The sequence below is a fragment of the Lonchura striata genome, chromosome 7 (genome assembly GCF_050655825.1).
Source record: "Lonchura striata isolate lonStrDom1 chromosome 7, ASM5065582v1, whole genome shotgun sequence".
NCBI classification, from domain to species: domain Eukaryota; kingdom Metazoa; phylum Chordata; class Aves; order Passeriformes; family Estrildidae; genus Lonchura; species Lonchura striata.
Genome location: NC_140709.1, coordinates 15,371,090 through 15,920,826, shown reverse-complemented (window position 1 = coordinate 15,920,826; position 549,737 = coordinate 15,371,090). Strand labels below are relative to the sequence as shown.

The following is a 549,737-nucleotide window of genomic DNA, read 5'->3' as shown; positions in this document are numbered from 1 at the left end:
CACAGAGGCCCTGGGCACTGCTTTTGGGTATGCAGTATGAAAACCAGTATAAAAACCTGATGGACTATGGCTACTGAGTATGAAAACCTGATGGAGACACCACTTTGCTTGCGTCTCCTGCAAAGGAAATGGTCTAATGCTGGGGGCATTAGATTGCAGCATCCCAAGTCTGTGGGTGATGCTGGCTCCCCAGCCTGCATCCCTTGTGCCCACGTTGCTTGGTCCTGCTGAGAGCAGCAAAGCCCTGCAGCCAGAGCTGGATGTCTGGCTGGGCTATTCCAGCCTGGCCACGGGGTATCCCAGTGAGTGACCTGTGCCCCGTGCTCGCAGAACAGCTGGCAAGGGAACATCTCTGGGAGAGTTTGCGTGTGTGTGGGCATCCCAAGGCACTGCCTCACCTGGGAAGATCCTAGGGAACCAGAGGGTGTTCAAGTAGACCCGTGCCGGACCCCTCCCAGGCACACAGCTGGGGGAGAACCGGGGGGGGCCCTTCAAACCCTCGCTCCTGAAATCAGGGTGTTATATTTACTTTCCCCTTTTGGCAGCTAGAAGGGGAAGCCCATCCCAGCCCCTCATTGTTGTCTCAGCGAGTTAATCAGATGCCATAATCCTGTTGTGGAAATATCGGGCCTCCCTGGAAACAATGGGGAGCGAGAATATTGTGGTTAAATTTCAACCAGCTGCCTCCCTGCTCTGTTTGATCCCCGCCCGCAGGCCCGGGCCCCTGGCGAGCAGGCGGCGCGGCGGGGGCCGGAGCCCCGGGGGTGCCACCCCGCAGCCCACCCCGCCGCGAGGGAGCCCCCGCAGGACGCCCCGGGAAGGGGGGCGAAGGGTGTGCGGCGGACCGGGCGCACCTTGGGGCGGCGGCGGGGCTGCCCCGGGGGGCAGGTGGCGGCGGGCACCCCCGCTGGGGTGGGCTGCGGGGCTCGGCAGGGGGGAGGAGGCTGCGGGCGGCCCGGGGCAGGTTCCACGGGGAGGAGGCGAGAGAGGGAGGGCGCTGGGAGGCTGGGACACGGGCAGGGTGCGGTCCTGGCGGTTCCCGGTCCCGGATCTCTTCAATTTCCCCTCTCACTCCTGCCCAGGGAGCCGAGGCAGCGGCGGCTCCGGCTCCGGCTCCAGCCTTGCCGCGCTGACCGCCGAGGCGCAAACCGCGGAAGGCTCCGGCAGCGCCGAGCCCCGCGCCCCGCGCCCCGCAAGCGGCCGCTCGCCTGCCAAAACAAACGGCCCTTCGCTATTTATTGCCGCCGCCGGGCCACAGCAGCTCAGAGCGGGCCGACGCCAGCTCGCCGCACCGGGCAGCCGGAGCGCACCCGCGCCGGGCAGCCGCCGCGCCCCGCCGCCGCCGCCGGCACCGGCACCTGCCCGCCGGCTGCGCGCCGCATGGGGAGCCCCGGCCCGGGCGGCGGGAGCGGCGGCCGAGCCTAGTGGGGACCCCGGAGCCACCGGTGCCCCGGGCCGCCCCGGGGCCGCCGGGCGCGCCATGAAGCCGGCGCGGCTGCTGCTGCTGCTGAGCGGGTGCGCGCTGCTGCTGGCGCCGGCCGTGCGCGGCTGCGGGCCGGGCAGGGTGGTGGGCAGCCGCCGCCGCCCGCCCCGCAAGCTCATCCCGCTCGCCTACAAGCAGTTCAGCCCCAACGTCCCCGAGAAGACGCTGGGGGCTAGCGGCCGCTACGAGGGCAAGATCGCGCGTAACTCGGAGCGCTTCAAGGAGCTGACGCCCAACTACAACCCCGACATCATCTTCAAGGACGAGGAGAACACTGGCGCCGACCGGCTCATGACCCAGGTACGGCACCGCTGCCGCCCGGTTCTACCCCCGCGCCGGGCATCTGCGGGCACGGGGGCTGTCTCAGAACGCTCTGCTATCCTCTCTCTGGGGACCGTGTGGGCCCCGCGCTGCGGCTTCCCCGTCCTGCCCCGGGCATCCCGGTGCCGGGTCCGGGCTGCCGGCGTGCAGCGAGTGCATCTCCCTTCGTCGGGCGCTCTGTCCCTTCGGCTGCGCTGTGCGCGACAGACAGCACGCTGCGCCTTGGGACGGCAGCACCTTGTCCCCCGAGATGGCAGCACCCTGCCCCGCTGCTCCTCGGAGCCTGTGGCAGCCGTGTCTTAATGCACCCCAAGGAATGCCCTTGTGAATCCCGAGCTGGCAGCACTCTACGTTGCTGCCCCTCAACTCTAGTCCCGCTGGTCCCCAGGCTGGCATAACCCTACTCTCCAAGCTGGCAGCAGCCGGCCGTGGTGTCCCTGAGCTGTGCCACACTGCCCCCGATCCAGCAGCATCCTCCCACATCCCCTCGATCTGGCAGGGCTGTGCTGCGCTCTTCCCTGGTCAAGCAGCACCCTGGCCCTTGCAGCCATCCTGCCCTTGCCCCTCTCCTCTGCCCACCCACTGGCAGAGCAAGCAGCCTGCCTGTTGGATCCGAGGGACAGACCAGAGCCTGGTGTGCTGCTATGTCCAAGACTGTTCTTGTTGACCTTGGCCCCACTCTGACACTGAAACCCTCAGTGCCCCTTCTTCCTGCATGTCTCTGTGGGATGGTGCAGGGTGCTCAGTGGGAACTGCTTGCTGTGCTCAGGGCAGGGAACAACCTGTTACTGCAAATGCCTTGTTGCAGTCAGCTCACAAGTAGCCCGAGCCAGCAGGAAGGATGGAGGGGTGGACGACACAGACGACAGCAGAGGAGGGGGGGTGATGCTGGACGAAGGTTACTCTGTGTTTTAATATTGCCAGGAGAATGCCTGAGGGTTTCAGGAATGCAGATAAGGAGCCGCACGGCCTTGCTAAGAAACCTGGCTACCAGCCTCAGCAGGGTTGCAGCCTGAACGAGCTCCTGGGGGAAGCAGAGGGGAGCTGGGCTGCCCTTCTGCCCACTGCACCCCCTGGTCAGGGGCTGGCAGGTGGGTGAACATGAGTGGCTATGATGGTGGGCACTGAGCAAGGCCCTGGCCATAGTGCCTGACCAAGGTATTCATAAAACTGGGAGGAGAAACTTCTTGGGTGCTGGCTTGACAGCTCTGCAACCCCGTGTGCCCTGAGAGCAGGTCCCTTAGGGCAGGGACCATAGTCCAGGTTAGTTTTCAGGCTGGGGACTGTAGCAGAGGGACCGGGATCCCCTACAAAGTAGCAGGCTTGAGGAGTTGCACAAGTTGTGGTTGCTGGTGACTAGAGCCCTGGGGCTTGCCTGTAACCTGCCTCCCCTGGGGAAGAGCTTCAGAGATATTTGAGGAAGCAGTGAGTTCCTCCAGTCCATACATCGGGGAAGTGGATAACATAATTGGAGGCAGGAGAATGCTTCTTGCTGTGTTTTCTCCTGAGAGTGCTCCCTCCACCTTCTGTAACCCAGCCAGTGCCCCTCAGCACACCTGGGAGAGGGAGATCTCTGTGTCCCTTGTGCCAGCCTAACATTTCATGCTGTACCACTGCCTTGTTTTTGGCTGAGTACCTAGAAACATCCTGGTCTTCTTGGGTTGCACAAATGAGGGTTCTTACTCCAGCAGGGTCCCTGGCCACCACACATCCATGCACAGATGGGTACCACTGTGCCTTGGGCAGCTCTGCAAGAAATTGTTCCTCTTGCTATGGAGGGGACATGATTTCTTGCTGCCATCCCACAGCCCTCTGGCATTGTCTTGTGGCCCCTGGCTGGGGGAGATTCCCCCCAGATATGGGAGCTCTAGCTCTGGCACCATGTCCTGTGTTGCTATGGGTTGGGAAAGGCCATTGACCCAACTCCTTGTCCCTTCCCCCAGAGCACTGGCTTTTACTGCTGTTGACTCACTTCAAACCTGTTTTCTTTCCCCAAGTCCAAGGGTCTGGGTGTCCCAGGCAGCCGGAAGATGTCGCCTGCCTAGAGGAGTGGGTAGTGCTGCTCTCTGCCCGCCTTTCCTTTATCGTTTCATCTTCCTCAAGAATTCCAGTGTGTTTGCTCTCACTGGTCCCACTCGGAGGTGCTGAGATAAGGCTGGAGGCAGAACCCGCCTCACCTTTCCCCAGCAGCCTGGCCCAGGAATGCCATGGGTCCCCTGCCCCCATGGAATCCCAAACCCAGCCTCTCCCTACCCCAACCATCATCCCCTGCAGCCACTTGCTTGTCCAGCTGGCACAGAGACCATCCTTACAGTGGTGAGGAATCTCTCATGAAGACCTTGGGATAGGACTTTTGGCTTCCTTTGGGGGAAACATCCCTTCAGGAGGAGATGCTAGTAAGGCCCCTCTTCTCCTGGCCAGGCTCTGGACATGGGAGTAGCTGTGGCCAAGCACACTCCATTCATGAGACCTCTTCTGAGACTGTGATCACACCTGAGTGTCTTTCATACTTCCCCTGAGATGACCCTGGGGTCGCTGCTGACTGTGCCCTATCTTGGGGCTCTGTCCTGCTGCCTTCCCTAAAGTGATTTGGAGTGCCCCACAGGACATAGTTCTGTCTCTGGTATGGACGCAAAAAGGGAGATGCAAAGGTTGGGCAGAAGGTGGGTAGAACTTCTTTGCTTAGCCTAGCCTGACATCCCCATCATCTTCACCATGAGGTGCATGGGACAGCAGAGCCACCAGCTTTTTTTGGTCATATGGGGCCCCATTCTGCATGTGAGCTGGGGGTGCTTGGTCATCAGAACCACTGCAGGGACAAGCTATGCCCTCCCTGCAGTCACCATCAAACACAGACCCCGTGGACAGCCCATGTTTATGAATTTTCTGGTCCTTGCCTACCTGTTCATACAGGCAGCAGAGCCCCCGGGCAGGCACTGCCCATCCCTACCTACTTCCTACAGCTCGTGTGTGCTCCCTGAGCATTGCTGCCTGCTCCTTATCCATCACTGTCCATCGCTGTCCATCCCTGTCTTTCGTTGTCTTCTCTCTGCCTCCTGTGCCTGCTCCCTGCACATCCCCACCTGCTCAGCCTTGCCTATCACTGCTTGCTCCCTATTTATTTTTGTTCACCCCTGCCTGTTTCCTCCTCATAGTTGCTTCTTCCTTGCCGATCCATGGTCGTTCCTCGTCCGCTGTGCCCTGCTCACCGGTTCCCCACTCGTCAGTGCCTGCCTGTGCCCGCCCGGTTCTCGTCCATCGGTACCTGCTCCCCGCCGGTCCCCGCCGTCCCCTCCGCGCTCTGACACCTGCTGGCCACCGGCGGCAGAGCCGGGGACACGGTGCTCCAGGGCTCTGCCTGGCGCGGTCCCTGCCTGGGGAAAGGGCTCGCACAGTCCCGTTGTTACTGTGCGCGCAGGGTGCCCCTGGAGGACAGAAAGGCTGGCAGTGAGGCCGGAGGGGTGTCCAGAGCGCGGTGCTGCCATGGCAGTGGCAAGGCAATGCCTGGGGTGATGGCTGGGGGGCTTCGGGGGTTCCCTCCTCACTTCCAGTGCTGAACTCCCTCACTGCAGGGTCCCGGTGGGGCTGGGGACCTTGAGAACAGCTCGTCACATGTGCCAAGTGGCACCACGGTGGTGCTGGACGGGGACAAAAGTCACTCTCCTCCCTATTCCTCCTCCCCTCACCTAGCAAACTGTTTGTCCAGCACCTTCCTGGCTTATCTCCCCACACCCAGAGAGCTGTGGGATGACGGCAGACCTCATGTGGGGCAAAGGCCTGCCTAGCACTGCCCTTCCCAGGGCCTGGACCCTGCCAAGTGAGAGCAGGTTTCCTCAAGAGCAGCAGCGCCCAACTTCCTAGGATGGGAGCAGGTGCTTGGGGATAGGGTGAGGACCTACATTTTTGTCCCCTGTGGAAGCAGTGTTGGGACATTTCTGAGCCTGGGGATGTAGCCAGCATCAGGTTTTAAAGCCCTGGCTCATGCTTGCTGTAACTGTCTCAAGACCCATGACATGCTACAGTGGGGAGCTCCAGTACTGGAGCATCATGCAGAAACATCTCCAGCAGAGGCTGCTTTTTTAAGCTGCTGTCCAGTAATTTCATTTAATGCTTCCCAGGACTGGCTTTATGACCATGAATGCTCTGTCCCCTGCCTTGATTTTATGGGAGTCCTTGTTTCTTGGGGAATGGCAGTGAGAGGAGCACTGGGGTCTTTTACTTCTGTGGAGGCAGAGCTCTCCCACCCAGCAAGCACTGGGTGGTGACAATGGGACTCCTTGGAGCTGGCTGCCTCAGAACCAGTGGTACCTGTAGGTGTGAACCTCAACCTTTGGAGCCAGTTTAAAAACACCCGATTCTCAGCTTGGCTTTTTCAAATTGCCTTAAGTTTTATACAGTTTCACTTGGTGTGATTCTTAGGGTGTGCTGTGCAGGGCCGGGAGTTTGATCCTATGGGTCCCTTTCAACTCAATTCTATGATTCTTCAGGACCTCACAGAATTGCCTTTCTGGGCTGCATAGCCCTAGTCCATTCACCTGGTTTTCTGTAGAACATGCCATATTCCTTTTCCTATACCTTTTCTATCTCTCCCCCATCCCTTTAGCAGCAGGGCAAGGGACTAGAAGCTGGGGCTTTACTTCTGCAAGTCAAGCACACAGAGTTTTGATCTTTCCCTGACCTTCAGCTGTGGCTGGGGGACGTGGGGAAGGGCAGGATAAGGCTGGGAGGACTGTCAAACAGGCATTTGGAGCTGGCATCCCTCTGCTTGCTGGGGAGGACTGCCACAGGCACCTACTTACATGTGTGATTTCTGTGACCATGAGGTCTGGGGCTTTTAAGATCTGCTGCTGTTCCTCAGCCCAGGATTTTCAGCCCTTGTGGTTCGGAGAGGTGAAGGGGGATTCACTCTACATTCTTTCTGTTCCAGCTTTTGGAACAGAGCTCTTGGGCAGGTTTGGCACTTCCCATAGGAGCAGAGACTGGCTGATGCTATGGAGCTGCCCAGTGCTATGTCCCTGTTACACAGGACTTGAGGAGCCATACTTGGGGAGCTGTGTTAAGGACAGGGCGGGTTGTTTCATTTGTGCCTGGAGACAGCCCTAGGGTCCCTGGGACCTCCTCCCAGCCAGGAAGCAGCAGGGTTGAAGCTCCTGTATCCTCCTGCGGTCAGATGGAAACTGCTGGGGTACAGTTAGCACAGGGCAGGTGAGCAGAGAGGGTGTTTCAGCCCAGCTCAGGCTGCATTGCCCAACAGGCTCTCAAATGAGCCTGGGACGGGGGGAGAGAGGGAGGAGAAGGGTGCCCTGTTGGGTGCACTCTCCTCTGCCCAATGGTGGGGTGTCAGGCTCTGCAGGGAGTTTGGAGAGCCTGGGGTAGACAAGGCACCTCATGTTCTCAGATCTTCCTCTGCTGGACCAGCCCCCAAGGGCCTGAGGGCCCAGGGAGGCTTAATGGAAGCATGGTGGGATGAAGCCTGCCAACCAGGCAGCTAATTCCTCCCTCCAAAAAGCTTTTACTGACTCTGTCCCTCTTCCCTACAGCGCTGCAAGGACCGCCTGAACTCGCTGGCCATCTCTGTCATGAATCAGTGGCCAGGGGTGAAGCTGAGAGTGACGGAGGGCTGGGATGAGGATGGGCACCACTCGGAGGAGTCGCTACATTATGAGGGCCGAGCTGTGGACATCACAACCTCGGACAGGGACCGCAACAAGTACGGCATGCTGGCTCGCCTGGCCGTGGAGGCTGGCTTCGACTGGGTCTACTACGAGTCCAAGGCACACATCCACTGCTCCGTTAAGTCAGGTAAGTCTGAGCTGGGGGGCAGTGAGCGGAGCTGGGGCCCTGACCCCCTCTTGCAGCATAGCGGGGGAACCAGGGGAGCCTGGCTGGCTGGGTAGGGTGCTCCTGCAGGGGGTGCCAGCTTTTGCATCCTGATTTCTCTATCTAGGGCAGACAGTCAGGTGGGGAGTGAGTCACACACCTGTGGCCAGCCAGTACGATGGGGCAAATTCCCCATCTGGCTCCCATAGACCTACATCTTGACCCACCCTGTCTACTCTCTTCTTTTTCTCAGCCCACATCTCTTTCTCCCCCAGCCTGACCCCTCAGTATGTCCATCATCCCTGTCTCCCCTGCCTCTGACCTTGCAGTCCCTTACTGCCCATACGCAGCCTCATCCAGCCCTGCCCCGCTGCACTGCTGGCTGCTTTTGAGCTTCTGCTGTCACCGCAGCATCTGTCCATCCCTGCCTAGCCAGGGAGGGATAGGGTCAGAACATCCAGACAGGGACAGGCCAGAGTACCCTGCGATCAGCTCTCGGCTGTGCAGCACCATCTGCAGAGGGGAGCGGAGCTGGGTGGTGCTTTGAGGGGTGCTGCCGTCGCTGGCGGTGTTCGCTTCCTCCTGTGCGGTGCAGCGGGGGCGGCAGGGTGGAGGACGGGGCGAGAGCTGCTCTCCGGCCCTGCCCGCGGCCCGGAGGGGATTGCGTGGGCTGCAAGCCCCGCGCAGCCCGGCAGAAGCGGCCGAGCCGGGCCGCGGCTCCCGCCGGAGCGGCCGCGCAGGCTGCAGAGGGCAGCAGCGCTCCGCGCACGGCGCCGGCCGCGCCCGCGTCGCCGCAGCCCGGGGGGCTCCGCCTGTGCGAGGGCTCGCGTGGGCACGGAGACAGCCTCGGCGGCTGCTGGCACACGCCCCCCGGGCAGCAGGGCCGTGCCTGCACACGGAGCCCTCGCACACGCGGGCACAGACGGAGCCCTGGCACACGCAGCCCGCACGCCCGTGTGCCGCACGCCGTGCGCGGCGGTGCCGGGGCCGCCGCGCCTGTGCTGCCCCGCGCCTCTCGTCCCCGGGCTCGGTTCCCACCGCACTGTGCCTGTCCTACTGCCTAGCCCGCAGCCAGCGGCTCGACACCCCCAGACGCCAGGCTGGCCCCCCGCGCTGACCCGCTCCCCGTGCTGATGCCAGGACGGGCACACCGCCGGCCGGCGATGGAAGTGGGGCGACCGCGCCGCAGAGAGGGAGTGATGCGCCCCCGAAGAGGAGGGACAAAACGTGGCCGGAGGACCGGGACTCCCGTGCCCCGGGGAACCCTGTGGGGCTGGCAGCAGGAGTGGGGCCAGGCTCCGAAGCAAGGACCATGACCCCACAGATATGAGGCTGGCCAGAGGAGTGGGGCTGTGCCCCTGGAGAAAGACAGAGGCTTTTGAATCCTGGGATGCTCCCCTTGGACCAACTGAAGAGGGATGCCGTAGCCCAAGCAGCAGACTGGGGCCCTGAGGCCCTGGAGGGCTTCTAGAGGCTGGTCATATTCCCCTCACTCTGCAGCAGCTCCTCAGGGCTCTGGGTACCCCATATTTATCTCCAAGGCCATGGGCAACCCAAGAGTGTGTGGTGGAGGCTGTGGGGTACACATCCTGATCCCCTCAGAACTGTGTACAGAGGGCAGCAGGGCTGCTCCTGCCTCTTAGTAAATGGCTTTTATTTTTGTATGGATGGCCACCTGGCCTGTTGTATGTATTGTGTCTCCTCGGGTCCTTCCCTGCACCCACCTACCCCTCCACACCCAGCACCTATGCCATCCACTTCTGCCAGGCACCCCTCTCACCCTCCTGCTCTGCTGCCTGCCAGGAGATGCAGGGGGCAGGATGTGGGACCTGGCCTCTGGGGCAAGGACAGGGCAGACACTGCACATCTTCTGAGCAATAAAAGGATTCTGTCCCAGAGATGGATGCCTCTCTTCATGGGCTTGGGGACTGGGATTTGGCTCTGCCCAAACCTGGGGAGTGACGGGGGCAGTGCCATCTGGGTGACACATTCAGTGATTAGATGAGACAGCTGGGAGAGGGCTCTGAGAGGTGGCGTAGAGCTCAAGGATGGAACTGTGCAGAGCTAGGAGCAGAACCCTGTAGTGAGATGCCACTGGCAGGGGGTGGGAGGGTATCATATAGACACTGACTTGGGAGGTGCTGGGACTTGGGGGAACACTGCTGCTGGTGTAGCTAACCACCATTCCTTGGGAAGCCAGGGTTCTCTTCCCAAGTGCCAGAATGGGCCCCTGATGACATTTATCTGGGGAGGGCTAGGAGCTTTGTGCCACCATCCCAGGATACAATCCCAGAGAGTTTGGGTCCTTTACCCTGTGGGAATCACTATGGAAGCCCTACCCAGGAGGCTGGTAGCTTTTGCACTATGATGGCTACAGATTGTGACAACTCCCTAGACCCCAGAGAAGCAGGAGCTGGCTGGCATCAGTGGTGCAGGGATGAGCAGGTGGCAGAAGGGAGCAGGACTGCTGTATGGGGTGGAGGGGCGCTGCAGTGCTGGGAAAGGGTGCTGCATCCTGCGCTGCTCCTCGCAGCATCCTCCCAAGCAGTACCAAGCACCAGCACTGCAGGAACAGGGATGCTGTGGGGGTATGAAGGGTGAGGCACCGTCTCAGGGCTCTGCCTCTGCTTTTTCAAGCTTCAGGTGCCCTCTGGTAGTGTTTTGCACATTTCAGTGTGTGGTAGTGTCCCACTCCCCCTGCCTATTTTGGGGCTTGGGACCTGGCTCTGTACAGCAGGCTCAATGCCCTGGGTCCATGCTGGAGTCCCCAGGTGCCACCTCAAGTGACATGGTGGCTGGGAGATGAGGTGCCTAGGGGACATTGGTGGCTGGGGTTATTAGGGGACAAGCTCACACTGCTGATGCCAGGGCAGGGTTATGCCTGGGTGGGCAAAGCCGGGCAGACTGGGAAGGTGTCTATGCACGGTGGAAACGTGGTGCTGAGGGTCTGGCTAATAGGTAACCCTCCTGTCCTCTCTCTCCCTGCGCAGAGCACTCAGCCGCTGCGAAGACGGGGGGCTGCTTTCCCGGGCGGGCACTGGCAACGCTGGAGAACGGTGCCCAGACGCCACTGTGGGCACTGCGCCCAGGCCAGCGAGTGCTGGCAATGGACGGGGCAGGCAGGCCCACCTACAGTGACTTCTTGGCTTTCCTGGACAAGGAGCCTCGTGCCCTCACCACCTTCCACGTCATCGAGACACAGGAGCCGCCCCGGCGCCTGGTCCTGACGCCCACCCACCTGCTCTTTGTGGCAGAGAACGCGTCGGCGCCCGCCGCCCACTTCCGTCCCATCTTTGCCAGCCTCGTGCGCCCGGGACACTTCGTGCTGGTGGTGGCTGGGGGGGGCAGCCTGCAGCCTGCCGAAGTGGTGCGGGTGTGGGACCGGAGAGATGTGGGAGCCTACGCCCCGCTGACACGCCACGGGACGCTGGTGGTGGACGGCGTGGTGGCCTCGTGCTTTGCTCTGGTGCAGGAGCAACAGCTGGCACAGCTGGCCTTCTGGCCACTCCGGCTCTACCACAGCCTGGTGGGGTGGCCAGGGGTGCAGGGAGATGGTGTGCACTGGTACTCAGGGCTGCTCTACCGCCTGGGCAGGCTGCTCCTGCCCCCTGACAGCTTCCACCCACTGGGAATATCCCAGGCGGAGAGCTGAGGGTGCCCCACAACCCCAGCCAGCACAGCTGGTGGAGGTGGTGGCTGCAGGGTGACCCACTGGGGGCCAGCATCCCCTCCCAAAGCTGGGTGCCCATGGGAAGCTGCCTCCAGCCCTGCCTGCTTGGGGTACAGCCACCTCCTGGGTGGGGGGCACCGACGCTCCACGGTGTGCCTCCTCCATGTTCATCACCCCCTCCTCTCCTGCTGTTCCTGGGGACAGGAGGGAGGCATGAAGGGTTTTCCCCCGGGACAGGGGGTTGCTCCTGGCTGGATCCACATGCTGCTATGTGTGTGTGTGTGCAATGTGTGTGTGCGTGTGCAGAATTAGCTGATGGAGGTCTGAATGGGAGGGGGAAGAGGAGAGAGCCCTGGCTGCTCCACTGAGGTTCTCAGCCTGTCTGCACCCAGTGGGGAGGTTTTGGGAGAGGGGCCCAGGGCCCTTTGCTAGGCAGCCTGGGTGGGAAGGTAGGCAGTGTTATGTCCACCCCTGAGACATGGCAGCTGGAAGGAGGGTGACCCAGGTACTGGGACTGTGCCTTGTCCTTAGCCCAGGTGCAGGGGCGCCCAAAACAAGCAGGCGTGGGGGTCTGGCACAGCTCTGGCATGGGACCTCTGACTTTGTGACACAAGTTCCACTGGAGTGATAGACTGGGGAGTGAGGTGCTGAGCTCTGCCCAAGCCAGCACCAGAGCCACCCAGCTGGGCATCCTGTGGGGCTGCTGTGACAGCGTGGGGCGCTCTGGCTGGCAAGAGGGGCTGTGGAGGCAGACATGGGCAGACAGGTGCAAATGCCAGCCAGACATAGACACACTGGTAAGAGCAGGGGTGGGGAGAGTCAGAGTTGCAACCCCAGCATGCTGGAGCCTGAAGAAAGAGGCAGAGGAGAAAACCTTCCCAGCATCTGGCCTTGAACTGGCTCAGCCCAAAAGCCTTTCCCCACCCCAAAGCTAAAAAAGCTCCTCAAGCTTCAGACCCTGGCTGGCCTGACCTCCCTGAGCCTGCTGTACCCCAAACACTCAGGGTAATTTGTTGCTGCTCACCCACTCCTGGGACCTGGGGAGAGTCCCATCAGAGCTGCAGCCACAGTTCCCCCACTCCAAATCCTAGCTGGAGCCTCAGCCTCCCCTAGCTCCACCTAAGTGGAGGGGAGGGGGCTGAGGAAGGCTGTGACCCATGCCCCCCCTGTAGCATCACGCGTCTTTATTTATTTATCTGCTCTTTGTATGTACCATAGATGGGAGGCAGTGTGGGCGCGTGCAGGGTGGGATGGAAGTGCAGGGTGGGGGTGGGAAATAGTTTGTTTGGGGGGGTGATTTTTTTTTTTTTTAACAAAAAGCAGAAATTATTTAAAGATTATTTTAAAGCACGGATTTTATGGTGATTGTTGTCCAGGATGAAGCGAGGGAGCGTGAGCATGGCTGATGGCAGGTGTATTTTTGTCTCTTCACTGGATGTACCTCTCCTGGTTGGGGATGCAGCCCAATAAATCCATTGTCTCCCCAGCGGGAGCTCAGAGCTCTGGTGTAGGGAGGGCAGGCAGGGATCGGGCGTGCTTACTGCACCCGTTGTTAAAGGGCAGGCAGGCCTCGAGGGCATCTTGTGCTTCTCTAGGAGCAAGGTTTGGTCACCCCAGTGCCCTCCACCAGAAGGATGACATCTCTCTCCTCACTACTTCATTTGCAGGGGAGGTGGGCAGCTGGAGGCTTTGGGATTGACCCAGTCTACACAGGACCAAACTGTCATTAGAGCCACCTGGAAACTAAGGCAAGTGGGGCAGGATGTAGTAGGGACAGCCACTGTGGGACTGCCAGGGATACCTCTCCATCCCAGTCTGGACTCACCACCTCAGTGTCTGTCCATCCTTCTGTACCACCCCCAATCAGCCTGTATCCTATAGACAGGTTTCCAGTGTCACCAGTATTAGTGCTGTCCCTCACCCCTTGTCAGCCCTCTCCCCCCTCTACCCCATTCCCATGCCAGCAGAAGGAAAGTCCACCAGGCAGCACCCACGCAGCCTCCCCGTACCCGTCCCACCCCCACACTCTCTGTACACCCCCTGCCCCATCCCCAGGCTGCCCTGCCATGCTCTCCTGGGCCATGCTGGGATCAGGGTCTCCCTAGGGCTTTCCCTGGACCTCCCAGCACGGCAAGTGTGAAGCAATTCGGCAGCAGGCTGTCAGCGAGGGCCCTCATCACCGGGCTAATTTAAGGGCTCTGCAAGGCGGCAGAGCTAATTTAATTAGGTTCTTATTACAGAGAAGGACAAATTGGTCCCCGGGGGGAGCACGGGGTCAGGCTTTCGAGAAGTGCTTTATGGAGTGAAGTTTCAATCAGGCTGTCGTCGCAGGCAGGGGGAGCCAGAGGCAGAGGATGCATAAAGAAGGGATAAGCTCTTTGGGGTGCCCGCTGTGGGAGACCGTCTCCAGGTCCAGCTTTTTAGGGAATCGGTGAGTGTGGGGGAAGAATTCTTTGCTCCATTAGGATGCTGCAGGGTATATGGCAGCTGCTTTGGGATGGAGGCAGGGAAAGCAGGGAGGACCTGGCTCTGAGCTGTCTTCAGGGCAGTGAGAGGGAGGGAAAACATCCATAAGTAAGAAGCTAGGGTCTTTCTGAAGCTCCATTAACTCCCCCACAGCTCCATAACCCCACATGAAAAGAATGCTGAGGACAAAATTATGCCCAGCTGACGGACAGGACTTATGGAGTTTCTTCCTTGCTTGGATGTCATCCTCTGTCTTGTCACTCAGCCCCCGGAGCACCAGGACAGCCTGGGAGCTGCCCCACTGCCGGTGGGTACGGGAAGCAGTCCCATCTCCCAGCGTGCCAGTGCCAGGCGAGGGGTGCTCCCAGCTGGGCAGTGATGGATGGGGATGCTGGTGGGTGGCCGGCAGAAGGGCCGGGCTGGAGGGTCCCACAATGGATGTCTCTCCATCAATTTGTCCTCATTACCATATAAATGGTGGGTGGGAGGGAGAGGAAGGGCATGTGGCGACAGGAGACACCCCCCACATGTTCCCATCTGGGGTAGCATGTCCTCCCCAACATCCTTCCAACCCTGTCTGAGCGTGTTAAACCAGCTCCAACAACCCCCGGCCTCTAATTCAGCAGAAGAGAGGTGCCACCCCCTATTCAGAGCCTTGAAAAGGCTACAGGGTCCGGCGCTGTTAATAAGGGGGACATGGTCCCCGTCCCCGCCTCTCCCGTCTGTCCCTCACTCCACGCCTTCTGCCGCGGCAGCGCCGGCCAAGCTCCCGGCTGGCCCGCTGGATGCTGGGGCCCGGGCAACGGAGCGCCAGCGGAGCATCGGGGCTTGGGGGCTGAAAGAATCCCCTGTTCGGAGCAGTTTGGAGTGCCACGACAGCAGGGTGGGACACTGCCGAAGCTGCCCTGCAGAGGGGCCATGTCTGCGGGCATGGTGGTGGCATGTCCCCATCGTCCCTGAGCTCTGGGTCCAGTCACATCCCCATGGCCCAAGCTCTGACGTGATAGAGGGGGGGGTGCGGTCACCCCAAAATATCTGTGCCTGTGGACATCGGTACAGCAGCTTGCAGGATCCTCCTCCCAGCGAGGGATGACCGACCATAGCCGGCCTCCAAAAATGCCGGGAGCAGCTGCCAGCCCTGCCCGCTGCCCGCCGGCAGGGACAGGTACCTGTCCCCGCTCTCTCCTGCTTTAGCCTCACTAACCCTGATGGCTTTTCGGAGTGCTGCTGCCCCGGGAGCCGGGCAGGACCCCGCTCTCTGCAGCGCTGTTGTCGGGGGAGCCGGGCTGTCCCAAGACACCGTCCCCGAGCCTACGGAGCCCCGGGGGCAGCGTGATGTGTGCTGCGGAGCCTATTCCTGCACCCTGAACTCCTCCTCCGCCACCCCCTCTGTCCCCAGCCCCCCACCTCTTGCCCCTCTCTCAACCGCGGCACCTGTGTGACAGCAGCGTTGGGAACATGCCCCCACTACAGGTGCTGCAGAACCCCTCTGCCTGTGCGTGGCAGCTTCTCCCGGGCAGGGACGGAGGTGTTTTAGCAGGCAACAGCCTCTGGGTGTCAACCGGAGCCTGCTGCGCCTGTATGAACAGCGCGGACACAGACAGATGCAGGCATGCCGCCCCCTACGCATACCTTTATCCCCTGGACAGACACCTGCCCACCATCGCACTGGACACCTGCCAGACACCCATCAGCTCTCAGAATCACCATCCGATGCCATGAATTACTTCATTTTCAGTTTGTATCCTTTATATCCCCGTGTCCCTGATCTCTGTCCCCTCCAGGAATAAGCTGGAGGGTACATGTTACTATAGTGACAGCAAGGCACTGTGAGGACAACAAGACATGGGCACACCGTGGCAGTGCCCACCCCTGCAGCCATACCCACCCCTGCAGCCATGCCCACCCCACATCTGCCAGGTGCAGAGAATACTCTGGACCTTTGGAGGGGCCTGACAACCTCTCCCACCACACAGGGTGAACCCTGTCAAGCCTCCTGCTGGTGGGACACGCTTAGCTCCCACTCCCACAGTGTGGGGTACTCAGCTAACATATCAAAGCCATCTTTTCCCTTCCCCCCTCCCCAGTCACCAGGACACACTCAGTGCCCACAGTGGGTCCTTGCTGCAGAATTGGCAGAACTGGGGGTGATGCTGGTGGTCCCCACCCTCCAAAGAAGTGAGAAGCAGGCGGGGCAGCTCGGGACAGTGCAGGGGGCAGCTGGCATCAGTTGCTACCTCATGTCTCAGTACGAGCTGGGACTCCCGGTGCTCTGAGAGCAGTCAGCAGGATCCAGCCCGGGAGAAACCTCACCGCCATCCGGTACTGACCCCCACGGGCCGCTGTGTGGTGCCACAGGGGGTGTCGGGATGGGGGGTGTGTGAGTATGCAGCCACACGCTGGGGACGACTAAGAATCTAATCAGGGTCCTTTTCCGTAATAAATCATTTGTCTTAATCCAACGCCCTCCCTCCTGCTCTAATAACTCCCAGCACTGGGCCCCACAGCCACAACAATGCAGCTAATGGAACAATTTATTTTCATAATGGTGCTGGTGGGGAGAAGGGGTGGCCGGGGTGGGGGCAGCATGGTCTAGGGCAGGAGTTTCTAATTAGTGAATGAAATTTGATGTAAGGCTGGAAGAAGATGGATTTGCTTCCTGACAAGGGGCCTTTCAGCTCATCAAAGCACCCGAACAGGGAGGTAAATTAAATTATTTCTAATTCTTCACTAACCTCCAGGGAGTCACCCTTCCACCAGCAAAAGATAGGTCCATTCTTGAAATGAAGAGGCTTGAAGGACTGAGGTTAGGTAGAAGGGACTGATGTAAGAGATTATGTGATGGGATGGGGTGGGACAGAGAAGGAGAACAGGCTGCCATTGACTTTGCTGGAAAAATAGGGAGGGAAAAAGTGGTGATGGAGGGAAGAGTTGCAAATGGTCAATAAATAAACAACTCCACGGACTAATGACTAATTTCTGTGAGTTTTCCATCCATCCCTGTCACCTAACTAGACCTGGAACAGGGCTGAAACACAGCTGGTGTTGGGATGGAGCAGCAAAGCCCAGCAGAAAGGAAACAGCATCCCAGCCCTCAGGGAATTTGAGCAGGGACAGCAATAGACTGTGAAGAGGTGGCTGATGCTGAAGTAGGCAAAAGGCCTAGCGTAGGGGATTGCTTCAGCAAAGGCTCTTGTTCTCATGTCTTTGTATAATTTAAGGCCAACACCAAAGATGTTAATATGTTTTGTGGCATAAAGCTGTTCTTGGGATACACAGTATTTTTTTCAAAATGCCCAGCTCCTGCAGTCCTGTGATGGAGACTTTTTTTACAGAACAAGTGCACTCCCTCCCAGCTCTCCCTGCTTTACAGAGAACAATGCACTCTCCCTCCAATTTTCTCCCTCTTGCAGAGAGACCTTCCAGTGTCAATCTGCCACCAGCCCAATGTCCCCAGTACCAGAGTGGAAAGAAGAATTCTTGGTGCTGTGGGTGAAGTCAGTCCCTGGCTCTACATGGGAGCATTGCAAGCTGTCCCGAAAGCAGCCAGGGCTGTGTCACAGCTCCGCTCCCTGCGGGGCCAAGGAAACCCATTGAGGAACAGCAGGTGGGTTCCTGGGGGACTTTCCATATGAAATCATGGACTGCATTTCCTGCAAACCTGCTCTCCCAACCATCCCCAGCACTGCCAAGCAATGCCGACTGCAGCAGAGCCCAGGAGTGAAACAGGGGGATTAGAGGGGCTGTGCCTTCCTGCAGGGAGCTGGGGAGGCACGGCAGAGGCAGGGCCCTGCAGCAGTGCCCGGCTTTGCTGCGGGCTGGGCAGCACAGTCCCCTCCCCACGCCTGAGCTAGGTGGAGCTGGGACAGGCGCGGAGCCGGCTGTGCTGACCCAACACTCCAGGAATTTAATTTGTTTAATATATTCCCTGGGAAAGAAGAAAATAAATAAGTGGCACCTTGCTTGCCCCCATGCCTCACTCTCACAAGGGAGGTGTCAGCTTAACGAGCCGAAGCGCTCAGCCTGATTAAGCAGCGCTAACAGGAGCCGCCGAGCAGCGTGATTGATGCTGAGAGCATCGGCCCCCAGCCTGGTGCCAGACTGCTGCATGGCAGCACCGTGCCCTCCCCACACCCTTTGCTCCTGCACTCCCTACCCAGGCCGTGGTCAAGGGCATGTCAAAAAGCTCCCTCTTGCCCCAGGACAGATTATCCTGCCCCGTGGCTCTGTGGCATGGACAGTACCCAGGAACATGAAGCTGGGGCTGGTTTTGACGCTGGAGGCAGGGATGGACACACTAGTGGCTTCCCACCACCTGCGAGTCGGTGTGGCACCTTATCAAAATAGGAGCTGAGGACCAGAGTTGTGCAGGGCCTTTGTGCTGAGCTCTAGGTCTCATCCTCTTGTCCCCCATGGGCTGGGGTAGGGACACTTGGGGATACTGAGGCACAGGGATTTGCTAGAGGTGACAGCGCCAATCCAAGGGGGCCCACGACTCTTGGTAGTTCCTTCAAGGCTTTTACCAGTGAGCCCTTGCCAGACTGCTGGGGAAAGACACTCCCCTTTTCCTCACTCAGGCTCTTCTGCAGTCCTGTTTGCCAATGCCTTCATCTCCCCCCTCCCTGGTGTCCCTGGGTCTCACTGCAGAGACGTCACCGTCACCATTCCTGTCCCATGGCATCACCATCCCCTGCCCCCATCTTGGGAAAGGGTTAATCAGCAGCCAGGGAGACAGGGTAATAAATGGCCGTTATCTTGTTAATGAGCTGACATTAATTAGAGCCCAAGGTCCTGGGAGGAGCAGCTGATTTATTCTGTCATCCCGGGAGCAGGTTAGGTGCTGACTCCATGGAAAGGCCATTAACAGTGAAGAGGTCAGGTTTTGGGGGGAAGTGGTGTGTGTGAGGGTGCTCCTTCCTCTCACTCCTTCACCCCCAGACCCCAAAGTTAGCTCTGTCCTCCCACAGGCAGCAGCTCTGGCTTTGGGATAAAACACAGTGAAGCCGAAACAGAAGGCTGTGGAGGTGACAGGAAAAATCAAAGCTGGGGGATCCCCCAGGTGCCAGGGGGAGGTAAGCCTGGCTGTGCCAGAGCTGTGTGACACTGGACACAATGTGCTGGGGTGCTGTGCAGGGCAAGGGCTGTGGAGTGGGGGTGTGGGGAAGCAGCAGGAGGGACACGGTGCAGTCAGTCACTTCCCTGCTTTCCTGGATGATGCTGAGCTATGGAAGAGGCTGGCTTGTTTAGTCTTTCCCCACAAAAGAAAAGGCCTGGGGTGAGGACAAACACTGAGGATGAGCCAAGGTGCTGCTCTCTCCTTTGGGGGCAGTAGGATGAAGGACATCTCTCTGTGGATGCTGTGTGCTCATGGTGTTTCAGAATCAGATGCTGCAGACTGGTCAGGGGCTAACAGGACTGGAAATGGAGTGGTTATACTCTGGGTGCTTGTAAGAAATAGATCCAAGATGACTGTGTCCCTGTCACTCCAAACCATGTGTGGATGTGTCACTCCATCCCCATATGTTTACAAGGGGACAAGTCCTCTGTCTCCACACTGGAGTACTTTTGCAGTGCGTTGCTGAATGCTGGGAACCTAACAGCCCCAGGGCATCCTCTGCAGCCCTGTGGCTGTCCTGAGGGGTGCTGCTGCTGGCAGTGTGGTGAGATCAGGGGTGGCACTCCAGAGCTGCCCTGGCTGTTTCTGCTAGGACAGGCACCCTCCCTGCCCTGCCAGCCTTCCTGTGCTGGCTTGCTATCCCCCTGCTCCAGAGTGGGAGCTGGTAACACGTTTTTCTGCTCAGCCTTGCCATGTCCCATCAGAGATGAGGCTGCTTATTTGAGGAATTGCTTGGCTAAATAAACAGCTGCCCAGAAATCCCTGCAGGAGGCCTGTCTGGGAGGGACTGAGCCGTGTTTGCTTTGCCTGTTAACCCCTTCGCTGGGGGCTGGTTCTTGGGACTCCGTGTGGAGGGAGGGAGGGAGGGTGTTGGGTAGGGTGGGCAGGGGCATGGAAGCACGGGGAGTTCTGCATTCCAGGACAGATCCCCACCTGTTGGACTGAGCAGCTGATGTGGCAGGATGAAGAAACCCTCAGGAGCCTGTGGCTGGCTTGGAAGTCTCTGAGGTGGGTAGGATTAGGCCAGCTCATGTGAGAGAGGATCCAGGCAGGCACAGAGCATGGCAGTGACTGAGTACAGGACTTTGGAAGCAGGCATTGAGGTGGCTTCTCTGTCTTGTCCTCTGTCACCGTCAGAACAGGGAGAATCCCCTAAAGATGAGAAGTCCTATGAGAATGCCATGGGAGCATTTCTGCAGACAGCTGCTCTGCTCCCATGGCAGCAGTGTGGATGCCTCTACTAATGATTCTGCAGAGGGGACAGCCCCCAAGCAAGCTGGGACCTCGGAGCTGGCTGTGCCAGTCTGACACAAGGTAGACTCTGCTCCCACCACTGCAGGGCTGATTAAGACCTATTATCTGGTTGGTTAATGGCCCCAAGCCACTCACAGGTGACTTAGACTGTTCATTTAGCCACAAATCATCGCTGGGCTGGCAGTTTATTTACCTTCCCCACCAGCCTCCTGTGGCTTCCCAGACTCTGGAGATAGCGGGTGGCCAGGCTGTAAGGGGCAGGGCAAAGACACCATCCTGCTGTGGGCAGTAGCCAGGGCTCCCACAAAACCTGGGACACCCCTAAAAGGGACTCCTGCACCTAGCATTTACCAGGGGCTCTGCCTGCTTGGGGATGAGAGTGGGGTGCTCCTACAGCCTCTCTCATGGGGGAAGAGCTAGAAAAACACTTCTGAGCATGCTTCCATCCTGTCTCCAGTGTCAGTGGTGACTCCAGGCTGTATTTCTCCACTAGCTGGCTACAGACTTCGGAATGGCACAAGATGACCTGAGGCACCAGGTCCAGAGCAGCAAGATCTCTGCTTCCTCCGAGATGCTTTAAGCAAGGTTGACACACTGTGGGTTTCTTACTGTGAAGTAATTTCTAAAGGTGGAAAGCTCTTGGGGCTGTGACCTGGTGAGTAGTTAATGCTTAGCAAACAGGTACAGCCATCCTGGAGACAGACAGGGAGCTCTTTCAACACCTAAAAGCCTAAATGACTTGGTTAGAAATCGGTTTCTGTCATCTCTCTGGGATGGGCTAAGCACTGATTCCTGCACAGTCTCTGTGTCAAAGGTAACTTCTATTGACTCAAGGCAGGAGGTGACCCAAAGCTGACAGAAGGACCTGATGCTAAATTGTCCATCTAGGAAAATCCAAAATGAAAGGTTAGGTGAAAATCAAGACACTCCAGCATAGGTCATGTCACATATTGTGTCTGGGATGAAGGCTCGATCCTGGGAAAATGGAAGTCTCATCCCAGTTGGGAATTTTTTTATCAGGGTATGTATTTTCCTCGGCACTCTTGGCTTTGATCTTGGGGCAGTTGGATTTGTTGAGGGACATGACGTTGCTTCCCAAGGTGATACTGAGGAAGTAGTGGGGCTGTAAAACTGAACTGTGCTCCCAAATACTACCTGTGATTCCCATGGCTTGTTTCTGAGGACTCAGGTACTGCTGGCAACAAATTGGGGAAGTATATGAAGTGCTTTTGGTAGTGTTGTGGGACTCTAGAGCTGCTGAAAACTTGTGTACACCAGACCTGGGTGTCTTTGGTGGCCATGTGGGGTTTTGCTCTTCTAGTTTTATTCCTGGTGCTTGATCTTACATGGATGGGAATCACAATGGAGTCTATTCACCAGAGGCTATGGGCACAGTAAAGAGCTCCAGTTGTTTAGCTGTGTACCTTCCCATCAGCAGTAAAAGGCTTTGCAGGGCTGTGTACCTGCAGGGGTGCTGCTGTGAGTGCAGCTGTCAGGTCACTGAGGGAGGACTGAGCTCTGAATGTCCAGCTGAGGCACATCCAGAAAATTCTCCCCAAAATATCTAGGCAAATGAAAGAATCCCAGGAAGCTCTGGGCTGTGTGAACACTCCTGGTGATGCCCATTGCCCAGTGTGGGATGCTATGATGAGGGTCTGCCCCAGAGAGGTGAGGGAGCTGAGGAACTTTACTGCTGCCTGGGCAGCATGGACCTCTTGCTGGTTGGCACTTTCTGGACAGAAATAGTCTAAGTGGTTAAAAGCGAGGTACCTTTAGAGCACATTGAACCCGAGGTGCATGAGGCAGGGACAAATGGAGATGTTGATGGGGTAGGTTTTAGCACAGAGGAGCTGTGGGGGGACTGGGAGCAATATGATGCTGACTGGGAGCATATCTCCTTGAACTCTACCTCATCCTGAACTGGGGTGGTTTCCTGGGAGAGTTTCTGTTCACAGGGCCCTGAACCCTCAGAAGGGAGGAATGAACTCTGTCTCTGGCTGGTATCGTGGGGTCTGCCACCTGTGGCTGATGTTCAGGGCTGCCTTACAACCTCCTGTGCAGGAAGGAAGCTGTGCAGAGGTGAGGGGCCAGGCCACAGTCACATTCACTTATTACAATCCTCTGATTTAGTTAGCAACCAGGTGAGCTGTCACTGGAGGATTTGATGGATGGGAAAGAGAGTTCCCTCCTTCCTGAGGCGGGAAATGAAGCTAATCAGACCTCAGACACCTTAATCCAGCTCTGATCTGATTAATGACCCTGAAGACTGTGAACTCATCAGTACCCTGGCATCTATCACTGCTTTGCATCCTGCCCCTTCTGCTGTCCACCACCCAGCTCAGCTCATCTGCACACAACTGTGGACACCATCTCTCTGCCCAGCATAGCATGGGCTGTGTGCCAGCTGCTGTGCTCCTGGACAACCCTCTTAGAGGGCTTCAGGGTCTGGTCTAAATATCTCCACTCATCATCCCTCCATGATTTCTCTAGATTTCTTTATTCAGGTATTTCCAATAAAGTAATAAGCCAGGTTCTATGGCTATGTCAGCAAAGATTTCTTGCTTGTGCAATTTAAAGGCTGCAGCTTGGCTGGTTGTACTTGCATCACGCTGGTTTCAGTGAATTGGGTACTAGTATGAGCTGCTGATCCTTGGGAGAGTTGCTTGTCTTTGGAAAACCTCCTTGGGTAGTGTAGGGGACTTCCATGAGGACAGTAAGGCTGTGACTAAGAGCTATGACCCAGAGCCCTCATTCAAGCCCTGCTCCCACAGTCTGAGCTATACACTGGATACAGTCACAAATGGTCTCAGGGCTTGCCAGGGGTTGCCTGGGCTTTCCTGGGCTGTCTACCTGTCTGTCTGTTACCCCATGGGGGTGACTGAGGCGCTGATTTCTCTGTTCTGGCTCCCCCCTTCCCATGTAGGCTATTGATCTACAGTGGAAGAGTTGTCCTACCTTCACTGTGCTCTCTGTTCCCTGGATATTTATTGTAGTTTCCCCCTGGTCTTAGGAGTCAGTCTGCTCCATTCCTCCCCATGTCTTGTCCCATCTGTGCCTTCTGCTTGGCTGTGCTGGCACTTCCTATGGCGGGAGAGAGAAAGTATGTCTTTTTTGCCTGTGAAAAGGTGTCCTTTTGTCTTGGGGGACATTGGCTTGTGTTCTGGGAAAGCAGAGGGGGATGGAGTGGGGGGAGAAGAGGGGAGCCCTACAGCCTCTCTGATGACAGACAGGTTGGAGCAGCATGCACAGCTGAGCTGAGGGGAAAAGGAGCACTGTTCCTGTCACTGGGGTGACATCCACCCCAAATCCCCTTCTGAGCAAATCCAGCTCTGAGCTTTCTGGGGCTCATTCCTGCCCTTCTGTCTCCCAGGGAAGCATCTGGAAAAGGGATATTGTGTGTCTTCCCACAGAAGGGTCTTGGGCCACTCAGTGAAGCTGTTTGGTGCTGGGCTCAGGAAATTGAAGGAAGAAGTCGTTGCACACATTGGAACTTTGCAGCTCCCTTCAGCAGGGTGATGAGTATGCAGGGAGATTCGCAGGCAGCATACCAGACTCTGTTGGTGCTGGGAAGAGAAGTCCCTGGGGTTACAGGGCAGAGAAAGCATAAGAGGCTGAGGAAAGCCCCATATGCTCCTGCCTTTCTCTTCTCTGGGCATCTGCTTACCCCCTCTGTGACACACAGGATTCAGTGGGGTGCACCCATCTCTTGCTCAGGGAATAGAGCAGCGCTGGAAATGCTGAAGGGACAAGAAATACAGGGACAGGGATCTCCTTTAGCCATTATTACATTTAGACAGGGCAAGAGCAGCTGCCTTACTTTCCTTCCTAAGAGCAGGAGCCATCACAGGGCACAAAAAATCAGAGGCTTCTGTCACTGCTTCAAAAGGACACAAAAAAGTTGGAACCAGAGACACACATGTGAAGACCTTTAATGGCAGAGATTCCTAAAGCACTCACATGCACTTTGCCTGGCCCTGAAGGCCAATGCCAGGGGATCTGGACCAGCTCTGCTCCTGTTACCTATCTTTCCCAGACCAGCCAAAGCTTTCCTCTCTATCCTTCCCAGGTGTTATTCTCTAAGCTGTATCTTGCTTAGGAAAGGTAAGATCAGGCAAGGGAGTAACAATCTGCCTGTGTGCACCTGCTGGGTTGGCATCTTGGACAGGCGTGGGTGATGGCAGGTGGCGATCCTTTGTGTGTCCAGCTCAGGTCTGTTGATCTCCCTGGATTGCAGCAATGCAATGGGAAACAGCACAGCTGGGCACAGGTGATCCCAGCGCACAGGATACAGAGGAGCCTGCTGGTGAGTGAGCACCTCTCTGGCCTCCCAGTTAAGCACTCTGCCCTCCAAGTGCCTGGGGGCTCCACGGTGCCAGCGCAGCACAGGAGCCCAGCAGGGCTTTGCCTACATGTGCTGAAGCCTGTCTGGTCTCTCCAGACCTCCTCCTCCTATGGCTGCTGCAACCATCGATGTGCTTCCCTGCCATGGGGCTCTGGATCAGGAGAATGGGCTCAGAGCCCTGGGTGGGTCCTGCCGCCTGGGGGGACCTCTGGGTGTGGAGGGGCTGGGGAAGGGGCAGAGCAGCCCGGGTCAGTCCCTGGCGTGCGCCCAATGCCGTGTCCGGGGGCTGCAGGAGCCGGAGGAGGGCGGCGGGGCGGGGGGCCGGAGCGGAGCCAATGGGGAGCTGGGGTAGGTGGAGAGGGGGTTAAAACCCACCCCAGCGCCTTCGGGCGAGCGAGTGCCCGGGAGGCGGAGCGGAGAGGAGGGCTGCCCGGCCCCGCGGGTGAATGCCCGCCGGTGCCGGGGCTCGCCCGGGGCTGGCCGGCCGGGCTGCGCCCTGGCAGGGGAGCGGTGGGGCAGCGGGGGCTCGACGGCTCCGCACGGGGTAGGGCCATGCACAAGTCCATGGAGAAGTCCCAAAACTTCCGCATCGAAGCGCTCCTGGCTGAAGAGCCGGCGCGGAGCGCCTCCCCGCCGGGGCTGAGCCCCGGGAGCCCCGCGTCGAGCCCCGGCCCCGCCGGGCGCTCCGACACCCCCTCACCGCGGGCACCCCCGGCCGCTGCGCCCCTCGCCCCGGCCGGCTTCGTCCCCAAGCCCGGCTTGCTGCACCTCTCTGGCCCCGGGCTCGGCGCCCTGCCGGCCCTCTACCCTCCCGCCGTGTACCCTCTCCCCACCCTGGGGGGCCAGCACCCCGCGTTCGCCTACACCGGCATCCCGCACCTGCCGCCGCCCGGCGCAGAGCACCTGAAGGCGGCCGTGGCCGGCTCCTTCCCGCTGGAGCACTGGATCCGAGCCGGGATGCTGGTGCCGAGGCTCTCCGACTTCAATGGTGAGTGACCCGGGGACTGACCCTCCCGACAGGCGGAACGCGGCTCTGGGCCCTTCCAACTCCCGCGGGCGTCCGCCGCCATATCAGGGTACGGGTCCCTTCGGCAACCCGGGACTGAGGTTTCCCGACCCCACCCCTTCGAGGCCCTCCGGTGGTTCGGGTCGGGACCCCGCAGGGACATGGAGCCCTCCGGGCTGAGCCCGATGCGTGGCTCTCCCTGTACCCAGACCCGCTTCCTAGCCCGGCAGGGCTGGAGTGGGGAGGTGAGGTGTCCCACTGCTGGGGGGACATGACTCGCCCTCCGGAGACCTCCGAGGGCTGTGAGGCGCTGGGGAACATGTCCGAAGGGCAAAGTCTCGCCTTACGCCGGCCCGGCGTTCCGGCACAGCCCCGAAAAGCACTGCCCGCGCCGCCGCCGGCAGAGCCGAGCCGCGCCTACCCGGGCTGCCAGCCCCGCACGGCGCCGCGGGCTCCTTGGGCTCCTGCGGGGCGGGGAGGAAACGAAAAGAAAGCAACGGCGGCAAAAACCTGCGCTGGGAAACGAATAAATCCCTCTCGGTGCGGCTGGGAACGAACTCGCCCCAGTCCTGCAGGATGCGCGGCCGGATCGAGCCCCGTGCAGGGCCGGGCCGGCGCTCCGGGTCCTGCTCGCCTCCCGGGGCTGAGGGGCCGGTGAGTGCATTGCTGGCGGCAGCTGCGGGAGCCGACAGCGTGCTCGGCTCCAGCCTTGCCCCGCTCCCTCCTGCTGGGCACCTCCAGCGCTGCGGGCAGGCTCCGGCTCCCGCGCTGCTGCGGTGGGTCCTGCAGGGCACGCACGGAACAAGAGCTGACTTCAGGCACTTGTCCCGCTGCGGTCTGGCACCCCTGGCAGTGCGGCCCGGACCCTGCCCTGTGCTGGTCGGTGGAAAGATGGACATTAAACCGAGAGTAATTGGTTCATGAAGCCCCGTCAGAGTATCCAGATTTGTTAGCATAAAAAAAAAATCCTAAAAATCTGAAAGCCCATTTGCAAAATAACAATAATTTTAAAAGGCTGGATAAATAACAGTACAAAAATTTACAGATAATTACTTGAAAAAGCACATATATTATTCCTACCTCAAGCTATTCCTGGTCAGGTTAATGGGAAACAGGCTATTTTTTCCCCACGCTGTCTCCTGTTACCTGGCTTTCCCTAGACTTTAGGAAAGGTCCATGTGTAAATCTAGAGGTGTAGAATAAGCCTCCAGTGCTATGGGTTATGTGCAGTCTTTAAACATGTCACTAAGACAAATAAAAATAAATCTTTATTAGTTAGAAATCTTAATTATTTATTACATCTTCCTACTCCTCTGCAGAGGCTATGTTATCTTTGAAGCGTCTGGGTCTGTTGGTGTATCTCAGCATCCTGGTTGCTTCATACAGGGTTGTGTTTCACCAGAGTGGGAATGCTCCACTGCATCTGGTCCTGTAGCCCTGAGTGCAGCTTCTTGCTGGGATAACATAGAGATATTTGTACATCAGCCACCTTCTTCTCAAAGGCAGGATATGATCTTCAGTTGATTGTATCCAAAACCTCACCAAAAGGAAACAAATCCCAAACTATTAGCATGAGAACTGCTTGTGAAGGGAACTCTGCAGAATGTGCTGGCCAGAATGTCAAAGGGTCTTGTGGGAAACACTGAGCAGGGCTCCTGTGGAAGTTCAAAGGGAAGAAAAGCAGTTTCTGACCCAGTTATTACTTATCTGGTTTCTGGAGATCCCAAAGCAGAGTAGACACGTGGAGGTAAAATAAGGGCACAGCAAAAGCTGCCATAACTGTAAATTTTTAAATCAGGATGACCACTGCCTCAGTCCGTGTCCTTGCTAAGAGGTGTTTGTTCCCAATTCTGGGGAGCCCTTTGGGGATCCCAGTGGGGATTCTTTCTCTCCAGAGTGTCTTAAATACTTCAGCAATTCTTCTGCTGTGCAGAAGAGAACCTTACCCATCTTCACATCCTTATTTCTGTCCATTGGCAACCTTAGAGTTGTCTATTGTGTCTTCAGCCCTTGCTCTTGCGGGCTCACTGAAGCTCTGAAATCAGGGTCATTTGCAGCAAGTCTTCTCCTTGTGCTTAGCAGGACTGCTCCAGCTGCATGCTGTGGCTGTGTCCGGGCTCAGCTTGCACCGGTGTGCTGGCCATGCTGTAGGGACAGGGACAGGAAAGGGCACTATAGGATGTGCTGCCTCCACAGCCCTTCCTCATCTCTCTAAGGAGCATGGTGGGCTGGGCAGGAGACTTCCATTGCTGGCGCAGGGCTCCTGGGCTGCCTGTAGTTTGTGGGAGTCCCTGTCCCACCACCCAGCCTAGACAGACAGATGGACGGACCTCCCTGGCTGAAGTTTCCAGAGTGACCGAGCACCAGTGTTGAGGCTGCTGGTGCCAGCCATGTTTCACTCTCCCAGGAGCAGTGGACAGATGGCTGTAAGAGATGAATCTGAAAGCCTTCTAGGACATACCTTGGATCATTCCAGGGAGCAATCGCCCTTGGGATTTATTTAAAGGGAATTCCAGGACTAAATTCTGGAATAAATTCCTTCTTTGGGTGCATGTGTAGCAATGTTTTGCAGGTGTGGTCTAGTTTGATTTCCTGGGGACAGTCAGGGAGGGGGAAGCAGCAAGACAGCCCATGAACTGTAAGCTCTGTGGGTATTCATTGCACACATTCTCCCTGCTATCACCTGTGTGTGGGGAGGAAGGATGCCAGGCAGGCAGTCTGAGGCAGTTGTACCCTCAGGGACCTGGCCTGGGCTGGGCTGCTGGGCTCACTGAGAGCAGTGCCCTGCTGTGAGGCAGGGTGAGTGTCTCCCTCACCAGCTGCCTGTGCAGAGCTGCATGTGCTGCGTGGCTGCCTGTGCTGCAATGCGGACTGAGGGGGCTGTGGAAGGCCTGGGTGCAGGAGCAGGCATGCCCTTGCTGCAGCAAGCAGGGATGCTGCCTGCCCAGGTTCTGCTATCCCCATCCTGGATCCCTATCCTGGGGTTTTGAGCACCTCCTGAACTACCCAGGGGTAGCATTGGGCACTGGAGTGCCAGGCCTATTAGTTTTTCTGGGAGCTGTGATTTATTTGCCTTGTCAGTGTGGAAATGTGGTGCAGTGGTGGGAGCCAGTGCAGAGACCCACTGCAGCTGAGAGCTGTAGAGTGGGGAGCAGTGGCATACAGCTATAGACTCTCAGGAAGAGAAGAGGATCCCCTCTGACGGAGCCGGTGCTTATATGGCTTTCCTTGCACATCATTTCCTTGCATCACCCACTCACTAACTTGAAGGCCTGGAGCCCAGATCAGATCCTGCCCATGATGGCAGAGAGCTTGCTGATGGGCTGTGCTGGGGTAGGAGAACAGGCAGGATAAATCTTATCAAACTTGTTCAAAAAGCAATGCCTTCCAAGGCTCACCAGGTGTACAGTGGTCTGGCGTCAGCTGGAAATATGGGCTGGGAAACAGCTGGCAAGCAGCAATTGAAGTTTAATGGTGGAGCAAGTAAGGGGCTTGCAGAGCTAGCAAGTGCCCTTACACATGCTGCCCCACTGATAATGGCCAGGGCTGCTGGCAGATCAGAAAAACCTCTGATGATGACCCTGATGCTGAGGCTACTTCCTTCCCTTCCAGCCCTGGTACACAGAGAAACACTTAAAGCAGTCAGGGTGTTAATTTCCTCTCCTTTATCTGGCAGACCACAAAGTTAAGTGAACTATAGTTAAACAAACCAAATTAAAAACAAGTGAGTTAATATCAACCTAGGATTACCCTTGTTATCAAGTAGGCGGAACTGTATCAAATAAACCAACAATTCTTTATAAGCTTTATCTAATTATCCAGGAGGCAGCTGCCTTGCAGAGCTCCTGGCCTCAGACTCAGAGGGCATTCCTGGCCCCAGGCCAAGCCATTTATTTACTGATACTCTAGCCAGATGCCAGGCACCCATCAGGGGGTCCAAGCCCTGCCAGGCTGAAGGGATGTTGAGACAAGCTCTGATCCTGGATGGAGTGCTGGAGGAGATGGCTGAGCAGAAAATAAATCCTTTGGCAAGCAAAGGTGAGTCACTGATCTTCTGGTAGAAGCTGGATAAGATGGACAGTCTTCCCAAAGGGTAATACTTTCTGAGATGCTGATTGTGATTGGGATGGGTTCATGGCTCAGTTGACTGCAGAAGGTAAGCCCTGAGAGGCATGCTTGCTGTGCACCCCTTGGGAGAATTCTTTTTCCATGTGGCAGCCTGCCACAGGACAGGGAGGGATGGGACTCAGCAGAGCATGCTGGCAGTTTCAGCTTCTACCTTCTTCCTTTTTCCTTTTCCCAGTGAGAATCTGCAGATCCTCTTCTGCCATACTCTCTCCACACAAAAGACCCTTTAGGAAAGGTAACAGCAGAGCTGATGCCAGAGATGCTGATCATTCACGTCCATGAAAACCTGCTGCTGTGGGTGGCTGAAGGTCAGCTGTATTGGCTTGGGCTTACTCCACCTGGTGTGGAGGCCAAATCTTGAACGAGTCACAGTGGGGAGCAGTGGTGATGGATAATTATACCTGCTGAAGGGTGTGTTGTCAGAAGAGGTCACAGATTAGGTGGCCAGCCACATTCTATAGTCTGTATGGTGGTGGCTCAAACTGCATGACAGCACCACAGAGGGGATTGAGGCTTGTTTTTTGGTGGTTTTGGGGGTTTCTTTTTGTTGGTTGGGTTTGTTTTTTTGTTTTGTTTTGGTTGTGGATTTTTTTGTTGTTGTTTTTGTCAGCACTGGGGCAGGAGGCAGGGTGAGTTTCCAAGGAAGTCAGGCTCTGTACATATTGTAATGGGCTCTAATATTTGTAATGGGCACACTGCACTGAAGCTGAATTGGCCTCTGAGAAGGAGAAATCAGGGCTGGCAGCAGGACCACACTCCAGAAATCAATCCCCTGGATTGGTAGTTATTTGGGATATATCCTGTTTGGGTTTATTTGACTTTTGGACAAACTTTCTGTTCTTCTTTTCCCTGCTAGACCAAGCAGTCCTCAGCAGCTCACCTGGGGAAAAATGAGTCTCCTGAGGGTGTTGTCAAAGTAGGCTGCCTTCCAGGCTTCTCTGAAGCTGGACAGACCTAACTTGCATTGCTTTCAGGATTAAGATTCTTCTGTGAGGCACTTCCTTGCCTCTACTCTTCCTGCATCTGGTTTTAGTCGGTCACATATGACCTTGCTAGAGGAGGCACAGAGGAGCCTTTCAGGTTGATCTGAAGGAATTCTGTGCTCCCTGGAACCAGGACACAATGATCTAGGAGCTGAGCCCTGGGCTCTCTGCTTTGGAGTGGGGAATTCAGACTGGGAATATGATGTCTCTTCACTCCTGGACCTTCCAGCTCCAGAAAGCACAGAACTCCTGGATTATTGGATGCTGAGAGGGCACAACCTCTTCCCTTATCTTTCCCCAAAACATTCTCTCTCTACAGACCATGCTCAGAAAAAGGAACTGCTCAGAGGGGCCCTTCTCTGACCTGGTACAGCCAAACTGCACAGTGCAGCCTCATTGCAGGGAGGGATTCTGGTGGCTCCCTCCAGCCACCCCCCTGTCTCTGTCAGCAAAGGAGGCTCACTGGGACCCAGAGTTCTTGGGCTGCTGGACACTGCCCAGGGCTGCTTTGTGTTGTGCCCCCACCAACACAATGAATTTCCCCTCCAGTTCTCTCTGATGCATCTCTGGCGTTTCCCTCCCCAAGAAGCTGCAGAGGGTGTTAGCTTGGGCTGCCCCATCCCTGCAGATGCCAGTTCCCATAACACCTCCTTTTCTTAGCCAGAGGAAGCCTTTACAGAGCTGTTTGGTCCCAAGTCTCCATGGAGGATTTGTACAGCCCGAACATCCACAGCCAGTCAGAGCGGAGATGGCTGCCGAATTCTGCAGAGCTGAGACATCTTTCATCTGTATTTGTCCTGGAAATCTTTTGAACCCCTCATTCGGTTTTAGCCTTGAATATGTTTCATATGCAAAATAATGCATCATGTCAGAATCATTGGCACGGTGTGTCTCTGTTCAGTCAGTCCCTTGTTAACTGCCCAGTGGCTACAAGGTGGGTCCCAGAGACTGTCACTCCTGCCACTGAGGGGCTACAGGCAGAAGAAGGGGTTGTGTCTATCCTGCTCCCATGAGCTGTTTGCACAGCCTGCGTTCTGTCTGTTTGACCCAGCATCCAGGTACTTGGGATCAAACCTGTGATGTGATCAGTTAATAGTTCTTTCATAAATTCCTGCCTCATGCGTCATCGCTGTGTTTGTGAAGGGCTCGGTGGACACCTCAGGAGATGGGCAGGTTGGATCAAAGCTGGAATCTGGGGGAGATAACATGAATGGTACCCCATGCCCAGCAAAGTGGGTGAGTTGGAGTGGCCCTTGCCAAGCACGACACGCTTCTGGGGCCAGGATGCTCCAGGATCTTGTTGCCCAAGATGTGTCAGCAGGGATGTGCCAAGGCCCTTTTGCATTAGTGCCCACCACCACCACCTCCCCCATTCTCCCCCACACCTCTCCCTGCTCCTCCAGCACTTTATTCCCAGCTGCAAACCCCTGGGTTTGATTGCCGCTGGTGCTGGGAGAAGCAGTAAAAGCTGAACCCCAGGGGGACAATAAAGCCAGTGCAGAGGAGATAAGCAAGGATCAAACAGAGCGCAGCAGCCACCCCATGCTGGACTCTCAAAGGTCCCTTTGTTCTGCTGCCTCCTGATTCAGTGCCGCTCTGCCTTCAAGGGCTGCAGGCAAGATAGTGGAGCTCCCGGGCAGCCCCAGCACAGCCCCTGGCCGTTGAGCTGCCACCTGTGCGGCCCAGCAATAAAAAAAGAGAATTAATTTCAGTCACAGCACTGATCCCAGTTGTACACCGAGGCCCGATAACATATCTCACTGGTTCCTATCAGGCAATAAAGCCATTATTGGGGTGGGAGATGATGGAGACATTCACCTTCCTCCTCATCCTGAGTTTGCTGAAGGGTTGTCCCCCTACCAGTCTGCTGTCCCCTGACCCCCCCCCACCCCGTCTGCTCTACAGCTGCCCCACAGTCTGGTTTGATGGGGAAGTGCCGTCGGCCCCGCACAGCATTCACCAGCCAGCAGCTCCTGGAGCTGGAGAACCAGTTCAAGCTCAACAAGTATCTGTCCAGACCCAAGCGTTTTGAGGTGGCCACGTCGCTGATGCTCACTGAGACACAGGTACCTTGGCCCTGGGGGGATGGAGCATAGCACCATGGAGCTGCCATGGGGGCAAGTCAAATTCATGGGCAATGCTAACGCCATCAGCCCCACTCCCCACTGCTCCCATCAGTGCCCCTTCCAGGGCATCTCCTGCAGAGATCTGCCTGGTGGGCTCCAGGCTCTTCTCTTGTGAAGGGCACCCCAGAAATACTTCTCCTCTTTTCAGCTGGCAGCCCCAGCTTGGGTTTCAGAGCCTTCCCATCCTTCAGCATGCTGTGGGAGGGGTCTTTCTGTGGGACTAATATGAAAATGTCCCTGTGCATATCCTTGGCTGGAGGCTGGAGGGGAGAAAGGCAGCAGCCCCCATTATTCCTCTCGCCATGACAACCTCAGCCTCTTTGTACATACTTGTAGCACCACGTGATGCCCCACAATGAAGAGGTTTTGGGGGGACCCTCCATGCAGGAATGGTGAGGGGGTGAGTGGGGACAGGATGCAGCAGGATACATCCTCTCCCCTGGGGCTTTCCCTTGGCAGGTGAAGATCTGGTTCCAGAACCGCCGCATGAAGTGGAAACGGAGTCGCAAGGCCAAGGAGCAGGGAGCTCAGTTGGAAGCTGAGAAGCAACGAGGGCTCAGCAAAACCTGTGAGAAGCTGCTGCCCAGCGAGCCCCAGGGACAAGCTGCCGAAAGCCCCGAGTTCATGGGGCACAGCCCTGACTCGGGCTTCCTGCACTGCAGCACCGCCGAGCTGAGCTATGGCCCGGACTCGTCTTGCTCGGGGGGCGAGGAAGAGGAGGAGGACGAGATGGGTGCCACAGAGAGGAAGATCGGCTCTGTGTTGTGAAAGGCAAATGGAGCCAGCTGGGGAGAGTGGCCAGGCTGTGTTGGGGTGTTCTCTTTGCTGGCAGACACAGACTGTGCCTGGAAGGAGCAGGGGGCTGCAGGGCACCTGCTATGCTTTAACTTATGTATGTTTGGATCCTATTTAACTTGTAATTATTCCTCTGTGTGTATCTGGAGGATTCCCCAGATCCCTCCCCTATAAAGCTGTTATCTGGATGCCTGTGCTTTTCCTTAGGGGATGGGAAAATCCCCTGTCCTGTTACTGTGCTGTCTTACCAAGTCACTGGGGAAAAAGGTGGGGAGAGCAAACTTGGACAGCTGGCAGCCTGCTGGCACAGCTGGAAGAGGGAGACCCCAGACCCTTCTTTGTCTGCACTGCCACTTCCCTATGGATCTGACAGTGCCTGGAGAAGCACATCCCAGTGTGGTGCCAGCTTGTCCTTCCCCTTGGTGGCATGAAGAGCTGGGAAGGATGGCCAGGTTGCATGCCAGCCTGCCTTGCCTCCTCCTGCACCTGTACATCCCTGCTATGGTCTGTGCTTTGTAGGGCAAAACTGTCCTGAGAAGCAGCAGTTAGCCTGCTTTCATTGATGTGGCAATGTCTCAAATAAGCAGGGGGGAAGGGAGGCAGGAAAGTGCTCAGGCTGTGGTGAGCTCCCCTTTTCCCATGGTGATGCTTAACCTCTCCAAGTTCTTTTGTGGGCTTGTTTCATTATGCTCTTGGGAACTTGCACACTCTGACAGGGCTGAAATCGACCCTTGGTAGCAGGATGGTGACTGACACCCTCTACCACTTCCCAATCAACACTAGGGTTAAGCACTGACTCCCCTTAAGTAAGCAGGCTGCCCATGTCCTCACAGGATGCTGGAGGGTTCTGGAAGGCCCTATAGATCTCCCATGCTTCCTGTGCACTTACTGGGTCTCCCCTTGGGGTGCTGAGATGGCCGTGAAGGCAGAGGAGACAGCCCTGCTTCACTCCAGTGCGCGAGGGGCTACAGGGGTGGAGCAGGCTGGGCTGGGGTGGGTGACCCGTTCCCAGAAAGACCACGATGTCCCTCCTGTCCTCTCCTCTGCCTGTCTCTGCCTGAGAGCGGCAGGGAGGGCTGCCTGGCCCGGGACTTGTGGTGGGGGTGGGAATTGCTGAAACACAACAGCCCCTGTGGAATCCTGGTCATCCCTGGCAGTCAGTGCTGGAAGGGACAGGGAAGCGCTGGTGCGGGGCTGTCCCACATCCCAAGGCTGGGGAAAGCCTGTCAGTGTCTGGGGGGCAGCACCCTGGGCAGGGGCACAGAGGCGATGGTTTTGGGACAGAGAGGTGGGCAGGGCAAGCAGGTGACGGGAGAGAGGAGCACGGAGCCGCACTCACGGGTGGATGATGGTCTGTGTGGGGGCACAGTGACCCACAGTGGCTGCTGGCAGCTCAGCAGGTCCCCCCTGGGTACATGGCATCCTCACTGCCCAGGATCCCTCTCCCAGGCTGTCCATCTCAAGACATGCAGGTGTCTAGACCCCTGGAATTGCCCCGTGGGGACCTCTGGTTCTGGGGAGGCTGCAGCCCTTGCTGCCAGGGGGTAGGTATGAGCTAGGGTAGCAGCAGGTGCCAGGAGCCTGCTGTGGTTGGTGTAACGTGGGGCAAGAGAGAAATAAATGTGGTGTAGCAGGGGAAAATACAAGGAAAGGAGAAGGGATGGGGAAGCATGAAAGTTTGGTACCTAATTCCCTGCCATTCCCATGTGGGAACAACAGAGGAGGAGAGACCCGTTGCTCCAGGAGAGTTGTGTCAGCTCCCAGCAAAAACACAGGGCTGGGCACAGAAATGCTGGCACCTGCCAGCTCATGGCTGCAGCAGCAGCAGGGCCAAAGACATCTATCACCTGAAATGCAACATGGCTCAGCAGGAGACCACAGGGACTAGCACACACTAGAGCAGGGCTGAAGTGGGGGGACAGGAATGGTAGAGGCAGAGAGGAAAAGGCAAGAAGGAAAGCAACAAAAGTGCCAGGAAGGAGGAGGGGAGCTGAAGGCATGTCACAGGCTTAAAACATTCACCTTGATGGGCCGTGACAGGTTTAATTTGCAGAGTACAATCATTAAAGTGATGGATGGGAGGCGTTCATCTCGAGCCTGCTGCACTCAGGCCCACCGTGGCTGCAGGAGGGTTTGTTTTGTTGCTGTTATTTATGAGGTTGTTTCTGGAGGAGCCAGGCACTTGTCCAGAGTTAGGGGGACAGAGGAGGGGACGCAACTGATGCTGGAAGAATTAGAGTGCTGATTTACAGCTGGGCTGTTTAGCTGGATGACTCATTTGTGAACATTGACAAATGCCATTAAAGCTGCATCTCCTTCCTGCCTCTGCTTGGGCACTCTCCCTGTGTGGTTTGATACAGCCACTCTCCACCACGGAGCTGCCTGCACACCCTGGAGGCACTATCTGTCCCTCCCCACCAGAAAAATGAAGGTCCTGTCTCCTTGAGGGTCATCCAGGGCACTGGGAAGATGTAGGACTGTCCCATGGTGGTGGTGGTATAATGAGAATGATACCTGATGGGCTTATGCAGCCAGGGCTTCCCATCCTCTCTGCCCTTGCTGGTCTTGGCCCCATAACTACTTTTGGCAATGATAACTTGTTACTTGAGTCACCAACGCTCCAAGGAGCTTAGGGTGGCTTGGCTCATTAAGGTGTCACTCCATCCCTATGAGAGCACTCTCTAGCCTGCTGCAGCCTTGCCACCCTGCAATCCCCGCACTATCCTCGCTCATCCATCCGAGGCACCCACGGACTTCACGGCCCCGGTTTGCTGGCTCAGCTTTATGCTGCCGTCCCCTCCGCACTCATCCTCAACACCCCTCGCCCCACGCTCTCTCCTGCACCCCTGCAACCCTCCCTCTTCCTCCCGCCCTCCGCCATCTCCTTGCCCCTGAACGTCCCATCTGCCCTTGATCTCTGTCTCCTCCCTGCACCCCTGAGAACTCCTCACCGCCTCCTTCAGCCCTCTGCGCTCTCCCCGCCCCGCTCTCGCTCCATCTCCCCGTCCCTAACCCTGCCCCGCTCCATCTCCCCATCCCTGCCCCACTCCCGCTCCATCTCCCCATCCCTGCCCTGCCCCCGCTCCATCTCCCCCTCCCTGCCCTGATCCCGCTCCATCTCCCCATCCCGCTCCATCTCCCCATCCCTGTCCCGCTCCATCTCCCCATCCCTGCCCCGCTCCCACTCCATCTCCCCCTCTCTGTGCCGCTCCCGCTCCATCTCCCCATCCCGCTCCATCTCCCCATCCCTGCCCCGCTCCCGCTCCATCTCCCCATCCCTGCCCCGCTCCCGCTCCATCTCCCCGTCCCTATCCCTGCCCCGCTCCATCTCCCGCTCCCTGCCCCGCTCCCGCTCCCTGCGCGTCCCTCCGCCGCCCCCTGGCGGCCGCCGCTGCCCGCGGGGATTGACCCGAGCCGGCCGCCGTCGCCCCTGCGGGAGCCGCTGCAGGCGCGTCCGGTCTCCATGGCAACGCGCCCCGGCCCCGGCCCCGGCCCCGGCCCCGGTCCCGGTCCCGAGGTGTGCCGGACTCCCGCTGCTTTGGGGGGCCGGGCTGGGATCGAGGGAGTCGGCCAGGCCCGAGGGCGATGGTGACTCGGGGCCCGGGTTCTGCTGCGCTCCGGGTGCAAGCGGGGTCATGCTGGAGCGCGCCGTGCCCAGGGAGCTGGGCAGGAGCTCGCGTGGGGAACGGGTCCTGCCACACGCACCGTGCGGGGCTCGAGGGGGCCAGGCCGGGCTGCAGAGCACAGCCTGGCCGTACTGAGCCCCGCGGGCCGATAGTGGACAGGGCTGTGCCAAGGAGAGCGCTTCCACAGGGGCCGGGCTGAGTCGTGACCCGCAGGTCATGGGGACAGCCGTGCTCTGGAGAGGGCTGCAGCCGGCTGCGAGCTGGGACACAGCGGGGCTGCGAGCTGGGGACACAGCGGGGCTGCGAGCTGGGGACACAGCCAGGCTGCGAGCTGGGACACAGCGGGGCTGCGAGCTGGGGATACAGCCGAGCTACGAGCTGGGGACACAGCCAGGCTGCGAGCTGGGGACACCGCGGGGCTGCGTACTGGGGACACAGCCAGGCTGCGAGCTGGGGACACAGCCGAGCTACGAGCTGGGACACAGCCGAGCTGCTCCCTGCGGGGAGGGCTCCGCCGCCAGCAGCCTGAGCAGCGCCGTCGGGTCGCTGGAGTGCCCGGCCCTTGGCAGCAAAGGCTTTGTGGGTGAGGGGACAGCATGTGTGAGGACTTTCCCCTCTTGTTTCTCAGATGCTTGCTCAGGTGCCTGACGAGCCCGAAACCTCTGACTCTTCTCGGAAGAGTGTCTATGACAGTAAGGTGAGTGGAGGAGCAAAGAGTGCTGCTGACTTGGGTGGATTGTCTGGCAGGCAGGGTGAGGACAGAAACAAAAAACCGTCCTTCGTCACACGTTTTAGTATCTGCTGTTTGGGCTGTGGCCAGGAGGTGTCCTCTCTGGACCCTGGAGCAGGGCTTTTGGAGACTCCTGGAGTTTTGCCGCACGGTGGCTCCTCTCATCCGTGTCTAGAGTCAGAAACCCTTAGCATAGAGAAAGGGCTGTTTGTTTGAGTGATTTCTCCTCCCTTCGTCCAGAATTGCTACTTCCCTAAGGTGTCCGCAAGAAAGGCAAAGAAGAAGAAAGTCGTATTCTGGGGCATTGAGGTGCCTGAAACACTCAGTTGGCATGGCTGGGAACTTGGAAAAGAGATGATCAAACACCTGACCTTGAAAAATGTTCATGGGAAAGTCCAGAAGCTGCGTTACAGGTGCGTGGGAAGTTTGTTTGTCCTTGGTACTCCTCATGCTCTCTCTGCATCTTCACTCCTCCTGCTGTATCAGTCACATCAGCACGTTTTCTCAGATTCACCTTCCCTCTCTCCCCTTGAGTGCTGTGCTGGAGACAATGTGTGCACCCTTACGTTGCAGGACAGAAACCTGCTAATTCAGAAACAGAGGCCTTGTTCCTGGCAGAAGTCTGTTAAATTAAATGCCTTGTTTTAAATTCTGTTTTGCTGATACTTCTGTCTGTGAGGCATTTCCAGTCTAGTGAGATTTTAATTGTGGATGTATGCCAGCCAGTCACTAGTGTGACCTAAAACCTGCTCCCGGAGTCCCTCTGGGTGTTGAGCCATTCCAGCAGTCCCTGTGACCCTCCCTGCCCTGAAACTCAAATGTGTCTGCCCTATGTGTTTTGCTCATACTGCATGTCCTGAAAACATAAAATGTTGTTCAAGGAAGGAGTAGGTACTTCAAGCTGGGAATAGGTTTTCAGGACAGCTGGGTTCTGCCTCTCTCTACTATTTTGCTGCCAAAGTACCCTTGGGGTCCAGTGTGGGGTCCGGAAGTGTTGGTTATTTATTCTTTTCTGTTAACTTAAGCTGCCCACCCTCAGATAAAATCTCTTGTTTTGATTTTGTTGCCTAGGGCTCCTTCCACGCCATTCTTCTTCACTGTTTTCCCGCAGCCGATCACTCTGAACCCTGGCATGTCTGTAACTCTGCCCATCGTTTTCCGGCCCAGTAAAAAGGTAAAGCAGCAACATCACAACTGCTCTCAGTGCTCAGGGAGAGCAGTGGGCCTCTGCCTCTTGTGTCCTTTCTGATTTGTTTTCACTTGAATGCATGAGTCCTTGGGGAAATTCTAGCATAGAAGGAGTGGGCAGAATGGCCTTCCTGATCTCTCCACATCTTCGTTGCCTGAGAGAGCCCTCATCCCTGACTTCTCTGCAAAGTTTGCCAGTAGTTATGAGAGGAATCCTCACAAAAAGTGTTATTCCCAGTTTCTCACATACTACTTCTGCCTTTCAACTCAGTAAGATAAAATGCTTAAACTGTCCACATCTGGTTTGATCCCAAGGAAACACATCTGGGTGGCTTTAGTGCAGAACCTTGGGTTGAGGGGTTCACTTTTTGCCTTCCTACAGGAGAGTCCAAGCCTCTACATTCAAGGGCTACCAGTTTTCTAAGGGAATATGTCAGGAGCCTCCTTTCTTTTGGATGGAGGGTATTTCTGTAAGCTTTTCTTTTAAACAGCAATGATTCTTTTTATCCAGACCCTTTTCTTATTTTTCAAGTTGTTTGTAGTGTCTGTCTTGGCTCTGAGTGTTGATCTCTGGCTCCTGTCGATAGCTGTATGTCTTTGATGTGTACCTCTGTCCTAGCCATAGAGCATGGTCATTGGACAAATTCCCAGTACCCTGCTCTCTTAGTATCATGATTTTCTGATGACTGTTCAGTGTTCCCTTTATGAAATAAGCTGCTGGCTTTGTTCCATTTTCAGTGAATAGTTTGTCTGCAGCAGAGACAAACTGTTAAAGCAGGAGTCTGCCTTTCTTAGAGAGAGCAAGGACTGTGTGTGCTGCAGTGTCCAAGGTTTCTCCTTACCTGTATGAGTGTTACTCAGGAGAGCTGACAAATGGGAAGCATAGAAAACACATATCTTTCAATTCTTTCTATCTTGGCTTGTTAGCAGATGTCCTGAGGCTATTTGTACACAGTGCTGTCAACGCTGCATCTTTAATTTGTGTGTTATCTGCTTGGATCTCTAGCTGACAAAGCATTTAGTCAAAGATTGATACTTCTGTGCTCATGGAGCTCAAAGAAAAGTGGTACATGCTTCAGTTCAGCTGAACTGGGATCTTGAAAACACTGAAAGGAATCCATCTGCATTGAACCAAACCAGGTGAAACTAATGTGGCCTTCAGCTGCTCTCTCTGACGGTGTTTGTGAGTTCCCTGACAGAGGAGTATGCCCGAGTACCTTCCACACTGCCTGCCTTTTCTGAGTGATTCATATGCTCTCTGTCCTGCACAGAAGCCTCCACTGGTGCCTTTGTTGCCAACATTTTTTTCCCCAACACTTGCAGTGGTGAAGGTGACAGGTATTCATGGGTGGAGCTGCAGCCCCTGCAAGGTGGAATCCATCTAACAGCTGTCTCCCTTTGCTTTTCTGTGCAGATGGATTATGAAGACAACATCTTCTTTATGAAGGCTGAGGGTGAGTTCTCTGTTACCCTGCATGCTATGCTTCCACGCTTCTGTCTGTCCATCCCGGCCGCTGTCCAGGTGCCTGTCTGTGCTGTCCACAGTGCTACAGAGGCGGCGTTTCCTGTGCGCAACGTCGGGTGAGTGCAGCTAAGCAGGCACTCTTTCTGTTTTGTCTGGTATTTTGCCACTTTCCTGGACTGTGAATGCAGCTCATTCCAGTGGTTATTAGTTCTGTTGGCTGCCTTAACAACAGGCAAAACTCTGCCTTCCCTAAGGTCATGGCAGAAAAGGCAGGGGAATGGAAATACAGGTCACTGTGAGCACATCTTGGCATTTCACATCTGTTTGTTGCCAGCATATGTTGAGAACCATTCACGCACAGGAACTGGGTGGGGACCAGCACAGTGTCCCACTGAGGACACCCCACATTCACTGGAGAGGCCTGGGCTTCTGTTTAACCAAAGGCAACCTGCCCAACATGAACAAGGAGAGATGAGCTACCAGCTGGAAACATTTTAGTAATTTAGGAGCAAGGGGCTCCCAGTTACCAAGGTTTGTCTTATTTTAATGAGGAAGGACAGTACTGTAGAAAGGAATGCAGTGAAACTCCCAGGCAAGGAGGAGGGATTCCAACCATTTCAAGTGTTTCAGCCTCCACTTGGAGAAAAAATTTGCTACAAGTGATAGGCCCAGGATGTTGGAGGGTAAGGATGGTAAGCAGCACGTAGCTTAGATCAATAAAATAGAAAAAGCTGATGGCATATCATGTTCTTTGCAGAAATCAAACAAGCAAAAGGGGTTCTGGAAAATTGATTAAGGTATTAGGGAAATGGCTCAATCCTCTTTTCTCACTTGAGCATATAACAGAGGAACAAATAGTCATTTAAATTAAGTTGCTGCAAATTTAGATACAGGAAAAGCAAATATTTAATTGTGGAACTGATTGGCTTGCTATCACCTTATAGTCAATAATAAAGTTCTTAGCTTAATAACTAAAATTCATTAAAGTGTTAACAGAGCATTTGCAGAGACTAGAGACAGATTTCTTCATAGCATCACGTATTTGTCCAGCTACATTTGGGATTCTTCAATTCAGCACTGGTTGCTTCACATCCCAACTGAATATCCTAATAGGAAAGGCCCACCCTATGCACGATTGCACAAGCAGCAAATGATCCATTGATCTGCTTAAAATGTATCTCCATTTCCTAGTGATCTCGTTAGCATCTTTGCCTGGGAGACATCAAGTCCTTTCTCCATGGATCCTATGTTTGGCACACTGAACCCAGGTGCTGAGTGCATGGTCAAGGTGATCTTCAAGCCCAAGGTGGCTGGGGTGCATTATGCAGCAGCAACATGCTGGTTTGGAGGTGAAGTGAAACAAATGAGGACAATCAAGCTAAAAGCCCTGGGTGAGTCTGTCTTGCGTTTAACACTCAAAGAAATGTGTATTGCCCCTAACTGCAGAATAGCATTCCACAGGGATATATGGAGGGTCTGTACGCTGAGGCTCTGTCACACTTGGCTCAACCCAGTGACGAGCAATTGAAGCTCACAGTTTGAAAGTGCCTTGTGGAATTCTCTAATGTACTTTTGCCAATTTGGAAGTGTTATCTGAAGAGACAGAGGGTCCAATGTGCCCTGTGGCATGCTTTTGCCAAACCAGCATTTCCAAGGCCTGTTTAAGTTGACAGAGGGGAAGAAATGAGAGGAATTCACTGGAAAAAGCCTCCACAAACTTCTGGCTTTGTCTGCAATCAGTGTCTCCTGTCGTCTGTGCTAGACAGAGAAGCAGAGGGAAATTTTTAAAGCTTTCTGGATGCAAGCTAAAATAAGCAATGATTTCATTAACAAGTCCATGCCTGAAGTGACTTGTATGGCCACTGGCAATCAAAAAATGTGATTATGAAGGGCTAGAAGGGAGTTTATTTGGTTCAAATCAGGGCCAAATTTGAAGGCAGATCTAACTTCAGACTCATCTGAGGTTCTTCAGACTTTGTCCAGTTGAGTGTTGAATATTCAAGAGTAAAGGTTCCACCTGTCTTTCCTAATATAGTATACTATTCTCTTTAACAGCCAAATACCCCTGCCTGTGTGTGAGCGTGACAGGAAAGAAGTCTGAAGGTGTACAGCCTGGAAAGTTTCAGGATGCCCTGTGTTTTGGATCAGTACCAGTGGGGAAAACTGTGGAGAAGTGTGTGGAAATCATCAACATGTCTGTGGTATGGGGAGATTGACTTCTTGTGAGAAGCTAGCAAGCTGACACATTTCTTTGGGATATGTGGTCTTGTGTATCTCTCTTAATGCTGTGAAAGTAACCTAAGTGTGAATATGAATGAAGCAGAGGTGATGAGCCTTCCCCTACCAACCATGCCATTCACCCTTGCCTTCCAGCTACAATGCTAGCAACTTAGCCATGTGCTGTGTGGTATTGCAGTTTCCCCCGGCTTCCCTGCTGTGCTTGGTCCACATCACCATGTCCTTTGCATCCTGCAGCTCTCCTGCCCACCCTGGACCAGTCCATAAATCCTGTGTGGCAATTGTGTCACTCTCAAATTGGGGTGTGTGTGTGTGTGTGTGTGTGTGTGTCCCAGATAACTGATGGATCTTTCAGTGCCCTCTGTAGAATGCAGCTCAGTGAATTGCTCAAAAAGTCAAATGGATTTGAGCACTTGTTACCTGTGCCAGCTCAGCCCATCCCAGCCTCTTAAGTGATGGGTGTACTCAGAGACTCCTGACATGGATGACATCAGTGCTGACTCCTCCATAGGCCCTTGGGAGTGGAAAAGACACACTAATTTTAATTAAAAGACACTGCAGTGATGCTCAGCATTGCCAGGCAAGGATCCGGACAGTTTTTTAAAGGTCTTGAGTAAAGTATCAGAGCACCAGCTTTGGTTTTTTTTTGGGAAAAGAAGACCCATAAAAAAGGTGGAACTGTGGATAGAGGGAAATCATTTACCTGCCTGCATATTCTCCTGGTCACAGCAGTCATTTATGCTATTTTGGCCCCTAGGACACCTTGAGCCATCTTTCCACCTACCAGGAGAGCCACTCCAACCCCAGAGATCACAGAGAGTTTTGCTGCAGCCTGCTAATTTCTGAACATGTTGAGGGAGCTTGTTGCCATCCATTCTCCACCAGAACAAGATGGCAGAGGTTTGCTGCACAGTGATTTTGTGGTGGCCTTGGTGTTCTTGGTGGTGTTCAGCACTGCTGAAAACTATGGTTCTTATCTGATTTGTCCTTCATTCAGAGTCATCCTGGCTCGTGTTGGCTCCTTGGTTAACCTGTTTCTTTTCTACTTGCAGGTTGATGCACCATTTAGAATAGAACAAGCAGAAGACCCTCTGCTTCATGATTATGGTTTCTCCTGCGATGTGTCCCATGATGTTGTTCCTGCCAAAGGGAAGCTGGTCTTGCGCATACGGTTTCAGCCCCAAGTAGTAGGAGAGCACAGTACTGACTATTTCACTATCACATCTGCTGCATGCCACTTGAAGACTGTTCTGAAAGTGGCTGGTTCATGTAAAGGTATGAAAGCCTTTCCTGTTTCTCCCTGTCAGCTTCTTACCACTGGAGGGAAAAGGTTAGTGCTTGGGGAAGGACTAGGAGCTATCATAGCCTGCAGTTACAGACTAAACTCCTGCTGGAATCTGGCTGTCCCTGGTGTACCCTTTGGGATTTTTACTTGCTTCACTGTTTTAAGTGAATGTCCAGCCGTTTGCTAGGACTAGGAGGTTTGCTGAAAAGTTGAATCTGTTTGGGAATATCAGTTAAGTGCAGCAGTGTCTTGTGACATGTTGGAATAAACAGCTGTGACAGGTCCAGGATCTTGCATGTTGTGCTAGGTCCTTCTGTGTCCCTGCACCAGCATTCTGTGAACTTTGACTGGATCAATCTTGGAGAAAGTATGATGCGGACACTGAAGATCAGCAACACGTCAGATGTCCCGGCCTATTATCAATTTGATATTGATTGCAAAGGGAGTGTCTTCTCCTTGGATTGCCCCTGTGGTGTCTTGGAGGGTGCAACAACACTGACACTGAAGGTGATCTTTCGACCTTCTCACCCGATGAATTATCACCGCAGAGTCGTGTGCCTTGTCCACCACCAGGTATGGGAGGCAAAGGGTGGTTTCATTGCTGTGACACTTTAGAGGCATCTTCCAGTGTAATCCAACAGGACTGGCCTGTCTCACTTAGTCCCTGCAAAGCTCTTCCCACTGCATTTTCATTGATTGCTATCATTGAATCGTTAAGATTGGAAAAGACTTCTAAGATCATTGAGTCCAGCGATTAACCCAGCACTGCCAAGTCCACCACTAACCATGTCCCCAAGTGCCACATCTACATGTGTTTTAAATAATTCCAGGGATGATGATTCAACTACATCCCTGGGCAGCCTGGGGTGGCAACCATTTTGGTGAACACATTTTTCCCATTTTCCAATCTAACCACTACTCAAACACAGCTTGAGGTAATTTCCTCTTGTCCTATCACTTCTTACTTGGGAGAAGAGACCAGCCTCCACATAGCTACACTCTCAGGTAGTTGTAGAGAGCAATAAAATTCCCTGTGAGCCTTTTTTTTTTTTTTTTTTTTCCCCAGGCTAAACACCCCCAACTCCCTCTGCCATTCCTCATAAGACTTGTGCTCCAGACCCCTGATCAGCTTCATTGCCCTTCTCTGGACACACTCCAGCTCCTCAATGTTTTTCTTGTACTGAGGGGCACAAAATGAACATAATTGTCAAGACACAGTCTCACGATTGCTGAGTACAGGGGAACAATCACTGCCCTGGTCCTGCTTGCCACATAATTTTTGGTACAAGCCAGGATGCCCTTGACCTTCTTGGGCCACCCAGGCACAAGCTAGCTCATGTTCAGCTGCTGTCAGCTGTCACCCACAGGTGCTTTTCTGATGAGCAGCTTTCCAACCCCTCTGCCCCAAGCTTGTAATGGTGCCTGGGGTTATTGTGACCCAAGTGCAGGACCTGGACTCTTGTTAAGCAGAATCCCCATGGTGCAGGTTCCTATCAGCAATAGGATGTGGACAGTCAGTAATACCTGTGGATAGGGTGACATGCATCCTCTGTGGCTCTTGTCCATTTAGGTCTCTCTCCTAACTTTAGCTGCATAGCTGTGCACCAAGTGCCTTCAATTTTCACTCCAGTTTCAAGAAAGTTCTTGTTTCACATCGGACATAAAGTAAATGGCAGCCTAAAACTGCAGATGCTAAGCCTTTCCCAGCATGGTTTTGGAAGCGAGATACTGGTGTGGTGAAACTCTCAAAGCAATCACAGGACAGTTTATTTCTTATTATCCTGAATTGTGTTTTCCCAGGAACCCCTCTATGTGGACTTTTTTGGTACCTGCCATTCAGACACAGCTAAGCCAACCACTCTTCAGAAAAGGCACCTCTCCTGGTACCGAACCAACATGGTGAGGGGACTGACCTTCTACCCCCCTGATATCCTGAATGAAATGCTGAAAAATGGGAAGTTGCAGATGGATGAAAAGGGAGCCCTCATGCTGCCCCCTGAGGTATGAGCTGCCCTCCCTGTAATCTAAGACACTTTCAGCTCATCTCTATATATGCTGCGTATCTGTTGTACAGAAGACAGATCTAAAAGGGCTTGCAAATGCCAAACTGATTTCTTTAGTATTTATGCTGTTGATGTTCCCAGTACACACCAACACTATCTTTGTCAGATGGCTTTTCCCTATCTCAGCCCCAAAGCTTCTTTCTGGCTTTAACTCAATCACAGAGTCATTTTTTGCTTCTACTTTAGTTTCAGATTGAGGCTTACAAAGAGAAGCCTCCTTGAAGCCTAGACTTTGAGCTGTTCTAGGAACTCTTGCTGAAGTGCATCTTGCATGCCCTCTTGCTCATGAAGGCAGTCAGCATCTGGTGTCTCCCACAGGCACACTTTGCCTACTCACACTGAGATATTTCCATCCTGTAGATTTCTGAGGACCAGCCACCCAAGGAATACTTGGAACCCAATGCCATGGCTGAATATTTCTACGATGGTGTAAGCAGTGACCTGGCCTTGTTTCCTGCTCATGTTAGTGTCAGCCCCAGGGTGTATGATTTTGGATGCTGCATGCCACCACACAAGGCAGAATCTCTTTCTCTCTGTGTGACCAACCACACCAAAGGAAGTATCATTGTTGCCTGGACTCCAAGCCATGGCAGTGCCTTCCAAGTGCACCCCGAAATTTGTGACATCCCACCGTTGAAGTCTTCAACCTTCTATGTCTTTTGCAGGCCCACTCAGGTCAACAGTCTTTATGCAGCAGAGCTGGAAGGTTTTGCTGTTTATAAGGTGAGTAGGAATTACTAAGACCAGACATGACCTAGCAAGCAACTTTTTGCTGAATAAAGTATTTTAGGGGAGTTAAAATTCAGTTTAAATTCTTAATTTTGAATTTGAAAAAGTAGCACCTCTATTAACTCTTTTGGCCACTGTTTTGATACCCTGATGGGTTAAAGTCTCTTTCACCTGTGTCCTGGCACACAAATGACAGAACAAGTCACAGCTCATGCTTGTGCACAGGTACACTTGCTCTTACCCCTAGGAAACATGAAGCATGGTACACCTCACTGAAGGAGGAATTACTATGAATTATTCCATTATTAGTGTAGATGTGAGCTTGTACAAGAATGGTTATTGTGGGCTGGGTGATGGGCAAGAACTTGGTCTTTGTGTCTGGCCCTCCACAAGAAAAGCTGCTGAGGGCACTGTCTCTCCCAAGTGAAGTGGGATTCACTTTACACAAGACTGCAGTTATAGAAGATTTAGCACCCAGAAATGTCCTGGTAAGTGAAACTTAGCATTTCCAGTCTTTCTCTCTTTGTTTCTCATTTGGCACTGGTCAGTCTTTCTTCCCTGAAAATGTCAGTTCCTTAGCCCCAGGAATGTCATTGAACAAGCAGCTGCTTGAGGTAGTATGTGCTCTCGGTCTCTTCCAACTCAGATTCATCTGTGATTCTGTGAAGGCACCTTGCCACACTCCCTTCCTGCACACACTGTGTTGTCCCTTGTGTGTCTGCAGGTGATGAGACACTACACCAACATTGAGAATGATGCCACCATCTGTCCGTCATGGTGCCTGACTGTGAGGCTGAGAGCACACACATATGAAGCAAAACAGGAGCACATCATTCCACAGTACGTCCTGGATGTCCCCAAAGTGGGTAACTGATTGACCTTTGGATCTTTGCAGAACACTCTGTTTGTCTCTGAATTCTTTACTTTGTCTCCCATTGCACTGAGATGTGTCTTTGGTGGTCTCTGAGGTGTGGAGGCTCCTGCAGTGGTACAAAAGCAGTATCTGTTTCTCCTGTATTAGCTTCCCAGCTTCCACCATGTCAGCTATACTGACCATCTCATTAGCTCTGAGAGAAAAGCTGTTGGGATCACCTTCCTTTCTGTTTAGGTAGACATTGTAGGTAAAAAAGTTGTTCAGTCCCCTCCCAGGAGCCTCAAAAACTGCATGCACTTGGGCAAACAGAATCCCCAGTTATGAAAGAGATGTGGTTGTAAGATAGAGGGGAAGGTTCTCTCTCTCTTCCTGCTGTTTCTCTAGCACAGTAAATTATTTTTCCTGTGAGGTAAAGTGAAATCTGATCCTAAGACGTAAGAATAGTCTTGAGAACCTCTTATGAAATCTCCTGAGCTAATCTAGGCCATGCAGCCTTTATTTGATGTGCATGAAGTGGAGCAAATTCTAGCCTGCTTGAATTCTTCATCCAGGATGTCACTATCCATGCAGGCACCAGCAAGCAACTCACTTACTGGATGGACATAAAGCATGGCATGATGGAAAATAGGTTCACCAGTACCATGAGCCCACGAGGGCCACTGTGGGGAGGGAAAAGACTATCACTTGTGTACCCTTGGGTGGTTCCATTTCTTTTCTTGAAAAGAAGCAGTTAGAAAGTTCTCCATAGACTCAGGATAGTGCTTATTGGAACCTGGAATTGAATATAATGAAAACATTTTCTTTAAACTGATTTTTAAACCCAGTGAAAGCAACCCTTTTTGCTTGTCTCCACCAGATTTTTCCTTCTGTGGCTTGTGACACTGATACCTACTGCAGCATGCTGTTGTCCAACCCGAGCACCTCTTTGATAACCTTTAGTGTGAACCAAACTGCCTGTCCCTCTGTTTTGGTCAAGCCCAGCTTAGGACATGTCATTCCAGGAGGCCACCAGATCTTCTTTCTCTCCACTCACCCAGTTAACACAGTCCTGCAGCAGCATGTCCTGCCTTTGGAGCTGAACTCTTATCCTGCATACACCAAGGTAAGGAGAGGGAAGTGGAAGATGGTGAGCAAAGTTTTGTTCCCTTGTAGTCTTCCCTTTTCACAGTGACTTGCACTGTGATGCTTATTACATCTCCTAATGGTTAGTTTAGATTTTTCTCTTTGGAAATAGGAATGAAAGAATATTTTCAACATTTACTATGGAGTCATCATTGCAGAAAAAAGGCCTTTGTGGTGCCAAACATCCTTTACCCCTTGTTCCTTCCATTTCCATCTCTTGGAATACACTGTATTATGCTAAAGGCCCGACTTGAAAGCACAGCCTAAAGCCCTTCACCTCCTAATTAAGATCCAGTTTGTTCTTGCTTCCCTCTTGGAAGAAACAACATCTTTGCAAGGTTCCTCCAGAGGCAGCTGAGACATCTAGCTAATATCTGTTACTTTTTCTCTTAATTCCACAGGAGATTGTTCTCCAGAGTTGTGGGCAGTCTCTTCTTTTGCTCTTAGAAGGTGATGGAATTCTCTACTTCAAACCTCTCCATGTGGGGACCTCCTCTACACGAATGTACACCATTAAAAACTGCACAAGTCTACCCATGGTTTTCACATGGAAGATCCGTCGGTCAGACAGTAAGATCCTGTCTGTCAGCCCCACTGCAGGGATCCTCCAGCCCTATGAAACCATGGTAAGTTCAAGTTCTACCACAGTTGTAGTTTGCTCTCTACAACACAACCTCAGCCTGGCTTTGAATAGCTGGATGTCCATTCCCAGTGTGAATCTTTGACACGGATGGAGTTGGTGTTTCTGTAGAGAACTAGGTTAGCTATAATGGAGGAAGAGGCTGTGCATTAAATGCAATTGTTGAGGTGTATGGCTTTATCTCTGTACTGGAGGTTCTGTGAGTACTCTTCCCTCTTGTGATTGCAGGCTCAGACATGGACTTTTACTCCTGACAAGAAAACCAAGTATGTGCTGCACGCTATGGTGTTTGTGAGGTGGAAAAGCCCAGACCCTGTGTCTCCCAAAGATGTCCATTATGTCTTACGGATCATTGGAGAAGGGGCACTGGGCACCATCAGGGTAAGGAACGGGGGCCCACTGAGTATTAGTAGGGGGCACCAGGGTGGGATGGGGGTCTTGGACTTTCCCTTTTTGCATAATCTGTACTGGAGGCAGCCAATAAGGATTCACAGCAAAATTCCCAGACACTGTTTTCAGAGTAAATGATAGTACTCATTCTAGTGGCCTAATGGCAACGTGTTGTAGATGTCCTGCCAGTTCAAATACAACCTTAACAAATCCTCTGGGATTTCTTTGTTCCAGACTGAACCAAGCAAGTAATTTGGCTCCTTGGGAATCATGGTTCTCTCCTCTCATTCTGTCTGTTCTCCTTCTCCATTTGTTTTGCTATTAGTCTGATTTCTAAATGTAGTGGACATTTTAAAGTGGTATAGCCAGTACACCTCCACGTGGCTTTCCTCCTGTTATCTGCAGGTCTTGCAGCCACTTTCATTTTTAGTCATGTTTCTTAATGAACCAGAGGTAAATAAAATAAAACTTTGTAAGTCACTGCCCAATGTCAATCATGTTGATTGATGGGTGATAATGTCTTCAAGATATGTAGTCATTATAAATTGTATGTGAGTGCAAAACTAGCCAAAAGAGAGGGGCACTCTTTAAGTAGTTACAAAAGGGTCAGCAAATATCTCTCAGCCTGGACCCAAGTGCAGCTGACCAGCTAATGTTCTCACAGCCCTGAATATGCTACATCCTACCCAGCAAACAGCCTAAAAAACAGTAGGAGAAAGCATTTGGAGGAGGGATTGAGTCCTTGTAGATGTGTTCCACATTTTATAGTGCTCCAACTACCTGAAAGGAGTTTGTAGCAAAGTGGGTATTGGTCTCTTCTCCTGAGTAATAAGCAATAAGGCAAGAATAAATGACTTAAAAGTGCACCAGGGGAGGTTTAGATTGGATGCTCGGAAAAATTTCTTCAGGAAAGGGGTTGTCACTTATTGGAATGGGTTGCCAAATTAAGTGGTTGAGTCATTATTCCTGGAAGTATTTAAAAAACATGTAGATGTGGTACTCAGGGGCATGATTTAGTGGTGGCATTGGCAGTGTGAGGCCAATGGTTAGACTCAGTGATCTTAGAGATCTTTTCTAACCTTAAAAATTCTATCTCCCAGGGCATGCCAGGTCCTACACAAAGCAGGGAGTCCTTTGCACTGCACTGCACATGCCAAGGGATTAGCATGTGGTGAGATAAGTGGTGACTACACTCAAACACTGTGCTTGATATGTTAAAGTGACCTCAATGGTGGGTTTGTATTCCAGGCACAAAAGGAGCATCTGGACCTTGGAAATATTCTAGTTGGTGATCAGAAAAGCTGCAGTATTGTACTCCTAAACGATGGGATCTGTACTCTGAATTACATCCTCAGTGTGGAACGACTCTTCACAGGGCCCTGTGACCACGAGGAGGTCCTCAGTGATCTACCAGGTACTGTAAAGGAATTAACATGGGACAGGACCTTAGTTTTTCCCTCTTTTCTCCAAAACCAATCTAGAATTAACTTGGAGGTCGGACTGCTTGCTGGTTGGCTTACACTGATTCTCTCAAACCTTAAGTTGTCTGCCCCTTTGCATAGGATGTGACTTTTCTATCTTGCTGGAAAAAGCATAATCCAGGTCTGACAATTGAAGTTAGACCAATCTGGACCTTGAAATAAGATACAATTTCCCAGCAGAGGAGGAAGTTAAATAAAGGACCTTAGAAGAAATGTTGGAGCTCAGCTCTTAGCTGCTTTTCTAGAGGACCTCCAGTTGGGAAGTTCCCTGTTCTTTGCTGGCCAGAGACAATCTGGGTACTCCCAATGAGCTGCCTACAGCTGTAGTCTGGGAATCCCAAGTTCAACACCTGAAGCTAATCCTGTTAGACAAGGGGTGGCAGTGGCTAGAGTTCAGGTAGACTTACTGATCTCTGTGCCACAACATGTGTGGTGTGAGAGACAGTAATGCCAAGAGCTTATTCTGCTTCTTGTATCCTACAGCTCTAGAGCTGGAACACTCCAGAGGAACAGTCCCCGCAAGATCAAAAGTTTGTGTCCAAGTAAAAGTAAGGCCAGCCCGTCGGCTGTGTTACACCTGGTTAATCAAATATGCTCTTTGCACAGCCAGAGGTGAGATGGATGTTTTGGGATGTTGAGAGATGGGGGACAGTGTTTGTAAAAGAAGGGACTAGCAAGACAAGGAGTTTTCAGCTTGGAAGGTGAAAAATGTAATGTCATATGAATGAAATTGGAGAACAAGATATAAATAACTGTTTATGATTTTTCAGTGTGAAAACAAGAGGCACTTCATAGAATGTTTAAGCTGTAGGCTTAAATCAGAAAGGGTTTTTCTCACATAGTGCAAAACTAAATTTTGTAAATGCACTGTTAAAAAGGATCGCATTCATAGTCCTTTGTTGATGTCTAAATGCAGAAGTTAAAGTACAGCTAGAAGTCAGTGGTTTAGGGGTTTTGAGAAGCTGCCAAACAAGATTATGTACAATGCCCATTCTTTGTTCTTGGTAGGTCCTCTTTCCTCTTTGTTGCAGTCAAAATGACCTAGGCAGCAGTCCCTTAATGGTACATGACTACTTTCTGGTGTTTCTTTCTCTCCCAAGCTGCAGATCTTGCAAGTGCAAAAGAGAAGCAGCAGCAGTTCCTCTGCTGCATTGTTGCAACAGGCGTCTACCCAACTTTGTGCATCACAGATGCTTGTACAATAGGGACTGCCAGCAGTAACAGCAGGATGCACATCTGGAAGCTCTTCTCCTTGGACACACTGAATGAATTCTTGGCGCGAGACCCAGTTCCTGGCGAGCTCACCTACAAAGTTCCCACAAGGCACAGGTGAGATGAGGAAATAGCTCAGAGGATCTTTGAGTCCCTTGCATGAGCCAGACAGAGATGCTGTGGTTTATTGGCACGTGTTGTAGCTATTTGCTGTGTGGCACCCTGTTATTCCATCCTAACTGCTGCAGGCAGTTGCTCACCTCCATTTCCCTTCTTAAGCTCCCTTGAAAGGAGCCACAGAAACAGACAATAATTAATTGCAATAGGCCTCCAAAGCTCTCTGGTGTAGCCCCTTGCTCAAAGCAGGGACATACAGATCAGGTTACCCAGGACCTTATTCAATTCAGTGCTGAATATCTCTGAGAATGGAGAAGCCACAGCTTGTCTGAGCTCCTGTTTAACCATTTCCATGGTAAAAACCTTTTTCCTAGTATCTCATCAGAATATCTTGTATTGCAACTTGTGCAGTTGCCATCCCTGACCCCTTGCTTCATAACGCTGAACAAATCCAGGTCCCTTTGTCCATCTTTGTAATCATAAAATGGTTTGGATTGGAAGGGACCTTACAAATCATCTAGTTCCAACCCTTCTGCCATGGGCAGGGGTGCCTTCCACTAGACCAAGTTGCTCAGAGTCTCATCCAGCCTGGCCAATGTGCTCCAGCTCTCAGCCATTTTAGTGGCCTGCCATTGGGCCTGCTCCAGTGTGTCAGTGACTTCCTAATACTGGGGAGCTAAAGAGAGACTTCAGGCTAAGCAGAACTCTCTTATGTCACTCACTCTCATTAGACATACATAAAAGATTTTGAAAAGAAAATCAGGTCTGCCTTATGCCCAGTATCCTTTCACTCAAAAGGGCCAAGGACATAAGGGACATAAGGTCTGACAAGAATTATAAGGAAGATAACCAATGTGGAATGACATTTCCCCTGTCTTGCCCTGATGACCCTTCCTCCTGTTTCATTTTAATATCTTCTTTCTCTCCTGTGACCAGCACATGCTTGATCCCTCCAGTGTATACCCCTCTCCTGCTGGATTTTGACTTTGGGTCTGCCCCAGTGGACTCAGAACCTACCATTGTGATGCTTATGCTGGAAAACAAGGGTGTGGTACCTGTGGACTGGTAAGCAGTGCTCAGTGGAGCTCAGCCTTCTTTTTGGGGGTCTGGAAGTGCTTGAAGGGCTGTGAGAAATTTGCGGATTAATAGGGTGGGTTTTGTAGGTACAGCTGCAGCTGAGATCTGTTGATGAGTCTAGGTGGGGAAGCAATCAGGGAGATGCAGATCAGACCTGATGAAATGTCATGTGGCCAGCAGCTGGACTAAGCCCATTTGGGTTGAATATGCTGACCATGGCCCTGGGGAAGTTGCTTGTTGCTGACCAGCTGATGGGTTCCCTAGGGCCTTCTTGTTTCCTTCTGATCAGAAGATGGACGTGGAGCGCTGGGCAGAAGATGCTGACTTTACCCCCCAGGAGTTGCACCAGATGAGCATTCAGGATAACCAGCTCTTCAGTGTTTCCCCAAAGTCAGGAACACTTCTTCCAGGGCAGGAGAAATCTGTCCAGCTCTCACACAGGTGATGACAAGCACCTGTTCTTCAGAGCTTCATGCTGTGTGCCAGAACAACGCATGCCATCAGGCCCCTGAGTTTCCCTGCTAGATTTTCCTTCCTCATCACATGTTCCTCAGCAGAGGCTGGGCAAGTAAAAAGTTCCTGAACATGTCCAGTTTCTGGACCCCACAGAGCTTGTCTTCCTCAGGAGAATGTTTTAATGTCCTTTGACACTGCAGAGCAGAAGTCATTTAGTGTAACATGCTGGGGACAGTGGTCTGCCTTGACCTGACAGTTGAGGAGATTAATAAGATGCTGCACTTCCTGTGCTTTTGATTATGTAGTGATATTCTTTTTTTTGTCATCAGCTAGAGCTGCTAGCCCTTGCGTGCCTGTAGAAGGTATGAAGAAATCTGAACTCTTCCTTTTCAAAGCAGACCATATATGAGAAATACTGGCATTTTGTTGGCCTAGAAATTTGCATCCCTAAATATGTGTTTGACTAAAATCAAGATTGTATCGCTCACTCCCACCCAAACACAAGTGGGTTCCCCCCACCTCCCCGCAGCCCTTATGCAGCAGCAACTCTTTGGCTGGGAAGTGAATGGTCTCTAAAATTAATCACTCTGTTCTGTGTGACTGACTCTATCATTCTGGGCACCAGGTTGATTTCTACTGTTTTCCTCTCCTTTTTCACTGCTAGACATGATTTCATTGGCACTGATCGCCTCCCTGTCCTGCTGAAGATTTCCTATGGCCATGAGATTCTGGTAAGATAGCAGGTGTCCCTTCCTTCCATTTGCAGAACAACAAAATTGGTTGGAACTGAATTAAGAGGTATTTTCCCCAGAAGCTGCATAGTGTACAGGGGGCTGTGGCCTTCCCCTGGAATTTGCACTAGCCAGGCAGTAACAGAGGACCAAGCAGAGTCATAAAAACGATGTTCTGACAAACTTGTGGTTTCAGCACAGAGTGATGTGGGCAGTACACTGGCAGAATGGCCCTTGGATGTTGCATCTGTTGGGTTCTTCAGCAAGAGGACTACTATTTATTTATTATTAACCTTTGTATTCTATTAATGTTAGTGCAGAATTGCTTCTTCCTTCAAGACAACTCCAAGTCCAAAACAGCCTTCTCAGGTTTTATGGTCCCTGCATGTTTTCCACACTCTGGTGTAACTTATGATCAGGATTCCTATGCATGCTTCCCCTCATTTCATCTGCCTCACTGTGAGTTGTTCCATGCAGTTCCTGGAGTTCAGATCTGTGGCCCATCCTGCTTCTCTCCCATGCAGCTTTCCTGAATCTCTCCAACTCCTCAACCCTCTGTATGCTTCAACCCCCACTGGAATGTGCTTTTCTCCAAATATACCACCATCCCCTACTGTGATGGTAGTTTGGGATTGCACAGGGTGGCAGAACATCCTGCAGCTCTGGGTTTACAGGGTCAGCTCTTTCCCCAAGCCCAGAACATACTCCCTGGGTTCCTGGTTGGCTGCAGCCTTTGTCCACCCACATATTTCTCCTACCAATGATAGAGATGATTCTTACTCATTCTTCCTGCTTCGCTGTTTCTAAAGCATCCCAGAGCTGATCTGTGGTGTGTTTTCCTGGAGCATCTCCTCAGGCTTGGAACTAATTTCTCTCTCTCCCTCTCTCAAACTGTCAATTAGAGTCACAGTCACCTTGTGCTCTGCCAGGCACCACTCATGCCCAGCTGAGCCTTTCTGTCTGTCTCTGAAGTTTCCTATGAGACCACTGTGTTCACATATCTCTTTTATTTTTCTTTTCTTTCAGGACTGTTGTCAGCTGAAAATCCAACCCTTTGACCAAGCTGTTCAAACAGTGGCTTAACTGTGCCTTCCCTCAAAGCCCTTGGACAGGCTCCCTGTGCTCTGCCTGCCTGGCACAATCCTGAGAGTGACTGTGAGCCTTTCACCAGTTGGCCAGTGAGGGAAGAGGTTTTGGAGCACCAGAAGACTATAGGGCATACATCCTCTCTTGCCATATAGCCAGTGGCTTTGGTGACTACCAGAGGACCACACCTTCCATCATGCTGTCACTGCAGAAGGGGCTAGAAAAGTGTGGGATACCTTGGGGATGAAAAGATCCCTTGGTACCTTTTTGCTCTGGCAACAGGAGCTGCAGAAGCCAGTCCAGGGACCTAGAGCAGTGCAGGTGGTTGCAACCTGCAGAGATGCAGTGCCACTGCTGAACTGCTGATATTCAGCAAGTAGGAATAGGAGATACTTCTTCTGCAGAGAGGGCAGCTGAGGGGCTGAACACAGTGTGCCTGCTTTCCTTGCAGTCGTGACATGAAGTGCACAGATTTTCCAGCTCTTGGGGCAGAAACTGCCCTGTGTTCACATTCCAGGGCTGAGCAAATCCTCACCTGTGATTCTGGTGAAATATGCAGAGCATGTGCTAACCTTTAGCATATGTTAATCTTGAGCAAATGCTGTAGTGTCACTCCAAAAGTTAAGTTTTGGAAATTTCCGAAAGCAGCAATGAACAGAGGAGGAGCCCATTTGGCTTGGGTATTGCTTGGTTACTCTATCAAATTCCAAATTATTTGGCTTCAGAGCTGTGTGGTTAGCCACCTGCAAGCCAATGCCTGTTTTTCCTTTGGGTTTAAATTTACTTCTGTGATGACTTTACCTACATGGATAGATTTTGACATCCTGCTCCTCTGTTTCCCCAACTTAATTTTCAGGAGAAGCTTCTTCTCTGTTCTTTCCCCATTTAGCGGCCAATTTTTAGGCCTCTGATGATTTATAGGTACTCTGAAGAACCCAGACTGATTTCCTATTGGCAATTTCTTCTGGATGTAGGCAGAGATATCTGTAGGATTCTGTGTTATCCTTGTGTAGCAGGGAAACAAGGCCTCCCACTGGCTAATGCTTTCGCAGATTGTCCTTTGCCTCTTCACCTGTGAGACTGCTTGTTCTCAGAGCTCTGAGATCCTTTGGTCAGACAGAATTTGCAGCTCCCAGCAGTTTTAGTAGGAAAAGCCCAGCCAGATGCATGTGTTGCAGGCTGAGGTAGGTTGGCTCACAGAACTCCCTGGAGAGAATTCCTGAGTGCACAAGTTTTATGAACTGCAAGTGTTTGCACTTCACTTCATAGTTGCTAGTTTGGTATTGTGAGATGTCATCACCTGCAGCATGTGTTCTCCAGGCAGCTCTTCTCCCTGGGGAATCCGGCATCCCTCTTATACTCTTAAGTCTTCACTGTGGGATGAAGTCTGTGCACTCTATAAGGAGAACTGATTGCAGCAAGTCTTCACTTTTCTCCATTTGTCTCTCTTTAACTGATAATCCTCTAAATGCCATATCCTGTGTCAGGTGGAAACTGATGACAGTTTTTTCTGAGCAGTTCTGGTCTGTTGGAATGCAAGGTGGCTTTTTGATCAAAGTTATATAAATGGATGCTTCACTCCCAAAGCTCAGGGAGGTTCCTATCCCTTTATCACTTGAAGTTTGAAAGCAAAGCTTTTGTCTTTCTCCTACTTTCACTTCATCTGGCAAGCTGTGGTTCTCAGGAGGCTGAATACTCATGTAGTGCTTTAAAAAGATCCCATGGGTTTTTGTAAAGGAGTTGTCATTCTCTGCTCTTTTTAAAGTAGCTGATACAGTATCTCCTGCAAGTGTCTATCTTTTCTGTCTTTTACACATCTGTTTGAAAAATAGTCATGCTTCAGGCTTAATTTATTGTGAACTGCAGCAACTTGGCTCCTACTAGCCCATGCAGACATTACTAGGTGACTGCTTTGCAGCCTCCACCTCAAAGCAGACAGCTCAGGGGTACTTTGGGGTGATCCTGCAGGAAATAGTGCATCATCAGTGCATCTTCAGCCTGATTGTGGTTTTCTCAAAATGCAGGAGCCTGTGTGAATGCACAATCCTTTCTGTGAAATAACTCTGTAAATATCTCCACTTTGCTTGGAGTGCCTGGTAGCTGCTTTGCCAACAGGATACTGTTGATCATCACTTGATCACTTAAAGTTCGGCTGGAATCTTCTTGCTTTTAGACTTGCTTATAGCTTTTGGGCTGATAGACACATTCTGGGAGCACTCTAGAGGATATCCAGATGATCCTTCCCAAGAGGAGGCCAATACTTACCTAAATCCTGTCTTTCCAAAGTATTTGGCTGTGAAAGTTGCACACTCTCCTATATACAGTCCAGACGCTTTCATTCATCGGGAATTTCCACCATGCACTTGCACAGAGAAGCACTGATGCTGATGCTGGCAGAGCAGAGAGAAAAGTACAGTCTTTCTGATACAAGAAGGGAACATTTCAGAGAAAATCTGGAGCAGGTTCTCCATCTCCTTGATTTTTTTACCTTAGGACCCGCTATGCTGGTATTACCAATTAAAGTTTGTAACTGTGTGGCCTTCCATTTGCAAAGTACTTCAGGGTCCTTATGCAGTTGTTAGTGATGGGACCAAGGCCCTGTGAGAAAGTGATTGCATTTCTTTCCACTGTAGCTGACCTTCAGCGGTGTGACAGTGGAACACGACCAGCGGTACGTTCATTTTGCGTCCACTAAGCACGTCTTCGCACCCGTCGCTGTTGGGCGCTCCCAACCCCCCACACAGGTGAGCATTTTGGAGCCAAACCCAGCAGCAAGTGTAGGGAAGGAGCTAGTTACTGCTGTGTCCCAAGGACTGGCAGTGTCTGAGGCAATGCTCAGAAAATGGAATGGCTTCCATAGTGAAGCATCGCAGGATAACTTTGAGGATAGTTCTAGGCAGAGTTTGGAAATAGCTGCTGGGACAGAAACAGGGAAAGTACTTCTCACCATCTGCAGTTTGACAAGATTTGATGTTCACTCTATAATCACAATGCTTATGAGGCATGTTGGGCTGTTCACATATTATCTTGCATTGTATCTGAGTGAAAACTTGCCTAGCTGCTCCAAGTACTCTAGAAATAAACCCTAATTAGTTTTTTAGTAAATTAATTTAACTTCCTTAAACACTTACTCAGCAAAAACACTTATTGATTCTGTTCTGCCTAATTTACTTGGGAAGCGAAAAAGTCTGAATTTAATTAAGAGCACTTTAATACAAGTGTTTTTGCATTATATGTAATCCGCTTTACAGTGATCCCTTTAGCTAATCTGTATTAATTTTACCCTAGTCTGACTTGGCAGGACACCATTTGGAGAGGCACTTTGGTTATCAATGTACATGTTTGGTGATAAACCTTCAGCACAGCTACCTATCAGAGCCTTAGTGTTAAATCTTGACACTATGAGGTCTCCTCATTCTTAGGAGATAAGCTGATTAATTAAATATTAATGCTTATCAGCATCCTCTGGGGAAGTGTTAACTAGTTTAACTTGTATCTAGTATAAAAAGCACTGCTCTTTCCTACTCACTTCAGATTTATAAACTCTACAATGGTGGCTCCATGCCTGTGACATTTGAGGTTCAGCTGGACAACATTGTGAAGATAAAGGAGAAGAATTTTCAGCATCCTGTGTTTGTCTGCCTAACTCCTAGAGGAGAAATCCCCCCTGGTGAAGCGGGGCACATTGAGTGGATCTTCTCACCACTGGAAGCTAAAACATACACGGTAAGAGCCTCCTCATGACTGAAACATTCAACAACTGATTTCTCTTGTTGACCTAAAATTCTTTAGGTTCCTTACGGGTGGTTGGTCCATTTAATGCTACAGCTGAATTGAGCTCTATGCCTCCAAGAAGCAAAGAGTCTTGAGAGCTGGTCTGATCTGAAGTGGAGCAGATAAATTTGCCTCATAATTTTTTTCTTCCCAAGAAGAGATATCTTCCATACCCAGAGTTATCCCAGTATATGTTTTTCAAGTATCAAACAGTAACTGGAGATATCAATAGTATCTGTTCAGATTTGTGGGGTTCATTGTTGGCCTCCAGAAATTCCCATCAAAGTGACTGACGTCAGTATCTTCTATCATTACAGTGTATGCTGCTGCAAACCTCTGAAAACAGCCTTCCCAAAGACCTCTGTCCTGGGCTGCAGCAGGCAGGCAAGGCCAGAGCTGTAGCACTACTTGTTGCTTCAGTCTGTGGTGAATGCATGGATAAATGAATAAATTTAACTTTAAAACTCCAACCTTTGCTCCAAGAGGGAGTCTCTGTCCATCTCATACTGTAACTGGCTAATTGACTACTTAAGCAGCTTTCCTGGGCTAGCAGGAAAGGTCAAGGCCTGAAAGAGCAAAGAAGACTGGATTTGTCTTTATGCATGCATGGGGTGTATTTAGACCAGTCCATTAGCAAGTATGCTTACTTACTGCACATCTCTCCCAAATACAACTCTGGACTTAAAACTTCTGTCTTGTCCGAGGCAGGTTGATGTTCTCATCGACATCTTGGAGGGTGACTCAACCCAGATTACTTTCCAGGGAGTAGGCTACAATCCAAATATTGTAGGAGAGGCTGCTACATCCAGACATTTTTTTTCTTCTGCAGTCATTCCAGGTTCTGCCAAGCTAACTGTGCCTGGTCAGGTAAGTCCCAAGTGTGGGATATGAGTGATATAATCAGTCCAGAAATGTGTGTGAGAGACTGAAAATTACAAGTGGTACCATCTTGTAGTAGTCTGTGTTTCAGGAGAATTCATTTGCCATGAGACAGAACAAGATATTTCCCTTCCAGCAGGTGATCTAGAACTTAACTCATGGGAACTGAAAGGTGTCTTCCTTCCAGCTTGTCACTTCCATAGCCATTAGAACAAAAACGAGTTTGGGTTTGTTCATGTAATTTTTCCTTGGAAGTTACTTCCCATCACAGCTGCCTTTGTTCTGTGCAGCTATAACATCTTTTTCTTTCCTAAATCATTCTGAAAAAGACCATTATATTCCTGCCATACTCTGTCAGGGCTTGGCTGCCACCATTTCCCAGCCAAACTCAGGTGATTCATAACCTGAATGCTGACTGCAGGATGGATGGTCACCTATTCAGGCACAGGCAGAGGAATGCACTTGTTTGACCTGCTGCTGGCTCAGCAGGAGCTTGTCTGGCCTGGCTAGGGCTGGCCTGCCAGCCTGGACAATCTGTTGTTAAACTCACCCACAGATCCAAGCACAGTGAATGAGCATTACACAGCAGCAACAGAGGCTTTCTCCTGGCAGGTAAAAGATTGAACCTGTATGACATTAGCATGCCTTCCTTGGAGCCAGCCACAGCTTCACATGCTCTTTTGCTTCCAGCAGGGAAATTATATTCCTGAGAACAGCAAAGAGAAAGTGATTGGAAACTGCCTCAGTCTGACAATGAAGATGGCATTCTGCAAGGCTCTGTTGTCTGAAATCAAGTTTCTTTCTCTAATGATTGCTGTACTGTACTAATGATTACTGTACTTAATTAGAGATTGCATTGTGCCTGGAGAATGGGACAAACTAGTAGCATACTAGTGGCAAGGTGTAGTAGGGATCAATTTCCTAAAACTCACAGTCAGATTGATAGGGATATTGCACAAGCACACACCTCATGTTTCTCAATTGAAGTAGGAAAAGGCCTGGACTGCCAGTTCTGTGGAGAGAATCAGGACGTTACTGGTCCTCTGTGCTCCTGAGATCCTCTCCTGTCCACTACCAGTGTTATGTCTTATTCATTGCTCACTCAATCCTACTGCAACACAGCTGGCCTTTTGATGTAAAGTCACTGTAACGAGAGCAAAATTGTGAGAGTTGTTACATTCTCTCAAGTTATTATAGTAAAGATAGCTGGTTAATATTATCTGTGAATTGCTGGACTTAGAGTATGACTTAGAGATGACTGTATGACTCCCCTTCCCCAATGGCTAGGTCCCATCTTCCTTCCCTGCTGTTCCTTCTCAAGGTTTCTCCTTGTTTCCTGCAGGCAGCCACCTTGTCCCATCACAGGATTTGCCTTGGAAATATCCCAGACTGCACCAAAGCTGGTCGACTTGTCTTTCTCAACAATATCTCGAAGAGCAAGGCAGTGGTGTTTACCTGGCAGTTAAACTCCTGTAAAGAAATGGTGAGTCCTCTTCGATCTACAGCCTTCCTGGCTGTCTCTGTTGTGCCATGAAAGGACCTTACAGCTCCATTTTCAACACGACACTCAGTTCTAGGAAACTGACTTTCTCCTAGGTGATGAAAGGAAAAGTGAAGGCAAGGGTTAGGACAGGGGGAACAACAGGAATTCAGAAGGGCAATGCAAAGACTTTGGTGAGGTTATGTAAAGTTGGAACTACAAAATGCGATAACAAACCTCAGGACTCTGTCCACCATCAAAGGCTATGTTTGTTCTTGGAATATATCAACTGCATCTCTCTCATGCCACATACCTCTGAGAAGAGGTGTGTTCCCTGAGAAGAGAAAGCACACAGGAAGATCTCAGGACAGTGAAATAGTTCATATGTTTTTTTTTCTTTTTTAATTTAATTTTGTTCTCCTCCTCCCGCCTTTTGCCCAGGTGTTGGAGGTTGCTCCAGAGTCAGGGGTTGCACAGCCTGGAGAGAGTATCCCCTGCTTCGTCACACTGCAGCCTACAGGGAATCCCTACTTCTGCAGAATAAATCTGGTGTGTGAGGTGAGACCCAGTTACCATGACCTGGGCATGTTACTGTGGTTCCCAAATGGCTGACCCCAGCAGTCAGCTGTCTGCTGCTTCCAGCTGAAGGAATCCTTCTTTGATACACACTTCTCACTTCTGAAGACACCTAGCTTCATCCTTCCTGGTGCTTTAAGCATCTTTCTTCTGTGGTTCACTAGATGAAGTGTAATTGTGCAATGCATGGCTTTGTGGGGGGAGCCCAGCTGCTAGAAGTGATGGTTTGAATGGGAATGACTTTCAGTGGATGCCAAAAACTTGATAGCTGTAAAAAACAAGTCTCGCTGCTTTGATAATATTGGGGGAACAGACCAACAGTAGTGTCCCTCTCAACACTTTCCAAGTTTTCTTTGGCAAGAGAGTATATCTTCTCTGACTGAGATTTAAAATACCACTGTGCTTTCCTCTTCCTGCCACTGGAATACATGGAAAGCAAGTGGGTTTCTTCCTGAGACCTCCTGAAGGGGACAAACCGGCATAGACCTGAGCCAAGGACTGCTATTTTCAACTCTTTTCTAGCCCTGCTCCCTTCAGTTATGGTTTGTTTCATAGGTGTACATCCAGGAGTCCCTGGTTCAGTATGAGAGGGACGTGCATGAGTGGGAAAAGGAGAAGGAACGGCAGGCTGTGGAATTCACCATCACAGAGAAGGACCTTGGGATTAAGAAGAAGCTAAAGTCACCTTCAGTGGTAAGTGCTCTCACAACCTTGCACCAGCTTAGCTTTGCTCAAGAAACAGCAGCTAGTGTTGACAAGAAACATTCTTTAGGAAAACCTTGGCAGTTGTTAAGAGGACATGAGACTGATCTGTTAAAGACCTCAAAACTGATCTGTGGTTAGGAAGAAAATGAGATCTTGTTTTCTAGCCAAGAATCATCTTACAAGCTGAAATTTCTAGTGACCATCTGAAATTTGAAAGTGCATGAGAAGCCTTTGGAAAAACAAAGCCAGTGGCTCTGGAAACCAATGGTTGGGTTTTTAACCATGAATAAACACTGGGGAGAAATGTGTAGCTAGCAGTAAGAACGTGGTCTAAGTGAAGAATGGAGGATAAGATCATTAACTCTCAGCTGGCACAAAGTTTAAAAAAAATCCTAAGGTCTTGTTCTGCTCTGTATCGTCCCCATATGGTAATTCTTCTTCTCTTTTTTTTTTTAAATGTAATGTTCTATTTTATTTTTCAGAGGTTATCAGATTCTGCTGAAACAGCAAATCTTCCTGAATCATCAGCTGTGATCAGGAAATACAAGGTAAATCAGGCCTATCTCAATTGTGGTAGAATCAAACTGACTGCTTTAGAAAAGAGGCAAATGCTGGATATCACAGTGTGGGAGTCTGGACAGAGAGAACAGCAGGATTTGTAGCTTCAAGGCTTTGAGAGACAGACTGTTTGGAGGAGGCAGAAGAATCACACTGTCTGGCTGTGTTCTCTGGCCAGTAACTTTCCAGCTGAGGTGAATGGGAACTGAAATTGGCATCAAACGTGCACCCATGACTGGAGAAATGGGGAAAGGTTTCAAATAAGCAGAAAAAATGCACAGAGGCAGGGCAATTGGTACCTGTACTGGTTTCATTTTGGGGTCACAATGGAATGTCTGCCACAGCAGAAAGCACCAGGACCCTGGCAGAACGTGGTGCAGACCTTGTCCTCACCTCAAGAAGAGCTGTGCTCTGTTCCTCAGGAGAAGCTGCTGACAGGAACTGTCTTAGTTTAAATACACAGAAAGCTTTAAAGCTCAATTTGCCTGGTTCATCAGTTCTCACTCAAGTGCACAACTGCATGCACTGCTATAGGACAGTTTTTCCAGCAGTGGTGGGAAGGTGTGAAACAAGGTCCCAGTGAGTGCTCTGCAGACCTACCTGGGCCCCAAGGAAGAGCCAGCAGTGCCTATAGCCATCAGCAAGATGTGCTGTGGGAATGACAGGGCTCAAAGCTAACCCAAGATGTGGAAAGATTTTGGGGAGTTGAGGGGAGGCTTGGCCTGAGAGGACTGAGGCAACAAGGAGATGTAGCTTGTTACCTCAGGATTGCCACCACAGTGAGGCTATAACAGTGCTCCTGAGACCCCATGGGTGCTTTTGCATGCCTTGCACTGTTCTGCATGAAGGAATCAGTCCAGGGCAACTCTAGCTTGGTCTGTTTTCCCTGTGCTGTTTGGTGTGCTCAGTGATGCAGGTCAAAGCACTCACTGGATGAGCATAAGGATGGCTGCAGAAAGGTAAAAACAGTTTCATTTAATAGATCACTGAAGCCCTGTGATGCCCAAGGACTTCTCCAGGTCTCTGTGGTGTCCTTCTGGCCCAGGCATCCTGGCTACTACTCTAAGAAATTTCCCCCAAGCTGACTGCTGGTAATGCAACCCCAAGCTGGCCCGTGTAGTGTGGCTGGAGTCAGTTCCTGGTTTCCCTTCAGGTCTAGAGGAGGACAATTTCCCAATGCATTCCATCCATGTACGTCACTTCTCCTGCAGCACTCCCGGTGTGCTTGCAAGAGCTTCCACTGTGATGGACTGGAGAACAACAGCCCCAAGTACCCTAGGGAGACCCTGAAGCCCTGTTGACACTTGGGGCTGGCACACTGGTCAGTGAGAAAGAAAGAGACCTGATTTCCACTATGGCTGCTCATGCCTGTTAATACTGTGGTGTTAAGATCATTTTGACACCCACTCTAGTGGGTCTGGTTGCTGGGCTTTCAGTTCTCATGCCTGTGCTCAAACCTACACCAGCCTACTTGTGGCCAGAGGACCAACTATATGCCTGCCATTTCTTTCCCTCCAACAGACATTACCTCCTATTAAAAGCCACCCTACACCCAGTCAGCCATCTGGACACAATGACAAGGGGCTGTTGGACAAAGACACCAGCCAGGAGTGGGTCAAACCAGAGCCTCCCATGCCCTTGTCCTTACACCTAGATGTGTCAGCCAGGTCCTACGCTATTGAGGACTTCCTCAGCAACTTTGCCTTGGATTTTCACAGATACTTCTTATCCCGGTAAGAGATAGAGTTTTTTGGATTGGCAGCTTCATCTGAGCCAAGGCTGTCCATGCTCTGATATGCACTGAACTTGGTGCTCTACTCTACTCCTCTCCAGTGCCTCAGAATTAAGTAAAAGGTGTCTTGCTTTCCCCAGCATTAGCTGACATGACCTGTTACTCTCTCCACCTCAGCTGTCAGAGCTCAGTGTTCCACTTTTATGACAGTGTCCCTGCTCATGTCAGAAATATGACATCTCCCACCCCTTCCCTGCTTGCCTGACATGCTGCTGCAGTGCTAGGAGGGTGCTGGTCTTTGAAAGCTTGGTTCTGTAATGCTGCCACTGATTGAGTAACTCCTCCTTTCTCAGCCCTTTCAGCACCCAGCCCTCAGAGAGCAAATTGGTGGATGGAAGTAGGCACAGAAACAGGACGGACGTGGAGCTCAAACAGCCGTCCTTGGCTGCTGCTTCTAAACAAGAGCTGGAGGTGGTGACTGACATACTCACAGGTGTCATCAGGTGTGTGTCCTTTCACCCTCACCTGGTTTGGAGCCCCTGTCCTCCAGAGAATGAGTGCAGCATGGTCAGATCTCTGCTAATCCTAGAGGAATCTGTGCACTCTTGTTGCCAGAATGGGGGATCCACCTGCTAAAAGCTGTCTTGGGACTATGAGCTCTGATCCTGGAGTGACAGCCAAGGCAGGGGCTTCCTTCCCAGCCAGGGGCTGAGCCCATCTTTCCAGAGTTCCCAGGAACCAGGGAACTCTACCTACTCTTATCTTGGGAGCAGGCTGCGTTGGGGTGCACCTATTTGGTTTGTGAGCTGCACAATTGTAAAGAACCAGCACTGGGAAAACAGAGGTAGTTTCACTGCTTAAGGCCTCTTGCTGCTTCCCTTAGGCCCAGAAAGCAAGAAGCTACAGACTAAACACTGACATCAGTCAGTGATTTCCTCTGATTTGTAGTGTCTTGTAATAATCCTCTGGGTCATACAGATAGGCAAATTTGCTGGAATTATCCTTTATTTTCTTCTTCCTAGAAGCCTCTTGGAGGATGGCCACTTCCAGAAGTCAGTGAGAAAAATCCAAGATGAACCTATTCCATATTTCTCCCAGTTCCAGTCTGCAAAATCAGCAGAGCTCCAGGACAGTAGACAGGGCTCTACATTCCCCTCCAGGGTCTCTTCTTCAACAGATCTTGACCTTGAGAAGGATGGAGAGAGGAAAAAAATTAATCAGGAAACTTCTCCCAGTGATTTGCCAGAGTCTTGCAAGACTTTTCACCATAAGGAGTTGATGGAAAAGGAGATCATAAGTAGGTGAGGAAGATCTCACATATAAAAGCCAAGAGCTGCACAGTCAGGAGAGCCATGGCAGCACACTGTCTGGCCAGAAATCCTTTTCTCCTTCAGCCCTGCAGCATTTCTGCTGGTATGTTATGTGTTGCCTGGGTGGAAGTTGATGCCCACCTAGACACCCTCTCCCAAATGTGGTTTGTAGGGAGAGGTTTACTGTGTCTGGGGTTGAGCCGTGGGCAGTGCCAGGATGCTGGTAGTGATGATGTCTACTTTACTCTCAGGTAGTCTAGGCCATATTAGATATTAGGGTGCAGTATGTGCTTACCTTACCTCTTATTTTCACTGCAGTATTCCACCACCTTGCATTTGCTATGGCTGCTCCCTTGTAGACTTCTACAAGCTACAAGCATTATTTACTAATAGCAGCTACAGCACAGCTTGGAGGGAGAAACCAGTAAAACTATAGTCACCCAGCTTTGTCTAAGGTCAGAGCCTGACACCAGCTGGTGACAATTCTGGGACAAGGGTCAGCAACCCATTGCTCAAGTCTTTGGTTCATTGGTCTCAGTGTGTAGGAAATAGTGTATGCTCCACTGCTGTGCCTGATGATTCCTGGCAGGAGTCACAGCAAGCAGCCTGCCTTATCTGCTTTCTGATAGCTGTCCTCTGCTATAATTCTGTCCTTCTAGGCAGCCAGCTGTTGGGAACCTTGTGGAGCTCGTGCTGGAAAACATACTGCAGAATATCCTGATCGAAGCCAGCCATGGGGAGGTGGTGCTGACAGCCCAGCCCAGGGTCATTGCTTTACCCCCCAACGCCTCCCGAAGGTAGCAGAGTGTATCTGTGCTCTGGTGGGGGACAGAACCTGTCTTTAACATGTCAGGTTGAAGAACAGCCCATTTTCTAGACCATGTGGGTTAGCTGAATCCCTGCCTATCAATGCCAAGGCTGCCTGTGCAAAATGAAGAATCCACTTCCAAAGTCTCTGCCCCCTCTTGGCTTGTCCGGAGCCACAGAGCAGAGGTGGTAACAGTACAGCCTTTCTGTGGACTTGAGACCCTCATACAGCTCTGGGGTAGGGCCCTATGGGTGAATGGTAGGCCTGAGGCTCTGGAGAGCCTAGCAAAAGGATGGTCCTTTGGGAAAAGGGTCAAGGAGCAGGCAGCACAGCCTCTGATAGCAGAAAGGGAGCAAAGTTTTCATAGTCCAAGGTGGTGTGGGATCTAATTTAGTAGAGGGAATGGCCACTGGTGGGGAGAATAGATTTGTGTGAAATTCACTTTTGAGTGAAAAGCATAAGGGCTTGCCCTAGCTTGGGCAGAAGTGCAGCGAGATGGGATTGAGGGTTAATGGAAGGGGGTTGTTGGATGTAGATGTCATCTCCAGAGCTGCCATCTCTTCTTCAGAATCACCAACCCGGCAACCCCACCCTCCAGAGCATAACTGCTGGATACTGTGCTGCTTAAGCTCCTCAAGCACATCAGCTCTCTCCATTCTTCATCCCTGTGATGTCCAGAGCAACTCGGACCCTCCCACACCATGACCTTAGCTCAGAATGCTGGCTTTCTCTGAGGAGGTATGTCCTGATTATGTTCTCAGCACCAATTTGAATCCTCTGACAACTCCACAGCAAAGTTCATGAGATCCCTCCTTTCTGTGGCTGGCCACATCATCGGAAAAGAACTCTATGCTACAGGGAGCATATGGACAACCACTATGACAATTCCCACTATCCTCAGCCTGCACCGGCTGAGAGGAGTGGAATCTGCTTTGGAATGTAGCTGAGGAAGGACTGACATTTGGGCAATGAGGTGAAGGGATCAGCAGGATGCAGGTACTGAATCCTCCTCCCCTCCTTGCTCCAGTGGCGACTGCAGGTTCCCTTTACAGCGAGCAGCCCGAGGGGGCAGCTGCAGCACAATCAGTACACGCGGCAAGCCAATAAAAGCAACTTGACCTTCAGACACCGACACCGTGTGTAACATACGTAATTCATGCGTCTGCATTTGGGAGCCCTGGACAAGGTCTTCCCTTTCCAAACTGCAAGGCTGTCACCTAGGGAGGGGGATCCTCTGAGCCTTGGCTTGGCCTGCCGAGTCCGTCAGGCTGCAAGGGGTGTCACAGTGAAGGAGCATGTTTGTCACAGCCGGGAGGTGGCAGCGTGAGTTGTGAGAAATCCCAGTGGCCAGCACAGAACAGGCTGGTGCTGGGTTCCAGCTGCTGCTCCCGGGCAGGAGCTGCAGGGTGGCTGTGCCAAGCTGTGCACATCCCCTGTTCTGTCGTTGCACTATGGACTCTGCAATATGAGGCTCACGCAGCCACCCAGCTCTGGTGAGGGTGCAGTTTTGGTGTCTCCCTCCAAACCCTCATGCCTTGTTTCCCAGTACCAGGACCCAGCCAAGACCAGAGCTGCATCTTCCTTCGCATCTTAAGAGAAGACTGTGCAAAAGGCACTGTGGAAGGCTTTTGCCTCGCTCAGCAGAGGGCAGTTGCCTGCTGTGCCTGGGGTACTGCAGCTCACCCAACTTCACCCCAGCGCTCCTCTCTGTGCAGGAGCCCTGTGTGCGTAACTGTTACTAAGCCCCAGGGCTGAGCTGTTCCTGTTGTCAGAGATACAGCGAGGCACTGCCAGCTCCTGAACTCGGCCTGAGTGCCTTGGGCCTTCACATGGGTCCTGGATCCTTCTCATGAGAAGTGCAAACCCTCTCCTCCCTTCCCAATATTCTGCATGCCAGGTCTCCTAACATCACAGCAGTCTTTCTGTATTCCTTGGGGCTTTGCCTAGTGCTGAACAGGTAATGCAGAATCACTTCCTTCCTTCACACCTCAAGGCAGCAGCAGGGCCTGGCTGTTCAGTCCACTTGGACTGATTATTCTTTGTCCAGACTCCTTGCTAGGATTTGCTCTCTGCAGATGCTCTGCTGTCCTGCAAGAAAGTTCCCAAATGGATAGCAAAGGCAGGGGCAGAAACTTGCTGTTGCCCTAAAGCAGGTTGAATCCGGGTACCCAAGGGCAGCATGCAGCAGTGAAGACAGGGTCAGTCAGTTTGTCCATCCTCAGACCTGCTGTGTGATCTAATGCTCGTTAGGCTGCACCACTGCAGCTGCACCATTGCATCCACTACCTGGAGGAGCTGACATGGGAAATGCTGTGTGTTAGTCTGGTGTAACATCCAAAAAGAAATTGTGAGAACCTGAGTGCTATCAAATGTGCAGGGAATTTTTTATGCCATTAAAGCTCCTGTTCTCCTCACTTTCCTGTGCTGCCAGCCTGGACCTGGAGAAAACAGAAGTCACACTCTGCTTGCCTGTTGGAGCACTATTAGAGGGAAATTCACTTGTTTGATAAGCATCACTCTAGTAGGTGAGGTCTCAAAGAAGATGCCTTAAACAGGTGAGTCAGGGAAACAGATTTGAGAGCTATTTACACCTGTGAGAGAGAAATTTTTCTTCTCTCAGCTCTTTTTAGAGGCTGTGAGATGATGGGTGGTGTGTCACCTCTGTTGTAGGTCTTCTCTGGTGCCTGTCAACCAGAACCACTCTGAGTGCAGTATGCAAAGAGAGTAGCAGCTGTCACACACTTTTCTTCTTTTATCCTCATCCTAAAATATAAATTCACCAGGGACAGCCTCTTTTCCAGGTTTGGGAAATTCCTAATTCCTCTTCTCAGACTGGGAACTAGACCCTGACCCTAGTTTTGGAAAACACTCCAATGTCTGACCAGGCCACATCACTGTCCTGTTAGCAAAGAGAGACAGCAACTTTCCCAAATAGTGCTGGGGGTGAGCTCTGCATAGTGTGGAGCCTACAGTGTGGGTTTCTCACCCAGGGGCTTCTCTCTCTTGGATCTTTGGGGCAATGGGGAGGTGAGGGGGGGGCAGAGATGTGCAGAGCTGGCAGGGAGGCACTTTTTCTTAGCCAGAGGTTTTGTTGGTAGCCACTGCCAAGGGCAATGAACTTGTGGGAGTATAGACTCACAGCCCAGCTCAGCACCAAAAGAGGGGAGAAATCCCGTGTCTGCTAATGACATTTGGGTCTCAGGCAAAAGGAAGTTTGAGCTTCTTGTACTGTCTCCCAGGTCTGGATTTGGCCACTGCTCAACAGAGCTACGTTTCTATTGCACATCTCTCCAACAGAAATACTGTAGGTGCAGGTCCTGCTTCTTCCCCCTGGTGTTTGGGCAGTGAAATGGGTGATGTTCCCATGGGATTGGGGTCGGTAGCCAGGCCAGGCTCCCGGCAGCTATACAGGCAGCACGCCTATGGCTGAGCAGGAGCTTGGCAAGCTAATGGGACTCCCCCTCTCCTTGTGCGAATTATCGGGAGCACTCAGTGATCAGGCAGTTAATGCACCACACAACAGGCACTTTCTTCTGGGCTGTTACTCCTGGCTCCCAGGGAGGGGTGAAATGGCCTTGGGGCAGGTGGGCAACAGAAGCTATCCTGAATTCCATTAAAACATTTAACACCTGCTGAATCGTGCCATTGTGTGCGAGATAAAGGGAAGGGAAGGAAAGGGAACAAAGCTGCTCTTAGGCTTCCCTGACAGGGTGTCTGCTAGGCTTTGCTGTCCCTTTGCAGCTGGGGAACCTGAATCTCCTGCAAAGCCCCCCTTGGTGGGTCTCTGTGTCAGTGTGGGGAAGGCAGCAGTGTTAGAGAACAAAGAATCAACCATTCCCTGGTTGGAAGCAGCCCCTTCTCCCTCTGTACAGTGCATGAGGTAGGAACCTGGAGAAGTCCAGCCCTGACCAGCTTGCAGTGTCTGAAGAGCAGAAGTGTGAGGGTGATCCTTCCAAAACCCTTGTCCAACCAAAACTGGACAGATCCTTCACCCCTGCCCTCCCATCTCTGAGATACTGGGCTGTGCTGGCTGAGCTGTGTCACTTTTGGTGTTTGGGATTGGGAGCCATGCTCAGACCAGGCCAGGGCACCATGCTGGCTCCTGATAGACACAAGATGTGCTCTGATGTGACCCGGTCAGTCTTCACGGGACAGTGAGGCAGCACAAGTCCTTGGCTGTTGCAAGAGGAGGCTGAGACTGCCTTTCCAAGGCCAGCCATACTAAGAGCTCAGTCCCAGTGCTGCCCACCTGCCTGACAGGGAAGGGCACAAACTGGTAGGTGCTGCCCCAGAGATGCCACAACAGGTGCAAGATGTTCTCCAGGGTAGCAGTGCAGTGCAGGGCACTCTGCAAGCTAAAGGGACCTGCTTTTCTCCTGTTTTCTGTAAAGCAGCCTTGCAAGGACAGTATTTGCTGCTATTTAGCAAATCGTGGAGCTCTGCCCTTGCAGGAGAGAGGCTGGGGTGAAAGAGCATTTCTGGCACAGCATACAGGCTTGGAGAGGGCTGCTGGCATTGCAGCAGCACCTGTGGTATTTGGGGTTTTTGCTTCTCCAGAAAGAGGAGGCAGCAAATCAACCTATGCCAGGAGCTGTAGCTCTGCTATGCTGCTGCATGCTGGGGCAGGGAGGGGTGGGAGTCCTGTCCAGCACACTTCCCATATGAGGAAAGGAGAAAAGTCCAAACATTACAGCCTGTACAGTCTCAAAAGGAGGGGGAACATCACACTTCTTCACTGCACCACAACCCAGAGTATTGGTGGTATTGCATTTCCTTTGCTGCCAAAACTGCTGAAAAAGGACCAGGATGAGCAGGGGCAGTAGGTTGGCATCGCTCCAACTCGTCCCAGGGTCAGGCCTGGGGCTCCCCCAGCCTGCAGAGGCAGCAGGAGGTGGGAGGGATGGAGCCTGCCTTTCAAAATCCTGAGTGTGAGAGCGTCAAGTCTTCAAGGAAGAAGAATTGGGTGGCAGTGGCTCCTACAGATCTGCCACTATCCTCTTACATTTGGGAATACATTTACTGCAATCTGCAAGTACACTCCAGCTCTGGAGGGAGCAATGGTGATGGTTTCTAAAGCACACCTAGGACCAGGATTCCGACAGGTGTACACCGTGGGGGTTAAAGGAGCGTTACCCCCTTCCCCACCCACAAGCACACCCATCTACACAAACAAACAGGCCACTGCACTTGCACAAAGGAGCTTCTCCTGCCACTGCTGCTGCACTTCATGCTCTGTTATCCGAGGAGTTGTGGGTGCCAGACTAACTGGAGAGAGAGCCCAGCTCCTGCTGACACTGCCTGAGATCAGCAGAGGGCTGTCAGGGCTGGGCAGCGTGGCTGGGCACGGTAGGAGTGTGTCTGAACTTCTCCTGGCTTCCATGAGCTCTGCTCCCAGAGCCAGCACAGGGACATCTACACTGGTTAACCTGCTGGGCAGTGACACAGCTGGGACACAAGGGTGCTGTGACTCTGGGATGCAGTGACCCACGGGGAATCATGTGCACATGGAGTCAAACACATCGTGTTCTTGCTGCTGCATTAGGACAGCTGGCTCCCGGCCTGTGTGGCCATGCAGGGAACACTCCCAAAGAGAGTGCTCCCAAAGTTTTGTTGAGCTGTGCTTTGCTGCCTAGCTCAGAAGTCTGTGGATTGCTCTCAATGGTGTGTGAACATTGTGCTGGTGTGCCACTGAGATTTTCAGCATGAGTGGAGGGACTGCGATAAGAACAAAGAAGACTTTTCTATCACTATCACTCAGACTGCTTGGGGTAGGCACTAGATTTACTTTTCTGCCCTGAGACTTCACAACTCCCTGACTTTTCAGCAGCCCAAAACAGTTCAAGAAAGCCACTGCCATCCTAGAGCTGCCCAGGTAGGTTATCCTCACACCTGCTTCCCCTGGCCCCCTGCTCTCCTCTCATCTCTGCTGCAAAGTGAGCCAGGCAGGTGGGTGGAAAAGTGACAGCTGGTGTTGTTCCAGTGCAGGTTAATGAATGTCTCCTCCTCTCCCCCTCTCATCCTCCTCCCCACCACCCCAGCACCCAGGCTCCTGGATCCTATCAGCCCATCAGGCTCCCATTAACAAAGGCAGCCCTGGAGAGTTTGCATAGAGACCTGCTCTGCCTCTAATCTAGGTGGGCTAATCGCCTCCCTTGCCCAGCCTGCCTTCCCTGGGTCAATATTTGCTCTGAGCAAACACAGAGCTGTGACAGGTGTGCTGGGGAGAAGGCTCGCTGCCGCCAGCCCAGCCCTCCTGCCTGTCTCTGCTCAGTCACATCTCTCCGGCCCCCCGATCACCGGCCAGCCAGCGCTATTTTTATCGGGACTATAAAAGCCCCATCCAGCCAGCGTCACCCTCATTTTCTGCTTGTGAGCCAGCGGGGGAAGGCGAAGCCACTCACCTGACAGCTGCCAGCGTGTCACCGGAGCCAGGTGAGCTGCTATAGCCCAGCACACCTTGGCCAGGATCCTGCCTGCCTGGCTGGGAACAGGGTGCTGGGCATGGAGAACATCCTGGGGGCTTTTCCGAGGCAAGTGCTGGGAGTCCGGTCACACACCCGAACTCCCGGGAAGGAAGGGGACGGGCTCAGGGGACACCGTCCAGCCTGTCCCCTTTCCTTAACTCTTCTCTCTCACTTGTATTTTCCAATCCTTTCTGTTCTCCTCCCCTCCTGCATTTACTTTCTTTCTTCCTTCCTTCCTTCCTTCTTTTCTTCCCTGTTCTCCACCCTGCCGTGCCAGTTAACCTGCCCCTGCTCTGTTTGGCTTTCCCAGGCAGTAGGTGTCAAGCATCCACTTTCCAGACCTTACCCCCGGAGGAGCTGGTTTGGAGCAGCGTGTGCAGCAAAGGACACCGTGTCCCAGCCTGCAAGGACCCAGCTCGAGAGGAAGGGGCTGCTGACAGCCCAGGGCAGAGCACCCCTCCAGCCCGCACTATCCAAAGTCGGAGCATCTCTGCACTTGCCTGGCGTCGAGCCCCACGTGCAATACCTGACCTGAACGTTTTGTTCGTTCGGCTCGCGTTAGGCAGGTCCAGCCCATCTGCGAGGCAGGGCTGCCGCGCAGCCCGGCACCCCGCACTCCCGCAGCCTGCTTGCAGCTCCTGCGTGCTCCACATCCAGGCTGCGTGCGGAGCAAAGGGCACAAGGGACGTGCACAGCACGCAATCTCACCCCAACACAAGCAGCAGTGAGCAGCCAGCGCACACAGATGAAGCAATCCACACATAGCGTGCGTGAACGCCATGGGACTTCCACATGGCGCTGTGGGACCTGGGACCCAGGTGACACTGGTACACACGGCATTTCTGGCACTCGGTGACGTGCAGGACCCATGTCCATGTGCCCATGGCATGGCAGGCACATGTAACACACTAGGCACACTGATCCTGCCTACGTGGCTGATTGCTGCTTGTAGCAGCCTGCCGGGGAAGGGCAGCCTGGCCCTGGCAGCACTGCAGAGCCATGGCAGGCACAGAGAGCCCTGGCACGGTGCTGGCCCAGGGTGGAGTTTGTCAGGCTCTGCCAAGCACCCAGGTAGGTCTCAATGGTCTGCTGGCACCAAGGGAGCTTTGGCTGCTGACAGTGAAGCAGCAGGGAGGGAGGGCAGGAGCAGGGAGCAAGGAGCAGGGCAGAGGATGAGGGGTGTCACATCCTTTCTCACCTTCCTCTGCCTTCATTCTCTCCCAGGCTGCACTTCCCAGCCCTTCCATGGCTGTCTGACTATCCAGGGCAGGTGTTTCCTGCTGTGCACCCTAAGTCTGCAGGCCGGGTGCCAGATCCTGCCGGTGGCAATCCCTCTGCCTATGCTTGCTGTGGAAGGGTATGGAGGGGTGGTGCTGGGTCTCTTACAGGACAGCCCTGCTCACTGCCTGCCATGCTCCAAGCACAAGTGCTTGACCTGGACTCCTGTCCCATTCCACATCTGTCCCATCCTTCTCCCCCAGCAGCCAGAGGAGACATTCAGAGCCTGGGGCTGCTCCCTGCACCGTGGAGGCTGCAGGGAGTCATGGAGAGCTAGGAGATGGGACAGTAAACCAGCTTTCCTCCCACCTCAGGATATTTTTTGGGAATGGAAAGATCCCTCACCCCCCTGCTGTCTACTCTGGGCTCTGCCTTCGATTTCTCTGGCTGTTTTGATCTGTTTCTGCCCTGCCCTCAGGCACAGGCACCCAGTTCTGGTCCCGCCATGCTCAGGGATACTCTGAGTTTACAGGTGGATCCTGAGCCCATCTGCAGCCTCTTTGCAACCACCAAAAATGCTCAGCCCATCCACCCAGTGCGGATAGAGAAGAAGTTGGAGGTGAAGGAGCTCAGGAGTGTGCTAAGGGACAGGATGATTCCTGCTGCTTTCCCTCACCTCCATACAGCTATGCGCAGGACAAAGCTCAGCAGCCCTGGTCCCAGAGCAGGAGAATCCTGTTGCCTCCTTGGGGTGCCCCTGCAAGAGGCAGAGATGAGGCACTAAGGCTTCCTGTTTGGGCAGATGATTTGGGAAGTTTCCATCCAGTGGTGTAGGTAGGGGCCAAAATCAAAGAGCATCTCCACACTCCCTACATCCCTCCAGAGCTAAGGGTCTATCCTAGCCTGGGAACAGCTCCAAGATGATGCAGTGATTGGCCATCACTGGGGTCATGGGCCCTTGGGGCTGTGTCTCCAGTTTCTGTATGCCCTGCTACCAGTACTGGCAAAGTCAAAAAGCTGAGAAAGCACAACATATCCCCTGATATTCACAACCTCTGCAGCTGCCCTGCTCAGGCTGGGATCAAACAGAACATGATTAATAACCGTGAGCAAAGCCAGACCCTGCTGTCCATGTGCTCCAGTTGCTGCACGTGTGTCCCTGTGGGTGCAGAGCCTGGTGGAGATGGTATCTGGCAGAGCAAGGCTGTGGAAATGTGGCCATGCCGCCTCTGCTTTCACCTGGTTGCTCCAGCACCTCTGGGCTGCCTCATGCCCTATCTGTCACCTTCCCAGCCTGCTCTCACTGCCCCAGCTCTGCCAGCCCAGTGCCACTGGGGAGCTGTGAACCTGTTCAAAGGTGGGACGGCCCCTAGAAGCCACATTACCCCGAGGGCTGTGTTAGCTGAGGAATGACTCTCTGGCAGGATTAGCACCCAAGGGTGAGTTTCTGCTCATTATAGGCAGAGCCAGAGGCATTAAACACTCACTTTTACATGTCAGAGCCAGTGCTGCTATCAAGGGTACCAAGGCTGGCATTGGATGGGGCACAGTGGGGTATTGCTGTCTGTGCTGAGTAGTGCTGTTCCCCAAACCCCAGGCTCTGCATGGCCAGTGACAGCTTTGGGGACCTTGGGATTTCCATGGCACAGTTCCGCACCAGGAGGATTTGCATGGAGAGGGCAGGGTGCAGGAGGAGCACTGGGGAGATGCAAGTGCCCAGGTTTGGATTTGCACATAGGTGTAGTTTCACACAGGTGTGTATGTGCATGCATGCCTGTGTATTTGCATAGGTGTTTCCATGTGTGTGCCCTCCCTGGCAGCAGAGCAGAGCTGGTGCATCCCTGTCCTGGATGTGCACGTGTGTGTGTTCTGCTGGGCTGAACGGCTGGTGCTGGCCATGCCCCTGCTGTGCTTGCTGCTGTTTCCTGGTGTGTGCAGTGGAGGATGTGGGTGGGAGCAGAGGTGTGCACTGCTCTGGCAGCCTCTGGGCTGCTCATGTCCTGCCCAGCCCGGATGGGGTGTGCCATCCTGGGGCAGGCACTGCTTTACCTCAGGATGTGGGAGAGGCAGCTGGCTGTCCTCAGCACGGCAGTGCCCCGGCGGGGACCAGCCCACAGGGCTTTGTGGGCACCTCAGGGGCTGAGAACCAGGGTGGTGTGAGCATCCCTAGACCTCAACTGACCCCACTCATTCTGTTTGGTGCATCTCTGCTGTGCCTGAAGGGGGTGCCCAGGCAGAGCAGGAGCTCCCTGCCCCTCAAAGTCTGTCCCACTACCACTGTGGGTACCCAGACACAAGGAGACAGGCTGCTTGTGATGCTGGGGATGAGCTAATGTTGGAGGCCAGTCTGCTCCTGGCATGGCCAGACCTGGGCAAGGAGCACAGGGACTCTCTCGCTGTGTTGGGGTCCTGCACTCCCTTTGCCAGGCTTCAGATAGTCACCAGGCAATGAATCCATCCCACACACCACCCCCAGCTGAAGACAATAAGAAGAGGCAGTCTCCAGTCTGCCTGGGCTCTGGGACATGCTTATCCCCCTCTGTCAGACAGGGTGGAGGGGACAGGTGGGTCCCAGGCTGTGGTGAAACTACAGGAATTCTGCACACTCCAACCCATTCCTGGCCATGGGGAGTATCAGGGACAGCATAGGTACAGCCTGGCATCCTCCTCCCTGCACCCACAGACCACGGGGGTGAGGGGACATGTTTTACAAATGCCCCCAAAAAATATCATTGAACCCCCATGAGAGAAAGGGATGATCAGAGCCCTGATGAAGGATTCAAGATACCAGGGGAGGAAAAACCCAGAGCTTACACTAGTCCTGCATCCTGGAGCATATCAGCTCCATCCTCCCACGGGGCCTCTAGGGAAGGGGTGAGTGATGTGGCTCCTCTCTTCCCAGCCAGTGCCTCTGGGAAGTGCGTGGGCAGCCTGCCCAGGGGATGGACACTGAGCAGGCTGCCAGGGCTGCTGCTCTTGGCCCAGCTATTGCTGGCTTCAGGAGCTCTGAGGCAGGATGTTCTGTTCTTGTGGCAGTGCCTGGCTCAGCCCCCGCCTGTGCTGATCCTCAGAGCTGCTGGAGGAGGGACCCACCCCTGTCAACCTTTACATCTGCCTTCTGCATGAGCATCACCCAGGCTTGGGGTGCCTGCCACTACAGACGTGGCCAACAGGACAGTGGAGGAGCACTGGGGTGGAGTGGGACCTTGGCCATGTGCCAGCTGAGCTGGTATCCCCTGGCTCTGAGGCTGCCAGGGGCTGCCAGCCTTAATCTTGCACTCTGCACCTCCATGACAACACCCTAGCTGCTATAGGTAAAAGTGGCATCTGGTAAGCTGTGCTCACCCTGTGATCTCTCCAAAATGACACAATGTGCTGGAGGAGATGCATCAGCAGCTGCATTCAGGCCAGGCTGGGCGTGGGTTGGGACATGCTTCCCTGTCTCCATCACCACAGCCCTGGAACTGGTCTGCACTGGGGACTCTGTGAGGACCAGCAAGCTTCTCCAGGGCACTGAAGATATGGGGTGCCCTGGAGGTGCCAGGCTGAGGTCACCTGTGGTAACAAGCAGGAGGTCACAGTGGCTGGCACCAGCGGGCTCCCTTCCAAGTCAGGATCTGGACCAGAGGACCAGATACTGGCTCCTCTGCCCCAGTGCCTGGCATCCCCAGCTGGGTAGGGTGTGACAGAGGGGACACTTCAGGCTGAAAGGGACATGCCACTCTGGGTTCCCTTTTGGAGCAGTCTGGCTTGGTTTTGTGCTGCTGTCAGTTCCCTGCCAGGGCTGGGCTAAGCTGGGGAGGCAGCCTCTGCCACCTGCTCACACCCAGGCTGTAATCCACAGGCAGGAGGAAAGCAGCTGGCGGAGCCTCCCTGACCTTCAGGTAGGATTAGTCCCCATGGGAACAGTGGGGAGCAGGCAGGTGAGCCACAGCTCCCCGGGCAGTTTGTGGGGACTGAGCACACCCCCATGCTGGGGACAGCCAGAGCTGGGTGGGGAATGGTGGCACAGGGTGAACCTGTGTCCCTGGGAGCATCCTTGTCCTGGTGGGTTGTTGCAGGTGCACCTGCAGAGCTGTGGGTGCCGCAGGGCAGAGTGGACAGCCGCAGTCCCAAGGAGGGGCTGAGCAGCATGCCTGGGATGGCCCTGGTGTCAGTGGCACGGAGCAGCTGGCAGCCCACGGTGTGCGTGTGCACCTGCGTGGGAGCTAATCCCAGAACATCTGCCAGGCTCTCTGCCATGCCAGGAGCTTCTGGCTGCAGGGATGGATGGCTGTGCACAGGGGACACAGCTGCGTGTGGGGGGCAGCTGACCAGTGCCAGGGCTCCCTGTGCAAGGCAGTGCCAGCGTGAGGAGGCAGATGTGTGCCTGTACACGTACGGCTCATGTGGCCAGCAAAGCTTCTGGAGGGGACAAGTAGCACTGGGGATCCCAGCAACCCTCTTGGCTATGGGATCCAGGATTCAACAAGTGGAAGTAGGGGTTTTGGCTGGGATTAACCAGTCCTGGTGTGGCCATATTCAGAGCAGCCCCAAAGCACAGGTGACTGGAGAGAGAGGGAAGGTGTTTGCATCCTTGTCAAGGAGGATGATTTCCCACAGAAATTAGTCTGGGGGAGAAAGCAGAGGAAAAAGAGAGCAGTGGGGCTGTGTGGGGGCAGTGATACACCACCCCTGATCTAATCAGCCAGACCCTGCAAATAAAAGCCACCTGTTTTGGCCCTGACAGCAGGAAGCCATCCCTAGAACAAACAGAGCACCAGGCAACTGGAAGAAAGACAAACAGGGGCCGGCACCAGCTCCATCTGCTCCTGTTTGGCCCAGCCCCCAGACCTCCGGCCCCTGGGGTGCCGGTCCAGCCCCCAGCAGGCCTGGGGAGAAGGAGAGAGCAGCTAGGAGGTCCTTGCAGGGTGTGACCAAGGCTCAGCCTATGGTGTCAGCCAGATGGACCACACACAGCTGTGTTGCCTTGGTCAGCCAGCCCAGATATTCCTAACATCAATGGGTACAGTTGTGTATTGCCACGGACACGGCGTCACCTCAGGATTCCTCAGGTAGCACCCGCCTCCCCTCTCCTGTGGCTGCCCTTCAGCCTGCTCGGCTCCCCGGGCTCTGCACTGTCCTGGGCCCAGTGCCTGCACAAGGCATGGGGTCCAGCCCCATGGTTGGCATGGTCTGGGCTTGGCATGGAGCACTTGGGTGACCTTGTGCTCCCACCGTGCCCCCGGGCTGCCACGCTGTGCCCAGTGGCACTGAGAAACATGATCTGTTTTGCTAGTGCAGGGAACAGGCTGAGCTGGGAGCTACGAGGGGCCCTTATTAAATTAGCCTATGCAGGAGGCCCTGGGCGAGTGCTAACCAGCTCCCAGAGCCAGTGTTAGCAGCTGCCCTTGAGCAGAGTCACTGCCTGCCCCCGCACCAGCCTCCCTCTGCCCCATCCCCGGCTGGGCAGGTGTGGTGGGGGCTTGCAGGTGACCTAGCCAGGGAAATGCTGGCTGGTGACAGAGACCACCTGGAGATGGCCCATGGAGGACAGGCTGCATCAGCATTCTGGGATGCAATCAGGGAAGGCTCCTTGTGAGCGACCCCACTGATCCACTGTGCCCTGTGATGTGGCTGTTGCTCCCACATGGCTGCCCTGAATGTACCAAGCAGGAGGTGAAGCACAGCCCAGTGAGTACGTGCTGAGGAACAGGGGAGGGGCACAGCCTGCATCTGGGTTCCTCCTCTGCACCATTCACCTTCCAGTGCTTTTATCCAAAATGTTGCACGGGGATGCATGCTCCTCATGGCACACCCCCGTGCCCCATGGATGCTGTAGCACACCATACAGTGCCCCACACACTCCACTCCACATCCTAGAACAGCTTGCAGCATCCTGTGTATTCTGTGGTGCCTCACGTACTGGGGCTCTGTAGTACACCCCACAGTGCCCTGCACCTCAGTGTCCCCACCTGCCCTGATGCCTCAAGCACCCCAAACTAACCAGTGCCCTACACCTCCATTCACCCAGCACAGGCAAGGGGTGGCAGCAGCGTGGGGACACCCTGCAGTGCACTAGCTCTGCATCTTGCCTCATCTTGCCTCATTTGCCTCTTGCATCTTTGCCAAAGTGATGGATTCCCTAAATGCTGCCCAGACCTGTCTCCCAGCATTTTGAGAGATGTCCCCAGGCCACTAGGCTGCTCCAGGGTGCTCTTCCTTCTCAGGGAGCATCCCTGTCCTTCCCTCCACCTTCTGCTTCCCCAGACAGCTGCAAGAGGGTCTCCCCCTCCCTGCTAGGAGCACTTCAGGCAACGCAAGCTGAGGGTCGCCTCCCCAGCACCTGTCCCCTACCAAGGGCCACTAATGTCCCTGAGCTGGAGCCTGCTCCAAGCGCTGCCAGGCTGCACCCTCTGCTGGGGCCCGCAGGCATCGGCGCGGATTCGCACCGAGCCTCGGGGCCGTCGAGCAGCGGGAAAGTCACGAAGGGGACCCCCGAGTCCGACCCCCAACCCGTCCTTGCTGTCATCCCTCAGTCCCCGATTCTTGCTGATGCCAGGCGTACTGACCACCCCCAGCTGCTCACACTGCATTCTCCATTACCAGCAATGTCTGTGTGTCGTGTGATGTTGACTCCATGCCCAGGATCCCCAGAAGGGCTGGAATTTTCCTGGGAAGGTTTGAGGTGTTGTGATCCGGCCCTTGCCCAGTGGCCAGCATGCCACCTGCCCAGCTGAAGGTGGGGAGTGCCCGGCCTCACCACAGACTACACAAGGATGCTGCAAGAAATATAGCTGCCTAGACACCCAGGATTTCACAGCTCAACAGGGCACTCTTCCTCCTTTCCAGCCTGTGTTGACCTCGTCCACCCCAGGTACTGGTAGGAGACACTGGGGATAGCTGCATGGCATGGTGCATATCCAGGCAGGGCTGGTCCTCCTGTCCAGGTGGAGGACACAGCTCTGTTCCAAAGCTGGTCCCCTCCTGCTGTGCATAGTGTCCCTTGCCCAAGTGGGAGGTGAGTGGGAGCACAGGGAGCTCTTTTTCATGCTCAGGGTGTTACAAGCACGTAACTGGGGTCCATGAGCGCCCATGTCTGCAGCCAACACAGGAAGCCCTGCAGGGCCTGGCTGGAAAAGGAACCCACGGTGGCAGAGTCTCACATGGAGGGGCAGAAGCAGCCCCAGATAAGCCCTGTGTTGCAGCATGAGGACATTAGTGCCCCTCAGCTCCCAGATGGTAAATCCCCACTTCACCTTGGCACCTCCTTCCCACAAGCCTCAACCCTGGCAAAGGCTGCGGATGCCCTGGGAAAGGCTGGGTCCCTAATCCCTGGGCCAAGCGGGGACATTGTCCGGGGGCAGAAAGGAAAGCGGCGCGTCAGGCCCTTTGCCCATTGTGCCCTGAGCCCCTGCGCAAACACAGCCCAGCACTTTCATTGTCAGCCTCGCTGGGCGCGGGGGGGCCGCTCTCGCCACACTGCCTAAGTGGAATGGACAGCCGGAGTCTGAGGTGGGTGAGCCGCCCGTCCCCCCATCCCTGCCTGCTGACACAGCGCCCTGACCGCCTGCACCATCGGCACTCCAGCGCCCGCCTATAAAGGGCGAAGGGAAAAGCCGGCGCCGGCACCGCCACCTTCGCTTCTGTGCCCTGCCCTCCGACCAAGTAAGTACCAGCTGTGAGCCCCCAGGACCCCCGTGCACGGGCACTTCCCTTCACCAAGCCCCCACCCAGCGCCCACCCTAGGGAAGGGCGAGTGGTGGGGTGCTGTGTGGCACAGCGGGGGTGCCCTGTGAGGGCAGGAGGGACCCTGGCAGGAGGGATGGAGGAGCCGGGCTGCTCTGCCCCAGGGCTACACTTGCATCTGCATCTGAGCTGCGGTCACCGCCGCCTCCCAGCAGTGGGTACAGTGCCACCGCACCCAGACAACTCCTGGAGCCATCACAGGAAGCTCGGGAGAAGAAAAACTGAGGCAGTCCTGGGTACATCACATGGAGAGATGGGGCACTGCAAATTCCCCCTGCAACTTGGGGTTCACTGGACAGAAATCCCCCAGCACCGAAGGAAAGGGAATGGGAAGTGTCCCCCTGCCAGCCTGGGAGGGCAAGGGGCCAGTGGCGTGGGATGTGTGAGGGCAGCACCACGGGCATCCCAGGCTCAGCAGCAGGCGGTAGGGTGGCAGGGGGCTGATGGTGGGTGCCCTGGGGTGATACGTGGGGCTCTGCCAGCAGCCGAGCGACCCGTATGACCAGCAGTGAAGCCATGGACACCCTGGGGCAGTACAAGATCACGGTGTGGGAGGAGGAGAACTTCCAGGGCAAGCGCTGCGAGTTCCTCATGGAGTGCCCCAGCATCATGGAGCGCGGCTTCCGCAAGATCCGCTCCATCAAGGTGGAGTCTGGCCCGTAAGTGCCCCGCCAGCCCCGCGGCCCCTTGGCACACCCTGCTCCAGCAAACCCACTGCTCCCAGGGAGCTGTTGGGAGCTGCCAGGGAGCCGAACACCCAAGTTCTTCCTCGGCTATGACACAGCCTCATCATGCAACCTCCCTGCTTGTGCTCCTTGGGTTTTCCCATCTGCTAATCAGGGAGACCTTACCAAGGCAATGTGTAGGTTGAAGGCAATGATATGGCTCTGGGGAGAGGGGTCCCACTTTCAAAAGGGACATTTGCTGCTAGTGAGGACCCCAACATATGTGAGAGACCTATAACCTGCCAGGATGTCTCTGTCCCCTGCCCAGGAAGGAGAAGCTGACCCCTGACTGATCCTGGGGACTCTGTCACATATCCCTGAGGGTTTTCCTTCTCTTTCTTGCAGCTGGGTAGGCTTCGAGTACCCTGAGTACCAGGGACAGCAGTTTATCCTGGAGAAGGGTGACTATCCCCGGTGGGAGGCCTGGAGCGGGAACAGCGGCTACCGAACCGAGCACCTCCTCTCCTTCCGGCCTGTCAAATGCGCAGTGAGTTACTGGGACACCGCAGAGGGAGGGCTCAGGGCAGGCAGAGCCTCCTCCAGGTAGCCCAGCGTGGAGGTGATGAGGGACAGACTGGAAGATGACTTACATGGGGCATGGGATAGAGGGGTGAGGTGTTCACAGAGGTACGCGTGAAGTGGAGGAGTAGCTGTACCCACCAGATCCCACCTCCCTGCAAAGATCCTGGGATTTTTTTAGGTCTAAAATTTAGCCTGAACCACAATTCCAACTCCTCCTGCTTTGTGCTTTGGAGAGCCACCTCCCAGGCTGGGGTTCCAAGGCCTTGTCCACGAGCCCTGATTCCCGGAGATGGGATGAACAGAGAGGAGCTGGCAGGACTGCAGGGATGCTCGGAGTGCCGGGCCCGTCCCCCTCCCAGCCGGGGTACCTGAGGCGTGCCCAGGCAGACGCGGCTCTATCGCTCCATCTGCAGAGACACTGGTGCTCGCAGCAGCGGCACGTCTGCGCCTCCAAGCGGGGGGCCCCCCCCAACTTTTAATAATCACCAGGCAGATATGTTCAGGCTTTAATAAAGGGGATGCGATAAGATCACTCCTTGCTGGCAGGACTGCTCCTCGGTGCAGATAGATGCATGTGGGGGCTGGGCACGGGGGACGGTGCTGCATCACTCAGTGTCCCAGCCATTAACCCCACCGTGTCCAGCACCCAGAAAGGCCCCACAGAGCTGAAGGAACCTCTCTCAGCATCCTGCCCTGCCCTGAACCCTCCTGCATCTTTGGGGAGTGTGGTGATGCTGAGGGCATCAGTCCGTGTGGGTCCAGAGGTTGTAGCCACTAACTCTCACTGAGAGCTGTGCATTGGAACCACAGGGACATGAGAGCAGCACCCTTGGGGCAGTTCTGGGGTGTCCCAATGAAGGGGGTGCCAGGTTGAAGGACATCCCCATGCATTGCACCAAAGATGATCATGATCCCTGGCCTCTCAAAGTGCCTTGGTGTGCATCACACTGATGCCACATCCCCCATCCCTGGGCAAGCCAACCCATTCCTGCTGACCTCCAGCTCTCTCTCTCTGCAGAACCACAATGACAGCAAAGTCATCCTCTATGAGGCTGAGAACTTCCAGGGTCACAAGTTCGAGCTGAGTGACGACTATCCCTCGCTGCAGGCCATGGGCTGGGGCAACAAGGAGGTGGCATCCATCAAAGTGAACGCTGGAGCGTGAGTGCGGCGGTGGGGCAGGGACTGGGGCTGCCAGGAGCAGAGGCTCAGCAAGAACCTCCTAGCATAAAACACCTGCACAGACCCCAGGATGTGGAAGGGGAACCCTCTCAGCAAAGGGATGCCTTCCTGCTACCTTTTCCTTTAAAATACAAGCCATTGGGTATTTTCTGTCCCTCTCCTCCCAAGTCACGCAGAGGGATGGGATGGGATGTGATGGGATGGGATGGGATGGGATGGGATGGGATGGGATGGGATGGGATGGGATGATTTGGCTTGGGGCTCTGAGCCAAGGGTCTGCCTGCAGGTGGGTGGCATACCAGTACCCAGGATACAGGGGCTACCAGTACGTGCTGGAGCGGGACAGACAGAACGGCGAGTTCAAGAAGTACAATGAATACAGCAGCCAGGCCCACACCAACCAGATCCAATCCATCCGCCGTGTCCAGCACTGAACAGGGGCAGGGCTGTGTGCCCTGCAGCCTCCAGGCTGCTGTGCAATAGACCTCTATCCAGTAGCAAATAAAGGCATTTGTCAAAAAAAGAGTGCTCCTGCCTCTGCTCTGCTCCTCTGGGGGCTGCCATGCTGAGAGGACCATGGTGGCAACCTGGAAGGTTTCCCCTTCCCCAGGCAGTTTTGGGCTCATGGCCAGCTCCACCCTGGACTGAGCTCTCTGCACCCCACCTCTCCATGCACAGTTCCACTGCTGTGGCATCTGGCTGGGAAAATGGGAATTTACTGGGTAAAGAGAGTGCTGGGAGAGGGCACCAAGAGGGTTGTGCCCTGGGAAGAGGTATCCAGCAGGGCTGCACCCTGGATTCTCCTCCCAGGATCAATGCCAGGGAAATCGATTGCTACAAAGCCTGCGAACTCAAGATCCCCTTCCTCTGCACCCCTCTGGAAGAGAGAAGGGTGTCCCTGCCTGCTGCGGGTCTGGGAAGGAGGAAGAACATAGGGGTCATGTGGGGCAGGATGGGACTCTGGCAACGGATGGGGCAGCCGCAGTTGTGTCAGGTCTGGGGGCACAGTTGTGTCAGATTTGCTGCTGGCACAGAGGGGTTGGGAGGGAGGCAGATTGTGCAGGAGTCAGGGGAAGGAGGTCTGTGTGTAGTGTTCCACAGGTGGTAGGGGGCTTGGCTTGATGCTCTCAGGCGTGTGTGTCCTCCCCCAGCCTTGCCACGCCAGCATATCCGTGCCAGCATCCGGCTCCGGGACACTGGGAGCCCCACCCAGCCTCCTCCTCCTCCTCCAGCACCCTTTCCAGCCTTCTCCTTTTCCATCTGGCTCTGAACCCGCCTGGGGTGCAGGCTGCCCATCCCAAGGTGCTCCCTGCACCCAGCTTCCTCCTCCTGTCCCCTCCTCCTTGTCTTCTATCCTGCTCTGGCACCCCAAAGCCCTCCTGGGGCTCAGGCTTTTGGTCCTGAGGCACTCCCCACACCCAGGACATGGATGCATGGTGGAACAGCTCTGAGTGCCTCAGATGCCTGGGTTCCCTGCTGCCCACCCTGCTACGAGCATGCTTGGCCCTGAGAAAGGGAGTGTCCCAGAAGGCTGCTGGGAGACTGGGTTGGGGGTCAGTCTATGCACACCCCTCACCCAGAAATGTGGCCCTGGTGTATGTGTCAGCATGTGCGTGTGTGTGTGTGTGTGTGTGTGTGTGTGTGTGTGTGTGTGTGTGAGTGAGCTGCACACGACTCAGCACACAAGTGTTTCCCTGCATGCCCCCTCTCCCCTCCAGCCCTCAGTTGCTGTGCAGAAGACCCAGCGCCTGTGTATCCCCACCCCACATGGCATTCTGGCTGCGGAGTGCCCCCAGCCCTCCCCTGTCTCCTCCGTGTCCCCACTGGCCCCACCCAGCACGGCCTCTCCCCCAGCACAAACACATTCCGGCACACCTGGCCAGGTGCAGCCAGCCCAGGGCCACGTCAGCTCGGCTCCGCTCCACAACGCCGGCTCACAGGTGAAGCTTTCCCGGGCACTGCGCATAGGGCTGTGGTGGGGGGGGTAGGGGTGGGCTGTGGGGGTCATTGTAAAGTTTAGGGTCCTTATTGCTCCACCTAGGGTGGGAGGAGAGCACTGGAGTGGGGGGTGGGGGGCAGACTGCCTCCTGCAGCTGGAGGGACCTGCAGCTGCTTCCAGCTCGGTGTTCCACATGTCTGGGCTCCATCCCCAGTACCCCACAGACCTGAAGCCTCATCTCCTAGATTCCCCTCAGACCCGCAGCCCAGGCCCTTGTTCCCCCATGGACATGGGCCCCTGTTTCCTGGATTTCTCATATACCCTTCTTTCCTCATCCTCTGGGTCTGCCCCATGAACCTGGGGTCACATCACTCAGGTCCCCAAGGCTCCACACGGACACAGGAATTGCCAGCTCTTAGGATCTGACACTCCCTGTCCTTCTGCACACCTCTGACCCCAGATCACTCAAAGACCCCAGTCCCCTTACATCCCACTTTAAGCCCTCTGCCCACTGCATTTCCCAGGAACCCAGGCATCTCCATCCCCAGTGCCCCCCAAAACACTCCCTTCTCCAGCTCCTGTTTCCCTAAACCTATTTTTTAGCCTGATCCCTACCTCACCCCCACCCCTCCCCACTCTGGGCTGATGCAATGTCCCTCAGTCCAGACCCCCCCTCCATGCCCTCCACCATGCAGGTTTGCTGCAGGAGTATCACGGTCACCTGGGCCACCAGAAGAGGAGGGGTTGGTGGGTCTGGTACTCTCCCCACCTCACCCCGCTGTCTCCAGGGCTTGTTTTCTGTTGCCTGAGGTTTGTTTCAGTGACTCAGGCAGCGAAAGCAAGTCTGGGAGGCTGCGGAGCCACTGCTGGGAGAGTGCACTTTGAGGGGCGGGAGAGGAGAGGGATGCAGGGAGCAGCCAGGGCTGCTGGGCTCTACAGAGCTGGACACCCCACTGAGAGGTTCAGGGGAGCTCAGGAGACAAGTTGGGGGAAGAGAAGCTTTTTGGGGGCTGTTACCTCCAAACAGGATTGCTGGGGAATTTCTGGAGGAATACCATGGTCTCTGCTCATGTCTCCCCTTGCCAGCATCTGCTCTTTGTCCGTGATGGAGATGGGCAGCAGAGGTGGAGTACCTGGAGCAGAGGTGGAGCTCAGGAACCAAGGGACTCCCTGTTTCCTAACTTTGGACACCCCCTGCCAAGAGGAGACACCAGCTCTCTTGGGCTGTGCCACCCCAATTGAGCATAGATCTCCTTGGGCTGCAGCTTCTTATGCAGGGCAGGCATATTTTGGCTGCAGTATAAATAATAACTGTGAGTCTGTCATGGCTGTATCCTGATTTCCATCAGGTTCATATCTTGCAATGATCACTTTCCAGAAAGGCAGCTAAATCCAGCATAAGAGCTCATCCTTTTGCCAGACGTCAGTGAAGCACTACAGAAGTTGTGAGCTTGGCTGTACTGTGCTGGACTCATGGAGTAGAACTGGTGACAGCTGCTGGCACACTGCCTGACTGCCTCAAGCTCTGGGATCCTGTGGAGGGTCCACTCCTGACCTGGGGGACAGAGACTCTGACAGCACCCCACAAGTGCATATAACAGCTGGAGCCATGGGTGACAGGGAAAACCCTGGCCAGATGTGTCTTGTTGGAGCTGGTATCACCTTTCTTCATCATAAGTTTCTCCATGAAATGTCCTCCTGTCTTCAGAAGGTACCCAGCGCTGCCCAGGACAAGCAGATGAAGATGGGACCATCATGGTTTGTCTGGGTGTTGGGGTTTTCCCAGCTTCTATGGATCCAAATAAAGATGTGCAGCAGGTCAGGACAGGGCTGGGTGCTGTGGGATGGTCACAGGCTTAGCTGTCCCTGGGGCTGGGACTATTCAGAAGAGCACAGAGGAGCCAGGGAGGCGGCAGAGGTGTGGGATGACCTGGCGCCACCAACTGCTGGAGATGCACTTACCCCCCCAAAATCTCTGGGCACTGCGAAGGAACCCCATGACCATTGTCCTGGAGGTGGAGGGACCTGGCGGGGACTCACCTGGCCCGCCCCAGGGCTCCGTGAAGCACAAGGAGAGCCCAGAACTGCGCTGATGATGCTGGAGCTGGGAAGGGGCAGGCGCGGACGCCCCGGCCAGCAGCCGTGCGGCTCGCAGAGCCGGACGCCGGGGGACCGAGCCGGCGCTGCCGCCGGTGCCGCGCAGCGAGGGGCGGGGGGCCGAGGCGCTGCCGGCGATCGGCATCAGGGAGGAGATGCCGCACGGAGGCCGGGCCCGGGCGGTCTCCAGGCAGTGGCCGGGCCCGCTCCCAGCTGGGATGTCAGCGCCGTGTTTGCGAAGAGTTAAGGAGGCGGAAGAGGCAGGAAGCGGCCCGAACCGCTCTCCATAGAAACCCGCGGCCGTGATTAAAGTCTGATGCGGGCCCGATAGCGGGGGGAGGGAGGGGGGGGCAGCGCCCGCTTTAATTACAGCGGAGGAAATTGCTGGAGCCGGGGCCCCAGCCCCTGCGAGTTGCCTGGAAACTCCCCCTTCCCCCGCCTCCCCCGGCCCCTGCCCGTCCCCTGCCCGTCCCGCTGCCATTTATTCGCCATCAGCTGCTCCCTGATAAAGTGGAATAATAATAATAATAATAGGGGCAGGAATATTAAAACATGCAGCCCGCGGGCCGCCCCCACAGCTGCCATGAGACACGGCACCGGAGCGGTGCCACTGCTGCTCAACATGTACCTGCCAGGTACGGGCGGATCCCTCGGCCGCTGCCCCACCGCAGCGCCGTGCCCCGCACAGCGCCCAGCCCCTGCCCACCCTGTCCCGCTGAGGCCCTGGGGCTCTCCTCTGCCCCATCTCCTTCCAGCGCCCACCCTGTTATCCCCTCTCCCTCTGTCCATTCTTTCTTCCTGCCTTCCAGCACCACAACCATCCCTTCCTTCTTCCTTTCAGCTGCCCTCACAGCTTTCCACACCCGCACACTCATCTTCCCATCCTTCATCAACCCACCATCACCCTGTCCTTCCATCTCTTAATCTACTCTTCTTTTCTTCCAACTCATCTTTCCACCCACCCACCCACTTTTCCCCTGTGCTTCCATGCATCCTTCCATCCCACCCACTTGTCCCTGCATCCCTCTTTCCATCCCTGGTATTAGCCAACCCTTCCATCCACCTAATGTCCCTTCCATCAGCCTGTTTTCCTGTAATCTTATCCATTACCTGCCCTTCCATCCATCGATCTCTTGCACTTTCTTTCCTCCACCTACGCACTCGCCATCGTCTCTTCTGTCCTTCCATCCATTCACCCATTTCCTTCCTTCTATCCATCTATCCATTTCTCTCTCCTTTCCACAGCAGTCCACTCCCCAAATGCCGACAGTCATCCTTGCTTCCACCTGCCGCTCCTGTCACCCATCCTGCCACCCACCCGCCTCTTCTCCCTCTCCCCCTGCCCCACAGCTCTCTCCCTCGCTCCCTTTCTCCTCCCTACCCCAGCCCACGGGATCGTCTATTCCTATTTAAAAGCTTCCCCGGCTGGGTCGGAAATCGGATTTCCTTTTTCCTGGACGCGTTTCCTGGCTTCGCCGCAGCGGCGGGGCAGGCAAGGGGGAGCGGCCGGGGGCTGCGGGGACGCTGCCCGCGGGTGGGCGCTGGGCTGTCGCGGTCCCGCCTGGTTCCAGCCCTCCCTCCACACCGCCCGCGTCCCCTTTTCCCCCCAGATCCAGTCGGAGAAACTTTGTTCAAAGACGGGAAGAGCCAGGCGTGGGGGTCTCTCAGCCCCGGCGTGCAGAAAGGTAAGAGCACCGCTGCCCCTTCCCCTGGACAGGCCCCGCTCCCCTCGGCCGGCACGGAGCAGGGGCACTCGCATTATCTCTTGGAGACCCTTTCCCGTCCTTTGCCGGGCACTGCCCTTGCAGGACGCGGCCACCGCGGAGCCCCGTTCCCTCCGGCTGGGAGCATCCCGCCGCCTGTTCCCACGGGGACGGCGGCCAACCCCGACGGTCGGAGCTCCCGTCCGTGGCATCAGAGAGATGCGGGGAATTCATTCCCCCGAGCCCCGCAGCAGGGAGAGTGCAGGGTCCTAACTCCGGTCTCCCAGGAGCTCCGGGACATCCGACGGGAGGGAGCTGCCAGCCATCCCGGGAGTGGGGGGGCTAATCCGGGCTCGGAAGATCTGCTCCTGCGAGTGGAGAGGAGAGTTGAGACATTATTCGTGAGGGAACTGCCAGTGAAATCCTGGGGTTCGGACAGAGCTCGGAGGTGATGTGACCCCGGGAACTGGAGTCATCTGGAATAACCCGCACAGGGGCCACGGACATCGGCCAGTGCTGGCCAGGGAGCAGCCTGGAGCTCCCAGTGCGGGCCAGGGAGCAGGCTGGAGCTCCCAGTGCTGGCCAGGGAGCAGGCTGGAGCTCCCAGTGCTGGCCAGGGAGCAGCTTGGAGCTCCCAGTGCTGGCCAGGGAGCAGCCTGGAGCTCCCAGTGCTGGCCAGGGAGCAGGCTGGAGCTCCCAGTGCTGGCCAGGGAGCAGCTTGGAGCTCCCAGTGCTGGCCAGGGAGCAGGCTGGAGCTCCCAGTGCTGGCCAGGGAGCAGCTTGGAGCTCCCAGTGCTGGCCAGGGAGCAGCCTGGAGCTCCCGGTGCTGGCCAGGGCACAGCCTGGAGCTCCCAGTGCTGGCTAGGGAGCAGGCTGGAGCTCCCAGTGCTGGCCAGGGCACAGCCTGGAACCTGCATGGGAGTGCAGCAGCACTAGGCATCGTGGAGACAGCACTGTAGTGCTTGGGCCATGTAGCTTGCATCTTTGCTAGGAGGCAGAGACTCCTCTGAGCAGGAAAAATGGAGCCCTGGTTTAGTGGTGGGAGGGGGAGAAAGATGGAACTGGGGGAATCCTTTTGCCTCTGCACTGCAGGCTCTGCCCAGCCATACTCTAAACACTGTGCCGCAGTGAGAAGAATCTTTTTGGATGCCTGGATATTTCGTTAGGGAGCGCTCAGGTGCATTGTCATGGCAGGCAGAATTGAGCCTCACTACCCCACCCAGATGCACCCCTCAACACCTCCCTGACCTCCTTGCATGGGGTGGAACATCCACGAGTGGGAGATAGCTGGAGGCCAGGGTGGGGGCTGTGGTGATGGAGAAGAGGCAAGGGCTGCAGATGCGCCCTAGGGAGGAGAGATCACCTTCCTTGGTCCCAGAGTGGAAATTAGGAAATACAATACCTTAGAAAGACCTGGGTTCAACTGCCTGGATCAGGATCTGAGTGGGTTTTGGTGGAATGGGAATGGAGGGGGAATGGCTGTTCCCTGCTTCTTCTAGAGCAAGATACAGGGAGCACTTGATAAAATAGGTGGATCTAAAACAAGCAGAACAAGATGGTTTTTTGTGGGAAATGTAGCAGAGCTATAGGATTTGTTACTGAGGTCATGGGTGCTAAACCTCTGTATAGGATCCAAGCACCTTTAGACAACATAATGTTAGAAGAGCACAGGGATAACTGCAAAGGCACATCCTCTGCTCTGGAAAGAGACTGTGCTGCAAGGACTGGCACCAGGAGCAGGGATGTGCAGGGGATGCTGCTCAGAGGAGGCAGTGGGGTGTCCAGGTAAGTGCAGGGCTGCTCTGCAGGGTGGCCATGTCCCAGCAGTAGGAGTCCTCCTTGCCCAAGGTCCAGATTCCTTCTTCTCTTGTGACCTCTGGCCAGACTCCATGGAGCATGTCCTTGTGCCTCACCATGGGTGTGTCGAGGTGTGCCAGACTCCAGTGTGTGCACAGCCTGGCACAGGGGCACCATGGGCACCCACTGAGGATACTCCTTGGTGCAAGCTGCAGATGCAATGGCCATGGCTCAGGGAAGACATTTTTCCTCTGGAAATAAGGAACATCATTGATGCCTGATTCAAAGTCACAGTAGGTCATGCTGTGTCTTTGTCTCTCCCATCCCTACATCTGTCTGTGTCTCTCTGTGGTGTAGTTCAGATCAGTGTTGCACCCTGACTTGAGCTGACCACAGAGACATCTGTGCAGGGCACAGTGTCCCTAGAGCAGGGGCTGTGAGACCAGCCCAGTCTCAAGCAGTGGGGAATATTTCTGTTGGGATAGATCTGGGTTCTGCCAAGACATGTCCTTCTTGGGGCTGCCTATAAAAGAACAAGGCCAGGTCCTCCCACAAAAGCAAGCAAGCAGATATTCATCTTCAGTGGTGTGTGAATGTGGGTGGGAGGGATGGGGAGACTCCAGATCCAGACCCACTGCAACCTGTGTTGGCCTCTGAGCATTCCTACTCCATCTCCAGGTTCAGGGGCATCTTCTCCTCCTATCTGGGGGTGTAGGATGGGGTTGGGATGTTGTAAAGGAGGCATAATCCTGTTACCATCTTATGTGTCTAAAGCAGGGAAGATGCAACAAGGTGCAGCCAAAACCTGGGTGTGGGAGAGGGCAACATAACAGTGGGTCAAGGGGACTGGGGCACATCCTGTCCCTCACCTTGTGCCCTGGGAGGGAGCTTTAACTTCTCTGGGGCCCGGCCTTGCAGGCAGCGGGCAGATCCAGCTGTGGCAGTTCTTGCTGGAGCTGCTCTCGGACCGAGCCAACCTGAACTGCATCGCCTGGGAAGGCACAAACGGGGAGTTCAAGCTGATCGACCCTGACGAGGTGGCGCGGCGCTGGGGCGAGCGGAAGAGCAAACCCAACATGAATTACGACAAGCTGAGCCGGGCGCTGCGCTACTACTACGACAAGAACATCATGACCAAGGTCCATGGCAAGCGCTACGCCTACAAGTTCGACTTCCACGGGCTGGCACAGGTGTGCCAGCCAACCACCCCCGATCACACTCTCTACAAATTCCAGGGCAACCTGGCACCGCTGCCCTTCTCGGGCATCTCCAAACTCAACCTCATGACCTCGGGAGTGACACCAGCTGGCTTCTCCTACTGGCCTGGCTCCAGCCCATCCCTCTACCCTGGGCATGGGCTCCAGCCCTCAGCCTCGTTCAGTGCCATGGCAGCCTCCCACCTCAACAACATGAACAACCATTACCATTAGGGTCTCAGCTGTGCCAAGTGGATGCTCCATGTCCCTGGCAGCATGGGGCTGTGGATTTGGGAAGCTCAGAGGGGAGGGATGGGGGATGGGATTGTGCCCTGCTCTCACTTGCCCCCCTTTTATGTTTGATGGGGTGTGGGGGGTGCTTGCAGGATAGCTGGATTGATTCTCTGATGTAGGTGGCTGGAGGAGGAAAGCCATCTAAATTTAAGATGAAGAAGTATCCATGATCCTGGAAACGCATGTGGATACCTAAAGCAGGGTGTGAATGGAAGGAAAAACCATGGGCTCCTCTCCTGACAGGGACATTGCCCCGCCTTTCCCTTGCAGCATGCTGCCCATGCCATGAGTGCCCTTAGCTCTGCCTCCAGCCTGTGCCTGCCCTCCCCGTTTCCTGCAGAGTCAAGAGCTGGGGTCCCAGGGCAGCTGTGTCCATGAATGAGGGTCCCACTGAGCAGGGACAAGGAAAGGAGACCTTCCTTGACCACTTGGTCCCCTCACCTTTGTCTCCAAAGGCTTTGTTTCCTCCATCTCTCCTATACCTGCTGCCTGAAGGCAGCTTCTTTCAGACCTCAGGAGAAGCCTCGGTCTGGAGAGCAGATGCTTTCTATGGGTTCACTCAGACCCAGGGCAGGGCTCTGGGGTGGGAGGCACCAGGGACAAGTGTGGGGCTCACTGCCAGTCCACAGGGCAAGGCCAGAGCCTGGAGGCAGCATAGCCTGGTCTCTGCAGCTCTGCCCTCTCCCCAGTGCCCAAGGATCACACCACAGACAGTCCCTGACACCCTGCACATGAGCCCGTGTCCTGCTCATCACTTCCTAGATTAATGTTCCAGTTTTACTCCAGCTTTAGCTCCTCACATGCAGGGCTTGGTGGGACACTCTCCATAAATGAGAACATCCCAGGGACAAGGCAGCATGGGTGGTGGAGCAGAAGAAGGGATGACAGCAGGCCTGAGAACCCCAGGCATCAAGGGGCAGCCCTGGGTCTCTTCCCCTGGGTTCAAGGAGCTGCCCCCATCCTCTGGAGCAGGACTTTGGCCCAGTGGATGCACAAGAGCTGGACACGCTGAGCTCTGCACTGGCTGGGGGTGGGATTGGTGTTCAATAAACCAGAGAGGTGCTGTGACCTGTGTCTTCTCCTGTCTGAAGGGAGCTGGTAAGAGGGGGAATCACTCAGCAAATCCTCTCCCATCTGAGCCAGAACACCTTCAGGGCTGGGGTGGGAAGGATGTGGCCATTGTCTGCATCATCTGTTCTCCAGGCATCACCTCTGGTTCTTACAATCCCCAAGAGATGGGACAGGGCTGGAAACCTCTGCATTACTTGAGACTCCCCTTCAGGAAAGCCGCATATGCTGTTCTCAGGCTCCCAGGCTTGCAACAGGGATCACATTGGCTGTGCAGGGGCAACTCCCCAGCCCATGGAAGGAGTGGTCAGCCCCCACCTCCTCTCCCTTCATGCCCCAGACCACAGCAGTTCCCAAATCTGGGGGCTCCATACTGCCCCTTCTGCATCCCTCCAGGGTCTGGTCACTCTCACAGCTTTGGTGGCATCTGCTCCGATGCATCCCTACGGCCCTAATCAGCTTAAGGGAGTGGGATCTGGTATCCTCTGGTCCTCTGGGGAGGGCTCAGGCTGTGAAGTGGGAGGGCCTGATGCTGCTGGCAGAGAACTCATGAGAGCAAAAGGGACTGGGCAGTAGGCTGTCCCTACCTCCAGGGTTTCCAAGTGTTGCACAGACTGGTTCCCAGAGACGGCAGGAGATGAAGTGAGGGGGAAAAGGAGTAGTTACCCCCACGCAACCAGCACCAAGATAGGCTGGAGACATCCCCTGCCCTCAGGTTTCACTTTGCAAGGACAAAATGGGGGAAATGGCCACAACTGGCTCCCTCAGAGACGGGCAGAGGGCTGTGCCCTTGCCGGAGGAGCCTGCTTCGGGGCTTAGGTAACTGCGTGACGCAGGGCAGGACACGGATTAAGGGATGTGGGTCACTAGCAGCTCCTCCCTTCCCCCCCTTCCCGTCCCTCTGCCAGGGTCTGCACCAGGGAAGCCCAGGTGAGTCCGGCCCCCGCCTCACGCCCGACCTTGCAGCCCGGATCCCTGATGGATGGGAGGCGGGACACTGCAGGGAAAAGGAGGATTTCCCTTTTCGGGAGGGGAAGGGCCGCCGCACACACCCCGTGCAACAGGCGGCAGCTGCGCCTCGCTGCGCCCTGCTCGGAGCTCAGCTGGCACGGGCCCATCCTCTGTGCCCTGCACAGCGCCCAGAGCCGGCACCAGCGCTGCCCTGCCCGCCGACAGCCGGGAAGGAAGCGGGGCGACACCCGTGCGGGGCCGCACCAGCGATGCTCTCGCCTGCCTGAGGATGCAGCCGGCGTCACCATGGCAACTCGGGATGCTCCCGTGCCCAGGCCCCGCTGCGAGCCACCTCCCCTCACATGCTGAGCTTATCGGAGGGCTGAGCAGAGCACCACCTTCACCCAACCCAGCCTCCCCCCTCCCCAGAGCCCTGTCTGACCCAATCCACCAGCACTGCTGCTTTCTGCAGGTTTCTTCAGTCACCAAAATCACCGTCTCGGAGCAGACTGCAGCAAAATCCTGCCAATGGGCAAGCGGGGCCGGGCTCAGCACAGCTCCCCGTGGAACACCATCCCCGGCCCTGAGCAGGGTGCCCAGCCCGGGGGCAGATGGGGGAGCACCGTGTCTGGCTGTGGGGTGCACCAGCTGCTGGGAGCCTCTTTTGTGTGGCTGACAGCTGCACTCAGTGCACCTGTGGGTTCCAACTTACCTGTGGGGAGTCCTTGGGTGCCCTGTGTAGGGTGAAATGGGGAACACAGTCCCAAAGGGCTTCAGCCTGTGCTGGGAAGACTGAGGGAGCAGAGCACATGGCCGAGCAGCTTCCTCTGCTGCCCTGTGATTAAAGGAAGAAGGATATTTTTTCCTACTAAAAAAAAAAAAAAAACAAAAAAAAAACCAAAAACAAAAACAAAAACAAACAAATAAAAACCCAAACAAACAAACAAACAAAAAAACCAACAAATGTATCTTTGTATCTGGCTTTACTCAGCTGGCAAGAGGGCTGCCCTGACCTCTTGCCAGCATGATAGGGGGACCACTCCAACTCCTCCAAAATCTTCCAGCCCCTCTGTAGGGCATCAGATGGGGAATGGATTAGTTCCTCTCCTATTTCAGTGAAGTCATGTTGCCACTTTCTTCATTTCTCATGCTGGGAAGAGCCTTTGCAGTACAGCCAGGCCATGTCTGCCCTGGGGGACACAGTCTGCCTCCCTGCCCACTCCTGCACCCTCTCCAGCTCTCCTAATTCCCACCTACTTCCTTCTCTCCTCGTCCCAGCTGCACTGGCTCCTCAGCCCCCTACACCCAAGCTGCTGACTCACATCCTCTCTCCAGACACCACCTTCTTTTGGCCTGGCTCCCTGCAAAGTGCTTTGTGACTGAGTGTGGCTCAGCCAGAGCCTGCAGGTGCAGGCAGTCAGGCTCCAAAACCCCATGTGAAGTCCCTACAAGAAAGCAACGGTGATGTTTCCACAAGATGCTTTCTCCCTTGGCAATGTGCTGAGGGCTGGGGCTGTACTGCCACCAAAAACCCAAACCTTATCCCTGCTGCCACCACCTCTCTGATGTGCCCATCAGGGGTGGCCAGGGAGAGTGTCCTGGTGCTGCTGCTGCCCAGCTGTACACTGAGACCTTGGTGTGGACTTTGCTGAGGGCAGGAGCTGAGTAGCAGGAGGGCTGGATTAATGCACTAATTCCAGATTATGCTCTAATGCAGGCCTCCTGATGAGGGAGCAGTCCCTGTTCCAGCCCAGGGGACACTCACTCCCTGGGCCAGACTCCCCACATCTGCCCTGGTCACAGCTTGGTTCTGCCTGGCTGTGCCCTAAGGAGCTAAGTCCTCAGAAGTGATGAAGGACTGTGAGACAGGCAGGGGACACTGCACAGGGAAACCTCCACACTCAGCTCTCAGTGAGCTGGAGGTAATGGCCCAGACTATGCAGCCCTGGCCTCTGCCTTGCCAGCTCTGTGGCAGAAGGATTAACCAAGCAGGGCTCCAAGGTAGCCAGTTCCCCTTCCTCACCTGCCCCAGCTTCCTGGCACTGAGCTCTTCCCAGTCTGTGCTCCTCACTTCCAAACACATCAGCCAGGCAAGGCCACAGGCCACGTTTTGGCTACAGTGGATGTTTGCCATCCCACCTCTCTCAGTCCCATGCCTTCCACTGGGCCACCCTAGGCACATGCAGAGCTCTTGCAGCCTTCCACCCAACCTGGATGTGTCTTCCATCAGATGAGACCCTGTGGCAGCATCCTGCGCTTCCCTGAGTACAAATACCTCATCAGTGAGTTTAGTCTGGGACCCTCTGACCCTCTCTCTGCCATTTGCTGCCATCTCCCTGGGTCATTTTGCCCACGTGCTCCCCCACAGGCATCCCGTTAGCAGCTGTGACTGAAGTGCCACGGAACAGAAACCTGCACCCACAAGCCATCCCCATTTCAACACAGTAGCAGCAGCCCAAGGCTGCAGTGGAGCCAGCGTTTGAGTGGCTCCCACAGCGGCAGAAGAGACCTCCCACTCCCCTCTGCCTCAGGAACAGCATCCATCATCCTTGCAGGCAAACGAGGAAAGGCTTGTGCAGAAAGCTGGGCCAAGGCAGGTCCTTCAGCAGCCAAGCAGGTGTTGGGTCTGCATCATCCAGAATATTTTCCTCCCATGGAGCATCTCCAAGTTATTCTGGGGGATGGTGACAACTCTTAATAGTAAAACCACGGCTCCCCTGCTGTTTGTCTGACATGGAAGAGGCATGGCTTGCCAGGCTGGCTGCTCCAGCTGCCTATCAGCTCTCCCTGCCCCAGTGCTGTGGCCAGCTCATCCAGCCCATGGAGTTTGCTGCACAGACAGAGCAGTCAGGCAAGGAAAGTCCCATTGAGCTTTTTCCATGACTCCAGGTAGAAACTCCCTTATTCACATGTGACTATTCATCCCTGGGATCCACTGCCACTTAGGGTTCTTCTAAGAGCCCCATGCACCTTTAGGAAGGAAGATAAGGGTGCTTTGGCCTGAGAAGAGACTTCCCTGGGGCAGGAGGGGCTGAACCCACCGCGGGCTGCAGTGCCCACCTCTGCTGCTGCAGTGTGGAGCAGATGGGGCACCCACTGTGAGGCATAGAAAGGAGATGTGTTGCTGCTGGAGGAATTTCAGACTAGGAAAGTACCGGGATCTCTCACCTGGATCTCTGTGGCGATTGATCACTGATTTGGCCCTGTTGCTCTACCTCCAAGTCCCAAACCCGATGTGAATCTGCCCATCCCTACAACCCCAGACACCCTGTGGCTGGCAGCACAGCGGGCTGTCTCAGTTCCTCACCGCTCCTCAGGGAGCGCTGCAGGGATCACCACTTTGGACACAAGCTCTATCCATTCCCCTTGCTGCTGTCCAATAGCTGGCTCCTGAGGCCAGACCATCAGTCATGCAGCAGCACAGGAGTCTGGCATGTCAAAGCACGGTTTTAAAAAGGCGAAAACCAAGCTTCCTAGCCTGAGATTCTCCCCCTCAGTACCCAGCCCTACTTGTGTTCTCTCACATGTCTCCTTTGCCCTGGGGAGAGCAGAAGCTCCCAGACAAGGTAAGATTAGTGCTACCCCTGCCTTGCTCCCCCCAGCAGCGCTACAAGGTCCTCTGGGGTAGGGAAAACCAGACATGCCTCCCTCCCTGCCTCCCTCCAGTAAGACTCTGGCTGAGCCAACGATGTATATTTAAATGCATGGGAGCATCTAAGCTCTTCTCTCATTCCTTGACATTTCCAGAGACTCCAAGCTGTCTTCAATTACCAGTCTGCAATTAGCTCTTCCTAAATCCCCCAGTGAGGCCTAGGACTCTTAATCAATGAAATACAAGGGAGGAGGGGAAAGACAAGGCCTCAATGCAGCTGGAAGCAACTTAAAAGGCTGGGGCTTGAAGCTGGAATAACCCTGTGAGTGTCTCTAAGGAGATCTGTAGGGTGGGAAAATCCTCCAGTGCTGGGAGGTTGTTCAGCTCTGGGAGGAGACTTCATAAAGCCCTACAGCAGGGAATAGAAATCACTGGACAAACACCACAGCTCAGGGTGGAAATAGCTGGTACTAATGGCTCAGGTGTCACCCTGTGATGCAGACCACCTTGCTGTATTCATCTCACTGTGCCTCAGTTTCCCTTGCTCTAAAACACTGGTACAGGAGAGTCAGGGCTCTCCCATCAGCCCCATAGGAGGTATAAGGCTCCAATTCCACCAGTTTAAGCCAAAGTTACCCTTCCCATGACAAGATGGGGATATGACCAAATCTGGGGCGGGTTGGGAATGCCTTGTGGCCCAGACACTTGCCACAAGGTCACATGAATGTCAATCTAAAGGCACAGACAAGAGCATCCATTAGGAGAGGGAGGACAGGAGCAGCATCGGTCTTGTTGTGTTTACACAGCCACGGAAAAGCCTCGCCCAGCGCCCTGCCAGGTCAGCCCCCGTCACAGGGACATCTGTGCTGTCTTCCTGGCAGCTCAGCTTTGCCTGAATGAGCCAGATTGGGCCTAATTAACAGCTCTGCTGATGCACACAAAGGTAGAGAGAATCCAGCTTACCCTCCATGACCTGCAGAGCCAGCACAGCTCTTCCCAGCAGAGGGGAGCCCAAATGCCTGGCTCAGAGGGGCTGTGAAGCACTGGATGCAGACCCCAGCCAGCGAGCATGTGCGGCAGCTTCTGCTAAAGGAGTCCTGGAAAATTCAGCACCCTGAAGCGTAGCAACCAGTTTTAAAAAAGGCAAAGCTTTCTCATGCTCCACCCCTCTCCCTGGAGGTCTGCAGAAGCACAGGGCTGGTAACAGGGAAAGCAGCACAGCTCCCACAGCCTGCTGCTGCCAACAGAAAAAGGGAGCCCAGCCCTGCAGAGCAGAGGTGGGGAGGAGTGAAGTGAGGGAGGGCATAGCTTCAGGAAAAAGAAAACTAAAATAGAAAAAAAAAATGGAGGTGGCATAAACTGTGGCATCCTGTTTAAATTCAGTGTGGCAGACAGGCATCAGGAATTTCCATCTGGAATGGAGGAGGCCAGGAGAACTCACAAGGGTCCAGGAGACACTCAGGTGGACCAGGACTGGCCTTGGGCACAAAGAGGGCTGAAAATTTGACCCCAAACTCACACCAGGGAGTGAAACCCCCTTTGGGAAGCAGGGCCCCCTGTCCCTCTTGGGGAGGAGTGGGTCATGACCAGGAGCTTGGGGTGTTATCCCAATTGCCCTTGCACCCCACAGCCCAGCAAGTCCAGGAGCCACTGCCAGGCCCATCCAGGCCACCTCTTTATTCTCCAGTGAAGCAAAGCAAGAGGAGAGGAGACCCCCCCCCCCCCCCCCATAGCAGGCCCCCTGCGCTTGGACACCCTAGGCCACCTCTGGCACAGACCCCTCTTCCCGCAGCAAGCCAAGGAGAGGGAGGCATCACCCCCTGTTTCGGGGGGCACACGGGAGGGATTTACTCGAGGGGAGGGGCTGGGCGCCCCCCCAGCGGCTCGAACAAAGGGGTATGCGGGCGGCTCCCGCGGGGTGAGGGGCAGAGTCGCCCATGCTGGGGGAGGGGGCCCATATACCACACGTGGGCGGGGGGGAGGAAGGCGTCGCCCACAGAAGCCCCCCCAGCCGTGCCCGCAATCCCCGCCTTTGTCTGCTCCGGCGCGGCAGCTCCAGCACCACGGACAGCGCCGGGAGCGCTGCGGAGCCGCGGGGCCCGCACCGTTCACATGCACCCTCTGCCTGGGCCGCCCGCCACACCCCAAAATCCCCCCACAGCCCTCCTGCCCCCGGCCCCCACACCCCTTTTTTCACCCTTTTTTTCTAGGGAAAGCGCATCCAGGAGCCTCCGCTCCTCCGCAGCCTCCCCCTCCCCCGCTTCGCGAGGGTGGGAGCGGCACCACTCCCCCTCCCCGGTCTTCGCCGCCGCCTCGGTGTTCCGGAGCGCAGCCCCCAGCTGAGGTCGGAGGCGGGGGAGGAGGGCAGCCGGATCCGGAGCAGGGAGGGTCCAAGCAGCGTCTCCGTGGAACTGACGGCCGGGGAAGGGGGAAGGCGAGGAGGATGCGGGGGCAGGGGGGGGAATCCGACAGTCCTTCGCCTCCCCCGCCCCTCGGTGCGCGGCCCCTTCCGCCCCCGGCGCCGGGGGCCTGGTACCTCCCTAACGGTCCAGGCTGATCGTCCAGTGCTTGGACCCGTCTCCGCCCTCGCCCTCGCTCTTGAGGTCCTGGAAGAGTTGCGTGAAGTAGTGCGGGTCCGCGTTGATTCGCAGCATCTTGGCGCTGAGGCGCTGGATGATGCCCAGGCAGCGCTCCCAGAAGCGCCCCTTGTCTCCCTCCACCAGGAAGGGCTTGAGCGGGTAGGAGATCTCGTTGCCCATGTAGGAGTAGGCGAGATAGAGACAGGTGAGGAAGGAGGCCTGCAGCTCCGCCTGGCTCCCGATGTCTTCGCCCCGCAGCGCTTCCCGGCACAGCAGGTAGACGAACACCAGGTTGGCCGGGGTGATGAAGCCCTGGTCCTGCCAGCCCTGCAGCAGCAGCGAGCGGTCCACGCTGCGAAACCATGAGATGAGTTCGCCGGGGCTCAGCTCCTTCAGGCGGTAGCAGCGGCGGCACACGAAGTCCCCCAAGCAGCGCAGCAGCTCGCCGGTGGACGCCTGCACCACCACGCGGCGCGGAGATCCCGGGGGGCGGCTGCCGGCCGGCGGCGGTGGCGGCGGCGGCTTTCCCCCTCCGGAGCCCGGGTGCAGCTCCTGCGGCGCCGAGGGCACTGTGGGCACCGGCACGGCCAGCGGGCCCTGCTTGGCTCCGTCGGCCGGCCCCACCACCGACTTGCGCAAGTTCTCGCGGTTGCGCTGCACCACCAGCGGGTCGGGCTGGCCCGGGGCCACCCCCGGGGCCCCGCCGCCGGGCTTCGGCGTCACCTTCTTGGTGCTTTTCTTCTTCTTGGCCGAGGCGGCCACCAGCCTCTTCCAGGTTAGCGCCGAGATGAGCACGCCGGGGCGCTTCAGCCGGCTCTCGCCCTTGCCCGGCACCCTTCCCGGCGCCTTCTCGGCCAGCAGCCCCCCGCCGCCGCCGCCCTTGCCCGAGGAGGCGGCGGGGGAGAGGGAGAGCACCGTGCCCATGCTAACGCCGAGCGGGACGGGCGTGCGGGGGCCGGGGCGCCGGCACCGCCCATATGAGGCCGGGAGCTGCGGGGGAGGCGGCCCGCACCGGGGCCGCGGTGCCCGAAGATGCTCCGCCGCGCCCGCTCTGGGCTCCGCGCCCGCCGCTGCAGCCAGCCGGGCCCCGCCGCTCCCCGCCTCCCCGCCGACAGCCAATCGCCGCCGCACGGGCCCCCGGTGCGCCCGCCCCTCGCCGGTGGGCGGCGAGGGGGGAGAGCGCGGCGCGGCTGTGCCCGGCGGCCGCCGCCCCGGCGTGACCTTCACCCATGGGGGGCTCGTTCGGCGCGCCCGCCAGCGCGGACGGGCTGGGACCCGCGATGCTGTCACTGACCCCCAGCCCTTTGTCTGGGGGTGAGACCAGAGGACAGGGGACACGGGAAGGGTCTAGGGAGGGCTTCCGAACTCAGCTGTGTCTGCCAAGTCCTGCTCTGTTTTCTTACCTACAAGGGGAGGGATGAACCTTCCCAGACCAGCACAGCCCCCTGGCCCAGCGGTGCTCGGGGTACACGGTGGGGAAGAATCCTTTGAAAACGCTAGAGGAAAGGCTGAGGAGGCGTGAGGATCAATAACGGTTGCTCAGAGGGAAGCTGGAGAAGGCTTGGGGTGGGTGCAAGGCTGGCTGTGACTTGGCAGCCAATATGAAAGGTTTAGGCTTGGTGGCTGAGCCTCATCTCTCCTGAGAACCAGCCCAGCCCTGGGCATGGCCACACAGGGAGTCAGAAGGTGCCACGGGCGAGCACTCACATGGCCCACTGTGCAAGCATGGGGTCCTTCACCCACCCTGCCTCTTCCTGCTCAGCTGTGGAAGGAAGATTTACCACCAGGCTGACAGTCACCAGCATCAGGCAGCAGTCAGCGACCTCAGAGAAACGGGATGAGACCACCTCCATGTTCCCAAGGCAAGACCAGCCAGCTCTGCTGCCCAAAGCTCCCAAACCCATAGGGAAGGAGGGGAGGGAAGAGATGCTGCATTTCTACATCTTTGCAAATGGTGTGCGATAAACCAGCCACATGCATGAGCATGGCTGCTGCTTCTCCCCCTATGGATCAGAGCATGCCATCGATGTTGCTGCCTCTCTGCTCCGTGCAGGAAGATCCCCCTTGTATTTCTCATGAGCTGCATTCTATGATGGGTTCCAAGCATCCATTAAGAACAAAACATCCCAATTGCAGGGACTGCTCCCACAAGCGAAGCACTGGGAGAGGCAGCTGGAAAAGGTTTCAAGGGGAATATCTCAAGGATGCATTTTGATACAGCATTTTATGTGTGAAATGAACACATGTCATTGCCAGGATGTAGCTGCTGCAGGATGGATCCAGGCTAACAGACGGTAATGAATTATCAGCTGGGAGGAGCTAAACCAGCCCACCCTCTCCCTCCCCACTTCCTCCTGCACTGCTGATGCTGGAGGTGTTTGCAAAGAAAGCGCAGACTCAGAGCCATGTTTCAGGCTTCTAGACTGGCCTCCCGATGCTCCGGGCTGACTTGCCCCTCTGGGGGCAGTGGAGAGGCTATGCCCTCTGGCCATGGCAGGGAAGTAGAGCAAAGTTTCATTCCCACATATCCTGCACTGTGGCCAGCCGCCATCCCTGCAGTGGCATCTGCAAAGAACAGGCACATGTACACACAGACCCTCATAGGCAGAGGTTTGCTTTGGGAGTGGCCAGAACCAAAGTGGATCTGGGCCAGCATTACTTACTCAAGGCCAGCTTAGGCTGGGCTAAAGTAACCATGAGGATTTGGTAAAGGGTTATAAATACAGAGGAAAAAAATCAGGACAAGGTTCCTGATGACAATTAAGTCAGCACCTTTAGATATACATAGCTGGTTTCAACCTAGCCAAGAAGATGGGGAAGCCCTGGGGGGGGTATAAGAAGGAGCATGTTGTCTTTGCTCTCTTTGCATGCTTAAGGATTTTCTGGTGTGCACATGTGGTCTCATCAGAAACCCAGAGCTGAATTTTTCAGGTGAGGAAGCAGAGACCTTTCTGCATACTCTTGTTCCTGTTGAAGTAAAATTGCTCTCAGATCACTTCACACGAAACCTGCCCTACATTGTGTGAGCTCTCCCAAACTGGCTTCCCAGAACTCATTCATAAGCTTTTTCTTATTTGGCAGTGATGAGCTGGACTGCACAGCAGAGGCCAGAGAATTCCCCAGCCCTGGCCGGACTTGTGGCTGCACCACTCTGCTCGGTGTGCGTGCACCTCCCGCCACTCCCAGGAGGAGACACTTGGCTGAAGCCTCTTTAAAAATCCAGCTCAGGGCTGTTTAGTGATGCAGCTCGAGGCCTCAGCTATGAGCAGCAGAAAGCTCCAGGGCATTATTCCCTTCTTGCTTGCAGCTTGAGTCCTGCTGCGGCAGCAGCTCTGGGGTAGAGGAGGTCAGCAGGCCCCTAGTCCTTCTCCAAGACAGCATTGCTGACAGCGGCAAGAGCTTCCTGCAAGCACTATGGAATTTCCCAAGCCCCACAAGAACAGCAGGATGTTCCTTATGTGGGTAAAGAAGCAGCTTTGCAGCTTACATGGGAGGCAGCTGCACTTCCATGTGAAAGAGGAGGATCTTTTCCCCACCCTTTAGTTTTATTCTTCAGGCTCAAGCCCTGAGGCTGGCAGGCAATGCTGTAGCACAAGCTACATCCCTGAGACCATCTCTTCTTGGCCTCTTTTTGGTCAGCTGGTAGGGAAAGGCATAAAGCAGGAGGGAAAGGCAGCATTTCCCTTCCCCAAGGAATTTGGAGTCCCACTCCAGGCAGCAGGAATGACATGCCCTCAGATGAAAGGGAGGAATGAGGTAGATCTTCAGGCACAGTCTCAAAGCTCTCAGACTTCTGCCCTTGGCTAAATCTTCAGCTATTGGTGGGGTGGATTTGTGGGGACACTGTTGGCATACACAGATCCTGTGTGGCTAAGGGTCACTCTAGCAGGGCAACACATATTTCAGTGACCTGCTAGCACCAACAAAGGGATGCTTTCTTGTCCAAGACCCTAATCTAGGCTATGTAAAGGGGTACCCCTGTCCTGAATCAAGGGTGTTCCAGACGGGAAGATGAAGCACTCTGGTTCCCAACACAGCTGACTGGGCTCTAGAGATGGAGACAGATGGGAAGACAGCAGCACCAGGGGAGAGAAGCTGGTGTAAAACTAGTCCTGTAGGTAGTACTGTAAAAAGTATTTGAGTGAGCTAGCCCTGGGCTGCAGGATCCACACAGCTCCCTGCGGGTGCCTGGCAGTCCCTCACTGCTTCACCTGACCTGAGGCTCCCAGCACACAGAGCTGTGCAGCTCTGTCTGCCTGGCTCAGGTGGGAATGGGGGGGGCAGCTCAGGCCTTGGCTAGGCTCATGCCAACTGTCACATCTTCTCCAAACTGTCTCTGGCATGATGTTCCCATGCTGGAGCTCTGGCTCAGAAATACAAAAACTCTCAACCTGGGGCAGGACAGGTCTTCCAGCAGCCCCATGACATAAAAGGCATTTTGGAGGGTCCAGGGCCCCCTAGTCAGCTTCCAGGCTACTGAGCCATTGGAGAGTGGCTTGTGATGGGTCCTGGCTTAAAGCAGTTGGCACGTCCCCCTGCCTGCTCCAGAATAATGAATGAGCATGTGTTTGCTGGCTGGCTAGAGCTGTTCTTTAATAGCTCACTTGCTGTGCCATGGTCTGTCTGTACTGGCAAAGGCAGGCAGGGAAAGGACTGTCTCCCTGGCAGCAGCTGCCCAGCCAGCTCCTGCCCTGCCTTACCCATGGAGACGGAGCTCAGCCTCAGTACATCTCTCGGTGAGCAGGTCTGACAGCCCTGATGCTCCCCCTCCCCAGGCTGCACAGCAGACAGCTTCCAGCAGAAGTCCTGCCTGTGTTGGTGGCCCTGGGGCCGGGAAGCCTCAGAGGACCTGGCTGGCAGGATGTCTGCAGTGCCCAGGGAGGAAAGCTGGCTTGTGCTGCTGGGTGCCCCAGCCCAAGCAGCTCTCCCTTTTCCATTCCTGTTTACCTTCCAGCTGTCTCCTGTCCCAGCCCTCAAGGGCAGGGGGCTACAGCTGTGGGCCCACCAAAGCTTACCCTGCAATTCCTGCTTGGTGTGGCTCAGGGCAGGGAGCAGTGCCTACCTATGGTGGCTGGAGTAGCTTGTGCAGCCCCTGCTCCACAGTCGGCCCTGGATTCACACAGTACAGTGAAGCAGAGCACAGTCAGGTTGAGCAGCCCTGTTGCAGCCCCTGGAGAGAAGCTATTTTTGTCCTGCCATTTGCTGAACGGTGGTGATGGGAATGGCTCAGAGAGCTGGAGAAATGCAGCTTCTCTGCCTGGAAAACATGCAAGGCAGAGGCGGGCTTGAATCCACATGAAAACACGTCTCTGCTTCCTAGTCTATGGGCAGAGAGATGGGTCCTAGCACTGGGCTGCTGGTGGTAGAGCAAGGCGGTCCTTGCTGACACAGAGGTGAGGACTGATGCCACCAAGGGGATGCTTCCAACCCACATCCCTCACAGGACTGCCGCCACTAAAGCCCTTAGGGAAGAACCTCTAAGCGCTGAGTGGAACAGGAAGGAATAACTGGGAAGTACCAAGTATCGCCACGGGCTGCTTAAATGCCTGCCAGCACACCTGTAAGGTCTTGTGGCAGGAGAAAATCCACACAGCCGCAGGGTGATAGAGGTAGATGAAGGGCTGATTATCCTCCCTGCAGCCACTTCAGGCTCCGTCGGGCGGTTCCCTGCCAGCCCGGCACGGGGAGGCGGCGGTGGTCTCTGCGCTGGAGCCCCCGGAGGGGCGAGGCGGGGGCGGGCGAGCCGGGCGCGGGGGCGGCTCCGGGGGGCTCGGGGGCGGCCGGGCCGGGGCTGCGCTGCCCTCTCGCGGCAGCCGCCCCCGCAGCGCGCTCGGCTCCCCCGCAGCTCCGGGATGTGTCTCCAGCGGCCGTGTGCCCAGCCCGGCCCCGTAATTCCCTGCCTCTCCCCCCCCTCCGCTCTGGGGATACCGCATGGGTGTCAGGGCCACCGGCATAGCTGTGGGAACATCGCACGGCTCTGAGGGAAAGCCTCTGGTTGTCCACTTGGTGACTGTGATTCCTTCTTGCCTTCTGTCACCTGCACAGACCCAGCAGCTCCCAGTTGGCCAGAAGCTCGGAGCATCTCTGGAGCCTCCTGGCAGTGAAACGGCTGGAGTGAAGGGGCTCAGGACTGTGCTGGCATGGAAGGGATGCCGCAGGATGCTGTGTGGGTGGAGAATCCTGGACGAAGAGGCCAAAGGGGAGCACGAGGCAACAAAAGCATCAGTGCAAGTGTCCTCCTTGGCAGTCAGTAAAGATTTATCCAGGATGATGTAGATGCTGGGTGTTGAGCCCAGCACCCGTGGTTTCCAGGTGAGAGCTGTTCCCACATCTCCCTGGCTGGCAGGAGCTGAACAATCCAGTCCCTCGGGACTGCTTCATCTGGAGGGCAGGCAGCTGCCTTTCTTTAAGCTGTCCTGCAGGCACATGGGACGCTCAGTACGCCAAGGGCAGGTTGTAGGGGCACAGCTGGCTCTGCATCAGCTCTCCTGGTGCTCCCTGCCCCGGCTGTGTGCATGTGCATGTGCAGCTGCATACTTGCAGCAGCAAGTGCATCCACAGGTCAGTGCTGCCTCAGCATTCCGAAGTGCTGGGAAGGGGCTGCATCCCCTGGCTCTGTTTCCCAATGGTGGCTGGGAAGGCAGAGCCATAAGCTCCGGCTCTTGGCTTGCCTTGTCTGCGTTGGCGGCCAAAGGCCTGGCGACACTTGGGGGGCTGGCTGTCCACCAGGTGGAGCTGCACCCCACGGTTTGATGCTCCTGGGGTGGCCCTGGGCCAGACCTGGTCTCCTGCTTCTTTTCCCGGCAAGGAAAGACCCTGGCTTTCCCTAGCCCTCCAGGTAATGTACATGCGAAGGACAAGCATGATGTCATGTACATATGCTCTGGTGACAAGTGGTGACCCTCATTAGCCCCACGTGCCCAGCAGTAATTGACTGCTTGCAATGGATAGACAGTGGAGATTGACAGTCTTTTGGAAGCCTTCTCCCCAGCAGCACCACAAGGAGATTGTCCTCAGTGGTGTTCTGGCCTCACATTTTTCCAGGGCTTGGGGCTGACTGCATTCACTACAGAGAGGATGGAACGAGTCTCAGCTCCTGCCAAGCTCTTCATGTAAAGTGGTTCTTGCCCATTTTAGTTGTGTGTGGGTCCCCAAGGATCCCCTGACCCTCTGGAACTGCTGCTGGCCATGCCATCAACTCTGCTGTGACCAGTGATGGAGAATTCCAGGTTGTGTGCCCTGTGGCCCTGTGCTCGAGGTGTATCTGCTCAAGCACTGCAGCCCTGTGAGATCAAAAGGACCATGAGGACCTCTGAGAGAAGAGCCCGCATTTGCCAGTCCTCAGCAGACCTGCACCAAGGATTGGCAGCTGAGATCCAGCTGCCTTAGCTTTGAGGGGTTCAGGGGTAATTGTTTCTGTGATGATACCATGATAACTCCCAAAGATAGTCTGACACCCACCAGACTCCTGTGACAGCCCCAGACATGCCTCATGAAGCTGGGACCTGAAAGATCCCCTGGTCAAGCAATCCACCACTTTCCACATGCAATCCACCATACTTTCTTTGCTCCCCTAATGCCTGCCAGACCCATGAAAGGGTCCCATCACCGACTGCCCCTCATCTTTCCATGGCACCCCAGTGTAAGGCTGCGAAGGCAGAGTGCTGGAGAAGGTCTGTCTGCCCTCGGTCATGGCCAGACTGGGGGCCTGGAGGAGAGTCTGCTCCTTGCCTGGTGGGATGCTGTCAAGCCTGGTCTGCGGTGGAAGTGAGGGAGGCAGCTGTACAGGAAATAATCATGGCTTGTTCCAAGATTAAATCACTGGCGGGAGTGCGAGAGAGGATAAAAGGAGCCGTCTGTCGTTAGAGGGAATATTAACCCGGCAGCGGGTCGGGAGGGGGGAGAATTTTATTCCTTCCACTTGCTGGCTGCCAGGCCCGCTGTGCACACAGGGCTCAGCACTGACAGCATCTCTCAGCACGACGTGTGCCCTCCCTCCCCAGCTCAGCCCACACCATGGGCCCTTCCCCCTCCCCCCCTCCCCCCCCCCCCCCCCCGCTCCAGGAACGTAAGCTTCTTTGAGCAGGGGCAGAAGAAAGATTTTCAGAGAAGTTGGGAAACTGAGGCAGAATCGTGTGGTATGTCAGACACCACATGGAGGCACTGAACCACCCTGTCCCTCTGAACATTGCTGTTTGCCCTGCCCAGGCCAGGTCTTCTCCCAGTTCCTGTGGATGAGCTCAGCATGGCACAAAAGGTTCTTGTTTGGTCTGGCCCTTATCAGGAACCTGCCTCGAGGCCCTTCGGCATGGGAGCTGGGCTGGAGCTGGAGCAGGTGAGGCCAAGGAGCAAGGGACAGGACAGAGGGAAAACAAGAGACCAGCTGCAAAGGGGTGAGCTGGCAGGAGATAAGATAGAGGGAGAAATGCAAAATATGATGGGTGGCAGGTGGGAGGAAACGTGGGAAACTACCGGGCACCTTGGCCAGCTGGGAGACACACTTAACAGATCAGACCCTTTGGGGGTGCCAGCGAGCCGTGGTGGCAAGCTCCCAGCCCTGCTCATGTCTCCTCGCCCTTGGGCTGAGACCTGATTTCAGGTTTGTGAGTAGCTGAGATGGGACCCCAAGACACCTGGTGAGCCTGAGCAGCTCCAGGGCTGTGGGGGGACTGAGCATGGCCCTGGAGAGCTGTCACAGCCCTGCTGCTGGTGTTGCTGCAGGGAGGCAAGCCACATTCTCTGGGCCAGACCAGGGCTGCATCTTACAGGCTCTCCTGTGCCAGGATAAACAGCCCCATGGGTTTCAGGGTTTGCAGCAAGTGGTTGATGAAATCCTGTGGCCCTGTGCTTAGGACTTCCTTCCCTTTGAAGGAAGAGTCCTGGCAAGTTCCCAAGCAAGAAGGTCCCAGCTCCTTCCCCCTCATCTTTCTTTCTCCTCACAGTCCATTCCCTCTCCAGCTGAGGCCTGGGCTGAGATAAGAAGATGAGCTATCCTTGGCTGCCTGGTGCATCCTGGTGCTACCCCACTGAGTCAAGCCCTTGCTTCCATGCAGGTTGAAGCCCTCAGTGTTCAGCCTTCCCACATGTGGAAGCCTGGCTGTGTGCAAACTACTTGAGCCTGGTCTGATTTTGCCTCACCAGCTTCCTTTATTAGCCTGCTCCCGCTCTGGGGGGAGGCCAGTGCTGTCGGGAGCAGCCATGGCAGCCATTCCCCCCACCACCACAGCAGAAACAATCAGCATGCACAGCTGCCTCCTCAGCATCCACGGTCGGTGCTGGCAGTGCCAATGGGACTTGCTGCTGGCTGCTACCCATCTCTTGGGCTCCAGATTTAGCCATACCTGCAAGGGAAGGCTCCCATGGCACCAGGCACGGGCTGAGATCTGCAGGGGTGTGCACATATGTCCTCCAGCACCCCCCAGTAGCTCCCATCCCTTGTACCCTGGACAGAGAGCCTGCAGTGGGTGGAAACCCTGTGAGCCCATCCAGAGATCCCCGCGGGTTCGCACCCGGGACAGGTTTGGCCCTGCTGCACACAAACCCAGCGAGCAGCCGTTGCCAAGACGCTGCAATTTCCAGGCCGACATCAAAAAGCAGCTGGGGATTGGCTCCCACACGCTCCCACACAGCACATCCTCTCTGCTTTATGAGTGATGTTTTACAACATAAGTGCTGCTATATTAAGCCACGCATCTAACTGGAAAAACAGGAGACGGAGAAGCAAGAGCAGCTACCTCAGTGGCCACAGATGCTTTAACTGTGTGAGTCCTCCTCCTGCTCGGGTTCTTGCCTACCTCTATCCCCCTGCCCAGCCTTATGCAGGCAAGAGGCAGGCATGGGCACCTTCCGCCATACAGCTCACCTTTGGGCTTCATATGGGGTGTTTTCCTAACTGCTGAACACCCCATCCCCCAGCTCTGCTACAAGGTGGGCAGGAACAGCAAAACGGGGACAGTCCCCATCTTCTGGGGCAAAACTGCAGGCTGCCAGAGACTTCAGCTGGCACCTTCCAGTTCCTAAGCAAAGGCTGTGTGTTTGGGGAAGGCCAGCCCTTCTCACTGCCAGGCAGGTGGAAGGAGAAGGGGATCTCTTTCCTGGTGGCTCCAGGAGGGGCTGCTCTCTGCCCACAGCTGCATGAGCACCTCTGTAGCATCCCTGCACCCAGAGGGCCGGGGAACTGCCCAGTTCTCCCTGTGGCCCTGAGAAGCAGGGGGAAGCAAAGGAGTTGGGCCCATACTCCCTGGATAGGCCCTGCTTTTATTCCTTACATCTCCCCAGGTAAGGATTGGCCCAGAAAGCCTAGGTTTTCAACAGCTCACATCACTGGTCCCTGACCTGCACCCCATCCCTCGTCCATGGGAGTGGGCATAAATAGTACGGATGTGCTGTGCTGTGCTCTACCTGGGGACAGTGGAGGGAGCAGTCCTTGGCAAGCCAGGACCCTTGCAAGAGAGCAGTAGAGTTGATTTATGCTTCTGACATTTCTCTCCCGGTCAGGCAGAGCTTTTAATAAAGAATGAGTGATTTATGGCTTCTTTTAAGTGGGAAGGAATGTTACCTAAGGCAGTCTGCCCCCAACACCCCTGCCTCTCTGTCTCACTGAAACCCTAGCATCTGGGCTTGCAAGAGGGGAGCAGCCACTGTCTCTGCTCCTGTCCTCTCCTAAAGTCTTCCCCACAGCCATGGTAGCCCCAGCATCCCACCCAGTTCCTGTCAGCAGCACCCCTGGCCCTGCCTAGGGATGCCCTGGCACGCTGCAGGGAATGGTGCTGTATCCCCTCCGAACACCCCAGCCCTCGGCAGTGGGGCAATGTGCAGCCCACAGACCACCTCACACACAGCAGTGATTCAAGGAAAGCTGCTGTCCTGAGACCCCTCTGAAAGGAACCCTGTGGTGGCTGGCCTGGGGACAGGATGACGGCTCCACAGCAGTTGTCATGGTTACTGGATATTAATGGATGCGGGCATGACTGCTTCCCAGGGATGAGCAGCTCCAGAAGGAAAGGGCTGCCCTTAACCTGCCCAGCTGCAGCCCTTCCATGGGGGCTTGGCCGTGCAGCCCCACCATGCCAATCCCCAATTGCTCCAGACCCTGCACCAGTGCTGGCCTAAGCCAGCTCCAAACCCGGAGATGGCAGCAGCTTGCAACTGCAGGAGCTTCTTGGAGTCTGAAATTATTCTGGGGTTTTCCAGGACAGGAAGGAAAAGGATGTCTCCCCTTTCCTCCCAGACCTGCTACCTAGGGACAGCTGGAGAAAGCCATAGGGCTGGGTGGTCAGCAGGAGCAGCGATATGGCAGAGCTGCAGCCAGCCCCTTTGTCCTCTGGAAAGGGCTAATGAGTGAGGACAGGGGATAAGAGCTGGGGCGGAGGGAGCATCACCCAGCCTAAAGCTGCCCCAAGAGCCTCCCAGCTGCTAATGAAGATAAAGTGCCCAGTTCCTTTTCTTCTCCCAGTGAAATCTGATGGCTAAGGGGGAAAAAATGCTTTCAAGTGTATTCATCTATAACTCGGCCTGGGAGGCAGGGATTCCAGCAGGAGCGGCGGCCAGCTGAGACACTGATCTCACACTTCACACACGTGCACACACACATGCATGTGCAAACAGCCCTCACGCAGGGCGTGTGAAATGCCCGCAGAGCACACGCACGCAGACATCAAAAGCCTGTCTTCCTCTGCATCAAAACTGCAGCCGTAGGTGAAGGCAGGTGTTGAGAAAAACACCCCCTGCCCACGCCAAGCACCCGCATCAGGCTGCCAGATCCCACACGTGCCCCAAAATGCAGATGGTAAATGCAGCGCAAAAACAGGCACACGGCGTGCCAGGGGCATCTGCCCAGCACACACACGCACATGTGAGCACACACACACATGTGAGCACACACACACTCACATGTGCATATACACACACACATGTGAGCACAAACACGTGCACACACATACATGAGCACACACACAGACACACATGAGCACACACACACATGCATGTACACACACACACACACACACGTGTGTGTGTGTGCATCCTCACCCCCCTCAGGCTCAGCAAGTGTACAAATGCAGCTGGTATTGTGTGACCATGATGGCAGAGGGCAAGTGATGCCTGAAAAGACCCAGGGGTCTTTTGGAGTCCTTTGGAGTCACTCTAGTGTTTCACTGAATGTGTGAATAAATCTTGTTGCTATTGATGTATGTGGGAGACAGGTTTGGGGTGAAATGGGTTGAGGCTCTCCGGTGTCATGGATGGATGTTGTCCCACCAACAGATTCTGTCCCTAGCCTTCCCCTTCCTGTAGTCCCACAGTCCAGCCATGGAAACGCTCCCTAATGTTCATCCTAACCCCAACTGCACAATGCCTGCAGAAAAGAATCACACTTCTTGTCCCTGGCCTAGGAAATCCTGTGCCCGGAGACCCCTATAAATGCCTAGAGCAGACATGTCAGGGGCAATGTGGCTGCATTTCCAAAGTATCCTTTCCCAATCTCTCTGGGAAGGATTCTCTACAGCCCTATGCTAAGTTAAACAAACTCGGGAATTCTCTCTGCCCCTGGGGACTTCTGTCATGGACCAGCCCTCCTTCAGGCTGTGAAATGCATCCTGCAAATGGACAGCCTGTGTGCTAGATCCTGCTGGGATTGTCCCTGACCCAGGCTAACTCCTAAACCATGAGCAAAAATTGTCTGGATCACTGCAAGCTGGCCCAAGAAAAAATCATAAAAGGACAGTGCTAAAAATTCCCATAGGGACAATCGCAGTGCTGTGGCTGCGACTGTTTTGTTTTACCAGTGCTGACATAACCAGAGATTCCCACTCCTTTCCTCTGCAGACTTGGAATTAAGTGGCCTGTTTACAGAGAGACAGCAAGGGAATAGAAGGTATGTGGAGGGGGGAGCAGCTTCTCCTCAATATATCTGGCAGCTAACGTACCCCAGACCCAGCAGAGACCCTCCAGGCATCAAAGCATGTGATTGTAGCTCCTCAGAAAAGTAGAGGTGCTGCAGAGAGTCTGAATCTGGCCCTGCTGACACGCTTCTTAGCATCACGCAGGGCGCCATGGCTGGCCAGACCTCACTGGTTTGTTGCAATCAACTGCTGCATGAGCTGGGCATGAAGGCTGGGAAGAAGTGCCTCCCAAGTCTGGGGCAAGGCACAGGGGAGCATGGGTGCTGCTGGCAGCTGCATCACCACTCGCTAGGGCTGGCTTGGGCAGGTACACCACTATCCCACAGCTCCAGCTGCTGCCGGCAGCTCCTTTGTGCCTCCCAGCTCCTGGTTATTAGTTCAGATGGATCTACTTGGCTGGGGCTGGGGGAGGTAAAAGCTGGAAGGATAACTGCATATACACTTCAAGTGAATAATGGGAAAGGGGTAGAGAGGGACCAAGCTCAGCGAGAAAGTAAGAAAGGTATGGCAAGGAAGGCTGGGAGTGGCACGGGGGCAAGAGCTGAGAGTGAGGCATCGGGGGACTGGGGCCAGAAAACAACACCCGGTGAGAGATGAGAGGGGCAGAAAGAGCGAAATCAGCCCCTGCCGAAGCTACCGGCGCCCGTGGCCGGTGTCTGTCCGGTCGCGGCAGCCCCGCACGGCTGAGCCCCGCCGAGCTGCCCGCACAGCTCAGCAGAGGGCAGTGGATGCACACGCACCTGCCGGCACACCTGCGCTGCGCCCGCAGCGCCGCGCACCCCTGGCCCGGGACGCGGCAGCGCGGACCAGCTCCCGGTGCTCCCGGCGCTGCTGGCGGCTGGAGGAACGGCCTGGCACCCCTTGGGGGACAAACGGGTCTGCAAGGACTGGCAGGAGAGGTCTGCAGAGACTGGCAACATTTCTGTGGGGCAGCCAGTGAGAGTCTCTGCTTGCATGACCCAGCCCGTGCCGTTTTCACGGCAGCAAATCAAAGTCCTGGGCAGCAAGGATGTGGCCATAAAGGCAGTCCCGAGGGTGGGAGGGGCAGGGGAAGCTTCCACATGAAACTGCAGACTGTTAAACTGGAACCCCTCCTCTCTTGCTCTGCAGAAGGGTATGAAGAAATGTCTGCATGAGTGTGGGCAGCCTCCTGGGGCAGAGATTCCTGTCAGAGTATAAGGGGGTACCCCCTATAGCTGTATGAGCAAAGGTCCTTACAGTTATAGCAGGAGGAGCCCTATAACCATATAAGCAAGACCGCTCTAGTGGTCTGAGGCATATGACAGACAACCCCAAGATTCCTCCACCTGTGGGAGAGTCCCCTGTGCCAGCCCATCCCTGTGGGAGACAAAGCATTATCCCCTCCCACTGCATCCCAGCCTCTGCCAGTATTTCTGGTCTCACTGTCTTGGTGATGCCTGGCCCAATTGGGCTGGAAGAGAGAGAGGGCAGGTCTGGCAGCTGTAGAACATTCAGGCCAGATGTGGAAGGCACACTTTACAGCAGCAAGCCATGAGGAGGCTGCTGAGCTGAAGGCCTGTACTTAGCCAGCTGCGACATGGCAAGGGAAGAAAGGACATTCCTCCCTTAGGAACAGTTAGCGTCATCCCCTCATTATTAGGAGGGAAGCCACAGAGAGGGTGTTCCCAGACCCCAACCCCACCACTCCTCTTCAGGCCAGGGTGGCCCCATGAAGGGTGGTGGAGGGAGTAGGGGTCTTGTGGAATGCTGCCTTTGCCATCAGATCCCCAAGTCTGTGTCACTCTCAGCCTCTTGGTTTGCTGGAAGTGTAGGAGATATCCTGGCCTGGATTCAGCCAAATCAGCACTTTGGGTTGAGCCCAGCTGTCACTGAGCCCATGGCTGAGCATGCCAGAGCCTCACCAGATGCTGGAGTATGTATGCCTTTGCTGGCCATCCACTTGTGGCTTTCCTGGGTCATGGGGAAGCCAGCAGCAGCACTGGCTGAAAGAGATTCCCAGCCCATCCTGACAGAGGCTGTTGCCTGCCTTGCCAGGAGAGGCATGCTTTGAGGAGTTTGGCTCAGTGACTCTTACTTGGAAAACTCTCCCAGGGGAGATGCCTGCATTGGCCCAAGGTCCTGAAACCCTATTTGGATGGAAGAGTCCTCAGTTGGGCCAAGGCACTGAGCCGCTCCATGCTGGGGATGTGACATGCCCTCTGCTCCTGCCCACAGTCCAACAGAGCTCTGCTAAGACAGTGGGAGCTGAGCATGTCCCAGACCCCAGGGCTGTCCCACCAGCCCAGTTCACAATGGACAGAGTCAACACTGAGCTTCCAAGAATGATTTCCCTGCTAAGGAAAGACTAAGCTGCCACACTGGCCCTGCTTGAGATCCTGCTCCCTGCTCTAAGCTTACACAAAGCCCTGACATGAGATGGGGCATGGAAGGTCAAGAGATGGAACAGAACAGCTTGACTTCAGAGCCAGGAATTATAAATTCAGAAGGATTTTCAGGGACCAGGGAATCATGGAAATCAGACCAGACGGCTCATTCCTGGCTCTGCCAAGGAAGGTCATCAGTTATCAGAGTGGCAGCAGGAGGCAGACCTGGTGATTCAGAGCAGCAGCTTGGGTATAGGACCTTACTTGCCTAAAGCCAAAGGATGCTTCAGAGTGATGGGGCAGAGGGAAAGGCAGAGCAATGCTGCAGCCTTTGGAGCTGGTTTTGTCCTGTCGGGAAAAAAGCTGCCTTGGTAATCTTTCCACAACCCCTGCATGTTCTTTTGTCTCATGACCTGTGTACTGGGAAGGGTAAACCCTGAGCCGATACCCATGCATTGAATCTAAGGCCTTGGAGAGAAACAAACCCAACCCCTGTGCCAGTGTTTCCAGCAACCACAAGGCAGCAGCCATGCCCAGGTGTCGGGAAACATCAGAGCACGTGTCTGCTGTCCGCACAGCTGAGAGCAGTGTGTGGGCGTCAGGACACACCTGTCCAGAAGAATCCCAGCAAATTACTTCTCCTTGATGTCTGCTGGTTCGTCATGGCAGAAACACGGCGTGCAAAGGGCTTGGTTTAGAAGGAGTGCCGAGGGGTGCCAGAGCTGACTTGCTGCCAACTCACCTGTCACTCCTTGCACGTTGCCCTGGGGCTTGCAGGCTGGGGGGAGGCAGGTGCTGGGGAGCCAGCTTGGCCACTGAGCTGTGGCCGAGGGAGCGAGCAGGTAGGGAGCTGTGTCTCCCAGGATCCTTGCTCCTGCTCTGCCTGGTGGAATGTGGCTGTGGAAAGTGTGAGACAGATTCATATTTTCTGCCCCCTCCCCGTGACTTTCCCAGAGGCTTTTGCAGTGGTGTTGATGGGGAGGTTGCACCTAATCGGGAGTGCTCAGAATGGGGGAACACAAACTTGTGGGGCTGGGGAAGACTTGCTCACCCCTGTAGCCAGCCAGAAGACCAGGGGCTGGCTGTGTTGGGAAGGACCAGCAGGTAAGAGACCTGCAGAAAAGACCCTCCTCTTCAATAACCAAATCTGGCAGCCAGGCAGAGATGAGTATCAGACAGTGAAAGGACCAAGGGACCATGCCTGTAGAACTGAGGATGGCTGGGGTCCATGAGAGCTGCATGAGGATGTGTCTGGATGCCATGAGATGCTGCGCAGCCTCTATGTATAACCCATGAGACTGTAGCACACTGTAACCCTCATGCTTTTCCTCACTTCCTGTGAGCCAGCAGAGCCTTGGGGCAGGCAGGCTCAGATGGGCTTATATACACCCCTGCAGCCAAGCAAGGAGCCTCTCTCAGGCTGGCTTTGAGCACAGGACTCTGCTCAACAAAGAGGCATCACACAGAGGCAACTCTCCTGCACTAGACCTCCCCTTTGTGGGCACAGATGAGAAGCAGATGTGTTCTGGTGGGCACAGACCCCAGGTTAAAGAGATGGGCTGCTGTGAACATGGATCCCAGCCCATCTTGGTGAGGATAAGCATGTGAGCCACCTCAGTCCTTGCCTTTTTTTGTGAGGTTTTAGTGCAGAGACACACAATGTTGGTGTGGGGATGGGCCAGGGTGATGCTGGGGATGTACAGCTCGGGAGGGATGTCAAGCAAGACCGGGCAGTATGGGCAAGGACATGCTTGCAAGGACAGAGTCCTGGAGACACTTGTCAATTTGAGTGAGGTAGCAGCAAACAGAGAGGTGAGGTGGCATCACCACCAGCCAGATCTGCTGGTGATGCACAGGCTGGAGGCTGCTGCAGGGAGCAGCACAGAGCCTGGCTACTTGGCTGAGCCCAGCGTGTGCGAGGCAGTGCCAGGACGAGGACAAGGGCAGGTTCTACCTGCAGGACAGGAGGCTCCGCTCCCGTGACGTGTGACAGGAGCCTGGGAGCCAGCTCTGCACCATGGGCACCCCACAGGCTCAGCTGGGGCACACACAGGGGAGCTGAGACTGCCCATGGCGGGGAGCTGGGCATTAGTGCATAATCCATTTTTCTGCTAGATCCCAGTGTCCAGGAGATCTAGCACAAGAGAGACCTGATCTGTTTGTCCAAGGTACTGATGCATCTTCACTTAGTTGAGAGCACTGCAGGAACAAAATCTTCCCCTGGCAAGGAGGGGCCTATCCCAGCACCACTAGCCATCTGGACATCAACATTCGTGGGCATGGAGATCCATTTGGATGTTTGAAGGCTAAAGGAGCTTGTCCCAGCAGCCAGGCCCTGTCTCCTGCCACACTATGGGCACCTTTCACCTGCCCACAGGAGTCCATGGGGCCTGCAGGGGCCCATGAAGACTGGCCCAGCAGATGCTCTTAAATCCTGGAAACCTCTGCTTTGTGTCTCTGGCCAATGTGGACCAAAACATCTGTCCCAGATGATGTATTCAGGACCATGATCAAAATGGGGGAGGTTACAGCCTCCACCCCACTGCTTCTGCCCTCAACCTGGCTTCCAGATAAAGGCTGCCAAGACCTGGTCAGGCAGTGATCACCATCTCTTGGTTCAGATAAGGAGGCTTCACCATCTGCACACCGTGCTGCTCTCCCAAGGGTTTTTGAGGTCACTATTCCTCAGGGATTTAACACCAGCATTTGGGATAGAATTGAGGCAGTCCTGCCCTGGCCCCTTCCTGTCAGTGCTTTGTCCTGCTGAGGAATGGCTGATGGGAAGGTTGTGCAAGGCTCCACAAAGTAGCCACCTGGCTCCCTGTCATCCAAGCAGCACGGGATGGTACCTCCCAGCCACAAAACCCCAGGGAGATGCTGAACAAAGCTCAACTTGTATAAACCAAGCCAACCCTGGTGAGGTGTCTGCCACCTCCCTGGCCTCCTTCCCTCCCTGCTCAGCCTATCTCAGCCCACATTTAACAATTACCTTCTCTCCACACAGCTCCCCAAGTGTTCTGAGAAATGCAGGCCAATTCCCCGCTGGCAACTCCTGTCTGCCTCCCAGGAGTTACGTCAGTGGGGAGTTGGACCATGCACACCTTCTGTGCAGCACCTGGCTATGTGGGAGCCAGCACCAGCCCTGGGCCTGCCAGGGTGATCCTGGCCATTAGCTGAGCATTCCCAGGAGGCAACAGCATCCCTTCTGTGCCTCAGCAAGTGAAAGATGGTGCCCTGCCCTCAAATTGCAAGAAAGGGGATGCTGGCAGGTGCATTTACCTGAGCTGGAAGTGGTCCAGGGGAGTGGATTTAACACCCTGGCTCTGGCTGTAGGGGAGCATCAAGACAGCAGGGCATAAGGCAGCGTGTTGTGGCTGATACTTGGAGTATCAATCCCAACACAACTCAGCACTCTTTCAGAGTATGCTGAGATAGTCTGACCCATCCACAGTGTCCCTGCCCTTGGCTAACAGTGCAGAGGCACTGTGCAGAGAGTCAGCCTGAGGTGTCTGGAAGCCACCACCCACATGTCCAGCTCTGTCCCCTTGCTGCCAGCACATGGTATCTGTCCCCATGCACAGCTCAGCACATGATATCTGGGTGCTATGGCCAGCAGGAATCACTCCCACAAAACCAAGAGTCTCCCAAAGCGTTGGCACTGCCTGTCCTGGGACAGCCATGCCCAACTGGCACGCCACAGTACCGGACTCAGCAGCGCTCAGCCTGGCATTGCCATTGGGCGTGGCAGTATGGGCTGTCCCCGTCCCTCCCTCTCCCTGTATGGACGCTGTCCTGTCACCATGGGACACAGTGGCACTCCTCCCCATGCTGGCAGGACACAAGCCACCTCCTTTCCCCAGAGTGACCCAGCTCTGCCAGGCTCGGCATGGGAGGCTTCTGGCGACACCAGGCTGGGCGAGCAGCGAGGAGCACAGTGATGGTGAGCCAGCACCCAAAGCTCAGGAGCATCATGCTCAGGGCTGCTTACTGGGGAGTACTGGGGGGACTGGGAGGTAAGGCAGGGAGCAAAGGCCTTCTGCACCCATCTCTCCCAACTGGGACAATCCTCCTTCACTCCATCTTTTCTCCCAATCCTCTTCCACCCATGCAGCCTCCTCAGCCCCTGCCTTCTGCTTCCCACACACCTCCTTTTCTCTTCAGTGGTACCCAAGGGACCTCTGGGTAGGGCTGAGAGATTGGAGCAGGGGACAGGACTGGGGGGCACTGCAATGATGTAACATCCTTGTGTAGAGAGTGGGACATCCCTCGTGTGATAGTCTGGGCTCACTCTACAAGAGATGACATCACTGGGGATCTTCTGGTGATCTCTTATTTTGGGCAGTCTCACCTCCCTGACTGGTCTCAAAGGGTGCCCATCATTAAGGTATCTAACTACACATGCCTAGTCCCTTGGCTCTGGTGCAGACACAACCCTGAAGTGGTGGTGTGAGAGAGTGAGATGGGCGGTGATGTGGCCCCGGGTGGTGATGTGGCCCTGCCATCCCCTTGTGCCTCTCTCAGCCATCTCTAGGAGAGCACACAATGGCTCTCTTATCTCCTGGATGGCTGGTGCTAGCTCTGGCCTGGCTTTTTGAGGTTCGCTGTTCCCTTACCCTTCCTGGCAAAGCAGAGAGCCAACAGCTGGCCCAGGGGCTGGAAAAGGCAAGGAGACTCAAGTACCCATCGGGAGGTGGAAAATGGCCCAGAGCAGGAAGCACAGCAAGGTGGAGTGTTGACGTCTGCCATCTATTATTCCCGCTCTGCATCAAAAGGCTGAGATGAAAGTCTCTGGCCACAAACTTCACCACAAAAACGTGGACCCCTCTTCTGAAATTAACTGCTCCCCTTGAAGGAGGAGAGCAATTTGCCTGAGTTGTGGAGGAGAAAGCCATGTTTACATGTCAGGTTTCAAGTGCTGCTCACCAGCTGCTTCACTGTAATTACTTTGTTAGGAGGGGATGAGTTTCTGGGGCTTGGTTCTGGGGTGTTTGTTTATTTGAAGCCCCAGTGCAGGGCAGGTGGCAAGGGAGAGCCACTCTTCTGGCAGCTGGAGCACCAGGCTCCCACTGAGCCTGGCTGAGGGATGCTGTGGTCCCTGGTGAGCATGGGACCAGGCCAGCCCCAGGCTTCACAGAGGCATAGGGGAGAAAGGTGCCTAGTGGAAAAAGACATCTCCCCAGAAGAGCAGGGATGGAGCTGCATCCCCAAATCCTGAAGTGCTGTGACTGCAGCAATCTGTGACAGGAATAGGGAGTCAGGAGGCTCCAGGAAGCACACGGACCAATTGCATCTGCAGCTCTGCTCACAATCTGAGCACGCTCTGAATTGTGCATGGGCTGATCCCCAGGTCAAGAAACAAAAGTGCCTCACACCCCTGCCTAGGTAAGCCTTGATTTAGAGCTGTGCTTCACTGCAGGGCATACCTGCCGTGGGGCATTCACCCCACAAAATGCCTCCGGGGATATCTCTTCAAGGCATCTCCTACAGCAGCAGCACCAGGCTACAGACTACACAAGGACCAGGCTCCCTCTCAGTCTGGGTGACATGTGGCATGAAAGTGGCACCAGGAACAGGATTTCTGCATCCTATTCCAAACCTGGCTGTTTCTTGTTGCATTATCCATGGGAGCTCTTGTGTGTTGGCACCACAGCTGACAGCACAGCATCTTGCAGGCAGGTTGCAGGGCTAACCTACTGTCTGCTAAGGGTTTCCAGGGAAAAACTGCTTATCATCCAGCACATCCCATTGTTGTCAGGCTCCTCTTTCAGCCCAACCAACAGCACCTGAAGGGGAGCCCCTGCAGGTCTGGGATATCTGCCCTGCAGCCAGGGCTGCTGCCAAGGGACCTTGCAGGAGTGGTTTCATCAGCCAGCAACATCAAAGACAATCCAGTCAATGACAGGCTTCAGCATACATGAACAGTGAGTGTGACACACCACAACAGCACAGATCACTTCTCCTTGTAAGGCGAGGCAGGCAGTGTGTGCAGGTAGGGGGATGTGGGGGGCAATGGCAGTGCTGCTGACCTCCACTTCACAGCCACTTCAGGTTTACTGTGGGTTCTGCATCTAGAGGTACATTGGCAGAAGTCTTCTCCTGATTTTGCATCTCTCCTGTCACAGCCTCCACTTTCTGAGGGCAGGTGCCCTCAAAGGTTATCAGCTCATCTGGCTCAAACTCCTCCAGCGCTGCAGACTCCTTGGTCCTGGCTAAAAGCATTTCAGCATTCTGGTGCCTTCTTGCTAGCCCAAAAATAGAGAAATTGAACTCCCAGCGCTTGACTCTCAGGAAGTCTGGAGCACACCTTTAGCCAGCACAGAGCTATCGATACCAGCCCAGCTTTGCTCAGCAAAAGCCACTTCCTTTGGCAGGTATTTACTCCAGCTACTCATGGCGGAGGACTTGCACTGGCAATGTCATAGTGTGGTACATCCTTATTTTTAGACAGCTGTTGCAAACAGCTGGAGATTTTGGCATCAGCTTTTTCCCTATTCTTTACTTGGAGCCAGCTCTTCAGGATGCCTCCAGGGACACATGCATCAGTACTTGGGCCGAGAGGACAATCAAGCACAGAATCTGGGGACCTCTTGGTATGACACATGCTCCTGGGCTGATGCAGGGAGTGTGATCAGTGGAGTGGCAGGGGTGTGCAGCCTGTTCCAAGCAGTAGGATCCTGCAGCAGCAGGAGCAGCTGTGAGTGAGCAGTACGGGTGAGGCTCATATGGATGTATCTCCGTGCCTGTGACAGGTATGCAGTCCATGTCCATGCAAGCAGCAAATGACAGCAAATCACCAGGCACCACAACTGTGCTTGTCTTTATTCTTTCACTGTGTTGCACATCTCATTTCCGAGCCTTGCTCAGCAACTCCCTTGGCAATTAATTCAAACAGCGATGCTAAGGCTAGAGGGACCCAGTAAGACCACCCAGTCCACTCCACAGCACAGGCCAGAGCCCTTGCACCCCCTGTGCCAGGGAGAAAAGGGCATTATCCCTCCCTCCTTCCCTCCTCAAGGCCCGTGTGCTACGTGCAGAGTGTGATGGGGAAGCGGGCTGTGCCGAGAGGGAGCTTGCCATTCACCAGTGGGAGTGAGAGGGGAATTGCAAAGAGCCTCCTCTCCCAGTGGAGCACCACCGCCCAGGCTTGACGGGGTGTGAGCTCCTGCGCCACCCGTACCTGCCCCGTGTGCCTCTGAGTGTCTGGGACAGGTATTCACGGTCCTGCGGAGCGTGCCCTGTCATGCCTCCGTGCCACGGCGCCTGGCAAGCGCCTCCCCTCCCTGCAGCTGCGGCTCTGCTAGAGCATTCCTCTGGGGAGGGCTGGCTGCAACCTGGAGGGATGGGGACCTGCGGAGAGCCACCTCTTGCTCTCCAAACGTTCTGGGCTCTTCTGCACCGCAGCACCCTCATCACCTTTTCAGCTTGGTCCCTGAAGAGAGACCCCAGTGCAGCCGTGGAGTCACCGCTCCCAGCCAGCACGGAGATGTGCTCCTGGGAGCAATTTCAGGACTGCTGTGCAGTTGTGGGGAGCACCCTGGGATAGCTGTGCCCCTTATTTCCTGTGTGTGTGGCTGGAGTGGTGTGACCCTCCCCAGCTGGTGCACAGCAGGAGTCAGATGTGGCATGGGCAGGGACAACATATCAAGGCTGAGACCTCCCTGTCCCATGGAGGGCCCCTTGCCACTCAGCAAGGATGGGGTAGTCCAGAGGAAGTCAGAATGCTTCCAGATGTAGCCCAAAAACTGGAATTAGATGGGATCTTCCCAGAGGGGCAATACCTGTGAAGCTGACAACCCTGCTCTGTGAGAGCCTTTGGAACAGGAAGGTCCTACAGAGTGACACTCACTAGGATCTCAGAGGGACTCACTGGCCAAGATGCCTCTTTAATCTTGAAACTGGAGATGGGGAAAGGAAAATCCCTGAGACAAGAAGGCAAAGGCAGCTTCTGGTGCTACCCATGCTCAGACAGAGTGATTTCAAGCTGAGCTCATCAGATTCATGTAGGCACAGAGAGAAGGTTGGGGTGGGTAAAACTGAAACAAGGAGGAAGGGAGACATGGGACACCCTCCATGGGCACCAAGTCTGCTGCCCATCGGCCCCAAAGATGAAAAGAGGGCCTGCATCACTATTGAGTCCGGCATCCTTGCAGTCAGCAGTGGTGAACAGGAGACTGACAGGCAGCAAAGTTATCTGCTATGAGAAAGAACCCCTCTGTAGTGGCCTGAGCTGGGCATGGAGAGCAGAGATAGCCTAGGTAACAAGTGCCTTGAAAGTGCTACTTCAGTATCTGCAGTGGCCTGAGATTCCAGTTTGCCTTGGGCAGCAAACAAATGACCCAGTGACCCACCAGGATGGGTTCCAGCTCCATATGCCAAGTCCTGCTGCATCCCTGGTACCCAGAGCCAAGCCCAGCAGGCACTATGGCACTTAACAGAGAAATCTGGAGAGGAGGACGAAGCCCATATGGCACCTGCACCTCCCCCACCTTTGTGACCTCAGAGGGGTGTCCCTTGGAGGCCACCCCATGCTGATGCAGGTTCTGTTTGAGCTGTGTTCTCCCTGGCTCAACCAAGCTCTTGCCTGCACCTCATGGCTTTGCCCTTGACCGCCCAGGTTCACACCACTCTCACCCTGCCCCAGGCCACCTTTCCCCGGAGCAGAGGGGACCGTGTCTGCCACCTGGCCCCGGCCCCGGTGGGCTGTGGCATCTGGGGTGTGCCGCGTACCGGGGTGCCCCCGGACCCCGCGTGCGCAGGGGCCTGGCAGGCGCTGGTTCAGTCATGTGTTTTGTGTTGGGTTTCTCCCCCTCCTGGAAAGTCCCAGTGCGGAGCGGTGGGGCTGAGCCGACCGCACACAGCTGCGGGCCACCACATGAGAGGAGCCAGCTCCTCGGGGATTACAGAGCCCCGGGAGCCTGGGGAGGAGGCAGGAGCACCCGCGCCGTGGCCCTTTCATCTCTCCCCTGCCTCACTCCCCCTTTCATCTCTGCCTCTCTGGCCACGCTCTCTTTTCCTCCGCTGCCTTTGCTCTCTTTGCACTTGGCCTCTTTTCCCTGCCTTTCCCCCAGCCCTTCCCACTGCACCTGGCTGTGCTGGCTGCCTCTGCACTGCTCCTGTCACTCCCTCCTCCTGGACCCTGTGCTTTCATCCTCCGACCCCCAGCTGCCTGCTCCCACCCTCCTGCACCAGTGTCCTGCCCCCATGCCAGATGTGCCCCTCCATCATCTCCGTCCCGAACCCAAAACCTCCCTTTGCAATGGGGGAAGGGGAGGAGTAGCACAAGGTCTTCCCCAGGTGTTCTCCATCTGTGCCCAAAAAGCTTTCCCCCTTTCCCCACCTGTCCTGGTGTCCCCACCATGCGGGTTCCAGACTCATATCCTTCTCTGGCACGTCCTGTGCTGTCACAGCCAGACATCCTCTTGCCTCCTTCATCAGCCTCAAGGAAGCAATGAACTGGGAATGCTGGCAGACCCTATTCACACAGTGGCCAGGGTTGAGCACTCCCTGTGACAGGTCAAGGGATAAAGAAAAGTATTGGTACCCTATTCTTGCATGTCACAGACTTGTGCCAGGGGCCAGTGTTCCTCACACACTCTCCAACAGGCCTAGGGTGTCCCTGGTGTTTTCTTGGCCAGAGGACCACATTTAGGACTAAGAGAATAAAGAACATTTGGGTCCAACCGTAACTGCAGCCATTACAGCAGGGGCACAACACAAGCTGAGTGGTCTAATGGTTAGATCTCTCCCTCTATTCCAGAGCATCTCTAGGGAGACTTGCTGCCCATCTGCTTGGTGAGGACCTCAGCCACTGGGGTCTGGGCTGTGGAGGACGTCCACATCACCCCCTTCCCAAAAAATATCAGTCTCCTTTCTCATCATCTTGCCACCTGCTCTAACTCCAGTGTGCCCACTGTCACTGCTCAGATCTTTTTTCTAAGGGGCTCAGTGCACTCCAAACTCTCCTCAGCCCCTATCTTTCCCATCCTTTGCCCAGGCTCCCCCTAGAGGTTGTCCTACCCCAGCTTTTGGAGCTACCCTGGCTCCATCACAGACTTCAGCCCAAACCCTCCCTCTGCTCTCCATCTCCACATCCCACCCGTGTCCAGACTCTGCTGGGCATTCTGCAGGCGTGTGGTAGTCCCATGGCCAGGGCTGGTGCAGCTGTGGCTGAGCAGGGCGGCTGCAGTCTGCCCAGCCAGTGGTGACACTCCCAGAGTCTGGCTGCTGCCAGCAGGTCTGGTACCTCAGTGAGCTCAACACAGTGGTGGCTACAGCCTTCTCACTGGGTGGGTGACCCACACCTCACAATGGAGGGCAATGCCATTGGAATGCTGTGCCAGGGGGGTGGTGGGCAGGAGCAGGGGCTGGTGGGGGGAGCACAGGACTCCTGGGCTCCTATCCCAAGCCAGGTGCTGCCTCGCTGTAGGTACTTTGCCTTGCCAAGCAGGTCAGTCAGGGCCAACCTTTTTTCCTTCTTCGGGGGCTTGCACGGGTGCTGGTGCCAAGCATGACATGTTGGGGCTGAACGTCAGGAAAGGCTCGGAGCACCTCTCTGCATCTCAGCTCCAGAACAGTGCCAGCCAGGCTCTCAGGATGGGTCTCAAGCCATGGCTACTTGCTTCTCAAGCAGAGGAAGCATGGAAGCCAGTTGCCCAGAATAAAGCAGGAGAGGGGATGTCCTCTGCTCCCCTTGGATAAGCAGACACAATGAAGCTTTGCTCTCTTGTGACTTCCAGTAGCCCAGGTGCATCTGGCTGCTTTTGTGGGTCAGCAGCTGACCAGGCTCAGCCAGCCAGGACTGCCAGCCCTGCCCATGTCCATGCTCATGCCAGCCCAGTGGGTGGCATGGGACAGGGGGTACGACTGAGACAGACCTGTCCACTCATAGCTCTGCTTCATATTGAGAGCTCTGATGGGAGCAGGAATGGAATTTGGATGGGGCTGGGCGTTCCCGTGTAGTGATTCCCCCAGGCAGGATCTGGCTCTGATGACTGTTCTGTGAGGGGAAGAAATACCAGAGGAGTTACTCACGGCTCATTGGGGCATGATGTAGCAACTCCTCATCGGTTCCCCCCACCCTCCAGCCAAAGTTCCTCCTGTGATCTCCTGGGGAAAGTCCCAGCCCCCCCACTACTCCCCTGCCACCCCCGGAGACCTTCCCCACCCTTGCTGGAGCTTTCCAGAAGCAAGAGATGAGCTGGGGCTTTGGGTGAGAGGAGAAAGGACCCAGCAACCTGCTGTGCTGGAGGGAATCCACTGTCCCTTTGGCTCTTCCACTCTGTGTCTGTTGGTGGGCACAAGGTCAGGGTCTGAGAGAGCACCGGCCTGGGGTTTCCACATCTGGGCAGCCACACATCTGTCTCAGACCTGGCAGAAGGACAAATCAATCAGGCCAGCTCAGGTGTCTCTACTGCCTTCTCAGCAGTCACACTCAGGTCAGGTTTTCCCATCACTCTCCACAACCACAGGAGCAAGAATTGACATTTACTTCGGGTTTACTAGAAGGATCTGAAAAGCTTTCCTGCCCCTGGAACCAGGAAGTTCAAAGTTTGAGAAAACCACTGGACTTCACATGACTCTAGCAGAGCCACAGGGCTGGTGGTTCCCTTGGTAGCAGGGACCCTCAAGGTCAGAGGAATTTTTAGAGCTTGGGCCAAAATACTTAATGAAACTGGAATAAGTTTTACCTGGTTTTGGCAGCATGGACTTGTTGTCCTGTTTAGAGCCTTCAGTGCCCTTTTATGGCATACAAGTGAAAGGAATGGCCATTTCCTTTTTCAGTTTTGGAACTCCCTTAGTGATTTGCTTCTGTAGGAAGATGACTGGAAAACACTGGAAAAATTTGGTCCCCTCTACTGGAAACCATCTTCATCATCTGCCCGGGCTGTTCTACACTGATAGTCATTGTTGTCTCTTGGGTGAAGCACCTCGAACCTTCCCACTTCAGCCCAGAACTGTGTGCAGTGCTCTGCAGGGTGGAGATGTCCCTCATGGGGCAGTAGGGGGCCATGCACCAGCATGTGCAAGGCTGGAGCTCAGCAGGCTCAAACAGTGAGGAAACATGAGTCTTTGGTGGGACTGGGACATATCCCATTGGTGGATCAGGGAGGATGGCTCATGGAAGAGAAGTTTGGAATGCCCAGACCTCGGGGAGCCAAGCCCTCACTGGCAGCTGGCTCTGGAAGCTCAACAGTGGCTGTGGGGAAAGGAGGCGTCCTGCATGCAGCAATGTGGTTGTGAGGACAGCTGCCCAGTGGCTGCTTCCTAGTTAGCGAAGCATGGGGACACTGTTTTTTGTAACCACAGGCACACTGGCACCTTGCCTGTGGCTCCCAGACACTCAGCAGAAAAGCCACAGAGCAGATCTTGAAGGCTGGTATTGCATTGGGAGCCAGCTGGCCCCAAGAGGAAAATGAGGTGCTGCAAGCAGGATGCCTGTGCCCTGGAGCTGCCTGCACCCAGAGTGTGCTGCCTGCAGCCCCAAGCACCCCTCCAGCACAGCACTTGCACCCCAACCATGCCACCTGCAGACTAACGAAGATAAAGGGTCTTGTGTTTTCTTCTGAAAGTCCCAGAGTCACCATCTCACACAGGGTCTCTACAGAACCAAAGAGCACTGGGCATGGTGCTGGGAGTCTCAGCCTAGGTGTGCTGGCACTACTGGTATGCTCTTTCACAATGCTATTCCTGTCATTGTCTGGCAAGGCAAGAGCAAGCTGCAGTCTTTGCAGATCCAGGATGCCCAGAGCCTGGTGCCTCGCTGGATGATGTGATATGTCCTTGGGGGGAATGACCCTGCCCTGCATCACTTCTCTGCATCATCAAAAACACCTTGTCCCCACCCTGGTCCCCTTATGGGGGAGTCATATCCTAGGATCCTGCTGTTGCAGAGCAGGTGGTCCGGGGTTGGCAAGCAGAGGATGAAAGGGCCAGTGCAGTGTGGTGAGAGCTTCCATGGTGAGTCAGTCATCACCCCAGGCAGCCCTGAGATCACAGGCATCTGCAAAGCAGCCCCTCGGTGGTGGGAACCAACGTCACCTACCAAGTGCTGGAACATCATAGATGTGCAGAGCTCCACTGCTCTGAATAGCATAACCTTAGGGTCACAGAGTTTTGGCCAGCCTGGGAGGGAGGGGAACCTCGTAGGGTCTAATTAATTCTTAGGGTAATGGCCAAAGTCTTGGGGATTTGGAAAAAGGACCTTCATATTGGAGATGGATATTGGAGATGGAAAAGTAGGATCTCAGGAGGAAAAATGAACTGCTGGAGCATGCCCTGCCAGAGAAAACTTGCCCCATGGGAACAACATTGCTTTCATGCCTCACAGGGCAAGCCTGAGTGCCCCAAAGCCCAAGCTGAGATCTTGTTCCCTGCTAGAACACCAGCCCAATATCTCTGCTGCTGGCAGCCACTGTGTCTTGTCCCTTCTATGCTGGCAGACAGAGGCATACGGTGCTGCAAGGTCACTGAAGCTCCTATATGTCCTTCCAGCACCTACAACATTCTCCTCCTCTCCTCACCTGGTTCCAGAAGCAAGGACCCAACCCACATGGTCCTTCCTGGAGGGGAAAAGCCAGCCCTCCCATCTAGGGGTGGTGAAGGGCAGAGCATCTGTCCCAGCCGATCCGGCTCCAGCTGCATGAGTGAGCATTATGAAATGAGGACACGGGCCACTCCCTGCTGGACCCAGGGTGCTCGCTTCCTTCCAGCCCGGTATTTTCCTCCTTGATTTAGTTTTTTAAAAAATCACTTCTATTTTTTTTTTTTTTTTTTTTTTTGTGTAGCCCCAAGGGGTGCACAGCGGTGGGAGGAGCAGGGAAATTATCAGCCAGGAGACAGCAGCAGCATGATTCCCTGCCTGGCCCCTGCAGCCTACTGCAGCCAGATGGGTGCCCTCCCCACCACCCCAGCAAGCTGCCTTTTGTGGACCCCCATTTCCTGGCCCACCCATGCTGCCTTCCCCTCTCCCTACTCTCCAGCACCATCATCCCTCCCCAGGAGTGTGGGAGACAGTGGGGCAGCTCCCAGCCCCGGCATGGTCACAGGCATGGGGCAACAGCCAGGGTTCCCATGGGATGGATGGGGTCTAGCATGCATCCAAGTGGGCAGAAGCTTCCCAGCAGGCACCTTGCAAGTGTCTGGGATGCCTGCGATGGGTCCCCACCTCCTGCCAGTCTGCAAACAGCTCACAGGACAGTTATCATGGGATGGCAGGAGAGCACCCGAGAGAAGGTCTCACACAAGTAGGTCAGCAGCACTGAGGGTCCACCTCCATCCTTCTGTCACCCTAGAGGAATGGAGAGCCCTTGGCAGCAGTAAGAGCAGGGTGCTGCATTCTGAAATACCCTATGCTGTCTCCAATCCACTTTTATTCACAATCAGAAAATAACTTACCATATAATAACACAGACACACACAGCACAGCCCCGGGCACCCGCCCCTCCGGCCACGAAGCCCAAGCCAGCCCAGAGGTGAGAGGTGAGCCCCAGCCCGGGGAGCTGTGCCCCTTCTCCATCCCATGGGGTGCTCCAACCCCATCCTGCTCCGAGCACAACCTCGCATGTGGTTGGAGGAACTTGTGCACAGTGCTAGTGTGTGTCCCCCCACTTCCCTCCCACCCTGGGCTCCCCATGCCCTGCTGTGTCCACGACCCCATCCTGCTCCACACCGCTGGGTGCCAGCGGGCAGTCCCCCACCCCCACGCCCACCCTCCGTCCCCCCGAGTGGTGCTGGTGTCGGCGGTCTGTACAGCATGGCCGTGGGCTCCCCGGAGCCGGGAGCCTTGGTGCTCTCGTGAGGGGTTGGGGGGCAGCGGGCAGCCCTGCCCTTCCCGGGTGACGACAAAGTGCTGATTTCGGAGGGTGCTGAGCATGTCCTCTCCTGCTCCCTCGGAGCGGAGGGAAGCGGGTATCGCGGCTCCACCTCCCCCCCAGCGCCAATCCCCGTCTCCCTCCCCTGCCGCAGGCAGGCGTGCTTGTCCCTGGCACCCTGGGGTGGGCGCCCATCCCTGCCTGGCTACTTGCAGACGCTGACCCACTCGGTGACGCGACACTCCTCGCAGGCCACGAAGCAGCACCAGTGGAACTTGCAGTTGCAGCGCTCGCTGCGCGTCTGCCGCAGGATGTTGTGCCCGCGGCCGCAGCACAGGCTCTCGCAGTTGTCCATGCCCGGGCTGGTCTTGTTGCACAGGCGCCCTTGGGTGCCCAAGGAGTCCAGGGCCGGTTCTCGCTCGCAGAAGTCGGGTGACTTCTCGAAGTAAACCAGCTCGCTGATGCCGGCCCGGCGGCGGTGCCGAGCGTGGCCCGGCTCCAGCTGCCCGGCGTTGCGGTTGTGCGGCCGGATGAGGGTGGCCCCGTAGAAGCGGTCCTTGAGCAGAGACCCCACCAGGCGAAACTCAGGCGTCACCTGCCAGCATGTCTTCAGCTGGCAGCTCCCTGAGGTACCGTGGCATTTGCACTTTCTCCTCATGTTGTCCATCACCACCTGGGTGGGGAAGGAAGGACAGAAGAGTTAGCATGAAGGAGACGCATTTTGGGGACTGGAGAAGCCGCAGTGGAGCTCCGTGTGGGTTGGCACTACGGGAACATCAAGGGCTGGCATGAGTAGCCATCAAAGCTCTGGAACTGCAAAGCCAGCAAGGCTGCACCCTGTTGCTGTGCCCAGTGCAACTCATGTCCCACACCCTGTCCCGTCCCATCCTGGTAATACCAACTGGCTTTTATGTTTCATCAAGGGATTGGCAGCTAAAAGAGAGGGTGAGCTCTTTGAGTACAGGGAGGAGAAGGATCCTGGATCTCACCTCCCACTGCTGCTTGGCTCCAGCAGCATCAACCAGATCCTGGACCCCAGTCAAAAGCCAGCATGGCTGCATCTGTGCAGCCGTACTGGGACCTCCCCAGTGCTAGGGTCTCCCACGCACCTCACCAGACAGTAGCACTACAAGTGGGGCAGGTGGGAGGGATGCTTCCCCTTCTTTTCCCCTCCCCAAGGCCTTCATCCCATTAAGCCCCAGTTCTGGGAGTCCTAGGAGCAGCTCTGCTTTTCTCTCTTGTCTGGCCACAGTGCCAGGGGGCTGCGGTGCTGCCTGCCAACACCACCCAAATTCCAAGCAGGGATCACAGCCCTGACTTACAGTTTGTAGAGGCTGCAGTGTGGCCAGTGCTATACATCCATCCCCTTCAAGGGCCAGGGTGCCTGGGCTGGGCTCTGGCTGTGGTTTGGGCCAGCCTGAAAGCACAGCTCGTGGAGAGGACAGAGGCCAGTGTGGGGCTCCTTGGACTCCCTGGGCAAGGCTGCTGAGCCCCCAGGCTGCATGCTGAGATCCCCTACATCCCCCATCCCTGTAAAGGATACTGCTGTGGCCAAGCCAAGAGAAACAGCTCATGCCCATCAATCTCCAGGGGCACAACATGGCCACACATCCCCATGCAGCCTGGAAAGAGAGTTTATAATGTCCTCTGCTCTGTCCCAACAGGGATTCCCTGCTGAGTTTTGTGCCCCCATATCCATGTGCTCACACAGACTTCAAGGAGTACCCTTCCCATGCAGACACCCAAGCCTCACCAGGAGTTCAGATAGGGCTTGCAGACTGTCACAGTCTGATCCCCATACCCAGGGCCCTGCTCCAGGGCTTTTGGGGGGATTCCAGGGGACACCTGTCCCTGTGAAAGGTGCTGTCCTACAATGCCAGTCCTGCACATCTACCTGGCTTCATGCCTGCCACATGCTGCCTATTCCTGCCCCCTCCCTGGGAGGGACACACGTGACAGGAGTGCCTTGTTTAGGTACGGGTGGGTAGGTTTTATTCCTTGTTTTCTTGTTTTTGAGTAAATCTCCAAGTTGCTAAGCAGTTTATGGTAATGAAGGCAGGTCAGGGAAACATGCCTGGAGCTTGGGGCACATGGTGGAGAGGTCTGGGCTGGGCTGGAGTTTGGCTTTCATCCTGCTGAGAGTCCTGCTCCTGCTGGGAAGAGCCTCCACCTCACAGGTAATGAGCTACCTGGCCTCTCCACCATTTGCAGGGTGTGACACCAGCTGCTCACCACTGTACTTGTCATTATCCTTGGGAACATACTGGCACTGGGACCCCATCCTTTCCCACATTCCCTCCCTGCTGGCTTGGCTGGACCAGGAAAAATCTGCGTACAGGGCTGTGGCTGGCAGGCTCACCATTAGGATGGAGGGGACAGTGGTGTGACAGCTGGACAGGGGTTCATTTGGGCCTACAGCTGGTCACAGCAGGGGCTGAAGAAGGTGTCAAGTGTGACCATCTCCATCACCCAAGCCATCACTGCTGAACATCCCGAGCCCCAGCACCACAACACCCATCCACCCCTGACCAGTGATGGCCGATAGTCTGCTGCACAGGCAGCACAGAGGGGACAGGACAGAGCTGGGAGATGCAAGAAGGTCCCATCTGAGTCCTGGCCCCATGCTTGTGTTACTGAATTTTCTCTATGCACCCTTACCCATCCTTTCCCTGTCTCATAGACACCCAAGTTCAACACATGCCTGGACTCGCTGGTGCTTTTTTCACACATTCCCAGCTCCTCCCAGGCACGCTCATAAGAACTTTATCATAGGTCTTTGTTGTGAGGGTAATGCGTAGTTCCTGGCTTCCTTTCATCCTCTCTTGCTCTCTGATCTGGTGAGTTAGGAGGACCTGCACAGTCTCTTCCACACTGCTGCTGCTCCTTGCTGGGGAGCCTGCAGCCTGCCAGGGATGCACAACACCCACCTCAGCCTTGAGCTGGACCAAGCCATGATTATGACAGGGCTTTCTGTTCCTCGGGAGCAAGGTCACCACTGCCACTATCAGAGGATGCTGCACGTCTTGTGGCGGATAAAAAGGAAAATCAGTGTGTTTCTGCCTGGTTTCGAACCAGGGACCTTCCGCGTGTCAGGCGAACGTGATAACCACTACACTACAGAAACCACATCTGATGCCACCTGGATGCCACCATTCATGGAATTGTCACCTCCCTCCAGCACTGTAGGGTCTGAGCCAGGCTTACCCACATGCACAGCACCCTCGGGATACACAGGAACCACAGAGAGGATGCTCAGAATCAGAGAGATGCTGGAGAGCTCTGGGTGCTGCAGCTTCTTGGTGCGTGGAAAGGGACGGTGCATGGCAGGGCATGGCACAAGGCACGCACGTCCACATCACTGCTCTGCTAAAGAGGTTCAAGCCTCAGGACTTGGAGGGGAGGACCACAGAGCTGCTGCAACGAGCACAACTATTCCTTTCTTGGGAAATCCCAGGAGATTGTTCCTTATTATGCTAGGAAAATTACTCCTAATAGTAAGTGGTGCTTGGGTGGGTGTGGGAGACACAGCATTGCTGTAAGAGCAGATGGGGAGTTGGAGAACCCATCCCCAGTGGGAACACATCTCCAGGACCAGCCCTGGCAATAAGCACAGCACCAACAGACACAGACCAGGCACAGCATCATCTCCTTGTTCCAATGCCTGGCACCCATAGCCACCACACATGGGGTCTCACCCTCATCTCAACAAGGTCCTTGAGCTGGGCAGCCTGTCCAGGCATTGCTTCCCCACCTGCACAGGTACCATTCCCTCCTTTATTCCTTTAGTCTTCTTCTGCCTCTTCTACCTCCCAGGCTTCTTTCCTCAGTCCAGATCTTGTATCTGAAGCCACCAAGATCTGACACTACCAGTCTCGTGCCTGCCTGCCCACAGGGACAAGCAGACCCCAGGCATTTTCACTGTTACTAGATCCCACAGGAAATGTTTCATGACATCCTGCCAGAGCAAATATTCCTCTCTTATCTTCCCATCCTTCTGCAGGCTGTGAGGTTTCCCTTGGGAAATAGGGAACACAGACCACAGGTTTCTGAACATCGCCAAGAGTCCCAGAGATCCAGGGCATGGAGAGATGTAGGGGAATCAGGATGAGCCCTGGAGTCAAAACTGGAACAAGGGTCTTGCCCAGATTGGGCCAGAGAAATCTGCAAGGGATTTAGCTACCTAACACTGAATGAGCTTTCACCACACACAAGAAAACAAAGCCAAACAAATAAAAAGCTTTGGTATTCCCCAGGCATTTACAGTTTGGCCAGACTGGGGTGGCTTCTCCAGGATGTAAAGCTGAGCTCCAGCATCAGGGTAAGCTGCACATTAAGGTCCTGCTCTGCAGCATCCTCACCTCACAGCCAGCTTCAAACATGCTCAAAGAAAGAAGCACATCCAAATGTCTGAACCATCCCAAGGAAATATTCCTTATGGAATTCTGACCTTTAATTATTTATTCCTGCAGCCACTACACATCCCCTGGAAGCACATGGCTGGGGTCTTGGGGACATGTGTCCTATTGGACTCAATGGATGTGATCTCTGAGGCACCTGCTGTGAGCAAAAGCAGGCAGGGAAACGTACCCATTGTCCCAGCCCCTCCTGCCTGCATGCTTCTTGTCTCCAGTGTCAGGCTGCTTTTAAACCTCAGCTTCCAGACAGAATGAGCTACTAATTAGTACCTTTAACGAGACCTGACATCATAAGAATGGTGGGGAGGCTGTCCTGCATGCCTGAACAGGCACCAGCACACTGCTCAAGATGGGGGACAAGGCTGTGGACTGTCACCTCTGCTCCCAGGGCCATGCTGTGATTCCCAGCTGGTATGGGAGCCCACTGCCTAACTCAGTCTCATTCACATCTGCTTCCTTGGGGCACTGGCTCCCTTTCTGGAGGAAGAGACATGTCTGGGTGTTGCAGAATCTGTGCTGTGTCCCCATGATGCTGGTGACTTTCTCCTCCCTGTCTTTAGCTTACCGCCACTGCAGCTGCCCAACACCAGTTCACCCAGTTCCTGAGAGGCAGGAGCCAGAATCATCGCTGTGCCTCCCCAGCAGCACCACTGCAGCACAAGCAGGTGGCAGTGGCCTGGGACAGCGTCCCTTGGCAAGGCCACAGCAGCAATTGCTCCCAGCAGGTGTTTGACCGGTACATCCTTGCAGCCCTGTCCTGCTGAGGGCATCACTGCCTTTGTTCTGGGCAAGACTGGGGGCAATCCCCGACTCACAAATGGTTCCTCAGCAGCCAGCACGAGTCCCTCACAGCCTTCCCACACATGTCCTGGGGACCCTGTTCCCACCATCATCTCCCCGCAGCCGTCACCAGCGCCCCACTCACCTGCCGGCCCACGCGGTTGTTGTGCAGCCGCATGCGGGAGTGGATATCCCTGTAGGTTTCCCGGGAATCGAGAAAATCCTTGGAAAACTTCTCTCCATAGTCCACATCAGGGCTGCACCCTCCCCATTCCCAGGAGTCCTGGAGGCCAGGGGTCTCTGCCGGCATGTGCTCCATGTGCACCCCGTGCACCATGCCTTTGCCGCGGTTCATGGCTTCCAGCTGGAGGCGATGCAGCTTGCGCCGGAAAGCCTCCTCATCGCCACGGCGCTTCTGGTCGCAGCCACAGGCCTGCAGCTTCCCGAGAGCGCAGGCGTTGGACACGGCGTGCACCACGCCGGCCGCCGCTATGGCGTAGGCAAAGGCGCTCTCCCGAAAGCCTGCAAGGAAGGAGAGACCGGGGCTCAGGCTGGGGGCTGGATGAGTTCATCATCACACTGCGGGGTAGGGATTTGGAGGTTCAGCTTGTGTCTTGCTTTTTCCTGATGCGCCAGCTCCCACATAGGCCATGTCTGAATCACCACTCTCTACTCTCCAGTCCCATCCCCACCAGGACATACTGCTGCCCTGAGGGCCAGCCCTTCCCTAGCTGGGACCTCATCACCATCACTTCCACCATCACCCTGCTCTCGCATCACTCCAGGAGATGCCACCACAGCACTGCTCAGGCATCAGCATCATGGCTCTGACGGGAAAGGCAATCCCTCCTCCCCTCTCCACTCAGAGTTTCCCGCTATACTAAATATAACACTGGCCGAGAGATATTTCTGCTGAAGAATGGGCCACTTCTGCTTACTCACAGGGTGCAGATTAGGCAGTAAAAAGAGCAAGCTGCACTGCCTGTCCAGCCCCATTCATCTGCTCATACCCCTTCCCACCCTAAACCCTGGCAGGTCCAACAAGAAGCTCTAAATGTGACACCAGGCTGGAAAAAAATGAGCATCCCTAGTTAGAGCATGCCGTGACCACACCATGCACTGCCAGAGCCAGCAGCTGGTTGTCATTAAACACCAGGGAGCGAAGACATCCACAAGTGTCATTAGCTGGGGACAGGGCAGATGGGGACAGGGACAGGACTCACAGAAGGGACTTCATTGGGCTCCATGTGGCTGTGAGCAGAGGATACCTGAGAATCTCTTGGCTTCACTGAAGCCAGGTGAGGACCCTCTCCTCCCTGGGAGTTTCTATTCTATTTGAAATGCAAAATAATATTTTTGTTTGTGGTTTCCAGGTCAGGCGGGGAGCCTGCAGTGCCCTTTGCACACTGACTAGCCCCAGCATGAGGCAAGGATGGAGGGAGAGCCAGATTTTGTGCCGTGGCGTCACATGTGAATAAATAAATAGCTGGAGTTCCCAGCCTCTCTCCCTCTGTTGGACATGAGTAGTTTGGCTTTGACACAGCTGAACAGACAACAGGTTTTGGGGTGTTTTCTTTACCAAATCCATGCCATCAAACAGGGGTCTCGGGTGAGCGCCCCAAAGCTCTGTCAGCTCCCTGCCTGTGCCACAGAGTCAGGAGAAGTGAGAGTGCAGGCGCTGCTGTCGCGGGTCCTTGGCAGCGCTCCCCATCACGCACGTCTCCTCCGTGGTTCACTGCCGCCCGCTGAGCAAACGCTATGATCTTATTAAAGGAAAATGAAATGCAGCCCGGAAACCTGCATTTAAAGTCGTGCTGCTCTTTTGTGTGTTAATTTGACACTGGTGCATTTAAAAAATTAACGAGGCACTGCTTAAAAGCCAGCAGGAGCCTCTCCCAGCTTCCCCTTGGTGTGGGACAAGCTTGCTCTCAGCCTGCCTCTTTCCATGCACAAGTTAAACAACATTTTTCAGTGGGCAGGTAATGGGGCTGCTGGTGCGTACACTGCGCCGTGCAGCCTCCCCAGGGAGAGTGCTGGCAGGCAGTGCCTGCAACACACCCACTGCGCTGCTGGAGCATGAAGGCCCACATCTGGGGAACTTCAGTCCCCAGGTGAGCAGTGGAGGATGAAGAACCAGCACAGAAAGGTCTCCTGGATTCCCTCTCTTTGTCAGTTCTGTATTCCCCCCATCCCTATGTCAGATGCCACCATCTGGGCCAGCTTCATATGCCAAACCTGGGCACAGCCCAGTTTGTCACTGCCACTCTGCTGGGCATCCCCAGGTCCTTGCACAGCCAGCGCCTGGGGACAGGGGGAGCAAACCCTTCACCCAGGACAACACTCTCCTTTCAGCCCTGACTCTTTCTCACACATTTCTCCAGTCTAAAAAATAATTTCCGGTGTGGCATGTCCTTAAAATCTCTTCTGGAGCCCAGACACAAGCTCTACCCCACCCAGTCTGTCTAGCAAACCCGTGTCCTTAGATGGAAAGAGGTCAGCCCTCCATGGCTGAGAAACATATGGGTTAAGGCTGCAGTCCTCCTTCTTCCTCTAGTGCTCTCCAAGTACATGTGAGATGATGGATGCTGTATGGGTCCTTGTCTCTGGAGCTGCCACTCCCCAGGCTGTGGGGACAGACTGGTCCCCAAGACATGACATCACAGCATTCAGGAAGTTTTTTCCCATCTCATCATGGTCCTTTCCCTGCTCAGATCATTCTGCCTGGTCCCACCATCCTTCCCTACCTTCTCCCCTTCTTCCCTCACCTGCTCTCATGGGGAGCTGTGAGCAAAGGGGAGGAGTGGGTCAGGGCAGCACTGGGATCACAGCGGCCATGCCAGTACAGTTTTGCTGGGAGGTTCACTTTACATTCCTTGCTCTACCCCGGCTACACCAGAGACAGAGGATTGAAGCAAAGCAACAAGCCACATGGCTGCAACAACCACCTGCCTCGTGGGCTCAGCAAGGGTGGAAGCTTCCAGGAACCACAGCTGAGAGTGGCATGTGGTGGCCAGCCCTGAGCACTTTGGAGGGAGGCTCTCCAGCTACCCCAGCCACCTAAGACCTCAGCAGTGATTTTTGAGCCACCATATCCCTTTAGAGACCACAGAAGAGGTGTAGCTGTGGGAGGTACAAGAAGTAATGCATCCTGCAGGGAAGAGAGAAAGGAGGACACAGACCTGACCCCAAAACCAGCATCCAGCCTGCTGTGTACTTAAAGACCATGCTAGGCAAGGAGGACAGGTCTGAAATCTCTTCCCCAGGTCAAATCCCAAAGCAGCTTTCTTAGGAGGGAAAGTTTTCCCTGTTAAGCTGTGCCTAAGAGATGGCAGGTCATTTAGCAAGACCTCAAGTCCCAGCAGAACTGGCTCTGCCATGGATGCTGCAGTTCCTCCATCTTTCAAGCAGATGTACGATGAAGGCCACTGGGCTGGCTCAGGCACAACTCCGGGTTCTGCAGTCTGTAGACCAGGGTGAGCTGGAGGCATGGCCTTCCTCCCACAGCTCACCATCACATCCAGGCAGCAACTCTCTCCCAGCACTCATCACTGCAATGCCTGTGTGGCACTGAGGGAGCCAGCGGGACAGCCTCATATAGGCCCACCCTAGGCTACCCCAGGGATGCTCAGCTGCCCCCTTCATGGCAATACCCCCCAGGAGCGGGGTGTAGCTGCCAGGAGCTGTGGGCACATTGCCCCAGCCCTGATATAAGGCAGAGGAGAGCTTCTTCTGCCACCTCCTGCGAGGCCTGCTGAGACGGCCAGTCCCAACATGCTGCCTCTCCCCCAGCCCTGCTCCCTCCCCTCCCCTCTCCCTAATTAAACTGCAGGTGAACCTGCCAGGGTCTGGCCCAGCACCAGGCACTAAATGCCTCCCTGCAGATCCCAACTTGCCTCCCTGCACCTTCTTGAGCGTGCCAGGGACAGCCCGCAGCCTTCGCTCTCGTCCGCCCACGGCACTCTGAGAGAGCAGCCCTTGCTGCTTGCAGGCTGCAGGGAGCCGAGCTCAGCCCCACATCGCCAGGAATCCTGCCTGGCCCCAGGGTCTCACTTGCACCATCAGTGGGGAGGAGGTCCAGGGAATGAGGGAACCCACAGGGATGAAGCCAGGCATCCACAGTATCCGCATGCGCTTCAGGGCCAGGTGGGCAAAGCCCTTGGTTTGCCTGGGGGCACACAAAAGCCAGCCAGCAGCCCAGCTGCAGGTGCGCCAGGCCAGGCGCTGCGGTCTGTGGGCACCGGAGCTTGGCTGGGGCTCTGCAGAGCTGGGTGCCGGGGTCCTGAGCTTGGCAGCATCTCCCTGGATAGCTGTAACAGCACCTGCCTCCCTCAGCACACAGCAAAGCTTCCCCAAGCTCCTTTTCACAGCTGGCTGGGCACCAGCACCTGGTGTTTCCATCCTTGCAAGGAGTTCTCCACTCCCTGCTGGAAGAAATTGAGTTCTGGCCATGGCCATGCCAACCCCTTGTCACCAGTGAGCCCTTCTAAGGTGGGCACAGAGCATGGAAGCATCATCCATCTCTCCAAAGGCTGCAGGAACCAAGAATCATGTCCCCTCCAACCATGAGCCTTTGAAAGCCTTCAAGGACATCCAGCCTCTCCATGGGGGTTCCTAATTTTTTCGGAGCTCCATGTAGATGTGGCTGAGGTTGGGACGAGCAAAGGGTAATAGTCAGTCCCATAGCACACCTCAGACAGCCCCTGCCCAGCAGCCAGACAGTCCCTGCCCTGATGGCATTGTATCCACCCATGGGTGCACACATGCTGGACAAGGACCAGGACTCAGTGACCCACCACCATCTGCAGCTTGGTTTTTGTCAGGCAACCATGCACGGGTCAGCCCAGCCAAGCCACACAGTGCCTGGCAGCACACAGATGCTCTGCTGGGACAATAGACAACATACCAGCACAACAGGCCATCCTCTCCAGTGGGGTGGACACAATTGTGCTGCTCACCCTTGGAGCAGGAGCAGGGGACCTATTTCCACTGCTGGTGTAGATGCCTTGACCTCACTTCTCCATCATCCTACCTCTCCTGACGCCAGAAGAGAATGCCTCTGTCAGCCAGGCAAGCACATGGAGGGAGAGGGAGGTACAGCAGAGAAAGATGAGACCAGGGACAGCACTGGAGATTCCTTGCAGAAGTGACAGTGGCAGAGAATGGCTGGGAAGGTGGTGAGCACATAGGCAGCCAGCTGGGGAGACAGGGAAGACTGGCAAAGGATTTCCAGTAGCACTGTTGAGCCTGGTTTAATATGGAGGGGACATGGGCCAAGGAGGATGGGGTTGCAGATGGCACTGGAGACTCAACAGAGGTTACAAAGGATGTCTTATACCCCCAAGGATGCAGCATCAAAAGACCAGACTTGAAAAACCCACAGACCATGGTGGTGTCTCTATAAGAGCAGGGATGGTAAACTCCTGGGCATCCTCCCTGCCCTCCACTAACCTGCTGTTTTGCCTCACAGCCGCTGTTTCCCATGCCCCAGGGAGAGCGGCATCTCCCACGTCTGTGCTCCGCCCAGGATGCTGGCAGCATCCCTGTCTCCAGCTATGCTGCTCTGAAGCCACCCCAGACTCCTAGCCCTGTCCTGTTTGAAGCCTCTCCTCCCTGTCTTCCCAGAGCTTGTACTCAAACTTCTGGGATCAGCTCAGCAGGATGATGAGATGGGCACTCATCTGCCATTGTCCTCTTCTCTGTCCCCAGGGATGAGGTCCCTGGCACCACTGAATGCCTGGATACTGGGCAGTGTGGGACGGGCACCACAGGACAGCTTGGAGCAGTGCTGCATCCTGTCGGGCTGATGCCCACACTGGAGAAGATGTGCGAGATGCAGGAGGACAGGACAGAGTCAGGGAGCGAAGCCAAGCGGGGAGAGCGGGAGGGAGAAGCCAGCTACAAATAATTTAAAGTGAGATTCACGCACGGCTGAACTGATGGCAGAAGAAGTGGGAAAAGGAATGAAAGATTAAAGGGGTCTGTCACTTTGGGTTACAAACAATGATCCTACAAGCACGTTGCATTCCCAGGCACGGCAGGATGGGGCAGGGCGCAGAGCAGAGACCTGGTCCCTAGAGGTCAGACACATTAAAGCCTGCAGCATGGAGCCTGCACCCCTCGCTTCTACCACTCGCCTCTCCTCCAGCACTGGGCTCCTGACATGCGTCCCCTCTCTGATGGCTGTGCCTGTAACAGATGGAAGGCAAAGCTCACAGCTCCAGCACTGCTACTGAGGGACATGAGTGGGTTCAAAGTGGGACAGGGCTCCAGTATCAAGGCTTGCTCCATGCCAGAATGGCTCCAAGCAGCTACATGAGATAGTTTTGGGTGCTTGGGGCTCATGCTGCAACCTCTGCTGCCAAAACAGGAGTGCCTGCCTGCTCTTCTGCTCCAGCCCTACCTCCCTCCTGCCCTGCTGCTGCATGTTGTGTCTCCATTCCAGACAATGGGATCCCACCAATGCTGAGAACCTGGGCTGAGCCATATCCAATAGCTCAAGACGGGGGACAGGAGTCCAGGGTCTGTTGGAGTCCCCACATCCACTGGTGACAGCCCTGAGAGCAGGAAGGGCTGCAGGAGCATCTGAGACATGAGTGAGGTGCAAGGCAGTGGGGCCAACAGCAGACAAGGTGAGCTGAGGGGGGGATGCAGGTCAGCTCTCTCTGCTGCTGATGCTCCTTTCCCAGTCTGGTGGTACCTGGGCAAGGAAGCGTGTCTGGGTGTGTGAGCAACTTGAGCCAGCAAGTCAGTGCCTCCTGCCGCCTGAGGAGACTAGAAGTGAACCACATTCCTCAGAGGACCTGGAAATACCTCGATGCTTATCAGGGCTGACAGTCCCCACCCTTCCTGCCAGGCCCTAACCTGGGCACTGCTCACAGTGGGAAGAGATGCTGCCCTTCTCCAGAACTAAGGTCCTGAGAGAGACCAGAGCTACTCCATGGCAAGACCACAGCCCTGATGCCACACATGCTCTGAGCTAGCATTCCATTCAGTGAGACTGTCCAGGCTGCTCTGGACATCTTTGGACACCAAAGCACTTCTGTGATCCTCTCTCCAGCCTTCTCCCACTTGCTACAGCTGCCTGGGGGCTCCTGCCACCACATCCCCCCAGTGACATGTAAGCCTCAAGCTACCAACCTCTCCTCTTTGAGACTCTCCTCACAGTCCCAAGGAAAGAAGATGGAGGATGTGGAAGGATGTTTGAAGAAGAGTTCAATGGTTGGAAGATTGAACTCTCCACTGGGCATCAGGCTGAGAGGCTCACAAAGCATGTATGTGAGCAGTTTCTTAGGTAGTTTTCACCTTTCTTGGGAGCTGGAGGAATGGTATTTGTGCTGGCACCTGGCCTGCCCTCAGCACCCTGACTGCTGGCCACTGGCACCCCATTGTCCTTCCTGACCATGGTCTGTGGCAATGGGCACTTAGAAACATGCTGAGGCACAGGTTTCAAGAACAGATACATTCAAGTCCTCTAGAAGATCCCATCAGGTCACAACCTTAATCTGCACCATGCAGGCCAGCTGCTCTTATACAGGCAGAGCCAGCCATGAGTGTGAGGGAGATGAGATCCTGGCACCAGGATCCTTGTCAAGAATGTGGAGAGCTAGGAGAGTTCTCTCAGCAGTACATCTGGGGGCTCTGTGGGCAGGTGAGCTCCCAGGACAGCCTGTATCCCTGTCCCCTCTGCCATCACCCTGCTTTAGGGTCCCACAAAACAGTGACCCCTTAGCTCTCTGCACTAGAAAACCAACACAAGGGCAGAACACCAGGGTGACAGGCTCACAGAGCTACATCCCACTATTAGGGGTATTTCAGCTCATCACAACACACTAAAACACCATCCCCAGAGCAGGACTGAGTCAAGATGTTCAACTGTATCCACCAAACCAAATCCCAGAGCATGGCATCCACCTTCAGACCTACCAACTATGCTGCACACCCATGGCACTGCTCCAAACACCAGCCTACACCACACAGGGAGAAGATGCCAGAAAGCGGGAGGGCCTGGGAAGAGTCTCAGGAGCAGCTGGAGTTGGTCAGGGAGGAGCAGCTCAGGACAAGGGCCAGTGCAGGTACAAAGGTGCATGGAGCAGCTTTCCCATATGCACTGCTCCTTCATCTGACAGACTGTAACATTTGTCTGCCTTCATCCATGGGGATGCCAAAGAGCTTGCCTCATCATCCCCTGGGCCAGGGAAGAGCTGTGCAGGGGCCCAGGGGGAACCCATGGGGGCTCCAGAGAGCAGCTGATGGACAGTGGGACAGGAGGGGAATGTCCGACCCTTACCTCTGCTGAAGATGATGCTCTCATATGGAATCTTGTTCTTGGTCTCAAGGCTGGAGCAATTCCAGCGCTGGTCCCGGAACTGGTGCTGGCACTCATGGATGGCAATCTGGATCCCCTGGATGGCTGAGGCAGTGACGTCAGGGTGGCGCACACACACCTCCAGCTGCCGCCGCGTCAGCCCCGGCAGGGTCAGGCACACCGTGTTGGCATTCAACACTGGCTCTGATGGCAGCTTCAGGCCCAGGATCTCATTGGAGCAGGAGCTGGGAGGGAAAAGGACACCCTTGAGCTCAGAGCAAGCGATGTGTCAACCACTTGGTTTTCCATTCAGGGAAGGGCAAAAGTCTGTGGGGGACAGATATGGGGAAGGGGGATACTCCACAATCTACACAGTGCCTGTTGCCTATAGGGAAGGCTGGAAAAACCCTGTACTCATCCAGGCAGAGAAAAGTAGCAGCACCAGGGCTGCAATCACCTCCAACAACATAAGTACAGTACAGACACACTGGCAGTCTTTGCCCAGCAGCAGCCAAATCTGCCCATCCTGCCCCTGGAGCTCAGCATCTCCCAGGCTTGCACTCTCTCTGCATGCTCCACCAGGGATCTCCCACACTGGCCATGCACTGCAGACTCTTAGCACACAATGCCCCAGCTTGCCTTCCACAGAAAGCATGGGCTTCCCCGTGGGAGAATTGAGAGACCCTGGAGCAGGAGGACCATTCCAGGTCTGCCTCCATCCATGTTGCTGGCTGATCCCCTCCCTGCATCCCTACAACACTGCTGGTCCTTATAAGGGAGGTAAAGGGAGTGATCAGCTTTTTCTTTTCAGCTGAGATGTGAAATATGGAGCCAAGCAGTGTGCCAACTATCCTCAAGCTCCCAGCAACAATCCCAAGCCCTCTGTCACATCCTAGCCCCACTGAACCAGATACCTGTGGCCACAGAAGCACAGAGAGCAGCAAATGGATGGGTGCAAGGAGAGGCACATGGTCCATGGCAGGGATACAGGTACTTACACAAATAGAGATGTGACCTGGGGAAATGGGGAAGTAGATGGAGTGTGTGGAGATGGGATGTGGGATGTGGGGAGACAAAGCATGTCCAGGAAGACAGGCCCGGAGCTAATATGAAGGTACACATGACAGACAAATCTGGAGAAGGAGATGGTAGGAAGTGTTTGCCCAACTCCAGGGAATGCCTTGAAGGACTCTGGGATAAACAGTGTCCAAGTGGATAACCCACAAAGCAAGCAGCAGACAGTGGGATGCCCAGCAGCATCCAGCATCTTGCAGTATGGTCCACTAGGAGCTCAGCACCACCCCACTGCTTGTTCAGGAGAGCTTGGTCCCTACTGGGAGCTCTCCCCAGTAAAGTCTCTCCCTGTTTCCTGGGACAGGCAAGAGCTGGGTCCCTGGGAGAAGTAAGGAGCTCAAAGTCTTTTGAACTTTGATTACAGAAACAAAACTTGGAGGAGGATGCTGGAGGAAGGACTGCAGCTGCCAGGCCTTGGGGAGAAGGATTACTCCCCCTCTGTTCCCTCAAACCCTGCAAGCCTGGTGCAGGTACATGGATAGAAGCAGCTGTCAGGGGATGAGGTCCCCAGCTCAGCGCACACCCAGCTCTGGAGGGAGGGTTCAGCCCCAGCGTCTCTGCTGAATTACAGCTTGCTCAGGGCAGAGGGAGACCTGTCAGGATCAGGTTGCTGCTTTCTCCAGCTTCCCATGGGTAGTATATGAATATGCCCCAGTACAAATCCACGGTGACTCCAATAGGGAGAGTCGAGGTGGAGCAGAGAAAACAGAGACAAAGGGAGTGCATCCCTCCAAAACCCCTACAGAGGAGAGGACATCTTCTTCTCAGCTTCCTGCACTCATTCTCACTGTCAAGCAAGCCCTGGCTGACAAAAGATGCAGAGAAGAACATAGCTACCACCATCTCCAACTCCAGAAGCTCCTACCCCAAACACTGCAATGACTTCGTTCCCTTCATGTCCTGAGCCTGACAGAGCTCTGCCATCTTTTCCCAGGGCATCCTGACATGGTCTTTCCCAATCACACTGCAGGGAAACTGAGGCAGGGGCTCCGGAGAGTAGAGGGAAGGTCCTTCTGCCTCTCACTCCACCCAGGGCTCAGGAGGGCCAGGGACCGGCAAGAAGCTGTCACTGTCACACTTCTTAGGAAGATACAGCGCTCCCCCCAGCTCTCTTCCCCCTTTAAATCTGGATTTAAACTTGATTTCACGGTGACAGGCCCCCAGGTCACAGGCTGCAGCGGCTGCTGCTTTAATTAATACAAGTCCCAACGTTAACAAATTATATTTAAAGGGGCTGGAGGGAGGGGGAAGGGCGGGGGACCCCCCCCCCCCGACTCGTACCAGCACCAGGATTAACCCCCGGCTGCCTGCAGCACTCAAGTTTGGGAGCGGGCAGAGGGAAGGCAAAGATGGACAGGGATGGTGAATTTGAGGGTTCACTTTTTAGAAAGCAGGTGGCCCCCTCTTACCCCTCTAGCATTTAGGACAGGCGGAGCCAGTGAGAGGACGCAGGGGGATTCAGTAGGCACCGACCCCCACGACAGTGACATCCCAGCCGGCATTCCCCCGTCCTCCGCGGGCGAGCGGGGAAACTGAGGCAGTCCGGGTGGGCGCTGGAGCGTCTCTGGCCGGGGAGGAAGGGGGACAGCCTCCTGGAGCGGGAGAAGCTGTGCATCCCACCGGCGTTCCGTCGGGACGAGGGAAGGCGAAGGGGAGCAGCAGCCCTGACAACCCCTTGAACGGGGGGCCGCAACCGTGCGGGGCCGGGCCGGGGCGGCGGGACCCCCCCAGGAGCCCCCTGGGCAGACCGCCCCCGGTGCGGGGCTGGGCGCGGCGGCTTCCCGGCGCCCTCCCCGTGGGGCCGGGGCTCTCAGCGGCGGGGCTGGGGATGGAGGGGTGCAGCTCCTACCTGGGTACCCAGAGGCTGAGCAGCAGCGAGCAGAGTCCGTGGGCCAGGGCCGGGCGCATCTTCGCTGGGGCAGCGGCTGTGCGGGCTGCGGGCGGGCGGGCGCCTTTGGGGCAGGGGCGGCGGGGCTCGGCGCTGCTCTCTGCCCGCTTTGTTTGTTGTGGGTTGTTTGCTTGTTTGTGTTTTCCCCTCTCCTCCCTCTCACTGGCTCCCTGCGCGCCGGGGCTCGGCTCGCCGGGGCGGCTCTGCCATCCTCCCGGGATGCGCCCCCCGCCTCCCGCCGCCCCGGCGCCCTCCGAGCCCGGCGAGGGCTGCGCGCCCCCCGCCCTGCCCGCCGCCGCCCCGCCGTGCGCAGCCCCCCGGCTCAGCCCCCCATGGCGGGACGCGCCGGGGGGCCGGGGGGGCCCTCGGCCCGCGGGGTGCGCTCCCCCGCCGCTCCCCAGGGCGCCCCGGGGCTCCGGGGCCGCGGCGGGCGTGGGCAGGGCTCGCCGGGCGAGCGGCTCCGCGGCTCCCGCGGGGCCCGCAGGCACATGGGGAGCCGCGGCCCCCCCGCCGCCCCCCGCCGCCGGTGTCGCCGGGCCTCCGGCGGAGCGAGCGGGGTCGCGGCCGGAGCGCCCCGGGAGCGCTGGGCGCGGAGCGGCGGCCGCAGCGGCTCTGCCTGGGATCGCGCTGCGCCGAGCATTACTCAGCGCCCGGAGCCCGAGTCCCGACACGTCCAGACAGGAGCCCGCGGGGGAAGGACGGGGCAGAGGGTGGCAGCGGGGCGGGGAGCCGGCGTGTCGCACGCAGCCTACCGGAGAGGGAGCGGGCGGCGGGGGGGCGAGCGGGCACGGGCGGCAGGAGAGTGGGCGCGGGGCTGGGGGGCAAAGCAGCGTGGGGTGGGCACGGCGTGGGTGAGCGGGCACGGTGTGTGGGTAAGCGTGCACAGCGCGGAGAAGTGTGTGTGGTGGGAACGCTCAGCGCGGAGGAGCGTGCGGAGGGTGCAGGGTAAGTGTTCGTGGTGCGGGGTGAGCATGTGCGGCGTGGACCCGGAGCGCGGGGAGAACCGAGTGTACGTGGCCCGTGGGCTTGTGTGCACGGTGTGGGGGACCGTGCGCGGAGTGGGAGGTGAGAGTGCATGGAGTGGGACCATATTCGTGGGGACTTGGGGGACTGAACGCCGCTGGGAGGAGTGTGCTCAGGGCACCGGGGAAAGGCGCTGTGGGCGTGGGGTTTAGTGGTGTGCGCATGGAAGCAGAGTGCACAGAGTATGGTGAATGTGCATGGCGTGGGATAAGCATACACTAGGTGTGGAGTGAATGTGCTCAGCGTGAGAGTGAGCACCAGGTGTGGGTGAGGGCACAGGGTGCGGAGTGATTGTGCATGGCTTGGTTGAGTGTGTATGGGACAAGGGTGAGTGTGCACAGCAGGCATGAGTAGGGGGGACCTTGTACCTGAGCACGGTGTGAAAGCAGTGTACAGGTGAGTGTGCATGGCAGGGGTGAGTGTGCAGGGGGTGTGACGTGTGTAGGGTGTGGGGTAGGGCATGGAGGATGTGAGCGGGCACTAGGTATGGCATAAGGGTGCACGGCATGGGGTGAGTGTGCATGGCGTACAGAGAAAGTGTGAGTGGTGAGCGTGAGCTCGTGTGGAGTGTTGAGGGTATGAGTGTTCTCAATCCCAATGCCTGTGTGCACTGTGGGGTTAGGATCCTGTGCATGGGGCATAAAGCGAGTGTGTGCATTGTGGTCAAGTGTGGACAGCGTGGATTGAATGTGATTGAGGCGTAGGATGAATAGGCAGGGTATGAGGGCATGGGTAAGTGTCAATGGAAGATGGAGAGAGTGCAGGGTGTGGGGTGTGTGGGCAGTGAGTGTACCAGCAGACAGGAACTACATGGGGCATGGAGTGAGTGAACACGGGGAGAAAGCTGTGCATAGCATGGAGGAGGAGTGGGGGCAAGTGTCCCTGTGGCCTTGGGGTGTGCAGGGGATGCTGGAGGTTCACAGAGATATCAGAGTGTGCACAGGGGGACTGGGGGTGCTGGCACGAGCTATGGTTGTGCAGGAAGGCATTCCTGATGGTGCAAGGCGTGTGGGTGCCTGTCAGTGTGCACAGGAGTATGAGCGTGAATGGCACATGCTGGGGGTGTAACTCTGTGTGTGTGGGCATGGAGAATGGCCATGTACATCCCATGTGCCAGCTCCCTTTTGGGTTCCCCCAGCCCAATGCCAGGAGAGCAGTGCTGCAGGGCCAGTGCCTGTGGAAAAGTTATGGATGTGGTTCTGCTTTCCCTCAACAGGGCCACCAAGTACTCCCAGCCTCAGCCCAGGGGCTCTCCCAGGTTGGACACCCAATTTTCACCCACCAGCTTAGTTCTCAGGCATGCCTTACCTTCATGGGGTCCCAGTGGGCAGGGTATCTTTCATATGGGAGCTGTGCAGTAGCCTTGCAGGTTATCCCTGTGTCTCCCTGCTGCTTCCTTGGGGACAGGAGGGTGGCCCTAGAAAAGCCCAGGCTCACTCAGCTCGCAGCAAATATGACCTGCCCCAACACAACCTCTTCCCAGTCATGGGGATTAGTTTGGGTGCCCACCATGGGACTAGGGACTTCCACTTGGTGCTGGGGATGGGGGTGGCAGGCAGTACCCTTGCAGGCCCCCACTATCCCCAGCCCACACAGGCTGGTGTTTGGCCATAAACAGCTGCCCAGCAGGTGGCAAAACACTCTCCACCTGGTGGGCACTGTGTATCTCCCCATCAGCACAGCAGCACTGACAGGTGCTATCTTCTCTGCTCGTGTGATGGTTCTTGTTTGCACCAAAGAGGAAAATGTGCTTCCTTTGGGAAATGGGTTGCAATCTGGGGGAGAGCCCTGAGATTATGCTGGTTCCCCCTGGGTGCAGTGGTGTGGCATCACTATTGAGGTTTCTTTTGTAGTGCTGAGGCTGCTGGCTGTTCTCCTGTCCCCAGCTCTGCTTCTGAGTGGGCTTAACCTGTGTGCAGGTATGGACACTGGTATAGGGCCAGCATCTGCCCTTCAACTTCCTTGCCCACACAGTTTAGCAAGAGGCGAGGGTGCAGAAACTTCTATCACTCTGGAAAGGACCTGAGAATACAGAGAGGTTCCTGGCACAGCATCACCTGGCACTCATCACTTCCTCCATAGCTGCTGCCCTCCTGGATCCCCCAGCAAGTGATGTGCAGTGTCCCACAGGAGTTTGGGAATGGTGCCAGGACACCCTTTAGTCACCCGCCACCAAAGGAGGCAGAGGTACAGACTGGTGATGAGAGGTGTGGTGTCAAGGCTGGGCAGAACACACCACCAGACTTGTGGGCATGACACACAATGGTCCCTAACATAGAAGCCATTGCTCCCACCCTCTCCACTTCTCTCACACAAGACCTGGCTCCTGTCTTGAGTTTCCCCTTTACATCCTGGAACACACTGTCTGAACCCTCACTTAGCAGGCAGAGATAGGGCAGAGGAACAGCCTCCAGTTGCAGGCAGCTTCCTGGCTCAGGTGTCCTCAGCAGGTCCTCAGCACTCGTTCTTTCTTGGGCCACCCCAGGGATTACACCCAGGAATGTGCTCTCCTCAGCCTGGACCCACCAGAGATCCCCTGGTGAAAGCAGGACACCTTCCCACCAGAAGCTCCTTCCCTGTGGGGAAGGACCCTTCCTTCCAGGCTTCAGGAGCACAGATGTTTGTGTATTTGTTAGGATCCTGTCCACAAAATAAATGCCAAGGAAAATCAGAGGAGAAGCGCTTTCATCCTTTCATAATCACTTCCAAGAAGGGGTGTCTATCTATCACACTCCTGTTGGCTTGGGGAGGAGAGAGCTGCTGTGTCCCACAGTCTCAGTGCTCACAGCAGGGGCAGGCAGTGGGGGACCTATTTCCTCATGTCCCAGCAATGTCCTGGGGCTGAAGAGGAGCCAGGTGAGCCTTTTGCTTCACCCTTTCTCCTTCATCACACCGGCAAAGCCCTTAAGCACAACATTAGGCACCTGTTGTGGTCCGGGGAACTGGGGGGCTAAGGAGAGGGCCTGGCCCTTCTGAGCAGGGATGGGTGTAGGCAGGCATGCGAGGCTGGTGGAGGGTGCTTTGGTCCTGATGGGACCATCAAAGCTCAGGGCAAAAAGCTGAGCTTTCTGAGAGCACTACATCTGTTCTTGCCATTAGTAAAGGTCCCCAGTTGGGAATGCAGCACCAGTGGGTCATGGGACCTGTCACCTCCGAACTTCTGTCCCATCTCCAGCACTGTTCAGCTGCCCCACACACTGCAGAGACTAGGAAGGGATGTGGGATGCTGTCAGAGCTGGAATGAAGGTGGTTGCTCCCTAGAGCCAGTGCACAAAAGGTGATGGAGAAATACCTGGTACAGTGCACTTTGAGAATACCCCTTGAAGCTCCCCTGCCCAGGTGAAAGCACTCAGGCAGGTCCCTTCTTTCAGCAAATTACATCATGCCGCAGGATGTGCTTGGTTCAGGAGACTGGGGAAGCATCCATACCTCTTCCTCTCCATCATCCCTTCCCTCCATCCCTCTCTCTCTCTGTCACTCCATCCTTCTTGCCATCCCTCCATCTCTTACACTGCACATCCTCCTGCCCAGCCCTCAGGCTGCCTGCACTTTGTTTTGCTTCCTTTCCCTTGTGCAGGAGCAGGTCCTGCCAGCACCCCACGCCACATGCTCCACACCCCAGGAGAATGGGGCTGGCTCTCCTGTTGTCATCCCCATCAGAACTCCTTTCCAGCACCTCAGCACTCAGCCCATAACTTGCTGGCTCTGTTTCCCCCTTGCCTCCTGGCATATGGCCTCCTCCAGCCCCTTCTTCCTTGTGACAAGCAACTTCCAAGGCCTATGTCCTGGACAGTCATGCAGCTTCTCTGAGGTTCTGTCTCTGTCCAAGGATGACCCACTAGAAATCCATGGCAGGAAAAGGCAGGGGTTGAGACCTCTGTGCATATCATGCTGCTCCTTCTTGTTCTTCCAGACTGGCTGTGGGCCTACAGATGTGACCAGAAAGCAGCACAGGAAGAGAACAGCCTGCTCTGGACAAGCACAGTCCTGGCCATACTCAGCCTTGTAGGGGCTGATGGCCTCTGGGACCAGCAGGGCCAGCCGGTCTGTGTGTGCAGGTGTGGGAAGATGAGGCAGCTCTGATGACACACAGTGGGGCTGAAGGAGTGCAGGGCGGAGCTCTGGGGAATTTTAAAGTGAGAGGAAGCTTGGACGAGGAGATGGTGGAGGAAGGGAAGGTTTGCTGGGAGCCCATGCAGCCATCCACTTACTCAGCTTTTGACATCCCGAAGCACAGCTCTCCTCACTCCCCTGCCTAGCAGCACCCATGGGACTGGAGCGACAGCTACGTGAGTCAGGGCTGGGTGTGGGGTCAGGGTGACCCTGCCTTTTGTGGCAGCATTAGTCACCATGCCAAACATCCCCAGCCCAGCAGCGCTGGAGCCCCCAGCATCACTGCCTTCTTGCTGGCTCATACCCCACAACCTGCCCGAGTCTGCTTGATGTGACTCAGGCCCAGCCCCATGGCCACTGCTCTGGCCTGGCCAGTCCTCCCGGCTGCCCAGGGCTGGCAGAGCCCGGGGCAGTGGCCGAGTGCCAGCACCAGGCTCAGCCACGCCACCCTCACATCAGGGCAGCAAGGCAGGACCTGGCCGCCTCTGGCCATCCCTGGAGCATCCTCGCAGTGAGGCAGATCCTCCCTCTTCTTCCTCCCAGCACCTGGCAGAGGGTGCCTCGATCACAGCAGGTTGCAGGGAAGGGGTTGAAGTCCTGCTGTGGATACCACCCCATGGGGCTGGAGCAGGCCCCCATGCACGCTTCCTCCCACACACCACGGGGACAGGCCGTGCTGGGGTACACCCCATGGCAGAGCTGGTATGACCACGATGGGGGTTCCCAGCCCTTGCATTGCCTTTGGCAGGGAGAGCATGTCCCCAAAAGGGCCAGGCTGCTGGCTGAGGCAGCAGGGAGGTGGCTGGATAAGACTGCCCAAGCACATCTGTGCAGGGCTGCTCCAGGTGTCTCCTGTGGGGAGGGCTGCACAGCCACCAGCATAGCTGGGAGGTGTGGGTCCCCATGCAGAGTGATCAGGGCATGAAGCCACCTCAGCAATCACTTTTCCTGCAGATCTGCCTTCCAGGGGTATGCATAGGCAGATCCCCCTCCCTAAGGATGGAGGGTGGCTGCTGCCTTTGTTCAGAGTGAGTAATGAGGCCATGGAGTGGAAGATGCTTGGATAAGGTAAGAGGTTGGTAGTCAGAAACAGCACCCAGGAGTGAGGGAGCTTCTGCTCTGCCCTTCTTCTGAGGGGGGAAGCTAAGGGATGCCCTGGTGTCAGGCAGCCCCCTGACAGCCTCCAGAGCCCACTGAACTCACAAACACTGCTTAGTGTGTGCCAGGCCAGCGCAGCCAGTCCCACAATGTTGGATTTATGCGGACAGAGCAAGGCCCAGACACCAGTGATGGAGAAGATCCAACAGGAAAAGGAAGTACACAGAACCCTCATGTTCATAGGCAGTGTCTCCAAAGAGCATGTCTGGGGTCCTTGTGCAGCCCATCTCCTGTCCCTCGAGAGATCACACCACTCTGCACTCTGCTTTAGGTCCCAGCATATTCCCTTGTTTGAGTGCTCAGAGATGCTGCAGCAGAGCTGGCCTGGACACCCCCTGTACCCATGTGTCCCATTCCAGAGGCAGCCACTGCACACACTGGAGTCCCAGAAACAGGGCAGAGCCAGGAGGAGCTGGGTTGGGTCAGCAGAACCCCCATGATGGGCAGGGATGAGCCAGGCCCTCCTGAGCAAGATGGCATCGCTGTGTGACATCTTTCACTGAGAAATGGAGTGAGGACAGAGCAGGACAGTTACAGGCAGCTCCCTGGAGGGAGCAGCAGAGCCTGGAGAAGGAGAGTTAGAGGCCTCCCGGGAGAGCAAAGCTGGGCAGGCAGGAGCCCTGGCCAGGACCCAGCTCTGCCGCTGGCCGGGCAGCCCCTGCTCAGCCACAAGCAGTGAGCCGGCAGCACAACCACAGGAAAAGGGTTTGACACAGTTTTTGGGTGCCACTGTCCAAGCCTGACCACTCAGCTTGGCTGAGATGGGATCCAGGTTTCTTGGCCTCCCCCTCTTAGGACTTACTTGCATTACTGCAAACTTTCCTAAAGTGCTTCTTTTTTGGGGGCAAAAATATTCTATTTTGGTCTCAGTCCAGAGAGATTTTCTTTTTTAAATTTGATTGAATTAATCTGTCCAGCTGTTTTCAGCTTGGGAAATTGAAGGGAAAACAACATTCTTCCCATTTGGAAAGAAAATGTAAAAAAAAAAAAAAGTTATTAACATGACAGGGGTCTGGGATTCTCTCTTCTTCTTTTTTTTTTTTTTTTTTTAATCCAATTATTATAAACTTCCTCTTTTTCCCTTGGGAAGATCCTGCAAGTTTTGCAATGTAAACTGTCCAGTAGCAGGGATCTGGGCTACACACGCACATCTACAACTACAACCTCTGGGCTCTCCAGCTACTTAGTGCACCCACACAGCCACCCTTGTGCACTCCTGCCTTTCACCAGCCCCCTGCCCCAGAACAGAGTCCTGCTTGACCCCTGCCCACAAGAGCACAGGGATGGGAATCAGGGGGTTGTACACACTCACTCACACACTCCTGCACCCATTCTCCCAAGTACAGTCTCATGCACACCCACATACCCCCCATGCACACACATCCACCTTGCACAGCCCAATGAACCTCCGTGAGCCCCCATGCACAGCCACATTCACAGAGCCACAGAATCATCTAGGTTGGAAAAGACCTCTAGGATCATTAAGTCCAACTGTAAGCATCAAACTGCCATGTGCACCACTTAAAAAATGTGCCCACTCCCTTGTTCCCCATGCAGCTCTCCATCTCACCCCATTCCCACTCCCACGTTCCTCAGGGATCTGCCATCCCACCCCATTGTCACTCCCACGTTCTCCATGCATCCCATCCCATCCCATCCCATCCCATCCCATCCCATCCCATCCCATCCCATCCCATCCCATCCCATCCCATCCCATCCCATCCCTCTCTCACTCCCCCGTCCCCGTGCCGTGCCGCAGCGCCCCCTGGCGGTCTCCTGCCGCCCGCTCCGCCCCGCATCCCGGGTTGCCACGGTGACAGCGGGGATGCTGCTCCTCCAGGCCGGGAAGGCTCGAGGGGTTCCGCAGGCTGGGTCTTGAGGGCTTCAGCAGGCTTTGGGGGCCTGGAAGGCTGCAGGACTTCTAGGAATCTGGGGGACTCCTGGGGCACTTCTGGAGAGATGCGAAGTAACTGCCCTGAGGGACTGCTGGGGTGTGTTAGGAATTTGGGGTGAGGTCCTATTGGATGTGGAGCTCTTGGGGAGCTGTGGAGGTCTGGAGAACTGGCAGATTTCTAGGGGGCTCTGCTGGCTGTTCAGCCCTCTCCAGACCACTGGGCCAGTCTGGACCCTGACAGGCTACTGGCAGCATTTGTCTGTGTCAGGGCTTCTGGCTATCAAAGGAATGGATTTGGCTTTGCCAGATCAGGAGCAGTAAGGAGCTGTGGTAAGGAACTGTCAGCCCCCACAAGACCTGTCCCTTTTCCCCAGCTGCACAGAGAACAAGACACACAGCCCAATTGGTTTGCACACCCATGAGAGGCTCACAGACACAGTGCACAGGTAACCCGTGGATGTGCAGAGGAATTACCCCACAAGTACAGACCGTGTGCTTCCTCTTCACAATTTTGGCTTCTGTATAGTCCATCTTTCAGGACACAGATCAGACACCTTACTCAAAAGTACTAAATCTCTTCCCAGGGATCCATTGCCACATCTCCACAGCCATGTCCATGCAGCCCAGAGCATGAAAGCAGCCCGTTGTGGGGGAGATGAGACAGAATCCAAAGAAGTAACTTGCTGATGGCTGGAGCTCATGCTGAACATCTCACAGAGGGCTTCAGAATCCCTCTATAGATGGTCTCAGCTATCATTCCAGAGGACAGCAGGGGTTACCTAAAGTTTAACAGGACCTGCCTGAACTGACCTCTCCTAACAAGCAGTTCAGGCCATGGGGTGTGCTCAAGTGCATCCAATTCAGAGAGACCTGCAGAGCCTACAGAACAGCTCCACACATATTTCAGCACACAGCTCCTGCAACTCTCCAGCTCCCTTCCTGGAGGACCATTTTGCACCCACATACATCCTCCCTGTCTTAGACACAACTGAAGAGACATAATATCACACGTGAACATACTCTCACACAAGCACACATGGGGACAGTGTCACTGACACACACACACACTGGCAATTTGCTGTGTATTCATCGAGATGCAGGAAAATACACAGGCCAACTTATTTACACACCCACGAGGGGCTCACACACAGTGATGGGTTGTACAAGCTCACATGCACACATATGGTCATGAACAAGCATAAACATGCTACCTGTGCATGCACATACACAAAGCTGCTTGCATGCTCAGGTACCTTCACTGGCACCCACCCTACCCTGCTCACACCCACCCATGTGTTCCTGTGAGTGGGTGTGGGGACAGGAGCTCCTGGGAGCCCTGTGTGCCTCCCTTCTGCCAGCACCACTGTGGCCAAGTCAGAAGGGAATTTCCAGCTGCAAAGCTGCAGCTAACAGATTTAGAGACTTCCTCCCCAGTGATTGCTGGGCCAAGTTAATGGTTCACCAGCACCCTGCTTCTCCTGCCCTTCCCTGCTGGCTGCCTGGGGTGGGGCAGGCGAGGAAGGACACACTGGTGGGCATCTCCAGCACGCCGTGCTGCTTCCCTTGCCTTGCAGTCTGCCCAGCACTGGGAGCTCTGCTTTTTCCCTGCCTGGCAGTACCCAGCATGCAGGGCACTGCCGGCCTCAGCTACCTCAGCTTAGAGCTCTCTTGAAGAGGAGCGTACAGGAAAGCCCCCAGTGTCCACCACTGCTGCAATGTGGAGGGTGGGCACAGGAGTGTGAACCTCTCTGCCCAGGTTCTCACCCTGCTGACATCCCTCTGGGGGTCCTGAGCCCAGTGGGGCATCGCCAGCTGAGCAGGCACTGCACACACACATTCCACTCTGCAGTTACCTAAACCCCTATGCTGGGTAACCCTGGAGAAACCAGTTCTTGTGGGCTCCTTGCAGCATGGGAGGGACCCCCTCAGAGATTCCTGGAGCCCCTGGAACAGAGGCTTGGCAGCTTGCCTTGCTGGGCAGCCAGGCAGGCTGCTCCTCAGCCTGTGTTTGTCCATGAGGGGCACAGGCTGATCAGGTTATAAAGACATACATGCCTGGCACCCTGCCATCCAGGTGGGGTTGCACGTGGCCCATGGCATGCCAAGTGAATGCCTTGCATGCCACCAAGCCAACAGTGCCAGTGCTGTCCTGGGCTTCTGTGTGCCAGGCTCTGCAGCGGGGACTGCAGTGACCATGGCTGGAGTGAAAAGAATACGGGGTACCTTCCAGGAAGTCAGAGCACAAGAGCACAGTGCTAGGGCAGCTAGATGTACCTCTGGCATGAGGCATGAGTGGAGGCACCACGGACTGCACAAACTGGCACCCCCAGCATTGACAGCTGTGGCTGATGGAAGGAGAGCACTCACGCACTGGAAGCAGCAGAGCAGGGCAGGAGAGTACTCACCCTCATCCACACACATCTCCAGGCTTGACAACCACAGAGAAAAACAGAGAGCAGATAAAAAATGAGCTGGACTTCACCCACAGGTCCCAGCAGGGCTAGGGGCTGCCAGAAGTGTGACTGATGGGGACTCACAGCTGGGGCAAGGCAGCTCTGTGGCTAATCCCATTCCAGTACGGTGGTCAGCGCTTCTCAGCCCTCCCCAGGAAGTGCTGTGGCATACAGCTTTAAATAGCTTTATTAGTGGAAGCTCTGTGCCACGGGAACCTTGGGGATGCCAGGCAGCCCCACGCTACCCTCTGGGGAAGCCAGGACTCCCCAGAGCGCAGAGCTGAGCTCACCCACGCTGACCCTGCCACTGGCTCCACCTGTCTCTGTCCCAGGGGAGCCTTGTGAGCCTGGAGGTGGCCTCCCAAATTGTCCTCGCCTGACCCCGGGCTGTCAGATGCAGAGGCTGAGCTCCTGACGGACGGAGCACTTGCGGCACTGCACCACGCAGCACCAGTGGAAGCGGCAAAGGCAGTTCTCCTCCAGCACCACCGTCTCGTCCCGGTGCCCTCTCCCGCAGCACAGCAGGTCGCAGCCACTCGTGTCCATGGCTGTGCTGTTGCAGACACGGCCCCTGGTACCCAGCGAGCCTGTCTTACGATTAGCCGAGCAGAAATCAGGTGAGTCGGCCGAGTAGATGAGGTCCTGTTTATCGGGAGGCTTGATGTTGTCACCCACAGGGATGAGCGTTTTCCCGTCGTTGCCTCCCATCACCTTGAAAGCCCCATTGAAGCGCTCGAGCAGGCGGTCCCCCACCTCTCGGAAATGGGGCATCTTCCTCCAGCAGGTCCGCAGGGTGCAGGAGCCCGACAGCCCGTGGCATTTGCACTCTGTCCTCATGTAGCTGCGCACCGCCTGAGGAAGAGACAGCGACGCTCAGCCCTCGGGTCCCTCTCTCGCTGCCCAGCACCCCCAGGCAGAACCCTGCCCCTCTTGGTGCTGCCCTGGCCCGGGGGAGGGGCCGGGGGCGGACAGTGGCCCGGAGGTTTCCGGTTATCCTGCAAAGGATGCCCAAAAGATATTGGGTGATATTTCAGCCAAAGCTGGTGCAGGTACCTGGCTTGGGGACACTGAAGGTGGAGAGCTGGGCAGGGCACAAGGGGTGCAGGGGACAGGGAGCGCAGTGGCCTTACCAAGCGCCCGGCTTCGTTATTGTGCAGGTCGATAAGAGCTCGGATGTCATTTTTGCCTTTCTTGTTCTTGGCATCCATGAACTGCTGGGATTTCTCGTAGCCAAACTGCACATCATCCCCACAGCCCCCCCACTCCCAGGCGGTGCCCTCTGTGCCTGGCCCCGCTGTGGGCGAGGGGGGGGCCCGGCTCCGTGTCAGCTCGCAGCCACACTGCAGCAGCTCGCCCATGCTGCAGGCCTGCGTGATGGCGTGGCTCACTCCAGCCGCCGTGATGGCGTACACGAAGGCTGTTTCGCGGATATCTGCAGGAGAACGGATAGAGCCAGGGTGTGGGGTCAGCTCCAGCAAGCAAGGCACCACCCCCTGGCTGACATACCAGGGGCTCGGACTCCCCGTTCCCTATCCTCATATGTGTCGGGTGCTGTTCCCTGGCTGATGCACCCACCCTGGAATGGGCTGCCTGGAGCAGGAGTTGCCTCTTGCAAGCAGATTTGAAAACTCTGGGGGATGGTCAGGACCTCCTGCACTCAGCTGTGGAGAGGCAACCAATCTCCCATCTCTTCTTGCAAGTCTGGGTGCTGCCCCATAGGAAAGTGGGAAGCTCAGAGAGCAGAGGGTGGTCCCACACGACCAGGTGGTACCCACAGCTTCCTCACACTACCCTGCAATATCTCTCCACACAGTAAAAATCCCAACCCCAGCTCCAAACAAACAGTGAGAAGGATACCAAGGGTGCCACTCACCCTCTGCATGGCAGCAGTGATGAAGCTGTGCTGTCTGCTCTCCCCCCACTACCCTCTTTGCCATGGGGAGCTGCCCACCCCCCTCTCTCCACCGGCACAGCCTCCACCCTGCAGGATTATTTATTATTAGTATTTGCTCCTGTCTCTCTCTGCTCCGGGACACGAATTCCAAGCATCTTTCCCCTGCCCGGACCTGCCGCTCGCAGCCGCAGCCAGCGGGGGATTCTGGCAGCAGGGGTGCGGCGCCCTGCTCGGGGGGCTCCTGCGCTCCCCCCGCTCCATGCCAGCCCAGCTCCTGCCCGCCCAAATGCCAGGGCAGGGCTGGCTCAGGCTGGTGGCCTGCAGGGGATTCCTGGGGAGGGAGGGGAAGGTGGGGTTTGGGGGTGTCCCATCCCTCCATCTTCAGTATTCTGATTTGGGGAGGCTGCAGGAAGAGGGATACCAGGGCATCGGTTCCATGAGCAGCTCCTCCAAAAGCCCACGCAGCACCTGCCTCCCTCTGGTTTTCGCAGGAACTGGGCACACCAGTGCCTTTCTGGCAGTGCCACCAAGGGGGTAGCACCCCCTCCCCAGGCCCTCCTGTCCCTGCAAGCCACCCGACCACCCGCCTGCTCCTACCTGGGGCTGGCAGAACCCTCAGCAGGCAGCCCAAAGCTGGCAGAGGTCCCCATGCCACCCTGCCAGCTGGGCCCTGGGGGATGTTGCTCCTCTGACAGTTCCTCCAGACACGTGGCTGCCCCCAAGCCAGACTACCCTGGCATGCCACACCTGGCACAGGTGGCAGGGAGGGAAGAGGGGACAGCCATGACTGTGCCAGGAAGGCTAGGCCAGGAATGAGAGGTTTGCAGCATCTTTGGATAGAAAAGGATATTGGATGGAAGGTGTTCATCTAATGGAGCTAGGAACCCCAAAAATGCTGAGATATTTTGTGCAGCCCCTGCAGGCTTACAGGGAGGCTGCTGCCTGCTGACACCTCTGAGGACTTCTGACACCCACCTTGTTACCCTGGGGAACTCCTAGCTGGGGTGCCCCATGTCCTCAGAGTGCCAGGGACTCAAACTCACCACTGTCCCTACGATATTGTTTATCTCTACCACCCCAGCAGTGAGGCTGGACCAATGTGGTGGCTCCTTCAGCATCCCTATGCTTGATGTGTCTGTGCCTCCTCCAACGTAAGCTGTTCCTGGGTACCCAGCAGCTCATCTGCCAGCACCTTTCACTCACCACCTGGTATGGCCCTGCATTCTGGCACCACCCCACTACCAGAGCAGATCCCTGCCTGGCACAGATCCCACCTGCTTCACTGCCAGTTTATGTTGAAAATGGGTGACTCCAGAGGCAGGAAAGTCCCCCGTGTGCTCTGAATCACCGCCTCTTAACTGAATTCACCCCCCTGTGTTGGGGGAAACCCACATCTGCAAATCTGAGCCTATCCCCCTCCCATGGGCCAGTGTTTCCCTCAAGGCTTCAGCTCTGTCCCCCACTAATATCTGCAGTCTATTGGGTGCCCAGGGCACCCCTCCCTCTCCAATCCCCCCAGGGATGACACCTTGACGCCCCTAGCATGTCCCATGGACTTATCCTCTTTGCCTTGTGCTGGCCATGTACCAGCAGATGTGGTGGCTGAGGAGTCTGGGGCTTGCTCCAGCTTCTTCATCTGCCACAGCACAGGGACCAACATGGGGAGAGGGGCAGGACTGAACTCACCTCCCACTAAGTGATCCTACCAGCCCAAGGTGTTTCAAACAACCCCTCTTGCTTGGAGTACCATCCACTCTCAGCTGCTCTCCCTGAGGAATGCAGCAGGGCTTTTCCATCCCTTAAACACTCATGGGTGCCCCCTTGCTCTGCTCCTGCTCTGATTTTGATGCAGCTGGACCTGGCTTGGAACGCTGTATCCACTGTCTGAGACCTGCACATACCTTCCTGCCCCCCATCCCTGTTCCTCAGTGACATCAGGGTGTCCATCCAGGGACAGGGACAGGGACAGGGACAGGAGACAAACACTCCTCTCCTCCGCTCCCTGCAAAGCCAGAAGGAGGGATGTGAAGGGCACCCACGGGGTAAGGGGCAGCTCCCGACGGCTCCCAGCACTGCCTCCCAGCCGGGCCCCTTCCCACAGCACACCCTGGGGTCCCGGGGGAGCAGTAAATCACTGCCAGACGAGGGTGCATTCTTGGGCTTCATGAAGCCCCGCACTGTCTGGGAGCATTGGTAATTGCTTCATTACAACACAGGGAGACATGTCCCGGCAGTAAAACCTCAGCGTGACTGCACCGGGGAGCACTGAGCAACCCCCTACACGCACACACACACACACACATAGCTTTGCACGCCAAGACTCTGCTCCAGGAGTCCTGGGGAGGTGCTTCACCAGGCTGGGGTCTTTTTGGGAAATGGGAAGCTGAGGAAGCACTGGCCTTACCCTGCTGCAGGATCTTGCCGAAGTACTTGCTGTGGCTGGTGCAGTTCCAGCGGCGGAAGCGGAATTGGTACTGGCACTCCCGGACGCCCAGCTTGGTGCCCTTGGCCACCTCTTGCACAATCTCTGGCTCCAGCTGGCACAGCTCTGCCTGCTTCCCCGCCAGCCGCTTCGTCTTGCGGCAGATGCTGTTGGGGTCCATGACCAGGGGGCTCCCCACTGCCCTGCAGGAGGGGACAGCGAGCAGAGCAAAACCAGCACCCAAGCCCAGGAGAGACCAGAGTGTGGATAGGACACGACCAGACCCACCCCCAGGGATGGAGCAAGGCTACGGGGCAGTGCCAGCTCCGTGCTGAGCCCGGGTGACAAGGGGACAGAGAGACATATGCAGTGGGGGCAGGACAATAGGTATGGGTGGCTCACCCAGGCAATATCTTGCCCTGTCCATCCATTGGGGAATGGGGGAGATCTCCTGCCATGGGACAGGCTATAGGATGATGCTGGCATGATGATCCTTGGGGACATCTATGGGGATGATTGTGGTGTCCCCATGGGAGGTGGCAGAAATACTGTGCTAGGCAGCATCTGCTCTTTGGGGCTGGCACTGACCTAATCCAGCCTGGCATTGCCATGTGACCGAGGCCCGATGCAGCTGCGTCTCCCAGAGCTGTGGACACAACAAGGAGCCCAGCCAGCATTCTTGGTGTGTCTCCCCCTCTCCACGGGTTCTCGCTGCTTTACCCCGTGGGAGACTAGATGAGTGACCTTGTCTCTGATAAAGCCCCTCGGCTGCTGGCCAGGATCCTGTACTCACCTCCCCAAATCCAGGCACTGACTCCAGGGAACGGAGCTGCAGGCGGGTGCGGGAGTGCAAGGGAGGGATGCAGGTGGCATTGCCAGCTTTGCCAATGCCAGTGAGGGAGGGCAAGTCTTGGCTGGGCCCACGTCAGAGGCAGCTCCTCCTTGCCAGCACAGCTGGAGTGAGGTGCCTGACTCCCTGGCCCTGAGGGCAAAGTCTGAACACAACGCTGTGCTCCCCGGTGTGCCATGGGCTACAGAAACTCCTGTACTTTCCCCACAGATTTTGCCCGGAGTGCCCTCCACGGCCCAGCTCGCGCAGCGTGCCGGCACCCTGCCTCGTGCTGGCACGGGCAGTGCTCAGCTCTGCCACGGGCAGCTCCACAGCCATGGGCCACACGGGTTTAGCACACCCTAAACTCAGCCCACCCTTGCCTCCAGCGCTGCTCCTGTGCGCTCAGAGATCATCCTGCTCAACAGCATGATTTTCATGGCCATGGATGCCCACAGAACCTCAGGGCTGGACCCAGCATACCCCAGAATCAGGACATGCCTGATGATTGGGAGGTTACATTCCCTGGGATTCCCTGGGGAGCAGTGCTTGGGCGGCCCGTGCTGCCTTCAGCCCCACTCACTGGAGAGCATTAGCTGCACGGCTTCCAAACCCAGAGCTTTATAGTCTGGCCAAGCCCCAGGGGCTCGAAAATCACAAGCTGAATCTCAGTGTTTAACTGTGCTCTGGGTTTCCTTTTCACTCTTGTGCAGCTGGGGGGTTGTGTTTGGGACACCAGGCTGCAGTACTCTGCTTGCAATCCTGTCCCCAGTGCAAACCCCCTCCAAGCCCCTTGTTTGAAGCTCAAAGCCCTGCCAAGATCCCCCTGATTCATGTCAGCTCCCCAGCTGCCTGGATCTCCTGCCTACCAGTCCCCAGCTGGATTTGGAGAGGATGTGCCCACTCGCATAGCCCAGAAAAGGAGCCCTTGTGCTTTGGCTGGAGGTTTAAAGGTTAAACAGCTCAACAGAGAAACATAGCCTGGAAAGGGAACTTCCAGCCAGGAAACTGAGGCAAGCCCATACTCCTGCTGGAGAAAACACATCTCCCTTTGCTCCCAGCAGTTCAGCTTCCCTTTTCTGCATTATTCACATGGACCTCTACAAAGGGATGGGGCAGCTAGGGAAGCAGAGCTTGCCTGCCACAGGTCCTCCATAGATGGGGAAACTGAGGCCCAGGTGGAAAGTGACCAGAAAATCTGTCCAGACCCATCCCATGATGACCACACAGGGATCCACGCCTCCATGGTGGTCTCCAAGTTCTCTGTCCTTTGTGACCATGGGCTCCCCACATCTACAGCAGGATGGTGGAGGTTTGGCTGCCTCCACCAGGGGAGTGGGGAAGAGGGGGAGCCGAGATGGGACTTTCATTAAGAGATGACTCTTTGTACTCATATGAAAACGATGCGCCAGCCCCCCGGGGCCGTCAGATCAAATACTGAACTGCGGCTCACCCCAGCCCGCTGGATCAGGCCAGGAAGAAGAGCTCAGCCCTGCGGGTCTGGGGGTGATGGGCGGCTCACCGGCACCGCGGGGGTCCCCACCCATGGTCCAGGCGGCAGCAAGGCTGGCGGAGAGCGCGGGAGCTTTCTGTCCATGCCGACGAGGCGTGGGGTGGGCTGCCTAAGTCCAAAGCGATATTAATTTCCGCTGGGCTCCACTTTCTGGCACAGGGAGGCTGCCGGGAGCCCAAGAGCTGTTTTGCTTTGGAGGGTTTAGAGGGGGGGGAGAATGGGGGGGAGACAAGGGCAAGAAAAATGCTGCCAAACTGCTACCACTTTGGCAAGGGCTCCGGCGCAGGGCCCAGATCTGCCTGAGCTTGTCCCGCTCCAAGGCCTCCCGCATCTACAATTAAGGTGCCCCACCTCTGCTGCCGGGCACTCCTCCCCCTGCCCTGGTGAAGGAACAGGGTCGCCAGCCCGGCTCCCCGCAACTCGCCTGGGGCACCCCGGCCCCCTGCCGCCTCCTGCCTGGGAGCCCCCAGCCAGGCTCAGCAGCACAGCAGCATCCCTGCCACCTGCCCCTGGTGCCCTTTGCTGGCTGCTAGAACTGCTGCTGGAGGGCTCTGCCTTGCCCCAAAAGCCAATGGGATGATGAGCTGCATTATCCAACCTCTCAGCATCCCTGTGTAAGGGAAACAACCCCCATTGCTGAAAGAGGAGACTGAGACAGAAAAGGGGCTGCAAACCACTGCCCACCTGCTGCTGTCATCCCTTAGGCTGCCAGAGCCACAGGCTGAGCCCAGTCCCAGTGACGCACATCAAACAGGAGTCACCAGGGCTTCTGATGCAACCCCTGTGCTCTGGATGCTGTGCCTGCTGCAACAGAGACAGGGCTTCCTGAGAGCCATAATCACCATTTTTTCCCAGCTCAGCTCATGGTCATGGAGCTTCCAGTATGTCCCGGTCTCATTCTCGGCCAAAATGGACCAAGGAGCCTGGAGCAAGTCATAATCTTCTCCTTGGGCATGGGGATTATGTGGAGCAGAACATCTGGGCCCTGCCAGCAGACCATTGTGGACTGGGGTCCTGGTTTGCAGGAAGCCAAGGGAGTGAGGCTGAGTGAGTGAGAAGGAGGATAGTCAGCTTTCGAAAGTCACACCTGCAGGAGAGCAGTGGTTGGGGCATGCCAGATCCATGTGGGATCTGACAGGCCTGCACCCATTGAGTCCTGCTGCTTGGACACTCCTGTGGGGCAAGGGGACTCAGCTCTGGGGTAGTAAGGTTGTGTTTTGCCTTGCATACAGGTCTCTATCCCAGCCTCTGGAAGCCTCCAGCAGGGCGATGCACAGTACTAGGGTACCCAGGTCATTACTCTGAGCCCACAGGTAATTCTGCATCCACCTGAAGAGGTAAGAACTGCAGGATGACATCCCTGGAGAACAGACATCCATCCCTGGGGACATTGGCCACTTCACGCCCCACACAATGATGTCACACTGCATGACAGCCTACAAGTCAAACCCAAAGGGAGCCCGTCTCTTTCCAAGCTGTGCAAACAGTGCAAGGGGGACCCACAGAAGAATTTGCACCCATCCAGCTTTCCTACAGCCCATGCAGGCATGTGGCAGGCACTCAGCCCCTCACCCCGGGCCATGCGTGGGTGCTGCCACTAGCGGGGCAGCTGGGTGTGGAAACAGAGCAGGAGGCCCAGGAAGGTGTGGTGAGTAAGCAGCAAGTCACTGCCTGGGGGGCACGGCCAGGGCTTGGCTGCCGAGCAGTGCCCGGGGCACTGAGAGAACAGGAAATGCCACAGGTTGGGAAGAGAAGGGGGACCCCCATTTCCTGCCTTCCTTCTTACATCTCCTTGGCAAGGATGGCATGCAAACAGCTGGGAAGCTGCCTAAAGGATAGAGGCTTTGGCATGGCATTGCATCAACCCATGGACCTGCTAGCTGCAGGGTCATGCTGGGGCCAGGCTGTGGTGAACAGGAGCTGCCCAAACTTGTGCTGCAGGTACTGGGGGGATGGAGGGAGCATTCACCTGTAGAGGTGGTGGTCCTGAAGCTATCTCCAAACTCTGGAAGGGCTGAGATAAAAAGAAATAAGTCCACTCACTTGTGGTCACTGAGTCCTTCTTCTGGGTGCTGACAGAGCCTGGAGCTGGGGTAGCACAAGGGTTTGGCTAGTTCATGCCCAAATGTGAGTGCCAATTGTTGTGGGAGGACCCTGCAAACTGAGGAGATGTCAGGGTGTGCCCAGTACCCTCCTGCACGAGGGGGGTTTGAAGTGCTCAAGGTTCTGATGCAAATGCCAGACAAAACCTCCAGTTGGAAGCATGTGCACGGCATGGCCAGGGAGCCTGGGTGTCACCATGGGAAAGTGGATGTGACCAGGAGCAGGGACAAGGGATAGCACTGGGGAAAGTTCAGCTGTGGGAGAAAACAAGTAGCCCAATGCTGGAGCCAGTAGTCATCTCAAAGGGTGCAAGAGTTCTGCCCAAATGGTGCTCCTCCAGGGGAGAAGGCATGCTGGGGAAGGCTGGGCAGCCCGGTCTGTTGGGTGCTGTGGGCTAGCAGCTGTGGGTCAGCAAAGCCAGGGGCTGACTCACAGGGCTCACCCCAAGGCATGCAGGCAGGGCCCTCCAGCCCAGCAGCCTGCCCTCACAGGCTCTGGCCTTGCAGGGACGGTGCTGGTCAGGGCAGCAAAAGAGGAAACCACTGTTGGGGGCGGGGGGTCACACAGGGTGTGTGGCTTGAGGGACATGGGACTGGGACCCCGTCAAACAAGGGTACAGCCACAGGGGCTGGTGGGAGAGGTTCTTTCTGAGCACCTCTGAAGAAAAGCTGGAGGTGCACTGCCCTTGTGTATGGATGGGAAGGGCATAGAGGGCAGGTGTCCATCCCCCTGGGCCTCCTCAGACCACAGCTGGAGCAGAGCACATTTCAGCTGGGATGATTTTTTCCCTTGCTTTCTCTGCCATCTCCCAGCTGCTCTCAGCCATGCCCGTGGAGAGCCAAGAGGCACCAGGGAAGCTGGTTTTGCTTGCCCCCATCCCCAGAGTGCCTCTGCACTCCTGCAGGCACAGCCCGACTGCAAACCGGCTTGGCTGAAATCCTGCCCTGAACCCGCCTGGGGCTCCTCAGACACTGAGTGTGCCTGCTCTGTATCTCTGCAGCCTCTGGGCCAGCCCAGGAGCCCCAGGCAGTCCCTACCTGTCCTGCTCAGGGAGAAATCACTGTTGCACAAGGATCTGAGCAAGAAATCTGTAAAGAATAGGGGAGGAGGAAGAAAGAGGCTTTACAGAGCCGATGGGAGCAAGGGAAGCCTATTCCCTGCAGCTTGGCACTAACCAAAGAGCCAGCAGCACGTGAGTGACATATCTTCCATTGGTACTGACCACAGCCTGCTCCCTTTTGCCATGGAAAGGGCTGTGTCTTCAGTGACTCTCTGAGGACATCCTAACACAATGAGGATGCTCTTTCTCAGGGTGCAATGTCACCAGCAGGATGTCAGTGCTTGTACATCATACCTAAATCTTTTTCCATAGATGCAGCCGTGTGCCAGGATCCCAATGGGCACAGTTACCACCTGTGAGTGGCCAGGCCTGGCTGTTTGCCTGGGCTGGGACTGTGCCTCTTGAGATCCAGCCCAGCTACAGCCCACCACACCTCTCTCAGAAATTGGATCGTCAGTGCGAGAAAAAGCTGGCTTAAATGGGCACACAGATAATGCACTCAGGGGTGGGATGGGGGTGTTGTAAAGACATTTCTTTCTCAGCCAGAGGAAAATGCCCCTTTGGCTAAGCACCCACAGTGCCCAGTGATGCACATACAAAGGTGTGCCACCAAAGTCCTCTTCATCAGTGACAGTGACAGCAAGGAACAGTTCTATCAATGCCACCAGTCCTGGGGCTTCCAGGAACTCTGGCACAACACAGCTGCTCCCCTGAAGCCCTCCCCACCAACAGCAAAACCCACAGACACCAGTGCTACCCAGACCTGGGAGAGGGACCAGTACCAGGAGTAGGCACATGGGAAAATGCCTGTCATGAGTGGCCAGACTCCTCTGCCCCACACAGGAAGGGCTCCCTGAGATGATCTCAGCCAGGGGCCAAAACACCAAACTCTGAGAGAAGCAGTTCATTAATTACCCAGCTGCTCCTATGCCCTCTCCTGGGAAGCCTGGCACATCCGTTTGGTGGTGCTGGTGGCCTCATTTACCCACCAACTCTTCCCAGCTCTCTGGCTCCAGAGTGAAGAAGAGTGTGAGCTGGTGATTCACCTGAAGCCACTCCACTGCCCGGTGCATTCACCGTGCATCAGGCAGCTGAGTTATTATTCTTAAAATAAAGGTCCCTTTTCTTCTTCTTTTTTTTAAAGAAGAAAAAACAAGTTTGACCCCTTGCCCTCCCCTGCCAAATCCTGCTAATCTCCTGAAGTCACTGCTGCCTGTGCACACATGGCACCAGCAGGACCCAGACTCCACGGTGAGATGCAGTTCTGAGCACCTGGGGCAAGGGGCACCGGTACCCCAGCACCCTGCCCTGGCTGGTGCTGTCTGCCTGCCCCTGAAATGAAGGCAAAATGAGCTTCTGCTTCAAACTTTGCCTGCTCCTGTCATGGGCAGATGTCCTCAAAGCTGGAGCACAGGGCATGAGCTTGGAGATATTGATGAGGATGGGGCAGAGAAAGCATGGACAGCTGTGTGTGTGTTTGAGAATTAGCCAGGGGAAAACAGCAGGTCTCAGGCAGCAGGAGGGCATATGCCCTGCAATGGCACAGCTACCCTGAGGTGGGTGGTACGGAGCATGGAGACCCTCCATAAGCACCCTGCTTTGGCCAGGGCTTGCCCTACCTCAGTCTCCCTTTTTCTAGCAAAAAAACCCAAGGCAAGTTCCTCTCAGCCCCATGCTAAACCCTTGCCTGGCAATAAACAAAGCACTTGGGCTCCAGGGACAAACTCTCAGCTGATGTACAACTGACTGTAACAGCACAACTTATACTCACAAAGACCCCCAGTGCAGCCCTGGAGCCAGGGCTAGCAAAGGGAATGGAGATGTGGAATAAATCACTGGTGGGCAGGCAGGGGACTGTGAGGGGAAAGGCTTATGGAGAGCTTTATTTTAGGGGTCAAAAGAGTGTGACAATGTGGAGACGAATAGCCTCAGATAATGAATGATAGCCCGGACGGCACGCCGGGGAGCTGGAATCTAAGCACTTAAAACCGGATAAAGACAGGCTGGGTGAAATTCTTAATAGATTTAAATAGTTCATGTTTCGACAGATACCTGGGCTTTCCAAGGCTGGGTCCCAGTTCTGTGCCTGTAATGAATCCCCCACCCCCTCTGGTATCCTGCAAGGCACCGTCTCTGCCTTTGATGAGGGCACCATTACAAATAGGGGTTTTGTCCCTGCTGTGTCCAGGCCACCATACAGGGGGGACACTGTAGGGACCCTAAGGCTTTTAATTAAATTTGACTTATTGAAGGGGTCTGGAAGCCACTAAGCCCTCTTGCCCACCCCTCAGGCATACAAGTCTCCCAGGCAGTGGGCCGGGGGTGCAGGGAGGCAAAGTGCAACTCTCGCCACAGGACCTGTGCACCCTATACTCCTGGGGATCCCCCAGCTTACTGCCTCCAGCACAGTTGTGTCCCCAAACCCTATATATGGGTGCCCGGTCTGGATCAGAACAGCCAGTGAGCAACATTTCCAACCCAAGTGGTGCCTGGGTGTAGGGGAATCTTTTGTCCCCAAGCCGGGGTGGGGGGAACCACCCCCGGAGATCGAGATGCCCTGCGTGCCCTCCTGCTTTTCCACCCCCCCGCCGGGATGTCCTACTCACCACCAGAGCCCGATGATGTTAGCGGGGCAGAGGAGGATGAAGAAGAGCCCCAGCTGGGTCCGGGAGGAGGGCAGCATCCTGCCAGGACTGAGGAAAGAGTCGAACTCGCCCCACGCCGGGAGCCGGGCACCGCCGAGGTCCGGCCGGGGCCCCGGCGGTGGGTGCCCGCTGTCTGCCTCCGCCGGGCCGGGCCGGGCGGGCAGCGCGGCCGGCGGGGCCGTGCGGGCCGGGCTGGGCTGGGCTGGGCTGGGCAGGCACCTCCGGGCGGCTGGAGCGCGGCGCGGAGGCTGCTCCGGAGAAGGAGGAGGGACGGGGCTGCGAAAGCATCTGCTCCGACAGGGAAACCGGAGCCCGGGGGACGGACAGGGCGGGCCGGGCGGGGGGACTCCCGGGTGCCAGGCTCCGTTCCCAGCGCAGAGGCACGGACGCGATGTGGGCACAGGCACCCACCGGTAGAGGACCGTGGCCGCAGCCGGTCTGGCCCCGCGTCCCGCCGCCGCGTTTGAGTGTTCAGCCCTTTTTGCGGATCTGGCTGGCACAGCCCTGCCCCCGAAGCCCCGGGACCTGCTGCGGACCTGCTTGGCACGGACCTGCCTGCCAGAGCCCTGCTTGGCACAGCCCTGCCCGGCTGCACTCGGGGTCCTGCCGCAGCCCTGTCAAGCCCTACCTGGCCTCGAGGTGTCCCCGACACCTTCCTGTCACACTCTTGCCCGATCCTGACACCCAAACCTGGCGTTCCTGTGTTGCCCCCAGCACAGCCCTGCCTGGCCCCTGTCCCTGACCGGGCTCGCCTGGCACAACCCTGGCTCCATAACCCTTCCTGTCCTCTGTCCAGTCTGTCCCACCTGGGAAAGCTGGAGCAGTGACCCCTCACAAGCATCTCCCAACACTTAGCCCAAACACCCTGGAGAGACACGCCTGAGCCAGAGGGACACACAGGAGAATGACTGAGCCACCCTAGGAGCAAGGAGCACCAGGAGAAGAGTGTGGTGAGGGACATCTTGTTTACGGTGATTTCATTTCAGGTAGAGCCAGGCCCCAGAATGGACACAGTCCCCAGCACCAGATCATAACAGGAGGAGCAGCAGGAGCTGCCTGGGGCAGGAGGAAGCTGACATGCCCAGAATGTAGCAGGGGGCCACACAAGGGCTGTGCAGTTGGGGACAGGAGGAGCCCATAGCCTGCCACACAGATGCTCCCCACAGAGGAGACTCAGGAATGGTTTTCCAGTGCTCAGTCCACTGCTCTGCATCTCTGATTCCTCTTGTATCATTTATGAAACCCAGCAGAGTTTGGGGATACAGCTCCCAGCCCTGCAGCATCAGAGCCATGGATCCTGGGAGAGGATCTACCCTGGGGGAGTCTCACCTGATCTCTGTACCCAGCTCCACTGAGCAAACAGCCAGCCCACTGGGTTAGCCCAAGGGAAAAGGAGGTGTCTTCCACTCATGATGGGCAAAGCAGAGCACTCTTGCTGCTGGTGAGACCACCCCTCCCTCCAGCAGCTATCTGTTCTCTGTCCCCTTCATGGCCTCCCATACCCTGCCCATCTGAAGCCCCTGGCTTGCCCATAACTGTTCTCCTTGCCTTGATCACCAGCAGTTTCATCCCTTCACCTGGGCATGTCTGTTCCCTGCTAACAGCATTCGGTGGTGAACGACTCAGGCTTTATCTGCAGCTTGGCACAATTCTCTCCCTCCTGGGCACAAGAGGTAAGAGACTCCCACCACCTCTGGAGGATTCACACCTGCTCTTTCTCTGCCCTCCCACACAGGAAATGGGCTCCTGATCTGCACCCTTGGTATGGTGACATGGACTAAGCTGTCCTGGCCACGGCATGGGGACATGGGGACACAGGGACACCGGCTCAGTCCCTGATCTGGGCACTGCATCTGGGCTGCTGCACCATGCCCCGTCCCTGTTGCCTTTTGCCTTCACCCACCAGTCTCCATGCTAGCTGTCCTACAGGGACCCCGGCACCTCTAATCTAGGGGGATAGTCTGCAACGAGTAGTTCGGGGAGCGGGGACATCTCTGCTGAGGCTGGGCGAGGCTGACGCTGGACCCAGGGGCCCAGCCCCTGCCGGCAGAGCTCCCTGCGATGCGCGGCTCATCTGCCGCTGTGTTGAAAGTGCCTGTTGTCCCTCCGCCCCTAGCGCCTGGCCTCCTCGCAAAGGCAGCGCGGGGCAGGTGAGAAGCCTTTATCTGATTTCCTAAGGGCAGAAAAATCCCTTTGATTTTGCCCCGAAGAGGGGAGCGGGGGGTGGGGGTGCCGTCTCGGCGAGCAGGTGCGGCTGGTGCTCAGCAGCTCGCCTTATCATGTCAGCTCTGCGTGAGGCTGGAGGGGCCAGGGGGGTGCGGAGCCCTCAGCACACGCACGGCAACTGGCCCCACTGCCTGGCTCCCGTGGCAAAGCCCCCTTAGAGGGGCTGGTGGGGCAGAGTGCACAAAGGTGGGCTCCTTGCCTTGTGTCTGGATCAGAAGAGCTGGAATGGGGTGTATGCCAGGAGTTTGCCCCTATTTCGCAGCTTTTCTCACGACTGCATAAAAATTCTCCTTTAGCAAGGGGAAGCTGAGGCACAGAGATGCTGAGACCTGCTTAGGCAGGTGGGGAGTGGTTGCCTGTTCGCTCAGGTCCAGTAATTTTCTTGCTGCCTTCCCTTCTGCAATAAGACCCAAAGGCCCACGTACTTCAGGGGACAAGGTGACAGTGGTCATACTAATCCAGGGTGACAGGGATGCCACTGCCACTCTGAAGCAGCCTGCACCATCGCAGCTGATCCTTTGTCTCTGCCTTTCCTTGCCTCTCGCAGCTCACTTCCCCCCCCCCCGCCCCGGCTTTTGTGTTATTACAAATTATAAAACAATTTTTTCCTGCCGTCCCGCATTCTTCTGCCTCCTGCAAGAATTTTAATGTATTTATTTTTGCTATCAGGGGAAAGCGCCGTGTTCCTCGGCCACCCCCAGGCAGCCCCGGCCCCACTTGGCCACTGATGGAAATTAATGATGGAGGATGCAGGGGGAGAGCCGACACCCCTGCACCCCTGCAGCAGAGAGGTGGGGGGACGGGTGCCCCCCCAACCAGACATGTTTTTCCCAGGGGCAAGGTCTGCAGAGGAGAGAGAACTCAGCTGTGGTAGGGGTTATGGGACAGAGGGGTTGGTCCCCAGGAAAAGTTGTTGGATATGGGCTGGGGAGGGGATAGTTATTGGGTGGCTGCGCCAGGCCAAGAGGTGCTTTGAAGATCAGCTTTGAGGGTGTTGTGTTGGAGAATCATCCCCATATAGCAGCAGGACTTTGAAGTCCTCTTGAGGAAGAGGAGACCTCCCCAGGACTCCAGCTCACTCTGCCTCTTGTGACAGCATCCCCAGTGGTCCCCAGCCTGCTTGTGAGACAAAGCATCCCCTGAGTGGCCCATCCTGCACCCCCCACTGAACTCCCTCTGCCTCTAGGCTGGTGCCCTGATACTGTGCTGAGCTCTGTCTCTCATTCCCAGCCAGGCAGCCCCAAGGGCAGGGATGGGGGTGCCCTGCTCCAACAGCCCTCCTACCCGACAGCCACAAGGCTGGGGGGGTGGGTCTGGCTGCTGGGAGGGAGCGGACAGGGGAGGAAGTAATGGGCCTTTCCCGCTGTGGGGAGAGCGTGGCGATTTCCAACCCAAACACCCCGGCGCTCAGCGGCCGCATACTTTCCCAGCGTCCCTCCCCTCCTTTATTCCTGAGGACATTGGCAATCAAACCCACGTTGGCCTCATCCCCTGCTCCTGCAGTGAGGTCATCGAGCTGTGTTTGTGACATCCCGGCATTTCCATGGCAGCGCACTGTGATGTCATAAGCCTGGGTTGCGACCTCACGGCAGGAGGAGAATGATCTTATTAAAACAACACGGTCCCCATCCATGGCTGCTCACAGTCGGGAGACTCCAGTACAGGGTAGCAGCCAGCAGACAGGCCTGTGGCAGCCAGGGGGATGATGAGGATGGTGCCCTCCCTGGGGTTATGTCACCAGTGGGAAATGGTGATGACACAGGTCATGATCCAGTGCTCAAAGTGGAGGGTGGCCCCAGGGCTGAGCTCCCAGCTGATGCAAACACACAAGCCATGGTGCTGAAGTGACAGTGACTTTGGGGACAGCCATGCTAGAACTTACTCCTCAGGGTCCCCCAGGACTGGCCACAGTGCTGCCCACCTCTGGGACCAAGTGTCTGGGGCCTTATCGGGGTGCAGAGCCCTTTCATGTCAGGCTGGCGGACAGCAAGCAGAGCTGATGAGGACCTGTCCCAGATGAGAGCCGCCCGGTGCTGACAGCAGCTGTAGGGCCCATTCTTAAATTAGACAAGTCCCCCTCCCCCTGGCCAGCACTCCTGGCCCTGCCCCATGCCTGGACATAGCCTGGGATATCACAACCCACAGCACTTTGGGTGGTCAGCACAACCCATACACACATGTGCACACACCTGTCAGCACACACCATATCCTGGGAGGGCTAGTCATCCCTTGGGCACTGACAGGCGGGAGAGGCAGGGATGGATGGATGGATGGATGGATGGATGGATGGATGGATGGATGGATGGGTAGGTGTGGGGCTGGATGGGAAGAGTAACATCAACATTTGTTGATGGATGGATGGATGAGTGTACGACAGCTCAGTAGATGGATAGAGAGATGGCTGTGAGAAAGCTACTTACAAGTGTGGATGGATGGATGGATGGATGGATGGATGGATGGATGGATGGATAGGAGAAAGGATGGCCCTAGCAGCAGTCTTTAGTGAGCCCACGTAACTCTGGACTTTGTTGTTCTTTCCAAACAACCTAAGTTTCACACAGCATCTGTCCTGGGAGAGAAGGGAACATCCACGTCCCAAGGGGAAATAATTTACCCTTCTTGCTGCACAACAATTTGAGGGCCCGACCTTGTGCTGCTGCAGCAGTGCACCGTCACTGCTAGCACAGAATCCACTCTCCACTGGCCAAAGAGGAAACTGAGGCCAAGGAAACTGGCTTGCAGAGCAACAAAGCTGAAACCACCCCTCTTCAGGGAGGCATGGGTCTGTGGCCAGTCCCACTCATTCCAGCTCCCCACACATCCATCTGTCCATCCATGGGAAGGACACGCATATCTGGGCTGCAAGCGATGCCGCTGTCCTTGGGCCCCTGCGGGCTGTAAACATGATGTCATGTGGCAGCATACACAGCCCGCTCTGTGCACGGGTCCCCGAATGGGCTTCGCAACTTCTGCGTGGGAGGCATCGACCGTGGCCCACAGCCAAGGGAACTGGAGTCAGGAGATAAAATCAGGTTTGCTTTAGGCTGGAGCAAATAGCCTTTTGCAGGAGGAGTAAGGGACAGGGAGAGCAGATGGAAAAGAGGAGACACCTCCCCGTCTTGGAGAGTTTGGCAAGTAGCAGAGGTGATGTGGGAAACTCCAGGAAAGCCCGGCACTGGTCTCGGGTCAGCTCCCTTTGCTCCTACTTGACTTAGAATAACTCCGTAGGCACTTGAAGTCACTAATCAGCCAGGACCACTTGAGAGCAGCCTGGGGCTGCCTCCCGTCTCCTGTGATAACAGCATGCCAGCCCCGGGTTCTCTCCGGCATCCCACTCTCACATCCTCGGGGAAAGGTCCTGGCCCAGCAGGGTCCCATGGGGCACAAAGCAGGGGGAGCCTGGATCAGAGCCTTCTGCCAGGTGCTGAGCCCTCGATGGTGGTCATGGGGGACACAGCATCATGCTGGTTGATTTGCTTCTTGTTTCAAAAGCTATGTGCTGCCCCCAGGCCTCTCCCCAGGTCTGAGGGGTCAGACATAGGGAAAGGAAGGGAAGGGGACCTTTGGGAGAGGGCTAAGAGGGTCTCACTTGAACTTTTTGTGTTGGAAAAGAGCAGCTGTCTCCAGACTTGGTATCTGTCCACATTCTTCTTGATCTCCCCATGTCCCCCTTTGCAGCCCCACTGGCCCCAGCATGGCTCATGACTCAGGCAGTGACAGTGTGGTGACACACAGTTGATGTAACAGGCTATCTCCAGTTCAGTGCTCTGGGCTGTTTACAGTCCTCAGGACCCAAGATCAGCCTTTTCACAGCCTGGGCTTTCCTGGGGATGATTCAAGGGATGCCCTCCCCTGGGACACCCCACTTCCTCCCCCTCCCATCTGGGAGAGCAAATCGGGGCCAGTGGATGCAACTCTGGGAAAGATTTCCAGCTCCTGGGTGACACTGTACAAGTCACACAAAGGAGCTGTCCCTCCCTCTGAGGAGGACCAGCCGCCAGAACCCTCCATAAGCAGTGTGTGGTGGATGGCTGAGGGGCAGAGAGGCGGGGGGTCACACAGTGCCTGTATGTGCACCCACAGCTCCCACCAGTGAGTGAGATGAGGTCAGACCTGACAATGGGTCTGTGGGATGAGTAAAGTCACAGCACCCCTGGGGCAAAGTGACGCACAGGATGTGACCTGCCACCCCAGCTCCACATCCCCACGGCTGAAGACAGCATTTGCTCTCCCGCCTCTGCTGCGCTTGTCGCCAAGCTGGACTGGCTCCGCACTGGGGGACCTCCCGGGAGCTGGCGGTATCCCCGCTCCACGCGGCGTCCTCCGGCCGCCGATGGGTCACGGCCCAGCCTGTTCCCTTCGGAAGTCCCCGCCGGGAGACTCTGAGAGGGGCTGATTCACCCAACCCTCCCGGCCCCCTTCAGCACGGCGTCCCCCACAACCCCGGCAGCGGCCCCGGCGGAGCCCCCGGCCGGTCCCGTCGGCGCTGCCGCCGTGCGAGGACGGGGAGCACAGCCTAGCGGCAGGAGCGGGAAGCAGCCGGGACAACGGTGCCCGCTCCGTGTCCCGAGCGGGTCGCCGGGCACCGGGAACCGGCCTGGGGGGTCGCTGCTGTGGTACAATCCGCCCTTCCACAAGGCCGAGTGCGAGGGCCTGAACACGGATCAGAGAGACCCTAATACCAGTTTTGTCTGAGGGAGGGAGGGATGGATGGATGGATGGATGGATGGATGGATGGATGGATGGATGGATGGATGGATGGATGGATGGAGAGCTGCCCTGCAGAGAAGGAGTCAGGGGCACTGGTGGATCAAAACCAGTAAATGAGCCGACAATGTGCACTTGCAGATCACATCTGAGACTGGAAAATAAGAAGCCTGCCCAGCAGGGCAGGGAAGGTTGTCACTCCTGCTCCACTCCACACTTGTGAGAACTCACTTGGAGTAGAGCAGCTCTGGGGTCCTCAGTGTAAGAGTCATGAACCTGCTGGAGCATGTTCAGTCAAGCCAGACAAGGCTACAAAATGATAGAGGGGTTGGAGCACCCCTCCCGTGAAGACAGGCTTGAGAGATTTTTGTAGTTCAGTCTGCAGAAGGCTCAGGAACATCTTATTGCAACCTCTCAATATACAAATGGGTTTATAAGAAAGATGAAGAGAGACCTTTTCCAGGAACTGTCATTTTCACTCTTTTTGCAGGAGGCAATTGTTTCAAACTGAAAGAGGTGACAGGGTTTCACTGCCCGGCAAGGGGAAGCACAATTACAGCAGGCATGGAGAGGCGAAGACATCCTCTGCCAGGGGGAGTGAGAGCTACAGGGTCTCAGTTTCTCAGGCTGGGAAGCTCACAGAAGTCCTCGGGCGGGGGCTCTCCTGCTGCATCGGCTCTGAACCCGGCCGAGGCAGGGCAAGCAACAGAGATGGCTGTGAGCAGCCATGAGATGGCAGCAGGCGCTCATTCTTGGCTGTCCCAGCCTGGGGTGCCTCAGGGGTGTCTACAGGCACGGGGGTGCCCGTGTCCTGCACCCCGGCCCCGGCCCCGCTGGCAGGGAACACATATAGCATCAGCTGGAGCCCAGCACGGGACACTGCCACTGCCCTGGTGAGACAGGACTGAGGGCAAGAACAGCCACTCACGGGACTCTCAGATACCTGCCCAGCCTCACGCAGCCTCTCTGCCCAGGACCTTGTACCCAATGCCCGATAAGAGGGGTTAATGATCAGCACTGGTGTCCCAGAGACACAGTGCCGGACACCCCTGGAGTGACACCTGGACAGATCACTGCCTCTCCTACTATCCCAGGCTGGCCAGAGCAGACATGTCCCTCATGCATGGTCTCAGACACCCAATAGGTTCCTGCTCATGGGCTGGACAGCTTGGCCTGCACCAGCTTGAGGCAGGAGCTGGCACCATTCTCTCCCTGGCATGAAAACATACCAAACCTCCCTCCAGTTTGTTGCCAGCAGCTGCAGTGGGCTTACCAAGGTCTCCCCTTCCGTGGCTGGCAGTGCCTGGAGGAAGTGTTGAGAGAGAGCCTGGGACAGTCTGGACCCAGGTCCCCACGGCACCATCCTGCACTGCTGGGGGACAAGGCAGACACAGGGGGCTGACAGGCAGGGAACAGAAGCAGGGCAGGAAGGCTCCGTCCAGGAGGGCAAGCAGACCTAAAGAGCAGGCCCAGTGGTGAACCTGGAACTGCTGCAAGGTGTGCAGGGTCTGGGATGTAGTACCCAGTGCCACAGTGCAGTGCCAGTGCTGGCACATGTGCCCTGGCTGGTGCTGTGCCCAGTCCTCGTGCCCGTGCCTGGTGTGCAATGCCTAGCACCCACTGCCTATGTGCAATGCCCAGGATACAGCACTAGGTGCCACAGGCTCCATTGTGCCAGGCTGTTGTGCCTGCCGTGCCGTGCCCTGCTGGCTGCCAGCTGCCTTGTGCATAGTTCCACCATGCACAACACCTGGCACCCAGTACCTGCTACATGGCACTGGTACCGTTGTTGCCCGTTCCAGTACCCAGCACCCGGTGCCTGGTCTGTGATGCTGCCGAGCAGTCACCAATGTCCAGGATTTGGAGTATGGCTCACGGTGCCCAATGTGCCGTACCGAGTACGTAGCACGCTGCAGCCGGTCTCCACGGCCCGGTAGAAGGTGTGCCGCAGCCGGCACAAGGCGCACGGTCTGGGCTGCCCCGTGCCCGGTCCCCGCTGAGCAGCAGCCGGTACCCCGCATCCAGGGCGCAGCAGCCGGGGCCGGTAGCCGTTGCGCAGCGCACCGGGTGCGCGATTCTCTATTCCCGGTGCGCGGTACCCGGTGCGCGATGCTCAGTCCCCGGTGCCGGTGCCCGGTCGCCGCCCCCGCGCCGCCCCCCGCGCCGCCCCCGGTGCCGCCCCCCACCACCCTCGGTGCCTCCCCGCCCCGCCCCGTCCCGTGCGCTGCCGACGGAGCATGGCGGGCCCGAGCAGCGGGGCCCGGTGGCCGCTGCTGCCGCTGCTCCTGCGCCCCCGCCCGCCGCCGCCGCGCAGCAGCCCGGGACCGCCGCGCAGGACCGGGGGCTCGGCGGCAGCGGCGGCGGGGCCGGCGCGGCTGAAGGGACCGGAGGAGCTACCGGGGCCGGGGCTGTTCCGTACTTTCGTCTGGCTGTTCCTGCGGGGCTACCTGCTGCACACGCACCGGCTGCAGGTGCGCCGGGGCAGCCCGGCCCGGGGCTGCGGGCGTGCGGGGGTCGGGCTGCGTGGGGGCCTGGCGACCCTGCACGGGGGCGCAGGTGGGGGGGAGGGTAAGGAGGGCTGCGTGGGATGGAGGGGCTTCCGGGGGGGCTGCAGGGAGGGTGCTGTGCCGGAAGGGGCTTTGCACTGGAGGGAGTGGGTGCGGGCTGGGGACAAGGGGAGATGGGCTCCAGGGAGGGGGTTAGCTGCCGACGAGTGGCGGCCGGGAGCTGAGCGGGGGCGGCAGAGCATGGGAGCAGAGGGGCTTGGCGGTGTGGGGCACCCGGCACCGTAGAGCGATGCTGGGGCCAGTAGGCAGAGAGGGGCCAGCAAAACCGAGTGACCTCGAGAGGGTCCACCCAGCCCTGGGCTGCTCCAGCATCCCCGAGCCGGCCAGGCAGCTGAGGGCAAAGGTTCGGGGGCATCTCACAGGATCCTGGCATCCCTGGGCTCCCGGCTGTGACAGCTGGAGGGAGCAGCAGTTTTGGGTGCAAGTGACTGGGCAGGTTTTTGGGCAGATGATACCAAGGCAGGGGAGGGGTAGACAGAGGTATTTGTTTTCGTCTGTCAACACTTCCTCATACGTCGGATGAAACAAGCAATGGGCTTGGCTGGCTGTAAGCCAGGCAGCATCTTCCAGCGTCCTGGAGCTCTGGCCAGCCCGAGAAGCGTGTGGGATCAGGCCTCCCTGGCATCTCAGAGCACCAGGCACTGCTGGTTGGAGAAGGGGATGTCACAGGACAGTGGGATTTCAGGGTATAGACACTAGAGCTCCCTCCTGCCCTTGGGACTCCGAGCAGAGCCTGGCTTTGCAGAAAGATGCCCATATGCTCTGGAGGTGCCTTTCCCCACATCCAGGCATCTCTAGCTCCTCACAGCCCAGCTCTCCAAGGCCTGCCCTGTGTCAGGTCCTGGCTGCCAGCAGATGCTGGTGGGCAGGCTTCAAGCTGGGGCACAGCTGCCCCATGCCCATGAGCTGCCTGCAGTACCGGGGTGGCTGTCCCTCCCCCTCCTCCTGCCACCATGCACGAGGAACGTCTCCCCGTGGTGACGAATCCAGCTGAATCCAGGCGCAGGCTGCGATGCAGACAGTCACCAAGGGAGATTGTACCACGTGCATCCCCGCAGCCACGGGGAATGGGGACCAAGGCTTGCCTGCTAAGTTCCCTGCATCCCCCCCATGCTTGGCCATGCTCTGCAGGTGCTCTGGCAGTGCCTGGGTGGGATGGAAAGTGGATTTGGACGTGACCCTGTGCAGATCCCCTTGCAAAGGGCTGTCCAGCTGCACCCCAAGGAATGCACTTGGAGGTCATGGTGCTCCCGGCCAGGGAAGTAGGCATGGGACCTGTGGCTGCAGAAAGGAGAGAAGAGCTGCAACCAACAGGGGCCAGAGCAGGGCTGATGTTGGTGAACATCCTAGCTGACTTGTGAGCCTGTGGCTCCAGGGCCATGTCCTGGAGGTGACAGCCTGTTTTGGGAGCAGCCCAGTCATGCCCTAGCCTGGTGCTGCCCTCCCACTGCTGATCATTAACCACCCTTACTGGATGATGAGTTCAAGGACCCTCTCAGCGACTGTTGTCCCTAGATTAAGCAGAGCTGCGGCCATGCTGGAAGCAGCAGGACTTAGTCCTGCTGGTGGTTGCTGCAATGGTCCTGCATCTCAGCACACTCCTATGCTTGGCAATTGTCTCTGTCCCTGTTGTCCCTTCTTGGTCTTCCTTCCCCAAAAGACCCACCAGCCTCTCTCTGCATCTCTGGGATGTGCCAGTCTCTGCTGAGGGGTCAGTGCCTGGTGTACTTACTGCTGGGAGAGGAAATGAGCCCGGAGACACCAGCCCAGGCCATCTGCAGAGCACTTCAAGGATGCTGCCAGTTTGGGGGTGTCAGAAGCAGGTGCTTGAGCTGAGCTGATGCTGAGGGGTCCATGGGATGGGTGCAGATAGGCACATTCAGGGCAGCGTTGGGGCAGGGAGGATCTGACCCAGCTCGTCCCATTGACCTTGCCATGCTTTGTGCATCACAGGTGATATCCCGACGCCTTTATGGACCTATCTGGAAGTCAACCTTCGGACATTATAGGAACATCAACATTGGGAGCCCAGTGGTGCTGGAGCAGCTGCTCCGGCAGGAGGGCAAGTACCCCATGCGGAGCGACATGGCCCTGTGGAAGGAGCACCGGGACACCCGGCACCTGCCCTACGGACCCTTCACCGAGTGAGTCCTGCCCTGGCTGTGCTCTCTGGGGCAGCATGCCTCTCCTGCCGTTCCTTGGGTGTAGGGCCCAGGTGGCAGTTTGCATTGCTCCCACTCTTGCAAGCTGCCTGTCCCCACCAAGTAGAAGGGCATGGCCACGGTGGGCGGAATGACCCCTGGGACGGTTCCAGCCTGGGGTGGGGAGTGTGCACACAGGGACTGGGGAGCTCCTGCCAGCCACTGCCCCCTGCCCACCCATGCCCCCAGCAATGATCCTCATCCCACCCAGGGAAGGGGAGCGCTGGTACCGCCTGCGCCAGGTCCTCAACAAGCGGCTGCTGAAGCCCTCAGAGGCGCTGCTGTACGCGGATGCCATCGGGGAGGTGGTGTCAGACCTGATGGTGCGGCTGCGGGAGGAGCGGAGCCGCAGCCCCTCGGGGGTGCTGGTGGAGGACGTGGCCAACCTGCTCTACCGCTTTGCCCTGGAAGGTAGGGGTGTCCTCTCCCTCACCCCTGCCCTGTCTCACTCTTCCCATTCCCCTGGAGGTCTGGAAGCTGTTTGTCCCCCACAGGCATCTCTTATATCCTCTTCGAGACCCGCATCGGGTGCCTCAAGCAGCAGGTCCCTGCTGAGACCCAGCGCTTCATTGACTCCATCAACCTCATGTTCAAGAACTCCATCTTTGCCACCGTCCTGCCCCGATGGAGCCGCAAGGTGCTGCCCTTCTGGGACCGTTACCTGAACAGCTGGGACACCATCTTCGCCTTTGGTGAGCGGTGACGATGGGGGTCCAGTGTGGTGGCACTGGACTCCCTAAGGACCTCCAAAAGGGGCAGTCCCTGGCCAATTGTCTTTTTGGCAGCCCTCGCTCTGTCAGCTCTGGTTCCCACTCTCTGTCCCTGCAGGCAAGACACTGATTGACCGAAAGATGGAGGAGCTGGAGGGGCAAGTGGAGCGTGGTACTGAGGTGACCGGCTACCTGAGTTACCTGCTGGCCAGTGGCAGACTCAGCCTGGATGAGGTCTATGGCAGCGTGGCCGAGTTGCTGCTGGCCGGTGTGGACACGGTGAGAGCCAGGCAGCTGCTGCCAGGGGATCCCTGCTGAGCTCCATGGCCAGGGGAACCCATTGGGGCGTGCTCCACCCAGCCTTTGTGAGCTCTAGCCCGGTTGGGGCTGACACCCCACAGGGGCAAACTCTGAGGGATTGGTCAGTACAGACCCTGTCCTCTGCTCTGCTGCATATCCTGCTCCCTGCCTCCCTCTTCCCTGTGCTTGCTGCCCCTCACCCCTGACTTTTCTACACACCAGAGCAGGGGCTCTCTGGTGCTGTACTGATGCTGTGCTTAGCACAAAACTGCTCAGGTACTGGCCCCAATTCCTTCACTTCCCCTGGTGCTCTACTCCCCCAGACCTCCAACACACTGTCCTGGGCTTTGTACCACCTCTCCCGGGACCCAGACATCCAGGAGACCCTGTACCAGGAGCTGAAAGCTGTTGTGCCTGCCAGCCGGTTTCCTGCTGCTGAGGATATCCCCAAGTTGCCAATGCTTCGGGCCATTATCAAGGAGACTCTGAGGTACATCCCAGCCTTGTCCCTGCCCTGAGGTCCCGTCACCAGCCCCTTCTCCAGGGGGGATGCACCAACCAGGCAAGACGCAAGGCTGGATTTCAGTCCCTCTGGACTGCAAATATCCACCCCCCCCGGGGGATTGCTGAGCCTTGTCCTGCCACATCTCACTCTTTCCGGGATCTCCAGATGAGTTCTGCTCCCCCACTAATTCTCTCCATATCCCAGAGTCTACCCTGTGGTGCCCACCAACGCCAGGGTCTTCTATGAGAAGGACATTGTCATCGGAGACTACCTCTTCCCCAAGAATGTGAGTGGGGGCCGTGTTGTGGGGAGCCCCACTGCACTGAGTGGGGCCAGGAGGGGCCATTAAACCCCAGTTCCCGCCCTGCAGACCCTGTTTGTCCTGGCGCACTACGCAATGTCCCATGATGAGACCTACTTCCCCGAGCCTGAGCGGTTCCTGCCTCAGCGCTGGCTCCGGGGACACGGCTCCCCTCACCACCCCTTCAGCTCCATCCCCTTCGGCTACGGGGTTCGTGCGTGCGTCGGACGCCGCATCGCTGAGCTGGAGATGCACCTGGCCCTTGCCAGGGTAAGCAGGGATTCCTCCACTTTGGGTATCTTGCCATGAGCTGGGATGGGGGTCCCAGGGAGTCCCCAAGGCATTTCCAACCCCCCCTTCTCCCCACAGATGATCCAGGCATTCGAGGTGAGGCCGGACCCCCGTGGCGTGGAAGTGACATCTGTGTCCCGCATTGTCCTGGTGGCTGACAAGCCCATCAACCTGGAATTCATCGCTCGCCCAGGAGCCCCCTGACTGCACGTCCACCCTCCACCAAATGGAGATCCCCCTTACTGCCCCACAAGGAGGACAGGAAGGCAAACCCCTTCCCTGGCCAACTTGGGCCAGGGGGCTCACAGCTCCACAGAGGGAAAGGTGGGGGGGATGAGAGATTGCCCCCAGATCACCCTTGGGCCACTAGTAACCTCCTGCCCAAAATCAGCAGGAGGCTTGGGGAACTGCTGTGCCTTTGACACACTGCATGGGGGTTGTGTCCCCCCCAATCCCGTGCCCAGCTGGGCTGTGTCAGGAACCTGGGAGCTCTTTTGGGGCTGGGGGAAAGCAGGGAGGGGGCTTGCAGCCATTCGGTGTCTCCTTCGTCCTGTCCTTGTGTAGCTGCGCGTGGATCTGTGCCTGGAGCCAGGACATCTGGGTCCTCTCTGAACAGCTGACCTTGGCCTCAGAAACTTCTCTGTGCCTCACTTTTCCCCTTGCCCCCAGGGGAGGGTCGAGTGCTGGTGGTGTTTGGGGTTTGCGCCTTTCCCAAAGGACAGAGCCAGCCCTGGTCCTGGGAAATCACAGCAATAAGACAGCACATTCTTCATGATGGGAGGAGGCCTGTCATCACCCAGCATTGGTACTGTGTCCCCTGGCAGAGCCAGCCAGCACAGGAGGGGTGTTTAGTTCCTGGGACTTTCCACTGTCAGCCATTATTGCACTGAGATGCTGATGCGGGGTCACAGGAATGGCAGGGCTCGCTGCAGGCAAAGCAGGAGGATAAAGATCAGCTCAGCATCCTCTACCCCCAAGCCAGGACCATTGCAAGGCTCACAGCTGGTAGCAGCCACAGGCAGAGAATGCATTGCCATTTGCCCAGAGTCCTTGAGGGATGAAGCAAGGGATGTTTTCAACAGCAACCCTCATACTTTCCTTCTTCTTGGACTGAAGGAAGCAGCAGACAGAAACCTTGCGGTACCAAAGCTTCCGTCCCTCAGTGTGTCCCCAAAGGGACCTACACATCACCAAGATGATTAAAACTCCATGCCCTGTGTCCCCATCCCCTGGGTTCTACCCACATGTGCCAAGGTACTACTCTGCCAGTGCCAAACTTGCTGGCAAGCAGCCAGTACCCCTTCCCAGCCTGTACCCCAGGAAGGCAAGAGGCAGTTCTTGGATCAGGATGTTTTGTTACATCAAGGCTGAACAGACTAACAAATAAATAAATATCCCCTGCCCACCCCAAAATGTGCACAGGGTTTCCATGCAAGTGCCCATCCTGCTGCCAGCTCTGGCACAGACTGTGCCGCTGCCAGAGAGCTCCAGCCCTGTATGACCCTAAAATAAAAAAGCTGTGCGTGCAGCTGAGCCTATGCTACCAGGCACCGAGCACAGACAGTGGGACTGTGTTCACTAGGAGGGAGCCACAATAGAAACACTCAGATCCATCAGCAGGATGGCAGAGGGCTGGCCAGGTCCTCTGGGGCTGTATGGGTCTCTGCCCAGCTGCAGGCATGTTGCAGCCCCTCCAGCATAGTGCCCACTGAGCATCACTGTGTGCTCACTGGAAGGAGGCACCCCTGGGTCCCATTTTCAGTGTTTCTGCCTCTTCGAGACTGGCAGGATCTAGCCCTGGACTCAAGACAAGCACGAGGAGTGGGGTGAACAGGCATGTCCTCCCCACAGAGAGCCTTCGGGCCCAAGCCTCCTTCTCACAGGTCACGCAAGAGATCCCCGAGTCAGACAAGACAGTGGCATTTCCCTGGCGTCTTCAGAGTGAGGATCGATCGATGCCTGTGGGGCAAGAGAGCGTGTGAGACCATAACCCCAAATCAATGCTGGACCAGGCACCCTGTGACATGGCCCCTCCAACCATCCCAGTGGACACTGAGGTCTTTCCTCCATTCCTTGCTTTTATGCAAGCCCTGGGGTAGGAGGGCAGCTTGGCTTGAGTGGCCCCCTGCAGCTCCTGACACAGCCACCCCTGTGAGCATCAGGGATAAGGTGAGCAAAGGCACTGTGATGGGGGAAATGGGGGCAAGGGGGATATCCCATGTATGGGTAACACATACCATTCCCAGTCCCCTTCTGTGCAGAGCAGCTGGGCACTGCTGGTAGGCACAACAGTGGTCCCAACCCATTGCCCACCACCACCCCATACAGCAAAATTACCTTTGGGAAGCAGTTGGGAACTGGAACCAGCTCCCCACTCCTCATTTCACCCCTAAAGAGGTGCCACAGTGGGTGCCAGGACTGTGCCTATCCATAGCCAGTGAGGATTCACCAGGCAGTGGGTGAGCAGAGCCAGCTGCAGGTGGCCAGGCAGTGTGGTTCCAGTACCACCTGGGAGTGAGCCCTGTCTCTGGAACAGATGGTTTTGGGGCTGCTGCAAGTGGAGGGGATGGGGGGCTCTGCCAGCTGAGGCCCATGGGCTGGCCACATTTTGCTTATGGCTAGTGGTGGGCAGCATGTCTGGTGTGTGAGAGTGGGGGTCTGTCTACTCTGTATCCCTTGGGAATGGCACTGGAGGTGCTCAGGTCTCGGGGGGAATGAAGCAAAATCAAAAATAGGCTTTTGTCTTGGGGTGCATCACACCCCAAAACCCTGAACCAGCCCAAAGCCCAGGGACCTGCAAAACCTGCATTCCACACACTGCGTGAATGGGCTCTGGAGGCATGTCTCCATGGAGGGTGCCCCCATCCTTCCTCACAGTCACCAGGGGTCCCCTGTGATCCGTGTGTACCCCTGGGACAAGCAGCACCTGGGTCCTGCTGTCCCTGCCTGGGCACCCAGTGCTGCCAGACCCCAGCCCCAGCTTCCTCCGTCCCCCAGGATCACTTTGGATGGGACAGAGGCAGGTGACCCAACAGCAGGAAAGGGACAGGCACACAGCAATGAGGGGGTGGCGCCTACCTGAAGTGGAGAGAAACTGAGGGTGCAAGTGGAGAAAGATGGAGCACCGTGGGCTAAGAGTTAAGAGCATCAATACCTGCAGGGGTGAGCACAATGGCCTGCAGGATGTCAGAGAGGGAGACGATGCCCCGCGGGTATTGGTTCTCATCCACCAGAACCAGGCGATGGACCTGTGGGTGCAGGCAGAGCATCACAGGCAGGCTGGGCAGCCAGCAGCCGTGGCTGGCACAAGGCACCCCGGCCACTCACCTGCTCCTTGGCAATGCGGTCAATGATGTCCTCCATAGGTTCATGGGGGTAGCAGGTGAGGACCCCCTCCAGGCAGACCGTGCGTTGCCGCAGTGCCTCCCTCACACTGATGTCCAGGTTGTTGTAGGTCTTCTGGGCTGCCAGGTGCTGTGATAGATGTGTCCCCATTCAGTGCCCCAAGGTGTCCCTGCACCCCATTGTGCCAGCACAGAAGGGACACTGCCCAGGAGATGCACATAGCAGATGTGCACTGGCACATGCATGACAATGCATGTGGGATGGGTTTGCATGGGCACAGACTGGTATAAACACCCTACCAGTGCATGCAAGGGGCCAAACTTGAGCCTGGACATGCACACACGCAGGGTACTCACAATGACATCAAACCGTGAGTACAGGCCAACCACTTGCCCTGCAAAGAGAAGCAGTGCAGGGGCTGCAGAAGGAGCCCTAGGGACTGCCTGCCATGTTCCTCCCACAACCCAAGGGGCAGCCCAAGGGCCAGAAGAAGGGATTTGGGTAGGGATGGTGCTGTAGCTGCTAGCAGAGGGACATGAGGACGTCACTTTTTCCATCCCCAGGTACCAGCATCATTGATGACAGGCAAGGCGGAGACACGGCGATCCACAAAAATCTCCAAGGCAGTGTAGATTGGGGCAGTCTCAGCCACGACGGCCAGATCACGGAAGGTGCCAATGCACAATTCCTGCACTGTTTTCTTCAGGAAGCGTGGCTTGGGGATGCTAGAAGCCTTCAATGGGACAGGGCAGGGCTTGGTTGGCACCTGCAAGTACCTTGACACCCTTGCCTGTGACACCAGCCATGAGTGTGCACAAACAGCCCCAGCACTCACAAAGATGTGGAGAAACTTGAGGATGCGCTTGTGTGTCAGGATGTGCAGGACATTGCCCGAGACAGGCTCAATGACAGGGAGGCGGTGGATTTTGTGCTTGATCAGGGAGTAGACAGCATCAAAGAGGCTGTGGGTGATGTGGACATCGTGGTAGGATAGGGCTGCTTTCAGGTGCACACACACCCCCACTCCAAGGGGTGTGCTCTCCCCCAGTGGACAAGCTCTCACCTATTGCTCGGAGAGATGTAGACCAGTGGCTGGAGGGAGCCCTGCAGGTACACCTCTGCCAAGGGAAAGAGCTATGAGAGGAGGTCCTCCAGCCCTCCAGCCCTCTCTTGCAGCCCTACAGCTCGAGAGCCCACCTACATACCCTGTGTGACAACATCAGCCCAGCCACACACATGATTTTTACCTCTCCAAGTCTCAATCTTGTGCTCCTCCACCTCGTAGATCTGAACCTGGAGGCAGGGAAATGCCCGGGTCATGGTGGTTCCATGGGGAACTGAGGGCACTCTGAGACATTGTCCCCTTCCTTGGGCATCACACCCCATCATCCAAAAATGTTTTGGGGGCCAAGCAGGGGAGAAACAAATGGATGCTGGTCTGGCCCAGAATCATCCCCTGGTCATTGTCTAGCAATTAAGAAAGGACCAGCTCCATGCATGTCCTGATCCCCAAGTCTGCCTCACGGCACTCACCAAAGGTGAGCGGTAGTAGCGGTGGAGGATGTTGATGAAGTCGGTGATGGTGAGCATCCCTGTGGAGATACATGGGGCTGGCAGCACTGCCTGTACCCTCTCTGACAGGCAGGGGATGGGACCAGGCATTGCTTCTGGCACTCACCCACAAAGCTCTGTGTCTTGCTGTCCCAGAGAGGGGCAGCACGAACCCCGTTGGCCACCAGTGCCAAAAAGGCTTTCTTGATCTGCTGGCAGAGTGCAGAGGGGTTCAGAGGATCCCCAAGCCTGCTTCTTCACTGCCCATCCCCACTCATCCCCCAGGTTTTCACCTCCAGGGAGATGTCAAAGACAACAAGCTTGCAGCTGGTGGGGATGGCATCATAACAGCAGTGGCTCCTCAAGAAGTGCATGTAGACCTCAGCATCAGGAGTCTGAAACTCGGTCTCTGGGCCTAGCCCCAGTATCTCATTTCCCAGTGTGAAGGTGACAGGTCTCCTGTATTCTTCCTCCTCCTCTTCCTCCTCCCTGGGGCATACGGCCTTTGGAAATCCTGCAGGCAAAGTCACCCCAGCCCTAGCCAGTAAGCTGAGCTGCTGGGTCTCAGCACCCTCCTGCCTGGGGGGAGCAGGAGATGCTCCCGACAGAGCCTCCCTGTTCCCTATTCCACAGGAGCAGCACACATCAGTTCTCCAGCCTGGGGCAGACTCTAGTTGAGGAGAGAGGTATGGGCAGGATGGGCAGAGGACCATTGCATTTGTCACACAGTAAGGCACTCCCCCCTCCTACACACCTAGACTTTTCCTGCTACCCACCTTCCTCCTCAGGGCATGCAACAGCATCGAGCAGCGCCACCTGAGAGGGCACACAGTAAGGAGGAGTCAGCAGGAGTCAACCCAGTCTTTTCCCCATCCATGAGTTCTGCCTGCACCCACCCAGCTGCTCTGGCCCACCCAGGCCAGGCAGAGAGAACTGTCTTTTTCAGGGTGGGGATGTGGGCACCCCCCACCAGCTGGACTCCCAGAGCCTGCAGTCTCCATGGTGGCTCCAGTCCAGGACACCCAGCTTGTCCTCCTGCTCTGGGGAGACAGCAGGGGTCTCCAGAGCAGGACAAGGCATGGATGGCAGGGCCTCCTGCCTTCTCTCTCTGCTGTTGGAGCCGAGCATGTCCCACAGCGGCTCTGCGCCCATCCTCTCCCAGTCCCAAGGCGTAAATTCTGCTCTTGCTTCTTCCCATGCAGAGAGCCTCGCCAACCCCATTGGCCCCTCCCGGGAACCAGGTCCATCCCAGGAAACCTACATTAACAAAGGGGCAGCCGGAGGAAGAAGGGAGTCCCTAGGACGGATGGCTGACCCAGTTCCCCCATCCCCGGGAGACCCTACATAGCAGACCAGCACATGCAGAGGGAAGAGCTACCCCGGCCACAAACCTTCCTGACACAGCCGAACTTTACAGGCCACCCTAAAATAATGAAGGCACAGAGACAGGGGCCACTCCCTAAGGAGCCTAGAGCCAAATCCGAGGAGGAGGAGACCCTGCACCACCTGCCCCAGCCGTTCCCAAGAGGCTTGACACAGCTGGGACAAGGACGTCCTTGTGCCCAGGGCTGCATGTCGGTGGGAAGGGGCCCGTCAGCCGCCCACATTCTCCCACCCCGGGGTGGCAGACCACCAGTCGGGGGTCTGTCGGGCCGCGCCCCCCACCCAGCCTTACGGTACCTGGGACGCAGCAGAGCCGCGGAGCTGCTCCATGCTATCTGCGGGGCAGCGCTGCTATTCTGGGCCCGCGGCTGGCGTGGCCCTGGCAGATAGAGTGTCAGCGAGCAATGCCAGCCATGCCCCCACCGCCACCGCCGCGGGGGGGGACACGGCCGGCACCGCCGAGCAGCGCCGCAGCCGCCGCGCAGCCTCGGGCTGAACGAGGTGGTCGCGGCCCCGGGGGCAGCGCTGGCCCGAGGACCCGAGGGAGAGGCCGACGGAGGGATGGCTGGGGGCAGAGAGCGGAAGGACACCCCGCTCGGCGGACCCCGTCGCCCCGGAGCGGAGCTCCGCGCTGCCGGGACTCGGTCCAGCCGCCCGGTGCTGCCCCGCCCGTCGCGGTGTGGGCCGCAGCGTTCCCCTCTCCCCGGGGATGCTGGAGAACCGCTGGGTCCAGCATGGCCTGGGCGGATGCGGACCCTTTGTCCTCGACGCTGCCCAGCCCCGCCGATCCTGCCCCGATCCTGCTGCAGCTCACTGTCCGCGGCGATCCTGGTCCCACGGCGGGGCAGCCCAACCTGCGGGGTAACCTTCCTTGCCGCGGGGCCACCTCCTCCTGCTCGCCCTCTGCCCGCTCCCGGCTCCCTTTTCTATTTCTGGGAGGCTGTCGGGCTGGCTGCAGGGTTGGTGGCTACAGGGCCAAGGGGGCAGGTCTCTGGCTGCAGGGGACAGCTGGATACTGGCCCATGGCGGGCTACAAGGAGTTCCCTGGTGCTGCCTCACGGCAGGCAGGAAAGAGGAGGGACGAGGCCGGGCCTCGGTGCAGGCTCACAAGGTGGCCCAAATCCCACAGTGGTGCCGGGGCCCATGGGGCCAGACCCTTACAGCTGTGCTGTGCAGAGCAGCCTGGCTCCAGCCTGGCCATCACGGGTGCTGGCAGCAGGGAAGGGAGCAGGCATCTCCACTTTCGGAGGCTATTTTCAGGTGCTGGAGAGAAGCCGAGGAGAGATGAGATTGTCACCAAGGAGACCAGAGAAACAGGGCCCAGCACTGGGAAATGGTGGGCTGTGAGGAGAGGGGAAGGAAGGGTCCTCTAACAGGCCCAGGGCCCACACATCAGCACCTTCTCTGGGCCCCAAGAACCTGCCCATACATCCAGCATTCACCTGTCATACTGGGGAGACAGAACCCTGAACCAGCAAAGGCCAGCTCTGGGCACCCAACCCTTCCTACTCCTTTTGTAAGATTGGACTGCACTGTTCCCCTTGATTAATGATGCATGGGATAGTCCCTGCGACATGAGGAAGACTCCAGACCAAAGCAGTTATGCTGGAAGCTGCTTTTCCATGTGTGTGGGGGGCTATGTGTACTTGCCATAGGGCAGCAAGAATTACCCCAAGCTCTGGGAAGGGACAGGGAAGTGGGGTGGTAGCACAAACCCTCCCTGTATCAGAGCCTAGTGAAGCATGGGAAGGAGTGAGCTTCCCACCAGATACAAAAAGGTCATTGAATAGGAAGGCAACTGAGAACCAGGAGAGCAGTTAAGTGTTAAAATTTAATAGAAATCCTTGAGAAACAAAGGGAAAATAGAGAGCAAACCCAAGAAAAGAGCACTAGCCTGCAGTCCACGCACACATGCTGCAGGGCACACCAGAGAGCCAATGGCCTTGAGAAGGATGCTCCCTCCCCAGCAGCCCCACTGCCCCCACAACAAACTGGAGCCACACTGGTACTTGTGGTCTCTCTGGAGCTGCAATGTGCGAGCCTGAGGCATCCTGCAGGGCCTGTTGCTGTGGGAGGCCAGGGTGTTGGCACAGACATTCAGAAAGGAAAAAACAGGGCAGTTTTACTCCCTCTCAGGCATGAGGACTGGGGACTTATCTCCAGGGGACAGGCTACAGCAGGGCAAGAGCAGACTCAGCTGCCAGCAACTCAGGACACAGACACAGGCGAGCAAGGGCTCAGCCTGTGCTGACTGAGGACAGAAAGGGCAGGCTCAGCCAGCTCCCACACAGCAAAGAAACCACCATGTCAGGCTTTTAGTACAGTCTAGGGCAAAGGCCAGATAAACCCCCACTTCCTCAAGCTTTGCCACTTCCTTGAGAAAATGAAATCCTCTTTGCCCAGGAAAATATCCCTCTCTACAACCATCCCCAAAACAAGTGTGCAGTGCAAAGGGCTCCCACAGTCCTTGCTCTAAAGAGCCAGCTCCTGTCTCTTCATTTGAGGTAGGCTGATGTGTCCCCAGGGAGGGACGGTGGCTGCTTGGTCACATCACCAGGGCAGTGTCAGAGAGGCAGCCAGCAGGTCTCTGGTTGGCTCCATCAGTGCACTTGTTGAGAGGTATGCTCTGAGTAGGGCTGGGCTCCAGGCATCTTGTGAGATCCTCACCAGCTGAAGGGAGGCATGTGCTGCAACAAAAAGGAGATCCTGAATTTCTTAGGGACAGTGAGAAAGGACCAAAAGAACCATGGTGCAATAATCATCTGCTGCATTATGACACATGGACTCAGAGATAGGGCTGCCAGGCTCACCTGCTTCATCTCCCATTCTAGGCAGTACCACTGACCCCAACAGGTATCCCAGTATCAGTGGGACTGCAGGGTCACAGCTTAGTCTCCCTGTCTGTGTATAAACTCAACTCCATCCTCGCCTCAGCACAGAACAGTGATGACCTTTCTCTTAGAGCCAGAGATCAGTGGTGTGCCTCCCCTTCACTTTGTCTCACCCAGACAAACTCCAGTCCTCCACCTCTGCAGGAAGCTGTCAGCAGCCCAGCTTTGCTCGGGGAAGCTGGGAGAGTGCAACAGACCTGGAGACCTCACTGTTCCCGCAGCCAGTGCTGCAGCTGAGAGCCTCTGCTCACCATTAACCACATCAGTGTCTGCAGAAGTGATACAAGTTCCAGTGCGGGGAAATATCTTGTCAGCATGTTCTGACCATGACAGCTCCAAGCATCACCTAATCTGGCTGTTCTGAGCTTCACTCCCATCTAAGATGGGTGTACAGTGCCAAGGAGACATGCCCAGTTGCACAGACATCATGCCAGCTCCATCTGTTGGCTCCTCAGACAACGGAGGCTTCAGAGCCTGCAAACCAATCTGCTCCTCTCCTAATAAAGCTTCTTTCTGGGCTGCCAGTTTTCTACCAGGACACCAGTCCAAAAGCCACATGATGAACACCATGAACGTCACGGCCAGTGCAAACTCACCCCAGTCTGCCCAGTTCCAGTTTGCTGAAGCCATTTGATTGAATGCTACTCTTCTGGAGAAAGAATGACTTTGGCAATGACCACTGTGGAAGGAGAGGAAGACAACAGAATGGCTATTTAAGTAGTGGCAAAAATCCCTTAAGCCTGCTGTACTTTGCTATAGGCTGCCCTAGAGAGCTTCAGATAGAGCTGCCTCACTGCTGCACATTGTCACTGCCACCAGACTGTTCCCAGAATAGCAAACAGAGAAATCTTTGCTCTCTGCCTAATGATCCCTCTGCTGAAAGTGGGAGTAGAGCATCTTGAGGTCAAGAGTGGGTTTCTGTCAGAGAAACATTCTGCTGTAAGGCACAGGAGTGACAGAGACGACTCCCTCACAGAGAGGAAGAGTGGTCAGGACAGGTGCCAAATATGTAGGGCTGTGCCCAGTACACCCAAGGATATTCAGATGCAAAATACTTGCAGATCTAATATACTGCTCATGACTTCATGTTTGTAAGAAATAGGGCAGCATGGGTTTCTTGAGACTCCTGGAGGCCTTGGCAAAGAGGGAAGAAGGCAAACAGGTAAGACAGGAGCCAGAGGAAGCAGAACAAGCAGGAGCTCTACCCAACTCTGTGCAGGTAAACAACCATTCTCTGCCAACCTTACCCACAGTTATACACACCATTTGGGCCAAATCCGTCCCTGCCCCAGTGTGGTACCCTTTGACACACCAGTTCTTCAGTAGCTCCAGACCTGAGAAGTGACAGAAGACAGTAAGTGAGAATGAACAGCCAGGTTTACAGAGAGTTAAGCTTTCCCAGCTCAGGGCATGCAAATATGCTGTACTGACCACATAGAACATGCTATGCAATAACTACTTGAACACGTGCTTGAGCACCAGCCAGCAAACACGGGGTAAACCAAGGGCGTTCACCCTTTGTACGAGCAAACATCAGTGCGTGGGCTGCTGCAGTGCTTGCCTCCTCCCAGGGAGCCAAGACTTTCCTTGCAGCAGACTCAGTGAAACAGGAAAACTGGGGCAACACAGGATTTGCCAAATTAGACCAGATTGGCTGTCCCCCTGAGCCCAGGGTCTGCCAACAGCGTTACCTGATTTGGGCTGCACCAGTGAAAGTTCCCACTGTGCAAATGTAGAGCAGCTTTGCTGTCATTAACCCCTTTCCCAGAGGAGGGCAGCTCAGGCAACCTCCTACTTGCACAGCACTGATCAGCTGCAGCATCCCAGCATATCATCTCCACCCTACAGGGATCCATCCAGAGCTCAAGATGGGCTGAGACTTCACCCCTGTCAGAGGGTAAGACTGGCACAAGCTGAGATTGTCGCTGGTGTGACTGGAAGGGACCAATCCTCTCACCACACACAAGACATGGTGCTCCAGAGCACAGCAAGGTAATTTTGAAGCAACTGCACTGAACAGGCTTCACTTCCTCCAGGGTTTCCTGCTAGCTGTCCCCACTACAGCCAAGCACACTGCTCTTGGCCAAGCCAAAAATATTGAGAAATCCAGGACTACTTCCATTCTGTTTTCTTATTTAAGAGCCTTAGGATCATAGCAGAAGGCTAGGGTGACTTGAGAATTAAGAACCAGCAGAGCAACGGCTAGTCCATTGATGCTGTCCAGCTGGCATTACTGTGGTTTTCTGTAAGATACCAGGAAAAATCCTTTCTCTCCAAAGCCTGTTCCTTGGTGACCTTTCAGCAAGCCCCAGAGCCTCATTAAAAAACTCCCACATGTTGGGGGCCAAGAGGAGCAGGGCGGCTCAGATGTCTTGTCCTGGGTCTGTGCAGCAGCCTGGGCTTTGCATCTTGCAGGCTAGGGAAAGAGGAGTGCCACATGGAACACAGAGGAATAGGAAGAGGATGGGGGAAGGTGAGTTCTGATCAGAGGTAAAGAGCAGTGATGGGATAGAGGAAATCTGCTCACCTAGCATTCTGGGGGAAGCTGGAGCACTGAACCAGGACCCTTGCCTGAGAGACAAAGTTCAGGGCAGCACTTCAGTGAGGACGATGACAGAATCTTTCTTCCAGTTGATGGAAGATCATCCAGCAAAGATATTAGCGAGGCAAAGGATTACACATGCTGACAAGACAGCCAGAGAAGGCTATGATGTTACCATCTCTCTGTGAAAGACTGTTACTGACCCGTTTGATACTTGCTTTAACACCAGTGAAAAGCGACAGAAGCATTTTTCTTCTTTCTCTCCTTGATAGCCAGGTGAGGAGCACACATACAGTCACTGCAGTGCAGGGCCAGCTCCTCCAGAAGCCTCTCCATCTAGACCAGATTTTGGATGGAAAGCCCTGAGCTACAGTCTCTTTTTATTTTCTCTAACCCTTCATGCTAGACCTCACTGACTCTCTCCCCCAAACAGTTTATACTGCTGCCCTGATAGAGGCAACCCTGGGTGAAAAGGAATTGGTCCAGCCCAGCTATGCTTCATTAAAGGATAATGTTTTTTATTGAAATACAGAATTGTGTCCTGAAAGGATGGAAATGTTACCTAGATTTCTAGTGTTTAGGAAAAATTTCCATTTGTACGCTGACTGTTTTTCATCAATTAGAAAGCTGCAGGAGACCAGGGAATAGGCCCAATTTTTCCTTCACAGATCACTTGTCAGAAGCAAAGCCTGACAAATCCAGCTGTTTCTCCACCAAAAGAGAGCAGAGAAACACAGTAAGAGTCCAAAACTACAGGTTGAAGGCAAAATCTCAGTCTGCTTGATGCCTAGGGCATCTACAAGTGCTGGTGCTGTGTGTGCCAGAACAGTCCTCACCTCTCATCAAGTCAGAATAAGCTTTTTGTGATATTTGAAGCAGTCTGGGAAGGTAACACATTTCCTAGGGGTTAGTATGCAGGCAGGCAGCTCCCCCTCAACATGTGTAGCTCAGAAATCTCCCACGACTGCTGGCAGGCAGCCTGCCTGAGTCAGGTGGCTGTGCCAGGCTTTGGAGGGCAGTTACCTTTGTGTCTATTCAAGTAGTATTTGAGCTCCCACTGGGTCACCAGGATGTTAAAGTAACGAGGCTGCTCGAAGAAGCGCAGGTACCGCATGGAGATGTGGCTGGGGAACACCCGCTCGAACTGCCCGCGCCGGGAATACTCATCCTCCGTCTCCACCAGGATGCGAACATCATCTGGAGTCAGGATGTCCAAGACAGAAGAATAAAAATCCTGCAGACAAGAGCAACCCATGTTCAGGGAGAAGCATCTCTCAAGCACAGGTGTCCATGTGTCTGAGATCTTTGGGACAAAGGCCACATGGAAACTGTGGAAGGAATCTAGGCTCAATGGTGACACCAACACTGCACAGAACTGAAGAGAACACCAATTCTGCAGCCCAGCCTCTTTTACATACACTGGCAGGAGACACACATGGGCAGTGGCCCTACTAACCCAGCATGGGGCTCAGCTGGCAAAGGCAATAAGAGCTGCACAGACACATAAGGAGGATCAGGCACTGACCCCCACTGTCTGGGGACTAGTGGGTAATGTGTCACACCCAGCACACATCTATTTTAATGTACAGATGAGTCAGTGAGCCTGTGGCTTAAGCAAACCCAGTTTATTTCTGACCAGCTGTCTTGTAACCCACTGGAGCACAAGTGCATCCCATCATCTGGCTGACTCCAGAGAAGAGCACAATCTGAAGAGGGAAGAGGGATAGACACGTGGAACTGGCTGGGACGTGGGCTTGGCATGATGATGCAAATAACAAAGGAGTTGTTTTGTACCTGGTCAGGTATCTTCTGCATCAGGTAATAGGCCTTCTTCATCTTCTCTGCTCTCAAATGCTCAGATATTGGCTTGGACTTTTCCTTCAAAGCATTGCCCAGACTGAAGACACAAGAGAGATAATAGAGCATTTAAGCAGAGAAGACAAAGTCCTGTCATGGTAGAGCTGCTCCCAGCAACTTCTGAGAGAGTAACGACACCCACATGAAAATGACATGGAGGAGAGAACACTTTCTCCAAGGATTTCATTAGTTCTGAGACCAGTGCCTTGTGCACCAGCACAGATCCTGGGAAGGATGTGGTGAGGGAAACTGGGAGGACTCTGCCAGCCCCTCACTGAGGCATTTCAGTGTTCCTTCACCCAAAAGGGGAGCCATCACCTCACACTCACACAGGATGCAAGAGAGTCAAAGACACACCATGATGTGATTCACAGAACACGAAGCCTGGTGGGATCTCATATATACATCCTACTTGGAACACAGTTTCCTAACTGCAAGAACAGGGACGGGGGTACAAGTATCCAGTACTGGTACCATACAAAGAAGAAGAGAATTCTTAGATCAAAAACTTCCTCTGGCAATATCGAAGTACTCTCAGGACTCAGTTATAGCCACATGCCACGGGAAGTCCTGGCCTTTTGTACTACCTGACCAGCAACCATTTATTCTAAGTGCCAACTGAACTATTTGGAGATGCCAGAATCTGGGAGATATTTGTTGAAAACCTTTTAACCCATCTATTAATATAGCTTTTTTTTCTGCTGCTGCAAAACTTATCAGTTGTGTGCAGATCCAAACAGTGAGAGCAGAACCTTGAGTCTGTGCTGCATGGTGCTTGGGGAACATGCAGATCTACTGGAATTCTGTCCATATGCAAAAATACCCCTTCATATGCTTCCCAGGGCAGGAAATACAGTTAAACAAGCTTGCCTCTGGATGCAAGAAATCTGGTAATGCATCATCTGAACCATGTTAAGGATCCATTTAATCCCCTGCAGGTCGTTCTGAAGACACCTGCCCTTCAGCACTTCCACTGGAAGTGGCAAACCAGCATGTGATCAAAGCACCGCAGATGAGCTGGTGAGAGCTCCCCATCTGGAACAGACCCATGTTCCAAGCTTCTCCACTGAAGGCACTCAGAGGGCAAGAGTCCCATCTTTTGGCATGCCCACACATCACTGCATGCTGGTGCTTAACCCAGCAAGCTGATCCTTCAATGACATACGGCCAGCAGCCACTCTGCTGCAGGGAACAGACTGGTTTCCTTCCAGCCATCAGGTTTGAAACCAGGATAACCCTTAGCTGTGGTGAAGCACAGAAGTCTTAGGGGCCTGACTGGACACACACCCAGGAATTAGCATTCTGCAAAAAACAGCCACATTAGCTGCGAAGTAAGACTGTGCACACCTCTACCCATAGGTTGGCAATATGTGACACCTGCAGTCCTGCCTAAAGAACTGATCACTCCAGCATTTGAAAAATAACAGGTGCTTCTCTTGCTCCAGGCAGCAGCATGTCAGTTCTGGTAAGTCAGAGGGTAAGTGGATCCAGCCCCAACAGAGCCAGCCAGTACTCCAAGCAAACAGAGAGGCAGTGAAACTTAGCATCATATTAGTTCTGGCAGAGGGAAGGACAAGAGAGCACAACTTGACTAACTGCAGAGCAAGCACAAATTACATTGTCATTACAATTGCCTCACTTCCAGCTATGGACCTGCAGAGATGGCATAAATCTATCTGCCTTGATGAGACCATAGGAACCAGATACTCAGGCAAGCAGGCAAGTTCTTTGGACCCATGGCTGAAGCACCAGCAAGCACAGGCTCTCAACAGCTAAAAGCCAGCATTTGCTGGGCTCCAAGCAGCCCCACCAGATGAAATCCCTCAAGAAAAATGCCTGCTTCTCCAACAGAGAAGGGGGATAACCTGTAGGTAGAGCCACTTCTTGTCTGTGTCCTTGAAGCCACACTGTCCATGCTGGGCAGAACAAAACCAGCGAGGTTGAGGAGGTCCCGAATCATCTGGCCCTTGATGCTCACATCCAGTGGGGAGTTGGAGTGGAGGCTGCAGACAGGAAGCATCATAGCAGCCTGAGTGCTAGAATGGAGGTGTTGAACCCCATGGCCCCAAGATCAATCCCTGGGTTATCACTGACTGAGACACAAATACCAGCCTGTCCCTTGCCTCGTGAAAGCAGCAGTAAGACACCAAGAGAAAAATCCTGACAAAAGCTCTTTGAAGGGGGGGTGCTTCTTATCAGAAATAGTTAATTTTTCCATCTCTTCCCAAGTTTGCTAGAAACAGACAAATCCATCCCCAGATCCATGTGTACATGGATGGCTCTGTGTACAGCTCGTGCCCACCCACTCTCACAGACAGGAGGGGCTCTGTTACACTGCATCTCCTGCCCTGCCTGCACAGCTGACACAAGGCCGGATGCGGTCAGGAAGTAAAGAATGGTGCACGAGGCAATGGAACTGCTGACTGCTTCTGCCCACGCAAAGAAATCTCTGCCATCACCCGTTCTGTAAAAGACACATCCCTCCTTGCCTTCCTTTTTTAACACACTTTTCCCTGGCTCTAGCTGGAGCATGCCCAGAAATGATTTCTGAACTGCAGATTAATGTTGCTTTCACAGAGAGGGAGGGCTTTGATTCCTGCAATCTGGTGAGGGAGGCTTCAAAGCCCATGATCTTACAGCACAGGCTACAGGGGACATTGCAAGCCGAACTCACTTTGTAGTAAAAGGCCATTATCCACTCTGCTGTGGCTCAGAATATGCTTTACCTTGGGGAAATGTTGACTTCTAAGATCCAGGGCTTGAGGTTTTCATCCAGCATGATATCAAACCCAAACAGCTCATGGCAACAATACGGCCGGCGCACGTACATCTTCACCAGGCTGTTCACGTAGGGCTCAGAACTGCAAGCCAAGAAAAAAATGCTTGTTTCCAGCAGTCAGACAAACAGCAGAGCTCTGGCTGTTCACAGCACGTGTTGGCAGTTCTGGAAGTGTAATGCAGCCACGTGCTGCAGGAGCAGGTGGGCTGAGGGACCAACACAGGCCTGTGTGTTGCTGCTGCCTCACCACCTATGGATCCAGCACTGCATCTTGAGCATCCCTGCTGTGTCAGGTAGCATCCACCTCTGAATACAATATTTAACCTGCACCAGGGACCATTCTCTCAGGCTCCCAGGCAAAGCAGGGAAGCAGGTGGCAAGCTAGGCAATTTTGGGTACACTGCAACTTCCAGGCCTTCAGGCAGGTCAGGGAAATGTAAGATCTATTTACCCACTGCAGCTACTGTAGCAGGAGCATAAGTAACAGGATGAAAGGAGGGATCTGCAGAGAAATATCAAAGCCAACAGCACCGATACCATTTCAGTTAAGAGCAAAAGGACCAGGCTGAGAAGGGACTGGACAGTCAAAAGGGCCAAGGTGCACCTCACAGACACACAGAGCAAAGGGTGCCAAGACTCACGCAATGATGGTTTTGATAACAATGTCCTTAATCTTCTCCCAGATGGCCTCACTATTAACTCCCTTCTGGGTCAGGTAACTCCAGAGAGCTTTGAGTGCCCTGTGAGAGAGAAAGCAAAGGAGGTAGCTCCATAACTGTGGGGATTTTTGAAAGAATTTTGAATGAGTTAGAGATGGGATTTTTCAGTTGTTTTAGATGATGTGCTTTATTTTTTTTATCTTCTACATAGGTAGGAAGGGTGAGTTTGGTTCACATCTTTACTGCATGGTTTACAAGGTCACAAGACCCCAAGTTACAAGACCTTTTAAGGATTTATTGACTAATAAAACACTGCTAACAAGGATATTTATGTTTTTGACCTAATTTTTAAATATTTTGTCTTATGGACTCATTACAGTGTAAGCTTTCTTAGCCAATCATGCTAAGATACAAACTTACACTAAACTCTAAAACTCTGCATTTTCTTCCACTTAGTTTAATATGTCTCTGTTGCAAATTATAAATCTACATTCTCGCTTCTAGCACTTAAGTTTGGAAGCTTTTCCCAAGGTCTCAGATCAAATCCTGTGTTTAATTTTAGGCTTTGGCTTACAGGCCCAAAGTTCTCAGAATTTCTCCCATTTCAGATTCCAACATGTAGCCCCTTGCTGCTGGTGGTGAAATCAACAGAGAGGAACCCTGACAGCACTCTTCCCTGGCATGGCAATCCTCCTGACATCCTCAAACCTCTCCGTTCCTATTTACTGCTCTCCCCAGCCTGGCCCCTGGTTTTGAAGGCCCAAGCTAATAGGAACATGAATCTGTCATAGACTTCTCTCAGCACAGTCCCAAATTAGCACATGAGCAAGGTAAGTCAGGCCCAGATCTTCTCTTCCCTCCCCCTCCATGTCCTCAGCAAACCTCCCCTTCCTGCAGGCCTTCCCCCGCAGCACTGCAAAGCAGCTCAGCAGGAATCCAACAAGACCCCAAAAATGTTTTAGCTAAAGCCACTTCTCTGAGGCTTCACGGATGAAAAGAACTTCTGAAAAATGTGGTAACAACATGGTATGGAGGAGCATCTATGCTTTTTACAGGAGTTTCCCACACCACACTGAGTGCTGCAAACTACTCTGACACTGAGCCAAGGATGCTGAGATATTTCTCAAGTGAGACCATGTGGCTAATGGCCAGGAATCCAAAGGTCATGCTTCCTGCATAGAAGATGGAGTGGATTACAGCCACACTTATCTTTAACACAGGAGCAGCCAGCGTTGACTTGCATGCAAGTATGGGAAGCCCACACAATCCCACCTCCCCACAATTGTAACTGCTGAGAGGCAGCAGACCCTGCTAAAAGTCCCAGTGGAGGAAGAGACCACTGTGGAGCAGGTCCAGGTCTAAGTAATCTGGCCAAAGCAAAACACCTTCTGCAACTCCCTTTGAAGTGCGGTAGCTCTGCCCAGGCTGAGAATTGAGAACTCTATCCTGCACTATTTTTAAAAGGGTTCAAACACTACCATGGAATCAGAGACAAGTTTCTGGGGTTTGCATCCATTCACCCATGGGACAGCAAGGAATGGGAACTCCTGCAAAATTGCAGCCCTCCTCCCAAAGGCCTAGAAATGGCACCACTGCTCCTGTTCCCACTGAGTGGCATAAATTAACAGTTCCGAGCCAGGGTTGTCCCCTTCTCTGCCTCCACAGCGAAGTCAAGAATGAGATGGGCAGAAGCTCCCATCTAGCCAATTTAAGCATCACCCATTCAATATCTAACAAAAACCAATCAGATTCTGCTTTAACCACATCCCATCACCCCCAGAATAGGGGAACAGGATGAATGAGCAGAGATGAGTGCAGCATGGGAAGCAGGGAATGGCACAAACACAGGCAGGACGAACAGCTCTTACAGCTCAAGCAGCAATAGACAGGATGAGTCACAAGTCAGGGAGACCATCCAGATTCCATTGACACTAACTCATGCTAAAATCACTCCGTTCTTTCAGTTTCCCAAGTGAGAGCAGATGACACAGAAGGCAAGTTCAAGTTTTGGGTAAGAATACTGAAAAAAATCTGACTTAATGGGAAATAAAAAGAGCTGCCTCGTACCCTAAAAGCAGCACCTACCATTTATGTCCCTGACAAGCAGTCTCATCCGAGTTGGATTTGTACTCTGTGTTCTTCTTGTTCACACTGTAGTTGGTCAAGTGCATGAACTTGTTGCTGAGGCTCTCCATTGAGGAGGAGTACCTGGAGAAGGCAAGAGGAACACAAGCTGCCCAAGACCGAAGTGGCTGTCCCCAGGTCCATGAGGCAGGCACAGACTTTGTTCTCATCTCAGACCACTCTCAGCCATCCACCAGCCCTCTACCTGCAGCTCTCTGTCCCCACAGGCCCAGAGCTAATGGAACAAAACATGAGACAGAACAGGCTGTCTTGGGACAGTGGCATGCAATCCCACCCTCCCAGTATATCTTCAAGAAATAAAAGCCAGAGTATCAGTGAGCAGAAGCACTGATGGAACTCCAACAGCCTGAGGCAATACAATGAAAACTGGAAGAAATGTCTCAGTTTCTGGTGCGCCAGATTTTATGCAGAATGAAGCACAGACAATTTCAAGAACTGCAAATATTTCAAGAACTGCTTTACACTGAGCTGATCTTTCATTGGGAAGGTTGAATGTAGGCAGCATCCTCTCACACTCCCTTTCAACAGTCACCTGCAGCGACCTCATGTGTTTCCACACTGCCTCTTAAACAAGCAAGATGCTTTAAGCATCACCCTTATAGGGGTTGACTCCTTCCTGCCCCAGCCAAGATGGGTACTACAGCCACAGATACCTGGGCACCAAGGCAGCCCCCAGCACCACTCCTGCACAACCTACTTGCAGCTGGCAAAGCGAACCAATCCATCCTTGAAGAGGTAGACCCTGAGAGGATCATAGCAGGTGACGTAAACATAGATCCTAAGGTCAAACTTCTTCCCACCAATGAGGTAGGGCTTGTGCAGATATCTGCAGAGGGAAGTAAGCACATAAGGGTTAGGATTTTCACATGCAGGAACATCTCGAACCCCCAGTTCAGAAGCCCTGGCAAAACAAGGGATCAATGCAGAAGCCTTTTTGCACAGCATTTCCAAGTCAATCACATCACAGACAAAATGAGATAAACTCTTCCATTCACAAGGAGCTCCTGCAGCACAAAAGCAGTGTTTCCTTCAGCTCAGTTCCATTTTGAAGAGATTTTTTTCAGTTTTAAGGCACAGTAGCTCTTCCACACCCACAACGCTGATCACAATTTTCAGGAACATCTAAGACATGCAGTACACCACAGATGGTTTTGTACAGTAAGAAGAAACAGTTGGGTATTTTAATCCAAATCATTTGATTATTCATCTGTGAAGTTCATGATTTTCCACAGGGAGGTTTATCTCTTTGCATGGAAAATGGACAGGGAGAACTAGCAAGCAAGAACACCAGTTCCCTGTCTGCCAAACACTGCAGTTTTCCTGCCCTCACAAGAATCTTCCCAGAAAGCAACTTCAAATCAAGATAACTTATTCCACTTTTCTGCAGAAGGGGAGGAGACTGAAAACTCTGTTATTTCAAGAAAATCCTTTGACTAACATCTACGTGCACTGAAGCTCTTACTGAACCATTCTGACTTGGATAAGAACAAATCTTTAACAACTGCCACCTCTTCCCTGGGACTTCTCTTCCCACTGTGCTTGTGTGAACTGGATAAGGTTTGTTTGTCTCCAAACATGCCAAACCCCAGAGTATAGAGCAGTGGGAGCTGGATCACAGCAGAGCTGAAACTGTCCACCTGCCAGACAGAAGCTTCAGAAAGCTCATGAAACCAAGTTGTGTCTGAGACCTCAAATACCTACATAGAGACAGCAGCACTCCAGTAAGCCTAGCTGCAGAGCCAAACTTCCAGCAGCAGGACAACCAGGCAGTCTCCAGAGAAGTCTCCTGATGCAAATCAGGTACTTCTGTTTTGCCACACAGTGGCAGGTGCCCAGAATTGGCCAGAGATACAAGACACTAAGAGGTCTTGGGCTGTGGGTCAACCTGGATTTTATATTCACTCACCTCTGTACTAGCAGTGGTCTCCTTTTGGGGAGCTGGCTCCATTTGTGGATGACCTGGATACCAATGCCTCTTGCTGATGCTGGCTACAAAACACAAACAAGAAAGGATCAGATCTTCTCCCTACACTAACAAAATGGCAGAGGATTGAGTTCTGCTTTACACCTACTGGTTTCACAATCCATTTCTGTCGGCTAGCTCCTTCCTCCCATGCTTTCCTGAGTAATCTGATGTCCTGGGGCAGGATGAAGGATTGAGGGAAGAAATTAAACTCCTTTTTCCCACAGCGAGCCTGCATCTTTAACAGGTTGCGCCACAGACGGTCCTTCCTTCCAATTTGAAATGAACCAGGGAAGTGGTTTAGCTGGAAAGGAACACAGATGCTATGAGATCTCTCTACTTCCCCAACTCCTTGCCCACCCCTTCCTGCTACCTTGGCAGAGGATACATCCTTTCTGAATACAGTGCAGGGTAACAGTCTTTGCTCCCCTCCCAAGATTGCACCCAAACTTATTCCACCTATTCCTGAAGCTTTGCATGGACAAACTGCCTCATTTAGAGCATCACAGCTCTTCAGAACAGGCATGTACTTGTGACAGACACCAAACCTTTGGTCCCTCGCAGGTTCTCAAGCCATGAGCCACACCTGACTCCTCCTCTGTCATGAGAGTAAGGTACATGCCCTTCGCTGCACTGGCAGTGAGGGCACTGTACCTACCACTCATTTCTACAAGGACAGCTGCACTGCTTTAAGCAGCAATGACTGAATTTATAGAAGCTCACAAATAAACACAATTTGGCTACAGCTTCAGTATGTACAAGAGCCACCCTCACAGCAGAAATGCTCATCCAGCTATGCCTGTCTCTTGGACTCCTCTCCCAGTTCTGGAAAGGACACTGCAAGGACAGTTTGCACAGCAAACACTTGACCCTGAGGAGAGGGGCACCCAAACTGCTTCCAACACACTCTCTGTGCACATGAAGCAGGTCAGTAAAAAACAGCCCCTACCTTTTGGTGCTCCCTGATGGCTTTGAAGCCAGGGGATTTCATGTGGTGGCCCCAGCAACCCAGCCAGTCACTGCTTTCTGCAGGAAAAAACAGAAAAGCCCATGACTGAGTGCCCTGCCACCCATAACACCCTCTCAACCCTCAGCACCCCATCTCCTTGGGCTAGCAGGATGCTGCACAGCTGTAGCACAAAGCACTCATACTCACTATTGCAAAGCTGCCAAAGGGCTGAGTGGCATCCTGTTAACCAAGTGGGTCATATTGTTTCAGATATGACTGGTTGCAAGGACCTGAACAGATACAGGGTCAAAGGAATGCCTTTAATTCCCCAGCATCCTGACTTCTCTGCATTACAGCTGGCAAATGAAAGAGTTGGCTAATGAATGCTGTGCTGCTGAGGGACAGGTAGGTGTGCCATAACTTCTTAGGGCTTCCTCTGCCCTCCATGCCTCATTATAGTCCCAAAACAGAATGTGCAGATGTCTCCTGATACATGCAGGAGTCCAATAAATACTTTCAGGAGATCGCATTCCAGAGTATGGATCATAGCTGCAAATGCTCAGTGCTTCTCCTACACATCTCTTCAAGGACAAGATTCCCAACCCTGAGAACTCTGGCTATGGTCAGAGAAGATGCCTTCCTCTTCAGTACATGGGGACAAGGAGCAGCAGTGCTGGGCCTGGCACTACATGAGGGCCAACCTACTCACAATGGCAAGCCAGAGCAAGCCTGCCTCACATCCACCTCAGTTCCTGACAGCCCAGGAGCAAGCCTTTGTGCTCTATGCCAGGAACAGGCCAAGAGGGAGATCAGGCCCTGCTGGGACCCACAGACCTTGGATACTGCAGGTCAGACAGACAAAAACGTGAACCCAGCATCTTGCAGTGCCAAGCCTGGATTGCTTCTGCTCTGATCTTTGCAGGCATTCTGGCTTCTTGTGCCCACGCCCTGGAGGCAAGGAAGGACACAATGTTGCCTCCCAACTTACTTTTGCTAACTCTGAAGTGGGACCTGCCAATAGTTTGCTTCACTATGTTAGGTGTGAGTCTGCACATCTTCCATCGCAGCAGTTTCCTCTGCTCCCAAGGCAGCTTCTCCACTAGGAAGGCAAAAAGTTAAAGACTGAAGGAAAACAAACACAATACTTGGATTTACTACAGCTGCAAAATTGTTATGGTTTGCTGTACAGGCACCAGGCCTGTAGACAAGGGTGCACAGCCTTCATTGCAGAACTGTCATGGAGCAGAAGACTCCACAGCTGGGGGAGATCCAGGACACTGGAACATTTAGTGGCAGCCTGAGTCATGCTCCAGACAATGGAAGTAACACAGTTTACTGCAGTTATTTGGGTCTCACAGCAGTGTTGGGTCTCATTATGGGAAGGGTTAAGGGAAGCCATTGCCAGCCAGCTCCAGGCTGTGTGCTGGCACCACTTGCTCCCTAATAATGGGCTGGCCACTCTTACCTTGTGCAACAGCCCCTGGCTCACCTGTCTCATCCCGAGTACTGAAGTAGATAGTTGGAGGCACATTAGGGAATAAACTGCAGACAAGAGCTGGTTTGAGCACTTTGTCTTGAGCCTCAGCAGGCTGGGCCAGGCATTCAATGCAATTCCTAAGAAAGATGAAGCAGTAGGCAGCTGGCTAAAAGTGAAAAGTAACAAAGGAAGAGGGAAGCCAGAAGGAGCCTTAATCTAGTATCAGGAATTTGCACCATCATTGCAATGTGGTGCAAGCAAGGGGCACTAGGGTCAGTGACTCAGTCTGCAGCAATGAGGGGATGAGTCTGCAATGAATGTACATGCCAAATACCCACTGTGGGGTTTGTGATTTTCTGGAACAATGAATGGAGTCTTTTACATGACAAACCCTATAACCTAGTACAAGGGAACAAGGGGTGGAGATTCTAATACATATTATTTAACTGTTGCAACCAACCCTCATAGTTTTGCTGTGTTGCAGGGAAGAACAATAGGGTTTTACCCACTATATGTACTCCTTACCACAGCAAGCCCCAATACCTGGAAGGAGGGATAGAATTTGTAATGTTTCTATTAAGGTTCTGAAGAAGTGAAAGGTAGGGTTTGCAATGAACATATATTCAAATATATGCCACTGTAGCCAGTGGAAGAAGCCACACCAGAGCAATCCAATAAGGAACAAAGAGCAACAAAAGGAAAGGAACTACAACACACTATTGCCAATCTTTCGGGCCACCCCTTGCCTCACTGAAGAGACTGAGTGTAGCGTGTTGCAAAAGAATTGGAGACCAGGCTGAGGGAAGAAGAGGTGTTTTATCGAAGTCCTTGGTTGGTTGATTTTTTTTTTCTTTTCAGTACTGAAATCAATAATTAAAAGTTTATTAATTGGCAAAGGATTATATCGGTTAACATTCTTCGGCACAAAACTAATTTTGCCCATGCAAACTGAGGGCAGGAGAAAGCTGCAAAGGTTTCAAGGCCAGGCCAGTACACAGCCTGCACAACACTCCTCCCTCCTTGCTGCAAGAGGCATTTAGCTCAAGCACTGCTTCCCCCATCTGCCCCAGAGGCCAACCAGACACATCCTGCCAGAAACAGCTGCTGGGCCAGTTTACATCACTTTTGCAGGACTTTCACAACCACATGTGCATACCCAGAGCCCTGCCGCACCCTAAGGCTCAACACTTCCTCACAGAAAGCCTTGCTTGTTTCCCAGATTAGTGATGACATGATGGGAGGCAGCAAGTTATCAGGCAGACAGCAAAGCCTGAGGCAGCCCTGGTGCAAGACCAGCTCCCACTGCTGGATGGGCAAAAACAGGTCCAACAAAGGTATAACCCGGAGTCATGAAGGAAGGGTTCAAATGACCACGGGCTGACCAATGCTCTCCAAACAAAGATTCTCCCAAAAGTTAAAGAAAAACCCAGGCTCCAGGACTTGTTTCTAGGATGCTTTGCTGAGACATGAAACTCCAAGGAGCTTTTGCAGTCTCTGGCCCAGGACACCTCCACTCTGCTTCATCTGCTGGGCAATGACACTGCAAAAGCACAATTTAATCCAGTAAACCTAACTCGGCAACTGTCAGTGCCAGTGAAATTAAGACCCCTGTTTTGCTGCAGGGGATGCACCCTTAGCACTTTACAGGCTGCTGCCTGTAGCAAAATAAATAGTTCTAGCCTGCAGGGTAGCAAGGCTTTGGCTGGGACATTTGATCCTACCTTCACTCCTTTACCCCACATGCTACCATCTCCTCTGTACCCATGGAGGGCAAAGATGACAGAATCACAGAATCACAGAATATGCTGAGTTTGAAGGGACCCACATGGATCATCAAGTCCAACTCCCTGGCCTGCACAATACCATTCCCAACAGTGACATCATGTGCCTGAGAGCAATGTCCAAATGCTTCCTGAACTCTGTCAGGCTTGGTGCTGTTGCCACTTCCTAGGGAGCCTGTTCCAGTGCCCAGCCACGCTCTGGTGAAGAACCTTTCTCTAATATGCAACCAGAACCACCCCTGACACAACTTCAAGCCATTCCCTCAGGTCCTGGGACAAGTCTGGGAAAAAAACACCAAGTTCAGTGCACTGTTTATAGCTACTAACCTGGACACAGGAATCACAGAGCTGCTGGACAACACATCGGCATCAGAGGATGCATCTGAATCACCTGCAGGAGGAAACAAACAGGTTTTGTCTCTGTGAAGAGTGAATGAACACAGAGTTAGGGAGAGAAGAGAGGAAACAAATGCTGACAGCCAGCTACCCCAAATCCTTGGATTCTGGCTTTTGCCCACCAATTGGGGTTGGCAAAAAAGGGAAGGGAGTGGAGCTGACAGCCCTGCACAGAGAGGAGATGGGTAAGTTCTGGAGAAGGACAGTGGTGAGCCCTAGCTTGCTCCCAGAAAGAACCCATGCAGTTCCTCCTTGGGTTCAGTACATCCTGAAATGAAAGCATGAATGTAAGACAGGAGAGAAGCTGTGCTGACACCCAGCTCCCAGACAGCTCTTGCACTCCCCACATTGAGGCATGGAGCACAGCCCTCCCTGAGGTACCAGCACTCACTGTCCTCATACTCCTCTTGACTGCAGCTCTCATCCAGGCCATCAGGAAGTTCTTCCTCTGCTTCATCCTGGGGATGGCTCAGCTCCAGCAGTGACTTCTCAGCAGTAGCACTGGGACAAAGGACATCACATCAAAGGATTGGCACATGTTTTCTGGGGCCAAAAACCCAGAAGCCCATGAGGCAGCATGAGATAATGTGGGCAGGAGAATGAGGGCACTGCCCTCTCCAGTGCTGATGTACAAGCACTCATCCCAAGCTAGCAAGATGGAGAGGCCCCAGACTGTGCTGAGAAGGAACATGTTCCAGAGCAGCTAGAAAGAAGAGGAAAAAGGACACCCTCTCCCAGCAGGAGAGAAGAGCTTCATGTCCTCACACCCTCTCTATCCTGTATTAGCTCTGTGTTCTTTTATGAACCTATGTCTCTGACTAGGAAGGCCTGGTTCAACCGCAGGTTTCATTCAACATATGTGGAGAGCTTTCTACTGCAGGCAGGGCCCCCAGCTGAGGAGAACAAACTAGAAATGCCACACAGTAATTCTGTGCTGTGGTTGAAGGAGAAGGTGGGAACAGCTTGGAGCCATCCCGAGTGCCTATGTCAAGCTGGGACTTGCAGGAAGGTCCCACCCACTAGGATGCTGCAGTTGGGTTTTGCTCATGGACATAGCCCATGGTTATCCTTATGGCCACCTTGTACTACCCACAGTGCATCCTCTCCCAACACATGCAGACACAACAAGCCAGCCTTGCACATCCTGCCACAACCTCCCTCCTCCTCCTGCCTCTACTTACTTAAGCTTTCCTGAGACCACAGCCTGGGCCCGTTTCTCTTCTTCTTCCAGTTGGATGGTGGACACCTGTGCTGCCACTTCAGAGATGGCAGCAAAGTGCAGAGGCTCTGTTCTTGCCAGGTGGTCCCCAGCACACAGAGGGCTCAGCATACCCACGGGACAGCAGCCGGTGCTGTAGTCAGGAGTGCCAGCACTCGAGGCCAAGGGACAGACACTGATCCGCTCAGTGCGGGCAGCAGCATCACAGGTGCCCATAAGGCTCGAGTTGCTGTTAAGGCAATGGCTCCCCAGCTCCAAGTTCAGGGGAGCAATGGTTTCTTTCTGGGTGATCTGCACTCCAGCATGCTGCCTCCTCCTGCTGTTCTGGTTTGACAGGCTGCCCACATTCATAAGGCCAGAACTTTTGACTCGGCACCCAAAGTCTCTGTGTGTGGCAGCCTGACTAGGTAGCTGCTGCACAGCCATCAAGAGGCTCTTCTCCTGTTCCTTCTCTTTTGAGCTGTGAAGTCTCCCCTTAGCATCCTCCAATGAGCACTGATCCTTCCTGAGGATCGCACTGCTTGCCACAGGGGTACGGGAGGGGATCTTGTTTTCCTCTGACACAACACTGCTGTTCATCACTGCCCTGTTGATCAGGCTGCTAGGGAAGGTGTCTCTACTGTCCCTGGAGTGGGACCATGAAGCAGCAGGAAAACCCGGGGTGTTTTCTACCTTTTTCATCTTCAGTGGCTGCAGAAAAGGCACTTTAGCACTGCTTGGCTGTAGGAAGGAGTTATTATTGAGCACTGGCCTACAGAAGCTGGCAGCCTGCTGACCTGAGCTGAGGGCAGAGCCTTTGACCCCAGCTACAGAGCGCTCCTCTGCCACCAGGCAGGGCTTCATCAGCAGGGAAGACATCACCCTTCCCGTGGCAGAGCCAGTGTCTGGAGGGCTTTGGAGGCTGTCTTCAGTGGGCTGTGCATGGCATAGTGATGGTGAGCACAAGAAGCAGGACTGCTGCAGAGGGATCCCTGAGGGCAGCAGGATGCGATCCTGGAAAGCACGATCCTGGAAAGCACTCGCATATCTCTTCTCTAAATTCCAGACGGGTTTTGCCTGCTGCTGAGTGAGGTGCCAGGGCCAGCACGGCTGAGGTCTTTCTGCCCGAAGGCTGCCTGACTCCAGCCCAATGCTCTTCTGCTGTTTGGGGCCCAGATTAGCATGGTCTGGTCCTGCAGACGCCATGTAGAGCCATAGCCCTTGAGGCACAGTCAGTCATCTACAGCAGCATCTTTGCTGGCCTGAAACAAAAGTACAGCATGAAAGACACTGTTGTCCTGGCAGGGCACAGCACCCAGCCTAACACTTATGAGGAAAGCAGGGTGAGCTGCAGGATGAAAAAACACATCTCCCATTTACTGAGCTCACTAAGAGTTTCTTGAGACCAAGTCAAAGAATGGCTGGCATCTCACATGAAACCAGAGGATGCAAAGAACAATGTAAAGAGAGCCATCTGCAGGAAAGCTTGTACCCTGCAAACACACACAGGTGCCTGACTACCAGCCAGGGCCACGGGGTAGCAGCTCCAGCACAGTCACCCTGTCTGGAACAAGAGGCTGGCTGTCCAGGATCCACATGGCAGCTGGAGCCCACTCCTAGAGCTCTGTGTCTCCAACATCAGCCTCCTGACTCCACTACAAATGCAAAACATCTGCTTATTTTTTCTCCCTGCTTCTTAAAGCTTCAGCTCAGTACATTACACAACTACATGAGAACCTCAGTCCTTGCTTTTAAAAGGAACATGCTTCTCACTCTTGTAGAAAAGCTTAGTGAGAGTTAAAGGCTTCCTATAGAGCTCAGGACTGAGAAGGCAGCAAGAATCAAATGCAGGGCTGTTCTAACATCAACACCTCTGTTTCTAGCAGAGATTGGTAGTACTGTGCACATACATTTCTCCCTACTGCAGTCCTTCAGAAAAGTCTCCCACAAGGACCAAACTAGCATACCACAGAGCTGCAGATATAAGTGTCCTGAATCTTCCCAGAATGAATTATTACACCATACCTGCAATATCCTCTTGCCTGAGGAGAAGGGAAAAGAGAAAACAAACCACTAGCTAGTTATTGCTTTAACACATGCCTGGAGGGCCCCTGGATACAGCTGTGATAGGAATTTGTATTCCAAGCAGGCTGGCTGGTTCTTCCACCTTCCAGCTCTCACACGCTTGCATGTTAAAAAAAAAAAAAAAAAAGAGTATAAAAAGGATAAACAGTGAATCAAGCATCACACTCTTCTTGCCATACACATACACACTCTCACCTGAAAGACAAGCCTCAGATGCAGCAGTTAAAGTGTAGCTTGGAGACCCTGAGGTTGCTCTGTAGCACCATCACAGCAGCTCACACCATCACAGGGCTGGGTCAGACAGATCTACACCTGCCAGACCTTCTCAACCTGTGAATCAGCTCCAATCTCCAGGTCAGCAGCATCACAGCCAGAGAATGTAGGAGATGGAACATCCCATGCAGTATCCCATAGGGGCTACACATCCTCGAGGAGAGCTGCTACCCTGGCAAGCTCTGCAAGGAAATATGGAAAGTGCCAAGTCCATTCAACATCCATATAGCTGCATTGCTTGTTAATACTGGTACAGTCAAGCTGAGAACTCCTGATGAGGACAGGGCACCTGCATCCACATGGGAGCTGCAGCCCAGAGGGGCTCCAAGCCCCAGAGAAGAGAATTCCACAACTGAGATGTACAACACTATTCCATTGCTACCCAATCTGCCTCCAGCAGCAAACCAGGCTGTGTTGTGACATTCACAGCGATTAGCACAGAGCGAAGAAGCAGTGGCTCAGATGCCGCCACCTGCCCAGCTCAAATTTCCACCAGTAAACAAGGGAGTGAAGCTTGCTTTGGCTCATGCAGCTCCCCCAGCTCACAAGCACACTTGGAACACAGTGACCCTAGCACACCAGTGAACATAGGTGTTAAAGAGCAAATTAAAATCCAAGGAGAATGAGTGTTCCTGGTTAGAGAGTCTGTCATTGTGGCACCACCACCTTAGCTGCCAGTTTGGCCATTGCCTGCACTCTCACACGGCTGTGAATGACCTTGTAAAACCTGCCTGAAGTGAAAGCCATCTGTACCTCATCTCCACCCGGCTTTACAGCTATCAGTGGATCATCTTGCTGTAAAAATAAAAGTGATGTGGCCTAATGAAGCTGTAACAAGGGCCGTGAATCTTACAGTCAGCTTATACACAGGTGTAAAAATGCCAGCAGAAGCCCTGTGTGACCCTGATCTGGAGTAAGTGACAACGGTAGCACAGATGTGACTGACACAGATGTGGGGGTGCTGCTGACAGCTGTGGCTGCCAGGGTGGAGGTCTGGCCATAGCACAGCCTTAGCTAACAGTGCCTGGAACACAGCCCCATAGCAGCAAAGATGTGCTGATCTTGCCCCTCTCTGGAGCAGTTTTGTCATGGAGTTGCAGAAGCCTCTGGGCTGGCACAGGGGAGGGGTGTGCAGGAAGCAGTGGCTGCATAAGAAAGCTGCAGGGACTTTAGTACAGCTTTCAGGTAAGGCCTAGCATGGCCAACAGCTAGTCATCGTCACTGTTTCCCTGTGGAGACACAGGAGTTCAGAGATAGGGGCAGGAGGGGCACGAAGGATAAAAGGAAGATGCCCTCACAGGAGGCAGGTCAGGATGCATCCAGACTGATAGCACCAGTCCATGCTGCCTGTCCGTCCCCCCATTCACACCTCCTGCATGCCAGCACAGCCAACTCTAATGTCCACTTGAAAACTGTCTCCCGTCCTTACTGCAAGGACAGCTTGACAAAGCAGCTGCTGAGCATCCAGGAAACCTGATGGAGATGGAGGAAGGCACCTTCACATGCCAGGCTGTGGTCACAACAGGACAGCAGCTGCCACATCTCTGTAGCTCTGGGCAGGAACAACGTCACCTGCCACAGAGTAAATCCCTGCTGGTTACCAGCAGGTAAGTTTTCCCTTTATGTTTAATTCAGCTGGTGTTTTAGGATGGAAAAAGGTCACAGCTTGATGCAATCTCTAGTTCTGCCAACCCAACTTTATGAGAAAGGAGCCGGAGTCTATTCTTGATCTCACAATGGCAATAAAATTTTGAAATTTTATTGTAGAAACACAAGCTAGGAAAAGCCTTGGGTGAACTGGCTAGGCTGGAATTCAAACCCAACCAAGTAATTAATGGATTTTGGCTTGGACTTATTGACACACAACACAAAGGCCAAAGCTGTCACTGTTGGACACTGTTGGAATGACTGTACAGCTGCACTTGCTTGCAATTATTCTGCCAGCACCTTTTATTGCCACACAGCTTGCTCACAAGTGTTGGGACGTCAGCTGGAGCCCTGCCACAGCCTGTACAAATGTGCCATCACAAAAGCACAGGGCCAACATGTGCCCCAGCCTCTGTGCACCCCAGTATGCATCAGGCAAAATCCTTTCTTCCAGCCTGAGCCCCGCTGCAGCATGTGTTCCTCTAATGGCAGCATGGAACTCCTCACAGTCCTGTTCCAAACAGGAAAGGACAAGACCTCAAGAGCCCAGGTATGCACATCATCCCACTGTTAGAAGAGTTTGGCTGTGGACAAACATTTGGACAAAAAATTGGACACATTTTAAGTGTGTCACCCAGTTTGCAGCTTGGTGACACACTTAAAAAGAGCTTGTAAATGTATGCACTGCAAGCTGACCTGATAATGTGTTGTCAGTCACACACAGCTTAAAATCACAAGGAGGACAGATTAGACAACTGCAATTGCTATTGTTTTCTATGTCATCCCAGGGTGCATATTCAGTTCCGTTCTTTATTATTAGAAAGGATAACATCTTTTTCTAAACAAGACCCGAGTTTACACCAAGTTCCTCACTTGCAACTCTGGGATTTTTGATTAAAGCTTGAACAAGCAAGTTAACAACAATGCAAAACAAATGGGTTTTAAAACAAATATGCATTTAAAAATAAGGGTTTGTATCCCTTCAAAAAATTTAAAACTTTGAACAAGATCAACAACATTGATCTGAAACCAACTGAGTGCCTAAAAGTGCACCAACAGCTCATAGTTTATTGTGTTTCAACAGCATGGAAACAACCCTCCCTCCCCTACATCAGCTCCAAGAAACTAGTGGCCTCAAGGACAGTCACACACCAAGCCAAAGCACCTGAGGCCACCAGCTAGTTCAAGCTGACGGGCAGAGGGTGTTGCTGGCCACAATTTGTCCATGAGGATACAGCTCAGAGGCAGCTGGGCCACTGCAGAAATGCTGCTGGGTGCATCACCCTGGTGTGCTGCTTTGCCACACAATTAAGCATCACTGCTCCCTCTCAGCTTCATTATCATACTTTTAGAACCACATTTTGTGTGCAAATCCAGAGGATGACAACCAATTTCTGTCCCAATCAAGATGTCAAGTTTTTGCTTGGCCACTCAGGTTAAAAAAAAAAAAGAAAAAAAAGAAAAAAAAAAAACAACACCAAAACAAAAAAACAGAGGTTGAGAAATCAGCCTCTGTGAGGATGCATCAGCAAATTCCACCTGCATCCCACAATTACATTTGTGCCAGGGCTGGTTGTTTTCATTCATCAGCTGTGGTGCTGAACTCCACACTGAATAGAGGAAGTACGAGGAGTGTATGGCTGCCTGAAACAACCCTTTACTTAAGCAGAGCACTGCCCTGCAAGAAAAATAGAGTAGCTCAGGTGTGTGCTCCTCTTCCCAAGGTGGAGGCAGACCTCAGGGACAGCAGGATGCTGGAGCAAGCCATGGGAGAGCTGCAATCCAGCCACCATCTCACCCTGTGCTGTAGCAAATGCCTCTGTCCATGCACACAGAGTGGGCTGGGGACTGAAGGCTCACGTGTTTGACTTCACAAGGGACCTTCCCACCACTCTAAGGGCATTGAAGCACAGCTGCCAGATGAGGTGAGGAACTCTGGCACAGCAGGCAGAAAATCCAAGGCTATAGCTTGAGTGCACCAAGGACACTTAAAATAAAGGGCTGGCTCAGTGCTCACCCCAGAAGGGCTGACCTGGCTGTGAGCAGACAGTGCAGGGGCCACAGCAAAGGGCAGAGCATGGAGTATCAAAGGATATCAACTTTTCTCCCTGGCAGACTCCCCAGACCCTGAAGCAGATGCAGTGCACAGTAACAGCAGATCACGCAGCTCTGTTTCCCCAGCACTGAAGCTGCTAAGTGCCTGCCCTTGCTCCCACCCGATTTGTACTTTTTTATCACATGGGCAACAGAAGCAGTTGTACTGCAGCATAAACAAGAGTGGAGAAACAAGTCTGGGTTAAAAGCAGCAAGCTAAACCATGAGTTGTTTAACATCCTTTCATCAAGAAGGTCTACAGTCCATTCCTGAAGATCCAAACTGAAGGGACAGCATTTTCAACTGAGCTTCATGATGGGAGAAAAGAGAATTACATGGCAAGACCTGGGAAGAGTTTGCCCACCAGTGTAGGATCTGAGGGCAGTCAACAGAGCTCCATCTGATCTTAGACAGACTGGCATTTAGTAGAAAAATAAAAGTGGAGGATTTGGAGTGAGTGAAACAAACATAAAATATCAACACATAGCAAGGAGACAAGAACTACCAAATTAGTTCAAAACACATAATTCCTTAGTCTTCCTTCTGTTCTTGATACTTTATACTGAAACATAACTGCAATTGGAAGAAAAGGTTCCAGATTTGTCCTTCAGTATGTGCTGAGGACTCTTCCATGTCCTGACAGGTCTGGGAAAAGTCATTCTGAAGCCACTGCAAAACCCTCACTCCATACAGCAATTTCTCAGGGCTCAGGAGTGAAGAAGAAACAGACTCAAGGTGAGAAGCTGCCAAATACTCCCAGACTTGATGCATGGCAGGAACCTGGGAAATGTCAAGGAGTGGCACCCAGCCAGGCTGGTACAGCAGCCAATGCCCCCAGCCTGTCAGTGATCTGACATCTCCACGCAGGCGCTGTTCTGTGGGGATGGTGACATTTGTCCCCTCAGCTCTCCTTGAAATGCAATCCCTGCTGTCCTGAGAAGGACCCCTCCACTGAGGTGTGGGAGGGGGCAATTGTCATCAACGAACTTTACCTAACACAAAACAACTGCAGCAAGAAAGCAACAAAAGGAAAGACAAAGGCTACTATCTGCTGAGTACAAACAGTAAGATTTGTGGAACTATTATTCTATAAAACTATAATAAGGCAAACAATCCACTGTAAATTCCCCCAAACTATCCAGGAGTCACTAGATGTCATCTGCCCATTCCACGAGGAGAACACCACAATAAGAAAGACAAGCCTCGGGGGGGCCGGTAGGCAGGGTTTTGATGTGTAGCTGTGGGGCAGAACTCTGCCTCCCATGAGACAGCCGCAGCCCAGCTGCACAGGAGGCTGGCACAGTGCCACAGGGCTTCCCCACATCTTCACTCCTCACTCCCTGACCAAACCCTGGAGGCATTCAGGAAATACTTCGGGCTTGTCTCAACTAACCTCTTTCATCTTTCAGACTCAACGGCTCCTTTTTACAACACAAGAGCAGCCAAGCCAAGACCCCAATGAAAGGATGGACAGCCAAGATGTCCCGGCACCCCACCCGGGCCTGGCCGATCCCAGCTCCATTTAATACTCCGAGTAAGGTTGGAGAGACACCCTGGGGCCGTGGGTGGCTGGGGAGCCAGCCCTTCCTCCCTGCCGCTCGCTGCTGTGTCTCACTTCTCCAAGTGAAAGCCTTTGACGCCGAAGGTGCTACCGAGATGCTCTATCCCGGCGCCGGAGCGCCGCCCAGGCCGCCAACCCCAGCGCGTCCCGTACAGAGCGCTCCCGCACCGCGCCCGGCCCCACGGGGTCACCGGGCACGACCACGGCGGGCCCGGCGAGGGCGCCCGGGCCGGAGCGAGGCGCCTCCTCGGGCACGGCTACCGGGCGGAGGGGCCGGGGGCGACAAGGGCCCTACGCCCTGAGGGGGAACTGCGAGGGTGCAGCACAGGGAGGCAGACGGGAGCAATGCCCCGCTCCGGGAGCGGCAGGGCCGCCATACTCACCGCCCGCCCGGGCCCGCCGCCGCCGTTACCATGGGGAGCCGGCGGGCCCACGTGACTACAGCTCCCGGCAGCCCCCGCGGGGGCCGCACTGCCCCCTGGCGGCGCGGCGGGAAACGCGCGGTTACACAAGGAGCGGGCGTTTGCCGGGGCCGGCTTCCCGCGGGGGCACCCGGTAAACACGGCCGCGAACAGTCCCGCTCAGGCGGACAGCGCGGGCTGCAAGAAGGTCCGGCTGGAGCCGCAGGAGGGTGAAGGAGGCGTCGATGGCGTCCCAGGATGCCCGGGCATCACCGCTCAGCGCCGGTAGGCGACGACAGCGGGCCGGGCCCCGCGTGGTCGGGCAGAGCTGCGAGGCGGCGGAGGAGCAGCTCCCGGTGCCGGGCAGAAGGCGATCGGGAACTGACAGGGCCCAGCGCGGCCAGCCTCTCGGTGGCTTTGAGGGACAGCAGGACCTGCACGGCCACGAGAGGGACAGGAGTCACCCACCAGCTTGACCCTTGTCCCCACAACTCCGTCAGGTCCCCCAAAGGAGCCGAGGTCCCGTGCGGTACCTGCCGGATCCCGGCGTGCTGGCTGAGGGCTCGCAGTGCCTCCAGGGCTCCCTCCTGCACGGTCTTCCGCGGGTCCTGGCAGGCCAGCTGCAGCAGGAGGTCGGGGGCTCTGTTCTGGACCAGCAGATCCCGCAGCTCCTCCCCGCGCTGGCCCAGGTTGCTCAGGGCCAGGGCCGCGTTGCAGCACGTCTGGGCCCGCGAGTCGCTCAGCAGCCGGGCCAGCGCGGGCACGGCCCTGCCCAGGGCCCCTGCCGGGCAAGACGCGTGGCAGGCAGCATTGCCCACTGCAAAGGTGGCTGCCCTGCGCACGCAGCTCTCCGGGTCCGACAGGCACTCCAGCAGTCTCTCCAGCCAACCCGGCTGGCTCTGCAGCGCTGGGGAAAGGCTGTGGCGGAGCAGGTTGCCCAGCAAGTTGCAGGTTCTGGCCCGTATCAGGTGTTGCTTATGGCTGAGCAGATAGGTCAGTGGGTGGTCAGCCACATCTGAGTCCCTCAGGATCCTCTGGAGAAAAGGCAGGTGCTCTGAACAGGCCCGGGCCACGTGGGTCAAGAGAGACAGGAGGTCACTTGTGAGTATGACATTGTCTGAGAACAAGACAGACTTCAAGAAGGCAACAATGTGCTCTGAGGCAGTAGCTTCCCTCACCACTTGGTCTATGACCTGTGTATCAGACACCACAAGTTGGCACAAGAGGCCCATGGGGAGCTCGGTGAACGAGAAGGGCAGATGGTGAGCGCAGACCTAAGGCAAAAGGACAAACGGCACTGCTGAGTGCACCACACTCAGTGTGAGCTGAGCCAAGCCAAGCAGCAGCTGAAGGCAGCCAGCTTAGCAGTCAGTCAAGCTTTTCCAAGGGCTGCATAGCACCCAAATGACATCCTTGTCTGGGCTGCCAACATGATGTGAAGTGGTGCCATGCACTGGGGACTGCAATGTAGGGAGGGGTCACCACAGTATGGGGGAAAGGAGGAACACAGGGTCAAGAGAGTACCTGCAGCAGCTGGGCAGGGATCTGCATATCTCTCACAGCCTCCATTATCAGTGCTAAGGTGTCTTTATCCACATCCAGGGCAAAAGGCAAAGAGAGGAGCTGGCAGACCTGGATGACCACATGTGGGACAACGTCAGGATCCCCATCCTTTCCTGCTTGCCTGAATTTGTGAAAGAGAGAGGGCTTAATACAGAGATGATCAGAAAAACCTCTGGGCAAGGGGCAAAGGGCATTCCCCATGCCAGGCACTAAAGAGAGGCTCTTTAAGTGCCAGGTCAGGAACTTCTCAGCCCTTGGTGTGCTCATGCCCATGCCCCATTCAGCAGCTGAGCTCTGCCCACTTCAGCTCTTGCCACAACTCACATCTGTGCCATGCATGCCAAGAAGCCAGGGGACAGCAGTCTCTTCAGTGTCACCATGAGGACACCATGGGACTGGGTGAGCTGAGGCAGACACTGGTGGGACTCACGAGTGAAGATGCTGAGGGCCAGGCTGAGGAATAACAGGGTTCCTGCAGGGGAAACAGCAGGCAGTAGGGCAAAGCTAGAGAAAGCTGTCACTTCTGTCTGTGCTACCTCAAGGCTGCTCCAGGGTAGATTCTGTGATTCCATGCCCAAAATCAGAAAATCTCCACCCAGGTGGTCTACATCTGCCAGAATGGACATTCCCTGCAGCACAGACATCCTTTTTTCTTTCTCCACAGCCAGCTCAGCTGACCTGCTGCCAACTGGGCACAGTATGGGCCAGCCCAGCCCAGAAGTGTCTCCCCAGAAGACACTGCAGTCCTCAAGAAAAACCACCTGAGTTCTCTGGCCACAGGGAACAGATGTGGAGAGGGACAAACATGGGCAAGTCTGAGGGCAGGATGTCAAGCAGGGTCCAGGGCAGATGCTCTGCTGTCCCACAGCTCCTACCTTGAGGGGAGAGGAGGTTCCAGTCTGGTTCTGCTATGGGGTGACTAGCAGCTGGGGGTAGGTCTCCCCCCAGCGCTGCCCCGTTGGTGTCCACATGAAGCACCACAGCAACACAGTGCCAGACCAGGCTCCATAGCTCAGAGGAAGCAAAGCCCTGCTCCAAGACCACATCGTCCTAGAGGCAGAGAGGCAGATGTCAGAGGCCTTCATGATACTCCATGGCTCCCCAGGGTTCTGATACATGGCTCTGCAGTCCCATGGTTCTCTGAAGGTCAGGGCTAGACAGACATGGTCTACAGACATGTAAACAGTCCTGCACTTTTAGTAGTGTCAGACCCAGGGCATCTCTGCCCTCCTTCACTCCAGTGTGCCCATGTGGATAACCTCTCCCCACCCACCATTCTCCCATCAGCCCTGCAGGGACACAGGGGGACTTTCATGGAGTTGTGCTGCCAAAACTGCACAGATCCTGGTTTCCCTCAGCCTTGTTACCAATGTGCATTCAGGCCTTTTTGCCACCACACCTTTTGGCAGGAACCAGGCAAAGGAGATGGCTAGACTGGTACCTGTTCAAGGAGTTTCAGCAGGAGGAAAAAGAACCCATCATAGAGACCAGCACCCATTGGCAGGGGGAGCTGCAGCTGTAAGACAGTGGGAGACAGTCTGAAGCTGGGTGCTGGGCTTGAGGGCAGCAGCATCACAATTGCACCCTTCTGAGACCATCTTTGCACACCTCTACAGTGGGGTATGCATGGGTCCCCATCTTCTCTGTCCCCATCCCATACCTCAGCAGGTGCAGTCAGCGCATTTGTTACCACTGGTAGGATCTTTTCTCTCTTGAGCTCCAAAGCCACCCCATGCTGACTGAGCTGTGCCAGGAGAAATGCTGAAGCACCCTGTGGGACAAGGAAAATTCAGCACCTTTGGGACTTTCCCATCTGCTCAGTAACTATAGACCCTTCATCCCTTGGCTTCATCCCACTCTGAGTGAGGAACAGTAAGGCCCAAATGGGATGCAGGGGTCTGCAAGGCTCTCAGTAGTGGCTCTGGCAGAGGTTGGTGGCTTACCACAAGGGACACAACAGGAGACTGGGTGATGAGATCCACAGCCAGGGCAACCATCTCCTCACACCTGAAATGCAAGGACCAGGAGAGAAGCACTGTGTTCTCACAGCTTCACATCATGCAGAACAGCAGCATCCAAATACCCACATGGCTGGGAAGCAGCAGCGTTTCAGGAGGAGCCCTGGTTCACAGCACCTCCTTGTCTGCACTGGGTCATCCTCACCACATCCCCAGCACCCACCCACACTGCCCAGCATTCTGCTGGTATGTCTGGATCAGTGGGACCAGGTTCCCAGCTCTGGGCAGTGTGCAGGACAGAGTACTGTTCGGAGCAGGGCATGTTCCTTTCCCACCATGAGTGAAAGTGTCTGCTTACCTGGGAGGGGATGCCTGAAGCTGCACAGTGAGCAGGGCCAGCAGGTACAGAGAGGCTTCACAGGCTGCCTCCTGAGTCACCTCCACCACAGGGACCTACCAAAGGAACAAAAGTCACAGCAGGGGAGAAGGAGGTGTTTCAGGGCCCTGGAGGAGAACTGCACTCTTCAGATTGAGCTCCCCTAAACTCCTCCCCCCACTATAGATTGATCTTACCAGTGCTCAGAGGAATGCATCCTGCTTGCCCACACTCCTACCCCTACCAAGGGGCTGTGGTCAGTCGTACCTCACCCTTCAAGATCTGCATGAGGGAACCCCACAGTGGCTGGCTCCTTCCCAGTTGCCGGCACAGGTTTGGGTAGGCATGGCAGCCAGCATAGAGGATCTGCAAGGCAGAGGGAAGAGATACCACCAGCCACTATAGATAGGTTCCACCCCATGGCTACTATAAATTCATTTATTCAACAATTGACACCAGGCAGATGGGAGCCATTGAAGGCTAAGCTCACAGTTCCTTCTTTGCCATGCTCCTAATCTCAGAGCAAAAGCTTAGGCACCTCTGGGCAGAGCCAGATAAAAGGACAGGACCATTACCTTCAGGACATTCAAGGAGCAGCCTGGGTCCTCCAGTCTCCCCAGCAGTCTTGCAAGCTGCTGGCTCTCTCCTTCCATAAGCTTTTCAGCTAACGTGTGAGCAACCTGTAGGAATCAGCCTGTTTTGCACTCTGGGCACCTGAAGCACTCCCCAGACTAGAAGAGTTTAATGCTAGCAACAATTTAATGAAAGAAAGCATCTGCTTCCTCCATCTTGTCTATGTCTACTAAGGGATGCCCATCTGCCATGATCTAGCATGGCTTTGATGCACAGTCCCAGAGTTGAGATGAACAAGGTAAGATTTTCCTCCTCTGCTTCCCTCCTTATTGACTTCCCTCCTTGTTAAAGAATCAAATGTAAACCTGTAATTGTTTTCCCTCTTGCTACCCCTTCAATTTCCTATTTCTTACAGTTCATATCACTGCAATAAAAGAATTCATGTTCTCCCTACATTGCCTAGTTCTTTCCTAAGCCCATTTCACAGTTCAGATCCTAAGTTTGAGTTTCTTAATTGATTCAAGAATCTTTACATTCCTAAGGATTCCTAAGGTCAGCTGTTGTCTGGGGAGGTGCAGCCCACAAATATGAGCCCTGCAGCCAATAAAGACAGAGGATCCCAGCCCTCCACTTTACTGTTGAGAGAGATCCTCCTAGAAAGGCCTGCTGCCCCTATGAAGACCACACCTCGTCACCCTGTACAGAGAGCTGGTCTGACCTGCTGCTTGGCTTCCCGACAGCTGTTTCTCTCCAGGGGCATGCTGCATGCAGCAGCCAATGCAGCCAGGAAGAGGTCTGCCACACCTGGGCTCTGGTCATGGGCTGACTTGGCTTCCACTGCTGCACCTGCACAGGGACAGAGCTGGGCAGTCATTGTGCTAAAGGTGCTGAGGGGCAGCAGTACAGGGTTGAATGGCAAGAGAGAAAAATTCAGGCTTGTGACATAAGGAGGGTGCAATCTGGGATTGAGGGAAGAGAGCCTAAATTAGCAGGGGTCTGGACAGGTAAGTTTCAGCCTCTCCTGGCCAGCAGCACTACAATGGCCATTAGAGCTCTGATGGAGCCCAAGGGCAGGAAGGAGAAGAAACCCCAGGAAGAGGTGGCGAGCTGCTACCACTGCTACCTCGAAGAGCAGGCTGCTCTGAGATGGATCCTTGAAGGAGTCTGTTCAGCAGGGGCTGATGCTCGTCTTGCAGTTTGGTGTAGAAGTGTGCAGAGATAGAGGTGTCTGTCATGTCCAGGCTCTCACAGAGCTGGGTAAAGCACTGGGGAAGACACAGGGGTTGCCATCACTGCAGACTGAGTTTGAGAGGAAAGAAAAGGACAGCACAGGAGGAAGCTGTGGGAAGACAGCAGAGATGGGAGAAGAATTCATGCTGGAACTTCAGGGAACTCTGTCCACTCCAGACAGGTTTCTGTATGGGATCGACATCTGGCTGCATGAAGTGAGGGGTACACATGGAGGCACATGTCCCTCCTCATCTCTATCACAGCCTGGCAGAGCATGCCCAACAGCTACTTTTGCTCTTACTGACTCTGGCACTAAAACATGCAGCTTGAAAACAAAGGCTAGAAGATATCAAATGCCTGTATGCATCTCCTGACCAAGCCACATGTGAATCATACTCCAGTGCTGAGACCCCGCTGTGCCCACCCAGCACAATCCCAGCAGCAGAACTCTTGGCAGCAGAGCCAGGGATATGTCTGGTGAAATGACACTTTTTGTGCCAGAGTGTGTACAAGGGGCTGCATCTGCCATCAGCTCAGCCAGTAAAGCCACACTAGAATGTTAAGGCCAGCAAAGGTGCTCCCTCAGAGACCTTATTTTTGTATGCAATTCCCTGCTAAAACCCCAGTGGGTGAGACAGCTTGCCCTGACAAGAACGCATCAGACCCCATAGTTAGGAGCAGGGTGCTCAGGCTGTATTCCCCCAACATACACTGACAACCCCATAACTTCTGTCCCTGAGGGCAGAGGGTGTGGAGGAGGGAGATGGGGGCACTCTTACCAGGAGGCTTTGCTGGCAGAGTCTCATCTCACTGTCGACTGGCACAGCTAGCAGCTCCGGCAGCAGGGCCAGGAAGCAGTCAGCACTCTCCTGGATGGTCTGCAGTCTGTGGGGGGCAGCAAGGGCAGATGAGTGCAGAGAAACATGGCCCCTTGCTTTGAGGGAAGGCCCACATGGCCCTGGCTAATGGAGCAGGCAGCACACACACTGTGAGCTGCTGCCAGCAGGCAGCACAACTGGACTTGTCAACTGTGCCTTTCCTTGAATTAATCCCATTCAAGGAAAGTGCTCCTCTGTGAGCACAGCAATACAGCATGAAGTGCTTAGACCATAATGCTTCCCCACAGAGACAACTCCAGCTGCAGAGTATGAACACCACCCTTCCACCTACTGCCAGGTCCCCAAAGTGACCACACAAGACCTCAGGGAACAGGAGGTTTTCCCTACCTGTATTTTTGCCCACTCTCCTCTAGGCTACTGAAACAAACTTTGGTCACCACGAGGAGGTCTGTCAGCACAGCGATACACCAGGGCTGCTGCAGAATCCAGAAAGAAACCATAAATGGGGATTGTCTGCTGGCCATCCCCACAACTCTATGACAGGATCCTTCCCTACCAGAACCTCCCCCTTCTCAAGGATGCCTGGAAGAGGAACCAGGTCCAGCAGGACACCAGGGCCTCCTCAGCACCAGCACTCTGCAGGCGCCCACATTTCCCTGGGGTTCTACACTCACCTGCTTGGTTACACCACTTTCCAGGATCTGCTTGGCTAGACACAGCAGGGACAGAGGCACATTTAGCTCTTGGCAGAAGTGGTCCAGCAGCTCAGCATCACACCGGGTAGACAGGAGGTTGCCAATAACACGAAGCACAGAACGAAGATGGGAGGCTCCCTCCAGCATCCCTTCCAGCACCTGGACACAGAGAAGCCAGAAGAGCTTATAATGAGCAGCAATTTTGGTGTCTCCACCAGCCATGAAGCAGCCCTTCAACCCACTCAGGCAGGGGACAGCAGAGGAGCAGATGGCAAGCCAAGTGCACAAGACAGCTCCAACTCCCGGAGAAGCAGAGGATCTTTTTGCTGGCTGGGCTGAGGATTCTCCATATGTTTCCAACCTAATCTTGATAAACAAGGCAGCATCCAAGTCTCCAGTCTTAGTTGCCTGGGCCAGCAATCATTTACCTGCTGAGCAGAGGCTGCCAGGTGGTCCTGGACACGGTGCTGGAAAGCCAAGTCCCTCAGGAGGCTCAGAGGCACACTCAGCTGCATGGCTGAGGGCTCAGTGTCCTCAATCAGGTGCTGCCACTCCTCATCACTCTCCAACTCCTAGCCACAGAAGAGAGAGGACTGGTGCCACAAACCCTGCCAGTCCCAGGGTCTCTGTACCAGCCCCTGGAAACTGGGCCCTGCTGTCCTCACTCAAGACACCATCTTACCTCACTCTCCAGGTCCACAGCCTCAGTGCTGTGCCTGCTGCAGGGCTCTGCCCTGCCAGCACCAGGCTGTGAAGGGGAACCTGCTCCAAGAAACTCCCACTCACAGTCTTGAGAGAGGTTGTGCTGCCTGGCCAAGGAAACAGTACAGTCAGTGAAAGACCTTTCCTTCCCCTCTTCCTTCTCTCCCAGCCTGTGCCTCTCTCTCCCTGGGATAGGAGGAGACTCCTCAGACTCCCACTCTGCTCTGCTGTTCTTTCCTTGCAGGAGACATGGGTTCTTCTCATTGGAGACAGCCAATGGTTCCCTCTCCTCAGGGACTGCTTTCCGTGATGCTGCTCTGGGACTATGTGTGGGATGTCCATTGGCAGAAACCTTCATAGATGCATCACCTGCCTTCGGTTGCCCCTGGTGATGGCAGAGAAGTTTGGTCAGGGCAGGGTTACTCAGTCAGATGAGTCCTCTAGATTCCACTACCATAAGCACTCCACATCCTGCCTTGTGTGTTGCTGACACCCCAGCCTGACCCATGTACTCATGTGTTTTCCCCCAGGGCCCACTTCAGTGTCCTTCCTTTGCTCTGACTGTGAGACATAGCATGAGGAACCTCACACTTTACTCCACCTTTTTCTGTGTCTCTTCAACCATCTTCTTCTGGGCCTTTCTCAAGATCCTGGACTGGCTGCTCCTGGGGGCCATGGAATGTACTTGCTGCTCCTTCAGGGCCTGCAGCTCTGGAGATAGCTTGACGGTAAAGGGGTTTGAAATCCCATGCTTTTCTGTGTCATCAGTCACTGGGGAGGCAAGAGGAGAACTTCAGCAGCAGCTCTCTCTTGAGAGCGTGATCTTTCTTGAGATCCCAGGGGAATCCTAAGGAACCCAGAGCAAGACCAAGAGCAGGAGCTAGGAGTCAGTGCTTGGAAAAAGCTGAGAGGAGAGAGGCATAGACCAGGATAGTGAGAAATGGCAGGGCAGGGAGGTCCTCACAGTCTCCAGACAGTAGTAGAAGGAAACAGACCTGGACAGTTTTGGAAAAGGACTAAGTACTTACCAGTAACCCATCCAGCAATGAAGGGGTGAGAAAGTAGCTCTGGCCATGACAGACGCTCATGGGGGTTCTTCATTAGTAGTCCCTGAAGGAAGCTCTGCAGAGCAGCGGAGCAGCAGGATCACTGACACATGTTCAGCACCCACCAGTGAGCATAGTGTACCCAACCAGTCTCCCTCACTGAGGGCACCCAGGAGGCCTGCCTTTCCTGCCTAGCTCTGGGAAAGGAGTAGCTCTAGTGCTTAGGGCAGATGGCAAGACATTTCCCTTCGTAACCCACTAAATCACTCCTCTGCTGTTGGACCCAGTTTCCCAGCTCATAGACAGCAGACATTTGATAACAGTGATAAGGATTCCCATTCCAGGAGATCCAGCTCTCATTCACACAGCTTTTCTGTGTTCTGAAGTCACTGTTAGGGGACATAAAACCTAAGAGTGACCCACCAGGGAAGCAGGTGAGGCCAAAACTGCATTAACAGATCTCACCCTGCAGACAGGGCCTCGGCCCTTACCTTGAACACTGGGCTCATGTCCACAGGCCATTTGACAGGGTCCTTGATGATGAGGCTGACAAGCTGGAAGATGCTGTTGGTGTAGAAGGGAGGAGTGCCCACAAACAGCTCATACAAGATGCAGCCCACTGACCACAGGTCTGCGGTGTGGTCATACGGCCGTTCTTCCACCAGCTCAGGGGACATGTACAGCGGGGTGCCCTTGATGGATGTCAGCACCATGGTGTGGATGCTCATGGCACGGGCAAACCTGCTCAAAGTACAGATCTAAAGTTCAGGCTGAAACATCAGTTGCAGATCTTAGGGAGCTCCCTATGAGTTTATCCTCCTCTGGAGGACAAAATCTCCCCTCTCTGCCTAATTTCTAAATATGCACAGAACCCAGGCCCTCTTCCGCACTCCTTCACTCCTCCTCTGCAGCACTCAGGAAACCCCTTGGCTGCTCCAAGCACCAGCATTCCCCTCAAGCTGGCCTCCAGCACTCACCCAAAGTCACAGAGCTTGACAACACTATCTTTTCCCAGCAGGATGTTCTGGGGTTTCATATCCCGGTGCAGGATGCGGTGGGAGTGCAGGTAATAGAGAGCAGAGATGAGCTGGGCAGCTATGGTCTGGACCTGCCAGAGACACAGAAGCCTCACCCTGTGTCCCATGGTGCCACCCGCTGGCACAACCACAGGGGCTAGGTCCCTTACAGCCTGGCTCCCACACTACTTCTACTTTTGTCCTGTTTGGGGCAGGGATCATCCCCAGCTGTGGGCCAGTAGTTTCTTGGAGTGGGTCAATAGCCATGGCAGTCTAGTGCTGTGGCCCTTGTAAAGGGAACAGAGAAACTGAGGTCTCTGCAGGACCCCACTGTCCCACAATGCCAACCTGGCCCCTTCTCGATGCTTTTCAGAAGATCTGCCAGGTAAAGTCCCAGAGGCACCCTCACCCTCCTGACACTCCTGGCTCACAGCAGAGACCCTCTTCCTGCAGGCACACAAGTCCTGTTTTCTCTAGCCTGCAGCAAACACTGCATGGCCACTGCAGTGATAGACACCTGGCTCTCAGGCAAACTCCCATCATCCTCCAGGATCTGGAAAAGCTCTCCCTCTGCATAGTCAGTCACTACCACCACCTGGAGAGAAGAACAACATGGTGAGATCAGGCCCTGGGGACCAGAACAAAGCAGGGTAACAAATTTGCGGGAAGGTGTTGGGGTGCCATCATGCAAATTCCATCAGCTTGGGCTGGGACTTGGAATGGAAGAGAGCTCCCATAGCTGGCAGAGATCTTGTAGCTGTCCATATCTCAGCCAGCAAAAACAAGGGAAGAGGGAAGGACAAGACAAGCCCAGAATGGCACTGCCAAGCCCAGTGGGTAGAATCACTCCTTGAGCTTGTTTTGAATCTGCTGTCCAATTACTTTATTTCACGTTCCCATGTGCTATAGGACAGTCTTCAATCCTCTCTTATCATATTATATCCATGTGAGTTTAAATCAGTGAAAAGCCAGTCTCTGAAGAGAGTGATGAGTGAAGAGTGACCCTCATCCTGTGATCTCAAACCACTCCTCCTGCACCACACAGCACCTGGTCAGCTCCTTCACCTCTGCATATGACCTAGTGCAGCCCATACAGGTGTTGGCTCCCCACATGGCACATACTAAAGGGCTCTGAAAAACACTAACCAGAGCCTGGGATGAAGTCACCAGCATCTCCTGAGAAAGATGTCCCTACAACAGCAGGGAACAGTACTTGTTCCCCTGCCCCAGTCAATCAAAAGTCTTTGCCTGGAGTAATCCCCTTCACCTCCTTAGCAGTCTCAAAGCTGTCAAGCATCTGGATGATGTTAGGGTGATGGAGGTCTCTCACAATCTCAATTTCCCGCTGCAGGTTCTTCAGCTCCTTCTCGGACCGCCCCACCTTGGGGATGAACTTCAAGGCCACCACCTTTCAAAGCAGGAAAAGCTGGGATCAGACCAGACTCCTGGTCAGACCCACACTGGCAAAGGCTGCTTTTAACCCAAACAGGGTTCCAGCTGAACACAGACAACAGAACAATGAGACATTTGTTCACTGGGCCTTTGGACCTAGGGGTCTCCCTAGGCTCACTTATGCTCACTGATGCTCACACCTCTTTTCACACTGGCATTTCAAGCAAAGAAATGTAACCAGTGAACACAGATAAAATTCAGAAACATGGGACAGGACCTCAAGATGCTGGTGAACAGCAGGCCTAACATGAGCCAGCAGTGTGCCCTGGAAATGAGGAACAGTAGCAGCACCCTGGGCTGTATCAACAGGCAGGAACCGCAGCAAAGTGATTACTGACCTTTATTTCTAATCTTGTGCACCATGTTGGGAATATTGTGGCCAGGTTTTTGGCCCAGAACATCAATAGGAGGGAATGGGTATAGCAGAGAGGCCCATGATGGTGAGGGGACTGAAGCATTTGGGAGGACGACATGGGAATTACAAATTGAAACGGAGGGAGGTTCAATTTGGTAACAGAATCATCCTAGAAATAGTCAGGCATCAGCTATGGGGTGTTTGTCTTGGGGGTTTCAGAGGATCTAAATTTAGTGCTGGCTCTGCTTTGAGGTCTTGAAGTCGCTCCTGAGTCCCTTGAATCTGGATGACTTAGTGCCAGCTGGAGCTGGTCAGGAACGTCAGCAGAAAGCCGAATGAATGCCGAGTCCCAAAATCCTGGCAGAGCCTTCGAAGCCGAGAGGCACCAGAAATCAGCCCCGGCCACACACAGCAGAGCCCCAGCCCTGTCCCCTCACCTGGGCGCTGTGCTTCCGGCGCCCCTTGTACACGCGCCCGAAGGACCCTTCGCCGATCATCTCCAGGATGTGGTAGTTCTCCATCGCTCGGGACGGGGCCGCTGAGCTGCGAGGCAAAGAGGCCAGTGCGGGGCAGCGCGTCCCCTCCCGCGGGGCTGCACCCCGCGCCCGTTCCCCCGGGCGAGTGTCGTCCCCCCGCGCCCCAGGCTTTGCTCCTACCCACCGGCGCCAAGGCAGGACGAGCCCCGAGCAGCAGCGGCAGCGACCCCGCCGCGGGACGAGCCTCGCCCCGCTCCGCCGCCGGCCCGGGCCCGCCGCCGCGGCGTCTCCTGGCAACCGGCTCGCCGCTTCCGCTTCCGGGCGGGCGGCGAGATGGCGGCGGCCGCTGGGGAGGCGGAGGCGACGGACTGGTAACAGCCCCCGAACCTTCCCCGGTCTCTGCGCCCTCCCACGTGCCCGCACCTTCCCGGCCCCCGCACCCCCGCTGTCCCGCACCCCCAGCCCGCCGGAGCCGTCTGACCCCCGCCTGCTCGGTTCCCGCAGGGCGCTGCCGCCGGAGGTGGAGGTGCTGGAGTCCATCTACCTGGAGGAGCTGCAGGTGGCGCGGGGCCTGGGCAGGTACGTCCCGCGCTCCCCATCCGCGGCCCGGCCCCGCGCCGCCCTCCTCACCCCGATCTGCCCGTTCTGCAGGTGGGAGCCTTGGGAGATCAGCATCACCCTGTACCCTGCCACGGCCCAGGACCAGGACTCGCAGTACGTGCGCTTCACCCTGGTGCTCTCCGTGCCCCCGCAGGTAGGCTGCCCGCGCCCCCCGGGCCCCCGCACCTCCGAGCCTCGGGCCTCTCCACCTTCCTTGTTGTGCTTTGGCTGTTTCTCTTTTATCCTAGTATCCTGATAAAGCTCCGGAGATCTCCATCAGGAATCCGCGGGGGCTGTCAGATGAGCAAATTCAAAAGTGAGTGGCAATTCTTTCCTCCCGAGATTCAGGAGGCAGAACTGATGGACAAGCCTTCTCTAATTCACATGACTTCCTGTGTTTGGTTAACATATGGATACAGGTCCCTAAATCACTTTGTCCTAAATCTTTCAGGAGCCACTGGTGCCAAATTTGACACAGAGGGGTCCACCTTGTGGTTATTACCCTGTGGTTCCCCTCAAATCTTATTGGAATCCCTGGGGCCTTGAAAGTTGCTGGTCCTGCCCTGACAGATGTGGGATTGATCCGAGTCCTTGGGCAGCCCGTTGTTGTATTTGTGCTTTGGCCCTTGGCACAGTGGAATGTGTGCAGAGAGCTTGGTGCCTGCCGGCAGTACGAGAGGACATGGCTCCCAACAGACCTCCTCAGGGGCTGCTGTCAGATAAACAAAACCTGGGATTCACCAAAACCAAAGGTTGCTGGTTGAGCTCAAGCTGAGGCTATCAGCAAACCTGCTCCTGCAAGTTCTGTAATAACATAGGCTTCCTGTGCACTGGCTTGTGGTGAGCCAGGAACACACATGAATACATGTGTGCTCATCCTGTACTCCATGCAAAGCCTGAAGACCGTGCTCCCTATTTTCCTCCCGTCATCATGGCAAGTACGTGGGACAGTGAAAAGTGTGGCTAAATTTGTGTTAAGGATTTCTGCTGCTTTGCTGTAGGATTTCCCAGACCCTCAGAAGTGTTGCTGAAGCCAGGCTGGGGACAGAGGTGCTCTATGAACTGATTGAGGTGAGAGTGAGGAGATTGGGTGTGACCAGCCACAGACACTGATCCCTGACTTCCCAAGGGGTGGGACATCCCTGAGCCCATGGACAGGCCAGTGAGTAAAATGTTTGCTTTAATGTTTTCACAGAAGGGAAAGGAGATCCTCACTGACAACAATATTCCTCAAGGACAGTGTGTAATCTGCCTCTATGGATTCCAGGTAGGCATGTGTCTCCTGACCCCACAAACTGACTGGGAAGTGAGGCAAGAGAACAGGAAGTCTGACACTGGGATATCAGCCTGGGACCAAGATGTACACCAGCAGCCCACTGCCTCCCATTCTGCACAGGGCCCTTCCTAGTGCAATACATGCTGCTCTTCCCATAAATTTCTAGATAATCTTCTACAGAAAATGGACGTAGGGCAGCAAGAGATGCTGGAGCATCTCCAAGGAAGTGTAGGCTCTGGGGCTAGTTGGTGATGCATTTCAGCTTCCCTGTGTTGGCTACACCTCACCATGAGTTCAGCACACAGGTGGTCAGGAGGGACTAGAACATATCTATCCAGGTGCTAAGGTCTGTGGGGATAGGGGAGCAGGCCTTACCAGATTGCAAGGGAAGTCAACACCTGCCTAGGAAGGAGAACACATCAAGTGGGAAGATTGCTGGTTACACAGGAACACATACAGAAAAATCAGTCATAAAATCTTTGCATATTGACATTAGGAGTGTTTCTAACATTTGAAACAAGAAGCAGCATCCCAGTAATTGCTGAAGGAGTGGAGGTGCAGCCCAACAGATGATGCTGGGCGGCTCTGCTAGCACTAATTCCCCATGGATACCACTGACATGAAAGTGAAAACCCAGCTCAACTGTGTGGTTGCACAACTCTTTGCATAGAAATCCTTCAAAGATGCCCTTTTCTCTTGACAGGAGAAAGAAGCCTTCACAAAGACCCAGTGCTACCACTACTTCCACTCCCACTGTCTGGCCCGCTACGCCCAGCACATGGAGGAGGAGATCCTCATGCAGCAGGAGGAGAGAGGGCAGCACCTTGCACCATCCCCTAAACAGGTACTGGGCCTCCTTCCTTGGCCCCCTGCACAGACCCTTTTAACATCTGTATCACCCTCTTTGGCACATGGAGCCTGTGCTGAGAATCAACAGGGATTAGACTAAGTTATCTCCAAGGGCCCTTTCTGACCAAACAAGTTGGTTTATTGAATCTCTGGGACAGTGCCTGCTGTGTGAGGGGGTAAGGCAGTTGCATTTTTAGACTTCTGCAACCACAGAAGTTAGAAAAAAGGGCTCGCTCCTTCCCTAGTCCTAATCCTTGTCCTTGAACTGTGGGGGGTTGCAGCAGAGTAAACACAAATCACCTGTGTTTTGGGGTGATAATACCTGCCTAGCATGGGTTGGAACAGTTGTCAGCTGCAGAGCAAACAGCACAGCTGAGTATGGAACAATCAAAGACTCCTTCCCACAAACCCTTCCAAGGAGGTGCTGCCTTGATGACACACTACGCTTTGGAGCACAAAAAAATACATCCTAGGCTGCGGGCTGAAGCCATATGTGTTGACAGGGGTGCTTTGTAAAGCAGTCAGCTGCTGGAGTACAAATCCCAGCATGTCTTATATGGAGACACCTTCCATAGCAGTTGTTGAGACACCAGGCTGCTTTCATGCTGCTGGAACCCCTCTGGGCTTCCTTACCTTGGCAGAAGAGTGAAGAAGACAACCCTGTTTCACTTCCAGGGTGGGGTTATGGGGCAGTGCATGAGCTGGATCACAGACAGGGTTTGCTATCATCTCTTGCCTCTCCACAGGAAGTTGGTGTGCAGTGCCCTGTCTGCCGGGAGACCCTGGTTTACGATCTCTGTGCTCTGAAGGCAGCACCGCCCCCGCAGCACCCTCTGGTAAGAGATGGGGGCTCACCTGCCCAGCTGTGCCTCCTCACTGGGTAGCTTCAACTGGGATATTGTAATGCATGCACACTCTCTATCAGGTCCTCCTAGATTGCCTATTCAAAGGGCAGCTCACAGAGCAGGTTCAGTTTGATAGCCCTGAGTTGAGCAGATGTGCTGAGGGAGAGGTGGTTCTGCCATGGGGAACATCCCTGCACTCACTGGGAAACAATCAAGTCAGGAGAGTGGCCTGATAGCAGCTGCTCTGCATCCTGCCCCACAGCAGGATGGCCCAAGGCAGTCACTGCAGAAACAGTGGGTCTGCACCGGGATGCTTGGCTTCTGTTCAGGGATTTCCCATTCATCTGCAGACCTGGTCAGTGTGGCAGAAAGAAGCAGGCTGCCTGGCACTGTGCAAAGAAGGGTTTGGGGAGTAGCTCCCAGCCCTGCCACTGCCTATCCATGCTAGGTTTTGAGAGAGCCCTTACCTTGCCTTGCTTTCTTCTGCTCAGGAGCCATACAGGCCAGATGCCAAGGTGCTGCAGCACCAGGAAGAACTGCGCCTGATTTTCAAGAGACAGCAAGAGAAAGGGGGAATCATCGACCCTGAGGCAGAGAGGAACCGATATTTCATCAGCCTCCAGGCGGTACGGCACTGGGGGCAGAGAGCTTCTGAGGGGGCTCTGGGCTACAGGACCAAGCACTGTCGTCTTCTGTGGGACACCCCTCTCCTTTTCTTAACCAGTAGCTTTTTTCTTTCAGCCTCCAGCTGCTGTGGATACAGGCCAAGCAGCCACTGCCTCTGAGCTGTCGGTGAGTGCCCGTGCTGCGGACGTGCCCCAGCCGTCCAGCCAAGCCTCGGCTCCCGAGCCAGCAGGGGCGTCAGAGGCCAGGGTGGAACCCGGGCAGCCTGAGAGATGTGCTGTGCCCAGAGAGCAGCTGAGCAAGAGGGAGAGGCACAGAGGGGAGAGGCCAGGCTCCAGAGGCCGGGGCAGGCAGCTGTGCAGTAGCTTGCAGGAACCAGGAGAGGAAGCCTGTCATCCACTCCACAGCTCCAGGGGGCCCAGGGTCTTCAGCCAGAGAGCAGAGCATAGACCTGCTGGACGGCACAGCCAGTTTTCAAAGCCTCCCAGTAGAAGCAGGGCTGCTCCCTTGGCTGAAAGAAGGGAGCTGTGCCGTGAAGACCCCTCACCAGCAGCAGAAACTGTGGACTTGAAAGAGGAGCACCATGACATGGAAAAATGGAGCACAGAGGAGGGGACTGAGGCCCGGGGCAGGAAAAAGGAGAACCTGATGTTCAACCGCAGTGACCACAAAGCTGCCCCCAACTGGCAGGGCCACCATAGGCCCTGGGATTGTGGAAGATGGGAGAGGTCCAGAGTTCAGGAGCATGGTTCCTACCCCAGAGCACCAAGAGGGCGAGGGGCGTTCAGGCCCAGTGGACATCGAGAAGCCCATCTTGAGAAGGAGAGCGGCTCCTAGCAGGAATGATGAGGGGCTGGGGGAATAAAAGGGCTATTTCTGGAGAGAACGGATGAAGGATCTGATGAAGCAGTAGCAAGCAGATACTGTACCCCTGGAAGGGGGGAGTCAGATGGCACATGGGACAGGCAGTGTCACCAGGGTTTGTGCAGTGTAAAGCATCATGGCATGAGCAGCTGGTTGTTACCAGCATTGGAGACATGGAACCTTGACAGATCATATCAGCCTTGGTCTCAGAGGACCCAGGTGACAGAGGTAGCTTTGGGGACCTGCAGCTATTGTCCCTGTAGGTGAAATGCCAAGAAACATGCACACCTACAGAGCAAAGCGTCTGAGCCCAGCATGGTGCCGTGGCAGAGCCAAAGTGTGGCAAGACCTTCCTTGGAAGCCAGTGGAGCTGTGGTGGTGCCAAGTGCCAGAGCAGTATCTTGGAGCTCAGCTCCACTTGCTCTGTCCCCCATTCATTCTCAGAGCATCTCTTCAACTGCTGCAATTGGCCAGGCAAATCTTTATTACACAGAACATTGCCCAGTTCCAGCCAGGACATCTAAATTAAGCTTAAGTCAACACATTGGCAAGTCATAGCTGGCTGGTGGCCAAGGCTTCACCTTGGCTCCTGCATCTCCAGGAAGCCCATATTTAGCTGGAACTTCTGCCCTGTCTTTCAGCTGCTTTTGTGTGCAGGCTGAAGCTGATTTGGGGAACCTCAGAGAAGAGTACTCTGCTTTGTAACCTGTACGTGTCAGAATCCCCTTCCAAGGCCAGGCTGTCTCTTAGCACTTCTGACAACCCAGAAGTGAAGACATGCCCCAGTATTTTGGATACAGCTTACTCTCCTGTAATCTTTAAGATGATATTGCTTAAATGAGGATTTGCTGTTTAAACTAACCTGGTGCAGTTACATCTGCTGCTGCTCCACAGATGTCCCATTTAGAAGCCATGAAGAGTGATCCCAGGCCTCTGAAGTGGGGCAATGCTATTAAATTAATTTGTCGGGTCTTCTCCAGAGCCTGCTCCCTTTGTTCCCTCTGCCCTCTTGCTCCTCTTTGTCAGTTTTTGGAGCAAAGGTGTTGATCCCTGGTATTTCTCAATTCCTTCCCTGTTCCCTACGACCAGGACTGAGGCAGAGACCTTCCCCTGGCACTCCTGAGTGCAGGAGGGCTCCCTGCTTTGCCTGGCTTAGTGTAAGCTCTCTGCCTCACCTGGACAATACTGATTCCTTCACACTTGTTTGTGCCTTGTCCCCCAGCTCTTGTGCCCACACGTGGGTTGTTATTGTCTTCCTCCTTCTGCTAAGTGCAAAAATAGCAGTGCTACAATGGACTTGCCAGAACTTGATGTGAGATCCCCAGGAAACCAACAGCAGTGTATGCCAAGAGGGCATTTTCCTGTGTACACATCTGTGTGGCTGAGCTTTGGCACATGAAAGTTGCACTACCCCCTTTCTTGACTGAGAACTCTTCATCTGCTGCCCTGCTTACTCCATGCCTGGTCTTGACCTGAAGGGGTTGGTTAAACCTGCTGCCCAAGAACCTTCTGTGCTTAAATTTCCAACACCTGATCTATTTTCAAGCCTAATATTTGAAAATCATTATTTTTTTTCCTCCCTCCTTGGCCTGAGCCTACAGTACCTGTCCTGGGCTGGGTGATCTGAGAGGCAGATGTGCCTTCTTGCAGATGAGGGCTGAGCACTCATGCCCTGAAGAGAGCCCTAATTTTCCTTCAGTGCTCCCTCTGTCCTTGTTCAGCTGGTTTCTGGGAGAATATCCTGCCCACACTTGGGTGAAAAGGTGCAAACTTTACCTGAAATTGGTGCTTGTTCTGCTGCCTCCTGCCTTTACTGGTGAAACTGCTGTGCTCCAAGAAAGGCATTTGATTGTGTCCTGAAAGAAACATGGAAGATCTCTGCCCCTTGCAGCAGCTGAAGCACCTTGGCTTCCTCTGGTGAGACAGGATTACTTCCAGCAGAAATGTCGTGCCATGTTTGGAGCATGGGAATTCAGCCATGGAAATCAGAGTGACGACTTGGATAACTTTGATCAAATGCTAGATATGTTGATGGGAAGGGATTTTTCCCTGGGAAGAGTGTTTTAGTAAGGGCCCTCTCTGACTCAGTGCTGTCAGCCTGGAGCAGGACAGCACTGCAACAGTATGTGGAAATGAATTTGGGATAAACAAACAAAATCTGCAGGTCAGAAGGGAGGAAGAGAACCTGCACGTTGACCTGGGTCTCCTTGCTTGGTGTCCACCTGTGTCACTCACCTACCTCACAAGGCTGTTGTGAGACTTAACTGGCAAAAGCCCTCAGGCCAGGCAGAAAGGCACTGGCAGCATCTGTAGCATTAACACTATTAAAAGCAAACAGCAAGAGATGTTGCGTGTGGTGGCATCGGGTCCCTCTGTCTCCCCCCCAAACACTCCCAATCCTCCCAGACTGCTGTGGGACATTTGCCAGTCACTCACTGGCCAGTTTTGACCCCCAGCTTTGAGGGAAGAGGCTGGATCTGAGCAGCCAGCCTCTGCAGGATGGCCAAACACAGGGTTTGAGATGCCAACCAGCAGCATCCTGCTCCTTCACTTGCAAAAAAAAATTTGTGCAAGTCTGGGGTTGCATTAAAGCAGTGCCTATTTGCACCAAAATCTATCCAGGTTCCATTGACTGTGCCCCTGTGTATTGCCATGTCCTCTTGGCCCCATAGGGCAGAGGCAAGAGGAGAGCTAAGCAGTGACCTACAATTTGGGTTTGACTTGGAATCCACTTCCCCAGCCCAAGCAAGGTAATACAACCCCCAAAACTGACCACATTAACATAGAACTGACTCTGGGGAAACTGATTTTCAGGAAGAAAGAGGGACTGGAAGGGGGGAGCTCTTGGGAAGATCTGCTGTAACTGGCCAAGGCCTTTCATCTGCCCTCACACAGCTCCAGGGCCCCACATCTCCTTTGGTGGGAAGGACAGTCAGGCCATCTAGGAGCAACATCCAAGCAGATCTGTGGCTTGGCATAACTCAGCAGGACCAGCAGCACCAGCCTGGAGCCTGAGGGACAATGAGTTGTCTCTTAGGAGCTGCTTTTTTCAGAAACACTCTGGATTTGCAGTACTGGCCCTAGTCACGAGGGCTGTGGACCAGCAGCTAGAGGGGTAACTAACAGGAAGATGAACCAGAGAGACAAGAGCTGTGTTGTGCACTTCACAGAGGATATTCACAAACCAGTGAGACCACTGTCCTTTAAAAAGACCAGATGCTTTTAGCAGTGTAGAACCCCAGTGTCCTGCCCAAAGGAAATGCCCTTCTGGGGCACCTCCAGGCTGACCCATAAGGAAGGGGATTCACACCAGGAGCCTTGGTAGTTTACAGCCAACATGAGGCACACACTGGTGAGCAGGGCTGGTGCAGTAGCACCCAAGTCTGGGGAGCAGCAAGACCCAGATTCCCTCCCTTGCTGTGAGGCTGGCAGCTCTGAGTCTCCAAAACCAAGGCATATGTGAACAGAGACCTGGCCTGTGCAGGTGGGCAGCTTCATGGCATCCCCAGGATGGTCAAATCTTTGTCCCAGTCCTCTCAGTGTCACAAGGGAAAGCTGGCCCCTGTCACAGGAGGCTGGAGCTAATGTTTGAAGTGGCTCCTTCAGGGTCCGTCTTGTAAAGCATGAAGTGGCCTTGCACCTGGGCAGCGCTGATCTCTTTGGAGACTGCCAGCGCCTGCTCCGCGAAGCGCTGGGCTGCAGCCGGGGGCTGCTCGGGGTAGAAGCGCTGGAACATGCGGGTGAGCTGCCAGTGGGAGCAATGGCCCACGTACTGCTTCAGATCCACACGGCCAGGGCGCACCAGAGCTGGGTCCAGCCTGTCAGGAGACAAAGGGTGGGGCTGCAAAACCCGATCAAAGCATCTGTTCAGGGTGTCCTGCAGGAAGCCCCTGTCCTTTCTGCAAAGTGCCATGCACTGTGAGATGGTAAGAGGGCAAACAGGTTCATCCCTGGGGAGACTGAGGGGACAAATCAACCCAAAAAAAAAGGAGAGAGCTGGGGAAGGACTGACTCCAAAGGAGGACAAGAATGTCCTGGGAAACAGCTCTGCCCATCTCTGTCCCATAAGCAACTTCCAAAGAAACCCCTAGGCCAGCTCGGTCTGGAGTGAATCAAGCCTGCCACAGCACAGCAGCTGTCCAGGCACTGTGAGCCCAGGCTGCATGTGGGGCTAGCGCTTCACTCACAGCATGGACACAACCCCAAAACTTGCAGCTCCCCATGGGCAGGAAGGTGGTACCACTCCTGAAGGATACAACCATGTTCTGAACAGCAAGTAGGCATCTGAGGCTCCAGCAAAAGGGATCCTGATCAACAATCAAAGGATTTGCATCCCAAGGGAGGATGTAGGAAATCTGAATTCCCAGTCTTCATGCTGGAGGACTGAATAAATAAAGCCCAGCAAAAGGGAGCAAGATTTTCCTGTGTTACCCACCCCGCTCCCTCCGAGCAGCAGCTCTGACCTGTCCACGTAGTTGGTGGTCATGAAGACAATCCTGGCTTCTGTGGAGGCCACACCGTCCAGCGCATTGAGGAGACCACTGAAGGTCAGGCGCCCCATGCCTTGGTACACAGCCGGGTCTGGGAACAGAGGTGTCGGAGATTGCAGCTGTTGGCCACTAACCCTGCACAGGCTTGTGGGCCACCTACCTATCACCTGAGGCTTATGCCAAGCTCCCCACTCACTCCTTGCTTGGAGGCTGACCCTCTGCCTGGCTGGCAGCACATTCACCTCCCCTGCCCACACACACCCATGGGAACACAGAGAATGAGAAGAAAAGCCACCTTCTCCATCATCCTGAAAGTAGCTGGGCAGGAGAAGGACCTTTGCCTGAGGATAAAGGATCCAAATTCCCTATTACAGCCTAGCCAAAACTGGGTAAGTTCCAGTTTGGGCCCTGAGGCCTGAGAGATTCCCCCACTCCTGGTCTCTGCTGGTGCAGTTGAGCAGCCCAGAGTCCAAACATTTTCCAGGTATAACCACGGAACCTCCCTCCTGCTGCTGGCCCAGGAACAGGGGCAATGCTCACTCTCAGCAGCAAGGTCCCGGCTGACGAAGGCAGCATCCACATCCTCCAGCAGGATGATGCTCTGCTGCGGTGCTACACTCAGGAGGTGATTGAGCCGGTCATCAGAGAGGCTGTGGTCACTGAGGCTCAACAGGCAGATACTGTACTCCAGTTCCCCAGCCAGGGCTGTGCTGGAAAGGACAAAAAACACATGGATGAATCACAGTGGGAAAGCCCGCAATCAAGGAAAAATCAGATTTCTCCCCTTAGCAGTAAGGGAGAGGGCAGAGGGGTCCTTTCCCAGCAAGCATCAGGGGCAGGCAGAAGCCCCTGTTTAGCCCACCCATACATACCAGGCAGCACTGTGCAAAGCAAGGGCACAAAGGGCTTGTCACCCTGACCTGTCACAGTACCAGCAGTGCAAATGCTTACAATAGGCACCACACATAAGGCACAGCCCAGCCCACTCCTGTATTCCAAACCCAAACTCATCCACACCCTCTCATCCAAGACTGCTGTGGCCCAGACCAGGGAGCTGACAATACTCACATGAAGCTGCTTTTCCCACATCCAGGAGGACCATAAAGCAAGTAGCCTCTTCGGTAGGGGATCCCTAAAAAGACAGTGTTCTTTTAGGATAACCACCTGGATGGCTCTGTGCTTCCTCCCTCCTGTAGTGCTGTGCTGACCACCCAAAGAGGATACACCTGCGGAAGGTAAGCAGCAGGGAAAAATATCTCCACAGCCAATTCCAGAAAGGACCATGAGCATCCTGCCCACCCCACCCCATACAGAGCACACCACATCAGAGCCTTGCCTCTTTCACTGTACCACTTGGGGTTGCTGATGAATTCCTTCACATCCTGAACCAGCCTCTCTGACACGCCTTCCTCCAGCACCACGGAGCTGAGGGGCCGCCGCCGGCGGGGGAAGCCAAACTGACGCCACTCTGCTCCCACGGCCGTGTACATGATTGTCTTCCCCTCCTGCTGCTGCAGCGCCAGCTCCCGGGCTGCAGAGAGGCAGAGGGGACAGCTGCCAGGGAAGAGGACTTCCAGGGAGAAGGTTGTTCCCAGCAGGACCCCACACAGTTGCCCTACAGACCTTCCTGAAGGATATTGAAGAAGATCTCCCGGTCAGTGCCCAGTGCAGTGAAGGTGACAGACTCCCAGGGGGTCCCTGTGTTCAGGTCAAGCATCTGCGTCTCCCGGCTGCGCTCGATGCGAATCCACTTCCTGCGGTACCTGGGGCAGGAAGACAGGTGGGTGTACAGTGATCCAGCACCACTCAGCTGTGCCTCACTTGGTTCATGCCTCAAGAATACATCTCATGTAAGGAAATAATTTCACACTGCTGAATACAGGCTGCTCTTGCTACTCATCATCTTCCGCCCTATCCCAGACCCAGAGAGGAAGCAGGGCCCTCTCCAGTGTCTCTAGAGGCCCCCCCCAGTTTGCAAAAGGGAGGATCAATCCCCCAAACTGCTTTCCCCTACCCTCCCTTACCAGATGAAATGATTCCCGAGGCTGGGGATAAAGTCGAACTTGGTGCTGACACGCCCACTCTCGTGCTGCAGGTATGATGTCTCAACACTGAGGTGCTGCGTATGCTTGGCATGGTGGGAGACCCAGTTCAGCAGCCATTGGTAGCTCTTATCCTTGCTGGGCACCTCCAAGGTGATCATATAGTGGCGCCTGAAAGCCACCAGCCCAAACTGGGCCCCCTTACGGGCTGCTGCCAGGACTGTGCCCACCCCGACGAGGCCAAACCCAGCCCCGAAATATGGGTTGTCCTTCAGTGCTAAGACAAAGTCAGAAAAGGGCATTGTGGGAGGTTAGGCAGCTCCTTTCCACAGCATTGTTTCTGCACTCCGGCAACAAACCTGTGAGGAAAGACTGAATGGTAGCAAGGAACAAAACAGATCACACACAGTTCCCTGTCCTTTATCATGGCCAGGCCTCAAGGTGAAGGGCTGCCTGGCACGTTTGGATTTCGCACATCTGTGCTTATTACCAAGTGTTCCTGCTGACTGCAGGAATCTTCTCCCTCTCTGCAGACCACTGAGTGAGCCAAGCAGGAGGGGGTCAGGAGGCTCTTGAAGAAGCACAGGAGCATCTGTAGCTTCTTCAGTAAAAACAGCAAGGCCAGAGTTTTACAGGGTTTTATTATTTGAACAGCTAGAAATCATGAGCACGGCACTTATTTAAGGTTTATCGTTTGAAAAAGCTGAAACATCCCCAGGCTGAGTCAAGAGCCAGGTCTTTGCTGCCGAGAACGGGCACACGACGGTGGTAGAAGGCACACCTCCATGTCTAGATTATAGCCGCATGCTCCGGGGGCCTGAAGCTTCTCCACCTCCCTCCGCAGGTCTGTCATGTACTGGCATCGAGGGGGAGCCTTCCCCGCCAGACGCACAGCCACGCTCCGCTCTCTCAGGTACACAACCTCACCTCCACTAGAATAAGGCGTGACCTTCCTCCTTACCAGGGCACCCCGTGGGCAGGGTGCCGCAGCCTCCCCCTGCAGGAGCCCCACCCTCCCCCGCAAAAGACCCGTATCCACACCGGCCTTCCCCGCAGCAGACGCCCAGCCCCGGCCACTCCGGAGGATCCCGCGCCGCTCCCCGCCCCGTTCCAGCCGGCGCCGCCGCTCACCTGCCCGCGCCGCTTCCGCTGCCGCCCGCGCCGCTTCCGGCCGCCCCACCGAGCGGCGCCGGCCGGGCCGGGCACCGCGGCTGCGCGCACGCACAAAGGGCGGCGCTCCCGCCGCCCGGCGCCGCCGCCGAGATGTGCCGGGGCAGCGCGGCCCGGGCCGGCGGGGACAGCCCGGGCTGAGGCCGCTTCGGTGACAGCCCTGGGTAAGGGAGAGAGGCTGCGGGCACCCGGGGACGGCTCGGGGTGAGGAGTGGGGGGCTGGGGGTGCCGGGGACAGCCCGGGGTGAAAGGCGGGGGGCCGGGTGGAGCCCGGCCCGGCGGGACTCGTGGGGGCACCTGCTGGCTGGAGGCTGGGCATGGCTCTAAGCGTGGGCTCGGGGGCCGGCCCAGCTGGACACAGGGAACAAGCCCTGGGTGTTAGGCTCGGAGAGAACGTATAGCTGTCCTTGCACTCTTGTTTACCCCGTGACAGAGGGCTTGCCAGCAGCCTGCTTGAGGCATAGCAGAAAGGAGCCAACATTGAAATACCCTGCCTCTAGACTGGCTGCTCCCCAAAATCCTCTTGGGCTCTGGGATGTCCTTCATTTAAAGTGCTTTCTTCTTCTATTTCAGATTGAGAGGTCATCCAGCCCAGCGTCAAGGCAGTGCCCAGTGGCAATGAGCGCGGCAGTGACTGTATCAGAGGGTGCCAGCAGGGAGATGGAGACCCTGTGTTCGGAGCTGCTCCTGCCCACACCGGGAGAGGTGGGAGCCATGGGAAGCCCTGGTGTGGCCAGCACTGGTCTGGCTGGGACACCCCCGCTGGCTGCCAGCCAGGACTTGCTGCTGGCAGAGGCATCGATGCCTGGGGAAGGGGCACACGCTGAAGGAAGCAATGTGGAAATATTCATCGAGACAGTGGCTGGCAATGTGACACTGACCAGCACGGCCAGTGCCACAGGTATGGGGAGCGCGGACTGGACCCCACTGCAGTCGGCAGAGCTAGACAAGTCTGGCCAGGGTCCCTATCCCAGGTGCCCTCAGATCTCTGACCCTGCATTGTATGTCTGGTGCTATCATTGAGCACAGACCTGGCACCAGCTGGGTGTATGGATGGGGAGAGTGTGGGAGTTGCATGCTGCATGAGGGGGTTGCTCCAGGCTGTCAGCAGGGACCAGGCAGAGATCTCCGCCTAAACTACTACCCGCTAGCATGCTTCCCATGTGGGTCCAGTGTGGGCACTGGACATCCTAACGGGAACGGGGCCAGGCCAGTCTCTCATCTCTGCATGCTTCAAAGTGCAGAGGGACAGAACTGGTTATCATGGCCACCTGAATAGTGGTATTTCCCCTCTTATAGGGGATGTGGTTCCCAAAATGTAACTTGTGGCAAGAGGGATTTATTCTCCTTGTCCGGAGCTGGAACTGAACCACCAGTCCCAAGCTCTGGGTCTGGAAAATGCTCCTTCTTACGCTCATCCCTTGCTCTTTGCAGAGGTTCTGGTCAAAGTGGTGGAGCTGTACTTCTGTGAGAGGTGTGGCCACAGCTTCTCAGAGGCCTCCCTGCTGTCCCAGCACCAGTGCCTGCTGCTGCCCCCACAAGAGCACCTGGAACTCCCAGGGGCACTCTTGGCTTCTGCCAGCGAGGGCCAGAGTGATCCCAGGAGCTCGGAGCTGCCCGGAGCCAGCACACAGGAGGGCTCTGCTCCCGAGTGCCTGCTATGCCCTGTCTGCCAGGAGGCGTTTTTGCAGCCTGGCCAACTCAAGGAGCACTTCAAGACCCACCGTGCCCCGTCGGGAGCCCTGCCCTGTCCCGAGAGGGGCTGCCACTTCACCACAGAGGACCGCAAGCAACTGCGCAGTCACCTGCGCCACCTGCACGGGGCCTCCCCCGTGTCCTGCGCCTGCCGGGCCTGCCCGCTGCTCTTCCCCAGCCGCCAGGCCATGGAGCAGCACCACCGGACACACCTCCCCTTCCACTGCAGCCACTGCGACTTCATCACAGCCAACGCCAAGCTCTTCTGGCAGCACAGGAAGGGTCACACCACAGAGTCCCGTTCTGAGATGCCCACAACAGGCGACCCCCACAGCCTTGACCAGTGCTGCATCTTGCCATCAGGTATGGCTGGGTGAGGGATTGGGGCCTGTGGGTGCTGTAGAGGCTGGCTGTGTCTGTGCATCCTAGTTACAACTGGAGGAGGGGGGGTGAAGCTGGAGGGCAGGGAACCCTGCGTTTGTGCCTCCTTACAGCACAGTTTGTGCCCTCCATCTCGGCCAGGTGTTTTTTCTGTATGTGTGTTAGTGTATGAGGGTGGTTTTCTCTTGCATGGAGCATGATGATCTCTTGTCTTTCCCCACTGAAGCAGCATCAGAAGGGCAGGAGGAACCAGGTGATTGCCACCCTGACTGGAAAGCCAGTACAGCAGAAGCCAGGCCAGCAAAGCCTGCAGGTACTGTGGACAGCTCCTTGAAGGGACAGAAAGCATCAGCTGGAGAAGAGGACTCAGACGGCAGTGGGGAGGAGTCACCAGAGGAGGATGGTGAGAGCCTCTGTGAAGCCGAGGCCAAAGAGGATGGGAAGGCAGCTCCTAAAAAAGTTGGAGTGCAACAGGCACAGCACTTCAAAGGTAGGATGCAGGGCCTTACCAGGAGCAGCTCAGGCTTTGTGAACAAGCACTACATCTTTAGGGCTTGTGGAGGGGCGGGAGCGCGGCAAGGGCTGGCAGGGAAATGTGGCCCAGGTTGGTGGGTGACCTCACATTTCCTGCATGTACCAGTGCACTTGTTCCCCCAACCTCTGCCCAAGCAAATATGTCTCTTCCTGTTACGCATCCTGCCAGGTTTAGGCAAAGGTCTTACCTGGGTTTGGGGACCAGGGGCAGGCCTGATGTAGGCTGTGCTTTGCCAGTGCTGAGTTGGAAAGAACTCATCTGAAGTGTGTTGGTGGCTTGGGGTGGGGACAGTCTCTCTGAGTAGAGGATGGCTGTGTGACTACCCATGTGTATAAATCCTCATCCTTGCACAACTAGATCAGGGACAGAACATCTGCCTGTGCTCTCCATCTTTTCCCTATTAACTGCTCCCCCTCCTTTTTCCCCCAGGGGATGTTGCAGAAGGCTCTGAGTACGTCTACAAAACCCACATGTGCCCTGAATGCAAGCGGTGCTTCAAAAAGCGGACCCACCTGGTAGAGCACCTTCACCTGCACTTCCCTGACCCCAGTCTGCAGTGCCCCAACTGCCACAAGTACTTCACCAGCAAAAGCAAGCTGAAAATCCACATGATGCGGGAGACAGGCGAGAAGGCTCATCGCTGCCCACTCTGCCACTACAGCTCAGTGGAGAAGAATGCTCTCAACCGCCACATGGCCAGCATGCATGAGGACATCTCCAACTTCTACTCCGATGTTTACTCCTGCCCTGTCTGTGAGGAGAAGTTTCGGCTCAGCCAGGCCCTCAAGGAGCACTTGAAGACTCACAAAACTGAGCCCAAGAGGCTGAGCTGTTTCCACGGGGACTGCAACTACTGTGCAGAGGACCGTAAGGAGTTTGTCCGTCACCTCAAGGATGCTCATGGCATCAAGGCAGTGGAGTGCAAGTACCATGCCTGCTCACTGCTCTTCGGCACGGCTGAGGCCATGGAGGCTCACCGGAAAACCCACTACGCCTTCCACTGCCAGCAGTGTGACTTCATCTGCTCCAACAAGCATGTTTTCCGCAAGCACAAGAAGCAAGGCCACGCGGGCAGCGAGCAGCTTCAGTGCAGCTTCTGCCCCTATGCCACTTTCAACCCTGTGGAGTTTCATGACCATGTGGGCAAGATGCACGCCAACGAGAAGATCCACAAGTGCACCGAGTGTGCCTTCGCCACAGCGCACAAGCGGGTGCTCATCCGGCACATGTTGTTGCACACTGGTGGGTGTCCCCTGTAGCAGTCCTAAAAGCTGAGCTGGGATGGGGAAGGTGTCTTGTCCTGCCTCTGGGTGGGCAGGGAGGGCTGGGTCAGAGCTCCTAGGTCCCACCACCAGCTTTGCCAGCCCAGGATCACTTGGCTGAAGTTGTTGCATTCTCCCTGCTGAGCTGGTTTCCCTGCCATGTTGCTTTATCTGGCTGTGATGCTGAAGGCATTTGTGTCTTGCATGTAGGAGAGAAACCTCACAAGTGTGAGCTCTGTGACTTCACGTGCCGGGATGTGAGCTACCTGTCCAAGCACATGCTGACCCACTCCAATGACAAGAACTTCATGTGCACAGAGTGCGGGTACATCACCAAGTGGAAGCACTACCTGAACGTCCACATGCGTAAGCACACTGGAGATCTCCGGTAAGACCCCCTGCTCCACTGGCTTGACAGCATAGTTAGGGCTCCCCAAATCCTACTTCAGGGGTCTGCTTCTGGCTGCACTGTGTGCCATACTTTCTCACACCTGCTCTGCCCTTTCTGGTACATGAGAAATTTGGGCTTTAAACTTACAGCATGGTACTGTGGAGGCAAACCTATTTTTGGTGTTGCTGTGCTACCAAGGAGGTATATTACCTCCAAGGTGCAATTCTGAGCTTGGGTTCATTGTTCTGCTGATGTTTGTGGGTCCAGGCCATATTCAGGACTGCCAAATTATCACCTCCTTTGGGTCTAGCCTACCTCCAGGGATGCTGGAAGTGCTGTTGGCATGCACATGTGAGAGTGTGTGTGTCTGACACAGCATGCTCAGGGAATCTATCTCCAGTCCTTAGGCTGAGAGCGTAAAGCACCAGCAGTGCCAAGGGCTGCAGCAGGTAGGAATTGCCTTTGGTAAGAGCTGTCTGGATGGCAAAGATCAGATCTGGCAAACCAAACAGTACCCCTTCCCTGTTTGTCTGGGATGGGGAAGGAGAGCTCAGCGTGCCTGATGAAGCTCAGCCTGCCCCAATTCCTCGTGCTGCCTGACCAGTTCTGCTTGTCTCTGCAGGTACCAATGTAACCAGTGTTCATACCGGTGTCACCGTGCTGACCAGCTGAGCAGCCACAAGCTGCGGCACCAGGGTAAAAGTCTGATCTGCGAGGTGTGTGGCTTCGCCTGCAAGCGCAAGTACGAGCTGCAGAAGCACATGCAGGCAAAGCATTCACAGAACTACCAGGTACCTATCTTCCAGTGCCAGTATTGCACCTACCAGACCAAGTACAAGCAGGCACTGCTGAACCATGAGAACTGCAAGCACACCAAGCAGAAGGAGTTTCGCTGTGCCCTCTGTTCATACTGCACCTTCAGTAACACAAGCCTCTTCTTCCATAAGCGCAAGATTCATGGCTACGTTCCTGGTGACAAGGACTGGCTGGAAAATTATGCCAGCAAGGAGCTGGAGATCAGCTCATCTGAGGCACTCTTTGGCTATGAGGTCAGTGCAGCCCTGCATGTGGATGCCAGTTCCCCCCTCACTGGCAAGGAGCAGTGGATGAAGGAGAAGCCATCCCAGATGGAGTCCCAGGGAGAAGAAAGCTACCAGCAAGTGTTCATGGTGCCCCTCCTTGAGCAGGATGCCGCTCCACCAGAGAGCAGCAGCGAGGCAGAGAGAGGCGAGGGAGAGCAGAGCTGTCCTATTGTTGGTAATGCCCTGGAAGATGACTGTGTACAAGGAAATGCTGCCACAGGCTCTACTGAGCTCACTGTTTCTGAAGATGTGGCAGAGAGCTGCACCTTGCACTTGGAGGCACTGAATGTCTCATCTGACCCTCTCCTGGAGAACTTGACTGGACAAACCTGTGTGACCCAGCCAGAGAGTGTGGAAATGCTGTCCTGCAAGGAGCCTCCCGGAGCCTATGAGTTGCTGGGCTCCCAGGATGGCCTTGGCTTGGAGGACAGTGGCAATACACTTGAAGACATCCCAGACTTTGAGGAAGAGGTAGATGTACAGGAAGACAAGGTGGTGAAAGGCAGTATAGCAGCAGGAGACAACCAGGGAAAAGACAGCCTAAAGCAGGACATGGGCCACCTTGAAGGGTCATGCTCAGACCACCACAAGGTCATGGCAGACACTGAGGAGAGAGAGACCAGCCAAGCCAAGCTGCCAGAGGCCTGGCTCAGCATGCTGAAGACACCTGAACAGGGCCACCTGCCTGTCCCAGAGGATGTGCCCACCTCTGGTGACAATGCCAGGGGCGGCTCAGAGTCAGAGCTGAAGGCTCTGCGGAAGCAGGACAAAGAGCAGGCAGAGACACTGGTGCTGGAGGGCAGGGTGCAGATGCTGGTGGTGCAGTCGCAGAGCCAGGTCTTTAAGTGTGAGAAGTGTTCATACATCACGCGGAAGGAGAAATCCATGTCCCTGCACTCCAAAGCCAGCTGCCAGAGCCGCCGCACCCCGCTCGTGTGCCGTGAGTGTGGTGCCAGCTTTAAGCAGCAGAGGGGACTCAACACCCACCTCCTAAAGAAATGCCCTGTTCTTCTGAAGAACAAGATCCTCAAACCAACCACTCAGGAGGCACCTGGACTGTGCCAACCTGCTGACCAGCCTGGTGATAATGGTACAGAAACAGCAGAGAGCGAGAAGGGAGGCTCAGAGGAGTCTGGGCATGCTGAGAGCCCTTGGGAAGCTGAACTGCTACCTGATAAAACACAAGCAGCAGGCATTCCTTTGGCTGGGGCACAGACATCAGGCTGTCATGCCTCTGAGAAATCCCTACTGGGTGATTGCACAGAGGTGGCAGAAGAGCCTCCCCAACAAGGGAGTGGGACTGAGCCAGGTGGAGCTGCTGGTGCCTCCCAGCCTGGGAAACCCTCAGAGAAATACCGACTGGAGGGAGGGAAGCTGCACTGCAATGCCTGCTCCTTTGTGTGCTCCCGTGTCACCACCATCACCTCCCACGTGGAGGATGGCTGCCGGAACCTGGAGCAGTTCTGGTGCTCCCAGTGCCCTGAAACCTTCCGCTCCCGGCGGGCCCTCAAGAGTCATTGTGCTGAAAAGCACATCGTGCATCCTGAGGACGAACCCCAAAGGACCGAAATCCCTGAGGGAGACTCACTCAGTGTTGAGAAAGACCAGACCAGTGAGCTCCCACTGGATGCAGCCCCACCAAAAGCCACCCTGCCCAAGAGGAGGCGTTTCTCCTGCCCCACCTGCCCCTTCACCTGCCACCAGGAACGGGCCATGAAGACTCACAAGAAGAGGGGCTGTGTTACCCTGGGTGAGTTTCGCTGCACCTCCTGCCCCTTCACCTCCAAGGTGGCCAAAGCCCTGCGGCTGCACCGCAGGCTGCACCGCAAGCATTACAGCAAGCGGCCACAGCTGCAGTGCCGCCAGTGCGAGTTCACCTGCAAGCAGGCCCGGTGCCTGCGGCAGCACATCCGCATCAAGCACGAGGGGGTGAAGCCACACAAGTGCCGCTACTGCGAGTTCAGCACCACGCGACGCTACCGCCTGGAGGCCCACCAGTCCCTGCACACCGGTGTGGGGCGCATCGCCTGCAGCATCTGCAGCCAGACCTTCGGCACCAACTCCAAGCTGCGCATCCACCGCCTGCGCGTGCATGAGAAGACACCCACCCATTTCTGCCCGCTCTGCGACTACAGCAGCTACCTGCAGAATGACATCACCCGCCACGTCAACAGCTGCCACCACGGCGAGCTCAACTTCGGCTGCTCCCGCTGTGAGGCTCGCTTCAGTTCCGAGACGGCCCTCAAGCAGCACGTCCTGCGACGGCACGAGGAGAAGGTTTCCTACAGCTGCCCACGCTGTGACTTCGTGTGTCACAGCGAGGCCACGCTCAAGTGCCACGTGCAGAAGCAGCACCCACACCTGGAGTGCAGCACCTGCAAGGAGACTTTTGCCACCCGGGAGGCACTGGAGGAACACAAGACGCAGCATTTCAGCCACCGCTGTGAGCTGTGCAGCTTTGCAGCCAAGGAGCGGCAGCAGCTGGTGCGGCATTACATGGAGAGCCATGAGCCGGCTGCCCCCCAGGACAAACCCCTGCACTGCCCTTTCTGTGACTTTGCCTGCCAGCACCAGCTTGTGTTTGATCAGCATATGAAGGGCCATGGGGGCACCCGTGTGTACAAGTGCTCGGACTGTGAGTACACCACCAAGAACAGGCAAAAGATCACGTGGCACATCCGCATCCACACTGGTGAGAAGCCTTACAAGTGCCACCTCTGTAAATATGCCTGCGCTGACCCCTCACGTCTCAAGGTAAGAGCTCTGCTTGGGAATGTATCCTACTCCTTCTACATTGCTTGAGGGGCATCCAGCCACAGGGATTTGGGGAAGAAGTTCCGAAGGGGTGGTTTCATCCTCAGTGTTCAGTGGCTCATACTGAACAGAAATAGGAGTGAAGCAGATAAAAGTCATGTCAGTACAATACATTTCTTCTCTGCTGTTGCAGTTTAAGGGTAAGGGAGACTTTTAACAGAGCAAGAAGGTGGCAGCAGTCTTAAGTTCACTTCTTTTCTTGCTGACATCTCTGGCTTTCTCTGGGTGCAGCCTTGCACCATTCAAAGCAAGTTTGGCTGCTTGCTGGCTTCAGCATACTCTGTGGTGCCAGTTAGACACGGTGCAGGGAAACCTCTGGCTTTCTTGGAAGTAGAGTGTGACCCTGCCCTCATTGCTGTAGGTGATTAGCATCCTGATGCATGGTAAAGGGCTTTTCCTAGAACAGGAAATGTGTGGGTGATGAAGGCATAGGGTAATGGAGGGAGAAATAGTCTGGTTTTGCTAAAAGAAGTATTGACTTTTTTAATGGCCAGGCTGGAGCCTCCTGGGGCCCCCTGGGACAGGCTGTGCAATGTGCTTAGCTCTGTTGGGTTGGCTTTTTTATTTGACTCTGCCTTACATACCAAACTGGGGAGCAAAGCTTGTGCTATCCACAGGCTGGGAAAGAGCACCTCAGCAGTAAAGGAATCTCATCCCGACCCTGGTGCGGATCCCCCTTGCTCATAAACTGGCAAGCAAGCACACAGCCCTCCTTGTCCCATGCAGCTGGAGATGTCAGAACTGTCTTTGAGCATCTCACTGCCACCCCAAAGCCCTGCACATCCCAAGGGCTGGGGACATGGTCTCATCCTGACCTTCTCCTCCTGTTCAGTATCACATGCGGATCCACAAGGAGGAGAGGAAATACCTCTGCCCTGACTGTGGCTACAAATGCAAGTGGGTGAACCAGCTCAAGTACCACATGACAAAGCACACAGGTGAGTGCTGCCCACTAAGGACAAGCTGTCGAGTGCCAGGGAGGGTGTTGGGGCTGCTCCATGCTTCTTTTTCTGCCAGTGGCCCAGCTAGAGACAGAGGAGGACATTTAGGGCATTAGCACATTATCCTAATGTGCTAATGGGGTGGGTGCAGTGCTCTTAGGTGGGAGGGAAGTGTGGGTGCCACAGACCCCGGGTACTATTTTGTGCCTTGGAAATGGGGATTTTGGTGTGCCTGCTAACAAGTTGGGATTAGGGGGAGGTCCCTGGGGGCTTATGCTCTGTTATAGGGATGGAGAGATCCGTGGACTGGAGAGCACGGTGCCCCCATCCCGGTGCCATCCCCTTCCCTGTTGCCACAGGCCTGAAGCCGTACCGCTGCGATGAGTGCGAGTACTGCACCAACCGCGCGGACGCCCTGCGGGTGCACAAGGAGACACGGCACCAGGAGGCTCGTTCCTTCATCTGTGAGCAGTGTGGCAAGGCCTTCAAGACGCGCTTTCTCCTCAAGACTCACCTGAAGAAGCACAGCGAGGAGAAGCCCTACGTGTGCAACGCCTGCGGGCGGGCTTTCCGCTGGGCAGCTGGCCTGCGCCACCACTACCTGACCCACACCAACGAGCACCCCTTCTTCTGCCGCTACTGCCCCTACAAGGCCAAGCAGAAGTTCCAGGTCATCAAACACATCCAGCGGCATCACCCTGAGCACAGGGCTGTTGACCCTAGCCAGGGGGTGGGAAAGGACCCCAGCATACACACCGTCCACCTTCACAGTGTGCAGAGGGAGAGCCAGGCCAAGGAGGCCCCCAGGATGGAGGAGGAAGGAGAGTGCCCTGCAGAGAAGGATGGCACATCACAGTGAGACTGCATCCCAACTGCTTTAAGGCACTGGTGGCACTGACGTGCTGCAGAGATGTATGTGTGTATATACAGGCATATATGTATATTGATTGTAAAATACACAACTGTATAAAAGGAATTGCTCAGTTCCTTTTAATACCATTTCTTTGTGCTGCTTGGAACTCCTGTGTGAACATTGGGCCAGGTGCCCACAGGGAAGGAGCACAAACCCAAGCTCAGCTCTTGGTCTCTCCCCAGCACTACTGCACCCGGACCCAAAGCTGTTTGTCACTGAACAATTTATTAAGTTGCTTACAGAGAAAGGATGGGGTAAGGGTTAATTTGGGGCTGTAGGGGCCAAGGGATCTGATGAGGCTCTGCAGGGTTAGGGGGCAGTAAGGACCAGCTCTACTCCCAGCCATGCCCAGCCCTGGGGTTTGCTCAGCTCCAGCCTTGCTCCCCTGACTGGGAGGGGACCAGCCCCTGGAGCAGAGCTGGGCCACACACCATCTCTCCTCCTCCCCACAGTCAAGCCCTGACCGTGGGCCAGGGCAGGGTGCCTGTGGAGGATGCAGGGAGCTGCAGTGGCATAGACCCCACACTCATGCATGGGCAGCAGCATCCTGAACCTGGAAAAGGGAGGTCAGTGCTTTTTCCCAGCCCTCGGAAGCTACTGCAAAGGGAATCACAGCAGCAACAATGACAAAGGGATGACAGAAACAGCTCAACAAGAGGGCAAGGTGGTTGGCTCTGTGGGCCCAGCTACTTGGCGCTGGCTCTATGGCTTCCATCTGGGTGCTGCTCACCGCACGAGCTCAGTCCTGCTCAGGGCCAGGTGGCTCAGTGATGCAGATGTGGACAAAGAGCGAAGAGGGTGGGATGCTGGTGCCATCCTTTGAGAGGAGATGGATGTGCCGATATCCTGCAGGAAGGGACAGCAAGGTTCTGGCTAACTGAAATCCCACCCTCCTCTCTAGTACCCAGCTGAGTCCCAGACATGCTTGCAGGGCTATTCTGGGTGCCCAAAACTACTGGGTAGCAGCCACTCACCAGGTTTGATGTTGGCAAATGCTAGGGTGAACTGACCCACAAAGTCATTCCTGGAAGTCTTGTCATAATCCTCCACCACAAAGCGAACGAGGGCCAGCTCGGGTACGTGGAGCTGAAACTGCAGTGTCTCATCCCAGCAGGGGTTAAACCCTGGGAAGAGAGAGCAGGTGCTGAGCGAGTGCAGGACAGCAGGGACTGTGCCTGGGCACAGCAGGGGCCATGGTACCGCTGTGGGTCTCACCATTGTTCTCGATGTACTTGGTCTCCTGGTGCGCCTGGTCCGCAGGCACCCCATAGATCTCCACACGCACCAGTGGGTCAATGATGGCTCCCTCCTTGCTGTTGGCCACTTTGGGCAGCTGCTGCCCACTGATTACCTGCAGGGCCAAATCTGTCTTTTGTGAAGCTACTTGGCTCCAACAGTGTCCCCATCTGTCTGGGACCAGCAGAACCCCAGGACAGTGTTACAGCTTCCCCAGGGTCTCTCTACAGCCCTGTACCTGGATTGTCAGGGTGATGGGGCCAGGGCCTTCCCAGCTTCTGGGGTCACTGGGGTTGAAGAAAGTCTCTTTGTCCCTCATGAAGGGTGGTTTGAGCACATAGCCACAGCGGCCATTCTGGCTGAAGAGCCCATCACACAGGTCCATCTCCATTCCAGCTGTCTGGAAGTTCAAGGCCACTAGAGGGAGGTGGCAAGGAAAAGGGTTCAGAACCACTTGGAGATACCACACTCTGCTTTGAGCTGAAAACCAGCCTGTCCCCATAGCCAGAGAGATGTGGAGTTGCATAGGGGGAATAGGGTGATAATGCTTTAACACCTCCAGGGCACTGCAAGAGCCAGCAACCTGACCTGGCTCCAGATGGGGTTGTAGCTGGCACTAACACAGGTGTTGAGGGTGGCATTTAGCACAGGACTTGGGGCATCTCCCCAGCCCACATCCCTGCTGCACCCTGGCCATACCGATCTGGCACCCCACGTTCCACATCTCCTGGGGACTGTAGTTGGAGGAGTCAGTCCTCATCCCACTGGGGTAGATGCGTGTCAGCTGCCAGGCATTGTGGCGAACAAACTCATTTCCTAGGGAAAGAGCAGGAGGCCCACTTGTGGGGTCATTCTCTGGCCTATATGGTCACCCACATGTACTCTCCATCCATCCATCATCCATCCATCCATCCATCATCCATTTATCTATCTAAACACCAATTCTCATCCCTCTCCCTGCTCAGGCATCCAGATGTCCTGCCTTGTTTTCTAAGCCAATAACCTCATCACCTAGCAGAGCCAAACCCACAGTACAGCCCTACTGGACCCTGTTTCTCCCAGACAGGAAGGGAACACCAGTGTCTGGAGGCTTTGGCTCCCCACGAGGAAGCCATCAGCCCCCTCTACTCTGTCCCAGTCACCTGGTGCCACTGCTCCCCTCATCTCACCTTCATCCCGGATGAGCTTTCTGGCCTTGGCTTCAGAAAGGGAGGAGATCTCAGAGGGCCGGGAATGGCTGCGGGCCTCCTGGAAGCCCCGGAAGGGCACATTCTTGCAGTAGATGACAAAGTCAGACAATGCTTGTGCCAAGGTCTCCTTGTCCTTCTGCAAGGCAGAGCCATGTTGGGTCCCTCCTGATGGGAGCACCATCCACCAGCACTCACCCAGGCCAGGGGCTGTAGAGCCAAGGCAGGTAAGAGCAGCCAAGGGTGTGCTGGTGGGTGGCAGCATCCCTACTATGAGCAGTATTCCTGCCAGGAATAGAGCAAGCAGGGGACCTCCAATGTGTGCCACCACAACAAAGAGAGGGCTGGCATGGCCAGGGGCAGAAAAGGCTGTCCTCCCTGCCTGGTGATGTCTCTGCAGTCTCTGTCTCTCTTCTATGCAGTAAGATGTCACCACAGCTCATAGCTGTGTCCAGGAGCTCAGCTCTCCCAGCTGGTCCCCAGCCTGGTCCCACTTACCTTTGCCCTCCGCCTCTCCTCCTCTGCCTCTGCCCCATTGTCATCATCAGACACCTCAGGCGCCTCATCCCCTGGCCCATCCAGGGTGTCCTCCAGCCGCCCAATCTTCTTCCCCTTCAGCAAGATCTTGTGCTTCAGCTCCTGTGGGGTTGAGGACAGAGAAGCACCTTGAGCTACCCAGTGCCTTGTGCCCTGGGATCCTGCACTGCTGGAGGCCAGCACAACCAGCTCCCGTCAGTACTCAGAAGGGGATGGGGTAGGGGGGATTTTGTCTAAATCTGCAGGGCATGGGTGGGGACAGCCTTGGCACTTCTGTGAACATGAGGACACGGGACCCACCCCCAGTGTCCTCAAATGCTCCAGTGGAGCAGGAGAATGCTGGAACAGGTTGGCCCATTCTCTGAACAGCAGATCCACTCTCAGGCAGGACAGAGATGCCCTGCACAGCTGTGCTCTGCCCATACCTCTGGGGATGGGAGCTGGGTGGGGACATGCCCGTCAATTGTAGTGGTGAGGAGCTGTTCCCCCAGGATGTCCTTGAGTTGCTGGGCCAGGACCTCCTGCTGCTCCATGCTGCAGTGGTTCTCTAGGGACAGGATCACCGGGTAGTCCGAGGTCTGATGAACAACATGCACACCTGGAAATAAGCCTTGGTGGGGCTGGTGAGCTCTCACAAGGGCTTCATCCAGGTGTGATCAGTGCCAGGATGGAGCCCCTTGTGTCTTTCGCCTCTGAGACCTTCATACCCCTCCAATCTCCCAGTATCCCCCACATCCCATCTCATCTCTGCACCCCCAACAGTCCATGTCTGCATGAGCCCCCAACTCCTGGCACAGCACAGTGCAGGCTGTAGGTCAGACCCCCAGTGCTATCCCCCTGAAAGTGGCACAGCCACCCTCCTCCCTGCAGTGTGACCAGTCCTGCTGTCCTGCTACATCACCGGGAACCTCAGTACCACTCCCCCTCCAGGGACCCACCACTGCCATGTAGCCTCACCCACCAAGGACCACCCACGACCACCAGCACCTGGGGAAGGGTGCTTTACCTTGAAGGCGTACTTCCCCAGGGTGCTCACCACCTCCCGGAAGGGGATCTTGGAGGTGAAGGTGTGGCCATGGTACACCATGGGCTCCCCGTTTGGCCCGTCCCAGCAATCCACCTCCAGGCACCGGCAGCCTCGTTTCAGAGCCCTGGGGGTGGGTTGTCACCCCTGGAACCCTGCGCTCATCCAGGGCACCAGCTCCCTGCCCTCCCTTCTGCCCGTGAGTGTCACCCCTGAGGGACCAAGGGACACCCACCAAGGGTGGGGATGCTGCTGCATGCAGGGCATGGCCAGAGGAGTGCTGGACCGCAAAGGAGCTTCTGGGGTTTACCTTATGGAGCTGCTCAGGACATGGCACTGGGGTGGGAGGGTGTTGGCAGGCATGTGGAAGGGAGCAGTGCCTTTACCTGATGTAGCCCTCGATGCTGCTGTGGCCCCGGATCTGATCCTCTATCAGGTAGGTGTTGTGGGAGGAGGAGATGAAGTAATGGCAGAGTGGCTGGCTCATGTCCTGCCACAGCCCCTGGTGCTGGGGGTTGAAGATGGAGCCCTCCGGGGAGCAGAGGTACATGAGGAACCCATCAGCACTCAGCACATGGCGGGCCCGGGCTGCAGACACAGGGGGAGGTTCAGCAACAGCCAGGGACATGGAAGAGACAGAATGGGGGCAAACAGGGCTGCTTGGGGCTCCCAGAATCCCTAAACGGATGGCCACAGCTGCTGCCAGAGTCTGGGGAATAGAAAGATGCAGCAGGGCAGTAACTTTAGAAAGGTGGGCAGTGGATCCCAAAGTTGGTGCTTGCACACCATGGGTGGTCAACCTGGACCAAAATGGTCCAGGAATGGACCAAATAAAGGAGAACTGCACCCGGATCACACCTTGTGAGTCTTCCTCTTGTGCCCGTTTATACCAGGCTGGGGCTGGGAATGCTTCCGCCATGGGACTGTGAGTTTGTGACCCTTCCTTGCCCCCAAGCAGAGCACAGCTGATGTCTGAGCCCACTCTCACCTGTCTCTGATGGTTCATACTTGTCAATGAGCTCCATGGCCAGCTCCTCTGTACCCTCATCCTCCAGCTGCTCCTCCCGCAGGAAGTCCACGAGCTCCAGCAGTGTCAGCTTCTTTCCATCCTCAGAGTATTCCCGGAAGAGGCTCAGCACCTCCTCACGCTGCGTGAGAGCCTTGTAGAAGAGTACAAATTCCTCCCCTTCCAGTGTCCCCGACTCTGACTTGTCAGCATCCTGTTTGCAAGGGAGCTCCCTCAGCATCCAGATGGGGCAAAACAGGGTGTCTTGGCCACCAAAGTGGCTGTGGGAGGATTCTCCCACCTCAAAGAGAGGGCACACAGACTCCACACCAGTGACAATGGCAGGCATTGATCAATGAGGGAACAGATGAATGGGCGGATGGATGGATGGATGGATGGATGGATGGATGGATGGATGGATGGATGAAAGTGACCTCCTTTTGCAAGGAGATATTGTACAGCTTGTTCCAGCCCCTCCAGACCCTCTCCAATCCCACCAGGCTCTCAGGTGCAGTGCTTACCTGGAAGAGCCGCAGGGCATGGTCCTCATTCATGTCCACGTTCATCATCTTCAGGAGACGCTGCACCTCCTTGAAGTTCATGCGCCCATCCTTATCCTTGTCAGCTTTCTGGAACCAGTCACGAATCCATGTGCAGGAAACCAGGGCATATGTTAAGGGAAAGGACCTTGGCTATGAGAAAAGGGGCTGGGTAGTATCAGGGGGCATCTTTTCCTTTTCCTGTGCCCTGCACTGCTGCAGATGGTGAGACCCATAACAGCTACACACATGCTGGAGTAAGGCTGAAGATACAGGGCCTGGGGGATGATCAGCAATGGGAATAGGGGACAGAGTGATGCTCTCAGGAAGGATATTGGTCTATCTTCTCCCTTTGGTCCATGGTGGTGGCCACCTCAATGAGCTGACGTAGGCCCTGTACCCAGCACTGTGCCTCCTCTGCCGAGCCAGCAACAAGGTCCAGGTTGCCACGACGTCCGTAGAAGACAATGGTGAAGCAGCGCTCAGGAGGGAACTCCTCAGCCACACTCTGCAGCACCTCCGACTGGTGCCCTTCCCGCACCGTCTCCACATCGCTGATGGAGACTGGGGCAGAGGGAGGGGAGGCCTGTCTGTAGGAGACAAGGACCACAGGGCAAGGGGCACCGCCCACAGACATCTTCCAGTCATTCCTTCTTTCACTCCATCCATCCATCCATCCATCCATCCATCCATCCATCCATCCATCCATCCATCCACTGAGCTAGTTATCTATCCATTAACCACTGAACTATCAAGTCAGCCAGTCATCCATCTGCCCCTCTGTCTGCTTACTTCTGCACTGGAATTCCAGAGGTCCCATTTGTATCAGCTGCAATTCCTACTCAGCCCTTTTGACCCATGGGTCCTGCTGGGGGCAGGATGTTTCATGGAGAGGTGTGGGTGAGAAGAGATTACACATGCATGCAGAGCCTTTTTTCAATCCCCCAGCACCCTTAGCAAGCATGGCCAAAGCATCTCCATACTTTCACATCCCTGTTCACTCTTAAAACCTACTGATGGCCTCATGGCCAACACACAGCAGTTGGTACTCACAGGCAGACTCAGTTTTGCCTGTCCTCTTGGACTGGTACCAGATGGTCATGCAGTCTTCCTGCAGCTTGAAGTAACGCTGCTTCTTCCAGCTCTTGGACTTGACTTTACGCATCAGAGTCCCCTGCTGCATCTGCTCCAGCGTGTCTGTGAGCTGGATGCCTGGGGGCAGCATGGCCTGCATCACTGAGGGTGGGGGTATCCAGGTGCTGCACCCTGGTACTTTGCTTCCTCTCACCTCTGGGGTCACACATGGTCCCTCAATCCGTGAGGGAGGAGGGACAAACCAGAAACACCCTTCACCACAAGAGGTGCACAGGGTAATTCCCCATCAGCCCTTCCCATCCACCCTTGGTGCTTCCAAGCCCAGATCCCAATGGCCATGGTGGGGTAGGTATGCTTCTGAGTGCAGCAAGGTGAGCCCAACCCAGAAGCCAGATTTGCCTCGGCATAAATCCAGATGGCCCAATGCCCTGCCCTGCACCCATCCTCCGCTGGGGCACTCACGGGCGTTGCACAGCAGCGATGCCATAGCTCTGCCTTCTCCACGCTGGCAGCTGCTGGGGAGGGAAGAGAGAAGGTGGCTGGGGGAAGAAAGGTCAGACCCTCATGCTGTGCCAAGGTTCCGCCGAATGGGCTCCAGCCATACCCACGTGTGTGTGAGGTGTGTGTGCCCCTGCCTGCATCTGAGTGCACCTGTGTCTGTCTCCTGCTGGGTCATTGCATTCCTTAAGTGTCGAGTTCACACCGCCATACTCATGCAATATTAATCTGTGTTACCGGGAAGCCGGAGCTCAAAAGGTGTTGGTGGAAAACAGAAAAACTTGCCAGCGCTGACGCCCCACAGCCCAGCGGGTACTAGAGCCCTGCTGCTCCCAGGTAAGAAGCAGCCCCTGAAATGAAGAAAACTGCTCTGGCAGTGCCCAAGAACACCTCCAGCACCTAGGAAACAACCCCAACCAGCAAAGTTGAAAGTAAGGGAGAGGCACAGCTGTGACAGCAAGGAAGAGCAATGACCCTCAGCTCCTACAGCTTCTTCTCCCCAGGGAATACCAGCACCCCAAGCAGTGACTGCACCGGCAGCTGTACAGGGAACACATGGCAGTGAGTGGGACTATAAATACTACTGGACAATGAGGCTTTGATTAGGCTGTTGAGACTTTAATTACGCTGACAAATCACTGGATGTGCCTATCACCCAGGTGCTGGAGCTGGGCCCTGGAGGAGCGGATGCCACAGCTGGTGGGCCGGGTTTTGGGTGCAGGAGGGGACCCAGGGTCCCTGGGAGCAAAGGGCTCTGTGCCAGGGTGCAGGGGTGGCAGCTGTGCCTTAGGTCCCTGACTCAGCACAGGCACCGGTCGTGCAGGCTGGGAATAGCCGGTGCCGTCAGCGTGCAGGCAGCTGCCAAGCCCAACTGCCAGACCCTTGTGGGCTCTCAGGCCAGGCAGCAGCCATCTCCTGTTCCGTGTGGCTCAGCAGGGCAGAACAGCACTGGTCAGGGCTGTGGCCCTGCTCTTGCAAGACACCCCTGTCATGGAGCAAGCTGTGGCTATTTGGCTGTCTCCAGGGCACATAGGGATCATCTGTCCGCTCCTGTGGACCTCACATGTTGCTGGAGACAGGGAGTAGCTGAGGTGCCATCCCAAATGCCTTCCACTAGTGCCCAGTGCTGGGGCTGTACTTTCCCAACACTGGTCCTTCTTGCAAGGCTCAGACTGCAAGTACTCGCTGCAGTGCCTGTATCCCCCCACATCCAACCCACAGGGCACTGACCCACTTGGTTCAGGAGTGCCCGCACCCAAAAATGGGGGGAAGCCCTGTGCTTCTCTTGTGCCCTTCAGAGTTGGTGCCCTGTTGCTGGCTAGCACAGCTCCAGGAGTGCCCCACACCCACCCCCCACAGTGTGCTGTCATCCTTTGCATCCCATGGCCCTCAGGGAACCAGGGGGAACAACTCCAGTCACCCATCTGCCTGCACCCTCCTGCTTTCCAGCAACACCCAGCCTGGCACAGCCACTACATAGGGCCATAGCTCCAGGTGCTCAGCAGCTCTGCAGCCCCTGTGCTGCAGCAGATGAGGGAGATGGGCATGTCTTAGGGAAGCTGGGGTGGCACCAGAACTGGAGAAGCAGGGAGACATGCTGGACGGGGACAAAGATGGGCTCAGTGCCACCAACAGTTCTGTCCTCTTGGCACCCTGCCATGCATGTGTACAAGGTGGCAGCATGCAAAGGGGCAGCTCGTAGCCCTTGGGCCCATTAACCATACTGAGAGTTTGGAGCTCAATTTTTCCCCCAGTGCCAGCCCTCCCAGGCTCCCAAGTCCCAACCATGGAGCAGCACCTTCCCCACAAACGCAGCAAAGAAGGAATGACCCCTTCCAATCCAAGGAAGCACAAGGGAGCACAAGGAAGAGCATTTGGGTACAAGGACACATCTGTTCTACTCTCTCTTGTTGTGCAAGGGATGCCATGAGCCCCTCACAGTCTGGTCCCATGCAGACACCCTTGCCCCAGTCTGAATTACATTGTTGAGCCAAGCGGGAGGAGAGCCAGGGTTGGAGAAACCCAAGCCGAGAGTTTCCCGCAGGGCAGCTGCCTGCTGCCAGAACAGCCCCAGCTAGCCCAGCACACTCTGAGCCATCGCAGCGTCTCTCCTGGTGGTGACAGGCCCCAGCAGAGCTGGAGGGCCAGGGAGTGTGAGCGGTCCCCAGCCGCTCCAGCGCAGAGTCTCCCGGCAGAATAAAATGCCACCATACAGGTGAGCGTGCCAGAACAGGGACAGATGACCCCCTCACTCCCCTTCAGACACTCCCCACACCTCGCTGCCCCGGTGTGCTTACAAACCGCCCTGGTCTAGAGCTTTGCTCAGCCGGCCGCTGACGGGGGGCAGAAGGGCTTGGAAGCGAGGCGAGGAACAGACAAGGGGCTCGGGGATGGGGCGGCAAGGAATTTGGGGCTCAGGGGACAAATCACACCTTATGGCAAAGGAGACAAAATCGCCGGCACTTCCGTCCCGCGCCACCCCAGCCGTGCAGCCGCTCCGGGGCACCGCAGCCCGAGAGAGGGGGTCCCAGAACCCGGAGGTCGCAGCCCCGCACCCGCCGTCGCCCCCTCCCCTCCGCAGGACGCCCGGTCCGTACCCGCTCTCCGCTGCCGCTCCGCTGCGCTCTGCTCCGCCGGTGCTCTACCGCCAGCAGCCGCACGGAGCCGGGGCTGCCCGCCCCTCGGCAGCGAGCCCTCCCCCGGCCCCCCGCCCCCGCGGGGCGCCCCCGGCCCCGCACGCCCCGCAGCCGCTGCCTCCCAAGGTCGTTTCGGATTAAGGTCACGCCGCTCCCGAGGCGGAGCGGGGCAGATAAGGAAGGCGGCGGAGGGGCCGGCAGAGGTGGGAGCACCCTGCGGCGCCCCTCGTTTGGGGTCGAGCCCCCATTCTTATCCTCCCGTTGGGTCAGTCTGTCCCCAGACCCGCTTGCACCCGTAGGGATCCAAGCTGGGGCAGCCTTAGGGCAGGCTGAGCTGGGGGCAAAGCGTGAGGGGCAGGGACCAAACTGTCGGGTGGGCGATGCTCTGACAGACCTGGACGCCGGGGGAGTGCGGCAGCGCTTGCAAAGACGCTCCAGAGCCAAGTGCTCTCTCCCTGGCAGGCTCGCTGCCTTCCTGCAAAGCCAAACAGAGCGGCATCCCCTCCACGCTACCTGTCCCAGAAGACATGCGGCGCCACAGGGACGCAGCCAGTTTCCTCTGGGAAAAGGCCATTCTTTCACGCTCATATCCCCAAGACGGCACATCCCGCCCTTCCTCCCACCTGCAATAAACCCCCACCGCGCCGCTTGCCCCTACTCCCCGCGAAAGACCACACCAGTACCAATTTATGCTGGCTGGGGTTTTAATATTTATTAATCGGAATTTAAAAAAACCCAAAACAATAAACCAAACAAGCATTTTCATACCCTGGCAAGGTCAGGGTGGAAAGGAGGGAAAAGGCAATGGTTATAAAACAGGAACCCGAGGGCAAGGAAGAGGCTGTGCCCTTGTTATGCAAGGCTGTGAGAGGAGGAGGGAAGGGAAATGATGGGATTTAAGACACTGTTGGCACGACACTGCAGATGATCAGCAAAATGGGCTACTCGAAGAGGGGGGAGAAATTAAGTAGCTGCCCAAGCTTGCCTGTAGCTAAGAGCAGGCTTTTTGCTGCTGCAGAGCCTGGGAGCTCCTCCACTGCTTTGAGAGCCCGCTGCAGCCGCATTAGCCCCGCACAGGGGCGGCAGGTAAGTGGCTGTGGTCCAGTTTAATTGCAGTGGGGCCATGGCAGATGCCAAGGTAGGTTTCAAAGCTGAAATGGATGCACCTGGCTGGCAGAGAGGAGCAGGAGATAGGGGGGAAGGGAGGAGACAGGACTGAGAGGTGCCTGGCAGGCAGCAGCGGGTGCAGAAGGCAGCATACCTGGAGCCTGCAGGCAGCAGGAGATCAGTCGGTGGCCTGAGCACCACCTCAAGGCAGGAGCCCTCACACTGAGCTCCATGTGATAAGCCAGCCAGCAGCCTTCCCAGGTCTAGATGAGAAGCCGGCACACATCAGCCTCTGGCCACTGGTCAGCTGTGGAAGTGAACTATTTACAGCACAAGACGCACAATCCTGCTGTCCTCTCCTTCCCCAGAGCTCTGGGAAGCAACCTTATGGCATATGGGTTCATTGTGAGTAATCCACCCCTCTGCTTGGGGCAAGCACCACAGTGGCCTGGCTGCAGACACTTCCTCCATGCCAAAGGAAAAGAGAAGCTCACTGTGCCAGATGGATGCAGAGCCAGGAGCAAGGATGTGCTGGCAGGGAAAAAAGGCTCTCCCTGGACTACCTGCAACTGAGTAGCAGTATTAGGAGGGGATAAAACAACTGGATCAGCTTTTATTCAGTTCACTCATCTAAACAGACATGTAAACAAGAACTGACAAGGAACTGGAGGGACGTGGTGCACATACCCACTGTTGTACACCACTTGGGCAGAGGCTGAGTTTGCTGGAAAAGTGGACATCTGCACTACCCCCTGCCTGGAGGTAAGGGAAGAGATGCCACCCAAGCCTCCTGGAGACTGGGATCTACACAGATTTTTATTGATTTTTTTTTTGAAGCTGTAGTATCAGCATTTGCTGGTGTTGGGATCCCCAGAGGCTTGCTGCACTGCTACAGAGCAGCCCTTTGGCTGGGTGGGATGGTCCGACAGGCCAGCAGTCAGCTGGCATGCCCAGTTTGTTGCAGAAGAGGTCACCTGTTCCTGGTTCTCTGTAAACCTGAGCTGTTTCTTCCCCAGTGCCCCACCTCCCCCAGCAGTCATTGCGGAGGAAGAGGGATGCCCCGTGGGTCAGTGACTTGACCCTCCTGCAGGTTCTTGACGAGCTGAGCCAGCCAGCGTTTTGTGGTGGTGTCATCCTTCAGGACCTGGGCGAAGGTGGTGTCCTTCAGCTGGTCAGGAAGGCACTGCCTGAGAGCTTCACGTGCCCTACATCAAGAGACAAGAAACGGGGCCCAACAAATAAACTCACAGGGGCAAGAGGGGAGCAAGCCCCACTGGGGACACAGTGTTCCTTTGCCTGGAGGACTCCCTGCCAGAGCCAGCCAAGGAAAGCACTGAGCAGCAGCACCGTAGCAGGTGGCACTCAGCCAGCCAGCACAGCACCCACCCCTCACACTAAACCCTGCCAAGCAGCCCCTGCACCCCGACACCCAGCAGTAAAGTGATGTGATGCTAGGAGAGACTGGGGCAACAAATACACACCCAGCAGCTTTGGGCAGAGCTACTGGTCAGCAGGAGATCAATTTGTATTCTCTCAACTGAATTTTATCTACTGCTAACAGCCTGTCTTCATGCAGAAGAGGCAGGATATAGTGTACCTTCCACCTTAGGCCCTCCTTTATATCGTGTTCAAGCTACATGAGCTCAAGCAGTAGTAACCTGCATAGGTGGAATTTACACAGTCCTCCAACAGTCACTGTTTCTCCTATGCACCATAAAAGTTCCTGCGACTAGCAAGAAAAAAATCAAAAGGAAAAACCCCACCATCTTCCACACTGAGTTAAAGCTGACAGACCAGGAACCTTGATTCCCCCCGGGTGGGCATTCTGAAGAAGAACTGAAGAACTGTGCTTCCAAGGGCACAGGAGAAGCCCCTGCCCAAACTCCTAAAATGTTTACCTGGGGTTATCGGAAAGGCGAAGGTAGCAGCGGACGACATGTTTCAGCAGCCGTGCCGATGGCTCCTTGGAGAGCTGCAGGACCATTTTACCCTGTTTGACAGAGGCCAATGCCACCAGTTAAAGTCTTTAAAAGAACAGCTTCACAATCAACAGAGACTGGGAAAGTTAAACCACTTACTCTGGCTTCCCGCGCAGTACAGTCCATTACTGTTTATCCCCTGCAGGGAGCCTGGTGCTGCTTGCCAAGATGCCTTTGACAATAGCAGCTTGCCATGACATGGAAAGGGTTCTCCCAGCAGCTCAAGGAAAGCTCATCTCATTTCTGTTTAATTTTTACCTTCTAGGACTATTTAGCAACCCTTTGTGAGATTAAAGAGAACCTGGGGTTTCTCCCTCATGGAAGACAGACACATTCCAAACACTATGATAAGCTCAGGCTGAGTGACACCATGAGGTGTGGTCCCAAGCTCTGCAACACCCTCTGTTCTCATATGCATTCTCTTCATTTCAACATCCTTTTAGGACAATAGCAATACCCTGGAAAGCCAGGCCATAGGACTGGGCTCACCCACACTTGTAGTAAGGTCCTTATCTGGTCTTAGCACAGATCCAAACAGTGTATTTTTTCTTTCTGCTACATCCCTTGTGAAGCTGTTCCAGGGAAGCAAGGCATAAACAGATCTTCCTGGCCCAGTCTTTGTTTCTCACACTAAGTAGGACATTACACATGGCTGCACCTTTGAACATGCCCAGCTGAGCAAATTCACACACCTGCTCTGAGGAATTTAACAGATTGTAGGCTTGTATATGAGTGAATCACATCTGCCCAACAAGTTGTTTTCTTTTCCTGTAAACTACATTGGCTAGCACTAACCATTTTCCCCATTAGCAAAATTCACCTGTATTTGGATATCCTGGATGTTAGCAATTAGCAGGTCCCCCTTGTCTGGCCTTTTGCAAGCTTCCCATTCTTAGCAACTCCCCAGGATTACCAATTATTTCTTCAAAATAAATAACCACAAGGTCCTCAGAGAGATCCTGGATGGAAAATACTAACTTGCTCTTTTAAAAGCATATAATACTTGTGTGACATCTTACTCAGTTATCAGCAGACATGGAAGTAAATCATCATCCTCATTAGACAGGAGTACACTATCCTGATTTTTGAAATAGACAATGAAAAAAGTCTGTTAACATTTTCATCTTTCTCTCTAGCACTATGGAATATTGATCCTGCCAGTGCTTCACCCAGCTCTGGGACAACACAGGTTAACACAGCTTTACACACCCACATCCTCCTGTGTTCAAAGAAGAATTCATGTCTGGGAATGGCATGGTCTCCTTCCCTCCCCTATCTCAGAGTTTCTAATTGCATCCTTCACTTTGCCCCCAGGTCAGATGTACTTTCATCAAAGCTGATCTTCTTCTTGAATGCAAAAATCACATCACATTGGATGTTAGGGACATCAGCTCAAAATCATTCATATTTTGCTGATTGTGGATGAATAAGAGACAATTTGCAAAAACAGACAAGTAAATATTCCTAATGAAAATATTAACATTTAGTCACAGAACCAGCATTGCAAAGTACCTAACTTACTGCTGTGTTTTCTTCTCCTGAGATCATCCTTTAAAAAGCAAACAAACACACAAAAAAAGCTTGGCAATAGCTATTCCAGGGCAGATTTGTATTCCCCTTGGCAAACTCAAAGATAAAGTTCAAGCTGGGGCTATTATTCCTGGGATGAATACATTTTTAGTACCCAAACTCATTCTTTACAGGGATCACAGAATGGGCAGAACTTGTTTGCTCTCTTTGTACTACAACACAAAAATTTGAGCATATGAAGCAGACAGTAGAAACCAGATTCCGAAAGGAAAAAAATTAGGGTGGCATTCTAGGCAGCCAGCAGGAAACCCGTGAAACCCCTTGGTCAAAGACACTGTAGGTGCAAAATGTTTCCATGGGTTCAAGGGGTGGATGGGACAAACACTGGGGGTTACTACATAGAAACCCCACAAGTGGCCCCAGAAATTCAAAGATGAAAGTAGCTGGCAGCTGTGGGACTGTTATGAAGACAAGTATGATATATACTTGCCCTGCTATTTCAATGTGTTGTGAGAGACAGGGGTGGGACATAGATCCATGATCTGAAGTGTGTGACCATTCTTACATAAAATTAGATCAATTCACATCCCATCAACAAATGGAAACACCCACAACTCTGGAATATCTTTTTCTTCTCTGAAGAGGTTTACCTGTTTTACCTTGGGGACTTAGTATATCACAACTAATATGTGTTCTCTTGACATGCAAACCAGAAGTATACAAAGGGAAAATGGAAGCAGAGCTACAGTGCCACAAACAATTAGCCCAACTATCATTTGCCTCCCTCATCCTGTGCTCCAGCCAGCAAGCAGTAGTTGCTGAAGAGGTTGGCTGCTATAGCATAATTTTTTCTTTTTTAGATACAAATACTTTAAAAACAAATAATCTTACCAGTATCATGGCAACGTGGGAAAACCGCTCATAAGTCTGACAGATATATGCCAGCCCTGTGTCATCCAGGAGGATTTTCTGAAGAATAAACGTAGCAACCTAGAATGGGGAGAAAGCAGAAAACAAAGCATATAAACAACTTATCTACCCTGAAAAGGGACAGCCTTTGTGTGGTGCTCTTTTCAAGTCAGCCCCAGGGTTGAAAAGTCTTCCAGCAGGCAGCAAATGCTTTAATCGGTGAAAGTTAGAAGCCAAAATGAAATGCAGGACAGTACACAATGCCTGGCATCTCTGACTAAAGAAAAGAGATGGACACAAAGCAGAGTGTACAAGATGACTGGATTCAGGTTGCATAAGATGCCAACTACTGCCAGGCCACTCAGGCAGCCTCAGTTCTTGGTATGTTTGTTTTCTGAGGAGGTAAAAACTCCACCCAGACTTGTCCCAGCATTTTTAACAGCAGAGAAGCCAGCTCTGCAGGGCACTGGTTGCGTGGTCAGTCAGAGATGAACAATGATGTGTCTTTATTAAAACAAAGAAAAAGGTACCGTTTTGGAGAGCTCACTGCCAGACTCCATAATACGTAAGCACAGGGGGATAATTTCTGTTGTCAATAAGAAATTTATCACTTCTTGTTCATCAGTTTTCACCAAGGCCCCTTGAAGTAAAAACAAAATCCAAAATCAGTAAATGATGAACTGTTTAAAAAAAAATCACACCTTTCAAGGAGGTGCTTGGCCCCCCCCAGAAACCATTCAGTCTGGATGCCAGGTAGAGAACTGTCATCCTAAACATGTTGCAGCACATAACTGGAGAATAAATCATTTTGGCAGGGTAAAAATAATCAGTGTAAAAGTAATTTGTTTGGGGGTTGTTTATTTTTCAGAAAGGGGATGCACTCTTGGCTCTCCCTCAGTAGTAACACAAAAGGATCATGGCGCTCACAGAAACCTCTGGGACAAAGAAATCCATTTTAAGACATTTTAAGATTCTTTATGCATTGAGAGAAAAAATATTTGGGCAGAAAGAAGAAAACAACAAAAAAAAACCACAACAAAACAGGATAAGGGGAAGACAGGGAAAATACACCCAAGTCAATCAATGACAGAAACCCAGAAAAAGCCCCAGCCTGTACCCACCCATCCTAGTGCCTAGCAGGGAGGGCTGAGGGTGAAGGTACAACAAGTCTGCAGATACTTGCACTCCAAGAAACATATTTTTGGCAATGCATTTAGACTTCAGTGGGTTTTTATAACTGTAAAGGAAGAGGAGTCTGCTTCACAATGGAAAAACAGCAGTTCCTTCTCTTACTACTACGGGACTTGGAAAATCCCAGTAACAAGAGACCTCTGACTTCAGCCATGCAGGTCTCTATGCCCACAGCATGAACTGCTCTAACTCAGTAAGAGATCAGTGCTCCAGCCTGAGCCTGGCTGCTCACCAATGACTCCGAGGCTTGTGAGCCGCAGGTACTCAAACGGACGGGTCTTGCTGACCGTGTGCAGGAAGGGGTACAGGAAGAGAGGAATATGAGCTGCCAGAAAAGCTGATCTGTAGGAAGAGAGAACACACAATGTTAACAAGGGAAACAAAGTGAGCACACAATCTGAAATCTGGCATTACCGTACAGAGCCTCAGACTCTTCCTGGTGGGACCCCATTGCTACTGCTCCTCAAAAGAGCGTAACATTTAATTCTCTGATGGGAAGGCACGAAGCAAATCCTGCACTGGGCACAGCACAAAACCTAACACCTGATCTGTCAATTACTTGCATTCCTGCCTCAGCTGACCAGGAACTGAGCACACCCTGTTGTTTTTATTACCTCCTCCTGCCACCCAGTCCCTCCCTTTTTACCTTCACTGCCGCAATTCACCTTGCAGGCTCCCAATGGCAAGGATTGTCAGCTGCAATGCCTGTGAAAAGCACCTCTCAGAAACACAGATTGGTTGAGCTTTAGGCATCACCAGAGTTTAAATGTGCACTAACACCTTTCCCCAAGAGTCCTCACATTGCCTTTCTGGCAGTAGTGAAAAATCAAAATTGCAAGTAGAATGCTGGAGATTGCTCTGCTAACAGAAGGAAGCTCTCTTGAACAATCATACAAAATACTTCTTCAATTTTCAGTTTTTAAACTTTACATATAGTTTTGTAAAACTACCCTGTTTCTTTGGATATCATCTCATGGTGGGGTTGCTGTTTAACATTTCTTTGCAGCAGCTCAAAACCAACTTCAGTTATGCTGCTGCTCAGCAGTAACAGAAGCATGAGATTGTGGATCTCTGGGTAGTTTCCTTCTGAATTCTAGCTACTGATTTTGGCTGAACCAACATCATATTTTTCCCTACTGACACAGGCTGGGCACAGATTGAGAAAACATGAAGTCAGACACTGGCTGAGGACTCCAAAAATGGCTCTGCTATTGCTCCCTTGTCTTACACTTGCCTGGGAAAGACAGTCCTGTTCAATCCACCCTTTCAAAACCTGGTCAAAAAAACTGTAACCTGAAATTTAAGTTCTTTTTTGACTTCGCAGAATATTCTGAGTTGAAAGAGACCCATAAGGATCATAGAGTCCAGCTCTTAAGTGAACAGCCCATATGGGGACAGAAGCCACAACCTATGGGGACAGAACCCACAACCTTGGCATTATTGATTCTGTGCTCTAACCAAGCTCCTTGCCTAAATAATTGTAAGCTCAAGGATCTTTGCATACAGCACTCAATACAAAGGTACCCTTAGCTCTGGCTGACCTCCCAGAAGCTGCCACAACCCAGTGTTCTGAGAATTTGCAAGATCTCAGGATGACCCAGGGAATTCAATGCATTTAGGGCCATAAAGCTGTCATCCTGATAATCCATGCAAACAAGTAAAAGCAGCAGCAGACAGCTGCCTATCTGTCAGATCTGTTGTCTTACTTCTCTCAAACAAACAAACAAACAAAAAAAAGGAGCTAAAGTGCTTCTTAAGTATAACACATGGGCTGAGATGTCAATATCAACACCTCAAAAACTCACACAACTTGGAAACACTTGTTATGAACAACAAAATAAAGTTTAATCTTTTGGGGAATGTACTTTGCAATGTATATACAAGGTTAAATGCTGTTGGTACAAGTAACAAATTGTGATTAGAAGTGTAGTTAACAATGTATGTCTAAGGATGGATGTTGTTGACACAAGTAACAGATTGCGATTGGAAACGTAGTTAACAGTATATTGTAAAGGGTTAGGTGTTGTGGGCACAAGTAACAAATGGTGATTACTTATATTAAAACTTAGTACTGTTGTGCATGTATTAAAGGGGAGTGGAACTGGGGAGGAGATGCCAATCTTTGTGGAGGGGGCAGAGAAGCTTCCAGGAGGCGACAGAGAAGCTTCCAGAAGTATTGTATCATGGAACACAGCCACAGCTTGACTCAAGATTGGAAGAGAGACCAATAGGAGGCGAGGATCTCAAAATGATTGGCCAAGACTGCACCAACTTATAGGCTAAGCAGCAACAGAGAAATAGATCGATCATAGCACGGATCCTGAGCGCCCCAATCAGGAGAGGAGAGCGAGACTTTAAAAGGACTGGGCTGTCTGACACCCGGGTCTTTCCTCAGAGCCTGGAACCTTGGAAACACCCCTAGGTTACACTTATTAAGTTGTTGAAACAGTCTCCGGACTAGCCTGAGGCTTTTGCTTCCAGCCGTTCTGTTTGCAATAAACAGGATTACCTGTTTTTAATCGACTGGCCTCCTTTTTTGTTACTTTAAAGTTTTCTTTGTAAGCCTGTACGTAACACACTTACCTTGTTTCAGGGTGTGATGCAACACACTGCAGCAGAGCTAAAGCATTGCAGACTCTGTTGGACTGATGGGCTGTCAAAGTCGGAGGGTTGATTGATGGATAAATATTTACAATTTCCTAAAAATTAACAGAGAGTGGAAAGTTAAAGGAGAAAAATACCAGAAAGCTACACCAATGCATTTGCCTGGCAAGGAAGTGCAGTGACAGCAGATAACAGTCTGCTGGCAGTTAGATGGCAGCCACCATGCTGCCCAGGCAAGGGCAGAGCTGGGTTTGAGTCAATTTTACATGGAGTCACAGGAGTGCATTCAAACCTTAATCTGCTCCCCCCACCAAAACAAAGATCATACTCCCAAGCAATGGCAACAAGGGATCCCACCAGTTCCTCCTCAGATCCACTCATGGATGCACAAGCTCTGCAGCACGGAACAAAGACACAGACAAAGACTCAGACAGCCCAACCCACCTGAAGGAGTGCTGCGATCGTGCCGAACGAGTGCCACAGCATTGGGGCGAGGTCGGGCACGGACTCGCGCTTCTTGCTCAGCTCCAGCAGTGCATTCTCCCGGGTCTCGGGGCTGGACAGCTCGTTGATCCATTGGTAGATCTTCTCACGGTCAACCTGAGCCAGGGCTGTTGGCACAGGCTGGGAGGGAGACAGGAAAGCTTCAGTCCAAACTTTTTATCCAGTTCTCACCCAAACTGTTCCCACAATCTGACAGAAAAAGAAATTCCTGGGAGGGCAGGACCTAAAGCTCTATTAAGACGTCCTGGATATGGCTCCACCCCTTCCTTAGATTAGTCTTAGTATTTCACCTATTGAAATTCTAGGGCTTTATTTCCTGGCCTGAATGATTAAAACAATCTCTCTTAATCCCCTTGTCAAGCAGTACCACTGTAACTTCATTCAGCACTGAGAGCCAAGCTGCTGCCCAGCTGTGCTAGCAGAGCTCCTGGGAAGCAACATACATTTCAGCCAGCTATCATTTGTTCCACCTGCATTTAGCATGAATTTATTTCATGCTTCAAGTGCAAGATTCCACAGATTCAGAATAAGGCAGAGCTTACCTTTTCCTAGCCACAAACACCCATGATATTGGAAACTGCCAGTGAGATTCATCCAATACACATGAGAAAAATATTCATACAAACACTAGAAAAAATTTCACTACTTCACCATCAGTATGACACTGGCCACAGGCAGTAACAGCTGCTGTTACCAATGGCTTGTATTGATACCAGGTTCATTGTTCACATGCATGGAGCTAAAAGGGAATTTTTCAAGAATTAATTTGTGCAAGATCTCAGGATGATATGTTTCCTGTTCAAAATAAACCCAGAGAAGGGTAGATCAGTATTCCTGGCCAAGACACATTTTCTACTACTCAAGGGAAATTAAAATTTTGCTTCTGCCTCTCTTGAAACATCAGGGAAATAACAGTATCAAGATCAACAAGTTCTCAACACAAAAAAAATGATGGAGAAGAGGGACTGTAGCGTAATTTCTGTGGAGAAGGCAAGGCACAAGCCCTTCACTGAAACTTTGTCTCCTGCCTCTGCTGGCACAAGCAGCACTCGGTGCAAACAAATGCTCTGCAGATTTCCTAAGGAGATAATTTGGCGACTCAGATACAAAATTTTGAGGAAGACAAAAACCATCACTAAAACCTGTGTGAACATTTCCAGAACCAGGTCAGAACCTTTTCAAACACTGTTGCAGTGGTTGTTATTAAAGCTAAGCACAGTCCTGTTGGTACTTGCTGCTCCTGAGACAGCCCAGCCAGCATGCAACCAGCTCTCCATCCCACTGTGCACGGTGATCCCAGCTGGGAACAGGACTGTATTTCTTTATTTTGTAACCCCAACTGAAACTCTTCATGTGCTCCCCACAACAGATGCATGCAGAGCGCATACCACAGTGACAGCAACGCTGTCACCAAGCTGCTTAGCACTGAGACACACAGAATACAGGGGAGCTCAGGAACTGAAAGTGGCTGCAGCGAAACCTGAAGCCACATGGCAGAGGCAGTCCCAGAAGGTATGCAGGAGGGATGGAGAGAGTTCTCAACCTTTGCCAGACACCAACAGCTTTCTTCCTCTATGCCTGCAGAGGTTTCCCTCCTCTGTTTATCCCCGTTTTATTTCCACAGTCACATCCAAAGACATTCTTCCCCAGCTGTGAGATTTCTCTCTGCTCCATCCACCTCCATTGTATTATTTAACGTAAATGTTCATACGTAAACCAATGTGGTGTTATCAGTCCCTCTATTCTAGGGCTCAAATACTTTTTTAGCTGTTCATATTTCCTCCTGTCCTCTTTTCTCTCACTGTCATGGCTTAAGAATGGTATTCTCCAATTTAGTATTCCCACTGAAACCATTCCAAACCACTTGCCACTCACTCCCTCTCTCTTTCCAGTCCCAGTCCCCCTGCTCCAAGATGGAAAGGGGAATGGGGGCACAAAAGGTAAATATCACAGGTTGAGATAGCAACAATTTACTGGGAACAGCAATGACATAAGAAAACTAACTAATATTAGTGACAGAGGGTACAAGAAAAGAAAAGTTACTGCTCACCCCACAAAATTCCCCCTACAATACCAACTGCTTCCTGGGCCATGCAGCCCCAAGCTCAAATCAAGTCCTTTCTCCCTCTCTGAAAAATGATGTGAGGTGGTTCAGAATAAACTCTGGAGCCTAGCTATGCTTCTTCCCATCTAATGCAAAAAATAACTCTGTTCTGGGCATAACCAGAACCAGGACACTCACCTACTCAATTTCTAATTTTTTTTCCCCAAAATCTCAAACTAAATTAATGATCCTGCCAAGTTTCTTGTGCCCCTACAATTGTGACTGCAATTGCAATGCTAACTTCTACACTGAAGCTCAAAAAGAGAGGGAGAATGAACAGAGCTCATTTGTTTTTATGTGGGATGGTGGATTGACAAGCACTGTAGCAATAATGTTGTTATAATTGTGTTATCTAAAGCTTCCATCTATTTTTCTAGACTCACTGGAAGTTTCAGTTCCTGTAAGCTTAAATACATCGACCCCTTAAAAGCACAATCATGTGCTTGTGATCCCTAGAGAACACTAAGTAGATTTTCCACACAAGTTTATGATGTCCAATATATGCCTTAGCCAGAACAAATTGCTTTTCATAGGCCCTACAGTTGCTCTTTTTGTTTTAGTTTATATGGACTTTTTTTCTTCCCCCTAATTCCCTATTTCATTATTGTTTCTTCTTCTCCCTCTAAGACCCAAAATTCTGGGGAACCCTGAAAGCCACACAGATCTTCCAAGCTCCAGGACAGAACCCCACCAGGTAGAATTTCTTTTGCACACAGGGAAAACAAAACTTATAAACAGTATTAGATCAGAAAAAAATCTTGTAACATCTTTTCTCCTTCTTGGAGAAAAGACATCTCTAATGCTGACATAACAAATTGATTTACGCAAAAGGCTTTCTCCTCCTAATTGAGCAGCTGCTGCTAGGCACAGTGGTAAAAGTCCTGCTGAGCCAAAGTCTAAGCTCACTGACTGTGGTAGGAAACATTTCAATACAGAACTACCAGTTAGCATAAACTATGCATAAATTAAATATACATTCAAGTGAGTCCTAAAATAAAGTTGCTCTCTATTCTGAAATTTTTTTTTGTTAAAATTGTCTTTAAAAAGGAGAGGTAACTAGACACAGGATTAATGGGAGATATGCCTAATGGGAGTCCTTCATGCATTTTAACAAACACTAAAGAATTACAGTGCTATAAAAATGTAAACGCTGATTAAGAAAGTTTACCTGATCTGGCACACCCTTCCATGTTCTGGAGAACAGTACTTAAAATCAGAAGTATTTGACAGCACTCCAAGAACTAGTTAAAGTCATAAGCATTTAAACAGAGGAGAAATGTAAAAAGTTCTTTAACTCCTGTTCATCAAAACTTTACTTACTCATTAGCTTGGCAGTCCAACCAGACCCTCGATCTAAGTTCATGTGAAACAGCTCTATCTGCTGGCTTTGCATTACACCTCCCACACTCAGTACACACAAGACTCAATCAGCTCTAGGAAGTCTTTCACATGCCATGAACGAGCATTTGGAGGAGAAAAAACCAAAACACAAACCCAATCACGTGGGAGATACAAAGCAATAACCACATCCTTCAAACTCCGCTTCCATTTTTGAACCCACCCAGGCCAAGGTACTGTTCCAGTCCTGCCAGCCCGAGCATCAGGCACCGTATCCAGCCATGGCAGGTTCCTGAGGAGGAAGAGGGCAAGCACCAGCTGTGGCCGGTGCTGCACTGCCACGGGACAAAGGGAAGCAGGAGCAGGCAGCACCTGCTGCCATGAGGGGCTTTTCACCGTCTACTCTTTCCCTCTGCAGTCAAGGCCAGCAGTAAAACAGCTCCCCAGAAGGCAGAGGAGGTGGCTGGGCACGCAGGAGGTGTTGCAGATAAGTGTTTTAAGGCCACTTAAAGAAAATGTACTCTGAATATTTTGCTTCAGCGGGAGGGTCTTCCTTATCCCTTCTTGTCCTACCTTCTCCTGTCCTTACCATTTTCTTCCCTGCTCTTCCCCCTCCACACACTCAGCGGATAATAATTTTTTGGATTTATTTTGGCTGTAGATTAATCCGTTTTAGACTTTCGTCTGCTTTTCTTCGATGTGCTTCTTTAAAAGTAGAGCAAACCTTACCAACAAAATTTGTCACGCTTCTGCTTTTGTATCAAACGTGCTTTTGCCGACACCTTTGCTAGTGGTTCTCTAAGGAACCCCAAAGCCCTGACTCGCTGCAGGAGGCAGCGCGGCAGGCAGGGGGAAGGGGGAACGCCATACGTGAGGCACACGAGGCACAGCCGGCTCACCCAGCGGCAGCGAAACCTCCCTGCCCCGGACGAGCCCCGCACGGAGCAGCCGGAGCTCGGCAGCTGCCGAACGGACCGCGCCAGTGACGCCGCGGGCGCGGAGCTCACCGGGGCTCCGCCACCGCACGGCCTCAAGCTCCCCCCGCGCCGCAAGCAGCCGCGCTCCCGCTCCCCGCACGGTCCGCGCAACGCGGCCCCATCCCCGACACGGTCCCGTGGGCGGCCGGCTCACCGCGGCCGTGGCCAGGCTGTGCATGGTGGCCGGTGGGAGCGCAGCCGCCTCACGCTGCCGCCGCCATGGGCTCGGCGCCGCCGCCGCCCCTCCCCGGCCGCGCGGGGCACGCCGGGACGGGCCCGGGCGGGGCCGGCGCCTGCGCGCGGGGCGGGCGCGCGCGGGGCGCGCCGGGAAGGCGCTGCCGCGCTGACGTGAGCGGGCGCGCGTTGCGCGCGGTCTCGCGCTGTGCGGCCGGTTCCCGCCATCCGCCGCCCCTTCCCCCGCCCCCCCCGGGCCTCGCCCCGGAACGCGCCGGAACGCGCCGGGACGCGCCGGGACGCAGGTACCGGGCACCGCAGGTACCGGGCAGCGCCGCCACCGCGCAGCGCCGCCGCCGACTCCTACCCGCTCCCGCCGGCCGTCCGCCCCTCCCGCCGCGCGGTCACCGCCTGCCCTCCGAGCGGCCCGGCCCGGGGCGGGCGGCGCTGCCGCGCTCACCGTGTGCGTGAGCGGCGGAAGCGGAGCGCGGCCAGGCCCGGGAGGAGCCGGGACACCGCCGGGTCGGGCGGGGAGCGGCGGCGGCTGAGCGCGGGATGGCCGGGGGAGGCTCCCCGGCAGCGCCGCCCGGGCTGCGCGCAGGGGCCGCTCCATTCATTCCCGCCGGGATCTGTCGGGAACGCGCCTCGCCGTGCTCTCCGGAACGCAGCCGGGGCTCTGTCGCCCCGGGCTCGTGGCTTTCCGCGCGGGGAGCAGCGGGGGAAGCCGGAGACCTCCGTCCCGGCCCTGCCAGGCGGCCGCGGGTCCCGCGCCGTCAGGAACGAGCTCGTTTTCTTAATCTGGAGTCCTCCTCCAAAACTCTGTTTCCCATCTCTTGCTATCTTTCCTCGGGCGCTTTTTTTCCCTCCCTTACCTTAAATCCGGTGAAGTTAAGGGATTTTAAGGACTTTTGTGTCTGGAATTCTGTCTGCTCACCTTTCAGCAGTAAGGAGTCGGTGCACTGCTGTTCATACTGGGAGAGATTTTATTAATCTGAGTTTTCTACAGTGCCGTCCAGCTCTTCCTCACTGCGTTTAAAATCAGTGAAACGGTTCTACCAAACTTCTACGGAATGTTCAAGCCATGCTTCCATCTTCCTTTAGCCATTATTTGGCCCACAAAGTTATACATTTCTCCTTTTTAACAGGTTTTTAAGGTGGAGCACACTTACTGTTGTTAGCTCTTTTCTGTGAGAAAGCATGGCTCTGTTAAAGGTGCACGGACCTGTCCGGATGCGCAGCATGCAGACTGGGATTACGAAATGGAAAGAAGGGAGCTTTGAAATTGTGGAGAAGGACAACAAAGTGAATCTAGTAGTTCACTACAATGTTGGAGGAATTCCAACCACGTTTCAGGTATGCCAGACATTAAGGCTTTTGTTTTAACAGTGCATGGATTGTGCTCTCTTGTGAACAGCTGTCCTCTTCAAGGCTATTAAGTGTCCTGCAGACTTCCCTCTGTCACTGTTTCTTGTTCCTCGTTTCCTGAACACTAATCCCTTTGTATAACTCTCCAGTAAATTATTTACACATATTGTTAAAGGCTCTACCAAGGTTGGTATTGAGATACCACTGAATGGGAAGGACCAAAAAAGCAGAAAAAAGTTACAGAAGTATAGAGCATCGTGGTTCACATTTCAGATTTTTGGATCCTGTGACCTTTCTCTTACTGGCACATTTGCATTCTCTAGAGAAGATCCTGACCATTTTATATTAGCTGTTTCCCCAGCTGAGGTGTAATGATGTTAATACACCTAATGTTCAGACTTTGCTGAACATTACTTGTTATGGCTGTTGTAGGTTTTTAATGCAGATGTAGATCACTGTTAAAAATACTCTTGAAATATTCAGCTAAATTTTTTCTCATTCTATAGTTGTTTTCAGGTCAGTCTTCCTAGATTTTGTGCAAAATGCCCCAAATCAAAAGCAGAGTGATTTTTCTATAAGAAACACATACCTGTTTTAAAAATATGTAATTGACATAAGAGCAGTTGGAGGAAAAAAAGATCCCAGTTTGTTTAGCAACTTTGCAATGGCCTAAAGTGATCTATATGTTGGCTTCTGCTTTTTCACACCACTCTTGTTTTTTGTCAGTAATGTTCACCAGGCTGTTCTCTGAGCCATTTATTTCTGTGTGTGCAGATGCTATGAAAAAAAAAGTTAATTTCTTTTCTAAAAGTTAGGTTTTTGCTGCCTTAGTGTCCTTAAAAGTCTCAGCCAAGAGTCTGGCAGCTGGTGTTGCCTGGAAATCAAGGCTGTCAGGAAATCATTAGCTATGATTGCTCCCACCTGTGTTACTGCAGACTTTCAAAGAGTCTCTGCCTTCTCAGGTGTGCTGCTGTGGCTGCAGGTTTCGTTTAATCCACTGTTGGACCATGTTGCTCCTGAGGAGAGCAGTCTTGTCTTCCCCTTGTGCATTCCCTGGGTGCCTGTTCTCACACACTCCTTTCTGCCTGATGAGTGATGTGGTGTGACAGCAACTCACAGGGAGGTTCCACAGGGAGGATGAGCCTACAGAACAGCTAACCATGGCCTAAAGGGGCAGGTTTTCTTCCCAACCTCTCATGTCTGCTGTCTCTGGCACTTGTCAGATCTCTTTGTGAGCTCAGTGGAGGGTTTTCACAGAAATTTGGGGAAAGGACTGAATGCAGGATCTAGCAGACAGGGTGATAAGCAACCATGCACCTGAGACTGCAGCAAAGGAGGAGGAGGAGGCTTGTGCTGAAGGGTAGTTTGTGTGAGACATCCCCAGGCTGTTGGCATGCCACTTCAGGTGTGACAAATTCCTGATGATCTTGCTGTAGAAGTAGCATTCCCTGTTTTTTTGACGAGCTGCTCTGAGAGAACTGAGTGAGCTCCCTGCCTGTTTTTAGTTTTCTGTAATGGAAGGTTTGGATGGAGCCGATATTATGTTTCTTTCTACGGTGACTAGTGTGCCATCGAATTTATTCTGTTAAATGATGTCTTGGAGATGTTACTAAGTTGTCCTAGGTAGTATTAAGATAATTACTTTGTTTCCCCACACCTGCCGAAACTATGGATGGAGTCCTCTGACAGCATTTTGAGTTGAAATGGGTTGTTTTGCTCTGAGATGGTGAAATAATTGTAATCCCTTTGCACTGGACTCAAGTGTTTCAACAGCATGAAAAACTTGGAGCCTATTATTCAATTCTTAGGTCTTTGAAGGTATTTTTAGCTTATATTTTTAAAAAATCCCAACAAAAAAGCCAAACCCAAAATACAAGGATTGAGCACAATGTGTTTCAGAAGTGTAATGCTCCCATTAAAACAAACCCATAGTTACTGATCAAGGTGGTTTTTCAGCCCCTCTTACAAGCTGCTGTTGTGTCTAGATTGGTTTTCCAAGAAGCTAGAGATCTAAATTGAAAAAAAAAAAATCTTGTTCTTGGGCATGAAGTGTCTTTTACTATCTCAGTCTTTTTGAGCTGCCCTCAACTTGCATGAGTAGTAGAACTTTACCCAACAGCCAGTTTTTGTAGGTGGCTTAGCATGAAACACAAGTAAGGTTATTATATTACAAAATAGCAGTGGCATCATTAGGAAGCACAAAGTCTTATTAAAATTATTTTTGTGCTCAACCATAACCCTGAAGGTTTTGTCATCACTTAATTGTTAAGATGTTGCATACAGAGTAAGCATGTTTCTTACTGACTTACCTCCTCAGCAGATTTTTTTAAATCTGTCTTCTTTGGCAGCAAATTGTGAAGTGAAACATTTGTGTTTAATACTTGAAACTTTCCCCATCCTAAATTGTATTTTGCTCTTGATGTGGAGGTTTTTACCAATTGGGACTTCGTGAAGTTGTTTTTCCTTTACACTTACAGATGTTACACTGAGTAGAAAAGCAAGTTTCAGAAAGCTTATCTCTAGAGACTGTTAAGCAATAGTGACACTGTCCTTACAGTTCTGTCAGATGCCAAGGTCACAGATTGTATTAATTTTATGAGGTTTAATGTTTCCTTGAAGTGGAGCAAGGAAAAGTATTTTGGTGGGAGTCTCTTATCCTGTCTATTTGAAATCTTTTGTTTGAATTTGTAAGTATTTTGGGCTTTTAAGGGTGGATTTATGCTTATAGTCACTTTCTTGTTTTCAGTTAAGCCATAACATTAAAACAGTGACCTTACGACCAAATGGCAGAAAACTGTGCTGCCTGATGCTAACACTAAAGGATACCAGCTTTCTGACAATTGATAAGGTACCTTTTAAAGATGCAAATGAAATGCGGATGTATTTGGATGCAGTCCATCAAGACAAGGTTCATACTGGTAAGTGCAATTGTTGTAAGTCATGTTACAACATTATGGAGAGGTGTTGTGTTCTCTTTTTCCCATCTTATCGTGGTTTAACCATATCCAACAACAGCTAAGCCCCAAGCATCTGCTCACTCAGTCTTCCTGGTGGGGTAGGGAATAAAATGAGAAAGTGAAAATGAGGAAACTTGTGGGCAGGCACAAAGACAGTTTAGTAAGTGAAGCGAGAGCTGTGCACGCAAGCAAACAAATGAGGAATTCACTCACCACTCCCTGTGGGCAAGCAAGTGTTCAGCCATCTCCAAGAAAGCAGTACTCTACCTGTGTCATGGTGACTTGAGAAGACAAACACCATCACTGTGCCTCCCTCACTTCTTCCCCAGCTTTATGCACTGACCATGATGCCACACGGTGTGGGATATCCCTGTGGTCATTTGGGGTCAGCTGTCCTGTCTGTGTCCCCTCCTGCCTTTCTGTGCAGCCTCTGCTTCCTGAGGGGTGATGTGAGCAGCAGAAAAGGCCTTGACTCTTTGTGAGCAGAGCTCAGCAATAACTATAACATCTCTCTTATCAGCACTATTTCCAGGACAAATCCAAAACAGCCTTATCATTGCTACTGTGAAGAAAATTAACTCTGCTCCAGCCAAAGCCAGCACACATTTTTAGCACATTTTGTCCCTGTGTTCCTGGCTTTCTTTGCACTTCTGTAAATGCTTCTTTCTGGCCTCAAACCCCATATTTTGTTTTATACCTTTCTCAGCTGAACAATAATCAGAGATTAACATAGGGAATTTTTTACGTTGTGTGTTGGTATTTGAAAGGTTGTTAATTGCCCATACACAGTCTCTTTTTATTTTACTTTGCTTTTTTTTTAAGGATAGGAAGTTTGCTGCCAAGTGGCTAAATGACCAGTATGAGGGATATTCATAAACACGTGCTTATGTCTGTGCATTCGTAATATTGTAGTCTGTTGGCAAGAACTCTGGCATGCCCTTTCCAAAATCAACTCCAGCTAAACATTTTGCAAATAAAAATCCCAGTCAATTAAATGACAATCAGCTTGAATATTGTCTATTTTTTCTGTCAGCTGGGAAACCCTCACAAGGTTCTGGCAGTTTTGGAGGTGTGCTGGGCAGCAGGACCACACAGAAGGAAGCTAACAGGCAATTCTCTTACATAGAGAACCAGGTTTGTTAAACTGTTAAAATTTTTCTTCTCTAATTTTATTCTGTTCTCTCATTCTCTTTATGATGTAATGACACTATAGAAACTTTACATCCAAAGTGTTTGTAATGTAGAGAGCTTGAAATAGATGAGTATGGAGTGGTGGGCAATGCTGTATCTTGTTTGTGAGGAGACATCTGTATGAGTAAGGAAGGTCAGTGTCTGGCTATGGAAGTCAGACTGTGCTCTTCATATATGGGCTTTTAGGCATAGAAGTAGAAATGGAAAGTACGTGACTGAGACTTGCTTCTCATATAGTTCTGAATTTCCCTTTGTTTTATGCCAAACACCTTACATGTGTGTGACCATGCGTTAGTCAGCATAGGTCTTAATGGGTTTAGCAGACTTCAGCCAAATGTGTACATTGTAAAGCAGATGTTCCAGGTTTATGTCAGAATAAAGTTACTGAATTTGTGGAATTCTGCTCATATTTTTGTGTAATTTTCACAGACTTTCCCCCAGAAGTTGTTTTCCTTCAAAATATTTTTGTTCTTTTTCTCCCCAGATTTCATGGTGTATCTACTAGCTTTAATTTAGTTTGTTATCTCTGTGAATATACTTATATTATTGCCCTGAGGGAGACTATTTCTGACATCCCAAAACAAATTCTGCATGTTACCTTAAAGGCAATCTCACTCTAAAAACTCGAGGCTGTATATACAGTGGTGAGATTAGACATGTTCAGTTTTCAAATCTAAAATTGACAACATTCCTTAGTCGACCAATTATTACCTCTTTCCGTTGCATCACATATAGGGCTTGTTTGGCCCAAGGCAGTCAGGGCACTGTTTTAATTATGTGGGTTTTAATATTTTTCATTTTAATACCACCCAGGATTGATCTGGGGATAGTTAGGAATCATGCCTTGGGTTTTTTTAATGTCAGAGCTTGTAAAGGAGATTTAAAACCTTAAGTTCAACTAACTTGGCATTGGAAAATTAGAAGGGAAAGTAGTTACTGCAGTAGAGTTTAACGTTTATGACTTGTATGACTCAGTCAAAATTTTACCTATGTCTAATTAGTGTTTAAAATCTCTGAATGTCTTACAAATAGTGTCTCTCCACTTCTGGATGCTACACTGTAGCAAATAAAAAGTGGTGGAAATCATAGATTAGACTAAAGATGATTCTGTTTTTTAACTCTTGGGTTTTCTCCCTGGGCCGCTCCGCTTGGGCTTTGCAGACTCCTCCCAAAAGAGTGACTGTGGAGAGTAAGGAGGAAAACACATTCCGCAAGGTGCTGGGTACCCCAGCGAGAGGCTCTAGTAAGAATTCTCCTGGAGCTGGAACACCAAACAACAGGGTGAACATTGCAGCATCTCCTGCATCATCAGTCCCTCACAGGACAGGCTTGTTGGAGAATCGGTAGGAGGGTTTTCTTCTTACTGTGATACTGTAAAAATTCAGGTCTTTGTAGAGCTACAGGTGGAACTCAGTACACTGAGACATTAGAAGGGGGTATAAATCTTCCTCTAGTTTTGCTTTACTTTTAACAGGATGTTAATACATGCTTTTATAGCCTCTGTCTGGTACTGGCACTACAGCTTTTAGTACAACATAAGAGTTGGGCAGACCAAATGTTTCTCTGTATGCTATAAAAGTGGAGATTGTAGAAGATAATTCCTCAATGCCTTCCATGCATTTTGGACCTATGTTCAGTTGGAAGAGGGTCATTTACTAACTTTTCAGAAAGAATGACCACAAGTTTTTCTGTCATCAGTGAAAAGAGGAAAAGAACACAACCCCCTGGTTCAGAAATGAGTGAAGATTATCCCAAAGAGAATGATTCTTCAACGTAAGTAACAGTTGTTTCTGATTTTAAATTCTTTGTTCATTTGTAAAGGTATGTTTTTCTGAAAAGAATGCTCTCAGCCACATGGACCAGGCCAGTCAGCTTTTCAATACATTGGGTGCTTGAAATGAGGTATGTGTTCAGGGTTAGTAAGGGAAATACAAACTACTCCAGCAGCTGATTTGCATGAACTGGCACATGAAAATTTTGTGTCATCAATCTTTTGTTGATTATGTCAGTCAGAGCTGCATATGGACTATATGTGCTTTGACCCTTTTCAAAACAAAACTGATAAAAGGGAATTGCATTTGAAGAAGCAGCTCCATGTGGTTGAAGTCAGATTTAATTGTAAGAGGGCTTGTTTAAATGAATTGGTTAAACTTGCATGTGAGTGAGCTTCTACTGTTCATGGTCAAGTATTAAAGGTGATAGGAGAGAAGCACTTTAAAACAAGTTGTAAATATTGAAAAGGAATATCCCATATCTTCCATAACTGCACTGCCTTCCACTCTTCTCTCTGTAGGAATAATAAAGCCTTGAGTGATCCAGCATGGAAATACTTGAATAGTAGCAGAGAGAAACAGTTGAACCTGAAGCAGGCTGAGGAGAACAGGACATCAGGTAAAAAATGAATGTAAAGCCAAATGATACCTAGCCTTGACCAGTTTGATGATGCCCCTTTGGTACAACTTCAGCAAGTTGCTGCAGAGGTGTTTTTTTCTGAATCTGCTATGCCGTTAACTTTGTTGCTTCCTCCATAGTCATACATGAGATGCAAATAACCTGCCTTCATTTTTAAAGCCTGTCCTGCTCTAGTGTGGCCTTGACCTTTTTTCTTCGGTGCTGATGCCAGCCCATGAGCCAGCTTGCTTGAAAATTCCAACAAGCAGCTTCAAACTGTTCCAAGCTGCCCTTTCACTTGGGAGGGGATTTCTGTAAACTCCTTTTCTCTTGCTTTCTTACATATTTTTAAAACTTCCCCTTGCTCTTAATGCCTCTGTGAACTGTAGGCTGGTTTTTGTGATTAAGATGTCTATTGTTTGCTTTTACATCCTTATCTGTTCCCCAGAACTTACAGGGGGAGCTCATGGGGCCAGGACTTTCGTCCTGTTTCTACCAAAGTTCTGTTGTATACTTCTGTGGGACAAGGCTTTACAGAACACAGAAATATTGACAATATGTAGATAAGCTAGTAAGCAGCACTGTTCTTCAGTTTTATGAATAGATACTTAGCCTCTTTCCTCTTAAAGAGGAATGCATTCAAGATCTTGTTTTTATGAGGGAATGTTGGTGATGCATTATTTTTTTAGTGCACCTCTGATGGCACAAGTGTGTTGCTGGAACAGCTGGTAATGTGAATGTTTACCTGTGAATGGAAATCTGGTTTTGTCTTCAGAGTCAAAATTAGTCTCTGTATCCTTGCAAATTCTTGCAAACTTCTTTCATATATCTGCTTTTCTGAAAATCGCATGGCTCAAACAACTTCAAGCTGTAAAAGAATCGAACACTTATTCATTATTAAAACTAAATTACACTGAGTTTCACTGTAATAAGTGGGGTTTTGACTCTTGAGAACATTTTTTTAGTGTGGCACCATCTGAGGCATTAGAGTCTCAGGATCCATCACAGTGGTATCATAGCAATGATACAATCCTATTTTGCCCCAAGTATATAGTAATTTACTGTGGGAATTGGGAGTGGGAAGAGAAGATATTTTCACTTCTGCATATTTACCTTGAATTTTGAGAACAGTGCATTGGAAATCAGGAGTTTTACATGTGTCTTGTCTCCCTTAGCAAGAAGTAGATATTTATTAACTTTCATGTAGTGAAGATAATGACTTTTTAATATTTCATATTGCACTTTGAGTTTGAACAAGTTGTTTATTGTAAAAATAGCTGTGTAACCTAGAACAAAATGTCCTATCTTTTCTTTTAAAGGTGTTTTACCTCTGCAATCATCATCTTTTTATGGTAGTCGATCCTCTTCAAAAGACTACTCCACTGGCAGTTCCTCCCTTGACAGGTAGGGCTGATTCACTAGAATGAACTGTAAATACCAGTTGTTTCACAGGAATTAAACTCTTCAGTTTCCTGTGTGTTGATTACATGGTGCTTAGATGCATAACATGGTGGGTTTTGTTGGGTTTTTTTCCCTTCAGGAGCACAGTCCAGTTTTTCAATGTGTCTTCAACTGGCCTGCTTACATCTACAAACTCTAGTTACTGCTTGCAATAGAAAGACTTTGTAAAATCATTCAAGTCTGTTATAGTTGTTGTGAATAACTCTAGATGGTTCAAATTCTATATAAACTCTGGAAGTTAAGTCTGAACCCTTGCTTCATTTTTCCCAAGTAGATGAATGGCTTGCAATTCTATATTGCAATAACAGTATTTTAGCAAATACTAAATCCTGCTCAGCTTGGGATTCTTCTTTGTGAGGTGCTGTGCAGTCAGACTCACAGTCTCTGCCCTACATAGATGAGATACAAGATGAAGGGAGAAAAGAAGCATTGTCCATGTTTAAATGTTAGGAATTGAGGTCCATAGTTGGTGATTAGGTTACAAGAACAAGAGACTGAAAATGAAGACTCTGGCCCAGATGTGAATTTTAAGCATATCTTGGGAACAGTGATTTCATGCTATGTAATTATTCTTCCTTTCATCATACAGTGTGGAGAATTATTAAATGTTTGTAAGACCAAAGACTTGGTTGTACTGCATGTACACCAGTGGATAGAAGAAAATTTAACCAAGCTAAGAATTTAACACTTCTGGAAAGAAGTGTTCTCTGTCACACCTCTTTTTCACTGTGATGTATTCAGTTATCGTGTATGGCTTTACCAGTCCTTGTCTTCCATAGTGCTGCAATTCCAGTGTCATGGACTATAGCTCTTTAAGGCAGAGCATTACAAATCTTACCCTTATTCTTTTATGTTTCTAGGTCTAGTGTGTCCAGCCAGACCTCTTCAGCAAAAAGAAGCCTGGGATTCCTTTCTCAGCCTGCCCCTCTTTCTGTTAAAAAAATGAGATCTAATCAAGATTACACAGGATGGAACAAACCTCGAGTGCCCCTTTCCACCCATCCTCAACAACAGTTGCAAGGGTAAATTTAACTTTCGTTATCTAGCATGCATACTTTGATCATTAGAACATGCATATTCTTGTTGTAATTATTTAATAAAAAAATAATCCTGAAATTAATGAACACTGAGCAAGGAAACACTTTTCTTATTTGGAGGATATGTATTCTTGAATTCACATCCTGGGAGTTTCAGAGACATAATAATTTTATGTAATTCATGTTCCTTTAATGATGATTCATTTTTCTGTCTTTATGTGTGTGTGTGTGTGTATATTTTGGTTTTTTTAAAGTTTGATTGTAGAAACTCATGGGTGCTTTCCTGATAAATGCTGCCTCCCATGAGTTTTCAGTTTAGGCTGAAGGGCTGGGGAACAGCTCCAGTAAGATGCTCTTTGGGGAGTGGCTGGGGTAAATATCCACTCTGTTAGTAGTGCTGTGTTTAACTCTGGCAGCAGGTTTGCACATTGACCATTAGATAAAAAGTCTTCAAATTTTTTTTTTCAGGTTTTCAAACTTGGGAAACACCTGCTATATGAATGCCATTCTACAGTCCTTGTTTTCAATTCAATCTTTTGCTAATGATTTGCTCAAACAGGGTATCCCATGGAAAAAAATTCCACTCAATGCACTTATCAGGTAAATTTCACATTCTGTGAAAGCTCTTTTTCTCCTTCTTTACTGAGAAATTGGTTTGGTAATACTGAAGCATCCTTGTAGAGAGTCATTTGCCTGTATAGATAATAAAAGAATTCCTAGAGCTCTCTGTATTTTGGAGCTTAACTTTTGAAATAGGAAATCAGCTCTTAAAACTTATAATATTGAGTTACAGGCATTCTTTTACTGTATTTCTAGTGGTGAAGTGAAATGCTTCAGAAGAAAATGTAAGAAATTGCAAAATAAGTTAGATGCAGAAAAGTTTCCTTTAAAAACTTTGCCGGGTAAAGTTTAAGCTGATCACTAACTTCACCTGATATGTGGGGGCTTGTGCCTTTTGTTTGGTAGCTGTGGAAAGTGTTCAAGTTTTGCATACTTAATCTTTCTCTAAATTCACCCATTTGGGATTTTTTATTATACTTTCTCTTGTGCACCTCATTTCTGTCACTAAATAAGATGCAGGATTATCAGAACCATTTGTGTTTCTGTTCCATCATTTTTTTATATATTTTGAGGTAATTTTCTACTTTTGGTGTGTCATCTTGAACTCTTTCTGTGCTACTTGGGATCAGAGGTTGTTCCATGTGCCTCTTGAAATGTCCTTTCTCTAATTTTTATAGAAAGACCTCTGAAGGTTGTGCTCCATATACCTAATGGGCAGTGTGTGATCCTGTACAAGTCAGAGTTGATACTCAAAGCATCTACTTTGTCTTCTCTTGGTTTGGCTATATCATCTAACCTGGTGACTGTTTTCTGGTTGATCAGTGATTGCTTATCAACTGTGCTGTGGTTTCCTAACATGCTTCACTGAGCAGCTGTAGAGGGCTAGGACAGCACACGCTGTTCTTGGAGTTCGGCAGAGTAGCAGAAACTTGTCAAGCTGCAGTAAACTGATCAGATTCTTGGGGTTAACTGAGTATTAGTTGTTGGGTTTGGGATGCAAGGGGATTACACAGGTTTTCCCAGTCTTTGGGTTGGGGGTTTTTTGTGTCATGGAAAGTGACATCTTTCTATCACCTTCCTATGTATGCAGCATGACCAAAACTTGTACTTGGAATATATTTCATGTGTATGTCCTGTGAAATTGTAAAGCAGTTGTAAAAGATAACTAAATTACAGTAGCTGAGAGGCAGAGGTTAATTTCAGAAGTTTTGTAGCAAAGCTAACAGAAGCACTAGCTTGAACCGTGGCTCCTTTTGCTACTGCTCCTTTCTCTATTACAATGTTTTACTGCTGAAAGATGTAAGGCTTGAAAAGAGTGGAAGTTAAAAAAGATAACAGAAACCATTCTGACCATTCAAGTTGAATTTAGTGATTTTGTGTTGCTTATTTTGGTACTGTGTGGTATCATATCTCCTATCAGTACAAATGTTTTCAAAAAACATGAGGTTTTTTTCCTCATTGTAAAAGAGGAGAAATAAGTTTTTTAGAGCTTTATGAGGCTTTTCTCTTTGCCTTAAAAGTTTGTGGATTGGGTTTTTTTTGTTAATTTGAGTGATGTTTGATGATGGCTTCAAATGAGATCTCAAAATACTTGAAATGGAAAAGGTTAATTATATGTGGGATATTTTCATACAGAACCCCTGAACCACTTACCACAGGAGAGAAGCTTTTAAGAACTCTTAAAATAATGTATCATGAGTTCTATTATGTTTCTCTAAAGTCCTGGAAGACCAAACAGTGTTTCATTGCCTTGACTTCTGCAGGCGTTTTGCCCATCTGCTTGCTAAAAAAGATGTCTGCAGCCCTGAGGTTAAGAAAGAGCTGCTCAAGAAGGTGAAAAGTGCCATTTCAGCTACTGCAGAGAGATTTTCTGGGTACATGCAGAATGTAAGTATCATTGTCTGGAAACAGTTATGTGCAATTTGTCCAGTGTTTGGACTGTGTTGAAGACCTGTCAAGCTTCAGCTGTGTTTGACAGTGACTTTTGGTTGAATGGCAGTGGTTGTTAGAGCAGAACTGCCTCAGTATTACTGAGTGCAGTGAACTGAATGCAATACCCCAGTCTGTGTGTGTTTGAGAAAAATACCAAATGAAGTTGTACAAAGCCATTTCATTGTATTTGCCCTGTTTCTAGGATGCACATGAGTTCTTGAGCCAGTGTCTGGATCAGCTGAAGGAAGACATGGAAAAGTTAAACAAAACTTGGAAGAGTGAACCAGGCCCTAATGAGGATAACTCAGCAGGACGTGCTTCTGATGACCTCTCAGCCACCAAAGTTTATACATGTCCTGTTATCAGTAACTTAGAGTTTGAGGTTCAGCATTCTATAATTTGCAAAATGTAAGTGTGCTTGACAGCTTTTTTCACACTTATATTAAAAGTCTAGGAAGCGTTCCCATCTCACGTGACTTCATCTGCAGGTTGTTACCAGAACAAAGAACTATGTTTTATCCAAGGCTAGATATTTAGAAAAATAGTCTCTTGTCTAGAAATGCTGTAAGCCTCACAGCACACTGTCTGCTGCTGCAGGCCACCTTTAGTTTCATACCACCTTTCATGGCATGTCCCTTGAAAAGCCTTTGTGCTTTGCTCTTTGTGTACCAATTGTATGGGAATAGAGAGAAAAGGGAGCTTCAGCCAAGTAATATTTCCTCTTAAAGGAAAAAGGGCATGCCACGTTTTTAATTTGATCTTTCTAAGGGCTTCCAGGAAATGGCATTTTCTTCTGTCTTTCTACATTCTTGCAGAAAAAGATGTCAACCAATATGTTTGGGCATTCACTGTGTGTGACCTGTGCAACAGATGTGTTCAGCTATAGCAGTCACTTTGATTTCCTCTATACCTGATCATTTGCCTCTCCAAAGTAATCTGTGCATTTTTGGTCTTACCCTTACGCAAATGTCTCAGTTTTTAAAGTATCAAAAGGAAATTGCAAGTTCCAACTTTGTCCTCAGCATCAAACAGTTCCATTTTGCTGAGTAAAAACAGGATGATCAAGAAGTATATGTAACTTTACCCTAAACCATGCAAGTGTTTATTAATTTCAAGTTTATTTTTCATCAGACTTGCACAAGCATGTTTCTTTTTTAGGTGTGGTGAAACAGTCACTAAACGAGAGCAGTTTAATGACCTCTCCATTGACCTTCCTCGAAGGAAGAAATTCCTTCCTTCCCGATCAATCCAGGATTCTCTTGACCTCTTTTTTCGGGTATGTACTTTGAGGGAGGCATTTATGCATTGTGGAATGTGTCTAGGTTATGCACCATATGGAAATTCTGATTGTACAGCTGATTATAGTTTCTATGGCAATGGTTTGCAGGCATGTGAGATAACATTGCACTTTTTTGAGGTTTGTCCATTAACAGCATATGGAAGTTTATACTGTAAAATGCTATGCAGAAATTAAATTACATAAAATAGGTAAATGTCCCAATTTTGTGATGCAAGAGTTGAGGTGTAAACAAATACAGAGGAGAGGAGGGAGGCTGTCAGATTGGGATAATCACTCAGGAAGTGCTACCTCTCCTGGGCTAGGATGCTTCAACAGCTTGTGTACAAGCCTTAATTAGCATGGAGGTAAAAGGTCATGCAGGTACAATAATTAAAAAAAAAAATAGCTGTAATATGTGGATGCTTATTTTGTAAGCAGAGCTTCAAGGTGAAGCTTCTAAAAGCTAAAAATGAGCTGTATGTCTGCAAACTGGTGTTGTATTTTGTCATATCCTGAGAGGAACCTTTTTTTCTCTCTGTATAGATAGCTATTCTCTCTGATGAAAGTACTATCTGACATTCTTTTTCTTCTAAAAGCTGATGGAGGTCTTACAATTTAAAAGAACATCCTAAAATTGTAATGTTTTAATTTGACTTCACTTAAGGCAAAGGGCTGTAGGATGGGCAAGTTATTTGGTTTCAGGAAAGGAATGCTTCCCCTTTTGATGTCCAGTCACAACTCTACTCTCATGTAGCATACCCTTGGTAAGTTTAGATGAGGATACCTTTTGAGGAACAAAGTAGAGGTTTTGAACAAGAGGGAGAAAATTTCATGGCACCACATCCACTGGAGATTATTAGGAAAAAAAAAAAATAAACAAGTCCTGTGTATGGAAGAGAAAACTATTAAACTCACAAGATTTTCCCCTCCCTTTGGAAGCTATTTTGTGTCATAATGGTGGCTAATTCACTGGTCTCCAGTAGACTTGCAAGTATTAGTATTAGTGGATATGATGTGAAATTTTAAGGTCTGCTGCCTATCCTCTTATTAAATACCTCTTAGTAGGTCAACTTGAAGGTGATTATGATTTTAAGTGGTTCCTGCTGTTTTGAAGAGTTTGTGTGACAGATGTGATGTATTTTTGGTTGAGATCTATTTGATTTCTCTTTTGTTCCTCAAGTAATTTCTCTGCTCCTTTAAACAGGCAGAGGAGATTGAGTATTCCTGTGAGAAGTGCAATGGGAAGTCTGCTGTTGTCACACACAAGTTCAACAGGCTTCCCAGGTAAATGTTGACACCTGTTCCTCTCCTTCCTGGAAGCACATGTTACAAAAGTGCAGGCAAAAAGTCCCTCAAAGAGTAAAGCTGGGAAAATGAGCAGGACAGCATGTACAGTGGTCAGGGTGTGAAAGAGGTGCACCTGCAGTAGGTCTTTATGCTGTTCTTCAGTTTCACTCTAAAGAAGCCCTTGGAACCCCCCAGCAGTACTTATTTCTTCCTCCCTATCCCTACACAAGGAGGACTAACTTTTCCCCTTCCCCTTGAGGTTTCTGGGATGTGAACAAAGCAGATACAGAAAATATATTCTGGAATTTTAATATTGTACAAGTTGAGTGATGAACAGGGGCATAATTACCTGTGTCTTTCAGATAAGAGATGGTCAGCATTTGCCTACCACCCCAAAGTAATAATCTGGTTTGGTCAGGTGAATGCCTTTGGAAAAAAAGGCTTACTTGTTTTTTTAATAGGTTTCACTGACTTCTGTCTTGTGATGAACATTTGTCCTTCTCTCATCTCTCTCAGGGTCCTGATTCTTCATCTGAAACGATACAGCTTCAATGTAGCATTGTCTCTCAATCACAAAGTCGGGCAGCAGGTGGTTATTCCAAGATACTTAACCCTGCTTTCCCACTGCACGGAAAGCACCAGGCTGCCGCTGACGCTGGGCTGGAGTGTCCATTCTGCCATGTGAGTGTGCAGCTTTGGTCCCTGCTCCATTAATCACGTGTGCCACAAGGTGGGCACTTGTCACATCTCCCCCAGAGGATGTCTGGGGAAGGAAACCTTTCAATTATGCAGCCTCAGATGTGTGCTGCTGGTTTGTAATGCTGCTGTCATAAGAACATGTTTGGAAAGGAAGCAGATAGAAATAGTAGGAAGAGATAGTTGGGCATTATCTAGGGAGTATTTGGCAAGATAATATTATTCACTGTCCTTGAAAATAACTTTAAATTCTTTTTAAGAAGACTTCTGCTAGTAATTTTTAAAATGTAGGCCTCTCAGTACAAAGAAATCTAGATTACCTTTCCCTTCAGAGCACTCTAACTCCGGTTAGAAGACAAAACATCCTACCTTTTTCTACTAATTTCCACTTGCACCTCCTGTGCTGTCATTCATTTTTCATTGTCTTTCCTGTGCCACTGTAGTATCTGAGCACTTTGCATGCTGAAAATACTCTTTCCTTTTCCCTGTGACTGTTATTTCTGTACAGCTGCCTGATGTGAGACAGATGAAATGTGCCAGTTGTCACATAGGAAGCCTGTGGCAGAATGAGGAGCAAGAAACCCTTAGGTCTCTTGTAGCCTCTGCTGAGTGACATAGCCAGGGTACCTACAGTGAGCTAGGACACATCTGGTGCATGTGTTCAGCAGTGTGGCAGGTGTTTTGCCAAATGTTTTGTGGTGTTTTGAGACGTAAGTGTATGTTTCCCATTAGTTTGTTTTAACAGTAGAAATCTCAAACACAACAAACCTTATGCTAACCAGACCAGCAATACTTGAAAATAAGTTGGAAATAGTTTTCCAGTATTTGGGGGTTTTTTTCAGTCATGGAAACCATTGTGATTGACCAGGGAGTGGAAGGGGAACTAGACTGGGGAGAAGGAGCTCTGGTTTAGGAGGAAGATTAGAAAAGATTTCTGCAGTGGCTACTATCTGTTTGATATATGTGTAGTGATAGTGATGGACTTTGAGGAGCCCCTGAAAGGATTAAATGGAGCAGGAAGTTGGTTCAGAGGAATCTAAGTAAGGCAGGAGAAATTAAGATGTGGGATATGCCAGAAAACCGGCTGATCCAGACAACAGCAGGAGACTGTGGTTTGGGTGCAGGAACTCAAGTGTTGGTGGGAATAAAATGTAAAGGAATGAGTTGTCTTGACATGGGAGCTGAGAGCCTTTAATTTGTGAGCTGGTCCCTAAGGGTGCATTGCCAAGAAGTGAATCAAGTTTAAAGGATTATACATGGTTTTGAACAACTGTTGTTTATTTATAGTGTGATGAAGTTATTACTGTAAATCTAAGCAATTAGCAAGTACATAATGGTGTTCTGCTTGTTCTTTTGGTCATGGATTTGCATGCATAGCAGACAAGTAAACACTTATTTTTTTAAAGACTGTAACTACTGCAATAAATTATTTTACTCTTTTAATAGTTCCCGTCCATTGAAAGCCTCCCAAATGGTGAATTCCTGTACTGTAAGCACTTCCACACCTTGTAGGTGAGTTATAGCTCTGAAATGTCCATGTCCTATGGCCTGGGGTTTTGTAGTTTCTAAGGCATTTTTAGATTTTCTATTTCTTTTCTGTTTTTTATGTTGTAAATTACTTCAGCTACTGTCTTTTTTCATATCTGAGTTTTATTGGTATTGCATGGTAGCTGAAATTAACATCAATGGTGCAATTTGCCTAGTTTAAGAAGCAAAATGATTTCTACTTCTGCAATCTAGCTCTTTGTTCTGACTCTAAAGAGCCAAAGTGGCTGTTTTGGGAACAGGTGGTTGATTCCTTAAGTTTATTTGCAAAGATGAGGCAGCCAGTTTTTGTTACTGTGAAAAATGTGATATCACACTGGATGTTTTTGCATTGAGGGATGCTTAAAGACCAGGCTTACTAATAAAACAGAAATTGTGACTTCCCCAGACTCCTTTGTCTTCTGTTACAAAGAAGCAAAAATTTATCTTAATGGAAGAGCAAAGAGGAAAAATGAAAAATTGGTGCATTTTTGTACTTTATCTGGGAGATGTTGTGAGAAGTCCTATCTTCAGCTTAAACTCAAGTCAAATGATTTATGCCAAATTCTATGTGTTAATGTGGCCTTGTCTCAAATGAGTTCAGTCTGGGATTGCAAGGCAATAAAGTGCAGAATTCTTCACCTCAAAAGCAAGAGCCAGACACTTTTTAATGTTGTAAGCTATTATTGCAGGCTTCAAGTAGACATGTCAGTTAACCCAATAGAATAAAGCTTTTCTGAAAACCTTGTCTGCCATATGAATAAATTGTCATTGTCAGTTGTTGCAGTTTGCTCCCCAATGTGAAAACACGGCTTCAACAGTTACTTTGAGTTGTTTGTATGATGCTACAGTGCATCAATGCTACAATGTGAAGTTTTATAGCCATGTTTTTAATTTACAGAAAATACACTTTCAAGTCAAAGAGCTCTGCAGCATTCTATGTAGATTCTGACAGTGATGATGAGCCATTGAAACGCTCTGTTGCCCATAGCCAAAGGTTGTGTAACATACAGAGCAGAGATCAGCAGCAACTGCAAGAAGAGCCAGAAAAGGTAAGGGAAAAACCCACAACCTTTCATGTACTAGATCCTGTATGTGCTCATGTCTGCTGTGTGCTTTTTTTAGCATAAAGTGAGTGACATTGATGTCAGATGAGGTTTTTTGCCTCCTAATTAGCACTGCAATGCTGGAAGGGAGTGCTTTGCTAATTGACCTCTCTCTACAGTTGTCTTGGGTTCCCACTGGGAACAGAAGTAATTGCATCGCAGCTGAACTTGAGTTTTCAGGTCATGGATACCAGCTGCTTAGCAGTTTGGGCAGTCCTTTGGGTAACTTCCACTGATTATGTTCCTGGGCTGAAGTATAATGTGCTGTCAATAATAAAATATGCAGTAAAGCCCTTGATTAAATTAGGTCCAGTACAAGTTGGGCTAAGCAAAATATTCATTTGAGAGAATTTCATGCACATCTAATCTGTGTCCTCGTTCAAGTGTGGCTTTTAAATGCTTCTAGAACCTGAAGCTAACAGTCTTTGTAGGCAGACACATAGAAGTGTGAAGAGACCAACTTCATTGGTGTAATGGCACAGTTAACTTCAATTTGCCTTTGAGCTTTTCCTTGTGACTAATGTTCATGCTGCCAAGATGGTTTTTTTTGCCTCTGTCAGGCCAGTGTATTAGCAGGTAGGTGAGTTGTGTGGGAAGAAATGATGACCCAGAAGGGAATAGAAGCAGCTTAGGGGAGGATTATCTTGCAGTACCACTTTCTTCTGTTAAGAGTGCTGCCAGGCCTAGTGCATAGGAACTTTCCTGCATCTCTACTTCTTTAAAGCTTTTGCTTCGCTAAAGTTTTTGACAATGCTCGTAGGGTTATTTTAATCAAGCAGAGACTTGTGGCCTTGGTTATGATATTAAGGGAGAGGTGTAAATGTGGATGAATAGCAGTAGTAACAAGAGGAAGATAGCTACAGTTTCTGATCTGATAGGAGAATCAAACCAAGGGAGGATCCTGACCCAGTATTTTATAAATGAACAGATACTGAGTATAAAATTTTTAGAAGATACAGAGCTAGGAAGAGCTGCCAGGTTGATGAAGCTCAGAACTACAGATAAGAATGATCTTGACAAATCTGAGAAACTGCATAAAAATAGGAGAGGTTGTTCATTAGGAACAGGCTAAAGGTACTAATCTTATCAGGATTAATTGACTATAAATGTGGGATAGGAAAGCTGGGAAAGCAGTGGGCCTTCTGAAAGGTCATGAAAGGTGCCAATCACAAGGTCAGGCAGGTTGAAAGTAGAAGTATCTAGACAGAACTGTAGCCTACATACACATTGTGTGAAGTAACCCTCCTTTTTTCCTCACAATTGAGGTTTAATTGGAGTTCTGTTTCCATCTTTGGGCTCTGGACTGAAAAGAGTTATAGATTAACTGGAGAGAGGCCAGAGGAGAGGAACATGAATGGTCAGAGGTCTAGAAAGGAAGATTGTGAGAGAAAGAGCCAGGCAAGTGGTCTTCAGTTTGGTCTTAAGTTTAAAGAAACATGTAAGCAATGCTTGTGTCTTCAAGGAAGGGGAAGAAGTTAATAGAAACACTTGAGCTGTCTCCTGTGCCTGTGGTGGATAGAAGAAGAAGTAATAGACTAAATTGCAGACATTAATTTTTAGATTAAATATTAGGGAACACTTCCTGATGGTCAGGGTATGTAGGGACAGAATGGATTACTGTGGGAAAACACAGAAAATCCTTTGCTGAAGGTCTTGTAACTGCTATCCTGAATGGCACATCTAGCCTGGCTGCAGCTGGGGGAAGGAAACAAGCTTGTCTTTGAAGTTCCTCTTATGTACAGAAAAGGTATTTCAGACTGTCCTAACTGATCCTTCCTAGAGTTCTGTTGGTGAGGAAGAGTAGGTAGTTTCTACTGCTCAAGCCCTGTAAGTGCAGAAATTGTGGGAATAAAGCATGCAGATTTGAATAACAAATTAATTACAGTCTTTACAGCCTATTGTGGGAAAGAGACACTGGTGGTGATGATTCACATAAATTATTTTATTCTGTGGCCATGCATATTGACCACTTCTCAACAACAGGCCTGACCAACTGTGTGTTACCATTAACCAGTGTTCTTCTCAGTGTTGTTCTGGTCCTGGTTTTTGGAAGTGGCAGTACTGTTGCTGCACCATTTCTCTTGGTATGATTCTCAAAAGAGCCGTGGATGGGGTTTCATTAAGGGCTTGGTGGTCACTTTGTCTGGCAAGTGCATCCCTTGCCAGGCACTCCTTGCAAAAGGTCCCTGCTGTGTGGGAGAACAACTGGAATAGCATCTGTATATGGCACTGGGTGGTAGGGACAAATTGCAGTTATCCAGCTAAACAGGGCACAGCTGCAATTCCTGTGAGCTCTGCTTCTGCAGATGAAGTAGTATTTGAAGGACTTCTTAAAAATGCTTACTTAAAGCAGCCTGTCTTAGAGCCTAAGCTATTTAAAATCTATGCAAATAATGTCTAGTAGAAAAGTTGTATTCAAATATTGCACAGATGCTGCCAAGTCTTTAATGTCCATCCACTGAATTAGTGGTAGTTGTTGGCAGAGAGCCTGGAACTAGGGTTTGCTGAAGAGCTAAACCAGTTTTGATGCTGGTAGCCTACAGGTGCAGAGAGAGAAATCAGAAAGCTTAAAAAGGTATTCTGCTTTATTTATTCAGTGCATAAATACCAGTGAGGAGAGAGGTTTAAATTTGGCACTTCTAATTCTTGGAGGGCAACATGTCTAGAACAAGTAGTTTAGTTAGTTAATTCATTTACTAATCTTGTTTGATAAGGCAGTTTTAATGCCTTATCAAAACAAAATGCTTGCGGTATTTGAGTAAAAAGCAGCAGTAAAAATGTAATTTTTGTTCATTTTAACAAAGTTCTGGGATTCATCCTACTGCAGTTTGCAGTAAGATCTGGATAAATACATTTTAATAGAAACTATCTTACCCCATTTTAACATAATATAGGAAAAGAAATTCTAAGCATATGATAAACAGTGTAATTGTGTAAACATGCATGCATGGATGTTAACCTCCTGATTAACAGTTAATATCAAAATTTTTGAATTTACTATATTATTTGCAAATTATGATGGTGTAGGAGTTGATGAGCATCAGCTTTAGGAAAATGAACTATAAAAAGGAAAATTGAGATTAAGACAAGGTCTTTTTTCTTCCAAATGAAAATCATTCTGTTTTCCTTGGGAAAGAATAATTCTCCCTTTCCCTGTTTAACTGTTTTTTTACTTGGTTTGCAGCTCCTGCCCTCCTCCCTCTACTCACATCAAGGTTTCATACGGCAAATCTGCAGCACAAAACCTAATTTTAATTGCTCTGCATACCAGCTCAATTTTAGTTTATGTTCATCCATCCCTATACTTGAGTTCAGTTACTCTCATGTTGCTGCTTCATCCTTTGTTAACAAACTTGCAGTTTCCCTGCTTATATCTCAGCATTGACTTGCCAGGGGCTTGAGAATTCATCAAAACCTAAAGGGGAAACATGTTTTGAAGGGAAGAGAAGGAGAAGGGAAGAATTATCTTGTGTATGTCAATCCACAAGTCCTGTAAAAACTGGTTGTAGTGTATATTTAATTTTTGTGTGTGTGTGGAGTAAGTGTAGCTATAAAGGCTGTCTCTCCATTGAGTCTCATGTAATGAGACAGTAATGAGAATGTTGACAGTGCCAAGCTCCCACTCCCTGGGGTTAATAAAAATAAATCTTCACGGAAATGTAAAACTGATGTTATATACCTGTTTATTCAACCACTTAATCATGCCTCCATTCACCTCTAGGGTTCAAAAAGAAGTAAAATGGAGGGTGATAAACCTGAGCTGGGTAATGCTGGTTTTGATGGGATGAGCGAAGATGAGCTCCTAGCAGCTGTCTTAGAGATTAGCAAAAGGGAAGCTTCTCTGTCTCTGAGCCAGGATGAAGATAAGCCCACAAGCAGCCCAGACACTGGTTTGGGAGATGATGAAATTCAGGAATTGCCAGAAAACCTGGAATCTATGGAGGTGGAGAAACCCAAAACAGTATTAGACTCAGGTAAGGCAAAGCAACCATCTTAACTGGACTCTAGTGGGCTAAAGGACGTTGGTAATGGCTGGTGGTAGGAACTGGATCCAATTGCACTGCTGAAACTCTGACTTGCTCAGAGTTTCAGGAACTTAAACTTTATGATTTCCCTATGTATGAAACATTTAATTCATCAAACTGTGAAAATGTATTTTCTTGTAAGTCTGTCACCTCCATGATTCAAAGTTAATCTCCATTTTTTCCTCTCTTGATTAACACATGCTTCCACAGGTTCCTGTGCCAGACAATTCAATTTCCTAATATTTGGCCATGTCTAGAACTGACTCTTCCATGAGCAGAAAGTATTTTAATTTCTGTAGCTGTTGTAACCTAGGCTGCACAGTAGCAGTGTTCTCACAACAAAAGACTAAATGCAGCTGTTTTGTCACTAGTTACTAATGAATTTAGCTATATATCTGTATTTTTTTTCTAAAACTTTTTATGTGAGAGTAGATTTGTGAGCTTAAGAGAGTCAAGTGAATTGTGGCCTCTGGCAGAGACATGGTTGAGTACAAGGAGGAGCCTGTGTGATCTGAGTGTGGGGAAGATGAGTCTTCCTTTAGCCAGCTAAAGGAAATATAAGTGGTTTGTCATTTATTGTGTGCTATATACTTTCCTTCAGGTTTTTAATTGCACTAGCTTGGAAAAAGAAACCAACAATACACGTGCGTCCTCTAAGACCCAGAAGGTTAACTAACAACAGAATATCCCACTGTTATCAAAAATGACACTTGTTTCAATGGACAGCTCTTGACAGCCTTGATGGTGGAAGGCTATAAAAATAATATTATGATCAGCCTGCTTTATGCCCTCCTTTTTATGCAGTAATGTTGCTTATGGTGTTGTGAAATAGAGTTGTGATCAAATGTGGCCACATTTCTGTCCAGGTTTTGTTTGGAAAGTACAGTGTAATTATTTGAAGGCTTTTTTTGTGACTCTTAATCAAAAAGTATGTGTTTAATATAAGTTCTGTATTTCTTCTTATATTGGAAGTTTTCAAAGCTCATGTAATACATTCTGGGTTTTTTTTTTCAACCTGGAAGGATTAGACTGATGGATTGTGGTTCTAGTGCTGTTGGTCTTCTGTTTAAGGGTTCACTGAAACTGCCTTATATTATCCTTGTTATAACTAATCAGCAGATGTTGCTGCACAGGACATAACCATGAAGTTTCACGTGCTGCTGCCTGATAGCTGTTGGAGCAGGTCCTGACACTTTCTTAGTTGCAAGCAAGAATCAAAGTGTCCTGCAACTGCAGGAGTGTATGCAGCAGTTGAATGAATGTTCATTTTGGATGTTCCATAAAGCACTTCTGCCATTATGTTTACTTCAGAGGTGAACTAAAAAGTTATCATCTTCATGCACCTTTAAAGCTGTACCTGGTGCTCACAAAATGGAGGCTCTTAGCTGAAGCAAAAGGTAGCACATTTAAACAGTGCTTGAGTTTTTTGCTTTTTTCATCTTGCATTTGGTTTGGCTTTTATTGTGGCTTCATCTGTAGTACTCTGAGGTATAATATGCAATGCAAATTTTTATAATCCATGGTTTCTTACAGAGAAATTCAGGTTCATGGCTGGAGAAACCTAGTGGTGTGTGGCTTCTGTAGTTAAACTTGCTGTTTCTGAGTGAACATGAAAGGCTAAGAAGAGAACAGGTTCAGGGATTAATCAAATGGTTCATTGTGCACCAGTTAAAATGAGTATAAGACTGCACTTTGGAGCTTTTTCCATCTGACTCTTGTGTGGGTGTTTTATGGCAGGTGAGCTCCCTGTCAATAGATGTCACTATGCTGCAAGGATTGTGGTGATTTAAAGAAGACTTAGCTGGTAAGAAATAGAAGACCATAAAAGTATAAACTGTACTTTGTGATTCCTCAGGTCCTGCCAGTTTCACTGAGATAACTAAAGATTTTGATGAGAATAAGGAAAACAAAACTCCAGAAGGCTCCCAAGGGGAGGTTGACTGGCTGCAGCAGTACGATATGGAGAGAGAGAGGGAAGAACAAGAACTTCAGCAGGCACTGGCTCAAAGCCTTCAAGAGCAAGTAAGAAATAGTTTGCTTCCTTAAGTTGTCTTCCCCAACACTGGTTACCTGAAAGCTAAAGGCAAAGCTTGCATTCAGGCAGTAACTGCAAAGGAATTATTCTGCTTTTTTGAGATAACTAGATGGAAAAAAAATTGAGTTTCTTCTATAGTTCCAGTATCACTAGAATGATGACACTGGATGCATCTGGGCACATTTTGAATGTGCTTTGAAAACTGTGCATCACATCACAGACCCACGGATTTCTCAGAGCTCCCTGTGTGCTTTTGTGCACCGGTTTGTCACATTATATTAAAAACTATGATAACCTCAACTAATCTTTTCCTCTCTGACATCAAGATTCCAGCCCACCTTTAGCTTCTCTGGCAGTTCCTTACAGTGTGTCTTGGCAAGACTCAGTGAAAGAGGCAGGTTTCAAAGCCAAGGCTAAGAATGGCCACATCAGGTCAGACTAAAGATGTGTCTATCCTAGGTGTGTTTCTGGTGCTAGTGAGTAGGGGATGCTTAGTGAAGAATGTAGGAACTGAGCATTTGTGTGATCCTTCCCTATTAGTAAAGTGGAAAAAGGATCCCAAATAATTTATTTGAAAACAGGTCCTTTAAATTAGTCTTGGAAAAAATGGAACTCTTGAGTTGTGTGCTAACTATCTGTATTCCACTTGAATTGCAAGACCTGTAACTGATTCCTACAAGTTAAACCAAGCAGCAGAGACTAAAGCAAGCACTTAGCCAGGTCTTCCTTTAAATAGGTGCCCTTGTCTGCTCTCTATTAATACCAAAGCTGTCATGGTTTTCCTTATGAGATCTGATGTTTCCATGGCTCTTGGATTTCTTTCCTCTCCCATTACTCATTATGAGGTGCTGCTTGGTATGTTCCATGCCAGATGTAGCTTTGATTCATCAATGCTGAGTAGTTTAACAAAGATTCCCAAATCCTTTAGAAGTAGTGAGATAAAAGGCCTCATGCTAGTAATGTAAAACTGCCCTTTGAGTGGGTTTCTGCTACAGTTCTGAATAGCAAAATAGAATAGCAAAAATCTGCTATTCTAATGATTTAGGCATGGAAATCTGGTAGCTGTGGTTATCTTGATTTGAAATACATAGTTGGGGTGCTGCATTCAGGTGTGCTGAAAGCACTCAAACCCTAAATTAAGAAGCCAGTTCATTAAGTATTATTGACTGGCTTGCCATAGCTCTGGGCTTTCAAGAGTAGTGGGAGGAATAGGGGCATGATATTATCCAAACATTTGAAGTGTTTGTTGACTTGAGGTTTCTTTGCTGCTTGGTCATGGTAATATTTTTAATACCTGGTTGTTTAGTGATGTCTTTTTGCATCCTGCCTTTGTGGATTGCACCTGTTAGATACAACCACTGGCTCCACTTTCAAATGGCTTAAAAATAACAAAATCTGTCAGGATTTAATGACTGTGTCCTCAGCTGGCTTTGGTCAGAAGTAGACTAAATTTTGCTGAAGTGTGAGGAGCTTTGTGTGTAAGTGACAGCTTTCCTGAGCACGGGGTTACAAATTCATTCAGATGCTTTTCAAATTAATGATCCAGGGAAAGCATTTGGTGTTACTGGAGACTCGCTCTGCTGCATACCAAACTTCAGGAGCTTTGACAAGCCTTAATGAAGGTTTGTCCCAGGTTCTGTTGCACGGGAACATTGGACTCTTGGTGGTTGCAAACATTCCTTCACACAGAACCTTTAATTTACAATGTCAAGTTTGTTGTAGAAACCAGAGCGGCACAGTTTCAATGGAAAAAGAGCACCACAAGAATTTTAAACAGTGAAATGTCTCAATGAGCTAAGTTTTGTTCTCTCCCCATTAGGAGGCACGAGAACAGAAAGAGGATGATGACCTCAAACGAGCCACGGAATTAAGTCTACAAGGTGAAACTTCTTTAAGTTCTTCCAGTATGCTGCTTTTAAGAGAAAATTGATATGTGTGTATGAGTGCAGCTCTGGCCTGTCAGTAAGACAGCTGGGATTCATGTTCTTTTGGTGTGTGCTTTGTTGTGTTTGGCGCTCAAGGTCAGCTTTTCTTGTTCTTGGTTGTGGAAGCAAATGCCAGGAAAAACTTAAGCTGAAAAATTACTTACTTCAGTCTCTTGAGCTTTTAGTTAGATATAGAGATATATAGAGAGATATGTGTAATATATTATAAGCAACACCTATAATATACATTAATGAATAATATGAATTTACAGAAAGCACAGTGGATCTTGAAACTTTGCATTCCCAGCAAAGCCAGCATGCTAACAGCCCTAGTCAGAACATAAGGATTATTTATTACTTGCTTTGCTATTTTAGGGCTGATTAATGAATGCCCTAGCCTTGCCTGGAAAAATGAATCAGTGCTGTTTCTATCAGATATGGGATGGGAGGGGGACAGACCTCACTGCCAGGTATAGCTGTTGGGGGTGAGGAAGGAAACCCAAAATGTGCTGTCTCCTCCAAGTCCAGACAGTGCTGTGGGCCTCCTCAGGCACTGTTTAACATCTGTGTGAGGCTGGCATGCAAGTGATTTCATACAATCTGGCATAGCAAAGCATAACTGAGAGAAAATTCCTGCTCCAAAGAGGAAAGTATAATAAAGTATTGTGTTAAGATATTTGTAGTTGCTCAGGGCCTTTTAAAGGCCCTCAGTTGTTACTGGATGAACCTGTGTCAGCTCCTGAAGAGAAGTAGGTTGAATACTGCTTAGGCATCCCTCACCCTGAGCCCTGGCAGACTAAGTGACCAGGCCTTCTTGGGTTTTCCTTGATTCATATCCAGGAAGAATTCAAGGCTTTCATCCCCTTGATTTGCAGTTGCCTGTCTTAAACACAAGCATTTCCTTGCTGCTGTCTCGTTTGTAAGGCATCAGGAAGCAGCTGTTCAAGGAGAGGTACATCATCCTGAATGCAGAGCTGGTCACATTTGTCTTATGAGGGATCCCAGTGCTGCCATAAGCAGAGAACCAGTAGTCATCCTGGCACCATTGGTGAAGTAGCCTTGAGCAATTCCCATGGCAGGTGCTTCATGCACAGACCTACCAAAGCAGCTGTTTCTAGGCTCTCGTCTCTCCTACAGCCCAAATGAGTGTGGAAAGCAGCAGCAAAGGATTCCCGGTTAAGTAAGGGAGTCATCTGTAAACTTCCCAAGAAGATTATACTAATCCAGTGACTGATGATTTAACAGGACAAACAGTGTGAGAATCTCTTTGGCAAAACAACTCCATCACAGCTGGCGTGATAGTCTCTTGAAAACAGAAGAGAAAAAATTCCTGAGCAGTGTCCTGTTAATCTCAACTTTTCATCCACCCGGGACTCCATAGCTTTAATTTAACTGGTGAAAGCATAGCTACTTCTCCTAATGAGAACTGTACAAAATCTTAAATTAGTTGGGTAGCTGCAGAACCCCGGGAAGTTTGGAACAGCATGTACAGGGAGCAGTGGTGCCTTCCGGCTCTTTACAGAAAGCTGCGTGCATTTTGCTCAGCCAAGCAAACTGGAAGTTCCTGTGGTGAGCAGCCTTCTTACCATTGAAAACAATGAAAAGATGCCTGCTGCCAGCAGTAGCATTTTGATGCCAGTTTTAATTCCAAAATGCACTTTGTTAATGCAACTTATAGTTAAAACTGTAATTCATAGCTTCTCGATGCAGGAACTCACAGCTTAGTGACCAGTCTGGCTGTCCTTTTGCTGTCTGTCCTGTCTGCAGCCCACTGGTGCTCCAGAGCCAACTGGGTGTTAACTGCTCTTTTATCACCCAGCTGTCATTGCCATTGTGCCCTTTTGGAAAAGTATGAGGGAAATGGTGCTAAAATTAATTCCAAGATACTTAACTGTTGTTCTGACAAGCTGGAAAAGGGCAAGAGCTTTTATTTGGAAATTGCAGTATCCCCTTGTTTTCCTTAAAAATGAAGCTTGACGTTTTATTATGCCTGTTTGTGTGGGTAGATATACCTCAACCTGTTGTAAATTCCTGTGTGGTCCACAGCTTCTCATGCAGTTATCATTGTTTCCTTGCTATCTAGAGTTTAACAGCTCTCTCCTGGACAGCGTTGGCTCTGATGAAGACTCTGGAAATGAGGATGTTCTGGACATGGAGTATTCAGAAGCTGAAGCAGAAGAGCTGAAAAGAAATGCTGAGGTGTGATCTATGATTTCAAAAGCCAGATGAGAAATATAGTTATTCTTTATAGTCTTGACAGTAATTTTACAGAGCAGGTGTAGAGGCTAGAAAGGTATTTTATATTCTAAAGTGAAAACATAGAAAATTTCTATACAAAGTCTTACTGTGTTAATTACAAAAGAAAAAAAAAACAACCCAAACCAAAGCAAACAAAACCCAAATTAAAAAAAAAATTTATCAGCTGCAGAGACCTGAGTTTCTCTAAGATACTCTCTTTAACAGTGTTGTCAGTGAATTCTAGAAGTAACATTTCCTGGTCAAGAGAGTATTAAAAAGTAAATTGTCAAAAGCCATGGAATAGAAAGAGCATGTTTCCTGTATGTAAAGAGGGTGTTGTCCACTGACATTACAGGTGCAGGACAAGAATTTGGGCTACATATCCAGTATTAGCTGTTGAATCTCTGTACTGTTATTAATGGTATGTCTTTGATATTTCAGAAGTAAGCTTGGTGTTCTTTTTTGGCTTTTCTGTTTATTTGCTGGATTAATTCTGACATCAGTGGAAGTTGCTCAGGAAATGGTTGTTTAGAAAACTTTGCAGTGTAGAGCTCATGTCAGCATCTGTTCTGAGGTCAGAGAGGCTCCTTGGCATGCTCATTGACTTGCTGATAGATTAAATACACATTTCCCACTTCTGGAAAGACTCCTTATTTGGTGTGAACCAGGGTGTCTGTTTCTGTAATCCTTCATTGGTTTGCAGCTTTGAACACAGTAGCCAAAGCTGATATCTCAGGTATAATACATCTTGTCCATAAGCTATGTGGGGGTGAAAAAAGAATGCCTGAAAGCTTTAATTGTACTTCTTTTTTCCCCCAGACAGGAGAGCTTCCTCACTCTTACCGTCTCATCAGCATCGTCAGCCATATTGGAAGCACATCATCTTCAGGTAAAAGATGCCACATTTTATTCTTCATCACTTACCTAGCTTGAGAAATTTGTAATACAGAATTACCATAGCGTAATTATTTATAGGGAAGAATTCAGCCAGCAAAGCAAATCTTCTGTCATGACTTGCTGAGAGGGGAGCAGGTTGGGGATCTCACGGTGCCTGACAGTGGCACGCAGGAAATGTACAACTTATGGGCTCTGTAAAATTGCTTGTGCTTGTTACCAGCTGATTGAGGGACCAGGATCTTAAGGTTCTTTTAGCATTTAAATCTGACATAGGTGGCTGGACTAGGGTACCTAGCTAACCAGCTCACTGGCTGAAGTGTAGCATGGAAAGATGTGCAGAGAAGCTGTTTGCCCCATTGCCAGAAGTGTTCTAAGCCAGGCTGGATAAAGCTCTGGGCAGCCTGGTGTAGTGGAATGTGTCCCTGCCCATGGCAGGCAGCTTGGAACAGGATAACCTTTGAGGTCCCTTCCAACCCAAACCATTCTGTGATTTTGTTGTTAAGGTCATTATATCAGTGATGTCTATGATATCAAGAAGCAGTCCTGGTTCACCTACAATGACCTGGAAGTGTCTAGAACTCTAGAGACCACTGTTCAGTGTGACAGAGACCGAAGCGGATACATCTTCTTCTACATGCACAAGTAGGTGTCTTGGGGAATGTTGGTCCTAGAAATTACCTGCTGCTTGTCAGGAAGGGGGCTTCTCTTCTTCCTCTGGTTCTCTGCTGGGATGAAAATGTCTCCAGAATGACAAAATTTAAGTGCTTGGAGTTCAGAGGTGTGGGATTGTATGTTAATAATACATAGTCTTTTAACAAATACATTAAATTGTGTTTTAAGAACAGGATTCAGTGTCTCAGTGCACGTGTTATAGCAGGAATCATAATGGAGCATGGATCTTCTCCTTAAGTGCTGTGATATTTGTAAATGCTCCTAAGTTGTGTTATTGCAGCCATGGCCATCTCACGACACAGCCAAAATGAGGTTTGTAGGTAGAAATGTTTTCAGGCACACAGAACTTTAGAAGGTTTGTGTCCCTGTCTTGTGTGCTGCTGCTTGGAGATGTCAGAGTAGACATCTCTCTTTGCCAGAATTTGTAATGCTTGAGTTTGTGGAGTAAATCCAATTGCTGATTCCCTCAGGGCTATCTTATGTAATGATTTGTTGTTGTACAAAATTTTCACTGTTGGTCTTTCCTTCTGTTCTAGAGATATCTTCGATGAGTTACTAGAAACAGAAAAAAATGCACAGCCACTTAGCATGGAAGTAGGAAGATCAGTTCGTCAGCCTCTGTGAAGAGTAAAACACCTTGTTCCTCCTGAGGAGCAAGGAAGATTCTGAACTTGTGCCAGCCACGCAGGAGTAACAAACAGCTCAGGGCCAAAATATGAGACAAAAGGTAGAAATATGGGACGCTCGGTTTGTTGAACCATCTGTGCAAGTCCTGGGCCTGAACTTTGTGTTTAAACCTTGACATCCAGAGCGACCCTCCTGTGGTGAAATTTTCAATGTTTCTCAAATGATTTTGTCAGCATGGAGCCTTAAAGAGTTTTAACAAGCCACAAGACTACAGCTGCTCATAAACTGGTTTAAAAAATAGTGCAAAAAGAGACTCGACTTTAAAAGCCCATTCACCTGTGAGACGTGAGTGGTGAAGATTTACATATCACTTGGCGCTTTTGTTTCTTTTCTCCAAGAGCAATTTAAGCAATAGACTGTAACCTGGCGTGTGTTGTGTTAGTAATATTCACTGGAAAGCCAGATCACTGAGCAGGCTCTTGCCAGTCATCTGGCTAACAGGCATTTTGGAATCACTCAAGCTGATGCGTTGTGACATTCATGGGTTTGTAAGCACTCTGCGATTTACGTGCGGTTCCAGGAAACAAACTGTCGGTGCTGTGGAATGTATTGATACCTGGTGGCAGCTCTGTTGTTTTTTTTACACCATTCACTGTCATCCTCATTTAGGCGTGAGATTATATATGTGATTTCTTTTGTTTTACAAGTTCTGTTATTTGACTGCATTTTCTCCATGAGGCTGTTGCATCGGTGCCGTTTGGAGAGGCGAGGTCTCTCGCTGGGTGTGCTGTGTTTCACACTGGAGTTGTGTTGCTTAGGGCTGCTCCGATGTGACCCTGGGAGAGCCAGGTACCTGGAGCAAATAGAGCAGCAGCAGTTCTGGGGGAGAAAGAATGTTCTGGCATTGCCCTTCCTGTGCAGCACCTGGCACTTGAACTGCTCTGTGGTTGAACCGTGCTCTTGCCATGGTCTTGTGTTACCCCAGGGTAAGAGGCTTTGTACTGCAGCCGCGTCTCCATTCTCTTTGAGGAGTGAAAGAGTGCTCAAAACTGTGAAACTAAACCGGGTGGAAAGCTTTCAGAAGGCCCTTGCTCATCATTAACAGAACATGGTTAGGAAGAAGTGATGCTATCTGCTGGGTTTTAGAAGCATGATGCTCCTTTTATAGCTTGTTTCAGTAGTGGGGGGAGAAGCCTCTTAAGTTCATTTTTTTTCAGCACCTTTGCACTAATTAAGCAGGGGCAGATGTTTCCTTACACTGACATTTACTCATTTCAGAGAAGTTGTTGCTGTAAGCAGAGTAGTTGCTCTTGTTTTGGCCTCTAGTTCTGATTTTTGCAGCCTGAGTTTTAGAGATTAAAGATTTCTTTAAGGGAAAAAAGGAAAAAAATCACCTTTTTTGCCACTGAGATAGTTTCTGAGTTTTTTAAACTATCATTAGGAGTTTCTCAGGAATAAATTGGCTGCAGCAAAGCAGACAAAACCATCGATGTAGGAGACAGCAGGCACTTCCACACTGGAGTTTACCTCAGCAGGGTGTGTCACTGCCCTCAGGGGCCTCTTCCCACTTGTGCTCAGCAACAGCAAGTGACAGCGTGGTGTCCTCCCCACCGAGCACTTGGGGGACCCTGGTGTGCTGAAGACTGTCCTCCCTCCCTGTCCCCAGGTGGGACGAGCCCAGGGCCCTGGTCAGGGTAGCATCTTCCTGGTCTCTGAGCCAGCAGCAAAGGCTGGGTTGTAGACATGCCAGAGCGTTTATCTGGTGAGATGCAGCCCGAGGTTGGGGGTATTTATTTATTACAAAGCATTATACTTTTCTATTGTCAATACTAATTTTGGTCGAATTCTGGGTGACGGGAAGAGTTGTTGACGTGAGAGCTGTCCTTTGAACTGATCGCCCTGCGAATGTGATGGACTGCTCCGTCCAGAGGGCAAACCTGTTTTCCCCAAGCACATCCTATGCTTGTGCTGTAAATAACTGGTATTCCTGTAGTATCAGAAGTCAGCTCTGCTTTTTTGGGTGGCAAGGTTGTTTTTACAAAGCGCTACACTCCAGTTAATTTATAATAAAAGCAAACATAGCCTGATTTTTCAGTGCAGTAATTTTTGTTTAAAACCAGTTTTGTTTGGATCAAGGTGCAAAAGCTGATGCTTGAAAACAGTGTTCCTTGTTTTCTGAAAAGTTCTTGCTTGTTATGCTAGTCATTAAGAATTTTCAGACATATACTATAATTTAAGGTTTTTTGTTTGGCATATGGCAGCTCAGTTGCACTTTCACCAGGGCAGGAGTGTCCACAGAGCCCCTTCCTTGCAGAAGCCAGCTTTTTCCCTGCCCAAGAGCAGGGGGGAGGATGACAGGCATGTAATTCTCAAGAGATGTTCTGCCCACTAGTTTTGTCATTCCCACTGCTCACGCTGTTGCAGCAGCAAGTTCAGTAAGCCCTTCCACGTGGGATACCTGTGTTTGGGTATAGGCAGGTGAAGCTTAGCTGTGGGCCCTGAACGTGGGCCGCTCTTCCTCAGTTAAACATTTACCCACTTCTGAATCAACCTAGTTTAGTACAAGTGTGATTCATCACAGAAACTCAAGGAACTCCCATCCCTCTGTTCCTTCTGTTGCTTCATTGTCTAGCTGCAATAATTTGGTCTTGATTTACACCGCTAATGTGAGAGGGGCAGAGCTTTCGTGTCACTGAACTGGAGCTTGTGTGCGGGTCCCTGGGGAGCCCTGGCCAGCAGGGCTGCACAAAAAGACTTTTCCCAGCCGGAGGGAGCAGCAGAGTGGGACTGAGGGGAGGAGAGCACGGAGCTCTGCAACACCTGTGGCCTCGCCTCGCCCCCTGCTCCGTGCAGCACAGATAAGATCACCCGTGCATCTTCCTTCCTTCCCGTCCCGCATCTGAGGAAGGGCTGATTGCCAGCTCAGCACTTCCTGCTTCAATGGGGAACATCGTGGGGCTGGGAATAACTCATCTGCTTTGTTTTAATGGAGCTAATTATCCCTGTAATTGCCCGCCAAAGAGAGAAAAAGGGGTGCAGGACCCCTGGCAGCTGCTGTCCATGTGGTTTGCAGCTTTGCCTCCTGCTGGCTTCTGCCTGCACCCTGACTTTCTGTTCTTTACACTGTTGATGTGGAGCAGTGCTTTTCTCTGTGTTTTAGCAGACCTGTTCCTCTCTATTCTTTACAGTTTTTGCTCTTGGGTTCCCCCTGCCCATTTTTAAACTATGTGTAGATAGATTTTTGTGAAATTAAAACCTCTTTATTAACCCTCTATTGATTCAGAATCTTATTTCTGCTGGCTCTGGATGGGCACTGCACCTCCACCTCCCCTTTTGCATTGGGACTTTGCTCGGTTGCCTGGGAACATCCTGTGTGTGTTCAGCGCCCCTCAGCACACGTCCATCCTGGCCCCCCTGAGAGAGACGTGGCCCCATAGGGGACACCTCAGTGCCTCTCAGCATCCTTCTAGAGCCCAGGTAGAAGGAAGATGCCCTCCGCCCCTCCTGGGTCCAAGGACAAGTGATCCCTGGTGTCTGTCCCCACAGGCAGTGTCCCCATATTTACCTTTGGTACCACACGTATTTACTGCAGTTCAAGTGATAAGGCAGGGAGTGGCTCCAGCTGTATACTGGACCTTTAGCCCGGAGCTGCAGGATGGGAGAGTCCTGGCTCCCCGAGCATGCCCAGCCTGTGCATCACCTCTGAGCACAGCGAGGTCAAAGGAAGGCCTCAGGGAAAAGGAGCTGAGGGTCCTGCCTTGTGCTGCTGGGGCCCAGTCAAGACCTGTGTGTCTCTGTGTGCCAGCTCTTAACCAAATAACCCCCACACCTGGGGCTGGCCCTTGGGGTTAGATGGGAGAGACCACAGCCCTGTCTTTCGCACTTATTTTATTTACTAAAGAGCTGGGATTGTCCCTGTGCCCAGGCTCCTGCCCTAGAAGAGTCCTTTGTCCTTCTTGAGATTCTGTTGTTTCCACAAGGGCAGGCTGCTGAAGGCAGAGCGGCTCATGCCAAAAACCGCCTGGAAGTCCGCATCGGAGAGGTGGTCCTGGGGCCAGAGAAAGGAGGCTGAGCTGAAGAACTGGGAGGGGCTTTCCCTGTCTCCCCCTCCAGCATCCCCCTGGCCTCATCTTACCTCCTTCCTGCTGGGATCCACGCCCCGGGGCAGGTCCTCGGCTGCGGTGTTCACCAGGACATCCAAGGGGAAGGTCTCCAGTTTGGTGGGGACAAGGGTGGTGGAGGCAGTGAAGACCTCTTGCCTGGACGTGAGCACCTGAGTGGGGGGTGCAGAGTCACACCAGGGACTGGCCCAGGGATGGATGCCCCAGGCTGGCTCCAGGTGTCTGCTCACTTGAGGATCTGTCCTTGCAGCTCCTCCTGTCACCTGCCAAGGGGACGGGAGGGTTTTCTGTGCCCCCACCCAGCCCAGCTGCCTTTCTCCTTGTGCCACTTACTGAGGTGAGCTGCCCAAGGCTGCTCTCATCGCCCAGTTCAGCTCTCAGCGTCTCGTAGGATTTCTTGTCCTGGGAAGGAGACAGAAGTGCTCAGCCCCTCAGCATGCACAGGTGTCAGGCCAGCTGCTGCCCCCACCCTGGAGCTGCTCCTGGGGCCAGACCCACATCTGGTCCCTTCTGCAAAGGGACTCCCTGGTCTTTCAAACCCTCCCCGTGACTCACGTCCCAGTTGAGTGGGTCCCAGGCCAGGAACCAGCCGGTGAAGGTGGGGGGCTCATAACCCTGCTTCACCACAATGATGGGGGTGTCAAGGTCACGCCCACTGGGGTGGCTCCGCAGGTACTCCTGTGCCATCACTGCTGCCGCCTCCTTCTCTGACTCATTGGCGCCTTTCCCAAGCCAGAGGAAAACCTGCAATAAAGTTACTGTGTCCACCACTGGGGTGAGATGGAGCCCTCTGGGGCCATGGCTGGAGGCACATGGGGAAGGACTTGGGGAGTTAATTCCCTGGAACAAGAAGGCTGGAAAAAAGCATCGTGGGACCACATATAGGCAGATTTCCAGCCTCCCATCCCACCAACTCTGGCTGATGCAGGTCCTCCAGCCACAGGAATATCAAATTGTGGGATCAAAGGTCTGTCCTGTGTTCCATGCTCCCCCAGCTCACCTGGTCCCAGGTGTCTAGTAGGTAAACATCACTCTCCTCCAGGTCATCCTGGGTGAAGTCTATGATTTCTGTGGCCAAGAAGGTGCCTGTCTTGTTGGAGCACTCAAAGAGTCGGGGGGGCACAGAGGGGTTCTCCTCCTGCAGCCTGAGAGGGGTCAACGTGATGGGAATGAGACTCACCCTGCTTGGGGACTGGTGGCCCATCTTACCCCTGAGCACGGGTAGGGACAAGACTGGTACCTCTTGCTACTGGCATATTGGGACTTGCCCCCCAGGGCCAGCCAGAACTCAGGTGGCTCCTGTCCTTCTGCAATCACCGGCTTCTCCAACTTGGAGATGATGTCAGCCACAGTCTTGGCCATCTCACGTTCATCCCCGCTGCATCCCTGCCAGGCAAGCACAGCTGCTCCATCACTGGCTCAGGCCAAAGAGGGGGAAGAGGAGGTGGGGACAGTTGTCTTGGAGGTGGAGGCACCCACACCAGTGCCCAGCAGTACCCACCTTCCCATACCAGAGGTAGCAGCAGCTGGGGGTTTTGAGCACAAAGACATCATTGGAGTTGAGGGAGGAGGCGCGGACGGGCACCTCGAAGGCCTTGGTGTTGTACTCGTTGGTGCCGTGCACTTGGAAGAGGCGGGTGGAGGGTGTGGGCTCTGTGCTGCCTGCCCGTGATGTGCCACCCTGGGGGACAGGGACAGGAGGTCACCACCAGTGCCACAAGCTCACTCACCTGCCCGTGCCCCAACGTCCCTGTGCTCACCGCATACACCACCATCTTGCCCTTGAAGATGGCCATCAGATGGGCCGGCTCCTTGCCCATGGTGACGCGGATCTGCACGGGCTCGTTGTTGTACTTCTGGTCCAGGGCGACGGCTTGGTAGGCAGAGGCGGCCAGCTCATCTGTGCTGGCTTGGCGGCCCTGGGCAGGGCAGGGGGACTCAGCACCCATCACCGCCCCCCTCGTCCTCTTGGGAAGTTCTGTTCCCAAGGGGCAGAGCACCCCCAGTCCAGGGAGGTACGCCCCTGTCCCCCACCCATGGGGCAGTGACCTGGAGGTCTCACCTGCCAGATGTAGATGATGCGGTTCACCTTGGGCCCCACAAAATAGGTGTAGAGCACCAAGTAGCAATCCCCGCCATAGAAATGGCCCAGCCACTTCTTCTCTACAGGCACCAGCTCATTGTCCTCCACACGCCAGACCTGGTGGGACAGGGATATTCTGCTGTCAGAGCTGGTGCATACTCCTGCCCTGCAGACCCTAGACCCCACAGCATCCCCTGGTATAGCAAAGGGGGTACCTGAGAGGGTCATACATTCTTCCATGGCCACCCTACCTCCACTTCTCCAGATCCATCATCCACCATCTTCTGCTGGGCAGCCATCTGGGGCTTGGCATGCAGTGTGGTAGCGTCAAACTTCACCTGCTCCACCTTGGCTGGGGGAAGGGCAGAGGGGTGAGCCAAATCCCTTTGGGCCACAGGAGCTCCCCACAGCCTGCCTATCCCAATCCAAGAAGTCCTTCCATGTGGGAAGGAGACACTCACCCACTTTGCCCACAGTGTGGGTCTTGCCCAACCCACTGCTCTGGTTGGGGACAGTCCATTTTTGGAAAAGTTGCCTGAAGATGGCTGACTCGGACCCATCATTCTCTGTTTCCACACTGGTGCTGTCCGGATAGTTCTTGGCTTTGATGAAGCCCTGGTGGGATACAAACACAGAGTGTGGACATGGAGTGCCTGGCACTCCAGGGAGCAGTCAGGCTATCGCATAACAAGCCCCTAACCCAGCACCCACCAGCGCCCTGCTCATCGCCTGCTGCTTCTCCTCCTTGTTGGCATTCTTGCCCTTCCAGACGAAGATCTTGATACCTCCTTGATCAAGGATGTAGCAGTCCTTGAAGAAGGGGCAACAACAGAAATTAGGACTTTAGGCAAGCACACCAAATTCAGCTTTTGAAGGATTAAAGCTGCCAAGGGAACTGGGCATCCCCAAGCATCCCATGGGTGACAGACCTCGTGCAGGAGCATGTCTTGAGTTAGGGGTCGAACTGCCACCTCCTGTATGACCAGGTTTCCACTGGCATTGGAGACACTGACAGGAGAAAGAGATGAAAAAAGGCTTAGAAAGTGGGTTGGAAAATCCCATCCCCATTACAGGGTGGTGGGGTTTAGTGGGCCTGCTCCCTCCCTATCCCCTTTCCCAGCCAGATCACAACACAGGGAGCACCCCAGGGCTCTCTGGCTGTGCCACGGTGGCAAACTGGTTTGTAGCTTGCCTTGCCAGGCAGCTCACTCATGGCCACAAGGAGGAACAGAGGGGAGTCAGATGTTACGGGGCCACTGAGGCGCATTGCCACAGCAACCAAAGGTGATGCTTGCACAAACATCTCTATCGGGTACCAATCCTCTTGGCGACTGGGATTCCTCTTGCTCCAATGGCATGCAAAGGACTTATCCCTACCCCTGCTGTAGCTTTGACCCTTCTTGGTGTCTGTCCGTGGGGCTGGGAGTTGTGGGACATAGCAGAGATGGCTGCTGGCTCCCTCTGACACCATGGAAAATGCCCTGTGCATAACCCACCCCCTACAACTCACTGGTAGAGCTTGAGGGAGGATTTGAGTGCCTGGTCCACTTTGACATCAGGGATGGCTGGCTGGATGTCCCTCTTCTCACCCAGCACGTGTTTAAGGACCTTCATGAGTCCTGGTGAGGCATCCTCATCCTCACCATCCACTACGCCCACCTTGGCACGGCCCCCACGTTCCCGGTCCCGGATATCCTTGGCCAGGGTCATTGCCTGCAGCCAGGGGAGAAGGGATAAGCCCACATGAGGGAGGGAGTGGCTGGTGACCCCCTTCCTCCAGGAGGGGACCTTGGGACCCCCTGGCCATACCCTCAGCCTCTCGTTTCGGTTGCTCTCAGGGCCGTTCCACTGGATGATGAGCTGGCCCAGGTCCAGCAGGAATACGTCTCCTCTGTTGAAGCTTTTCCAGCTCATCTCTACCTGCAGCAGGATGGGATTGAGAAGGGTGGGTGTCAAGCAGCAGAATGCCTGGATCCTCTCTCACTCAGGAATATGGGCCTCCAGCCTATATTCCTCCTCCCTACCCCGAGAGATTGGGGAGCAGTTGCAAGGCAAGGCAGCATCATCCCACACCCACTGTGTGCCCTGCTTGAAGGCAGCTGTGTCTGGGGGGAGCTCTGGCCTGATCCTGATCCAAACTCCACACATCCCATGACTCACCTCTCCTGCCACCACATTCTTCTTGCCCTTCACGTGCAGCAGTCGCTGGACATTGTAGGTGTTTGTCTCCACGTGCTTCATGCCTGAGGCCACCCCACCCTTCTTATAGCTGGGAGGGGACAGACATGGTGTCAGCCCTGGGTCCCCCTCCTCACACCACTGGTGTCTCCCTCCCACCTCTGTGCACAGGGCGGTGTACAGGGTACACACACGTGGTAACAGACAGATGGAGCCCAGCTCCAGATCCTCCTGCTTCCTCCCCCACCTCACTGAGACAGAGCTGTCCCCATCCCCGCTGGGGATGTCTCCACAAGGCCCCTCCCCACTGTCACCCACCATGGGAACAGGTCCCAGGGGTGACCGACATACATGAGTCCCTGCTTGAAGTAGGCGCGGAAAGTGTCGCTCTCGTGTCCCTGGGCCTCGCGGTGCTGCACGGCCACGGAGCCCAGGTGATCATCCATCTGGGTGGTGTAGATCGCTGCCGCCCCCTGCTCATCCTGGCTTGACTCCTTGCCCAGCCAGTAGTGGATGTCGTAGCTGAAGTTGCTCCCGGACTTGCGCGTCTGCAGGACACCGGTCCCCGCTAGAAGAGCCCCTGTGTCCCCAGGCCATGCTGGCCACAGACATCTCTCCCTACACCCAGCCCCCTCAGGGCAGAGGTTCCCAGTTCCCTGTGTGACCCCTGACTGCCCTACCGACAGCAGGACGTAGCAATCCCCCTCGTAGAAGTTGCCGTAGCTTTTGGTGGGCACGGGCACCATCTCCATGTTCTGCAGAAGGAAGGCAGACATCAGCCCTGGTGGGGGAGCCCCCAGCCCAGCCCCATGCACCCCACTGCCCCAGCACCGGGACCTGCTGGGTTTAGCCCTGGATGCTGCACTGAGACCCAAACCCAGCTACTGAGGACACAAAGGGAGGATCTTCCCTCACAGAGACCCCCACACCCAAGGCAGCCCCAACGATGTGTCCCCATTCCCACCTCAATTCGCCATATCTGGATGCCTGGCGTGGTCTTGTTCAGGGTCCTGGAGACTTTGGCGCTGAGCTCCACCATGGTGACAGGTACCACCGGCAAGGGGACCTGCCAGCATTGGCAACACCCTCGTTAATGGCAGGCAGTGTCATTAAGAGCTGGGACACAGCCAACCTGCTGTGCCATCTGCTTCCCTGCTTGCTCTGCAGAAAGCCCAGCTGTAACCCCCCTGTACAGAGCTGCACGGGGTGAGGGTCCCCAGCACCGCGGTACCAGCTCTGTGTGCACCCAGCTGGGGCTGCCAACCCCTCAGCTTGGTTGGCACCGCAGCTAATGAGTCCGTACCAGGGTCCAGGTTGGGAAGGTGCAGGGTCCCAGAAGTGCCCCAGTGCCCTGCCCTGTCTCCAAGCACAGGACAGGGCAGTGCACACCCACAGCACGGCAGCTGCAGCTGGGTGACGCTGCTGCACGGTGGCCTGCTCCTCCCCAGGACCAGCAGGAACTGGCCCTGCTCAGCCTTGTCCTGGCACGGCTTGGCATGAAATGGAACAGCATGACATGGCCACTGCTTACACCCAACACACACGGATACACACACACACACTCACTGCCTGCTTCAGACTCCCTGCTTCCAAGCCCCCCAGCAGAACCATACCCCGCCAGGGAGGGCACATCCTGGCTCCACAGGGGTGCTGAGTGCCAGTGCTGCCAAGGCTGTCCACGGCCATCTCTGCCAGGCTGATAGTGCTCCCCTCAAGCAGGCAGAGGGGCTGAGTCAGGCAAAGCCACCCTGTGCTCCCCGGCTGGCAGGGAGGGCTGGCATTGCCCAGCTGGGAGGTCTCTGCTTCCCAGCCCTGTGAAACCCCACCTGGCCCCCCTGTGCTGCCCCACAAGCACCCACATGCCCTACCTCAGTCCCAGGGGAAGCATCCCCCATAGCACAGCCCCAAGATGGGGCTCAGGTGAGTGCCCAATCCCCAGGCTAACCTGATGCCAGGAGTGATGATGACCATGGGACATGCTGTCTCCACCATGCCCACCCTCATCCCCTCACCCTGCCCCAGCCCCTCACCTTCCCTGCAGAGCTGGGTGCACAGGTGAGCGTACCTTGGCGGAGTGCTCAGGTGCCAGCACCCAGGAGACCTTTGTTCCCTTAAGTCCCAGCCTTTGCTCACCATATAAGGGCAGGGACAGCCCAGAGTCAAGGTCCCCCCAGCCCTCCAAGACTTTGTGGCACCTAAGAGCCCCGTTACTCATGGGGTGTTTCCCCCCAGATGCTATTGCACCCTGCCCACAGGCTGGCTGTGCCCAGGGTGGTTCCTCAGCCATCCCCAGGCCTCCTCCCCTCTTGGCCCCAGGTACTGAGTCCATGCTAAATGTCTTGCTTTTGCACTCCACCAAGAAGTTCCATAAAGTGATAGCAATGGGCTGGACCAGGACATGTGGGCATCAGCCACAAACAGAGGTGCCTTGATGCCATGGGGATGGCCACTGTTCTTCATTCCCCAGACCCTAAAACCCCCAGACCCTCCCAGACGTGGAGCACTAGGACCATAGAAATGGGATTTTTTTGGTGCCTTCTCCCCCCAAAAAGGTTCCATGAAGTGACAGCAATGCAGCACCATCTTCCTGGGGCATCCCTGTCCCACCCCCTGACTGGCACATCACCACCCTGACCACGGGACTGTCCCCAGGCTGTTTCACACGCCATCTGGAAGCCAGATCCCTGGTCACTCCTGGCTTTGCCTCCCTGCCTTGAGAGTCTCCACAGCCCCAAGGTCCTCTTGGGGATGGAAAGGGGGTACAGAGATGGGACATGGGGCTGGAACCTCGGGAGACAGGACAGGACATGAAGTGGTGGCATGGCTCAGCCCTATGCCCTGCCCTATGCCCCGTCCTATGCCCCCAGAACCCAGTCCCAAGGGTTGGTATCTGATGATGCCCTTGATGCTGGCAGAGAGAAGGGACTGAAATGGCTCCCAGTCCTGAAGGTGGCCTTAGGGAACAACTACAGTGTCCACAAAAGTGGGAGAGGCAGGTGTCAGCAGCAGGCAGGTCCCCAGGCCTCCTGCCCTGCTGTTAAGTGTTCCCCAGCCCTGTGGGATTGCTGCAGCTTTATCTTGGCTGCCCTGCTGAGCCAGCAGTCCCGGCCACCAGAGCTGCAGGCATCCTGCAACCCTGGCCTGGGCTGCAGCGAGCCCCAAATCCTGCCTGACAGTCCCCCCTCCCTGCAAGGATCCCCACAGTGATGAGACGGGCTGAACCAGAGCAGGGGGCATGTCAGACACAAAGGAGTGTCCTGATGCCACAGGGCTGGGCTCTGCTCTGCCCTCCACTCCCTTGGTCCCCAAACCCTCCAAACCCTGCCATTGAGCTCCTACCTCCTGCACCCCACATGAATGTCCCCGTGGAACCCTTACCTGGCTGCAGAACCCCCAGTGGGGCCGAGTTTGGGGTGGGGTGGAGCACCCGGGTGGCCGCTGCCACCCTCTGCTCAGTGGCCGTCCCAGGGCAGTCTGTCAGTGTGGCACAGGGTGGGGGACCCCTCGCAGGCCCCAGCGGGCTCACCCCTCTCTGGGCCCCCAGCCGGGCCACTAATGAACTCAGTAATTAGCGCAGCCATCAGGAAGGACAGAGATTTCATTAATGAGGGGAGGCACAGGGCCAATGAGGGCACGGGGGAGGGGGGCAGCTAAGAGACATTCCCCCCAGGAACCCAGTGCAGGGAGGGGGTCACAAGCTGTCCCCCAGTCGATATGGGGGGAAGGCCTGATGCCTTATTTGGAGCAAACCCATTTTGCTGGGAGGGGGGCAGAGCCCGTGTGGTAAATTTACCCCCTCCTTGGTGAGGGGCAGGACACCCATCCCTGTGGCACCAGGGGCCTTTTCCCAGGATGGGGAGGGAGTTTGGATGGAGGTGCCAGGCCAGTGTGAGGGTGTCCCTTTGGCACCAGGAAAGGGGTGGCCCCTCAACCCTGCAGTCCAAGGGTGCTTCTCCAGCACGGACCTGCAGCATCCCCCACGCCCAGGGGACTCGGGGGATCCCGGGGGCTCCGTGTGTACCCGTGCCCACACATGCACACACTCAGGACTACTCTTTCCAAGATGGTTTGACAGCTTTAATCACATGAAGGCACTTGGATCTGGTACCCCAGCCCTTCCCAGCCCCCCACGCTGCCTCTGCATCCCCCAGACCTCCCAAGGGTGCCCAGGGCAGGGCCGTACTCCTCGGGTGCCACAGCACCCACAGGCACTCGCTGGGCAGCGGCTGTGCTGGCGCCCTTTGACTTGTCTAATATAAAGTGCTGAGTTCAGCCCTGCTGGCAGGGCAGGATGAGGCCCGAGGCTGGCAGGGATCCAGGGAGCTGTGCTGCACCAGTCCCCAGCACAGGGCAGCGGGTGTGGGTGGGCTGGGGGACCCCAGCTTACCCCCGGGAGCAGGGCAGTGCCGGCAGGAGCCGGCTGAACAGCACCAGAAAGCTAAAACCCTTCACACCCACCCCCCAGATACTGCCCCGCTCCCTCACTCCCTTTGCTGGCACAGCGGTAAAAAGGCACCCACGATTTTTTGGGAAACCATTGCTTTTCCCTCTAAAAATATATGAGGCATTGTCCATATTGTGACATTAAAAAAGGCCTGGCTGAGCTCAGCCCCCTCAGAAAACCCCTCCCTGAGAGCCCCCAAACCCTCAAAGCTGGGGGACACCCTGGCACAAGTCCAACCCCATGGGGGTCAGGGTAACCCCAGGCTATAGGGGAGGCTGCAGTGTCCCCCACCCCCTCCCAGCTGGGGGACTGGGGTGGGGTAAGGCTGGGGGAGCACATTAAGGCTGGTGTGGGGGTCCCTCTCTCCCAGGACTAGCAGCCTTTGGTGAAGCTGCAGACGGATATGGAGTAGAGGATGTGAAGGTGTGCTCCCCCACCACGGGAGGGGACTCTTCTGTTGGTGACCAGAGTGGCTCCCAGTGACACAGTATAACTGGAGAGGGAGGGAGGCCACCTCCCCCCCAACATGAGAAGAAACCGAAGTTGGAGGGGGCGAGTAAAGAGCCCCCCCAGGCACACCCCTTGCAAGGCTAAGGGGGAACAGAGACAGAGTGTCCCAAGGCACGTGGGAGGCATTTGTGCCCAGGGGCTCAGCCCTGAGGCTGGGCTGCCCCTGCAAAACACAGCCCCTAGGTGGGGGCAGCAGGCATGAAGAGAGGCAAGGACATGCCCCCCTCGAGGTGGTCAGCTGCACCCAGGGCAGAATTAAGGGTATTGTGGCAGCCCTACGCACCAAGGCCAGTAAGACTCCCTGTGTTTTTGGAGGCTGACAAGGTGTCACCTGTCCTGTAGCCTCGGCAGATAGAGCCAAGGGCTGCCAGCCTCCCAGCAGGCAGAGTCTGGATGGAGAGATCCAGTCCTCCCAAAGGCAGTGGAAAGCAGCAGCTGCTGACCCTGCCCCCCCTCCCCAGTCGAGGGACGGAGGGGAAAAGGACCTGAGAACCGTTTTGTGGAGGGGGGACACAGGATAGGGGGAAGGCAGGAGCTGGACAGTGGGGGAGGATGGGACCCCCTCAACAGGTCCTCAGCACAGCAAGGCAGTGGGTCACCCATGGCCCCTCTTCTCTGAGAAGGGGGGCACCCAGCTTCCTGGGGGGGCACCCACATCTCCCACCACCGGCAGGCACGGAGGGCACCCGCACCCACCGGGGCAGGGGAGGATGATGCGGGGCACACCGGGACCCTCCCTCCCCCAAAATAAGGCACCTGGCTCCCCCGGTGGTGCCCCTTGGCAGCACCCGGAGGGCGGGGGGGCCATTAGCTGTTAGTCCGCTGCTTCTTGAGCACTGCATACACGTCCTCCACCTTGCTGAGTCTCTCAAAGAAGGGCAGCAGGTCAAGCAGCTCCGTGTCTGCCATGTTATCGAACCAGGAGGCCACCGGCACCTGCAGGTGGCACAGGGGACAAGGCTGAGACAGGGTCCCCCACCACATCACCTCCACACGCCGCCCGGCCTTGCCCTGCGCGTACGTACGGCGTTGTCAGGGTGGAAGATGTAGGATGCGGGCGAGTTGTCCACGATGATGATTCGGCGCAGGTCACGGCCCAGGCGGCTCAGGTCCTTCACGTAGTTGCCACGATGAAAAACACAGGACTCCCGGAAAAGCCGTGCCCGGAAAGCCCCCCATTTATCCAGCAGATCGGCCACAGGGTCCGCATACTACGGGCACAGGAGGGGGATCGCCATGACACACCACACCACCCTGCCCATCGCACAGTGACAATGGCATCCAGCTCTCCACTGGTGCCAGGTCTCACTGTGCCTCAGTTTCCCTGGCCAGTGCCTTGGAGGGGCAGGCAGGGAGTCTGCCCAGTGCTGGTGCTGCCTGTAGGTACACAGGGGACAAGAGACCAGTGATGCCTGCAGGTGGGCATGCAAGGGAGCTGTGCCACTCTAGGGGTGCCTGGGAAGGGCTGGGCAATGCCAGGGCAGGTCAGGGGCACCCACCTTGGCCAGGCTGGCAGTGAAGAGCACACACTCGAAGAGCTCGCCCATGCGCTTCAGGAACTCGTCCACGTGCGGCCGCTTGAGCACGTACACCTGTGGGCACGGACGGAGGGCAGCGCGCTGCTGGCACCGGCCACGGCTCACCCAGCGCCCCCATGTCCTCCCCAGGGGACCCCTGTGACCCCCACACCCCGCCAGCGAGCAGCTCCATGGCCACAGGTCTCAGGAGCTGCCTGTGTGGGCTGGGGGATGCCATAGCCCCACAGGAATGTCCAGGGTGAAGTGTCTGGCCGGCTCCAGAGCCAAGTAACCGAGAACAGGCTGACTGCCCAGACCACAGCCTATCCTGGATTACTTGAAACTGGGGCTGGCCACTGCAGGAGGGCAGCATGCCAGGACGCCCCCACCTCCTTGCCCTGCAAAGAGAGGGGCACCCACCTCTGCCCTGCAATGTGCCAAAGCTGGCACCCTGATACTCCCATTATCCCTTGGTGCAGAGCACTGGCATGGCTCCCGGTCCTCGGGGAGGTGGAATGATGCCCCCCTCCCACCAGGCACCCACCCCGCCGTTACCTGGTGCATGATGCCATCGATTTCCACAGGAATGATGAAGTCGGCGTTGTTCACTGGCTGGGGAAGGGCACACCAGGATGAGCACTGGGCACGCCAGGCACCCCCTGCCCAAATGCTGCCTGCTCTATGCTCACTGTGCACCCCTGCCAGCCCCGCAGCCCCCTCACAGGGACACCCCAACTGACCCAGCCAGTCTGTGCCGGGTGCTGGGCATCGCTTTGTGGGAAAAGGGTGGCAGAGCAGGTGGGGGAGCATGTGGGGGAGAGGTGTGGGGTGGGCCAGGGTGTCCCCCACCTTGAAGGAGCTGTGCACCAGGGTCTCATCCAGGTCGATGACCACGCAGAGCTTGCTGGCGTCCTGTGGCTTGATCTCGGGCAGCAGGTGCTTGACAGCAGCCTGCAGCAGGGGGACACGGGTCAGCAGGGTATCCACAGGGAGGCCAGAGGGGGCACTGGCAGAAGTGACTGTTCACCCCCAGGCCTGGCCACACAGGGGAGGCGCAGGGGATGGTAACTAACCCATCGATCCAGGCTGGGGTGTGGGGTTACCTTGGGCAGTGCCCCGTTCTCCTCCACCAGCAGCGGCGCGCCAGTGGTGCCAGTGCAGGGCTCCCCTTCATCGCGGCACAGGCAGCAGAAGAGGGACTGGAGAATGCTGCGGCTTCGAGGCTTCTTGGCAGGGGTCTGGGTACCTGTGGGAGGGCAGAAGGGGGTGAGGGGTAACCCGGGGGTGCTCCCGGCACAGAACTGGGGGCCAGGTGAGCCACGTTTGGGTGTTCCCCAGAGCCCCCGTGCCCTCATCAGAGCCGGACACCCATCCGGTCGGCCTTCCTGCCCTGCCAAGCCACGGTGCCAGGGCAGCGTCGCTGACACGAGCGCTTGGCGACCACCCGCAGCCCCTCACCCGGCACGTCCCACTCCACGAGGGACCCCCGTGGGCCCCCCGCGTGCCCGGAGACCCCAGCCCGGGGGCAGCCGTGGGCCCGGGGCCGGTCCCCGCTGTCCCGCCCCGGGGGGCGCTGCCCCACTCGGGGGCGGGGTCTCCCGAGGGAGGCGGGGCTTACGCCGCTCTTTTCCCCGCCTCCAGACAACTCCCTCGTCTCATTGGCCGACTGGAGAGCACCGGAGGCGAGAAGCCAATCAGAACGAAGCGCCCGCCCCTGGGCGCCGTTCCCGCAATCCCCATTGGCGGAGCGAAGGGAAACTGAGGCAGAGGTTGACCCTGCCCACCCCATGCCCCAGGGGCAGCGCGACGGTTCCAGCGGCCCCACCGGTCCCGGGGACGGGTCCTGCCGCAGCGCGGGCCGGGGCTGCACCCCGCCCTGCCTGTGCCCCCCTTCCGGCGGGCCAGGGCCCTGTAGTGAGGAGCCCGTGGGGCAGGAGCTCCCCACTGCGGACGGGGCCCGTTCCCACGTTTGCTCCTCCCGGCCCTGGCAGCTTCCCAGGCCAGGGAGACGAGCATCGGCCCCCGACAAACCCCCTTCGCGGGGAGCGGGACGCCGGCACGCAGCAGGGCGCCCGGCTCCCTTCCTGCCTCAGTTTCCCCGCCGGCGCTGCGCGCACCTCTCGCCCGGCTCCAGAGGAAACAGCGCAAACAATCCGAGCGCCGCCCCGAGCCTTCCGGGGCTCCGAGGGCCCGCTCGCTCCGAGCTGCAGCCCCAGCGCATCTCCGCAGCCCTCGGCAGCGGGATGCAGGGGGCCGGGCTGAGGCGGCGCGCAGCTCATCACACCCTCCGGGAGCAGGCCCCCAGCCCCCCGGGGACCTCCCCCTCTGCCGCACAGGAAGGGGGCGAGGGGGAGCGGGATCCCCCTCCGCGTTACCTTTCTCCTGAAGCGGGGCGCTCCCCTCCTCCCTGCTAACCTGGGCGATGATGGACTGGTGCTCCATGGGCGCCGGGGAGGGGGTGGGAGGGGGCGGCCCCCCCCGGCGCGGCCCCCGGGGGGGGAGGCGGGGCGGGGGCCGGCGGCGGCGCGGGGCGGCGGGCGCGGAGCGGCGCCGCGGAGGAAACTTTGTTACAACATGGAGTTTCCTCCGCCCGGGCTGGGGCTGCAAACATGGATCCCGGGCGCGGTTTCAAGGAACCCCTTAAAAGGGCAACACCGGCGGGGGGGGCCCTCCTCCTTCTGCCTCCTCCTCCTCCTCCTCCCGGCACCGGCGCCGCCCGGGAGGAGTGGGGGATCCCGCCGAGCCGCCATTGGGACCGAGATGGGAGCGTTCTGTGGTTTGGCTGGGAAGGACACCCCCCTTCCTTGCTTCATGGTGACTGTGCAGGGGTCCCCGACACGCCGCCGGGCTGTCCCACGCTCCCCCGCCCCGAGTGAGAGAGCACGGAGAGAGGGATCGGTCCTGCTGTCACCCCACATCCAGCCGGCAGCCCGGGGATCCCTCTGCAGCTGCCCCCGGCGTATGTACACGTGCCGCCGTGCTGGGTGTCCCCTGGAGCAGGATCCTGGACTAGCGGCTCAAGGCTGGGGGGTCCCCATTGCCCCCCGAGGCCACATCCCGCACTGCCGGGCCAGGCCAGCCGTGCGGGCCAACAGGTGCTGGGGGGCTGCACCAATACCCGCCGCTTTTTTCTATCCTTTATCCTGCAATCCCCCAGTTTTTTGGGCAATTAGTCAGTCTATATTATCAATACATCCATTTTCCCTGACAATTCCTTCCCTCCTGCCTTCGGCGGGGAAGCGGGGCTGTTCCAGGCGCTTTCTGAAAAGCGACTTTTGACGGGAGCTTGTGGATGGCACAAGTCCCTCGGAGAAAATCCGCCTCCCAAGCCCCTCAAGAGCTGCTTTCTCCCGCCCCCTCCCCTCGCCAGCTGCGGGGCTGTGCCGGGGCAGCCTCTCGCCGCCGAGCCCCCCAACCCCGCCCAGGCAGCGCCCGGCCCCGGAGGGCCTGGCCCGGTACCGCCGCGGCGGCAGGAGATGCTGTGCGCTCCGTCAGCGCTGCCCCGAGGGTGCAGCAGGTTGGAAATTTCCCATCTGAGCTCATTTGAAATCTTTCCACCTCTCCCACCTGCGGTTTGGGAACTTCGGGAGGTGAGATCGCCTTTTCTGGCCCAGTAGGGACGTGACACCGCGCTGGGGACTGGGAGGTGCCCCCACGGGGCACTGCGATGCTGCGGGGCTGCCGGAGCTCTGGCACTACAAAAGCCGATTTCCCCCTGCAGTTCCCGCACTCTCGGCTCCACGCGGAACATCCCGGCACCGCGTGTCCCCGCGGAGCCCTGGCAGGGACCAGCTGCTGTTTGGAGCAGGGACACTGCATCCTGCCACCCCCTCCGCCGGTTCCGACAGCAGGCAGCGGTCGTGCCTCAGTTTCCCTGCCCCTCCTCAGTACGGCAGCCGCCTCCCACATCGGGCAGCCACCACTGTCTCCTGGCGAAGCTGGAGGAAAAGGAAGAAAGAGGCTGTGCTTCCTCTGCTCTCTATTTTGAGCTGACGTCTGTGCTCCTTTAGCCCAGGTGGAACTGGATAGGATGTCTGCCTCATCCCCAGCATCTGCCTGGGCTGGGCTGCTGGGGGATCCTGCTTTCTGTGGGGACAGCTGCAGAGGCCACACACTTGTCCCCTGCAGGACCCCTGTCTCTTCGGCTACATCATCCTCCTCTTCCTCCTCCTCCTTTTCCCTCCCTGATGAGTTCAGACAGGCCCTGTTAGTCCTCCAATTAATGCAATTAGAAAAATCTCCGGGCCAATGCTTGCAGCGGTAATTGGAACACCACTTCAAGTTCCACTGCCTGCTTGGGGGCAGATTGAGCTGGGGAGCTCAGAGAGACGATGTCCCTGTCCTGCGGTTGTGGGACAGGCCCAGGCCAGGAGTAGGCAGAGCCCAGCTGGGTTGTTTGGGCTGCAGGGTATGGGCACGAGGCAGAAAAGCATCAGGCTTCACTCAGTTGGACACTCGAGTTCCACCCCACTGCTCCTATACTGGGGTCCTGGATGATTCCCCGTTCTCCAACCCAGCCCTGGCCCTGGGAGCTCTTGGAGTGGGACACTTCCTCCTAAGGCTTGGCTGGAGCCAGGTGTCCCTGGGCTGAGAGTGCTCTGGGTTGCAGGTGGAGAACACCAAATCCTAGAGGCATAACCCTGCAGACCCCAGTCCCTCCAGCCTTCCGCCCGCTGAGGACCACCCCGATGCGCCCCTACCCCTTGGTGACCTCCCCCCAAGGCTGGTACCCCCGGGCAGGTGCACCCCGAGCTAGGGGCGTCTCCTGCCGCTCCTCCAGCGGCCGGGGCCGGCTGCGCCCCCGGAGGAGGGGGAGCCCCCGCCTTTCGGTGGGCCCCACAGCTCTGGCCCCTCCTTCAGCAGCCAGAGGCCGGGCCAACGCGGAGGCGGGGGGGAGGCACCGCCCCACCCCGTCCGCCATCGCCCTTTTAAGGAAGGGGACATTCTTCACATAAACAAGCGCGGCCCCCGGGAGCGGGGGGGGGGTGTCCCTTCCCGGAGTGGGGGGCACGGGCTGGGGGGGGCGGGGGGGGATGCCCGGCCCCCAAAATTCCAGCTCCACCGGCCGGCGGCGGGGGTCGGGAAGGGGATTTTGGGGTGGGGTGGTGGTGGGTCCTGGGGAGAGGGGGGAGCCTTGAAACAGCCAGGGAGCGTCTCGCAAGTGCGGCCCGCGGCGCGCCGGGACCCCCCCGCCCCGGAGCGGGCCCGAGCGGCTCCGCGCCCGCATCCGGCGGCACCGGCAGGCGGGAAACGGGGCATCCGGGGCGGAGAGGGCACCCAGGGCCCCACCGCCCAGTCCCCCCGCCCGGGGCAATGCAGAAAGCTGGCGCTGAGCCCCCCGCGCCGACGCGGCCGAGCGTTGGCAGCCCCGGCCACTCCCCCGCCCGGGGCAAAGGGGCCGCCCCCGGTCCGGGTGGGCCCAGGGGGTCGCCGCCCCACGCAGCAACAGCAGCGAGGCCGGGTTACGAACACGCCGTTTATCTGCCGTCTCCCTCCCAACACGTTTCGGAGCCGCCCGTGGGGATGGGGCCGGTCCCGGGGCTGGCCCCGCTGGCGGCGGGCGCTGCGGGTGGTTAGCGGTCCCCGGCGGTAATTAGCGGTCCCCGGCGGTAATTAGCGGTCCCGGGAGCCGGCGGATCCTGGCCATAATGAGCAGGGGAAGTCTCCGGCGCGGCTCATTCACCGGAGCGTCCGTGCCAATGGATGGGGGAATCGCCCGCTGCCATCCCACTCCCCTCGCGTCAAGCCTGGACCAGCACCCCGGAATTGGCGGGGGTTGGGGGTGGGAAGAAGCGCTGAGCTCGAAGATCTTGGGGGGAGGTCTGCCTGTGTGATAACCCTTTCCTTGCTGGGTGCATCTCTGGCTAAAACATGCCCGGACTCGGAGTGGCAGGAAATCCGTGTCCAGGAGGCTGCGCTGGGCCGGGCCGTGGGGATAACAAGCAGGGATGGGATCTGTCACCGTGTCTCTGTAGGGTCGAGGGCGAGACCGAAATTGAAGCGGCTGTGGTGGCCCCGGGCCAGGAACCGGGCTCCGTGTGCGATAGTGCATGTCCAGATCTGCAGCGGCAAAGAGGACAAGTCGATGAGCGCCCACCAGGGACACTGTCCCGCCCCTATCCCGCGGTGCCAGCCCTACCAGGTAGGCGACGAAAGCCACGTAGGCAGCCAGGAGCAGGCTCAGGGGAATGTAGTATTCCAGGCCGTGCAGTGTTGGCAAAAAGTCCACCACGAAGTAAACATTGATGGCGCAGACCAGCCCCGTTATGAGGGTCATCAGCACCTTCCCCGGGCTGTGAGCAGGGCAGAGGGCATCAGTGCCAGGGCAGGGCCCCATCCTTTGGGCCGCTGGACACAGAGGGCTGGGGGGACTGAGTTTGCAGGTGAACCAGATCCAAACTGGGACATTTCTGCACCCCACAGTTATATTTCACCCCGTGGTGGGACTCTAGGAGTGGATTTTGGCCACCTTCCAAATCCAGTGCTGGCAGTGCCAGGAGGATGCTGAGGATCCAGGGGTGCCCAAGGAACCAGATGGGTCACTGGGAGGATGACAAGGTAGTGATGGGGTCTGTTCCACTCTGGCTGCCCTGGGCAGGTGAGAACGAACATACCCCTCCAATGTCCGTACACTAATTGCCCCATGGCAGGGTTTGGGGGGCAGGATGGGCCAAAGGGAAGGTGCCTGCAGCCAGAGCTCCCTACTCTGCCTCCTGTGTGGCTCCCCATGCCCCAGCACTCACAGGCTGTTGCTGAAGTCCTGCATGAGCGGGTGCAGGCTGGTGAAGGTGAGGACAGGCAGGACGGCAAAAGGCAGCTGAAAGGAGAGCGGGATGAGGACATCATGGCTGCCAGGCTGGGGTGTTTGGGGGCCCTCCCACCCCCTTACCAGGATGCTCTGCAGGACGTTGAGCAGGTCATTCATGCCTGTGAGGTGGCTGACATCCTTGAAAGCAGCCACGAAGACAGTGGGCAGGATGGCAAAGGAGCGGGTGAAGAGCACCCGGGCGAAGCGGGACCAGCGGAGCTGCAGGAAGCCCTGGAACACGGCAGAGCCTGCACCCTCGCTGTGCCTGCACCCTCGCTGTGCCTGCACCCTCGCTGTGCCTGCGGCCCCCAAAACCCTGGCTGGGAGGAGCGTGGGGGGCATCTCCCTCTCCTTTGTGCCAGGGCACTGAGCGAGCTCTTGCAGGGCTGCCGGGCCCCACTAGGTGTCAGCTCCGACTCGTTAAGAGAGGATCTTATTAATTAGGGAAACATTGCGTGGGGCGCCCACAGGGTGCAGTGGGTGGACGCTGTCTCCATCCCACCTCGTGCTAGCAAGCTGCCACCCACCAGCTCCCTGCAGGAATGGTGGGCAATTAACTCTTCCAGATACTCCTGGGGGGAGTGTGTTGCCCATAGAACTCCTCCACCCAGGGCCCACCTGTGATTTCCCTGCCCTCAGCCCCTCCCTGTGGGGGCAAGGGCCAGCATCCCTATCTCTCACCTCCATGACGAACTGCCCTGCGTAAGTCCCGGTCATTGTGGAGCTCTGTCCTGCTGCCAGGATCCCGATGCCCCAGATGTACAGTGCTGCTGCCCCGAAATAGCAGCCCAGGATGACACCCTGTGTAGGGACACTCCAGTGAGCACCCTAAAGTGTCCCCTACCCCAGGCATGCCCATCAGCTCCCAGCCTTCTGGTGGGGTTATAGCTGCCCCCAGGCCCAGGGCTCGATGGGGAGAGTGCTAAGTCTCCCACGTGGGAAGGGATGCTCACTGGACACAGCCTGGTGGCACTCACCCCCTGGTAGATATCCACAGAGACTGTCTCGTTGTTGGTGGGGAAGATGCCGGCGAAGTGACTGATGCTGCTGTTGATGCACTTGTTGTGCTGTAAGGCAGAGTGTGACAGCCACCCAGCAGCTCCCACAGACACAGGGGATCCCCACACGTCACCTCTCAGGGAATGAGAATATGCCGGGGGATGCTCGTCCCACCCATGTCCACAGCTGGGCACAGCTGTCATCTCCCGTGGCCATGACGTGACACTCACCACGTCCTCATTTCGCTGGTGGTAGAAAGCCTGGCCAAAGACAGCCATGACAAAGAGGTTGATGAGGAAAGAGACAAAGAGGGCCAGGCAGGACTCGGTCAGGAAATACATATTGGCCTCCTGCACTGCTTCCTTCTTGGCGCGGTCGATCAGCCGTGTCTGGGCATGGCCAGCGACATGGGTGTGAGCCCCTGTCCCACAGCCAGGACCATGTGGTCCCCACCAAGCGTACCCTGAGGCACCCAGAACAGTGCCCGTGGCAGTGCCTTGATCTCACCTTGACCAAGGAGGAGTGGAGGAAGATGTTATGGGGCATAATGATGGCGCCGATGATGCCCATGGCCTGCAGCAGCTCGTTTCGCCCACAGCCCGGGCAGCTGGGCAGGAAAATGCCCTTCAGCACCTCCACCTGCCTTGGCCTCACCACCACATACTGAGAAACAGGGAGAAGGGGCACTGTGAGCTGCCACCCCGCTACTACAGGCTGGTAGCAGTGGGGACACCATATGGTAGGGTCCCTTGCCACCCTTGAGGAAAAGGGTTGTCCCCAGCTCCCCCCTTCACCTCATAGCCAAAGGTCAGGGCCATGATGGTGATGAGGAGGCCGAAGAAAGCCTCCAGTTTGCGGAGCCCTAGAGAGGTCAAGAGAAGGGGTGGAACAGAGCAGGGGACACTGGTGCCACATGGGCACCAGGGCTGCCTGGGTGACAGTACCCCAGCCCTCATCCTGGCACTCACCGTACTTATCGAGGAAGAGGAAGAAGAAGGTGTCCACGATGGTGATAAGGACCCCACCCCAGAGGGGGATGCTGCAGGATGGCCAGGGCAGGATTAGATACATGGCTCTCTGTGGAGTAGGGCCATGGGGGAAGCTGGAGGTCCCTGAGGGGAGGCTCACCGGCCAGCTGAGAGCAGGCTGAAAGCAATGGCTGTCCCGATCACCTCCTGCATGTCAGAGCCGATGATGGCGATCTCAATCATGAGCCAGAGCAGCACACGGGGCACCTGGAGGGCACAGGGCACATGAGGTGCCTGGGCCCACAGCAGTGTGTAGCTCTGGGCAAGCTAGCACAGCATCCTGGGTGCAAATCCCTGTCTCCAGGCTGGAGCAGGAGAGCAGCCTGGGGACCCCAGAAGACCCCTCTCAGCTTCTTTCACAACACAAACTCAGGATGAAAGATGGATGCTAAATCTGAACCCGCTGCCCCACTCCTCATCCCCGCCCCAGTGAGAGCTGAGGATAGGACCCATCTGTCTAGATAGATGGGTTTGAGGGAGGTGGGGCAGAGGGATGTGTCCAACCCTCCTTTTGGGGACCTGTAATTCAGCCAGTGTCTCCTTGCTCGTTCCCCCCATCAGGATCTTGACACTTCGATGGGACCCTTAACTCCCCCCTCCTCTGTCATGTGAGCCCTCCTCTTGAGCCCCCCCACCCCGTTTCTGCCCCAACACGCACAGGCTTTCTCTCGTCTCGGCTTCGCGTTGCTGCCCCGACCCTGGGCTCACCCCCGCGGGGACGCTCTCATGTGTCGCCAGGTCAGACCGGGACACTGACGCAGTGCTTACCACCTCCCACCCTGGTCCCTGTACTAGAGGGGCGTGGGCACTAGGTGGGGAGGGCTTGGGGAGGCTTTGAGGAGCCCCTGAGAGAGGCAGGGCTCTCACAGCATCTTCCTGCTCCCCTCCAGCCCTGCAAGTCCCTGCTAGGACTGCCACCAGCCCAAGCACAGGGTCCCCCCCCAGACTGTCACCCCCATCCCCATGGTTGCTCACCTTGGGGTAATAGAGGTAGCAAATCTCGCCCAGGTCTTTCCCGGTCACCACGCCTAGACGGATGGCGAGGCGCTGGCACAGCAGCCCCAGGACGGTGGCCCACAGCAGCACCCACAGCAGCTGGGGAGCAGGAGGGAGGGAGGCAGCCGGGACTGGGTACTGGGCAAAATCCAGCCGCCCGGGGGTCCCCAGTTCAACCAGGGCTGCAGGGAAGAGAGGGGGCGCGGGTGCTCTCCCAGCCCAGTCAGAGGGGTGCCCCCGTGGCACCCCTGGGTGTCCTCACCCTGTGCCGAGGCCCCCCGTGCCCTTCCTGCCCCCGGGCTGGGGAAGCCGGCTGGGGAAGCCGTGGGCAGCCGTTGGCGCTGCAGAGGTGACGAAACCCCCGCCTGCCCCGGAGCCCGCTCACCTTGAACCCCGCCAGCGCCCCGCTCTGCAGGTCCGACTCCACGTTGCCTGGGTCCAAGTAGGCGATGCTCATGAGGAAGCCGGGACCGGTGAAAGCCCAGAGTTTCCTAAAGCTGAACCCAGGCTGGGACAAGGCAGCAGGTCAGAGCCAGGAGCTCCCGTTCAAAAGCAGCGTCTCTTAATTGCACATCCAGCCCCCTTTAACCCAGTGCTGCCCGCATGGGTGTGTTCAGCACATGGAGGTCATTTCCCGGGCAGTTTTGGAGAGGGAACTGCTGCCCCCAGCCTCTCCCTGTTTAGCAGCAGCGCTGGAGGGGCAGTGAGCCCCGTCTGACCCAATGGACAGTGATGTGCAGGGGGGTCCCAGGGCTGTCAGGCACTATTGCATTCCGTGGGACTGCTGTCCTCTGCTTTTGCTACTCCTCCTGACTAGGGAATACCATTCCTTCTCCTATGTTCCACTGCCCTGGGACCAGACAACGATGGGGGGGGCCTTTGGGGTGCAAGCAGCCTTGGGGTGCCCTACTGGGCTCATCCATGGGTGGCCCAGGAGGTGGTGTGTGAGCAGTGGGGTGATCCTTGTGGCTGGGTAGCACCTTGCCCCATTGTCTCAGTTTCTTCATTTGGAAAACTTTAAGTATGGAAACACTCAACCTAGGGCTGTGACTTGCTTGAGCTGGGTCTGGGGTGCTGGGGGCATGTCCCCAGGGCATGTCCAAGACACATATTCCCCGCTGCAGTGGCCCTTTGCCTCCCCACCTCCAGCTCCCTGCAGCACTGTCCCGCTGCCCTGCCCTCCCTGAGCCAGCCTTGCAGCACCTACCCCGCTGCCCTTGGGGATGCTGATGAGCTCATCCAGGTAGGTCTGGTCCCGAGTGCCAGGGCGCTGTGGGGGCATGGGGCCCCCGTTCAGGGACTTGGTGAGGCCTGAGGGGGACAAGGAAGAGGAGGGCAGGTGGCAGCCTGCCAGGGGGACAAGGACACTGGTGGGCTGGCAGCCCTGGTACCAGCTTCCTTCAGTCCCACCTGACCCTGCCTGATGAACCCATAAGGGGAAAACACCAGTTTTCCAGGGGGAGCATGAGGATGGCTATATGGGATGTATCAAAGGCTACCCAAAGGGACCAGATGCCACCTCCAGATCAGGTGTCCTAAAATCCCTGTCTGAGCCCTATCTTCACCAGTCTGAGACCCAAGTGCATTTCTCCAGCAAGGACTGGAGGGGACCCTACTCCAGCTTCTGCTGCTGGATGGGCATAGAGTGAGGACAAGAAGCTGGTACTGGTCCTAATACCCCCTTTGCAGCCCCTACATCCTGGGAATTGGTTGAATTACATTCCCAGGCTTGAAGGAACAGAGAATGGGACAGGTGGGGAATCCAGGACAGGCGGGGGGGAATGGTGCCCACTGAAAGATGGAGCACAGCCAGGGGTCTCAGGGTGGAGGGAAGGGGGTCTAGGGGATGAAAGAAGTCACAAGGGGACCCAAGAAGTGTTGTGAGGCTCACCTGGCTCCAGTGATGCCATGTGTGGACCTGATCCAGCCACAGTGCTGAGGCGTCCTGAATTCAGCTCAGAGTGCAGCGCCTGCTGCCCAGCTTTTAAAGGATCCCCCCCGCAGTTGTGTCATCCCTCCCCCTCCTCGGGAGGAGAGGAGGAGGATAGGAGAAGGAAGTGCTCCTTCCCTACCCTTATGAGCACACACAGTCTCGGTTCCCCCCCCACCCCCCCAGTGCCAGGAGGCCCCTTCCCTCCCCTTTGCCTCACACACGTGAGTGTGTGAGAACACGAGGCACTCTCACTGGGGCGTGGGAGCATGTCTGCCTCTCACTGGCCATCACATGTCAAATGTTCTGCTTGGGTGACTGGAGGGACAGGGGACAGTGTCCCACAGAGCGAGAAGGGAGGGCTGTCCCCACGGGAGTAGGGGAAATGCCATAGAAGTGGGAGTGAGGAGGAAGCAGGCACGTGTTGCATAAGGAGATAAAAATGCAGCCTTAGCTGCTGGGGGAAGCACACAGGCAGGCAGGCTCTGTGGCACAGGGTGCTCACATCACCCTCGGGTGCAGTGAGCTTCACGCCTAAGATGGAGTGCCAGTGTTGCAGTGACAAGCTGTGCCAACAAAAGTGGGTACCCTTCTGCCAGCCAGGCCTTGTCTCACAGGGAGATGGGCAAGGGGTGTCTCTCAGGAACACGTTGGGGGGGTGGCAGGTGCAGGGATGTGAGCCTGGCCCTGCTCCACAGTATGCCCCAGGCATCCCCCACCCCCTAAGCAAGGCCTAGAACAGCTGGGAGAAGGACAGGGTCCCAACCAGAAGGCATGGTGGGGCTTCAGCACACAGCTCAGCTCCACCTGCCCTCCCTGAGCCTCAGTTTCCCCAAAGCAAACAGGACTGGACAGGTGGAGCCGGCTGCTTTATTTGCTGTTAGATGGAGGGTGGCCAGCTGGGGAGTTGGGGAGGGGGCTGGCAGCTCCAGTGGAGCCAAAGGGGCTCCCAATGGGCCGCTGGTAGGCGAAGAATTCTGCAGCAAAGGAGATGGTGTCATGTGGCTGCTGGAGGAGCAATGCCTGGAGGAAGTCAGACAGCAGTGCCCGGACCTCGGGGTGCTGCTGGAGGTAGGCAGCATGGGATAGTTGCAGCTCATCCTGCAGTGGGGGACAGGATGGGCATGAACACACATTTCCCCCTGGGCACTGAGCCAGGGTGAGGGGGACAGGAGTCAGAGTGAGTGGGACAGGAGCCTGGGTCCTCTCCCACACTTAAGAAGGCGTGAGGAAGGCTGTTGGTCAGCCTGCCCCCTCAGTGTGCTTCCTGGGCACACCAGGGGAGACCCTGCTGGAGATTGGCACAGCCCCATGTCCCCTTGTCCCCATGTCCACCCATCTTACCTTCCTGTCCAGGAAATAGCAGTAGAGCTCCATGTCCTCCTTCCAGTCCAGCGGTTCTTTGGGGAAGGGGAGCTGAGGCTCAAACTTGCCTGGCAGCAGAAAGGCAGGGCAGAGTGTTCCCCCTTGACTTCTAGACAGCGGGGAGGGGCTGCCTGTGCTGGGGGGACACAAGCCTTCCCTGCTCAGTACCTGACTTGCTGAGGATGGATTCATCCTGTAGAAGCATCAGCACTGGAGAGCCGATCTGCATCAGCTGAGCCAAACGCCTGAGAGGGGAAGAAGAGCCCTTGACCCCCCCATCCTGGGTCCCAGCAGACTGGCAGGGCTGGGGTGCTCTGACCAGAGCCCTGCCCTTACCCGCTGGGGAGGAAGCTGCTGTGCCACACAGTGCGGGCGCCTGCGCCGGCGTGCACGGCTCGCTCGATCACGAACACCTCAGCCTCTGCCGAGCCCACTGCCTGCTGCTGGATGCCCAGGGCAGACTGGGGGCGGTACGGCCAGGGGTCAGCCTTGTCTCAGAGTCACCTCTGCCCCCAGCTGCCATCCCCATGTGTCCCCCCACACTGTCAACCACATTCTGCCCGCTCCCGCTTCCCTCATCCCAGCCTGGTGTCCCCAACCTGGCCCAGACCACGCCCGTGCTGGCTGGCGGCTCACATAGCTGGCGGTGCAGAGGTCGCCCTCGCTGTTGATGGCTGGGAAGACAAGGTCGAGGGGCATTGTCTGCCGGCGTGCCAGCACCCGCAGCAGCAGGAGGCTGGCACCCTCCAGCAGCCGCGCCCGCAGCGTGGCCCGGCTGTATGAGAAGCTCTGGCACCGTGGCTCTGCCTGCAGAGAGACCTGGCTACCTCCAGCGTCCCAGGGACAGCAACCCCCGGAGCCTGGGCTCCCCTGGTGAGACAGGCCAGCTGTGCTGCCCCCTCCCAGGATGTGACCCTTCCCTCAACCTCACCCCTCCCTCCTGCAGCGTCTTTGTGACCGTCATCCCGTGCTCGTGGCTCACGATGTGGGTCGTCTTCTCTATGGGATATGGTCTGAGCTGCGGGAGGGATGGGAGGCACAGGGTGGAGGGTAGAGCCAGGGCACCCCTCTGAGTGGCAACCCCAGCACCGCTGTCAGTCGGGGTGCCATACCAGATGCATTGTGGGAAACTCCCCATCCCAGCTGCCACCCAGAGGGGATGGGGACTAGGCTGCTGGGGCACAGCTGGAGTCTAAGCATGACAAGGGACACCAGACTACCCACAGCAGCCTTGCAGGGGGCACAGCCCCCAGGAGGGCACCACTGCAGGGCACACCCCAGGGCAGCGGGTAGGACACAGGGACGGGGACGTGCCACCACCATATCAGTCACCTCCAGGCACTCCTGCTCCTCCTGCTCCAGGGTCTCCAGCTGCCAGGTCACGTAGGCTGCCAGAGCAAAGCCATGCTCAACCAATCCTGTTGGCACTGTCCCCGTTCCCAGCCCTGGGGGCTGGTGGACAGGGATGTTCCAGCCCTGGGGAGGAAGGAACCCCCTAAAAGCCACCCCTGGCTCACCTTTGAGGGTGCTGGAGGCAGGAACACCATCCTGCTTGCCTCGGAACCTGGTTTGCACCAGGATGCAGCTCTGCACCGGCTCACCTTCCCGCTGGTAGGGTGCCCACTGGGCTGCCATCCACCACTGGCCCTCTGCCTTGTCCCTCGGTGGAGTCACCACTGCCAGCGTCTCAGCAAACAGGCACCACTCCAGCTCCTTCAGCCCTGCACAGAGGTGATGGTGACCCCAACACAGAGGGACCGCGAGGAGATGGTCACTCTGGTCACTCCCCCCGAAGTGACTGTCGCCCCTGCCCAGTGCCCCTCCCTTTCTCCGTTCCCCCCGGAGGCTGGGCCGAGTCCCTCGCTATTTATCCCGCTTAACCCCTCACTCTCCGGCCCGCTGCCCCCCGCCTTGCCCCGGGCCCGGTGTGGCGGGACAAGGGGCAGGCTGGAGGAGGCACGCACCGATGAGGCTCAGGAACTCGGCAGCAGTGTCCGCCGTGCTCGGGGTGTCCTGCGGGCTCTCGGGACGGGGCTCCATGCCTCCCGCTGCCGGACCCTCGGGTGAGGGGGCGGCGGGGCTCCCCCGAGCCGCGGCGCCCGCCCCACGCGTGACCCTGGGGCGGCAGTGGCGCCCACCCCGCCTCCGCAGCCCCCAGCCCCGCCACTCCCCGGCCCCCGGTACTCCGGGCCCCGCCCTGCCGGACCGACCCCGGCGCCCCCCGACGCCTCCCGTCTCCCCGGCAACGCCCCGGCTCCTCCTCTTAAAGCGGCCGCGCCCCGCCGCCGGCTTTAGCGCCGGGGCGTCCCCGCCGACGGGGAGAGAAAGGGACGAACAGGTGTAAAATCGATCCAGTCTTTTATTTGGGGCGTGGGGGTGATTGTGGCTCCGATCCCCAGCGAAGCAGCATCCCCCACACCCCAGCAGTGCGACTCTATGGTCCCGTCCCAGCGTGTGTGTGCGTGTGTGTACGTACAGGGGGGCTCCGGCGTCAAGGATGGGGTGCTGGAGAGGAGCCCCTTGCCTGGAGGTAGTACTGCCGGCCCGCCTCCCCTTGCTGGCTCCATCCCAGCCCCCACAAAGGAGATGCACAACACTGGGGGCTTAAGGGGAGGGGGCTGAGTGGTGATGGTGGTGGTGGAGGGGAAATTGGAGACTCACAGAAAAACGGGGGAGTGGGGTGGGAGGATTGTAGGAGAAACCCTTGGTGCCATTCCTATAGCCCCAGCAGTGAGGCGGGGGGCTACAAAATCCCCGAGAGAGGACTGAGGTGCTTCTATGTGACAGCTGGTGACCCCCAAGTTCGAGGGAGCAAAGGCAAGGATCACTTATGGGGTGCCCACTTAAGGGGGTGTCCACTCTTCCCCCTCCTCCAACCCTGCACCCCAGGAGGGAGATTCACAGCAAAACAAACCACACAATCTTGGGCTTCCTGTGCCCAGCCATCACCCGGCCCTGTGGAAAAGGGGGATCCAGGGAGTGGGGTGAGATCTAGGTGGCTTGGTAGAGGTCCTTGCGCCTCCGCACCTCCTTGAGGACACGGGCACGAAAGGCATCAAGGTCCTCCCCGTCGCCCTGCCACAGTCCCAGTGCGTCCTGCAGCTCCGGCCGGTGGGTCCGCAGGAAGGGGTTGTAGGTCTGCTCTTCCCCCAGCGTGGAGGGGCACTGCGGGGGCAGCTGCTCAGCTCCCCTGCTGGAGGCAGCGCCCCCGGCAAGGAGCTGGGAATGCCCCCAGAGCCCCCTGCCCTATGGCACCCACTATGCAAGAGGGTGTTAGGGTGCAGCATCCCTGCCAAGGCAGCCCCTTGAGGGGTCAGGGTGGTGGGTGCTGCACGCAGGGACCCCCATGCCTCACCGTGCTCCTCTTCTCCTGCCGTTGCTGCACTGCCCACTGCAGCTTCTGCTCCAGCGCGGAATTGTCCAGCTCCAGGAGGCTGGCGAAGGTCAGGCACTCCAGTGCATATTCGTGGCCTGTGGACCCCCATATGCAGCCCTTAGCATCACCCCCACCCAGCTTTCCCCCTTGGCAGTGAGGATTAGGGGGACACCAGCAGCGCTGCCCTGCTGTTGGGGACACTCACCTGGCCAAAGCAGCGTGTCCTCGCCCAAGCCCATGGCCAGGTCCAGGGAGGCGAGCATGGTCTCAGGGGAGCCTTCAAATGGCCTGCCTGGACCCCCACACAACTGCCTGTCATGGGGGGGGTCTGGGGGGTACCCCTAAGCCCACCTCAGGATGGGGTAATCCCCCAGCCCCCTGTCTGGGGCTGGGTGCACTCACCACAGCCAGCAAGGAAGAGGAGGTCCCCAGAGAACAGGCAGGGGGGGCTGCGGAAGGGGCCCCCGTCCAGCACATACACCATGTGGCCCACAGTGTGGCCAGGAGTGGCGAGCGCCTCGAAGGTCAGGCAGCCCACGGTGACCTTCTCCCTGTCTGCAAGTGGGCTGTGCCGGGAGCAGGGAGCACTGTCAGGCTGCTCCCCCAGCCCCTCAAAATGCATGCCTCCCATGGCAACCCTTCTCACAGGCTGGAGTCAGGAGCATGCCAGGACTCTGCCCAACATGCTGCTGGGGGGATGGACTGGTGGGTGAGTGCTGCAGACAGTGGTGGTTGGGAATGCAGCTCCCCCCAGATTTACGGGGTGCTAGGGGGGTGTAGGACTTACTTGGTGAGCTGTGGGATGGCATCGAGAGCGCTGCCATACACCCTGCAGGAGTTGTGCTTCTGGCAGAGCGCCTCGTTCCCTCCGCTGTGGTCCCTGCAGAAAGGGAGGTCAGAGACCCTAAATGTACCCCCCACTAAATGGGGCAGGGCTGGGGGCTGCCTGAGGTGGGGCTGCCTTCACAGCAGCTACCAACCCTTCCAGGGCCACCTCTTGCCCCTTACCAGTGTTTGTGTGTGCAGAATATGGCCTCCAGCATCACCCCCTCATCTTCAATGGCAGCCTGGGGAGGAAATATGGACAGAGAGATTAGGAGGGACAGAGAACCCAAATACCAGTTTTCCCCTAAACCCTGTCTCTCCCTGCTCCCCTGTCGTGCTCCAATCTTGCCTTGGGCACTAATGGCTGCAGATTAGAGGCAGATTTGCTCCCCTTTAACCCCGAAATACAGACATGCCACTCCGTCACCTGGAGACAGCCAAACACCAGGTCAGGTTGTTGTGAGGGTCTCACCTGTACAGCCAGTGGGTCAGAGGGGTCGATGACAGCTGCTTGGCTGGAGCCAGTGTCGATGACCAGGTAGCTGTAGTTGTTGGAGAGTACAGGAATGGGCAGGATTTTCACCCCTGGGGAGGAAGAGACAGAGTCAAGGCATGATCCCCCGCAGCTGGAAAAGGGGGAGTCCAGGTCAAACTCCCCACATCTTACATCAAATTCTTAGTTAAATGTGTTTCAGGCAATTCAGTGATGGCAATCCTTCTCCAGCCCAAAGTGCCAGCGCTGGGGGACACCGCAAAGAGTGGTGTGGGAGGGGCTCGCCAGGACTCACCAGGGAAGCAGTAGGGCTGGGGCACGGAGTGGCCGTGCGGATATCGCTCCCGGGCCTTCTTCACCTGCCGCTGGTAGAAGAGGTAGCCCAGGCGTGTGCGGGCGTACAGGCTGTACCTAGGGAGGGCAGACACCCCTAGGCATTAAACCCCAGTTCCCCTAACAAACCCACTTGGGAAGGGGGCTACTGCCGGGGCTGTGACTCCCGCAGGGAACACATACAGGGCCACCTTCTCATTCGGGAGGGCTTCAGGAGGTGTGTGTGTGTGTGTATGTACTCCACACCCCAGATGCGTAGTGAGGGCAGGATTGGTTCCCCGAGCAGGCACCCTCCAGCTATTTCAAGCAGCAAGGACTGGGGAGGCATTGCTGCGGGGTGCTCAGCAGGAGGGGCTGGAGCTGGTGTTCCTCCCCATGCTCCGGGGGGGGGGACATGCCCAACCTTACCATGCTCCGGGAAATCAGGAAAGACAATGGGCCGAGGAAAAGGGCGGCAAAAAATGGCCCCGTGGATGTGGGTGTGCAAAAGACATCAGGCTGCGGGGCTCGGAGGGACCTCCCCGTTTGCACAGCAGCGCGTTTTGGGATGGGACGGGGAATGGTGCAATGAAGGACATGTAAAGACCCGGGTTGCAAAGTCCATTCCCGGCCGAGGGCGCCCCTGGATGGCGCACCGGGAGCGATCCCTGCAGTAGCCGGGGTTCCCCCGGGTTTGTGGCGGTGGGAGCCCGAAACCGAGGAACAGGGGCTCCTGCCAGCGCCGGGTAGCCTGACCACGGCCGGGGCACCGGGGCAGGTCAGCGGTGACACCCGAGAGAAGGCGCCCCGCACGGGAGGGTGACCGGCACCGCGCGGGGGGAGGCGGCGCCTGGTCCCCGGCCCCGGCGGCCGGGCTGGCACCGACCGCCCCGACTCCCCGGCCGGAGCGGAGCCCCAGCCCGGTCTCTCCGTGCCGGCGCGGCCGCGGGTTCCTCCCCGGGCGGCTCCGCACAAGCAGGGGAGGGCGGTGGGCCCTCCCTCCCGGCGGCAGCACAAAGGCGGGCGGCGGTGGCTGCCTCCCTGCGGGGGTCCCGCAGCGGTGACCGCTCGCTCTTTCGCTCGCTCGCTCACTCACCCCAGCCGGAACAGCAGCGGGGCGGCGAAGGCCATGAGCGCGGCGGCGGCGCGGCGGACGCGGCGGAGGAGGCGCAAGCAGGCGGCCCCGAGCCCGCGCGCCCCGGCCGCCGCCGCCGCCGCCGCCGCCCCGCCGGGCCCCGCGGCCATGCCGCCAACCGGCGTCACCGCCCGCCGCGCCGCGCCCCCTGCCGGCCCCGCCGCCGCGGCACCGGGAGCGGGGGGGACACACGCCCGGGAGACACACAGCGCTCGGGTCAGCCGCCGAGGGGAGGGGATTCCCCCCCGCCGCTGCGAGGGGTGTCCCCCCCTTGACGTCACTGCGTGAAGAAGGGGGTCCCTGAGTGACGCCGGAGCCGGCGGGAAGGAAGTCCCGGGGGGACGGGCAAGCACCGGCGGGGCCCGGGGAGCAGCGGGCGGAGAGCGCGCCCCGCTGCCGGCCCGGCTGCAGGGCGCGGGGCCGCCGCGGGGGGGCGCGGCGGGCGGCGCTGCCCCGCCCCGTCAGAGCCGGCCCGGCCCGTCCCGTCCGGCGGGGCCGCAGCCCGGCGGAGCAGCGCGCAGCAGGTAGGCTGGCCGCCCCGTCCGCGACCCCGCCGTGCGCGGGCACCGCCTGCCGCCCCCGGCAGCCCACTCGGTCTCTCGACTCCCGTCCGCCCGCTTCGTCCTCCCACCCCCCTGACCCTGCGCCCTCCGGTGCCACAGGCGGAGAGGGGCTGTCCCAGCGCTCTCCCGACGGAAACTGGGCGAGGGTGGGCGGCAGGTCGCTGAACAGCGGGGACGCGCTGCGACACCCCGCTGCCCCTGGCACGTCGGGTTGCGGTCCGGCGGCGGGAGGAGAGGGGACGGAGCGCGGTCCCGCCAGGAGGGACGCGGGGGGACGGGACCCCTACGCGCGGGGTCCCTCTCTAGCACTGGTGCTGTTTCCCGGACCCCACTCGATGGCGTGGCAGGGAATCGGGCCGTGTGCGGGGTGGTTCGTGGGAGGGCAGCGATACTTCTGCGATGGAGGGTGCCACGGACACCGTGGGGTGTCTCGGGAGGGGTCGGCACGGCTTTGTGCTTGGCAAGGTGTGGGGTGACATCATGGGGATGCGTGGGGACCAGCACTGCGCAGTGTGGGGGTGCCGGGGCTGGGGCACAGCAGGACGCTGCTGTCCCATGTCTGTGCCCCCGGGAGAGAGCTTGCAGAGGGGCAGGGAGAGGTGATGCTGAACCCCAGCAAACTTGTGTCGTGTGTGAGCGGTGTGGACCAGTGGGGACATCCAGCCTGGGTGGGCTGTACTGACCCTCTCATGTCAAATGAGCAGGACTGGCCTGGGCTGCGCTGGGCCGGGACAAGTTGTGCTGTTTGTGTTGGATTGTACTCTACTGAGCTGTGCTGTGCCGCAGGAGGCAGCTGTGCCCTGTTGTACTGTACCAGGCTGTGCCATGCCATGCCAGGCTGTGCCACTCTGTGCTGTGCTGTACTAGGCTGTGTTGTACCAACCGGTGCTGTACTGGTGGGGAGCTTCCAAATTCTTCAAGAGTGAGGTGCTTTCTCAGGCAGCCTGAATGTGGGGAGCTCTGTCCCCCACCCCAAACCATGATCCCCTCCTAAGGTGGTTGTGTTTCCCCCAGGAACCTGTGGAGCTTGTGGCAGGGGTCTGAGCCTGGCAGGAGTGCCACGGTGGATGGTGGGAACACAACCCTGTGTTTCCCGTGAGATTGTGGAAGGGATCACGGTTGGCTGTGCCTCATGTGCCTGCTATATGTGCCTTATCTGTGCTGAGTCACGGTGCCCGTGCAGCGTAGCACCCTGTCCCTAGGGACCGTGTCATGCCACTGAGCTGACCCTGGGCTGCCATTTACCATCTAACTGGTGACCTCAGTTTTGGGACCGTGCAGTGCCATGGACCTAGGAGGATTCTGCTGCCTGCTTCCCTGGGTGTGGCAGCTGTTGGGACCTGTCAGGCTGGTTCCTTCCCTGTGCCCAAGGCTACCCCAATGCGGTGGAAACAGGAGGGGCTAGAGCAGTCACAAGCTGCTGGTCATGGGCACAGGGTAGGACCCCACTGATCTGGTGCTGGCCAAATTCACCCTGCTTTCCCCAGACACCTGGGTTCCCTCTTGGGGACTCTGGTACCCCTGTAACTTGAGTGTCAGTCACAGAGGCTTTCCTAGGGTCAAGGTCCTATTTTGGCCCTTCCCTGGCCCCACAGATAAGGCAGTACCAGAGGGTCCCCTGTGCTTTCTGGGAAACCACAGTGTGGAGAAAGTGAACTTTCTGTCTGTATGGTCACTGCCACACCGGTTATTTATTTTTGGTGTTGTCGTCATTGTGATGGTGACGGGCAGTGTGACTGTGGCAGCTGTGCCGTGGCTGGCACGGCTGGATGGCAGGAGGGATAGAGGGCAGACACGGAACTGCTCCCTCCAGCCCCGCATGGCTGGCATGGGTGTGCCCTCGGCATTGTTGCCTGTCCCGGCCGGCTGAGGGAAACACTGATGTCACACAGATGGAAGTTCCCAATCCCCTCCTAGCCTGGTCCTGGTTAGGATCTGATCTTGGTTCCTTCCCTGGGATGGTCCCAAGATCACATCACAGCTGAGGGCAGGAGGGTTGTGGGGGCTCCTAGGACCTTCCTGGGGTCTGGGATGCCAGTGCTGAGGGGGTGGGAGGTGAGTATAGGTCTGGCACTCTCTATTGGCAGCGCTGTTGTTTTGCTGGCCTTGGAGATCCTGCTTTCCTTCTCCTCCTCCTGCTGGGACCAAGCCCAGCTGGCCGTGAGCCTGGGCTGCCTGCTCACAGCTCCCGAGGGCTCTGTTAAGGGGGCCTGGTGTGGCTGAGGAGAGGAGCTCAACCGCAGGGGGATCCCAACTCTGCTCCCCGAGGAAGAGTCCGTCTCCTGTAGAGGTGATGTGGGTGTGACGTCCCCTTGAAAGAGGACTCAGGAACTCTGGAGCCCCTGTGTGATGCCCACAGCTGTTGGGTGGGGGACACCCCTGAAATGGGAGGGGCAATGGGATCTGCATGGCTGTGATGAGAGTCAGACCCTGTGTTTCCATCCCAGGCAGTTGGCAGGGTGATTGATGCCATTTGTCCTCAGTGTGGTGCTACCAGGAGCCACAGACCAGCCAGGGGTGCTGCTCCTTCCTCCCTGGCAATCTCAGGGTGGGCTTCAAAGACCGGAGAGGTCAGATCCCTTCTGAAAAGGTCACGTCCTCGACGCAGCTTGAGTCAGCGCGTGGCTGTGCCCTGCCCGCGGCTGACCGATGACGCAGGGGCCGGGGACTCAGGGCACAGGAATGTGGGTGGCCCCAGCCAAGGGACAGTGGGGACATCCCTCATCTATTATTGACCTGCTGGCATTGGGGCCAACTTATCCTTGCTAATTAGGAGCCGCTATTAAAGTGGGAGGGGGAGGCTTTGTGGCTGCACGATCCCCTCTGTCCCTGCGCCTGTGGCTCCACTCACCAAGAACAGGTCCTGCTCGGGGAGGGTGACCTGTGCTGCAGCCCCACGGGTTCTGTCCCTGCAGGTGCCCGTGGCAGGCGCAGGAGCCGGCATGTCCCATCCCAGCGCACCCCCGCTCTACGATGACAAGAACCCCCTCTACCCCCCGCCCCCCAGGGGGTACCCCCAGCCCCCCCACTATGCCGGGGGGTACCCGCAGCCCGGGGGGTACCCTGCGGGGCCGGGGTACGCGCAGCCAGGGGCGCATCCAGCACCAGGGGGGTACCCTCACCCGGGCATGGCCATGCCCACCATGCCTATGCGGTTTGGTAAGTGGGGCACCTTGGATTATTTGGGGGAGGGTGCTAGAAATGGGGTGCTGTGAGGGGCTGCATGGCTGACCCTGCTGCTGGGGGGTGTCCCCCACAGGTGACAACGGCCTCGGGGATGGCTCTGCCTTCCAATCAGTTGACTGGGACGATAGGAAAGTCCGGCACGCCTTCATCCGCAAGGTGAGTCCCAAGGGACCAGGGGCACCTGTCAGGGTGGGGGGCCAAGTGCTGACCCCCCTGTCTCTTGCAGGTCTATGCCATCATCTCCCTGCAGCTCCTGGTGACGGTGGGAATCATCTCTGTGTTCACCTTTGTGTGAGTAGAGGGTTCCTCCTTACCTTTGTCCTGAAAAAGAGAGGAGCTTGAGTTCCTCGGGGGGTGTTTAGAAGGGACAGTAGTTGCTGTTTCCTTTCCCTCACACTTGTCCCTCCTCTCCCACAGCCAGCCCGTCCAGTCCTTTGTCCGGAGGAATGTTGCCATCTACTATGCCTCATAGTGAGTAGGGGCTCTGCTGGTTTGTGCCCCCCAGCTCCTGCCCCACATCCACAGCCTCCTGGCCCAGGGGCTGATCCTAGTGGGGGGTTGTGGGGCTCACACCTGTTGTCTCTCCTTGCAGTGCTGTGTTCCTGGTGACCTACCTGGTGCTGGCCTGCTGCCAGGGTCCCCGGTGAGTCCCTAGGGTCCCCAGGGTGGGGTGTGTGGGCACGGGGGTGTCTCCAGAGCATGAAGATAGGCTCCTGCCTGGGGCTGCCCCTGGGGGGTGGGGGCCAGGGGGACACAACATGGTTGCTGTCACTAGCTTACCTCTCTCCTGTTTCGTCCTCAGGAGACGCTTCCCCTGGAATATTATCCTGCTGAGCATCTTTGTGAGTGGGCTGGGACTGGCAAGGGGTCCTTGAGGTGTCCCCATGGCACCCCAGGTTTCCCTGGGTGTGCTGGGAGGGATAGGAGGACTTGAGGACATGTGGGAAGGGACTGAGCTCACCCTTCTCTCCCACAGACGCTGGCCATGGGGCTGATGACGGGCACGATTGCCAGGTATGCCCTGGGGACCCCACGGTTATAGAATCTGGGGTCCCTCCTGTCCTCCACTATGCAGCCAGCTCAGCTGAGAGGCTGCCAGGAGCCAGAGGATACTCCAGTCCCTTGGGCTCAGGGACCATGGAGTTCCTGTCCACGGTTGGGGCTGTGGGGGAGGGTCTCCAGCACCCCTCTGGCAGGAGGATACTGAAGTGTGAGGTGACTTTCTTTGTCTGTAGCATGCACCAGACGAAAGCTGTCCTGATTGCCATGATCATCACTGCCATTGTGGCCATCGTTGTGACCATCTTCTGCTTCCAGACCAAGGCAAGGAGAGGGACGCACCCTGCCCTGCCCTTCTGGGGCCAGGTGTGGGGAGCTGGTCAGTGGGGACACCCTGGGCTCTCCTGTGACATATGTCTGTGTCCCCATCAGGTTGATTTTACATCGTGTCCGGGGCTGTTCTGCGTGCTGGGCATCGTGGTCATGGTGACCGGGATCATCACTGCCATCGTCCTCTCCTTCAAATATGTGAGTGGGAGGGAGAGAGGAGCTGTGGGGTGCCGTGGGTACTCCCGGTTGGCTACTCCCAGGGCTGGTGCAGGCGGGGGGTTTGGGTGGTCCCTTTGCTGGGAAGCAGGGTGTGGAAGGAAGGCAGCTTGCCTGCAGGGAGAGGATGCGTCAGCATCGGCAGCAGCTCCGCAGGAGCCGGGTGCGGGCAGGACCTGCCCTGCCTCGCCTGCTGCCTGCCAGCACCCGGCTCAGCCTGCCTATGTTCCCTTCCTGCGCAGGTCCCCTGGCTCCACATGCTGTACGCAGCCATCGGGGCCATCGCATTCACACTGGTGAGCTGACGGCTGGAGCGGGCAGAGGGTGTGGGGCAGGGACTGGGGAGGGAGGAATTCCCCCTTGGTCCTTGCCTGACACTCTCTGTCCCTGCAGTTCCTTGCCTATGACACCCAACTTGTGCTGGGAAACAGGAAGAACACACTGAGCCCCGAGGAGTACGTCTATGGTGCCCTCACCATCTACACTGACATCATCTACATCTTCACCTTCATCCTGCAGCTAGTGGGCCGGGATTAGCCCCATCCTGTCCCTCTCCAGCTGCTCCTCACTCCTCCTCTGGTCTCTGTACAGGATAGTCTGCTTACTGTGACTCTTAATGCTTTGGCATTCCTACCTGTAGGCTGCTAAGGAAAGGGCTTCCCTTGATCATCCCCCAACAAGCCTCTGAGGGCAGTGGGGAGGGCTGGCTGCCAGCGTTAAGGCAGTTTAGCCCAGCTTTGGCACTGCTTACCGAGGCTGTGCCAATGGCATTGGGTTGGCGGGATGTCACAGCCCTGCCTGGGCACAGGGAGCTGGCAGCGGCCGCTGGGATCATGTTGAGATTTTTTGCCAGAGAACAGTTGGTGTCATTCACTCTGTGCCTTAAATGTGCCATGCCCCCTCCCTGAGCTGTGGCTGTGCCCAGGGTGGGCAGGGGGCAGCTGGGACCTCTGTGGCAGAGCTTGCATTGCAGAGGCCCTGCAGCCACGGATGTGGGCAAAGTTGCACTTGCTAAATAAAATACTTCAGTTTTCCAGATAGTCCCAGTCTTACTTGTGTGGCAACTCCCTCAAAAAACCCGTGGGCAGACTCAGTGGGGGCTGCGGCCTGGTGCAGCACAAACACTGCTTTGGGATGGGAAAACCAAGGTCAAACTGCTCCAAGCCTGGCCTCCCTCCCCTGCCCTGCTATTGTGGGCACAAGCCCAGCTGCAGAACAGCTGAGGCCCGCACTGCTGAGGCAGGCAGAGCCTGGGGCTGAGCATTGAGGGAGCAACCACAGTGGCACTGAGCTATTTCACTTTATTTGTCCCTATTCAGCTCCACATTCATGGCCTGGACAGGCAGGGCAGATGCCACTGTCATGCATTCCATGGGGCTGGTGTCACCTTGGCCAGTCCCTCCAAGGTGCCGCAGTGACAGCCTGGGCATGGGGGGCAGCTTGGCTATGCCCTCCTGACCATCCTGCTGTACCGCTCTGTCTCATACTCGCCCTGGTTGGCTTCCATCATTGTTCGGCGGATTCTGAGCTGCTCGAGGCGGTTTTTGTCCACTTGCCATTTGGCCAGGAAGAAGAGGAGGATGCCAGAAGGCAATCCAATGGCCCTGCAGGACAGCCAGCAGTTAAGGAGATGGAGAGAGTATGTGAGGAAACAAGGGTGCTGTGCCAAGCTGGGGCTGCATGGACAGTGCCCTGTTCAGCACTGCAGACCCCCAGGACACCCTGTTCCACCCCGGGACCCACAGAGCAGAGCAGCCTCCCAGTGCCGACCCTCTCCCACCTGAGCTGAGCCACTCACCAGGCCACCCCCACCGGCTTCATGGGGTTCTTGCCCTTCTTGCGTGTGGGGATGTACTCCACGCCCTCGGGGAGCCCCCCACTGCTGGGCTCCTGACTGGCATGTTGTCCGGCTGGCTGGGGGCAGCTCTGCCCAAAGAGCCGCGTGCCCCGGGCGTCCGGCCGCCCCCGGGCCTTGGCAGGACACGCTGCAGCTCTTACTGCCACCAGCAGTCCTGCGGGGAGAGAAGGGTTAGGGAGGGGCAGCCATGGGGCAGTGTGGGGGGCCCAGCCCGGGCTGCCTGAAGCTCCTGTACCTGCCCTTATCCCAACCCTCTTCCCTGCTTTACCCTGGCTCTATTCCTGCCTTACCCCGGCTCTATCCCTGCCCTTTTCCTGGCTCTATCCCTGCCCTTACCCGGCTCTATCCCTGCCCTTGTCCGGCTCTATCCCTGCCCTTTTCCTGGCTCTATCCCTGCCCTTTTCCCGGCTCTATCCCTGCCCTTGTCCGGCTCTATCCCTGCCCTTTTCCCGGCTCTATCCCTGCCCTTTTCCCGTCTCTATCCCTGCCCTTACCCGGCTCTATCCCTGCCTTTACCCGGCTCTGTCCCTGCCCTTTTCCTGGCTCTATCCCTGCCCTTTTCCTGGCTCTATCCCTGCCCTTACCCGGCTCTATCCCTGCCCTTTTCCTGGCTCTATCCCTGCCCTTACCCGGCTCTATCCCTGCCCTTTTCCCGGCTCTATCCCTGCCCTTTTCCCGGCTCTATCCCTGCCCTTTTCCCTGTCCATCCCCATTCCCCTGCCACAGGCGCTGCCCTTCCGCCAGGGGGCGCTCGAGGGCGGGGCCTGAGCCGAGGGCGTGGCCAAGCGCAGCGGGGGCGTGGCCTTAAGGCCTGTCCTCGGCGGGGCGGGGCGGGGGCGCATCTCGGAGCGCTTCTGCCGAAGGCCGCGGAGCAGCGCCGTGAGAGAGGCGGCGGAGCGGCGCCGGTCCCCCCGCCCCGGGGCTGCCCCCTGCTCCTGCCCACCCGCTCGCCCGCCCGCCGTTACCCCGCAATCCGCCTCGCGCCGCCGCCATGGCGCCGGTGTGCGCCAGCGGCTCCGCTGCATGCCGGGAGCTGCAGTCTCGCCGCTCGGGGGCCGTCGGCGGGCGGCGCCGCGCGGAACTACATCTCCCAGGGTGCAGCGCGCAGGGCGGGGCCGGCCGCGGGCTCGGCCGCGGTTGGCTGGGGCGGGCGGGCCGGGCGGGGCGGGGCGCGCGGCGGAAGCGGCGGCGGCGGCGGCGGGGCGGGTCGGCATGGAGCCCGGGGACGGCCCGGGAGCGCTGGACCTGCACGGCGACGAGGAGATCATCGAGGTGGTGGAGCTGGGCCCGCCCGGGCCGGGTGAGACGGGGCGCCCTGCGCCACGCACCGGGCAGGGCCTGCGGGGGCTCCGGCCTCCCGCCGGGGCACCGGGAGCGCTGCGGCCCCACCCCGTGCCAGGCCCGGCCGGTGCATCCCCCCGGCCCGCGGCCTCCCCCCGTGTTCCTCTTTTCCTCCCTCCCTCCTCCCGTTCCTCTGCGCTTTCCCTGCTCGGGCACTCGTGGCCGCGGCGGCGTCGCGCATCCCCCGCTGCCCCGCCGAGCCCGGCGGCCGCGAGCCGCGCCCTGACCTTCGCCCTGTGCAGATGACCTGGCCGAGGAGATGGAGGATGTGGACTTTGAGGACGAAGCGGCAGAAGAGCCCGATGCCGAGGCTTGGGAGTCGGAGGATGACGAGGGGGTGGAGGACGGCATGGAGGCGCAGGACGACAGCGAGGTCACGTTCTCGCTCCACTCGGGTGAGTGCTGCCCTCGGGCAGAAGCAGTTGGGACCCTCTTCGGCACCTGGTCCCACCTTGGCTTTCCCCAGAGTCCAGGGGTGCAGAGTGCCTTGCTAGGCTGCTGTCTCCCAGCCTTCTTGGGACAGCCATCAGGACTCACAGCTGCCCTGGGCTTGGTTCTGCCTTGGCAGAAGAGCCCTTTGGGCCTCCCATCATGGCAGCTGGCCCTGAGCTCAGCAGAAAGCCTGTGCTGCTCCTCTCCCACGTGAAGAATTGATTCCCACGGGGCTGGGTTGAGAGTTCAGACCCAGTGCTGCACGGGGTTTGGATCCCCTGGCAACATCAGGTGAGGCAAGGTTAGCACTGTAGCCATGTAGCCTCTCTTTGCTCTTTTGTCAAGATTCTGTCTTCTGTGTGAGCCTTGACCCCAAGACCAACACGCTGGCAGTGACAGGTGGAGAGGATGATAAGGCCTTCGTGTGGCGTGTGAGTGACGGGGAGCTCCTGTTTGAGTGCTCAGGTGAGGTGCAGTGAACAGCTGTGTCCCCTCTCAGCAGCGTCTATCAGCACACATCTTTCTCCAGCTGATGCTGTGCTCCTGGCCATCTTCCATAGCTTGGCTGAGCAGTCTCTGTCCCCTGATGTTTATAGGACACAAGGACTCGGTCACCTGTGCTGGCTTCAGTCACGACTCTGTGTTCGTGGCCACAGGTGACATGTCTGGGCTTATCAAAGTGTGGCGGGTGGATGCCAAGGAGGAAGTGTGGTCCTTTGAGGTGGGGGACTTGGAGGTGAGTGGTGCTGTGGGGGCTCCGCAGCCAGCAAGTGAGGTGGCAGCACTTTGGTGATGCTGCCTTTGGTCTCTCTCTCTACCCAGTGGATGGAGTGGCACCCTCAAGCCCATGTACTTCTGGCTGGTACAGCTGATGGCAACACCTGGATGTGGAAGATCCCCAGTGGGGACTGCAAGACCTTTCAGGGTCCAGCGTGCCCAGCCACATGTGGCAGGATCCTGCCTGATGGTGAGGTGTTGGGCCTCTGGAGTGTGGAATGTCACCAGCTCTGTCTGGGCCATCTGCCCTCCTGCTTCTCCCAGTCTGTGCTGAAGGGGAGGCAGGAGGATGGGGGGGCCCTGTCTCTATCTGCTATCTCTGTCTCACCAGGGAAGCGAGCAGTGGTGGGGTATGAGGACGGGACCCTGCGCATCTGGGATCTAAAGCAGGGAACGTCGCTGCATGTCCTGAAAGGTAAGGAAGAAGGAAGAGGTTTATCACCTGGGCTACTCCCTAGCTGGCAAACAGCCCCTTCTGGTGGGTTCTGACCTCTGCCTGGGTTGAGAGGAAGCATCCTGTGAGGGCAGGAGGGAGCCGGGCACAGGGCTTCTCCCCAGCGGTGGCTGTTGCTTGCCAGGGTGCTGGCAGAGCCAGGCAGGGTGGAGGCTGCAGGGTGCTGCATTTCAAAGCTCACTGGGTCTCTGTGGGGAGGGCACATAAAGCTCATACCTGCTGCTCACCCCCCAGGCCAGGATGGCCATCAGGACCCCTTGACGTGTGTAGCCAGCAACCAGGATGGCAGTTTGATCATGACGGGCTCTGTGGACTGCCACGCCAAGCTGATCAACTCTGCCACAGGCAAGGTGCGTCTGTATGGGTTGGGCAGAGCCAGGAGCGCTGGGGACCCCCCAGGTCCCCTGTCCTGGGCCGGGGGCAGAGCCAGGAGCGCTGGGGACCCCCCAGGTCCCCTGTCCTGGGCCGGGGGCAGAGCCAGGAGCGCTGGGGACCCCCCAGGTCCCCTGTCCTGGGCCGGGGGCAGAGCCAGGAGCGCTGGGGACCCCCCAGGTCCCCTGTCCTGGGCCGGGGGCAGAGCCAGGAGCGCTGGGGACCCCCCAAGTCCAGGGCCGGTGTGCGGCCATCGGCCGCCGGCAGGCGGCGCCCTCGCGCTGCGGGTGCCGCGCGGGCTGGGTGATCCCGCCCGGCTCCTGGAAGGAAGCTCCCTCTTGTTTGCTCCCAGGAGTTGAAGATTTGGGGCCGCGCCGCCTTCTGATGCGGGCGCACACTCGGTATCGAGTACGAACGGGACTTTTGTGCATCTGGGTCTTCTTCCTTCGAGGTATAGTTATCCTCCCTCTACCCAGGTGGTGTGCGTGTTCAAGATGGAGAGCGTGACCCCCAAGGCACCCATCAGCGAGGGTGAGGAGGCAGAGTCCAACTCAGTGGAGTCGCTGGGCTTCTGTAATGTGTGAGTGTTGGGACAGCCCCTCTTCAGTGCTACATCTTACAGGGCTTGTCATACAGATTCATTTGCATCCTTTGCACTCAATCTGCTGTATTTCTCTGGCCTTCGTCCTCCTCAGTTGGGTGTAGAGATGCCAGATCTCTTTGGTATGAGGCCAAGGGTCACCAGCTGCTCAGTCCTCCCTGCAAGTGTGGACATTCTGGGCTAGCCTGATCGACCACTGCTTGGCTGGGATACTCTCCAGATAGCTGTTTTCCTGCCAGGACACGGTCATCTTCACAAACCATGGGCTGATTGCTGACTTGCTGTACTGTTGGGTTTCCCAAGCGGGGTGTTTGATGGCTCCAGCCATCTGGTTCTCCCTCATCCTCTCAATATGTTGTAGCCTCCAGCATAGGGTTTGCCTTTTACCTGCAGTCTTTATGTGTTTCCATCCCTGCTGCCCCATGTGCCATGTAATGCCTATTCCCCTGTCTGTAGGATGCCACTGGCTGCTGTGGGCTATCTTGACGGCACACTGGCTATTTACGACCTCTCCACACAGAGCCTGAGGCATAAGTGCCAACACGAGGTACTGCCCTCCCCCCTGCCCCGCCCAGGCCTGGGAGGTGGGCTCTGGGCTTTTGGAGATTTCCCTTGAAGCCCAAGGGCCAGTTCCCAATTTGTACTTCTCCCTTAGCCTTGGGATTCCCCAAAGGGCAGCCGCAGTCTCTGCAAAGCGGATGTGCTTGGCCCTGGTGTCTGGCTCTCCTGGGGAGATGGCAGACACCATGAGGGGGTGGGGGTAGAGGGGGGGAGCTAAGAGGTTCCCCAGTGTGGTCTGGAGGTCCCCACTGTGGTCTCCCCCTGCCCCAGTCAGGGATCGTGCAGCTGCTGTGGGAGGAGAGCTCGGCCGTGGTGTACACCTGCAGCCTGGACGGGGCTGTGCGGCTCTGGGACGCCCGCTCAGGGAAGATGATCAGCGAGTACCGAGGGCACTCTGCTGAAATCCTCGACTTCGCCGTCAACAAGTGAGCAGGCAACTCCTAGGCCCCTTCCCTGCTGGGTGGAGGGAGCAGCGATAGCAGGGGCCTCCAGCCTAGGAGCTCAAAGCATAAGCTGCCTCTGTGACTGCCCTTGCGGTCTGGTCCCAAGGCTGGGCACAAACTGAGGTCCATGCCGAGGCTTGAGGCTCTCAAGGGGGAGTGCAGTACTTCAGAGCTGGGCTGGGGGTGATGGTCAGCGATACTGGAAGCCCCAGCCCCACCTCTGAGCCCTATCTCCCTGCAGGGATGCCTCCATTGTGGTGACCACCTCTGGCGACCACCAAGCCAAAGTGTTCTGCGTCCAGCGGCCTGATCGCTAGAACCGCGTCGAGGGATGGCGTCCCGGCGCTGCCCTGCGCCTCGTGTACAGAGGGATGAGGGACATGGTTTCACCACCCTTCTCCAGTGCGTGCTTTGTAATTTTTCCAGCCTGCCCTGCTTTGCCCTCACCATCTAGGGGCCAAGTCAGGGGTTTTGTATGAAGATGTCTTTAATTATATAAATTATTTCACTTAACTGGATGCCAGCTACTCTGCTTGTTGGGGGGAAGAGGATCTGGGGAGCTATGCTCCCTCCTCAGGGATCTCCCTGGCATCCAACCATGGCCTGAGGATCAGTGGCAGAGACTCTCACCCTAGCTCTCCCTGCTAGGGGCTCAGGATAGGAGGGAAGGGTGCAGGTTGCTAGCTGAAGGTAGGAGAATCCTGCTCTGTACAGTCTAGGAGCTCCTTAAAAGAACAGGCTATTCCTAGATCTGGGTACTGCACCCCAAAGTTCACCAGAAGGCATATATTTCACAATACAGAAATTATCTCCCTTGGGGCTGTGCCTAAACACCCCTTCAAGGGCAAGGTCACGTGCATTGACAAGCCAAAGCCTCACAGCCCTTTAAGATAGAAAGATCTTCTTTATTAATGAACCCCAACAGTATTTCTTCAGATACAGGAGTTTTGAACTCAAATACTCAGAAGAAAACAAGTTAATATTGCATTATTCTCATAAGAAATACTGCAACTTATTTCCGGTAACATATTGCAAAGCGAAACAGCTTGAAAAGAAAAAAAAAAATTAAAAAAGAAAAGAAATGAAGTCAATCAAACTGGAATTAAAGTTTTGTTTCTTGGAACGATCGAGTCCTCGCAAGCACAGCTCGTTTCTGCAGATTACTCCCCCAACTGTCGTACAAACAGACCCCGATTGCTTGAATTCCTTATGAGCCCACAGAGGTGCAACATTAAAAGCTACGATTATCGGGTAGCAAGTGCCCCAGCCTTCATCCTCCATGCAGCCTCGGTGACTCGGTGTTAACGGGTTGTGAACGTCTTCCCCCTGAAAGGATGGAGAGGGGTCAGCACATGTGGGGCTTGTGGTGGGGCATGCATAGCAGAGCTCTCGAAGCCAGGCAGGCACTGCTGGGCTGGAGCTCACAGGCTCTGTGGCTGCAGAACCAAGTCACAGGGCTGTGGGAAGGGGCTAACTTTGGCAGACGGGACAGCCCTCCTGCCCCAAAGCAGCATGCAAAGGGGACATGACAGGACAGAGAAAAAGGGACACCAAGGGGCTCTGGAACAAGCAGAAGGTAAGGGACCTGAGTGAAACATGTTCACACAACTGCTCTCCTCCATCCACTTCACTGCTTGTTCACAAGAGGGAGCCAACCAGCATGGTGGCCTGGCCCCAGCCATCAGCTGGCCAAGGGTAGCCAGTGACTGAGGAGCTGCAGCCACACTGGGCAGCAGAACCTGGTCCAGTGCCCACAGACCCCAAGGAAGGACCTGCCTCTTCTCCCACAAGCTGGAGTTGCCCCCAGAGATGGACAAGGCAGCTCTACTGTAACAGGGAAAAAACCCCAAAAATGCCACCAAGGACTTGGTGGGGGGGAATGGAGACACCAGGGCTTACAGGGCCATGTATGAACCTTTTGTGAAGGACCTGCTAGCACAGGGTTTTGCCTCAGACCCAGCTCCTCACAGGACATGTGAGGCAGTAAGCTGTGGGTCACCCCCATGGCACCCCAGCCTGCCCTGGGCTGCAGAATGCCAAACTGAGCAAGACTGAGCTCGTGGCTGGCAGAGAAGCCCAGAGAGCCATGCCCTGCTTTGCTACTCACGTGATTGTTTTCATTTCTTTCTTCTCTGCGTCTGGACGGGCACGGTTGAGCACCTTGAGGAAATCTGACGTTTTCGCCCTCATACGCGTGTGAATATAGGCCTGTGTTTAATTGGGACAAAATGGGGACGTGTCAGGAGCCTTTCTTCATAGCTCAGATTTCAGGACACATCAAAGCCAGGTCACTGAACAATTACCCTCATTTCTGCTCTCAGAAAGGAAACAAACCAGATCCAAAAGGAAAAATCCTACTTCACTGCTAGAATGGAAAGAAAACAGTCTCGTGTCCAAGAGCAGGGGGAAGGAAACGATGCATCACTTGCCACCCCTGCATGACTGCAGAGGGCAGTGGCAGACCCTAATGAGTTCTCAAGGGGCACCCCTGTCCCCTGCTTCTCCCCTTCACCACCCAGGTTAGATGGGCTGAAGCCACCCTGTGTGTCCCAGCCCTCATACCTTTGAGCACTTGATGTGATAGTGCAGGTAGTCCCGGAATGTGTGGATCAGGTTTATGGTGTTGTCTCTGGCTGCAGCATTAGTGTGACGGGGGAACAGCACTGAAAGAAGAGGCCAACGCAGACCATTAGTACCTTCTGAGGCTGCACAAGGCCTTCAGGATCAGTGCTGGAGGCTTCAGGGTGTGCTGCATTGAATCTCTGGCTTGCTCTCTATAAAGAGCCTTTTACTCTTGACACGTACCAAGATTAAGCAGCACTTGTGATTTTAAATACAAGGTTTAAGATCACTTTTCCACATTTCCCACAGTAGGCTGTGCACTCTGCAGGATGTAGGCAAGGCCAGGTGTCCAGAAACAATAGCACTGTAGGAAACCACACTGTTGCTGTATCAGTGCTTGGGAGATGCAATTGGAGGAGCAAGCTGGGAGGCAGACCAGAGCACCCAGGCTGCTCAACCAATTTCAAGATCCAGTCTGCCCTGGGGTCTTGAAATTGGTTCTGGATCTTTGCCTGGCAGCTTGCCAGCCCTGTAACATAGACAGACTTGGATACAAGCAGGTAGCTTGCTCTTTCCATAAGCTAGTGCTCTGTTAGGTGTCCCAGATCCAAGGGCTGAAAGAACATTTTGTCTGGGTGATGATCTGAGCTCAGATACCTGGGAAATTTAGTCTCAACAAGAACAAAAGTATGTGCCATCCTGGACCTCTTCTTTCCACAGCGGACAGCTTCCCAGGCCTCAAGGCACCATTTCCAGTACAGGAGGAGGGCAATGCTATCTTCAGCTTTCCTTGCAGTGTCTGTGCTCCATCTCTGAGCTCCAAACTACAGGAATGCTGGCCTGAGACGCCCTAACAACACGCTCAAACATCTTGAAGAGACCTATCCCTTTCAACAGGGCAGAGTTTAGACTTCTTGACACTGCTACCCAGGGGGGAAGTCATGGCTCTGCTGGCCAGCACCTCTGTCAGGTGGAAGTGGCTCATCAGTGTTTGGCCCAGAGCAAAGAGGTAGAGCTAGAGAAGCAGAATGCACTGCTCTGCTGCTGCCCTCTGACTGCCTCTGCTGATCAAGCACTGCACAGCTCCCTGCAGCTGGACACAAGTACAGCTGCATGAAAACTTTCACAAGAAACCTCCAGTTTCCAAAATATCACAGCAAAGCCACTCTTCCCTTTGCTTCCAAATACTGAACTTATTTTGTAGGTGGACACTAAACAACTCACTGTCCACTTCCTCATCTTCTTGCCCACAGTAGAGCTGAGGTGACTTGATACAGAAAAGGGACACTCCAAAGGGGGCACACAAGACAGAATGCAACCCCAGAGTCCTTGCAGCCCTGAACTGCCCACTTCAGGGCAAGGTGAACTCCTTCCTGTTTTTCATGCAGCAACAAGAACCTCTCTCCTCCCCAAGCATCCCCAAGCCTCAGAGCTGCCTGCTTACCAAAAGTGATGTAGCCAATATTATCACCAACAGCTGCGTCCGTGTCTTTCAGCTCCAAGGGTGGCTCCCTGTGGCTGAAGAGCACCTGTGGGGCTGTGTGACTGGCCCGGCGACCCTCCTTGAACTCCTGAACAAGACAAAGTGAAGGTGATTCCCACTGTGACCCTTCAACATGCTGGGAAATCAAATGGGGTTTCCTCACTCCTAAAGGGCAATGAGCAGAAGGTGGCCCAGCTTTCCCTGAATGCATTGAGTTCATCAGGCAAAACACCCTGAAAGTAACCTTTTTTTCCTAGCAAAACCAGCCCAAAATGCATGGCTGTCCTGGGTTTAGACATGACTGTAGTGCAGCCCCCTCAGCTGGGGTGGCTTTCAGTGTGTCACAGCCCTTTTGTGGAAGGGACACCTCAGTCTGAGCAAGCACATGAGACAGCAAAGTTCCTGCTGGAACTTCAGTGCTTCCAGTGAAAGTGCACAGTGCCCACCACTCCCAAGGAACAGAAATTCTCAGGAAGGGCTGCAAGGTCTCCATCACACCTAGTGTAAAGGTTCTGCCATTTGAGAAACCATCTCCCACCAGGAGTCTGCCTAGGCATCAAGATGCACCTAGGGGCTTGAAACTCATATGTGAACTCTGCTCCTCTTACCGCTTCCCTACACCTTGAAACAATACCTTCAGGCAGGGAGATCCCTTCCCCCACCTCTCAGAGCAGCACAACCCCCACCTCACAGGAAATGTACTGGCTCTGTATTTCAGGAACTCTAAAGACCATCTTTGTGTGGGCTGGGAATGTCCAGAGACCATTCTCCTGCCACAAGGCAGGACAGTCTTCCCTCTGCCTCACTGACCTCCACCCCAGCCTACACATTATCAGCCACCCTTGGCCTCTCCTCTGAGCACAGTTTCCCTGGGAAAGGCAGGGGCATCCATGTCCCTTTTAGAGTAGATCACTGGGGTTTCCTTAATGAAATGCTTAGCTTGCACTTATGCCAGAGGGTGAAATGGTTCAAATGGCTTCACCAGTTAGTTAATGGTCACATTTTCTCCATGAGAGCCTAGATGAGCAGACACCATGCCCAGCTGTGTTATGCAAGAGCAATAGCTGGAGGAAAAGAGCCAGTGTGACTCAGAGTGGAAATTCCTGTGGCTGGGCAGAGACAGGGTTTGCTGTTGTAAAAACCAAGAATTCGGGACATGGAGACTCCAGGACAGCTGCTGCCTTGAAGTACTGCCATCTTCCCAGGAGCCTCACCAACCCCATTTTGTTCATCATGCCTCCCTTCCCATTTTAAAAGATGATCCAGGCTGAGGGGTATGCTTGGTGGGGGAAAACCACAAAGCCAGAGCAGATGCCCTGTCTATAGCCAATGAACACAGCAAACAGAGCTGTGAAGACTTCCATTGCAACAGAACTCCTTCTGATGACACTCAACAGAGGTACACTGGTCTCCAGCAAACTGAGCCAGTAACTTGCTGTCCATGAGCCTGTCAGCAGCATGGCCTGGCACCCTTGAACAGGTAGGTTAAAGATGCTTGGAACACCCTGCAGGCCCTGCTCCATGGCCATGCCCAAACAGGAGGCCGGCTCCCCAGGAGCTTAAGCAGATGAGTGAGGTGGGCCATTGGCACAGATGAACACAGGTACGAGCATGCGTTGAGCCTCCCCAGCTGCACACAGATGTCTCATCTTCCCCAGACTGCACACAGTTGTTCACAGACATGCAAAGTGCTTACTACAAGTCTCTGAATGCTTCCCAGCTAAACAGCAATTGGAAAAGGTAGCCGAGTCCAGACTCAGCTAAGTCCAGTCCATAACCTGGCATTACGATTGGTTCAAGCCCACAAATTCAGTATATTCATAGCTCTAAAATGTTGAAATTAGAGAGCTGTCACACTGAGCTGCTGACTGTTTCTGCAGCATTTGAGCATTAGCAGGATGAAACTTCAAGGTGAAGACCAGTCTCAGCTCCTCCTCATGCACAGCATGATATTGTCTCACCCTTCCTCTCCCTTTACAGCCTCTTCAACATGCTCAAGTCCTCAGCTGGCTGGAGATCCCTACACCATAGCTATCCACATTACAGGGCCTCAATGTGGGGACTGAAGTATTCACTGTGGTGTTTCGCATCTGTAACACATAATACGCTTGATTGTCCAAATGAGCAAGACTATTGATGATACAGATGCCAATGCAAGAGCCAGGAAAATACACTGTGCCTATTAGCATGTTCTTCTATCCCAGTGCAGCATGGAGCAAAGCACTTCCATGTGTTAAACTGCCTTTGTGCTCACTTCAGCAGCATATTTGGCAATGCTGCTTCAAGCAAGCAGGCATCTCAATTGAGGACCAGACCCCTTCCCTGTAATTCAGTTTCCATACCTGCATAAACACCTTTCCAATCACCACATCGTCGTCGTCCTTAAATACCGTGCTGAACACAACCGTGACACGGTCCTTCTTTGCCTCAACATACCTGCAAGTGGGAGAGAGAGAATCCACCTGTGAAGAAGTTCAACTGGACAAGGAAGCAACTGCGTGACAAGGTCAAGTAGATACAACAGCCATTCACAGGCCTGGCTGCTGTAGATTTCCCCTCCCTTGAGACAATATTTACATGGAGCACAACATTTCTATTGGGAGTGGCCAGTTCATCTCCTGCATGCAGCCACAAGTGATGCCACTAACAAAGACTCTTGTGTAACATCCCAGCAGCCCGAGGCATAAGCATTACCCTCGTGGGATACTTGTGGCAGCCTAGAACAGGCCCTTATTACCCTGGCCAAAGCACGGAGCAGGAGGATTTCCTGACTTTCCACCAAAGCCTACAGCTGTGCACAGGAGCAGACTACTAAGCACTGTCTGACCCCCGAGCTGTTTGGTTTGAACACTTACATTGTCTCATCATCCCTGTAGTGGATGACTGCTCTTTTTTCTCCTTCTTTGCCCTCTTCCTGGAATTTGAAATACTTCTCAAAGACTGAAGCAAAGCAGTTGCGCTTCAACATGCCGGCTTGGTGCACAATGGCATCCTTGTCTGCAGGAAGGTTCTCCAGGTCGTAGAGCAAAGAGACATTGTAACCTGGGAAGGGACAGCCACTAACCTTAATAATCTACATAGGGCCTTAATGAAAGCAGAAACATTTTTTAAGAGATACCTACAGTCCCACTTTTGCCTTAAATCCTCCCAAAAGCCCCAGGGGTGAGTTCTTCCCACTCCAAGCACTTGCCAAAAGCCATGCCTGAACTCGGCGCGTGGCCATGGCAACGTTCCTGGGGCTCCTTCCCAAGCTCCCAGACACACGTGCTGGCTGAACTGCTCCCAAGTTTTTGCAGTGAGTAGGAAGAGATGTTGTCACAGGTAACCATGGTTTTCCTGTGTCTTACAAAGCATCTTTGAGAAGAACAAAGACCCCAACCGTGAGGAACAGAGGCTTCCTGGAGGAGGACTGCATAAAGAATTACAGCTTGTGCTGCAAGCTACTTCATCCCTGATGTGTCGGTGCCACTTTTTAAATTGGCAATTTCAAATTGCAATTCATTGTATAGAGAGCCTCAGATATCAAGCTCTTCAACTGCAGCCTTCATATGAGCATTTCTCAGGTGACTTAAGTAACTTTGGAATTGCATTCGCACACACATACACACACACACAGACAGACATAAAAACACAGAGAGTGAATGTTACTGCAGGGTTACCTGATTCAGGATTTACCAAGTAGCTTCCATAGACCTTCTTCAATACCTAGAAAAGAAATTAAACAATGAGTGCACAAGCTATCAAGACTTGTTTCCTCCTGCACAGTCTAGGCCATATTTGGTCTTCTTTTAGAAGCATCAAATTACAGCACCTGCCTCCCCTAGTCTAAGAGAACTTAGACAAATATTAAGTCATCAGCTTCTAGTACTATTGGCTGTTCCTGCTCTAGGGAGGGCTCCCTGAACTCCACTGACAGGGGACATACTGCAGGAGAGGATTCAAAACTGGAACTTTTTCAAGTTCTTGCTAGTCAGATTTCTGTGGGGAAGACGCCTTATAGCTCATACCTTCAAAGGAGAACAATCAGTTGAGCCTGACACAACAGACCTGAGGGCTACCATTTTTCCTTCCATTCAAAGGCAGATACAAAGCGTGCCTGATCCCTCTCTTCACAGGACAGCAAGTTCAGAGCACACCATGGCCTGGTGATCACACACAGTCTCAGCCTATTGCACGAACAGATGGGGATTGAGAGGAGACTGCCACACAGGCTTGAATGCCTCCCAGAAGCAGAACCGCCTACAGCACAGTAAAAACCTTTTTTCAAATGTAATTACTGCTGAATTTTACATCAATGGCAATTTCCAACTGAGCCATAGCTCTGTGTCAATGAGGGGGCTGGGAACAGGCAGTATTTCACAGAGAAGAACACAACAGTGTTGGGGCAGAACTGGCCCTCCTGGGATGACACCCACTACCACGTGGAAAGGATACACAGACTCTCTGCATGCCAAAACCTCCTCTCTCTCAGCAGAGAGCCTGCCTGCAGTGTTGCAGGAAGATGCCCTGTCTTAGCAGGAAGCCCACTCTGCATTCCTCACAGTGGGATTTCACCAAAGACAGAGCAGAAACAAGGAAACAAGCAACACTGTCTGCAGGGAAGTACACAAAGCAACATTATGACAGCTGGGGATTGAAAAATGTAATTTCTATTTAGTCAGTACTTCCAAGACAGTCCTGCACAGATCCCAGTTTCCTCTAAAAGTTTATAAAAGTTGCCTTTCACCACCACAATGGCTACTGGTGCACAGTGCTGTCAGCCACTCATCCACCACAGTTCTCTTGGGATCACACACTGCACTGAACCTCACAATACAAGCTGGGAAGGCCCCACCATTTGGGCTCCTTTACAGTCGTCGTGCCAGCAGTGGTACCTTCGGTAGCAGGCAATGCTGCACCTAGAAAGTTCTGCATTCAGAACCCAGGAAAGCAGGACACTCAGTCATATCTCTTCTGACTTAGGTGGGTCTTATGGCAATTCACAGGAATTCACTTGGGGTCCAAATCACCCACTCAAATACCAGACTCATAATAAAGTGATGGAGCAGTTTCCTTGTTTTCTTCCAAGGACAGACACCCAGAGGCAAAAGCCTGCTGAAAAGCCCTGGGTGAACCCCATTTGCTACCATGTGGAGATTTGAAAACTGACTCAAGAACTGAGTCACACTTCCTGCCCCGCCATCCAACCACAGCTCAGAGAGGCTCCTTTTTTCTACCATAAATGGCCCTCTGCAGCCACAGGGCCCAGTCAACAGGAACTGAGCTTGCGACTTCACACAGCAGCAGTGAAAAGGGAACCAATCTGCAAACCAAGGTCTGCACATGCAGCAGGAGCCCAGCACTTGCTCTCAAGTGTGGTTAGAAGTCAGAAGAGAAGCACCACAGATCTGTCTTGATGCCTTCCTTCACTTGTGGGCTCAACACATCAGTCAGGGAAACTTATTTCTACATGGTCAGGATTTGCTTTGAACTTGCAAAATTAGTGGTGTCTTCTGCCTTTCAGGCTGCAGGGTCATACAAGATTACTTTTTCACGAGACAGCGTGAACACCTTGCCCTTGTCTTTTAGCAAAATGGAACTCCTGGTTGGCACAGAGCTGCTCCTTTGACCAGTGAGATGGGAGCACAGATGCTTCTCTAAGGGTCAGATGTTAGATCCATCAACATCACGAGGGCATTGCCACCAACACAGTATTTGTAGGCAGGAGGCCTGGAGATGCTTAACTCACCTCATCAGCACCGTGTTCCTGGAGTTCCTTGTAGAATTTCAGAGAAATACTGACCATCACTTTTGTCTTGTCTCCATTGGGGTTTGAAATATGGTAAAGGACTCCATCAAAGTCTAAGAAGCAAGCAAGAGAAATGTGAGGGAACAGGAATCATCTCCTATTTCTGAGGAATGTTTTCCCTACAAGTTCTGCATAAAGTGACACTGCTCCTCTTGCTCCAGCCTTCACACGTCCAGCAAGAGGGAAACCCGCAATTAAGGAAAATGGTAATGTCATGTAAGGAGACATGCTATCATTCACAAGGCTGAAACAATTTTGACACCTGTCCATCACAGAAAGCTTTGATCTAGTGTCATTTAGCATCCCTGGCAAATCCACTTGTGCTCAATGCACAAGGATACAAACATGCAGAGACGGGAGCCTTCTGGATGGCCAGCACAGAAAGTGACTGACATGCCCACCAGGCCAGAGCTGCAGCCTGGAGGAGAAAATATCTCTGCCAGCTGCTGCCTGCTGTGAGAGCTTCCACTTCACTGCAGAACAGGCAGGGAGGGCAGGAGGAAGGGAAAGGCAACCCTCCAGCTACCTAGCAAGCTCCATTTCCCCACTGAGCTTTTCAGCTTACACAGATTCCTGATAACAGAAGCAAAAATTCAGTTGCTGAATGAGTACTTGCACTCTATTGGCATTTCTCTTCCTGAAGAGCGAATTTGAGGTGATGAATCCATTTTGCCTGTCACCACAACTCAGTTTCCTAAAAACCCAAACCAGATGGTGCTAAAGACCTCATAACAAGTAGCACCAAGGGCAGGACTGGAGAACGGATGAGGTAAAAGAGAAGAGCTGTGTAGCAGGCACACACCAAAGCACTACCACCAATGAGCTCAATCCTCTAGGGTAGTCTCAGGGAAGGCAGACAGAGAAATAGTGGGGCAGCCAAAGAAGCACCAGCTCTGGGGATACTGCAGGGTCTCCACACCACCCCTGCCCACTGGTGTGGGCAGACTGTTCAAGTCAGCCCTTGGTTCAGAGAAGTCAAGAGAGCTGTGGAGCTTACCTGCAAATGTTACTTCTACTGCCTCTGGTTTATTTCTAAAAAGCAAAGAAAACAAAGGAGGTAAATGAGAACTCTAACAGCAACTTCCAAGCTGTGAAGGAAAGAGAATTAATTTCCAACACCTTATTTTTCACAGGCAGCTCTTCCTCAAAACCCTTTTATCTCCTGCTGTCCGACTAGTAGTAACCTCTGACAAGAGATCTTAGACTTCTCCCTCTTCCTATAAGCACCAGTTTTACCCCAGATGACATAAAATAGGCTTTGAAGCTGGCACAGATTTCTATTACTTCTAGTTTATTAATAGATTTTGACATCACAGATTTCCAGTTAGAAATTCCTGAGAAAACCACCCCTTACTAAGAAGTTTGTTTTCACAAGAACACACTCTGTACCAAACGACCATGACACAGGCTTTGGGACAGAGGATCTTTTGTAAGGTCCTGCAATACCAGTTCATGGAAGGAGCTGAGTAATCCTTCCTGACACAGTGCCCCCTTCGCCATCAACACCAACTCTACAAATGCATTGATACAACTTGCTTACAGAGAAGATCACTTTTCTAAGTTAGGAAGTGTTAGTAGTGTCAGAAGCAGGTCAAAGAAGGAAAATTTCGTCATGTTCATTTCATCCTGTTCCCCTTCCAAAACACCCCAACGTTTTGCCAACAGCCTCTGCAGAAAAACTGTAGCTCTGGATGTGCTGTAACACTGTTGTGAATGGTCTCTGGGACCCCAATCACCAACAAAACCCTTTGCAAGCTGAAGGAACATCACATCTTACACTGTGACTATGAAGATTAAACTGCTTTTTAACAAACCCTATTTTGACATTTGTTCATGATCTGTGAAAGAGTAGGACTCCATGAAAGATGTAACTGCTTCTGGAAGGTCATTTTATTGGGATTGGCACTACAGAACTGCTTTCACAGCTCCAAGGGGACTGGTATTAATAGGTCATTCTCCAACAGGGAACTGATGCAAAGGTATCTCCACTGCTGAGAGCAGGCATGGAAAATGAGAACAGGATAAAAATGGTAGTCTGCTACTGCTGTTTCACACCATATCTCCATTTATTTTTCAAAAGTAGACGATGTTCAAATACAGGCTAATAATGCTGCTGCTAACAGAAACCTAGTCTCTAACAGTTCATTCCCACCTGTCTGAACCAAGATACTGAAATATGTTCCCCAGAGTAAAGTCAGTGGTCTCAACTATGCTGCTGGTGCCCAGAGACCAGCTTCAACCATTTTGTCAAAACTTGCTCTTCCACACATTTGTGTGCTGCTACACTGTGGTACATATACACTGGCTACACTGTGGTACATATACTGAGGAAGGTGGGGGGAAGTGATGACTCAATATCTATTTTCCCTGACAATATTCTGTAACAGTTTAAATTATTTTATCGCAGCAGCATTGTTTTTCCATCAGCTTTTCTGCAGCCAGCCTCATTCCTGGAAGGCAGAAATGACCACAATGTGATAAAACTCAAGCTGGGCAATACAGGGAGACCAAGACACTGCTGCACTGATACCAGACACTCACCAGGTCAACAACATTTTACTCCAGCAGAAAGGGAGGAATTAATTGCCAGATGGAGAACCTAAGTGAAAATGAGGAGGTGTTCTTGCTTCTTGAAAGTGATCAGCTGTGAAAGGCAACAGACCTTTTTTTGTCTGAAGGCTGGGGAGCTTCTGTTTTTTGTTCCACCTTGCTGAGGATAAAAACTACACACTTGGAAGAAGCAGTGCAAGTGCACCCAAAGCAGGTCTTTTTTAAAAGCTGTACCAGCTATCTGTGACCTCTCTTGCTTTCATCTCCCCTCCCTAGTAGTCATCATGGCTAAATATTTAGCTTGGGCTCTTGGAAAGCGGAGCAATTCCACAAGTCATGTCCAAGCCACTTCTGCTCACTGAGGACAGCTCAGAGCAGAGATGAAAGAAAATCCCAGAGATCCCACTCGGTCAGTTGATGCAGACGTGTTCCTCTTTTAGAGCATCACACTCAGATGTGGGAATCAGCTTGGATGGCAATATAAATTTTTATAAAAAAAGAAACCTATGTAGGAAGCTTTAAAGATAGCACAGTCAGGCACATGAGAGCTAGGAATATTAAACAGAATGCATCCTTAAACCTCTGTTCTATCTTCTCAAAATTACACTTTCAAACCCCCTTCCCCACACACATAGAGCTGACACTTCTCAGAGCCCCCGTTCCCAGCAGAGCCTTCCAAATACAGCACCTCCCGCTGAGAAATGCAAGGAAGTGGCTGACAGTGCACTGGAGGAAGGATGATTCCCCATCTGGTTGCCCTGTACCCAGGGGATGGCAGGAAGATCACTCATCACATCATTGAAGAAGCGGAGCAAGACCATGTACAGGAGCCAGTTGATGGCTCTGCACAAGAGCCTTTGTTCTGCACACAAAAGCTCACTGCTAACACAGCTGGGCTCAAGCCTGTCATTGTGCAAACGTCATTTCTTAGAGAAGTTATTTTAACGCTGATTTCCCAAGTGGCCCCAGTTCCGGTACTTGGGGATGGTGAGGAGGGGGAGTATTTAGGGGAAAAAAAGGTAAACTGGTCAGAACTTTGGGTGCTGAATATTCAAGCACTTCCTGGCACAGCCTCAGTGAAGCAAGAGCTCACGTGAGCCGCATACAGAGCTCCAGGCAGCCACGCTGGCCCTGTCACCTACAGCACGGTGGGTTTTCTGCCTCACCAGGCACACACTTGAGTAACCCAGGCCTGGCCTGGCCCAGGGGAGGACAGGGAAGAGCACTGAAGTGTGGCTGGGAGCAAAGTGAGCCCCCCTTAGCCTTTCACAGTTCAGGAGCTTTACAATCAGTGTTTAAAGTGCTTTTATTTATTTCTCTGGCTCACCTCATCAAAACTACCCTGGCTACTCAAAATTTTTCTCCAACAGAAAAACCACTCCTTTTGCTACCCAGATTGCTGTTCCTGCCTCAAGAAGTCCCCAGGCAGAATAGAGAGGAGCTCTCACCTCCAGCATTCCGTAGTTTCTGGATGAGCAACAATGCTGCAGATCACACACACATTAACTTCCCCTTGACCTTCCAGCAACCCCATCTTCTACCACTGGAAATAGCTCTATGGAGGCACAACGTGTCCTCTCTGTGTTCTGTCCTTCCAACCCATCTTCTACCACAGGAAATAGCTCTATGGAGGCACAACGTGTCCTCTCTGTGTTCTGTCCTTCCTGCTCTCGTGCTAGCGATGGCTCAGTGCAGAGGATTCACAGCAGGCCTGGAATGGGGCCTGCACCCCTGAGGGGGGTACCAGGTACTGTCAGGTTACTGGCATGATCCCAAAGAGCTCTGTCTGGTCTAGCATGCTTTGGTGTCCCTTGCCTACATGAGGAGACTCTCCACACCCAATAGCAAGAATTGGCAGTTTAGCAGCTTGGTGCTGAATGACTCTAAGTCCCAGCTATCTCTAAGTCCCACCTGGACTGTAAACCCCAACTGGGAAGCCAGGAGATCTTCTGGGGTTCACTTCTACCCCTGATCCAAATCTCTGAGAAACAGACTAAGCCTAGCTATACTCAGAGGATTTCAGACAGGACACCTCATCCACTCCTGGGGCAGAGAGCTGCAGTGACTCCTGCAAGCTCCTCACCTCCAATGCTACCTGAACCACAGCATCCCTCAGTGACCTTCCCTGCTTGCTACCCTCTGCCCTGAATGGACAATAAAACCAGCTCATATCAGGAATAACTGAGATGGCTTCTCTCTGCATGGAACACTGAATCCAGACCAGACCTTTCTGCAAACCCCTGCCTGAACTCCGATGCTAAAATGGCAGCTGTTCCCAGCAGCAGTCTGTTTTGTGATAACAGTTATCAGGTCTGAAGTCAAACCCACACCAAATCCCATCTTCCCTCTGCTTGTAACAATAAAAGACCCTGACAGTTTTATGTCTTCTTGCCTATGTTCCTTCTATTCATCTCCAAATGGCTCCTATGCTCTATCTAATACAGACTGGCTCCAAATCAGATTTTTCACCTCAGCAGAATATCCGTGAAGAGCCACAGGTGCCCATGGAGAGATACCAGCGAGCACTTAAGAGCAATAGCAAATCTTTTTTCTGACAGCACTTCCTCACTTGACTCTGAGAACTTCCCTGTTTCATTCTCAGGCCACAAAGGCTCTTAGCCGTATGTTACAATAAGTTTAAGATCTTGGCTGACAACCATACTGAAGCATCTCCCACACCACAGTTATGACCTCCACCAAATAATGGAGAATGGCAATTATTTAAAAAGCTGCAAGTATGCAGATACTCTAATGTCTTGCCTCATAGGAGATGGGTAAAAAAGGGGTATTTCAAAGCTCTAAGCTCTGAGCAGAGCTTTCAGATCACCAGAGTCAACACATGATTTGGATAAAGTGAGCAAGATTCAGTGACAGACTGCAGGATCTCTCTACAGGAAGGTCACCTCAATAAAAAAAAATTATGAGCAATGTCTAAAATTCTCTGAATGGTTCCTCCACTTCTGGGCCCCACTCAGCTAACAAAAGCCCCTCTGCATAAGCTGCAGGAGCATATGCAATCAAAGAGCTCCCATAGTTCTGGCAGCACACCCACCATGAACATGAGCAGGAGTGCTCTGTCAGGTGGTGCCGAGCTGTGTACAGCTGTGTACCCTACATGTGCCAGTTCTCCTCTCCTGGTTAGGTGACCCCTCCATGCCCAAGCTTTTCCCTTGCTGTGTGCCCAATAGCCTGGAGGAGCGGGCAGGTAGGAAAGCAGTGGGAGTCACAGTGGACACAGCACAGATGGTCCTGCAGCATGCTGGCACTGGCAGATCCCCTTCCAGCCAGACCTTTGGTGCATCCTCAGCTAAGGCAGCTAGCCTGTGGTTCCCCCAAGAGACATCCAGAGTTGTGCCAAGTCTCTGGGTAAGAACCTAATTTTGCACACACTTTTATTATGTTTCTTTAGTACAGTGATGGACACCTACTCTTCTCTGCTGTAAAGCATTGTTGGCTGCAGGGAGAACCACTCTCTGAAGATAAAACAGCAGGCTCCTCCTAAGAACCCAAGCTGAAAACTGAGGCTGGAGTGATGACAGGACCACCTGTGAAAGCCTAGCACCTTTCAGATCTGGTTTTTCTTCCCTCCCGCTCTCTGTGCTGTTGCATAGAAGCGGAGCAATATCTACTTCCAGGGAGAGGCTCACAATCCACTGTTAATGCTAAGCCACTTTCCCTGGTGTCTGAAGCAGGATGTGCTGTGACAACCCAGGAGCTATGCTCCAACACCTACAGCACTCTCAAGTCAATGTGGACAGCCAGGTGTACCATGAGCACTGCCCATGCCAGCAAAACCCAAACCTGCTCTTTCAGCAGCATCTCCCCAGCACTCTGCAGTCGGGCAGAGGTGAGGTAGGTGAGGTTGTGCCTGGAGAGGTGTGCAGCTCCAAGCTGCGCTCATGAGGACACTAAGCCAGCACCTGCCACTGCTGCTAAAGGAGGGAGATCTGATCCCTGCTCCATGGCTGCACCATGGCACAACAAACGGGATGAGGAAACTCATCTAAGCTAAAAATACCCAGTTTTGCCTGTTTAATTTTAACCTAGGTCACTTCCCCAATCCTGTTTCCCTTGAAGCCACAAAAATGTCTGTGTCAGCAAGAACAAGGGGGTGGCAGAGGAATGATCTGGTTTTGGTGGGGTCTCTGAGCATCCCTGAAGCCACATATAACCACAACCACTCCTGAAGAGAGTTCCTCAGTAGTGCCTGGCAGGATTCAAAGCTCCTCTACCCTCCCAGCACATCAACAGCCTCCACACACTCCTGTCTCCCCATGATGAACTCACTTCAAGTCACACCATGAACACAAAGTCCTCCCTGCCTAGCTTCAGCCAGGGTTCAGCCTCTGTGTCTGAAAGGCTCAGCAGCACACAAGCATCAAGTGACCGCAGGTGGGAAATACCATCAAGCCCGCGGACGCGGCTTCAGCCCAGCTCCTGCCGGCTCACAGGAACCACTCTGCACCAGGGCAATCCAAGCTTCAGTGAATTTCCTATGCAGCTAATGGTCAGGGAGCCCTGCAGAGCTGTACCTACTAATGGCTGTAAAGAAACCAATTTCATTTGAGATTCTCTTCCCTCCGCCCCCAGCCTAGGAAAAGGCACGCTGTACTCGAGCTATGCAAATTTGTGTTCTTTTGCACAGTGGGTAAATAATAAGTAACAGTTTGAGACAGATTATTAATTTACTAAAGATTTTGAGTAAGCTATATGTGACTGGAAAACCAAACCCTAAGACCAAAGCCCTGTGCCACACTTTCCCTAGGGTCAGTTAAATTAAAGCAGGACAAAACTGGATGTCAAATCTGTTAGTGTCAAACAGAATGATTATTCATCAGACGCAGAAGACAATCATTAAAATGTTTTACACTTGAAGTGTTTGTGGGTTTTTTTTTAATGCCTGTGTGATTAGCAAAGGAAAGCAATGATGAGAAACAGGATTTTCCAACTGGTAGAGTTTATCTCCTCACACACAATTCTATCATAAATGGGAAAACCCACGTGTGACACCAGCTTCCAGGCAACATCTCATGTACAAATGAACTAGTCAAAACCTTATGGAAGCTTTCTCTTGACATGTAAAAAAGCTCATAAGCCAACCTCATTTCAATAAACTTATTTCCAGGTACTGACCAGATATTTCACATTGCAGCAGCACATTCCTAACTCAAGTTATTTCAACAGATTCTGGTAACTTTAGGCTTTTATTTTAAAATGTGGTTGGTTTAAGAGAATATATTTAAACACATAAATTACTAGGACTAAGTAAGGAAAAAAAAAATCAGATGCATTGAAGTCCATCATCTGTTACCACCTTGATCTAAACATCATGTTTCAACAGTGGCTGTCCAAGGAGGTGAGATTTCCATGGGTCTTGCCCTGATTTTTTAGCTCTTTTGAAAGTTTTAAAGTTCTCATAAAACTTATTTAGCCTTCTGATAATCTTTACATATTTGAGAGTCAGAGTTCCCACACAATTTCATGTATAAACAGAATAGTTTACATATTTCTTTGTGGGAAGAGAGAATTGATAGACTGTTAGTTTGACCAGTGTGGTTGGAAGGGTGACAATTTCATCCTCCAATCCCACTGTCACTTTTGGAATTCTATATATTGCGAAGTCAGAAATAAAATTAACTCTTTTTCTCTTTTAAACTTAACAAACTTTTGTGTACTCATTTCGTGTCCAATAGCAACACATGGGGACTGTCCACAAAACCAAATTAAATTTGAAATTACCCTATTTACAGGTGGATGCTGCCAAGCCCCAAGGACCTTGTTCAGGGAGTACTCTTAGAGGTGGGTTAGGCCCTGTCTCAAGTGCTGATCTCTGTCTGCAGTCCTGCTGAGGTACCTTTCACACTGGGAAATCCAGGGACAGTTGATGGACCTCTATGCAGAACAGATCTTGACATATATGACAATAATAGCAGTTAATGAATTCCATCTTCTAAATGTGACCTTGTTCTGTATGACAAGGTGAAATGTGGAGTGTCTCCCACCTGATAGCCCAGGAAAGCTCTGCAGGAACCTGTCAAACTATGGCTGCACTGCAGTAGAAGGGAGCGACACAGCCCATGTCACAGGACAAGTATCTGGCAAAGGATCTGGAAAAGAACCCTGCCCTGCCCCATTTTCAGGCTGGTGCTGAAGCTACAAGGCACACCTGGCTCTGAGACAACCACTATTGACAAATCCTGCATTGCATCTGCTGCACTTCTGGTTTAGAGCAAATAATGTAAACCCAGCTCTGCCCCAGTGTCCAGATTCACTCCTCCCAGTCACCAAATTCTTCAAGGTTTGACCTTGCCCTGACTGTCCTGTGTTCAGCCCCAAGATACACCTTGGAAAATCATCATCAAAATAGCAAAATACAGGCAATCCCTTCCTACCTCCAGGCTGAGCACCACAGGAATAACCCCAGAGCTGTGGCCATAGGAAAAAGAAATATCACTTGAATAAATGTTTTGTAACATCTATTCCTTAGAAGACCTGAAAGCAGGAGAAACGTTCCTGCACGTGCCTGGATGGGGGAGCCCAGAACAAGCATGAAGAAAATTCAGAAGTAAATGTCTTCCTCACCATCAGCAACACACTTAAGGCACAAAACTTATCTAGAAACGCCATCTAAAGAACAGAATATGCCATAGATGACTAAAAGGCAGAAGGAGAACACCATCAGCCACCCTACTAATTGATTCGGGAACAGTCAGTATGTCAGGCACACGTGCCCACACACCAGTGAGGTGGCTTTGCCATGCAGCAAAATGGAAATGTCAGGGGCCTGCAGGCTGCTGCAGGGCAAGCAAGTGCAGCTCTGCTCAGAGAGTCAGAGTTTTGGGGTGCATCTAGACCTGCAAGCTGCCCCTCCACGTCAGATCAACACAGGGACACACACACGTTCTTCTCTCTGCATCAGGAAGAGTGGCTTGGCACAGACTAGTGATTGACACGCGGTTCTGACACTCACTGTGAACCTCTGTGCATGCCATATTTTCTAATGGATGTGGCTGCAATACCACAGAGGTCATCTGGGAGCTCTCTCTGCCCAGCGCTGTGCCTGTACTCTGGGGAAACTTGTTGCATTAAATGATCAGGGCTCAAGATAAATCAAAATCTGGGAGAAGCTCAGCAGTCCTCCAAGGCAGAGCAGCCTGCATAATTATTTTATGGAAAAAAAAAGCCCCACCAAAACAAAACACAAATCTGATCAGCAAGTCAACTGAGAGTGGAAGGAAAGCAAAGTAAGTGGCCTCTGACAACGTTCTGCACATAAAAGGATGAGAGCTTCAAAAATTGCTGGAGAAAAAGTAACACAGAAAAAGGCACCTGCCCGGGAGGGTCCTTTCCTGGAGCAGCCTGAGCCCTGCCTTGTGAGGTGCCAGGGCAGGCTCCACCCCAGAGATAACACCACTGTGCTCTGCCTCTCAAGGTTTTGTCTGTGTACAAAGGTGTCTCAGGCAGCAGGCAGCAAGTGCATCCAGCCCACAGGCCACTCGGTTGCAGATAAGGACATTCATTCTTAAGGGACTTCCTTCCAAGCTAAGCTGTGTCCTCACAAGCATCTTTACAGCCCTGGTGCAACACTCACAGTAAAAAAAAACACGGGCTCCCCATGGACTGAGATGTTCCAGCTGGAGATGTGGGTGTGAACGAGACCCCCAGGCTGCTCCCCAAGGCCAGGACACCCACCAGGCTGGCACCAGCAGCCATGGCTGACCTGTGCGCCTCTATCCCTTCTGCTCGAAAAAGCTAAGAGGGAGCAAACTGAAATTTGCTCTTCACCCCAAAGCAAAAGGCTGAGGCCATGACTCCATACACAGGCTTCCTGTTCGTCGCCTCCCCCTACACATTCTGTACCAGCGCTGGCAGCACGCTGATGAAGCCCACTTTACCCTGCAAACCCACCTTCCTCCCTTTCCAACTTCCTCCTTCTCCACCCCTGTCCTCCAGTCCACCTCAGCACGGCAATCTCCGGCACCCTTCCCAGACCCGTCCTCCTCCCCCGGGGCTCCCCACTGCTCTGGCACTAGCGACCCCATCCAGCCCCACTCTCCCCTCCGACACTGCCCTGTCCCAGTCTGCTCCCTCATTCCCCAGCTTTCCCTCTGCCCAAGCTCTATCCGTCCCGCAGCTCAGCTCCCGCACACTGACCACCCCCCTCCCAGCCTCTGCATCCCGCAGGCTCCCACCCCGTGCCCGCTCTGCCCTCCTCGTTCCCGGGCCGCCCCCCGGTAGCACACTGCCCGCGGGCTCAGTGCCGCTCCCCAGCCCCGCATCCTGCCTTGTCACCTTCCGCCCCGCTCAGCCCCATCCTGCCCCGGCACCACCCGCCGGGCTCTGCTCCGTGCCCGGGCGCCCGGCACGGCCCGGGCCCCGCCAGCCACCGCCCCCTCGCCCCTCCCTCTCTCCGCGGACCCGTCCCCGCCCCGCCCCGGCTCCCCTGCTCCTACCCGGCGGCCGCGCCCTCGAACTTGAGCGTGAGGGTCTCCTCGATGATGCGGTTGTTGACCTCGAGCAGGATCATGTCGGTGCCGGGAGCGGCTCTGAGGGAGCCGAGCCCGCTGCGCGCACCGGGGACCCGCCCGAGCCTGCGCCGCCGCTTCCGCTCTCGCGCCCGCGCGTCACTTCCGGCCCGGCGCCGCCGCCCCGCCCTCGCCGCGCCCACCCGCGATGACGTCACGCGCGGCGGGCGGGCAATGGGGGCGGCCCCTGAGGGCGGGGCGAGGCGATGGGGAGGCTGCTCGGGCCCGGGCACCGGCACCGCCGCCAGCCGTGTGAGGCCGGGCCGTGGGGCTGAGCCTGCGCTTTGGAAGCCCCCCGCAATGTGAGGGTCCCCCCCTCCACACCCCGTTAATTGAATACTCACAGTGCTGGAGGTCCCCGGAACAGTGGAATGCCCTTAGGATCATAGGGACGCTCGAGGAAGTAGTAGGTGTGCCCCAGTGTATGGGGGTCTTACAGGGGAAAATGGTATCTTGTAAAATATATAATTTCAGAGCTACAGGGCCCCAAAAATGTGAGGTGGCACAGGGAGTGGGAGTATCCTAGGGGGGCTGTAAATGGTGCCCTGGATCTTGGGGTTGCCCAAAACTGAGGAGGTGTTCCCACAGAGAATAGGAGTGTCCTTGAGTCTGTGGTGATGCCCAAGGGATATGATGAAGGGATATGATGATGGCACTTACCAGGTGCCCCAAAAACGTGAGGTAGCCCTATGGCTGACAAGCATGGAAAGCTGTGAGGATGGCAGTGCTTGAAGGGTTTGTGAGTGCCCCAGAGTAATGGGGGTGCATGGGGAATGCTCTTGTGTGTAGTTCTCCCCTAAGAGCAGAAGGGATACTTGGAGCCACAGCGTTCGCTAAGTCTGCAGGGCTGGCACAGTCTGGCACAGGGGCACGGCTCTGTCTGATGGCATTGATGGCATGGCTTGACTTGGCTTAGCTTGGCAAGGCACAGCCAGGGCAGGAGAGACATAGGACTCTACTCTGGGGGGGTCCCCCACAGCAACCCCCAATGGAGGGCAAGCCAGTCTTGCAGTCCCCGTGTGCATCCCCTAAATGCTGACACCACCCACCGCTCTATCAATGGGGAAACTGAGGCACAGAGCCCTGCATTGCCATCACCCACTGACCATGGCCTCAGAGAGCTCTGCTCTCCTGGGGGGACCGCAGCACACAGGGGTGCCTTGAAGGGGATCCCCTCATCCACTGGAGACCTGGGGACAAATTGGAGACCCCCAGCTGGTGACCCCCGGGGTGCATCATCACAGGAATGACAATGACCCCCTGGGTGCACCCCCAGTGCAGCGTGGCCTGGGACATCTTGGGACAGGAGGCTGACAGGGGTCTGCGGGCTTCCCTTGGACTGGGAAAGGCATCTGTGAGGACCACAGAAGGGTCCCTTTGGCTGCCACTTCCTCTTCATTCTGGGAGAAGATTTTGCAACATTTCCTCCCCGGGCAGTATAAAGTGGGTGGCGGAGGAAAGGGGTACTGGGAGGCGGCACAGCAGCAGGCACAGGTGAGGATCCTCTGGCTGGTGAGACCCCTGGGTCTGGTGCTGCCCTGCATCCCACCACACTTTGAGCCCTTTTGGGGTGACATCTGGATTTAAACCCATACTTGCGTGCTTCCCAGTGAGAAACAGCTTGGGATCAAGAGAAGACTCCACATTTGAGGGGACGGCAACAGCAGCAAGCAGTGAGTCCATGGGGTGCACCACTGGAGATTGTGGCTTTCCTTGGGCTTTGACAGCCCCACATCACTCATCTGAGCCCCTTCACATGTGGAGCAGCCTGGGAGCTGGGGTGGGTTGGTCCAGCTGCCCAAGAGGCTGCTTGGTAGAGGGAGATGGTGGGTGAGAGCAACCAAGGCTGTGCTGTGGGATCATCTGGGGTGCAATCCCTCCATAGTCCCCAGGGACATCAGCCTTGGGTGCCATTGGGAAAAATACCTGCTCCCATTTCCTTGCACAGCGATGAGCTAGGAGGATCCTTCCCCATGGCATGTCCCCACTGGGAGCCCCAGGCCCCCCACATTGTGCCCCAGCCCTGCCAGGGTCAGGAGGGGAAATGGAGTGCTGCTTGTTCCCCTCATCTGGGCCAGCTGTGGGGATCTATCTGTGTGTGTTATACCTGGGGAATACCCATTTCCAGAGGAACCACCAGAATTTTGGAGTGGGGAAGCAGAAAGCAGCAGCCAGAAATAGATGGAGGGGAAGCACTTGCATCAGGCTCTGCCCCATGCCTGGGGAGCTCCACTTGGGAGGACATTCCCCCATCAGCACTGGCAGCATGCCTGGTTGCATTTCTCCGGGATGCTGATGTTTCCATATCCCAGCATCACCACCCTGGGGTCACCATCCCAGGATTTCCATCCCTGGATCACTGCAAGAGAGGATACAGCAGAGCCAGGGAGAGAGTGGCACCAGCCCAGCTGCGGCAGGGGATTCAAATCAGGCAAAGGGAAAAGTTGGTTCTAGGAATGGTTTGTGTTCAAACAGGGCCAGTTTGGAGGTGGGTAGCAGCACCCCAAGCAGTCCTGGCATCTCCAAGCCCTGGAGGGGTTGCGGGCTCAGAAATGGGACCAAGGGGTGAAACTGGAGTGGAACAAGAGTCCAGATCCATTCTGGGAGAAGACTAAAAGCCTGTGGTCTTTGGGGAGGCAGGACCAGAGCAAGCTCACCGTCTCCTATGTGTGAGGAGACAGGAAAAGCAACTGCCACCTGTGATTTCCCCATTTTGGCCAAGCACGGGGGTACACAGCAGTGCCCAGCTGAGCAACAGGAAAACCAGAGATGTAACATTTCCAAAGCTGCCTGCAAAGTGTGACATGTCTTTCCGCCTGGGGTGTGAAACCACTCCCGCAGGAGCAAGACCAGGAGGTGAAAGAAGGACACAAAAACACCTTCAGACCTTCTTGAGTGCTGCCTGCCCCAGCCACCATGACCACAGCCTTGCTGCTGGCTGACATGGCAGGAGGGGCAGCTCCGTTCCAGGCATCACAGCAGCAATGCTTGAGGGGGTGGAGAGGCTGGAGGGATACAGGGATACTTGAAGAACTTTGGAGGTGTGTGAGGGGCTCTGACATGCCCAAAGAGCTTAGAGGCTTTTGAAGGAAGCAGGATAGCCCAGGGTTTCTGGAGGAGCCAGATGTCTCCTGGAGGGATGTGATGCTACATTGATGGAGAAGCCCCCAAACTCTGAAGAGGTGATCAGTCTATGGGGGAACCTTTTCTTCCACAAGAGTCAGGAAATGGACAGGACTGGGGTGAAATGCAGGAGAATGAGGCATGCAGGGGGTGTTTTACAAGGGGGTATATGAGGAACAGTGTCTACCTGCATACTGACCATTACCTGGCACAGTGTGGAATGCTGTGTCCTCCATCACAGTGATGAAGGACAGCTGCCCACTGGCTGGGAGAGTACCTGGGGGCCAACAGAAATGCCAGAGGATCCAGAGATACTGTCACCCCTGGTCCACAGCACTACCACCCCATGCTCATGCCATTTTGTGCTCCACAGGCAAAATGGAGCCCTTGTCCTACAGTGGAGATTTCTCCAACCTCTTCTTCTTTTACAACTACACCTATGACTACAGCACAGCCATGCCTGACACTGCTATCTCATCCTCTCCGTGCCGGCCTGAAAACTCTGCCCTCAACAAGTACCTGGTGGTGGTGATCTACTGCCTCGTCTTCATCCTCAGTGTGGTGGGGAATGGGCTGGTGGTGCTGGTGGTGACCTCCACCCACACCAGCCGCTCCGTCACCGACGTCTACCTGCTCAACCTGGCCGTGGCAGACCTGCTCTTTGCTTTGACCCTGCCGCTTTGGGCAGCCTACCGAGCCCACGAGTGGGTCTTTGGCACTGTGATGTGCAAAGCCATCTCTGTGCTGCAGGAAGCCAACTTCTACAGCGGCATCCTTCTGCTGGCCTGCATTAGTGTGGACCGCTACCTGGCCATTGTCTATGCCACACGGGCTGCCACTGAGAAGAGGCACTGGGTGAAGTTTGTCTGCTTGGGCATCTGGGTCTTCTCCATACTGCTCTCCCTGCCCGTGCTGCTCTTCCGTGAGGCTTTCCGCTCTCCCAACAATGGCACCGTGTGCTATGAGCGCATCAGTGGCGAGGACACGGCCAAGTGGCGGGTAGTGCTGCGGATCCTGCCGCAGACATTCGGCTTTGCCTTGCCCCTCCTGGTGATGCTCTTCTGTTATGGTGTCACCATCCATACCCTCCTGCAGACCAAAAATGCTCAGAAGCAGCGGGCCATGAAGGTCATCTTTGCTGTGGTGCTGGTCTTCCTCATCTGCTGGCTGCCCTACAACATCACCCTAGTGAGCGACACCCTCATGAGGACGCGGGCCATTGCCGAGACCTGTGAGAGGAGGAACCGCATCGACACAACCCTCTCTGTCACGCAGGTCCTGGGCTTTGCCCACAGCTGCATCAACCCTATCATCTACGCCTTCATCGGTCAAAAGTTTCGCAACAGCTTCCTCAAGATCCTGGCGCAGCGTGGGCTGATCAGCAAGGATGCTGTTGCCCGCTATGGCCGTGCCTCCTATGCCTCCACCTCTGGCAATACATCCACCACCCTCTGAGCCCTTCTGGGACCCAGCCTTTGTGGGTACCAGCAGGTCCCAGCACCCCACACACCTCAGCATCATCATCCAGTCCCCTGGCATGTGGGTGGTCATGCCATAGGGATGGGCAGGGCCACCACTGGATGTTGGACCCCAATTGGAAGGGGGCTTGGGTAGCACGGTGGTAGGACCCCATTGCCAGGGGAGTGATGTCAAGTGTCCACCCTCCCCCCTCTTTGGGACAAAGCCTGTGACCCTGTGGATTCTGTGAGCCTGCTGTGAAGATGGTGTATTTACCCAATGTCCATCGAGCAATAAAGGAGTTGGTCGGTTGGTCACCCATGTCTGGCTCCTCTTTGCCACGGACGGGACACAGCAGGACAGGGCCAGGGCACCTCTCTGGGGACAGTGCCAAAACAGTGCTGCCTGCTGAGCCTGTCAGAGTGTGGGTAACTCTTCTTCCAGGACAGGGTGTGACATTCTGTGCATCCCCACAGGGGACCCAAGGCCAAGTTTTGCTTCCTACAGTTCCCCAGACAGGTCCTGGCATTTCCATGGTCTCTATGTGGAGTCTATCCCACCTGAGGACAAAGTCATTCCCTTCCCAACCCCAGTCTCAACCCCAGCAGAGCAAATCACTGAAAGATCTCTGAGGAGCCCCTCACACTAAACCAGCCCTGTGACCCCTGCCTGAAGGGTACCGGCATCCCCACTCCTCCCAGCCATGGTGTCAGAACATTGTTGTGCAAAGGGCTGGGAACCTGTCCCTTACACAACCGGGATGTTTCCGCTCTGGCTTGGGCAATTGGGGCTGACACTTGACTGGGGTTGAGGAGCTGAAGAAGGGACTGTGACCCTGCTGAGTACTCTCCTGCCACTCTGTGTGCCAGGCCTCAGGATGCCTGCCCCAGCACACCTACACATCTTTCCACTGGAGTCCCATATTGCTCCTCCATTGACCTTGATCCAAGTTCCTAGAGGCTCATAACCATGGAGACATCAGCAGATGTCACCCATGTGCTGGCTCATGGGAGGGTATGGGGGTCCCCAGCACCCAGGTGGGAACCCTGAGGACTTAAGGCAGAGTAGAGTCATGGGGGTGCTGTGTGAACACAGCCCATCACCTTTGCATCTGAGAAACCTCTTGCCCAAGTGGATCCTTGCAGTGTGGTAGGAAGGCAGAGCTGTTGGCCAAGAGCTGTCTCCTCTCCCCACTGTGGGATAGTGCAGGCAATGGCTCAACCTGGCTGCAGCTGGGACACCCTTTTTGGGGATGGTTTCTCCCCAGGAGGACTTGAACACCCCCATGCCAGCATTCCCCACCCTGCACCCAACCACAGTGTCAATTTGGCAGTGACTGATAGATGACACAGAAGACACGGGTAGCAGAAATTAGTAGTTTTCCTCTTTGAGGACCAGCCGCAAGAAAGACACATGTCAAACCCAAAATGTTGGGCAGCAGGACCTGCATGCAGGCCCTGGACACCTGGGTGCCCAGTAAGTCCAAGAGGAGGCAGCCACGGCAGGAGGTGTCCCACGCATGGTGCCAGAGCTGCTGTCCCTGCTCATGTAGCCTGTGGGTGCCTTTGCTGGTAGCAAATCAGGCAGCAGCGGCCGTGCTTGCCCATGTCCACGGAGCACGTGTGGCACACCTTGCCCTGGCACAGCCTGCTGAGAGAGCAGGAGGTGAGAGCTGAGCCATCCCCACACAGTGGCAGTGCCACCCCTCATTCCCCTCATAGCCCACCTGCAGTTGTACCGCCGGGAGAGGAGGCGGAAATCCTTGTGGCAGCGGGCACACAGACCTGGGTCGCGGGGCACGGGACTGGGCATCGGGGTGTCAATGCCCTCTGTCTTCTGCCACAGGGCATCCTTCTCCCTGCGGGAGGGGAGACGTCAGCACTGGCTTTGCCTGGGCTCTGGTGCCCTCCTCTGGGCAAAGGGGTTTGGGTCTCCTTGCCCTTGCGCGGAGTCCCCGGGGCTCTCACCGCAGCAGCTCCAGCAGCCGCTCCTTCATGTCGCGGATGAGCTCCTGCTGCCGTGCCTGCTCGGCGCCGCGCGTGGCCTCCCGCTCCAGGGCTTCCCGCTGCGCCCGCTGCAGCGCCGATGCCCAGCGCTCGCCGTCCTGCCGGGCCCTGGCGCGGGGCAGTGCCGACATGGTTCCCCTGTCTCTCAGCTGGTCGTCTCTCCATCCCTCCATGCATGCGGATAAACCTCCCGCCGCTGGTTCCTCCCTCCCTCCCTCTCTCCCTCGCTCCATCCCTCCTTTCCTCCCTTCCTTCTTTTCTCTGCTGTTGCCAATACATCCTCAAGCTCTCTCCCAACCCTCACAGCCACTTTGCCATCTGCCACCCATCCGTTTTCCCACTGTTCTCCCATGCTTCTCTACATCCACACCCCTGGCGTTCTGCCGACCCACCCATCTACTCACCCCAAATTCATCCCTGTGTCTCTCCATCCGCTGTCCCATCTCCATCCATTCATGCTAAATTGATTCCTCCTTCCCTCCTTCTATCTACTGACGCCAAACCACTCCAACTCTCTGCCCACCTACCCTTCCACCCCTTCAGTCCCAAATTGACCCCTCCCCTCAAATCCTTCCCTCCGTCCCACTGCCAATCCCCAGCTGCTGTTCGGCTGTGCCTAAGCAGGACATCATTGGGCGCCCCAGGGGACACCATGTGGCAGGTGGAGATAGGAAATCCCACTCTGGGGTGATGGGTAGTGGAAGTAAGGGTCCTTGACCAACCTGCTGAGCTCCTCCTGCAGCCGTGCCATCTCCTGTCGCTGGGCCTGGAGCTGCTGCCGGCTCTGCCAGGTCTCCTCCTGTGCCGTGGCAGCCAGGCTGGCCAAGTGCTGGGGGAGAGTGGGGGCTCAATCCTGGACCCCAAACCCCCACCCCTCCACAGGATCCCCTTGGACTTGCCCATACCATGGCCATGCTGGTGACCGTGCTGTGTTCCCCTTCTGCCTGAGGGGCTCGTGGGGGCTCCTGGGGACCACGGGCGAGCTCCAGTGCCTGCCGCAGCACCTCTTCCACGGCAGCCACCTCGTTTGAGGTACCAGCATCCTTCAGCATGTCCGTCCGTCCTGCCGCCACCAGTGCTTCCTGGCATTCCTGCAGGCGCGAGGTCAGCGCTGCCGCCTCTGCCAGCACCCTGGCCAGCTGGGTGCCCCGCTCCTCTGCCACCTCTTTCCAGACCCGTGCCTCCTCCTGGGCCCGTGCCAGTGCCCCCGGGTCCCCCGCTGTCACCGCTGCCTCCAGTGCCCGCTCCAGGAAGGTGTTGGTTTCCCGCAGTGCCTCAGCCTCGCGTGCCCACAGCTGGGCCCGCCGGGCACTGCCCTCCTCCTGCCGCCGGTGCCGCAGGTCCGCCCGCGCCAGCCGTGCTGCCAGTGCCTGCGCTGCCGCCTCTCGCTGGCCCAGCTCGGCCCTCAGCTGGGACACCAGTGCCTGCAGGGATTCCTCTGTCCCACCCGGCTGCCTGGGCACCAGTGACAGGGATCCTGGCATGCACCTTGTGCCAGTGGACATGCCAGGCTCTCCAGCACCATCAGGCTGGGCTGCTTTGCCAGTGCCATGTGCATCCTCCAGTTCCTCTACATCTACATCCTTCATCTCCTTCTCAACCTCCTCCAGCTCTTCATGCTTCTCTTCCAAATCCTCCTCCATGTCCTTCTCCACATTCACTTCCAGATCCTCCACCTTCAGATCCTCCACCTTCACCTCCTTTGTATCCTTAACGTCATCCTTCTCCACATCCTCTTCATCCTCCTCTTCTATGTCCTTCTTCACCTCCCCATCCCGTACATCTCCCTGTATATCTTCCACTTCCACACTCCCTCCTTGCAGGGCAGCCAGAGGGCGTGGGCACAGATGGGCTGGTGCCCCATGGAGTGCCACAGTGGGACAGCCAATGCCATCGGACCATCCGTGCGCCACAGTGCCGATCCTGTCTGTCTGCAGGGCTGTCTTTGCTGGGCTGCTCCTGATCACCGGGCTGGGCCGTACCAGTGGCCTAGAGGAGAGACAGGGCTCAGGGCTACTAGGTCACCCCCAAGGTGAGCAGGGCATCACCACCCTCCATTTAGGCTCGCTGGGCACAGCAGCCTTTAGGAATTTAGGGGGCAGCAGGGCAGGGGATCAGTGATATGGGTGCCACCAGCCTGAGCACCCACAAAATGTGTGGCACCTGTCGACCCAAGCATGTATGCTTGTGACAGTCCATGCACACCAGCATGTGAGCAGCAGAACAGGTGTGAGTGTGCTGGAACAGCTGCATCCATGATGCCCCCAACAACTGTGCCCGGGGCATGGGTGTGCAAGCACATACATGTGTCCCTGAGTGTCAGATGTCACAATGTCACGGTGTTGCAGCAGGGATATACTTGGCAGATGATGGCTCTTTGTGTATATGCGTGTACACATGCATGTGGCATGTTTGCAGGCACTGGCATGGTGTGCATGCTGGTGCCAGTGACTGTGCCCCCCTGGAGCCATATACGGAGAGCTGGCACATCTGGAGTGCTGTGTGGGGTCTAGGGCAGTGGGGCAATGCACACATGCTTCTCTGCAATGCTAAGCCCCAGGTGCCTCCGATGCCCTTGACACCCCCAGTGCTGCCAATGCCCCTGGTACCCCCAGTGTCCCCAAGCTCACTCGGAGAACATGGGCCAGGCGGTGTCCAGGTCACTCCTGTGCAGAGCCAGGTGGAAGGTGACACAGTCCAGCTCATAGAGGCTGCCCAGGATCTCTGCTCGTCGTTTGGGGCTCAGGAAGGGGCTACGGGCGTAGTACCACTCGCTGCAACCACAAAACAAGCTCATGCATCCCTCTATGTCCTGGACAGGTACACATGCCTGCAGCAACTCTGCTGACTGGGTGCTGCAGGGCACTGCCCACCGTGGGCATGTCCCCCACCACCACGAACATCCCCTCACTGTGCCCCTGCTCTCACCAGAGGCTCTCAGGGTCGAGGAGGCAGAGCTGCAGGGACTCTGCCAGCTGCCGGTGCACCAGGCAGTACCGCAGAAAGGCTCGGCCTCTGCCCACAGGGGTCTTCAGCTGTGAGGGAGAGGGGGGTATCCATCCCTGTCACTTCAGTCTGCCCCTCCACACACCTACCTCCCAGCCCAAGTAGTGAAAAAGGGTCCCCAGGGTAGGCGTGGGGTGCAGAGGGGATCCCAGAGGGGACAAAACCGTTTATAGCACCAGTGGGTGAATGCTTGGTGCCCAAGTGAGTGGGTGCCTGTGCAGAGGTGCATGTGCACCCACAAGCAAGCAAAATCTCATGTGTGTGCACAAGTCCCTGGGTAGCCCACCAGCCCGTGCCCACCTTGTCCAGGGAGGTGACGAAGTGAATGCCTTCATGCTCCTGCCGGCACCGTGCTAGGCCTTGGCACAAGAAGTCCCAATAGTCCTTGCGCTGCCCAAAGAAGCTCCTCTTCTCCTTGAGGTCAAACTGACAGGTACAAGCTAGGACTTTCTTTGTTGGGAACATCCCCTATTCCACCCAGCCTGTTCCCTGTGGGGCTGGAATCCGACCAGCTCCCCCAGCACAGCTGGTCCAGGTGTCCCTCTCTTCATTGGCTCCATACCTCAGTTTCCCTTTTGCATCACATGTAATTACACATGTGGACTAGGGAGCACCTGGTCCATGTTGCTGGGGATGCCCAGGGTCAGACAGTGCTGGGTGGGTTATTCCATCCCCTGAATGGTTAACACAGGGTCTCTTCTGCTCTCAGGTGTGCCTAAGGGGAAACGAGGCAGGGAGCAGCAGAGATGGAGGAGCAGCAGTACCTGGAGAAGGAACTCTAGCTGGGCACAGAGGCTGTGCAGCTCCCGGCTCCCGTCTGTCACCGGCAGGTTCTGCTCCTGGTAGCTGCATTTCAGCTCGGCCACAGTCTCTGTGGGATGGCAGGGCTGGGCTGGCATGGTACCCTCTCCCATCCTACCCCTCTTCCCTCAACTGCCTCACAACTCCTGGCCTCAGGGATTTCGCATGGTAGATGAAACCACAGAATCATAGAATCTTAGTTGGAAAAGACCTCCAAGATCAATTCCAGTCATAACCCAACACTGCCAAATCTACCATTAAACCATGTTGCCAAATGCCACATCTACAGGTCTTTTAAATACCCCCATGGGTGGTGACTCCACTACTTCCCTGGGTAACCTTTCCAATGCTTGATAAACATTTCCATGAAGAAATTTTTCCTACTATTCAATCTAAATGTCTCCTGACACGACTTGAAGCCATTTCCTCTTGTCCTAACCCTTGTAACTGGGAAGAGACTGACTCACTCCTGCATACAACCTCATTTCAGATAGCTGTGGAGAGTGGTAAGATTCCCCCCCTCCTTTTCTTCAAAGAGAAAGAGGAACATGGGATGAAAGAGGGGAGCAGGGGGAGCAAGGAGCATGGCCACCTCCTGGGCACTGCTGGTTCCCAGGGGCTGGCAGTGAGGATGGGAGCAGACAGCAGTGGCAGGGTTGGCACGTGGATTCTCTGGAACACCCCTGGCAGTGACACCCCCCACTGCCCATGACTTGGGTGCAAGAAGGGATCTGGCATGGCCAGGGTGAGATGTGCCATACAGGGAACATGCTGGCAGGGAGGTGGTTGGCACACTTACTCTGCAGGTCCTTGATGACACGGTTGAGCTCCCCTTCCCCTGCCATGGCTGTTCACAGGGATCTGCAGAGGCAGGGGCAGTGATGAGAGGTTCTAGGCTGGCACTCCCCTGGCACTCCCAAACTCTCTGTCCCAGAGAGAGCGTCTGCCCCCCAAGCCTGCTGTTAAGGTGGGAGAGGGTAGGTTTAGGCACCCCTTACCCTGCCCATGTTCTCCCACTACATAGGCCAGAGCAGATGGGGTGGACAAAGGTGCGCCATGCTGCACCCTCTTAGTTATCCTCGCGTCCTGTCCCTGTATATCCTCTGCTTCCACTCCTTGGGGAGTTCCTGGGGCTGAGCCCACCACATCCCTATTCCGTCCCTGTCCTTATCCCTGTCGCTGTTTGCCAGGATTCAGGATGTGGGTTTGGCGCAGGGGAAGTGCTGCTTTTGCTTCTGCTCTCGCTTCCCTTGCTCACATCATGAACAATTTGGGGGCTTCTGGGTGGTTGAGCGAGGGGGCACACCACCCCTGATATGCAGCCCCCCTAAGCTCAGCTCCCTAGGCAGAATCCTCTGGCACAGAACGTTGCCTGCATGGCAGGCGTGGGGTTTGGGCGAGCTGCGGGCATGAGGTGAGGGGCCACAGGGCACAGTGCAGTGGAGTGATTTTGGGGTGGGTGGCAGCTTGGCGACAACTGGGTGGGTGAGGGAAATAGCCCATGGGGGTGGCAGGTCTGTGACTTGTCACTGTGGCTGGTACCTGGCTGTTGTGGGGCAGCACATGTGTGTTGGGGTGGGGGTGTGTCCCAGCAGGGTGCATGTGCACTCACAGGAGTGGGTGCACCGGTGTGCCCTAATGTGCCCAAGCGTGTGAGTGCCCTGTGCCCTCCATCATGGCACAGTGAGGCAGCAGGACATAGGTCTCAGGCTGCCTGCATTCCCATTCCAGTGCTCTTGAGAGACCTCCGATGAGCTATCTTTGCATCTGCCCACCCTACTTGTACCTCAGTTTACCCCAGGAAGAGAAGCCCCTTACCTGTGTCCAGGAGCTGTGGGGTGCCCCGAGGCAGTTGCTGAGTGCTGTGGGTGCTCTGGCATGTCCCTGTGCCCACAGTCTGCCTGCCTGCTTCTCCTTTTGTACCTTGGGCAGGAGGAAGTGTGGGAGGTTGGTGGGGCTGCAGAAGCCACAGCTTACCCGGCCCACATCACATCAGGCACTGCAGCTTAGCCCCCAGTACCTGGCTCCATGTTTTGGAGGGTGCCAGTTGTGGGGAAAGGGTCTGCAAGGATGGTTCCCCTGTGCAGCTTTTGCAGGGGCAGAGCAAGGACAGTGTCAGACCTGGGGGGACCCTAATGCTCTCCAATAAGAATGGAAATTCAGAATGTTCTGAAGAACCTTCCTGCAGTTTTTGTGGAGGGGGTCCAGGACCCATCCTCTGCTAGAAGCAGCCAGCAGCAGACCTTGACACAGAGGCCACCCCCATGCACAACAGCCCCTGGGCACAGAGACCCCTGCAGAAACTGCAGCCCCCCCGGCAAGAACCACAACCCTCCCCAATCATCTGGCCTCCACATGGGGGCTATACCCAGAGCCAGTGTGTAAAGCTCTTTCCAGAGCATTCTGGACAAGGCTCTCTCTTGTTAGGGAGCCCCCTACCCAGCAGTGCGCCTCATTCACTGTGCCTGGACCCCTGTATTGTGTCAGCCCTGTCCTGCGGGCTCCTTCTCGACTGGGAGCTGAAAAACCCCTGCGGGGGTGATGTCAAAGGTGATGCCAGCCCCTTTCATCAGTCCAGGCAGGGGGACCCACTGCCATCCCACTCCCCACCACCATCTTGGTGGATGGCCACAGTGGTGCCCATGTCCTATCCTCTGCCATGCCCCACCCTAGAGCACGCTGCCCCTACCTGTGCCACCTGAATGTCTTCGGGGCCACCCACGTCCACCCGGCTAGGCCTCACTCGACACCAAAGTGAAAGTAGGAAGTGATGCTGAGTGGGAGCCTGGGCCTCCCAGCACCCTCCTGGCTCCTGGGGGGGTGTTGGCCTGTAGGTGCAGCTGGGGAGCACAGGGGAGACAGTGGCAGTGCTTCAGGTGACCTCAGCCTCCTCAGCACCCCATTGTCGATGCCACCCTGCAGTGTGTGCCACTGTGGGCATGGGGCACAGCACCTCATATTGGATATGGGTGTGGGCAGGGTGTTGAGTGGCAGTGGAGCATCAGCTGGTGTTGTGTGTGCATGCGTGAGCAGGCGTGCGTGTGATTGCACGTGTGTGCCACCTGTGTGAGCACAGCTGTGAGGCTGTGTGTGTGGGTGGTGTGGGTGCATGTGTGGCTGGTGTGGGTGCGAGGCTGGGAGGGCATCGTGTGTGCCCTTCATTGCACCCACCCCTGTGCCCCGTGCCGGGCACTGCAAGGGCAAGACCCCAACACCTGCAGGGGGGACGCGCCCCTGCCCGTCGCTCCCCTGCGGCAGCCTGGGTCCCCTCTCCCTGCCCCAGCCGAGGGCCGGGGCGGGGGTGCCGCGGGCTGGGGGGGCAGAGAAGGCTCTCACCCATCCTTGGCGTGGGTGCAATTCAATTAACGAGGCCTGGCCCTGGTTCAGCGCAGCCAATAAAGCTAATGGCCCCGCACAGGCCTGGCGCTGCCCGCCGGGGTGGGGGGGCAGGGGGGGAGCCGGGAGCCATCTGCTAATTAAATGGGGGTGGGGGACCACAGAGCCAGCAATGATGTCACCTCCCTGAGGCTCACTGGCCCCCTCTGCCCTCCTGCTCTCTACCACCCTCAGGGTGCCAGACAGAGCTGTGGGGGACAGCTGTGAAGTGTGGGGGACCACCCAAACTTCCTGCACCCCACCCTGATGATGGCTGCTTGTTGGGAGGCTTCCCAAGGCAAATGCAATTAGTGCCCATGCCTGGCATGGCCGCTGCCCACGCTTGGCACCAGCAGCTGCCCCGTGGGGATGGGTCCTTGCCCGGCACCAGCACGGCATCATGGCAGCATCCAGGGGTGCTGCTGCCTGTTCCTCTTGGCACTATCTCCATGTGTGCATGGGGGATGTGTGCTGCCTAGGGGCTGCAGCCTGTTACTCTGTTCCCCTGCCCTGTGCAAGCCCCATGGCGAGGTGGAGGTGCCCGCGGCCGGCTCGAGCTGTCCTGCAGGGAGGAGTTCCCCATGGTAATTCTGTGTCCACAGCACGGTGCATCATCCAGGCAGGCTTTGTGGAGAGACCCCACTGGAAGGGGACTGTGTGGGGAGTCCCTGGTTGTGTCTTCAGGCTCCTCAGGAGAGGCTCGGTGGGATACAAGGAGGACTGGCAGAGGCGGAGGGAAGCCTCCCTCCCGCCCCTGTGTAGGCACTGCAATTTAGAGCTAGGGGCGGGCAGGGGGTACTGTAAGGAAACTGAGGCAGGGTCGGGGCGAGGGTCGCGGATTGAGCTGCGATCAAACATACGGTGTGCGACCTCCTGCACCCCCAAAACTGACGGCGCTGGAGTGGGGGACCCTGTCAAGGTCTGGCATCCACCCCAGGGGATGCCGTGCCCGGAGGGCAGGCGGGTGAGCGCCGGAGGTGCCAAGCCCCGAGCCCCGTGTGCGGGAGGAGGAGAAGGAGGAGGAGGAGGAGAAGGAGGAGGGGGAGGAGGGGGAGCGTGTCGGAGCTGGCTCCCACCCAAGCACTGCAGGACAGGGGCGGGCACGGTGCTCCCTGCCTGGCTGCCAGCGCGCAGGCGACGCTGGGGAGCCGGCGGGGGGGACAGGGCCCGGTGGGACCGCAGCCCCCCGGCACATCATTGTCGCACGGCCCCGTGCCCAGGGCTGGGCACTTCGGGGGCACTGCCCGGGCACCGGAGCTTGTTGCGGCCGGTGCACGGCTGGGTTCGGCCGCTCCTCCGAGCGTGCCCTGGGCAGGGGTCGGCCCCTGCAGCCTCCCCCCGCCGGGTGAGCCCCTGGCAGGGGCACCATGACCCGGCTGAGCTGGTGCTTTGCCACCTTGGTTGGCTGGGGGAAGTCCTTGGTGTCCTGCCTCCTGCCCCTCCGCGCCTGCCGCCGCCGGGAGGTAAGCGGGCATCGCCGGGCACGGCGTTAGGGTTAGGGGCTGCGGGGGACGCGGAGCCGGGGGGGCTCCGGGGTGCGGGGACTGGGGCTGTGGGCTGCCGCTGGCCCTGCCTGCACCGGGCAGCTGGGGGTTAAACCCTGCATATGCATGCCAGGGTGCAGGGCATGTCCTTTGTCCCTCCTTTTGCCCCCCCCCCCCACAGCATCTCACTGTGACCCTCTCTTCCCACACCCGAGGAGCCCTGCAGTGCCTGGCTGGAGAGGACCTGCCGTACAGCTTTTCATTCTAGGGGACCTGCTGGGATCCCTGTGTCCTTATAGAGAGGCTGTAGAGACAGGGGGAGTCCCTGTCTCCTTAAAGAACCCACAATGGGAACACTGTGCCCTGCATGAGGGGACCCCAGTGCCCATAAAACACACCCCAAGTGAAATCCCTATGCCCATAAAGTGGTCAGTGTGTGGGATCCCTATACCTGTAAACACCTGGCACTGGGAAGCACCATGCCCATAAAGTACTCAGTCAGTGTGGGCTCCCTGTGCCCAACATGAGAGGCCCCTGTGGGGTCAGTCTGTGTAGGGCACCTCTGTGCCCATCAGCACCTGGCATGTGTGGGATCCACGTGCCAAAGGATTGCCCCACAGGGGATCCCCGTGCCCATGCAGCACCCAGTGTGGGGACTCATTCTGCTCTGACACCCAGGCTGCAGAAATTGAGGTGGGGAGGGGGGCAAAACTGTTGGAGGGTGCTGGACTCCCACTGCACCACCCTCACTTTGTTCCTCAGTTTTTGGGAAGCTGCCCCGTGACTGGCAGGATGACATGGGACACTTCAGCTGCACCATGCCAGAAAAGCAGGTGCCAAAGCCACTGCCAGGCAGCGCCTGAGGGAGTCACTGCAGGCTGGTGGCAGTCCAGCCAGGACAGGGACACAGCCTGGAGGAAGGAGAGGCCTCTGACTGCTTGAGGACCCCAGAGCGCACCGGGGACGCAGGATCATGAACTGATGGGAGTACTGGGGGATGGTCAGGGCTGTGGGTGGGTGGGTGGCATTGGTGAGACGTGTGTTGGTGGTTGTGCAGTCCTGTGTCCACCACATTGTCCGTGTGTTTCTGATGTGGGTGTGAGAACATGGACTTGTGGGGGGCTGTAGCACACGTGCACTTGTGCATGTGTGTTCATGGGCATGAAGGTGGGGCTGAGGTGAGGGCGAGCTGCTGCTCACATGGGTGTGGGTGCACAGGAGGTCTCTATGGCGCTGCCATGGGGTGTGTGTCCCCTAAGACGTGTGTATGCTGGGGCGGTAGCAGCACGGCTTTATGGTGGTGTGAGCTGTTATAGAGGGGTGTCTCAGTCCTTTCTGTGCTGACAGGTACCCACGCACGTGAGACCCACCCACCATGTGTGACATGGGCTGTGTGTGTGGCGTACATGAACGTGTACACAGGGGGACATGTGTGATGTGTGCATGTGCCCTGTGCACCCAAGAGCAGTGTGGGGGACAGGTCTGCTGGAAGTGGGTGTGGGGGCCTTGGGGATGTGTTTTCCCAGGACACAAAGGAGTTCTGCCAAGGCTGGCCCTGCACTGGGAGTACATGCCTACACCAGTAGAACCTGTGCGGGAGTCCCTGTGCTAAGTGACCCTGTATGTGTCCACCTGCTGAGAAAATGAGCCTTAAATGATGGTGATGGGCTGTGTCCCTGTGGCCACCCTGTCCCTGTCGTATGACCCTTGTCCCTGCCCTTCTGAGGAGCCTGGGATTGTCACGGCAGTGAATGGGAGGAGGTGATTTATTGGGGGGGTGTGGATGCTTCTCTCCACTGGGGCTTTAATTTGTGGGCAGTAACAAGGTTGATTAATAAGGGCTGAAATGGTGGGAGAGGTATGTGAGAGGGGTGGGCAGGGATGGCTCTTTGCTTGGTTTGTGCTGTGAGCAGGATCAGTCCCCCCAGTCTCTCTCTGCCCCTGGATCTGGTTGACTTGGAGAAGTGGGAAGTGTTGTCCTCCATCCCAGCTGGCACATCCCTGCAAGGGTACCACTACCCTGGGCAGGGTGAGCACAGCGTAGTGGTGGGGTGGAGGACAATGGGACAGGGATATTTTGGGGACGGGATGCTGCACTTTGGGAGGAACCAGATGCAACCCCACTCTCTGGGAAGGGCAGCCTCCCCCCACCCCCATCCCATCCTGCCTTCCTTTCTGGGCTGGCAATTTTATGCAGAGTATAGATGGGAAACCAAGGCATGGGGAGGAGGGCATTACAGTGCCAACGTCCTCTCCATGCCCAGGTTTCCATGCCAGCCGCGGCTCGTCCTGTCGGTGTGTCCTTCTCCCTGGCACATCCCGCACCCTGACTCACACCCTCATGGTCACGGCCGGTTGAGCACAAGTTTCCAGGCTGGAGCCAGAGTCAGCACTGGCAGAGACAGGGGGAGCCGTGTGTCGCACGGCCAAGCCCCCCAGGAGGGGCTGGAGCTCCCCCCTGCCAAAACCATTCCCGTCAGGGCCGCAGGCTGCCAAGCCGCTTCTCCGTCCCGCCTGGAGGTTGTCCCCCCTCGCTGAGGCCCCCCAGCTCCGCGCATGGATGTCCGCTGATCCCTCCCCGTCTCCCGTCCCGGGACCACCCAGGGGACTCGACTGGGGATGGGGGGGGTGCATCCCGCCGCAGGACCCGCTGGAGGCCGGAGGAGGGATGAGGGTGACGTGGGTGGCGGGTGTCCCCCGGTCAGCGGAGGAAATGGATCCCAAATGTGTGTGAGTGGGGAAGAGGGGGCCTGGGACACGCACAGCCCCACTCCGGGCCCCCGCAGTCCCGCAGCCCCTCTGCCGGCCGTGGGGGGGTGTCCCAGACGCCTCCGGGCCAGCTCGATCGGGGCGCAGCGGGGTCGGGGGGGTTTGCCGCTCCCCGCCTCCCCCGGCCGCAGGGGCGGCGAGGGGCCGGGGTGGGGCGGGCGGGCGGAGCGAGGGGCCGGGGGGCTCGGCCGGCCGGGGACGCGCCGCGGGCAGCATGACCGGGATGTGCCTCTCCTGCCTGCTCTGGGTACGAGCCGCACCGGGGGGAGCAGCGCCGCGGGGTCCCGGCGCCGGGGTCCCGGGAGCGGGCGGTGGATGGGACTGGATGCGAGGGGAGCGGGACGGAGCGGGGGCGTTTGCACCGGGACCGGCTGACTGGGAGCGGGGGGAACTGGCGGGGCTGGACCGGAACCACGACCACCTCTGGGGGAACCGGGACAGCGCGGAGACCGCTAGGGACGGCCGGACATAGGGGTGGGGTTGGGGGGACCGGACCGGGATCAGGGCCGGGAGGCGCCCGGGGACTGTGGGGAGCGGAGCGGGACCCAGCCCGAGAGAGAAGTGGCGGTGGGCAGTAGGCTGGGGGGTACAAGAAGAGGCGACCGGGCTGGGATGCGGGACAAGTACTGGGCTGTAGAAGGATCTGTGTGTGGAAGGGTCGTTGGCTTGGGGAGGGTGGGAGGCTGATCCCCCACGACGCCCAGCCTTCGTCAGTCACTGGCCGGGGCTCCATCATTCTCTGGGGCAGAGGATCTGCTATTCCACTGAAGAGAAGGGCAACTCAGAAAACTAGGGATCCAGTTAGCTATGGGGGCTTGGGACTCTGCATTCTCCCCGGTCACCAAGCTGGGTCCCGGGGCCCAGCGAGTTGCAAAACTCTGGGTGGACCTGAGAGTACAAAACTGCACCCAGGTGTCCCAGTGCCCTCCACCCACTCTGGCTTTGCAGCCTCAGGGGAACTGGGTGTCACAGCTTTCCTCCCTCCCCGGCTATGCACTCTCTGCAGTACTGGGCAATCAACCCAGGTCTCCCAGCTCTTGATTAATTTGGCATCTCTATCTGGTGCCTCTTCCAGCCCAGGACACCTGGGTCCCCTTCCAGCCTCCTTTGGTCTGCATGTTGGGGGGGCCCCATGGCTAGGGATGCATTTGCACCCCTGCTCCTGCACCATGTGGGTGCTGGTCCCTGGAGGTGGGTACCCATGGGTGGGTATCCAGGTGGCATGCCCAAGAAGCCCTCCAGCCCATGTCCCTGCATCCCTCAACAGTTTCCAGCCTTGGGGGCAGGGAGGCTAATTGGGACGCTGCCAGTATGGAGCTGGGACTGGATTGTTTTGTGGGATGGGCTGGTTCCCTGGCTAGGAGAGTGGCAGTGGGTGGGCGGAGTGCCCCTCCAGCAGCAGGGTGCTGGGGGGGGGGGCCATAAAGCTGGGTGCTGGGTTGGTCCCCCTCTGTTACAGTGATGGCAATGAGACAAACAGAAGAGACTGGGGGTGTGGGAATCAAAGGGCCAGTTCTTTCACTGGTGAGGATAATTGCTGTTAATGAAGCCATGGAGGCCAGGGCAGAGTGGGGGGTGTGTACATGGGAGATGTGTCACCATCCCTGGGCATCCCAGTGGGTCACTGGGAGCGGGGGGCAAGGCCTCTTCCCGGGGCACCCTGCAGCAATGATGCTGCTTTGCATATGCAAAGGAGCTCATGGCATCATTAGGTCTCACTGTCACCCAGCAACTGCGGCGTGGGAGCCGCTGTCCTGCGGGAGCATTTCCCACGGCCGCTGGGTGGGGGATGCCACGCCTGAGCACACAGACGTCTGTGGGTGTGGTGGGGTGGCAGCAGCTCTGGGGGCTGCCAAGGGACCACCCGTGAGTGGCCCTGTGGGAGCAGGTGCCAGGGGAAGAGGGGCTTGCACGCACATGAACAAACCCGTGTGAGTGTGTGTGTGGTGGCACTTGGACCTGCATATGGGAACAATGAGCCCGTGCCGCTGCTGCAGCAGCGGCTGGTGGAGACATGCGAGCCTGCAGGTGTGCATGAACACGCAGTGTCGTGACACATGCACTGCATGTTTCATGCACAACACCCTCACAGCCCCGGGGCTGTTTGCACACACACGGGTGTGCAGTGCACTTGCATGGCCCATCTCCCATCAGTGTCTGCACTGGGGAAACTGAGGCAGAGAATTTTGTGGGGAGGTACCCGGCCCCCTGACGCTTTGGCACCATCTCTTTTGGCTCTGGTGCAGTGGGCTGGAGAAGAGTGGGGCGCCAAGGCAAGGGGGGGCCACCGGGCCTCTGCTTAATCTCATTAGTCTTGGCATGAAAAGGCGGATTTACAGGAGCTCACGTCTTCATCTGGCAGCGGGTGGGTGGGCAGGGCTGGCATGGTGCCAAGGGTTGCCCCCCTCCAAAAGCAGTCAACTGGGAGTTTGGGAGGATCACTGGCTGCCTGCAGCTGTGCCAAGACCCCTCCCTGTCCTGAACCCCCATGGATGAACACACACACATGCTTGCACAGATTGGATCCATCCTGCACTCAGTCACACGCGTGGCATCAGCTTCCTCTTGCTGTGGGTTGTGCTAGACAGGGTGGGCATGGCTGCTCATGCTCAGGGGACTCTATGCCCTCTTTACACTCCTCCAAGAGACACCTCAGCACATGCTGCTTGCCGTGCACCCCAAAACACACCATGACAGTGAGACACCCCCAGCATGGGCACCCTACTGGCAGCACTCACATGTACTCCGGTGTGCACATAGGTCTTTGTACACGTATCTGTGTACTCACACACATGCAAATACATGCACGTATTGTCTACACGTTTATCTATGCTCATTCACATCTGCTCACATGCACACGAGTTTGCACACACATACGTGCATTCAAGCATCTTCACCCCCTGTATGTGCAAACATACACAGCTGTGCCTACACACATATGCTCACAGAGACGCTTGTGCATGGGCACATATTCACAGGGACATACGGAGATGTACTGACATGCAGGGAAGCACGATGTGCGCACAGCTGCGCACGCACACACACATGTATGTGCTCACACACATACACACACACGTGGGCACACCTCTGTACGTGCAGGCACACACACTGCACACGCAGCACAAACAGCGCGGACATACACACATGCACACACACATCTGTGCACACCATCTGTGCGTGCACACACACGCACACAGACACATATATGTGCACATGCACAGACGTGTGAACACATGTGTGCGCACACACACTGCACATGGGAACGCTCCGCCAGGGGGCGGCAGAGACTATTTAAAGGGGTGGAGGCAGTGCCGCAGCCCCCCTTCCCCTTCCCCTGCACCCCCCATCCCCACTCCATGCCCCCCTCATCCCTCGCCCTGTACCCCCTGTTCTGTAGCCCATGCAGCTGCAGAATTCACAGCCACAGGTGAAGGGGACGTTTGGAGGATGAAGTGCCCAGGGGAAACAGGCAGGTCAGAGGTGAGTGTCTGGGTCTTGGTGCCTCCTTGTTCCCGCTGATGAAGGCCCATGTTCTCCCCAGCCCCAGGACCTGGAGGCCCCTCCAGCACACACCTTCAAGATGACGAGCTTCAAGAAGGTGAAGGCATGCGGGATCTGCCGGCAGGCCATCACGCGCCAGGGCAGCACCTGCAGAGGTGAGCTGGGGCTGTGGGAACGTGTGTGCACAGGGACATGATGGGGAGGTCAGGACATTGGGGATGTGTGTGTGTCCCTGCATGCATGAGGATCTGAATGTGGGAACATGTGCCTGTGCCAATCTGTGCACACACACGTGTGCCTGTGTGTTACAGGGAGAGCTGTGGTGGTGAGAGGGTGTGTGCGGTGCCTTTGTGGGTGGGAAGGTGGCTGGGAGGTCAGGGTGGCCCATGGAGACACTGAGGTGTCACACATGTACGTGGCCGTGTGTCAGCTTCACGCACGTGCAATGAGTGTGCAGTGGCCACCACGTATGTGCACGTGGGCGGGGGTCTGTGCACACGTGGGTGCTCACCTCCTGAGCTGTGCGTGCTGCCCACAGCACCCAGTGGGTCACAGGTGGGGCTGGGAGCCCTTGCACGTGTGCGGTGTCGCTGAGCCCCGTGCGAGGGGTGGACAGAGGAAATGGGAACAATGAGGCTTCCTGTGCTGCAGGAAACAGGCCCAAGGGGAACAGGGACTGGGGTGCGGCCGTGGCCGTGCTGCATGGGGACCCTTGTGTCCCCTGAGGATGGGACATATGTCTTTGCAGGGCTACTCAGGCAGTGTAGTGGTGCCCTGTATAAGTGTGTGTCCCCAGCAGTGGCAAACAAGCCTGCACTGCCCGTGAGCACGTGCCCTCCATGGGGCATGGGTGAAAGTGTGCAACAGCAGTGCACCGGGAGGAGGCAGGGAGCACAGGTAATGGCAGCACCCCTGTGACACTCTCAGTCATGCCAGTGTCCGTGAGAGACCCCATGAGACCTGTGTGTGCATGGTGTCCCTCCACAGCGTTCACCCTGGGCACTGAGGCTTGCACGCACACATGATCACTGGCACGTTGGCACTGTGTGTGCCCCAAAGCCACATTTTGTGTGCCTGCTGCTGTGCCCTGCTGGTGCCACCCAGAATGTGTGAGCACCAATGTGAGCTGTGGGTGTCCCTGCACACATGGGCACGTCCTGGCAGCCAGTGCCCAGTACCAAGGTGCTCTGTGCCCTGTAGTGTTGGGTGCCCCCCCTTCCTGCACTGCGTGTGGGGTGCTGCAGACTGTTCCCCCGGCACTCCTCCCCCTCCTGCTTTCAATAACCCTTCTCCCCCCTCTCTCCCACAGGCTGCAAGCTCTCCTGCCACACCAAGTGCCAAGCCAAGGTAAGGCCAGTGCCCTGAGGTGTCCCCAGCCCTGCTTGTGGGCGCTGGGGACTCAGAGGGAGGATGCCATGGTCCATGCCAGCTGACTCCACTGGATGGGCACCCAAACGGGCTGGTGGCTCTGGGCTGGTCATGGTGGCACTGGTGTCACCACTGGGTGACAGTGCCATCCTGCTGCCTAGTCACTGACAGCACGTGCCTGTCTGTATGAGGCTGGGTTTTGGGGTGCAGCCCTTCTCAGAGCAGAGCAGCAGGTATCTGTGCCCCAGTGCCTGGAGTGGGGTGCCCTTTTCCAGGGTGAGTGCAGCTGCACGTGGGTGCCATGCGCCGTGGCCAAGCGCTGCCAGCTGCATGCACACAGGCTGAGCAGCTCTGCCGATGCCTGGCCAGGGGCGGATCTTGCTGGCAGGAGACAGTGGAACGGAGGATGCCCAGTGGTGTCTGTCTATCCAGCTGCTGCACCAGCAGAAGGGGACCCGACAGCAACCCAGGTTCTCTGAGGAGCTGGAGGTGGGCATGGTGCCCATTACTGCGCTGACAGGGCAGGGGAGGCTTCATGTTCTTAATCCCTGGGGAGGCGTGTATGCCAGCTAGCTCTGGGGCTGGCATCCTGGGCGGGAAGAGGCTGGCATGCCCCAGGCAGACAGCGTAGGCTGGGACATGCCTGTTCCTGTGCCCATTGCCTGTGCCCAGCTGGGCAGGGAGGGAGAGGAAAGGGGGGGTGCTGTGCCAGGGGCTGGGCACACGTCGGGCTTTGCAGGGTGCCACGGTATGGGTGGTGGTGCAGGGCAGGCGCTGGCAGCAGCCCCAGCACTGAGCCGCAGCTGGGCTCTTGGGGGAAGTCGGGGCCGTGGGGTACCCTGGGCCTTGAGCGGGCTGGGCGAAGGTGATCGGGAGGCTTAGTGGAGCTGTGCCAGCCTCAGGACCCTGTGCCGACTCTGGGCCACCCCAGGACCCTGTGTCACCCCGGGCAGCCTGTGCCAAAGATGCCAGGAAGGCTGAGGCCAGGGAAGGTGGCCTTGCCAGTGCCGCGGGGAGAGCCAGGAGGGGCGTGCAGTGAGGGGATGCCTGTGGCACGGCAGCAGGGAGCATCTGCCAGTGCTTTCCAGGCAGGAGGGAGTGCCAGGAAGTGTGTGTGTGTCTGGGTGTGAACCCGGTGGGGATTCTCTGATGTCTGAAGGGGGTTGTACACCAAGAGGGGGGTCATACCGGGCTCCCAGCATCTGGACAGGCTGTGCGCATGGGCAGCCCGTGGCTCGCTCTTGCAGCCGGCTGCATTTCATTAGCCTCCATCACCCTTCCCACGCTCGCTGGAAGCTGGAGCCCCCTCGGTGGGGCCAGCTAGCTGAGGGGTTTGCTGCTGGGGGGAGCGTGCATGGGGCCAGGGCCAGGGGCCTTCCGCAGAGCTCCTTTGGGCCAGCGCCCAGGGAGGGGCTCCTCCGGTCGGGCAAATGGCCAGCTGACTCACATGCCGGCTTGTTATTGTAGGGTCTCTGGGGACCGTGTATGTGGGGAGGGGGCTTGGCATGGAGCAAAAATGGCCTCTTGTTTACCTGAAGTCCCTCTTGTTTAACCCCTGCACCTCCAGGATACTTTGGCAGGGGAAGATGGATTCACCCCCAAAGTGCTGGCAGCTGCACCCTGCAGTGCTTCCTCTTCCTGCCCTGGATATGCTGCCAAGGTCCTGGTGTCCCCTGGCTCTGGTGTCTCCTGACCCTGGAGTCTGCCCCACTATGCTACTGGCAGTGTTTGCTCTTTGGTCCCCATATTTACCTCCCTGGGACTTGCTCCACCTCTTCGTTCTGCCCCCCCAGCATGGCCAGCTCCCAGCCAGCTGCATCCAAGCCCAGCTTAAAAACCTCAAATGGACCAAGTATAGGGGAGGGGGGAGAGATGGGGGTGTGGGTGGGGTGTAAAGAGTTGTACTCCTGGTAATTAGTGTGGAGCACCAGGGGGTACCGTGGATGTGATGGGGATAAGGGGAGGTGGGCACTGGAGTGTGTGTGGGTACACCTGGGAGGTAGTGCTAGTGAGTGCCCCCTCCATGAGAAGGCAGTGAGCAGGCGGAGCTGTAGCAGGGAGGGCAGGACCTGTGCCCTGGCAGTGACCTGCATCCCTCAAGTTTCCATCCTGCCTGAAAGACAGTGGGGCAGCAGTGGTGGAACCTACTGCCCTGTGCTGGCAGTGATGCTGGTGGGATGCCTGGTGCCCGTAGGTGGCTGTGGAGGGGCCAGGGCAGCTGCACACTCATCAGCTGGGAAGCACAACACTGTTCCCATGCCCATGTAAGGCCCGTCTTGCGCCCTGTGCCTCTGCTCAGGGATTTTTTCCTCGCTTAGCAAACCTCCCTCCCTCTCTGTGAGAGGGGTGGTTTGGATGGATGGACATTGGTATGTATGTGACACACAGAGCTTGCCCCTCCCTCCTTCCCTGCACCAAAAGTGCCTGCCCAAAACTGCGGGGGAGTATCTTCCTTTGGAAAATGGGGAAACTGAGTCACCGAGCCCTGTGTGGGGGCAGCAGGAGGCAGGGAACATGGTGTGGGGTGCAGTACTTCTGTGCCTGCGTTCAGGCGTGGGTGAGCCTGTGTCGTGGGTGGCACGTGCCGGCAGTGGCACAGCCAGGATCGGTGGTGACGCTCGAGGATGCTCTGAGCAATGGGGCCAAGCAGGCATGTCCCAAATCAATGGGTATCCTAGGAGTGTCTCTGTCCCCCAGGACAACTTTGGTCTGACTGTGGCCAGATTTTGCCATGATGCTGGTTGGAGAGGCTGAGAAAAGACGGGGGACTGTGCTGCTTCCCGTAGTGGGAGCTGGCCCCACGATGGATGGTTTGGCTGGGGGACAGGGAGCGCTGTGGTGTTTGGCTGCCGAATCGGCTGGCGATTGCTGGTGCTTGGTTCTGGGAAATGGCGCCTGTGCCAGCCCCTGGGCTTGGCAAGCCTCCAGCCTGCCCTGCTCGTCCCTGCCACACAGGGGCCCAGCAGTGCTGGGGGAGTGGGGGTGGGGAAACTGAGGCACATCACACAGCATGGGACCAAGGGATCTAGGGGTTGTTCCCTCATTATCTTTTCCTAGAGAGCTGAAAGTGTGCATTGTAGCCATGACAGGCTGCTGGGCCATGTGTGTGTGTGTGCCTGTGTATGTGAACGTGTGTGTGTGACTGTGTGTGCTCACAGATGCATGCACGAATGCATGAGCTGCAGGAAAATGCATGTGTGTGCAAGAACATCCATCCATGTGCGTGAGCACGCTCGCACACAGGCGGGTGGTCACATGCATGTGCTCCCAGTTCACTGCCACCCATCCCCACTGGCCTCATGCCAGGCCTGGGTTGTTTTTCAAGTGCCCCCTGTGATGGGACTCCGGGGGGGGCAGGTTTGTCCATCATTAAACCAGGGGCTGGAGCAGGGCCAGGGCCGGGCAGCGAGGCATGTCCCGGCCAGAGCAATCGCTCCCAGTGCCCAGTGCGGCGTTGATGGGCCCTTGGACAGCTGTAAGACCTATGGCAGGCTGTGGTGGTGGGGGTGAGGGGGTGTGCTACTACTCCTCAGCTGGTGCTGGGGATACCCCCTGCTTGTTAAATAAGCCAGAACTAGGAAGGGAAACTGAGGCAAGGAGTGGTTGGACGCTTCCAGGAAGGCTTGACTCCTGGTGATTGGCACCCTCCAGCCGTGCCGTGGCCAGGGGCCCAGCAGTGTTTGGAGGTATGGCTAGGCTGTGTATTGCAGGTCCCCGGGGGCTGCAAGGAGGGGACATCCATGTCCCTGTCCCTGATGGCCCCGTTCAAACCCCAGTGCTTTGGCATAGGTAATTAGCAACATCCCTGGTCTCCACAACGGAGAGGGCGGGGCAGGGGAGGGAAGGAATATAGCAGGAATATGTCCTTGACCCTGGCATGGGCCCAGCTGGGGTGGAAGGCTGTGGGGCTTAGCCCTGCCCCAGTGCTGTGCCAGGTCTTATTTGTGCAGCAGGTCCTGGAGGGGATTTTGTTGTTTTTTTTTTTTTTCCCTTGCCTCTTTCCTTTTTCCCCTTCTTTACATCACTGCCCAAATATTCGGCCTCTCAGCTCCGGTGGGGGGCCGGCTCTGCTGCTTGGAGGACTTGGGGCCCTTCTCTGCACCCTCGGGGTGCTGCACAGAAAGGATGGGCAGAGGAGAGGGAATGCTGAGACTGCTCATGCTCGCTGCACTGGTGAACACTGGCCAGGACCGGCCTGGGAGGTGTCAGATGAGGCAGCGGGGACCACCAGCCTCCCTCCTTGGCAGCTCCTAGGGCTGCATCCATCTTCCCAGAGCCCTGTTAGGGTGGGAAGAATGGTCCAGGTCTGCCTCATTTCCCACTGGTTTTCTTTCTTCCCAGACCAATTTGCATCCCCCATGGGCACTCTTCTTGATACCTGCCCTGGGAAGGATACTGGGTCCCTGGGAACTCCCAGGACCCTCCAAGAGGTGGCAGAGATCCCAAAACAGCTGAAAGGTCTGGTTCAAGAGGGGCTCTACAGACCCTGCATTGGGGCTTATCTCCTGTGTGCCTTAATCTCTGGAGATGAACTGCACCTGGGTGCCTGGTCCCCAGGTCTCCTGTCTTCCACTGACATCTGGGGTAATGATGCTCAAGGGTGTTTGTTGTGGGTCACAGAGGAGCTGTTTCATGTGAGGGGTGGTTTGTCGGGGGGGGGCTGGGAGTGACTGGAGCCACTTTGCAGACCGTTGGACTTGCTCCCACTGGCACTTTGACCCTATGGCTCTGGGATATACTTTGGCAGCTGTAGTTCAAGGATGTTGTCAGAACTTCTCTGGCTGTGTCCTGTGAAAGGGACATGTCATGTCCCCAGGGGACAGTTCCTGTCATTGCCCTGGGACCAGGACAGGGACATGCTATCACTGCCCTTTGCTCACCCACTCATTTCCATCCCATTCAGTTGCTGATACTTTCCCATCTGGCCTCAGCTCTTCCTCTGCTGATGTTTCTCAGGGCCTGGGAGCCATCCTGTGGCCGCCTCTTGAGGAGTTTGAGCTCTGGGGACTGTGCAGGGGTCTGTGCTGGAGCTGGGCTGGGGTCCATGCTGTGCATTGCTGGTGCAGGATGTTCGTTGCCCCTCCATCCCTGTTGCAGCACATCCCATCTTTTTGGGATGCCGGGTTTTTGTGGGCTGTGGGGATGGTGGGACTTGTTTAGGGGTGTCAATGGATCCTGGACATGGGGTTTTGTCCCTCGAGTGATGGCAGTTGGGGTCTGACTCTGTGCTGTTGGGTGCTGGGGAGGCAGAAGGGCTGGCTGGTGCTTGCTTGGGAGGGGGATGAGGAGATGCTCTCCAGAGATATTTGGCTCTGGTGCTTTGTCCTTGGCAGCAGAAAGGGTCCACAGTGCCTTTTGGTGCTCCTGTCCCATGGCACTGTTGGGTTGCTGTGGAAGCTGAGGCATGGAGGGACTGGGAAAGATCTCCCTGAACTGGAGTGTACGCCCAGGGGTGGTGTCCCTTAGGGGGACTTAGAGGTGGGCAATGGGAAAACCCCTTACCACTGACCCCTCCCTGGTGACTTTAGAAGAGGTGGTGAGGTAGGAGGGGTGTTGGGGTCCTGCACCGCTCCAGCAGAGCCAGTTCCAGCCTTTTGGCTGAGCCCACGGCTTCAGGACGGAAATGCAAACAGGAACGGGGAGGCGTTGGGTGAGAAAATGTCAACAGCACTGGGCCGGGTGCCTGGCTCACTGCCTCCCTGGCCAGCTCGCCACTCTCTGGGCTGCTGCTGGTGGGCTTCCCCTCTTTGCTGTGGGGTCTCCTGGCACTGAGCACTTGCTTGTTCAGCAGGGCTGGGGCTGGGTTGCCCCAGGGGCAGCAAGAGAGACCAGGGCTCCATCCATCGACATGCAGCCCCCCGAGGAGGAGGAGAAGGAAGGAGGAGGAGGGGAGACAGGAGGAAGGCCAGGGGGATGCTGGGCACACTCCAGGTTTGGGACAGGCAAGCTGGGACTGGCATGACTTTAGGTGCTAAAGGACTGATGGGGTTTTTCCAGCATTTTGGCTTTGATTTTTAGTTGAGAGGCGGTCTGATAAATCTTGACATCCTCTCCAACGCTGGGGGTGTGGGACACCCAAGGACCACTAGTTGGGCACTTGGTCCCGCATATGGCAGGGGGGCACCAAGTTGTGCCAGGGGGTGCCAGGCAGGCCCCGAGCGGGGCCCCACGCACCGGTCGCTGCCACCCCCCCGCCAAGGGCACAGGGACGCCGGTGGCGTCACCGGGGCGATAAGGCCCCGACCCCGCTGCACCCCGCCGCCCGCCGCGGCCCCTCGGTACCGGCTGCGAGGGGCTTCGAAGGGGGAGGTGGCGGAGGTGTGGGGGGGGTAATTTTTTTTTTCTTTTTTGGGGGGAGGTCTGCCCAACTGCCGGCGCCCCTACCCCAGGGCCAGCTGCTCGAGTCAGGCTCACGGTTGCCTTTAAGGGCGTTTTTGGGGGAGGCGAGGGGAGCGGAGCGGGGCCGGACTTGGAGCGCGCCGTGCAGCTGGGGAGAGGGAAGAGGAGAAGAAAGAGGGAGAAGAAGCGGGAGAAGGGAGAGGAGCGGTGGAAAAAGTCGACCGGGACCCCGTTCCTCCCCCAGGGCCGGGGCCGGCGCCCCGGGCTCCCCAGCCCCCGGCCGCCCCGGGGGTGCGGAGGGGAGCGGGGAGCCGGCGGGACCTCCCCGCGCCCCTCCATCGCCGGGGTCCCGCTTCTGGGGAGCGAAACCCTTCGGCTCTCCCCCTCCTTCCCTCCCCTCCCTCCTCCCTCCCTCCTTCCTTCCTTCCTTCTCCAGGCTTGGCCCGGGGAGGGAGGGGGGCTCTGCCTGCAGTCTGCTTTCACTCCTGCCCGCCCGGGCGACGCCGGGCTCCCGCCTGCCCCCGCGGCCCCTCCGGCCGCCCCCCGCGCCCCCCGGGCCAGGTGAGGCTGCGGTGCCGTCCCTCTCGGATGTAGGCAGGCGAGACCCCGGATGGATTTCGGGAGCGTCATGAACCAGGTACGGGCGGGAGGTGAGGGCACGGGGGTCCCCAGGCCCCCCGGGAGGGGGGTGCTGGAGGGGGGTGTCATCTCTCCAGGGGGCGGGGGCCACGCGTGGTATCCGAGCGGTGATGGGGTGGTGCGTGGAGGGGGGGTGCTGCCCCCCCGTGTTAGGGGGATCCGTAGCTGTCTGTCACCAGAAGGGGTCTCAGGGTGCAGGGGGGCTTGAAGGGGGCGATGCGGTGCTCGCAGGGAGGAGGGCTTGGGCAGGGGGCTCGGGCCGGCTGGCTGCCGGCAGGGAGGGACCTGTGAGCGGCTCCGGGGGCCCTTTCCCCCGAGCCCCTCTCCCGCCTCACAGGGCCGGTGGCTCTCAGGGTGCTCCGGAGGGGGACACGCAGCCGCTGGGGTCTGCGTCCCCCCCGGCCTCCCCGAAGTGCGTAGGGACAAGTCCCCGCGGAGCGAGGACTGCGCGGGAAAGCGGGGTCCGCCCCCGGCACCCCGCTCCCGCTCCGCAGCCGAGCGGCGATGCCGGGCTCCTGTCACCCCCGCGGGGAGGACACGGTGGGGGGCTGCCCCTGGGCTGGGACAGCCTGGCAGCCCACGGGTTAACCCCCCCTCCCCGGCGGGACCGTCAATGGTTAAACTCCGGGTTAATGAGTGGCGAGGCAGCCCCGGCGGGTGCCAGCCCCCCCCGCCGCCCCCCCCGGGCAGGGATCCCCGGCCCCTCGGCGCCGCCGGGCCCGCAGAGGGTTAACTCCGTCAGGGCAGGTCCCAGCGCAGATGTTTTTGGGCTGTGCTGCTGGGAGAGGAAACGACCGAGCGAGGGAGGCATCAGCCCGCTTGCGTTTAAGGGGAAAACAAGGAAAAAAAGAGAAGTGCGCCGTTCCCGGGCGCCTGAGCCCGCTCTCTGCTGGAGTCAGCCCTGGTGCGGGACCGGTGACCCCAGTGTGTGTGCTGGGGGACAGCTGGCAGGGACAGTGGGGTGACAGCGGCTGCACCCCCTGGGTGCTCATGGCACTTGAGTCTGCACGTTCTGGGGGACAACCAAGCAGGCACCTCTTGTCCCTACAGCATGATGGTACTGGGAAGACAACATGTGTCCTCTCTGGAGTCTGAAGCCACCCCCAGGGAAAGTGTATCGATAGAAAACAAACCTCCAGCTCTCACCCGCTCTAATGAAGCCCCTTCCTAGTGATCCTGCTGGCCCCAGGCAGGGGTACTGGGCCTTGGAGCTGTGCTCACCCACATGCCCTCTTGAGGTCCTGAGTTGCAGGGGGGTCCATTTGCCCATGCCCTGGGTGACCCTCCTTGCTTTGCCACTATCTGGTTCCTAGCCTTGTGCAGCCCATCTCGGGGGTATCTGGTCACAGACCCTGATCAGCATTGGAGCTTCCCTGATGGGTTTTGGGACACAAGAGAGAAAGTAGTCCCACAGCACAGCTCCTGGGCAGGGGGAGTGTATCTTTGTCTCCACTTCTCCCTCCTATTCCCTCATTTCCCCAAAACTACAAACTGGGGGGACACCAGTTCTGGAGGTGCTGCTCAGCATTTCAGGTCCCCTGTAGTGCTTTCAGCTCAGTCCTGCAGGGTGAGGACACAGCAGTGACTCCAGTCTCCATCTGCTTTGGGCCTTTCCTACTCTCCCAAGTAGAGCCCCTGGGCTCAGTACTGGGGGCTAAGACCCCTAGGGGCAGCCAGGGCTTATCTTGGCACCTTAATCACCCCTCGAGGTGGGTCCCAGTCCCATGAGCACTGGCAGATGCCCCTGATGCTGGGAGGCTGCCAAAAGTGTGCAGCAAGGTCTGAGTGCACAGAAAGGGGTTTGCCTGATGCTCCACCAGAGTGGATCTATGGGAAGGATCCCGCACTGGGCTTAGGGTGGGGCACAGACTGCGGAGAGGCTGGTGTGCTGACCAGTCCCACAGGAGTGCCCGTGCTCCATGTCAGAATCCCTTTGTTGATCAGTTCCATGTGAGAATCCGTGCGCTGGCCAGTCCTGTGCGGGAATCCCTGCTCTGACCAATCCTGCCTGAGAGTCAGTGCTCTGACCAATCCCCTGTCAGAAGCCACGGCTTGACCAGTCCTATGGGACAGGCTGGGGAGTGTTTAATCCCGTGTAAGAATCCGTGTGCTGGCCAATCCTGCGTGAGAATCCCTGCATTTACTAATCTCAGGTGAGAATCCTTGCTCAGACCAGCCCCAGATGAGAATCCAGTTGCTGCCCAATCTCATGTAAGAATCCATGCATCGACCAATCCTATGTAAAAACCTGTTCATGGACCAGTCCTGGTGAAACCCCTTGCAGCAGGGTCTGTCCCAGCCAGTCCTAGTGTGATTCTGTTTCTGGCCTATCCCTGGTGCAGAAGCTGCTCCCTGGGCAGTCCTGGTGTCTGGTTTGGCTCTGGGGAGTTGCTGAGGGGGTGGGGGGATCCTGGTACTTTTTCTTGAAGAAGTCTGGTGCAGAGGTGGGCAGTGACCCCATGGTCTTCCTTAGGGTGGTTGTGGGGTCCCCATGGGCCTGGGCTGAGGGGTGTCCCCACAGTGGGGTGGCAGCACACGTGTGTGGTGCTGAGGGCAGAGCAGGGCAGGGCTGGGGCTCTGGGGCCAGAGCCAGGCAGGCGCGTGCTGGCCTGTGGGGCTGGATCCAGACCTGCTGCCTCCAGATGTTGCCTTTTTAGGCACTAGAGCACAGCATATCCCTGCCTGTAGCCGGCCCTGTGCCGAGCCAGCGCCTGCAAGCAAAGTAGGGACAGTCCCTGTCTTGGTCATGTGGAGGCATCTCTGTCCCCCTCCTGACCCCCAAAACCACCCTTCTCCCCCCAGACAGGGTCAGGGATGCTACCTTCTCTCCCTTCCCCTCATCTGCACTTGGCAGCACTGAGGCTGATTGCTGAAACCGCCCCAGAGCCGGGACCTGCCCTTATTTGGGTTGAAACCAGGGCTATTTTGGTGTATCTGCCTCCACTGCAACCCCTTGAAGCTTCTCTGTACATTGTTTTTCCTGTCCTGTCCCATACCCCTGTGCCAGGGCTGCTGGCCAGGCCAGCCATGGGCTGCTGGGGGCCGTCATCCTCCCAGTGTGCTGTGTATCCCAGTGTGTCATGGGTGTCAGTGGTGGCCCCCACGGCCACCGTGGGACGGAATGGCTGGTGTCCCCTGTGGCATTTCATCCCTGATTTGCAGGGCTGTGTGTACCGGGTAACCTCTGTCCTGGTCCTGCTGCCGCCTTCCTGGCGGGGATGGGCCACAGGGCGGCTCCTCATCAACATACCAGGGGAGAGACAGGAGGTAGCGTTTGTCCCAGTTCGGGGGACATCACTGAGTAGCTCTTGGTACTCTTCCTGGTGCCCCAGCATCTCTTGGGGAATGCAGGGACAGCATAGACTTGATGGCCTCTGCCCTGGCATGAGTGCTGTCCAGGCATGGAGAGGATGGCACAGTGACAGTCTCTGACCCAGCTGCAGGGTGGGCTGGGGATGCTTGGAGGGAAGCCTGGGAGCAGTGAGACCTCTGTGCCCCAGCATCAGCCCAGAGTGACTCACCCTGAGCCGCTGGCCAAGCCGCTCCCCTGCCCTTCGGCGCATCTGCCAGTTACCCCCACCCAATAGAAGAAGTCCCAAAAGCAGCACCCCTGGATACTGGTGGCTGCAGAGAGGGGCTGTGGGGTGCACGGGGTGCTACCTCCTCCCAGGGACCCCCATGCCGGGGGTCTGGGGTTCTGTGTGGCTGCCCTGTGCCTCGCACACCGGGGCTGTGCTGGGCAGGGTGGAGCTGGAGTGGGGGGGGAACGGGTGTGCATGGAAACATGCCGTCCTCCTGCCGGGGACATGTTGCATAAACAGGAGTTTTGCCAGAGCTGCAAAAAATGTGAGGGCAGGAGCAGCCAGCACGTGGTGTGGCAGAGGATACCTGACCCCTGTGCAGGTCAGAGGGGTGACCAGAGCACAGACACCATGGTCCCTTATGCCTGGCAGGGGAGAAGGATGCTGCAGCTGGAATGGGGAGCAGGGGTGCTGGAGAGCGAAAATCCTTCCCCAACATCCCCAATTTAGTGGTGCCAACCTGTCCCCTAGAAGTGTCTTCTGCTGTGAGGTGCCTGATGGCAGCTCACACTTTGCCCCACACTGTGGCTATGAGAGGGCTCAGCAGGGCTTGGTGGCTGGGCTGGAGGGACTGGTGAGTAGGGGAATGGCTGGGGAAGTTGCTGTGGCCTGTGGCTGTCCCTGGGATCCCCTTTACTTGAGGCAGGGTCTCGAGGTGAGCAGAGAGTTGTGGGGTGCATGAGGAAGTGATTCACAGCCCAGCTGGGATGTAAGTGGCACAAAGCTGAGATGAACTTGCTTGGGAGGAAGTGGTCCCTCATGGGGTAATGTGGGACCCCATGAGGTGGGATCACATGGGCTGAGCAGGCATTTATGCTGCCCAAGCATTGTCCTGTGGGACGCCAGTGTGGCCACTGAGTCACATTCCTGTTCGACAACTGCATTTCCAGACCACAGGGTGGCTTGGGCAGGGGAACCACTTACAGGGCTGCAGGGAGTAGGGTGCCTTGATGCCCTCTCTTGGGGTCCACATTCTTTCTAAACAGTGGGGCCATGAAGGGCCATGAATTTGGCTTGCTTTCGGAGGGTCTGGGATGTCAGTATCCCTTTTGACAGTGTGTCTCCAGGTTCAACCATACCAGATGGGCTGGCTTGCCAGCATCTCAGTGCCTGGCCATGGGAAGCATCTCTGGTGTGCAGGGGTCTGTGCGAGGGCTAGGGTGGCTAGTGCTGCATCTGCTCCTGGCATAGTAAGGGTCAGCACCAGCCCGGATATCGTCCGGCTCCGGAATGTTTATCGGAGCTCCTGGGGAAGGGAAAAACACAAACCGCCACCCAAAGGAAGGGATATGCGTCAGAGATGGGCCTGGATCACCCACCAGCAGCCGGACGGGCCATGCTGTGGGCTGTGGGCCAGTGCTCGCCCGGCTCCAGCAGCCCAGCTGGGGAGAGCTGATCCAGCCCGTTCCTGAGTCGCAGGGTCCCTCCATGGAGGTTTGTTCTCCCAGAGCCCTGCTGGCATCTTGGGGCTGGCAGGTTGGGGCTACAACCCACGGCGATGCTCTGCTGGAGCTGGCAGTGGCCCTGGGCACTTCCAGGGGTGCAAGGGTTGTTTTACTGAGGGAGGAGGAGGGAGAGGAAGGAGGTGCTGAGGGAGGGAGGTTTAAGCAGTGGTTGCAGCATGAAGAAGGCTCTGAGGTGTCTCATCCCTGGATAGGAGGTGGATGTCTGCATTCCTCCAGCCTCGCTCAGTTCTTGTGAAATGGTGCTGAAGTCCTGTCGGGATCTGTGGTGCAGAGGTCAGTCCGTGAGCTGTAGCTGGAGGGGTTAGGTGGAAGAGGGATCTCATGAGCTGCTCTGCACTATGGCGGTGTGGCCAGGGACTGTCAGGGGTTTGCCAGCCAGGTGTTTATTTCTGGGCTTGGACATGTCAAGGCTATCGAGTTTCTCTAGGTATAGTGACAGCTGGTGATGAGCAAGAGAGCCCATCATTGCCTTCCAGCGGAAGGCTGCAGGGTGTGCCCAACCCTTTATGAGACATCAGAGACTCCTATCACTCGTGGCCATGGGGCCTCCTCATTTGCTGGGAAAGTGATTTTTCTGCTTGGCAAAACTCGGGTGTCAAGGCAGCAGCTCGTGGGATGTGGCTGCCGGGAGGGATGGGGCTACGACCTGGGGGGCCGGGTGGCGGGTGGGGGGCCATGGGGGGCTGGCGGGGTGGGCGGCAGCCCTGCTGCGCCTCGTTCCTCGCATTCCTGGGCAGGGCTGCTGGGCGGCGGGGTCGGCGGCGGGGGCCAGCCTGCAGGAATGCAAACACCGGTGAGGGGAGAAGAAAGGCTGCTGTGTCTGCCATGGCAAAGCAAAACCTGGACCAGAGGTGTGCGGGTCCCCTTGCCTTTCGCACCCCTCCCTGCATGGAGGGATGCAGGAATCCCTGAGGACAGGGATGGAGGCTGTTCCGGGGGTGCTGCAGTGCTGTATGGAGCGATACTCTCACCGGTACCGTGGGGCAGGAGGGGCCTCGTACACCTCCTACACCTCTAGGGCAGGAACTGGACATCCATAGGGAGTGATCCATTGTCTGGGGCAGGGTCTTCCTTCTTCTCCTTGAACTGGGGGCATGTTTGAGCCAAACTTGAGAGAGGTAAACAGCTTTACATTCCTGCAGTCCTTGTAAAACTGCCTTTCTGGGATTCGAAAGTGCCATACAGCCTGAGTTGCTGTCTTCTGCAGATGGGAAGAGTGATATTGGGTGAGCACAAGCCCATATCACTCATCAGAGAATCCTTAAGGGCAAGGAAATACAACCACAGGCACCTCAGTTTTTTCGCTTTTCCAGCCAGAGGTTCATTTGTAGCCTGCAAACTTCCCCATGCCTACAGCAGAGGAGGACTGGGCATGGACCCTACCCGGTTGTGGCACCGGTGTGTCCCATTGTGGGGGAGCTGTGCATTTCCCCATCTCTGGCCCTGTAGCTGGGGCTGGGCGGGGGTCGGGGCGCTTGTTGAGCATCCCCGGGGGAAGAGCACGGCAGTGTGCGGGACACGGTACGGCACAGCCCTCGTCGGCTCTGTCCGCAGCAGCGGCTCGCTGCCGGAGAACATTCCAGGGAGGCTGGCGTGGGGCCAGCGCCGCGGGGCAGGGAAAAGGGCCTTTTATGGAAGCGTTTCTGCATTAGAATAAAATCATAATAATAATGCGCAGGGGAAGGGAGCGGGAGGAGGAGGAGGAACCCCTGAAGAAAACAGACGGGAAGGGAACAGGCTGGCAGCCGGGGAGGGGAGCAGGCGCTGGGCATCCTGCTCTGGGGATCAGGATGGGATGGGATATGGGTGCTCCAAGTGGGTTGCTTGGGACAAATCCTTCTTTTTATGGCCCGGGGCAGGACAGGCAGAGTGGGGTGCAGTGGGTCCCTATGCTGCCGTAGTAGGGGACCAGCCCCTGAGTGGTGTTTGCCATCTCAGCTCCATCCTGGGATAGGGCAGGGGATAGCTTACTGGGCATCACTGCTCCTGGTGGGATTTGTAGAGGACAAAATGCCCCAAATCACACACTCCCACTACTGCTGGCACCTCTGGGCCAACACAGAGCTGCAGTGCCTGTGCCTGCTGCCCCAGCACCAATGAGGTGCTGCCTCTCCCACCCTGGCATGCTGCTGCTTCCCTACGGACTGGGGTGCACACAAAACCCAAGGTTAATTGTCAGTAATTGCCGCTGGTAATTAAGGTAACAATAGCCGGGCTGTTCAGCTGGCGGCTGCAGGAGCTCACGAGGCTGGGCTGGGGTTTGTTCCAGGAGCTGCTCTTGGCATCAGGCGCCCGTCCTGTGCTGTGCTGTGCTGTGCTGTGCTTGCCATGCCCACCCGGGCTGGGGCTGGGGCTGGGCCTGTCTTGGCTCCCTGGCCAAGGATGAATGGCACAGCTGCCATGGCCTTGAGCCCGCTCCCACTCCCAGGAAGACAGCCTTGACTTTGGGATGCTGCCTAAGCTCCTGCCTTGGGTGGCAAGGCCATAGATGCCCCTGTCACTTCCTTGGATGGGTGCTGTATTCCCTGTGGCGTGGCTGGGGGGTAAATGCTGCATTCCAGCCTCTTCCCATGCCCTGTGTTGTACATGTTGTACAGGGTGTTCAGGGACTAATTGTGACTCTCTTCTGCTTCCTTGCAGGCTGTGACCCCCTGCTCCCCCACTGTCAACTATGAGCTGGTAAGTGACACCTCCACTGTGAGCCATGGGTGACAGCCAGGGCTCTGGAGATGCTAGAGCATCCTGCTCTGGGTATGGGGCTTTCTCTGTCCTGGGGCTTCAGGATGTGAATCTGCCACCCTCAAAACCACAGGGGTCCTGGGCTGGGGGTAAGGGCACCCCCATTTTGGCACTGTGCCTGACACCATTGCTGGCTGAAGGGCATCCCGCAGCTTAGCAGCAGAAGTTGGAGCAGCTCAGCCATCACTCCAGAGACGCCTGGAGCTGGATCTTTCAGTGAAGAGGAGCTTGCAGGGTTGCTGAGAGGGACAGGCAGATAGGACGTGACCATCCAGGGCTCTGAGGTCCCCTGGCCTTCCCTCCCTGGCCAGAGCTGGGGCGGTTTCTTGCACACCCGGAGATGGGTGTACCAGATGTGCCTTTGGCTCGGGGCGCCCAAGGCCATGCATTTGAGCTCTTGTTGTTGTCACCCTGTACTATTGTCTGTCCTAGGGGCCTTTAATAATCTGCTGGGGCCAGGGCGACGCAGGCTGTTCCCACCCTGTTCCCTCTGGACACCGGGAGAACAGCTGGATGCATCATCTCCGTTCACCCTGTGCTGGGGAGGGCAGGTGTGGGGGTGCTGGGCAGACAGCCACAGTCCTTTGCCACACAGCTCCAGGCCATGGCTGGGCTCTGGGGGCACCAGGCACTGGGATGTCGCCTGGAGCAGAGCCATGCCCAGCAAGAGGTTTGGGGAGCATGACACGATGGTGCCTACCAGGCAGCAGCATTTCACCAGCAGAGCAGCTCCCCTGCCCCGTCCCCAGCCTGGCGATGCCCGTGGCAGCAGGCAGAGCGGGCACGTGGCAGCAGGGAGACTGGCATAGCCCGGGGCCGGTGTGGCAGCCCTTCCTTTGTGCTGCAGACGTGTGCCAAGGCTTGCTGGGGCAGGTGCCGGGGAGAGGAGGCCCTGGCAGGGTTTCAGCTCAGGCTCGGCAGCCAGGCAGTACCGCAATATCTGTGCCCCACACGGGGCCCTGGGCCGGGCAGCCCATAGCTGGGCAGGGGTCTCACCTGCAAAGTGAGTGTAGGGGATGACCACCTGCAAGCTCTGAGAGCAGCGTGAGAGCCCAAGTGAGCGAGAGCATGGGGTAGGAGTGGAACATGCTGCCTGCCCTGGGGCCCCGTGGTGGTTATCTGCCCCGGGTTTAATCTCTGCCTGCACCCCCCACCCCTGCCAACCTCCTTGGGCACTTATCAACAGCAAAAATATGTTGGCTTTGAGCTGGGACCGTTACTGTGGCTTTGGGAGGAAATTGAAAGGGTTTGCCCTGCCTCATGATGGAAATGTCTGCTCTGGCCCTGCTGCCAAGAGTAGAGCAGCCTGGTTTTGGGGGTGACCTCCAACCTCCTGGTCCCAAGATTCCCATCTGGGGACCCACCCACCTAGGTCCTTTTGCTGTGCCATCCTCAGGCACCACAACCACCATTCCCAGATAGAGGTATCTGTCTCCTGCTTCCTATATTTGGGGTCCATACACTTTCTCCCACTACAGGAAGTTAATTCCTATCCCCAGCCTCCTTTCAGAGCTCTCTCCATTGGCATGTCAACAAATTTCCTCCTGTTTAGAGCATCTCAGACCCTGGCTCTGCTCTCACTGGGGTCCTTCACTCGCCCTGTGGGATCAGGCTTATCTTGGGGAGCTGGTCTTGCTGGTGGCCAGTTGCCAGGCTGGGTGTGGGACTGCACTGTGCTTGCCCTGTTGTTTACTTCCCAGCTGTAGGGTCTGACCATGGAGGATCCATCTGGAATCCTAGAGATGTGAGGGGCACCCAGGTGCCCATCATGGAACAAGCTCAGGGTTCAGCCAAATGCTTCCCATTGGCAACAGTGGTCCAGTGCCAGTGGTGGTGGCTGAGAGGCAGGATGGCAGCATCCTTGGTACCTGAGTATCCCAGCTCGTCACTTGTGTTTTGGGCAATTCCCAACCTTTAGGAAGAGAGGATATGTTGGCAGGCAGGGAAGGGAACAGAACTGTGGTGCATTTCCTAGGAAGCACCAGAAATAGCCAGGGGGAACTTTTGACCCTGGCCTTGCTCTGTGTGTGTGTCCCTCTCTCAATCTCTCCTCTCTTGCTTGCCTTTTTCTCACCCTCTCCTGCTCCTGTCTGCAGCCATCCCTGGGGGAGAGCATCACCAAGCAGGTAGAAGTCCTGGTAAGTGCAACCAATCATGGAGGCTGATCACTGCCTCAAGACCTCTTAGGGGGTCACTTGTATCTGTGCCATTGCTGCAAGCACCCCCTGCAGCCAAAATCCCTCAGCCTGGAATGCTCCTGTAGGTTCCCAATGGAAAACTTGGGATCCTGAAGTCCTCTCTCCCTGCCAGCCAAGGTGATGGTGGCCATGCCAAAGGCAAAGGGAGATGCCCAGGGTTGGTGGCAGAGGTGGTGGTGGAGCCCAGCACACTGGGGGCTGAGGCTTTTGCTGCAAAGCTGACTTTCCTGTCTTGGAGCTGGGGATCTGTTACTTAATCTGTGAACATGAAATTGCTAAGACAGTGTAGACAAATGCACTGCCAAAGTCAACGTGGACAGCTACCCCCACCGCCTGCAGCCACTTGCTGGCCTCCCTGTGTGTTGGGACTGGTACCCAAGGGATGGAGGCATGATGGTTCCCATGAGGAAGAGGATGAAAGCCTTCCTCACCTGAGATCTGGCTTTTCCTAATCCCTTTGGTTGTCCAGGGCATGTTTCCAGCCCTTAGAAAGAGCATCCTCAGAAAAATCCAGTTAGAAGCCTCTTTTGCTGGCTTTGCTGTGTTTCAGGGCAGTTTCTTGATGTTTCTGAAACCTTTCTTGTGCCTTTCTTCACCCTTTCCAAGCAGAAGGAACCTGCAGGTTTTGGGTGCTGCCAGGAGCCTGGGGACATGCCAAGCTAGCTTGGGACTGGAAGGCACGTTCTTGGTGGGGTTGGCAGAGGGATCTTCAACCCAACAGGACTGGGACCAACCCGTCCTGTGCTGGGCTGGACTGGGTTATACTGGTTTGGCTGGAGGCTCTCTGCACAGGGGACGTTTGCAAGGTCTCCCAGCCCAGCGGGCAGGAGTGTTTAATGACAGGAGTGCTGGCTCCTATCAGCTGATTGCAGGCTGACTCTTCCTCGTGCAGGGGCTGGCGGCAGAGACGCAGCCTGGCTGTGCCTGGGGGGTGGGGAGCATGGCAGAGCCTGGGGAGCGGGGCAGAGCTCAAGGGCTCTCGCTGGGGCAGGGGACACTGGAGGACCCTGGCTGTGGGCACCCGCTCTCCCGGGTCTGCAGGGTGCCAGGAGTGGACCTGCCATGGCGTGGAAATGGATTAGCAAGAGGCTCACTGCTATCCAGGTATGGGGAGGGAGAGGGGCTCTGGCGTCCCCACCATGCTTGCCCTCCTGTGCCTCAGTTGACCCATGTGGGAGCTGGGGGTGATTCCTGGTTTCCCCATGTCAGCTCTCTGTTGGGAAAGGCGGTGGTTTTGGGAAGCTGCTGCAGCTGATGGGGCTCCCCTGGCTGGTGGGTGTGGGTGTGGGACCCCAGAGATCTCCATTATGGATGTTTGAGGCACTGCACAAGCCATGGTGGGGATCCCATCCTGATCACTAGTGGATGATGCAGGGATGAGCCCATATTCAGGTTCAGGCTTGTTCCACCACCTGGACTCTCCCAGGAAAGGTTTTACCTCTCTTTTTCTTGCATTTTAACTCCTTGTTTGCCCTCAGCAATGCTAGGGGTTTTCTGGGTTGAGCAGGCAATTTGGGACACCCTAAGGAAAAACTGGAAGGGAATTGTCACTAATGTTCAAGCACCTCTGGTCACTGAGGCAAAGCTGTTGCCTTCTGGAACTGCTTTGGCTGGGAGGGGTGACACTGTCCCCAGGCCCCAGACTTGCTGAGCCTGGCTCTGCTCTGCAGGACAACCTGACTTTGAGAGGGGCATGAAAGGCCGGTGGAGGGTAACACTGGCTGTCCATGGCAGCAGCTCTGGGAGTGTGCTGGGTGGGCAGAAAGTGGCAGGTGAAGGATGTCAGGGAAACTGCTCTCCCACCTCTTCCTGTGCACTTTGGTGTGCTGGTTGTGGGATGCTGCAACCCTGAGGAGAGTAGCAGCAGTCTTGCAGCTCTGGGGACCAATGGGGCATCCCAGGAATCAGCTGCAGGATGCATCTCTTATTTCTGATCCTTCCAGGCGGGTTGCCTGCATGAGATGAGTCTTTAAATGACTTCTGCTTATTAGCTGGAGATACTAAAACTAATGAGGTGCAAGTGTGTTTTTCCTCAGCAGCTTTTTTTGGAAACCCTGCTTTGTTTTTCGGCTGAGGTCACAAAGTCACAAAGCAAGCCGGCTGCAGATGAAATTTTCGAGGTCGGAGAACATGCATAAATAGAAGTTTCCTGCTCCAAGAGCTCAAACATTTCCTCCAGGCGTTTGGCTCAGTGGAGCTGGGGCCAAAGCAAACTGTCGTGCCTGGCTGGCTCCTCGATGCTTCTTGGGCAGCAAACCTGCCCTGCTCCAGGCAGGGCCAAAGCAGCTCTGTCCCACCAGGTGTGCCCGCAGCCTCATGGAGACAAGAGGGACTTGTGACATGCCTGAGACTGTGTCCACCTGCTCAGCATCCTCCCAAAAGGTTCTCTAGGACCCTTTGGCAAGGCACCAGCCTCACAGTGCCTGTGGCAGCTGGTCCCTGCAGCACTGGGGTTGTGAGAGTTGGGTTGTGTATGTGGGGTATGTCAAGCTGCTTTGCTATTGGAATGCTTGGTGGGCTTTAGAGACAGTGATATTTTGGGGATGTTAGGATGCTCAGTGCAGTGTGGTGGAGGTAGGATACTTTGGCAGCACCATCACACTCAGGTCTAGCAAGATCACTGTGCTGGCTGTGGCTGGGTCATGGCAGTAACTTGCTTTTCCTCTCTGGTTCTTTAGGATGCCACAAAATCCCCCAGGAGTGGGCAGTCACGCTGCAAAACATCCAGGTACCTGCTTCAGTTTCCCCCTTCTGATGACTATCTCTGCTCTGTCTGAAGCTCCCTTCCACTGAGACCTGCTTCTCCAGAGGTGCTATACCTGGGAGATGCTCCAGTGAAGAAGGGACAGGAGTTATGACCCACCAGGGTCTCTAAGATACTCCAAGAGGACTGGGAGCAGGGGACAGGCTGCAGGCAGCTGTGTCCCCATGTGTCCCAGCCTGTCTTGCAGGGTGGGGAAGGGTCCCTGTGTCTCCCCACCGTGCGTATATTGACAATGGTCTCCTTCTTTGTCCAGAAGCATGAGCCTGACTGCAGCCATGGAGAGCAGCTGTGAGCTGGACCTGGTGTACATCACGGAGCGGATCATTGCTGTCTCCTACCCCAGCACAGCTGAGGAGCAGAGTTACTCCAGCAACCTCCGTGAAGTGGCTCACATGCTCAAGTCCAAGCATGGGAACAACTATGTGGTAAGGGGCACAGCCAGGTCCCTGTCAGGCTGCTGGAGGGGTTGGGGTGCTCAGCTGCTGGGGATGGGTACTTGCAGGGGATGTATACTGCATCCATTTCTCTGTCTGGGTTCTTTTGAGGGAGGGTCTTTGCACTATGCTGGATAGATTTTTTTCTTCATGGAAGACTACCCATCCCTTTCAGACGTCCTGGGAGTTTTTGGTCATTGTATTGTCGTATGGCAAAATGTTACTCAGGGTAATGTGTCTGAGAAAGCCTCTCACAGCAGGATTTGGAAAGGCTTTGGGGTGAGGAAGAGGTGAGGTGGCAGCAAGGAAGATGTTCTCTCACTCTGTTTTTCATCTTCCCTAAAGCTTTTCAACCTCTCTGAGCGGAGACGTGATGTCAACAAACTTCACCCCAAGGTGGGTCACAGTTGTGAGAAGCTGGAAGGTCTCAGGGGCCTCAGGGCAGGCCTGTCTGCAGGACCAGCTCCCTGCAGCAGGATGTCTAGGGGAAAAACAGCCACCTTTTCTATTCTATCTAGCTGGGAAAAACCCTGAGAAAAGCACTGAGACTTCACACTGTGTTTGTGGTATTTCAGCTTGACTCCCATTACCCTCCCAGCCCCCCCTTCTCAGCCCAAAACTGGCTGTTTGGGATCTCCTGGAGACCTCCCTAAGGCATTGTCCTCATCCCACTGAGAATGGGGGAGCCTTCAGAAGCTGAGCCAAGTAACCTGGGGTGAAGGGCCTGAGATCTGGGACCATGGTGGCCTCCCTGGGCCAGGGATCTGGGCAGTGGGGTGCAGGGTTGGGAGATTGCATGTCAGAGCAACACAGTAATGCCTACCCTGCCTATGTGCCCTGGGATTTGCCCACTGGCAGGCTGGGAACGCGGCATGGGTGTGTCTGTGACCCCAGGCTGTTTGTTCCCCTGTTCAGGTGCTTGATTTTGGATGGCCTGACATGCACACCCCTGCGCTGGAGAAGATCTGCAGCATTTGCAAAGCCATGGACACGTGGCTGAACGCAGCAGCACACAACGTGGTGGTGCTGCACAACAAGGTGGGCAGCACCCGTCACCGGGGCTCTGTGGGGCTGCAGGGATTGGGCTGAGCAGCCTCAGAGGCTGAGAGATGTAGAGAATGCAGTGGTTTGTGGTTTGGTGTGTGGGTAGGTGTCAGCACATACGTGTAGATTGGTGTGTGTCTTGTGAGGGTTGGGGCATCTGTGGGCTGGTGTATGCTTATAGGGATCAGTGTGTGCCTCTGTGGGATGTCTGTGCCTGGGTGCTCAGTGACACCCCTTCTGCTGTGTGCCTGCAGGGGAACCGTGGCCGGCTGGGGGTGGTAGTGGCTGCCTACATGCACTACAGCAACATCTCAGCCAGGTGAGAGAGACGTGAGGTCCTGGGGTGGCCCTGGGGCTCACTGGTGACCTCCATGCCGGTGGTGCTGGGGTGCTGGTGCCAATACTTCCCTTCAGCTGCATCTGTCCTTTCATCCCCACAGTGCTGACCAGGCTCTGGACAGGTTTGCCATGAAGCGCTTCTATGAGGACAAGGTGGTGCCGGTGGGACAGCCATCCCAGAAGAGGTGGGTCCTGGCAGGCCTTTGCAGCTGGGTTTTTCCCCATAGAATGGTTGGATGCAGGGGTCCAAGGTGGATGTTCTTCTGTGGGTTCTGTCCCTGAGCTGCCTGTCTGCCCTCCAGGTACATCCATTACTTCAGTGGGCTCCTCTCTGGCAGCATCAAGATGAACAACAAGCCCCTCTTCCTCCACCACGTCATCATGCACGGGATCCCCAACTTTGAGTCGAAAGGTGGTAGGTGTCCCCAGCTGCTTCCCCAGCCTGCTGCTTCCCACAACACCATCCTACACTGCCTCGGCAGGCTTGTCCTCCTTGGGGGATGTTTTCCACCATTTCCTTGGCAATTTGAATTCCCCTTTTCCTCTCAGAGACTATTCACTCATAATAGCAGGGTGCTACCCTTTTCTGGCAGAGATGCCCTCAGAGGATGCCCTCCCGATGCTGGACACTAACCTGAGCTGTGGGGTGACAATATTTTTCTGACAGCTTTTCCAAGGATGGCTGCAGACCGGGGTTTGGGATGCAGTGCCCCGTCTGGTGCTGCTGGTACCTCACCCAGATCATCATCCCACCCCTTTCCCCAGCCCAGCACTTGCCCTAGATTCTACAGGACCCAAACTGTGAGGGCTTTGCCCTTTCTCACCTCATGCACAGCATCCTTTCTGCCCATTGCAGATGTTGCCCTTGGTCGGTGCGGGCTGCCTGGGGCAGGGAGCGGCTGTTTGCTTTGGCTTCCTCCCTGTTTGGATTTCTCCCCCGTGACTAATCCCTCCCCTGGCCCCTCCGCCCAGCCGGCTAACAGCAGTGTGCCTTTTCTCCCCGCCTTGATGTCTTCCAGGTTGTCGGCCCTTCCTGAAAATCTACCAGGCCATGCAGCCCGTCTACACCTCGGGGATCTAGTAACTATCTCCTCTCCATGGGGCTTTCCTCCTGCCCAGCATGGGGGGCATGGCAAGCGGGGGAGGATGGAGGGGATCAAGGACAAGTCCCCTGTGCTCTTGTGCTCTGTGCTTGGTCCGTCTGGGGGCCAGGGAAAAAAAAAGGGCTTCCTTTTTTTTTGGAGGTGGTCACTGGCTGTACTGGGCCGTACTGGACCCTTCTGCTGAGAGGGCTGTAGTGACTCGGCATATCAGCAGAGGGAGCCTGGGGCTGCGCGGAGCCTGGGGCGGCGTGTCCCCGGAGGGAGTGGGGAAAGCGATGGGGACATCCGGGAGATGAAGGCATCTTGGGAGATGAAGGCATTTCTTCTCTCCCTGCTTACAGAACTGCTCTTCCTGTCTGGATTAGCCCCCAGAGTTCACAGAGTATTCTTAGTTGGAAGGGACCCACAAGGATTATTGAGTCAAACTCTCAAGTAAATGGCCCATATGGGGATTGAACCCACAACCTTGGTGTAATTAGCACCATGCTTTGACCAGCTGAGCTAATATCCTTTCTTTCTCCAAAAAAAAATCTTCCCCTTGTTTTAATCTCCCCACAGTTTTTTTCAGATTCTGATCCTGGGAGCAGGCACTGGCAGAAGGAAGGCAGGAGTTGATTTCTCCAGCCTCCAAGACACTCTGCCAGCACCACATCCCAGTCTGGGTGGGACCACTGGCTCCTGGTCTCCCTGGAGGAACCAGAGCACCTCACCTCTAAAATATTCCCATCTCAACCCCCAGGCCCAGGATCTCACTTCTATACAGCCATGGGTCCCCGTTAGCTGAGATTTACTGCCATCCCAGCCTTGCCTTTCAGCTTTTAATAGACTGTTTATGGGATGCCTGTAATAAACTCCAGGTTTATCTTGCCTGTGAAATCCAACTCCTTTCTTCCCTTGTTCCTCGCTGCTGACGCCACCGCCCGTCGGCAGCCTGTCGGCAGTGCACTGGGAGGGGAGGGGAGGGCTTCCCGCAGGGAAACTGAGGCAGGGAGAAGAGTCTTCCCAGAGATTTCTCCCTCTGTGTCCTAAGCCCCTGCGGAGCTAGGTGGATGGCTGATAGCCTATGTTTGGCACTTGGAACCTGGGCAAACCCTCCCACCCAGCAGTTTTTGCACCCTTGCTGTGCTGTGCCTCAGTTTCCCCTTCCCGTCCTCCTTCCACCTGGGAATATGTGCCCCTTGAGGTGATGGATGGGTCTCCCCCCCCCCCCCCCCACCCCGCCCCAGTCACAGGGAGGGCAAGCTCTGTGCTTTGCACCTTTTCTGCCTGGATTTGGGTGGAAGGGCTGGTTGAGGTGGTTTTTTCTTGGGGGGCTCTGTACTACAGCTCACAACCTCCTGCTGTTCCTCTCTGCAGCAATGTGCAAGGAGACAGCCAGACGGGCATCTGCATCACCATTGAGCCTGGCTTGCTGCTCAAGGGTGATATCTTGGTAAGGATCGTCAGCTCAGCCCCGGAGTAGGAAGCAGACAGAGGTTCTGTGGTAGTCTTGCCTCAGGACCCCCAGATTCTCCCCAGATTCCCTGAGATCTGGGGGCTTATCCTGATGGCCCACACCTATTCCCCTCTGCAGCTGAAGTGCTACCACAAGAAGTTTCGCAGCCCTACCCGTGACGTGATTTTCCGTGTGCAGTTCCACACGTGTGCTGTGCATGATCTTGACATCGTCTTTGGCAAGGAGGACCTGGATGAGGCCTTCAGAGGTAACCTGGCACTTCCCTGCTCCAAACTGCCTCATCCTCCTGCCCCCTGTAACTCTGGTGTCATCATGGGGACATCTGGGCACCCATCCCAGATCCACCCCCGCCAAAACAGGGCACCCCAGCTCCATCTGCAGGGTGTGGTGCTGCTTGGGAAGTGGTGGCACCATCATCCCTTTCAGAGCCAAAAGCATTACTGCTTTGAGGGGCTGCCTCAGGGTTGTTCTGGGGGCTAAGATGCACTGCCCCATGCAGGGATATCCCCTAGCAGCTCCCAGCCTTAAGCTGGTCTGCAGGTTTGTTTGGGGTGACTGGCTACTACTGGAGCTATGGATGGAAATAGTCCCTTTATTCTGCTCTCTCCTTGCCAGATGACCGCTTCCCTGAGTATGGGAAGGTGGAGTTTGTGTTCTCCTATGGCCCTGAGAAGATCCAAGGTATGGCTGGCTCAGTGCCATGGGGGTTTGGAGATGGATGCTATCTCCTTTCCTTCTCCTCAGCTGTATCCCCTGCTCCCTCCCTTGTGACCTCCACCTACCCCATTGCAGTTCCTTTGTCACCAGGGTAGAGTGAGGCATCCAGGCAGTAAGGCTGATCGAGGAGCACCCATGGATGCCCCATATTTCTCGCTCTCTTCTCCAGGAGGCTGCTCTCCAAAGCCCTTTCTGGCCCAGGAGAGATGGAAGGAATGTTTGGGAATGAAGGACTCCCTTGTTCAGAAAGTCCAGACCCATGCACACTCACTGCCAATCTGTGTTCTGGTCTCTAGACAATCCCAAAAGCCCCAGGCAGTCTTGCACACCTTGTTTGTGAGTCTTGATGTACATCTTGTGCTCATCCATCTCTTGATGTTGCCTTTCCTACAGGAGTCTCCTGCCTTGCCCTTTGGCTCCTGCACTTTTTTGCTTGCATGCACTTTTCTCGACCTATTCCCCCCTCCCATCCTTGCTGGTCCCATTGTCATCCTACCTGACCATTCTGCCTTTTTCCAGGTATGGAGCACCTGGAGAACGGGCCCAGTGTTTCTGTGGACTACAACACGTCTGACCCACTCATCCGGTGGGACTCCTATGAGAACTTCAACATCCAGCGCGAGGAGAGTGCAGAGGGGGCCTGGGCTGAGCCACCCCTGCCCAGCAAGCACCTGGAGAAAGGTTAGGGCTCACAAGGTGGTCGTCCAAAGTGTCCACATGGAAGTACCCCCCTCCCCAGGATAGGGGGCACTTCTGGGCAGCAGAGCTGGGAACAGATGGCTGCTGATGGGAGCAATGTGACCATGTGTTGGGAGAGCAAGATCTTGTGGACTTTGCCTTCTGCCACAGTGCCAGAGAGCTTAGGTCCTTTGCAGCACTTAGCTGTCAACGTGCTGTTTGCACAAGCAGAGTCCAGCCTTAGTTTATGCCCCAGAGCTTTAGGAAATCCAAACCCCATGTCTGCAGGACCATTAGGTATCCCAGCTACTGTGTCACGCTGCAAGCATGGCAGGATGTACTTTAGTTACCCTTAGGGGATGAGGATGTCTTACTGGCCTTCGAGGGTCTGCTGCATCTCTCAGAGCTGGTATAAGCCCTTTGTGCACCCATTTTGTTGCAGCAAGTTGACTGCTGTCACCCACTTGGCAGGAATGGGCAGTACTTGTATGTCGAAGGGTGGTGGGCCCCTGTCCTGGAGGCAAGGCCACCCATGGCCAAGCAGATGCCTGGGTTTTTCTGGCCAGATCTGGAGAGACCTTCCTGGAGCAGGGACAGCTGCAGTCCCTGATGTCCCTGAAGGTCACCGGCTGCTTCGAGTGGGAGCAGTGGATGGCGGTGCTCGCAGTGGAGGGTGGGGGCTCTGGGTGCCTGGGGCAGGCGAGAGTGTCTCTGCTATGGTGGTCACATGGAACCAGACCTGGGGCGGCAGTGTAGAGCTGGCATGGGCACTTGCCTTGGCACAGGGCATTAAACGGGCAACTTGTGATGTGCAGGCTCAGCTGTGGGCTATGTGCAGGCTGGGGTGCTGTGGGTCCACCCTCAAGCTGTCAAAACTGCCTGGCAGTCCCCTCCTGCCTGCAGAGACCCGAGTGCTTCGTTGCATGTGTTCTCCTCTGGACCCTGGGCCAAAGTTTCTGCACCCCAGCCCCTCACAGGGCTGCAGGGGTACCCCAGGACTCACCTCTGTACTTTTGTGGGGGTCTTGGTGAATATTGGGGCTGCAGAAGTACCCCAGGGCTCCTCTCCATTCCCCCTTAGGGGTCTTGGCAGGTGTCAGGGCTCCATGCACTGGCTGAGCTGTCCTCTGTGCCAGGAAGGGTGGCAATAGGGAATGACGGCACCTTGAATTTGTAAACACTGCCCCAGTTTGGAGATGAGCTTTGACTGTGAAAGGGTGAAGCTGCAGGCAGAAGGCTGCCCTCTGACCCCTGCCAGCAGAAGCAGCTGCAAGAAGCCCATCTATAAGGGGTCTTTCCCAGCTGTCCCATGGGGCACTTTGAGCAGTGGTGGTAGGAGTCAGCATGGGCTCAAGGGGCTCCCATCTTTTTCCCTCTCTGTTGTCACTTTTCCTCTTTTCCAGCCTGTCCCAAGCCAGGATGGGGACTCTGGTGTCTGGCTGTGCAGGGGGGGTCCCTGTTTATGGTCGTTCTTGCCTTATTTGGTCAGGGAATTGCACGCCACATTTTTGGCACCACCAGGCGTGAGCAAGCGGCGTCCGGGGGCGGAGGGGGGTGAGGTTGGCACCAGGACCCACGCTGGGCTGGGATCAGCCGCTGCTCCTTGTCCCCGCCACTGCCCGTCCTGCCACCCGGTGAAGGCTCCCCGCAGACGGTCGCTGCAGCCTGGGCCAACGGGACCGGGATCGCCTGCCAAACGGTGGGTCCCCCATGCTGCCTCTCTGCTGGCCACAGCCGCTCTCAGTGCAGGTGGATGCCCTTTCTCCAGCAGCTTTGTCTCAGCATGGAGCACTCATACGGGCTGGGGGGTGCCTGCCAGGGTGGGATGGTCCTGTGGGACCCCAGAGCTGGAGGGGCAGGCGGGTGGCTGGGCATGGTGCCTGTCCTGGTGTTCCCCTCACCTCTGTTGTGCTTATCTGTGGGGACTTGGAGAAGGGGAAACTCATTTGCAGTGGGGTCATTGGTTGACTAAGTTCTTCCAGAGCAAGGGCCATGAGAGAGGCATCTGTACTATCACATTTTGCTCTCTGGCTGAGGGGACACAGCTGGATTCAACAGGCTCTCTGTGAGCCACTTCCATGGGATAGGGTGGCCCCATCAGCAGACTTGCCCTCTTGCTTTACTCGGTTAGGGTTTCTGCTGCCCATCATATTTGGGCTGTCCCGTGGCCCTTAGGGAGAGTGGGGTATGCTGGGATGCCCCCACAGCCTGTCCTTCTGCCCCTCAGCCATGTCTGCACAGCCTGGGAAAGGCAAGTGCTCTGCCTGCCCTCCTTCCTCCTCCTTGAAGGGGCTTTGGGGTCAGTGGTGGATGCTTGGCAGGTTCCTGCTGCAGTCCCTGTGGCCACTGATTGGCTGAGGGTGTTTGAAGGCTGAAGGTGATGGCATGCTTCATCTTCTGACTGTTTTTGTGGTTGCCTGCACTGTGGTAGCTCTCCTTGGGGTGCCCAGCTGGCTCCAGAGAGGCAGGAGGAGGCTGGCAGCTGGATGTGGCACTGCTGGGCTTGTGGCTGGTTGGAGGATCACTGCAGAGAAATTTTGGGGTACTGCAGATGCTTTAACTCGATCTGGAGATAATTTATGGCCTGGTTTGGTTTTGCTGAGGAAACCAGTGCTGGTGGAGAACAGGGAGGGTGCTGTGGCTGGCATGGAGTCAGTGGACAGGTTGTCCTCAAGGTCTGGATGTGTGACTGTTGTGGGGGAACCCCAAGCTCTGCCATCCCAGGGTGGTGTGAGAAAGTGTGAAATAGTTACAGCAGCTCCTTGTAACCACTGGTCCTTGAACCCACGCTGGGCTGGCACTACCTGCCCTGTCTCTTTACCAGGCTGGGAAGAGAGTGGCCAGGGCCTGGCCAAATCCAACATCTGCGAGGGAATTGCTAAATCCCCACCTGAGTCATGGTTCTGGCATAGGGCTCCCCTGCAGCTCATCCCTGTCTTCCCACACATCCCCACTCGCAGGGCTGGGGTGGGGACTGGGATGAGCATCCCACCCTTCCAGTGAGGGGAGGTCATATCAGAGCCTGAACCACATGTGTCTAAGGTCAGGGGGTCCTGGAGCCCCACAGATGGGGCTGGATGCTGATCTGGAGCATTTCCATGAAGGAGAAAGCCCCGCAATGGGGTTGCTGTCATCTGTTTGTCCCCCAAGAGGGCCACCATCTCATGGGGTACACCTTTTCTAGTGGGGTCAAATCCTGTCCCACTTATCAGGAGGGGCTGAGGCTGCCCAGGAGGGCAGGCCAGGCTGTGCAGAGGTGGAGAGCCAAATGGTCCAGGCCAGAGCTGTTAAATCCATTGCTGGAGCTGCTGGCAGGCTGCTGCTCTCCCCCAGTGGCTGGATTGGTCCCTAGGCCAGGCTCAGTGGGAAGGGGGGCCACTGGCTCTCCTCTAGCCTTCACCAGCTGACTAAAGCTGAAGGAATTCACTTCCCCTTCCTTATTCTGCCCCTCTCTGCTGCTCTCTGCTCCATCTGCTGCAAGGTAAGGGTGTGTTGAGGTGGGCATTTTGGAGGGCAGTAGGGATCTGCATGGGCTGGATGGGAATTCACAGGGAGTGTCCCCCTTGCTTCTGATTATTCCCCATGGGTGAAATGTTGGAGTGTCTATGGGCTTGACTAGCCATTTCAGCTGGAGTGTGGCTATTCCCAGGGCAGGATCTGTCCTCTGACATGGTATTTGGGGTTGCCATGTAGGGTGGGGGATGGGGTTTGCTCCCACTGGGACCGGGAGCCAGGCATGGCTGGGATGCAGGGAAGGAGAGACCAGCTGGTAGAAACTCAGCCCCATCTCTTCTCCATTTAAACTGTCCTTGAAGTCAAAACTTGTAGCAGTTTTGTGCTCAGGGCTGGGGTTGTCCCACGGCAGGAGCGGGGATCTCTGTCTCTGTCCTCCTGCAGCCGAGACAGCCGGGACAAAAAATGAGCAAACTTAGGAGGTTTTGGAAGGATGCTGCTTGCCGTGTGGTGTCATCTGGGAGCAAACAGGGCTGTGAGTCAGGGGGCCGGCTGGAAACAGTGCTCTCATCCCCTGCCGTCATCCATGGGGGTGTGGGAAGCACGCGGTTTAGGGGATTAGAGTGGAGGGAGCCTCACGTTTTGCTGAGTGTATTGGATCAATTGAAGAGTGGAGTCCTGAGCACGGGTTCAGGCAGGGGCCTGGATGTGGGGTGGGCTTGCTGTCATCTGGATGAGCAAATTGTGAGCACCATTCCAGCATGGATTTTGCTTGGGGTGGAGCAGTTTGGTCTCAGAAAGCTCTGGAGTGGATAGGATCATGCCATACCTCCTGTCACAGAGCAGGACAGTGTGTACATCTCGAAAACAGGGCTGGAATGTCTGTGCTATGCTTGTGGTGCTGGCAGGGCAGGCAGGAGGATTGTGAAAGTGGGTCGGCAGGGTCGGTGGCTTGTCCATGGCTGGTTTCCACCCCTCTTTAGCTGTGTAGTTATTTCAGATGGAGAAACTCAAGTCTCCAGCAAGACATTTGAATTTGCAGACCCGTCTGGGTTTTAGCATCATGTGTGGTTTGGAAGGACATCGCCACCCTGAATGTGTCGCTGCTCTTTGGGGACAGGTGTGACGCATGCACAGGAGCTGGGCAGGGCTGGGTGTCTCAAATGAGGGGGTCACCCAGCGGGGTGATGCTCAGTGGACGGTGCAAGGTGGGCAGGCTGTCCAGCTGTCCGGCTGCCTGTCCTGCCTAGGAAACAGTTAACGCGGCGGAGCCCTGCCTGTGGAGGAAGTAGTTAATATTCATAGCTGGAAGCTGTCTGTCTGGCTGTCCTCCCTCCATGGCTCCCACCCTCTCCGCACCTCACTGAGGTTAACTCGGGCTGAGGCTGGAGCTTGGGCGGCCCCGCCGCCCTCCCCGCGCCGCTCCCCTTCCCCTCCCGCTCCTCCCTGTGGTCCCTGTGTGGTCTGGGGCGGAGGGGAGCACAGCCGCACCTCCTCGCTCCATCCCATCTCCGGCCTCTCCCACCTTCGGCTCCTCCATCCTCTCCCGCAGCTCCCCGTGTCCCGGGGTTCCCGTATCCCGCCCCCTCCGGCGCCCCGCCGCCGTCCGGGTGCCCCTCTCGCGGCCCCGCGGGACACGGCGCTGCGGAGGGAATCGCTCCCTCCGCGAGAGGAAAGCAAAGCCAAAGGGACAAACGCCAGCCCCAGCCAGCTCCAGGCCGTCGGCTCCTGTCCTGGACGGACACACGGGGCTGGCTGTGGACGCCGTTGGAGCTGCCACCACACCGGGTGCCCCTGGAAGGCTCTGGTGCTGGGAGGGGTGAAGGAAAGGGATTTTGCTGCCTGCTCCTTCCCTTTGCCTCGGATCTTTGAATCCCCGTCCCTTTTGGTAAGTCCTGACTTTGCTTCTCTTTGGTCTGGGGGCTGGGAGGTGAATTCATGGTTGTGGTGAGCCACGGCTTGGACACGAGTTGCTCCGTGCCATCATATCTAGTTACAGGATAAAACCAGAGATAAGGAGGCTAAACTCTTCCCTGTGAGATTCTGCTCACACCTTCCGTTCTGTAAAAGGTCCCGGGACCCCAGGTTCTTCCCTGCAGGCTGATGCTCCACAAATGCACTGGGCCAGGGCTCTGAGTTGGGAGTGGAGGCAACAGGTGGGATGCTGCTGGGGGCACGACAGGGGGAGACATGGTGATACCTCAGCCTTGTCTTCTGCACCGGTGCAGAGCTGTGGACAGGATTTGGGATTCTGGGGATGTGAGCTCACTCTCTCGGTACTGTCACACTTGTCCTGGACCAGTTTTTTTGCTCGGTGTAGCCACAGAGTGCTGGAGAGAGAGGACAGAGCATTTCTCCCCTAGGGCAGCGAGCCTGGCAGCAGGGCTGGGACCAGGCTGGGCTCAGCGCTTCCCGCAGCTGCCTCCGTACAGCTGGAGCAGATAGAGCCATGGCAGAGCTGCGTCCGGGGCTGAGCCCAGGGCAAACCCAGCCCACGATGGGATGGCACAGTCTGCCAGGCAGGAGCTACTCCGACCTTCAGGGATGAAATCTGACCTTGCTGGGAGCTGCAGACTCTTTGTAAATTCGTTGCTGAGAGCCTGCTGCTTTGAGGGTGGCTGGTTTGGCTAAGCTGTTCTGTTCCATTATCCCTTAGTTTTTATTCTATTTTTTATTTTATTTTGTTTTGCTTTATATTCAGCTTCTCAAGTGACAAACAGTAGACAGTATGAGAGATAGTGTGGCCCAGGGATAGTGGAGGAAGCTTTGGAGTGGCAGCGCATAGCAGGATTTGTCTCGTGGCTTCAGAGCCCAGGAGGTACATGGGGTTGAGGACAGGATGAACAATCAGGTGTGGGGCAGAGCAACTGTAGGACAAGGGCTTGGCTGATGGCTGAGCTGTCACAGGCTATTCCTTGCTTACTGCTCTGGTACTGCTCTCAAGGGGGTGGCCACCAGCCCCTCTATGTCCCCTCCTCGCCAGAGGTTCTGGGGAAGGTGGGATGTTGCAGTTGGGGCTTTCTGTCTCTGCCATGAACTGCATTGTGCCCCATCCTCACCTCTCTTGGAGACTTTTCTGTCAGCTGTGGGGCAGTACCCAGCCCAAAGAGTAATTAAAACTTTTCCTGTCTATTTTCTCCCTTGGCAGCATGTGGTTACATTTATATTTATTTATTCCCTTTTCCTTTCTATTCGTCTGCTGTTGTTCTCCCAGCCCCCATCCTGGCTTTTGCCCTATTTCTTGAGACCAGCCAGCACCCATCACAGCCTTCAGAAAGGAGGGCTGTGCCTTTCCCCCGTCTCCAAGCAGTGTCTCAGCCTGTCCAGCATTGACACTGGCCCTGGATATGCTGCTTTTTTCTTTTTCCCTTCATGGAAAGGGTTTCCCTCCCTCTCTTCCCCTTTTCCCCAGTATGGGAGGTGTTGTGGAGACAAATGCTACTGGCTTCTGGCTTTACTGTCTGGATGAAGAAGCTCTCAGTCTCTGGGAGAAATTTTCACTCTTTCCCATACCAAGTGCCCAGAGAGAATCTTGCTGCATGGTCCTGAGACATCTTCAAGCCAATGGGAGGCTTTGGGGCTCAACTGCCTCCTTGGGATACTGCCAGTGAGGATTCAGGAGTGGAAAATTAGCAACAAGGAGAGAGGGCCCTGACTTTGTAATGCTTGGGCTCAGTGTTATCACCCTCCTCTGCTTTGTGGTGAGGGGGATTGTTGGCGAGGGAGCTGCCGGGGTGCGGGTGCGGCGGCGTGGGACTGGTTAAGCTGTCCCGGCTCGGAAGTGTTTTGCTTGCAGATAGGACCGCTCTGATTTCACACTATCGTGTTAGGGCCATCTTCCGTCCCTGAGTCAGCTGCCTGGCTCCCTGCCAAGGAAGAGTCATTTTTTCCTCCAAAAGAAAGTGTTTAACACTGCTCACAGGACCTTCCAGGAAACCTCGTCAGGGAGCTGGAAAAAAAAGAGTCTGCAGCCTGGTCTGTGCTGCTTTGGCAGGGGGGGATGTAGCTTGGGAACTATTCCCATTGCTGTCAGTGGCCAAGGTCCCTCTGTATCCCCAAAATCTTTCTGCCCCACTTGGGGCACTTGGAAAGGTTTAAAGGGTGCAGCTGGTTGTGGTGTTGGTGCTGACGGACTGGGGGGCTCAAAACTGGAGTGCAGGATTACTGGTGATGATGCTGCCATGCCCTGACTGCTCCCCAGCCTTTTGGGTCTTTGGAGCAGAGCCAGCTGCCCACACTGGACTTGAATCACGGTGCCAGGACCTTCCTGTGGAGGAGATGCTACATGTTCAAGGCTGGGCAGTGGCACTGTTGGTGCGGAAGCTCTAGGGCAGGTTGACCTGGCCTGAGAGAGGGAAGGGAAAGAACAGAAGGGGTGGGAGCCTGTCTGTAGTCAGGCAAGAAAAAGTCAAGGATGCCTGTCTGGCTGGATCCATGCATCATCTGGGAGGAGGGTGGGCAGGGAAAGGGAAGGTGGGTCTGTGGTTCATCTGTCCTTCACCTGTGGGCTGAGTACATCCATCCTGCTGGAGACACAAAGAGCTACGAGGCCACATACTGACTGCCTCCACCCGTCCTCCTACGGCCTGGGGTGCATCTCCTCCACCCTCCCTCTTTGCCTCCCCGGTGCCACATGGCCCTTTGAAGCTGGATGAGCCCTGCGGAGCAGCGATCGCTGACTGTGTGGGTAGCCCTGGCCCTTGCCAGCCATGGAGGAGAATTGTCAGGAACGATGCCTGGAAATAGTGCATGGGATATTTGGTGGATCCCAGTGGAGCAGGCAGTGTTTGCGTGCGAATCGGGGGGCTGTGGGGGCATGGGGTTGGGGAGGACCTGGCTGCGATGTCTCTGCATGGTGGCGCCGGTGGGAGTGTGGAGGGTGCCGAAGAGACATCCATGCTGGTCATTAAGTGTTCTGGCACACGGAAGAAATCGAAATCACCGGCTAATGGGACCCATTAGCTCTGTGCAGAGCGCCAGCAATTGATCTGGGGTCTCGTGTTCATTTCTCCCCTTGCAGAGGTTGGGCACACACAAGGGCCCCTGGATGGGAGCCTCTACGCTAAAGTGAAGAAGAAAGACTCCCTCCACGGCAGCACCGGTGCCGTCAACGCTGCCCGACTCCCGCTCTCGGCAGCACCCAACCACGTCGAGCACACCCTGTCAGTGAGCAGCGACTCAGGCAACTCCACCGCCTCCACCAAGACCGACCGGACTGATGAGCCGGGGGTGACCGGGGCACCCAGTGGCCAGGCGGTGCTGAGTCCTGAGGAGAAGCAGGAGCTGGATCGTCTCCTTGTCGGCTTTGGCTTGGAGAGTGCGGCGCCCATGCACAACCACGTGCCCGGCCCTGTGCCGGCACGCCTGCCCACCATGCCGGGCCGCCACGTGGTGCCGGCTCAGGTGCACGTCAATGGGAATGCCGCGGCGCTGGTGGCCGAGCGGGAGACGGATATCTTGGATGATGAGCTGCCCAACCAAGATGGGCATAGTGTGGGCAGCCTGGGCACGCTCTCCTCCTTGGATGGCACCACCACTGCCAGTGAGACTGGCTACCAGGAGGCACCCCGGGTGGGCAGTCTGTCCTCCCTGCCCAATGGCCCCTCGAGCTGCAATGGGGCAGAGAAGCTGCTGAAGGAGGGGCTGTACGATGGTGAGCCGCTCTCCAATGGTGGCTACCCCTACAACAACCAGAACACCCTGATGGGCCACCACCTCCGTGACACACTGCCTTCCTTGCGGCCCTCGGCATCCACTCAGGAGCACCTGGCTGGATACCCACAGCGCCTACCGGGCTCCCATGCCCCGGGGTGGCTCCAGCCTCAGCCACTGCCCAGCTCCCAGCCCTACCTGTATGCCTACGACCACCCCGGAACTTACCGCTCCCGGTCCTTCCCGGCAGTGGACACTGCCAAGTACGACGTGAACCCGGCGCTGCCCCAGGCCCCGGCTCGCAGCACCAGCAGCCGGGAGGCTGTGCAGAGGGGCTTGAATTCCTGGCAACAGCAAGGAGGAAGCCGGCCACCTTCCCGGCTGCAGGAGGGTGGCATGGAGAGCCACAGCCCCAGCATCTCTAGCTGCAGCCCCCAGCCCAGCCCGCTGCAGACGGTGCCCCCACACAGCCACAGCATGCCTGAATTCCCCCGGGCGCCCTCTCGCCGGGAGATTGAGCAGTCCATTGAAGCACTGGATGTCCTCATGCTGGACCTCGCACCTGCCGTCCACAAGTCGCAGAGTGTTCCTGCCACCTCCCGTCAGGACAAGCCAGCCGGACCCCTGCCCTCCTCCCTTTCGACCCAGCCCATTGCTGGTCTCTACGCCCGACCAACTCCACAGGTGGCCCAGCCAAGGTCCTTTGGCACGTCTGTGAGCCCCGTGGTCTCTGAGCCCGGGGGCAAAGCCTATTCTCCTGGAGAGCTGGACTATGGGGTGCATGATTATCGGGAAACCTATTCACCCTACAGCTACCAGCTGGCACCGCTGCCAGAGCCCAGGAGCTACAGCCATGCCCCGGCCGGAGCACAGATGGGCAGTGTCCCACACAGCACCTCGTGCTACAGCCCTGTGGGGTCTCAGCAGCAACTCACCTCCTCCCCACCTTCTCCCACTGTCCCAGCACAAAACCAGATGCCCCTGAAGGGACCAGAGAGCTATGAAGACCTGTCGAGGTCGGCAGAAGAGCCCTTGAATCTGGAGGGCCTGGTGGCACACAGGGTGGCAGGTAGGATCCTTTGGTTCCTTTGGGGGATGGGGAGGATTGCATGTCCCGAGGTGCTGGAGCACGCGAGGGTGGCATGCATGGTAGAGCTGGGGATAAGTGATGTGGAGACTCCTTGTCCATGTTGGATCTGGGCTTGGGACTGAGCCACCTGCCATGGAGACATACAGGGCAGGGGAGAAGCCTATGCTCCTCTTCTTTGCTGAGATCCTCCTTTGCAGCTTGCTGTCTGCAGCAGCATTGCCCAGAGGTGGGAAGGGGTGGCTGAGGGTGTCAAATCCCCCCCATCCCATTAGGGTAACAGGGCTGGTCTGTCCCTGGTGGCAGGGCCAGTCACTGGATCTCAGGGGAATATCTTTCTTTTGGGAAGAATATGGAGAGACTGGGAAAATGTTTTCATCTCTGGCTGAGGTTGTCCTGCCTGGACTCCACTTGGACATGGTGCCTAGAGCGTGATCTGGTGCAAAGTCCCAGCTGAGAACTTAACTTGCCTTGTGTTTGATGTTGCTGCGCTCATTCCTGATTTCAGTCTCTGCTTTCCCCCCTGGATTGCTGGGTTTACTGCTCAGACCTCCTCCTTGGGCAGTTGGGTGCTGCTGGAGTGTAGGCTTTTGGGAACTAGGCTTTTGTCTGTCAGCTGTAATTCTGCCCAGCTTGGCCCAGGTTGGTTTGACTCTGGACCTAGCCGTGGGGTAGTGGTCAGGGGCTGGGAAGACATTTCCCAGCCCTCCCAGAGAGGTTTGGTTCTTGGCTGGGTGCGCTGCCGAGTGTTGGTGCTGCGGCTGGATGAAGGCTTTAGCTCTGTGCTGTGGAGGGCTAGCTGCATCCACCAAGCCCCTGCCCTCCTGCAGCTCTAGCTTAGGGGCTTTGGGGCCACAAGAGTGTCCCAGCCACCTGGAAAGAAGGTGCCATGGTGCTGTGGCAGCTTGGTGCCCTCCCGTCCCACTGCTTTGGCTGCAGTTGTTCAATTGTGGAGTGACATTTGGGAAGGGTCTGGGGCTGTGGGCCAGCTTGTGATGCTGGGGCTTGGCAGCTCTGTCCCTTCCAACTCTGTGCTCAGTCCAGAAACTCGCCCGGCATTAGAGGGAGGGGGAAAAGGCTAGGCTGGAAAAATCCAACGGCATCAGCCTCCCAGGAGTGGGGACTGAGTCACAGGGTGGGGGGCAGGAGGGGTGCAAGTGGCAGGAATGGGATTGAGGAGGGTCAAAGAGTTGTTGGAGGAAGCTTGCATCCATCTGCATCTGACCTCTGTGATCCAGATCAGATTCACAAAGGGTCATGAGGCTTTTGCAAAGAATTTAAACAAACCTAAGGACACATGGATGCCCAAACCATGCTGTATGTCTGAATTGAATATTATAAGCAGCACATGCCTTCCCTCCCCTGCTGCCCCATATGAAGAATTAAAATGGGCTGGAAAAAGAGACAGTTCTAAGGAGAGGAAGAAGAGTATTTGCAGTGTGTGGGAAATGGATTTTTGATGGTGTCTACCAGAAACATCATCCCCCCCAACCTTGAGTCAGGTCCTCAGGGCTGGGGTCAGCGTCATCCCCTTGTAGCTACTGAGTTTCCAGGGAGGAGAGAGAAATATGGGGGATGGTCCCCAGCCTGTGACCACCTGTCTCTGCTGGAGCTGGGCCTTCTGTGCTGAGGTGGGGACAGCGCAGGCGGGTGGCCTGACCTCTGGCAGGAACGAGGTGTCCTGAAGCCAGCGTTGGGAGGGGACAGCCAGCAGGGACCGTGGGGCATGGACATGTTTGTTTACATTCCCTGCTGCTATAAATTGCCTGCGTGTCCTGGCGCAGAGATGAGGAGCATCTCACACCTCCTCCCTTCTTGGTGGGGAATGCTCCCATTCCTTTTTCCCACTGATGATGGGGGGAAGAGCTGACAAAGGGCAGTGCTGACAGGCCCAGTATCTCCCCACAGAGGGGAGGTGGTTTTGTCATTCTTTAAGACCCTCTTATCTCCTAGTAAAGGTATGTGGGGTCACCCCATCTTGTCTCAGCCCTGAGCATTCTGTGTTGAAGGGGATCTGCATGTTGCCATCCCTGAGAGGATGGTGATGGGGCAATTGTGGCATTGCACAAGGCAATATATGACTAGGAGCCACCCTTGGTTTCCCATGTGGGTTTCTGTGGTGCCTGGAGCCAGGCAAGTTGGCTGATGGAAAAGCAGCTCCAAGCAGAGACCAAGCTCCTTCAGACCCCAAATGATCCCAGACTCATCTGTTGGACCCCTAGCTAACATTTTCTCTTCTTTCTCTCTCTCCTCCCGTGTTGTATCTCGTGCCATTTGTCCTGTCTGCCCCTTCCTCTCTCTGTGGGGGACTGTGTCTGTCCTCTGTGACCTCCCACCCTCCTTGCACTCCCTGTCTTGGTATGCTGGCAGAGTACAACGCCAAGCTCAGGGAACTCAACAAGAGCACCAAAGTCCCCCGTCCTCCTCTGAACCAGCAGCGGTCCTTCTCCGGTTCGTTCATTCCACCTCCTTCCTTGTTCTCCAACCTTCCCCATGCATCCTTCTCCTTCCCTCTCTTGCATTCTTCCCCCCTCTCATCCTTCCTTCCTTTTCCCATCTTCTCTCTCCTTCCCCTTCATCCCTCCTTCCCTCTCATTCTTCCTTTCTCCTCTATGCATGCTGAGTGATCTGTGTGTTGCATGGATGTGGGATGGAGGGAGGCTCAGGAGACCATTTCCATGCAGGATTGATCCCTTTTCTCAGCAGAGTGATGGTAAGGGCTCCCATTGAGCTCCTCCAGTGATGGGGGGAGTCCCTGGCCCTGGGTACAGACTCCCCTGCCCATGTTTGGTTTTTTATCTCATCCAAGCCTGGCACTGCTTGCTGGGCCAGTTCTGGAGCCTTGCTACATCCCCTCCAAGCTTTGCCCTGACCATAGCTCACCCCCTTGGGAAGCAAGGCCTGGGGTGCAGCTCCACAGAGCCCAGATATAGCCAGTTGTCAGCCCAGGAGGGTCCTGTTTCAGTTTAGGGATCCCCATGTCTTGGTCTACAGCTGGAGGGTGTGGGCTGCTGAGGCTGGATTTTATGCAGTGTGACTTTTGCTCCTTAAAGGTGAGTCTGCCCTGGGTGATGTGTGCTGGTGACCTGCTTGGTGCTTGTTGTGCACACACTTGTCGCAGGGCAAGGAGAAGGTGGGAGATGGAGTGGGGCTGCGGGGTCACCATCTTTCTGTGTGACCTTTTCTCTCCTCACTGGCACCTTGGGTTTCTCCCCAAAAAGGAGAGGACCAAAGAAGTTTGAACCCTCCGAGTCCTCAGCACAGAGTAAGGTATTTTATCGTTTGGGATAATCAGGCAGGATGTGGGGAGCAGTCTGTGCCAGGATGGGGTGAGTTGGGCCCTGGTGAGGAGCAGCACAGGACAGTGTCTGTTCCCCATGCAGGCAGGGAGTGAGTTTGCATCTCTCTTCCCTGGGTTTTGTGTCCCCATCCAGATCCTGAGGGCCTTGGGATGCTTCTTTGTTCTCTTCTGTCCACTGTGGGGATATCACCTGGCTTTTGTCTGACAGTAGTTATAGAATCTCATGGCCTAAAAGCAGCTGCCTCCTGATTTGGCCTAAAACTTGGCTCCCAAGCTGTAAAATTACCTAGGCTTTGCCATCGCTCCTGTTTCCTCCTTCCCCAGCTGTTGTGCTCCCTGCCTTTCCCTAGCCGTAGAGCTGTGCTGCGTCTGAGGGCAGTGGGTTGGTACTAGGTTATGTACTTAAATGAGCAGCAGGAGGAGTGGCAGTGCCACAGGTGTTGGAGTGAGAGGGTGAGGAGTAGGGTGCAGGCTGCTGCTCCCCCTTTGTGAACAGGAATCTGCCATCCTGCAGCCAGCCACGGCGTTTTTGGGAGTTCAGTGACAGTACCATGGCTAAGGGAGGCTGTATGTCTGCTGAGGGGGCAAAGCAAGCTGGGGAAAAGAGAGTTTGTTTTTCAAGCATAGTTTCCATCCCATAAATCACCCAGGGGGTCGGCGGAGCCATGCTCAGAGCCTGGGTTTCCTCCAGGCTTTGCTCCGGGCGGCCTGTGAAGTTTCCCACTCTCCGCTCCTGAACAATGAGTCCCTTTTTTCCCTTCTCCTCCCTCCCCTCCCTGTGGCCCCGGCCACTTTCCATGTGTGGGGAGTGGAGCAGCCAGAGCTTGCTGAGCTCCTGGGTGTCCCAATGGGCCAGATCCAGCACCCTGTGGTTAGGTGACGTGAAGCCTGGGGATGGAGCAGCAGAAGGAGTCCCATGCTGCAGATGTGTGATGTGCACTGATAGCCAGGCTCCATCCATCTGCCGCGTTTAGCGCTTCCCAAATAAAAAATGCAAAGCAAGGCAGGCGTGCACAGCTCAAGGAGCCAGTCCCTGCCTCTCTGAAGTGCTTGGGCCCTGCAGCTCCTTTTCGAATGGGCCAAGGGATGCTCCTGATGATGTTCCTGCAGTGTTCAGGAGAGCCCATAGTGCACAAAGTGTAAGGGAAAAGAAAAATGAGAGTTTGCTTTTTTCCCCCCAATATCTTGTTTTCCCTGTGCTCCCAACTGCGGGCTTCAGTCTCTTAAATGAAGATCAGGACAAAAGATACGGGCTGGCCCTAAGCAGTGCTGCCCATAGCTGCAAGACAGCTTCGCAGGGACCCTCTCGGTCCCCCTGTTCTCTCCACGGATCTTTTTAATGGCCATCTCCCGTGCCGGTGAGCACCTGCAGAAGGGATCGGGAGTTGTGTTTCAAAGCTGCTCTTAGTGGAATTTTCCAGGCCGCCTCTGCGGCTGGAGCCAGCCCCGTTGGCTCGAGTCCCCCGCCTCGCAGCCTGGCCGCCTCTCCCCCCGAGCCGCGATTTTATTGTTGTTGCCATTCACTGGGCTGATTATTTAGAAATGCGCCCAGGCCACCTCCTTCCCTCCTGCCCTCGCAGCCCTTGCCCCGGGCCGGGAAAGCTCTGGTGTGTGTGCCGAGCAGTGGAGAGGGGAGGTCAGCGGGTGCGAGGCGTGGGTCCCATGCGCAGCCCCCGGGAGTGAGGGGAAGCAGCTGATGGCTGGTTTTCCTCCGCCAGCCCGTGGGAAAGGAGTTGGTGTTTGAAAAGTGCATTTCCTGGAGCGTGATGCTGGCCTTTCTCCCTCTTTTTTTTTTTTTTTTTTTTTTTTCCCTTTTTATCCTTTTTCTCTTTTTTTTCTTCCCTAATGTGCTGAACAAGGGGAGCATGAGTGCCCAATGATTGTGGGAAAAGTAGAGGGGACAGTGCTGTCACCTCTGCTAGTGGGTAGGAGTGTGAGTCCCACGAGGCCCTGAGCTGTGCCCATGGTACTCTTTTGGGTTGCTGTGCACTCAGCACTGTCGTCCATGAGCCCAGATTATCCTCTTAACCAGGTGAGATGGGATAGAAAGTGTGTTTGGGCACTGTCACGTGCTGGGAGAGCTGAACTGCCCTGCCCTGTGCCAACTTTGTGTATTCCTGGGCTTTATCCCAGCCAAGGAGATCTCCACAGCCCAAGAAATCATTTTCTGATGACTTGGTCACTCTGTTCTTCCCCCCAGCCTGTGGACATTTGTGGCTCATACTGCTGCGATCAGGGAAAGATGTTTGGGGGCAGATGGAGGGGAGATGCTGATCTCTCCTTTTAGAGAAGCTTTGCACTGGGGACAGAGCAGCAGTGTTTTTTTAGGGTTCCCTGCACCATTCCTCTGTTGGGTTCTTTCTTCTTGATCCAGTGCTCCCTCTGCCTTGGGGATTCACAAAACCAGCCTTTTTCCACTGCTGTGGTTGAAGCCACATCTGGCTGTGGGTGCAGGGATGCAGGCTGAATACAGCTGTCCTTGTGCTGGATGATTTGGTCATTTCCCACTATGATGCTGTTGGGAGGCCTCATTGCTTCCCTGCTCTGCAGGGCTGGGTTGTCTGGACTAATCTGAGGATGCTCTTGCCCCTTGCACCCACTGATGGAGGTTGTTGTCCCGGAAATCTAATGGTGCTTGGGAGGGCTAGTGCAGCAATTCAGCCACTAGCCACAACCCTGCCTTTCTCTATCACCTGGTCTGGGTCACTGTTGTAGGGTACATCTGCTCCAGCTACCCATGCTGGTCTGGGGTTTGATGCAGGTAAGTGCTGAAGCTGAGACCTTTCAGGTCAGGCCTGAAGCATCTCCTGCTGGTGCCCATCTCAGCTGGCAGCTCCTCACCCCTCTACCACCCTGTACTTGCCCTGCAGGGGCACAGTCCCGGGAGAAGCCTCTGGAGGAGAGCGCTGTTCCTGCCCGCAAGCGGACTCCCAGCGACAGCCACTATGAGAAGAGCTCACCAGAGCCCAGCTCGCCCCGCAGCCCCACCGTCCTCTCACCTGAGGTGGTCAGCACCATCGCAGCCAACCCTGGAGGGAGGCCCAAAGAGGTGTGCTGGAGTAGAGGAGTGCTGGGGCTGGGGAGTGGCTGACTGGGGAGATGTGCTTCCAGGGAGGGGCTTGGTGGTGGTGGTGGTAGTCAGCAGAGAGGAGGTGAAACCCTTCCCTTTGCCCCCTCTGCCCTCTCTTTGGGGTGTCCTAGGGGTTTTTGCCCATCGTAGGGATGGGACTGACTCTTTCTCCTGCTCTCCCCAGCCTCACCTCCACAGCTACAAGGAAGCCTTTGAGGAGATGGAGGGTGCCTCCCCCACCAGCCCACCCTCCAGCGGCGGTGAGATTTCTCCCCCTACCCCAGCCTTCCCTGTGTCACCACAAACCCCTTACTCCAACACCTGTAAGTGCCATGCCTCTGGGAGGCAGAGGGGCTCGGTGGGTGGCTCTGGGCAAGCCAGAAATTTGCCAAGGGTCAGACAGCTCCAGGTTCCAGACACCCACCACCATGTTAACCACTCCTCCTCTCCATCCTCCTTTCTCCTCCACATCCTGCCACTCCATGCTGCTATCAGCATCCCACCTAATTCAGCATCACATGCTAGGCACCCTCATCTTGGCTTTTTCCCACCCTGCACTCACTGGGGTGTTCTTTTGATGGGATCCCAAGGTGGGATGAGGAGAGAGGCATGCTATGACCCCAACCCATCCTGCATCTCCCCATTTTTCCTACTGGCATGGCATGAAGAGAAGCAAAACTGCAGTGGCAGGCAAGTGGGAGGGAGGCAGGAGGGACTGAAGATCAGGAGGCCAGACTCACATCATGCCACTTCTTGCTCGCAGTTTCAGAGGCAGGAAGGCCAGAAGGCTGGGGCGCGTGCTCTTTGCATGCAGCTTGTCTCCGCTCCTCCAGCTCAGCGTCTCTGTTCTGACTTACCTTGTCTCAGTCACGGTGGGTTTGTGTGGACTGGGTTTGTGTGACCAGCTTGAGCAACGAGCCCTGAGGAGCAGCCACGCGTCAGCACAGCACGACTCGGGCCAGAGCAGTGCAATGGAGCAGCCAGGCACCTGGGAAACATGTTAAAAAGATGACAGACCCCCCCCCTCCCCTTTAAAGCACTCCTGTAGGCTGAGGGATGCTCTAGGGTTGGGGATGCTTGGGCTGAGCCAAGCATCTGATGCCATGTCCTGGTTCCACTGAAGCCACCTGCCCCCCACAGCTCAGCCTATAGGGCTTGGAGTTGTTTTCTTCTGTACCGTTGCTCTTCCTTCCCTGCAATCCTCTGATATTTGAGCCTTGTCTCTTGGGATGAGGAGACGAGTGTGGGAGCATTGCAGGGGTGCTTGGCAGCTCGGAAATGGCCCTGTTGTTCCTGGGACTGAGAGCTCGGCCCTGGGGCAGCAGCAGCTCCTTTGGCAGTGGGTCAGTGGCTCTGGGAGATGAGTCACTTGCAGAGGTGACGGGAACAGCCTGGCTGGGGTCGTGGCCCCAAGACAGTGCTGCTTATCCAGCACCAGCCAGAGAAGCCTGGGAAGTTTGAAGTTGCAGCTTTCAGGCTTTGCCAAAGTGACCCTGGGGGATACAGGAGCAATTCCCCTCTGTTGGGAGATGGTGGTCCTGGGAGAATTCATGGCTCTGTGAGGACCCTGCTGTTCATCAGCCAACTGAGATGTGAACTGACATTGTGGCTGGGGTCAGCTAGGCTTGAGGGAATCAGACACCAACTAGGGAAGGTGCTTCTGTCTTAGTTTCCCAGGAACTTGGCTGCTTGGCTGCTCCAGCCCCAGGCTGCAGGGTGGACCTGGCCTCAGAGCAAGGGTCTGGCTTTCCTCTGGACCTCCCACCACTCGCTGCCTCCCAGCCTCACCACAGGCCCTGTGCCTGTGCCACCAGTCAGAGACATTCAGACACTGCTGGAGGCTCATGCCCCTTTGTTCTCTCTTGCTGAAGATGATGCCCTGAAGTTTACCCTAATATGGAAAAATACAGCATAAAGGAGATGGGACAAACCCAATGGGTAGGAGAGGAGGTGCAATCTGCTTGGGGCGGTCTACCCTGCCCTGTGAAACCCCACTGCCATCCATACCATAGCCATACACACATACACAGCTCCTCCAGGTGTGTATGTCTGGGCACAGGGGTGCAGAACTCACATGTGCATTGCCACCCCCCTTGTGTGAACATCCTCATCCACCCATTGAGCTGGTCTGGAGGGCAGGGGTTTTTTGGCAGTCCTTCCGTCCCTTTTGTGGGGGTGATGAGCTGCTCTGGGACAGCTGGATTCCAGCTCAGCCAGATGTGGGGATTGGCAGAAAGGGGTTCAGGTGTGGGAGAGCTGGGTTGGGATGGCTGCTCACATAGGGGAAATTAAAGGGGCTTCATGTCTTTATGGTGGGGTTTTATGGGGATGGTGCTGGGCGATGGGGTCTGGGCTTGTCCTGATGGGAGTTGCCCTCTTTCTCCATCCTGCCAGCTTTGCAGTGGGGCAGGGTGCTTGTTCCCAGGCATCTCCCACTCTGTCCACTCCCAAATGAAGAGAGGGATCAATATCCTTCTGCAAGGTGTTGCTTCATACAAGGGCATCTCGTGTTCTCAGCAGCCCTTCCTTGCAGCCAGTGGGTGGGATGGGCTACGGGGTTCTGAACCCATGGGCAGCTCCAGCCTTTCTGAAGCATCACCTCCCACTCCTCCACTAACATTCTTGTGCCCACTGTGTCAACAGTGCGTTCTCCCCCTGGCCTGGCCAAGACCCCGCTCTCAGCACTGGGGCTGAAACCCCACAACCCGGCTGAGATCCTGCTGCATCCAGTGGGAGGTGAGTGCAGATGTGGGGACTGCAGGCAGATTTTTTTGTGGGGGCATCTATGAGGATACCCTGGAAGGGCCCCCAGTTTGGAGAAGGCACTTCCACTTCTCTTTTGGGGCCAGGTGGCCTTGGGGGGGTCCTTGTTGCCTTTTGCGGAGCCTCTGGGACTGTGTAAGCATGGGGGATGTTGGTGCTGCTCTGGTGGGCTCTGCACAGTAGGGTCTTCAGCAGTGAAGGCTAGTAGATAACCCTGTGGCCCTGTTTCCTGCCCAGCCCCATATTCTTCCCTCTCCCACCCCCTACATTCCTTCTCTTCCCTAGGACAGCTGGAGACAGTTTGCTCTCTGGAAGCTGAGCCTGTCAGCCAGAACAATATCCAGAGCTCTTTCCATCCTGGACAGCAGCCTTTTAAGTGCAAAGGCCCTGCTGTCCTGGGGACGTGTCCTGGAGTAGCCTGCCAAGCCAGACCTTACTGCTCCCCAGTACCCAGGGCCCCTTCCTGAGACAGCTCAGGGCTGAGTGTGACCTCCTCAAACCCATCTGAACCTGGGGGCCGCAGGTTGATTGAGCACATAGTGCAAGACCCTTATCCCTCTGCTCTCAAGGGTGACCTGATGCATTTTTGGTGCTTGCTGGGCTTTTTGGAGCAGCCCTTTGGTTGCTCTCTTTTGCATTTTTCCCTCTTTCCCATCTGAAGCCAGCCTCCTGTGTTCTGGACATCACTTCTGGGATGTTGGCGTGATGTGAGGGTGTCTGAGGCCGGGTTTCAGTTTGGAGGACTTCCAGCGTTGGGAGGTGTGGGGCTCTCCTTTGTGCTCTGTGTGTCCCTGCCTGAGCAAGGCAGAGCTGCTTAACTCTGATTTCTCTTTCTGTCTCGCACCTCCATTCTTCCTCTTCCCACTCCCATCACTCTCCTGCCCCTCCATCTCTCAGAGCTAGAAGGGGAAGTGGGCGGTGACTCTGAAGAAGGTAAGAAACACTTTTCTTTCTCTGTATCTCTCTCATGCAGCTTCACTGTTGGGACTGTCACTGAGAGCAGGCCCAGGTGTCTGTTCCAGCAGCCTTCCCTTGCGCTGTCCCTCGGGGATCTAGGAGCTTGAGTCTTGACTGTGCTGCTCTCTTTAGAGGAGGGGCACAGCATGCCTTGTGTCGTGGTAGGATTTCTCAGTGTCCAAGCGGGACCTGAAGGTCTGTCACTTTGTGTGGCAGTCATCCGTGGGGACTGAGAGCTCTTTGTCAGTGAGTCGCATCCTTACTGGTGGCATGCTGGGGATGCTGGCACGCTACAGCCAGCTTTGGATGAGCCTGGCGGGGATCTGGGAGCAACAGCCCCAGTTTTAGTCTCCTTCCCTCCCCTTTTGGCTTTGCTGTTGCCATTCAGAGCAAAAATAAACCAAAGTGCAGCACAAAAGGTCAGCAGGCGCAGAGGCCACCAGTGTGTTGCCAGCACAGCCGGCTGGGCAGCGGTGCAGCACCAGCAGCTGGTGCACATCTTCTGCCCGTCAGGCAGCTGCCCAAATTCCCCCCACCTCTCCTGTCTCTGGGTTGTGCCACTCTGGGGATGCCAAGGATCGGGCTGAGGTGGGACATCAATTCAAGTGTGGCTGTGCTGACGGCGCAGGCACTGTGGGCTCTGGGATGGCACATCTCGTGTGGGGACAGAGGCTTTGGGAGTGGCTGTGATTCCTTGGGGTGCTGCCTGCTAGGTAACGGTTGTTGGGTGGTTTTGCTTCCTCCTTTAATGAATTTTTGCACACTCAGAGCTGGGATGAGGAACTGTATGTTCAGGATGGGTTTTGGGGAAAGAGTGTCTCTTCTTGGTGGGTGTGGTACTTCCTCTAGCCCTAGCAGCCATCAGCATTTCTCCTTAGAAGTTTCTCAAAATGCACACAACCAAAACCTGAACACTCTGTGATACTGGAGAAAGTGTTTGCTTGAAAAAAAAGTTCCACTTTCAGAACTGATTTTTCAATGATGGCTTTTTGGATACATTAAGGGAAGCAAAGCTGGGATAAAAACAGGCTTTTACCCCGTAAGTTCCCCCAAGCTTTACCATTTCTGTGCAGCTTTAAGCCTCCAAAGATTCAAACATTGCCTCTCCTCTCCTTCCCACTAAACCCTCAGGAACTCAAGCTGTCCTGCATCTCTGTCCCCTTGCATGATGGTTGACCCCAAGCAAGGCTGAATGGCTGCCATGGGCCTCTTGCCCTGCTTCATCCTCTGTAAAATTATATTTTTGGGTATTGAATCTACAATTCTGAGAAGGGACTGCTGTTTTGGCTTACTGCTGGCTTAGGACCCTTTGTACTTAGCCACACATTCCAGGAGCCACACTCTAGGTGGGGCAGTCCCTGTCCCTCCGTGCTTTGCCTAGCAGATCCTGGCTGGAATGGCTGCCCTGTGTATGGGCTTGGAAGATGCTTTGGCAGTGTGGGAGCTCAGGGTGTGGCTGTCAGCTCTGAGGAGGCTTTAAAACAGCCTGACACAGATGCAGTGCTGGGGATTTCTGGCCAGCATGCAGCCCTGCTTGGATTTGGGATTCCCAAACAAATGCCCATCTCCTTGGTGACTCAGAGTTTCTCTATTTTCCCACCCATATTCCCATCTCCAGAGTCCCTTCCAAGAAAACACAAGGAGGCAAGATCAGATTTTTCAACCTAAAAAAATCCTGCCTGAAACTTCCTAACTTTTCTCCTGTCCTGTATTGAATCAATGTACTGGAACCTGTGACCATGGCCACACACCTCACTGTGGCACAGCCCCCATGCCTCCCGCTCCTGCCTTTTTAGAAGGGGCTGGCATTTTCTCAGCCCTATGGTCTTAACCTCTTGCAGGGTGACTCATATGTACTGTCTGACTAATTTTAGTCTGGGCTGGGGAGCTAGGAAGGGGAAAAGTGAGTAGCTGCGAAATTAATTTAATTACCTAAGCTGCGATGGATTTCTTGCAGCTGCCCTGGGTAGTGCCTCATCCCTGTCACTCAGGATGTCCTGCCTTAGGTGCTGGTACCCAGCCTGTGTAGAGGTCTGGTTTTAGCTCAGATCTTTCCTAGGGTTGTTGGCTGGGGACATCATCCCAAGGGAGAGACTCCTTCTCCTCTCTCCACAGACAGATGGGGCACAGAGATGCTGTGGAGGAAGGAGTGGGACCTATGACAGTCTTTTTCCTTGCATGTCTCTGCTCCAGCTCTGAACAGGGAGCTGTGCATTGGTGTTGCTGACTGTGAGTAGGCCAGCTTGCCAGCAGACTGAGCCAGAGCCCAGCTGTTATGACTAATAATAACAATAATAATGTTTGTAATGCTAATTACTACTGCAGGACTGCTTTGGGCATGGCCAGCCTGGAGCCAAGGACCAGCAAGGCTGCCTGGCCCATAGGATTTGATGCCAGTGGATCTTGTGTAGTGCAGGCTGAGGTGTGGCTGTGGGACTTGGGGGAATGGGACTGAAGCTGCAGCTCCTTCCTGTGGTGCAGCTTTTGGAAGGGCCTGTGGGGGCTGTCATAGGGATGGGGTCCAGCCTGGGTGGAATAGGAGGTAGGGGGCAAGGTATGAGCGAGGACTGGGGCTGGTGTCTCCCATGGATAGTTATGGCCAGCCCAGCCCGCTGCTCCTGGCACGGGACAGCTTGGCGGCTCTAAAGGAAAATTGCTTTTCTTGGTCGTGGTCATGGGCTCCGGTTTCAAGCTGGGCTGGGAGTGAAAGTGTTGGATGCTGCAGTGGAAATAGCTGGAGTTGCCCTCTGGTCTGCTGCTGGAGATGGCTGGCAGAGGTGGGCTGCAGAGGGCAGGGACCACGGGGCATTGTCATCAGTCCTGTGTGAGTCAGCACAGCACAGGCTGGGCTCTATTTTTAGGGGCTGTGGATGAACAGGGAGCAGGACGTGTTCTCTGTGGCATCCTGGGTGGGAGGGACTCTGACTCAGACCAGGGTGAAGGGGCTGTGGCAGGCAAAGGGATCATGGCTGGAGGAGGTCAGCACAAGCGCCTTCACTACCGTGAAATGTGGATCCTGGGAAGGGTGTGGCCCCCTTCCCATGCAAACTGTAGGCTCATCTGTTTTCACTTCTCTCTTGCTGCAGAGCCCAGGAGCTATGTTGAGTCAGTGGCCCGCACGGCCACAACGGGCAGAGGAGGGACACTGCCTGCTGCCCAGCCTGCTGCCCAGCCTGCTGCCCAGCCTCCTGCCCAGCCTGGAGGCCCAGAGGTGCCCACCAGGAATGGCACTTTCTCCAGCTCCTTCATCGCCCCCAGCCCTGTCTCCACCAGCAGCCCTATTCACAGCATGGATGGGTAAGGCAGTGGGTGCATGTCCCAGGGACTGATGGGGCTGGGGCTGAACCCTGGCTGGTGCACAGGCTTAGAATGACAGTCACAGAGTCACAGAATCATTAGGGTTGGAAAAGACATCCAAGATCATCACAGAGTCCAACCTTTGACTCAACATCACCAAGCCAACTAAATCAGAGCACTAAGTGAAGTGCCATGTTCAGTTGTTTCTTGAACATCTCCAGGGATGTTGCTTCTTCCCACATGGAAACTGCCTTTGCAAAGACCCGCATCTCTCCATGCAGGGTTTGGGTATCCTGGCCAGCTGTATGCTTTGGTGCCCTAAGAAACAGAAATCCAGGTCACTGCTGGTTGCTTGGTGGTTACTGGACCTTAGACAGCTCTCACTGGGAACCTGGCTCCTGGAGTGGGAGGAGGGATGGGTTGTGCAAACCCCTAACCCTGGCTAAGGCATTAGTCCTCTGTGGTGAGATGGAGCCATTGTCCCTGTCCCCTGTCTACCCTGCCCACGAGGTGTTCTGCATCCACACAGTCTGGCAGGGCAGGATAAATCATGTGTTTGCTGGGAGCAGAACTAGAAAAAGGCTCTGTTCTCCAGAGTCATATTTTGAGATGGAACTGAGATTCATGGTGGAGGTAAAGCTGCCTCTAGTTGCTTCCATGAAGCTGGCTGGACCTATCCCACAGTTGCTTCTGAACAACCAAGTTGCTGACTGGCTCTGTGCCTCAGTTTCCCTGTGTGCCACATGCAGGAAGGTGCCAGTACCAGTCAGCAGCAGGAATGAGTGGTGGAGCTGAATTCTATCTTTCTTCGTCTCTCCCTAGGGCCTCCCTCCGCAGCTACCCATCAGAAGGCAGCCCCCATGGCACGGTTACACCTCCCCACGTCTCAGCTGAGCCCTTGTACCGGTCGCCTGTTGGCTCACAGATGCCCTCAGTTCACAGCAGCTACCAAAACTCGTCTCCATCTTCATTTGCAATGGTCCAAGGAGGGGTCCCGGGCTCGGCATACAGCAGCCCTGACTACCCTGATGGCCGAGCTGGCCTCCAGCCAGAACCCCAAGCTCGGCCACAGCCACAGGTCAATGTGGTGGGGGTTCACACCCTGCCGGGGAGCCCCCGCAGCCTGCACCGGACAGTGGCTACGAATACACCGCCCAGCCCTGGCTTCGGGCGAAGAGCCATCAACCCCAGCATGAGTGGCGCTCCTGGCAGCCCCGGGCTGGGCAGGCATGCTGTGGTGGCCCATGGCAACCTGGTGGCCCCACCAGGGAGCCCCAGCCTGTCCAGGCACCAAACAGCGGCAGCCACCTCCCCTGGCAGCCCCCTGTATGGCTACTCCAGCCCAGAGGAAAGGCACCTGACACTGTCTCGGCAGAGCAGCTCCTCTGGCTACCAGCCTCCCTCCACGCCGTCCTTCCCGGTCTCCCCAGCGTACTATCCTGGCACGAGCACGCCGCATTCCTCCTCCCCAGACTCGGCTGCCTACCGCCAGGGCAGCCCCACGTCGCAGCCTGCTCTGCCTGAGAAGCGGCGGATGTCAGCTGGGGACCGCTCCAACAGCCTCCCCAACTATGCCACTGTCAACGGCAAGATGTCCTCGCCCCTCTCCAGCGGCATGTCCAGCCCCAGCGGTGGGAGCGCCGTCGCCTTCTCCCACACTCTGCCGGACTTCTCCAAGTTCTCCATGCCAGGTAAGGGATGCTCTTGGAGGTCCCCGTGTCCCCCTGCCCTACTCAGGGCTCTCCCCTCCTCCTCCTTGCTGGCCATCAGGAAAGGGATTGCAGCCATGTCCTGATTTACCCCTCCTGTCCATCCGCAAACCAAAGGCACCGCTGGGGCTGGGGCCATTTCCTGCGCTTTCTGACAAATCCAAACAGGAAAAACACCGACTAGCATCTCTGGCACAAACAGCTTCCAGAGATGTGTATGAGGAGATCAAAGCTCCTGGAGGCGATTTTTCTCTGCCGTGGGGACGGACTGGCCTCTTGGCCCCATTCCCAGAGGGCTTTACCCCACTGGGATCCTGCTGCGGCGCTGCCTCCTCATTTCAAATGGTGCCGTGCCCTGGGTGCCATCCTGCCGGGTACACTTCTGCCAGCTCTGGTTACAGACACCTTGGTGACGTCAAGATTGGGCTGATAGGACCAGGGAAATAAAGCTGTGGGGCAGCAGTGGCTCTGGCTGCTGGGCCTGTTTCTCTGCTGAGCAGGCATCCCTTTGTGGGCACTCTGGCACTCGTCCTTGCCCTGTGACTCCTGTGGCCTGGGACCTTTCCCAGCAGGGAAGCACGAGCAATTAAACCCCTTAACAATTAACAAGCAGCTTGGAGAGGGGAGTGAGCCCCCTGCCTCTCTGAAGGTGACCAGATTGCTGAGGGCTGATAAAGTGTCTCCAGCAGAGATGCTATCCAATCGTCTTGGTTGTTTGCCTGGTTGTTTTTGGAAAGCAGGTCGTTGTAAATGTTGCCTGAGTAAATGACAGCTTCACAGCCAGAGGACCAGCTCTCGTTGGGGCTGTGCCATTGGTGGGCACTGAACAAGGCACAGTCAGGCTGGGGCTGGGGCTGCTTTGCTCAGGGTGTCCAGTTCCTCTTCACAGAGCAAAGATAAGGGAAGAAATATGTTTTTATGAAGTGTGATCCAAATCTTGAACATTAGAGAGCAGTGAAGGTTCTCTGAAATCAGGATCTCTCCGGCACCTCCAGACATAGCTCTTTCCTCCAACAGCTTTTATTCCACCTGGCCAGCTTCTTTTAAATGAAGAACTCCCATTCCATCTCTTGCTGTGTGCCATAGGGGCTCATCTGACACACAGCCCTTTGAGGGCCCTTGAGCTTGGATTTAGCTTTAGATGCCCAGCAGCCCCATAAGCTCCAGGTAGTGATCAGCCTGTCTGGGTATGGGGAACTGGGCTGAGGTTAGTGCAACGTGCTGGATCTGAAAGGAGGCGGATGTATTAATGCTTTGGCTGGATGGAGGGTTTCAGATACAGCATCTTTTAATTTTTTTCTTGCCTTTTCTTCCCTTTCCTGCAGACATCAGTCCCGAGACTCGTGCCAATGTCAAGTTTGTGCAGGATACTTCCAAGTACTGGTACAAACCAGACATCTCTAGGGAGCAGGGTAAGTAGATGACGCAGGGTTTGAAGTTGGGATGTGTCTAAGATCACAGGGATTAGCAAGGATTTCCTTTATGGATTGGGTTGAGAGTGAAGGTGTGAATAATGACTGCTCAGGCTGCTGCAGATGGGGGTTGAAGCCTCATTCAGCTGTAGATTTGTGAGATGTGGGCTCTTCAAATCTTCCTCTTGGTAGAGGAGCTCCAGTCCCTGCAGTGTGCAGTGGATCTATGTTTGCAGTTCTGGGTGCAAAACACCTGGATCTCGAGTTGATAATGCTCAGAGGTATCTTGGAAACATGGCTAAAATGAGTGGGGAGAACAAGGAGGTGGCAGGATGACTTCAGGGGGATGGTCCCAGCATTTGGGCCTTGGCTCCTCCTTGCTCTCCAGTACTTGGTTGCTCAGAGATAGGCAGAGTGGGAACTAGAGATGCCCACACAAGGGCAGTGGATTTGGGGGGAGATGAGCCTGGCAACCCACTCAAATGTGCAGGAGGTGCGGTAACATTGTGGTGCCTGGCTATGAGATGTGGAGCTGGGGCACCCTGTCCCAACCCACACCTGCTGGTGTCTTGAGGGTGTGCTGTTTCTCACTATGCATCATCCCTGAGCTCTGCCATTCTCTCCTGCAGCCATTGCCCTGCTGAAGGACAGGGAGCCAGGGGCTTTCATCATCCGAGACAGCCACTCCTTCCGGGGAGCCTATGGCCTCGCCATGAAAGTTGCTTCTCCGCCTCCCACAGTCATGCAGCAGAACAAGAAAGGTATTGTGTGCCCTTCTCCTTCCCACGCTGAGATGCTTTCCATCGCTCAGCCAGGGTGAGCGGGCAGCTGGGGCTGCTGAGCTGGTCGTGCCCTTGGGTATGTGCTGATGTGGCAGGATCCCTGCCTCCTAGGGCACAGGGGAGCACCAGACATGCCTCTGGTGTGAAAACATCTCGTCTCTTCCCAGGAGACTTGACCAACGAGCTGGTGAGGCACTTCCTCATCGAGACTAGCTCACGAGGTGTGAAACTAAAAGGATGTCCCAACGAGCCTAATTTTGGTAAGTGCCCCGAGTGTGCTTCCCACATGGGCTGGGTTGGGAGAGCCTTGCCTTCGCCATGCTGTCAAAGCAGAACTGTCTGGGAGAGCCTGTTACAGCCTCTTGTCCCTGTGTAACTGAATCCTGTGGGCATTTGTAGCCTCTGTTCATCCACACCCATGGCAGCACACGAATGTGCCTGTATGCATAGGTACATACCTTTCTACACACACATAGGATAGCTGATGCTGCTGGGCGGGTGGAGGGTAGGGGCTCCCCTTGTTCCATTTATTCCATTACTAATGTTGTCTGAGGAGCTGTATGAAGACCTTTGTTGCATTTTTTTGTTGCTAAAGTGGCCCTGGCACCTCTGTCCCCTCCCTGAGCTGTCTGTGGAGGGCTACTTGGTGGTTTCAGTGAGAGGAATTGCCACACGTGGCATTAGGACCATTAGTGAAGAAACTCACCTAAAAGCCTGCTTCCATCCATGCAGAGCAATGGTGACCTAATCAGGGAAAGCTGGAGTTTCTTATTCCTTTCCTTGGTTAATGGTTATTGTACTTTGGATTCTGCGGTTCCACAGCCCAGTGATTTTGTGAAAGGATCATTGTATTAACCCAGCAGGTGCAAACAATTCTTCATCTGGCAACACTGGCCCTGTGCTGACCATCTTCCCTCTCTCCCCAGGCTGTCTCTCAGCGCTGGTGTACCAGCACTCCATCACACCCTTGGCCCTGCCCTGCAAGCTGGTCATTCCTGACCGAGGTAAGAACTAGGACCAGAAGGCTTTGCATCTCTCCTACAGCCTACAGGGAGGGGGTAGGTTTCCAAGCAGGGAGCACCAGTAACCATCCTGTGTCTTCTAGATCCCATGGAGGAAAAGAAAGACTCTGCATCAGCCACCAACTCAGCCACGGACCTCCTCAAACAGGGTGCAGGTGAGTTGAGAGGGGTTGTTGTGGGGTGAATTTGGCTTGGAATACTGCTTGACTCCATGTCTGCTGTCTCCCTTTCCAGCCTGCAATGTCCTCTTCATCAACTCCGTGGAGATGGAGTCTCTGACGGGCCCCCAGGCCATCTCGAAGGCTGTTGCTGAGACTCTGGTGGCTGACCCCACACCCACGGCTACCATTGTTCACTTCAAAGTCTCCGCACAAGGCATCACCTTAACGGACAACCAGAGGAAGTAAGAGCCTCCGTGGCCACCTCTCTGGCCAAAAGCCATTGTTGGCTCATTCCCAAAGACAATAGGACTGTGATTCAGGAAGTGTGTTGGTGAAGGATGTCCCTTTGCTGGCATCAACCTGGTCATGGACATGGCTGGGCTTTGTCCTTGACTCTTGGAACATCCTATGGGAGACCTGTGGCAGTGTCCCCTGGGCTGGTGGAGCTGGGTTGTGGTGAGACAGTGGTGGAGCTTCCCTGGCCCTGATATTCCCTGCTTTGTGTTTCAGATTGTTCTTCCGAAGACACTACCCCCTCAATACCGTCACCTTCTGTGACTTGGACCCCCAGGAACGAAAGTGAGTGCCCTAACCTGGGGGGAGCACATGAACCCCCAGCCCTTTCACTCTTCTAGCCTCCTGGGAAGCTTGGAGCAGTGTGTTTGCTTGCTCTCTCCTCTGCTCCTGCAGAGAGCAGGAATGCAAGGTCCTCTTGGATACTGTGGTGCAATGCCAGCTTCTTTTGGTGACTTTTTGGTGTCTCCAAGCACCTTCATGCTGAGGTGCACAATTCTTCCATAAAGTCAAGCCTGTGCAAAGCCAGGCTGGCCTTCCAGCACTGGTGTGGTGGCCCCCATCATGGCCCTGTCTCTCTGTGGGGTACAGGAGGGACCATCTCTCACACCTTCTCTTCTCCTTGCAGGTGGACTAAAACAGATGGCAGTGGCCCTGCCAAGTAAGTACTTTCTGTGCTTCCCAGCAGATTCCTCCCAGCTGCTGTCGAGGTACCTTCTGCCTGTGTTTGGGCATTGGCTGGGAGATGCCCTGTGCAGGGCATCCTGGCTGTGTTTGAGATGGGCTCAGCTCTTCACTGCAGGAATATTTCTCCCAATCATGAGAACATAGTCTTGGGACTCTGGATGCATATTTTAGCCCCAAATTCCTGGTCAGAGCAGGCATGACTCTTGCTGAACTGACCAAACTGGAAACTCTCCCAGCATTGGGAGAGTTGGGGAATAACTGGGAACCAGCTTATGGAGCAGACCTGGGGTTATGCTGATGGCATGTGAGCTACTGGTCATCTCTTCCCTTTCCTCCTGTCCTGACCCATGGGAGCACAGAGCTGTTGGCTGAGCCCATTTGCAGGGGCCAGCTCCCACTAATTTTAGTCATTGTGTGAGCGAAGGGGTTTTTATTAGGATGTCCAGCTGCTGGAATATTTCCCCTCCCCAATTAGAAATACCGTAGCCTGGGCCTGTCTCACATTCTGTTCCCCCTGTATTTATAACTTGAGTTTGCACATTCTAATGAAAAAAAAAAATAAGGGACATTTTATTCATCAGGGGAGAGACAGACAGAAATAACCAGATGGTCTCATTCAGCTTCCTGTGTCCTTGCATGGCCTTAATCTCTTAGAGGGTTTACCCCAATGGTCAGCCAATTTCACCTCTGGCTTCAAGAGGCCAAACCAAGGCAATGCTGTGATCATCTGGAAGGTCCCTTCCTTGGGATGGACTTGGGAAGGGTGGCAGAGATGTTCAGAGCAAGGGCGGTTGGGTCAAGAAATGATTGAAACTTGGCCTTCAAAGAAACTGCAGCCAGGAGAAGAGGAGATGGGCCTTCATGCAGGCTGGTCTGGGATGTATCCCTCTGTGTTGTGAGAGATGGATGTTAAAGAGGGGAAGTGGGACAAAACCCTGTTGGAAGAGGACGTCAATAATCCTTGCAGGAGCAATATTGAGCCTCTTGCCTTCTCCCCACACAGGCTCTTTGGCTTTGTGGCCAGGAAGCAAGGGAGCACTACAGACAACATCTGTCACCTCTTTGCTGAGCTGGACCCAGACCAGCCAGCTGCAGCCATCGTCAACTTTGTCTCCAGGGTCATGCTTGGCTCCGGCCAGAAGAGATGAGCTGGCACTTGCGGGTGATTCTTGAATTTTGGAGAAGGACTTGGAGCTGATCCGAGAAGGAGTGTTAGGAAGTGCATTGTGGGAGAGGGAAGTGAATTGGGGTGGGGGGGGGGGAAAGGGTTGGAATTTTGGAGGAAAACAGCAAACAACAAAAAAACACCAACAAAACCCCTAAAAACTCAACACAAGCCAAACACACACGTAGAGGAACCAAAGCCACGCACCTACGAAAGAGAGCCACAAAGTCACGCCAGACAGGATGCGTGTCCCATTGCAGGGAAGGTGACCAAAGCAAAGGCGGCAGTGAGAGGTGTGTTTCCAGCTTTCAGCATCATGGCCTCAAGTGGTGACATCCATTTGGGACTGAATGTGGGACCATGACTGGTGTTTTCCATCTGGAAAAAAAAGAGGCAACTAGCAAAACTCATGGAAGAAGCTTCATCCCAGCAGCTCCATCTGCTGTGTGTTTGAACTGACCTGTAGGAGATAATGGCATGCACTGCATCTATGGGACACCAGAGGAGATGCTCTCAGAAACCTTCCCTTGTCCAGCTGCAGAGGAGGGTCCTCACTGGTCCCTGTGCTTCCCCTAAAACCTGCTCATGACCTGGTAACTTGCTGGGGACATGGGGAAATTGGTCCTGAACCTTCAAATCCCTGGGGAACTTTGGCCATGGGCTGACCTTTGCTGACCCAGAGCCCATCACCAGTCACAGATGAGACACTGTGAGCCCACTGGAGAGGGGGGTTCATGCTGTTTCTCCACTTTCCCCAGGGGTTCTTGTGCCCCCCAGCCTGTGAGGAGGTGTGGGGGTTCCTGCCACCCAGTGCCTGGGAAAGGTGGCTACTCCCCAGGAACCTGGAGGATGCAGAAAGTCGCCTCCTCTCCCATCTTCCCCTTTTCCTTCCTGTCACTAGTCCCATTTGACAGTTTTCTCCTGCGGCCTGTCACATTCTCTTAACACAAAAAAAGCAAAACAGAAAGGAAAGGAATAGTTGTAATAATAATAATGATTATAATAATAGCGGATGCTGGCACAGGTGGGTTCCCTGTGCAAAGCAGCAGACCCGTGGCTACCCCTATCTAGCTCTTCGGAGACACGCAAGCGGTTTTTAAATTGCATGGACATTCAAGTTGCACGAAAGGCAAACGACTACAAGTAACTCAGGCGCTTTTTTTCTCCTTTTGTTTTGGAGGCCACGTTAAAAAAACAAAGAAGAAAGAAAATGAAAAAAAAAATAGTAAAGAGACCTGCAGTGGCTGGGCAGCTTTGGCTCAGTGGGGAGGTAACAGGTCCTCTGACAGCCACCCTGGTTGACGCATGTGTACCCCCTAAACCATCTGGTTTGAGGCTTGTGCCCCTGAAATGCACCATAGTTTTGCAGTGATTTCAGTGCTTTGGCTTTTCCCTTAGGTAGATGAGGAGGGCAAGTTGGGTGGAGAGAGGGGCAGAAAGCCCCTGTGCCACTGCAGGGGAGAGGTCATGGTGGGGGTGCAGCAGGTGGAGGTCCTGGCCCTATGGTGCTGGGGAGGGGGCAGAGGATGTTTCAGTCACATGTGCAGGTTTAGGGCAGGGGGAATGGCCCAGCTGGAGCTGTGGGATCATTGCTGAGCCCCCTGCTGCCAGCATTCCCCCTGAGAGGTTTTTTGGGTAAAGTTTTCAGTGCAAAGTGGCCCAGATAGTCTTTTGGGGACAAAAATTAGACACATAGCACTGCAGTCCCCTGGCGAGCTTGTCTCCCGTGGACCACCCTTGCCTTGATAGCTATATTATATATACAAGCTATACTGACAAGATACTGTAAGCTAATGAAATTTTAAGGAGGAAAAAAAAGGTTAAATTTACGCTCCAAAAATATTTATTTTTGCCATATCGCTTTCTGCGCATCATATCTCCCCCACTGTATCCCCCCCTTCCCCTGCCCTGGGGAAACACCTGCATGTTAAAAGAAAATCCGGAGCAAGGCAAAGTAGAGATGGGGGAAGAGGCGGGGGCCCCTGTGCCGGGGTGGCTGTGTGACGTGCGTGTGTGCGGGTCTGTGTGTGTGTGTGCGCGGGGAGTGAGCGGCGTGGGCGGCCAGACAGGGCTGCAGGGCCACAGGCTGTGCTGATGTACTGGAGTGTGAGAGGAGGGGTAGCGAGGAGTTGGTTGTGAGATGGTGGTGGGACAGGAGGTTCTGGGGGGGGCTTTCCCCCTCCCTGGCTCCCTGGCCGCACAGATGCAGAGATATTTTAATTTTTGATGTTTCCAAAAAGTGATTCCCTCCTTCTGCGAAATTCAAGTGAGACAAGAGACGATCTCACCCGTAATCTCCTCATCCTGCCATTCACCCATCAGAGAAAACACTGTGTTTATAGATATATAAAGATATATTTTTGAAAGCCTCTATTTTTCAGACTTGGTTTTCTCACTGCTAAGAGAAGAGATTATAATAATGTAATTTTATTTTAATCTGCTGCCTTGGAAACTGGTGCTTGGAACTCCTATTTCTCTTTTTCTCCCCATTCAAATGAAGCAGATCTAAGCACCCCAGAGATGTTGCATAGAAGCCAACCCCAGCAGGTACCTGCCAATAGCATCACACTTGCTTCGGGCCCTGAGCCTCTCCCGGCTTCCCCACTAACCCACTAGCTGAAAATTTAGACTGTATCCAAATCTCAAACACTAACAAAATCATCTGATGATTGTATTGTTTTTTTAACACACAGCTAATCACCTTCTAATGATGTTTATCAGCTCCCTTTAAAGGCACTTTTTTCCCCTTTAGTTCCTTTTTAAAAGAAGGTTTTAAGGTGTAACAACCCTTTCTGTCCCCGGGAGAGACCGTCAGCAGCATTTAGGATTGCCCAGGTCCTGGGGCTGGCGGGGACCTAGTGTTGATACTTTTTCCTTATGAAAGGGACAGGAAATACTCTTTGTGGTTTTTTTTTTTTTTTTCAAGTGCAGTCATACTATTTGAGATTCAAGCTTGCACGAGTTAAGCCCAGCATATGTTTCGTTGTAATCACACTGCCGTTGTCAGCAGCCGGATGGTATCTCTCTCTCTCGCTCACACACATACACACACACACACACACACACACACACACACACACACACAAAAACACACACATCCCTCCTTCCTGCACAAAGAACTGCATATATTCTTGCCAAAGATATCCTTAAAAACGCACTTTCCCCCATATATATATAGATAGATATATATTATTTTTTTTGTGTGTGTGTAAATTTAATGTACGTGCCCTTTTTGTGTCAGTTTGTTCTTTGGAGAACCCCGTCCTGCCTTTGCTGTTGATATTGCTGTCTATTGGGAAATGCTCCCTGGAGAGGTAATTTGCTGTCTGTCCTGCTCAGTGGCACCTGCAATGCACAAAATGTGGGGTTCCCATTAAATGGGGCTGCCTTTGGCTCTGCCCCTGGGAGCTATTTTGGGAAATGATCCATATCATCAGCTGCTGATGGGATGTACCATTGCATGGTTTTCACCAGCCCCTCATCACCGCTGGAGATGGTTTTGAGCAGGGCTCATGGTTTTGAGCAGAGTTTGGGGTTGCTCTGAATGCAACATTTGCTGGCTGCCTCCTGGTCAAATTACACATGGAAAACAAACCAGGTAGGGAGAAAAACCCAACCCAGCCTCTGGGCATTGATTTTTCAGTGAATTCAACCGCCTGAACCAAAGCGCAGAGTAAATCCCCACCCAGCAGGTCGGGCAGGTAAAGAAACCAGTTGCCCCAAAAACCCCAGACAACAGCATCAACAAAAGGCAACCCTTCCCATTGGAGCAGGCAGGATGATCAGACAGCAAAGGAGCCCGCAGGGGCTTGTTTCATTTTGTTCGTTTGTTTTGCAAATTGCGAGGTTGGTTTGGGGTTACTATTTTTTTTTTCTTTTCCTTAAAAAGGAAAAAAAAAGAAAGAAAAAAGGAAGCAATATGACGTTTCTGTTGGCGGATCCTGCGCCGCTGTGTTATGCGTGGGGTTTATTTTTTTTTGTTGTTGTTGTTGTCTTTGTTACTTTGGGAATGTTACAGATTTATTTGCTAATCAGTGTTAACAAACAGTTTCAAACTTTTAGACTCGCCCATTTCTGTGTATTTATATAGATGGAAAAAAAAATACATTATATTTTGTATCTTTATGCCCATAATGTTGTCGTGCGTGTAAGGATGGCTTCGGTCGCACCATGTCCGTGTGTGAATGTCACTCCGCTATTGTCTTCCCATTGTACAGATGTCGGATTCTTTGCAGTTCATTGTATTGCTTTATAAAGTGGTAAAAACAACAAAAAAAGAACCAGTTATATAAAATATACTGTTGCTTGGAATGCCAGCTTGGTGTTTGGATTGCTGGAAGTGTAACTTGAAATTTAAGGGAGCACAGGAATAAATGCTCTGGGTTTTTTTGCACAGGGGGGAAAAAAACCCAAAACACAAACCCATATGAAAAGCTGGTGGGTGCTGTTTTCTCCGGGCTGTCGTTCCCCCTGTTCCTCGATGGCAGACTGGGGCCCCCGGACAGACGCCGGGCGGTGGGTGTGGGAAGAAGGAGGGGTTGTGCTGCTGCTTGTCAGCCTCCAGCCGCAGCTTGTGTTCACCAGATGCTGGCTAACCAGACAGCCCCCAAACTTCCGACACGGCTCCAGCTCCAGCCTGGGCTTTTGTTTACCAGCAGGGATCTCTCTGACTTGCCCTGCAGTCACTGGGTGCTCTTCAAGTCCTGCTGCTTTTCCCAGGTTGCCTTTAGGTGCTGTCTGTCCAGCCTTGGGCAACCCTTTTGGGTCCATCTCTCGCAAGGGAACGGGATGATGCTTGTGTGGGGTCTTTGCCTTTGCTGAGATGGCAAGTTTGGGTTCTGCTCCCATTAAATCCCACTCCCTATGCCTTTCAGAGTCATCCTGCTCCCTTGTGCGTGGCAAAACTTCCCCCAAAGTCTCAGGCCAGGCTTTTCCAGCATTTGCAGAGCATTTCCCAGCATCTGTCAGAGCACTCAGCCCCTGGCTCTCTGGCTCCTCTCCTTCCCCTCCTTGCTGAGTTGGTGGCCAAGGCCCAGCCCCCTGGATGGATTGAGTTTAATTATACAAGAAATGTCAGCCAGAGCAGCGGCAGTTTCTCTGGCGCCAGCGCTGCTGTGGCTCAGAGGCTCAGAGCTTCTCCTGGGGGCCGGCAGCACTAAAAATACCTCCTGCCTTTTTCTAAAATAGCTGCAGGGCGAGGGGCGGATTGCGGGGACTGCTTGAGTGGGGACCCCGTGCTGTGGGGCTTGTGCCGGGAGGCAAAGGCAAGAGAGGTAAAAAAGGAAAGGGGCGGAGATGGAATGGTTTCTCTGAAATAGCTGTGGGGCTGTGGGTGGGCACCCAAGCAACCAAGTGCCCTCCAAGCCAGGCTGCACCACGGAACCTCGTGAAGTACCTGGCATCTGCCAGCCTTGGCCTCAGTTGTCCCTCATCTACCTGCAGGCAAGACAGGACCTGCAGCCTCCTCGCCCTTTCTGACACTGCAGGGATGGTATTTTCTTCCCAGCTTCTCTTAGTTTTGTTTCTTCCCTGATTCCTACTGGAATCCCCAGGACCCAGCACCAGCGACTTTCCCATTCCTGCTGTTCCTGCCTGGCTGGGATGGCCTCTGCTGAGTATCCCTGGGCAGGGAGGAGAGGCAGTGAGTGCCTGGCGAGGTGGTGCACATGGGCTATTTGTTGCAAGCCATAAACTGCCTCTCATCCCCCCCGCCTTTTCTGCAGTTAATTCCCCATTTCCTTTCCAAAATTCCTCCGGAACTTCTGGTTTGTGTTTTTCCTCAACATGTTCTTATCTGCCATCCATTTCCCCTCGCCAGCTCTGACAGCACAGGCTTTTCAGGGTCTCTCTCTTTGCAGATTGCTGCTGTACCCAGGCCAGGCTTGCGGTTCTGACGTGACCATTGGAAAGGCAGGTCTCACTGGCTTCATGTTGCCCCTGTTGCATCTCCCCTTGTCTATCGAATCCTCACCTTCAGGCTCCTAGATCAGTGTTTTTCTCATTTCAGCCCCAGCTCTGGGGACCTGGGGCCATCCAGGGAGTGTTTCTTGTGGGGCTGTGAAAGATGGCAAAATTTCTCTCTTCCCTCTACCTGCTGTTTCAAGAGAAAAGGATGGGTATGCTGCCAGACAGTCAGGAAACCCTGTGTTGAGAAGCCGTGGTGGTGGGTTTGTTCCTCTCTTCCCCCATTATTTTGGTTGACTAAGCTATAAGCAGCCCTCAGATCCGGAGCAAAACTAGGGTCATGGTGGTGGGGATGGAGGTGTTTTATCTCCCTTCACTTTTATTCTTTCCCAGGCTTCTCAGCAGTGCTGGGTACCCTCCAGAAGCATCCTCAAGGGAAACAAGAAAGTATGATACAATATGGCTTTTCCTGAGTATCATGTCTGGGCAAAGGCCAGGAACCAGACAAATTCCACAGGATGGGAAGGGTGGAGCAGACCTCATGTGGGCAAAAGCCACCCTGGGGCTGGTGTTACCTGTGCTCATGCTATGCCCTTGGAAGCAGAAATGTCTCCTTGTGAGCTGCAAACCCTGCTGTGGTGTCCAGGATGCTGCTGCTGAGTTACTGCTTCCCTGGGTGGCTCAGCCACTGCAATGGGGACACAGATAGATTGATAGAAAGGTAAAGGGCCCTTTGCCCATCTGTCTGGGGTTCCTATGGCCACACAGACGGGCTGAGCAGCACCAGACCAGGAAGAGGGCTGCCATCCAAACCAGCAGGGCCTGGTGAAGTCCATCATAAGAAAAGGAGGTAAGAAAAGAAAGCCCAGAAATGACTCTGGGGGCATCATCATCATCCCAGGAGGATGCTACTGCTCAGAGAAGGGCATCAACATGCAGCCTGTGGTTCAAGAATTACCACTCTCCATGGCTGTGGTGGACATGAAAAGACAACAGAAAGGAATTTGGGTAAAATATGGAAGAAAGAGGGACAATGTGACACTCGGGAATGGTTGATCTGGGGAGGGAGGGAAGACAAAACCCTGGATTGTGTTGGAGGGAGAGAGGGAAGCGGAGAGGGAGGACAGGGGCTGGGCTACTCTATCTTCAGAGCAGAGCGATTGGAGAAGGGTGATGAGTAGGACTGGGCTGTCCTTCTGCTTTGTGAGGTTCTGGCTCCATCTACAGGGATGTGTCTCCAAGTGATGGAGGCCTTGGACTGCTGCACGCCCAAAGCCGGGCAGGAGGTGATGTCTCCTTGCCTGCAGCCAGCTTCTTCTGTGGCTCCTCTCCTAAGCACACCTCTGAATTGTGTTCCTGCTGCTCTGCTCTTATCTCATCTGTACAAACCCCGGACACGCGGGTTTGTATAGGTAAGGAGATGTCCTGAGATGGAGAGATCCTGAGAGGCAGATGGGTTTGTACATCCCTGAGATAAAAGGGCTGGGAGCCAGCCCGGTGGCTGCAGGATGCAAATGCAGTCAGGGCACTTTGAGCTGGGTGCAGAGCACTCCCAGCACTGCTTCTCCCAGACTTGTGTGCTTTGCACAGCCTCTGCCAGAGCCTGCTTGCCTTTCAGAAGAGTGCAGCCCAAAGACTGTCCCTGTGCAGGGCTTCAGTGCCAGCAACTCTTCCCACCTCATAGCAGTTCCCTGCAGCCTTGGCTCCCATAGAACCATGTAGTCCAAGCAAATCAGGCAAGCAGTCTAATTCAAAAACTTAGATGAGTCAAAGTAGCACTAGATAGGTCTCTTCTCCCTGGTTAGTTGATGCTCACCATATCCAGAGGCATGCCCAGAGAAGGGCAATGAAGCTGGTGAAAGGTCTGGAGCACAAGTCCTACAAGGAGCAGCTGAGGGAGCTGGGGGTCTTTAGCCTGAAGAAAAGGAGGCTGAGGGACGACCTTATCACTCTCTATAACTACCTGAAAGGAGGCTATAGCCAGGTGGGGGGAAATCTCCTCCCCAGTTACAAGTAATAGGACAAGATGAGATGGCCTCTAGTTGCTCCAGGGGAATTTAGACTGGATGTTGTGGAAAATTTCCTCACCAAAACTGTGGTCAGGCATTGGAACAGGCAGCCCAGGGCAGTGGCTGAGTCACCATCCAGTGAGGTTTAAAAGGTGGGTAGATATGGTAGTTAGGGATATGGTTACGGGTGGACTTGGCAGTTCTGGGTTAATGATTGGACTCAATTATCTAAGGATTTTAGGATCTTAGGATCATTTAGCATCCAACCTAAATTATTCTATGATTTTATGTCATTGTCCTTCCTTGGATGCCCCTTGTGCTGGAAGTTTTAGGCAGACATGAAGTAGTGACAAAGAAGAGTCCAGGCAGTCCCAACATGCTACAGCCAGGCTAAAGAAAGCGAAATGAGTCGTGCAGGGATGTGAAGCAATTTGTTCACAATCTCTGTGCCCCACAACAGGGCAACAATCTTATTCTAACATGCTCAGTGGTTCTTCATTTACCACCTCACTCATGCTCTGCCTCCGTCTGCTTCCAGCTACCTCACAGATGGCCTCTAGCTGGCTTTACCCACATGTTCTTGGAACTGTCCTCTGCCTCCTCATGCCTTGATGGTCACAGGGTGAGTCACACCCTCTTGCCTCTTGGCTGCCATCCCAAATTTGCCCTGTTCCATTGCTTTAACCTCCCATCCTTACACAGAGCTCAGGCAGAAACAGGCATGAAGTTTGTCTCCAGTCAAAACCAATCCTTCCTCACCCATCACATCACCTGGGGCTTGGGGCATCACCATGTCTTAATGACAGTTGTTCCCAACAGAAGTTTCCCAGTCAAAGGCAGGGAAGAGAGCATTCAATCACAAAATGGGAGTTATCCTTTTGGATTCCAGGCTCCCTCCTCTCCATGTCTGGGCCTGCCAGAGTGAAAGCACAGAGGAATGTGCCTCTGTCTTGATGACACTGTGACAGCTGTGTGGCTTTAGCATGGGGCATCTTTCTAGTGGTGGTAACAAGGGGTCCTGCTCTAAGCTTTCCTGCCTGTGTCAGGGCAACAAACATGTTGCAGGTTGTGATGGTGCTGGACAGCTGGCAGAGTGCATGTGTGAAACACACACACAAGTGTGCTCACATGCACGTGTATTCACAACAGGAAAGAAAACACCCTTCTGATCTCTTTTCCCTCATCCCTCCTAATTCCAAGACACAGCACTATCTCCCATGTACCCCCCCCCCTCCCTCTCTCCTCAAGAATAAAGAAAAAGAGAGAGAAGGAAAAGAGAGGAAGTAAGAAGCAAGCAAGAGTGCGGGGGAGGAATGAAATATTTGCAAGCTCATTGTTTTATGCCTCCAACAACTGGATAAAACAAGCCACCAGTGAGCAGCTTCTCATGACTGTGCACAGTACCCTTGCCAGAAGATCCAGGCTCTAATGAAAACAGCATGTGGGAGGGGACATTGTGTTGAATCAAAGCAGAGTGCAGCAGCGACCTCGGCCGTGGCATAGCGCAGCTCTACTGGGATGCATTGCATTCACTCAAGAGGGCTGGGGAGAGAGAAGAGTGGTTTATTGCTGAGGCACCTCGTTGTCTTGGCTGTCTGTGGGGCAGCTGTGTGAGAGCACTCTCCCCACAGGAGATGCTTAGCAAGCGCCTTTGGCTTTGCTGAGATCTCAGTTTTTCCAGTGCTGCTGGGTATCTTTGTTGAATCAATCTTGCCTGTTCCTCCAACTGAGAGAGCAGGGAGAAAATACTCACCCACTAGCCTCGGGGTAATCTTGAAAGGCTTCTGCTCTTGTGGGTTCCCTCTCTGGGCTTAGATTTTGCAAGTGCACTAGGTTGAAAAGGGCAAAAAAAAGGAGGAAAGCCTAGTTGGAATGGAAGAAAATCGTTATAGTTATTCTCCCTCTGAGACAGCTTGGATTGATCTCAGGACATGAGGAGTGTCTCTATGTTCCCTCTAGGGTCTTACTGTGGGACTTCTCAGGGTCCCTAGGAGATGCCTCACTTGTGCTCACTCAGGGTGGGAGGGAAAAAATGAGTGGACAATTTGCTTAGTGCTGTTTTTAGAGACTTTTTGATGTATGTTCTCAGCCCTTGTTTCTGGCACTCCGGGGAAGATGCTCCTCTTGCTCCTCAGCTGGGGAAATGGCGCTCAGGAGCCACTGGGACCCGCCACAGCTGAGAGAAGAGGCTTTTTGTGGAGGCAGCGATCTCCCTGGGAGCACCGGAAAGGTTTGTAGGACATGCCTGGGATATCTGGGACGTGTGGAGTAGCCGAGCTGACATTTTGGCAGAGTGCCACTCAGTAAGACGTGAGGAGAAGCAGGAACCTGTGCCAAGGTTCTATTTTAAAGCAGCCCCCTTGAAATCTTTGATATGGATAGCACTGAAGATAGGGTTTCACACGTCTTTATAGCTCACACTTCCACGTGAGAGAAACCTCAGCCTTGCCCCATCAGGCTGCTCTCTGCCTCAGCCAAGCAAAGGCTGTCCATTCCCAAGGACCCCCAGCTCCAGCCTCAGCCCCACTCAGAGGGAGATCCTAAATACCTTCCAGACAGGAGAAAATGTTTGGCTGTGAGGTTTCTCAGAGCTCTGGTGCCCATTCCTGGCTTCCCTCCTCTTCACACTGCTGAGAGCTAGCGGGACACCCCCTCTTTAGATGAGTCAGAAGCTGCTGCATGAGGGAAAGAAAAATGATTGTACAGAGCAAGGGGTGTGAACTCAGGGACCCTAAATATAATCCTCCTGGTCTCACAACCCCCCTGCGAAGTCAGCATCCCGTTGTCTCATTTCTGTTCTCTCTCTCAACCTCTTTTTAACCAAATGTCCTCTCAGAGCCGCTAGTCCTTGGGGAGCATCGTGGTGGAGATGCTGAAGGGTTTGGTTACACAAGTCCCAAGGTGATACTGGAAATCTGAGCTTTTGTGGCTGCTTTCCTCTGGTCTCCCAGACGCTCTCCCACCCTTTTTGGTTTCTCCACTTCTGTGGGACCTTTTCCAATGCAGAGACGGAACCCATGCGCGCAGAAGGCGGCGGGGGTGCTCTGAAGGCAGGCAGCCGCTCCTCGCCAGCGCCGTGGGCTCACACCACTAGAGGTCGGCCGGTCCCCACCGATGGGACCGCTGGAAGCCAAAGAGGACTGCAAGCAGCCTGGCTATTGGAGCTCTGTGCGTGCCTATGTGACAAACGCTTCCTCTCCTGTAGGCATTTCCTCCGGACCCGGACCAGCTTTCCAGGCTTGGTGCTGCTCCTCTTCTATATTGGTGTATTTATTTGGCACACTAAAAAAAAAAAAAGTTAGGTCTTTAAGGGCGGGAGCGGGCTGGAATAGCCAGAGTACCAGATTTTCCTGGGAAAAAAAAAAAAAAAAAGAGCAGCAGCCTCAGAGGCAGCCCGGCCACCATAAATACAAAGCCTGTTACCCCGACCTCACGGAAAAAGGTGTGCTCCTCCACTGCCCAGGGACCTGCAGGAGCTCAGGACCTGGTCATGCCCTCAGGACATTTCGCTGAGCACGAAACTCTTGGAAACTCTTGTAGCCACCGGCTCTGGGTCCCACCTCCTGTCGGTGCGATTAGGATTAGGAATTCAGAGCAGGGAAATAGCCAGGGACTCTAATGAAAATCCAGCTCCTCCTTTGCTCAGTTCTATGGAGCATCTATATATAATACTTGTAGTCCTTACCCAGTTCCACAAAACTGTGAACAGCCAGCAACAAGTTTGTTGTGAATGTTGTATTAATTTGATAATGAAGGAGGGGAACTTTGCAACATCAACTACTCCCTGAAACCATCTTTTGTACTACTCTTCTCATCCTCCTGTCTAAGTGGCTTGTGGTGACCCCAGCTCTTTTTCTTGGCACTTTATCTAAATAATGTGAGACGTGACCAGCAGAGCTGCACTGCTCTGTTGGAGCCAGAAATTTAAGTACAATGAGGCAGAAAACACCAGCAAGAGTGCAAGTGACTTCTTGGGCCAGCACCCAGCTAACCTGGATGGAGATGGGCTCCTGCCACAGGCAGCCTAGATCCACGCTGCTTTATTTATGTGAACACCACAATGATTTTCCTCTTAAAATTCAAGATCTCTCTCCCCTTTATAGAACATTTTACCCCCAACTGTTTGCACAGGAGCTTTCCTTTACTGTCTGCCCACAGCTAGGCTCAGTTTGAAGAATCTGGATTTACTTTTGGTTCTCTATAGGCTGCTTGTTTGGTTGCATGTCCAGGGTTGTATCTACTAGTGTCACAGGCTTCTCGGTGGCCTTGCAAGATGCTATACTCCAGCAGTGTTGATGAGCCACGGTTCCAGTATTTTTCACCAGATTTTCAGGTCTCAGGGAGTTTTTGGAAGGGGGATGTAGTTCCCTTAGTTACCTGTCTAAGTTTTAGGTCACTGCATGAGTGAACCATGAGGAGGATGTGACTCAGCCTCCCTCAGCCACAATGATTCCCTCCCTAAATGCCTCTCAGATGTCTCCTTTAGGAGAACAGCTTGGTACCTAACACCCAGTTTGATGCATGGCTCAGACAGGCTGATCCCTGTCCAGTGCTTCCAAGAAGTCAGCAGTGCAGAGGCTTCCTCCAGCTGCTGGGCATTCAGTCCTGCCAAGCCTTCTCCGAAGAGATGGTGATGACACAGTTCACTTCACTGAAGGGGGGAAGGCAGCCTAGCTCCAAATGTCATCTGTGCTAGCCACAGGGAAGTGGGTGAAAGAAACTGCAAAGCACTGGAAAATTGGACCTCTCCCCTTATCATTACTGTCCCAGAAGTGGAGGGAATCTCAGGGGATGGGAGTCAACATTCTGCTGCTGGACTTGGCTCTTCACTTCCACAAGGGCTGAGCCTTAGCTGGTTTGAACTCAGTATCTCAATTCTTTCATTTGTTACCTAAACTAGGCCAATGTTTGTCATTTTTGGAAACTTATTTCAGATAATCATAACTCCATGGTACAAAGAAAAAATACATTAAATAAATACCAGCATGTTTTGTGACACAAAAACCAGATATACTATATGGAAAATATAACCTCCTTCCATCTGGAAATGGCTTGGGATTATCTACTTTTTCTTGTAACTCATTTTCTATGTGTCTCTACTTTGAGAGTGATTTACTGCAAACATCTCTGGGTTTCTTTGCTGTATTGATTCATAAGAATTCCTTTCACAATGAAATCATATTTTCCATGCACCAAAAAAAAAAAAAAAAAAGTCAGATAGAAAATGAAGAATATTATTGTAACAGGAAAATGGTTAGGACAAAGAAAGCTTATAATTTTGTAAACAGAGGTTGGGAGGAGGCTGTTGGGATTGAGTTTCTGGGCAGTGATTCAGAGGGTTTTTCTTTTCTTATTCTAAAGACTCTACTGCCAAGATCTACAGCCCTGAAAAAAACCTCCAAAACATAAACAATTGTCCCCTCCAACACGAATTTGATAGCTGAATTAGCAGAACTGAGAATTTGATGAAGGATGTGCTGAGGAACCTTGGCCATCTTGGAGAAGTGTTACAAACTTAGAGGTCTTGTCTGAGCACCCCCAGTTTGCCACTGGGGAGTTAGATTCTATCTTCTACTTTTGTAGAGTGTTTGAGTGACCAAAGCCAAAGGATTTCGTGCTGCAGACAGGATGGTGTCACCCATCCTGGGGGGGCAAAGAGGAGGCCAGGAGAGTGTGTTCCAACTAAAATGAAAGTTTTTGGTTAAAATCCACTGGGGAGAAAATAGGACAACAATCTCTTTCCCCTCCCATTAGTCACAGTGAGTAACTGGGAGAAGGGAGTGATGGTTGTGGAAAGGAATGACATTTGGCTAAGAAAACCAGCTTATGTTATTTACAAACACTTAGCAAAGCAGGTGATTACTGATGTTTTGCTTGTTTAAGCCATTCTTCTCTTTTGGATAACCCAACATTTTTTTTGTGAAACAATTGGGAAAAATATGCAGGAAATTGTGAAATTTTTTTTCTGCTATTTTTGCCTGTTTCTACAATTGCCAGCGATGACCAATTTGGTTTCTAAACACTGCCACTCTGCTTATTGAGAAGGCATGTGTGGAATGGCTCCTCCTGAGGGAACCATTCTGTGTTGCCTGTGAATCTCCACTTCAATGCATTTTGGCAACAGAGAATGGAGAGAGAGAGAGAAACTGGCAAACAGCTTCTGGGCAGCTCCACACAGCTCACCTGGAATTGATTTTCAAGAGACCCATCTTCATCTGATATAAATCAATACAGCTCTGTTGTCTGTGCTTGGTTGGGTCTTTTCCAGAAGTCTTGTGTCAATGGAGGCAAAAGGTTTGCATGTCAGAGGTGGTCTCTATGTCAGTGTTCTGCCTTTAACCCCTGAAGCTGTGTCCTCCAGGATGGCGGGAGATGCTTCTGAGTTCTAAGCATCTGTTTCACCCTTCTACACCAATGGGTGACAAGTACTTTGCTGGGAGATTTTATTTGTCTGCTTGGGCAGAACCAGGGAAATTCCTTTGTGGGGAATATGAACCTTCTGGGTTCATTGTCACTGACACGTTTGAAGCTGCTGATCTGGGGAATCTGGGGCCTTTTAAACTCTGGCTCTCATTTCACAGCTTTTGTGAGCTGTCTTAGAAAAGTCTCCAACCCTCTCGTCCAGGTTCACCACCTCCTTTCCCAGCTGTAAAAATAACCCAGGGTGGGATGGAGACCTACACCCTCTCCCCTTCCCAAGGACATCAGCAGATGTTGTGATGGATGGTGTAAGTCAGCTTTGTGGAGGTGTCATGGAATTTGGCTGCAGAAGGAACTTGGTTATTTCTGTCATTCAACAGGGCTGTGATTGCTGCCTGACCACTGGCAAAATCAGCTAATTTTATTCAACCAACATTGAAATTCAAGATCTCTCCCTGAGCTCTGCTTGGATGTCCTTCCAACTGTCTGCATGCCCCTGTTCTGCAGATGGCTCCAGCCACCTAGGCATGGCCAGTAAGATTTTAAACTGATGATGAGGTTTAGTTCTGACCTAGGTAGATGTAGGGACAATTTGCCTCAGATCAGCTTGGAAAAATTCAGAACTCAAATTATTCTTTGTGTTTTGCCTCCCTCCCTGCATCTGCAGGGAGGATATTTGTCTCTGTCAGCTGTGATCCAGTAGGATGAAAGTATTTCTGACTGGAGAAAGACTTGGACCAATATAAGTAAAAGTCCCACATCCATGTGTTCTTGGACCATGTGTCTGCTGTTAAACTACAGAGCAGCAATGGGGATTCACCCCAGGCATTGAGGCAGCAGCGAGCTCTTGAAGTCACTGGTCATTTGGAAATATGGGACAGAGAGAGTTCTCTACACATTTGGGTTGAATCTGAGAACAATTGTGCTTTCTCTAAAACTCCCTCTGCTTTCCTGTGCTGTTTTTCCGATCTTCCCAGATGTTCAGGCAGGAATGAGAAAGAATATCTCAAGAGTGAGACACGGGACAAGTTCCATGTCATAGCATCATTTTATCTTCCTTGGAAGACTCTTCAGGTTAATCTGAGATCTCCCTCTCTCAATTCCAGTGCAGAATCCATGCTCAGGAAGAGGACTGTAAATCCTGAACTGTGGTAGGAACAATAAGTTTCTTCTAGCCTCAATCTCACTGCCAGCTGCAAGATGAAACAGTACTTCCCATGGTCACTTGCCAGCACTCTCTGAGACAGATCCTTGTCAGATTTCTCTGCCCTGCTCATCCATCTCAAATCAAAGTTGATACACCTGATTTTGACTTGGTGAGTCAGCTGTAGTTGTGGTGGGCAGTCCATCAGAGAGCTTGGGGAGGCTGCCTAAGTCCTGTGGTGATCTTCATGCCTTTCACTCTTCAGCTCCTTTTCCAGCTTTATGCCCTCTCCCTGTCATTGGCAAGTTTCCACATCCCACCTAGTCCCAGACAGAGCACTGAACAAAACACAGTGTTGCAAGAGTTTACAGTTCCTCAGCTCATCCCAGCACCTTGGCATCTTTCACTCTGTGCATCCTTGGCAACAGAAACTTTGGAAACTTTCATCTGTGACACCACGCTGCCTAGCCCAATTCCCAAAGCTTGTAGTCTCAAGCTCCAAGCTCCAAGGGCTCCTTGCCCCTTCTCCTGCTATCACTTGTGGTCAGCACCCAGGGCTTCTGAGAGAGGGACAGAAATAACATAATGCACAGAAATGAGCAGCATGATAATATGGGAATAGGGAAATCCTCTGATGATGCATCTTGTGCCCAGGCCAGTGGTTTGGAAAAGGTCCGTCAGCTTTGGATGGTTTTCAGGGTCTGAACAGCTAATAACATCCCTGTTCATGTCAGAAGATGTGTCTGTTGGTGGATGTGACAGGGAACGTGTGCTTGTGGTCAGAGCACTTCCTCCTAATTGCCCTGACTCCATCCATGACCCCGTCTAGGCTTGAGCCACCCATTGTTTTCTCAAGTATCATCTTCTTTCAGCTGCCTTCAGCTCTGAAAAATGGGGCTGCTTGAGCAGTGTGGTTTCTTTGACTGCATGGCAAGGGTTTACATGACCTGACAGTAAGCAATGAAGCGAGGTTTCAGTTGTGCTGTCCTTTATTGACACAAGGCTGGAGTGGAGGAAGATGAGTGCTCCTGTGCAAGCTAGATAGTTTTCCCAAAGCTGCATGTGCACCCCAGTTGTAAAGATTTTATGGACTTTGCTTTCTGAAACAGCTCACTTTTAATTTCCCAGTCCCTCCAGTCCTCTCCCTCTGTTTCCCATCCCACCATGTGCCTGTCAATCTCACTGTCTGCTCAGATATTTCTGGGCATCTGAGCAAGCAGCATGCTCCTGCCTGCAAAATGCAGATGTGTGTAGAGAAGAGCTGGGTGGATGACAGTGCCTGACCAGGGGATTTCTCCCTGTGCTGAACCACATTTCAGAGACAGACCCTTCTCCTGACCTGGAGTAGGACTGAGCTAGGCAAAACCATTCAGATATGAGGGATTTGCACAGGTGAAAGTGAGAACCTTCAGGCCCTGGACACAAAAATGTGTCTTCTCCTGGGACTGAAAATGTCAGCCTACATGACATCAGACTGATTTCTTGAGCTTCCCCCAGGACAGGGGAAGTAAGCAATCATGAGAGATTTTGCCAGGGCTTCAGTGGGATCAGGATTTCACTGACATTGAAAGCCTCATTCTGCCAGCACTGCTTTCTGTTTCCTCCTCCAAGCACTTCTGTATTCCTTTCTATTGAGCAGGATTCCTGCCCTTTACCTAAGCCTAGGGGCCATTATTAGTGTGTGTAGTGTCATTAAGTATTAGCACACTTGCTGAAATGTGTCAAATATATTTTTGGAGGTCTTTATTAATTCAGGCCTGATTTTACCTCTAGACACAAATTCCCAGTCACTTGCAGAAAGCCCTGAAAACATGATATGGAAGAACAAGCTCCTTACAAGAGGATCTCTTGGACACTGAGATGTGTCCTTAACCCTCTAACCCCCGTGAAGATAGCAGCTGTGTTCAGGGAGGAGGAGTACACAGAATCTGCATTCCTGCAGCCAGTATTGGGGGAAATGGCAGCAACTGGATTGGGAGATCTTCATTCTCCTCTGTGGATGCTTGAGATAGTGGAGGTAGCATGTTCTTATGACCTCTTTGCTTTCAGATCCCATCTCCACACAGCAGGAAGTGGAACCTGCTGGCCCTCAGATGCAGAGAGGGGCACTCTAGCAAGGAGCACCCAGGAAGGTGGCATTGCCATGGACTGGGGAATGTCTCCCAGGAGCAGATGACTTTAAATAAAAAAAAAGTCAACCAAAATCCTACGTGTTGGAGGAGGAAAGCAGAGAAGTCCCTCAGCTGTTGAAATTACCTTGTCAGCATCTGTGAGCGGTTGGCTGGCTTGCTGGCTCTGACAAAAATTGATGGGGACCATGTGGCAGTCAACACGGGAGAGGGCAGGAGGGTGCCAAGTTTTCCTACGTATATGTGTGTGTATATATGTGAGTGTGTGTTTATTATCCCATCTCTTCTGCAGTTGCCTGTGTGACTCGTGCCAGCAAGCTGTGGAGATGTGGCCTTTCCCTGGAATGAGGAATGCGTCAAGGAAAGTGTGGTTGCATATACTTATGAACATATGGAGGCTCTGGAGTCACGCCACACGGTTTGCCACTAATTGAAATAGGCTGACTAACCTCTGATTGTGGCCACCAGGAGCAAGCCTGGGGAGGGGCTGGCAGAGGGGGAGGGGAGTGCTATGCATGGGAACAATACAGCTTCCAAAGCATGACTGGGAGAAACAAACATCTCCCCCTTCTTCTCCACTCTTCCAGGATGGAGAGAGGAAGCTGCAGGGGTACAGCAAGCAGGTTGTCTGCACACAGCAAAAGCAGCACAATAACTTCTGGCTGCTCCTATACTGCTGAATTTTCAGGGTATGCTCATGTATGGCCAAATGCTGACTGTCCTCCTTGCACCCACACAATGTCCAAAGTGAGCATGCAAGAATAAGCTGGGTCTAGGCTGAGTGACTTCTAAACTTCAGTGGTGTGGAAGAAGAGTGCTTGTCTTCCTCCAGGTACTCTTCCTTCAGATTGCAATGCACCTGAGCATTTTTCATCGCTGCAGTTTTCTTAAACAGCTTTCTGCTGCTAGATTATTCCTCCAGATGCTCACATGGCTCCTGAGTGCTCAGACACACCCAGGCTGAGGTGCTCCAGTGGCTTTTAGAAGGTCACCTGCTTTGTTTCTTGCATGTATTACAAGAGGTGGCATTTGAAGTGGTGGAGGTTTAGCATCACCTGTCCTTGGGTCATATTGGTGATATGAAATCTTGATATGAAGACAGCCAGAGATAAATACCTCTGTATATTTTATCCAGCATCACACTCTGTTCACTTTTTTCCTAGCTATGGAGTGGAATACCTGCTTGGACAGCTATTACCATCTCCTGACTGCAGACTTCCCGTAAAAGTGTCTTGTCCCTCAGAGCTCAGAGGTTCAGTCTACATTTCTTGGCCATGAGGGGACGTGGGTATACCAGAAGACTGGCTACCTTGGGGAAAAGTCTTCCAGCTTTAGGTGGTATGTCGAGCACAGTGAAAGATGGAGCTCACATCACCTGTACTTCTTTATAACTACATTGGCAAGTGAATCCCTACCAGCTTCTCTGATCTTTTTCCCCATGGCTTGTGTTCATTTCAGAAGAATTTTGTCTGTCCTTCAGGAACAACTGAGGGAAAAGATGGATGAGAGGACTATCAGCACCCTTGTGATTTTATCAGATCCATTGCTTCAAAGCTCTTATGAATACCTCAGCCATCTAAGTCTGTCCAGGTTCAAAGCACCTCCAAATCCAAGTCCAAGATTTTTTTTCCTTTAGAAATGGAATAAACTAAGCTAAAATTGAGACAACTTCTGAATTACCTGTGCAGTGAGGATATAACATGCAAAGAAGCAATGAAAGATATAAGGTTTTCTAGAAACAAAATTCACAAGAACATAGGGAACTTAGGGAATTTTCAGCAATAAAATAGGATGCCACTGTTACCACTGTTGTTAAAGGAAAGTAGAACTTAAAAAAAATTCAGACAAAAAATGTTTACAAGCTATCACCAAGAATACATTGCATTTGTGTAATCAATTTTTCAAATGGAAGCAATCATAAAATGTCCCTCATTTTGTTATTTTTTTGTGTCTAAAAGGAAATAATATGCAATATACTTTTCTACTTTATAGTTTTCATAACAGGCTAAATGAGTATTTTCTTTGAGTTGTTCTAGGAATTTGCTTAACCGGTTTTGAGGTGTAATGTTGCAAGAATACTTTAACAAAGATTCAGAGGGTTTTATGAAATGAATCTTCAGGCTGATTCATTCATAATCATATGCTCTGGATGGGCCCAGAATATCTCAGGATACCTCACTGCCTGTGGTGTAAATCTGTACTTTACAGTTCCTTAAATCCATTTTCCTAGGACTGCTGAATCTTGGGCATATCTCTGAATTTCTGCTTATGTACATAAGTACTCAATTTTGACAATGCCTTTGAAAGGAAATGAGCATGTAAACACTATTACAAATATGTATGTTAGGAGGCAGCTGAAGGCTCATACATGGCTATAATCATCTTAATTGGATCTCCATGTCCCAGAGATCAAAAAGACGAGAGACAGCAGCTGGACAATGGGTAAATAGAAAGGGGGAGGTGACAGAATACATGTGACCAATAAATATGATAGGAGATGTGCAATTCCCAGCTGGCCAGGGACAGTGGCCACAACTTTCCATCTGTTCACAGCTAACCCCACACCACACCACTGACAGCACACACTGACAGAGCATCTTTCCTCACTGAAATCTTTACATGACACAAAAAAAAACAAAAACAAAAACAAAAAACAAAGAAAAGGAAAAAGAAAACAAGTATCTCACCATTCTTCCCTCTCTTTCCTGCATATTCCTCCCCACATATTTGTGCCAGGTCCAGAAGGAGATCAGGGAAGGAAAAGGCTTTTTGTGCCTGGCATAGCTGGGCAAGGAAGCCCAGGATAAAGTAGCAGAGGTGGCATTCCAGACGTTAATGCATGAAGAGTATCGGGTGTGTGATGGGACGCAGCAGGTGGGATTAATCCTCACTGGGTACGGCTACGCGCTAACTCTGGTGGATCTCCTCTTGCATCAGCCTCTGGAGTGAAAACTGCAGACACCTGTCCTCCAAACCAGTGATGCGACCAGTGAAAAGAGGGGTGTTGGGAAGGGGAGAGGATTGAGGCCTTTTTAAAAACAAGCAAAGAATTCTGTTTGGCATAAGTGCTCTGGTACCTCCCCAGGCATGTGGTGGTGCCGGGTGCTACCAGGAGAGCTGTGCTTTAGTGTTCCTGTGTTAGCACCAGCTACAGAAATTGACACCATGATGATCCCTTGGGCGCTGGGGTTTGCAGCTTCCGTTCACTTCCTGTGTGTCCTTCCTCACTATCCAGAACACAATCTATATAAACGAGCACACACATATGTGCTTGTGTCAGGACATTCTGACCTGACCTGAATAGCATGATAAAGTGGGCAAGGACATCCATTTATGGAAAACTTGAAGCCTAAAGTTGTCCTAAACCATTGTATGAATGGGAAAACTGAGGAAGCTTTGTTTATAATGCAACTTTAAGGTGAGCATCTCTGTGGATTCTCTGAAGCCCTGTAAAGAGCTGAGCTCATGCAGCAGTAGGTGTTTTTATTAGACCTATACTTTTCTCTTTTTCTTCCACTTGGTCAATCATTTCCATAAAACTCAGAGGAAGTTTCTATTTTGGAGACTTCTACTCTTCTGTTCTATTTTCTTAAAACTGACCTGTGAGTTAAAAAGCTATTAGGAAGGACCCAGACAAATGTATTGGCAGACTAAAAGACAATGTGATCTCACATGCCTGGTTTCCTAAGTAAACCTGTCTAAAAGCCCCAAGGATCATTAGTACATCATCTGTTTCTTCCATCAGCATTTTTTGAATGCAGGAGTGTGATTTCTCCCAGAGCAGATGGGACCTGGCATCTCGTTAGAAAGATTTCTTTGTAGTGATCTGTGCAATATTTGTTCATCCCAAGGGAAACAGTGAACAGGAAAGGTAGCTCTATTTTCCACATGTCCAACTACTCTGAAACCAATGACGTGGTCAGCTGAGGTGGCTTGCAGACCCAGCCAGCATGAAAACTGCAGCTCACCACAGCACCTATGGCTTTGTGATAGCTCAGCAGCCGCAGAGCATGTTTCTTTGGGTGTTGTGACAGCAATGAGCCAGCCCTCTGGTTCTCCCTTATGTCTGGAGATTTCCCCATCAGGTGTATTTCTGAGCTCTGTGGGTATCTTTGCAGGAAAAGTCCCTGCAGAAATGGTCCAACAAGTGGCAGAGACAAGGCTGGCTGACAGGTGCTCCTGTAGGAAACTTCAATTGCCTTGGATGAAACTCCAAGAGAAAACCACATCCAAGATCTCTGAGATGTTAGGCTGCATTAACATCTCTGAATCTCTCTCAAAGCAGGGGGTTCACAGTGTTCCAGCCCAAAGGAGACTGCTTCCCACTGATCTCAATGGGAACCAGAGTAGTGCCTGTCACATAAAACACACGAGGAGGCCCAAGAGTGGCAAAAATTTGAAAATATTTCCAATGGCTTTTGCTGACGTTTGAGCTGTGTTGTGGGCAAAGCTTGTTTCTGATTTTCTGATTGTTTTTGTCCCTGCCTGATGAACACATTACATAGCAAAGCCAAATCCTTAGCCCTCTGGCCTCATACGTCTCCTCTTCACCTCTTGTTTGTTCATACGCAGATCTCTCCAGCTCCCAGCCAAAGCACACCCTGATCCAAGCTAGCTCAGGAGGTGCTTTCTGCCAGAAACTTCCCCTGGGAGATTTAAGAAACAAACAAACTAACCAAGCAGCCTTCACAACATCCCAATGACAAACAAACAAACAAACAAACAAACAAATAAACACACACACACACATGCCCCCATGTTCCCGAAACAGCATCTGACCCTGCTCTCCAGAGCCTGGGGACAGGGGGTGTACCTTGGTGGTAAACACAGAGCAGTGTGTCAGGGTGAATATTTGGAACAAACTGCAAATAATTGACTTCTTCCCTGTGGAGGCAAGATGAAAACTCCAGCAAAACCTGTTTTGTGCATCCAGTCACTCTAAAAAGGCATGGAGTCAGGATGTTCCTACAATAATTTCCTACTTGACAAGCATCTGTTTGCACCCTTCTCCTTTCCTCTTCTGTAAGCAAGACAAAAGCACTTCAGTGGGGTTGGGTCTTTCTTGGACACTCTTCAGCATGGAGGAGCATGCTGGCTGTGTTCTGTAGGGAGGGTCAGACAGGGTATGAATGAAAATCAGGCAAGTGGTTGTCTCTTACAGGTCTAGCTGGAGGCCTTGGAGATTATGCTGAGATGAATGAAATTATTTTGTGAGTTGTTCCAGGGCAGACTCAGTGCTCTATTCCATTGCTGAAATCATTCCTCCACTCATAATACCCGTTTCTGGCCTCCCTTGGTACAGAAGCTCTTCTGGCAGCTCCCTCTGTGCACTAATTGCCCTAACTTCTCCTGGGACCTCCACCACACCCTCGGGCCCTGCCCCAGGAGCCCAATTTCAGCTTGTCCCAGGGTACTTAGTTCTTTCATGTGTTGTGTGTTTGGCTGCAGTCTTGCTTCTGATCCTGTCTTCTGGACAGACTGAACTTGTGCTCCAGGTAACTTTTATTCCATATCTGTCCTCTGATGTGGATTGTAGCTTTCTTTTATTGGTTAATTAATTGTTCCTGACTGAGTTCTTTGTATGAACTCAGGACTGATTAATTGGTTGTTGTACTTGGTGACCAGCATATGGCCCAGCTCCTGGACATAGCCCAGAGGACAAACTTCTCTGGGGACACCTTCCTTGGGTGGATAGTACTTCAGCTGTTCCTACAGAGCCCCTTCATCCTAAACTCTGCCACGAACAAGCACAAACAAGCACAAAGCCTAGTCATATATGGTTATGTTTTTTGGTGGTTTTTTTTTGGTGTTGGTTATTTTTGCTTTCTGCAGAGAAAATATTAACATACTTGTAGGATTTCATGTATTAAAGTAGGATTTCCTGTAATATTTTTGACAAAAAGTCTTGATAGCTCTACATGCAGGTTTTGGTATGTTATTCCACCAGAGCTGCCTTGAGACGGAATATCTGGTGGCCTCGGTCTCTAAACACTGTGTCAGAGTGCAGAACTTCCAGGAAATGTTGGACTTACCAGTCTAGCATTAGCTGCAGGTGGGTTCTTGTATTTCATGTTCCTCTTCTGATGCTGAGCTACTCCATGCTTTTGCAGTATGATGTGGGGCTGCAGCACAGGACATGGGTCCTAGGATCATGCCATTGTAGCTGGGGTGAAAGAACCCAGAGTTCCTGGCTGAATGGGGCTCACTAACTGAGTGTGTTTTACATATGCTATGGGCACTGGCCAAAGCTGAAAGTGGGGTGAGATAAGACACTTGGGTGGTTTACACTGGGAGAGAGAAAAAAAAAATGTGGATACTGCAACAGAAATACCATGCAGGGATGGATAGAAGGCAGGGGGATAAATAAAATAATAAGGAGTGCGTGGACAGACCTGTAATGCGGGAAGAGCTGATCCCTATCACCTAGAAATCCTACACCAGCACAGACCCCTCCATCTCCCCCAGATCGTGCTCCTTCCAGACTCTGAGTCTCAGCCAGTGTTGCCCTTTTAGGGGCAGGCAGGGAGAGCAGAGATAAGCAGATGTGGAGCACACAGTGGATTTTATAATAACATGGTGGTTATAGACAATTGCCTAATGAAGACCAGATGGTCAGTTTTATTTTAAGTTGCCCTTTAACAACATTCCTATCTAAGCTGTGTTTTTTAAGTAATAGGTTTTTAATGAGATGCCCATAAGATCTTACAACACATCAGGTTTTAATCATGCCGACCTATTTAAATGGCAGTGTGTGTCTTTAGCACTCCTTTTACATTTTTATGGTGTTTAATTCCTTCCCACCACTGTTCCTCACCCCAAACCTCAAATGAGCTGTGTCAAAGGGATTGTTCCTCTCAGCAATGGATGCTGCCCCTGCTGAACTCATCCATGCTATTCCAGACTGAGACTGGGAACAGACCTCCTTCCAGGAGAGAGAAAGCATCTTCCTCCTTCCCTCTGAGGTCAGGGTGTAGCTCTGCTTTGCAAAATAAAAGCTCTGATTATAAATGCTGGTCTTGGATGGGAAACGCAGGGAGCAGTGTTATTTATCTTGCAAAGTTACTGTTATGAAGCCAAGCAAGCATTTGCTTTGGAATGGTGCCTCTAAATCCCCTGGGCAGCACCATGTGGTCATACTGCAGAGGATGTCTGAGAGCCCAGACACATGGCAGACATAAGCCATGAGGAATTGCTGAAAGAATATCCAGACCCCTTGCTGTGTTTGCATATCAGGAGGAGGATGTAGCTGCAGATTATTTGCACTTCCTAGGTGAGGGCACCATGGTGAATTACCTGCTCAAGTGAGGAAAGGGCAGAAACCTGGGTTTCATGCTTCTTTACTTGTTGTTTACCAGGCCAGGTCCTGGATGGCACAGGTAGCTCAACTCATTTCTGAGAGCTGAGTTGTGGTAACCCCACGTACAGTTCCTCACTCATCTGAGCAGGGGGAGCATGTGTGAAGAGGGGATTGGGAAGCATGGCCTGATGACACCTCCAGCTGAACAGAACTCTCCTGCTTCATATCTCAGTGTGGCATGTGGGTTCCTGTGTTCACCTTTATGATCTGTGTCAGCACTCCAACCAGCCAAGCAATCATTCCATGGCCTTCCTGGTAAAGATCACCATGAATTGTGTTTCCCATTGCTGGTGCTCAGTCCAATAAAGAAAACAAAACTCTCTTGTAAAAAAGTCTGCTGTCAGGACTCAAAAGGGTGGGCTTTTTGTCCTGCTCTTAGAGGCTTCAGCAAAAACTGGACAAAACAATGCAGGACTTTCATTTCTCACCTCTCTGGGGATTTAATTTTTCCCGCTAATGTCAGAGGCTCTGTGAAATTGCAGATGAGATCAAGCTCTGCTTTTCTTGGTTGCCCGTTGGTGGAGCTTACACTGAAACTGTGACTGTGCTGGCTAAATGACATCATGTTTCAAAATTTTATTTGCTTAGGTTTTTCTTTTTTTTTGCAGTGGTATTTTGTATGTTTACCTAGTCACCTTCAAGCAGCTGCAAACTTGGACAGTTTCTACTCATGGAGTGGAGGAGAAGGCATGCTGGTAAATGACATTGAGTTCTGGGGCCATTCACAGCCTTTCATATATTTGAAGTAGTTCACTCAGGCAACTCCAGCAAAATAAATCTTACCCTTGCACCAGAGTCCACCATGTTTTCATGGCAGTTCTGTACTTAAGATTTCCTGTGGGTAGGCACTGGAAGGCACCAAGGAGCCCATCCTGTGTAGGACATAAACCAAAAGAAGCATAGAAGAATCCCTGTAAGGGATTATTTGCTTGGGAGTTAAAGTTCAAATGTGACCTTGGTCACACAAAGAAGTGTGGTTCAGGTGGTCACTGTATATTCACTTCTCAAGTCTCAGCACAGAGCTCAAGTTGTTGGGTGCTTACTTGGAGAATCCCAGGCTTTGCTGATTTAGCTCTGAGCAGTGGCCATGCTGGAGCATGCACAACTGTGGAAGACACAACAATGCAGGTAGGAAAAGCTGGGGTGTGAATCCAGCTGGTAAAGGGCTGCTGAACACTAGTCTTACCCTGGGCTGGACTTGGCAGCAATATGTGTATATGAAAGGTTTCAGTGGTTTTGGGGAGACACCAGATTTTGCATTTTATCTATTAAAAACATAGATCTGTTGAGAGCTTCCCATGCCGTGTCACACTCGCAGGCAAGATATTTTACCTGGTCCTTCCTAGAAGGGAAGAGAATCTGGAGTCACTGATGCTGCTCAGTTTTAGTCTGTCAGTAGGGTAACAACCACAGATTTCACAGATAACCTCTGGAAGAATAATGGGCACAGTGTTTCTCCATAACACTAGTTGAAGTCTAATGGTTATTTTGTCTTTCCAAGGATCCCAGCTAACAGCATCTGCCCTCAGCCTCAATTCCAGTGCCATTTTTTGAGGAGACAAGAGAGGAGCAAAGCTCCAAGCAGTGAATCTTTTCACAGCTCTTTGGTGAAACAGGAGCAGAAAACTGATCTGCTCCATCTTAGAGAGGCCAACGGGTACCTGAAGTTCCAGGAAAGAGCTGATGGGTCTCAGCAGGTTGCTGAAAGTTTTCCCAGGGAAGAGAAGGAAATGTAAATACTCTTGGTGATTGAAAATTGCTCTACAACAAGAGTGGGGAGGTAAAGTGGCCTTGCACCATCAGGAAGATAGTGAGAGGTGCCTCCTGTGCTTGTCAGGCACCTTGTCAGGCAGTGCTGCTCCTTGCTGAGAGGGATGCTCAGGCCAGAGGGGCTGCCTGCTCCTGAGTCTTCTTCCTTCCTGGCCTTGCCTTAGGAGGTTTGCTGACTCCTGCAGCCTGGCCTCTGGTTAGCTGAGCAGCATCTGTGTGAAGTGGAAAATGTGTGTGAGTGCAGGGGCTGGGGCACAGAGCCACAGATGGGCTTAGGGCCCTGAAGCTGTGCTGTCTGAGCCAGTAGCTGCTCTGTGGGTTCAGGGAGCTTTCCTTGGAGCTGTGGCAGCCTTGCAGGGAAAACAATTGGAGTTGGAGTGTGTGTGTGTTTGGCACAGAGCTAAAGACCTCTTCTCATCCATCCCCCAGTGATGGGGCATGTTTCTGCAGACACTGGGAGTCAGCAGTTTGTGGTGAGCTCCACTGTCTGATAGTGGATGGAGGAGCCTCAGCACAGCTGGGAATGAGAAGACACATAACAAAGTGACAGCTAGAGAGATGGAGTCTGGCTGGCAGAGAGGCAGGAGTGGGGAAAACATTGGGATGCCATCTGACTGGGGGTGCCTTTTGCCAGGAAGTTGGCTTCTCTGAACCACAGAGATCCTTCATGCCCACAGCATCCAGTCCTTGGTGGGTGTGGGGAAAATGGAAGGGGTACTCAGCTTTGCACTCCCATGGTAGTGTGAGGGACCTGATGGGCTCAGCCCCTTCCCTGAAGCCAAGGCTTGTTCATTCGGTTTCTTGCTGCAATAGGGGGTGGCAGCCTGAGAAACTTGGTCTCTGCTGCTGATTCTCTTTGGGCACATCAGTAATGTCCCCCAGGGAAACAAGAGTGCCTGAAACAGTCTTGCAAAATGAGGGAGGCTGCAACAAATCTACTGGTGTCAATCCCAGTGTTTCTGGGATCTGAGCTTTGCAGCTGCAGGAGCAATAGGATTCAGAGGGCTCTGCTGTAAAAATGAGGCATGGAGGGGCTGGCAAGTTGTTGCTAACACTGTAAGACCTCTGGCCGAGTGGCTTTGAGTCCAGCCATGCCATGGGGAATCTTCCTGTTTTCCCCTTCTGTGATGATGGAAACATTGCATAATCATATCTTCCTTCTGGGAAGAGAGTGGAACTGTCACCTCGTCAAAGAGACAGAGACCACCAGACACAGCCCCGAGGTACAAGAACATTAAACCAGGCTGTGAGGAACATTTCTATAACTGTTTCCTAGGGGCCAGGTCAGAAACTCAGTGAAGAGTCCTTACTTCTCCAGGGACTTGTACTCCAGGGACTTGTGCAGAGACACACCCCAGAGCACAGCACCCATAGAAAGCTTTGCAATGCCTTTGATTCTGCTCTGCTGGAGATGATCTCCTCTCAAAGAGAGAGGCCACCCAAAAGCATTTACCAGCTCCTGCCAGAATCTTTGTAGGGAGGCATAGGTCCCTTTCTGTTTCCCATGCGGAACACAGAGACAGCCCTAGCAGAGCAGTTAGGATGCTCAAGATGAAGTCTCACAGGCTATGACTTCTTTGGCACTGAGTTTACATTCTGCCTGTGGCTGTTGTGAGATTCTGATAGCTCTTTTACTCCAGCAAAGCTTTCTTGCTTTCTAGTGTTCCCATGGGTAGTCCAGAGGCATCTCCAAGCCCAACAGCGTCTGGGCTCAGAGGGATGCAGCACCTCAGATGCTGTGGGAAGTGGGGTTTGATATTGGCTTGGTGCATAATTAGCTCTTGCTAATCCTTGATAAAGGCTGTGACCCTTGGGCAGCCTGGCCTGAGAGCATAAATCTAGTGTAGTAAATGATGGTACACCTGTATGGGGACTGATATGGTTGAGTTTATCTCTCACCCTACTGTGAGATCCCTAGTGCACCCAGATCCCTAACACAGACTGTATCTTCTCTCTAAATCCTTTTCACATGTCTGACAGTAGCTTCCTATCTTTGAGACCTCTTCCCTTTGAGCAAACTCAGTGGAAAGGGCCTATGGGTTTCAGAGCTGCTAAGGGGAAGGGCAGATGGAAAAATGAACGAGATTGCATAAGCCTTTTCATTTAGGGAATAATGTTAAAAGGCATCTTGTATAATAGGAGGGATGAGAAGGTGGGGTTTGCAGGCAGTCTGGCATCCCTCTGGGTTCTTGATTGGTTGGTTTCAGAAATACAAAGCAAAGCTGTCGGCAAACAATAGACTATGAGCCCTTGTCACACATCCCTCTGTTTATCCTGAGAACAGGGTCATGGAAACTTTCCCTTTCTGTTACTGTTTCAATGGAAACACTTTGCCCTCTTCAGTGTTCCTGAGAAAGGACGCATCATGCGTGTAATTTAGCCTCCACACAAAAGATTTTTCCTTTCCTAGCCAAAGCTTTTCCACTGCAGCTTGACTTCACTGTAAGGAGGCTTTCTGTCCTTCCTCTACATAGCCCTGGGGCTGAGCCACTGGAGGGCAGGTTGTGTCTTCCCATGCATGGCTCTTCTTTCATGCAATTTGAGTATGCTCTGGTGCTACTGCTGCTTCCACTGCTCTGCCTCATCCTTCTTCCTTCTAAGAGGTCACTCTGCTCTGTGTTGGAAGGAGACAGGGCAGGATAATGGGTACCAAAGTGCCTCCAAAGCCCATTTTACTTTCTCAGAAAGTTCCTGCTGAAACTTGTCCCATGGCTAAGGCCCTTCAAAGAGCATGTGGTATCTCATGTAGATGCTCTGGTGGCTAATCACATTTCTCTTATAAGAGTAGGATTCAATTTTAGACACACAGTCCCAAATGTTGGTGTTCAGCTATCACCCTGAGCTCCCATTATGGAAGTTGGTTGAAAGAAACCAGCTGGGTTAAAAATTACACATGGCAGAGCAGACATGTATCGCACCAGTCATGTTTCTTAGGAAGTCCTGGTAACAGGGGGTGACAGACAGAACCAGGTAAATCCTGGCTATGGCCTGTGACTGCATGGCACAAAGTGAGCATCACCCTCTGAGATGACTGTACAATCCTCCTGTGGGCTTGGAGGTTATGTGGTTTTTGTCCAAGAAGAGCAGAGCCATGGAGATTTTTGTTTAATCTGTGTCCTCATAGACACGTGGCATTTTCCCACCTCAGTGATTACACAAGGGGTTTGGCTGATGCAGCGGATCAGGGCAGCAGGGGATTGCATTGCATGCAGGATGGAGAGCAGACACCAGAAATATCAAAAACGTGGTGGCTTGCAACACAGTGAAGTGCAGATGCAGATGTGCTTGCAGTCATGCAAGGGAAGGAGGGAAGTAATGAGATCCCAGGCATCAGCAAAGAGATCGTCCTGGAAGCCAGGAAGGAAATAGCCCAATCCTCTGCTTCTTTTAGCCACACAAAATTGGCCCGGTGTGCTGTGGCAGTTTATTGCTTTCCTCTGAGGCATTAAGTTTTGGCTGTTGTCAGAGAAAGGCTCTTATATTGGTTTGGGATGGAAATCTTCATTCCTGTGACTGGAAGTGCCAATATTTCATTGGATGAAAATGTGCTGGGGCCAGAAAAGCCTTTGCCTCAATGAATTTGCTTTTCCTGGGAAAAGTCAGTCTGAAGGGAACATCCATTTGCATCCCATAACTTTCTACCTGCTTTGCTGCTGGATGAGTGACTGTAGAGTGTAGGGACAAGCAACCCCAAACCTCAGTCCTCATCTGATCCTAGTCAGCCACCTTAGCAATGAAACCGATCCCCTTTGGCTCCTGGTGGGGGCTGTATGGGCAGAATTAGGCTCAACTGCCAAAATTCCCAATGCTTTGAAATACCTTTGTTGTAATGAAAAATGTCTGTGCTTATGTTGTGGGTTCAGGGTTCAGGCCTATGGGAAGTTCAGGACATGAGGGGAACCACTGAGTGGGTTTCCCATTCCACTCTTCTCCATTTCTTTGGCTGTTTGACCTTTTTGGAGTTACATTGTTTGTTTTCTTCTGCTCTGTGAATCAGATTCAGACTTAGTGTGACTGTGTAAGAGCTGATGGAGTTACTCCCAGGCTGAACATTTATTTCTTTAGTCTTATCTGAAGAAAGCAGTTCATATGCCTATAAATTGAGGCTGTGTATCCTCTCCTGATGTGTTGTAGTTCAGCTCTTAAAAAAAAAAAAAAGGCTTTGTTGGAAAAATGCAAAATGAGTCAAATGAATGCTCAGATGATTCCATTTCACTGCAAAATTCACAACTCCTGACATTTTCTCCCTACTGCATGCTACCCTGTGAAGCTGCAGATTGAATTGGTTTCATTTCTGAATAGTGATAGCATCTCAGCTGAGAAAGAAGAGAGTGAATGGTGCAAATCAGGCTCTGCAGGTGGTTCATGTTCAGCCTCAATTTCTTCAGCTGACCCATTGAAATGGGACAGGTCCCACCTCTGCAAGGCCAAGGGGCTTCCAGTTCCCTGTCACTTCTTTTTTTAAATTAAAGAAGAGGTCCCCAACCCTCATTTCAGTGGGACTGGAAATAAAAATGCCCATTGAAAGTGGCAATGTCCTTCTGCACAGCTTGGAATCAATACTATGGCAGTGATGGTGGCATGAACTGAGCTTGTCTTCTGTCACCTCCCAGGTGTCGCTGCACCAGAAATTCCTTGCATAGCAAGCCTGAAAATAACCTGCATCCTGGGTCTGGTCCCACTTAGCCTGGACATGGTACTCATCCAAAATGTTGGTCATTGGTAGATTTGGCACCAAATATTGCAGACCCCAGATCCAGTTCCAGGCCCACTGGAGTGGGTGGGCACAGCCCTTTAGGCTGTCCAGGCCACAGGTCACTAAAACTCCTGTCTGGACTTTGTCATGCTCAGGTACCAATCTCATGCATAACTGGAGCAGCACTTGGGGCACAGAGATCAGCAGCAATGTGAGGTTTCTGCCTAGATCTGACTCATGGCTCCTTGGATTCTGGGGGCAGAAACTCTCCTGTTATAGGAGGGCACAGTGACCTACTGCAGCAAGGTTCTAGGTAATTGCATAGCACTCACTAATGGTTTGCAATGAGCAGGTTAAAGGTCAAAATGCCAGCACAGCCTTGGCTGTGCCTCCTTTTGAGTTCACAAGCTGGTGGAATTGCAATATTTACAGACCATACTGGAGCATATCATCACGTTATACAATCTTGGAGCAAAAGAAGATAAAAAAGGAGGAAAAAAAAGGATGGGTAATGATGGAGAGTAGAGATCTGAAAGGGAGAAAGAATGGAGAGTAGGCATGAAACAGCAAAAGCTTGGTTTGGAGGAAGAAGAGTTGCCTTGCCAGGTAAGGAGTTTTTTCCCACTCCAGTTGCTCCTCAGCTCTAATTTATACAATATAAATAATTAAAATCTGTGCAGGCCCATTACTAATCCTTGTGGTATTCCATAAGCAACCTCCTTCCTGCTTAGAAAGAGTTCCATTGAGAGTTATCTGTCAGTTCTTGCTCTGCAGCCAATTTTCCACTCAGTGCATGGAGTCTGAGCTCTCCTTTTCCTCGGTTCAGCCTGCCCCAAATTGCATGGCAGAAAAAACCCATAATGTGAGGTCCACTTCCTCTCATCCTGGATTTATCTGTTCTGCTAAAATTTCACTACAGACCTCGAGGGGAGAGGAGGACATCTTGTGGAAAAGCTGTGATTTCTGAAGGCAAATTCAACCACACCACATCCATTTGGTCACATAAATCAGTTCTACAATGGTCCTGCCTTACCACTACAGCCAAAGTTAGACAATCTAAATAGTTGTGGTATTATCTCAGCAGCACAGGGTGCTAATGGAGGTCAGTTTAACCTGCTCAAATGAATTCTGTGGTAGCAGCAGTAACAGGAGGAAGACCTTCAAATAAAGAAGCTGTTGTTCTTTCTTCCCTTCACTGTACTAAATTGAATGGATCTGCCTTGCTGTCACTGGGAATATATGGGCTTTGAGGAAATTACAGAGAAATAGTAAAACTCAGTGGCATGTATCCCCTGCACAAGATGGAAGATTTCTACGGTGCTTTAGGCAAGAATGATTATTTGTGGCCTGTAAAAGTTGGGATGTAACTCTGAAAAATGCTTCCTAGCTACAGTCCCTCCTTAGCACTGTGGGACAGATCAACTCTGGGCAGTCTTCCCCTGGAGAAGAAGCCAAGCCTAAAAAGCTATCAGCCATGTGTTGCTGGAATGGCATCTAGTGTGGAGGCTAACATTTTGCAATGGATAAGGGAGAAAATAAGAGTATATTTGGGGATATGGGTTGTAAAAGCTGAAGGGGACTTTTCAAGCAAGAAATTACTTGACTGTGAGCAAAGGTGTAAGATTATCACATATTTAGAAATTCAGGATCCTTGCAGGACTGCTATACTCAAGCTTTCTAAGAGGAAGTGAGTGAATTCCTAGTCGCTGAGTTGGAGATTAGGACTCAATAAATTGATATGAACTGGCTCAACTGTAAGAAGTGTTTTCAATAGCAGGATTGAAAATTAAGTATGACTTCAACAGCCAGTTCTGCCCAGCTACATCAACCAGTATTACCCTCTGCCCTTACTTACTGTCCTTTATAGTGCCAGAGCAGAAGAGCCAAGGAGCTTGCTTCTCCATCTAGGCTGACAGGCTGTTGTGGTGTCCCTACAAGTACAAACAATGAAACACATACTTAACCTGCAGACCCTGGGTAAAACAGTGGTAGTCCCTGCATTTCATCTGACCGCAGACAGATGGTCAGGTCACCACATCATCCCTGCAGATGTAGGTTTTTTGGCAGAGGGGTGTGAATATTTGAATTTCTTGCCTAGTGTGAAGGATGCACAATTTAAAGGGGAACCATGGGTGTATGTTTTCATTTGACATTTGAGACTCTAATGTTTGATGTGCCTCTAACAGACCATGACCTGTTGGTCCAGCTTTGCCTTTGGTATTTCCTGTCCTTGAGATGCTGAGCAAAGCAAATTTAGGGGAAAGGCAAGATCTCCCAAGTGAAGATTCAGTAAGGACAGCAGTGAGGCAGCTACGAGGTGAAACTCACAGCAGCGTTTCTGCAGTGAGGACAGTACTCTGCTACTGACACAACTACTCCCATAAAACCCAGGACATGTGCTCTTGCTGTGTGCTCTGGCCAGTGGCCGCTAATGAATCATCCAGCTCCTGGATCACTCCCATGAAGGGGATGGAAAATGGATCCAATCCAGAGAGATCTTGGAGTTCACTGCAATGTGATAACCCTGTTTACAACTTCAAGAACTCCAGCAATTCAGGAGGTGCTGGCAGAACATCTGCTCATTGTAGGATCTTGCCAGCCACTCTTTGGAAATACTAGATCTGTGCTTCATTTGTCCAGTTGAGATGCCTCAGAAACAGCACATTGTTATGTCCTAAGACTAATGGGTCTAGAAAGAAGCAACTCCAGTTCCCAGTGGAAACTAAAAGCTCTGATAAACATTCAGCAAGATTTAGCTCAAGTAAATATCCCAGGGCAGAGCAGCTGGGAGTCAGGTGCTGTACTGCCACTAGGTTTCCCCTTTTTTATAATTTTTCTTTTCTTGCTGATCTACCTGGAGAGACTCTGAAATTACTGGAGGAAAACATCTCTGAGGAAGGTTTATGATCAGGCCTGAAAAACTTTCCCAAGGATGTGTAATAAGCTGTTGGTGCACATTTTCTGCAGGAAACAGATATGGAGATGAGGTGAATAGGAATGAAGATAATCCTGAGGCTCACAAAAGAAAATATACCATTGATGCTTTGGGGATAAATGAAAACCTTGCCTGCACAAGTTGCTGTTACAGAGTTACCTAAGGACAGATGACCAGCCCACATTTCTGCTGTGGTGGAAAACTCTTGAAGTTCCCAGCCTTTCATCTCTGAGTAAGAGTTGAGTGGCACAGGCAGGACTCTGACAGGGGACCAGCCTGAGTGAGGTCTGGTGAGCGGTGTTGCCTCTTGAAGCCATTCAATGGCCAGAGAGAGACTTCAGTCTGCTTGTAGGGAGAGGCTGGTGCAGAAGAGGAGCTACGATTGGGAAGGGAGCTGCCTGCTTGCCCTCCCACTGCTCCTGGCCACTGTTTACTCCCAAGGGACCGTGGGGATAGGCTGTGCCCGCAAAAGGAGGAGAACTGCAAGAAGGCACACCATGTTCCACCAGCAATGCCCGCCCCATCGCCCGCGGCTGAGCTCCTGCCTGCTGCCAAGCTGCTGAGGGCCTGCTCCCCTGGCAGCCCGAGGGCAGAGCCAGCCTGATGTCCTGATGCCTGTGGGCAGCTTTCCTCTCTCAGGGAGCTCTGCTGGGAAGCAGGGCCCCGGAGGGAGCCTTGCAGAGCTCGGGGTGACACGGCTGGGCGCTCCCCCTCCCTGTTCCACGGGCAGGAATGGCTGCTGGAAGCATGGGAGCTCTGCGGCCATTTCGGGCAGCGAGCACATCATTTAAGGTCAGCCCCAGTGCCATTTGGAGAGGAGCTAGTATTTCCTTGACTGAAACAGTGAGTTCTGAGTGTAATTACAGGATTAAAGGCGTGTTCTGGGGCTGAACTCATGATTTATAAGCAAAGGTTACACTTTCAGGCTGTTTACAAGGTGCTCTTGGCCCTGCTTAACCCCTTCTTTGCTGAATACAAATGGTGATTGGGTTGTTCCTCTCATGGTGTTCATGCATGGAGTGGAGGGATGGTCACCAGTGGGGACAGATTAGGGACCTGTTAGATGTGTTCATCCAAAGAAGGGGAAAGTGACTGTTCTGGTTTTCTCCTTTACTCTGTTATATCTCACAAAAACCCCAAAGCTATTGCTCTAGCAAAAAGTCCCCTAACAAACTTTTAGCTGATTGCCATTTATTTAGTTGAAAATATCCAAGAGCCTTTGTTCTTCCCAAAGCTATTTGAGTAGTGGTCCCTGCACAGTAATAAGGTTGGAAAAGACAATTATGAAGATAAATCCAGACACGTGGCAGATAAACCAAACCCTGTAGAAATTTCTCTGGTGATTAATTTGTTGAATTCACCGGTTTGAGGTAAAGCCAAAACCTGTCATGGAGAAAGGCTGCCACAACAAAATGCAGGCCAGCAGTTCCAGGAAACTGACCTAATGTCATGACTATCTCTCTTCCCTGACTGCATAGGTATCCAGTGATCTTATAGCCCTGGAGAGAAGACAATCAGAATTTTTTGCCTTTTTTTTTCTTTACTGCACAGTGTGTGCAATGACTAAATGAAGCATCTAGAGTAGGTGATCTGATTATGGGTTCAGTCTTCCTCTGAAGACTTCAAAGGATGGAAAATCTGCTGCAGTTCCAGTGACATTTTTTCAAAACTGAGTGTACAGTTTTTAAAATTTGCATTTTATATTCACAGAGGTGTCAAATTTAATTTCCTGCTGTTAGCTCTAAGAATGACTGTCCCACTTTACTGCTTTTACCATAGCATTCCTTTAAGGGCTCTGGTTGAATTAGAGCTGCTCACAGTCTGTGTCACTGCTGCTTCAGATGGAGATGCACTTGTTTGAGACCTATGGATTATATTTTTCCAAGAGTATACACAGAGTAGAACTGAGACAGTTCTATTTATCTAGTTTGGAATTTGTTGTTTCCAGATGGAACAAGATGCCAAAGCAAATCAAGTATTTTACTGCAGGTGCAGGGTTCTGAGTTAAAATTTTCTTTCAGCAAAAGCTTCCTACCAAACTGTGAGTAAAAATCTACATTGTGGCTCTGACTGGGCAGGTCAGGAGTGGTGGGGATTATATGTCTCTTGTCTTTGAGGAGCAGCAAATCTACTAGGCAAAGAAGGTTTGAAAAGAAATGTTATCTACAGTTTACAAGTGGAAATGGGTTTTATTTACATTCCTCAAAATGGTTTGTGGCCCACTGAGGAATGGGCCTGCTAAACTTCAGTCTTGTGTGCACAGAAGCAGGGGACCCATGATCTATGAATGCAGCCCATGGTGTGGGCAGACAGACAAGGAAACATTCCTGCAGGGAAGTCCTGTCTAGGCTGGGTAGACTGGACACTTGTGTCAAACAAAGAACAGCTATGCCAGGTGTAACCCAGAGCAATTGTGATCTTTATTTCTTTCTTTTCCTCCACTTGAACAAACTTACCCATTCTATATTACTACTCTGGAGCTGCCTTAAGCTTGGGAAAGAAACACTTGTGTCCTTGCTTTTGTTTCCTCTGCAGTCTTTGAGGAATGGGGGAAATGTGGATTTTTCTATAAGCAATAATCTAAGAAGCAAAAAGAAGAGGAGAAACGAGGCCTGGTAATTCATGTGACCAATGGGCCAAATGGATGTCATGCTCCAAATGTGTGAATTTTTGTGTGGAATCTATGCCTAAAGCAGTTTGCTTAATGTGTCCTTATAAACAGAAAGGATTTATGGAGCTGGGAAACCTTGATGTTTTTTATCCAAGATGAAGAGCATTGTCAAATGAGAGAGGAAGCTGTATCACATGTTCACTTTCTCTGTTTAGATTGTTTAGGTTTAACTAACAGACAACCCAAAAGCTGGATGCATGTCCCAGTACACAGGCCACAGGAGGGCCTACCATCCTGGGAGTGCTTTTTTTTTTTTTTTGGGAGCAATATAGACCCATGCTAGGTTTGGTAGGGTACATTGATAAAGTTGCAACATTAAGCTGCGTTTACCTGGTCCTTGAACACCTAGCAGACAATATAAGATTTTCTTAAAAATTTAGGAGTTGTCAATTCTTGGCTTAAGCTGTGGTATTGCTCAGCTATTTTTGTTGGCTTGGCAAGTCTCCAGCCATCTAGACACCCATCTATTTTCTTTCTGTAGTACCAATGCCCAGAGTAGCCTAAAGCACTGCATTCCAGTCTGGAAGACCTGGACTTCTAGGGAATGATGAAGCAGAGGACATTAGAAACCCTATCATTTGTGTGCCAGGACAATGCTGTCATTACCACAAGTGTGCAGTGATGTGTCCATCTGGCTCAGCCCTTTGCTGCTAATAGCCAGCTGAACAGTGATAGCTGGTTGCACATGGAAGTGGGTTTTAACAGGGCTTCATGCATGTATCTATGGCCATATTATCTCTGAACAAAAAGGAAAGGCAAAAATAGGAAAAGCGTTCTTCCAAAGATGGTGACTGTGCAAAAGACAGAGTTTATGGTAAATGTCCAGCTGAACACACATTCCTAGTGCAATGATGTGGTTAGAAGAGCTGACACAATCCTTTGAGTAATAGAGACATGAAGGAATTCTGCTGATATTACACCAAATAAAAATGAAATTCATAGAATACTCTGCTTGCAAACTTAAGATCAGGAGATCAGAAATATCTGGAAATAGTCTTCTGGTGCACCATTCATTTAGACATGGTGGTATGGTGTGGTTTTTTTGTGTTTTTTTTGGTGGCATTTTTTTCCCCCTTCCTGTGAGGTTCTTCCTGAATGAGTTGAGGCACAGTGGACATTGCTCACCAGTACATTTGAAATCCATCTCTACTTGAGTTCAGCCCCAGAATGAGTACTTGCCATTGCATCTGAGTGCTTGGGAACCAAAGAGTGGTTGGGAACCAAAGAGAACACGTGACTGCTGCTGGAAGCTCTTTTTGGTGGACTAGCCCAGCTTGATGCTTTCCCATCCAGGGCACTGTACATTTCAGCTTCCCATTGCACCTCCTGATGACACTGACACTCTGATGGGCTGGTTGCTCCTTCTCTTACTATGCAGGTGAAATGGATGATTGAGTTTTTTAGTGGCGTGGGAAAAATCTTTGTACAGGATGAAGGAAACTGGACTGCCTGGGTTTCTAGAATCTGAGAAAGAAAGCTGATATTTGGAAGGCTGAAGTAACTGCAGCTACCTTGGGCTCTACCAGCAAGCGTGGCACAGAGATTGTCTTGGGTGGCAGTGAGAGCAGCCCCAGCATTGCTTCAGTCTTTGTGGCGGGGATGTTTTGGAAGTCTGCTTTGCCTGTGGGGCTCTGGTAGGGCAGGGAACTTGCAGGCCCTCAGCTGGGGCAATTGCAGGAAGGGGAGAGGGATGATCCTGTGGCTCAGTCACTAGCATGGGTCTTGGGAGCCATGGGTTTAATTCTTGGCTTTGCTGCCGTCTCCCAGTGGGCAGGGCTTGGAGTGGCACTCTCTCTAGCTCTGTTTCCCAACTGCTCATTGCATGGTATCATATTATTTTAAAACCCCAACCCATCTGCAGTAGAATTCTTCATATTGCATGACAGCCCACAGCTTTGCTTGTGTCTTCAATGGGTAATTTGCAAGGGGACATAGGCCCCAGCCAAAATCCTGAAGCCCCAGGCCCCCCAGCATTGGAGTCTGGATCCTGCAGCTTTTGTGAAATTGAAAATGAGGTGTTGCAGCAGCTGAGTCAGCGATCTCTGATAATGTTGCTGTGGTGAAACTTCCTTCTCAGCATGGAGTTTTCATAAAGCCTCCTCAGTACTTAACTGTCATTTAATGCCACAAAGTATAGCTTGAGTCAGACTTCATGTGAGGCTTAGACCCTGCTGGGATGGGGTACCCAAGTCTAGGCTGAGGTGGGGTCCTCCCTGTAAGTGTAAGAGAGATGAGCAGTTTGTGTTTTTGTCTTGCTAATGTTCATTGATGCAGAGGGAATACTGAAGAACCAGACTCATTCCTTTTCCCACTCCTCTCTCCTTTTGTCTGTTGCTATTTAAATTGCAAAATTAAGAGTAAGCCAGGAAATTTACAGTCTCCTGCAAGACAAAAATAGGTGGATATACAGAGATAAGTGCAAAGGCAGAAGACCATATGGTCTCAGGGTTTCATGACAATTTTTGTGTGAATCTCAGTCTTGGAGAAATGTAAGGAAGGATTTGTCAGGACTGATGGTACAGTCACACCTGTACCACAACACTTGGCCTTGCACATGCTTTTGGCAACAGTACATAACAAAAGTGGGAGAACAGATGAATCTGGAAGTGAACTGGAGAAACTATGGAAGTATGAGAAGATCACCAAATTGAAGGACAGCTGACTGGGGAGAGAAGTGACAGAAATCTGTGCTGCAAACAAAGGACATAACCTTCTTCAGGAGATGCTGAGGGTTGAGAAGAACAACATACAGCTTGAGGAAAGGATTGCATAGATAAATACCATGGTGGGACAGCCAAACTTCCTCCCATATAAGCTGCCATCTGTTGGGCAATATTTTTGCACCATGGTTGAGCCTTTAGATCTGAAATGAGACCAGGGGCACTTTGCAGCTGACACTGGAACACCCCATAGCTCTGGAGCTCCAGCATATGAGATGTGGCCCCATCAATGTGGAAGAAGGGTGGTGGGAGAGAAGTCTTCCCAACAGGCACCCCAAAACCCTGTCCCAGTCACACTGTGTCAAAAAAGCTGAGGGGTCATCAGGTGAGTTAAGAAGTAACAAAGTTTTACCCCAATGGAGAGAGTCAGAAGGCAAATCTCTGGTCATTGCGTTTTCTGTTTTTCAGGGAACCACTATCATTTGAGCTATTTTAAGACCAGACTGGATTGAGCTCTAGGAAATACACAGTATGAAGCTGCCCCAGGACTGGCAGGGAAAGATGCCAACTGGTCAAAGTCTTTTTAGTAATGTCGCTATTTCTACGAATGTTTATATTTCCTTGCCAGCACTGTGGACAATTAAGAAAAGGCTTGGCTGAGATGTGAGCTGTCATTATTGGTCTAGACGTTGGATTGGGTCCACATCATAAAATCTTGAAGATGGAGGGATCTGTATGAGGCAGTAATTTGCAAACTGTAGAGAGCATTCTGCAAATCTGTAAATACAGCTGGTGAGATAAACAAAGGAAACGATGCACAGGAATGCTCCCTTGTTCATCCATGGCCAAAGGCTTCACCAAGTGATTGCATGTCAGTCACTGGGACACCAGTCAGCAGCTCTGCTCTCTATACGTATGCTACCACTGGGAAAAAAAAGGCAGCAGTAGCTCAATTTTCTTTTCTGGCTTTGCTTTAAAAGCTTGTTGAGTTTCTCTGACTCCTGTTGCTGTCAATTGGTGCTTAACACTTCAAAAAAATTGCTAGCACAATTGCTGGAACTTTGGCAATATCTGGACTGTTAGATTTGACCACTGGAGAGTGGTTTGTGTCTTACCTCCACAAGCCCAACATCTAACATAAGGTGGAAAGTTGGAAGGGGAGGCTGAAGGGAAGTGACTCATTGCAAGTCACTCAACCATGTCAAAGCACTGCTGGGGACTAGAAGATAGTTTTGAGATAAATGGGAACCTGATCTTTTCTCTCCCACTTGGCCTCTTCCTTGGCTTTGGGGAGACAGTTGTGTTAGCATTCAGTGGTGAAATTCATGGGTTGGAGGCTTGTTTTCAATTTCCTATTTCCACTGAGCTGGTTAGTGAAACTTCCGCCTGAAGAGAGATCCAAAATTTGCCTGGGGTGAATGACATCAGCCTGATCTCATCTCTGCTCATTTATTTGTACTGGTTATCTCTAGCTTCAGTCTTACTTCATTCAGATAATTGCCTATACTCTCCTTAGAGACTCACTAGATCTGTCACCAGCTTTGCCAGCAACGCCCCCTCCTCGTGTTACCTCATTATTATTCATGCTAATGAGGAGCAGGAGGAAATAAACTGGGGTAGACTGAGGCTCAGGAACTTTTTCTCCCTGCCAGTATCTCTCTAGGCCCTGTCCCAGTATTGCTTTTTCCAGTGGAGAGTGCTTTCCCAGTGCTGTTCATCTGCCTGTTCCTAAGCCTGTGCTTGGGTCCAGGAAATGGCTAGGGTGGATGTCTCCATTAATGCCTGGATAATATATCTTAGGCATTTGTTTCTTTAACCTATCCTGCAGATGGACTTTGCAGTCACCAGGTTATCTGAGGAAAGTGTCTTGCCCTCTGCTTTATGACTTGTGTTTTCTTTCCAGTTCCTATCAGTGTTTTAAAGCCACAGAGGTTTTAAAAAAGATGGTCTTTGTATACATGTTTGTGCTGGATAGAGATGTGTGTGTACAAGCTCTGCCACAGTAGCAGTAGGAGCAGCCTTGCCCCACTCCCAGACCCATCAGGTGGTGGGACTGACTGATGGGATTTCATACCTGTGTCTCACACCCCTTTGACAGAGGTGGTCAGAAGCAGGGAAGAACTTTCGTAAGAGAAATAAGCAGATATTTGGGAAGCAAGGTGGCCAGGAGAAGATTTTATAAATATCTATAAAAGCAGGGAAATCATGAAGAACACAAGCAAGGAGAAAAAATATAAACTCCCAAAAATTTATCAAAGGAGCTCCTTGCCACAGGAAGCTAGGAAAGGCAAAAAGCTGACATGGATAAATAAAGGGCTTTTAAACACAGAGCCACTGTCTTACTCGGGAGTGGGAGAACACTCCAAGGAGCATCACTGTGCACTTGCTTGGCCCTTACATTCTCTGGGCACCTGTTACTGCATAATGTCAAAGAAAAGGTATTGGCTCCTTTGGGCTGATCAGATCTGGCTGTATTCGTGCACTAACAAAATCACTGCAGTCCCAGCCGTGTAGTGAGTGCCGAGGGTCTGGTCCAGAGCATGGTCTGCAAGGTAGCTTGGAGCAAAACAGGGAAATCAGATCTTGCTTGCTTAAAATCAAAACCAGACTTAGAAAGCAATCCCAGAGCAGGAGCGCTGTTCTCCAGGAAAGTTTCCAAAACCAACTCCTGGCCTTGGAGAATAAGATGGCAAGCCACCAATAAATAAATAAGTAGATAAAGAAATAAATACAAAACCTGTGAAGAAGTCTCCCAGAACAAATGGCAAGAATACTTCCATTTTTCAAGCCACCTGCTTGTCATCTATCACTTAGAAAAAATGAGTGTTCCTTAAATATTCATATGGGGAAAACAGACCCACCCTCCTGGATTTCCATGTTGATTTATGCTGTGGCATTTTCAAGGTCATCCACTGCCTAAATCTCCTGTCTGTCTGAGGCTTGGGTCCTGCAGGGAACCCGATCCCCATGATCATATATATTAGAAGGGATAGAGCCTGTTTCCATATGTATCTTAGTGCTGGCATCTAAATTTTAAATGAATGTGCTGATTCCTCAGTCTGTACTCGGACACCAGCATCCTCCTTTGGCTGTTCCAGTTAAGGTTTTTATATGAAGAATTTTCAGTTGAGGAGCTTTCAGTGGCAATATTCTCAAAGACACATCTTGGAGTCATGTTTCAGGCTCTTACGGCTGGCTCATAAACCCTCCCTGTGGGCTGGAACTTGATATGTCCAAGTTGTGTTGCTGTTCCATAAGGAAACAGAGGTATATTACAGGAGTCCTGCCACTCTGGGGAATCAGGATTAAGATAAAGTCAATATATGCATCCAGTGGTGTTTTGTTGCTTGCTTGTTTTTTTGAAATAGAATTAAGAGTATATAGCATGTGATGCTTAGCATAGGAAAGCTTGGGATCAGGGAACAGAGAATAGATTTATTTTCTTTTTTTAGACTAGAAGGGTTCATTGCCTTTCAAGAATGAAGCAAGAAAGGTTGGATAAACTTATCTCTGGAGATGCTCCTTTCCCCATCCACTAACAGACCTTGCACTGCCAGATATAACAGTAATCAGTCCTGCCCTGGCCAAGGTTAGGTCTCTGGAATTCTAGCGTGATCAGGGACCTGTAACAGGGACCTTAAATCTCTCTCACCTTCAGCCTCTTCTGGAACATCTAGGGGTTCTGCCTTCTCTGGCCTGCACAGACCAGGCTTTACCCTGGAACTCTTGGAAAGTGGGAGAAGGGTATGACAAATTCAACTGCACATTTAATAGCTTCTCTGGTTGTCTTTGAGGTTGGTATATGAAACATTGTCAAAAGACCAAAGAGAAACCATGAGTGTGTTGATTTCAGACAGCATCTAACCGTCCTGATCAGAAAAATCCCAAATGCTGTACCAAAGTTAGTTTGTTTGTTTCTTTGAGTGGAAAAGATAATGAAACTATAGTGGATGGGGATTCCCCAGTTTTTTTTTCTCCCTCTCTTTCTTTCCCTTATTAGGCAAAAATTTGCTTTGTCAGTACCTTTTCTGAGCACCCTAACAAATATACCAGGCCCCTCAACACAGGCTTTTGTGTTTTGCTTTGTATGGAAGGAAAAATGCCACTGCCACAGGGCAGATCTCTTAACTCTTTTGGGACTGACTAAGACATCAGGTTGTGATGAGGTGCAAAGCAAGGGAACCTGCACCACACATCCCAAGGAGCTGATCATTAACAGGGGGAACAGAGCAGCAACTTGGCCCCAAGAGCAGCTGGGGGCTGGGTAACTTGGAATTGCCCACTGCAGCTACAACCTCCTTTGCCTTCAGCATGGAGGTGCGGCCAGAGCAGGCCATGCTGACAGATGTACCCTGCCAGGGCAATTGTATGTGTATGAGCAGGAAGGAGAGCTCCTCCTTTGAGCTCTGCATATCTACTCTGCACCTCTAGCAGAAGGCACACCATGGCATAGAGGAGTGAAAGCACACATTCTGTATGACTGTGCTCTCTGTATTAGTTTTTATCCTTTATAAAATCAAGCTTTGAAAAAATTGGCTTATATAGCTGAGTTCAGATCTGAGAGCCTTCCAGCTGAAGTTGGAAAAAATGAAGGAATTTCTTTATTCTTAGTATTGTTTAACCTTAGCAGCAGAGCTGAAGCGAGTTGAGAGAGCAGGAAGGGAAATGGTATTTTTGCTGGTTCTGTACCTACTTGTCCTGACCTCATAAAAGGACTTGTCTTGGTTTCTCAGAATACAAGCTTATCTATTGCCACGAAATTCACCCCATAAAACATGAAACCAATGCTGAGTTTTAATTTATGTTGTCTGAAATGAAGATATGTCCTGGTATCCCACAGGGATACCTGTGTCCTGGTGAAGAGCTTTTTAGCCCGTTTATTCTTGATATAACAAGTTCTCCCCACAAAATTTCCTTGGCTCTCTCTTGGGATGGATTCATGATAGCCACCATCTTCTGTCTTCTAAGCTCCAGGTGTGTCAGAATGGTAGGGAACAATATTCAGGTGTGAACAAGGGTGTGCAAGGGGAGAATTGGGTAAATTAGGAAATGTCAAACAGAGCTGGCAGTCACCCCTGACCCCCATGACTAAAAGAAACAGAGATTGGTGTTCCTACCATGTTGAAAAACCAAGGATTTTGCTCAAGACTTGGAGTTAGCATGGCAAGCATCCTGTGGGAGCATGAGCTGTAGGCATCAGACACTGAAAAATCCTTCTCCTCTCTCTACTCCAGATGAGGACATACATTCTGCTGCTATTCTTCTAATGTGTACTTTACTCTGAGCCATCTGCAAATGAAGGAATGGTCTGTTGCTGATGAACTTAATCCAGAAAGCTGAGGTGGAATCAGACCACAGTTGTGCTGCATGCCTTGTGGGTCTCTGCTACTTCAATTAGAGTAGCAAACCAACATAGTGAGGGCCTATTTCCTGTCTTTATCTCTTTGCCTTTATGTGTATGTGGAAGAGAACAGAAGCCAAAGAAAATAATCCAAAACTTTCTATGTGATTTTTTTTCTACTGTTTTTCTCCAAGGATACACCTAGAAAGACTGTTTCTGCTTTCTGTAATGTTGGATGAAAATCTGAATGGAGGACTTACGTTAGGCTATAAATCATGCATGCTTGGTCCATACATGCCTCTGCCATGGTATCAGCTTTCATTATGAACACAACTATCAGGAAAAAATTGTGAAGGCCAGTCCAAATTTTCTTCTACACCAAGCCATTCTCTTTGATTTCCTCGCTTTTTTGAGTTTCAGCTCTTAAACCAGATATCTGGAACACAGTACTAATGAAGCCAGGCCATCATGGAACTGACCATAGCCTAGAAAACTCACCTCAGAAGTAGGGTGGATTATGCTGAGCTGTGTGTTGTCTCAGCCAGCTGGCACTGACCTCTGTGCCTGCTGCAGCATCAGTTTGGGAAATGGTGCCCATCCCTCCTGAGCAAAGTCAGCAAAGGCAGAACAGTGCCTCAGGATACTGTCAGTGTGTGAAGTGCATGGCCTGAATTTTCCTCTGGCAGGTACTGAATTATTTCCACTGGCTGAAAGAGGTGCCTGAAAACGGGCTGTGTCTGAGCACTGGTGTTAAATAGAACAGCCCTTCCCTGGGAGATGAAGTGCCTTTCCAAGTGGCAGTGAGGCTGAGTGCTCTCTCAAGGCATGCAGGATGCACTGGCATATCGGATACTGGGAAGGCTGGAAAAAACCAAGTCTTAAAATACTTGAATATAGAATTTGAGACCAGGACACAATCCTTCTTGAAGACAGAAGGAAGGTAGTAGTCCAGGAGAGAGATCCATTGCATGGATGATAGTATCCCTGGTGATGCCACGGAGGCACAGCATGGAGTCAGCAGGCAGGTGCATCTCTTCTCCTCATCACACAGCAGAAAGAAGAGAAGAAACATCAGAAGCAGGTCCTTGGTGTGCCTCAGTGAACCTCTCTCTGACTTCCCGGGCTCCCTGGTTTGTTTTCTCTTCAGTTTGGGACTTGAGCCAGATTGTGCTTGGACTGTGAATGCTTCCAGATGTTCTCAGTCCGTGGGGGAGGGAGGGGGCAGAGGCATGCCAGGCTGTAATTGGCATGCAAGCAAACCTATGGAAGGGGCACATAAAACATTACCTATCCCTTGGCCGGTGCCTGGAGGTCTGCTGGTCGCCAGTGGCAAAGGGGAAGGAAAACATCAGAGCCTGGTGGAATGATTTCTTTTATTGCTGTGTCCCTTTGGCAAAATGGCCGGTGTGTTAAGTGGCACCTGGATGGAAAGGCAGGAGAATGCAGTAGGAAGAAGCAATAAGAATGCAATCCAAGCCAAAAGCATTAAAAACCTGAAGGAAAACATTGCTTCTCTCACTGTTGCCAAGTTTATTTCAGTATGTGGCAACCTGGTGAAGTACATTCCTTTATAGGGGAGGAATTACAGAGGACAAGACCTTAAATTCCTCCCATTTGCTCAAGAACTCCAGCAAACACCTCCTCCTTCTTCCCCCTCCTGCTGGTCCAATTTTAAGGAGATTTTAATTTGAGCCCAAAGTGCTGGAACATAGACAGGAAACGGCTTATAATTTGCAAAAGTGTATATAGTTTCATGGAAAAGCAACATATATACTGAAACCTATGCCTTTCAAATTCTTCCCAGCAGCCATCTCTTCTGGCCTGGGGACAATGGAGTCTCTGTGTTCAGGTCTGTTTTCGGTCGAAGCGGCCCATGACTGCTCTTTTGTGACCAAACAGAATGCGGGAGCGAGCCGCTCGCAGCACTCGGTGCTTTAATTACTTGGGTCATGTGGCTGCTTCCACTGCTGCAAGGGCAGAGGATATGCAACTGAGGAGCATCATTTCTGCTAAAGGGGAGACTTGGAAAAAAAACCACGCAAGGGAAATTCAGGCATCTCTCAGAGATCAGAGGCAGACTCCCATCAGCTTGGAGAGGGCCAGGACTTCAGCCTTCGTGCTTGGATGGATGGATGGATGGATGGATGGATGGATGGATGGATGGATGGATGTGTGTTTGCATTGACTGCAGTGAGGTCATTGTGAGTTAGAAATGCATTTGGCTTTGGATGGTTAGAAAGTTGGGAGTCCCAAAGGCTCTTCTGTTCAGCATTTGCCCTAGAATTTTTGCAGGCTGAGCGGACAATGGCTTGCTTGACTGGCAAGCACAAATGTGAGATTTTGCACGTACAAAGGATTGTTTGTGCAAGCAAAAATGTCATGCAAAATGAGGAGTATGTGTCTATGACAGGAGGGACCTCAGTGAAGAAATCATATCCAAATGCATCACCAGTTTGATTAAGGAAATTAGGGCAAAATTTAGAAGCATGTATGTTGGCTTTGGAGTGAGAGAGAGGTCTCTTGCCTTGAGTGACATTAGCTCTCTGAGAGCAGGGCCTGCTGTGAGCTGGCAGTGCTGCTGTTTGGATGTGGACATATAAAAGAAACCTCCTGTATAGAAGTTAGACATATCATCTGAATCTGAGCCACATTGCATCCTGCTCAAACACTGATGGCCCAGTAGTGTTGGCAAGCATTATCCTGGAACCACCTTCTCTAATAGTACAGACATGGAAGTGTGCATGCAAAATGCACATCTAATTGCTCTACTTATTGCTTCAAAGTTATCAGAATTACTTAAATGTAAATCAGGGAATTTATTTACTTTTTATCACCTGTACTTGTAGTAGAGACCAAATTATGCTAGTTGTTCAATTGTGACCAACATTAGGCATCTTGGAGAAGATCTGGTTGGCCCAAAGGATTGTACTGTTTGTCATGAGTGAGAAAGCCTGAACTTGTTTTCTGGGCTGTGATATTTTTTGGTTTACTAAAGATACTTGCCTGAAAACCTTTCAAATCCCAGTTTTGAAATCAGTGCTTTAGAGTCCAAACTCAAAATGCTGGTCTTTGAAACACTATGTAATATAAGTGCCCTTGGGCAAAAATCTTAATCTACATGTTTTTCTCCCTTTTGAAAATTGAAGGTAATTATTCCTAACTATCCTTGTCAATTAGGCACAGCCTTGAGATGGGTGGAATTTAATGTTTTCCCTTTGGAAGGGCTCTATTTCTCTTCAGTTTATAATCTCCTCTCGTTGCAACTGAAGTTCATGTAGCTACTGTTTAACCATAGCCACCCATGATTTTAGGCTGCTTTTTGTCCTCCCAGCAGCCAGCTCTGAGGCCACATAGGCAGCACCATAATCTCAGACCTTTTTGAATGCAAGTGCTGAAACTCAGATGAAGGATGCTTGGAGTCTGCAGATGACATTTTGTGGGTGAGCGCTTGGGACTGCTGTTTCACCTTGCCTAGAGGATGGTGGCATTGGGATTTTATGGCCTTCCTTGAAACTGCTCCTCCACCTAAAGGTAGACAGAGCATCACCAGTGCATGACCTCCAAATAAGGAATTTAAAGCACACACTGGGGAGAACTTGCCCTGTACAGTGGTCAAGGTTAATGAGGAGTTACAGAGAGCTGGATCAGGAATATCAGAACTCATTCTGTGCTTTGAAAAAGACACTTGGACCTATTGGTATTTTTCCAGCTAATTACCTGCAAGAAGAAAGGGTAGGGCTTGGCTTTTGAAATGCAAAATGATGTATTATGCAGAAAGAACACAGAATTTAAATAAAAAGAACAGTCAGATCCCCGTGGTTTGAGGGGCGTTTTTCTCTGCTTGGATTGTCTGGGCTGCTCCTGTTGGGATGAGAGGCTTTGTCCTGCCTGGGCTTGTGACCAGAGCACAGGCTTCAGGATTAAGTTGCGTAGCAGACTAACTAGGGACAAGCAGTTCTCTGTGTGTACAAGAGATGAGCAGGGCACTGATGAACCTGGCTTGGGCAAAAGAGCTCCAGGTTTTCTGCAGCACTGGAAAAAAAAAAGTCAGAGTACTTTTTTTTGTAGCACACAAATGGTAGAGGCCTCCTGATACTCCCAGTAGCAGCAGGCATTATGTCCCTTCAGAAAATCTGGTGCTTTTGCCTGAGCAAGCAGGAGACTGCCCCCAAAACATCTTCTCTGTTGCTCCTGGATTGATTTCTGCATTTCTGGGGACTGCTGTGGGAGATCACAAGAGCACCTACAGGAAGGGGGCCTCAGGAGGATTTAGGGAAGTTGCCGTATTCTGCAGATGCTCACGTGTCACAGCACTACTGCAGGAGTCTCTTCTAAACGCAGCTGTGCTGCAGGCAGCACAGTCCCTCTTTCCAAGACCTGTCATGAAGGCAAAATGTGTGTAGAGGCGAGGTGAAAAAAGAAGTCATAAGGGCCTTTCAGTACATGCTCAGATGCAGAGGTTCTGCAGCTGGGAGAGAACATATGCCAGCAGTTTGAGAGTGCTGATATGCAGGAGGAAAATCAGTGGAACCTAATGAATCTGGTCCATTTTGGGTCAACCTATCCTTCCAGCTGTGAAAGAGCAAGGGTTGTACATAGTTTTGGACATGAGACCAGCCAACTCATGAGTCAGGTCTGATTCCATAATTTAGAAAGTTGGAGTCCCTGGGTTCAGCTGTGTCATTTCTAGTTATTATCATGTGCTTCAGATCTTCAAATAAGCCAAATGGGTCCCAGCTCTAAGGAAAATTCAGTTTATATTTCTTTTGAATAAGGAGATGGGACAGTCTTTCTATTTGTAATTGTCTATTACAATGAGAGAGAAAAAAGGGATCAAATTCTAGCTCTAAAAATCCACAGGAACAGGTTTTCTGGTTATTATTTCATTAGTCTGCTTTCTCCTTAGAAATAGATATGAGATGATACACATTTTCACAAGGAAGAGCTTGTTGATGTCTATGGGACCTCTGCACAAGTCACCAGGTACAAGGATATGCTGGTGTTTGCTGGCAAGGGACATAGATTTTTTTGAGGCTCTGGTGACATGTAGGTATCACAGCGATGTTGGGAGTTCGAATGAGTGTCTTTGGGAACAATGTCGGAATGGCTTTGGTACTTTTGTAGTGAGGAGCTGGAGTTTTGAAAATGCAATTTTAACTCTTTTATTGTAAAAAATATAGAGAAACATATCAATTCTGCTCCAAGCCAAAAGCTACTTGTTTTCCAGTCTTCTTTCCTCACTGACCCCAAATAATTTAATTCTTGGATTTCAACAGAAAAATCCTAGCCATTTCAATAAATATACTTGCCAAGGAGACACTATTTAAGTTCTCTAGGAGATTTAAGCTCTGTAGGAGATTTTCCTTTCAGCCTTCTCTAATAGCAAGATTTCAATCAGGAGAATGAACATCAGCTTATTGGAGATCCATCCTGTGAGTTTTTTTAAACATAAATAAGGAAGTCTTCTGCCACTTTCTTATTGTAGTGTGTTATACATATCTACAACACCATTAAATTGAAATATTAAATCATGTAACTCTTTCCCTTGGCCCCCACTTTCAATTAAACAGGTTTTTCTGGTTGTATTTAACCCATAATTAATTAATCGACCAGACCCTAATCTGTTTATTAACTGCCCTATGCTCCATTGTTGTCAGGAAAAGCTGTAGAAGGGGTTACAGTAGGATCATAAAAAGCCTTATCTCTCTTATCAGAGCTAGGATATTCTTGTGTGATGGATGTGGATAATTTTATGGTGAGGATATGATTTGATGACCTGCCAATAGCAGAGATCTGGATTTTGCATCACAATAGGTTCCCTCACACCCTTGTGCTATTGCAGACACCCAGTATGGTCCTGGCTATCAAATTCACAATATTTTCTTCAATCAATAATTAACAAAGGATCTGTGGACCTGTAGCAGAGAAATTCCTGTCTGTAAGGTCAGATAAAAGATGGAGGAGGGACTTCTGACTTGTTTCTAAACACAAAATAATTTAATCTTTATTGCAAGCAGGATGTAAAACTACATTCTAAGAGACAATGGGAAGTGATGGAGGAAGACAAATAGCTGTGTTCCTCATTCCTGAGTTTAATAGCTTTTGGTTGTTACCATGAAGCTGCAGCTTTGAGAATCATGTGCTCTTCATAAGACAGGATTCTTTGCTTTCACTTTCTGAGAAAGAAAACACACTTCTAATTTCTGGAACAAGGCAGAAAGGCCCAAGTTAGTAAAAAAAAAAACCACCCCGAGTCCAAGAAACAGATGGAACATTATTTTTCATTCCCTGAAGTCTCATGACATCCAAGATAACTCTGTGATTTCCTGGTACCCTGGGTATAGGGGAGCCCACCTTGGGATGCTCCAACACTTATCTTTGGAAAAACTCCAAACACCTGAACAGTCAGACTAATCCTGGGCTGGTCTCAGCCCTTGAAGTTGGTACAGATGCTTTTCCGGGTCGGACTTGTGATGAACAAAGTGATTGTCACCCTCCCCCGAACTCCAGGCCCTCTGGCAGTGGAGACATCGGGAAGCCTACGCGTGCCTCTGCTTAACAGGGCTGAGTCCTTCTCCGGAGCATCGCATCCTCCTCCCTTCCCTGCCCGCCTGTTCTCTGAGCAACCGGCTGCAGAGGGTGCTCTTGCTCTGCCTGAAAACAAAAAGTTTGGGCAAGTCCCAGCCCTTCTCCTCCCTTCCACCCCCTCCGTCTCAATAGAAGCAAACAAACGAGTCTGCTGCGACCTGAGCTCTGCCTTGGGACGAAGGAGCCATTCCAGAGCATGTCCCTCCCTGCCTGCGTGGGGAACCGGGGGTCGAGCCCGAAACTTGGAGGGGCTGCATGGAAGGGGCCCGGCAGGGAGGGCAGGAGGCTGCTGGAGAGGAATGCTGCCAGCAGTGGTGTGGGCTCCAGGAGAGCTGCTCTTCTTTCACATCTGGCCCGGGAGGTCTTGGCCTGGCAGCTCAGTCTTGGGCAGAGGGTGTCCTCCTGTTGTGCTGTGCAGGAGAAATAGGCTGCTTTTGAACCAGATTTGGGTCAGGGTGTTTATTAAAGCATTCCATGGGTGCCTCAGCGTTTCTAGCTGCTTGGCACAGAGATGCAGACAAGGCAATCTGTTGAGAAAGCATTTACTTGATGTACTGCTTGCCTCTGGAACACCTGAGGGCACGGCGGGTCTTGTGTGCAAATACATCTCGAGTGTTTCAGAGCACAGGAAACTTTTGGAGCCACAAAAAACAGATGGGAGGGATCCTGAAAGGCAGTCTACTGCACTGACCTTCTCCATGACAATGGCAGCTCAACTGAAAGTAGCCTTTGCTTGGGCTGCTCTCAAAATCCCCCAGTGATGGAGATTTCACAAACTTTCCAGGCCATCTGTTCCAGAATTTTACTCCTCTTGCTTTGGTGGCAGTACCTAGATTACATTTCTTATTCCTAATGGCTAATCAGTCACCAAAGAGACAGAAGTTTTTCTCTCCTCCATTATGTGACTATGCACAATAATTAATAAATAATAAATCAATGTCATGTTTTGCATCTGAGTGCTGATTTGAAGACAGGTTTAATAAGTTTTGTGTGCACCTGCTACTTGTGTTTCTCCTTGTGGAAAAGTACATACCATTGAAATACAATGCTGCTGGCAGCAGGACACCAAATAGCGAAGGGGCTGGTGTGGTGAGGTGCTAAGGGTTTCCCCGAGAGCTGGGGAGGCTCAGCTTTTCTTGGAAAGGTTCTCCACAAAGATCTCAAATCAGTTAGGGACAGTCATGTTTGATGGCCATGAAGTAAAATTTTCCTTCAGTTAAATCCATTTACGGCTGAAGTACAGCATAGGATGAAATTAGAAGTGGAATTTGTTTCACAGCACTTCATCCTGAGCTTTAAGCAGATGTAATCTTTTCTTGTTCTCCAGCCTCATGCTATAATCAAAGGTGAAGGACTGGTGCCTCTAGAGGATCTTCTTCCTTCTAAGGCGAATTTTAAAATTAGATGGTAATGGGAGAGAAATATAGTCACTTCTCATTTATTTTTCTTTTGTTTTACAATACAGACATGCAGAATTCATAAGACTTCCCATACACTGATGTCAGACTAGCCAAAAACTGTTAGTATTCTAAAACAGTTGGAGATATTCATAATATGTGGAACAGAATTTCCTTGCCTAGGAAATTCACAAATAAATCCTCCATACTGAACGCTTCTGAGTATTCTGAAGTCTTGGTCATGACCAGTTGCTAAGACAAAAAGCCGCAGTCACCAAGTAAATCTCTTGTGCATCATTTGAACTTGTAATATGTGTAACTAGCCCTTGAAAGCAAGCTGCTTTCTGCCATCCCCTGAAGACCTGTGGTCATGGAACATTTATCCATTTTTCTACATTATTTCAAAATGCATTATTATTTACTTTGATGAACACTCAACATGAGTATCGTATTTAGGAAATTACAGATATCAAAGTGGAGATGTAATAAAACTATAAATCTTCTCATCTGTTCTCTCTGTCCACCGAAAAGATAAATCAGTAATTATCACAGCTATATGATTGATTTAGAATGTTTTAGAAAATGGGACTGCTATTTTTTCTCTCCTGGGAGACTAATCTAAGGTTAAGTAGTTACATCTAAGGATGTTTGTCTTAGATCTTTTACCAGGAGGCACACTATGCTACTTCTGGTTAATCCATTTTGTAAGTGGGACAGATAAGAATATTCCTTCCCGAGAAGGGGATTCTTATGAAGCCCAGCATTACACTTTTGAATCTTCCGCTAGTCCATTGCACACTCTCAACTTGCTTTTATTTGAAGAAATAAGGAATTGAAAAATCAACACAACCGTTTTTCTCCTCCAAATTTTTCTTGTCAGCTCTGACCAGCTGGCAATTTCCATTTGGATTTATTTCTATGTATTTCCATCCTGGTGCAGAGATTATGACAGAATATTCTTTTATATCCTTTTACTGCAGAAAAAAAAAAGTTATTTTCTTGCCAAGTCAGACACACATTTATGGCAGAAACTGTCACACCTACCTTCCCTCAGCAACTTTCAGTCCATCATGTGAGCTGTAGCCGGTAACCTACACAGGGCAAACACCTCCTTTGTATTGTCAAATTTTATATACCACAGTCTTCAGCTGGAAGGTCTTAATTTAGCATTCTGAGATTGGATCTGAAATACAAATTTCCCATGGATATCTACCCAAGCAGTAGCTCAGTCCTGTTCAATGTCCTTTAAAATAATAAGTGGATCTCTGAACCACCTATGCAGGACATGAGAAAAAAGTATGGCATTTTTGGTGGATGGATGGATGGATGGATGGATGGATGGATGGATGGATGGATAAGAGCCAGAATGTTGGGGGGTGCTAACTGCTTAAACATGCTTAAGTCATGACATAAAGACGTGTTGTATCGATTTGTCTAGAAGAACTGTGATTAAGGGAATGCTTCCTATAATAGTCTTGTTCTTTTTGTTTGATATGTCTGTTCATTGTGTCTGTAGAAGCACCATGCCAAAATGGGGTTTTCCCCCATTTTCTTGTCACCACTTTGCCTATGTTGGCTAATGACAGATGCTTCTTCAGAAAGAAGAAAAAATGATTTCTAGATGAACTGGTCAGCGGGAAGTCAGGCTTAGAGGAATTCAAGTCTGGTGACTGCTCTTGCTACACAAAGTTCTTTAAATACTTAATGCTTGAATATTACAAAGCAAATAGAAGGAAGGTGGGGACGAGCTGTACAAGTTTGCCTGCTTTCTTACCTATTCAAAATTACCATAGCCCTTCTAGCAAGGGGAAGAATTCAGTATACCTCACATTTTTAGCCCAAGCCTTTTGTTTGTTGAGTCATTATATCTCAGTCAACAGCTTTCTCCCCACAGCTTTCCAAAAGTAAAGATTGTCCTTGAACTCCAAACTCTGCTAAGGAAACATAGAGCAAATGTCAAAGTTTCTGAAGTTATTCACCCTCTGCCAAAGCACACACATGGCTTGGACAGCAGAGCTGTAGCAATGAAATCCACTGAGGTCAACAAATAAAGGCAACACAAAGTCAGTGTATTTTACTAAGTCCTCTGACACAGGTACAGGTGAAAGATCAATAAAAGTTGGCCAGGTTCAGCTCTCTCCTATGGGAAACATTTGAACAAGTCTTGTTAGTCTGGGTTACTAAAGATCCTTCTAAATGTGATCCTTCTAAATGCATTGGTGAGATGGAACTGGAAAAGTGACAGAACATACATGGGCTTTAATTGTAGACAGACCAATGTTTTAAATAAAGTGTTCCTGGAAGGACTTTTCAGTCTTTTTCTCTGTACCAAGTTCTGAATCCTACCCCATCCATCCTGTCCTACTTGAAATTTCCACACAATACTTCCTCAGGCATCTCTGTAGCTGGCCTCTAAAGTGCAGCATTTCCATGTCCAACACAGCCTTGGGAGAGGAAAGAAGGACAAGCCTCTCTCTCAGGTGAGAGCGTCTCTGTCCAGAGTTATTTCTGTGGGCCAAAAGGACCTTAAGGAAAAAGCATGAAGAAAAGCAGCTGGAGAAAGCATGGCTGCTCTTAAAAGAAAGGAGCAAGGAGACATGAAGTTGGCCATGGATTTGTCATCTGTTGACAGAATTTTCTCACCTGTCAGGCAAATTTCCTACGGGCAGCTTCCTTCTTGCTCTCAGCTCTTTATAAACTCAGTATCTTTTCCTCAAGCTCTTAAGTCTCTTTCTCCCTCCTTCATGTAACACCCTTGTGATCCTTGCAAGTCGTGGACCAACTTGGATGTGTGTTACTCAGGTTCTCACACTCTCTCTCCTCTTAGAAGTTTGTTTCAGTGATTAATAAGAAGCAAACTATGCAGAAATTTTCTCCCTCTCCCTACCTTTCTGACAGCAATATATTGCTGAGGACTGGGCACAAAGACAAAAAATAAATAAAGATATTTAACAGTTAGGCTTTTCTTGTGCTGAAGGGTCTCCCAGACTCTGGCTGCAGGAATCCTTTTTCAGAGTGGAGCACTGCTGCTGGGTGGAATGTGTCAGCTGCTTACCAGGTCCTGGGCACGCTGGCTAGCCGTGGGAGGTGGTGCTATGAATGCAGCCATATGCTCAGCGTTAAGCCAGTGAGAAATTCCACTGAAGTCAAGGGGGTTTTTGCATGTGCTTAAGGGCTTTGCTGGACTGGGGCTTGCGAAGGATGGACTATGGGTTCATCAGATGGGATTGGACCAAGAATCTTGCACCCCTTCTCTTGCCAAATCCTGGAGGATGCCTCTGATTCACAAGTGATAGGAGTAAATTGGGTCATTGAAAAGGGAATTCAGCTGACCAGCTGGCCATAAGATTGAGGCTGCTGAGGTTGAAGGCTGTTGTGAAAAAGTGACTTTCTCTTACAGGCACTTAGGTCCTTGCTGTAGGATTCGTGTGTGTATGTGTGTGTAACTTTATTTTGATCCACCTCTTCAAACTAAGGTAATGCGTGTGGTGGAACAGGATCCCTGCTCATGTTTTTTTGGCTGTCATTATGGATGAAAACCCATCAAATAATGATTAAGGACATTATTTGCAGAGTCAGCTGCTGAGTTCCCTGACTTGCTGCAGTTGCAGAGCAACAACATTGCAGTGGGCAAAAGATTAACCACAAAGACTGTTAAAAAGAAAAGAAAAAAAAAAACAGTCTGGATTTGTCAGATGAAAAAAAAAATAAACTTGATGATACTTAGAGATTAAATTGTCTCAGGATGATAAATGTAGCCATAAAAGCCTATAGGAATAAGCTGGAACTCAGCTGCTGAGGAACTGTCAGCAGCCTAGAGGACATTGTTTGGCCTTGACTGAGACAGAAGATTAAGAGAAGAGGGGGCATTCATAGTCTTAGATCTGGAACTGAATTATTCCATGGCTACGGACACATCACTTCTGCCTCTTATTCTCCTCTCCCAGACAAACTGGTAAAATACAGAGATGGGAAAACTGATTCCAGCAGAAAAAGTGCTTCATGCTTCTTGATCCTTTGAGTGCAAGTCATCACATGATACATCTCTGTTTCAGTGACACTGCTGTGCTTAGAGAAAAGGCTCGTTGATTGTCTTCTGGGTGCTTTGCAAAACTTTCTTAATTCCCTGTAAGTCAAACCTTGTTTTCCCTTTCAGAGTTCAGTTAGAGAGAGAGATATTAATCCCAACAGCAAGATTTCAGCCAATATCCTAAACTAGGAGGAAGGTCTGGGGTCAAAGCTAGCAAATGATGTTGGAAGAAAGAAGTTCACAGTCAGTGTGTTCTTTCACGAGCAGATTATGGAGGTTTGGAAACTATGTCATCACAGAGGTAGTGAAATACTGCTAGTTTGCTATAGGCAATGACTAAACTCCACCCCCTCCATTCTCTTGTGAAATGAAAAATACAATCACCAAGGTTTCAAATAACCGATGAAGAAACAGTCCTCCTTTTCCAGTGGTTTTGAACAAAAGGAAAAGGCAAAGAGTTGGCACTGCGAGCAGAAACATAGACCTATGTGAGCTCAGCTTTTGGAGTTGGAAGTCAGCCATGAAAACAGAACTAGCAGAAGTTCAGCAAGCCATTTAACATGGTACTAGCATTTGTACTGACTTTCATCCTTTGGGGACACTGTGGTGCTTAACAAGACAGGGCTTTAAATGCTAAATTTTGTTCATTTTCAATAAATTTTGACAAACTAGCAAACTCAGGTGATGAGAGGGATGGATAGACCTAGAAAGAGGTGGAAATCAGAGATCCAGGTTATGATTCAGCCAGGCACCTAATTTGAGCTCAGGAAAGTCACTTAGCCATGGGATCTGCTGTCTACAGACCAAGTGCCTAACCTAAGCCAGTAGGTTGGACTCCTTTTAGAACTGTAGGATGGGTATGGTTCAAAGAGACCTGTGAGTTCAAGCTAACAGAGAGGGACAGGTACATCCAGAACCTCCTATTGTCTCTGTTTCTACAGTGGGGCATTTCCCTTGAGGAAATATCACCATCTTTTAATTAAATTATCCTTTCTGTATTGTTATAATGCCTTTAGTGCAAAGATAGTCTCTTGCCTGGTCTGCTTAGTGTACAACTCATTAGGCCCTGGATATTTGGTGTCATTTTACCCTTACTTCTCCTAAAGTTAATACTTCTACTGCTGGAGATGAGTGCTAGATTTTCTGGGCTGCACTATTCTGTAAGTCAGTGCAGCACTGGCTCAGTGGTTTGGAAAAGTGAAGGTGCTGTCTCCCAAGACATCACACTGTATGGCAATGTGAATAGCCTGAGTATCAAGGAAAGTAGTTTAGTCTTTATCTGGATAGTGAACAGCAGGTAATTCCATGAACTCTGAGATTAATTGTTTTTCTGCATCTAATTCATGTAGATGGGCATCCTGCATCTTTGTCTGGGGGAAGTACTTCTGACCCCTTTCATAAATCTGCTCCAAAAGGTCAAGACTATGTTTAAACACCCACCAAGTTGCGCAAACATGAGATAGTTGGTATCCAGCCTGGAGGAAAGGGTTGCCATCAAAAATGTTTTGTGAGAAGGAAGGTGTTGTGGGAGCTCAGTTCACTCACCAGCCTGGAAGGAGAAGGGCAAGGCAGAGGAACACAGATCCTGACTCATGGTCAACTCTGCCGTGAGTGCACAAGGCATAAAGCAATCTTGGACCCCACTGGACTTACCTAGTAAAGACCTGTGCTGTGGTATCCTGCAGTGATTGGGTCTCAGATACCTATTTCCTCCTGGAAATACCTCCATCCTGAATGTCCCATATCCTGCCCTTTTCCAGATTTAGCCTATGATGCATGTGAGAGCATGGACAATTGGAAATTACTCAGATGCAGAGCTGTAGAAAGCCATTGCCTCTCTGTTTCACACAATAATCCCCTGAAGCCTCACATCAGAGAAAATCCATGTGATTTCTTGCAATGTGGTGTCACATGAAAAGACATCTCCCCCAGTGCTGTTTTGGAAATACAATAGTTGTTTTTGTTTTATCTGCTGTGCCATCGGCTCCCCCAGCTGGGGACTCAAATATGCATTAATTCTGCTTATGACTGCCAGGAGAATTTATTATGGCCAACAGCAAGAAGCATGTAGGAATCTGCGAGGTGTGTGCATTTCTGCAGAAAATGAGCCTTGGTCCCTGTTTGCTGTCAGCTTTCATTACAGCAGGGGAAACCTTGCTGAGGAGGGGATCATGTAGTAGGCAAACATGGTACAAGAGGGAGAGAGATGCCAGGAGTGGCTCAAACACTGTTGTAATGGGACAGGGGGGAAAAGAGAAATGCAGAATCTGAAAGGCAAGAGGAGAGATGAGGTGCAAGGTAGTCCTCAGGAGCTTCAAGTGTTAGGCTGACAGGGTGGTTGGCTTTTGATTGAGGGCTTAGGAGTTTGCTTTCTGTCTTTCTTTCCTTTTTTAATCTCTCTCTTTTTTTTTTCTTTCCTCTTTTTCTTTTCTTTCCTGGTGAGAAAAGCTCTTTTGTGTTGATTGGCACAAGTTTTGGAAGGATTAAATAAACCCAACAAATGGCGACTCCCTTTTCCACCTTAGCTGGAGGCAGCTGTCTTTCAGCAGTCAAACCCGTGCATTGCTGTGGAGGTTCATCCTATCACTGCCTGATTGCATCCCAACAGGAGGAATGTTGTGGCACATCTCCAGTGGTGGTGTCCCCTTGGAGGGCTGTGATCTATGTCGGGACAGTTTAGGTAGAAGGGAACTTAAGGAGATCTCTAGTCCAAACTTCTGCTCAAAGCGGGGCTGATTTCAAAGTTAGGTTGGGTTCCTCACAGCCTTGCTGTGTTCAGTCTTATGTTTTCTTCCTCAAGTGGGCAGGATAACACTGAAATTTTACAAGCTGCTGGGAGAGGTTGGAAATGCATCAAGACTGTCAGTCCCTAAGGGCAGACCAAGGAATTTGTCTTGCAAGGGTTTGCAGAGTTGTCTCTGTCTTGGTTGCAGACCTGGAGTGGGTGACTTCTCAGAGGCAGTGATTTCGAGGAGGGCTGTTGTCTTTTCACGTTGGTTCCAAAAGCAGCAAGACTGCTCTGTGTGGGTATGTCTCTCTTCCCTCATAACACAGTCATTAAGGTTGGAAAAGACCTCAAATGTCATTAAGTCCAACTGTTAACCATTCACTGCCATGCTCACTACTAAGCCACATATCCAAGCACCACATCTACATGTCTCTTAAATACCTTCAGGGATGATGACTCTACCACTTCTCTGAACAGCCTGATCCAATGCTTGACCATCTCATGGGTATGAATCAATTACAAGATGAGAAATTGGTTGAAGGGGGAATCTCACTTTGTATGTGTGGGGAAAGCTCAGTCTTTTCTAACACTGGGTACTTTGGTTGGGTGATGACTCACAAGGTGCAAAGCCATAGGAGCCCAGGATTTATAAGTCATCCTGTCTGCCAAATGACCTGCTTAGCTACTCTTTACCTGCTAGTTAAGCTAGCCTGACTCCATCCAGCAGTGCCAAGGACAGGACACTTGCTGGGGCCTGAAAAGCCACAGAGTTGTGACTCGTTTTGCCTGATCTGAACTGGCACAAGGTAGATAATCTCGATCAAGTCCAACAGCACTGTATCAGACCTAACCCTTTCTCATCCATCAGGTATGTAATCTCTCACCTTCTGAAAATCTCAACAGTTGCTCTCACTGCTGCGGACAAGATTTCAGGAATCTAATGCCCTATTGTAGATGCAAACAGTCAAACAGAGTTTGATGAATATCATGGGGCATTTCCTGCATCATCCTGTGCAGAAGTTCATGGAGTTGCAGAGCATGCATTTTCTTTCTCTTTTCTAAACATTATCTTCGGCAAACTCCTTTTCAGAGGGAGGAATTAGTCAGTGGGAACTCCTGGGTTCAGGCACCTGCATTGCTCTGTGGACCAGATCTTTATTAGAAGGTTATATTCAGTCTCCCATTAGTCAGCCCCGGAGGTACAGCTCACACCCCACAGTGCTGGCTCTGTTTCTTTCTTGGTAACTGTATTGCATCTTTGCAGTTTCTTCTCCTGCAGACATGGTTTCAGTCTCCTCTTTGTCCTGACTTGCTGCTGTGGAATGTAAGGCTTTTTTTTTTTTTTTTTTTCCACACTTTATAAGAAAAATATGAACCTAAGCACATCATGTCAAGACTCTGAGCTTGCATTTTCTGTCTGTGTTCTTTAGAGAAAATAAGAGCAGCACCTTGTTTTTCCACTTCTTTTTACCTTCCCTTTGTCCTCTTTCTCTCAGAGAAGATTTATGCCCTGTTGTGAAAGCACTGCACCTAACACAGCCAGCTCTCACAGTTTCACTTGCTGTGCAATTCCAGTATGATCTTGCTTCAATACATACTTGGTTCAGGAACAGTGGGGTGTGTTCAGATGGATCAAACATGAGCCAAACTCTTTTTATTTTATTGCAGTTTATTTCTTCAGGAAGAGCCAGAGTTGAACTAGGAGTTCATTGAGTTTTAAGGTAACACATTTTCTCTCTCAGCAGGAGCAGGCCATCGACGTATACGGTTATTTACAGCAGCTCAGCTGAGGGAGAGTAACCCATAAATAGCAACTTCTTATGTTTGCTCACAGGCACATATTCTTAGAGAAAGCAGGAACCTCACGTTCCTGCCTATTTGCTAACATTCAGCAATAGGATTTTTGAAGGAAAATGTCTCCCTAGGTAGGATATACTATAACTCCTGACCACAGGGGTTTCCTCCAGCTTTACCTCCAGCATCTGGTGTTGTCTGTTCTTGAAGACAGGCAGATGGGGTAGATGGACCCCTGATCTTATTTGGGAGGACAGCAATTCCCCTGAGCCAAATGCAACACCGGAGAAATATGTCAGATGCATTCCAGATGGATATCCCTGGAGAGCAGTGCCTTAATTCATAGACCAGGCAGTGAGACTCAGAAAGGAAATGTCTTTCTCCCATCGCAGTGGGGAGCCTCGAAAAGGGAAGGGTAGATCACCTTCTTAGGCTCAGCTCACAGGCTTGGTCTCACATCTTTGGGGATAGAGGTGTCTCTGATCTGGACTGAGTTATCCCTTTCATCTATTCCTTAGCATATTCCATAGGAGTGCCTTCAAACAGTCCTTAAGGGTGTCCTTTTCCCATTACTGCTTAATGCAGAGAAATAATGTAGCATCCTCTGCTATGAATAAGCTGTCTCCCCAGTGAACTCTGCCTGTCCTGCGTTTTCAGATTGACAATACCAATTTTTGAGGTACACTCCAGTAAGGCCAAATATATGGGCAAACATATAGGGAAAATCTTATCTCAGGATGTCACATCTTCCATATCACATTTTTTACAGTGACAATACTTCTTCTCTGGGAAAGAATTATTCTGCTGCCATGTCTCTGTCCACACAATATATTTGTTTCACAGATCTGTGAGGTATCCTAGACATCACATCCCCTCTTTCTTTTTTCTAAATTATATATTTGTATGCTTTATAAAAGGAGTAGACACCCAAGACTGGTCATCTGAACAGTTTTCTGGTCATGTATTGACAGTGCTTCTTATATTTCAGTTAATTACTTAGTCTCACATCTTTCTTGTAGACACTTTTTAGGCTTCACAGCTGTAAGTAGCAACCCACTCTGAAAATACCCAGACCATCCCCAAAAGCAGTCACTGACATGATAAAGTATTACAGTATTTACACAACACTTAAAACCTCTAGTGATCAGTAAAACTCCACTTTGCTAGACCCTGAACCCAGTAGGGAAAGAAACCAAACTCTTCATCTCAGCACTTGTTGCTCAAACTGCTGGAGCCAGAAAGAAAGAGGTTCGGAGCAGGACTATCAAATTCTGCTGCTCTGACAAGAACAGCGCTTGCCCAGGGAACTGTAAGATTCTAAAATATACAATCTATTGCAAAAGTCCACTTCTGTCCAGTGACAAATGCAGACAAACTCCCACATGAATGAACTGCTCCCAGGAATCTCGTTGCTATCTTCCAGAGTATTATCCTAACAGCTGATGATTGACATGCATCCCTACAGAAAGGGAAGGTAAAGCATAGGCTCACCTCAACATTGTGCTGTGGATGAAGAACAGATTTTGCATTGGCAATATTGATTCAAACTGTGCTGAAAGCTTACAGTGGGAAGGACTGAGGGCTCTTAGGAATCACATGTTTTGGACCCTTACTGCTGACTAGCCTTGAACATATTTCAGTCCTCTCTCCTGAAGGAAGCATGTTTTTATGTGTAGTAACAATGCATTTTCCTTCCCACAGTGTATTTACAGATATGTGCTGCTTTCTGGCAGGTTGGTTATGGATGACAGATTGGGAAGGATTTCACGTCGCCTGTGTTTTCTCTGTGGGGTTAGACAGCATGTGGGTGTGGTGTTAGATTCCCCATTTCTTCACTCAGACCTTGTGTTAGAGGATCAGAAGGATCTTTGACAGGTGCTACAAGACAGTCCTCTAAAGGGGATTCTGTTTGTGTAGTTGTCAGGTCAAATGTTGTTATTTAAGCATATGTACCATGGTGGGTGTTGAAAGCAGTTCCTTTAGGTTGTTCACAGCCATGAAACCATTTCAACTGACTTAGTAGAGCTGCAGTCAGGCCATCTGCTCAGCCAAAACTCTTGACTAGGCTACAAACATTTTATGCCTTTTTAAATAGTCTTTCTCTGATTTATCAAGTGCCATGTTGCCCTGTTAATGCCCATTCTCAATGCCTTTGTGGAGGCCTCATTTCTACCATGACCAGGTGGCCAATCCATTCAGAAGACAAGAGAGATTATCTGCAGCCTTACCCAACCACACTCTTCACAGCTGGCGAGGATCTGTAAATGCCAGAGATAATATGGAGATAACTGGTGATTTAGTGAGCTGAATCTCTAATGCTTTGTGTACCATAATGATTTATGATGTGTGCCCAGTCCCTGGAAGTTCCACGTCCTAAGTCCAGATGCTATTCTGTCAGATGCAGGTAAATTTGTGGTTAAGTTAAATTCACAGGCTAACAAATGACATATCTTTCTAATAACCTGAAAATATGGCGGCTTACTGTTAAATAAGAGGAAAAACTGAGGAAATTAAGGATGCCTGTCTAGTGCCATTGTACCAGGAATTGACTTTTTGCCCATATGAATCCCCAAAGGAACTGACAATTTGTCCATATAAAAGTACAGGGACATTTCCTGTCTCTTAACAGACCTTGTCAAAATTAATCCAATAAATACAGAGAATGGGATGCTTGCAGCCACTGAGATTACTAGGACAAGGTGTGAGAGCTTAAAGAAAATGAAGGAAATAATTACTGGCTAGAGGAAATAGCAAAATCAACAGGAAAAGCCCTTTTTTTCCCAGCCAGTCCTGATGACAGCCAGGAAAATTTCATTAGTCTTAAGAGCATTGCTTTACCCTTTTATTTCCACCAGAAAGCTGAATTCCCCCTGCTCATGTGTGGTTGCATTTCTTTACTGAAACTACACAGCGCTTGTGGTATTTTACTATTTGTAGTGCTGAGGAGCCAGTGCCTCTGTGCTCTGCATGGGGAACAGCTTTAGCTGCCAGGCATTGGAAGAGACACAGCAAAACCTCATCTTCTGCCTAAAGATTGCACATAGAATACAATACAACACTTAGGGCACAGGGCAGTCGTGGAAAATGGGGGAAACAGGACAGTGGGTGAAAGGATCACCTGCAGACCAGTCTTTGTCATGAATCAAGAGCTTCTTTCACTACACCAGGGAAATACAAGAATTAGGGGCTCCCTTGGCATTCAAGGCATTGATCCCTGTGGATCATTGCTGGAACTCCAGAGAAAGGACCATCCTGTCTGTCATCTCAGGGAGCTGGAAAGAGAAATGTAATGTTTTTAGATACAAATATCTTGCAGCCACATGCAGCCATCCTGCTGCTGAAAGGCTTGGACAACCCAGTTTGGTGCTCCGTCCACCCTGTTACACTGTTTTCGGTGGTGAGCCAACAATGGATATTACAGAAGACAAAGCCCCTTTCCCCTATACTACTCAGTATAATAATTCAGGTCTTGGCACCAGCTCTGTGTGGTGCAGGGGAGGAAACTCTTGCTGAATCCCAGCTGATGGGCTGCCCAGCCCTAGAAACTGGAGATTGATGGTCTCCATAAACGCCTTTGCCGTAGCACTGCTGCCTGTGCTGCTGAGTGATCCCTGCCTGTCCCCCCCAGGGCCTGATTCTCCCTTTCCTTGCTTGGTGCTGATGCATTTTAGCAGCTGATAGATCATGATTTCTTTACCTCTTGCCCCAAGTGAGACATATTTCATTCGTGGGGGTTCAGTGTGAGGAAGGCTCTGAGACCTAAGCCTCATTCCACAGGGCACTGCTCTGCACCTGGGGTTATTTTTCCCCCCTTCTGTTCTTTAACTAGTGCCTTTAAAAGGGATAGGAGATGAGCCCAAAATGTATTTATTGAACCCAGGGGAGGTGCAAGCATCTGTTAAATATTATGAAGATATCATTGATGAGTTGGTTTCACCTAAAGGCTGAAAGAGGTATGATATTTACATGTCTCCTGTGGGATGGTGCAGAGCAGGGGAGAAAATGCTGCTCAGTGACAGCTTCCCTTATCCAAAGGTGGGATGTCACACAGATTCAAAACAAGAGTTTTGAGTTTCTGTGTCTTCTGGTTGCATTGGATGTGAGGAAAGGATGTGTGCTATGCTTATCGCATCATTCATGGCAAGAATTCAGTGACTCTTCCTCTCTGATAAAAGATTTGTGTTTGCTTCATCCCTCCTGTGCTTTCTACAAAGATCTGCCTGCTTGCTAAAAGTGTGAGCTTCTGAGCTGTTTTCCTAGAGAATTAAAGGCACATTTAGATTTTCTCTTTTTCAGCTGTTTCTTTCCCAGCTGTTATCTTCTTGAGCATGACAGCAAGCCTCACTGACTCTGACCCTCAGACAGTTCCTGGGAGCAATCCATCATCTCTCTCTGTCCATGCTCATCCCAAATTATCACCCAGGTTTGGTACAGCTGACCCACCTCAGTTCCACACACCAGTCCCTGGTCAAACCATTGCTCCACTTTGGGAAAAGAGCAGAGGGAGGTCCTGGATCCCAGCCTGAGATATGAGACAAGCTTTTCTTGGGTGAGACCACCATAAAACATTTATGCTTTCTATCCCTCCCCTGAAAGTTAAATAAACAGTAACTGCAGTCCTGTTGTGACAGGAAAAAATTCCAGCCCTCTGCTCAGAAGGGAAAGTGTTGTCCCCCATTGGGCTTTGATTCCCTTTATGTTTATGTAATGACTGAAGATCCTGACAATAAAGTATGATATCAAAACCAGAGGGAGCTTGGAAAGGAGCAAGGAATTAATTTTTTAAAATGTCCTCAATATTCACTAGATCCTTTCAGTCTTTGTGTGGGAGGGGGTCCCTGTATCCTGTCACACACCTGACATTGCCCCTAGCAAAATTAGTCACAATGGCCCCATGCAGGTTTTGGATTTATTGTCTGCAAATTTGGCTGGTCTGATCACTGGTCTGAACACCTGTGGAGCCTCAGAGTCCAGACTATTAGATTAATCTGTCAGTCACTCTATATAACAGCCTGTCCTCCTCTCCATCCCAGTTCGACACTCCCTTCCCAATTTTGGTGTATAGCTCCAAGATCCAGTTTCACCGGAATGTAAACAGTGTCTGAATCCCCCAACTTCCCTGCTTTGCTTCCGCTGTGAGTGCACATCGGCTATATTGGCTGCTTGAAAAGTAATTATCCTCACTTCCCACCTGATAAATTAAAGACCCCCAGGTTCTTTGCTTAATGGTGCAGAGCAATTCAAGAGTGGTTCTTCTGCAGAAGCTGTTAGGAGAATGTCCTAGCAACCTCACACCCTTCTGGTCCTCATTGTGCTGGGTCGACAGCCCATTAATCAGCCTGACCCGGCTGGAGATGGCAAAGGTCGTGCTGCGTGAAGTCTAATCGGAAAAACAAATTTCACCCCTCTGCAGTGCTTCCTGGCAGGGACGAAGGGGAAGACTCGCTTGGTTTCATACTTAAGCACCTTAAGTATTTTTCCAAGGCTAAAAGGCAACTGATATGAAGGGTTTGTACTTCAAATAGAGGAACATAAGTCCCTGGGGCTGTGTCCACATTGCTCTGATGCGTGGTTTTGGGAATGGTTGGGAGAATGATCCCAGATCAGCCCACTTCACATCTGTTCAGCCACTGCTGTGGGAATACATGATGCCCCTGCCCCAGATTCAGTACAACCTTGGAATATGCTGGCAGATCCACTGCCTGTAGGCACAGATTAAAAGCCTAGTCTCAGGCTCATGATGGTCCTGAAAATGCAGTGTGCCTGTCAGTGGCTTCTGCACAAGAGGCTGAGCCATATCCACCCAAGCCATATCCAGCTCTCCCAAGCCCTCTGACAGAAGCCAACAGTGGGCGCCTGGGTGGGAAGAGCCATCACAGGTAACTCTGTGGGCATCTGGTGGCTTGGAGGTGCTGTATCTGTGACTGGGCATCCTTGATGCATTGTTTTTCCATGAATCAATCCATTCTGTTATTAAGTCCTTGCAAGCTTTTAGTTTTCTCTGTGTCTGGTGTCAGACTTGAACTGTTCAATGATGAATTGTGTGAAGGGCTTAGTTTTCTTTGTTATGAGTCTGTCTCCCTTCAGCTTTACATTATGAGGGCCAAGCTACAATCATCTCTCATTAATCTTCCTTGTTTAGACCTCTGTAATGCCCTTTTGCAGTTCTGGACACGTGCGCTTGTCCTACTTTTGATGGTATTCTTGATTATGGTCTGTACTGCTAATGAAACTGGAATAGTTTATTGCAGTGGATCTAAAATCCATGAATCTAGGAAATATAAATTAGATGATCTGTCTGTGAAAACATCTCCATCCTGGCAGGTGGTGAAGTTCACAATTTGATAAGCCAATGTAAAGACAAGCCAGGAAAAATAATGCATAAACTGCAATATATCCGTGTGTTGGCTTAGTACAAGAAAAAAGCCCCCCAATGTCTCTGTCTATCTAATATCATACTTGAGCATTCTGGCCCAAGATAGCAGTCCTGTAGATGTAGAATTGATTTCATTGGCAAGAAAAGAAATAACTGCCATTTGGCTCCAGGACAAGAGCAGCATTGTGCTATAGTTTATTGTTTTCTTATGGACTCTGCAATGGCAGTACACAGTAAATCTCCTGATCCTTTGGTGTGAAGTAGCATATTCCTTCGTGGGTGAGAGAAAACCTGTTTAGCCCTGACACCACTACAGGTGCATCATTCTACAGCACCAACTTTACCACTGGTAAGGGTTTGTGCATATTTAGGAGCAAGCCAGCTTTGCTACAGGGAACACAAATCAGCAGCTTGTAGTTGTGCCGATTGTTTCAATTTACGCCTTTCCTTTGGTAGTTTTAGCCTCTTGTTATTGCTGCATGAATACTGCTGTATATATAATGTAATACTAATCATGTTTGTATCACAAACAACTCTGTTGCTGGTTTGTGATATGGAGTTGTTTCATCCACATACACTCTACTAGTATAAAGAGAATTTTAAGATAAGACACAGGCGCCACTACTCTGTTTTTTGACATATGCAAAATCATGTGCTCTGCCTTTTAGTCCACAAGAGCTCCAACTTGTTCTGGCTGATTTTATTTTTTCCCCATTTCTTTTTGTGGCAGGGGTGCTTTTGTTTGGCTTTGTGGCCAGCTTGAAGTTAAGTATTACCTGGTGTACTGAAATACACAAATGTTCAGATGTTAATTATCTCCCAACTCCAGAGTGTTTGAGACATCAGGGCAAAGTATATGGACCTTGAATGCAACCATCAGCCCTTCCAGAAGTCCCAGACATGATTCAAGTTCCCCAAAACCCTGATGGCAGAAACTTCCATTCCTTCCTTCCTTCCTTCCTTCCTGCCTGCCTGCCTGCCTACCTGCTAGCCATGAAAAATGTTGTCTAACTTTCACTTCATTCCTTTACCTAGAATGGGGTAGCATAAGACAGGGTACAGCAGGCAGGCACAGTACCAGGAGTCACATACGGGCACTCTGCACTTACATATCTACCACCTGCTAGTACCACTAAAACCCAGTGCACTTTTACAGCAGGGAGAGGAAACCCATGCCTAGCCAGAGGCACTCCTTGGAACATTTCTGCATGAGCCTCTCATCCATTGAACCAGCACAGCCTCTTCCTTCTCATTATTCTCTCACATAATACCTCTACAAATTCTGTTCCTTGCTTATTTCTTTTCCCTCTGTTCTTTCCCCTGCATGATGGGTGGCAAAGTCCTAAGCTCCAAAGATAATGCTGTGCCAAGGCACTTCGACACGGCTGTGTCTGGACACAGAACATTTCTCTCTGATTCTCAGCCGAATTGTCTGAGTATGTCACTGTTTGCTTGGAGACAAGACTTCTCAATCCCTTTATGAAACAGGAAAGGGCTTTTTCTCACCCAGGGAAGCTGAGGCATTATAGAACCTATTCAAATTGCCTCCCAAAAATTTCTTTTGTGTAGGTCATTTGGAAAATAGTATAGTTGGGGAAGGAAGGGAGGAAAGGAAGGAAAGGGAGGAAATGAAGGAAAGGAAGGAAGGAAAGGAAGGAAGGAAAGGAAGGAAGGAAGGAAGGAAGGAAGGAAGGAAGGAAGGAAGGAAGGAAGGAAGGAAGGAAGGAAGGAAGGAAGGAAGGAAGGAAGGAAAAAAAGAAAACTATTTTATACTTTGATTCTACATGACTGAATTATCACCCCACATGATTTCTGTGGGTTGCAACGCCAGTGCTTGGGGATCACAGTCCTTCTTGGCTAGAAAAATGCTCCTTGTTGAACTTTCAGCAACTTAGAATATGTTCAGGCGCGCAGAGCTTAGACCATGCTTTGATCCTGCTGTAGAGACGCTCTTTCTCCTCTCCTCTCAGCTGAGATGAGGCCACCAACAACTTTCATGAGAGTTGGCTACAAAAATGTGCCCTAAGCCTCCTGATTGCATTAATCCATAGAGATGGCCATGCACCTCCTAGGGAGAAGCAGATGAGGCTCTCTGAGGCTTTACTGATGAGCTTTATCAGTGAGGCTGACCTGAAGGAATTGGAAAAAGAGCTAAGTATAAGGTCCATGAAAGCAACTGTTGAAAAGAGATCTTTTGGAGAGAAGGCAAAGCAGAGGCAGTATATTGCTTAAAGGAAAAAGACTGTGGCAGATGCTTCTCAGCTGGAAAGGTGCAGCTCTACAAACTCATGTTGTAAGTATGGAGAAGAAAAGCCACTGCTAGATATAGTGGCTTCGGCTCTGCTGCCATGTTCTCAGCCTCCTCACCATAGTGGGATGTTCCTCCATGCCAGCAGCATCACTGTCCATAGCTTGGGAGCAGGGTGTGGAGTTTTGGAGTTCATGATACTGATGCTCATCATCAGTACTGGCACAAACAGAATTGGGTTGTGGGAAACGGAGTCATAGATTATATTCTCTACTTCTTACTCTCCCAGCTGACAGCTCACAGAGCACTGATGATCCATGAGAACTTGAAAGATGGCCTGTGAAACAGCAGAGAAAAAAAAGGAATACAGCAAACCCACAGATGCCTTCTTGCACAGACAATATCCTGTTTCTGCCCTGGGAAAAAAACAGAACAAATTTCAGACACACTGGAACCTGCTGAACACAAGGGCCAGTAGTGAAGGGGTCAAGGTACCCTTCTTTGTGGAGAGCACTGGCACTATCTGAGTGCAAGGGAGAAGTGAGAGGGATGTGCTGAAGTGCCTGCCAATAACCGAGGGAGCCAGAGGGAGATTCCTGAGAAGTACAGAAAAAATTTTGAAAATGGGGACCCAACCCAGCATGGCAAATGCAGCATGACCCTTCCTAACACAGCATGGGGAAAACAAAGAGCATCCCAGCTGCTTGGATACTTGACACTAGGATCACACTCAGCAGCTCTGTTCTCTGGTGCTGCTTGGAATTGATGACTGAGGGTCATTTCCAGCATGGGATTTCATGTGTGAAGCCTATTCAGTGTACAGGAACTGCTGAGACTTTCAGAGGGTGTGACTCAAGTTAAAGGCCGGGAAATGAGCACAAGAAACTGTTGCTAGAAACCAAGGTGAAGCACGTGAAGATAATAAAATGGATGTCCATACTGGGACCTCTTCTGGGGCTGCACAGCGCTGACAAGCTGACCTGGATGTGTCACATCTCTCAGCTTCACAGCTCCTGACACACGGCACCAGCTCTCCCATATGTCAGGAGTCACATTCCCCATTGCTGGAATGCAGCCACCTCTGGAGCAGAACCCAGCAGCTGTTTAAAGAATTGACAAAACAAACCAGGGACAGGATGCAAAGACACAGCCAAAGTGCAGAGGAAAACAAGGAGGAAAAAATGTCAACCAAGTCCATAGGGTGAGTGTGGTGGTCATAATCAAATGATAAAGAGCATGGCAATTTATCAGCAGAGCTAAAGGAACCACCTGGGTGTTTTCTGTTGTCCCAAACCAAACACAGTAACACAGCTTATCTGAGATCCTTCTTTTACATATGGTGCCCTGTAATATTCCCTTGTGTTATGGCTGAAACTACTGATGTAGACTGATTCAGTAGTCTAGCTGATTCTTAGTAACCCATGAAGCTATGATGAAGTGGAAGGAAGCATCTTCTAAAAGCATCTCTTTGTCCTTGGTGGATAAAGAACATGAGATACGTTTTTTTCTCCTCAAGTCACTCTGACTATTGGTTCAAGCTGTTAACCTGTTTCTGTTTTTTCAGCCCTGTTCCTCTGACCATTTTGGACACCCAAAGAGAAATAATCTAGGAAATAACATAGACACATTTTTAAACGCTATCTGAAAAGTCAGGAATGGTTAAAAGGATGAGCACCTCTGTGGTTCAAAGGTATGAGATTTATCTGTTGAGATGTGAACCTTGCAAGGAAGGACCACCATGTGAGTCCTGTTCCCCAGCAAACTGCCTAGGCTTCTAGAAGAGAATGGATCATCAGATAATTCAATTGCAAGTGTCCTCAAGGAGTTCTGTGGATCTACTTGTTAATTTGGGGGCATCAGTGGGGTATTAGTTTGGCACAGCAGAACTACTCTTACCTCCTCTTCCAGTCCAGTACTGAGTATTCATCTGAGCTAGTCAAGAGTATCTGGACTGGCAATTACCTCCAAACTCCAGCTCAAAAGTAATTAATTAGAACAAGCCACCAGCTGAATCCACCAAGGAGACTGCTGTGAGAGTTATCCGGGCTTTGTGTGGTGGCACCAATCTGAACAGGCTGGCCTGTGAAAGGAGGTGGCACAAGGGAAGAGAAGCGGAAGGTTTTGAGGTAGATAATGGAAGAATGAAGAGACAGGAAGCCCTGAGTTCCCATACTGTCATTACTCCTGCCATTTCTGTCCAGAGAAAGCTCTCTGCTCCCCCACACAGATTGCCCCTTGCCACCATTGTATTTGGCTACTTGGAAAGCCATCTAAAAGCCTCCCTTGATTGCATTCAGTGTGCAGCCACAGGAACAGCAGCCATCTGGATTCTCTCCAGCTGTCCAGTGAGAGAAAGGGAAAATTATTTAGTAGTAGCAGAGAAGAGGGGGCAAAAAGAAAAAAAACAAAGAAAAAGAAAAAGGCAGAAATCATTTTTTTGTGGCACACTATGACACACAGATTTGGGAATGAGGGTTGTGAAAGCTTTTTGTTTAGCTTATTCTTTTCTGGTCTGACAGCTGATAAGTCCCACAGCTCAGAAACATCTGACAGGACTGGCTGAAGTAAATTCATCTTTCATCTGCCCATCATGCTCCTGAAGTGGAGAGTGACAGAACTGTTTCTCCTCTGTCTGAACACTGCTCTCCTTCCTTTTCCCTCTTTCGTGTGCTGTTGTTTGGAGCTTGGGAAAACTGGTTTCCTTCCTGCCTACAGCCTTCTCCCCAGGTTCAGGGCAGCATCCGTCTGCCCTTGCACCTGCTCCCTACAGCTGCAAGCTGCCTCTGCTGAAACCATTTGCACCCGACCAAGCAGCAGGCTGCTGGGGCCCCTCTGGCTTTGCCTCGACTCCTTTCCCTGTCATATTTTCCTTGCTGCTCTTGCAATTAGCGCGCTTGTTCGCTGCTTTTCTTGCTAGCACCTTCTGCTTTCCCAGCACACTGCCCTTCTAACCCCCCTCAAGTCCTTGTGTGCTTGCTGCAGCAGGGCTTCTCAGTGGCAGCTTTTGAGACACAGCTTCTCTGCTTTACTCCATGTCCTGTCCCCAGAATTGCTGAATATCAGTGTCCTGAGGGCAGAGATGTATTCTTTGTGTCCCACTCATTTAAAATGCCTTTAGCATCTCCCTTGTCTCTTTATTGGTGGTGGCCCTGCCTGACAAATGACATAGACACGTCTCAGTGGGGAGATACCCCTGATGTCTACCAGCCACTGCCTCCACAGTGGCCCAGAGAAAACAGATCCTCTTCATGTTCACCAGTTGGTTATCACAGCTGAACTGGTGAGGAAAAATGTGTTATGTTTTGCAAATTGCCACCCCAGGTTATCACTGTTAGTAGGTGGCACATTGGTCTGTGGCACCTGTGGGGTTTGTGTGCTGCACCATTTGGGGTGCTACAAGCATTGCCCTTTCAGGTAAGGTTACATCAAGACAATACACTCCTGGCAGACCAGCAATTACCATGGGCTGGGAAATCTGAGTGTTTTCATGGTGCATGCTGAGAAGACAGCAGTGAAAGATAGCAAGGAGCAGTGTCTGAATTTGGGTGACCTGTATATATTTCCATGTAGGGTAATAATCCTGTGTCCTCTCTGCTTTGTTAGTACTGATCCATAGTGCATTTTTTATTGTGGGGGTAAGTAGCAACCTTTCTGAGGAAGAAACTACCCTTTCTTTGAGGTGTCATATATCATCTAGAATGAGATGTAGGCTTTTGATAGGGCACTTACTTTCTAGCCTGTTAGTAGGTGACAGAAAAGTATTAAAGGTTGCAAAAGAAGACCCCAAACTACTGAATGGAGATGTTTTATACCAAACATGGGGTTCTTTTCCATAGATAGGTGAGAAACAAAATAACAGGAACAATTAAATAAAAAAGAGGCTATAAATTACTTGTACTACAAATGGCATTGTATTCTGACATACATTTTAACAGCAAGAAAAAAAATGAATTCTAATAAAAATAAACCACCAACCCAAACAAACCACCCTCCTGACTGCTGGGAAATCTTGCTGTGCTTTCTACAGCAGAAAATCAATGATCTAATTTCACTTGAACTCAACAGACTGCATCTCCCAAATAAGGCACACCACTGGACACACTTGAAAATGCAAAGTTGTTTCAGCAAACTCTCTCCTTTCCATCACAAGGCTGTCATTTTGGTCTCCAGTGGTTTGTTTTCTCATGCATGTGTTTTGGTAAATTAAAACAAGCACCTGTTTTACAAAATGGGACCTCTAACATTTTATTCACTCATCTCTTGTAATAGGCTGCAAATAGTGATTTTTTTCTGCCATGGGTTCTGGAGTCCTTTTCTCCCACAGTTTCCTGGCTCATCCCTTCCCAAATTCAAAACAATGTGTCCAAGTTACGTCTGGCCACCAGCTGGGCCCCGAAGTCTGTGCAAGAAGCTTAGCTGAATCCTCCTCATATATCATGGCTGGCCTCACAATATCTGTTTATGTCCTGTAAATTAGTGCAATGTGGCCCCTAACCAGGATCTTCACAGTTTTACAAGCAGTTACACAAGTCTTGCCAGGCCAGTTGAGAACCTGGAAGGGATGATAAAAGCTCTCAGCTTAGTGTGCCTGGTGGATCTTTGCAGTTCAGCTTGAACAACAGAGAAAAAGAGGGAAAGAAAGAGGAGGAGGAGTGGGGGGGGGGAGAGAGAGAGAGTCTCAACTATTTTGTTGAGTTCCCGGATCTGGTTCAGCACCATTAAGAAAGGGGATATTGAAGAGTGCTTTTCATTCCACCATTTTGCAGTGGGTAATAGCTTTCCACACGGTGCATTGGGTTTTGATGTGAGTCCAGCTGCAGTAATGCAAGCTACGGCAAAGGCTGTTCCAGTGCAAATGTGTTATTTGAGTGTCTCTTTACTCACACTATGACTAAACAGAAGCAGCTGTGGCCAGAGGGCCATCAGTGCTTTGTATCACACAATCTGGCATTTAAAGGAAAGTTTTCGTGTTTTCAGTTGGAAAAATCATTCTTCCTTCCATTGCTGGAAGTTTTGAAGAAATTAATATTTTGCGTGATGCAGAAGAGTGCCCTGAGAAACAATTGTCCTTTCCAACACAAATAAAAACCTGGCACCATCTCTGCCTCCAGTATGACTTTCACATACTATGAACCTCAGCATGCCTGGGAGCCACCAATATATGTCAGCCAAGGAAGCCACCTGTATATTTCTGGAGGCCATCAGTTTAAAGAAAATTATGTAAAGCAGGAGTAAGGACACTTTGGAATAAAAAGAGTACATTGCTTAGCCAAGGCAAGAAGATGCCATCAGTCTGCAGCCTTGTAATCTATAGGGATGAAAATTCCTTATTACTCAGCTATTCAAAATTAGCCTGAAGAAAGCACTGAAGGGGAACAAGACTGCCTTAGCACAAAAGTACAATAAATGTCTCTTACCGTGCTTCTTTTGGAACTTGAACAAGGTTTTAGCCATCAGCAACAACAGGAAGCTCAGGACTTTGGTGGAGCAGCCCTGACTGACTCCAGAGAGTCAGGCAAGCAGGGCAAAGATACACGTCTGTGGTAGTTGTAAGATTAGGGATTGGCTCACAAGAAGCAGTGGCTGCATCTTTGGGGAGAAGTTTTTTACTGGACATCTCTTAAAACCTTCTAAAATTTGTTTTGAGGTTATTTTCAGGCCTTCAGGAACAAGCTCTTCTTAATGGGGCTACTTACAGCCTGGGCCAGTTGACCGAGCAAGCAAACTAGTGAATGAATGGAAGCATAAGGACGGACCATCTAAACAGGGACATTTTGTATTTATTGCCCTCCTCAGAAAGAAGCGAGGAAACAAGAAAGATCTACTCAATAAAGAACATGGCTCCCCAAAGGTCTTGTATTCCTTAATTGCAGCTAGAAGCAAGTGACTTTCTCAGGTTTGGTGCAGTGAGCCTTTGGGAACCACTGGGGTTAAAACTCAGGATCTTGAATCCAACTTTTATTTCCCCATTGAAATCCTAGACCACACAACTTTCTGATTATAAGTGTATGGGCACATCTATGCACATGGAGAGGAAGCAGAGCATCACATAGGTGGTCTGATCTCTTTCTGAGAGGATACACATGGTAACAGAGGTGGAAACCATGAGTCACTCAAAAGAAGAAGGATGCTTGTTCTGATGAGCCCATCACCATGTGAACTTTATACCTTTCATTTTCAATTTAATTCTGTTTTTTTGACTGGTCTTGATGCTTAAACCATAATTTACCAAAGACTTTCCTTGGTAATTAATTTCACACGTTCATTACAGACCATTTGGCTATAAACACATGTGGATTTCCTTTTTAACTCTTAATTTCCTAAGTTTTCAATAGAGAGGTTCCAAAGCTAAACCACAGGAATGGTCTGTGTAGCTCAGGTTTATTAAATCTACCCCACCGTGTCAAGTGTCTATAGTGCATACAATTATTCGGGCTCAACCAGAGTTATGAGAGAATTAATTTCACCCAAGGGTAGATTAAGTCTCTAGGTGTTTTGTATCAGAGTGGTGATACTCATGTTGCAAAATGAGATGGAAATGCTAAATTCCTAGACTCTACTCAGATCCCAGTACATGCTCTGGAGTTCATGACTTCCAAAGCCAGGTTCAGTCAACTACTTCCTTTCCACACATACTGCATAATCCATGTGCATAAGACAACACTAAAAAAGCTGTGTAGGTGCCAAAGGTCAAGCTCCTTTGGGTCCTCTGTGGGAAGAAAAGCCAAGGTACAATTAACCCTAAACAGACAGAATGTCTACAGTTAAGAAACAACAGATGGAAATACATACAGTCAGTTTCACCAGCAATTTTTTTTATACCTTCAGGTAATGACTGTTTCAGACTACTCAGGTAAAAATAGTCAGGAAAGAGAGGGCAGGGAAAGTTGTTATTATCTGTTCATATATGGTATGAAGAATCCAGCAGGCAATTGCTATTGAAGGTTAGAGAAAGTCCCAGACTCCAGAAGTCCTGTGGTTTGTGCCTGAAGGTGGTGGAGCCCTGAGGAGTAAAATTCTGAAAGATTCATATGACACCTCAGTTATCAGATATGACTGTATGAGGAATTCATAATGTTTCTCAGTCTTTCCATTTTGGACACCTAGTCTCTAAAATATAGTGATTGTAAAGCAGCTCCTTACAGTGAATAGATTATCTATCATGAGATGAAAAACACTGTTTGTTTTTCCTCATTTATCTTAGTTTTATTTTCTAAAGAAAATGTTGCAGTTGTCCATCAGTTTTATCCTAATTAAAGAAGTTTTCAAAGGAGAGCTTCTGTGATGAACTGCTGAAAGGAAGCCTGCTGTAGTTTGTGAGATCAGAGTGGTTGGCAAGTCGAGAGGGATGGCTCCTACCTAAACAGTAGATTTAGACACAGGAGATGCAGACTCCATGAGGGCCTGCCATGGGAGACAACAAAACCAGAATCAGATCAGAAAAACCTCCTTTTGGAAGTTCTCCACTGGAACCCAACACAATCTGTGCAGTGGGAACCTTGGGGTTTGGGGAGATAGCTTCCTCCTGTTAAACGATACTCACCAGCCAGTCTCTTATGCTCTGGAGCAGATAGAGGCCCCAGGCCCAGGCTCCTGTCTCTGCCCTTCCCTGTACATTGTGCTCAGCCCTTTGGTCAGCTCAGGGACTCTCCTGACTTTTCACCTGCTCTAAATTTCTCTCATACTGGGGGCCCATAGCTGTCAAAATATTTCAGATGTCTCTTGAATAAAGAAATAAGGGAAATGATAACTTTCTGTAATAATTGAAAAGTTCATTGCCTCACTGTCTCCTTGGCTGTTTCTCCTTTCCATAGAAAGTCACTTAGAACTGCTAAGTGCTGTGCAAATCTTTTCTTATTTGCCCCTGAACTGGACTGACAGAGAGTACCTGTCCATCATTGTTACAGGCTGACAACAGCACTACAAAGACCTGAGGATTTCCCAGTGGTTTGATGGTTTTATCTGGACTGACTTTTGCTATTTGTATGCTGCATTATAGCTCATTAAATCAATACCAGTGATTCACCAGGGAGAAGACATACCAGGCAGTTGTCTAAAACCTAACCTGTAAATATTATGGGCTGTGTTTTGCTTTGCTTTTAGCTGACAGATGAGAAAAGTAAGAGGATTTTTTTCTTCTGTGTCATTGGAGGGAGAGAGATTCGTATGGGCAACTCATACTGTGTAGAAGTTAACCTTTCCCCTCAGGTTGGACAAAGTTTTGTGATAGCCTGAAATCATCTTAACAGCTCCTTCTGCCCCCAGCAGCCACAGATCCCTCCCAGCCACATCTTTGAGTCCTCTTGAAAGCCTGCCCTTCTCTCAGGAAGTGTCCCACTGCCTGACAAGCAGATATAAGACAGCATTAAAGAGACAACATGTTCTCAGATAAATGTTCCAAATATAACAAGTCTATTTTTATTAAATTTGTCCAAAGGCCTCACTGCTTCCTAATCAGAGAGCCTGATTTGCTGACTCCCCCAGATGTAATTGCCCCGGCTCACTACAGCTGTATCATGAGATAGAATTACATTTTCATAACGATTCAAATCTTTTCCCAGGTCCCTAAGTATTTTCACAAGAAGGATAAAAATAAGGAAAGTAGTTAAAAAAAAAAAATAAAAAGGGAAGAAACCCCCTACACATTCTCCTGTAAATTCCAGCCTCCAACCCTGAATTGTGTGTGGTCTTTTTTGTCTTTTCTTTTGGCTTCCCCCAAGACATGGCTTATTGCATTGGTCTGGATGCTGTCCTACCAGCACAGCTTGCTGGCCAAGCCCAGATCCCAACAACAAAGTCACCTTGGCAGGTGCCAAAATAAACGTCAGCCTCCAGCTACCTGCACCGACTGCTGGTGCTTCCATGTGTGTTGTGGGCTGTGAGGCTGAAAGACAGCATCTTTTCCCTCTGCTCCTCTGATCTGTATCAGCTCTCAGGCCTGGTCTTTTTGATTCAGGGGAGTCTTCAGGAGAACTATTTTTAAATGCTCTTTATTTTGGAAAATGTGAAGTTGTCTAGAGAGAACTGGCTGTGAAGTGGACAGAGGTTAAAAACTCTGTGTGATATGGAAGCTGCATGTACGCAGTCGTGGTTCATACCTGCAGCTTCAGCTTGTGCTGCAGCTTTAGCTCATGTGGGCACGCATGTGAGTGTGTCCTCATGTACACAGTGTGCAGGGTGTGCACCTGTGGGTTAATTCCAACGGGACTAATTTTTGGTGTCAGGCATATTGCTCACAACTGGAGTAGCTCCTCTGGGAGCCAGTCCAAGGTTTTACGATCACACAATCACTTCCATTGGATTTATAAGGTGCAACTAAAATTAGGAGGCATTCAAATTCATGAGTGATGTAAAAGGGGAAGTTACAGGTCATGCTTAAATTGGTCAGAAAATTACAGGAGTCAAGTAGGGAAGGGGTGCAGTCTGGCCAGTTGCAGGCACAGAAGGGGCAAAGGAAGCAGGGACTGGCAGGCGCACAGGAACATTGCTTTGTTCCCCTTCTTTTTATTAGCTGCAGTGTTGTTTTTCCACATTCCACCGTATAAACCAGACTAGGTCTCAGAGACCTGCTTCAAAGTAAGTTGAAAGACTGCTAATGACTTGCTTGGGCTCCAGAGCTTGCTCTGCTCAGTATGGCTTGTGCTTTTAGATTGTGTGAGTGGACACACCTGACCTGCTCAGGAGCCTTTCCTGCCCTGTATGCATGCCACACACACCCAGCTGTATCTTTCAATGTCCACTAGAATTGTTTTCTATAAAAGATGAATTAAAATATAAAGATGAGTTAAAACAAAGAAATGCATGGGGTCTGGAGGAGCCTAGTACTTTCTCTGCCTGCAGAACAGTGGATCTAGGTAAGGTTCCCAGATTTCAATAAGCAAGGAAAAAACTAAACTTTGGAGATGACTTCCAAAATATATACAGATGTTAAAGTACAGAGTCTAAATAACTAAAGATAAAACAGGATAAATAACTGTCTAAAAATACAAAATTCAAAAGGAGCAGGAAGAAGAAGGGAAGAAGTAGTAGTCCTTTTCCCCCAAAGACATGTGGAACAGCTGACTGAAATGTCAAAGGATACAGGTTTTGGAAGTTGTATTTCAGCTCTGCAGACTTGTTGAATCTTTTTCTGGTTCAACACCTGTGGTCTGTATTTCATCCTGGCAGTGCTCAATGGAGGACTTCAGTTCCCAAATGTGGGGAAGGTGGCACCTTGTGCTCAGGGTACGTGGGTTCAGATGTTGATTAAGGTTCACAATTGTTTCAGATGAACAAAAAACACCCTCAGCTAATGCTGGGTCCAAGCATCATGCTCTAAAAGCAGGTTCAGAAATGCTAGCACGAGTGGATGCTGTTCATTATTTACACTGGGTTCATGTGTTTTACTGGTTGTTTTAAGCCTTGCTTCCTAAAGAAGCAAAGTTTGTGCTACCCAGCTCTTTCTGTTTGTGCATGGCTGTGTGTCCTTGCCATTTCTCAGGACTTTCTGAGTCTTGGTTTGCCTCCCATCTGTGAGAGAAGCACACCCACCAACAACGGTACATTCGTAAGAGCTCTGAGAAACTTGAAACAGGAGACCAGGACTTCACTGCAGTGCGGGAGGGAGTGTGAGGATACCTCTTCTCACACACCACAAAGACACTTTGTTTCATCCACAGGGAAAAATGTGATGGGAATTTGCACCTTAAGGCACAGTGATGAAGAGAAAAGTATGCGAAGTCATCACTAGTGTCAGTTCTTGCAGGACTGCTGTGAGCAGCATGTTGCAGGAGTTACAAGAATATGAGGGAAATGGTCAAAAGCACATTCTGGGTGCTCAGCTCAGTGGGTGGATGGAGGGCTTATGTTCCCAGGCCGCCAAGATGGTTTGGAAAGTTTTATTGCTGGCCCCTACAAGCCTAGAAGCAAAACTGACAGGATTTATTTTCTTCCTAGAGAGGTGCAAAGGAGCAAAGTCCAAAGGCAGTTAACCTGGAGACACTTAAAAAAGATAAATTTGTTGAAACTCAGTATTTCCCTAAATCAAAGGACTTGAGGGAGGGATTTTTCTTTAAAAAGCAAAAAAACCCCAAACCCTCAACATTTTTCTGTAAGTATAACTATTTGCTTTTTAAAAATTAAGCTCTTCTTAACCTGATTTTTACCACACATTTTTTCCCCCAGCAAAATAGAAAAAAAAAAGGTTAGTGTTTAAATATGTGTTTTAATTTTCTAAAGTATGAAGGAAGAAATAATTCAATGTTTCATGGCAGGAAACCACAACAATTTTAGGGGCAATCAGCTTTCTCCCTGAAATGAAATATTGGATAGAAACATAATGAAATGATCTACCTTTTTCACATAAGAAAGCCCTGAATTACTTCCTGATTAGAATGAACATACAACTTTTCTGGTGGGGAGAAAACCCTACAGTAAGTTTTTGCTAAACACTGCTGGACTTCCCTCCCATCCCACCTTCAGCTCAGATGCTGCATCCTTCGTAAGGAAGTGGAGTCAGCCTGGCAGGTGGATGTGGTTAGCTGCACGTCATAAGCAAACATGGTGTGTCTCTGGGGAGCAAAAGAAAGGAGAGTTCATTTCTGAGACAAGAGGCAGCTGGCAGGCAAAATCCAGGAATAGCCACACTGTCTTCTCCAGGAGAAAGTTCAGGCTCTCTCTTTGCTTGGCTCGTTGGGTTTGTTGTTGTTATTCTTGTCTGAGAGACCAGGAAAGTCCCAGAAGGACACAGAAGAGCTGTGATGAGATGCCAGAGCAAAAAAGCAATGGTATAAAGTCCTGCAGAATGGAGAGGCATTTACAGGGATGTCCAGGTTTTCAGAACTGCACACGAAAGTTCCTGTTTTGGGAGTTGGGTTTTGGGAACCCGGGCTGGCAGCTGTGCCTCCTGCGTGTGCTGGCGGTTTCATTTCTCTACCCAAACATGGGGCTGTCTGCATTTCTGTAGTGAAAGCTGATATTGCAAGAGAGGAAAAAACAAATCAAATGAGGGAAATGTGTTTCATTTGACAATGGGTCTTTAGAGCCTGCATTTTTTAGAGCTAGGCTTTCTGAGTATTAAAAAAAAAAAAAAAAGAACAATCCAAGTCTGAGATATGTGCAAAATATAGCTCAAATCTGAAGGCTGTAACTGTGTGAGAAAAGTCAGATGTTAAACAATCACAGTTTTATTTCTCCCAGCAAGACAGCCTGTGCACCTGTAGCCATTATTGTCTCTACTGTATAAAGTGAAAATGAATATCACATTGTATTGAAAACCCTCATGGAATACAATTACTCAACAGGAACTGTCCTAAATCTATCAGCTGTAACTCACTTGTAATTTTTTGGGACTAATGTAGAGAAATGTTTCTCCATGCATAGTTTGCCCCTAGCCTTTTGCCCCATTAATACATTTTATCCACTTTTGCTTACGATGGCTAAATTGCTTGTAAAAGATTAATTACCTATGGGAAGTGCCTGTCTTGGCCTGTAGGAATGACATTATGCTGAACATTAAATGCTGACACTATTAAACTCTGCCGGACATGTTTTGATATAATAACTCGGCAGACCACAAGTGAAATGGGTCCCTCATCAATTCACTACCTCATTGTTTTTCTGTCATCAGCAAGCTTTGGGATATAGTCTCAGATGACAAAACTCAGAGTTTCATTCATGTAAGCGGAGTAGCTTATTAGAGCTTTTTATTTCCTTGGAAGTTTTGTTGAGTTTCCAGATGCAGAAGGGAATATTTTTTTATCAATAGCCTTGACCTGAGATACAGAAGCTGCCATTTTCCAGAAAAATATGTGGGCTAGTTGGGAAACCGAGGATCTATCAACTGAATTAAACTTTTTAGGACTAAACATATTTTTGTTGTTGTGTTTCAAAATTATTTTTTTGCCACTTCATGAAGTAGAAAGTGGTTTTGTGTGGTGGGTAGAAAGGACAAATGAATTTCTGCATCCTTTTCCCACGGGAAAGAAAAGCAGAAGAGATTTGAAAAAAACTGAGATACAGGAGTGATAGAAGGACCTCCTAACAGTGAGAATAATATTTTTAAAAGCTTAGGCCATTTTGAAATCTGGTTTCTTTCTCCTATCATCCAGGTTTTACTTACCTATTCTTTTACCTTTCACTTAGAGGAGCTGTTTTCAACCTCCTGTTGATTTGCTGACCTCTCAGCAGTTTCTGTGAGGGTTTGAGCCCTGCAGATCAGCTTTAGCTCACTAGGTTTTGACTTGTCTCTCTTGTTGCTGCTGGTAATATACCCATGTGGATCACAGGTTGCCTGATTTACACCTGGAAGCACAGGCTCCACTCCTACACCTGGTCACACAGCTCTGCCTCCAACAGTGGATGGAGGAAAAGATTACCCAGATACCCCTGTCTCTGTTAGCAGTGTCACATATGGTATTTAGCTTTGTCTCTGGGGTCTCTCTCCATGATGGACCAGAAAAAAGCATAGTTGCAGCTGTATGACTAAACAACAGATTTCTTGAAGCAAAGAGGATCTATACAGCCTCATTTGAAATACTGAATGACCATTGTATGAGTTAGGAAAACCTGCTTTCAAAATTTCAATTAGTTCTCCCCCTACATCTGCCTTTCTCATTACTGCTGCCTATTTCCCACTTGTCACCAAGGCACTGGTGACTGCTCTTGTTCCTCCCCTGCTTGCATAATTCTATGCCCCCAAAATTCCCATCGGCAGCAGGGAATTTTGTGTGCAGCATTCACTGCTGACCACGTCCTGGCCCCCTCCTGTGCCATCCTGTCCAGCTTTAACCCTTGGACCTGGTTGGAACTCTGGTCCCCAGTGGGAGCAGGTATGTGTGGGTGTCTCACCACACCAGGGCGGTATATACTGTCATGCACTGCTGTGCCCTCTATCACTGCCTGCTGACCTATCCTCAGTGTGTGTGAGGGTTTGCAAGCTCCATGGTACTTAAACCCAATCCCTCTGACCCTCCCCCTGATGAGATTATGCTTGGATCTCTTGGTTGCAGATGTACTTGTGTAGAGCAAGGAGTCGAGGAGCGGAGAACATGGTGCATCTTTCAAGGATCAGCATTTTCAACTGTTAAACCTTTTGTTCCGTAATCTGGGATATTTCCTAGCAGTCCACATGGGGAAGAAAAGCGACATTGTCTGGTGAGTGGCTTCATTACTAATCTCTCCTGGATGCATTTTAATACATTTTAAAGACTCTGCCTCCTGTCAGACCTTTCGTTTGTTAAAGGGGTTTGTTAAAGAGATTAACTGCAAGGGGAATATGAACCTCAAAACACTGTGTCCCTTCCCCCAACCCCTCCTCCCTTCTCCCCAAGATTAATATTACACTAAGAGGAAGGTACATTCTGTGAAACACATTACAAGACTTTTAGGAAGAGAGGGAAAGAGGAGCATCAATGGAGCGTGGTGGACTCTTTAACCCATGGAGGAGCTGGAAGGTGGCAGTACTGATACGACATTTTTCCAGCTATATTGTTCCCCATCCATGTATCTGTGGAAGCTTTGTGCAAACACAGCTGTTTGTCAGGAATGCCAGCTCAGGGAAACAAAGCATCTGCCTCGCTTTGCTTTTATTCCTGTCTTCTACTCACATGGGAGCTTGGAATAACTTGCCCCACCCCTTAAAAACATATGTACCATAAAAACCTTTACACTGAAGTCCAGGCCTTCAGCCAGCTGAAGGAATGAGAACTTACTGGTTTCCCACATCGACTTCCTATCCAGGGATCTCAAAGCCCTTTGCACAGCATGGGAAGTGGCAAAGTCAACAGAATCCCTATGTGGAACTGTGAGTTTAATTTCAAAATTCAAGGTCTCAGTAGATGTCCTTTGAGATGCACATTCCATGGGTTTACTAGATTTTCCTTCGAATAACTCAAGGAACTATTTCAGTCCCTTTTGTCATCCATAAGATCTGAAAGTAATTTATTTATGTCCCTATGAACTCTTAATCTCCCTATGGTTCAGTCAGGCTTCAGAAGTTCTTGAAAAGGATAACAAAATGAAATACCATGTAACAGCAGAGTGGTGTCTCCTGCTCAAGAACATGGCTTTCTTACCTGCGTCTCTAAGTGCTCCTCTAACATCCAGTTAGCAAATGCTACAATATCAGTATGGAATGTAAAATTAATCTTTTACAGAGAACGCTTACAGAGCAGATGGATCACATCCTCATTACCCATTGCAGTGTAAGGACAGAGTATTCCGTCTGTTGCCTTCAGAGGGGATTGAGAAAGGACTGGTTGTAGAAGGAAACTAAGATGATTTCAAGAAAGAAACATGCAGGATGCTGCCCTTAAGCAGAATGATGGCCTGAGTTGCCAGAGGATGGAGGAGCATTGCCTAGAGCAGGTTGGATATTAGGCACGTTCCAGCATAATCGTGGTGTTGGGAAAGAGACAAGCGCCATATTGTGATGGATAAGTGGGACAACTGCCTGTAAGTATGAAGTAATTCTTCCACTCTTATTGCCATTAGTAGGGACCCAATACTATGTGTAGTTTTGGTTACTGCTTTTCAGGAAAGATGTAAACCAGCTGGAAAGTAACAGGAATGACTGAAGATCAGACTTAGAAAGAAAGATTGAAAGAAGTAGGGTTGTTTAGTCTAGAGAAGAGAAAATGAAGGGTTCTATGATAGATGTCTTTGTGCACACACAAGGCTGCAAAGAAAAAAAAAAGGAATAAAAGGAACAACCTGCTTTGCCTGTCAATGCAGATGGGGTGAGAGGCATTGGGTTAAAACTGAAGCACACAGCTTTAGCAACTTGGGGCGATGTGTCCATCACATGGGCAGATGTGTCCATTAGAACTTCTGAAATTATAAACCATAAAATCTGGAATGGCACAGGTATAACCATCCTACACTGGAGTGACTTTTTCCAGTGACTTTTGGACACTTTTGCAGTCTTGTTTGCTATGATCCTTTGTATTTTCCACATAGTGAGTCCAGGATGTCTGATTTCCTCAATACTTTTCTAGCTCTAAAGCTGAACACGTTCCTGAAAAAGCACATGAAATGATTGTGGATTGATTTGGGGTGAAATGGTAATTATTCAAGAAACAAACCAAAACCATAAAAAGCCTGATGAATAAAAAGTCAAAAGCTTCCCATATATTATATTTTCTTGCTGGATTTTAGGTTTCAGGGACAAATCCATCCTGCCATGGTGCAAGAAAACTCCACACCCTCATAAAACCAATATAATGAGCAGAACATGGTAGCAAATCCTCCTGGTTTTGTTTTAGTTTGGAAGGCATTAAAGAAAAATGTTGTGCAGAGGGAATGGAAATGTTGCCCGGGTGCCAATTCCACAAGGGCGTGTTCTTCTAGAGCCAGGTATGTCACTCAATGAAAAGCAGTGTTCAACTCCTGCCATGGTTTGGGGATTAGCCAAAGAGGTTGGAGAGGGTTGGATGGAAGGAGAAAGAAGCCTGGTACTTTTTGCTGCCAACTTTCTGCTTTTTGTCCAGCTTCCCCTACAGAAATGACATCTGAAATGCAAGCTGGCCTCTTTCCCTTATGGAAACCTCAGACCAAATTTAATAGTAGGGGCTTATATTCAAGTGTCCCATAAAGTGTTGTAGAGAATTGTATCATTACTGGAGCATTTTGTGGTGTGGTTCAATCTTTTAACCTGAAATCTTCCCCACCCTAGAATTTTGGATTATCCAGAGTGGACACATCTATTCATCCTATAGATATTTATTAGTTTGTTTTACTTCACTGCTTTATGTCTTATGAACAGAGCAAGAAGCCATTTTTCTAGAGTTTGGCTAAGCCGTGGCTACACCCCACAAGACTCTAAGCTGATATTCATAGCAATGGAAGGAGGAATGATGGTAAGACAGTGGGGAACCCAGACAAAATGTGGCCCTGTTACCACCTGCAAGAGAAAGATGGACTTGGCACCTTCCTAACTTGGTCTCTGGCAAGCAGAATGTACATGGAACAGGGTGCCTGCTGCTGGACTGGGCTGTAGCTTTTCCTAAGTGGCAGTACTGAAGCACTTTCTCTCTCTCTTGACATCCATAGGAGCTGAAAGCAATTTTCCTAAACACCACTCAATCCCTATAGAATCTCACTGCTTTCACCCCTATTACATGCCACAAGGCTTTCCCACAAGGGTTTAATCTTTTGCTGCCTCAACTGAGAAATCTGTGGAAGCAGAAAGAGCACAAGACAGAATAAAGAAGAAAGAAAACACAATCAGGAATTGTTCAGCCTTGTTCCAAGATGCCCTGTATCCCTACAGCTGAGATTCTTCTGAAATTCACTGGTACTAACTAGCATTCATCACTCCAACCCACAGCAATTTACTGGTGGAGATTTTCTGCTTCCAGCTGGTGACCTCCTGACCTCAGAGGTTAAGATAATTTTCATTCATGCTACTGAACTTGGCATCTGAATTTTAATGTCACGTTTTTTTTGCCTCCCAGCCCCTTCTATTTTCCTGATAGAGGCTTAGAGCCTGTGCAGTTATTTCAGGGGAAAGGGAGAAGTAATTAGCCACCCCCAAAGCATGTCAGCAGTACATGGCAAGAGGATTCCTGCATAGTGGTGCAAGACTTGTATTGTCAGGTGGGTGTTGTATTGCTGGGAGACAGCACTCATTGGCTAGGTCAGTCATCTGTGTTTTGCAAACACAGCAAACACAAAATTCTGGGAAAAAGGAACCAAAATTTTTCCATGACTTTCTGTCACTCATCTTGTCTTCCACCCTACCTTTATTTGCAGTCCTTTTGTGTAAGTACTTAATCACAGAAGATAAAGTCGGAAAGAAACTGAGGAACTCCCATTAAAAAATATATGGCTGAATATATTTCCATTTATTTATCCAATATCTGATAATGAGGCTGGAGATGGATACTGATTGGATACACTGAAGTGTCACAGCGTATATTGTCACTATCACACCAAGAGAATATGAAACTGCTCTTTTGTCACTATTGTCCTCTATTTAATACATTTGTATTTTTTATCAATTGCTGTCATACTCTTTAGAGCCCAGAGTTCCTACTTGAGAATGTCACGGTGCTTCTAGAACCCAGGGAAAAAGTGTTGACACGTGGTTTTTTTGTGGTTTTTTTTTTTTTTTTTTTTTTTTTTTTTTTTTTTTGGGGGGAGTTGGGATGTAACAAAACATTAAGAATTCTGGATCTATGATGACCTCTTCTCTCTCCTGAGGAGTCCACCACCAATGTGAGCTGCTCACTCCACTTGCCCAGCCACAAGTGACATTAAAGACCAACACTTTTTGAATTCAGCAGTTATTCATGAAAACAAAAAACTGAGCAACAACAGCAACATTTACTAATTTGTTTTTCACACTAAACAGAAGTTTCCCTTTCTGCATTAAAGTGTGGAATCTCTGAAGCTGTGAATCTGAAATGAAAACCTCCATCTGTGTCTCCGTGTGTTCCCCTGGCCTCTCTACTCTGCTCCAGGGTAGCTGAATATCAGAACAGATCAACACTGGCAAGAGAAATTAGTGCCTCGTTTGCCCACAGTGTTAGGATGAGGACCATCCAAATTTTGCCAACAGTGATGTTAAATCAAGAATAGAACAATGTAACAAGCAAACACAGGTCTCTACTGGGAAAGCAGAGTAAAGTGGCCCTGGAGACACCTTCAGAAATTTTCATACTTACTGAAAGTAACCCATATTTATTAATTGCCTAGAACATTTCCTTCACTGTAGACATGTCTGCTGGCCAGAGTTGAGAATTGAACCAGGGATGGTCGGGGCTGCCAGTGTGGCCCTTCATATGGTGAAGGAGGAGCCAAGCTAGAACTGAGACTTCAGGGTAATCTAGTAAAAGACTCTCACAAACATTTCTGAAAGTTAACAGTGTGGTGGACCCTTCCCCATAAGTTTTTCTCTCTTGTCCTCCTTTTCTTTCCCGCAGAATCGTCTGAATTTCCATTATTTTGAAAATTGCTAGCTTTGGCCATGCTTTGTTACTGACTTCCATCTGGTGCTGTCATTTAAGCTGGAGCTAAACGGGTTGTCACACGCTCAGAGATCAGCATAAATGCCCTGGCATCAAAGGTTCACAGCCACAAAGGACCAGGCTGCTTCTGAAAAGACGTGAGGATCAAGTCCATTGCAACGCAAATGTGGCCGATTCCCTCGTTGGTGTTTTGTTTCTGTCTGGGCTTAGAGAGGGGAGGCTGAGGACAAGAAAGGAAATGTTCTGTGGGAAGATGATCTGGCATTTTTTCTCATTCTCCCCACACACGCATTCCAGAGAGTTATACACCAGATAAGCAGCAAGCACTGTTTGGCTGGCTAACTGCTACACAAGCATTATGGACCATCTGGGGACTTATAAAGCCTGCAGGATATAAGTAGAGGTTGTGCTGGAAGTAGAGTCTGAGCTGGTATCCTATGTCTAAATACCAACACAGCTGCTTAGAGCAGGAAAGGGGAACCCTCCAAAGGAACAGCGGCAGGGGCTCTTCTTTATGAAGGATATTACTCTCGAGTAATTGAATTGGTTGTGACTCCTCATTTGAGCCCATGAAATAAGATTCCCTCTAACAGAAGGAGCTGCGGGGGGTACAGCACAGACTCAAAAAGCTATTATTATTATTATTATTATTACATTACCATCACCGTCATCATCATCGTGATTATGGTCATCATCATTGTTATTATTTTGTTTCTTAAAGACCCTCTGAAAGCAATTTTTTTTCTTTTGGTCTGCTAAGATGTGTAAGTTCCAGCCCTGGAAAAGAGTCATTGTGCTTCAGAAGAAGGGAGGATTGTAAGACAGCAAATTCACACACTCTGAGGAGGAACAGCTTGCTGGCTTTCACCACACGCCTGTGTTACAGGAACAGGAATGCCGTGGATACAATTTCTCATGAGCTTTTAACAGGTGAACCAGGCTGAATGTGGGGGAGGAGTCTCCCCTGAAAACAAACACGTATCTGAGCTTGTGATATTTTATGAACAAGAGATATACTCGGGGATCTGGGGTGGAGTGAGCTTGATCTAAAACAAACAGGGTCTTTAGTCACGTCTGAAGACCTTGTTAAAATTCTTTCTGCTTGCAAATCCCTCTGATAGTAGGGAAGCACGCTTACCTCCAATGTGACCCCAGGCTGGGGTTTTGCCAAGGGTGAATTTGCCCCTCAGTGACTGTTTTCTGAATCCTAAGCACATGCTGGCTTTTAAAAGGCCTTTTCCCAAAACACCAGGCTCTACTTTGCTGCAGCTGTTCAGCTTCATGCTGCAAACCAGCCTCCCCCAATAGCTGCTCTTCTCCCACGTCACTCACCCAAATGCTGCAGCCTAACACCATTTATAAACTAAGTCAGTGCCTACAAAGGATCCCAGTGATGGCTGAGGGCTCCCCAATGCCATTGGCTTTGTAAGAGCACAACAATTCCCTGATTTAAGCTTCACATAAGGAAAGAGAGGAAGGGGTCTGGGAATATGAAGGGAGGCTCCCAAGATTACCCAAATCACCAAATGTTACTCTTCTCCTGGTCTGCTGATTTTTAGCCCACACCTTTCTCCCATTAGCTAAGAACTGTATCAGAGAGAAGTTATTCAACCTGTTCATGCAAATGACTGGCATCAGAAGAATTAATGTAAGTTTTGCAAGCAATCTGCTTTTAAGCTGAACAAGGTGGTTGGTATGTCTTGTATACCTTGAAACCACTGGGGTTCAGGTGAAACTACATGGCATACTGAACAACTTTCTGCTTGCTTTTGTTCTTCATAATGTTGAGTGATTTTTTCAACAGAGACATGTCTCAAGTTCCAGGGAAACCCTCAGCCAAGAGGAGATGAAAAAAAAAAAGTATCAGTCATCCATCATATAATTTCCAAGTAATATTTGAAAAGTAAACATTGCAGGGCATATGTCTTTGAGGACAGATTTCCAAACACCTAATGTGAGAGATCCAGCTGTACTCAATGCCAGCTCACTTCAGACATGGTTTTTGCAGAATGCTTTCAGATGGAGTGCAGAATTTGGTCTCCCTGCCTCACCAAAATGTTTATGGGTAAGGCCTATTGTAAGTTTTTGGAAAGTACTTCAAAAGGCACTTCAGTTGAAGAAATAATTATTATATAAGTTACAGCTGAGCATTTATAGGATAATTGCCTTTCCAGAAGTGTACCTCTAACACACCCTGGCATTGATGTTTTCAGTTCCAGGGTGAAGATGAAAACTAAATGAGATCAGCAGGAAATCCATATTCATTTCAAATTCATTTAGCTACCCCAGGATACAAAAATAAAGTCTTTTACAATCAAAGACAGAATATCATTATAATAAGAAAAATATGGGGTAGATGAAGGTAAGTGATTAGGTATGTTTGAGCAACCATTAACTTTTCAGAAGGAAATCAGTCCAGATCATGTCTTTATTAGCAACTTCCACATTCAAATAAAGATTACAATTCCATATAAATGAATTAAAAAGAG

General features: G+C 53.2%; 29 protein-coding genes, 1 long non-coding RNA gene and 1 other non-coding gene across 122 annotated transcripts; 14 read left to right on the top strand and 17 right to left on the bottom strand.

Annotated features, from left to right (window-relative positions):
- Positions 1–944: 944 nt before the first annotated feature.
- Positions 945–12,604, top strand: IHH (Indian hedgehog signaling molecule). The gene is made up of 3 exons (XM_021526245.4): positions 945–1,783; positions 7,345–7,606; positions 10,615–12,604. Exons 1-3 carry the CDS (start codon positions 1,481–1,483, stop codon positions 11,274–11,276), a joined length of 1,227 nt encoding a protein of 408 aa, XP_021381920.2. The 5' UTR covers positions 945–1,480; the 3' UTR covers positions 11,277–12,604.
- A 12,269-nt stretch (positions 12,605–24,873) lies between these two features.
- On the top strand, positions 24,874–36,898 carry LOC110468407 (uncharacterized). The gene is made up of 3 exons (XM_021526327.4): positions 24,874–25,460; positions 32,495–32,655; positions 33,175–36,898. The coding sequence occupies exons 1-3, from the start codon at positions 25,025–25,027 to the stop codon at positions 33,481–33,483; spliced, it is 906 nt and encodes a 301-aa protein (XP_021382002.3). The 5' UTR covers positions 24,874–25,024; the 3' UTR covers positions 33,484–36,898.
- A 5-nt stretch (positions 36,899–36,903) lies between these two features.
- CFAP65 (cilia and flagella associated protein 65) lies at positions 36,904–68,974 on the top strand. 10 transcript variants are annotated; one of them, XM_085585001.1, is made up of 34 exons: positions 36,904–37,027; positions 37,765–37,833; positions 38,107–38,279; positions 38,938–39,040; positions 40,469–40,635; positions 41,711–41,910; positions 42,575–42,720; positions 43,810–44,032; positions 44,350–44,615; positions 45,843–46,043; positions 46,466–46,828; positions 47,559–47,696; positions 48,565–48,810; positions 49,232–49,456; positions 49,699–49,851; positions 51,109–51,274; positions 51,825–51,953; positions 52,442–52,670; positions 53,607–53,735; positions 54,012–54,188; positions 54,868–54,934; positions 58,654–58,764; positions 59,555–59,746; positions 60,503–60,661; positions 62,016–62,156; positions 62,595–62,711; positions 63,285–63,422; positions 63,917–63,982; positions 65,514–65,725; positions 66,078–66,227; positions 66,750–66,776; positions 66,885–67,025; positions 67,694–67,831; positions 68,411–68,974. In XM_085585001.1, exons 1-34 carry the CDS (start codon positions 36,974–36,976, stop codon positions 68,445–68,447), a joined length of 5,253 nt encoding a protein of 1,750 aa, XP_085441127.1. In that variant the 5' UTR covers positions 36,904–36,973; the 3' UTR covers positions 68,448–68,974. The 10 variants fall into 10 exon arrangements, with proteins under 10 accessions (XP_085441127.1, XP_085441125.1, XP_085441123.1 ...); XM_085584999.1 differs by having other exon boundaries at positions 66,747–66,776; XM_085584997.1 differs by having other exon boundaries at positions 52,448–52,670; positions 66,747–67,025.
- Positions 68,975–79,156: 10,182 nt separating this feature from the next.
- CRYBA2 (crystallin beta A2) lies at positions 79,157–89,442 on the top strand. The gene is made up of 6 exons (XM_031505438.3): positions 79,157–83,171; positions 83,735–83,911; positions 84,323–84,464; positions 85,518–85,660; positions 85,968–87,621; positions 88,707–89,442. Exons 2-5 carry the CDS (start codon positions 83,751–83,753, stop codon positions 86,113–86,115), a joined length of 594 nt encoding a protein of 197 aa, XP_031361298.3. The 5' UTR covers positions 79,157–83,171; positions 83,735–83,750; the 3' UTR covers positions 86,116–87,621; positions 88,707–89,442.
- A 139-nt stretch (positions 89,443–89,581) lies between these two features.
- FEV (FEV transcription factor, ETS family member) lies at positions 89,582–95,775 on the top strand. Of its 2 annotated transcripts, XM_077784984.2 has the most exons (3): positions 89,582–90,352; positions 91,328–91,402; positions 94,136–95,775. In XM_077784984.2, the coding sequence occupies exons 1-3, from the start codon at positions 90,301–90,303 to the stop codon at positions 94,645–94,647; spliced, it is 639 nt and encodes a 212-aa protein (XP_077641110.1). In that variant the 5' UTR covers positions 89,582–90,300; the 3' UTR covers positions 94,648–95,775. The 2 variants fall into 2 exon arrangements, with proteins under 2 accessions (XP_077641110.1, XP_085441131.1); XM_085585005.1 differs by having other exon boundaries at positions 89,582–91,402.
- A 6,189-nt stretch (positions 95,776–101,964) lies between these two features.
- On the bottom strand, positions 101,965–103,999 carry CDK5R2 (cyclin dependent kinase 5 regulatory subunit 2). The gene has a single exon (XM_021526325.4). The coding sequence runs from the start codon at positions 103,819–103,821 to the stop codon at positions 102,859–102,861; it is 963 nt and encodes a 320-aa protein (XP_021382000.1). The 5' UTR covers positions 103,822–103,999; the 3' UTR covers positions 101,965–102,858.
- Positions 104,000–132,475: 28,476 nt separating this feature from the next.
- Positions 132,476–149,506, bottom strand: WNT10A (Wnt family member 10A). The gene is made up of 4 exons (XM_021526323.4): positions 149,378–149,506; positions 146,437–146,699; positions 138,295–138,671; positions 132,476–133,627 (listed from the first exon to the last, which is right to left on the bottom strand). The coding sequence occupies exons 1-4, from the start codon at positions 149,434–149,436 to the stop codon at positions 133,160–133,162; spliced, it is 1,167 nt and encodes a 388-aa protein (XP_021381998.1). The 5' UTR covers positions 149,437–149,506; the 3' UTR covers positions 132,476–133,159.
- On the bottom strand, positions 136,006–136,078 carry TRNAV-GAC (transfer RNA valine (anticodon GAC)). Its single transcript has one exon. It is a non-coding gene; the product is annotated as a tRNA-Val (tRNA).
- A 10,184-nt stretch (positions 149,507–159,690) lies between the features above and the next one.
- WNT6 (Wnt family member 6) lies at positions 159,691–175,304 on the bottom strand. Of its 3 annotated transcripts, none has more exons than XM_021526322.4 (4): positions 172,485–173,081; positions 164,356–164,576; positions 161,188–161,489; positions 159,691–160,909 (listed from the first exon to the last, which is right to left on the bottom strand). In XM_021526322.4, exons 1-4 carry the CDS (start codon positions 172,559–172,561, stop codon positions 160,448–160,450), a joined length of 1,062 nt encoding a protein of 353 aa, XP_021381997.2. In that variant the 5' UTR covers positions 172,562–173,081; the 3' UTR covers positions 159,691–160,447. The 3 variants fall into 3 exon arrangements, with proteins under 3 accessions (XP_021381997.2, XP_085441120.1, XP_085441119.1); XM_085584994.1 differs by having other exon boundaries at positions 164,356–164,571; positions 172,485–172,971; XM_085584993.1 differs by lacking the exons at positions 159,691–160,909; positions 161,188–161,489; positions 164,356–164,576 and adding an exon at positions 165,936–168,869 and having other exon boundaries at positions 172,485–175,304.
- Positions 175,305–181,673: 6,369 nt separating this feature from the next.
- CYP27A1 (cytochrome P450 family 27 subfamily A member 1) lies at positions 181,674–186,966 on the top strand. The gene is made up of 9 exons (XM_021526298.4): positions 181,674–181,927; positions 183,977–184,167; positions 184,436–184,635; positions 184,719–184,916; positions 185,053–185,213; positions 185,558–185,724; positions 185,944–186,025; positions 186,110–186,310; positions 186,410–186,966. The coding sequence occupies exons 1-9, from the start codon at positions 181,694–181,696 to the stop codon at positions 186,533–186,535; spliced, it is 1,560 nt and encodes a 519-aa protein (XP_021381973.1). The 5' UTR covers positions 181,674–181,693; the 3' UTR covers positions 186,536–186,966.
- PRKAG3 (protein kinase AMP-activated non-catalytic subunit gamma 3) lies at positions 186,821–194,277 on the bottom strand. 19 transcript variants are annotated; one of them, XR_014956513.1, is made up of 13 exons: positions 192,908–194,277; positions 192,004–192,043; positions 191,521–191,741; positions 191,355–191,439; positions 191,210–191,268; positions 190,924–190,969; positions 190,740–190,794; positions 190,512–190,638; positions 190,244–190,409; positions 190,033–190,070; positions 189,659–189,805; positions 189,410–189,579; positions 186,821–188,290 (listed from the first exon to the last, which is right to left on the bottom strand). XR_014956513.1 is itself a non-coding variant. In XM_085584288.1 (13 exons), the coding sequence occupies exons 1-13, from the start codon at positions 192,938–192,940 to the stop codon at positions 188,268–188,270; spliced, it is 1,131 nt and encodes a 376-aa protein (XP_085440414.1). In that variant the 5' UTR covers positions 192,941–194,277; the 3' UTR covers positions 186,821–188,267. The 19 variants fall into 19 exon arrangements, 11 of the variants coding, with proteins under 11 accessions (XP_085440414.1, XP_085440408.1, XP_085440410.1 ...); XR_014956514.1 differs by having other exon boundaries at positions 191,355–191,436; XM_085584288.1 differs by having other exon boundaries at positions 189,486–189,579; positions 191,355–191,436.
- Positions 194,278–194,423: 146 nt separating this feature from the next.
- On the bottom strand, positions 194,424–221,377 carry TTLL4 (tubulin tyrosine ligase like 4). 5 transcript variants are annotated; one of them, XM_021526240.3, is made up of 20 exons: positions 215,528–215,581; positions 215,348–215,431; positions 213,231–214,509; positions 212,441–212,550; positions 211,981–212,044; positions 209,885–210,009; positions 209,384–209,494; positions 208,396–208,472; positions 207,556–207,750; positions 207,390–207,472; positions 206,181–206,309; positions 205,424–205,546; positions 203,321–203,419; positions 202,627–202,761; positions 201,766–201,903; positions 199,838–199,940; positions 199,067–199,277; positions 196,765–196,835; positions 196,098–196,180; positions 194,424–195,297 (listed from the first exon to the last, which is right to left on the bottom strand). In XM_021526240.3, the coding sequence occupies exons 3-20, from the start codon at positions 214,451–214,453 to the stop codon at positions 195,156–195,158; spliced, it is 3,222 nt and encodes a 1,073-aa protein (XP_021381915.3). In that variant the 5' UTR covers positions 214,454–214,509; positions 215,348–215,431; positions 215,528–215,581; the 3' UTR covers positions 194,424–195,155. The 5 variants fall into 5 exon arrangements, with proteins under 5 accessions (XP_021381915.3, XP_085440387.1, XP_077641100.2 ...); XM_085584261.1 differs by lacking the exons at positions 215,348–215,431; positions 215,528–215,581 and adding an exon at positions 221,291–221,377; XM_077784974.2 differs by lacking the exons at positions 215,348–215,431; positions 215,528–215,581 and adding an exon at positions 220,740–221,309.
- A 200-nt stretch (positions 221,378–221,577) lies between these two features.
- On the bottom strand, positions 221,578–233,906 carry STK36 (serine/threonine kinase 36). 3 transcript variants are annotated; one of them, XM_077784986.2, is made up of 26 exons: positions 233,774–233,906; positions 233,551–233,656; positions 232,574–232,714; positions 231,824–231,901; positions 231,268–231,398; positions 230,782–231,031; positions 230,273–230,366; positions 229,846–230,015; positions 229,225–229,629; positions 228,971–229,114; positions 228,522–228,701; positions 228,235–228,323; positions 227,788–227,893; positions 226,902–227,043; positions 226,497–226,624; positions 225,781–225,885; positions 225,473–225,571; positions 225,188–225,282; positions 224,815–224,878; positions 224,532–224,642; positions 224,313–224,387; positions 223,747–223,921; positions 223,196–223,343; positions 222,833–222,992; positions 221,842–222,582; positions 221,578–221,742 (listed from the first exon to the last, which is right to left on the bottom strand). In XM_077784986.2, exons 2-26 carry the CDS (start codon positions 233,632–233,634, stop codon positions 221,578–221,580), a joined length of 4,080 nt encoding a protein of 1,359 aa, XP_077641112.2. In that variant the 5' UTR covers positions 233,635–233,656; positions 233,774–233,906. The 3 variants fall into 3 exon arrangements, with proteins under 3 accessions (XP_077641112.2, XP_085440385.1, XP_085440386.1); XM_085584259.1 differs by lacking the exon at positions 221,578–221,742 and having other exon boundaries at positions 222,196–222,362; positions 222,487–222,582; positions 224,313–224,642; XM_085584260.1 differs by lacking the exon at positions 221,578–221,742 and having other exon boundaries at positions 222,196–222,362; positions 224,313–224,642.
- On the top strand, positions 233,905–240,992 carry RNF25 (ring finger protein 25). The gene is made up of 10 exons (XM_021526232.4): positions 233,905–233,960; positions 234,094–234,168; positions 234,241–234,343; positions 234,438–234,505; positions 235,191–235,260; positions 235,385–235,456; positions 236,169–236,309; positions 237,061–237,150; positions 237,651–237,785; positions 237,901–240,992. The coding sequence occupies exons 1-10, from the start codon at positions 233,923–233,925 to the stop codon at positions 238,618–238,620; spliced, it is 1,512 nt and encodes a 503-aa protein (XP_021381907.3). The 5' UTR covers positions 233,905–233,922; the 3' UTR covers positions 238,621–240,992.
- An 806-nt stretch (positions 240,993–241,798) lies between these two features.
- BCS1L (BCS1 ubiquinol-cytochrome c reductase complex chaperone) lies at positions 241,799–246,348 on the bottom strand. 3 transcript variants are annotated; one of them, XM_021526234.3, is made up of 8 exons: positions 246,221–246,348; positions 245,162–245,538; positions 244,761–244,900; positions 244,474–244,668; positions 244,206–244,269; positions 243,678–243,847; positions 243,111–243,228; positions 241,799–242,465 (listed from the first exon to the last, which is right to left on the bottom strand). In XM_021526234.3, the coding sequence occupies exons 2-8, from the start codon at positions 245,479–245,481 to the stop codon at positions 242,213–242,215; spliced, it is 1,260 nt and encodes a 419-aa protein (XP_021381909.1). In that variant the 5' UTR covers positions 245,482–245,538; positions 246,221–246,348; the 3' UTR covers positions 241,799–242,212. The 3 variants fall into 3 exon arrangements, with proteins under 3 accessions (XP_021381909.1, XP_021381911.1, XP_021381910.1); XM_021526236.3 differs by having other exon boundaries at positions 246,225–246,348; XM_021526235.3 differs by having other exon boundaries at positions 246,311–246,348.
- Positions 246,349–246,359: 11 nt separating this feature from the next.
- ZNF142 (zinc finger protein 142) lies at positions 246,360–256,426 on the top strand. 4 transcript variants are annotated; one of them, XM_021526229.4, is made up of 9 exons: positions 246,360–246,513; positions 246,923–247,250; positions 247,784–248,407; positions 248,655–248,915; positions 249,390–250,202; positions 250,433–250,610; positions 251,236–254,449; positions 255,342–255,447; positions 255,810–256,426. In XM_021526229.4, the coding sequence occupies exons 2-9, from the start codon at positions 246,968–246,970 to the stop codon at positions 256,307–256,309; spliced, it is 5,979 nt and encodes a 1,992-aa protein (XP_021381904.3). In that variant the 5' UTR covers positions 246,360–246,513; positions 246,923–246,967; the 3' UTR covers positions 256,310–256,426. The 4 variants fall into 4 exon arrangements, with proteins under 4 accessions (XP_021381904.3, XP_021381903.3, XP_085440359.1 ...); XM_021526228.4 differs by having other exon boundaries at positions 248,652–248,915; XM_085584233.1 differs by having other exon boundaries at positions 246,398–246,513; positions 246,923–247,054.
- Positions 256,427–256,569: 143 nt separating this feature from the next.
- Positions 256,570–266,727, bottom strand: PLCD4 (phospholipase C delta 4). 4 transcript variants are annotated; one of them, XM_077784978.2, is made up of 16 exons: positions 266,516–266,727; positions 263,450–263,502; positions 262,946–263,104; positions 262,228–262,456; positions 261,875–262,004; positions 261,336–261,567; positions 260,734–260,935; positions 260,330–260,474; positions 259,749–259,901; positions 259,285–259,425; positions 258,769–258,925; positions 258,299–258,415; positions 257,838–258,016; positions 257,579–257,714; positions 257,338–257,487; positions 256,570–257,209 (listed from the first exon to the last, which is right to left on the bottom strand). In XM_077784978.2, exons 1-16 carry the CDS (start codon positions 266,725–266,727, stop codon positions 257,103–257,105), a joined length of 2,502 nt encoding a protein of 833 aa, XP_077641104.2. In that variant the 3' UTR covers positions 256,570–257,102. The 4 variants fall into 4 exon arrangements, with proteins under 4 accessions (XP_077641104.2, XP_021381897.3, XP_021381898.3 ...); XM_021526222.3 differs by lacking the exon at positions 266,516–266,727 and adding an exon at positions 266,083–266,190 and having other exon boundaries at positions 263,450–263,499; XM_021526223.3 differs by lacking the exon at positions 266,516–266,727 and adding an exon at positions 266,083–266,181.
- An 80-nt stretch (positions 266,728–266,807) lies between these two features.
- CNOT9 (CCR4-NOT transcription complex subunit 9) lies at positions 266,808–280,610 on the bottom strand. Of its 4 annotated transcripts, none has more exons than XM_085584305.1 (8): positions 280,395–280,610; positions 275,886–276,065; positions 275,421–275,536; positions 273,070–273,179; positions 272,177–272,286; positions 271,629–271,727; positions 269,127–269,218; positions 266,808–268,433 (listed from the first exon to the last, which is right to left on the bottom strand). In XM_085584305.1, the coding sequence occupies exons 2-8, from the start codon at positions 275,925–275,927 to the stop codon at positions 268,265–268,267; spliced, it is 738 nt and encodes a 245-aa protein (XP_085440431.1). In that variant the 5' UTR covers positions 275,928–276,065; positions 280,395–280,610; the 3' UTR covers positions 266,808–268,264. The 4 variants fall into 4 exon arrangements, with proteins under 4 accessions (XP_085440431.1, XP_085440430.1, XP_021381902.1 ...); XM_085584304.1 differs by having other exon boundaries at positions 266,808–268,440; positions 269,128–269,218; XM_021526227.3 differs by having other exon boundaries at positions 280,519–280,610.
- A 96-nt stretch (positions 280,611–280,706) lies between these two features.
- Positions 280,707–315,016, top strand: USP37 (ubiquitin specific peptidase 37). Of its 3 annotated transcripts, none has more exons than XM_085584265.1 (24): positions 280,707–280,831; positions 281,682–281,891; positions 284,650–284,821; positions 285,894–285,994; positions 287,213–287,394; positions 287,750–287,824; positions 288,345–288,442; positions 289,762–289,846; positions 290,764–290,925; positions 291,409–291,540; positions 293,265–293,388; positions 293,636–293,841; positions 294,592–294,709; positions 295,917–295,996; positions 296,516–296,680; positions 298,142–298,207; positions 299,121–299,271; positions 303,047–303,299; positions 305,206–305,372; positions 307,205–307,265; positions 309,394–309,509; positions 310,368–310,437; positions 310,949–311,087; positions 311,654–315,016. In XM_085584265.1, exons 2-24 carry the CDS (start codon positions 281,736–281,738, stop codon positions 311,739–311,741), a joined length of 2,967 nt encoding a protein of 988 aa, XP_085440391.1. In that variant the 5' UTR covers positions 280,707–280,831; positions 281,682–281,735; the 3' UTR covers positions 311,742–315,016. The 3 variants fall into 3 exon arrangements, with proteins under 3 accessions (XP_085440391.1, XP_021381893.3, XP_085440392.1); XM_021526218.3 differs by having other exon boundaries at positions 280,707–280,843; positions 281,684–281,891; XM_085584266.1 differs by having other exon boundaries at positions 280,707–280,859; positions 281,684–281,891.
- A 599-nt stretch (positions 315,017–315,615) lies between these two features.
- On the bottom strand, positions 315,616–323,715 carry VIL1 (villin 1). 4 transcript variants are annotated; one of them, XM_085584270.1, is made up of 20 exons: positions 322,157–323,715; positions 321,091–321,192; positions 320,807–320,881; positions 320,478–320,674; positions 320,109–320,217; positions 319,758–319,868; positions 319,459–319,661; positions 318,878–318,956; positions 318,660–318,758; positions 318,410–318,563; positions 318,200–318,300; positions 317,928–318,065; positions 317,626–317,784; positions 317,367–317,546; positions 317,106–317,251; positions 316,866–317,010; positions 316,421–316,609; positions 316,199–316,267; positions 315,880–316,017; positions 315,616–315,792 (listed from the first exon to the last, which is right to left on the bottom strand). In XM_085584270.1, the coding sequence occupies exons 2-20, from the start codon at positions 321,163–321,165 to the stop codon at positions 315,679–315,681; spliced, it is 2,481 nt and encodes an 826-aa protein (XP_085440396.1). In that variant the 5' UTR covers positions 321,166–321,192; positions 322,157–323,715; the 3' UTR covers positions 315,616–315,678. The 4 variants fall into 4 exon arrangements, with proteins under 4 accessions (XP_085440396.1, XP_085440394.1, XP_085440395.1 ...); XM_085584268.1 differs by having other exon boundaries at positions 320,478–320,881; XM_085584269.1 differs by having other exon boundaries at positions 319,459–319,868.
- Positions 323,716–324,181: 466 nt separating this feature from the next.
- Positions 324,182–329,223, bottom strand: CTDSP1 (CTD small phosphatase 1). Of its 4 annotated transcripts, none has more exons than XM_085584293.1 (7): positions 329,013–329,223; positions 327,671–327,843; positions 327,447–327,548; positions 327,153–327,209; positions 326,580–326,672; positions 326,106–326,291; positions 324,182–326,016 (listed from the first exon to the last, which is right to left on the bottom strand). In XM_085584293.1, the coding sequence occupies exons 1-7, from the start codon at positions 329,206–329,208 to the stop codon at positions 325,888–325,890; spliced, it is 936 nt and encodes a 311-aa protein (XP_085440419.1). In that variant the 5' UTR covers positions 329,209–329,223; the 3' UTR covers positions 324,182–325,887. The 4 variants fall into 4 exon arrangements, with proteins under 4 accessions (XP_085440419.1, XP_085440421.1, XP_021381891.1 ...); XM_085584295.1 differs by having other exon boundaries at positions 328,973–329,148; XM_021526216.4 differs by having other exon boundaries at positions 327,701–327,843; positions 328,973–329,062.
- A 2,836-nt stretch (positions 329,224–332,059) lies between these two features.
- SLC11A1 (solute carrier family 11 member 1) lies at positions 332,060–339,153 on the bottom strand. Its single transcript, XM_021526320.4, is given in 16 exon segments — positions 332,060–332,570; positions 332,573–332,657; positions 332,737–332,890; positions 333,341–333,414; positions 333,487–333,636; positions 334,087–334,206; positions 334,383–334,472; positions 334,635–334,793; positions 334,912–335,067; positions 335,199–335,266; positions 335,373–335,443; positions 335,533–335,639; positions 336,408–336,527; positions 336,814–336,936; positions 337,636–337,739; positions 338,320–339,153. Coding segments are annotated over 16 exon segments (1,980 nt in total). The 5' UTR covers positions 338,339–339,153; the 3' UTR covers positions 332,060–332,190.
- A 59-nt stretch (positions 339,154–339,212) lies between these two features.
- CATIP (ciliogenesis associated TTC17 interacting protein) lies at positions 339,213–341,935 on the bottom strand. Its single transcript, XM_085584289.1, has 9 exons — positions 341,688–341,935; positions 341,241–341,444; positions 341,056–341,111; positions 340,655–340,741; positions 340,360–340,530; positions 340,060–340,184; positions 339,892–339,968; positions 339,703–339,791; positions 339,213–339,459 (listed from the first exon to the last, which is right to left on the bottom strand). Exons 1-9 carry the CDS (start codon positions 341,761–341,763, stop codon positions 339,229–339,231), a joined length of 1,116 nt encoding a protein of 371 aa, XP_085440415.1. The 5' UTR covers positions 341,764–341,935; the 3' UTR covers positions 339,213–339,228.
- Positions 341,936–342,064: 129 nt separating this feature from the next.
- On the bottom strand, positions 342,065–345,974 carry PNKD (PNKD metallo-beta-lactamase domain containing). Its single transcript, XM_021526209.3, has 9 exons — positions 345,826–345,974; positions 344,713–344,828; positions 344,397–344,509; positions 344,108–344,166; positions 343,887–343,979; positions 343,502–343,665; positions 343,305–343,391; positions 343,079–343,194; positions 342,065–342,888 (listed from the first exon to the last, which is right to left on the bottom strand). Exons 1-9 carry the CDS (start codon positions 345,972–345,974, stop codon positions 342,715–342,717), a joined length of 1,071 nt encoding a protein of 356 aa, XP_021381884.2. The 3' UTR covers positions 342,065–342,714.
- On the top strand, positions 345,387–352,194 carry TMBIM1 (transmembrane BAX inhibitor motif containing 1). 7 transcript variants are annotated; one of them, XM_085584300.1, is made up of 13 exons: positions 346,328–346,388; positions 348,875–348,997; positions 349,343–349,586; positions 349,687–349,769; positions 349,840–349,904; positions 350,031–350,084; positions 350,206–350,256; positions 350,416–350,455; positions 350,590–350,627; positions 350,849–350,936; positions 351,045–351,140; positions 351,401–351,454; positions 351,552–352,194. In XM_085584300.1, exons 3-13 carry the CDS (start codon positions 349,370–349,372, stop codon positions 351,693–351,695), a joined length of 930 nt encoding a protein of 309 aa, XP_085440426.1. In that variant the 5' UTR covers positions 346,328–346,388; positions 348,875–348,997; positions 349,343–349,369; the 3' UTR covers positions 351,696–352,194. The 7 variants fall into 7 exon arrangements, with proteins under 7 accessions (XP_085440425.1, XP_085440426.1, XP_021381886.3 ...); XM_085584299.1 differs by lacking the exons at positions 346,328–346,388; positions 348,875–348,997 and adding an exon at positions 345,387–345,507; XM_021526211.3 differs by lacking the exon at positions 348,875–348,997.
- A 1,995-nt stretch (positions 352,195–354,189) lies between these two features.
- Positions 354,190–359,124, top strand: AAMP (angio associated migratory cell protein). Its single transcript, XM_021526207.4, has 11 exons — positions 354,190–354,316; positions 354,600–354,752; positions 355,135–355,254; positions 355,386–355,525; positions 355,612–355,756; positions 355,898–355,981; positions 356,255–356,370; positions 356,869–356,972; positions 357,450–357,540; positions 357,825–357,979; positions 358,239–359,124. Exons 1-11 carry the CDS (start codon positions 354,229–354,231, stop codon positions 358,312–358,314), a joined length of 1,272 nt encoding a protein of 423 aa, XP_021381882.3. The 5' UTR covers positions 354,190–354,228; the 3' UTR covers positions 358,315–359,124.
- On the bottom strand, positions 358,878–378,993 carry ARPC2 (actin related protein 2/3 complex subunit 2). 2 transcript variants are annotated; one of them, XM_021526208.4, is made up of 10 exons: positions 378,834–378,993; positions 368,828–368,862; positions 367,771–367,883; positions 365,702–365,747; positions 364,898–365,084; positions 364,385–364,478; positions 362,004–362,130; positions 360,560–360,660; positions 360,105–360,205; positions 358,878–359,323 (listed from the first exon to the last, which is right to left on the bottom strand). In XM_021526208.4, the coding sequence occupies exons 1-10, from the start codon at positions 378,905–378,907 to the stop codon at positions 359,299–359,301; spliced, it is 903 nt and encodes a 300-aa protein (XP_021381883.1). In that variant the 5' UTR covers positions 378,908–378,993; the 3' UTR covers positions 358,878–359,298. The 2 variants fall into 2 exon arrangements, with proteins under 2 accessions (XP_021381883.1, XP_085440432.1); XM_085584306.1 differs by lacking the exon at positions 368,828–368,862.
- On the bottom strand, positions 378,834–391,979 carry RUFY4 (RUN and FYVE domain containing 4). Of its 5 annotated transcripts, XM_085584274.1 has the most exons (11): positions 391,118–391,979; positions 390,099–390,160; positions 389,263–389,369; positions 388,799–388,924; positions 388,421–388,527; positions 388,123–388,266; positions 386,398–387,481; positions 386,215–386,321; positions 385,454–385,600; positions 385,213–385,344; positions 378,834–385,133 (listed from the first exon to the last, which is right to left on the bottom strand). In XM_085584274.1, the coding sequence occupies exons 2-11, from the start codon at positions 390,142–390,144 to the stop codon at positions 385,031–385,033; spliced, it is 2,103 nt and encodes a 700-aa protein (XP_085440400.1). In that variant the 5' UTR covers positions 390,145–390,160; positions 391,118–391,979; the 3' UTR covers positions 378,834–385,030. The 5 variants fall into 5 exon arrangements, with proteins under 5 accessions (XP_085440400.1, XP_085440398.1, XP_085440402.1 ...); XM_085584272.1 differs by having other exon boundaries at positions 378,834–385,344; XM_085584273.1 differs by having other exon boundaries at positions 384,849–385,133; positions 385,213–385,600; positions 386,215–387,481.
- On the top strand, positions 380,055–383,803 carry LOC110468379 (C-X-C chemokine receptor type 2). 3 transcript variants are annotated; one of them, XM_085584290.1, is made up of 3 exons: positions 380,059–380,399; positions 380,516–380,578; positions 382,402–383,803. In XM_085584290.1, exon 3 carries the CDS (start codon positions 382,407–382,409, stop codon positions 383,481–383,483), a length of 1,077 nt encoding a protein of 358 aa, XP_085440416.1. In that variant the 5' UTR covers positions 380,059–380,399; positions 380,516–380,578; positions 382,402–382,406; the 3' UTR covers positions 383,484–383,803. The 3 variants fall into 3 exon arrangements, with proteins under 3 accessions (XP_085440417.1, XP_031361182.1, XP_085440416.1); XM_085584291.1 differs by lacking the exon at positions 380,516–380,578 and having other exon boundaries at positions 380,055–380,399; XM_031505322.3 differs by having other exon boundaries at positions 380,055–380,685.
- A 4,776-nt stretch (positions 391,980–396,755) lies between the features above and the next one.
- Positions 396,756–462,420, top strand: TNS1 (tensin 1). 24 transcript variants are annotated; one of them, XM_085584237.1, is made up of 34 exons: positions 396,756–396,888; positions 400,469–400,583; positions 401,738–401,775; positions 416,462–416,500; positions 418,657–418,698; positions 421,437–421,486; positions 421,776–421,947; positions 422,302–422,352; positions 422,872–422,994; positions 423,255–423,319; positions 423,441–423,524; positions 423,642–423,754; positions 424,359–424,419; positions 425,799–425,874; positions 426,016–426,145; positions 426,514–426,579; positions 427,135–427,296; positions 435,766–437,466; positions 439,855–439,935; positions 443,656–443,834; positions 444,040–444,178; positions 446,499–446,591; positions 447,516–447,551; positions 450,662–450,872; positions 451,695–452,563; positions 453,907–453,993; positions 454,623–454,754; positions 454,943–455,035; positions 455,702–455,779; positions 455,881–455,952; positions 456,032–456,200; positions 456,469–456,537; positions 456,881–456,913; positions 457,943–462,420. In XM_085584237.1, exons 1-34 carry the CDS (start codon positions 396,778–396,780, stop codon positions 458,085–458,087), a joined length of 5,685 nt encoding a protein of 1,894 aa, XP_085440363.1. In that variant the 5' UTR covers positions 396,756–396,777; the 3' UTR covers positions 458,088–462,420. The 24 variants fall into 24 exon arrangements, with proteins under 24 accessions (XP_085440363.1, XP_085440367.1, XP_085440375.1 ...); XM_085584243.1 differs by lacking the exon at positions 396,756–396,888 and adding an exon at positions 397,127–397,174; XM_085584241.1 differs by lacking the exon at positions 418,657–418,698.
- Positions 462,421–479,993: 17,573 nt separating this feature from the next.
- Positions 479,994–543,990, top strand: LOC146766894 (uncharacterized). The gene is made up of 3 exons (XR_014956525.1): positions 479,994–481,205; positions 542,290–542,434; positions 543,436–543,990. It is a non-coding gene; the product is annotated as an uncharacterized LOC146766894 (long non-coding RNA).
- The last annotated feature ends 5,747 nt before the right edge of the window (positions 543,991–549,737 follow it).

Coding starts and splice junctions, on each gene's coding strand:
- IHH (XM_021526245.4), top strand. CDS start 1,481: ATGAAGCCGGCGCGGCTGCTGCTGCTGCTGAGCGGGTGCGCGCTGCTG. Junction 1,784..7,344: donor CCGACCGGCTCATGACCCAG/GTACGGCACCGC, acceptor TCTTCCCTACAG/CGCTGCAAGGACCGCCTGAA. Junction 7,607..10,614: donor CCACTGCTCCGTTAAGTCAG/GTAAGTCTGAGC, acceptor CTCCCTGCGCAG/AGCACTCAGCCGCTGCGAAG.
- LOC110468407 (XM_021526327.4), top strand. CDS start 25,025: ATGCACAAGTCCATGGAGAAGTCCCAAAACTTCCGCATCGAAGCGCTC. Junction 25,461..32,494: donor GAGGCTCTCCGACTTCAATG/GTGAGTGACCCG, acceptor TCTGCTCTACAG/CTGCCCCACAGTCTGGTTTG. Junction 32,656..33,174: donor TGATGCTCACTGAGACACAG/GTACCTTGGCCC, acceptor TTCCCTTGGCAG/GTGAAGATCTGGTTCCAGAA.
- CFAP65 (XM_085584998.1), top strand. CDS start 36,974: ATGGCAACGCGCCCCGGCCCCGGCCCCGGCCCCGGCCCCGGTCCCGGT. Junction 54,189..54,867: donor TCTGTCCAGCTCTCACACAG/GTGATGACAAGC, acceptor TTTCACTGCTAG/ACATGATTTCATTGGCACTG. Junction 62,157..62,594: donor TAAACTCCTGTAAAGAAATG/GTGAGTCCTCTT, acceptor CCTTTTGCCCAG/GTGTTGGAGGTTGCTCCAGA.
- CRYBA2 (XM_031505438.3), top strand. CDS start 83,751: ATGACCAGCAGTGAAGCCATGGACACCCTGGGGCAGTACAAGATCACG. Junction 84,465..85,517: donor TCCGGCCTGTCAAATGCGCA/GTGAGTTACTGG, acceptor CTCTCTCTGCAG/AACCACAATGACAGCAAAGT. Junction 85,661..85,967: donor ATCAAAGTGAACGCTGGAGC/GTGAGTGCGGCG, acceptor GTCTGCCTGCAG/GTGGGTGGCATACCAGTACC.
- FEV (XM_085585005.1), top strand. CDS start 90,301: ATGAGACACGGCACCGGAGCGGTGCCACTGCTGCTCAACATGTACCTG. Junction 91,403..94,135: donor CAGCCCCGGCGTGCAGAAAG/GTAAGAGCACCG, acceptor CCGGCCTTGCAG/GCAGCGGGCAGATCCAGCTG.
- CDK5R2 (XM_021526325.4), bottom strand. CDS start 103,821: ATGGGCACGGTGCTCTCCCTCTCCCCCGCCGCCTCCTCGGGCAAGGGC.
- WNT10A (XM_021526323.4), bottom strand. CDS start 149,436: ATGCGCCCGGCCCTGGCCCACGGACTCTGCTCGCTGCTGCTCAGCCTC. Junction 146,700..149,377: donor CTCAGCCTCTGGGTACCCAG/GTAGGAGCTGCA, acceptor TTTCCCTCCCAG/CTCCTGCTCCAATGAGATCC. Junction 133,628..138,294: donor ACAACCGCGTGGGCCGGCAG/GTGAGTGGGGCG, acceptor TTCCCCACCCAG/GTGGTGATGGACAACATGAG.
- WNT6 (XM_021526322.4), bottom strand. CDS start 172,561: ATGCTGCCCTCCTCCCGGACCCAGCTGGGGCTCTTCTTCATCCTCCTC. Junction 164,577..172,484: donor AACATCATCGGGCTCTGGTG/GTGAGTAGGACA, acceptor CCCCTCCTGCAG/GGCAGTGGGGAGCCCCCTGG. Junction 160,910..161,187: donor ATAACGAAGCCGGGCGCTTG/GTAAGGCCACTG, acceptor TCTCTTCCTCAG/GCGGTGCGCAGCTACATGAG.
- CYP27A1 (XM_021526298.4), top strand. CDS start 181,694: ATGGCGGGCCCGAGCAGCGGGGCCCGGTGGCCGCTGCTGCCGCTGCTC. Junction 185,214..185,557: donor TGCTGGCCGGTGTGGACACG/GTGAGAGCCAGG, acceptor CTACTCCCCCAG/ACCTCCAACACACTGTCCTG. Junction 185,725..185,943: donor ATTATCAAGGAGACTCTGAG/GTACATCCCAGC, acceptor TCCATATCCCAG/AGTCTACCCTGTGGTGCCCA.
- PRKAG3 (XM_085584277.1), bottom strand. CDS start 191,940: ATGGTCCTCTGCCCATCCTGCCCATACCTCTCTCCTCAACTAGAGTCT. Junction 190,795..190,923: donor CAAGATTGAGACTTGGAGAG/GTAAAAATCATG, acceptor TTCCCTTGGCAG/AGGTGTACCTGCAGGGCTCC. Junction 190,639..190,739: donor TACATCTCTCCGAGCAATAG/GTGAGAGCTTGT, acceptor CATCACCCACAG/CCTCTTTGATGCTGTCTACT.
- TTLL4 (XM_085584261.1), bottom strand. CDS start 214,453: ATGGCGTCTGCAGGACCAGACCATGCTAATCTGGGCCCCAAACAGCAG. Junction 210,010..211,980: donor TCTGTGATTCCTGTGTCCAG/GTTAGTAGCTAT, acceptor CATCTTTCTTAG/GAATTGCATTGAATGCCTGG. Junction 206,310..207,389: donor AGACCACTGCTAGTACAGAG/GTGAGTGAATAT, acceptor TTCCCTCTGCAG/ATATCTGCACAAGCCCTACC.
- STK36 (XM_077784986.2), bottom strand. CDS start 233,634: ATGGAGAACTACCACATCCTGGAGATGATCGGCGAAGGGTCCTTCGGG. Junction 231,032..231,267: donor GTCAAGCTCTGTGACTTTGG/GTGAGTGCTGGA, acceptor TACTTTGAGCAG/GTTTGCCCGTGCCATGAGCA. Junction 223,344..223,746: donor GAACCTCCTCTCCCCTCAAG/GTAGGAGCTGTG, acceptor TTTCCCCTGCAG/GAACCCTGTTATTCCTCAGC.
- RNF25 (XM_021526232.4), top strand. CDS start 233,923: ATGGCGGCGGCCGCTGGGGAGGCGGAGGCGACGGACTG. Junction 233,961..234,093: donor GAGGCGGAGGCGACGGACTG/GTAACAGCCCCC, acceptor CGGTTCCCGCAG/GGCGCTGCCGCCGGAGGTGG. Junction 234,506..235,190: donor TCAGATGAGCAAATTCAAAA/GTGAGTGGCAAT, acceptor GCTTTGCTGTAG/GATTTCCCAGACCCTCAGAA.
- BCS1L (XM_021526234.3), bottom strand. CDS start 245,481: ATGCCCTTTTCTGACTTTGTCTTAGCACTGAAGGACAACCCATATTTC. Junction 244,901..245,161: donor CTCGGGAATCATTTCATCTG/GTAAGGGAGGGT, acceptor TTCCTGCCCCAG/GTACCGCAGGAAGTGGATTC. Junction 242,466..243,110: donor ACCACCAACTACGTGGACAG/GTCAGAGCTGCT, acceptor GTCTCCTGACAG/GCTGGACCCAGCTCTGGTGC.
- ZNF142 (XM_021526228.4), top strand. CDS start 246,968: ATGAGCGCGGCAGTGACTGTATCAGAGGGTGCCAGCAGGGAGATGGAG. Junction 248,916..249,389: donor ACAGGCACAGCACTTCAAAG/GTAGGATGCAGG, acceptor TTTTTCCCCCAG/GGGATGTTGCAGAAGGCTCT. Junction 255,448..255,809: donor CCACATGACAAAGCACACAG/GTGAGTGCTGCC, acceptor CTGTTGCCACAG/GCCTGAAGCCGTACCGCTGC.
- PLCD4 (XM_077784978.2), bottom strand. CDS start 266,727: ATGTGCCGTCTTGGGGATATGAGCGTGAAAGAATGGCCTTTTCCCAGA. Junction 262,005..262,227: donor CAAAGGGAGAAGATAGACCA/ATATCCTTCCTG, acceptor GGTTTCCTGCAC/ATGGATTCGTGACTGGTTCC. Junction 258,926..259,284: donor AGGAGAGGCGGAGGGCAAAG/GTAAGTGGGACC, acceptor TCTGCCTTGCAG/AAGGACAAGGAGACCTTGGC.
- CNOT9 (XM_085584302.1), bottom strand. CDS start 280,542: ATGCACAGCCTGGCCACGGCCGCG. Junction 271,728..272,176: donor GCAGTGAGCTCTCCAAAACG/GTACCTTTTTCT, acceptor TCCCCATTCTAG/GTTGCTACGTTTATTCTTCA. Junction 269,219..271,628: donor CCCACGTTGCCATGATACTG/GTAAGATTATTT, acceptor TCTGTCAAACAG/GGTAAAATGGTCCTGCAGCT.
- USP37 (XM_085584265.1), top strand. CDS start 281,736: ATGGCTCTGTTAAAGGTGCACGGACCTGTCCGGATGCGCAGCATGCAG. Junction 290,926..291,408: donor CCTCAACAACAGTTGCAAGG/GTAAATTTAACT, acceptor TTTTTTTTTCAG/GTTTTCAAACTTGGGAAACA. Junction 296,681..298,141: donor TGGAGTGTCCATTCTGCCAT/GTGAGTGTGCAG, acceptor CTCTTTTAATAG/TTCCCGTCCATTGAAAGCCT.
- VIL1 (XM_085584267.1), bottom strand. CDS start 321,165: ATGGTGGAGCTCAGCGCCAAAGTCTCCAGGACCCTGAACAAGACCACG. Junction 320,218..320,477: donor TACTTCAAGCAGGGACTCAT/GTATGTCGGTCA, acceptor GTCCCCTCCCAG/CTATAAGAAGGGTGGGGTGG. Junction 317,011..317,105: donor CAATATGCCAGTAGCAAGAG/GTACCAGTCTTG, acceptor GACCCCTCTCAG/GCTGCAGGAGGAGAACCCCT.
- CTDSP1 (XM_085584292.1), bottom strand. CDS start 328,386: ATGGGGTGGGCAGGGTCAACCTCTGCCTCAGTTTCCCTTCGCTCCGCC. Junction 327,844..328,055: donor CGTGGAGTGGGACGTGCCGG/GTGAGGGGCTGC, acceptor GCCCTCCCACAG/GTACCCAGACCCCTGCCAAG. Junction 326,017..326,105: donor TCTTCCACCCTGACAACGCC/GTACGTACGCGC, acceptor TGCCACCTGCAG/GTGCCGGTGGCCTCCTGGTT.
- CATIP (XM_085584289.1), bottom strand. CDS start 341,763: ATGGAGCCCCGTCCCGAGAGCCCGCAGGACACCCCGAGCACGGCGGAC. Junction 341,112..341,240: donor TGCCTCCAGCACCCTCAAAG/GTGAGCCAGGGG, acceptor TTGCTCTGGCAG/CCTACGTGACCTGGCAGCTG. Junction 340,742..341,055: donor AGGAGCAGGAGTGCCTGGAG/GTGACTGATATG, acceptor TCCCTCCCGCAG/CTCAGACCATATCCCATAGA.
- PNKD (XM_021526209.3), bottom strand. CDS start 345,974: ATGGCCGCGGGGCCCGGCGGGGCGGCGGCGGCGGCGGCGGCGGCCGGG. Junction 343,195..343,304: donor GGACACGCTGCTTTGGCCAG/GTGAGTGTCCCC, acceptor GGGGGTCCACAG/GCCACGAATATGCACTGGAG. Junction 342,889..343,078: donor GGCAGGAGAAGAGGAGCACG/GTGAGGCATGGG, acceptor CTGCCCCCGCAG/TGCCCCTCCACGCTGGGGGA.
- TMBIM1 (XM_085584301.1), top strand. CDS start 348,894: ATGCCATTTGTCCTCAGTGTGGTGCTACCAGGAGCCACAGACCAGCCA. Junction 350,628..350,848: donor ATGACGGGCACGATTGCCAG/GTATGCCCTGGG, acceptor CTTTGTCTGTAG/CATGCACCAGACGAAAGCTG. Junction 350,937..351,044: donor TCTTCTGCTTCCAGACCAAG/GCAAGGAGAGGG, acceptor TGTCCCCATCAG/GTTGATTTTACATCGTGTCC.
- AAMP (XM_021526207.4), top strand. CDS start 354,229: ATGGAGCCCGGGGACGGCCCGGGAGCGCTGGACCTGCACGGCGACGAG. Junction 355,255..355,385: donor GCTCCTGTTTGAGTGCTCAG/GTGAGGTGCAGT, acceptor TGATGTTTATAG/GACACAAGGACTCGGTCACC. Junction 355,757..355,897: donor TGGCAGGATCCTGCCTGATG/GTGAGGTGTTGG, acceptor CTGTCTCACCAG/GGAAGCGAGCAGTGGTGGGG.
- ARPC2 (XM_021526208.4), bottom strand. CDS start 378,907: ATGATCCTGCTCGAGGTCAACAACCGCATCATCGAGGAGACCCTCACG. Junction 365,748..367,770: donor AGGAACACGGTGCTGATGAG/GTGAGTTAAGCA, acceptor TTTCTTTTCTAG/GTATTGAAGAAGGTCTATGG. Junction 364,479..364,897: donor TACAGGGATGATGAGACAAT/GTAAGTGTTCAA, acceptor TCCCACTTGCAG/GTATGTTGAGGCAAAGAAGG.
- LOC110468379 (XM_085584291.1), top strand. CDS start 382,407: ATGGAGCCCTTGTCCTACAGTGGAGATTTCTCCAACCTCTTCTTCTTT.
- RUFY4 (XM_085584272.1), bottom strand. CDS start 390,144: ATGGCAGGGGAAGGGGAGCTCAACCGTGTCATCAAGGACCTGCAGA. Junction 387,482..388,122: donor GCCTGGCCCATGTTCTCCGA/GTGAGCTTGGGG, acceptor TCTCTCCTCTAG/GCCACTGGTACGGCCCAGCC. Junction 385,345..385,453: donor CGGCTGCTGGAGCTGCTGCG/GTGAGAGCCCCG, acceptor CCCCTCCCGCAG/GGAGAAGGATGCCCTGTGGC.
- TNS1 (XM_085584237.1), top strand. CDS start 396,778: ATGGGGGGGGTGCATCCCGCCGCAGGACCCGCTGGAGGCCGGAGGAGG. Junction 426,580..427,134: donor TGGCCCTGAGAAGATCCAAG/GTATGGCTGGCT, acceptor GCCTTTTTCCAG/GTATGGAGCACCTGGAGAAC. Junction 439,936..443,655: donor CCAGCAGCGGTCCTTCTCCG/GTTCGTTCATTC, acceptor CTTGCCCTGCAG/GGGCACAGTCCCGGGAGAAG.